Raw genomic sequence first — 576,716 nt, 5'->3', positions numbered from 1 at the left:
TCTCAGGATTCTGAAACTGGATCTTTGTCCTGGTGTGCCATCACACACCATTTGATGGCACTCACTCTGACAGTTCTATGCATACATCCATGTCCCCAAAACTACTCACTGCCTTGACGCCACAGCAATCACCAAAGACAACAAATACCCAAATACCAACAATTCAAGTGACATTTCCTTTAACTGTTTAAAGGAAACTACTGATGGTTTAGTTGTCTCCTTGGTACTCACAATCCAAGTCTTTCATGGCAATAATACATTGCATTCGAATACATAATTGCAATGCTGATACATGATTCTAAGACACAAAACTGAAATATATCCACCCTACTCTACTAATAATACAGGGTCAGGTTCTCCAAGGCTAACACATACATCACTTACCCATATCCTGTTTCATCCTTGCTCTTCACTTATCTTCTTCAAAGCAGTTAGAATGGCTCTGCAGTGTGTAGCACATTGTGAAAGCAATACACAACCTCTCCTGCCTACGGCCTTTACACACAAAGCCTAATATGAAATGCTATCATATGCCTACTCTTGTCAAATAGAAAGCTTTAGGTAAAGCTATTTTTTTCTCATTTGAGAGCCTCTCTTTCTCTTTCTTAATTTCTCCTTCCTGTCTTCTTCAACTCTGCGTTTCCTGTCTCTTAAAAGCAATTCTTTTCATCTGCAGTGGATAACTCTACTCACCACTCACACATACGCAGCACAGTCTGTGCGTGTTAAATATGCATTATCACAATATGACCTGTAGAGTATTACATATACAACTAATCTCTAAGTGGCTTCTTTTGTTTTCCACCCTATGCTAATATGCCTGATTTGGAGGATAGATTCCTCCACAGTAAATGATGTACCTAAACCCAGCGTAGTCCTCAGTGGTCTCAGTGGCAGCTTCCTTACACATACTCCCCCTCCACAGTTAGCTCTGCTCTTTCACTCTGACTTTCAGATGAACAGCCTCAATAACATGTTGTGCTTCACCAGGAGTACTGGGTCTATTTCACCACTCTATCTTCTTCTAAGTTACTACCATGCCATTCTATTGTCAGTGGTTTCATCATGACCCCAGACTATAGGGTTATACATCAGCCTCAGCAGGGCAGTCACGAAGGGTGGCATAGGCAAAGGATCAGTTTTATATCTGAAGAGGAAATACAGAAGTCCATGCATCTATGTGGGAGATTCAGTGAAGCTCCTGGCTCAAACCTGGCCTAATCCTGACCACTGAGCCACTGGAGGAGCAAAAAGAAAGGAACAACTCTCTTTCTCTCTCTCTCTCTCTCTTCCTCTCTTCCTTCTGCCCTTCCTCTTTGTCATTCTGCTTTTCAACTAAATAAATGAATCTTGCAAAGTCAAATTGGTGAAATCATTTTAGAAAAAATAGTAGGATGACAATTATATTCCTGGTAATGAATATGCCTGCATTTCATTCCATGCATACAGAATCAGAAAAACCAAGCTTTGAATAGCTGTATTAGGAACTGTTGTTTAGATGAAAGCTCTTGTGACAATAACAGAAAGAGCAGTTTCAGTCTTATGCACCAGTGTTATTTCTGCTATAATCCAGGAGCCTCAACCCACCAAAAAGTTAAACAGTTCAGGAGGAAAAATATGGAGGCATCCAAGGGGTTACTCTTGCATTCTTTATTTCATTTGCAGGGTGGCAGGGCACTAGTAAGATTTGGAGGACACAGTAAGTCACAGGTGAATTTGGGCTTTTACATTAACACAAAGACCTCAGGAGACAAATGACCCATCTGCAGTATGCTGTGTGAACACCCAGGTAACAATGGCATAGCATGCAAAGGAGACACAAGAAGAAATAATCCCCCGTCACCAGGCCCTTGGACTTCAGGAATGCTCTGACACGTGACACATACTTACTGCTGGTGTCTTACTGGGATTTGCAGGTGCATGGAAAGGGTCCCAGTAGGCACCTCAGCAGGTGGCCTATGAGACGGGGCATGGACATTCAGGAACCAAGAAGAAAGCAACCACTAAATCACAATCTCAGAACATATGATTAAGCAAAAACTCTGATTCTCAGATTTCAGGGTACACAGAGTTGTGGGGACTCTTGCTATAACACAGCAACTGATAGAGTGGGACCAGAGGGAGCCAACAGCATCTGACTTTGGATTTGCTATACTTCACCAGCTAACACAAATGATGCCAAGCCATGGAGCACAGTGTGAATGATGAGGCTGTGGAGGACTAGTGAGCTGTCCTAGAACTAAACTCACAGTGCTAAGCAGCTCCGAAGAGTGACTTTCTCTTTAAAAGAAAAGCCCAAAGACTGTTCAGTCAACCTAAGGTACAGTTATAAACAAAGAGGTCTCTTCCCAACTACTTTCTTAATCAGAATCTGATGGCAACATTCATGCACTTGTCTTATGCCCCTAAAACTGTGGATTTATCAGTAACACCACCACATCATTCTAGAAAGCAAGACACAGATATATAAGGCACTCCAGGATTATTATAAAGCCAAGTTTAGTTCAACTGAACAGTGAATGAGCAGCGGGTCATGAGAAAGCCATACATTCAGCAAAGAATTCTGATATAATCCTTTGGCTTTGAGGGAATATCCTATGTTGGCAAACTCATTACCCATTCAATGATTTACAAAACAGCCAACATTTTACCAATGCTGTTTTAAGACTAAGGAAGATATCACTCCAATCTGAAGCTTAGGTATGAAGGAAATGTGCATGTAACGAATGATGGTGGTGAAAGTCATCCATAAAAAGCATGGGAGCCAAGTTCTCTCTGTAATGGTGCTATGCTTGATTTTAAGTGAATTAAACCAACATGGCCCATGACCTTGAGAAGTTTATAATCTAAGATAAAAATGGCAGAATTTTTGCTATCCAAAGAAATAGAAAGGCTAAATTCTTCATCACAGAAAACATCTATGACACAGCTTAGGGGACTTTTTTAAAGAAAGTGCAGCATGATTGAATTGCTATATGAGATCAGTAAGTACAACTGCTATCCTCCTGCTCTTGAGCCATCCCCCTCTTTTATCTTCACTGCAAATCGTGACAAGCAAAATTGGAATGTCTTGAAGCAAATATTCTGTATCCATAAGAAGTAACATCTGTACTTTTGTAATCTTAGGTGGTTCTAAGAAACACTTCTGGATATCACCATATTGAAGAATAACTTGGGTAAAAGTATCAGAAACATGTATAACTAATGAACTATGCCTCTACTGAAAATAAACAAGCTGACAGTCTGTGCAGCAGCTGAGCCCTCACTAGACACCCATGGCACATTAGAGTACCAGTGCGAATTACAGAACTACAGCTTCTCTTCCTACTTACAGCCCTGAAAGTTGGTACCTGTCAGTTCCTGCCACATACATGGGAGGCCCAGATAGAGTTCTGGGCTCCTCACTAGCCTGTCTCAGATCCAGCTGTTCTAAGGATGGGTGGGGTGAGCCAGAAGTTAAAGATCTCAATCTGTCTGAGTTTCCCTCTCTGTCGTTGTCTTTCAAATTCATAAGGAAATCTTGTACAACATGATAATACATTTCCCAAATGGGCACCTACAACTTGACTCCAAACGACATGATTCCCATGTCTAACTCCAAACTCCAGCTTCCTCCTGAGCAGGTTGGGAGGAAGTGGTGATAGTATACATGGATGAGACTCTGAGTTAAATTTGTCAACTTTGGTCCCCGCTGGGAAACCATGGTGATTTTGGCAATTGGAAGGCCAAAGGAAGCATTCCTTTTCTATGTATGTGTCCTCTGCCTTTCAAATAAACAAATAAATATCTACTATTCTGACCCTATTATGAGGACAAAATTATTTTCAACCACTAGTGAACTTTTAAAATATCTAATATGAAGCAAACATAATACAAAATAAAAACATCTTATTTAGCTTACTATTAAATTTTGACTATGCGTGTGCATATAAATGTTTATACATGCATGTATAAATTCTTTAAAACAATTCTTACAGAGAGGAACATGTGATGGCTGCATTTCTTTATAAACTGATATTTGTACCTCTGAGAACAGACAATCACAACAAGAGAGAAATCATTCGTTAGAAACCGTTCAAAAGAAAATGTATAAGAAGAACAAACAATATATTACAAGTAGGCAAGGAGGCTTCTCTTATTGGTCATCTATCTATCTTATATCATAATATAATACAATATAATATGATATGATATATAATATAATAATGTAAGATATACAATAAGATATATAATATATGACATGTAATATATGATATATAATATAATAAGATATATAATAGCTCTATTTTAACTTTTGTGTCTTTTATTTATTTTTTTATTGCATTTCGTTTTATGACGTCGTTTCGTAGGCTCTGAGGTTCCCTCATCCCCTCCCCATGGTGGATTATTCCACCTTATTGCAACATTGCAGTTCAAATCCAGTCATGCTTCTTTCATTATAAGCATATACCATGCATAGAGTCCAGCATCTTATTGTCCAGATAAGTTCAACAGTTTATTGGGGAGACCATCTCTGGTCTAAAAGCAGAGCTGGCAGAATATCGTCCCGACCAATTAAAAGCTATAACATAGCATCAATAACAGTTTACAACACTATGGAGTTAATTGACATGGTATTGAGTGACTGATATGTTAGAAATGCAAGTTCCTAACCACATCCTGTGACTATTTCATTGACATTTCAATTTTAGTTTATACACAGAACCGGCTTCTATACACCTCAAAATGGCTATAGGATACTATTCAGTTGTCTCATGTTTATTTTCATTTTTGTATTTAGCAGTTTATTGTATTGAAGCATTTTTACTGTACTTGGCAGATTTTAGGACAGTCCAAACTGGCCTATAACTTTAAAAAGGCCTATGTCAACAACTGAGGCACAGAACAGTTTTAGGAGGGGTGTGCAGAGAAATCTTCAATTCTCCAGTGAAGAGTAACTTATTTTCGTGTCCTACCTAGTAAGGTATATGTGAGTCCAAGATGACTGTTTCTTGTCTAGTTCTAAGCTTTCTTTGTTGTTCTCTGTCTATTCTAATTTTTTTTATTTGCTTGTTTTGCTTTGTTTTATTTTGTTTTGGGGGGGCACTCCAGGGCAACCCTGATAGTCATTGCAGGAGAGGGTGGGGATCCAAAGTTGGAACTAAGTAAGGACCAGAGAAAGCGCCTCTCCCTAGTCCTGAAGGGAGTTTACTGTTCTTCTGTTTCTGCGGACCGCTCAGGACTCCTGGCTGTTGTTCCAATGACCTTGGATCCTGTGAGGAAAGATTTGGGCTTCTTCCATTCCATGTGGGAGATTCAAATGGGAGTGGATGACCTCAGAGTTCTTGGCCTCCGAAGGCACTCCAATTCCCCGTGGTCTCTTTGGCAATCGGGATGTAGTCCTTGGTGCCCGTACTGATAGTCCTTGGTGACAATCCGGGAGTCTCCAGGGTTGGGATACAAACCTCCTCCTGTCCTCCTGCTCCACTCTGGGGTCCCCCCTTGCTCTGCTCTGTGCATATGACCTCCTGTTAAGAGGTTGTCATGATTGTTCTTGATTCCCCCATATGTCTTTGCAGTTTTACTATTGTCTAAAGTTGTCTAATGATATATATATATAACATTAAAAATATAATATCTTAATGCTTGTATAATACCCTATGTCCAAGTGTCCAGTAACATATTTCATTTGTCAAAAAAAAAAAAAGACAGAAAATGCAATTTGTACGAAAAGGCGCCCCTCACTTCTCCAACTCATAGTAACCAACATAATCATTTTCACTGATCCTGCAAAGACATAACCCGACACTAGGTTCTTGGTGTTCCTTGACCCTTTTATTATCCCCGTCCCCCTGAAAAAAATGAAATGAGAGGACGATAAGGTAAGATTCAACAGAGACCATTGTTATTCACCCACAGGTGCTAGACTGCCTGCATGCCCTGCCTGAAGCTGCTGCAGGTGCCTTCAGATATTTCTAGCCATCACTGTCAATGAGTCATCTTTCATCTATCCTGATTCTCTTGTTTCTTCCGAGTTTCACCATTAATGTCTGAGGACTCTGCTTCTGAGCCTTGGCACACCTGCTGCTGCTACATTTAACCACCTCTCACTCTCCTGCTTTGCTTTTTGGTGCATTGTTTCTGTCAACTTTATCCCCCACCATCTCAGACATCTAATCCCAATAACACAGAGACTTCAGAAGTGATCTGATGCATCCTTTAACCTCCCTCACTTTTGTTCAGACTGTTTCCCGTATTTGTCTTATCCTCTATACCAAATGAATTTCATTGTAACTGAAACTCATCTATGGTACTGACAAATGGTGAACTATGTATTTCATTTATCAAATAACGTAGTACCAACTGCATTGGCGGCATAAAAATAAAAAACAAGAAGTCCACTCTACATTTAATTGTACTCAGAATGTACACTGCGAATGCTTGCCAGATCTCCAAACCACCTTCCTAACAAATCGGGCTAGCAAATATAGAATTTGTTTAATACCTGGAAGACTGTGGCAATACCAGAGAAATGTATCTCAAGGTAATTCAGTAACTATCAACATATAAAATCAACCAATGGAAGCTCTGAGTGTGAACTGGGCATGGGACATTTTTAATGCAGATTGCTGGACACGTTTGTACAAAGCCTGGGAGCGCTTTAGAATTGTCTGAAATGCGCAGAGGACAGCAGATAAAATTATTCCCTCCACAGAGAGGATAGGGTGCGGTCATGTCAATCACTCACTCTTTTGCAAGGCTTGAAAAGCATTTCTGCTTCCATGTGGAACGGAATTTTATCATAAAAAAAGATAAGGCAGATTTTTTTAATCTTCTTTCAGAAAAGTCTATTACAGTACTCACTGTATGATTAGAGAGATAGTGACTGAAATCGCTTAGATATCAAAAGAGAGAAAGACAGCATTTGACCATAATCACTGCTTAGCTACTTTGGTTGAACAGGAAATTCAGGATTCTTTGCATTTTTAGTTCTTGGGATAAGAAAGAGCATCTAATCGCATACACCTGCATCACAATACTTGGTTTATAGTGGTCATTTTCACCTTAGTGCATCAACTACAAGTTTTCAGAGAAGAAAGGCAGCATGAGATATTAGAACAACTTTATATTTTATGTCCATTAAGGAATTAAGCTACTAATTTAATCCATTTGCTCCTGCAAACACCTGTTCAGAATAAGATCCAGGAAATGTTTCTTGGTCCTCAGCTTCCGCTTCAAAACTTTGTGACCAGGTTAACTTAAAAAGCATCATTTCTACTGACGCCTTCAACATGATTTATTTCTGTTAGTTCTGTGATATGTAAAAATGCAGCATGGTTCTATCATTTATCAATAAACATAGACAACGTGGGGGTCATTTAAAGAAGTACACAAAAGTATAGGAAAAAATCCCTATACCTACAAAACAATTCCATAGAAAATAATAAGAAGAATAAGAATAAAATGAGCTAATGTAGCTTTCTTAAAGGCACAGAATTAAAGAGAATATGTGAATGTTCAATTGTACTTTCTCTTTATAAAGTGAGATCTTAAAACACAATTGCACATATCCTGTACATCCATTTATCGGATGCTTTAGAAGATCTGCCATGTGAAGGTATTAGTAAAAACAATACATTAGATGCAAAATGCAGCTAATTAGTACATACAACAATTTTGAAAGCAACTTCCTATCCAAATCCTACTTAAAAACTCAACTTTTGATGAGTAATTAGGAGTAAATGAGTATCTGAAAAGATGAATCCACAACACACAACTTGTTCCTACCAAGAAGTAGGAACTCCAGGAACACTAGTCAGATGCCCAGTGAAAGTTAGTTAGAAATTGCTTTAGATGTGATCAAGAATCGTGAACTGTATCCAGTCTGTAACTGAGGAGGAACTGTTTCTTACCCGACTCAGTCTGCCATATGCTATCCGACAGAAACCAAAGAGAGTGTGAAGTGCGCACATTCTAGAAGACACGGCAGATGGCCTTCTGTCCCTTCACTCTTAGCCCGCTCTCAAAGAAGACCATGCAGGCTCAGCCACTTGTTCCAATTTGAAATAAATCCATTTATATCATGTGTATATGTTTGTAGTAGAAAGTAAAAGGTTCAGTCACACACAGCAATGATTTCTCAGAAATTTATCATGTCAAGTGTTTTTTCTATATATCATTTCTCGTCCTCCTGAAAGACATCATACAGTAACCAGTGTTTTGCAATGTGTCTAGTACAGTAAGCATGCACACTGTAAAACATCACTATCACCATCATTTTAATTGGCTATGTAACATTCCTTGGGTAGCTATGTTATTTTTGTGTGGGTTTTTTTTTAATTTTCTTTTGGCAGGAACTGGCATTATCTCAATTGTCTTACATACTTCACAAAGCCAAGAATCTGAAAATATCTATGTTTATTTTGTCTGTCTTCATATGAATCATTCACTTGCTTTATCCTCACCTTGATTGGTCATTTGCACTGTACTGGCAACACTTGTCTTGTTATGGAGTTCAGCCAGTGATTGCTCCTTCACCTCTCCTTGTATGCTCCTCCGCCGACGTCCTAACTCCGCCGGGATGTTGGAACCAGATGAGTCTAATCAATCTTTTTAGCTACAAGCCCAGTTCCTGTTCCTGCCATCCCAATGAGCACTAATCAACTCCTTGACCCACAACACTTAGGTATTGGCTCCTGCCCACCTGTGACTCACCTATCAACTGAGAGGGGACGGTATTGCATAGTCGTGTAACCACTTCCCTCACAAGCCCCTTCAAAAGATCCATGAAGTAGGGGCTCACTCTCTTTCTGGTCAGGTGTTTCCGTTACTCTGGCACCTTGACTCGTGGCTGATCTGGGACAGATCCGGGCTGATCTTGGCCGATTCTAAAGCATGGTCCCTGTATACTGCTTTGATTGGACTTGTGATTATTTTAGTATGTTCTGTTATCACCAAGCTTGGTTGATAAAGACGCCTTAATAAAACCTTAGACATGTCTTGGGTGATCTTACTCGTACCCCATAACAGTATATGATCATTGGTCTTTATATTTCTTTCACAGAGAAATTATCACTTTAATCTTACACTGTTGTTTTTATTTCTATATATTTTTCTCATTCTCTTGTAAATGTGCATTAAATATTTAAATTCGATACATTTAACTAACAAAGATGCAAAAAAATTGTTCTACATTACAGATTTTTCATTCTGTATTAAGGATGTGCTCAAGAAACTTTAGAATATATTCCTAGCTGGAGAATATTATCAGCTTTACACCAACAACAGTCTTGCTAATTATAATGTTTGTAAAGGATTTGAGGTAATTAAACCCCATAACAGAATGCAAGGTAGCTTTCAGGGGCCATTCACAGATACTTTAGATGAAAGAATGACCCATAAGTTCATACACACACATTTGTTCAGTCTTTCTTCCAAAGGCAGCAAGCCACTGGTATTTGAGATACAACCTCTGTTCTTGGGGATTTAACAGTCTTCCAGAAAACTTTTTGCTCAGTATTTCTAAGTTGCATAGGTATCAGTGATCTGGGCTATCCTTAAGAGTGAAGTTAGGAAAGACATAATTCTATCAGTGTTTCACCATGGATGCTACTGGTGAGCCATGTAGAATATTAAATCCACAGTAAATGCATATTCCATTATGCTTCCGGACAGCTGTGCCATATGGTTTTCTTGTGTTTCTGCCACTTATGCATCAGGAACTGAAAAAGTTTTACAAAATCACAAGACGAGTACACCAAACCAAGTAGGAAAAGATGAATAGAAGAACATTCTCACAGTTGATAAAGAATATCTGAAGAAAAAAAACTCGGGAAAGCAACAATAGAAACAAAGAGAAATATTCATAAACCAGCATTTCATTCAGTAGGAAAGAAATACTCTTTTTTTCCCTCAAAGGTCAGAATTGAACAAAATATATTTCACTCCAAAATTTAGTTCAGCACACCGAGTCAGTGCAATCAGTCAAGAGATAAGGAATATCCACATTAACAAAAACAGGCTAATTTTAATTCACCGAACAAGGTCATTAACCTGAGAATCCTAATAGAATCTACAAAGAAAAGCCTAAATCCAATGGATGATTGACCAACTAGCAGTGTAGCAAATGAATATAAATGCTAGCTGCATTTCTGTATACCACCAACGAGCAGAAACATGCTGGAGTAAATAAACGTCACATGCAAATGGCACAAATACAGCATCATTAGCAATGCATTTTCACAACAGTATGAAAAGCCTAACCACTGAAAACTTTGAAAAACTGCTCATGGAAATTTAAGAAGACCAGAATAGAATTTTCCACCTCTGTATTCTGGAAGAGTCAAAATTATAACGATAGTAGTGGTTGCCCAAATCATCAAGAATATCAATGTAAAACTCAATGAAAATCATCTTGTCTTTTTGTACAACTGTCAAAATAAATATCAAACACAGGGGATATTTAGGCTCAAATGTGAGAATGGCTACCATTGTAAGAAATGGAGTATCTAGGGTTGCGTGTCATTTCCTTTATGAACTATAGTTGTAAACCAATGAGAATATACAGATCTTATTTACAAAAATAAATTAGCAGTATATAAATTTTAGTAATACATAAGCCAACACAGTGTACGAAAATAGCTTTCTAAACTAAAGCCAGGATTCTTAAGCAAGTAACAGAAAGAGAATCTAACAAGTATTTAAAAAGCCAGAAGGAAAAACCAATATCCACAGGAGGGAAGCAGGCAGGTGATCCAGAGCTCACGCTTAACTTCCAGGTTGATGCCAAGTCCTCTCTCCATTCTCCCTCTAAGCTTCCTAATAAGTTAGGTGAATTAAACATCGGCATTATGCAGACAGAAACTGGCATTAACTCAGATGGGTTCTCATAGCTATATCTAACTCGTAGCAGTGCCCACCATGCAGCACACAGGTTTTACATCAGGGCAGATGGAGGAGCTCCAAAGGATACAGAGCAGGTGAGACCTTCTCCAGGACAATAAACCACTGTTTCTGTGCTCTGGCCTCCCCAGCCTCCCCCAACACTTCTTTTCTTCCTTTCTCCTTCAGCAATGTGTAATTTATTTTGATGTTCAGTAGCTCAGGTAACACTCATATTCAGATATCTTCTACCATTTGATTGACTTCCCCAAATGAAGAAGATTGTCAAGTGACTGGAATGACTCCACAGAAATTCAAATGAGTAATTTGTAAAGGAGTTTATCAAAATTGCGATGGAATGATTCTCACTATTCTCAAAACGGTGATTGGGAAAGACAAACATGCAGTAAAGGATGGAGTCTCTGAAGTTAAAGTTAAGGATTAATGTGCCAAAAGTACCGAATGATCCACATTGTCCTGACATTGGTATTACAAGCTAAAATACAAAGACTAGAGATACAGGGACAAAGAATGAGAATAAGGAGAAAAAAGCACTCCGGGGTTGGTCCAGGTGTGTGCCCAGACCCATGCTGTTGTGTCTTGTTCCCATCATAAGTGTGTGCCAGGAGGCCTCTCCCAGCTGCTTGAGGTGTGAGTCTGGAAGGACTGGCTCAGTCCTCAGGTGCCCTGCAAGAGAACATGTCTGTCAGGGGAGAACTTCAGGACGGCTGAGGGAGGAAACAGCCAACTGAACATGGGGTGGACAGCTGGCTGTTTCCTGTCCCTCATTCTTTTCTTTTTTTTTTTTCAAAGATTTATTTTATTTTTATTGGAAAGGCAGATATACAGAGAGAAAGATCTTCCATCTGGTAGTTCACTCCCCAAGCGGCCGCAACAGCTGGAGCTGGGCCAGTCAGAAGCCAGGAGCCTCTTCTGGGTCTCCCACGCAGGTGAGGGGTCCCAAGGCTTTGGGCCGTCCTCGACGGCTTTCCCAGGCCACAAGCAGGGAGCTGGACAGGAAACAGGGCTGCTGGGATTAGAACCGGTTCCCATATGGGATCCGGGTGCCTTCAAGGTGAGGACTTTAACCGCTATACTATCACGCCAGGCCCTCTGTCCCTCATTCTTACACAAACTGCTTTTTTTCTTCTAATATTAATCATTAGTTAGTATCCTCTAAAATGAACATGTGCTCTATATGTCAAGTATAGATAAATTACCATTTTCATTGTTTGCAGCTAACGCTATGAATATCTGTAATTAGTATTGCTCTAAAGGTGTCTTTGTGCTAGAAACAGGCCAGGGTTTCCACATAAGGGTACAAAATATACTTTTAGAAAAAAAAAAGTTACAGCAGCTGCATGATCTGTTCCCCAAAAGCACAAGTGAATTGGAAAAAGACCCTCTGAATGTGAGCCCCTACCATCTATCTGGAATATCCCCCATGTTTATAGGTGCACCTTGTTGTACTGCGCTCACTCTAAGTCTTATGGTTGAATTGAGAGCCTGAACTCTACTCCAGTCAGATATACCTGATCAACCTGGTGACCTGCAACTGTGATGCCACCCAAAGTCACTTCTAGGGGAACCTGCACACCTGAGAACCCACACACCATAGCACTGCAGGAGACTTAAGCACGTGGGAACCTGCACACCTGAAAATAGCATTCTACTCCTGGGAATATGGACAACTTAGTCAACTGGTGACCTGCAGCCTAAGCCACACCTGAGGACCCACCCCCAATTTTTTAACCCAGGTTTCCTACATCTGCTACACTCTGTAAAATGATAAAACAGTAAGCATGGCTAACCATGATGAATCACAATACCAACTCCATTCACTGCATGATGGAAGGTCAAGTTTAGTTAACAATTGGACATTGACCACAAATTTGTTTTCATACATTTTCTACTCTGGAAGGCTTAGGTAAGAGAGGGGAGACTGTTTAATATTCTCTCTGTTCCCAAAGAGAGAAAAAGATCTGTTTTCCAGTGCAGATCACAGAGTCCAGGACCTCATTCCTTCCAAGGCCCCTGGCAGAACACAGCATAAACATTACACAAACACTCTGATTTCCAATGGTCCTCTGACTTCACCTGGCAGAACACAGCATGAACATTACACAAACACTCTGATTTCCAATGGTCCTCTGACTTCACCTGGCAGAACACAGCATGAACATTACACAAACACTCTGATTTCCAATGGTCCTCTGACTTCACCTGCTGCTTGACTCACGTTCATCATGTTTCTCTGTGGAGAGTGTCTCTTTGCCCCACTTTTCCTTGCCACTTCACGCAAATCTTGCTTATCTGAGAGCCCCCAGTAGCCTGCCTCTCACTGCCCCAGCAGACACAACATGCTAGAACAGCTGCCTTACCAAGGCACTTGGGCAATCGCATGGCCAAGCTTTTCTTTAAGGATGTGAACCTGGCACGTGGACTCCAGCAGCACACAGAACTGACAGTCAACACGGCTGAGGCAGCGTGCACTCATCAGGAAACAGCACTTGCCTTGAACCTTCCAACTCTCGGTCCACTGAAGTCCTCCAAAACCCCATGTCTCACAGTCCTCCAGGAGGAAGCGACACCCAAGTGTCACAGCCCACATCTGCCTGGCATGGCGTACCTCTGCCTTGATGGCTGATAGATGCTACCATGTCTTTTTCCTTTGCATCTCTATTCCTTGCAACCATCACTCCTGCATTCTCTCTGTCATAAGCGTGCGGATCCAACCTCCTCCAGGATCTATGAGGCCTGAATTCTTTCCCTGCCATCTCTGTCGACCCATTTGTCCCTGTCTTTCCTGTTGGGACTCTCCTTCTCCTGGCTCTGTGACATCCAGGTCTTCAAAACAGGGCACTTCTCCTTCCCGCAGCCCTCCTCATGCATTTTCTCCTTGTCCTGCCAATGTTTCCTTCTTCCATGACTTCCCCTCCACCAAAACTACCCAGACACATCCTTCTTTATCTCACCCCAAGGCTTTAGTCATAGATATTCTGGTAAGAATACTGATTTTAGGATTCTCCAGGACTCCAGAAATTACAAAAACAAACACCTGATTTTTGGTAGGCTTCTTACTCTTTCCCTCCCAGGTGTATGGCTGCTTAATTCAACAGGGTATCCTAACCAGGAGCCTAGTATCCCTCCTCACCCCTAACCTGTACTTTCTGCTGTAAATCCAACACCAACGGAAGCCTTATAATTCATTCTCTCTTCAACACTACTTCTGGGAGCACTCCCACTGCCTCTTCACCATGTATACATCATGTACTTTTCAGTGGCCACTTAAAAGAGAAATGAGTTATTTGTTTTCTAGATCATTTGGATTGAACTGATAGAAAGTTGCTGACCAGTGGCAAGGAAGGAAAGATAGTCAATGACCTAGTTTGTGTGATGAAACCACTAACCATAACAGGCACCCAAACTTCATGCCAGGTCAGCCAAAAGAGCCACTGCAGCCCGTTTAGGGGCTCTCCACAGCATGCCACATCACCTCCTCTTCTAGGGTTGGAGAACTCTTCCAGAATGTCTTATGATTGCTGTTCACACCTCAGCCCCTATGGACTCCCAATGCCTGCTCCCAGCCTCAGACACAGAAGCCAGTTCACAGAGTACTCACATGTGTCAACTGCGTGTCCAGTCCTTGTGTCTGTTTTCAGACTGCTGTACCTACGGTGGCAGAGGAGGATGGGGCTAGTTCAAGGGGCACCCTCCAGACAACACTGTTCCTCATCCTTTGCTGCACTTTTACCTCTAACAAGATGTGTTCGAAGCACATTGGTGCTTTCCTAGTTGAGTGCCTTTTCTCTTGCTGAACTGTAGTTTCTTCAAGGAAGGCCTGGAGTAACCTCCTGTCTATCTCAGGGCCCCCAAGTGTCTGTGTCACATCTGGATGTTGGGTCAAGTTTGTGGCCATGGGGGCATGTGAAGCTTAGCGTGGAAGAAAGCTATTTGGTTGTGTTTAATTGTAATGCTTCTAGTGAGGTCTGTGGCGTGCATGCATAGGTGTGCATTAAGGACAAGCACCAACCAAATATCTAGGCCAATTTACCATCATTCTGTTCATTTTATTTTGGCTTTCTGTCATTATCTGAATTGATACCATCCATCTGTTTTAAACCCTGTGTTGAGCCTTTCTGGCAGTTTTGGCACATTCCCTGAAGAAGCACCAGCTGTGCAGGTACCAGAACAGGGACTGCCACTTCCGTTCATGGAGAAATCAGCCAGCCTGTAAATCCGCACTTCACGAAACCCACAGGCATCATGTTGCTTAACACTGACTTTCAAGTCCATGTGTAGGTTGACAGAGAGGGACTAAAGAACTCCTTAAAAGCAGGAAAATTCACAACTACTTTGAACAGATGGAGATACAGTCTCTGTGACTTGGAGGTGAACCTGGCTGCAGAATGCATTTCTAACTCCATTGCTGTCATCTCTGCCACTTCTCCCACATCATGTGTATTGTTTGTGTCCCCTCCCTCTCTAAGAGAGGCTGCTGTCCATCAGAGAGTCAGCATAACGTTTCTATCAATGCCTTGTGACAATAAGCACAGAGTGCCTGTATCCCTGCGGAGGCCCCCTCCTCTCAACAGGCTCCCCACCAGTGCAGGGCCTCATTTCTCACTGGATGAATCTCCCATGAATTCTAATTATAGCAGAAGGGATAACATTCAGCAGGAAGGAGATGTTTTATTTTTATACCTGCTGCCAGTAGATTGCTACTCACATTTCTCTGGGAAAAAATGTGTTTACAAATGTATCATTATACAGCAAATCTTAAATTGCACACTATTAGCTGCTACTATTGACTATTGTGAGAGTAGAGCTGCTTCCTGGGAAAGGTCAGGTCTTTTCATTTGTGTTTTTTTTATGTGGTGAATAACAAATAATGAGCCACAGAATTTATTGGACTATTGAGAGCTGTTTCTCATCTCTGCAGACTAGTTCTTGGCTTTATACTTTCTTTGCTGCCATCAGGCAAATCAGATCATATTTATTTTATTTTTTAATCCCAGAAAGGAGATATGATTGGGGAAATTACTGCTCAAAAGAGCAACTGCCAGCAGAGTATATTGCTTGCACAAATGTTCAAAGGCAATTCCATGCCTTTAGTCAGAAAGCCAGGAGATGTATTGGCTCTGATAGCAGATGTGCAGGTGGTCAGTGGTCCTGGGGTCCCCCAGTGATAGCCTCATAGAGTTCTGCACACCCCCCAGTCTCTGGTGGGTCCAAAGTGGAAAACAGATGAGAAGTCCATCCTGTACTGAGTAGTCCACTACATAAAGAAAGGCGGTAACCACCAGCCGAGGGAAGAACAGCAACACAGATGACCAGCCACCTGCTTGTCAGCTCCCAGGGATGCCTTCTAGGGTCAAGACAGGTTCAAGTGCGAATGAGTCTGGCAGTGGATCACCTCTTCCCCAAGCAAGCAGCTGTGAACTCGCAGAGATGAACTGAGACACTGAACCCCTCTCACAGCTTGCCACCTGCCCGCAGTCTGAGATCTGAGTCATCAGGTCACAGAAAGGTGCTGCGTCATCAGGCCACAGGAAAGTGCTGAGTCATCGGGTGCAGGAAGCTGCTGAGTCATCAGGCACAGGAAGCTGCTGAGTCATTGTGAAGGCATGGCCTTCTAGACCAAAGGAAACATAGTCTTCAAGCTTCCAGCAAATCAAAGATTATTGGAAAGGTAGATCTCGGGGATCATGAAATCACTTTCCCAGTTATTGAAAGGTTATTTCATCAAGCGTTCATGTGATGATTTCTTTCTTCTTATTAATATTATTATTATTGTGCATGTATGACCTTTGAAGAATAGAACAGTAAATTGAGTCTCATCAAACATGACACATGCGTTTACTGTCCACGTGACATCCATGTTGCAGAGGATGTTAATCTATGGGAGACATTCCTTGGGCCCTTGGGATGATAGTGGCCAGTTTTCAGACACATTTCCTATAATAATTCTAGAACATAAGAAATCACATTCACATCCAGCAAAGAATGGAACGTAGCCACAGAGGAACCATACACATTGGAGGAAATCAAGGGGTCACCAAGGCAGTGCTCTGGAACACCACATTGTCATGGGCTTCCAGGTCCACACCTGGTCCCCTTCCGTGTACCTTGCACAACTCTGCCTGTAAGTAAAGGACTATAACTGCAGAGATTTAAAAGAGTATAAAACACAAACTGAAATAGGAGAGCAGCTTACAGCAAACAACTCATTGCAGCATAAAAGAAAATAAGTATTCCAGTTAACAGGCAGAGACTATGAGGTTGAAATTGACAATTCTAAGATCTTGTGCTATGTATAAAATATACATCTAAAACATGATGAAATAGGCAACACCAGATTAAAAGAATGAAACAGGATGTAACAGTGCTTTACAAAATCTCCACATAGACTCTAGGTGGTGGAATCAAACTCCACAGGGAAGAGCAGTGGCTGAAGCTAGTGACAGGAAAGCATAACTCCTCAGGGAAAGGACCTGGTTCAAAAAACAGATAGCCTCAAGAAAGCATCTCAGCACAGAACAAGACAAAACTGACCAGACACAAGGCGGGAAACAATTAATGTGCTCTTACATGAGAGAATTTAGAGTTTTCTCTGAAACTTATTGTCAATGTGAGAAAAAAAAAAAAAAACCACTGGACCAATGAACCAGCTTCAGCTAAGCACTTGTGTAGAATTTGAATCTTCAACCTTGGGAAAGATATTTTGTTTTTAAATTGATGACCATGAAGCATATATAATACCAGGTAAAATATGATGTTTTAAAGCATATTTGTAGATTGTAGAAGGGCTAAATAAGCTGATGTATATAAACGTCACAACAATGTATCATTGTTAACTGTGGTTATGGTACATAGCAAATCATCTAAGTATATTCTTTCCATCAACATGAAAATGTGTGCCTTTAAACAACATTTCCCGGCCGGTAAGCCACACTCCTGCTCCACTAACCATCACTTTACTTTTTATTTTGAAATATTTTGACTATTAATTTTTTAGAGATCCACTACAGCTATTTAAAAGGCAGAGTGAGACACAGAGAAGGGTGAGGAGGGACCGAAACACAGACCTCACATTACTTGGTGCATTCCCTAAATGTCTGCAATGACCAGGGCTGGACCAGGCTGAAGCTGTGACCCTAGAACTCTGGCTGGGACTCCTATGTGAGAGGCAGAAGCACCTGAAGAAAACTTCACCAAAATCAAGGCTGCTGTGATGAGCCCGGGGGCCACATTGTACCGTACAACCCATCTAAACTGTCTGCCTCAAGAAGCTGATCCCTGATGACTCCTAATTATTTCTTGCCCCATGTTAATTTCAGATTCAGGGTTAAGATAAAAGCCTTTTAGCTAAAATCTACAGATTGTGGTAAACTCTCAAGGTAGAAATGATAAAATACAGGGATAAAACAAACTTGATAAATATTGCTTCTTTCTCTTGCTTTTGTATTCTACATGACATATCACTACAGTGTTGAATAATGAGGATTAGCCTACAGCACTGCTGCTTCTGCGATCTAAAGGAATTGTGTTGGAGTTTTCACTATACATCTTCTCCACTGGCAGTAAGTGATGGGTTTTGCAAAATTAAGGGACATGTCCATATTTCCAATGTGCCAAGAGAAAGTTTTGAGTGAATGTTGAAATTTATGCAGTATTACTTATCAATTATCCCAAATGGATTTTCTAATATGAAATTTTGGAATTAACCTAATTTGAGCACATTATATTCATTTCATACTTAACTAGTTAGATATAAAATACTATGGATTTTACTATAAAATACTATGGATTTAATAGACTCATAATGAGTCTATTTGCTTTTCTCTGTTTTAATATCCATGGTAGATTTAATGCTGTGGTTTTTATATAATACAAACTGGAAAAAAGTTTATGATTTCTAGTTATTTGAAAGAATTTATTTGAAGACTATTTAGAATTTACCTTCTTGTTTCTTCATTGACCTGTTGGTTGTTCAAATGTGTTTTGATTTCTATCATGCCATAACTTTCTGAAACTACTTCCACTACGAATCTGTAGCTTTATATCGTTTTAGTCTAAAATAATTATTGATGTCAATTTCTGTCTGCTAAAATTAGATAAGACTTATTTTATGACACAAACTCTGATCAACCTGAGAAAGGATCTCTGTGAGCACAACAAATGCTACGTGCTAGATAAAAAGACAGGATAGCCATTACATAGCTTTGTGTAATGTGTAGATCAAGGCCAGCTTATACAGGGGTATCTGTATAAATGACATGTATATGTAAATCCTTATTCACTCAGGACCCCTGCTCTTAGTCTGTGACAATGGAACCCTGGTCTTAATTTGTGACAATGTGTCTCAAAGAATAGTTGCCAATTCAAAGTATATATTGAATAAATCAGACAATACCTTAGCAGAAAAAAAAAGTAAAGCCAGTCTCTTTTTCTTGTAACCTTTTTTAAATTTTGATTCAAATATGAGAATTTTACTTCAATTTTAAGGGAAAAGTGTTTGGAGGCCACTTTGCAGCCATGGCTTGTTTCATTTCAGCAGTGTTTTATTTCCTAAACTTAAAAAGTCGTTAATAGGAACCAAGTTTTAATCATCCAGTAATTTAAAACAGACTTTAAACCAGATTACATTGACATCATTAAGTTGCTATGACCCTCAGGAGTTTTTTTAGCAATAAAAATAGCTGACATTATTGCTTATAAAACTCTTTAAAATAACATCAGTTATGTTGAGAAATAAATAAGGTGGTTTTATTTCCATACTCTAATTCCATTTTTCCACATATGTTTTCCAGCCCCTTTCACAGTTCTAAGAAATCTAATGTCAAACACACAGATCCAACTGAGGAATCAATTCTAATGTGATGCTCTCTATTGCATTGTTCATTGCACTCATTGTACTTTTTAGCTCCAAACTTTTGCATTTATATTTTTATAATTTAAAGGTTCATTAAATTTTTCTTTGAGTCACTTGCTTTTCAGATTTATTCATCTGTCCCCAAACGTTTATTGGTGTTTTTCAAGCTTCCTTAAAATAACTAGGGTTTGATTCTTTAGCAGGTAGCTAGTATAGCTCTATAACTTCAGTCAGCTCTTTTGGATTTTCAAGGTTTTTGTTGCCTTACGTTAGTATTTGACGAGTTGAAGAACTAGAGATTTATTGGAGTATATGCATATTGCTTCTGTCTGGAAAATCCATCCACATACTCTAGTTGGAGGGACGACTTGTTCTCAGAGTCCTCTGACAAGCTGACCTGGAGCATGGTTTATTGATGGATAAGGCTCTGTTCAACTCCATCAGGTTGGTTTTTAAAGGGTGGCTCCATTGGAATGCACCTGTTACTCTGCCATGTGTGGATTGGACTAAAACCCATATCCACTGAGAACACCAACTGTTCTAAGTATAAACTATTTAATCCAGTATTGGGTTGGCCTTGGACCTCCATCAGCAACAGTCAGTCATGTTCTGGGATGCACAAAATCCCTGAGTCCACTGACTGGCCATCCACCTGAGTCTGTATCAATTACACAGGTATTAGGGTGGACTTGATGCTTGGGACCAATGAAACAAGTCTAAATCCTGAGACACTGAGGGTTGTTTTGTGTACTAGAAGCAAGACAGGCAATTTCAGAGTTTGTAGGAATGGTATTTTAATGTGGTTCCATAAGATCTGGGTTTAATTAAGGTGCATTGAGGTGCCATTGGACGCTGAGTGTGCTGGTGAGAAAGCCTGGGTCCTCTGGGGACTGAAGGCTGCTGAAGTCAGTCTGATGATCAGACTGGAGACTAGGCATGACACACAGACAGGAAGCATAACTTTTAAAAAACCAACCAAGTGGGCCAAGTGAAAACTGATTTGAAAAGTATGACTTTAAAAGTTAAGTCTAAATGGGTCTGGTACAATGGATCAGTGGCTAAATCTGTACCATGCGCATGCTGGAATCCCATATGGACACCGTTCTGGCTGCTTCATTTCCCATCTAGCTCCCTGTTTGTGGCCTGAGAATGCAGTAGAGGATGGCCCAAAGACTTAGGACCCTGCACCCATGTGGGAGACTGGGAAGAAGTTCCTGGCTGCTGGCTTCAGACCAGCCTAGCTCTGGTTGTTCTGACCATTTGGGGAGTAAACCAATAGGTGGAAGACCTTTCGCTCTATCTCTGCTTTTCTGTAAATTTGTCTTTCCAGTAAAATTAAATAAATCTTTAAAAAAATTTTAAGTCATTGGTATTATTATGATTAAATTGCATACAATCCTTTGAAATGTTGAGTAAAAAAAGAAAATAAATAACTAGCAAACAACAGGTATGTCTCTATCAAAAACATACCTTGGTCCAATGTAAATATATTCACATGTACAGATTGGCGACCACAGATTATCTCTAGTTACTATCTTACAGGTATCCAGGGCTGGAATCATCTCTAAAGAAGCTGAGACAGGAATTTATCAATAATTTGTAAATAAATTTTACTTACAAATCAATAATTTGCAAGTAAAATAATTAATTTTACTTTCCATAAATTTATCAATAACAATAATAAAATACAAATATAAAATAAGAGAAAAGTAAAGGTTAAGTAAACATTTACTTTATCCATTGTACTATGAAAAAATACTATTGTTTTAATAACTAATATATTAACTATATTGAGTCTATTAGAAACTACCACATAAAACTAAAAATTAGTTAATAGATAATAAATATATATGATTTTAATTCCTGAAAATTAATTAGAAAATTCAAAGTAGAGTATCAAAGATAAACAGAGATCAATACAATAGTTAATATGGATACTAAAATGGTGATGATACTACTAAAATTTTCACATTTTCTTTTTTAAAATGTATATGACATGAAAAATTATAAATGGTCTAGAACTTTCCAAAGTGATTCAAGAAGATAGTCCTAAATTCAAATGATGATTTCAGTTATCACAAAGGAAACACAAACCCAATCTGTTTAGGACTTAACTGAGCATTCTAACAAACCACCTGGAACACAAATTCTTCTCAAGAACTGTAAATGAAGAAGTACTATCTCATGTATGTCATACAAAAACTAAAATACTAAATCTACTATGGACATCAAAATAGGAAAAAAACTAAATAACATAGCTCATTATCATAAATAAAAATGCCCTAGCATTGTATACATCTGTTGGGTGTATCTGAAGTGAAAAACTTCAGTATTTATTTTCAGTTAGAATAGTCATTACTGTAATTGATACACAGCACTACACAAAACTCAACATTTATTTCAAATTTATCTCTCCTGACCTATTGGAAGTAAAGCCATCTCTCTTAATTATGCGAAGTACACCACAGTGAATTCCATTGGCAGCAGAGATGACACACAGTGAAAAGTATAGCACAACTTGTTTTAGATCAGAGACTGAATAATGCTGTATATCAACATCATGCTTATCCAGAATTAACTGATGTCTCTTTTAGCACATAGAAGCAAGAAAAAGAAACCACAGTTCTGAGGATTCGCTTAAGCTTTCACAACAACCTGTAGATTTGGCTAGCTATAGTTCATGTTAAGTTTGAATCTGAAATTTAACGTAACACAAGCACTCGGCAGGAGCCCACTGTTGTGGCGTGGCGTCCTCCAAGAGCACCTGTCTGTGGTTCTATTCTGATTCTCACTCAGCTCCTCTTAAATACCCCTAAGAAAGTGGTGCCCGATGCTCCCATTCACGAGTGCATGGTGCCCGCATGGGACTTCCAGGTGGACTTCCAGGGTTCTGCATGGGCCAGGTCCAGACACGGCCATGGTAGCATTTAGGGAGCAAATCGAAACACACGAAATTTCTGCTTCTTTGTCTCTCTCCCTCTCTCTCTTTTTCACTCTGCTCTTTGAATAAATACAGTAGATCTTTAAAAAGGAAGTGCTCAATATTCTGAAGAAGAAAAAAACAGAAAAAAATTTATCCTGTTACAGGACTAGATACTACAAAGTTAGATTGCAAACTATTGAAAGCCAGAGCAAACAGAAAAAAAAGTTAAACTTGCTGATGCTTTTCACATATGGAGCAAATGTGTGCATATAGAAATGGAATTTCAGGTTGGTGGGTTAATGACAAAACAATCAATAAGAAAATTATTTATATTGTAAAAGAAAGATTTGTACAGTACATTGTGCAAACTATTTTTTTAGACAAATCAAGTGAAGAAGGTTAAGTACTGAAATGATTATAGGAAAACATCTGTGACCTTGGAAATTCTGCTTTGAATGTTGCACAACAGAGGCTGATAAATTGTTTTATCAGTATCAAAATGTGATTTAAATATAAACATACCATAAGAAAATTAAAAGGATTACATTCAGTTTTGAAGAAAATATTTCTAACATGTATAACCTACAAGACAATCTAAAGACTAAATCATAACCAACGTGACAGAAAGTTAACAAGATAGCATAATAGACAATGGCTAATTCATTAGAATCCAATACAAATGCAAGATTAACACATTAAGAAAGGTATAGCTTGTGGGGTCAGCAAAGTGGCATAGCAGGCTATCTTAGTGGCGTACAAACATCTTGAACCACATAAACTTATTTTCAAATTTCACTCTCTGAGAATATTTGGAAGCATTGTTGTCGTCCGTGGCAATTTCACAAAATTCAACACTTTCCCATGGTAAAGATGTAAGGATTATCGCTATCTGTATCAACATGGATTAGTCACACAAACACTGAAACAAGCATATTCTAATCGCGAAATATTTTGCATTTACAACACTGTGTCATGCATGGTTTAGCGCTGCATGCTTTATTAAATAAAATTATAACATTAAAGTATAGGTATGATCAATATGAGACTCAGAAAGCTGCTTTCTTCTTTCACAAAATACAGTCAGGAAGACTCGTTCTGGATTGTAGAGGCCTGTGTGACTTCAGTGACATTTCCTGCATGTGAATTCTGAAGTTAGAAATGCTATTATTTTGTCAAATATTGTGTGTATGTGTGAAAGTGTATATATAAAATTTATTATGAAGTATGTATCATAATAAATAACAAAAGTAACAACAAACTTTTTTCCCTAGACAAAACAGATGTCTGGATATTTGGTGAAGCTGGCCAGTAAGATGGAATCTGTTAGAGCAAAAGGGTTGGGATAAGCACTGCTCCATGGGGGAAAAACCAGGTCTCCAGAAATAAAAAAAAAACAGGTGCCCCGGAGAAGGGGTCCAGTGGCGACCCCTGTCCATCAGCAGCAGCATCAGGAAAACTCCTTCTGTCTCACCCCAGAGTGCTCTGTTTTCATGGGACTTGAGTGGTGTGTGGTTGGGAGGACGCCATCGCAGCATGGCGGCTGCAGGGGCCAGCATCCCCTATGGGCAGCCAGCTGCTCCACTTCAATCCAGCTCCCTGCTAATGGCCTGGGAAAGCGCGAGAGGAAGGCCCAAGTGCTTAGGCCTCTGCAGTCACGTAGGAGCAAAGTCCACTAACAGGACACCTGCTTTGCGCACACGTCTGCACACTGCCTTTGTCCTCCCCACGCGTCGCGGTGCCCTGATTTCACGGAGCGCACTGCCTTTGCTGTCCCTGTGTGCTTTCTGATGCAGCTGCCCAGGCACCTGCCAGGAGTAAAGGCCGCGCGGAGCTACACGGTGGTTCTGTGGCGCCATCTGGAGCCTGGGACGCATGAACGGCTAATCTGTGAGAGTTCTTGCTCTTCAAAATACAGAGACCTGGGGGAAAGCGTGGTCTTCCCTACCTGCTGCCTCAACAGTGAACCCCTGCACTTGTTAATTCCGGGAGGTGTCTTCTCCCGACACCCCAAGAACCCCGGGGCTTCTCGGAGGAGTGTAACAGAAACGCAAGTGTCTGGCTCTATGAAAGTGTCCTTTGAGCCTGAACCCCCTGGGAGCCAGAGAGATGACTGCCCTCGGTACCCTGGATCCTTGACCCCTGATAAGCGGCAAGACGTCGGCCATATGCGGTCGTGGGTTAAAAGGCGCGGTTTCAGGGTCACGGCTGCAGAAAGCGTCCATCAAGACCCGGACAAGTAAGGATGGATGAGGAAAGGCGCGCGTGGACGCGGCCAGGGCCGGCACCAGGTCCACGCCGAAGCTCTGCTGCCATCTGCCGGCCGCCGCGGGAGCCGGCTGTGCGCTCTGTCCCTGCGCTCCAGCCTGGCGCACCGGCCAGGGTTAGGGACTGGGTGCCTGCGCTCCAGCCTGGCGCACCCGCCAAGGTTAGGGACTCCCTGCCTGCGCTCCATCCTGGCGCAGCGGTCAGGGCTGGAGACTCGGTCAGGGTTAGGGCGGCTAGCCTGGCGATCCCTCCCACCGACACTGAACACAGAAGGGACTTGTCCCACACCCGGGTGGCGCTGTGCAGGCACTTTGCGCCGTGCTTCATTTAAGCCATGTTTTGGGAAACCAGAGAATTCTCCGCCTGAGATCAGACCGCGCTAGGACAGCGAGCAAGGGTAACTCAAAGCTGCTACTTTTAGGATTTGTTTCTCCTGTTCTCTTGTTCAGCATTTTGAACCCAGCAAGAGGCTGTTCTGGGGACTAGAAACATGTCCTGTCCGCCTGTCCATAGCGCAATACTGGCCCCAACCTCCCTTGTTCTTCCCCTTCCCCGCCCCCCGCCCCGGGCCATTTCAAACATGGTGGAAGTAAATTTGATGCGTTATATTCCTATTTGTCTGAATCGACTCTGTATTTGATTTCTCCCCAGGACTAGCGGCTGCCTCTGGGTAGGGATTTGTGTAGTGCACTAAGCTAACCTGGAGTGTGAACAAGGGCACCATCCGGAGGGAGGATACTGAGGTCACTCATCTTGTGGGGGGGATGGAGATAAAGAAGGGAAGTTAAACCATCCCTTGAGCTATTTCTGGGTGCTGGGTGCTGAGCACCCCGGGCTGGAGGTGTTGCTGGATACTCTGGCCTGGGACGTGGACAGGATTTGCCTGTCAGGAGCAGCGAGGAGGCTCGAGGTGGCTTGGAGGCCAGTGCTTGTCACAATGCGAGAGCCGCTCTCACAGTGGAGTGAAGAGGGCAAGGAGTCGTCTCAAGGAATTTCCATGGAAGACACAGCTATTTTAGCGTCATGGTACCACATGGATAAGCTAAGAGCATGCCCTAGGCAGGGTTCCCAACTGCTGCACCCCCTTTCCAGTAGAAAGCAGAAGCCCACGCCTGGAACTCCCTAAGGCATATCCCACCATCCAATTTCTAGCTTTTCTCTGCATAAATCCCTCAATATGCCCAATGGGCTCACTACTCTATTTTGTGTTTTGATCCTGATTTGTCATTCCCTGAAGTGTTGGTCACTGGATCCAAGTAGAAGAGACTGCAGAAAATATACCCAGAACAGCATTGCAGATTGCCAAAATTAATGTCACAAAAACACATTGTGTTTGTGAAATGACCTAAACATGAGAAAAGGACAGTGCCTGGGGCTGAGCTCAGCAAAACTGACACTGCACCTGGCTCTCCCTGGCCAGCAGGTCAAGGATGGAAATAAAGGAACACAGAGGAGGCCTGGGTACAGCCAGCCACTCAACTAGGCAGTGCCATGCAAAAAGCATTGTGGGTCTAGTGCATGCATCAAGGTTTCTTTCCCAGCTGGAAAATTCAAAAGGAAAGGTCAGTAAGAGGGGTGCCTCAGTCACAAGACTATTCTCCTCTAAGGAAAAAATCAGACAACTAATATAACCCCCCAAGAATGGGATGATCACTGGGATACGGACAGTTGGTGTCCACATGCTTGCCAATAGACAGTGGTTCTGTTTGGCTCCCCTGGAATGCGGATGTCTTGGTGGTGAAAAACCCACGCTCCAGAAGGCAGCAGGTTCAGTGGTCCTTCTTTAGGCATTCAAAGTTGTTACCTTTTGCAGAAAATCCCACCCCAACACTCTCCCTTTCCTGGAGCCAGTTTGACTAAAGATGCTCTGAGCAAGCAGAGAAGCAAGAAAAGCTGCCTGTGGGAGGGTGGGACTCAACGTCCCCTGTGAGGCAGGGAGGGCTGCTCTGCGGCTCCCAGCGGTTGATCTCTGATGAGTCACTCTCGCTCTTCAGCTCGGTGGCTGAGTCAGAGGGTTCCTGGAACACAGAGAGTTCAGAAGGAAGGAAGGCAGCTGATATCCCAGCACTGCTTATTAGCCCCATGTTCTTGAGCCTCTGCCACATCCAGATACAAGACAAAAAATGCACCTAGGCTGCACAGCTCAGGACGATGCACACCACTGTCCGTATTGTGCGGACTGGGGGTTTGTGTCGGGGAGAAGTCTGGACAAGAGCCCCTGTGCACATGCAGCAGGTGCATTCAAATCCTCAAGAACCTTCTAGAATAGATGAGCAGTACCTATTCAGTGTGATATTTCAATGTCTATATACAGAATGCAGGTTAATCAACACTTGCATCACTTTATGATCAGAAGCTCATAGCTGGTATTTGTCCAAGCAAACGCGGAAAATTATTGTGAAGTATGCTCCTCCACTACGCTGAGTAATGCCAGGAACTCAGAACAGAATTCTGCTTCCTTGGTGCATAGACGATGTTTAACTGTGTATCACACCGCACTTCTGTGTTCATCTGTCTGATCATGGAGATAAGGGTGAATTCAGACTCTTGGCTGTAGCGAACGGAGTGGAGCAGGCATCTCTTGGAGACACTGCGACCATGCCCCTTGTATGTGAAGCCGGTACTGGAATTGCTGGATCATATGACAACTCCATTTCCAGTCTTGCTTGTTCATTTGTTCCTTTGTTTTGAAGTGATCTTCGTACTGTTTTCTGTGGTGGCTGTGCTAACTTACACTCCTACTCAACAACAGGTAGCTGCTTCTCTTCTTGCCATCCTCACCAGGACATGTTAATCTCTGTCATTTTAGTAACAGACAGGAGTGACGCAGTGTCTCACTGAGCCTTTGACTTGGCATTTCCAAGACAGAGGATTTGTTTTCCATATATTTGCCAATTATTTACATTTCTTTTTTACAGAAATATATGGTTCCTTTGCCCATTTCTTAATGGTTTTTGCTCTTGGATTTTTTTGACTTTCTGATTTATTCTGGATATTAACCCTTTTATGTATAAGTGCTTTGAAAATATTTTCTTCTGTTTTAATGGCTCTCTCTTTGCCCGGTTGATTGTTTCCTTTGTTGCACAAAGCTTCAAATTTGAAATAATTTCATTGGCTAGTTTTATTGCCTACCCTTTTGGGGCTAATTAGAAAACATCAGTGTTTACTCCAATGTCCTTAAATATTTCCCCTACATTTTCTTCTTAGCAATTTCATAGTTTCAGGTTAATAATTCTTATGTATAGATTCCTTTTGAAGACTGCATTGTTTTTCAAACTCAGGGCATCAGGTCAGGGAAGACATGAAGCGCATGGTATATTCTAGAGTCCATTCCGTGTGCTTAGGAGAAATATACATACATGCAAATAATGTCTGCAAACTACTGGGTAACATGTTCTTCAAGGTTTGTTTGGTCTATTGACTCAGCTCCATGGTCCAACCCCATTGTATCTTTGTTGATTTTCTCTCTGGATGATCTGTCTATTGATGATAACAGGATGTTGAAAGCCTCAGTTCTTGTTGAGTCTATCCGATTTACATCTAATAAAACTTGCTTTAAATATTTGTGTGGTGCTGCTTGGAGGAAATACATATTTATGGTAAATGTTTTCTGCTGCTCGGACCACCATTATTATTCTATTATGTCCTTCTTTGTCCCTGTTCACAGTTTTATTTGATGTTAACCCAGGCGTTTCAGCTCACTGTTGGTTTCTACTTGCATGATGTAAAGCGTTTAAAAACATCACATTGAGTCTGTATCTTTGCTTGAAATGTGAATGTCCTAATGGGGTCTTGTTTTTTAATCTGTTTGGCTGGTCTGCATCTTGTGTCTGGGGAGCTGAGTCTGCTGACATCAAGGGTTCATACTGAAATGAGAACTAATTCAACTAGCCTCCATCGTCTGCTTCTCGGTACGGATTGCGTCAGTCATTCTCTTTCTTTCTGCCTTTATTGTTGTTTATCTCTGTGTTTTGGTGTCTTCTGGTCAATGAAAGCTTGGATTTTATTCCTTTTCTCTTTTGGTGTATCTTCTCTGCTAGTGAGTTTTGTACTGTTCTGTGTTTTTGTGGTAGTTCTTGTAATAATTTTACCGCTAATGTAGAATTCCTTATGCAATTTCTTATAGGGTGAATGTTGTGGTAATTAATTCTCTCAGTCTGGCATTCTGGGAAACATATATATATATATATAATGTATCTTATAAATATATGCTACATAAAATACATAAAATGTAATATATATAAATATACAATATATACTGTATAGACATGTGCATTTACCTATGTATGAGTTATATACATATATATTTGCATATTTATATGTATTCTTCATAGGTACATTTCATTTTACTCCTATAAGGTGAAAAGTTTCATGTATTTCAAAATACAGATTTAGGGCCACAGTTCTAGTAGCCACACTACCCTGCCTACTACCCACACTCTCAGCTGTTGCCTCATTTTCTCCTACAATTTTTGATCATTTTACAATGATATGCCATCAGTTCACTTCACAATCACAGGCTTAACCTTCCCTCTGATAAAGAATTCAACGAACAGCAAGTAAAACCAAACAGAGGCTACAAGCAATTTACTCAAAATGTCATTTGATGTACATAGACTGCATTTTTGCACTCTGAAATGTCTTTTCTTTGGGGGAACGGCTTAGTTCCCTAAGCATACTGGTTTCCTGTTGCATCCATTTTTATTGCAAAAGACAGGGTTTCATTCTTTTTATGATGGAGTTTTATCCCAGAGTTTCTTCATTCAGTCTTCAGGTATGGAATTTTTGATTGTGAGATTTTTTTCTTTCAATATATTGAAAACATTACCCCATTCTCCTCTGGTTTATGGGATTTTTGCTAAGAAGCAACTGTTGGACTCATGGGTTATCTTTTTCTGTAGCTTAAATGACTTTAGCATTTTATTCTTTAACTTTTGACAGTCGTACTCCTTAAGCCTTGGAGAAGGTCCTTTAAGGGTTAATTCTGGTCTCATTTCTTCAGCTTCCTATATAAACAAGCATGTCCCTTCTGATAGAAACATTTTTACTATTGCTTTGTTATGTAAGTTCTTGATGCCTTGTTCCCTTATCCTTCAATTATCTTTTTGATGCAGACATATTGTCTGATATCCAATATGCGTTATAACTTTTATTGTTTACAAACATTTCCCTTTATATTTGCCTGCATGGATTATTTTAAAAATCTTGTCTTCAGAATCAAATTCTTTCTTACCAGTCTAATCGGTTCATCAAATACCCAGTTACATTCTTTGATTGGTTAAAGCCTTTAGTCCAGAGCTTCCCGTTAACTCATTTTGATTTTTAGGTCTCTCATTGAATTTCCCATTTGTCTCACGCACATTGTTTTCCTCTTTGAATTTGCTTTCCGACTTTGTTCTCATCTCATTTACTCTCCTAGTTTCCTTAGGATCAGTAGCTTGTATTTTTCAAGCATTTCATAGATTTCCTTCAAAGTTGCATGTACTGCTGAGGAACTTGTGGATTCTTTAGTTTGTGTCATACCTCTTTGGTCTTCACATGCTGGTTAACAACCCCTCTTCCTTCCTGGAGTAGCTTCCTTTGGCAAAGACCTCTTTGGAGTTGCAAAGTATGGTATCAGTGAGTAGTAATTTTCATTTGTTTGCAATGTCTTCTGGTGTCATAGTAGCATAGGATGTAGTCATTTGCAGAAGTATTAGTAGGCATTTGAAATGGGCATGAGCTTGAAAAGGTGTATGTTTTCGGGCTCCAGGGAGCTGAGTGTATGTGACGGAAACGCGTTTTCCCATACCGCTGTGGGACATCAAGGAGTCCGTTTCCTTGTTCCATAAGGCACGCCTAAGTGACACCGGAACTTGTACCAACAGCTATGCCATTGGAACCATATAACATGAAAAGCACCATCTCTGAGTCCTGCTAGCTGGAGGACAGCCGTTCTGGGCTTGTATTATCAGCAGGCCTCGGCCCAGCACATCAGAATGTGAAGGGGCACTTTGACTCAGTCCCGTAGGGTGATGCTGGGCTCTGCACTGGCAAGTGCAGACCTGGAGCAGGCAAATGTAAAAGTAGGGTCTCTGCTAGGTCCTGCAGGATGAGATCCTGTTACTTCGAGAGACTTAGTGCTGATAGTGACAGTCCTGAATCTGTAGGGCTTGAAATATACCTTGCCTAGGTCCTGTTGGTGACTGTGCACTGCATCCAAGGGTTTGCGTCAATAAATTCAGTATAGATCCTTCCCCATGCCCCACAAGACAAGCACAAGTAGTCCCAGAACTTAGACAGCCAGTTACCATCCCAGAATGACAAGGCACGAAGGAGACCTACCCAGAGTCACAATTCACATGCAGAAGCCATGGAGTCAGGACAGCAGGGTGCAGATCAGGTTATTTTCTGGTCTGTGGGGAAACTTTACATGAGCCTGCAACATAGCTTCAGTGAGTCCGGTCCCAAGGCCTGAGGACTCACAGGACACCTTGCACAGGTCCACATATTGGTTACTTGTTACAATGGCGACTTTCTCAAGTGGGAGCTGTAGCCCGTGTCATTCTTCCTGACATATGGGGGACACTACATTAGCATTAAAAACATAACCTTAAAAATAAACCACAAACAAATCACAGGGTGTTGACATTGAAAAAAATATTAAGAAAGCAGATGGTCTTCATAAAATACAATGTGTTTCCAAAATGGGAAGTTACACTAGTTTTTGTAATATTAGCTATTTGTGTTAGAATCATAACACGTGCAATTAGAGAATGCATAAAGAGGGAATGGTTGTTGATTGTGCCCTAATTTTCAGTCATAGCAGGACTAACACTGAACTCCTCAGTCTCTAACCTTTGCACATGACATACAGACCTACACACATGCTGATTTTAGGCTTCAATATACTTGGGTTGAGTTCAATTTTTCACCTTTAGCGTTACATAGATTTATTTTCCTTAATTACTAACACATTGACAAATGCTACCCAATTTTGATGCATGCAGCAGAAATACTTTCATGAAAGAATCTGAAACTTCACAAGAATGCATAAAACTAACAATTCAAGTTGGTACAGGACTTAAACAGTTAAGACGATGGCGTCCTGGGAAGGAGTGACCGAGTTCAGCTCTCAGCTCTGCCTCTTGACTTCAGCTTCTGCCCAAAGGATGGCAGAAGGAAGCAGTGGAGACTGTAGCCGGGTTCCTGCCACCAATACAGGAGGCCTGGACAGCTTTTCAGGCTGCCAGATTTGGCACAGCCCAAACTTCAGGGTGAATCAGTATACAGGGGCGCCTCTCTGCCCCTCTGTCATTTTTGCTCTCCTCATTGTCCTCTGCGTCTCCGTAAGGAAAGCGCTACCTCACTGTGTGTTGTTTACTAACTCTCGTTCCTTTTTTTAAAATTTTGCTAATTCTATTCATTAGAAAAGATTGGTGGGGAAAGATGACAAAAGCTTTTGAATTTGATTTCTCTGTTCTGTAGACAGAGCAGAACTACTAGAAGTTGAGACATCCTCTGCCAAGGTGAGAGGGGGTTCAGGGCTGCAGATGGTGCTGTAGAGTTATCCAGACACAGGGGAGCTTCAGGGCAGCACGCCCCCATTGCACACTCCTTGTAGAGTTATCCAGACACACAGCAGAGTTCCGATCCGAAGCTTCAGGGCAGCACGCCCCCATTGCACATTCAACTATGCTCTTTAATTCTTGAAAGTTGAACTAAAAGTGATATGTAAGAACAGCAAAATCAATAATTATCCACGACTAGCCTGTCACTGCGTTAGCAGCAATGTTAATAATGAGAAAGGTGCAGGCTATTACTCACTTGATAATACACCATATGTGTTAATTGCAGTGAATGTTGCTGTCAAATACACAGGACCTGAAGCCCGATCTGCAAGAGTTAGTTTCAACATTCTCCATGCTTTGCGTCATGTTTGTCAAGCTAGGCCACCTCTGTGAAGCTGACCAATGAAGTTGTTGAGTTGAAAAGGACCTGGCTTTGAGCTTTTGTTCAATCTTACATATAGATTTACTGTCACACAGCTCTTACAGCGGTTTTTCATTTCTAGGGGGATATAAATATTGGCCATAACATGTACACGTTGCATGTATATATTTTTCGTACTAATGATGTTATAAAGTATTGGCAATATATAATAATTTAAATGTTAACATATATTCAGTATGAATTTAATATTTACATCCATATGTGTATATATATAGATAGATGGACAATATTCATAATATTCTAAGAGAAAATTATGCAAGCCATGTATCAGTCCTTCTATATTTAAACTGATCCAAACAGGCCTGAAATCCAGTTCCCTTTAAGTTCAACATTCATTTTATATTATTTATAAGAAACAAACATATATAAATATAAATAATAAAAATAAATACAGAAATAAATACAAGAATACATACGAATAAAAATACATTCATCTTTTTACAACATGCAAGTGTGATTTAGTCTCATTTCATACATTTGTACATGGCCTTGAAAACTGCACAACCTGGTTTCCAGACTAACATTCCATGCGTTTCAACTCAGTCACGTGTGTCGAAGAAGAAATACGAGGCATGAATTCAGTCCCATATGTGGATAACAATTCCATCCTCACGTTGACTCCACTGTTATATCTGCACTAATGAGATTAAAAGAAAAAGTTTGCATAGTTAAGTAATTCTCATCAAAATCCATACACGGTGGTTTTTAGTCCAATACTTCACAGAGATTTCAAATCATTATTCCAAACCTCACAAACTTAAAAAAAAAATGAAGAAAAAACAGTTTGAGCAAAGCGAGTATGGACAACTGCTTTCAGATCTTGCAGAGAGTGGCTGGCGGTTGCAGGGCAGGCAAGGGCTGTGAAAATGGAGCGAGCAGACAGCAGGTGCACGTGACCACAGCTGCATCTCCCTCGGGTGTGATGCAGGAACACTTCACACTGTACTTACTGAACTCGTGGAGGTTTGGGTGAAGGATCCCAAATGCCCATCTTAAGGGGATCCCACAGTAGCCCAGGTTCTCCTTCCAGCAGTACCATAGTCTCCGAACCTGGAGGGGCAGAAGACAGGAATCTAAAGATGGTCCCAGCAGAGAACAAACAGCCTTGCTTTGCTGGAAGACCATGACTGTCAGATGAACCTGACAAGGTTTCTGCCAAACGAAGCCACAGCGGGAGCCTTGCTGACAGAGCCAGGAAAGGAGGGATTGGTGCTGGACTGGGGGCTGGTGCCGGACTGGGGGCTGGTGCCGGACTGGGGGATGGTGCCGGACTGGGGGATGGTGCTGGTCTGGGGGATGGTGCTGGACTGGGGGCTGGTGCTGGTCTGGGGGATGGTGCTGGTCTGGGGGATGGTGCTGGACTGGGGGCTGGTGCTGGTCTGGGGGATGGTGCTGGACTGGGGGCTGGTGCCGGACTGGGGGATGGTGCTGGACTAGGGGATGGTGCTGGTCTGGGGGATGGTGCTGGACTGGGGGCTGGTGCTGGTCTGGGGGCTGGTGCTGGTCTGGGGGATGGTGCTGGACTGGGGGCTGGTGCTGGACTGGGGGGATGGTGCTGGTCTGGGGGATGGTGCTGGTCTGGGGGCTGGTGCCGGACTGGGGGCTGGTGCTGGACTGGGGGCTGGTGCCGGACTGGGGGATGGTGCTGGACTAGGGGATGGTGCTGGTCTGGGGGATGGTGCTGGACTGGGGGCTGGTGCTGGTCTGGGGGATGGTGCTGGACTGGGGGCTGGTGCTGGACTGGGGGGATGGTGCTGGACTAGGGGATGGTGCTGGTCTGGGGGATGGTCATGCATGTGCCCTTTAGCTTGCCTGAGTTAAACACTTCCCTAAGATATGCACATGACAACATCATGTCTTTACTTTAAAATATGTATCATAAATACAGACACAGAGACTTAATCTCAGTATCTTCCCTCTCCCAGTTCTTGTAACTCAACATGAATAGCAGTATGGCGATTACAAGTTAAGATTCACAAGGCCCTGTTTTGAGAATTTCTAAAAGAACAGATAAGACAATGAACAGCACTGCAGAAGAGACTTTTAAAGATTTACTTATTTAAAGGCAGAGTGACAGAGAGAAGGAGTGAGTGAGTGCTCCCAACTGCTGGTTCATGCCACAAATGTTTACAACAGTTACAATTAGGCCAGAGAAAGGTCAGAAGTCCGGAGCTCCTCTGGGCCTCCCCTCTGACTGGCTGGACCAAAATCTGCTGTCTTTAAGGGGTGTTAGCAGGAGCTAGATCACAAGCAAGGAGTAGCTAAAACTCTAAGTAAACTGCTCTGGTTGGGGGTGTGGTCATCTTAAGGGGAGACAGTCCATTGTGCTGCAATTCTTTCTCTTAGAAAAATTTTGACATCTGACATAAGAGCTACACTAAGGAGAAGCCTCACTCATAGATAGATAGATAGATAGATAGATAGATAGATAGATAGATGATAGATAGATAGCAATTAAGGCTTCAGCTTTAACTAGTCTCCTTTAATTTCTATCACACAATGCATTACATTTGGCTAAAGACCAAAGAAACAGTCACAATGCCTGTCAAGCACAAGATGGGATGGGGGATCTCCAAAGAAAGAAACTGTTGTGTGAGTAACTGGGTTGGTGTTCCAAGAGCAGCATCAGGAGAAGTCAGGCTCCATGCCCGGGGCAGCATCTGAGCTCAGAAAGAAGTGGCAGATGGTGAATTTGGCCAGATGCTTCAGAATCAGCTCAGCGCTCGTGTTCTGGCTCTTCGTGTGACAGATCCAGCAGCGCAGTATTCTGTCTCCCAGCTCTGTCCTCTGCAGGGTCTCAGCTCCTCTGATCTGCCAAGTTCCTCCAGGGCTGCTGCCTCCTACACTGCAGGCCTTCTTCTCTGCTGGTGCGCTCGAGCAGTGCTGCTGCTGCTTGTGTTTTCCAGGTTGTTTGTCTCACCACCAAGGAAGGTGTGAGCAAGGCACTTGGGCTGCTGTGAGGGCCAGTCCTGAAGGGCTGCCTGCTAGGTGCAGTTTCTCAAGGCTGCCTGACTCAGACCTGTATGTATCTGGAACACAGGTAGTTCTCCCTGATTGGTTAATGTGTATGCTAATAAGAAATGTTATATGAACCAATCATGAACGGACATGGAGTGAGCAGGGAGCTTTATTAGTTTCTTTCAGCACAATCAATAGATTTCATTGTATATATTTTCCCAATCATTCCCTCTGACAGATCTCCTGAATAGTTATGTTGTGTGTGCTTTATTTCTTTCCTGTGTTTTTATCTTTTCTTTCCAGGAGATCCTGGCATTCATACTAAAACCAATGGACAGGACTAGGCTCATAAATGGCATAGATTTTGGACCTCACAGACCTAGAATTCAAAATAACTATCATCAGTGTCCTACAAATCTGATGAAAAGTTAGTAACGTGAAAGAAAATAGCAGTAGTATAAGCAAGAGAATAGAATTTTAAGAAAGAACCTAAGGAAATGCTAGAATAAAAGAAGTGGAGAATTTCCTTGATTCTCCCTTCTTTAGCTTGGAAATGACTAGAGAAAAGGTCAATGACCTTGAAGATAAGTCAAAAGAAATGTCTGATGCTGAAATGCCCAAAGTATAAAAGGCGCATAATATGGATAACAGACACAGAAGAAAGAAATTAAAGATAAATATGTGAAGTAATGGCAGAGCCCTTCTGGAAATACAGACACTATGCAATAGGTACAAGAAAGCTAACACATGGGTTTTAGGGATCACATTAAATTTCAATCCTTGGTCCAAGACTCACTCCCTGTTACATGCAGTATGGATGGATACATAGATGAGTAGACATTCATTTCATCCCAACAGACACAAAGCTTTTAACTCATCCGGCACAAATTTAAGATTATAAATCCCAGATCCTCATCTGGGTCAAGGAGAGGTGAAACAAACTGAATCAAACTGTCTTGTGAAATTCAATGTGTCATGAGGCTCCACAATGCGATGGTAGGACAGCGAGCAACATGCCACAAGAGAGAAATGCAACAGAAAACATGTACTAAGTAAGTCCAAAACCAAACAGCACAGACAACATAGAATCTGACAACTCCAAAGTAATCATCCCCTGCTCCATTCTTTCTCCCTAAGCATTTGCATTTATTCTTCACAGGGCCAGTGTGTGAGTTTTTACAAGCATTTTTGTTTTATTCCCATTTTAATGACTAACTCTGTCTTTTCATCATTTTTCTCCTTGGGTGGTTTACCCGGCACTGCACCCACGACACTTGGCTGCCTAGGTATTTCTTCAGTAGCTATCTACTTCAGTGCTCTTAAATCTAGCCTCCCAGAAAGGCCTAGGGAATGGACACAAGTCAGCCCAGTTGTTTTCATATTTGCAACAAGAATGAGACCACATCTGCATGGCCTTTGCCGTCCACACTCTAGCAATACTCATCTTAACTTCCAATGGGAACTCTGAGACATCACAGATACTCCCTGCAGATCTCGCCCTCTGAGCCTTGTCAGCATGACACTTTATCCTCTGCCTGTGGGAGCACAGGCTTTTCCCAGCATGAGCCGCTGTTTATGGGGTTTGGTCACTGTTCTCAGGCTTAGCCTGTTTTTGCTGCTCCTGCAGAGCATCAGAGACTGGGTGCTGTAGGAAGAACGGACATTTATTCCACACATCTCCGAAGGCTAGAATCTTGGTTCACACACGAGCATCTCTCAGGAGCGCCTCTGGTGCACTACACACAGCACAAGGCAAGCGGAAGAGACAATGAGAACAAGTTTTCAGTTTTCTCTGCTGTGTTCATTGCAGTTGTTTCTTCTCTAACTTTTATTTTTATGTCTCACTATGCTATGCACTTTTTTCTCTAATTTCCTTATGTGGAAGCTGCTGTGCTTTGACCATGAATCCTTAGAAAAGCATACATTGGAAATGGAATGTTCAAAGAAACAGCGTTGGGAGGTGGAGTCTAATGTGTGATATTTAGGCCAAGATGTCTCTGCATGCCTGAATGGATTAATGCCACTTTTAAGGAGCTGGAGGCTATGATTTCAGTGTCTTAAAATATTTCGTATTGATCACATGGCAAAGAAAACAGTTCTTTCTTTTCAAAGCCATCTTTGCAATCATGTGAGCATATCACCAAAGCTGTGACTTGCTGAGTGGGTAATGATAACTCAATGTCATTATTTAACTTTGATGTTACACTAAAAGCTAGAATAATTCAACCAAGATCCAAGCATATATGTTCTGATTATTTGAAGCTATTTGCAGTTATTCAATATATTATTTTGTCGAGCAAACAAATCTAGTATCTCATACATAGAAAAAATAGTTTTGTAGAAATGAAATCACTGTTGAGTATTTAAAAATACACATATCCATTTTGCTAACTGAAAATGTCTTAAACTCTCAGTTATATTATCTATAAGTGTCCATCAGAAATAGAGCCGTAGGAAAGATGGCACATGATCAAGTGCCCACAAGTCAACGAGGAGCAATGTGTGTGGTCCTGAAGTGAACACAAGGGGGACAGAGAATGGAAACTCCAATGCGGAACTGCAGAGTACTTGGAGGGTGTACTCTGTATAGACTGATGCCATGGTGGATCCATGTCACAGAAGTGCTTTTCAGGTAGATGACAAGCAAGCAGTCATTTGGCAGAGTATGTTCTTACCTGAGTCTCTTCCTCGAAATGCTTCAGGAAATCCCATCAGCAACCGCAGGCAAACATACATGAAAACTATCAATCATTACCCGCCACTCATATAACTCCAGTACTTACCTATTAATTTTCCCTGGGACACTTTTTGACAGTGAACATGGTACAGAACTCACATCCATTGCCTGCCTTTCAAGAAGGCCAAATGAAACTGTGGAAAAGACAGGTTTAAGAGATTGCAGACTTTTCATTCCAAAATTGTCCAAAGTCTACGTTTTCTACATGACTAAAGGAGTAATGAAGTTGTTAAGCTCTGGACCAGGCATAAAACGAGTAAAATTGTTACTGGTGCACTCTCTGTTAAGCCTATGTTAATCCAGTAGCAAATTGCCAGGATTAGCTGGGACTGTCTACCTCTTTGAACATCCTCTACCAGGATTCATGATGATGACAGGGATTATCTTAGAGAAAGGAACCAAGAACATTGCTCCATTATAAAGACAGCATTCCATCAGCTCCATACCCTTGGGGAGAGATTGATTCCCAGGCACTGAATTATAGCACAAGAGGAGGACTAAATGAGGAATTAGCTTCTGTCCCTGGGGCCTGAGAAATGAGACAGCAGCTGTTCTTTGCAGACTCTGGGCCCTTTGCCTGCACCGTGTTCAAGCTGGTGTGTATTCTGGGTAAGACTATTCTCAAACGTTAAAAATGATTTTCAAAAATTCCTGGTTCTATTGCTTCTCTGTTAGTTTTTGAGTAAATAAAAACCCATGAATCAGATGGATGGAGTAGAATATTCAGTTCAAAACTTCATTTCTGACACTCTCAACCTCAACTATTAAATATTATGCTTTGTTGATTAGCAATAAGAGTATCAATATATATGATAAAAATCTTTAACAAGTGGTATTGATTCAAACTATTAATACGAGCAACAAGGACTATATCCCAACTGCCAAGGAGGCCACAGGGAATTGGATGCCCTCGGAGGCCGAGTACTCTGAGGTCACCCACCCCCAACCGGAGCTTCCGCAGGGGATGGAAGAAGTCCAAACACTACCGCGCAGAAACCAACGTCATCGGAAAGACAACCAGAAGCCCTGAGCGGTCCGCAGAAACAGAAGAACAATAAATGTCCTTCGGGACCAGGGAGGAGAGCTTTCTCTGGTCTGAGCCTGGCTCCACCTCTGGACCTCCGCCCTCCCTCGCAATGACCATCGGGATCGCTCCGAAAACCCCTCACAGCAAACAATCATACAAACTAAAAAAAAACTAAAATAAATAGACAAACAACAGAAAGTAGAGCTTGAAATCTGACAGGAAAGAGCTGGCGTGGATTGGCTCATGCCTCGCTGGGTGGGACACAAAGATTAGTCACTCCTCACCATGGTGTTGAGGACTTTCCTGCACACCACCCCCCCCAAAAAAAATGTGTTCTGCACCTTAAATGTCGACAAATATCTTGTTAGAGTTACAAGCCAGTCTAGATTATCCTAAAATCTGCCAAGATCAGCAAAATTATACTTCAACACAACAAATGGCTAAATACTAAAATGAAATAGACACGAGACAGCTGAATGGTACCTTATAGCCATTTTAAGATATATAGCAGCCGGTCCTGAATATAAACTAAAATTGAAATGTCAATGAGCTAATCATAGGTTGTGGTTAGGACTTGCTTTTTTTTTTTTTAACATACTGGTTACTCAAAACCATGTCAATTCCATAATATTGCAAATTGCTGTTGATGTTATATTGGGACTCTTAATTGACTGGGATGATATTCTACCAGCTCTAACTTCGGACCAGAAATGGTCTCCCCAAGAAACTGTTCAACCCATCTGGACAATAAGTAGCTGGACTCTATGCTTGGTATATGTTTACAAGGAAAGAATCTTGGTTGAATTTGAACTGTAATACTGCATCAAGGTGGAGGAATCCACCAGGGGGGAGGGGATGCGAAAGGGTGGGGGAATTCCCAGAGCCTATGAAACTGTCACATAATGCAAAATAATTAATAAAAAAAAAACAAGTGGTGTTGATTGTGATGAACAGCATTATTGGCAAAATCCACCAGGGAAAACAAGTAATTGGCATGGATCAATGCTGCAAAACACATAGCGTCACCTTTGGCAAGCACACCAGATCTGCCTTCTTCCAAACAGCTATTTCAACTGCCAGTCATCCCTGTACACTACAAAGGCTAGAAGGGTGATGTGACTGCACAACAAAAATAAAGATGAACCTTGACTTACTTTTATGTGTAGCCTCAGTTACGTTCTAGGTGGTGGTGTAAAAATTCAAAGTCAGATCATCCAAGAAAAAATATATCTGATTGTTCTACTTTTTTTTGCCAAGTCACCATGAGTGATTCTTCTTTCCCATACCTTGATGTTCTATGCCACATGGAAGCATCTTCTTTCTGGATTATTCTTGAGATGGGCTCTGTGACCTCCATTATTAAGAATCCCCTTCAAGAATGCAGTAGCACAGCAGATGTTGACAGGCCTTGGTACAAAATAGCTCAGAGCCCTTGCCTGTCGCACATAAACAAGCAAGAATTATCACTTGAGGTAGTGCAAACACCACAAAGTAAATAGACTTGGCTACGTGGATCCACTCATTTTATCAATGTGATATTTCAGAACCTTTATTGGCAACTTTCCAGCCTATTTGAAGAGTCTCTTAGTACAATCCTTTCTTTTGCAGCCTGAGGGTAAAGGGGAGAAATGGTGTGTTATAGTAAATAATATTATTACTGTGGAAAGCACTTAGATTATAGGCTAGCACATTTGCCAGTTGCATGTACTTGAATTAATTCATTTTAAAGCCTTAGTTTTTCTACCTATAAAATAAGGAACATTGCTTGCCTGAGGATTCTTCTAAACTTCACTTTTGACATTGAAGGAAAGTACTTAAGGTCTAGTATGATACAGAATGGCATCCCTGGATATCAACTTCCCGTGTTATACCCCCAACTCATGTTTCTGTTTGCATATTCTTTTTGCAAATGAGCTAAATGTAGACTCAACCCATTCCCAGAAACACTTAAAACAGACAAGCAATTATCAGAGCTAACATAGAGAAGACATAATGAGAACAAATTATAGAAGCAGAGGTGCTTAATACAAAAATAATTTATGAAAGGAGAATTTCCCTTTAAGTGATTACTCATCAGCTGATTGGATCAAAAAAACCCAAAACACATCTATCTGTGGCCTACAGGAGAGACATCTCACCAACAAAGATAGGTGGAAACTGAAAGTAAAAATTACAAGAAGATATGCCAGGCTAGTGGAAATAAAAAACAAGCAGACATAGCCATTTTAAAATATATAATATAAACGTTGATGAGAAAAATGTTAAAGAGATGAATAACAATAATGATCAAAGGATCCATTCAGCAAGAAGAGGTCACCATAATAAATGTATATGCACCAAATGCTAGGGCACATAGCTCCACGAAATAAATATTAATGGATTTAAGTGGAAAAATAGACTCCAATACAATAATAGTGGGGGAACTTAATACCCCAGTAATATCAATTGACAAGGAAATAGAACTCATCTAGACACTAGAGCAAATAGATTCAATTGATACCTACAGAACCTTTCATTCTACAGACAGGGAATGTACGCTTTTTTCATCAGTACATGGAACTTTCCCCGGAAGTGACAATGATATAAGACACAAAACAAGCCTCAGTAAATTTTCAAATCTCAAAATTATACCATGCATCTTCTCAGACCATCATGGGGTGAAACTGGAGACCAAGAGTCAGAATATCCCAGAAGACATGCACATACCTAGAGACTGAATAATGTGCTACTAAGTAAACAATGGTTTATAGAGGAAACAAAAGGGGAAATTTTAAAATCATTTGAACCAAATGAAGACATTAACACAACATATCAAAACTTATGGCATATGATCAAGGCAGTGTTAAGAGGAAAAGTCATCTCACTCAGTGCTTAAGTGAAGAAACTAGAAAAGCACCAAATTAATGAGAGAGAATGGCCAAATATATCTTCAGGAATAAAAATATGTAGGAAATTATTTCTTAGAAGAGTCACCCAAAGCACAGGCAGTCAAAGCCAAAATAAACAAATTGGACTGCATGAACATGAGAAGTTTCTGTATGGCAAAGGAGATGATCAACCAAGTGAAGAAACAACAAGTGAAATGGCAGAAAGTCTTTTCACACGGCACAATCAATAGGGAATTAATATCCACGATTTATAGAGAGCTTCAGAAATGCAATAATGCAAACTTGTGAAGAAAGGACACAGGAATTGAACAGGCATTTTTCAAAAGAACAAATTCAAATCGTTAATGGACATATGAAAAATGCTTAGGCTCCCTAACTGACAGGGAAATATGGAAGAAAACCCCATTGAGGTTCCACCTGACTCCCATGAGATTGGCCTATAGACAGAGCTTTATAAACAACACCTGCTGCTGTGGATGTGAGAACAAAGGTACCTTCCTTCAGTGTTGCTGGAAGCGTACGTATCCAAAGGAATATCCTGCTCTTAGGAATATACCCAAAAGAAATGAAATTTGCATATGAGACAGGGATGTGTAGTACTATATTCACAGAAGCACAATCTATAATATCAAAGACACGCAAATAACCCAGAAGTCCATCAAAAGAATAAAGAAACCATGGTATATCTACTCAATGGGATACTACTCAGCTATTAAAACGAATGAAATTTTGTCATTTGCAACCAAGTAGGCCCAACTTGAGAGTATAATGCTCAGTGAAATTAGTCAATTTGAAAAGGACAGATAGTTTACATTCTATCTGATAGAAAACAATCTTCATGCAAAGTACAATATCAATATCTCTTTCAATACTATATTTGCTGCATTTCAGAGGTTTGATATATATTTTCTTGATTCCTTCAAAAAGGTTTTTGCTTCACTTATTAATTTCCTCACTGACTCATAGGTCACACAATAGCATCATTTGCTTCAAGAAGGCTTTTTATTTTATTTCTCATTTCTTCAATGACACATTATTTATCCAGTAGCAAGTTATTTAACTTCATGTTGTTATGAGTTTTCTATTTTTCTTCTTGTTGATTTTGTTTCATGACTTTTCATTTAATGGGATGTAAAGCAACTGTGTAATCGGGACTATCACATCCAGATGTGAAGCTATAACACAGTATACATCTCTACTTCCAAATCAAAGATGTACTCCCAATGAAACTGTTAACTATATATTTACTATAGAATGCTGGACTCTGTCATTGTCTTTACCTACAATGTCAGGGTACACTTAAATAGCAGAATGATGTATTTAGGATTCTTTGTGAAGAGCTATGTCATAATACTGAAAAAGGGGAAATCAGTTGGCCGAGTGGATATTGGGGGAGCAGGGATAGGAAATCCCAGAGCCTATGGAACTACATTGTAAAATAATAAAATAAACACATTTATTATAAAATAAAAAAATAAATACATGGTCAACCAAAAACTCATGGAATTCCTCTAGAAACATTCCAGCTCTTTCCCAGAAGAAATTGCTCTGATGGAAGAAAAATGCTGGACTCTCAAGTCTGTCAAGTGAAGACCACCCAAGTTGTGCCCAAGAGCTGTTTGGCAGCTCACAATGACAGGCATTGTCTGTCTGAATTTCATCTTCCATAAAAAGTGTTATTATAAAAGACCTATAATTGGAACTTGGACATCAGTAATTATCATAACCACAGAGAACTGAGCATTGAAAATTCATGCAAATCCTTCAGTTCTTAAGAATACTAAAATAATTTATTTGGGAAGTACAGATTCTTATATAGAGTAGAAAACAAATTGGAACTGTTTAGACGGAAGAAAAAAAATGGCAACTTTTCATTAGTTGAGTGGGATAATTTAAGTGTCACTATTATTAAGGTTTTAATTAACTTTATCAATGATTACATATTCATCTGATCACATTATAGTATTCCATTTAACTAAATTTATTAGTATTAATAGCAAATAAAAAGCGTAATAATTTTTTGAAAAGAACAAACAAAAGAATACTAAAATAAATATATAAATGATATTTAAATTGCTTTGTTAATTTATTTGAGAGCTAACTCAGTAGTTGGAAAACCATTTAAGAAAAGTTAAACGCAAGGAATTTCTTGTCTTTATTTTATGAACTGTATCACAACAAAAGAAAACATACTGATTGTTCTTGATACAAGTGCCAGATAACTTTAAAAAAATAGAAAGGAAAATATATAGTGATTCAACTTTCATCATTTTAGAAAAGCTAATGAAACTTGAGGCTAAGATTGCAAGAATCAGTAGTTGTTTTTATAAGAAAGATAAGACAACCAGGAATCCACACTGATGAAATCAGAGACAGAAACCCTCCCACCATGCTTGCCCAGATTAGATTTCAGGTTAAGCCTTCAGGACAGAAGCCCAAGAGACCATAATGTAGGATATTATGGGGACCAATTACAATTTCCCTACTAGCATCTGTAAGCAAAGGACACATATGTATCAGCAAGTAAAATTGCAAGGAGAAAAATGAGGGAGACGTTTATGTGGATTGAAAGGAACCTGAGTTACAACTAACAGCTGCATTGTCTGAGAATTGTAAAAATCGCATCATAAATTCATGTTTAAGTTTTAATAAAGCTGAGTACCTATCCAATGGTTGTCAATATAACAGTACCTTTCCATAACTTTAATAAGGCAATGGAATTTTTACATTTTCACAAGACCATCTTGTAAAGGTGTACACAGAAATAATCATGGATGAAATCAGTTAGTCTGGAAGTGTGTGCCTAGGTTCACGTGATTTGGCATGGAATGTGGCACATATACCCTTCTGTGTTGTGCTATGCACATAAAACAAGATTTCCAAAAGCTGATCATTTTTGAAGCTGTATGGAAACGATCAGTGTGCAGTAGCCTTTTTTCCTCTTTTTTTCTATAATCAGAAAAGACATATGAGTGTTAATTCCTTTCAAAACAGGATCAAAGAATCCCCAGCATACTCTCATGGTCTTTGCAACTCAGCTCCAAGTTGAAAAGTCTTCTCCAGGAGTCCTGTATGTTATCAGGTGTCTTCTGCTTCCGTGTTTGTCCTGGCCAATCCATACCGAGGACGTCTGTTCTGTCCCTGGCCATTTTTGAAGCTCGCAGCAGACAAAGCTTTTCCTTCCGGTATTTCTCTGTGGACCCAGCGAGTACTATGGATCTATGCCCTTTTTGGCAGGATTGTTTGGATTCTCTGGTTACAAGCTTTCCCCATACTGCGTCTGATGCCCTGCTTGACTCTGAACTCCTTGAGAGGATGCCCCAAATACCAAAGATTTTATTTTCCAAATTCCAAGAATACTAGGTAGCTCTTCAGTGAAAGTGTACAGAATTGCTTATCACCGTGCCCTCTCCGGAATCACCATTTCCCTGAACTCACAAGTGTGTGTGTGTATTCCTGCAGTTACACACCCCTGGGATATCCTGCCAAGCTCTTCAGGTTCTGAGAGGACATCTGGGTTTCCTTATTAAATAAATGACATTGTCCCTGTGTGACAGGCCACCTGCTTCTAAAAATAGTTGCTGAGCTGCATTCTCAGGGACTTTGAATTCTCAGAGCCGCCTTTCTTTGCCCTACCTCTTCTTATGCAGTCTTTATTCTGCCAGTAGCCAAGGTAAGCAGTGTGGGATGCAAGAAATTGAGCTCAAAATATTGTGAAATAAGATACTGAGTGCCGACATGATGAAGACAAGACCTCTCAGTTAGCGGGTCATGATCAAAGTCCATGCTAAGGGTCCTCCACTCCTTCCTGAGATGTGGAAGTGGACACTTTCTCCCAGAGGCTCTTTGTGGAGGTCAGCAGCACACACATGTATCCTGTCCTTCCCCTAGGCAGATGTACAGTAACCTCCCCAGCCTTTATCAACAGCCAACTGAGATCCACTGCGTAGTGGTGGCACAGGTGCAGCTCTCAGTGCTGACAATGAGTGTGCCTAGGTGTGATGCGCATTAGGATTTCCCCAGTATTACAAACCTGGTAAATTCTACCCTGAAAGAGGGTGAATTTTGTCATAAAGTTTCTCTACACTTACTCAAGTCATTACCTGTTTTTGCTTTCTATCTTATTTATATCATGCATTACATTGATTTATTTGTATATATTGAACTCATTTGACATTTCTGTGACTAGTGGTTCTGTTTGGTCCTGGTGCTTAACCTCCTGTATATGCTTTTAGGTTGGGCTGATCACGCTCATGTAATACTGACAAACTAGTTTTAATATTTAAAAGGAATATTTATCTGTAGTTCTGCTTCCTAGATGAAAGCTTTGTTTTAATATCAGAAAAATTCTTGCACAGTAAGCCTAATCAAGGTCTGGTCCTTTTTTTTTTTTTTAGAAGCTTTTTGTGAAGGATTTGTGTTAATTATTCCTTAGGCACTTTGAGAAAAATTTAAATCCACTTCACAGATGGCTGTTTGCTTTTGCGGTTACTAATTTGTTGCCTTTATTTGTTATGACAGTATTTTTCTTTTGGATTTCTTTTTTAAGGCAATTTTTGAAGTTTGAGGTTTTAAGGAATTTTCCATTTCAGCCAGTGAAGATAATTTGGTAGCCGACAGTTGTTCCTCTATGAGTTATTTTTGTTTTTCATTAGGTTAGTGGCAATGACCTCAATTGAGTTTCCGATTTTAGAAATATGAGTCATTTGATTTTTGTCGGTCTGTTGAAGTGTGTTATTAGTTTGTTCATATCTTCAAAGGAAAAAATCATTGATTCTTACAATTTTCTTTCTTTACACCTTATTTATTTCAGTTTTTCTCCCATGTAATCGAATTTTATTTATAATAATATCAATATGGAGGCTTCCTTCACGTGAATAATTGCTTCTGTCTTTGTGCTTTAATGGTGTGCCTTTTGTTGGCTTCTGACAGTGAGCTGTGTATCGGCTGTGGATCTGCTTTGCTCCTGGAGATGACTCTGGGCTGCATGAAGCTAGCTGGACATGTATTTTCTGATGGAATTAGGACGGCTTCGGCTGCTGCTTCTTCAACTACCCTTGCTGCATTTTCCTTTTTCTTTCTTTCTTTCTTTCTTTTCTTTTTTTTTTTTTTCTTTTTTAGGTTTTGGATAACTGTTAGGTGAATGCCTGCCTGCTAGACTGAATGGCAAATGTCTCCCAGGTTCTATTCATTTCTCCTTTTTTTCTGTTTTTAAAACTGCGTGTTTGAATTCACACATCTTCATATTTGACAATTATTTTGTGTGGGTGCTCACATCTACTGAGAGTAATGTCTAGGAGGCTTTTCATTTCACAGTTGTACTTTTCATCTCTAGACATTCCATGTTACTTTTTAAAAACAGAATGTAATAGTTACCAATATTCTATATGTGGAGATACATGTTCAATGCTTTCCCTTAGTTCTTCAGTCATGGTATGTTTTAATCATGGAATATATTCATAACAGATAATTTGAATTTCTTCCAGTAATTCCATCATGTGGTATTTCTCAGGCATGGTTCTATTCATACTTGTTTGTCCATTGTGCAGATAATGTGTTTTAGTTTCTTCATGCATATCATATTCTTTGTTAAAAATTGGGCATCTTAAGTAATAGTCCAACAATGAGAATGATATTCCTCATTAACTGGAGTTGGTTTTGGTTATTACTCTTTCTTTGTGTTATTGTTACCACTGATATTTACATTTTAGCAGTTTTATGTAATAATTATGTAAAGTCTATTTTTGTCCTATCATTGTGATTCCTGCTGGCTCAGCTTAGCACTAAATGAAACACTGGGCAGGAATTGCCTTAGATGCTTTAAACATGGTGTGGTTGTAGAACTAGATGTTTAAGATGTTGGGTAAGACACCTGCATCCTAAACTTGAATGCCAGCATTCTGCCACCAGTTCCAGCTTCTTCTTAATGTGGAGTGAGAGTCAAGTGATGAGTGGTGACGGCTCAAGAAAAGATCTCTGCCACCCACATGTGAGGCCCTGAAAGACTTCCAGCTTCCCAGATCGGGGCTTGTCCCAGACTCAGCACTGCAGCCACTTGGGGAATGAAGCAGCAGATGACAGGTGTCTGTCTTTCTGTCCCACAGCCTTCTAATCCTGTAGGTACTTGCATCATGAAGTTTCCAGCCTCACTAAAGAACTTTGTGTGTGTGTTGTATCCTCCATCCTCTGATGGTTTGCAACTCTACCTTAGCCTTTACTTCCTTTTTGTAGAAAACTTAACCATGAGTCAGAAATTAGATACTGAGGCCTTCTTGGATGTTTCCTGGGAATGTGAACCATCCAGGACTTGCAAGGAAGTGTCTAGGTTCTGGATATTAAAAACGCAAGTTAATATTCCTTTCCCCTACTCTAAGTGAGCTTCTTGATGGAGTCAGTTGTCATATCTGTCTCATACAGCTGTCATGCTCCTCCTACCACTGATAATTTTAGCACAAACCACCCATAAACTGTTCACATTAATCACCTTTGAGTCAGGTCAGGTAAAGATAAGATTTACCTGCAGGAATTTCCTGGGCTCTTCCAGATGACTCAAATATTAAAACATAGATTTGTATGGAGTTCCAGGCTACTGACTTTGGATTTGTCCAGCTGCCATCATTTTAGTAATTTTGAGGAGTGAATCAGTTGGTGGAATCTCTCTCTAAGCCTGCCTTTCAAATTAAATAAATAGATCTTTAAAGTAATACATGCAAGTATTACAGCAAATCAGCTTTTTCAAAACTATCAAAGTCAAACAGATATCCAACAAATCAAGGCTCATGTTATTCTAACCAAATCACTGAATTTTAATTAGAACAATGAAATTGTTCATATTTCACTTTAATCCAGCTCTCTCCTGATCACCTACACTCTCTAAAACCCATACCTGTTAGCTGTGAAAACAGCCGAGAAGGGGAAGCATGCTTCTGAGTCTCTTAAGCTCCATTCCCAGAGATTTTGGTAGTATTTGAAGTTCTGCAGTTCTGGAACACATAAAACACAACTCTAACTTAGCCTTTACATTCTTTTTGTATAAAACTTAACCGTGAGTCAGGGTATCTTCTTCCCCTAAAGCTTGCCAACATTTTTGTTCTTAACTTTGGGAGATATTAGGCATTCTAACTGGGATGAGGAGATGTCTCTCATCGTGGTTTTCATTTGCATTTCTTGGATGGCTTGTGATCCTATTTTTTTTTCATGTGTCTGTTGACCGTTTGTATTTCACCCTTTGAAAATGCCTGTTCATGTCCTTTGCTCATTTCATAACTGGATTGTTTTTATTGTTGTTGACTATGCATGGGAATGCAAATTTGAAAAACTTTGATAGAAAACTAGTGAAAATTCCTCAGAAAGATGAAAATAGATCTACTATATGGCCCAGCCATCTTACATGCAGGAATATATGCAAAGGAAATGAAATCAGCACTAAATGTTGATAACAGCTCAATTCACAATAGCAAAGATGTAAAATCAACTAAGATATTCATCAACTGGATCCTGATTTTTAAAAAATGGCAATATAGATTCAGGATGCAATACTACTCATCCATTAAAAAGAAGAATGAAATCCTGACATTCACCACAAAATTGATGAAACTAGAGATTATTACTCTAAAAATTATTACTCTAAGAAATCTCAGAAATATAGATTAAAATTTTAAAAGAATATATTCAGTTTAAAATACATATTTACTTGGTTTTAAAATGATAAAATTGTTAGTATTCAATTTAAATTAAATTAAACTAAACTGTATTTTTTAGCAAACTGAATCATCTGCACTACAACGCCAAAAGTCTGATATTTATGCAGTGAGGTGTTCATAAATATAAATTTTGAGTGTTACAAAAATAATTATTACTTTTTATATGAGGAAATGTGTCGATGTAAATATACAAGGATAAAGCAATACAAAAGCAGATTTTCTTTTTTTCTTCTTGTTTTAATGAATCATTTATGGGTATCATACAATGGCTTATCCTCTGCTTGTGGCTCTAGCATCCAGTGTGGGCAATGGCCCTAGTCCCACCTGTTGCATTTCCAATCCAGCTTTCTGCTATGGACTGGGGAACAGTGGCAGATGGCTTAAGAGCTTGGACACAAAGAAGCTCCTGGTTCCTGGTTCCTGGTTCCTGGTTCCTGGCTCCTGGCTCTTGGTTCCTGGCTCCTGGTTCCTGGTTCCTGGCTCCTGGTTCCTGGCTCCTGGCTCCTGGTTCCTGGCTCCTGGCTCTTGGTTCCTGGCTCCTGGCTCCTAGCTCTTGGCTTTGGAAAAGCTCAGTGTCAACCATTGAAGCCATTTGAAGAATGAACCAACAGAGAGAAGATAATCTCTCTCACTTGCTCTTCTCTACTTTTCTCTGTAAATATGACTTTCAAATAAAAATAAACGTATTGATTTATTTCTTTTTAATTATTTGTTTTATTTTTGATGTTGTCCACATAGCTTAGAAGGAAGCATGCCCATGTGGACCACCAACCAGGGTGGGGAGGGTTGAGGCATGGGGGAAAGTGGGTGAGATAAACGCCTCCAATTTTTCCCCTCTCCTGTGTCTGGGTGGACAGAGGAAGGGAACAGGAAGGAGCTGTTCCAAACAGTCCCATGATATCAGTGCCTGGGATAAATGATAGCCACTAAATGTGGCAAAAAAAAATGTTCCAAGGGTATTGTCTAAGTGGTTTCCATAGTTTTGGGACACCACAAGCCTCATTTCTCTAAGGTTAAGCAAATCCCTCTAAAGTCCTCTGTCAAAATTGTTCAACGTAGTTTATGTACTTACCCAGACACCTGCTGTCAAAATTGCCCAGGAGATTTGCCCAATTTGTTTGGCCCTTCATCCTCTGAAGAGGTGCTCAACATTCTATTCAAGACTCAGTGAGTTGGCTGTTATGTCTCCCCTGTGCATCTGGGTATGCTTTCCACTTCACAGGAACCAGCAACCAAAGAGACCCAGTTCTAAAATATGCACTCCAAGGTCAGATAAAAAAAATCCTACGATTTTCCCTGTGGTAGTAATTCTGAGTCCAGTGGTCCACTTGGGGGGGGGGGGGTGTTGCCCCAAGAACCTTCACCTGAAGTGACCCCAAATTTGACTTCTGAATGCATTAACCAGTGTGGGGTCTGGCTTAGTGCTTCACCTACATTAACCTTTAAACACACCATTGGTTGCACTCACCTGGTCAGTTTTGTCCCCAATTCCATCTCATACACAAATCGATCAATGGTGCAACTCAGCATAACCCTGCTCACCATACATTCAGCCCTCATGCACAAAAGTGGGAACTGCAGGCTAATCAGGGAGACCTTCAATAACCTCCATCAGTCCCACCCTTAGCCTGGTTCCTAAGCATGCCAGAATGTGTAGAAGTCTGGTCAGGTACAAGCTGTATCCCATCTGTATCTCACACATACCCGTGATAGAGTTCACAGACAAAAGGAGGGAGACAGAGAGACAGAGACTTACTACTTACTGATGTACTTCCCATTGTTCTAATGGCCAGGGCTGTGCTACTCCAAAACCAGGAGCTAGGTGATTCACCCAGATCTTCCACATGGTGGTTGGCAACCCAAGAACCTGGGTCACATCTGCTGGATCCTAAGTGAAACAATCAGACTTAAACTAACACCAATTTGGGATGCCAGCATCACAGGTGGCAGTTTAATGTGCCACATCACAATGTCAGCCCCAAAGGTAAATTTTCAAAATGGAAAGAAAAGTTACATACAAAGGATTGATGTATATTTTCTCAAATAGTTTAGTTACCTTAGAAACGAGCATTTTATATTATACACTTTACATTCAAATTGATAAGTGCTTATCAGCCTCCTACCTCTTGCTAGGAACTGTTTTAGGTGCTAATAAAAAAAAAACCTTTGAGTTAGAGAATAGAAAAGAGAATAGAAATTAAGCAAATAAACGTTATATATAAACACAAAGATACAATGAATTGTATGTTTGGCATGCTGTGTATTTTATGGAAGTAAAACATGTGGATGTTAAACATAATTCAAGGTCATGGTTACACCTAGAGAGGGGAATGCAACAGATGTGAAAAAGGGCTATAATTGTCAGACAGATTTTAAACAGTTCTTCACATGTATTATTTCTTAATCCTGGCCTTGTATTCATCCACATTTATTTTGCTTCTCTTCCAACAAGCTGCATATATGAAATGTCATGATCATAACTAAAACTTATTGTATGAATGTAAAATACCATGGCTGATGACAAAGACAAGCAAGGAAGAACTCAACCAATGTATACAACTCTGAATTTCTCTTACTTACAGACTGAAGTCAGCACCTGGATCCTACGAATCAATGCAAATGGAAGCAGGCCAGGTCACCTTTACACTCTGTAGCCGGGAATCTGCACATTAACAGAGTTCTGTGACTGCATAAGAAAATGTCTCACACGCAAGTTGTGGGATTCCACAGCACTAGAACAGGAAACTACAGGATGAGAACATCCTGCGGTTTTCAGGAATGAAGGAGTAGCAGCCTTTCCGATGACACACACGACTGAATTTTCACACATCTTCTTTTTCTAAGCATTATTTGATAGGATCACATGATGCTTACAAGGTCAGAAGTAAGACAAATACTTAAAGAAAAATACTGTAGATTCATAGGAGTCAATTTATCTTATTAGAAGCATATTTCTTAAGAAAACTGTGATTTAACAAGGTGGCATTGTATGTTTCCCCCAGGCACGGCCAGCTCAAGTGAGTCAGCTTTCTTTCATCTCAGTACCCTAGCACACCTGGCACTGCTAAAATCTTGGTGGTCTGGGGCTATTTGGAGTCCACTGGCTGGTGTAACTTGGGGACTCCACACATAATCTGGGAATGGTGGGGCACATAACAAGTGTGGGGTGAGCATCTACAGCTCCAGCTGGAGAAGGACTACTCGCAGTTGCGTAAGCAGGAATACAAGGACACAGTTGTGATCCACTATTGTATAAATATTTACACCTTCTTACGTGAGAGAAAAAAGAACTATTTTAATTGCACAAAAGAAAAAATTTCCCATTACATAATCATCAGTTAGCCAATGGATGTTTTTCAGATGTAATTTCTAAAGTAGTAAAAACAGATATAAGAGTAATAATATCCCTATCTCAACTTATATCCATCCTAAAAATACTTAGCATTATTTTAACAAACAGTATACAAATAATGTGAAAGACTAAATAATGCACTTACTGTCACAAAATTAAAAGCTTAATATTTTATACCAAGCAATCAATATTTGTCCAAGATACATTAGGGAAATCATGAAGCAATTTATTTTATGCTCAGAAGATGATGCCTTTTTAAACATTTTTATTGCAAATATGAAGAAAAATCATGTGTTTGGACACTTGATGTTACTCCACTCAGCCTCTTGGTTCACCAGGATGTAAAGCTGTGTTCCCTTCCCTTATGCCTAAGACACCCTGTTTTCTTTTCTCTGAAAACCTCCAGAGGATAACGGGTTGCATATTTCAGCCAAAGGGAAGTTACAAAACAAGTGGAACTGTGCTATTTTGCAATGGGAACAGACAAAAGGAAGTAGTTAGGGACTTCCCTGAGACAGAGGACGCTTTGGGAAATAATCTCAATACACATTATGAAAAGCAGAAACGGTTGCTCAATCAGCGTCACTATAGAGATCAATTCTCCATGTATTCACCTGTAACTTACAATCAAAAAGGCAAAACAAGTTGGTCGCAGGAGAAATTAAGACCCCACAGAGTGATGCTTTTAAGATAAATCTATGAACACAAATAGGATACGCTACATATTTTAAATGAATCGATCATGAAGGAAGCAACTCTGACTAGCTGATAAACCACACTGTGCAAATTGCTGACCGCTCAGCTGTGCCTAGGAAGGTCAGTTCAGTGTCCTCTCCAGTGTGACCCCAACAACAAGGGAGCCCAGCTCCATAAGATGTGGTGAATGCAGAGAAAGCATAATGCATTATGATTCCAGCCTACATTTCAAAATGCCTCTATTGCAGCTCATTTTTCAAAAGTACGATTGTCTTTGAAATTTTCATATCCTCATCCCCATTATGATTTCTCACTGTGCTATAACGGGAGCAAACTCCTTTAGCTTCAATCCAAAAATATAATTTAAAATTAATTAAGCCAAAATTGATTTAAAATTCATTCTCTTATTGCTTTATTTAATCATCATTGCCAGCCAGCTACCATTTTCCTTTAATTTTGAATTTTAAAAAAATGTTTATTTATTTTGAGAGACAGGGAGGAAGACAGAGGGGAAGAGAAAGAGACAGAAATTGAGATAGAATCAGGGAGACAGAGAGGAAAGAGATGGAGACAAAGAGCTGTTCATCAATGACTCACTCTGTCCATCTCCACAAAATCTAAGCTGAACTAGGGCAAGCCAGCATCTGAGGACTCATTCAAGGTCTTCAACATGGATGGCAAGAACCCAGGTGCTGGAGTTATTCCTGTTGTTGCTTAGAGTCTGTCCTGGCAGGACCTCCAGCACAGAGGCTGGTACTGAAAGCAAGCCCCAGCACCCTAGCACGCGACACAGGTGCCTTAACAACTGGACAGTATGTCTTTCCCTCATTGTCCACTCTCAGCTTGATACAGGTTGAACATCCCCACTTCAAAATCCCTAATACTCTAAAATCTGAAGCTTTGAACATGGATCTGCTATTGCAAATGGAAAATGACACATCTGACCTCATGTGATGTGCCACAGACAAAACAAAGAGACTAAAATCTCACATAAAAGTTACCTCAGGGCTACATGTAGATATTATGTCTACACCAGAACTAAATCCTGTGTTCAAACATCAAGAATCATCCAAGATTAGAGAATATGACAGATAACGTTCAAGAAAACAAACTGAGAGTATGCATGGCTCAGGGTTGGTCCAACACTGCAGTTCCAGCACATCAATCCAGCACAATCCACTAAGTGTCAGTCATGGACTCCTCCGAGCCAGAGTAGAGACAAATCCCTCTGAGCCACAATGGACCTCCTGTGCAGTGTTCAAATGGACTCAGAGGCCAAGGTCAATGAGGCTGAACAGAGGCAGGCAGAAACTACGGCATCTCTGGATCCCAGTTCTGGAGCCAACCTGGTAGGTCAACTATCCTAACAGGTACTGTGTTGACTTAGGCCAGTCCAAAGGAATGTTCTATCATTTACAATGCCATTCAAAATTCTCATTTTAGAAGGTGCAATGCTTGTTATTAGCAAGCTGCCATTTTAAAAAGTGATTGTATTATGTATCTGAGAAAATTGGCAGTAAGAATAGTTCATGGGCCTGACACAGTGGGTCAGTGGCTAAATCCTCACCTTGCACACGCCGGGGTGTGTCACATATGGGTGCTGGTTCATGTTCTGAATGCTCCACTTCCCATTAAGCTGTCTGCTTGTGGGCTGGGAAAGCAGCACAGGGTGAGCAGTGGAGGACGGCCTAAGGCTTGGACCCTGCGGCCACTTGGGAGACCCAAAGGAAACTCCTGCATGCCAGAGTGGACTTCAGCATTTTATAAGCCTGTTTTATTTTATAGTGTTGAACATCAAACGGTTTGGCTCCTGCTAACAGTAGGATGTACACACACACACACACACACACACACACTCTCACAGAGTTTTGCTGCGTTTGGCATCTTCAACACAATGTGTCCCAGCTTCCACAGGGCTCCGAAAAACAAGCACAAGTGCTGAAGCAGACAGCAGAATGGGAGTTTTGAATGGTACTGCAAAGTGACAGGACATTCCTTTGGATGGACCTAATTCAACACAGCACCTAGATAGCAATTTTATATGTAGAAGGCAGAAATTATTCTAATAGATCTTTTGTCACACTTTTATTTAACATATGTGGGCTTTTCCTAAGCTGAAATAATGGGTTATCAGTTTAGAGGATAATTCATTTGTTATTTTTGGCTGAGAAGATTTGGTCTTTTGAATGTTTTATGTCAAAGATCTATAGCATGCAAATTAAATCATTACATAATTATTTCATCAAACATTTGATATTGATCAAAATGAATTATTCATTGCCCAAATGTTTCAAACGTGTTGCTATACGTTGCTTCATGGACGTATTCTATTCTAAAAATTCAATAAAAATCACTCAAAAACCTTAACAAATGGATAATGAAATGGAAAAATTTATCCCATGAAAATATGTACAATCTCTCATATGTATGGGTTATCCAACAATTTTTAGAAAATTTTAATAAAATGTGACACTTTTTTCACTTTGAATATTCATATATTAATAAAAACCATAGTAGCTATATAAATAAATCAGCATCAGTATGTATGCTCAGCATGCAAATTTTAATTCATCATATTCTTTTTAAATTTGGTCAATCTTGGATTCTTGTTGCTTCAGGTGCCTCCTTTATTTGAAATTTGGAAGAAATGTTATGAAATATTTAATATCATTATGATGTGGACTATATACTAGCGCTTCAAAATTTAATATTTGTTAGATATCAAATGCAAAAAAAAATGGGATGGATCTCCTCTCATGAAAATCAAGGATACTGAGTGTGATTCTGGAAGCTATTAGGCACCTGCTGTTCATGTTAAAGGTGACAACACAGAGAGAAAGGAAGAAACCGGCAGATGTAACTCAGCTAAGCAAGAGCAGGGAAACCAGAATGACTGTCGCACCTGCCCGTGCTCCTCGCTGCAGGTGATGCATTGTCTGGGATGCACAATGTGTACGCGCCAACCGGGATGTCCAGTCCCATCACTGTCAGCAGATCTAGCTCAGAGCCCAAGTTCAGAACTGCAAGCGAACCCTAAAGCTGGCAGAACAAAAGTCAAAACTAGTACTGAACACTACAGTCAATTGCCTCATGTGCACATGCAGCTTTTGTAGGCATTACCATAACATTAGTTTAATAGTATCCATTCATCTATTATAAAAACACTGGCTTCCAACATCACGCACTGCATTTTCTGGTTTCTATCATTCTGGGCTACAGACTATGCTGCCTGTGCAACAGACTCCAGGATGCAAAGGCCCTATGTCCAACTTCTTTTTTTTTTTAATTAAATTTATTCATTAATTACATTGTGTTGTAATTACATAGAATCTGGGATTCTCCCCCTCACCCTCCCCCAATGGTGGGTTCCTCCACCCTGCTGCATAACCATAGTTCAAGTTTAGTTGAAATTCCCTCCCTGCAAGAATTTGCCAAGCATAGAGTCCAACATCCCATAGTCCAGACAAGTCCATCTACTTATTGGGAAGACCCTCTCTGGTCTGAGGGCAGAGTCAGCAGAGCATCTTCCCGGTCAAATAAAAGCACTAATATACCATCTGCAACAATTAACATCATTATGGATTGAATTGACATGATATTGTGCAGTCAACATGCTAAAAATAAATGCGATTTCTTAACCACTTTCTGTGACCCCCCATTCACAGTTCAATTTTAGTTTATATACTACAAATGACATAATATCTATAACATAACATGATATGCTTAACATCATATCATATTAAATTAAGGCAAACATGTGGTATCTAACCTTTTGGGATTGGCTCATTTCCCTTAGCATTATGGTTTCCAGTTGGGCCCATTTGGCCACAAAGAACTGCATATTGTTTTTTTTAATAGCTGAGTAGTATTCCATGGAGTAGATGAACCATAGCTTTCTTATCCAATCCTCTGCTGATGGGCATTTTGGCTGCTTCCATGTTTTTGCAATTACTGATTGTGCTGCTATGAACATAGGAGTGCATGTTGGTTTCTCATAAAACAAGTGTTCTGGATATATTCCTAGGAGTGCTATAGCTGGGTCATACGGTATGTCGAAGTTTGAGTTGTTTGAATATTCTCCATACTGATTTCCATAGAGGCTGTACCAATCTGCAGCCCCACCAGCAGTGGAGTAGGGTTCCTTTTTCCCCGCAACCTCGCCAGCAAGTGTTGTTGGTGCTTTTATTCATGTGGGCCACCCTTACTGGCGTTAGGTGGTATCTCATTGATGTTTTAATTTGAATTTCCCTTATTGCCAGGGAGCTTGAGCATTTTTTCATATGTTTATTTGCCATTTGGGATTGTTCCTTTGTGAAATGTCTGCCCATTTCCCGTGCCCATTTCTTGAGTGGCTTGTTTGTTTTGGTGTTTTGGCTGTTTTGTAATTCTTTGTATACTCTGGAGATTAGTCCTCTATCACCTATGTCGTGCGCGAAGATCTTCTCCCATTCTGTGGGTTGCTTTTTTACTTTATTGATTGTTTCCTTTGTTGTGCAGAAGCTTCTTAGTTTGATGAGGTCCCATTTGTTTATTTTGGTCTCAATTTCTACTGCTTTTGGAGTCATTTTTAGGAAGTGAGGGCCTACCCCTAAGTGATGCAGTGTGTTTCCAACATTTTCTTCCAAAAGTTTGAAGGTTTCTGGATGCAGGTTTAGATCTTTTATCCATTTAGATTTGATCTTAGTATATGGTGAGAGATGTGGGTCTATCTTTTTGTTTCTACAGGCTATCAACCAGTTGTCCCAACAGCATTTATTGAAAAGACCTTCCCATTTGCCTGGATTATCGTTTGTCCTTTTATCAAAGATTATTTGACTGTATCTGTGTGGGTTCCCGTCTGGTGTTTCTATTCTGCTCCATTGATCTTCCTCTCTATCTTTGTGCCAGTACCAGGCTGTTTTGATAACCACTGCCCTGTAGTATGTCCAGAGGTCCGGGGCTGTGATTCCCCCTGCTAACTTCCTGTTCTTCAGGATGGTTCTAGCTATTCGTGGTTTTTTGTGTTTCCAGATGAACCTTTGGATCATTGTTTCCAGTTCCATGAAGAATGTTTTTGGCAATTTGATTGGAATTGCATTGAATGTATATATTGCTTTTGGCAGTATAGACATTTTAATGATATTGATTTTACCTATCCAGGAGCATGGGATGTTACTCCATCTTTCTAGATCTTGTTCAATTTCTTTTTTCAGTAGTTTGTAGTTTTCCTCAAATAGGTCTCCTACATTTTTGGTTAGGTTTATTCCCAGATACATCATGCTTTTCCCTGTTATTTTGAATGGTATCTTGCTGGTTAGATCTTTTTCCAACTTGGGGCTATTAGCATACACTATGGCTGTTGATTTTTGTTCATTAATTTTGTACCCTGCCACTCTACCGAACTCTCGTATAAGTTCTAGTAGTCTCAGTGTTGAGCCTTTTGGCTCTTCCATATAAAGAATCATGTCATCTGCATATAGTGAGAACTTGACTTCTTCATTTCCCATTTGAATTTCTTTGATTTCTTTTTCTTGTCTTATGGCCTCAGCAAGTACCTCTAGGACTATGTTGAACAGCAGCGGAGAAAGTGGACATCCCTGTCTTGTTCCAGATCTCAGTGGGAAGGGTTCTAGTTTTTCTCCATTCAGTATGATGCTGGCGTTGGGTTTTTCATATATTGCTTTGATTATGTTGTGGATTTTTCCATCTATGCCTACCTTGGTTAGGGTCTTTAGCAGGAAGTTGTGTTGGATTTTGTCAAAAGCTTTTTCTGCGTCTATTGTTACTATCATGTGATTCTTGTTGTTCAGTTTTTGGATGTGGTGTATCACATTTATGGATTTCCTTATGTTGAACCACCCCTGCATTCCAGGGATGAATCCTACTTGATCCGGATGAATGATCTGTCGGATGATTTTTTGAATCCTATTGGCTAGGATTTTGTTGAGCATCTTAGCATCAATGTTCATCAGAGAGATAGGTCTGTAGTTTTCCTTCTCTGTAGGATCTCTGTCCGGTTTTGGGATTAAGGTAATGTTGGCTTCATAGAATGAGTTTGGAAGAGTTGCTTCCTTTTCTATTGTTTTGAAGAGTTTGTAGAGGATTGGGGTTAGTTCGGTTGGGAATGTTTTGTAGAATTCTGTAGTGAAGCCATCTGGGCTTGGGCTTTTCTTTGTTGGGAGGTCTTTAATCACTGATTCAATCTCTGCTTCAGTTATGGGTTTGTTCAGGTCGTTTGTTGCCTCTGGGCTAAGTTTTGGCAGGTTGTGTGAGTCTAAGAACTTTTCCATTTCTTGGTGGTCTTCTGATTTGTTGGAGTACAGTGCTTTGTAGTAATTTCTAATTATGTTCTTAATGGTTGTAATGTCTGTTGTTATGTTGCCTTTTTCATCTTTGATGCTGTTAATTCTTGCTTTCTCTTGTTTTTTCTTTGTCAGTCGGGCCAGCGGGGTGTCTATTTTGTTTATCTTTTCAAAAAACCAGCTTTTTGATTCATTGATTTTGTGTATGGTTTTTTTTATTTCTATCTGGTTGATTTCCTCCCTTGTTTTGATGATTTCTTGTTTCCTGTTGTGTGTGGGGCTCATCTGCTGCTGCTTTTCCAATTCCTGGAGGTGTGTGGTTAGTTCCTGTGTTTGATGCCTCTCTTGGGCCTTGACATGAGCTCCAATTGCGATGAATTTACCCCGTAGCACTGCTTTGGCAGTGTCCCACAAGTTTTGGAATGTTGTGTCAGAGTTTTCATTGGTTTCCATAAATTTTTTGATCTCATCTTTAATTTCTTCCCTGACCCATTGGTCATTCAATAGCATATTGTTCAACCTCCAAGAGTTTCTGTATTTCCTTGGGCTTTTTGAATTGCTGATTTCCAGTTTCATTCTGTGGTGGTCTGAGAGGGTACATGGTATGATCCCTATCTTTTTGAAGTTATTTAGATTTGCTTTGTGTCCTATCATGTGGTCGATCCTGGAGAAGGTGCCATGCACTGCTGAAAAAAATGTATAATCTGTGGTATTAGGATAAAAAGTTCTATAGATGTCTACTAAGTCCAATTGTTCTAATGTTTGTACGAGCTCTGTTGTTTCTTTGTTGAGTTTTTGTTTTGTTGATCTGTCTATAGTTGTTAGCGGAGTGTTAAGATTGCCCACTATTATTGTGTGTCTATCTATGTCTCCCCTTAAGTCTGGAAGTAATTGCTTCATGTAGCTAGGCGCATTGGAATTAGGTGCATATATGTTCACGATTGTAATTACTTCCTGATGGATCAGACCCTTCACCATTATATAATGTCCTTCTCTGTTCTTTTTGATGTCTGTCAGCTTGAAGTCCAGGTCATCTGAGATTAGAACAGCTACTCCAGCCTTCTTTTCTCGTCCATTGGCATGAAATGTCTTTTTCCATCCCTTCACTTTAAATTTCTTACAGGCTTTTCTGGTTAGATGTGTCTCTTGTAGGCAACATATAGTTGGGTGCTGTTTGATGATCCATTCCGTTAATCTATGCCTTTTGATTGGTGAGTTTAGGCCATTTGTGTTTAGAGATAATATTGAGAGAAATTGATTTTGGGCTGCCATGAGTGTGTGTAAGTGTGCAAGTGTCTATTTGCGACTATTAGAGTTTCTGACTGGTTGACTTTCCTTGTATGGGTTTCAGTGGGGAGGTCTTCCCATTTGCCATCTTTGATTTTGGTTTTCATTTTTTCTTTCCGGGTTTAGCTATGTCCAACTTCTTAAATACTCTCAGGGGCCTTTTCTATGGGATGCGGGCTACCCCAGGTTGCTTGTGGCTTTCCACAAAAAAAGACACCAGAACATTCAAATCAAAGCATTTTGTAAAGGACTTCAAACATTCTTCCAAGAAACAAAGCATTACACCAAAGATGCATTTACGAAATGAACTGTTTAGACACCCTTTCAACTTAGAATTTGGGTGCTTCTGCTGCAGTAGAGAAATCAACTGCAGTGCTTAAAGCTGATCTCACATGTAAAATACTTGGCCATAACGGGTTTGAGTTTGTATATATTTTAACTGAAATTTGGAGCTGTAAAGTATGCTGATACATTCATGGGGCCATTATAAGTGTTTTAAATCTCCAAAAAGAAAGGAAATACTGACATAATAGGTGAATGAGATGACAAATGGTATAAAACAGACATGTGAACAAAACCTCAGATGAGAGGAATGGGGCTTACTCTATAGTCAGATGGTGTGATGTGGGTTGTGAGGGGATGCAAGGGGTAAATAAATTTGCGGATTATGATACTTATTGACAGTTCACATGACTGACTAAATTCCTGTTGCAAACAAGACCATGTTTCCTTAAGAGAGAAATGACACTCTAAACACCAGCATCATAAGAGACGGTGCTTCCTGTGTGCTAGAGAGCGGGAGATGGAGACTGGAGGAGCGCAGCCATTGCAGCCCTCGTGGAATGACAAAGTCAGTGAGTGTCCAGAGGTGGAGTTGGAGCACCACACATTCCCGTGTCCCTTTTAGGTAATATCAGAAACATCATGGTGTCAGGTGCATGATAGGAGTGAGCCTGTCCCCATACTAATTGTATGATAATGACACTGTACTTACTAAAGGTCATAGGGAATACAACCCACAGCTGGGTTGTAAATTTCCAGCTGGCACTAGTTTCAAGTTTGTAACAGGGTAGAGCTTGCAGTTTCCTCTTTTCAGAAAGGGGTGAGCTGCTTATTCATGGGTGGTAAGCCATGGCACATAGAAGAACACTTCTCCTGAGTATAAGGAAGTCATATAGGTTGGCTGCAGCTGTCTCCTAGCTGTTGAATACAAAGCGTCTATAGATGCCTATCAAGTACTCCTTGGGTATCAGGATCTGTCAACAACAGGTTGGTTCTGGCTTGCACATCCAACCTCACCATCTCACAGCTGTCCAGCAGCAGCTCAGCTGAAATTGTTACAGCCAAGAATCATTGTCCCGCACTGTCACATGAGTCTCTGGGGATAGCTCAGACCTCAGCTTCCCCTCTATACCTTTCCAAAACAAAAGGCATTACATAGGTAGGAGAAGGTGGGGTCGTCTAACAAATCTGTCATGTCAAGTGGGGAGAAATGAAAACCTGATAAGGAATTCTCTCCATAATGGAAAACATGTATATATCAAAGTGCAATGACACAGTTAATTAATCTACACAGGAAGGCTCGTGGTCAAACACGGTGCAAATCAACGCAAACACGTTTTTCCAAAACCATTGATGTCACGTACCATTGAGTTTGTTGTTATGTTTTCATGGAGGAAAAATAGTAAATAAGAAAGGAGGGGAGTCACTCCAAACATCTACAAAAGAAGGAACACAAAATAAGCATCCCCAAATGCAAATCTATTTACCTGTACATTTAATATATTTATCTATGAATTTAATATAGTACGTATATATTATATAACCTATGTATTTGATATAGTACCTCTATATCCATATTATGCTTATATAGTGAGTTACCTACATACTTAATACATTACATACATATCATTGCAATATTAATTTATGGAAAATAATTTTTAGTTGGTAGGACTGTAAAGTGACTATATTGTGTGTATTTTATAGGAACAATTTTAAGATAATCATATTTCACTCTTCCCTCTACTTTGTATCTCATTGTTTTTATCCTTTCTTCAGTTTTTGAAAAAATATAATTTCCATGTTTTCTATATTCACAGGTTTTAATTCACCACTAACCATAGTATTCAAGAAGCAAAAAGTTGGGCCCAGCTCAGTAGCCTAGCAGCTAAAGTCCTCACCTTGAACGTGCCAGAATCCCATATGGGCACCGGTTCTAACCCTGCTGCTCAACTTCCCATCCAGCTTGTGGCCTGGGAAAGCAGTTGAGGACAGTCCAAAGCCTTTGGACCCTGCACCTGCGTGGGAGACCTGGAGGAGGTTCCTGGCTTCTGACTTAGGATTGGTGCAGCACCGGCCGTTGCACTCACTTGGGGAGTGAATCATTGAACGGAAGATCTTCCTCTCTGTCTTTCCTCCTATATGTGTATTTGACCTTGCAATAAAAAGAAATAAATCGTAAAAAAACAAAAAGTAGAAAAAACAGACTTGCATATAATTGTCGGTGTAGAATAGCAGAAGCACTTCCAAAGATGTTTGGCTCAATATAAGAATAAGCGTTATTACTACGTGTATTTAACTTACCTCTTATTACACTAACAATAAAGATAATAAGACATCTAAACAGAGATACATCGAATAGGTTGAATAAATTAAAATTTGCACTACTGCATTTTTATAAATCAATCTTTTATGCCCACTAACACACATCTGTTTTCTTAGAAACCCACATGAATAAACTTACAGCTTTTAGAAAAAATAAATTATGTTAAATTATAGTAAACTAATTATTTTTTAAATTTCCATAAATATCAAGTCAAATATTTGTTAATGCCCCCAAAAATGATGTTGAATTAAATTAGTAACCTTAAAGAAACCAACTTACATGGTAACAGTATTTACCTACCTGTACATGTGTGCAGTCAGTGGAATGCTAAGTCCTAATATTTTCTTTTTTAACTTGCCAAAAAATACATGACTCTTCGCATTTGCAAGGTGAGTACTTTAGAAACGTGTGTGTTTGGGGAGGAGATTCAATTAAGTCAAACTTAGCCCAGTTTGGCAATACCAAACCAAATACACTCTGTATGTATTCTTTGATTTAGAAATTCTTTTCAAAAAGTGTATACTCCGACAAGATCCCAAGTGCCAGCAGTTTGTTTTCTCACTGCAACAGCATGCCTGGGGCAAAGGAACTTCAGTAAGGAAAGAGGTGCCTTTAGCACATAGATTTGTGGTTCAACACCTGGTTCTAGTGTTGTCTGTCGGGTGTGCCCCATCACTGCGAATGGGAGTGGTGAAGGGCTGGCTGGGTGGGGCCAGCTCAGGCAATAGTTCTCGAAATAACAGGTTCCCATGAGAAATACCCTCAGCCTTCTGTAGGGCTCATCTCCAAATGCCCCAGTTCGCTTACAATGCAAGTAAGGGTCTAACTACATTTACTTCGTTGCTGTTTTTGTTGTTTTTGTGTATTTTGCCAAAGTCATTTGTTTGAAAGACTACCATTTTCTTACCCGTGTTTCTGGCATCTTGCTGAAGTAACAATGACCACCCATTTCATAAGCACGTTTTCTGTTGTTTAGCAAATTATCTGGAGGGGGCACCTCATAAACGAGCGGGGTTACCCAGCCACAGCTCCCGGCACCATGAGGACATGATGGTGGTGACACTAGTGGACGTAACACAGCACAGCCTTGTCACTTGGCGAGACAGGAAGTCAGAGAGTATGCATGGAAATTTGCTCTTGTTGCTTCATGGAAATGTTTTCTCAAGAATTATCTGAGCCCGTAAAAGTCACCTTCTCACTTCTGAGGGTGGTTCCGCCGTTAGAGCCCCAGGACTCCCCACCTCGTAAAGAATCCACCAGCTCCAACATCGCCACACTAGAAACCAAGATTCCGAAATATGAACCCCTGGGAGAAAACCGAAATGTATCTAAAACATATAAAGTTCTTAAACTTGAAAACGTTTATGGAAAATTCATTAAATGAAAAAATACCATGCATGAATTGCAAAAATGTGCAGTAAAATAAACTCGCTCTCTAACTTTCATGAGCTTTTCAAAGTCACCCTGTACAAATTGATGTGTATCTTGGCTCTCTGTTCCGGCTGTTCTGTCTCTGTGACTTCATTCCTGCACCCGACTATGATTTTTGTTTCTTTTTCAAGTAAGATTAATAACGATAATTTCTCCCTCCTTTCCACAATTCATCACTCCTCCTTCTTCTTTTACTATGTTTTTATAATTTTTATATTTTTATTTTTGTTATATTTTTTCTTTCCAGGTTTACAATGGTATACATGTAGTTTGTCAACCCACGGCCAAATAAAGAATTCAAAAAGTATTAGGCAGAAAGTTACTGTTCCTGAAAGGTATAGACAAGGCCTATGGGTAGTAAACAAATCAACATTTTATTTTTGCTCATACACATTATTTTGTGCTCTGTGTATTTATGACCAGGGAAAATGTATGATGTTTATCTTTTGGGGACTGGCATATTTCAAATAATATATCGTTTCACCTGGCATGCATTTGGTTTCAAAGACAGAATTTTATCCAAATGACAGATAATTGGCGTTTGAAAGTTACCTACACCATGTTTACTGCAGGTGGAGTCGCAATAACTAAGATATGAGATCAAACTACACGTCTATCAACTCATGACGGGTTCAAGAACATGTGGTCAGTACACAGTGGGTTGCTACTCAGACTTACTCTTTCGATCACGGTTATTTTGAAACTTGTATTGAAGTCTGAGACCCCCTAGCTTCACACTTGATTTTGGGTTTTTGGAGCTCTTTTTTGCCGGTTTGTGGTCTTTTGAGGGTCATATGAATTTTGCGATGGTCTTTTCTGAATGTCAATAACTGTCCTATTGAGATTTTGGTAAGAAGCTGAATCTACAGAACCCACTGGGGAGTAGCCGAGGGCACTGAAACTTGGTGTCAGGAACTCAGTCCAGGTCTTCCCACAAAGAGCAGCGGGCAGACAGCCCCGTCATCTGCCCATCATCGCTGCCTTCCTGGATCTGCAGTAGCAAAAACACTGAGTTAGGAGTCAACCAGGCACCTTAACCAATGGAATACCAACACCTAGGAGAGGGAGCTGAGTTAAGGGCCAAAGTGGAGATCATGAGTTATTTCAGAAATCCTGAGCTTGAAGAGGCAATGTGACATTTAAGCAAACACCTTACAGTAAACTAAAAGTGTAGGTTACAAGCTATATATTCAAATTGTTAGGTATGACTGTTTTTTTGAGATTATCAGTCACAAGTAATAAACGGCACATTTTTAAAAACTGTACATATTTCCTGAGAATGTACCTTAGACATCTATATGAGTACTACAGGAAATTAACCTAAATCCTTATGGCGTTTTTATATTGCAGATATGAAATCCAGCCCAAAGGCGAACAGAAGAAAAGCATAAGATAAACAATATTACACTAAACTTGAGAGACTTCTGAGACAGAGAAGTGTGAAGACTGAGTTCCGCAGGGCATGCTCCTCCCAGGAAGTGACAGGCTGTTCCCACTCCACCTTATCATTGGGCTCTTGCGAGGAACGGCCTTATCAGGTGGGGTCTGGGGCTTCTCCTCCAGGCCTTTCCGCCCTCTCCATGCCTGCAGTGTGGAAGCATGGCCCCTGTGCACAGCTCACACTTAGGAGCAGGAACTTCTCAGGCTCTTTAAGGACATGTTGCATATGTCAATATTTGCAATTCTTCCCTATTGGAGATTTGTCCACCATCCCACATCAAACATTCAGTCAACAATTTCAATAATTGAATCCATTAAATATTCAACTGTTCAAAAGTATTAATCATTAAACAATTATTAAATAATTTATGGCAGTATTATTTTACATTTGGACTACAATCCTATTCCACTTTTTTTTCTGGGCTCTATTTTCATTAACAATTTTCAGAAAGTGAAAGTAAAGTTCATCATTTCAAGATCGACTGATTATGGTCTCCTGATTAGGTTTCAGACAAATTCAAAAAATAGCATTATTAGAAAAATATTCAAAGAAAGATGAATTTGTACAGAATTTTTGTAATATGATTTCAAACTCTCCCTGAATAATGAAATTTCCAAGCTTACTAAAACGACCTATGAAACTTAAAATGACAGCTTAATTCAAGCCTAAGAGCAAAGGAATATTATAAAAAAATACTAAGCTGCTTTAACAACAGGTAACTAGTTTCAGGGTATATTAAATATATTTGAACTAAAAATTAAGTAAATTGATGAAAATGATAGCTTACAAGTACCTACAAATATTTAAAAGTTTTAACAAAAATCTAAAAAATATTCCATGCTAATATTAAACACTATTAATGTCTAAGAAGAATTATCGGGGCCGACATTTAGCCTCGTAGTGGAATCACTTATGCCTATGCCCGCCTCCATCGCAATCCTAGATTTGACTCCCAGCTGCATCCAATTGCCAGCTCTACCTTCCTGATATTTTTCTCTGGGAAGCAAGGATGAGGAAACCTATTGTTGGTTTCCTGCCCTTCCCATGGGAGACTTGGTTACCTTCTGAACTCTGCTTTCAGCCTGGAACAGTCCTGACCCTGCTCAGTCAAGACATTTGGGGCGTTGGGGGAGTGACCCAGCAGACGAGAGCTCCTGCTTTTTTCTGTCAGTCTCTCTGCCTCTCAAAATAAGAAGACAATTTAGTAAAAGACAAATGTTATTAAATTAGAAAGCAGTTCTGTTATGCTAATAAATTTCAACAACAGAATAAATTATGAGTTATTATATTATTAAAAAGTGGAATATCATTGCAGGACCTACGACAAACACAGGAAAGAACTGATGGGGACTTGTGACCAAGAGCAGACACAGCCGTTGGTCATGGTCTCACTGGGAGTAGCTTTGTCTCCTTTCTAAAGCCATGGTGTCAAGTAGCTTTGACGTGCTTGACTTTTGCCTTTTAATGTTTTATTAGGCTTCTTGAAAGGATAACGCTCTCCAGAGATGAATTTTGCTAGATAAAATCTATTGATCTAGGTTACATAAAACTGCAACAACACTGGCAAAAAAACAAACAAACAAAAAAAAAACGTCAGATTTTTGGGAACTCCAGTCCAAAGCAGAATTCAATAATAATGAAAAGTGGGTGCTACTCACAATGAACGATAGCTAATACTAAGACGTTTTATGAGAGGTCGGCAATATAGGACAATGGTTAAGTCACTGCTTGGGATGCCAAATCCCACAGTGCAGTTGCAGCTCAGGTTCAGCTACTCCACTTCTAACACAGCTTCCTGCTGAGGCACCTGACAGCAGACAGGGGTTCCAGAATTTGGACTTATTCTTCCCAGGGGGAAGTGTGAGAAGGAATTTGACATGGAATTGCTGTGTCCTGCTTTCATCTTTGGCCTGGTCTACCACTGGCTATTGTGGACAATTGTACAGTGAGCCAGGTCTCCCACTTTCTCTTGCTCACTCTCATACACACATACAAACATACTTTCTCATTCAAATCTTTGAATAAATAAATACATTCCAAAAACATTTGACATCTCATTTGAGATGCCACTTGAAATGTTCCACATTCTGTATCAGAATGTCTGAGTTGAGGTTCCAATTCTGCTTCTGAGTCAAGCCTGCTGAAGGCACAGCTGCCGCTCATGCATGTAAGTCCTTGCTTCTGTACAGGCAGCCTTGATGGAGCTCTAGGTTCCTGGGCAACCTCATCCAGCCCCGGGTTCATCCAGGTCCGGGTTCATCCAACCCCAGGTTCTGGGGGGTGAACTTGCAGGTAGAACATCTCTCTCTATCTCTCTCACTCTTTCTTCCTTTAAAATAATTAAAATAAGCAAACAAAATTCTTTTCAAAGTGCCACTGTATGCTGAAAACCGTCTTAGGTCAGAGCATCTAGATTAACATTTATAGTTTGGGGGGGGGGGTGGATAATGAAAAGTGTCCTGCGGCTTTTTTTTCTGCTAATATCTAGGTAAGATCTCGCACAGAATGAATCTAGCCAGTCATTAGGAAATGTTTGAGCTTTTCCAACTTGTAAGTAATTGACTGGAATCATAAAATTTTATTCTGATATTTATGGATGTTCTTCATTCTTGACCCTTAAAACTAGCCTCTTTATTCTTTTATTTTTCTTTTGATTATGTCAGTATTGCAAATAGCTGTCTTACGTATCTGTCTTATTAAGGATTGTTTTGGAAAGGGAAAGTATTACATAGAAAATCTAAATAACTATGGAGTGTGAACCTGCAACCCAGAGCGTGTTCTAATTTTCCCAGAGACAGAGAGATGTTTCCAATGGATGATTCCAGGTGACAACAGTGGCAGAAACCATGATGAATACAGTTCCTGCATGGCTAACACGGCTAATTTAATACCAGCATAAACCTGCAAAAAGTGAACACGAACAACAATGAAACGTAAACAAAAATCTGAAAGAAAAAAGGTTGCAGCTTAAATCACAAAAATAATTACAATCCTTACCAATTACAGAAGTTATTGTTAGTAGAAAATGGGTTGGATCAGGATGAACAGCCATTAGAAGGAAACAATACAGCTGCTGTATAAATATACGTGTGTCATCAATGTCCAATATTACCAGCAGCCAAAGAAGAGGAAATCTAAAATGAGATATTTTTACCAAAGCTATTTTCAGCTAAAGATCTGATATATTTGAGAATAAGTGGAAATTGGCACACAAATGGATTCTTTATGATGCAAGTCGGAACAGTCTTGCAGTGCGCATCAAATGGTTTTTAAAAGCGGCAATTCTACATTGGGGCATTTATCCCAAAGAAGACAGATCCATAATTACACATTGAATCACTACATAATGAATAACTATTTATAATGTATGGACCACATTCCAAGAATACGGTTAAATACTTCCCAAATGATATCCCAGCTCCTTCTCCCAAAGCATGTATGCACATGAAGGTGACCAGTAAGTTGGAAGTCTATACACTACAGCTTGCGCCACGAGTCCCAGCCAGCTCCCGGCCAGCTCCCGGCCTGTCTCCGTGTCGAGGGGAAGAGTCCATGGTGTAGCTGGCCTTCTCTGCTGCTCTCAGCACCTTCCTTGTCGTCACCGACATCCGATAACCACATCAACAACTGGCAGATCAGGTCCCCAATGCCCTTGTGTGTGTGTGTGTTTGTTCTTCAGGAAAAGATTCCAGAGTAGTGAAAGTGGCGATTTAGCATCCATTAAAAGGTGCTAATAAGCAGAAAGAAAAAAGTCCCTGCCCAGGTCTTCTCTTGGCCCTGGGTCTCTGCACTGTGTGGGTGCCCAGAGCTAATGAACCACTTTATACTGCTAGCTATATACAGGGCTGATGGCTCTCCATGCTGTAACGGACTCGCAGGTGAAACCTGCCTCACGGGCTTCATCAGGAATTAGGGGGAAAAAATCAATTGCTTCTTTGAGGTCAGTCTCACATAGCTTTGCAACAACACAGTCCAGCAGAGGTCAATCCACAGGCATTTCACAAAAATTAAAAGCTAGCTCTGGAAGTGCGTGTACTGCTCTATCTAAAAAAAGAAACCAAACTTTTCCCATTCATTCTACCACTGTCCTCCATGTCATAAGTCAGACAGCAAACGGGACAGAAGACATCAGAAATAAACAAAGATCTCAACGATTGTTTTTGCTTCCATAGTATACCAACAACCTGTCTTTCCCTGGTACTTCCAGGTTCACTGATCATCCATTTTTATAGGTTTCATTTTTATTTGGCAGCAGATTTACAAAGAGAGGGGGAGCAGAGAGAAATTTCTCCTGTCCCCTGGTTCACTCCCCAAGGCCTGCAGCTGAGCCAAGCTGAAGGCAGGAGTGGGAGGTTTCTCAGTCTCCCTTATGGACCCTGGAGCCCAAGGACCCGAGCCATGCTCCACTGCTTTCCCAGGCCATGAGGGGCAGCTGGATCAGAAGTGGAGCAGTGGGGATAGGAAACCCCGCTTTCTTAAGCTTGGAAAAACATAAAATGATAGAGAGAGAGAGAGCAAGCACACGCATGAATCTTTCATCAGCTAGTTCACTCTCGAAATGCCTGCATCAGCTGAGGCTAATCCAGGCTGAAGCCAGGAGCCAGAAACTTCATTTGGGTCTCCCAGGTAGGCAGCAGGAACAGTTATTTGCACTGGCTGCTGTGCCCCAGCTACAACAGTAGAAGACTGGATCAACATTGTGGAGTAGCTAGGACCTAAGCCAGGCAGTTTAGGAAATGCAGGCTCCTGGCGTGGCAGCTGAACGCCAGGGCACCATCACACCCACCCCTTTTGGTCACTGCTGGAGGCTTCCCAGGGGCCACCGACAGCATCACCCCCTTTTGTTCAGAAATCCCAACGCAGTCAGTCAGGGCAGAATCTAGATTAGACTGGTTTCCATGACTTCCACTTGACTCAGTCGTTTCCTCTTTTCTCAATTCCCCCTCCTTCTCATTTCAGACAGATGGCCAGACAATATGTTCCTCTGTCCCAGGGAATGTTTATAACAAGGATGAGACACGAAGCACTTGGCGTGGCAGGCTTTCGCTGCTTCCTGCCTTGTTTTCTTGCTGTCTTTCAGTCTCGCTGCTTTGTTTCTTGATTGCTTCCTTTGTTCTTTCTCTTTTTGTCTCAGTTTTCTTCAAACCCAGATTCCATCAGAGAATGATCATGTGGTCCATGGACAGCCAGAGAGCAGGAGTATCCTTGAAAGCAGGAAAAGGAGGAAGATTTTCCTGAACATGGGACTATGCATTGGCTAGTAGGATTGCACGCAGTCATGGAATAAAAACACTTCAGAGTTTAACAAGAAAAGGAAGTGCTGTGAAAAGCTGGCAGAGAGAAAAGGTGAGCAAAGAAAACAAAGGAGACAGGCCACTTCGGGAAGCAATGATGTGGCAAATGGAAACCCAGCCCCTAGAAGAGTCTAGTCCCATGAACATGATCCCATCATCATAAAGATTCCCAGGGTTGTCCTGGCTGGTCCCGGTGTACTCACACCTGCGGCAGAGATTTGGATGTGGAAAGGGAGAAGTGGGGTTGGAAAGGAGCGGATGGACCAGCCAGGTAATGCAGGCATTGTGCAGAAGTTGGGCAAGCTCAATCCCTCAGCACTGGGCCAGCATCTTAACTGTTGACTCTGGGCTGGAAAACCAACCAGGAAGAGCTTCACGGTGTTTCTAAGCCTGCAAGTGTGCGGTTGTTCATTACAGCAGTGACAGGCGATGAGAAAGTTTACTAAATCCCAGAGAAAGTCTACGATGTATTGGATGTTTCATATTCACCCTAAGATGAGGCTTAAGCCCAGCCCTGGCAGGAGATTTCAAAGTTTCCCATAGGAAGTGGATCACCTGAAAAGGAAGCTATTCAAGGCTTCCCAAGAAAAATAGTAGTTGAAGGAAGAGAATAGAGGATAGATAGAGAGAGATAGAGTAAATAAAATTTTCTATCTATCTAAACATCATTTACATGTGAGAATGAGATCAAAATGCCCTCTCCAGAAGCACTCAGGTAAGAAATACCCATGGGAGGAATGGAGGACTTTATGGAATATATGGAAATTATGCAAATATATATAGAAATAGCAACAAAGGATGGTGCAAGTTTTTAGGTTCCTGCCACCCACATGAATGACCAATATCAGGCTGCTGACTTCACTGTGGCCCAGGGCTGGGAGTTGCAGCCATCTGGTGAATGAATGAGCAGAAGATTCAGGAATCTCAATCTCTCTCTCTCTCTCTCTCTCTCTCTCTCTCTCTCTCTCTGTGTCTCTGCCAAGCTGACTTTCAAAATAAATAAATGTATAAAAGAACTGACATTGAATAAGTCAAGAATATGAATCTTCAATTTTTTTTTCTTGTTGAAGAAGAAGCAAGCTAATATGGTTAATTTCAACAGGGAAACCAACTGAAGTCATCTCAAGTAATTGAGCTAATTGTAAAGTCGATCCATCAACAACACTACTTTTTGAATTAGTTTACAATGAACATTTCAATGAGTTGAAATTTCAGCATTTAAATCTGCAATTGAATGTCGTGACCGGGGTGATGCTCAAACTTAAGACTCATTTCTACTGCAGGCAAGTTTCTAAAGGTAAACTTCATTAACAGAGATATGAAGGGCACACAGACCTCATGCAAAATGTCATCCTGGAAACATGGCAGTGGCGGGTGAGGACCACATAATTTGTGCCAATAATTGATGGGCATGGTGTCAGCAAGTGAACAAAAGGCAGGTGGAAGATACACAGTGTGCTTCAGTGTAACAGCAAAATGAATCCGGTCAAACAAGCAATGCCCTGGAATGCTCAACAAGGACACTGTTACACTGAAAAGGAAATGAAAGGTACAACTACTTCATGGTTGTACCTCTGACATGTTTTAGGTGTGGTTCTTCTTTTAGAATCATTTTATATTAGCAAAGAAAAACCCTATAAAAGCACATGAGTAATTTTCTGTGTAATACACATTAGATTCTTTCTCTCCACCCCACAAATTAACAACAACAAAACAAATAAATAAGCAAAATTGAAATCAATTTCTAGCTCTGAAGCTACTCTGTGTCCAGAGCGGTTTCAATGGGCACTCTGATGTTACAGAAAATCTGGTCTGAATCGAAAGAATTAGCTTGTTGCCAGGACAATTCAATATTAATCTAATCTGAGACTGATCATACCTCATCTAATGGCACTGGAAACCTGTATTCTTAGATTGTGGCTAAGGTGTTTAATAAAAGCTGAGGGAATTAAACCCAACTGAAAGGTGCTAGAGACCAGGAATACTGGAGAAGATAAAAGGAGTCTACATGAACCTTCTGAGACAAAGAAAGGACACATCCCACAGCAACCTGGTGGTGAGGGGACAAACCCTCATGCCCGCTGTGTTGCCTCTGAAAGTCGTTCTGTCATTCTGAGAGGGTCAATTAATTCCAAGTGCACGTAAAAGATCTAACACGCAGCATTTTATTCTTGAATTACCACTCAGTTTCTTCGGTCCTGAAGCACCATAAATAATAAAACACATTGATTTAATAAATGCTTTAGGAGGGAGCAGGGGATGATCACATTAAAATTACATGTCTAGATTTTATTCACTTTAAAGGAAAACTTGGTTATATGATTTGAGAAAACATAAAAGCTGAATTATGTCTGCATTACAATTTTGGTTTGTTTCTTAATATTTCCTGACTAATATTCATTTTTGATGGTGAATAAGTAATTTCTAAGGACCAGTTAATCTGTTTTTATTTTTTTAATTATAATTTACATTCCCTGATAAGTATAGACAAGTATAGACAAAATTGAATAGAAGAAAATCTAAATAAAATAAAATAATATTTTTACATTCTCAAGTACATTTTACTTACTTCCCAAAAGTGGCGTACCTCTAGGTCCACTAAACCATGGTTGTCCAAGTGTGACTCTCTCATTAATGAGCTGGGCTTGGCTCTCTTCACCTACAACGCACCACTGCCTTCTTGGGCAGTATTGCTAATTCTTGCTTCAGATGACAGAGTTTGTCCCAGTGTTTCTGTTCAAGAGGCCATTCTGCTCTGCTGTAACACTGGCCAAGTTCAAGGTTGTGCTCCTTGTCTTTGTTCCTGTAGCTATTCAACTGTGTCTTGTATTTGGAAGGTTGTTGAGCCGTGGAACATTCCCTCTTGTTACCCCAACCCTAACATGTGCCTTGCTCCTTCCTTCCTTCTCCCCTCCTTCAAGCTGTGAGCCTTTGACTGGGTTTTGGGAAACAAAGTTTGTATTTCCTTCTTGCAGCTGTAGGTAAAATACATCTAAAACCCTCTGTTGCAAACGAAGCATTTTTCATGGGCACTAGGGGTTGGAGTATTAACTAACTGCCCTCCACGTTGACTGCAAGACTTTGACTTCACAACAAAGCATGTCTGAGGAAGTGGAGGCCTCTCCTTGGCGTGTGCAAAAGCAAGGCCACCAGCAGGCCTGCCCCACCCAAGGAGGGCCACCTCAAAACGCCTGCCCTGTCCCATCTTTCCCATGATGACATGACAGAGATGAAAAGGGAATTAGGAGTGAGTGTGGTCTTATGCACGGCGTTCCTGGGTGGTCTAAAATTACCCAAAGGCATTTAAGTAGTTGAGGTTTAAGTTGCTTCCTTGTGATCCAGTCCTGCATGATGCCCACAACAGTCCCCACCCCCACCCTCCCCGCTCTTCTAAAGACAGAGTAGATCAAGTGCCATTTCCCACCTTGGAAGGACTTGCCAGACTTCATTACTAACAAGATGGACTAGTGTCTGGGCGACCAGGAAAAAAATAATAATTTCTGGGTTTTGTGGCATTTCCTCGATAGAAGGATGAGGGCAGTTTGTTCTTAAAGCTTTCGACCTGCTAAATAGGATCAACTTTCATCTGTTTTGTCCTGAGATTAAGTTTTGTCGTCAATGGGACACAAATACCTCAGTTCGCAGAATGATAGATTGGATTCAACTATTTTGGATTCATGAAACTCAAAGATTTAAACAAAAATGACTGTTTCAGGAAATAAAAAATAAACAGCTATCAGTAACATTTATTTCAGTTACTAAAGAGAACAGCAAATCAAAAGTAGTGTAGCTTTCCTGACTCCATGGTGATGAGAAAGTACCATCAGGTTACAAGCAGCTTAAGAAGTTGAATCTTACATGTAAAATTTACAAGTAAAGTTGGGCCCTGCACAATGGCTCAGTGGCTAAATCCTCACCGTGCAAGTGCCAGGATCCCTTACAGGTGACAGTTCATGTCCCGGCTGTTCCATTTCCTATCTGACTCCACGTCTGTGGCCTGAGAAAGCAGTGGAAGATGGCCCAAATCTGTGAAAATTTGCACCCACATGGAGACCTGCTCAGCTTTGTTCATTGCTCCATTTGGAGAGTAAACCAGCAGATGGAAGATTTCCATGCATCCCCATTCCATAAATATTATCTGCCTTTCCAATAAAAAATAAATGCATATTAATTCTTTGAAATAAAGTTACTTTTTGCCATTCATACTCACAATACACTCACTGTTTGTGGTTCCTGGTTTCTTCAGCCCTGAATGCAGCTCAGTCTGCGTTTCCAGAACTTTGGGACCCTCCTGGGTTTCATTATTCATCCCAGCCTAAAATCCAATCACGTTTCAGTTCTTTGCCTTCCTAAGCCTGGATCCGTGTTTGGCTTAGGGGCCTTCCCTGGAGCACCTCCTTTCCCTGTTCTGCCATCTGCTGTTTCTGACTCCACAGGGCGGAAGGGAGAAGCACAGAGGAGACAGGAATGATGAGACTGCGCTCGCCGACACAGAGAAGGCCCGTCCCAGTGCTGACTGTTTTCTGCGGGTAACAAGCTGCGTGTGTAACTGGCATGCTTCTAGAATTCATCTGGGTTACTTGCAGTCCTGTATTTTGGAAAATGTCTCTTTCCGCATAAGAATTCCTTCTTCCAACCTTTAGTTTTTCCATTCTTTTGCTCTTCCAGTTGATAAAGGTGACCAGTATTTAGCCATGAGACCACTAAAAGGGAACATGATACAATTTATGGTAAAATGAAATTAAAAAGAAGTTTATTGTTGAGGTTAAGCAGTATTCTAATCCATGTGTTTTCACTGATGTACAATTTCCAAGGGCTTTTTACATCTTTATTTACTTGTTTATTCACATGACAGGGAGCGAGAAAATGCTGTGCTACTCTGCTCACTTGCCTGATGTCCATACAGCATGGACCAAGAGCTCAATCCGGGTCTCTGAAACAGATGACCAAAACCCACATACTGGCTCCAGCACGGTTTCCTCCCAGAGTCCACCCCAACACTATCATCAGAAGACACAACTAAAAGCCAAGGGATTTTCACATAGGATGTGGGCCTCTCAACTGAACTTGTAAAGACCACTCACTGGCATGGATTTCCTATTTGTTTTTTCCCAAATTAAACTTGACTTGCAGTTCTTCTTCTGTGTACTGAGTGAAACACACTCACACAGAGTCTTGAAAATAGGCCTCTTTCCTGAATATGAGATTTGTTTGCAATGCCACCCTCGTCACCCAGCCATTCCCAACCACTGGCCAGACAAGGTTTCTCTGGCTATCCCCCTACCCCACCAAGGCATGAATCAAACAGACTTCAAAAAAAAATTAAATACAGATAAACACATCACCTTAGGAAAAGTGCTGAAACCAAGAATGCACTTAAAAGTCTTGCTAAGAAGTACTTGATGCCAGGGTCTAAGTGGGGACTTTCGTGCAGTTATTGACGGTTGTGGGATTGGAAAATGAACAATCCAAGCAGCATCCATTCACAGTCCTAACCCATCACTGGGCATTGGGGTCATTCATCACCTCTTATGTGTAGCTTTTTCCATTCGAGCACTTCACATAAATTAGGACAGAAAGAGTCTTTTTTTAGAGTGCATTCTAAAACATAGTGCAACTATGACACTCAGCTTAAATGCAGAGAGTGTAGCATTTCATTGAGATATTCACAAAGATGAAACTGTAAGCAGTTTTTGTAAAGCTATAATCCAGAAAATATTTTGAACGCATTAGCTTTGGAATGCAAAGCACATGAGTGCCATTCCCTGTGAGCCAAGTGTATTCCACAGGCGTAAAATGTGGATGCTCTGTGGAGAAGTGTTTTCTCTTCCTATCAGTGACAGAGCAGCACTGCATGAGGCTCAGCAGGTGGTCCAAGCAGCACCAAGGCTTGTGTGTGAGTAGAGTCCGCTATGTGCAGCTTGCAGGGAGGCCCTACCACGGCACAGTTCCTCATGGGCTCAGGTGCTCCTCAGAGGACATGCAAGAGGGGTGCTCCTCAGAGGACATGCAATCACCGAGTGGGACTGGATCACTTCCTGTTTCTTTTCTCAAGCCTTACTTGCACTAGTTTCTTCCTTTGCTGCCAAACTGGACCCCAATCAGATTCTGTTTTCCCATTTTAGGTTTCATTTATTTGTGAATCCACTACAGCCTGCCTTTCTTGCCACCTTCTGGAGGAGTCTTTATAGAACCACCAACGTCCCCTGCCACAATGAGATCCCTTCTGTCTGCTGACACTTTCCCCTTCCCTCCTGAAGGCCTACCTCTTTCCACCTCTCTCTCAGTAAAATTCAGCCTCCTTGTGTGTGTATTTCCATCACATTTTCCTCATCACCATTTTATTTTTATTGGAAAGGCAGATTGACAGAGAGATGAGTGACAGAAAGGGAAAAATTTTCCATCCTCTGGTTCACTTCTCAAATGGTCTCAACAGCTGGAGCTGAGCCGAACCCAGAATTACCGTTTCTTCCAGGTCTCCAATGTGGAGGTGGGGTCCCAAGGCTTTGGGTCATCCTCCTCTGCTCTCCCAGGCCACAGGCAGGGAGCTGGATCGAAAGTGGATCAACTGGGACATGAACTGGTGCCCATATGGGATACCAGCACTTGAGGGTGGAGGATTAGCTAGTCAAGCCATGACACCAGCTGAATGACAGTATCTTACACGGAGAATCTCCAAGAATTCAGTGGGTTTCTAAGTAAGAATACCTGAGTAGCATCTTTTTCTTAACAGAAAAAATAACTGTGTCGCTAACGTGTTTACCAAAGAAAGAGTAATAACTGCTCGCAATAACATATTTTATTGCATATTTAGTCTGTGATGGGCACTGTCAAAGCACTTCAAAGCTAATAACAATCAAATACAGGCTAGGTGTATTGCTTCTCACAATGGTTGTAGCATGGCTGCAGCACCTGATCAGTGTCACAGAGGCAAAGGGAGGAGCTTCCTTAACTGGCAGGACAGCATCCCTCACCTGCTTCTACCACTCTGTTTTTGTACTGCAGTGTCTGTAACTGTGACACTTCTCCCTCCAAACACCTCCCATTTCTTTCTGTGCTCCTGATTTGAGTGACTGACACTACACTCACAAGACTGCTGTGAGTAGAAGTGCCTGTGACCACTCTCTCTCCCACTACCTTTCACATTAGTCACTGACTCCTGTGTGCCTTGTCCGTGCAACGCCCTGGCCCTCCAGCCTGGCTCCCAGACCCCAGCCTTGTTACTCATCATCCCCTGCACTCCAGAGGAGCTTTGCTTTGCAGCCCCATCCTCTTAAGGCATCTTCTGAAACTCCTGAGTATCTTTTATACAACACAGATCTGACCATATCACCCCTTCTATTTCTCCAGGAAAATCTAGAATGTTTCTCTCCTTGTCTAGAAAATAAATTACACTTCTAAAACAAGAGCATAATCCTTCGTAAATAACCTAGGTATGCTCAGATAAACTGAGAGGTAATAGAGAATGGTTACATAGATTAATAGAGATAGATAGATGGATAGATAGATAGATAGATAGATAGATAGATAGATAGATAGATTCCTTGGTTGTCAGGAGCCGTGTACTATAGCCACACTGAAACCATTTTGAATATAGACCTATGGGCCAGTGGAAAACCCCCGGTTGGCTAGATGCTTGGGAAAGAGGTTGTGAAACTAATCACACGCTTAGTTTCAATTGTTTCTAGCAACTGTTTCAGAATGTGATTTATGCTGTACCTGCCGACATCTTGTTACTGATTACCTATGCTATTGTTGATATGTTGGTTACTATTGTTGATATGGTGGTTGCTCAAGAACAATCTGTCTTGAGACCATGGCCTGCGTCCCAGTTTCTCCTTCCCTCCCTGAGCCTTAGTTACTGAAGAATATAAAAACCCTCAGTTGAAATCAATAAACTGACAGCTTGATCAGACCTACTGTCTTGCTGTCCATTCTTTGTGTCTCTTGTCCAGTCATTCTCTCCTAGGCTGGTTGCAACCCCCTTGACTGTCCCGCTGGATGGGACACTTGGTGCTACCTGTACCAAAATAAGCAAATTCTTCCAAAATGAACAAATTATTTTCTTTCAAAAATAAATCACCTCAAAATCTTCCTTTCAACTGTCTCCATTTCTTTCCTTTTATCCCAGGAGAAAGTCCGATCATGTCTTGAGAAGTGACTATAAAGTAGGCTGCCTTAGTCATCTCCAGAGGACTGTATCCTTATCAGTAGCAGTAACCACCATATTGCATGTTTTAGCATGGCCCTGTCCTGAGGGGAATGCTTTTGCAGTTCTGGGTCTTGAGTTCTGAGCACATTGACTGACTGTGATCTGGGAGACAACACGGAGGTGAGGTGATTTCAGGTGTTCATCTTCCCAAGGTTTTTGTGGTGGGTACCAAGGGAGGAAGAGGGGATGAAAAGAAACTTGAAATGACAATCACTGGCTTTGCCATGACTTCCTGGGTAGCCAGAGCTCTGCTTTATCAACGAGTGCTGCTGAGGTGTGAGGCCATCTGCAAAGTGTCATGATGTGATGAAGAACAAGGATCTGAGATGCTGGATGGCCTCAGACCACCTGTAGCCTTCTTGGCAATGGCCTTTTGTTCCCTGTCCATTCCCAGGGATGATGAGGCAGCCATGTCAGGGAAGGAAGTGAGCTGTCATCTACAAGTGGCTCACAGGAAACTCAGTACTTAATTTTTTCCCACATGTACTTTCAGAAAGAATTGTTTGATTGCTTATTCCAGATAAGCTGTAGTGAGTGGGTAGGTGTGTACATCTCCCCGTGTGCTCACACGTGCTGTTCATGTGCCCACCCACACATTTTCACACCCACTTGTGTACATAAATGCAAATGCATACACAAACTCACAGGAAACACTCCCACTCAGGTGTACTTGCAACACTGTGACACACAAGCAGAGAGGAACACACCAGCAGGCTCCCAAGCACTCTCTTACACACATGCCTTGCTGCTGCTGCTGCTGCTGCTGTTTGTGGAAGTGAACTCCTGTCATTGGAACTGTGTGAACTGGACTGTCAAGGGCAAGCCTTGACCCACAGACATGGATGATGTGTGCGGCTCATCTTCCTGTTTGAAGATTGCCCTCTCTGAGAGGTGACACATTTCTGTTGTCACACAAGCTGTTGTTTTGGAAACATTTGTTTTCCCTCAGAGATGGAGATGCGTCTTCCCCTCGGGAGAGTCTAGCTTCAGTAAGACACTGCAAGCTGAAGAAGGGTGTCAAGGGCAAGGAAACACTACCACTCACCAGTGAAATGAGCTGCAAACAGATATGGGACAGTTAGAGCCACCCTGGTCAGTATTTCAAGGGTGTCTTAATGTTCACCACCCCTGGATGCATTCCCAGGTGTGTACCCAGGATATGCCATTCTTGATCCTGTGCAACTGGTAGGCATGTAAATATTCAACGATCCCTCGGGTGTGATTAGCTCCAGGCAGATCAGTACCAGAGAGTGTGAGCCAGGTGTCTTGCATTGCTGTTCGTGATGTAAGCATCAGCAGCCCCCAAGGACCTGTTGCTGGTCTCTGTGGAACGATACGCAGAATAGGAAAGTCCATCTCCCCTGGGGCAGCTTGCTTGTCCTCCAAGTGACTGACAAAGGCAGACAGCTCTACTCAGGGGACCAGGGTTGGAGGACTATGAAACATTAGCTGTGCCCTTTGTCTCTCCCCACCAAACATGAGTATCAATCCTGCCCAACGTGGAAACTAAAAATGCCCCCACTCATCTCCATGCATATATATGACTTCAAAGAGCACTGGAAAATGCACTTCACACACAATGTCACATGGCTTTCAAAGCATTTTTGACCAGATCAAATATTTAAATTCCAATGTCCACAAAACTTACAAGATCAATACATTTTTTTCTTTCATAAATACATAATCATAATACACAATCATAAATACACTTTGAGAGGTGATAAGAGTGATAAGCAAAGCAGGGAACTCTGGGAAGGATGCGAACAGCAGTAGTCCCCTTTGTTTCCATTTTTGGTTTCTTTCTCATGATGACTTCATGATTATTTTCTTACTGAATTTTACTACTATTTGGTAGACCTGATTCCATAGAGCAATGCCGAGTCTTCCACTGATGGTTGCTCCTTCCATAAGTTAGTTCTTCATCCATGGATTAGATCAACATTTATTGAACTTACCTAAAGAAATTGGACCCACACTGGTATGTACACACTTTTTTCTTCTTGTTATTATTTCCCCCAGTAAAATGTAACAATGGCTAACGTAGTTGACATCATTGTAAGAGGCCTGTGATACTCTAGAGATGACTAACAGTATATGGGAGGTTACCTGTAGCTTCTAGGTGAACTCTACCCATTTCATGGAGGGCACTTGGACGTCCAAGTATGCTGTTGTCTCTGGGCGTCCTATAACCGATCTTTTGCTGATTTTTATAAATGTTTTGATTCCACAGTCTTTTGTAATCCTAAAATTTTCATTAAAAATTGTGAAAGCAAAAAGTCTCAAAATACAGTCTTATCAACTCGATCCACTTTATTTTAATTTAATGCAACTTATGTTTCTATAACAAATTATCTTATACCTCTCAGAGTAAGAGGCGGTAAGTTACCACCTCACAGTGATTTGCTTTTGCTCACAGTTGACTGAGAGAGGGGTGTGTGTGTGTGTGTGTGTGTATGACTGAGTTATTCTTTCCCTGGCAGTCGGTGAATCCAAGAATAATTAGGAGTAACTTATCAAAATTTTGATACAACTTGCTGACCATCCCTCATCCAAAAATCTAAAATCATATATGCCCAAATATCTACAAGTTCCTGCACACGTACATGACAATACAAGTGCAAGATTCTGTGTCAGGAAGCTTTCTCTGTGTACAGAAGATTTAGAAGTGGGCCCAGATGTGGTTAGACTTGGGTCCTATTTCTAAGGTACCTCTCTGTGTATAAAAATATTCAACAATTTAAAAAAAAACTGGATTCTGAAAAGCATTCCAGATAAAGGATACTTAACCTGCATTGCGTAGCGTTGGGTTTGGAACCCTGAAAGCTGTGCACAAGGCACAGGGTGATTCCTTGTCAGGAACGTTTCTTAGGATTGTCTTCTCCTTGATCCCAAACCCTGTCACCAAATTCAATGTCTGACAAACCAAGCCACGTTTTAGATTATAGGTATTAAAATCTAAAAAAGGAATGTGTGAAGCAAAACACAAAAAATTCTTCTGATATTTGCAAGTCTACATGAGTTTGCAAATAACAGTACCTGTGCAACCAGACCACATAGTTCCTATGTGAACCAAATAATATCGGCACTAGGCACATGTTATTAAAGATGCCAATAAGGGCTGATACCACACAGACATACTGGGAGCAAGTCAATTTGAGCCTGTGAGAGATTCCTTTTTAATTAATTTTGATTAAGTATTCAGTGAAACTCATTTATATTTCCCAGTGTACAACTTTTAATGACTCTGCCTAACGCGCATATGGTTTCCTGTGTTAAATTGTTTCCCTGTAGCATTTTCTTTTCTCAGTATTTTAGAAAAAAAAAGTTACAGAGAAGAAGGGTTTATTATCTGAAATTACGTTCATTGCTAAATAGACACCCAAGGGAGATATGATAAATGCCTTTTCATAAATCAAAAAACAAATAGGTAGACAATGGTCTCCCAGCAGCCCCACAGACTAATGTGGCCCTCATTGTCCAATTCCTGCAGTCTGCCAGGCTCGTCTGCAAAGGACTTTTCCGACCTTCAAGGCAGGCTGCTCTGTTCCGTGCGTGCTTGCTAGGTATTACTTTTTCTGCTGCATTCCAGCCACGTCAGATGACTTTCCCCTGGCATGTTTAACGTTTTGGATCCTATTTACCTTCCTTCTAAACTGGGAGCAAAATGTGTGAGTCAACATTGGCAGACATCAGACCACAGTCAGCATAGCATGACCATTCCTCGAAGGAAGAAAGCAAACATGGTGATCCTTATGTTCACAGAACATCTGCAGCTGTAAGTCCAAGCCTGACCACAGCACAGGAAGGGACTCCCACAGAGTCCAGCGGTACCCTCTGGAAGAGGGGAGGAACTGCACCTCAAGATGCCTGTCTCAAAAAGTGCTCCAAATGGCATCAGAAAGATCCCTGAGCCAGCTGGCAATGTGGCATAACAGCTTAATCCTCTTCCTGGAACACCAACATCCCATAGGGACTCTGGTTCAAATCTCGGCTGCTCTACTTCCAATCCTGCTCCATGCTAGTGGCCAGGTAAAGCAGCACAAGATGGCCCAAGGACCAGTACCTGCGTGGGAGACCCAGAAGTTCCAGCTGTTATAACCATTTGAGGAGTGAACCAGAGAGCGGAAAAATCCCTCTGTCTTGGTCTATACTTCTCTCTATAATTCTGCTTTCCAAATAAAAATTAATTCAAATCTTAAAAAGAAAATAAATACCCTTGAGTCTCTGTCTATTCCTAGAAGGAACAATGTAGTGAACTCGTATAAGAATAGCCTGAAATTACGGGCCCGGCGGCGTGGCCTAGCAGCTAAGTCCTTGCCTTGAACACCCCGGGATCCCATATGGGTGCCCGTTCTAATCCCGGCAGCTCCACTTCCCATCCAGCTCCCTGCTTGTGGCCTGGGAAAGCAGCTGAGGACGGCCCAAAGCCTTGGGACCCTGCACCTGCGTGGGAGACCTGGAGGAGGTTCCTGGTTCCCAGCATCGGATCGGCGCGCACCTGCCCGTTGCGGCTCACTTGGGGAGTGAAACATCGGATGGAAGATCTTCCTCTCTGTCTCTCCTCCTCTCTGTATATCTGGCTTTCCAATAATAATAAATCTTTAAAAAATAAAAAAGAATAGCCTGAAATTCATGGCCACAAAGGTCACAGACCCCTTAGCGATGGAAGTTGCCCGTGTTCACACGTACCAGCGTTGAGAGGTATCGGTGAACGCCGATCCAGCACAGACCCCCGAAGAAGCATCCTTAGTGGAGTTCACACCCTTGTTGGGTGAGAGGCTTGGGTAGACGCCAGCAACAAAGACAGAAACACTCCACCAAGGACTCAAACGGAACACTCAGTGCATTCCCAGCCCACCAGAATCAAGTCCAGAAATTTTTGAAGCTGACAAAAATGCAGGCACTCAAAATAAATTCAAAATAAAAAACCCTGAAGTGACTGGACAAGAAGCAAAACTGTGAGTCATATCGAGAACAAATTACATTTTCTATTTATGTGCCTTTATAGATTAGAGAAATCTGAAATGCATTCTGTATACCTCATTGCTGTGATACCAGGACCCTTTTTTGTGTGCTAAATTCCAGTTCCATCTAAAGGATTCTAGGCAACATGCATTTAAGCAAACAGCATAACACACTACCATAGCATGTCTCTTGTTTCACAGATTTGATTTTTCTTAGGATTTCCATACTGAGCCATTTTCACTCAGATTTCTTTTTTGGAATTTTCATTAAGCACAATTTGCTACTAAGGTTTTACTACTGAGCTGTAGAGTGGGTTCAACCTTTGCAGACAAACCAAGGAGTACGCCAGGACAGTGCCTGCTAGCCACTGGCACCTGCAGATATGCTGCAGCTCAGCTTCACCAAAGAGCTTGCCAAGGTGTCTGTGGTACTCATGGCAAACACTGCATGTGAAGGTGCAGTGGGTCACCGCACGGTTTCTGGCTGTGAAGCGTTGTTGTTGACATCTGTCCACACAGTGATGGCCCCTGGATGTCAGACACTGACCTGCTCCTTCCCACCTGTTTATCCAGGAGCCCTCTGACATCAACGTGTACACATCAGTCCTTGGCGTTAGCCATACTACTACATGTAGACAAAATTTACATTTATGAAAAAGTCATTAGCTAACTGGATTGTGGGAAATTACTAATAACAGTAGCCTATCTGATTGTGTTAACCATCAGTTAGCATGAGTTTCAAGTCACAGAGAATATGGTAGCTCTGGAAAACTCAACCTGTCCTGCTCTCTGTTTATGGCTCTTCTGTATTCTCACCTGGAATGTTCTCTACAGTTCTAAGTGGAAATATTAATGAGAAATGCAAAGCAGAATGTGTTCAGATGAGGCTGAGAAAACCCCTGACCCCATATTGTGTCGGAAGAGCCTGGCTTGGGGTCAGCAGTGAAGCTGCAGCTCTTCGTGAGAACTGCCTGCCCGAAGGCAGAGAAGCATCACTACCGGGAGTGCGCTGGTCGCGGGATGAACTCGGGGTGTCTGGGTGCCAACTGAGGTGTCTCTCATGTTTCCTCACCCATAAATGCCATCTACCTTGTGCACCTAGCAGTTTTGTGTGAATCAAAAAATAAATGATAAATACTCTTGGAAAGCTAGGTTTCTATGATTAAATCTCACATGATTAATTTCCAAGTAGTTAAGAATCAGCTGGGGTAGCCCACATCGCCTGTTTCAGTGTGTGCTTGAGTTTTGTCGCAGTTCCAATCCAGCTTCCTACTGATACATAACCCTGATGGTAGTGGGTGACAGCTCCAGCAAATGGGTCCCTGTCACCCACCTGGGAGACCCAGAGGCAGTTCCTGGCTCTTGGCTTCAGCCCATTGACAGTCTTGGCTGCTATGAGGGCAGTGAACAGGCATGTGAAAAACCCCTCCCCTTGTATTTCTCTGTCACTCTGCCTGTCAAATATATAAAAATAAATTAATACAAAATTTGAAAGGCATAGGAAAATTAAAGGCATAACAAGTAATAAACAGTTAACATATATTGATAAGTGAAGTAAATTGGAAGCAAGATGCTGATGATGAAAGGTGATGGAGAATCTCCAAGCATAAGAAAATCCTGCTGAAAAGAAGCTTTCTGGAGGAGCCACATCACGCACTGCGACATCATCGCCACGGCAAAAAGAAAATTGTCAAAATTGTTTCCCAGCCGGATGTGGCAGACTCAGTGTTCTGAGTAACAATTTTCTGTGCAATTAACACAAGCCTTCCAGAGCCTCTGCTCTTTACAGCACAGTGGGCTATCCAGCCTCCCATCACCCTCCAACTTGGAGGGAAATGGATGTCAATTTATAGACCAAAAGAGAGACAGAGATCGATCTAAGAATAACAGTATTCTTGTGCAAAATTACATATGATGCTATTAGAATTGGTCCATTTTATGTTTAATTATACCTTTTATTGCCCTCCAAGGGAATTCAACTGATACCATGACTCAGCTGAGAAGAACTGCATCTCTGTAAAAACTTTTAACCAATGCAATGCAAGGAGGCAGGCGACCATTGGACTTTACACCGCATCGCTTGGTGACATGCTTACATTGTGGATAAACAGAACTCCTGGCAGGAGCGAACAGGAAGACAAGAGGACATCGGAAAGGATCTGTCATTCTCTGAGACTTCCATTCACAAACCTCAGGTTGTAAGTTCCTGCATGTGAAGAAGTCTTCTCTCTAACAGACCAATGTACAAGGAACCGAGAACATAGTTAAGCAACAATAAGAAAGATCACACGATAGTTACTCAAAACTGAAGAATGAGATTGTCAAATAAAACCTAACATAAGAAATCTGAGAAAGGAGATAACGTGAAAACAAAGGGAAACGTAAGGACGTAATATGTGTGCCTTGTATCCATCTGTTCAAAATGGTGAACAAAACTCACGGTAGTAAGTGACTCTTTCTTGGTTGTAGCTGCTTTTAGAATCGTAAAGACAAGGTCCTGGAGGAAAGAGATTGCAGAAATGTTTTCTCTGAAAGGGAACTGAAAGACAGTGCTGCTTCTGCTCTGAGGAAAGTGTCCACTGCCCATTCAAGACGAAACATGACATGTATTCAAGAAAAGCCTCCCATTCTTAGTACGCCTAAATTAGACGCAAACTTGATAAACTTCTGGTGGAGTCATATTCAGACACTCTGTGACAAGATTCTGCTTGCATGTGCATATACATGTATGTATATATGTATATATGTGTGTGTATTCTGACGTATAAGCACATACACTCACTCGCAGGTACCACAAAAAATATTAAAATATAAAGAAATTTCCTAATTCGATACTACTAATGAATTCCCTCAATAGGATAGCAACATGAATCCAGGTTGATCCCTCATAAAACATTGCTCATGTTCTTCTATGGTGAGAAGTGTCAGAACTCCCAAACAGGACCTCTGATCCTTCTAAGAGCACACTGATGCTGTGGGTAAGAAAGGGTATTGTCTCCACTGTGATACAAAGCGTGAGGTACACACACAAAGGGGCACTGATGGAAAGGAGACAAGGATGTGTATGAATACAGGCTCCCTCCCGTACGGATTACGGATCGGGCTTGGGCTGCATAGTTATTCGAAGGAGTCAGCGAAACTAAAAGTCTTTTCAGAAAGAGAATAGTAACTTAGCAGGAGGAAACGTCACTACCTAGTATATGATAAGAGGCAGGATACACTCACAGGGCTGATCTCTCCAAAACACAATTATCACAAAACAGATGTTAATCCAAACAGAATCGGAAGGCAGAGAGAAGGAAGCAGAGGTAGCAGAACTATGTCAGCACATTTTCAAAACATGGTGACAAGGGGACACTGCTTACCCCAAGTTGTGTTGCCTAAATCTTCCCCCAGGCTCTGCTGTGCAGTTACTTTCAAAATCTAATACAAACACAGAGCTCCACTAAGTCAGTTTAGCAAGAAACATTTCCCCTCAAATCTGGTCACCTCGACATTTGACCAGGTTCCTCCTTCTCCACGGGTGATTTCTGCTCATGGGGACTGTCTGCAGTGTGACCAGATTTCTGTATTGTAACAATGTTTGGGTTCAGGTCCGAAGACCATAAAGCTTGAAAAGCAAAGTTTTATTGAAGCGAAGGACAGCTCCTACAGTGGGAGATTCTCATGCATGAATATTGTTGAGGGCACACTGCCTACAGCAATTGTCCAGGCTCTTTGCATACATGTATGGAGCTGAATGGGGTCAGCTGTAACTGCAGCTTGCTTCTCTCCCGTTTTTGAGTAGTGGGGACATTTTGTTCCCACCGTGTCTTTCTATATCTCAGGCTGACATCTCCCTCTGTGTGTCAGGCTGGAGTCACTTGTGACTATTCTCCATGTCCGTCTACTTAGGATGACATTTCTCTTATCCCTGCCACTGATGTTCCCGCTTTGTGATTTTTCAACTCACAGACCTCTGCCCTGCTCATCACCTACACCTATACATCCTACCTGCCCATGCTGCTTCAGAGGTGAGTTCTGCCTCTCCCTTTGACTACAAGAACCTGTCGCAAAGGCCCTACCCCTGTCATGGAGGTCCTAACGTCTTCCTCCCATGCTTCAGTGACTTAATGGGGGAGGGATATTTTGCCTTTATCTTAGAGTCTGTAGCTCAAGTGGAGGAGAGCATGAGCAGTCAGTTCCACACCCAATACAAAGCACAAGACGGCCTTCGAGGCTTTTGTCGCTGGAGGTCAGATGAGGGTTCTAAGGTATAGGATGCGGTGTTTGCATGGGGAAGATGTAGATGACTTGGCAGAGGGTCCAGACGACTGGTGGCCACAAACAGAGACCACTCTGTCTCCATACTCTTCATCTTAAATTTTGCTGTTGTCCAGGATATTTTCCTTGGCCAAGAGAACACGGAACACTCTTGTGAGCAAGGGCTGGAGATGTGCCTTTGTCAGTTTCTGCCACGCCTCTTGCCCTTGGCTTTTGTCATGAGGACATTCACAGCACGTCTGCTGGAGGATGCCTCGAATGAGAAAGTCAAGCACAAGGTGAGCAAACCTTAGAATGAGCTGACTGCACAGCGTGGCCAGCCCTGCTGAGTTGAGCAGGGTTGGCAGTCTCTCTACCGAGCCTCTGATCAGAACCACCTGCTTCCTGCCCTGCTAGGAAGGTTCTGAGCTTGTGTGTGAGTGTCAGTGCTGGAGCACCCGCTCTGAGGGTGCAGTGGCTTGCTGGTCTCTAACAGTAAGTACCGCACAGCATTCCCACCACAGCAGATTCTCCCAGGATATCTCTGGCCACTGGGTGAGCACAGGCAGGTGTAGAAACCCTGTATTTAGGGAGGTGAGGGCATTGGCAATCAGCACATTCCCACCTGAGATGTGTTAGAACCAGACAGTTTGCACTCCATTTGGAGTGAAGACACTAGGATGAAAACACTGCTACCGAGTGTGGTTACAGGGTCTGGAACTGGAACATTCTCCCTCGTGTTAGTGTTTACTCCGGAATTCTCTGTTGAGAGGCTTCCTAGTTTCAAGTTGAAATCTCCCTTCCTGCATAGTGATCTGCAGCCTGCCCCACTTCTTCAGGCCCCAGCTCCTCTCAGGGAGCTTCTGAGTCACAGGCAACTACTGAGCCCTTTGCCAGGCAGCATCTTGGCGTCACTGAAGGACCCATGGGTGCATGCCAGGGTCTCCAGGGTGTGGAAGACTGTATCTTAACAGTGGTTGAAATTTCCACTTCTAATTTTGGCTTGTTTTGTTACTGAGATCTGTTTGCAGTTACAAGGTAATCCCTGGAAAGCCTGTTTAAAGTTCTACAAGCACACAGAGGCTCCGCCACAGAGCCATCTGGAGACCAAGCAGCCGTTTGCTTTGCTGCAATGGGCTGGGGTGGAGCAGAGAAGGGTGTGGCATTTCTCCAGGCAGAGATTCTAGTAGCCTGGATGGGTCATGTGCACTGGTGGCTGGAGAAGGCTTGGAAGCCTCTGTGGAGTCACTTCAATGACATCTCTGCTTTCCAGCTCCCATCCAGTCTCTATTCAGGTATCTGTTGTCCCTGCTTTCCCAAAACCTACCTCCCCACTCTCGCCAGATGAAATAACCTCCAGCCTCGAAGATTGGATGTTTGTGATGACATCGCAGAGGAGGCAGGGTGAAAGAACAAACCTCTGCTCTCCTCCGGGCTTCAACCCATAACCAGCTTTGCCTCCCTCAATGCCCAGCACTCTACTGAGAGACATTTGTAAAAGTCTAAGCAGCTCCCACCACCTCCCCTGCTGAAGTTCATAAAACAGCAATTCAATGTCAATGTATGAGAGCCTGGGGAGCAAGATGTTGTGATCACGATGGCAGGTATGAGCCCACTGCAACACGGACGTGTGGTCAAGGAGAGACTGAACTCAGGTCGGGCAGTTAAAAAAGAAGCTCAAAGGATCAACTGGAACAAACTGGTGGGACAAAACCGTGGACCATTTTTCTTTTGAAAACAGAAAAGCAAAGTGATATTGCACAGATTTTAAAATATTAATGTAACAGCAAAATACCAAAGATAAACTGGAAAATGCAGTTATATTCTTAGTGTTATACCTGTGGAATACATGAACTCCATTCTCTTTATATTAATAAAAGTTTAAAAAGCAAAGTGCAGAGTGTGAAACAAACATCAAGATGATAAAACTTTTAAGCAGGAAATGGTCTCATTGGTAAAAAATGAATCAGTCATTCTCACTAAGGGAAAGATGGGGAAATGTTGATAAATGGATACACGTTTACAGTTGACAGGAGCAAGAAATTCTGGAATTTGGTGACCAAGTAAGATGATCATACATATTAAAATGACATATTTTTACCTCTGGAAAAAACCCTAGAAGGTGGAATTACGATGTTTTCTCCATAATGAATGTTTGATGTTTGAGGTCCCTGCTTGATGACTGCCGGATATGTACATGCATTAAAATATCACAAGGTACTCCATGAACATATAGACAAGGTTTCTGTCTGCTTAAAAAGATTAAAAAGAAATTTTAAAAGCAAAACAATTTTTTATTTGAAAACATTACAGAGAAAGAGAGAGACTCATATAAAATCAGAGAGAGAGAGAGAGAATCTTCCAACATTTGGTTTACTCCCTAGGTGATTGCAAAGACCAGGGCTGAGCTGGGTCAATGCAGGCGTCGGGGGTTCATCTGGGTTTCTTGGCGGGACACAGGGACCTGATCTCTCGTACTACTTTTTCCCTGGCTCGTCAGGAGGGAGCTGGATCATTAGTGGAACGGTGGGGATGTGAACTGGTGCCCACATGGGATGACGGCACTGCAGTTGATAGTTTTGCCCGTTTTGTCATCATATCGCTGACATAAATATGATAACTCTAGTCATGTGAAAGTTACAGTAGTGTATGCATAAAGTCCAGAACTATAGCGATGATAGGGAGAACAAAGAATAAATACTGCACCAGCTTTTAGGGTGGCAATTCCAGTGAATCCTTGGAGTGAGTAGAGAGCCAAGATGGGATGTCTACACTGAGTTCACAGTCTGCCTCGGCTATGGTGCTATCTGCTCTGGACCATAGTCCTTCAGGAGTAGAAAAATTCTCCTATCATCACTCAGAGATTCAGTCTTCCAGACACAGGAAACCCAAATTCTTGTCAACTGCCTTGTTTCTATTCAGTAACAAGGAAAAGAGAAATCAGAAAAGTAGACAATTCTGGGTGGTCATCCATGGACCTGGGTTGTCCTGGTCTATACTGGAGGTCAAGAGAGTACAGCAAACTGCTCCCACCCTCTGACGGAAAGCAGCGGGGGGTTGGCAAACTGAGACCCCGCTTTGCCAGAGGTACATATCTTGTCTTCCTCTGCTTGGAAGGTCCCCACCTTACTGTGAGAAAATGAGGCCCCAGTTAGGGGCCGCTGCTGTCAGTCAGGCTTACATATTGATTTTGTCAGGAAGGATTCTATCTAAAATTGCCCTTTAAGTTGATTGGTGGCTTGTGGTGGGGAACCTACCAGGTTACTGTTACTGGTGCTACAGGCCCCCTGTTAATCATCCTCTCTATAAGCTTCACTGTCACTCACTGGACAGATCGGTTGGCTGACTCTTGCAGTCTTCTTTCTCTGGTGGTCTTCTGCTGCGCCTCTCACCTCACCTTGGGATCTTCCAGAAGAACTGTGGAAAACATCCTCAAACAATCCTAACTTTTTCATGAGAAAAAAAAGGAGAAATGTGTGAAAATCATTTTTTAGTAGGCAGGATATGGTTCATGCTCAGTTTTCTATTTAATTGGGGATCACAGTGGATGTTAGGGGCCATTTTGAATGAATAGCTTGATGGATACATGACTTCAGTGTTGCATAAAATGATGACATTACATTGTTCAAGAGTAGTTCTTTAAATGGAAGAAACACGGCATCTTGGCACGGTGTATTTGGCCACCACTTGCAACAGAACATCCTACACCAACATTCAATGGCAAAATAGGAGATGACAAAATCCTTAAAACCGTGAAAATCAACAGAGAAAGCAATGCGCAGTATTATAGATTCCATTCTGGTTAATTTTAGGCTGACACTACAATTAGACTGATGTTAGACAAATGGTAAAACTCACAGAAAAAACTGAGATGAAAATATGTATTTATATCTATATATATAGATATTACCTACATTTAAAAAATCAATCTTCACAAATTTAGAAGTTTTTTAGTTCAAGAATTGCTTTCTTAAAATTCATACGGAAATATCTCCTGGTTCCACTTCCAAGGTAAAATAGCAGGAAACAGTTTTATCTATCTACCGTGAGTACCTGAAATAAATGGAAGAATTGCAGAATTGGTGTGACATGCGATGAAGAAGGTGAACCCCTGGAAAGTTGGGGCACTTCCTGCCAGGAGGCGCCTGCCAACTACTGTGGAGTGTTGTTCTGCCAAGCAGACAATAGTGTGTTTGCTGAGACCAAGGGCCAAGTCCTGGGAGGCTGTGGTGTTTGGAAGGAGAATGCAGGGTTCTGGAGAGGAAAGAGCTGTCCCAAAAGCCAGGCCCAAACTGTGCAAAGGCATCTTTTTGCAGAGAAAGGATCCACCGCTCTGAGTCAGCAGAGGTGGGGCACCAGCAGCGTGAGCATTTGCAAAGCATGTTTCAATGGCTGTCTCTAAACTCTTAATGCAGCAAAAGTTACAATGATTTGCTTCCTTAGGAGGCAAGTGAGCTAAGAAAAGGAATCAAATAAAATTTCAAAGCGAGAAACATGAAACCCAAAATGAAAAGTTTTCTGTATATATACTTAGGAATAGACACCCAAAAAGATACTATGTATAGAGAACTATCCAATATTGAAAGAGGGAGAGAAAGCTCACAGGCTGAGTGATATTGGGACAATATGAAGTCAATAAGCCTGTGTGTAATTGCAGTGCCGCTAAAGCAAGGGGGAAGAAGCATGGTGCAGGATGAACATGCCACAGAGGTAGAGCCTCAAGTATGGCCTACTTCATAAAAATTATAAACTCACAAACCCAGAACACTGAGCAAAGACTTAAGCAAGCTAAACACAAACGGCAGGCACCCTGCAGAGAGGATGGAGCCTCAGTGACGGGGAGAAGGCTGGGACACCTGCAGGGAGGAGAACCCTTCACCAGGGAGGACTGAAGACGTAAGGACAGAATCCTTCACAGGCAGCAGAAGCAGAAACAATCACACAAAACCTCTGAAGAGGTGAATAAAAATAACTGTCAACGGGAGGAGATGTTCACACAGAGCTGGGAGAGCTTACTCTCTGCCCGTTGTCACCACATGTGATGGTGTCCAGGTTTTCCAGGCAAAGCACTACTACACTACATGAAATTAGGATGTATCTAAAGGAATGAAGTCAGCTGGATGATTGCAAACGTAACGTTCAGGGTTCAGCAGCTAATTTCTTTAGTTCTTTAAACATCATTATGAATGATAATAATTAGAGTCATAATAAGTAATGAGTTACAAATGGTAAGAAAGAAGTTTGATGATGAGTAATTTAACTTTTTGTACTACTTTCTGCTTGGTTAAAAGGATTTTGTTTCCTTTTTTTTAATTACACCAAAGTCGGGAAATCACACCCTCTGCTTTCTTTGCACTGCAGTAAGTTCAGCATTTGTTTGCAAGGCCCACTAAAGCGGATGCAGTGTGAGGAGGCAGCATTCCAGGTTCTCTGACATGGGTTTCCAGTTTTGCCTAGGCATCTCCACAGAAAATGTGTTGTGGCCACATCCTCCACTGAAATGCTCCACTAAGGCTATCCCCAGGCCAAGGCCAGAGGAAGAGAACAGAGGCAGCAGGTGTGCAGGAGCCTGGCAGGCAGCCACACCAAGGAGAAGGAGGAACCAGGCCGTGCCTGTGAGCAGGATGGAGGCCTGCCGAGGCCATAGGGCCATTCCCTGGGAGCAGAAGAGTGCACACAGAGCTTGGACCTCTCTCTGGGCATCCTCCTGGAGAGGAATCCTGTTACCACCAGCCAGCAGGCCGGAGAGGACAGTACCCTGGGAAGGTTTGGCAGGAGCCTACAGGTGCCTTGTCGCTGCTCCTCAGCACGTGGTTGAGACAGGCAGGCACCATCTTGAGAGAGCAGGTTGTCCTGCTCATTTCCAGAAGGTTTTTCTCCGAGCCCTTTCTCAGTCTGAGGATATTTCCATTCACTCTTAGTTTACCGGTAGTTATCTTGACTGACGATTGAATATTACCAGTTGTTGTCTTTTTATGCAGATAAAGAGTCAACTTCCTGTATTTCAGAAATCCAAATGTAGGAATACAGCGATATACCCTACCAACCCTCCACCTGCTCTATCACCCTCCCTCTTCCGGACTTCCATATTTTTTCTTCTGTTTTTACAATGGCATACTCCCAGTTGATTTTATAATTCACAGGCTTAATCATCCTCCAAATAAAGAACTTAAATAATGAATAGAATCATCTCTGCTGCTCAAGAATGTGGATAAGGCAGCTATGAATAATCAAATCTCAAAATCCAATTTCACTCAAATACAGTGCATTTCTTGTACTCTGTGTTCATTATCACAACCTTCTCCTTTTTTTAAAATTTATGTAATGAGCTTATATAAGCACACTGATCAACTTTTCATTAGTTTAAGTAAATAACTGGGAAGAGATATTGGAAGGAAGATGGTTTCTTTGAAGTCATGCCTGGGAAGTTTCCACGCCAGCATGAGGAGCTTCCTTCATGTAGTGTCACTGGGGTGTAAGGATGTCAGAAGACAGGCTGAGGAGGTTCACATGGGGTCCAGTAGCAGGGAGCGTGTAGCTGGGCCAGAGCTAGTTCACATCCCTGCCCCCATGATACAATGAATTCCACCGGACCCAGCTCCCACAAACTGTAATCAAATCGAGACTTTCCCTCAATCCCTTGAAGCTTGATACATTGTCAGTTAATATAACACTTGGGGGACCTGGCTCATAACACTTAGGCACTTAGGGAAAACCCGGATAAGGATCCAAACATGAAAGTAACCAATCTTGAAATGCTAGGATCATTTTAACATGTTCACCTTGTGCTATCATTTATACATTTTTATACTATTTGAAAATATTATTAAGAATTCTGGTGTTTATAAGCCTGTGTTCAGACAACATACAAATATTAGCCTGTGGCTTTCCTGTAAATTTGTGACTTTGTTTTTCTTAAGATTACAGTGATCTATAGAATAAGATCTCTGAGTATTGCCCCCTCTCTTGCTTTGAAGGAGTTTGTGGAGTAAAAAAAGGGCTCAGTATTTTTTAATGCCTGATTCAACTTTTAATTGATAATTTTCTCTATTATTTTGTGCTTTCTATTTCACTTTCTATTTTCATCCTTTCAGTAACGTTGGCTTTAAATAGCACACATTTTATTGAGTTTTTAAAGCAGCAGCTGAGATTGTTGCTTGGAGAACTCTGTTTACTAATATAATCCTTAAAGAAGTACTATTTCAGTTAAGGCCTTCATTATTTAAATCCCTCACATTTTAGTATTGCACTGAATAATACTACAGCCAGAGAGTATAGCTCTTTTATTTAAAATTGTGCAAATTCATAGACACATGCTTTTTATCTAGCATATGGTCTGTTAGTATTCTGTATGGTTTTATTCTCAAAAAATTATTTTATGGTTGTCAGTATAGTGTTTTGCAAATTTCGATTCGGTCACACTGCTTTATGGCACATCTGAACCTTCCATACCAATATTTTATGCATTGGTTCTATCATGGAAAATGGCTGCTCAATGTCCCAGCGACAATCATGCATTTTAATCAATGATGATCCTTCTGTATTTCCCCTCAGATACATAAATCTTTAGGTCTCGCATTGGAGGTACTTGCCTTACATTTAAATTTGATTAACTGACATTTTTATCACAATAAAATCCCTTTTATAACAACATCAGTGTTCTTCTTTTGAAAGTACGTTTTCTCTACATTTAGGGAGCTGAAGTGTCTAGTCTACATTCACCATTGCAGAGTGCCTTTTCCATAATTTAACTTTCAGCACTTGTGTTTTGGTATTTAAAGCACACTTCTTTTAAACAGCATGTAGTTGGATATCATCTTTTTATTCAGTACCTGAACCTATGCCAATTGATCATTTTTTTAAGTGTTTAAATTTTATAAAATTCACTGCATTTACATTGAAGTCTGTCCTGTTGGCCTGTGCTGCAGTCTTTACTGCACCTGGGAGGGTACTGAACCACTTCTTGTGTCCCAGTTACCCCCACCATTTACCTGTCCAGCGTGATGCTGTATTGTGTCTATGGGAGTGGCTCACAGTTCAGATCATGAACTAGTAACTAAAATATTCTCATACATCATAAGGAATTTCAAAACTTTGTATTTCCAATGACGTCTCACCATTTGTTGTTATCATTATGTTGCTGCTATTTGTGTCATGGATTTCAAACTCCTTGTAGTTTTTATTGAACAGAGAGTAGCTCTTAGACATTTAAAATAGAGATTACATTTTGATTTTAAAAGACTGTGAAGCTACATGCATTCATTAGAAACAAACTCTGTCGTGACTCTGAGCAGTAACAACGGCCACCTGATCGCAAGAACAGGCAGCTGGCATTCGGCAGTTCTGTGCTTCCAGAATACTTTGAACATCATATTTTTATCTTTACGTCCCATCATAGCCACAAAGTTCTCATCTGTGTTTCTATATGATACACTCAACACGCATTTGTAAATGGGCTTTGTGTGGGATGGTCTTGATCAACTTTGGGCTAATATGAATATTCACAGCACATGTAAAGCAGGCCAGCTTAAACAGTAACACCTGATAAGTAGTCTGTTACATGTGACTCTGACTCACTATTTATTTTTTGTTTGTTTGTTTGTTTTAATTTATTTATTATTTTTAATTCATTAATTACATTGTATTATGTGACACAGTTTCATAGGTACTGGGATTCTTCCCACCCCTCCCCAAACCCTCCCCCCATGGTGGATTCCTCCACCTTGTTGCATAACCACAGTTCAAGTTCAGTTGAGATTCCCCCATTGCAAGCATATACCAAACATAGAGTCCAGCATCTTATTGTCCAATCAAGTTCAACGGCTTCTTAGGTATACCCTATCTGGTCTGAAGACAGAGCCAGCAGAGTATCATCCCAATGAATTAAAAGCTCCAACATACCATCAGCAAAAATTTACATCATTATGGAATTAATTGACATAGTAATGAGTAACCATTATGTTAAAAGTAAATGCGAGTTCTTAACCACTTTCTGTGACCCCCCCATTCACAGTTCAATTTTAGTTTACACACAACATATAACATACATAACATAACATGTTATACATAACATCATATCATCTTAAATTAAGGCAAACATGTGGTATTAAACCTTTTGGAATTGGCTCATTTCCCTTAGCATTATGGTTTCCAGTTTGGCCCATTTGGCCACAAAGAACTGGATTTTGTTTTTTTTTTTTAATAGCTGAGTTGTATTCCATGGAGTAGATGAACCATAGCTTTCTTATCCAATCCTCTGCTGATGGGCATTTTGGCTGCTTCCATGTTTTTGCAATTACTGATTGTGCTGCTATGAACATAGGAGTGCATGTTGGTTTCTCATAAAACAAGTGTTCTGGATATATTCCTAGGAGTGCTATTGCCGGATCATACGGTATGTTGAATTTGAGTTGTTTGAATGTTCTCCATACTGATTTCCATAGAGGCTGTACCAGCCTGCAGCCCCACCAGCAGTGGAGTAGGGTTCCCTTTACCCCACAACCTCGCCAACAAGTGTTGTTGGTGCTTTTATTCATGTGGGCCACCCTTACTGGCGTTAGGTGGTACCTCATTGATGTTTTAATTTGGATTTCCCTTATTGCCAGGGAACTTGAGCATTTTTTCATATGTTTATTTGCCATTTGGGATTGTTCCTTTGTGAAGTGTCTGCCCATTTTCCATGCCCATTTCTTGAGTGGCTTGTTTGTTTTGGTGTTTTGGTGTTTTGGCTGTTTCGTAGTTCTTTGTATATTCTGGAGATTAGCCCTCTATCACCTACGTAGTGCGCGAAGATCTTCTCATATTCTGTGGGCTGCTTTTTTACTTTGTTGATTGTTTCTCTAGCTGTACAGAAGCTTCTTAGTTTGATGAGGTCCCATTTGTTTATTCTGGTCTTGATTTCTATTGTTTTTGGAGTCCTTTTTAGGAAGTAGGGACCTACCCCTAGATCTTGCAGAGTATTTCCAACATTTTCTTCCAAAAGTTTGAAGGTTTCTGGATGTAGGTTTAGATCTTTTATCCATTTAGATTTGATCTTGGTGTATGGTGAGAGATGTGGATCTATCTTTTTGTTTCTACAGGCTATCAACCAGTTGTCCCAACAGCATTTACTGAACAGACCTTCCCATTTGCCAAGATTATCGTTTGTCTTTTGTCAAAGATTATTTGGCTGTATCTGTGTGGGTTCCCGTCTGGTGTTTCTATTCTGCTCCATTGATCTTCTTCTCTATCTTTGTGCCAGTATCAGGCTGTTTTGATAACCACTGCCCTATACTATGTCCACAGGTCTGGAACTGTGATTCCCCCTGCTAACTTCCTGTTCTTGAGAATGGTTCTGGCTATTCATGGTTTTTTGTGTTTCCAGATGAACCTTTGGATCATTGTTTCCAGTTCCGTGAAGAATGTTTTTGGCAATTTGATTGGAATTGCATTGAATGTGTATATTGCCTTTGGCAATATAGCTATTTTTATGATATTGATTTTACCTATCCAGGAGCATGGGATGTTACTCTATCTTTCGAGGTCTTGTTCAATTTCTTTTTTAAGTGGTTTGTAGTTTTCCTCACATAGGTCTCCTACATTTTTGGTTAGGTTAATTCCCAGATACTTTATACTTTTCTCTGTTATTTTGAATGGTATTTTGCTGGTTAGATCTTTTTCGAACTTGGGGCTGTTTGCATTTACTATGGCTGTTGATTTTTGTTCATTAATTTTGTACCCTGCCACTCTACCAAACTCTCGTATAAGTTCTAGGAGTCTCTGTGTTGAGCCTCTTGGCTCTTCTATATAAAGAATCATGTCATCTGCGTATAGTGAGAACTTGACTTCTTCATTTCCCATTCAGATTCCTTTGATTTCTTTGATTTCTTTTTCTTGTCTTATGGCCTCAGCAAGTACCTCTAGGACTATGTTGAACAGCAGCGGAGAAAGTGGACATCCCTGTCTTGTTCCAGATCTCAGTGGGAAGGGTTCCAGGTTTTCTCCATTCAGTATGATGCTGGCGTTAGGTTTTTCATATATTGCTTTGATTATGTTGTGGATTTTTCCATCTATGCCTACCTTGGTTAGGGTTTTTAGCAGGAAGTGGTGTTGGATTTTGTTGAAAGCTTTTTCTGCGTCTATTGATACTATCATGTGATTCTTGTTGTTCAGTTTTTGGATGTGGTGTATCACATTTATGGATTTCCTTATGTTGAACCACCCCTGCATTCCAGGGATGAATCCTACTTGATCCGGATGAATGATCTGCCGGATGATCTTTTGAATTCTATTGGCTAGGATTTTGTTGAGAATCTTAGCACCAATGTTCATCAGAGAGATAGGTCTGTAGTTTTCTTCCTCTGTGGGATCTCTGTCGGGTTTGGGTATTAAGGTAATGTTGGCTTCATAGAATGAGTTTGGAAGAGTTGCTTCCTTTTCTATTGTTTTGAAGAGTTTGTAGAGGATTGGGGTTAGTTCTGTTCGGAATGTTTTGTAGAATTCTGTAGTGAAGCTGTCTGGGCCTGGGCTTTTCTTTGTTGGGAGGTCTTTAATCTGCTTCAGTTATGGGTTTGTTCAGGTCGTTTGTTGCCTCTGGGCTAAGTTTTGGCAGGTTGTGTGAGTCTAAGAACTTTTCCATTTCTTGGTGGTCTTCTGATTTGTTGGAGTACAGTGCTTTGTAGTAATTTCTAATTATGTTCTTAATGGTTGTAATGTCTGTTGCTATGTTGCCTTTTTCATCTTTGATGCTGTTAATTCTTGCTTTCTCTTGTTTTTTCTTTGTCAGTCGGGCCAGTGGGGTGTCTATTTTGTTTATCTTCTCAAAAAACCAGCTTTTTGATTCATTGATTTTGTGTATGGTTTTTTTAATTTCTGTCTGGTTGATTTCCTCCCTTGTTTTGATGATTTCTTGGTTCCTGTTGTGTGTGGGGCTCATCTGCTGCTGCTTTTCCAATTCCTGGAGGTGTGTGGTTAGTTCCTGTATTTGGCGCTTCTCTTGGGCCTTGACATGAGCTCCAATTGCGATGAATTTACCCCGTAGCACTGCTTTGGCAGTGTCCCACAAGTTTTGGAATGTTGTGTCAGAGTTTTTATTGGTTTCCATAAATTTTTTGATCTCATCTTTAATTTCTTCCCTGACCCATTGTTCGTTTAATAGCATATTGTTCAACCTCCAAGAGTTTCTGTATTTCCTTGGGCATTTTGAATTGCTGATTTCCAGTTTCATTCCGTGGTGGTCTGAGAGGGTACATGGTATGATTCCTGTCTTTTTGAAGTTATTTAGATTTGCTTTGTGTCCTATCATGTGGTCGATCCTGGAGAAGGTGCCATGCACTGCTGAAAAAAATGTATAATCTGCGGTCTTAGGATAAAAAGTTCTATAGATGTCTACCAAGTCTAGTTGTTCTAATGTTTGTATTAGCTCTGTTGTTTCTTTGTTGAGCTTTTGTTTTGTTGATCTGTCTATAGTTGTTAGCGGAGTGTTAAGGTCGCCCACTATTATTGTGAGCATATCTATGTCTCCCCTTAAGTCTGCAAGTAATTTTTGATGTAGCTAGGTGCATTGGAATTAGATGCATATATGTTCACGATTGTAATTACTTCCTGATGGATCAGTCCCTTCACCAATATATAATGTTCTTCTCTGTCCTTTTTGATGTCTGTCAGCTTGAAGTCTAGGTCATCTGAGATTAGAACAGCTACCCTAGCCTTTTTTTCTCATCCGTTGGCATGAAATGTCTTTTTCCATCCCTTCACTTTAAATTTCTTACAGGCTTTTCTGGTTAGCTGTGTCTCTTGTAGGCAACAGATAGTTGGGTGCTGTTTGATGATCCATTCCGTTAATCTATGCCTTTTGATTGGTGAGTTTAGGCCATTTGTGTTTACAGATAATATTGAGAGGGTGTGATTTTGGGCTTCCATGAGTGTGGGTAAGTGTGCAAGCGTGTATTTGCGACTATTAGAGTTTCTGATTGGTTGACTTTCCTTGTATGGATTTTAGTGGGGAGGTCTTCCCATTTGCCATCTTTGATTTTGGTTTGCATTTTTTTCTTTCTGGGTTTAGCACCTTCCTGAGGAGATTTTCCAGAGCTGGTTTCGTGTTGATGTATTCTTCGAGTTTCTCTTTACTGTTGAAGTATTTGATTTCATTCTCAAATACAAATGAGAGCTTTGCTGGGTACATTATTCTTGGTTGGCAGTTGTTTTGTTTCAGGATTTGATAGGTTTTACCCATTCTCTCCTTGCTTGGAGCGTTTCTTCTGATAGGTAGGCTGTGATTCTGATTTGCCTTCCTCTGAAAGTAATCTTATCCTTTTTCTTACTTGTCTTAGAATAGTTTCCTTGTATTCACTTGAAGGTAGCTTGAGGACCACATGTCTGGGTGACAATCTGTTTGGATCGAATCTACTGGGGGTTCTTTGTCCTTCCTGGATGTGTGCTGGATTTATATTTCCAGTGTTCTGGAAGTTCTCCTGTATTATCTCATTGAGCACCCATTGCAAGCCTGTCTCCTTTTCCACACCTTCGGGAAGGCCTATTATTCTAACGTTTGATTTTTTGAGGTTGTCTTTCGTTTCCTGTATGGACCTATTGGCTTTCTCTAGATTTGTCTCCAACTGTTTGATGAGCTGCTGCCATTCATTCTGATTGTCTTACAATTCTGATATTCTGTCCTCTGCTGTGTTCATTCTGTTGGTTAGGCTTTCAATTTTGTGTTCTATATCAAGGATTCCCTTTTTGACTTGATTTATTTCTGCAGTGACATGGTTTTCGAATACCTTGGACTCTTCCCAACGCTTCTCACTGTCTCTGATCAATTTCATCACTAGTTTTTTAAAGTCTTTATCTGGTATTTCCTCTATGTCTTCATCTTGCATCTCAGATATTGAGATTAGTTTTTGGTTGTATTGGGAGGGAGTGCTTGATCTTTCCTCTGGGTCATTGCTTTTTCTGATACTTCTCCTCATTGTGTTTTTGCTTCTTGTTGTTTCGGGATTTTAGCGTCTGACTTGTTTGTCCACAGCCATTGCCCTCAGTCCCCTGCGGCACCCTCTCAAAGGCATTGCCCCACGGAGGACTTCCGCCTCAGTGCTGAGCCGATACACTCCTTCAGATCTTGAGGTTAGCACCGCAAGGGCCTCTGTTGCTGGAAGCTTGAATTCCTGGAATTCCCACTCAGAAGTGCTGCTCCGCTGAGAGGTGCAACACTGCCTCCCGCCACCAGGCAGGCAGGCTTTTCTGAGTGGGCTCCTGCTGGGAGAACCTGTCTGGCCGATTCTGCTGAGCCTGCTCTGGTTTGGCCTCTCCCGCTGAGCCCAGCAGGGGATTCTGCCTGAGAGAAGCTACTTTCTCAGTTCCACTTTCTCAATGGTGGAAGCAGAGCCCTGAGAGGCACAGAGCTGTGATGGGCACTCAGCCGTGCCCCTACTAGTTTGCTCTTCTGCCCACGTCGTGAGGTTCTGCCGAGTGTTGCCCAGCCTCTGGAGCTCAGGCTGAGCCCAGCAATAGGATCCACTGGACTCTCCAGCAGCCAGTCCACTGTTCGGAGCTGATATGGGGATTTCTGAGCCCCCGTCCCACAGCACAGCTCTAGTTCCCTCTGCACTCTCTCAAAGCTGCTGAGCAGTTGGGAGTGAGGCTTCTGGGAAATCTCCCCTGCTTGTCCTCCACTTCTGCAGGGGATGATGCCCCCTATGATCAGTCCAGTAGCCTCCTCTCATGGCTCCTGCCCTCCAGAGGACTGGTGCCCCTGTCGGTGTGGGCGCCTATCCTTCCAACCGCCTCTGTTTTCCCTGGGACGGTTGAGACTCTGGCGCCTCCCCGCTGCCTGGGATCGTGACTCACCAAGTTTCTCGCAGCGTGCTGTATTTTCTTTCCCACTTTTTGCCGCTGTTCCTTCACGCTGCGTAGATCTTCTTGCTTTAGTGAACTCCAGTGACCTTCCCACTCTTCTCCCTACAATTTTGTGTTTCCTGGCCTGTTTCTCTGCTGGACCGGTTCCCCCTTCCCTACTCCACCCTACACCAGCTCTCTGCGGTCAGCCATCTTTTTCTCTGTCTCTCACTATTTAAAATTTATGACAGATCTGTAAGTTCTTAAGTCCAATGTAAGTCCGGGGACATCTATGTGTGAGAGAGCGAGAAGAGAGAGAGAGGTTGTGAATAGTATTTTTTATCCTGTTACATATTCTGATGTGATTCCTTCCTTTCTGATAACTAGGTTTCTGTCCAAGGTAACTTTTGTCTGCAAAACTCGCATTAATATTTCTTGGAAAATCAGCTTAAGGTTATTATTTATCATTTTTGTCATAAATCTATTTATTTTGAATTTTACAAAATATATTACTGCCTATGCTGACAATATTTTTTTTCAGTACATTGGAGATGTTTCATTATTTTCTGGATCCCATCATTTGTCGTAATTAGAAAGCAATCATTTTCATATTTTTCTTTGTGTATATAATTCTTCTCTGAAAACTTTCTCGATTTTCTCCTCTAATTTGATTTTCAGATTTTAATGATGGTATTTCCAGAAGTTTTATCGTCTTCTTCTTGCATTTTCCTGGCTTATAATTCCAGATATTTCCTCTACTGCGTCACAGTATTTCATCAGTTTGGAAAGTATTTGTATCGTCATACTTTATCTTTGTAGGTCTCCACTCCGTATTTATTAGACACTCAACATCGAAGTCCAGCTACTCCAATTTTCTTTTATCTTTTTCAGTTCCATTTGATCCTCCATTTGTCTAAGTTATGAACTGCTCTGTTAAATTTGGGCTGCAATAAAACCATAAATATTCCATTTTATGCACTTTTAGGTTTCCCGTTTTGCTTTTATTTGGGGGGGGGCGTCATATTTCCATCGAAATTCTCCAACTGTTACTCCTATTATTTACCTTATCTATGACATTCTTTAACAAATTACCCAAAGTTGTAGTAAATGACCTTTCTGAATATTCCAATATCCAGGCTATCAATGATCTGAGTTCACTGAGCAATTTATAGTTTGATGAAGCACATTGGTTTATTCTCAAGAATTCTTTACTTCTATGAATGCCAGATACAGATAGTTCGATGAATATCACCACACATGAGGAGTTTGAGGTTGGTCCAGTGACAAGCAGTAGTTTAGGCAGCTGTGGCTTAGAGTCCCTCTTTGTTTCTGCATCTTGAGGAGTTCTTGCTATCTAAGCCTGTTTCTGAGAGCAATACTGATTCTCCAGGTCCAGTCCCGGATGTGGCTGTGTGACTTGACACAGGAGGTGAGTGATGCCGCTGCCAGGATTGTGTTAAAATATACACAAGCACAACTGTCATTTAAACCACTACCCAAAGTCATCTGGAATGGAGCCCTACTAATACCCAGTGATGCAGAACCTTTAGTCGATTTGGATCACAGTAGGAAGAACAGGAACAAGGGGCTGGAGACAAAGCTTTTGTTTCTGACAATGCATGATATCAACAATGTGAGTGTTTTAACACTGTGGATGTATGCACTTAGAAATAGTTAATAAGTTTTGTGTTAAGCCTATTTTACCACACTTTTTTCTAAAGAGCTGTGAAACTTTCTGGTTGCTTCCAGCCACTCAAAAAGGGGTCTCTATTATGAAGTGAATGACACACACAGAAAGAGTGCAGACCAGTGCGTCACAGTTGGCAGAGCAAGACGGAGCATTTATCACAACAGGCATCAGGTAGGTATAACCATCCCACAGCATGAACACAGAGATTCTTGACAGTGAAAAATCACCGATAGCATACATAGTGAGGAAATATATGGTCACCTTACCAAAATGCCCCTTTGTCTAGCTGCTGAGACATACTCTAAGGCTTGGGTGGAGGGCACACAAACATGGCCACCCATAGTCATAACCTTTTGCGCATCTTACAGGCTCAACACACCTTACAGTCTCAGTCCCACCAAAACAAAATAAAACAAAACAAAAAGCCCTTTGGCTTCCCTCAGCAAGAGCCTTGCCATCTCACAGACTGTCACTTCCCTATGTGCCAAAGTAAAACCAGAAACCATCCTGAAAACAGAGAAAAGAGAATAAGCAGACGCTCTATGGCCTGCTAGACACAGGATGAAAGATGAATGTGGCAGTCCTTCCAAGCTCCTGGGAACCCAACATATCCTTCTTTTACTCATCAGAGTGAGACCTATGCAAGCCAGAAAAGAAATGCAGGTTTGGTCTAAGCTCATCTTACAGTGGTCTTGGTGAGCAAGTGGACCCAGTATAGTGACATAACCAGTTATGGAAACCATACTGAAATGAACATAACTGGCAGCTGGGAGAATTCTCATTCAACATCCTCGGTCGGCTTCATGAAGACTGTGGTGACAGAAAGGGTCCAGCAGATGCTCTTGGTGGTAATTTAGATAAGGGTCATAAAGCAAAAGCAATGCCTGTCGCTGAGGATTCTTAGAGATTGGTGTCACGATGACCTATTTAGAGGGTGCAGTAGAGTCATTAACCTGTTACATCTTCACATCTTTCAGAAAATTGTAGCATTTGGGAGAGCCATTGAGGAGTTTTGGAAACCAAATTGGTATTGAGTCTAGCTGTAGCTTTTCCAGAAATTACTTTTTCCTTGAGGAAGTCAAAACAATCCTGAGATTTGGGTGAACATTTGATCTGATGAGGTTTTTAATCATTAAGCAACACTTTTGCATGGAAATCGTGGCCATGTGCTTTTACGGTCATAACTCAGAAGTGTACTATCTCCTGTGTCATGTCATAATCTTGATATGTCACACAACGTCAGGGCAGCAACTGCATAAACCTCAGCATGAAAGTTAGTAGTCACAGTAGACTGGGTGTGCAAGAAAGACAAAGAGGGCTCCAACAGGTGGTCATGACGCTGAAGGTTCAAAGGACAGGAGCAGGCACCTCGTTATCTCTTCATACCTCCTCCTTCTCATTGGTACATTTTATCCCACACTTTCTCATGGGCCCATGGGAGCTCCTTATGCCAGTTTAGAAAGAAATGAAAACTTGAGCCTGAGTTACTAGTGATTCTTCATGACATGTTCTGCGGCTACTCTGACGACACTGAAAGTCGCTTGTTCCTGAAACGAAGTTCCTTAGGCAGACTTCCAATATTACACTGGATTGTCAGTGAGGTAGACTTCAAGTCAGACACCACTGTGACCTGTGTCAATGTATGATACTATAACAAAAATGTTGTGGACCAGGTGCCTTATCCGTGCCAAGGATGTATTTCTCATTTGTGAAGTTTGGGACGTTCAAAGTCAAGGTACTGAAGGCATTGCCAGCTCACAGAAGTCTTCTTATTGCTGCCCCATGTAGTGGAAAGAGGAATTCAAAGTTCTCTTCTATAAAGATCCATTCATAGTATCATTCTTTTTGTGTGTGTGCATTTATTTTGAAACTGTGGAATACAAGGAGGTAAGAGAAAGTTAATCTACTTGTTCACTGCTATTATTATTTTTATTATATTCTTTATTTTATGACACAGTTGAATAGACTTGGGGTTTCCCCACCCTCTCCCCACCCCCATTGTTCTCCCCTCCAGTCTTTCAAGTGGTGTCTTTCGTGTACCCTCAGAAGTCCATCACACTGCCATTGAGATGACTCCCACCAATGTAAGAGATTATCTGCCGTTTCGCTGAAGTCATCCTTGTTCTGCGTGCATTGGGACATACTTCTCTCTGTTTCTACATGTGACATATTTATTTCTACCATGCTTCCATTATACATCCCCTTAGGCACAGTAGACGACCACAATGTGCAGCACTGAGCCAGACCTAAGTCAGAAGCCAGGAGCTTCCTTCAAGTGACAGGCATTGAAACCTTTGGGTCATCTTCCACTGCTTTTCCCACGTCATTAGAATGGGGTTGGATGAGAAGTAGAGCAGACAGAATCAGCACCCTCTGGGATGCTAGTACAAGGAGGTAGTTCATACTGTGCCATAATGCCAGCCCCCAAATACCATTACTAAGGGCTCTAAATGTATTGCATGCTTCCTCCCCAAAGGTCTCACATCCTGATACCACCAATATGAAACTTTGAGTCTCAACATATGCTTTTGAAGACACACAAACATTTAGCTTTTAGCAGATCTACACTGATTCAGTAAATTTGTCACTTTGGCCAAATGAGAAACAATGGGAAAGAAAAAGACGGAAGGATTGGTGTCTAGAAATTCTAGGGAGAAGACCTAGAGATGCAACTGTTGGAATGAGTACAGTGGTAAAAACTTTGAGAAGTCAGGGGCACACAGTGATGATGTATAAGTGCCACTTATTTTCTCATCCAGCTTGGTTTCACTGAGGCTTGAGTGAAAGATGGCACTATTAGCAGGAAACGGAGCTACTTAGAATCCCATCCCCAGCATTGCACAATGCTCATCCCTTAGGGATACCACCTAGTGTCTGACCTCCCAGCAACCGAGGCCACCTGAGGCACCAGGGTTGCACTGCTCCACACCTGTGGGACAGAAATTGTGTGCAGACCCTTCCACTCCAGTGGCGCATCCTCACCAGAGAACACCTTTGCTTACCAAGGTTCTTGTGCCAGTACTACCATTCCTCACCAGAGAACACCTTTGCTTACCAAGGTTCTTGTGCCAGTACTACCATTCCAGCCTGCACGATGTCGCATCAAATGACAATGCGTTCCACAAGACTTTCAGCAAAGAACAGCTTTCATTTTCCCCACCAGAAGAAGAGCTGCAGTGGACCCACACACTCGGAGTTGATAGATGCCCCTGCATCCAGAGGCTGCTGCTTGCCTTATACAATTCAGCTCAAGTGACAGCTGGAGATAATACCAGGAAAGTCTAGGATGCTCTACTCAAAGACGTGATTCAATGCTTTAAACCAGAAACTAGTGACAGAAACTGTTCAAATTACTACCAACAGCACAGACCCAAGCAACACCATCTGTTATGTAGCCATCTCTGAGCCTTCTCTGTCAGGTCTCACAGGCTATAATCAAGGTGTGGGCTGAAGTTGAGGGTCCTCATCAGAGATATGATGTTTTCACTGACACTCACTCATTTGGTTTGTGTATTATATTCATTTCTTTACATTTGCTGATCTCATACTGCCTTGTATACTCAAAGCCAGCACAGGAGAGAGTAGTGCGTCATTCTAACCCTCACACAATGCTTCCCATAGAAGCCCAAACCCACATGTGCTTTTGGATTGATTCTGGAGCTTTCTGAAGGACCTTAGTCTCATAGGCAAAGTTCCTGTGCCATTGACAAGGAACAGAGCGAAAACCCAATGTGGCATTGGCCATAGTCAGACTCCACCCAGGCTCCAGAGTGAATGTGTATGGAATTCTAGGTGCCAGAGGTGCCAAAACCGTGTGAGTCAGAACACACGGGCCAGACTGCTCAGTCTGTCAGAGCCGTGAGCCGCACCTGTAAGCCATGCTCCTGCTCATACCTGTGAACCATTTCCTGGCCCCTACACCCTCGGACTTTCTACTTCTTCCATTGACCATTGCTTTTCTACATTGATACAGATAGTTTGGCTTCTGCTTTTCTGTTTTAATATTCATCAACAAAATCATGAGTTGTCCATCATAGAGTCTGAATCCATGCTACTCTTCCTGTTAAGAGATTGAGATGTTTTGCCTTTCTTTAGATGATACACATACAATCCCATGGGGATTTGTAAGAACTGTTATTGGAAATAATTAATGGATTCTAACAATGACCATAGATCTCTCAAGTTACTGTCATAATTGCAGCAAATGTATTCCAGCGTACATTTTTATTTTTGATTCAAATGTGTAAATTATTAGTGAACTAAGAAAGAATAAAAATTGGGCTCCAAGAGCAGAAGTTAGGATGTAACAAAAAGTTTTGAACACTTGAAAGCTGAATCATCAGACAAGTTTATTTTTCACATCAGAAGTTAGAATCAGGGCTAGATATGGATGCACGTGTGTCTGCATATGACATTCATGTATGAGCATTCTTGCCAAATAAACAGTTGTGTTTATACTTGCACAAATTAAACAAAAATAACTCTTTTTCAAATGTGGTGCAAAGTCCCAAATGTGTCATGTGGGACATAATGACTTCGGTAGAATCACTAAGCTAGAATCTCACAATATTAGCTACTATGAAGCTTTTACACTATATGTTAAAAAAATTGCTGAGGAAATAGAAACAATTTTTGGATACAAAATGTTTAGACATAAACTTATATTTGGGTCCCCAGAACATTTTAAAATCCATGTGTTTTTTCATAACATGTGTTTTCCCTGAGCTTTTTGAAGACTCCAAATAATCGTATATCACACATTCTGCAAAGAACCTTCATTTTATAGTGAAAAGATCTCAATGAGTAAATTCAGCAAATCCTGAAACCAATCAGTCAGAAATCCAATCTAGGACATTTGATACTGTTCTGTACATCATCATGAGTATATTGGAATTTTGTTTCTATTTTGCATGACTTAATTCTTTTGGGTCAATTTTAGATTCACAACAAAACTGAGCTATACCAAAAGCACAGAGCTCATGATGCTGCTGTCTCAATCCCCAAGCACAGCTGCACCTTTGGCAATTAATACAATTCCATGGGCACATTAACATTGTTGAGATATGTAATGATGACTCCTGGTGTTGTCTATTCTGTGGGTTTTGACAGGTGTATAATGACATGTATTTACCATTAAAGCATCACACAGAGCAAATTCCCTGCATTAAAATTCCCCTATGCTCTCCTGATAGCATATCGATTTCCATCTAAATGAAAGATGTTTTCCCTAAGTGGTTGGATATAGATATACTGTGTCACTCTGGGAATCCCCAGAGTAGAACTGATGCATGGTGGAAGTAATAAATTGATAGATTCCTCTTTCAATGACTTTATCTTGTGTTGTGGGTAGATCGTCCTCTCAGATTGAGGGTATACACATTTTATTCGGAAAATAAACAGCCACCCTCCTCTGAGATCTCACCATAAGAATCCCAAGTCCTTGTCAAGGTAAAAAAAAAAAAAAAAGGAAATAAGGAAGGAAATGTATGAGAAATGCAGGAGGGAGATGGGGGTGAGAAGTATTACTAAGACCTTAAGCCTGTATTATGATGCGTGTGAAACTGGTCTGCTTTATGTAAAACTAAAAAATAAAAAGGCATTTTCTCAGATGATCTTACAATAAGCTTGTAAGATCCTCCAACCACTAGTGAAAGAATAATTCAACCGAATGCAGAAAATATGAAAAGAATTTAGATGGCCTTTATTTCAGGGAACCAGTGTCATGGGCTTCCCTTCCCCATGCAGCAGAAAGACATGAAGCAGGGAGCTGCAGAGGAAGAAGAGTGTGTGAGAGACATGCAGGGTCCTTTTAAACTCCCCTTGACATGGAAGCCAAAATCAGGGTCTCCTCGATCCTTATATAGTGGGGGGATATGGATTTGTGCCCCCTCATTGGTGCAACGGTGGCTTCACAGTCTGAGGGGCATGCCAGAATTCCACTGTCCATTCTGGATTGGGTTGGAGGCAAACTCTGCCCTCCTCCAGTTACCGTGGTAACCACCAGAGCTCATGTATTGTAGGTCTAGGAAAATGAGTTCTAGAAAGAAGAAAACGCAAGGCTTCGATGTTATAAGCCTCCTTTTCATCCATGTCTTCTCCTAGCTTTCCTTATTCAAAATATCAAAGAAATATCATATTTCCCCTTACATATATGTTTTGTGTATGGCAAAGATCCAACAGATAATCAAGCATGTTCTACAATCAAGCAGAAATGAAGCCAGTACCACCACAAAATACAAGGATTGTTGTCACCTTGACAGGATCATGATTTTACTATATCAATTAAGTGTTACTGATGTAAATCCAGTTTTGCAAAATCTTCTCCAGGGACACTCATTTCAAATGGAAATAATAGTGCTTTCTAGGAAAAGCCCAAACATCCTCCCTGTACTTTAAGAAATTTTCAAGTTACTGAAAATGACCAACAGCAGCACAGAGCTCCCACTTAGCTTCCAAACTGATCAGGACACCTGGATTCCTGGACACACATGCACAGAAAAGAGAGAGAGAAAGAGAGAGAGAGAGTCTGTGCTGGTGCTCGTGTTTTTAACCAGCGCTTAGGATGGCTTCTGCAGTCTTTGTAGACCTATTGCCTTGTACACTGACCAGCCCAGTGCGTCAGTGTGCCAGCTGGAGCCCTGCAGCTTGCCGGCATATGGACAGTGTTAACATGGGCAAAGCTCTTCCAGAACCTAGAGGAATGCCGACCACCAGAACCCCATAAATTAAAGACAGATAACACTCATTCAGTTTGGGCTTACTCCAGCGCAGCATTCTGTTGTGCCCCATATCCAGTTGGTTTGACTTGGTACAGTTCCTAAAAATAAGGGCCAAATGTCCAGGACTGCCAAGCAGAATGCCATTTCCATTTTGGATGGAAATTAGCAATTCAAATTTAATTCTACTCTAAATCTTTCAGAATCATTTGTAAAGATAACCTGATTTTCGGTAAAGCTGGATGTAGTTCACTTCTTGTTGTAGACATTCAACAACTATTGATTCTTTTTAAAAAATCAATTTTGCCCTACTAGTGATGGTTGGGTGATCAATTTTTAAAAATATACCAAGATGATTTAAGTAAAAGAGTTGATTACCACAAGGTACATTTTCTAAAATCCCATAATTCATCAAGATGGAAATACTACTTCCACCAAACTGACCTCAATAAGCCTGTATGCGTGTGTTGTTAATGCAAGCACTGACTGATCTTTCTGCGTGGTCTTCTCAATTCCTGAAGGGAGGATTGCTGCTGTTGTGTTGTTAATTGCTTAGTTGTGTGGATCTCCATTTCACAGTAAGCTGCAGCCTCCACTACCTCCAAAAGTTGTAAATTGTAGAAGAACTGAAACATCAAACTATTGTGTTGGCCATTCTTATTCTAAGACATCAAGACATAGACTCAATAGCATCAGTAAATCTAATAATCTCAGCAATAAAACTATTTGATCATTCACTCATGTCAGCAGGGAACATGTAAATACAGTCTGGAGCCATTTAAAAGACAATGAAGTCCCACCGCTCCCCTTGGGCTTGAGCAGCAGAGGGGACTGGGGAGGGGCGTGACCTTGGGATTTAAATTTCCAGCAGCTGCCAGGCAGCTGGGGGGGGGGGGGGGCCTCAGGAAGGGGCGTCTTGCTCGGATCCTGGCTCCAGCCACCACGTACACATGGTGAGCTGTCCCCGGGCCTGCCAGTGCGCCATTTGGCACCAGGCTCCACCTGCTGGCCACCCGGCTGGGAAGCTCTGACATTTTGGTTCTTTGATTCACTGCTTAGGTATCTCCATGCTGAACCCACAGTGCTTTGGGGATGTGAATCAAACCCAAAGATTCCCAATGACAGTAACTCTTCCTCTGAAGAACTTGTAATTACTTAACAATGCTGAGCACCGAACACCAGTTCATGCAAAAGCTAAGTCTCTGGGCTTGTCCAGCAGGATGTCCCATTACATGATATGATGATGGACCAGCAGAGGGGTCACAGTAGACAGGACCATGACATTAAGTAGCATTTGAGAACCATATTCGGGGGTAGATTCTGTGGGGGATGTGTGGGCCACACCCTGTGGAAATTCTAGCCCCACTGGTAAGCTTAAGAATAGGGGTGGTGATGGACTAAGCTAGGTATGACCAAGGAACTTACCATCAATCACAGGTAAAGGAACCCTCAACAGTCTGGACAGGTCAAGGCAGCAGCACCCGAATGTTCATCCTGAATAGGGTGTGGGATGGGCCGGACTGCAACATTCACCAGCTCATGCAAGGCCAAAAGAAAGGCCAGTCTACGTCAGGCACTGGCCTAAAACCCAATGCTATGTAAGAGAACCAGGTCTAGGAGGGGTCAAGGGGAGAAACTTGGGAAACTCCTCTGGTGAGTCAAAGCTCCCACTGATGAACAGGTGGTTCAGACCTGGGAGTCGGACAAGCTGGGCAAAGTAGCTCCAAATGCTTGTCAGTGTATGAAAAGGTGATGGAACAGGCGCACCAAGCAGTACTGAGCAAACCTTAGTCCACAAGTTAAATTAGAAACCAGGATGGCACACAGACATGCCCAGCTAGGTTCTTGCACCAATTGGTCTGCCTGAGCCACAGACGCTAAGCCGCAGTGTCTAAGGCAGGGGTCACGACAGATGACGGGCTGAGCCAAGCTGAGTCAGAGCAACCACTGACATGCTGAACATTGGCAGGGAACAGGCCCGGTAGGGGACTAAGGGGAAACCCTAGCTGGGTTGAGATTCCCACTATGGGGCACACAAGCCAGAATGGGGCTGCGTTCTGATCAGGTTACAGTTGTAGTCTCCCTTGGCACAAGTGTGGACTGGGACTAGATGCACCAGACCAGGCTAGACCCCAACACCTTCTGGTGTTCTGGAGGACCAGGGTAGATGTGGGACGGACTAGGCTAGGCCTCAACCCCTACTGAGCCATGTGTGAGCCGTATGTAAGTATGGACAAGCCGTGGCTGGGCTGAAACATCCAACAGCAAGAACCAGAATGGGTTGAAGGCCAGTTAAGAAAAGCCACTATTCCTGCTAAGACAGGAGGTGAACTGAGTAGTGCTGGCTCATGGACCCCCTGGTATGCGCAAAACCTGGCACTAGGAAGGGTTCTGATGGAGGAGCCTGGGCAACCCCTCTGGCAGGACACAGACCCTACAAGTAAGCACAAGAAGCATGACAGGAAACAGCCCAGAAGAGGTCATGGAAAGTGTCCCACTGGCATACATTAGGCATGGGTTGAGGGAAGACCAAGCTGAATCAGTTCACGCCATCCACTGGCAAATCCGAGCGCTGGAGCAGAGTGTGGGTCAGGCCAGGATAGGTCGCAACAAAAACCAGTACACAACACAGAAAGCCAAGGTGAGGTTACCTGTGCCAGATGTGACCACAGCGCCCAGCATGCGTGAGAACCAGGAAGGGAGGAGGCAGAGCCGGCAGGGGAATAAGGGATGGTTCCCTTGCTGAACAGCTGCTCCCACTGGAGAGCATGAGCTGGGATGGAGACAGACTAGACTAGGAAGGGCTACAGCACCTGTATGCCTCATGTGGACAAAATCAGGGAAAAGCCAGGACGGGTGGATTATTTCTACCGGTGCAAACAAAATTGGAGCAGATGAGGATTATTTGGGCTTAGCCACAGCAGAAGCTGGCACTAGGGGATAATACTGTCAAGTCAAACCACAGAACCACCTGGAGAGTGCATCATCTGGGAGTGAGAGAGACCTGGGAGGGAAATAGTGGGTTCCCCCCTCTTGGATTACCACTCCCATGGGAGGGCACAAAAAACTAGGACAGGGGCTGGGGTGGCTAGACAGAGAGGCACTCAACAATATCTGTGAGGGCTGGATGGTTGAGCTGGTTAGATGGAACTAAGCTTCAATACCCATCGACATGTATGAGAGCCAAATGGGATGTGGGACAGACTGGACTAGTCTGCTACATACTAGGTGGGGGTTATTGTGGGTCACTCTGACTAGGCTTCAGCTCCCACTGGTTTATGCGAGGGCCGAGTATGTGCTGGGCAGAACCAGCCTGTACTGCAACACCCATTGGTTCTAGTGGAAGTTGGGGCTGAAACCAGAACCAACCCAGCAATTGCAACCACCAGTTGCTGGGGGCGATGCCTGTGCCGGGCCCTGTACTTGCTAGAACACACAAGAATCTGGTCTGGGAATACCTCAAAGATTCTTTTGGGGATCTCCCCAATCGAAATGGCGGACTCAGAACCCTAACCAAGAAAAGACAGAAGACAAAACAGGTCAATCCATCACCTCAGCTATGTGTTGGCAGTGAAATACTGGACAAATGGAGACCCTATGATGAACTATGTCAATCAGTGGATTCTTCAACAACCTCATCATGCCTGGAGTGTCGAAACTGGCAAGCGATTCATAACTGATGAACTATTAAAACTACTTGAGCAAGTATCTCAGAACATGTCCCACATCGGGGACATGGGATGGGTGGAAGATTGGGTGGGGCTTCTCCCTCAATATCCCCCTTTACCTCAAATATATGAAGGAAACAATAGGGAAATAACAGTCTTACCACTTCCCTATAGCCCTTGTACTTTTTTACCCTAATTAACTATGTAAAGATTGTCAAAAATATAATAAAAAGAAGACAATGAGGTCTACACCGCTCATCTTCCCGAGAGCAGGCTGGAAAATATGGGACACACAAACAAGATGAACGTCAAGCTCCTTTAGTGAGACAGTCTCTTGTTCTAAGATCCCAACACACGGAAACAGACACAAACCACACTGATTACCAAGCATTTCTCTACCTTTGTAACCTTGTTATGCTGCGAGTGACGAAAGGAGTAACTGAATAACCTTCTAACGTATGCACACATATTAGTTCTTGCACAAGATTGTGACACCACAGCAATGTAGTAGGTACCATCTGCCCAGGTCTCTCTGGGTGGCATCCCTTAGAGTTGCACAGCCCAAGGTACACTTAGCAAGTTTTCCAGGAAATTAAAATGAAGAAAAACCAAATTTATAGCAAATTTGATTCAATTTATAACATGTTAAGACTTTCTTGCATTTTTATTTTTCACAATGATGCACCTTGTGAATATACTACATAATCAGTAATGTTCATAGTAAAGCATCAAAGAACACTTGTTCACATCTATGAGTATGCATGGTTAAGAATATTTAACAATTTTAAACATTATTTTCATTCAGTAGTGAAGTAGCTGAGAGTGTCCCTGGACAAGAGAGTTGTCATGAACTGAGAACGCCTGGTGCAATGGTTTATCTTGGAGCAACCAAGTTCCAATGCTATCTCTCCTCACATCTCCCTCTGGCTGTAAATTATAGAATAAAGCCTCCTAATATACCATCAGCAAAAATTAGGAGGCTTTATATTGGAAGAGTCTCCCTAAGAAGCCGTTGAACTAGGCTGGACAGTAAGATGCCGGACTCTATGTTTGGTATGTGCTTGCAGTGAGGGAATCTCAACTGAACTTAAACTGTGGTTATGTAACAAAGCAGAGCAATCTACCATGGGGGGAGGGTGTGTGGAGGGGTGGGGGAAATCCCAGTACCTATGAAACTAATACAATGTAATTAATGAATAAATAAATAAAAAAAAGAATAAAGCCTCCTAACCCCAAGGCTGTCTCTTCCTCTCTCCCTTTGTTCAGGTTGGCTATGTTGCTCTTCTTTTTTGGCTTTCTTCCAGTTTAGTTAACATCGGAAAACCAACACTAGAGACTTTCAGGTCCACCCAAGATGGTGGGTAACAAAATCTTGCGTCTCCTGGCCTTTGTAACAAGAGCTTCAACACCCTGGATTTTGGGGATATAAAGTCTGTACATTGTTAGACAAGGTGCATCACCCTAAAAGCATGGATGATGATCACAGTGTAGTTTCATAAAATCATTTCTCCATTAAACATCTTCTTGTCTGCTCAATCAATCCTGGTACAGTAACTCAGCCTACAGAAAAAAAAAAATAAAAATGAGATTCACACTTTGGTTCATTCTAAAGGGAAGATTTATTTTAAGAAGCAAATAGACAGAGAGAGATATGTTCCATCTATTCGTTCACTCCCCTCATGGCCACAACAACCAGGACTAGGTCAGGATGGAGCCAGAAGCTGGGAACTCCAGCTAGGGTTGCAGTCCAAAGACACAGCTTCTCTGTGTTGTGTAGTAAATCAATATGACGCATGGCAGGAACCTCATTTCTTGTCTCACACAGAAGAATTTTCATGCGGACAAATTCTAGTTTGGAAAGCGATGTTTAGGGAGAAGAGGGAAAGTGGCTCCCGCCCCAGCTGCAAGAGGTGGTTCCCAGGGAGGAAAGAGCCCAGATCTCCTGCCATAGTGGCAGAAGGGGAATTCAAAGAAGGAAAGAAAAAAACTGAGGTAATAGTGGAAAATGGTGTCTTTTATGCCCCATCTCAGGGGATTTACATAAAGGACAAAATCTTTATTTCGTAATAGCACCTGGTCCAGAATGGAAGGAACCTCGGAGAGGTGAGAATGGCTAACTTCCTCCTCCCATTCTAACAATAAGCTGATCATTCAAGCACCATCTCTTTGACAGTGACCCAGAGATGAGATTAGGTGGGTCACTTATTGCTTTTGTTGCAACTCTGAGATACTGAATTGGTATGTTAATTTTACTTCTCTGTCTTCCTCAAGGGAAGAAGGCCCCCTTGAAAGAAAAGTGCTCTTGGAAAGTTAAAAAATGAGGAAGAATTATCATTTTATATTATTTAATAAGTAACTTCACCAAGGACCAGAAACTCTGTCTACTTTCCCAACTGACTCCTTACAACTGAAAGACAAAAACTCAGCCATAAGACATTAGGATTTTCTTGTTCCTTCCACGCTTTTACCACATCATTAAAGGCCTATTGATGGCAGTTCTGCTTACTGATTACACCATACATGACTATCACACAAAAATGGAAAGGCACACTAAAAGGAAACTTAAAAAAAAGCCTGAAGATATGTAGCAGGCATTTTGACCAGCTCAAACATCATCAGGATGTAGGAATTACTAAATTAGGAACTTAAAATAGCTACTAGGAATATGTCAAAGTTCCAAATAGAAAATGTAAGAAGAAACATGGAAATACTGATTCAAAAATAGATGCAGAAAGCCTTTGACAAGGCCGTTAGTAGACTGGACACATTTGAAGAAGAAATTTTGACTCTCAGCAAATGTGAATAGAAGCAGACAAACCTAACAAGTGGAACAAAAGGCTGAAAGAAACATCCAAGAACTATGGCACACTGACAGATGGTAAACCTGAGTGTAAAGCTAACAGCAGAAGGAGAGGAAGCCATAAAAGAAACAAAGGCAATACTTGAAGCATTAGTAACAGAGACTTTATGAAAGTAATACCAGATAACAAGACATGGATATGGGAAGCTCAGAGAACCCCAAACAAAATAGTTGTTAAAATATGATAAACTGCAGACAAATAAAGCTAAAAAAAATCTTTGCTTCAATATTTAAAATCAAGTATTTGAAACGTGGGCTTATAGAAAGAGAAAGTGAGAAACAAAGGGAGAGATTTCCACCCTTTGCTTCATTCTCAAAATATCCACCCTGAGAGACGCTGAGCCAGGCTTCTTTCAGGACCCCAAGCACTTGAGCCCTCCTCCACGGGTTCTCCGAGGCACGTCATCAGATGCAATCTGAAATGATGCCCGTATTGGATACCAGGATTGCAGGCGGTGGTCTAAGGTGCTTTACCACAGCCCCAGACCCAAAGAAAAAATTATCTTAAAAAAAAAAATAAATAAACAGGGAAGAAACAAGTTGCCTGCACAAGAAGCTGAGGTACAAATTGTGCCCGTAGGCTGGCACTGTGGTCTGGTTGGTTAAGCTACCATGTGTTGGGTTCCGTGCAGTGGATGTGGGGACAGGAAGGTGTGAAGAGTATTGTTCCATTGCAGGCAGGGCCACAAGGAACTTCCCGCTGTACGGCAGGGCCTGGCGGATGCCTCTACAACCACCTGAATGCAGCTCCACCTCCCTGTGCATGGACACCGGACCACCCTGCAGAAGAATTCTAATCCATCCAGGCATTGTCTGCTACTGTGAGGCTGGCCTTTTACTCAATGTGAGCTTGAAGGTTAATGTCAATAATAATAATGTCTTGCAAAAGGGCCTTCTATTGTCCGTACTGTCTTGGCTGTCCACATTGACTTTATGCTAATCAAGGGACCTATATTTATGGTTTCATTCCTTCCTTGATCTTTAGGTTCTCCTTTTCTTCGTGATACAAGATTAAGTTGTAGAATAAGAATTGTAGTAGGAACTTCTATTGTTTTTAGGTAAAACAAATGGCAGAATTATCCTTAGAAACACCCACTTGACCATGATGTAAAAAGTCTGAGCCAGAGTTGGACTGTTTCTGTATAAATAAAGCAGACAGCTTTCCCGCATTGTCCATTATGAACATGAAATTGTAGTGGTCCATTTCTTTCCTCTTTACACCTCATCCACTCACCCTTCTCGAGTTCCGAACTCAGCTGGAGCTGGACTCCGGCAACCATGGAACCTCAGCATCTCACATGGCTGCTTCTTTGCCCTCCTTGAGTTCCAATGGCTCCACTTCCTAGATAGTCCCCTACTAACAGCCTGGGAAAACAGCAAGAGGTGGCCCCAGTGCCTTGCTCTGCAGCCAGATCCTGATGAAGCTCCTGGCCCTGGCTCCAACCTTGCCTAATCCTGGCCGTTGGTGACTATTTGGGGGAATAAATCTGTGTATAGAACTTCTGTTTCTAGCTCTCCCTTTGACCCTGTGTAACTCTTCCCTCGCAAATAAATAAGTGAATGTTTTTTTTTAAAGAATAACACAATTGTTACACATAAAATCATACCAGTAAGAAGAGAATGAAGAAAAATATTTGAATTGTTTAGAGAAAATAAAGCAATAACTAAGAATTCTGTACCACAAAAATTATCCTGAAACACTGAGGTTGAAATAAAATTCTCTGAAACAAAAAAAAGAAAGAAAAACCAAAAAAAAAAAAAAAAAAAATCAAAGGCGTCTTTTCCAGTAGATAAGCCTCCATTAAAAAATGATATGAAGAGGACAAGACAGCTGAACATGGAAGCTGCAAGCAAAGGCTGGTGAGTTTTGAACAAGTACAAGGAGATTCCCAGCAGGAGCCTCCCCAGACAGACAGTGAGGCAAAAGGACAAACAGTGGAGATGGAAGGCAAACCTGAGGAGAAACCCACAGGCATCTGATCAAACGCCTGACCTCCCCCACCAGCCCAACCTCTGCCAACCTCGGATCAAGGAGGTACCAATGGGGAAAGAGCTACTGGGGAGGAAACATCTGGGGAGTGAACCATCTGAGAGAGACACACACAGACCAAAAACTGAATCCACCCACACCGGAAGGATCTGTCTCTTAATACCCCCAGAGAGACACCAGGATAACCAGAGAGGGAGACACAGGATCCCTGGGGCAAGAGTGGGGAGGGGAGGAGAATCTGGGCCCAGATGCCAAATAACATAAGACAGCACGGATCGCCAGCGGCACACAGCCACAGCTGTCAGTGCATGCCTGATCTGCCACTTGCCCTAATCAAAACAAGAAAAGAAATAAGCCAAATAGAGAGCAAAAGTACAATACACAAAATCAATGAACCAAAGAGTTGGTTCTCTGAGAAAATAAGCAGAATAGACACCCCACTTGCTCAACTGACAAAAGTGAGAGAAGACAAGAATTAACAGCATCAAACATGAAAAAGGGAACATCACAACTGATACCTCAGCCATACAGAGAATTATCAGAAATAACTACAAGCAATTATACACCAACAAACCAGAAGAGTCGTAAGTAAAGGTTAGATTCCTGGAGTAGTAATATCTATCAAAAGTAAGTCATGAGGCAACAGAAAATCTAAATAAACCTACAACCAACACAGAGATCAAATCAGTAATGAAAGCCCTCCCAACAAAGACCAGCCCAGGCCCAGGCAGTTTCACTGCAGAATTCTACAAAGCTGAAATGCTTGAAGTGTCAGTAGAACTGACCCCAATTCTTCATAAACTATTCAAGACAATAGAAGGGGAGGCAATTCTTCCAAATTCTTTCTGTGAGGCCAACAGCACCTTAATACCAAAAGAAGAGATACAACAGAGAAAAAAGCTACAGACCTTTTATGAATAGCAGTGCTAAAATCTTCAACCAGATACTAGCCAACATAATACAACAATACATCAGAAAAATCATCCAGCCTGACCAGGTTGGGTTTATCCCCAGCATGTGGAGATGGATTAGCATCTGCAAATCTATGAATGTGACATTCCACATCCAGAAACTGGAAAACAAAAAAATCATAAGATAGTCTCAATAGATGCAGAGAAAACATTTGATAAAATCCAATACTCCTACACGTTAAAAACTCTAACAAGATAGGCACAGAAGGAACATTCTACAAGGTGATTAAAGCAATTCATGAAAAACCTAATGCCAGCATCATTTTGAATGAGGAAAGATTGGAATCCTTTCCACTAAGATCTGGAACTAGACAAGCATGTCCAATATAGCCACCACTATTTAACATAATACTGGTAGTACTCACAAGAGCTATTAAGCAAGAAAAAAGAAGTTAAAGGAATTCAAATTGGAAAACATGAAGTCAAACTATTTCTCTTTGTAGACAACATGAGTCTACATACAGGAGAACCAAAAGGTTCCATAGACTGCCAGGATTTATATAAGACTTTGGTAAGGTGGCAGGGTACAAAATAAATTAACAGAAACCAATGGCCCTAGTGTATGTAAACAAGTCTAAGACTGAAATAGAACTAATCAGTATGGTACTTTTCAAATATCAATGATACAGAAATACCTTGGAATAAAGCTAACTAAAGAAATGGAAGTTCCTGTTATGAAAATTATAAAACATTGAAAAAAAAATAAATAGAAGACTAAAAAGTGGAGAAATGCATCATGCTCCTGGATGGACAGTCAATATCATCAAAATGTCCATATTACCAAATGCAATATGCAAATTCAATGTGATTCCAAATAAAATACCAACAATATTCTTCACAGAGCTAGAATAAATAATACAAAAGTTCATCTGGTAACACAGGAGACCATGAATAGCCAAAACTAACCTGAAGAACAGGAATTTAGCAGGAGGTGTCACAATCCCAGACCTTAGGATATATCATAGTGTACTAACAATCAAAACAGCCTGGTATTGGTACAGAAACAGAGAAGAAGATCAATGGAACAGAATAGAAACATCAAAAAAAAAAAAAGAGCCCAAATATGTACAGCCATTTAATCTTCAACAAGAGAACAGAAAAGAACCAAAGGACAAAAGAAGACTTCTTCAAGAACTGTTGTTAGGACAATTGGATAGCAGCCTGCAGAAGGAAGAAACATACACAAAGATCAAATCTAAATGGATAGAAGATCTAAATCTGTACCCAGAAACCATCAAATGTTTAGAATGAAATACAGAAAACACTTTACAAGATACAGACTTCCTAGAAAAATCAAAAACAGAGGCAATCAAGACCAAAATTAACGAACGGGACCACATCAAACTAAGAAGCTTCCGCACCACAAAGGAAACAATCCCCAAAATTAAAATCAACCAACACAGTTGGAGAGAATCTTTACAATGTAGGGGACAAGAGACGAACATCCACGATGCACAAAGAACTCCAGAAAAACCGTAACAACAAAGCAAATAAGCCAGTCAAAAATTGGGCAACAGAAATAGGCAGATACTTTTCAAAGGAGCAAATCCAAATGACTTACAGACATATGAAAAAATGCTCGAGCTCTCTAGCAATAAGGGAAATTCAAATAAAAGCAACACTGCGGTTCCACTTAACTCCAGTGAGAATGGCCCACATACACCTACTGGCAAGGATGTGGAGAAAAGGAACCCTACTCTGTTGCTAGTGGGATCGCAGGCTGGTGCAGCCATTGTGAAAGTCAGTCTGAAGAATACTCAGACAGCTGATAATTCACCTACATATGACCCAGCTTCTAGAAATATATTAAAAGGATCTGATACATGAGAAAGTAACATGCATCCCCATATTCCCTATATTCATTGCAGCACAATCAACAATTGCAAAACCTTGGAAACAACCTAGATGCCCATAGAAAGAGGAGTAGATAATGAAACTGTGGTACATCTACTCTATGGAATACTACTCAGCTATTAAAAAGAATGAAATTCTAACATTTGCATCCAAATGGGCCCAACTGGAGACCATTATGCTAAGTGAACTGAGCCAAAAGGATAGATATCGTATGTTCGTTATAACATGACAACTTCTATTGAAAAAAATAAATAAATAAATAAATAAATAAATAAATAAATAAATAAATAAATCAGTATAGACATGCATTTGCAACCTCACAAACAAAGGGTGTAATGGAGACCAAACTATTAGGAATCAAGGAAAATTAACAGAATTCATCTCTACCAAAGGATAAAGGTAGACTCCCAATGAAACTTCTAAGTATACCTAGACAACAAAAATTTACAATCCCTACTACTGCCTATGCCAACAGCGTCATGACCCATATAAAGAGCAAAAGTTGGAACCATTTCTCTTTCATCTCTAATCTTCAGTGGTTGTCCCCTGGTGATACTCAGTGCTAATCTGGCTGAGGTGCTGTTTTGCTCATCTTCTTAGCAAATGGCTCTTGGATGTTTCCATTTACAGTTTTTGGTGTCAAGTCCAATTATTTTTGCTGTGAATTTTACCCTTTCGCAGCCTAGATGGTACTTTCACCCCTTTGTGGCAGAGATGGTACTTTGAAGGGGCCATCAGTTGAAAGCAAATTCGGATTACTGATAAATGCAAACAAGAGTAAAGGCTACAAAACAAGCTGATAAAACTAAGGAAAAGTTATAATGTAAATGATGCAAAGGCTAAATAGAAAAAAAAATAGAAAACCTAAAGAGGTTGAAATATGTAACAAGTACAAATAACATCATCAACAAAAAGAAACAGTAACAAATGTCGGAGATACTAATGTAATTCTGCCAACCTGTGCAGACATAGCACTTTCAACACTTATTCACACACTAAGTCACTTTCAGAAGAATGAAGGACACAAGCTGAGAGACTGCAGTGGCTGGCATTAGTATCATCAAGATAGATGGGATACATGGGAGAAGGCAGGAGGGAAAACACACTGCCTTTGCACAGAAGATGGCAGACCTCAGGTTTAAAAAAGCCGTAGGATCAGAAAAATGGGACTATATAGGATGTTCAGAACAGCCACCACCAAATCATACCAGAGAAAATATCTTTTCAATGCAAAATCATGTATCAGTAGGAAGTAGCAAGTTACAGTAGAAAGCACCATGTGCCTATTAGAATGGGACTAACACCACCAAGTGCTGGAGAGGGTGTGCAGCCCCAGGAACTCTGCCCAGAGGTCTGGCCACTTCAGAAAACAGCTCTCTAACAACATACTGAAACACTCCCATCACACGAGTCAACATTCATACTCTTAAGGAGTTGAGAACACAAAAACCTTCACATACACACTTGTAGCAGCTTAATAAAGGATTCCTTACACTTAGAAGCACCCCATATGTCTTTTAGTTGGTGAATGATAAAACACATTCAGATAATGGAACATATTCGCTAGGAGCAAAGAATGTCTTATAACACTTTGGAAAAACAATGCAGACCTACTTTGACTTGTGCTCATTAAAAAATATCCAATCCAAAATCTATTTTGTGTTATTTCATTTAACTGTCACCCTGAAAAAAGAAGCATTTAGATGGAGAAAATGTATCGGTCATTTCCAGGTGAAGCACGTGGGAGGGATTCATTTAAAGATGCAGTTAATCTGTACGACTGTGTAATGGCAGACACACTGTCAAGACCCTTGGAATGTGCAACACTTTCAGTGAATCCCAAAGTCAGCTACGGGTTTTGGGAGGATAATGATGTGTCTGTGTAACTTTGTTAGTTGTAGCAGCAGCACCTTTTGGGGGATGGTGAAAATGTTGGTGGTTGCAAAGGCAGCCTTAATGTGAATATGGGGAGTATTTGGGAACTCTGAGATTTGTTGCAAATCTAAAACTCTTATGCAAATATACACACACATTTTTTTTTTAAATACTCACGTAACTATGTGAATCTTGCTAAGAGGCAGAGGGGCAGACATTGTAACATGATGTTAAGCTGCTCATGCTTGGGATATCCACACCCACCCTCAGAGTGCATGGGACCAAGCCCTAGCACCTCTGCGGTCTGATCCAGCTGCACCGGAGAAGCAGCAGGTGGTGGCTCATGCCCCTGAGAGGCAGCAGGTAGCAGGTGGTGGCTCAGGTTGCTGCCACCCAGATTGAGTTTCTGGCTCCTGCGTTCCGTCTGGTCAAGCCCTGTCTGTTGGAAATATTTGCATTTGGGAAGTGAACCAGTAGTAGAAGTGGTAGAAGACATTTTTCTCTCTCTCTCTGTCTCTCTCTGTCTCTAACTGTAGCTCTATCTCTATCTCTATCTCTGTAAAGTTCTGTGTCACTCTGCATACAAATAAATTTTTAAAAATATCATGGCAATGTATTTCGAAAGGTTTTGTTCAAACATTTTGGTGCTAGCGAACTTGAAGTCCATTTGCAGCCCCTTGAACTATGTATCCTGCTAGAATTTTTTAAGACTTCTCATGTCTTTGCATCTGAAGGATATATTTTAATAAAGACACACTATAATCTATTCACAGGGAGGACTGTGCTGACCACAGGGACTTTGGGGAAAATGTTGTAGGGAAAGGCAAACTCTTACATTGCTGGCAGATACATGCCTTTGTACATACATCAAAATCTGATGAACTTTGCCTCACAAGGGTGACATTTTTCCCTATGTAAACTGCACTTCACTTTTTTATGTCAGAGGGAAAAAAAAACATAAATATCAGCTGGAGTGTGGATTCACATATAAGTCTTCATGCTTCCAGCAAGCCAACTGTCTTTGTATTTTTCTACATGTGGTATTATAAAGACTGAGTTTATATTTTGAATTCTCATTCCTTAGCTATAGGATCGTGGCAAAGTCAAGACTGCTCTAGGGTTCAATTTCTCTTGTCGAAGAGGAAATGAGAACACTCAATAAACAAAGTGTAATATCTCAGATGTCTTTCATAACAAATACATTTCATTGATCTGGTACACATTTGTTTGAGTAATTCCTTTAATCTTTGCCACCCTAACCTTTCATAAATTAGCAGACGGATACAAAGTAGCATTACTAGATGCACACACTGTAGAGAGAGCGCAGCGGTTACTCGCTGAGAATGCTGCTTGTCTTCCAGTTGCCTGTACTTTATCTGGAGACCGTGTCGCAGTCCCCCCTCCTTGCTCATGCCAGTGCTGCTTCTGGGAGAATCACAACATTTGCCTGCTGGGTCATGGATTTCTGAAAATTGAGAAGGATCTGTTGGCCTTGGGCATAGCAATGACAGTGGAGGTCTCAGTGTTTGTATTACATGCTTAGGTTCTTTGGGGGCAAAGAGAGTATCCTTAGAAAGAGCGTAAAAAGGTATTTTAGGAGTCAAACATCAAAGCCCACATAACTGTTGCCGTAACATAAATCTGTCATGAAAAAGCACTGCTGGAAGCCAAGAATGAGTTTTCCCAGACCATTTCCTTAGCACCTGGGGAAACTATAGGCCTGAATCTAGAAAACAGTGTGTAACCAGAAGGGGCACTTCACTGACAAGTCAAGGCAGGGACTGCTCGGTTGTACATTCTTAACTATTTCCCTTTCAACTGGTGGTCAGAACTCAAGGGACAACAGAAGGAAGAGAATTGGATTATTTCAAGTTATAAATCATAGATCATGATTTCTGACAAGAAACATCACATGTAGATACGGTTTATTTATTGTAATTCTTATAGTCCTTTCAACACCTGCTCTGGGCTCGCTTCTATTTATAATCCCTGAGTTCTACTGAAAACTATTACCATCCCAATGAACACAAAGTAATAATAGATATTGCCAGCTCCCACATACCTCCCCAAAACATCATACATACTCATGAGTGGACACACATACAGGCACGCACATACACATATACACACAGACACACATAGGAATACACATACATACACAGACGCACACAGGCACTCACGTACACACAGACACACACACAGGCACGCAATACACACAGACACACAGACACACGCAGGCATACACATACATACACACAGAGACACACACAGACACACATAGAAATACACATACATACACACGCAGACACACATGCACACACATACATACACACACATACACACAGACACACATAGGAATACACATACATACACACACAGACACACACAGACACACACACATGCACACACATACACGCACATGCACATACACACAGGCACACACGGGCACGCACATACATACACACACAGACACACACATGCACATACATACACACACCGACACACAGACACATACATACACACACATACACACAGACACACACAGGCACATACATATACATACTTGCATTTTCCTGTAAAGTGATTAAAAAAGGGAAAAGAAGGATCTGTGTTAAGTTTTTTTAATATATTTTTAAACAGTACCTTTCATCCTACAGAGAACACAAATTATTAAATCAGTACGTGGAACTTTCCCCAGGAGTGACACACACAAGCTTCACAGAGCAAGCTTCAACAGTTTTTTAAAAACTGAAATTATACCATGCATCTTCTCATACCATGGAGTGAAACTAGAGAACAATCGTCAAACTACCCAGAAGACATTTCATGGAGACTGAATAACATGATATTACATGAACAGTAAGCTACATGGAAAACCAAAGGCAAAATTTAAAAATTGCTTGAAATAAGTTAAGACATCAGCACAACATATCAAAACTTATGAAACACGATTGGGGCAGTGTTAAGAAAAAAGGTCATCACGATCAATGCTTATGTTAAGAAATTAAAAGCACCAAGTAAGTGATCTAACCATACATTTGAAACAGCTAGAAAAACAGCAGCAAAATAATCCCAAGACTATCAGAAGAAAGGAAATAGACAAAATAAGAAGGAAATAAACCAGAGACAAAAAGAACAACATATGAGATCAATGAATCAAAGAGATACTTCTTTAGGAAAATCAACAAAATAGAGTCCCCACTTGCCAAACTAGTTTTAAAAAGGAGACAGAAGATACAAATCAATAGTATCAGAGACAGTAAAGGAAATATAACAACAAATAATTTAGACAGACATAGAATTATTACAAACAACTATATGCCTACATCTCAGAAGACCTCAAAGAAAGGATATATTTTTGGACATACACAATCTACCAAAATTGAAGCATGACACAATAATCTAAATAGAGCTATCACAAGGAGGAAGATTAAATCAGAAATGAAAATCCATCCCAACATGAAAATCCGTGGACCAGATAACTTTACCATAGAATTCTACCACATGTTTCAACAAGAACTTATGCCCATCCTCCAGAAGCTATTTCAAATGATAGAAAGGAAGATAATCCTTCAAAATTCTTTCTATGAAGCCAATACACCCTAAAACTAGAGCAAAATAGACATATAACAGAAAAAGAGAACTACAGATCAGAATTCCTGATGAACATAGACACAAAGATCATCAACAAAGTACTAGCCAACAGGACTCAACAGCGTATTAGCCATATCATTCACTCAGACCACATGGGCTTCATCCCTGGCATGCAGGGATGCTTTAAAATTCACAAACCAATGCATGTGAGTCACCACAGCAACAAACTGAAAAATGAAAAGCACATGATCATCTCTCAATAGATGCAGAGAAAGCATTTGATAAAAACCTTAGCAAAACATGTCTAGAAGGAACATTGTATAACACAATCAAAGCAATATTCAAAAAACCCAATGCCAGCATCATACTAAATGGGAAAAAGACTGAAGTTTTTCCACTAGGACCTGGAACTAGACAAGGCTGTACACTTTAACTGCTGCTACTCAATATAGTATTGCAAGTCCTTGCCAGAGCTATTAGGAAACAGAAATGAATTAAAGAGATTAAAATTGGAACTGAAGAATTATAATTATCCCTGTTTGCAGATGACATAATTCGCTAGTAGGAAAACCAACAGATTTAGTAAAGAGATTTTTAACTCATAAGTGAAATTCCAAGCGTAGCAAGATATGAAATTAATGAACATAAACCGATAACACTAATGCACACAAATAAATCCATATCTGATAAAGAAAGTGTAAGTACAGTCCCTTAAAATTGCAGAAAGGATCTCAAAGACCTTGGGATTTACTTGACCAAAGATGGGGAAGACCTATAGAATGAAAATTGCAACACATTAAGCAAAATAAAGACAACATTAAAATATGGAGAAACCTACCATGTTCCTGGATCAGCAGTATAAATATCATCAAAATGCCCATATTATCAAAAGCAACATACAGATTCAACACAATCCCAATCAAAATCCCAACAACATTCTTCTCAGAAATAGAAAAGATGATACAAAACTTCATCTGGAAACACAAAAGACCACAAGTAACCAAAACTATCCTGAATAGTAAAACTCAAGCCGGAGAAATCACAATTCCAGACCCTAAGATGTACTATAGTGGTCATCAGAACATTCTGGTACTGTTACAGAACACAGAAGAAGATCAACGGGACAGAATAGAAACCCTGGAAGGCAGCCCACACACGTATAGCCAACTGATCTTAGACAAGAAAACTGAAAACAATACAAGGGAAAGCCTCATCTCTTCAGCAAGTGCTGTTGAAACAATTCAATAGCATTCTGAAGAGGTAAGAAGCAAGACTCCCACCTGTCTCCTCACGTAAAAACCAGCTCTAAATGGATCAAGGGCCTAAAGCTGCACCCAGAAACCACCAAACTATTAGAGGAAAACATAGGAAGTTCTCTCTCCAAGATACAGGCACTGGGAAAGACTTCTTAGAAAAGTTACCAAAAGCACAGGCAGTCAAAGCCAAAATAAATGAGACTACATCAAGCTGAGAAGCTTCCGATAGCAAAGGAGATGGTCAGCAAAGTGAAGAAGCAACCAATGGAATGGGAGAAAATCCACACTACACAACTGACAGGGGACTAACGTCCAGGATTTAGAAACAGCTTCGGAAGCTCGGTGACAGCAAAACAACCTAATGAAGAAAAGGGCAAAGGAATGAAAAAAACTACTTTTCATAAGAGCAAATTCAAATGGCTAATAGACATGACAAGATGCTCCGCACCCTAGCTGCTTCGGAAGTACAAATGAAAACCACAGTGAGGTTCCACCTGACTCCAGTGAGATTGGCCTACATTCAGAACTCTGCTAACAACACCTGCTAACAGGGGAATGGAGGGGGACGGATGGCACTCTCCTTCACTGCTGGTGCTATTGTAGGCTACTTCGACCACTATGGAAGTCAGTATTGGAATGCGCTAAGGGAACTGAAAATTGATCTGCCATACGACACAGCTATCCCACTTCTGGGAATATATGCAAAGGAAATCTTTGCAGCCTGCATATGAGGAAGGGATGTGTAGTCCTCCATCCACAGCAGCACAACCTACAACAGCAAAGACATGGAGACAAATGAGATGTTCATCAAAGCGAAGTGGATATAGGAACCAAGCTACATATAATCCATGGAATACCCTTCAAATTTTAAAAGGAATAAAATTCTATCATTTTCAACTAAACAGTCCCAACCCAAGGCCATCACTGCTCCGTGAAATAAGTCACTCCCAAAAGGACAGATATCATGGTTTCTCTGATGTAAATCAACCTTCATGCAAAATACAAGATCAATAGCCCTTTCAATACTGGTTTTTCTACATCTCATGGGCTTTGATTATTTTTTTATTTTCATTCACTCAAAAAAGTTTTTGTTTTTTTATTAATTTCCTCACTGACTCATAGGCCATGCAGTAGCATTGTTTTTTTCAAGAATGTTTTTGATTGTATTTATCATTTCTTCATTGACACAATTGTTCATTCAGTAGCGTGATAGCTAATTGTATGTCGCTAAAATATTTTTTTTCCTGTTGTTGATTTTGTCTTAGGGCATTTCTTTTAAGGGAATGCATAGTAAGTGTGTAATAGAGACTCTCACATCCAGATGTGAAGATACAATTCAGTATGCACCTCTCCTTCCAAATCCAAGATTGATTCCCAGTGAAACTGTTGAATATATCTTGAGAATAGGATGCTGGACTCTTGGCAGTTGTCCACACCCGCAATGTCAAGATATAGAATGATGTATCTTGTTAGTTAGCAGAATGATGGACTTAGGACTTATTGTGAAGGACTCTACTATTATCATGGTTTAGGGGAAATCAGTGGGGAAGAGGAAGGTGTCTGGGGTGGAAGGAACGGAAATCTCAGAGTTTATGGAACTGTATCATAAAATAATAAAATAAATAAATTTTTAGAAAACTAAGAAAAAGGCACTATAAAATAATTGTCTGCATAGATATTTAATTCTATCTACATTATGAAATCCTCTTTGATTACTGGTGATGAATATGATGTGAGAATGAGCATTTTAAAACAAATAATGACTGGTATCTCATTAAATCATGTCTTAGCTTACCATGTTGTAACAAAGTACTGTTGACAGAGTGGCTTATAAACAACATACGTTTACTTCTCATTGTTCTGGTGGCTGGGATGCAAGATCCGAGTACCAGCAAGGCTGGGCTCTGGTAAGGATTCATCCAGACTATAGGTGTTGCCTTTTGCTGTATCCTCATACAGGGCAAGAGGAGAGGCAGCTCTCTGGAATTTTTTTTCTGTAAGACATTTATTCCACTATGACCCGATCACCTCTCTCAAAGCCAGCCCACTCTTGATACCATTCTCTTAATAATATAATTACTAAAATTAGATAAATATTCTGTGAAGAGGCAAAATGAATTCTGAGAAACAGGCAGTGATAGGCAGGACTGGAAGTGGAGCAGCAGTTAGCTAACAGAGCATCCATGTGGAAGGCTGGAAAGTCTGGGTCTGCTTTTAAGGTAGTGTGCACCTAAGTATCCAGGGACTTTCTACTTAAAAACCTTCATCTAAGCTAAGTCGTCCCTGAGCCCATATTGCTGAGAACCCTCTGAGCTTGCAAGCTGTTTGTTGGTCATGCTGTCACCATTTTGCTTTTCTGTCTTTTCTCATAGAATTCAAGCCTCCCAAGTGCAGGAATTTTTGTCTTTCTCATTTACCACTAAGATTCTTATGCCTAAGCTGTCACGCAGTGCACAGTAGACCTTTAGTTTGTAGTCATAATGTAAGCAAATACTGGAGTGCATGGTGGCAAGTCTGTGTCTTCCCAGACCCCAGGTCTCCAGGAGCAATATTCCCAACAAGGAAATAACTCCATCAACCTTAAAGCTAGAAAAGATTTATTCTTATGTAGGGTGGCCCTATAATTGTCATGTACTCCTTCAACTTCTGGTTGCCCATTTCTTCAACAGAAGCAGTGATGGAGAGTGGATACCACATCTGCTGCTGTACAAAGCAGACACCACCTTGCCTCCCCTCAGATCTGGGGTCTTGGGTAGATACCAGAGCATAAAGACACGGTGTCACAGCTTACAAGAGTCATGTATTCTCCATTATTGACCACATTAACTAATAAAATGTTTATTTTAGCTGTTGTTTGTTTTTTGTTTTTTGTTTGTTTGTTTCTTTGATGTTTTACCTTCTGCTTACACCCAAGGTTGTCTCGTCTCATCCTGCCAGCAATACCTGCACTCAACATCTCTATTTAGAAATGAGAAAAGTACTTTGGTTTCTGTAAAATCCTTGGACTAGACATGAACACACTAACCTAAAAAGTAGACGTCATTCCTGGTACTCTTTTCCTGAGCGTTCAGTAATTTGTGAATTGTTTATGGATTTCAAGGAAATTAGCTCCCAGACATTGGTGATGGAGATCTAGAAAAACATAATTGGCCTTTTTCTCAGAAGCATTTGAATGAGTGAGTTAAACTGGAATCTCAGGTAAAATGTATACAGTGATGTTCTTACCGATGAAATAAAGCAAGGGCTTCCAGGAACACCAGGAGTCCATCAGAAAGAAGTGTCTTCCACTGAAAGCAACATAATAAGGCCTCTGGTAACAAAATCTTGCAAGTCCTTGGAGAGCAGCTCTGCCAGGACCCTGCCGTAGCAAACCTATGGAAGGTTTAGTTGATTAGCAATTCAGCACAACTCTCACCTGCACATTTTTATAGAGCAGTCTACACGTTCACATCTTTTGATCTACCAATTCCAAAGTGATCATGTTTGAGCAAAATGATTTCTGATTACTGGCTTTCTGAGTTTGATGTCTAAACAAGCTGATCACGGGAGTGGTAGCTGCATGAAGAGTGCCTGCTGTGCAATCACTTGAACATTTCCCCGAAGTGAGGCCTTCTCAAATATTTATGTCTACAACTACAGTTTTTATCTCACCCTGTTCATAGATTTTAATATAACCTTAGGTAATTTACCTGAGAATTTGAGGCAGTGAGATTACCTGGTGTGTTTCTGAAGCATCAGGCTACGCTTAGCAAGGTCAAAGCCACAGTACAGCAGAGGGTTTGTTAATCCCCATCAAGTAACTAGATTGCTCCACGAAATTACATGCTGATACAGCCTTCAGAGTAAAAGCAAAAATCAACTTAGAGTTGGTACAAGCTTTAAAATGTTCTGGTTGATGTACGTACTTATTCTTATCCACAGAATATGTCCTCTTTTCTCATTTGTGAAAATATTTTATCATACTCTTATCTTTCTAAACTATGCACATGTAGATTATGTCTTTCAAGCCAAATGATTGAAATTATACTAGTCATGCCCCCTGTCACATGCCAAGAAATTGCTCATGAGTATGGTACAGTTCACTGAAGAAGTCATTAGTTTAAAATGCCTTTCTCAATTAAAGGTGCAATGCTGAAAAGCACTTATCTGATCTTAGCCCTGAAGTGAGCTCCTTGGTCATGAGACCTGGCTGTTCAAAACTCTATATATGTCAACACAGGAGGCTCCTCCCAAATTATAGATTCAGGTTTCAACACTTAACTAACTAAGTTGGAACCTCCAGGGTTTGTGGTATGTCCAAAATTACCAAAAGGCATTGTTTTTGTTATAAATAGGTTCTATTTTTAATTTTTTTAATTTCATTTCATTTCATGACACAGTTTCATAGGCTCTGGGATTTATCCCAACCCTTCCCCATTCCCTACCCACGTATTGGATTTCTCCACTTTGTTGCAGTATTACAGTTCAAATCCAGTCATGATTCCTTCATTGCATTTATGTACCATGCATACAGTCCAGCATCTTATTGTCCAGATAAATTCAGCAGTTTCTTGGGGAGACCATCTCTGGTCTGAAAGCAGAGATGGCAGAATATCACCCCGTCCAATGAAAAGCCACAACATAACATCGATAACAATTTACAACACTATGGAGTTACTTGACATGGTATTGAGTAACCAATATGTTAGAAAATGCAAGTTTTTAACCGCATCCTGTGACTACTTCATTGACATTTCAACTCTAGTTTGTATACAACCAGCTACTATACACCTTAAAATGCCTATAGGGAACTATTCAGCTGTCTTGTGTCTATTTTCAGTTTTGTATTTAGCAGTTTATAGTATTGAAGCATAATTTTTACTGAATTTGGTGAATTTTAGGATAGTTTAAACTGGCTTATAACTCTAACAAGGCATATGTCAACAGTTGAGGCACAGAACAGTTTTAGGAGCGGTGTGCAGAGAAATCTTCAATAACTTAGTGAAGAATAACTAATCTTTGTGTCCTACCTAGTACGGTATATGTGAGTCCAAGATGACTGTTTCCTGTCTCATTCTAAGCTTTCCTTGTATTTCTCTGTCTATCTAATTCTAATTTTTTTTTTTTTTTTTGGCAGAGGGAGGGTGGGTTCCAGAGCGACCCTGATGGTCATTGTAAGAGAGTATGGGGATCCAAAGTTGGAACTAAGTAAGGACCAGAGAAAGCTCCCCTCCCAAGTCCCGAAGGAAGTTTACTGTTCTTCTGTTTCTGCGGACCACTCAGGGCTCCTGGCTATTATTCCGGTGACATTAGATCCTGTGAGGAAGGATCTGGGCATCTTCCATCCCGTGTGGGAGATCCTAAAGGGAGTGGATGACCTCAGAGTTCTTGGCCTACAAGGGCAGTCCAATTCCCCGTGGTCTCCTTGGCAGTTGGGATATAGCCCTTGGTGCCGTACTGATAGTCCTTGATAAGGATCCAGGAGTCTACTTCACTCTTGTCCTCCTACTTCACTCTGGGGTCCCTCCAGCTCTGTGCATATGACCTCTTGTTAAGAGGTTGTCAGGATTGCTCTTGATTCCCCCGTATGTCTTTATAGTTTTGCTAATGTCTAAGGACCAAAAGGCATTTTTAAAAAGCATTTATCCTTCCATATGTCATAAAGATGACAGAACAAATGGGGTACTTAGAAAATTTTTCGAAAGACATGTTTGAGTCACATTAGGCCCTCGGAGGTCTTTCAACAGATGAAATTAGGTCACATAGATTATCCAGGATAACTTTTTTTTGGGTTTAAAATCACCTGATTAAAAATTTTAGCCACACACCCCAAAAGACCTTCAGCACCTGGATTAGTATTTAATTCAGTAGTTTAGGGCTATGATCTAGCCACATTGATCTATAAAACTGTCACTCCAACCATAATACTTCTAAATGCACAAAGTAAAACATGGTGGAGGTTGGAGAAGATACTGACAAACCTGCAATTATAGGCAGAGATTAGAATGTCTTACTCTCAGTAACAGAGGCAAGAACAAGACAAGGAAGCAGTAAGAAGAAGGAATATGTGAACAGAATCATGAATGATAGTAATTAAACTGCACCCAGTTACACCAATGCCTGCAACATTGGCATCCCATAGAGGTGTCGGTTTAAGCCCTAGTAGCTCCCCTCTGGACCAGCTCCTTGTTAATCCACTTGGGAAAGAGGTGGAAGATGGCTCATGAGCTTGGGTGCCTGGCGACCATGCCGGAGACCTGGTTGAGAGTTTTGGCTCCTGATTTCCATCTGTGAAATTAACTAAAGTGATATTACATTAAAAAATCATAGCTCTACATATTTATATTAGAAAACATAGTGTTGGGCCCAGCGCCACAGCCTATCGGCTAAAGTCCTTGCCTTGAACGTGCCAGGATCTCCTATGGGCACCGGTTCTAATCTTGGCAGCTCCACTTCCCATCCAGCTCCCTGCTTGTGGCCTGGGAAAGCAGTAGAGGACGGCCCTTGTGAAGACCCATTTATGATCTTATGATCTGCACTTTGCCCTTTGTGGACATTTACCCTAAACAATAACAAACAACTGAAGACAAAAACGAAGACCCAATTAGTGAACAGCATGGAAGGTGGGTATCAACCCTGTAACAATTTTTTTTAAAGCATGTAAAGTTTGAAAAAGGTGTAAGTCTACTGAGAATTAAAAGAACAATTGAAGAATCAAAATGATAGATCAAGTAGTGAAGGCAAACACTATTATCAGCTCACCTCATGACTTCATCACCTCCTACTTGCCATCATGAGCCCACTACTCCCAGCAGGAGTCAGAGATGGTTCTTCCCCTTCAGCCTGGGACCTCACTTGTGTCCCACCCAGTCACATGCACTGTCTGGGTCTCTGCTCTTGGGAATCTGTAGGCAGAACCTCCGTGGTACTACCCATCGTGGTCACTTTCTCTCTGGCAGACCACGATGGCTAGACAGCGCTGGGGAGGACTAAGAGATATTCTTGTAGCTGTGACTTGCAGTCAGAATGGTGTCTAAAACACACAGACTATTCCTAGAGCCACGCCAGTCTCTGCTACATTCTGCTGAGCAGTGTGTTGAGAAGAGAGGGGAAGAGAGCAGTGGAGGTTGTCACTAGACGGAAGGGAAGTACTGCCATGAGGAATCTGAAATGGCAGGAGTGTTGGAGAGCCAGTGGAAACAGGCTGATTGACAAGTGAAGGTTAAAACACATTGATTCATACTCATAAGATAGTAAAGCATTTGTGAGATTGTTTATTCCAGTGTACTGAGCACATTAGGGAAAAAGAAATGCACCATTTCAATGCACCTTGGATGTGAGAGAGACACAAACAGAGCAGAGGCTTCCTTCCACAAGAGACTGGGCACACTGGGACCTCAGATTTGGCTCTGGCTTCCTCCACGTTTCTTTACTTTCAACCACTTCATCTTTTTTCCTCTTTCACTTGCCAAGTTGCAAAATCAAATAATAAATACTCTTTTGACTTTTTCAATAACAGGCAAATCAGGGGGGAATAATTTTAGTCAATTAGATATTTGAGATTATCACTTCGTAAGAAAACTGCCAACTAATACACAAGTATGTATAACCTTAAATTTGCTTCTTTAATCACATGAGCAATGAAACAAAATCAAAGAAAGATTTATCATCAGGAAAAAATTCCAAGTGTTAGACAAAAACATTTTTACAATGTCTTCTTAAACTCTAAGAGAAAAAAGAAAATGCCATCCCATGTCAGATATTTGCCTGAAACCTTAATTCTTCACTAAAACATAAGCCCACGGAGGTTGACATCCACTGACATGTGTCTAGCAATTGCTCCAGTAGGATGCACTGATCTGTTCCTCCAAGAGGATCTGAATAGGCCAATGGCAACAGGAAGAAGTCCTCTCTCTGCTGTCTTGGTAGCCTGATTGTGTCACCAGTGGCTCTCAATTTTTTTCCTGCCTTCATAAACAAACACATAAGCCTGCTGGGTTGATTCTCAAGGAGGAACAGAAATCTGAGTGATCTACCAAAGTGGACGCACTGAGGTGCTGTGCCTTTATGGAATGCTGGCTTTTATAGTGTGAATATTCTGAGGATTCCTGGTGAAATAATGAATTCATTAAATACAGAGCAGTCATGGAAATAGCTGAGAATATTTTTAAATTATTTATTATCTCTATCTATCTATCTATCTATCTGTCTATCTGAAAGACAGAATTTCAAAGGAAGAGAAAAACAGTGAGATAGAAAGAGAAAGAGAATGTTTCATTCATTAGTTAACTCCACAGACGGCTCCAGCAGTTGAATGTGGCTTGGGCTAAAGACAGGAGCCTAGCCGGGACCTCCACCTAGACCTCCAACCTGGGTTTCAGGGCCCAAATATGTGAGCCGTCTTTTCAAGGCTTCCCAGGAGCATTCCATGGAGCTACATCAGTGGAATAACCGGGACTCAGGCTGGCACACATATGGGATGCTGCGCTAATCCATCGAACCACAACACTTTGGCCAAGGACATCACAAATGGCCTTTTATAAAATGATATAGATTATTCTATCGCAAGTTTTAACTTTCTAATTCACTGGCATACAATATTGATCAAGTTAGAAGTATCAATTACATGTATGAAAATACCTAACAGAATATCAGAATGGTATGAGAAATGGCATAACATCATAGCAAAATGAAAGAGGGGTATCTGGTTTTCCTAACACCTTCCCTAGGTCATCAGTAGCATTCTGCCCATACCTCATCACTTCTGTCCTGTGGTGCAGATAGCAACCATCCTGTAAGGACATGAATTCACTCACTGTTCCACAAAACGAGACAGTCACAGCCTCAGAGAGCGATGATTGCAGACTAAGTCTTAGAACCACTACTGTCTGGGAGCCACCAGGACTCAGATGGGATGTAATTAGAATCCTACAAAAATGAGGCCAGTCATTAAAGACAAATGAGAACCATGCTAACACATTAGGAATATCCTTGACACAAGAGAAGCAATGACTCAGTGGTAAAGAAAACAGTTTTTCGGGCCCGGGGAGCATGGCCTAGCGGCTAAAGTCCTCGCCCTGAACGCCCCGGGATCCCATATGGACGCTGGTTCTATCCCAGCAGCTCCACTTCCCATCCAGCTCCCTGCTTGTGGCCTGGGAAAGCAGTTGAGGATGGCCCAATGCATTGGGACCCTGCACCCGCATGGGAGACCAGGAAGAGGTTCCTGGTTCCCGGCACCGGATCGGTGCGCACCAGTCCATTGCGGCTCACTTGGGGAGTGAAACATCTGATGGAAGATCTTCCTCTCTGTCTCTCCTCCTCTCTGTATATCCGGCTTTCCAATAATAATAAATCTTTAAAAAAAAAAAAGAAAAGAAAACAGTTTTTCCCCAGCATAGAGACCACTCATTGTGCAGGTGAACAGCAGTACGGAGAGGATGGTTGCAGGCAAGAAAAAACAAGTGACTACCTTCTAGCCTTCCTAAGTCTCCCCAAGATTCCCTGCATCCATGTACTCTCTTCTGACGGGCCTGAGTCAGGAAACACTTCTGCAACTGCAGACATAAAGAATGGAGGATACGGGACAAGGTTCATCATTCCCACACCTGGGTGTCCTTTCTGCTCACCTCTAAGCTGGCTCAAGAGAATAGAATAAGAAAAACTGGCAGTAGTTCATTAAGACAACTGTGAATATCCACATGGCTATTGCGATGTCCTGTTGAGTCTCCATTGTTGATGACACCGGCACTCCAACATACTGTCACATATATCATTCTCATGTGGCAAAGTGCACTGAGCACATCGGGGCTAATGCTGGAAATTAAAATAACTGTTACCCATGACTCCTTCCTGCCCACATGATGTGATGGCAAGGAACATAGAGAAACCTTCAAGCCTCAGAATGGCCAACTCTGTAAGTTGGCAAATGCCTAGCTTGCAGAAAGGTGCTTTGCTAGCTAATGGCTGTATTTTGTAGGTATTACCCCTATGAAAATTCAAACACACAGCAGGGTTAAATCACTTGCAGTACTTGACACCCATATCAAAGTGCAGGCTCCAGTTTCAACCGCTTTGCTTCTATTTGTCCCCCTGAGAATGCACCTGGGAAAGCAGCGACGGAAGGTGACTCCAAGGCCTGGATACCTATCATCCACACAGGAGACCTGGACAAGTCCAGGCTCCAGACTTTGGCCTGGACTAGACCTGGTGGTTGTGGCCGTTTGGGAAGTGAGTGGCAGATGGAAATTGTTTCTCTTCTCTCTCTTTCCCTCTGTTTCTGTCATTCTGCCTTTCAAATAAATAAGTCAATGTCCTTAAAACAGTTTCAGATATTAGAGTGGAATACTGCTCATTAGCTATATGTGTTGAAATTCTGTGCTGTGTATTAATTCTCATCAAAAGACCTCTGTAGGAGTGGGGAAGTGGAAGTTGATGTTTTGAACATGCAAGATAAAAAGGGAAGTGTTTCCTGGTGGTGCTGTGGAGCTACAAGGTCTTGGTATGTGAGGAAGAATGGTTTTAAAATGTGCTGGTTTGGGGCATTCCTTTTTTCACTATTTGCAAATGAATAAAATTTATAATTAAAGCCCCTGGGAATGTAAGTACTAACATTGTTTCTGAAAATTGAAGTCAGGACCCATGGTGTGATGTAATTTGACAGTTGGACAGAGTATTCCATATTAAGATTCACAGATATGCGGCTGAGTGGATGGCACAGATAGAAACAGAGAGCTGGAAAGGGTTCCAGAGTGGGAGGAATTGGTCACCAGGGAGCTACACAGCAGAAAAGGAAGCAGAAAATGACAAAGCTGAAATCCCAAAGACAAAGGCAAGTTGTGCCTCCAGGGAAGTGCAAAATTGTACTTGGCTATCGCTGGTTTCCTGGTAGTGGATCACTTGTACCAATCACACACACACACACACACACACACACACACACACCGGATCGCTGGCTAAGGGGACAATTCTAAGTCTCCTTGCACAGCAACACTTACTGCTTTAAGCAAAAAAGATTACCTGTTCAGTGGAGACAAGCAAGACCACAGGAAATCCTGAGCCTACTAACCTGGACAGGAGTGGGTAAGGAACAGCAAAGACTCCACATGTAAATGTGAAACAGAGGACAGAAAGCACACACATGCCTGGTTACTCACACATACGCTGCCTGAGGTCAGGCTTGGAAACAACACACACCTAACATGCTGAGATGCATCTCGTTTGTCTGAGGTCTGACAACGTGTCAGCAAGGAGGCAACTGTCGTAAGGATGACTGATTCTCCACACATTTTTCTTCCCTGGGAATTTTCCACTGTCTATTTGAACAACTACTGGACTTAATTGTCAAACCTGACGTTCTGTAATTTAAATGCATGCTCTTGATAAGGCTTCATGATTCTCTCAAAGAAAATAAACACAAGCATATTTTCAGGATAAAAGAATTATCCAAATATTTCTGCAACCTTAATATAAAACGTGTAGATTTTACACAGTAGTGGCGTTACCCTGGGCTTTGGCAGTGATCAAATTCAACATTTTTAGTTACATGGTAACAAAAATGCATTATGGAGCAGTAAGATAGATGACACATGGTCACACCTGGTTAGCAGCAAAATTAGGACTTCAATCCAGGGCATAGGATTTTTGCAGAACCTACCTTTGCCTGCCCGGCATTGTGACTGGAATTATGCATAGTACAAATAAACTTGAAGCTTTGCAACCAAAGTGAGTCATTGCTACCGTAGGTCAGTCGGATAGCGCCGTGAGTCCATGGATTAACGGGCTACCGTTTAACACTCCTAGATATTTACACCACAGAGAGCTCGGACTCCCAAAAGCAGGAGAAAAGACTGCTGATTGCCACGATGATGAGATCAAAATTTTCTAAATATGAGAGTTCGAATTGCCTACCGAAGCCACTGACTCTCACGCTGGCTTGGTGAGTCTCTTCCTTCTCCACAATCTCGATTCTCTCAAAACATTGCGTCCTTTCCATTTGCTACAGTTTTTAGTCCATGATTTCGATTTAGCTTTTACAGGTTATTTAAGGTTCTTCGAGGATTCCCTCTTGTAATCTGATAAATCTGTCATCTTCTGAGTTTATTTTGAACACTCGTGTGCGTTGCTCACCAGATCACAAAGTTTCTATTGTCATACACCACAAAACTTATGATAAAAGACAATTTCAAGTGCTAAACTGTTTGTGGAACACACTGAAAACCAAGCAGTCACTAGTCACACAGCTACTTAGTGTAAATTAGGCAAACATTTCCACCACTACATTTATGTTTTAAATCTATGTAGGACTTTTTAAAATTTAAATTCATTTTACTTTCCAGATTTTTGAGACAACATGTTTTCAATTTACATTGTAGCCAAAGGCGGAATGTTCTAGTAAGTAGTTCAACAAATGAAAGTAAAGTTAGAACAACCAGAGGTCAGCAGGTAGAGTCCACAGCTACAAATAATCAAATGAAAAGGTGTCAATTTCTGTCGTGTGCAGTAAATACTAAAATAATCAGATCTCATAACCATCTGACAAATGTTGAAAACAAAATTTGACAAAACACTACATTGACAGCAAAACTGGCATGAATAGTCTTTTTTTTTTTCATTTTTTATTTAAAAAAGTTCCCTCACATGAGCTTATTTTATTCAGCATGGTAGTCTCCAGTAGTGGCCATTGGTCCTTCACGCTTTTGCATAGCTGGGTCGTGTCCCACGGTGCGCATGTTGGTACAGATGTCACATGTTCGGTATCGATTCTTAGGGTGAAAGGCACCTTAGTCCTGCTGGCCGCTGTATCCCGCATCACTCAGGGCACGTCCTGCTGGCCGCTGTATCCCGCATCACTCAGGGCACAGCCTGCTGGCTGCTGTATCCTTCATCACTCAGGGCACGTCCTCTGCAACACTGGCCTTCCGTGCTATCTGTGGGGTCAGAGAGTGAAAGAAGCAAGCCTAGGTTTCTCACGTCTTTGTGGGTACACATCTGTCCTCTGACATCCTCCCTCAAGCGCCAGTCATGCCCACTGCTGCCTCCTTGCAGTTTCACTTTCCTTCAGATTCCATCTAACGTGAGAGCTTCTCCAATCTGTTTTAAGAGTTGTCATTAAACCTTTGATGACTTCTCCCCTAACCCTCTCCCCATTCTCCAACACTACTTTTCAGAACTATTTTCCCGAATATTCCCACACTGAATTCTGGTCGTCTGAGCTCTGATCCTCTCTTAACAGACTGCAAGACCTCAGAGCTGAGAAGGCTGCCATCTGCTGTTGTAGCTCCATCTTTCAATGCCAAGATGCAGGTTTGCAAGAAAATGAGCTTCCAAATGAGGACATTTCTGCACTGTTTGAAGACCCTTACAGTAGCATTACTCTAAAGAAATATTTAATATTATAGTAATTGTGCCTTAAGCCTATTATCAGATGGTTCTTAACCTTATTATTCTTTTTTGTTTGGTTGTCCAAGTTGCACCCTTGGAGAGGAGAGAGGGAACCATGGCTACAAAATAGGCCATTTAGTCATAAAGTAGATGTGAGTTGTGTAACCATGAGTCAGTTCTAAGATGCTCACTGACTCACCATATGTCACTGTAGCTGACTGTTTACAAAGTGTCTGCCACAATTACCTTCCTCCAACCACGCACCTGCACCACCCCCTCCCACACAGTTTGAGCTTGCCCGCATTTGGATTAAACAACAGAAAAATACTAAATGCCTTGCAGGCAAAGGCTTCAAAGCGCTTGTTCATCAGGACCTGCCTTCTCGAGCTGATGGAATATTTCTGTCATCCTAAGAACACTGATCTAGCCTGAAAAAGGAGAAGGGACATGACGGAAGAGCAGCAATGAACCAACCAGGTAAGCATCACCCGCAACTCACTCCCAGACCTGTTTCTAGTGAGACCATCCCAAATCCTCAGTTGGCTGAACTGGTTACAGAGTAATCCCACAGAGTGTTCACAATCAGCGGCTTCTGTTGTAATCACTGTATATCAAAACTGTGGATTGCTTTCAAAAAGCTAACTGATCTAACCAGATATTTGAGTGACAGAAATATGTCCATAAAATATTAAGTTATGCCAGGACATTACTTGAACAAACCAAACAGATACTTTTGTTTATGACAGTCTTAGATTTCAAATCCATCCACACCCTTAAAACTCAGCTATTAGCAAGTATTCCTAAGAACTTAGTCCATGTGTCCAATGCACATTTGTATCTTTTATTTGTAGGAAAACATTTCAAATTAATCCAACAAGTAACTTGGGACTCAGTTTTCAATCGAAGCCTTATCTTTTGCTCAAAATACACATAGAAAATGGTAAGTGGTCTTGAAAAGGATGAGACGATGGCACATAAAACTTCTGGGCAAGCCAAGAAAGAAAAACAAGCAAAGAAATAAAGCATATTTTTCTTTTTCCTCAGAGTCAAGTGGATAATAAAAATGACTATTTGTTCTCACCTGGTAGCAACTTTAAATGAGTGGGTGGTGTAGTGGGAGGGAACAGGCAGAAATGATAGCTCTTTCCTGGCAACCAGCACAGTATTCACACTTGCGTGTGCTCTGATGGCGCCATCCCCAGCCCTTGCCATGTGTCTCCTGGATAAGGTAAACGCAGGGCACGCGTGTTGCAGTGTAATGTGGAAATGCATTCTCCATTAGCCCTTTACTCCCTAAGTCCACATGAAGGGAAAGCAGCCCCTCTTTCCTTTCAAGGGCACTGTGCTAGGATTGTGCTCAAATTCGCTATGAGTGAAGAATTCCTGCTCAAAACTCATAAAATGCACAAAACGATGTGCTTTATATAGGGAGAGACAGAGCCATAAAGGGGCAGGAAGGGGGACAGTTAAAAGTCATAAAAGGGCAGCAGCAAGGCCAGAGTGTGCAGTTGAACAGAATTTCTCCCAGGGGAGGCGTGTTCCCAGGGAAAGATGAGCTAGCGCCACACGATCTGGTAGTTGCAAATGAGAAGACTTACTGGACAGTCAAGCAAATCAGACAGCCTTGAAATGCAGCCAGGAGCTGGGGTCCAGAACCTTCTGCAAGCAGGAAGTTCACATTAACCCTGTAATCATTGAAGATTGACTTAAAGGGAGCCAAAAATAGGCTGGGATGAGTTAGAAAATTGTAAGGTGTTCTCTGTATCTCTCTTTTTCTCTTTCTCTCTCACTCTCATTCATCTTGGCAACCTACAAGTGTTCACAAAGGCAATTTTCAATAAGTCAATACTATATATAGAAACATATATATAATATTCAAATATGCAGTATAGATGAAGTAAAAGTTGACAGTTTTATAGTGTTTCACAACATGCTTATGCAATCAGAATACAATTCAAAATAGCCTTCCTCAAGAGTTTAAGGTGACTTAATCAATAGCAAAAAAGCAAGTAAACAACCAAAATTTAATAATCTAAGAAGTGTTAATTATTCCTACATTGCGTTCATTGTACTGGGCCAAAGCTTAAAGTGATGGACAAAACTGAAAATTTTTCTCATCATTAGATCCAATACCTTTATATTTTAGCAATTTAATTTTTTTTACATTTTACAAATTATACGGTTGAGTAATAATCTGATATTACAATAATTAATTTTAAACATCTACCACTGAAACATACATTAATTGCTTCTAAGTATTTTTTTAAATATTGAATTAATATGAAACACATGCATATTTTAATAGGTATTGTGTGGTATACAAGAGGCACCAATTCTGACGAAAGGAGATCGTCTAGTCTCTCTGTGGTGAACTGCAGTTCGTCCAGTCCTCTGGGGACCACTAGAACCTGCTACCTTTACAAGACTGTTCACTCTACTTCCCAGTTCTAGAAATCACTATTATTGATTCCTACTGAATATGTATTTGCCTATTGCACGGTTCATTATGTTATATTACATATAAGAATTATAAATTCATTACATGTCTTTAGTGTCAACATGTGACTGATACATATTTATATGTATAGCATTCATAAATGATTTATTATTTATACTTAAATTAAATTGACATTATGTTTATGAATGGTATATTATATATTTATAAAATATATTGAAATTTATATCGCTATGTCTGCCTGTTTCACATAATACAGTGATTTTTAGCAACGCTGATTTTATTGCAAACATCATGACTTCACTGCTATTAAAGCTGAGTAGTAGTCCAGTATATCATGTCTTATTTTTCCAGCCACTCATTGGAGGAAAGTTTTACTCAGTATCTTAGCTGTGTAGCCATAAAAAAAAAAAAAAAATGCAGGGGACCCGAGAATCAAGATGGCAGAATAGGGTAAGGACATGTTTAAATGGACGGAAAAACATTTAATCAGGATGAAGCAGAAAAGACACATTCCAGGAAACAGGAGAGAACAGAACAACAGCAGAGGGGTACCTGGAGACTGACAGACACAGGAAAGCAGCAGACACAATGGTGTGGTGTTGCAGTGACTGATACTCCAGCAGCATTCAGCTAACAGCGATCTGAACTCCAGCAGCAGTTGGAACTCCAGCAGCAATCACGTGGGAAGAGACTTTCACTGGGAGCTTGGGAGGTGAACCCAGACAAAGAACTGTCCGTCCTGCTGGTCTGTTTGATTTGACCAGGAGCAGAGACAGAGAAGCAGATCACAGGACAGTGAGAGAACAGGGTGGATTTCACAACCCAGTCAGCCCCCCAGAGCCAAATTGGGTGCCATTTTGCATTACGAGGCAAAGGCAAGGGAAAGGACTGAGCATACGCTGAGTTGGGAGTGAACTCACTTCTGACTCAGTGAACTGCAGCAACGTGGCATTCTACAGGTTCCACCAAAGACAGGTCTGGGTAGCCCTCAGACCTGTGGCCAGCAGATCAAGAATTCTAGTAGTGGTACATCAGGCGCCATTTTGCACACTGTGGCAGTAGCTTTAGGACTGCAGGGGACAACAGTGAACTCACTGAGTTCCGTGGATTGCACTGGTCCCACAGGGAAATAATACCAATTATGTCATCGTACAAGTCAAAATAGGTCCATGTGGCACTCAGACCCAGCATCCAACAGGTTCCAACAATATCAGTGCCACCAACAACCTAACTATATAGGACACCTGGTGTCTCTCTAATCCTGGGACCTGCTCCAACTGGAAGTGGGAGAAAGGTTGCACAGACAACAGTGCAGCCTCAGCACGTTATCACAGGAGGTGGAGAGTGGTGAGCCAAGAGCTGGGGCTATGGGGACCACGGTGGAAATCTAACATAAAAACCCAGACCTGGAACTCGCTGGAAGTTGTGGCACAATTGGCTGCAAGCAAAAAGGTGTGTACCAACCACAATAAGTAAAATCGCATTGTAGACCTGTGGGTGGCACAGCTTAGAAACCTGCCCCAAGGAGAAGACTCTGCTAACCAGAAACACAATGACCAAAAGCAAAAGAAGAGACAAAGGCACAATGAATATTACTGAATACTCCCCTGCTAAGGAGCAAAACCCTATGCCAACCTCAGAGTTAACTGAGGAAGACAATTGAGAAAATGGGGCATACAGAATTCAGAAAACTCATTTTAAAGATTCTGATAAAAAATGAGAAGCTCATGCAAGAGTTCAAAGAATTTAAGGAAGCAATAAAGCAAATCAAGGCTGATATATCAGAAATCAAGAACACAGTAGAGCAAATTAAAAGTACAATGGAGAGTCTGCAAAATAGAATGAAGCAAGCAGAAGAAAGAATCTCAGAATTGGAAAACATTTCCTGTCATCAGGGGGAAGCAAACAAAAAGCTGGAAGCAGAGTTGGATCAGGCCAAAAAAAGTATTCAAGAATTGAAAGACACTATTAAGAGGCCTAATACAAGAATCATGAGAGTCCCAGAAGGTGCAGAAAATGAAGCTGAATTTGCAAATGAATAATGAAATAATAAAGGAAAATTTCCCTAATCTAGACAAAGAATTGGGAAACAAGATCCAGGAGGGACACAGAACTCCCAACAGGCTTGATCAAAAGCGGTCTTCACCAAGACATATGATAATCAAGCTCTCTTCAATTGAACATAAGAGAAAGATCATCAAATGTGCACATGAAAAAAATCAATTGACATATAAAGGAATGCCAATTAAACTCACAGGAGGTCTCTCACAGGAAACTCTACAGGCAAGAAGAGAATGGAGGGACATATTCCAGATTCTAAAAGAAAAAAATTGTCGGCCCAGGATAACATATCCAGCAAAGCTTTCTTCTCTCTTTGAAAATGAAATAAAATTCTTCCACAGTAAAGAAAAGTTACAAGAATTTGCCTCTTCCAAACCTGCCCTACAAATGATACTTCAAGATGTTCTCTTGACAGAAAAGAGGAATAGTACCTACCAAAACCAAAGGCAAATGGGAAGAACATCAGCAAAGACAGCAAAGACTGAACCAATGAACAACCCATTCCTAAAATGACAGGACCAAAGTACCACCCATACATATTAAACTCTGAATATAAATGGCTTAAGCCCAATCAAATGTCATAGATTAGAAGACTGGATTAAAAAACAAAACCCAGGCCTGGTGGTATGGCCTAGCGGCTAAAGTCCTCGCCTTGAACACGCCAGGATCCCATATGGGCACTGGTTCTAATCCCGGCAGCTCCACTTCCCATCCAGCTCCCTGCTTGTGGCCTGGGAAAGCAGTCGAGGACGGCCCAAAGCTTTGGGACCCTGCACCCGTGTGGGAGACCCGGAAGAGGTTCCTGGTTCCCGGCTTCGAATCGGCGCAGCACCGGCCATTGCAGCTCACTTGGGGAGTGAATCGTCGGACAGAAAATCTTCCTCTCTGTCTCTCCTCCTCTCTGTATATCTGACTTTGTAATAAAAATAAAAATAAATCTTTTTTAAAAAAACCATCTATTTATTGTCTAGAAGAGAAACACTTCAGCAAAAATCAGTGGAAACTATATCGCATGGGTTTTGTTGTTTTCTGTTAGTTTCATCTCTTCAAAACAGTTTCTTCTGATTAAATCATTGAGTGACTCATAGATCACAGAGTAGCATCATTTTCTTCAAGAAGGTTCTTGATTTTCATTCCTTCAGCTACATATTAGTCGTTTAGTAGCATGTTGCTTGACTTCATGGTGGTGTTAATTTCTTTTTTCTCCCTAATGTTGATTTTGTTTTGTGGCTTTTCATTTAAGGGGATGTATAGTAGCTGTGTAATGGAGTCTGTCATATCTAGTAACATGTCATTTAACTTCATGGCAATGTAAATTTCTATTTTTCTTTCTATTTTTTTTATATTATGACTTTTCATTTAAGGGGATGTACAGTTGCTGTGACATGGAAACTAACATCCGGATGTGAGGATACAATGTAGTATGCATTTCTACTTCCAGACAAAGATGGACTTACAATGAACTGCTCACTATATCTTGACAATAGGATGCTGGACTCTCCACCATTGTCCATGCCCGCAATGATGGACATATGACTGTGTATGAAGAACTATATTTTAGTAATGATATAGAGGAACTAGGTGGGGAGGAGGGAATTGGGGAGGGGATAAGGGAAATGCCAGGAGCCTATGGAACTGTATCATAAAATGATAATAATAATAATAAAATGTAAATAAATAAATGCAGAAATTCAGGGATGTCTTTTATATATTGATTTCATCTATTTTGACTGTGTGCCAAGAAGTAGGATAGCTGGGTCATATGACAGGCCCACTTTCAGTTTTTTAGGCGATTTTTGCATTGCTTTTCATCATGGTTACAATAATTTGCATTTCTGCAGTATTATGTTAATTACCTTCTGTCTTCATCTTCAGCAGCATGTGCTACTTTTTGTATTTTTTCTAGTAGTCACCCTAACTAGCATGATTTCCACCTCACTGTGATTTTTACTGTCATTTCTCTGATGGCTAGGGATAGTGAACTCTTTTTTTTCATGTGTTCATTGGCAATTTTTATTTCTTCTTTAAAAAAATATCTATTTAGATTTTTTCTCTTAACTTCACGATATGGTTTCCATTGTTGCACTGTCTTGATTTTTTTTACATATTCTGGATATTATTAACACTTTATCAGATACATATATGGCAAATATTCTCTCGCCTCCTATGGTCAGTCTCTTGGTTCAGTTTCTGTGTCTTACCCAGTGTCCACCAGTGCCTTCTGCCATATTTCCTCCTAGTCACTCACAGTTCCACATCTCACATTCCGATTCTTCACCCATTTTGCATTTCTTTCTGTATTGGGTGAGAAGTAGGTGTCTTGTTTTAGACTGCCTACATGTATAAATACACTTTTCAAGAACCATTACTTGAAGAAATGTCCCTTTCTTTCAGGAATGTTTTTAGGATCTCTATCACAGTTAAGTTCATTTTAGATGTGTCAAATTATTTCTGCAGTTTCTTTGCTGTTCTATTGATCTGTGTGATGATTTTTGTGTTAGTAAAATATTGCTTGACTACAATAGCTCTATAATGTGTCTTGAGATCTTGTGCATAGAAGAAATTAGCTTTTAAAAGAGTATTTATTTATTTATTTAAAAAGTTACAGAGACAAAGGAGAACCAAGCAAGAGAAATTTTTGATCTGCTATTTCACTCCCCCAGTGGCCATAATGGTCGGGGCAGGGCATCAGTAAACTCCTCTGAGTCCCCTATGGGGGTGCAGGGGCCAAGAGTTGTGCTGGCCTAAAGCCAGATGTCAGTAAACTCCTCTGAGTCCTCTATTGGGGTGCAGGGGCCGAGCAATTGAGCCATCCTCTGGTGTTTTCCAGGGGCATCAGCAGGGAGAGTGGTTGGAAGTGGGTCAGCTGGGACTCGAACCAGCATCCCCACGGGGATGGGCGCAGCACTCAGTTTCCACAATGCCAGCCCCTCAGCTCTTTTCTGACTGTTATAGATTGCTCTGTCTTTTCAAGGCCATTTGTGTTTCCATATGAACTTTATAATTTTTTTTCCTAATTCTTTGAAGACTGTCACTGCTATTTTAATGGAGACTTCATTATTTCTCTGAATTAGTTTGTACAGTAAATGCAAACTTTTTTGCAGAAGCTTCACTTTCTGTGAATTCTGAAACAGTTACATTTATATTCATTATTCTAATCCATACACGTGGGAAGTCTTTCTATGTTTACGTATCTTCTTTGGTTTCACTCATTAGTGTTTTATAAATTTCATTGAAGAGCAGTTACTTTTGTAGCTGTGTTAACAGATTCCCAATCTAAGTTTTATCAATAAATTCTTGGTGTATAAAAATACCAATGATTTCTTTAGCATTGACTTGATATCCCACAACATTGCTGAATATGCTTGTCACTTCTACTAGTCTGTCAGTGGAGTCTTTTGGTCCCTTTCTATATAAAACCACACCATCTGCAAATAGAGCTGCTTTGCTTCCCCCTTTTCCCATACTTATGCCTTCTATTTCTGTTCCCTAAGGACTCTGGATATTTTGTTGGCCGAGAGTTGCAAGGGCAGACATCTTGCTGTGTTTCTGCATCTGAAAGCAATGCTTTCGCTTTTTCCCCCCGCTCACTAAGGTGCTGACTACGGTGTTACAGGAGATAGATGGATAGGTAGGTAGAGAGATTCCTGGCGTTTCATCATAGCCTACTTTGTGGAAGAAACAGATAATCATCTACTAATCACAAGATACATAATTATCAGAATTATAAGTGCTGAAACAAGAAAAAGTGTCATACACATAAATACAAAAACATCTAACCTAATCAGGAGTATCAATCAAGACCCCTGGCAGAAGTGACTTTCGACATACAAGTGCAATTGGAAAGGAGAGAAAGAGAAAAAAAAACATGTTGTGGAAGTGGGGAGCTCGGGAAGGAGCTGTGAGAGGGCCGCAAGATGGTCAAGGTGGCAAGGCACTGCTGCTGGGTGTTACGGAGTGCAGCCAGTGATGGGGGAAGTCTCTGCGAAGTCTCGCTTTATTGCCCCTTCATACCCTTGTATACTCTTTTTCCCACATCCGAATTTTGCCAGGATATTGGATACAGATGAGTCTAATTAGTCTAGGTGTTTTTAGCTACAAGCCCAGTTCCTGTTCCTGTCCATCCCAATGAGCACTAATCAACTCCTCAGCCCACAACACTTAGGTATTCGCTCCTGCCCACCTGTGACTCACTTATCAACTGAGAGGGGACGGGATTGCATTGTCATGTAACCACTCCCCTCACAAACCCCTTTAAAAGTGACTTTCATAGCATTGAACAGTAATCTGAACAGCTGAACAGCTGAACAGTAATCTATAGCTATTTTAAGATGTATAGAACCCATTGCATATAAACTAAAATTGAAATGTCAATGAAGTAGTCACAGGATGTGGTTAAGAACTTGCATTTATTTTTAACATATTAGTTACTTAATACTATGTCAATTAATTCCATAAGGTTACAAATTGTTGCTGATGGTATGTTGGAGCTTTTAATTCGTCGGGATGATACTCTGCTGGCTCTACCTTCAGACCAGAGAAGGTCTCCCTAAGAAGCCATTGAACTTGACTGGACAATAAGATGCTGGACTCTATGCTTGGTATATGCTTGCAATGAAGGAATCTCAACTGAACTTGAACTGTGGTTATGCAACAAAGTGGAGGAATCCACCATGGGGGGTGGGTTAGGGGAGGTGTGGGGGGAATCCCAGTACCTATAAAACTGTGTCACATAGTACAATGTAATTAATAAATAAATTTTTCTAAAAGCAATGTAAGATAATTGCTTCTTGACTTAGCTTAATAATGTCATTGAATTTATTATTCTTTGCTTCTGGACCAATACCAAGTTACTGATTCCTATAAATTAAGTCAGCTGCAACGACATCTTAGACACCTCAACATTTCCATTTTATTTAAAAAAAACTGAGTTATCAGAAAAGTGCACTACATGCCTTTAACATGAATAAAGAGTTGAAATCATGTTTGTCCAGATACATTGGTAGTGTGACTCCATTAAGAAAAAAAAAGTGACTTTCCATGGACAATTGTAGTGCCAACTTCACACCCTATCATTTTACATCTAGTTCTAAGGGATCGTGTTTTAAACCTTAATTAACATTCAATATTTCCTGGAACTTCTGAAATGACACAAAAAACTTCCAAAAGGCTTTCAAACATTGGAGAAATGGGGTAGATGCTTCCCATAGCAGTTTAGACTCCAATTAAGACCCCTGTATCCCACATCAAAATATCTGCATTTGAGTTCTGATTGTTCTCAAATACCAGTTTCCTGTTAAGGTATACCCTGGAAGGTACTAGATGATGGCTCCAATCTTTGGGTGCCTGACAGCCACAGGGGAGCCCTACACTGAGTTCCCAGCCACAAACTTTAATATGACCCAGCTCAATCCATTGCAGGAATTCAGGGGCACACGCAGTAAGAGATGTTTCTGTCTGACTCTTTGTCTTTCTGCCAAACGAAAACAAATTAGTATCAGAACATAGGATTCACAGCTTCCCATCAGAGTAAATTGATAAAACTTGGCTTTGCTTTTTCACATTCTTTCTTCAAATACAATAGAAAATTTCCTTTTTGTGAGCAAAATCTATACTTCTGAGTAACTAACTCTTTCCTCATGTTTTAGCCCTGCACCTGTTATACTAATAACTGCAACGCGTTCGGTTCACACTGAAAGTTCCACTAAGAATAGCACAAATAAACTGACTTGTTGAATTTCACCCTGACTGACACCTACTTCATATATAAAAAAAAAATTACTGAGAAGGAGCAAGATATTTTTGAGACAGGAAAAACCATAACATTTAAACATGTTTTAACACCTTAAAGGAAAACTACTTAAAATTTTTTGAACCAATTTTAAGCCATTTCTTCTAGTGTAAAGCGTTTCATAGACATCACTAAAATATAAAAGGGAAAAAGCATTTGTCCTCCCACTTGGGATATATAAGTATAAAGTTACTTTTTTTTGGATGCTGGACTCTTTGGTATATGCTTGCAATGAAAGAATCCTGACTGAATCTGAGCTGTAATACTGCAACAAGGCAGAGGAATCCACCATGGGGGGAGGGCACGGGGAAGGGTTGGGGGAATCCCAGAGCCTATGAAACTGTGCCACATAATGCAATGTCATTAATTTTAAAAAATGCAGTTTACAAAGATGTTGCCCAAGAATAACCATGGCTTTCTTCTAGCAGTACCATCTATTGACAGTTTACCCTGTGCAAACAGACTAGGCTTTTTATTTTTTCCTTGTTCCATTTCAGAAACAAACAAAACGAGCAAGAACCCACTTGCTACTCTCCTGTGACTTTAACTCCCTCACTTCCATTTATGAACAGTGAGCAGCAATTAAGAGACATTTAGCTGCAAAATAGTAACTGGGATGACAAAAGTCACTCCTGGCGAGTGAAGAGAAGGCCAGTGACCACACAAAGTCACCATCCAACTGTGAACATGCTCTGCAACTGGAAACAGGACTTCTCAGGAAACACTGACCATGGCCAAGGAAGTACCTACTGCACCTGAGGGGTGAGCTTGCACCCCCAGCCGTTTTGAAGACAGCTCAATGCCTCACTGCTGGTCTCCCCCTGCACGGAGGTCACACACCTTCCATGGAGCATTCCAGTGGACGCTGTCACTGACTTTACTTTCTTACATTTCTAAACTGTTCGATACTCAGCATCTCCCTTTATTTTCACTGCCAGTTTATGATTTCCATTTCACACATCTGGCAACTCAGACTAAGGAAAAATTTAGTTTCTTCTTTAAATCATATGACCAAGGTTCATACCCACGCTTCCCTTGTCCCACCCATCCTTGCAGAAATTGATGAAGTGCCCATGAACCACACTTAGAAGGCTATAAATATGTATCTTTACCTTTGTGTTTGTTTTATTTATGTTTTGTTTTTGATTGTTTAGTAATCTAGCAAAGGCATGATCAAACTTCTGAGAAAATAATCTTATGATCTTTTTAAAGACTTATTTATTTTTATTAGAAAGGCAGATTTAAAGACAAGAAGAGGAGAGAAACATCCTCCATCCGCTGGTTCACTCTGCAAGTGGCCACAATGGCTAAAGCTGAGCCAATCCGAAGCCAGAAGCCAAGAGCTTTTCCTGGGTCTCCCATGTGAGTGCAGGTTCCCAAGGCTTTGGGCTGTCCTTGATTGCTTTCCGGGGCCACATCAGGGAGCACTATTGCAAGTGGAGCAGCTGGGACATGAACCTGCAGCCATATGGGGTCCCAGTACGTGCAAGGCAAGACAAGGACTTTAGTCATTAGGCTATCACACTGGGCCCTATTCTATGATTCTTATCATGCTTAAATTATACATTGCATGCTCTAGATTTTGTTTTCTTCACTACTGTCACTCTTAACCACCACTCTTTTGTCATAAAATGTTTTCACACACGTCATCCATGTTATCCACTGTCAAGAGTCCTGTCGTTCTCTGGGAGAGATTTACTGAAACACTTAAAAGCAGTAAAACGCTTTGTAGAGAACCAAATAATCAATACAATATCTGAAAAGATATTATAATAGATATTTATTAAATGTCTAAATTTTAAAGATTCTTGATACTGTACATAAAATAATAACCCAAATCCACTTTTCTGCCATTGAAGAACTTGCAATTAAATAGGAAATACAGATAAAACTAAATATAAATAAGCCAGGACCTGGCGGCATGGCCTAGTGGCTAAAGTCCTTGCTTTGAACGCCCCGGGATCCCATATGGGTGCCGGTTCTAATCCCGGCAGCTCCACTTCCCATCCAGCTCCCTGCTTGTGGCCTGGGAAAGCAGTCGAGGATGGCCCAAAGCTTTGGGACCCTGCACCCACATGGGAGGCCCAGAAGAGGTTCCAGGTTCCTGGCTTCGGATCAGCGCAGCACCGGCCGTTGCGCTCACTTGGGGAGTGAATCATCAGACAGAGGATCTTCTTCTCTGTCTCTCCTCTCTGTATATCTGACTTTGTAATAAAAATAAAAATAAATCTTTAAAAAAAGTAAATATAAATAAATCAGAAGTTGATGTGTGTAGCCAAAGATGAGCAGGTGGCCTGGAAATAGGATATCAAAGAGTCTCTATTGGAATATTCAGAAAGAAGTTCTTAAGGGAAGGGATGTCTGATCTAAAAGAATAAATAAGAGTAAAGAACATTAACAGGCAAGGTGAGAATGTACAAATGAAAATAATTCCCTTAAAGGCTTATATGCAAAAGAGAGAGAAAGTAAGTAATAGACAGAGAGGAGAGAAAGTGGTGTGTGTGTGTGTGTGTGTGTGTGTGTGTAGTCCAGAACACACAGAGTAATGACGGATGTTCAATAGGTGATTATGAGAGTGAGTTTAAGTACTTCTTTATGGGAGGGGATTACCTTCTGAGAGAGTGAAGCAATAGTATTGATACAGAAAGATGACCCTACTTGTAAAGTGGAGCAAAAACAGGAGATAATGAAACCCGAGAATGGAATGTGAAACAGACAATTACTGCAAGAGTAGTGAAGAGCCCAATGCAGTGGGCTGCAAATTCAGTAAACCAAGGAGCCAGGAGGTCTAGGAAATCAGTCTGAACCAGAGAAGGACTTGTGAGACAAACCAGCCGAGGAAGAGTAATTTATGATATTGAAATTGCAGAAAACTGACAAGGCGCATGTAAGCAGTAGAAAGAATGAGACCCAAGAAGAAAATATATGGATTAAGAAAAGTGATTAAATTATTTGCAATAGTAGGCAAGACAAGCAAAGATGAAGAAAACAGTATCACAAAATCCAGTGTGGCAAGTCTGAGCACAAGAGCAGGTATCCTTATCAAACTCTGAAAAAGAAGATACAAATAAAATTCCTATTTGTATCAAATGATGAGTTTTAAGAGTTGGAATGCAGTATAGAAGCCAGAATTTGCTGGAAGCAGGAAAGAATAAGTCCTGTTGGAATGCATAGAACACACGTGGACAGAACTAAAGGACTCTAGAATTCTGTGAACTGGAGAAGCTAACGATGGGGTTCTAAGACAATAGAGGCATGTTACTGAATGTGGAGAATATGTTTATGTTGTTCTTTGATTCAGTCATTCAAAGGGTAGAGAGAAAGAGAATAAGAGAGCAAAGTGGTTGGAAATCAGGGCAGTGACAGTCCTGAGGGAGGATCCAAGATGAGTATTGGATCCAGAGATAACTAGTATTCTTGGCCAGAAAAATAGATACATCTTCTGTTGTAACATAAGGAAAAAGTAAGCCAGTAAAGATAGAGGCACACGTTTAAATGGAAGGATCTCTGTTAATGTTAGCCTGTAATTTCTTGAAGCAGTGTACGGCAACTGAAAGAAGTTCGAGGACATTGAGAAAATGTTCAAGTATGTTCTGTAGACAGCAGGAGTTAAGAGCCAGTTGTGACCAACCTCAAAAGGCCACTGGCCAATTTCCAGCTGCAAGTGGAAATCAAGTGATGAGAAGATCAGATTACATGACAACCACATGGAAAGTTAGCTAAGGGTCTTGTAATGGATTGGCCATAGCCCTGGGCTCAGATTCTACAAAGAGCTGAAAGGATTTAACATGCCTGAAAGACCAAGCAGAAAGTAGCGACTAGAGGCCTGGCAGTCCAAATGACCAGCTTCACGGAAGAAGGCTATTTGTGAGATCTGGAAACACAAGCAGAAATGGAAGAAAGAAACCTGTGTGTGGAACGTAGAATTGGACAGCATGACAGCTAACAGGCCTGTGGAGGTGTGTGGACCAGCAACTGTAAAGTTGCCTCTAAGATGTTCAGTGACTGATGGATTCGTGATCTGACACACAGGAGATCTGTCACCTGGAGAGTAGGAAGTATATGATGTGGCATGACTTTGGGGAAGCTGAAATTTTAACTCTAGTAGGTTGAGGTGAAGTTTCCTAGTTTGACTTTTGGAGTAGGTTCATGCTTTGTTTCATTTACTTTTTTAAGGGTTAATAGTCTGAAGGTAGAAAGAGATGTGAAGAAAAAACTAAACCTCTCCTCTTGAAGGTGACAGAGGTGAAGGTAGGCGAGCTCAGCTGCAGCATCTGTAGGAAAGTTCCAGGTGTGGTGGGACCAGCACACGTTACACATACTGCTCAACCAAGTCCCTGGAGGAAGCTTTCAGGGTGTATATCCAGCAAGACCCTAGAGTACCTTGGGCACAGGGGACACATCACGCAGGCAGCTGGGCAATAGAACACTGAAGCAAGAATAAGCAGGAGAACACAGCAAGAGAATGCTCGTGGGAGGCGGCAAGCAGCTGATGGGCAGCGTCTGTGGGTGCTGCTGCAGGAAGAAGGGAGCAGCAAAGAACAAGACTTTCAAAATTGTTCCAGTGGTTTCCAAGTCAGTCACGTGAGTCCAGCTGCTCAGTTCAAGTCGGCTAAAGGGAAGTTACAGTTTTGATTAATCGCCGTTCCCCAGTTACCCTGTTCCAGACAAACATGCATGAAATCTCCAGATTTATTCAGCAGACTCCAGTGGTCGTGACTTTCAAGAAAGAGCTGTCGCCGTTATTCATGGATCCTCAGAACACCATCCAATCTTCTGTCCTTTGAAGACAGGCTCTGATTAGCCACATCCATACTGATGTAGATTATACAAAAATCAGTGTAGGGCCTGGTGGCATGGCCTAGTGGCTAAAGTCCTTGCTTTGAACGCCCCGGGATCCCATATGGGCGCCGGTTCTAATCACGGCAGCTCCACTTCCCATCCAGCTCCCTGCTTGTGGCCTGGGAAAGCAGTCGAGGACGGCCCAAAGCTTTTGGGACCCACGTGGGAGACCCGGAGGAGGTTCCAGGTTCCCAGCTTTGGATCAGCGCAGCACTGACCGTTGCAGCTCACTTGGGGAGTGAATCATCGGACAGACAGAGGATCTTCCTCTCTGTCTCTCCTCCTCTCTGTATGTGTGACTTTGTAATAAAAATAAATCTCCAAAAAAAAATCACACACATGACTGCAAATTCACAGTGACAAAGTAAGAAATAATTCACTGGATGGTGTACTTGACTGTTACTTCAAAGGGACAGAGAAACAACACAGTGCTCCCCAAGAGAATTGTACAATGTCTGGGATTAATTGGCTGTCAGAAGCTGGGAAATAACAAGAATGGCAACAATGCATCCACAATTACTGAAAATGCAGTATACAGCGAGCTGAAGACTCCGTTCCCCTCCTGGAGTCCCTTTCCACCCCTCAGCCAAGTCAGCACTCAACTCTGCCTTCAACTTGCCTTCAACCTGTCCTCTGCCTCTTCCTTCTAAATAGAGGAAAAGAGCAGAAAGAAGCAGCACTGTGTTCCCGGAATTGTGTTCACAAATCACATTGAATCTGTTAAAAACTAATTAAAAACTAAAATAAAAAATTCAAAACACAACAGAAGAGAGTTATTACATATGCAAATGTCAGAACATCACACTGTGCACCACAAATACACATCATTTTATTGTCAATTATACTTCAATAAAGCTACAACATGTTTAATTAAAGGCAAGCCATTCTATTACAGACTATTAGAAGAGAAAATTTCAGATATTTTTCTAATGGATAATTACATTTTATAAATGAGAAAATTTACTTCACAGGAAATTAAATTGCCCAAGCCACACAATGAATGTGTGTCAAAATTAAAATGCATGTGTCCCAACTTCTGACATAGCATTCATGCCAAATGCAGTGCAAATACTCTACAATATTGTTAATGTTTTGCCCTTTATGTTTTTTTTAAGCTGTAGTATTTATTTGAAAGGCAGAGTGACTAAGGAAGAAAACCACAGAGAGGGGGAAGCATCTTCTCACATCCCAAGTGATTCCCCCCGCCAGGGCCGGGCCAGGCAAAGCAGGACTCAGGACCTCCATCTGGGTCTCCTACAAGTGATTAGAACATCATCCACTGCTTCTCCAGGCACATTAGCAGGGAGCTGGCTTGAAAGCAGGGCAGCCAGAATTCAAATCTATACCACAAGCTGACTCTTAACCCGCTGAACCATGGGATGCTGGATCCATTTTGTGCCTTTTCACTTTAGAAAATAACATTTACATTTTTAAAGCAAAATATTAATTCTATTTGACAGAAAGAGAAGCTGTCAAATTTCCAGCCTTTCATTAGTAACCCAGGCTTAACAATACACTAGATCGATTTCTAAACCTAAAGTATTTTGTGTGTACATATGCAAGTATGTACACATGTCTTGCAGAGAAGATGGGGAAGAAGAAATATGCCAAGTGATAAACATAGTTCATAAATGCAAATTACAAAGTCCGTAGTCCTGAAGAGGTTAAAATATTTTCAGGGTGAAGCCATGTGAAATAACTAGACAATCACAGAATAATTTATTAAATATTAAAAATATTGCATAGAGCATGCAGAACACAAAAGTTTAAAGATGGAGAGAAAAAGTACAAGTAGTGCCATCCCGAAGAGCAATACAAACACCACAACTGTGAAGCCAAGCATTCAGCGGATGGCAGCCGGTTGTAAATTAATCACAGAAAACCTTTCCTGGAGCTGATCCAGCCCAACACCTTCCGGCCTTAGGCATCCTTCTCAAAGAGCTGGAGTTTCATTTGCGCAAGGTAATTCTCTGGAGTCTTCAATGCTTTCACGGTCACTCAGTCTCTGTTCTTGGACTCCATGAGCTTCACATGAGCTCACCCCTGTGCCGTCAGTGAGCTGACGTCACCCCTGTGCTGTCAGTGAGCTGACGTCACTGCCGTCACCCCTGTACTGTCAGTGAGCTGGCGTCACCCCTGTGCTGTCAGTGAGCTGGCGTCACCCCTGTACTGTCAGTGAGCTGACGTCACTGCCGTCACCCCTGTGCTGTCAGTGAGCTGACGTCACTGCCGTCACCCCTGTGCTGTCAGTGAGCTGCCGTCACCCCTGTACTGTCAGTGAGCCGACATCACTGACGTCACCCCTGTGCTGTCAGTGAGCTGGCGTCACCCCTGTACTGTCAGTGAGCTGACGTCACTGCCGTCACCCCTGTACTGTCAGCTGAGCCTGACGTCACCCCTGTACTGTCAGTGAGCCGATGTCACTGCCGTCACCCCTGTACTGTCAGCTGAGCTGCCGTCACCCCTGTACTGTCAGTGAGCTGCTACAATTCTCCCCGGTAAAGAGGTGGCTTCTTGTGTTTCTCCCCCGCCAAGTGCTAATTTCCTATGTACATACGCCATTTCTCCTAGACTGTTGGAGAAGTTAACCAATCCTTTTCTTTATTTCATTTGACTTTGCACTGGCCTTGTGGGTTGCGGGATGCCATTTTACTTCTGCTTGAAACACTCCTGCATCTGCCCTCCACTCAACTGGCCACATCCAGGAATTTCCCACCTACCCCATACTTTCCTCGGCTGCTGCAAATTTACCTGTCCTATTCTTTTCTTTCTAACATACTTTGCCCTTTTACTTTCCCCGTTCCACAGTCAGACAGAACTCAATACTCCCAAGTTTTATTAAGCTATATTGGCATGTAGCAACTCTATATTTACTGGGAGCAACATGAAGTTTTGCTACATGTACACGTTATAAAATGTATACATCTGAAATTACGATGTCCATCACCTTCATAGTTACCGTTTTCCATAGGCGAAATCTCTCGGCAGTTTTCAAGTATGCAACACGTTAACTGTGGTCACCGTGTGAAGCCATAGATCTCCAGAATCTATCCCTCTTGTCTTTTCAGAACTCAGTACCTTTCAATAGCTCCCAATTCTTCTCCCATCCCCAGTCTCCAGTTGCTGTTAGCCAACATTTTAACCCCTGCTTCTTTGAATCAGACTGTTCAGGTTTCACTTGTAACCGGGATTTGTGAGGTATTTGTCTTTCTGCGCCTGACTTATTTAATTCAGCATAAGGGTCACCCAGCTGTTTCAAAAGACAAAATTCCTCCCTTGTCCAAGGAAAGTAGTACTGTACTGTGTACACACGTATTATCTGTATCCATCCATCTGCCATTGATCTTAGATTAATTCCCTATCTTGAATGTGGTGGATGGTGTGGAAACAGGCTTGGGGTACAGATATTACTTTGAGCTACTGATTGCCTTGCCTTTAGACGTTTAACCAGAAGTGGGATTGTGGGATCTGATAGCATTGATAATTTTTTAACCAATTCTAGGCTATAGTCCATGTCAGGGTTTTCTTGCCTGTGCACCCCCACCAGCACCTGTCGTTTCTTCTCTGTGATAGCAGCCATCCCAACAGGTATCAAGCGAAGTGATGACTTGCTGTAGATTCAGTTGCATATCCTTCTCAAACAGTGAGGTTGTAAACTTTCAAAACTCCAGGAATTAACTCTGCTTGTCTTCTTTGTTATAAAATTGGAAGGTCAACATTTCCTAAACAAGATGACAGAAACTAAATGACTGAACATCAGCATGCCTCCATTTTGGCAAGAAACTTGTCCATGCCTAATGTCTTTCAATTATTCCTGAAAATGTTTCTACACTGGAATGCTTCACAAGTCTTCAAAATTAAATCAGAATATAGACGTGGTTATAGGTGTACATTTGAAAAATCTAAGAGCTAAGTAAAATTCTTAACTCCCAGGCAGGTACTTAAAGACACAAGAATGAAGGCTCAGTCAGTGCACAGAGGCACCACATGCACCAGGGGTCTGCTTCTTACTGCTTGTAACTTTAGCTTGCTTCTTCTTAATCATTGGACATTAATGCATGAGAAATTTGAGAGGGTCTGACTGCTGGCTAGTTTCTGGGGGCTGTTCTCACGGTCACACTCGTCCACCTGCCCGAAGGTCATTGTTTTCACAGCACCGTTCCTGTTAGACCAGGAGGTGAAGTGTGAATGACACCACAGCTGGACGAGCTTTGACGCGAGCTGGAAGCTGCTGACTTCTAGCTCAGGAACTTATCCCAGAATTACACGGACTAGTGATTTATTACAGTAATGCATTAACACTGGTCTAATTTATTTTTGCACAAAAAGTATGCTATACGGTACGTAATAAATCACTACAGTGTCAACTTCAGCAGTTTGGAAGTCATATATCTAAAGTTCACTCCTTGTGCTAACTGTTATATATTTTTAAAGATCTAATTGCTCTGTTTAAATATTTATTTCTGGATATAACATCATAGAAGTCCATCATAAATTACTAGAAAAGGTATAAATTAAAAATGAAAGTAACTGCACCAGCCCCAGTGCCAGCTGCCCCACTAGTGGGTTCACACTATTGCCGCAGTGTCTGGAAATCGTTGCCAATGGTACAAGCAGCTCCAGCCCTCTTCTCCACTCTGTTCTAGGATGTACACGGCTCGTTTCCAAGTGATGCTAAACAAAATCGAGAATAAATATCCTTAGCCATGCATCTTTGCACACTCATATTCACCAAATGCCCAGTAGAAGAATGTGTGGGTTTTGTTATTTATTATTTACAGTGTTCAACATATTGTTTGGCTGTGTTAAGTGGTGACTATACTAACTGTGCATATGAAATTAAAAAGTATACAGTAAGTAGCTTTACATTGTGAGCCGCCTAAAACTATCAGTGATATATTCCACTGCATTATTCAGAAAACAAGTCATGGGGGCTGGTATTGTTGTATGGCACACTACGCCTCTGCTTACAGTACCAGCATCCCAAATGGAGATTGGTTCATATCCCAGATGCTCCACTGCCAATACAGCTCCCTGATCATGGCCTAGCAAAGTAGTAGAGAATGGTCCACAGGCTTGGAAACCTGAACCCTCACGGGAGACCCAGAAGAAACTCCTGGCTCCTGGCTTTAGATTGGTTCAACTCCAGCTATTGTGCCATTTGGAGAGTAAAGCAGTGGATGAAGTAACTTTCTCTTACTCTATGCTTCTCTCTGTAACTCCACTTCTCAAATAACTAATAAAATGAATCCCTCTTCAAAAAAATAAAAAATAAAGGAATTAATGGAATCTTTGATAAATGAGTGAAACATCAATATTACCTTACAGTTCAACTTTTTTCCTCTTAGTAAAATCATAAGTCACAATAGACATTTAAAGAGAAGATATGTGGGTTGCAAATAAACACATGAGCAATGCTAAGCAGAGTGTCAGCAGAGAACATGAGTTCAAACCACAAAAAGGTGTGGATACACACCTGTATGAATGCAAAATCAGTACACAATTCAGTGATGCAAATTTTAGGTGAAGTAGATATTCGACAACTTGGGAAAGTGAAGTTAGGCTCCCTCATCTGGAAGCTCATACATTTCTGCTTGGCAGCAAGTCCTAACACTTGAAGCATCCTTGAACACCGACTTTTTGGCTGCCTGTCACTCTTGCCTGCAAGCATAGGTAAGCATCTGGGGCTACACAGAGCCAGAACCTCCATGTGTGCCCACCCGTCACTGTGAGCAAAGGCAGGCATTCTTTGAGCTCCTTGCTGCCAGGAGCAGGAAGATGGAGCCCCTGCATGCACTTGCTCGCCTACACGACAAGAGTGAAACCCCATTCAGGTCCACAGTACCTCTTCCTCCTGCACAGATTTGAACTTGATCTCCGTGGAGCTGAGCTTCCGCCTTGCAAAGGCGTAGCGAGCAAAATCTGTCCCAGGCCCGGATGAAGTCTTCTAGCCCCACCAGAGGATGGCACCAAGGAGTAGCTGGTCACGAGGATGTGGTACCTGGCAGCTGGAGCTTTGGCCCAGGTGTGCCCTCAGGAGAGGACTGAAATGGACAGCTTGTCCACTGGTTCACAGCAGGAAGATGCCCAGACAGCTTCTTTCCGGGCTGCAGGTGAATCTTTCTAACTGCGTTTTGGGGCAGAAAACACTATTATTTTACAAGTGAAGACCAAGAACAGCAGAGTGAGGCTGAAAACATGTTGTAAGATACCATTCACGGACTCTGAGCTGCAGCTCACCCTGAAGACAGCCAGATGATCGCAGCGGTTAATGACAAGCCAATTCTAAGTCTCTGGTACCCTTCAGGGACCACCTTATAGCTGCCCAAAAGGCTGGGATTCAGCAAAGGAGAGGTGTCCAGGTGGCAGAGCAGCCAGGTTCTGGCATACATTCAGGCAGAGCTTGTAAAATCGCAGATCTGCACCTGCCGTTTCCACACCCACTGCTGCTGTGCCACCCCTGCTCTGGATCCTTCCCCCAGCACCCTCCCTCAATCCCATCCCTGAGAACTAGGGAACCACAACTCCATTTTTCATGCAGTTGCAACCAAGCTCCATGGAAGCTGCTTCTTTTAGTCCTTTTGTTCCACTCTACGGATGATGTGATGTTAGCCTGTGACTCTCTTGCAGATTTGAAAGTGGCTTTGCTCACTTTAGTAAGCCATCTAAACTTCTGCAGCTGGACACGCAAAGAGCCCAAAATTGAGGACCCAGTGCTTCCTGCCAATTTATGGGGAGTTCACCAGGCAAGACAGCTCATTCCTGAAACAGTTGCAGGCAAAATTCAGAGCACCCAACACTAAATACCATAAAGCAGTTGCAGGAGTTGGTAGAATGAATGGGACTTTTGAGAGTTTATTCTGCATCCAGTACAAACTCTGAGCCTTGTGTACCAGTTGGGAACAAAGGGCATCAGGTGAAGAAGGGATGAACAACAGCAAGTGACTTCCCCAGGAGCTAAGTGCAGTGTGCAAACTGCCCCGGGCCCTTCATGTGAGCATGTGAGCCCAACACTCAGCTTTGCACAGGGTTGGAGCCTTACCCATGCCTTTCCCAGTGGCATGGAAGGTTAAGATAGTCCATAAAGTTTCAGTCCAGTTGTGAAAGGAAGACAATCTTGAGGTTTTGGATGCCTTCAAAAGCTGAATCACTTCTTCCAAGGAGCGAATGAAGAGATGCCACTAGCTAGGTGATGCAGGGGTAAGTGCCCCTTGAAATGTGAAAACAGACTTTCTTGGACCTTCATCCCAAACCAAGGAGTACAAGTGCACTGCGACCTGTGTATTACTATGCGACTACTTCAGAGAGCTTGCTGGGTATCCTGGGAAAATGAAGATTAGGTACAACAGATGGTAGGCCATTAGAAGCCATTGTGGGACAAATACGCAGGCTCAGGAGAGAAAAACTGAGCTAAGCATCCCTCCATGCCATCTCCAGGAGCTGGAATGATTCATCAACATAACGGCTTATTGAAGCAAGGACTTAGAAAAGGGAGCTGGCTTAGGCTGCTTGGCAGGCTGGGCCGAGTGGCTGTTGACTGTGTCGTTACCATTAAATGAACTGTCCCAGGATCGAGCACCTGCCTCTTCTGGAAGAAAAATGCAGAGTGAGACTTTCTTCTCTTAAGCATTTCTGCCTGTGAGCTGAGTGCAGATCTTCGGAGGCCAGGGTTCCTCTGTGTGCTCACCCGCTGCCTCAGTAAAGAGGCCTGACTCTCAGCTCCACAGCTGTCCTTTCACCTCATGGGATCTGAACCTGATGCCACAGAATTGGAACCTGATTCCCCCAAAGCTGAACTCTGCCTTATAAAACTGCAACTGTTCTATCTTGCCATCAGAAACTGATGGTATAACTACAAGCAAACACAATGTAGCAATGTCCTGAAAAGTTAAACTCTTCAGTGAAGATAATGTACTTGCAGAGACAAGTCTGGAAATAGGAATGCATTCATAGCAATAAAAGCTTTATCTATGGAAACCGAATGCGTATATGACAATTAATTAAAAAATATTGTGGAGCCTTTGCTATCTAGAAAATGATTTGAATGAATATCCATACCCATTACAAGAGAAAAATCTCAAAACAATGATGTATATCAAATAAATCAAGTCAAAAGTTAAACTCTTCAATGCTGTGGAAATGGTTAGCGGGATCAGCGTGCTAATTTCATTGGCGTGCATAGGTCTCAGACTTTATAAAACAGTACGGATCAGATATGCAAATACTTGGCTTCGTGTCAGTTACGCTTCAAAGAAAGATTGAAGTGTTGCACATGAAAATCAAGAGCTTGGTAATTCCCGATCTGGAGTTTTTCCAAGGTGCTGCACTGTTTTCATCTCCTCCCTGTTTTACCATCTGAGATTTATTCAGCACAATTGTTTTTCTTTTCATTTCATAGGTATTTAGATAAGATAGAGACTAACTTCATATCATTTACAAAAGACGAATCAACAAATTGACTAAATTAGCATCTATTTCAATTTTAATAATAATTTTTAATTTTACTTTTCTATATAGGAGAATAAATTTCACAGATAAAATTGTATTTCATATATACAGTTTTTGTTAGACATATGTGTGCAGATGTATATATAAATGTATATCCTTTTTTATTTTTCATGATACAGTTGCATAGGCTCAGGAATTTCGCTCCCATGTCCTCACTGCCCTTCCCCGGCTCTGGTTTCCCCCATATTATGACAATAACATTGTCCTTCAACAACAAGTCCACCGTTCTGCTATTTACATGTATCCCAACATTGCAGGTATGGAGAGTGATAAGAGTCAATTATAAAAACATAAAAAGTCTTGTCCACTTGTCCTCCTTCATTCTTCCTTCCTTCCTTCATTCCCATTATCCCATATCCCATTGTTCTCCTCCTTCTTTTCTTCTAAGTTTTATTTTGATATATTTTCAATTTAATTTATAATCACAAACTTAGCCATTCACTAAATTTAAAAAATTTTAAAAATGGTAGGTAGAACAATTATTGTGTCTCAAGCAGACAGACAAATGCTACAGAGAATAATCACAATTGCAATCGCACCCAGATGCATGATCTTTTTGTACTCTTAGTTGTACCACAAATCAAAGAAAATAAGATACGTGCTCTTTGAGGACTGACTTGATTCATTTGGCATAATGGTCTCCAACTACATTTTGTTGGGAAAGATAGGATTTCATTGTTTTTATGTTCGAGTGGTATTCAATGAGATATGTTGTTTTATTCAGGGTGTCTGTGTCGGTAGCCTACACAGTTTGGCCTAGGTTTCCAACAGCAATTTGATGGTTTTAGGAGTTGGATTAAGATGCCCTGAATCATTCTGACCTGCATCTTGCATAGAATGTAAGGTACAGTACTCGCTTCTTACTTCTGCAGTTTCAGGATACAAAATTGACACAGAGGGCCCAGAGCAATGGCTCAGTTGGCTTTTCCTCCCCCTGCTGTGGCATCCTATGTGGTCACCAGTTCAGGTCCTAGGTGCCCAACTTTGATCTAGCTCCCTGCTTGTGGCCTGGGAAGGCAGTAAAGGATGGTCCAAAGCCTTGGGACCCTGCAACCACGTGGGAGACCTGCAAGATGCTCCTGGCTCCTGGCTTCAGATCAGCTCAGCTCTGGCTGTTGTGGCCATTTGGGGAGTGAACCAATACATGGAAGATCTTTCTCTATCTCTTCTTGTGCCTGTAAATCTTCCTTTCCTTTGTAAATAAATCATTTTTAATCGACATAGAAAAATCCAACATATTTGTATACATAAAGAATTTCATGACTGAGGGAAAAGTCAATTCTGTCTACAAAAGCTGCAACTGGGATAAATTTAACAAAGAAAGTGAAAGATCACAACAATGAAAATCACAACACATTAAGGAGAGAAACAGAAGATGGAAAATGGAAAAATCTTTCCTGTTCTTAGACATTCCTGCATTGTTTTGGCTGCACATGTTTCCCGTCCACGCTGTGAGCACCCCACTACAGAAAGGTTGAGTCCAGGTCATGAGAACCCTGAGTCCCAGCAACCTGAAAACTACTTGTACCATTTTCCATCACATTAACGAATTAATGAAACAAATGGTAAACCATTTATAATGTTGCTAATTGATTAATTAACAGCAACTCATTTCACAAGTGCCCTGATTTGGAAAACACATGTTTTTTTCTCACTTTATTCATGATCAAAAAGATTTCAGACTGGTTCTATACGGAATTCCCACCCTCTTTCTCATTAGATGCATGTCTCGAGTGGGGTGTCAATCCAGATTTATTTTTTTCTGACCTTGAAACAGGACAACAATAACTGCTTCATATGGTTCTTATGAGTCATAAATAAAACAACATGAAATACACACATTTGTCACTAATATTCACCCACCGATAAGTGATACTTGTCATGAAACCCTTTAAACATCTGCAGAAGGAACTTTAATATGCTGTGCTTTTTAATGAATTAATGAGAGTAGCAAAGATCTGTCCTTGTTTCATATTCTTCTTCTCAGCAGTAGCAGGTGGCCAACCGACCATAGGTTTTAAATATTGAGTGTGTGAACTCTTCACTGAATAACTGCACCTTCCAGGTACATTCTAACTCTTGGGACTCAAAAGAGCATGGACCGACAGTTATTCAAGTCACACGCACAAAGATCATCAGGTCTCAACAAAGCAAGAATCTCCCGGAGGCAAACCTAATGCGGAGAGCTGTTTGTTACCAGCCAGTTTCCTGGTAGTTATGCACTACACACTACTAGCCCTGAGGAGTTGACTCTCACATTAACTTTGAGGCCAACACGACTCTGCTGGGTTGGGAGCCTGAAAACAGCCTCTGGCATCAATACTTGAACACTAATTATCAGACCTTTACCAGACTAAATTCAGAATGAAGTGGCCAAGTCAAGCAACTACTTCAGCTTTAATAGAAGTTAAGTATTCATTGATCAAACTCATTTATATCTAATTAAAGTTTCCCTGCATTAGAAAATACACAGCAACATCGATGAGGCGCCTCTCCCTGAGGGTATATCTGATACAGAAACTAACCAGAAAATCGTGATGTGTGTGCACCACAAATACATGCTTGACAATGGAGGTGACAATTTAAGGTAGAGTTATTTAGGTAGTCTTGCTCTGTGAATCTGCTTTCCACAAAACTTAGACATTTTTGATAAATTTTCTATCCAAAAGAATAAAAAAAAGTTTGAATATAAATCAACATAGGGCTTTATGTAGGGTTCGGTGATATGGGTTGCATTTTATGTCCATAGCTATCGGAGTTTTATGAAACATAATCATTACGCTTCACCATAAATTTTACAACCAACAACTAAACACATGAGTCTTAGTATGGACGTCCATTCTGTGTTACATTTTTACACTCTCCTCTCTGAATAACCACACATGTAAGCATTGTCGATAGAATGATAAAGAGTGGATAAATGTCTACCCCAAAATTTCCCGATACCTTTTGCTTTCAGCAACTCTGGTCACCAATGCACTTGATAGGGTTTTGTTGTTGTTGTTGGTGTTGTTTTATTTTGGTTTTTTGTTTGTTTGTTTTTCAGGGACTGTTTTCCAATGTGGAAGATATTTTAAAGCTGTGGATTTTTGCTTTAAAGACACAGCTTCTTAGGGTGTATCTTCAAATCTTTTGTTCTTTTCTGATAGCAGAACTTACTGACCCATTTATCTTTAATGGAAATCACTGAAAGTGAAATAAGTTGTTATGCATAAAGACCAGTTACTTTTCCAAAGCTAATTTTTTTCAGTGTTTATTTGTTTGAAAGTCAGTGTTGCAAAGAGGATAAGGTAGGGAATGAAGAAAAAAAAGAATAATCATAACAACCACAAGGGCCAGATTTAGGCCAGGACAAAGCCACGAGCCCAGAGCTCCCTTTGGGCCCCAAGAAGGGTGCAGAGCCCACTCACTCGGTCTATGCTCTGCTGCCTTCCCAGACCATCAGCAGGGCCTTGGAGTGAAAGTTAAACCACTAGAACTCCTATCCATGTGGGACCTTGGTGTCACAAGTGGTGGCTTAATTTGTAGACCACACCACCAGTATCCTAAAAGTAAAATCTCCCTTGATTTTTTTTTAAAGATCTTATTTTTATTTGAAAGTCAGATATACAGAGAGGAGGAGAGACAGAAAGAAAGATCTTCTGTCTGTTGACTCACTGCCCAAGTGACCTCAATGCCTGGTGCTGAGCTGATCTGAAGCCAGGAGCCTGGAGACTCTTCTAGGTCCCAAGGCTTTGGGCCGTCCTCGACTGCTTTCCCAGGCCACAAGCAGGGAGCTGATTCGGTAGTGGTGCAGCCGCTGGGATTAGAACTGGTGCCCATATGGAATCCTGGTGTGTGCAAGGCGAGACTACCACACTGGGCATGCCCTTGAAATTCTTACATAGTTTCCATTCATAACAATAACTATTTATCTATTAATCTAACATTTGAGCAAAAATTCTCAAGTCTGAAACCATTATGTTTATTTACTGTACAGAAAGTGACCTACAGCTGAGACTTGAACATGTGAGGGTAGATGTGTCCCACGAATATTCCTACTTTTCACCGAGAGGAACTAAAGAATATTTCCTTAAGTCACTTTCTGAAAAGGACTATAGGCAAGCCAAGTCCTCATGCTGACAAACTTCAAGCTCTCCTGGGTTAAATTCATTAAAGTGCTCTAGTTGAATGAATGGGGGGAAACATCAAACCCTCTGACGCAACAAAAACAATATTGAAGTGACTGTTGGTCTTTTATTTTGCATAAAGGTTGCTTTATACTAGACAGAACATATTATATTTGTCTTTTGGGGATTGGCTTATTTCACTAATTAACTTATGGTCTCGAGACGGGACTGTTGGTTGCAAATTGTAGAATTTCATTCTTTTTAATGGCTGGGTAGAATTCCACGGAGTAGATGTACATTACCTACTCCGCTTTGGACAGACATCTGGGTATTTTCCACGTCTTTGTTATTGTAGATTGTGCTGCTGTGGATACAGGACTACGCATCCGTTTCTCATATGTGTGTTTCATTTCCTTTGCATAGATTCTCAGAAGTGGGATAGCCGGATCATATGGTAAATCAATGTTCAGTTCTCTTACCACTCTCCATACTGACTTCCATAGTGGTTATACTAGCCTACACTCCCCACAGCAGTGAAGGAGTTTACATTCTCCCCACCCCCCTGTCAGCAGGTGTTGTTAACAGAGTTCTGAATTAGGCCAGTCTCACTGGAGTTCGGTGGAACCTCAATGTGGTCTTCATTTGTATTTCTCTAACAGCTAGGGAGCCTGAGTACTTTTTCATATCTATTAGTCATTTAAATTTGTTCTTTAAAAGCGTCTGTTCATTTCCTTCACCCTTTTTTCATGGTTGTATGTTTTGCTGTCTTGAGTTTCTGAAGCTTTTTGTAAATCCTGGATATTAGTTCCTTATCTCATTCTGTTGGTTGCTTCTTCACGTCATTGATTCTCTCCTTTGTCATACAGAAGCTTTTCAGCTTGATGTTATCCCATTTGTTTATTTTGGCTTTGATTGCCTGTGCTTTAAGTAACTTTTCTACAAAGTCTTTTCCAATACCTATGTCTTAGAGAATGCTTCCTACGTAAAGGAAATCAATGGAGGGGTGGGGTTTTAGAAAGGAGGTAGGGGAAATCCCAGATACGAAACTGTATCATAAAATAATAAAATAAGCAAATTTAATATAAAAATGATACAGTTGCTTCTTTGAGTCTTCATGAAACATGAATAAACACATGTTTTATCATTTTCTCTGATCTGGAAACTAACAGAAAAGCCCTTCTGCACAGGACGCTTTTGATGTTTATTTGATGAGCGCATTAACTAACAAACGGATAGATGGAGGAACGGCTGGTCAGGTGAATGATGAGTAGCCTAGTTACAGCCTCTGCCCAGTGCAGTTGGAATGCTGATTGACAGAGACATGATTTCTACTTCCCTGTTTCCTTTTAGAGTACAATTAATCATCTAAAATATATTCAAAGAGTTGGCTGGATATGTTTCCAGTTTTAGGGGATATTATGAGGGCTCCTTGAGTCAGAGAAAAGTCCTTCATTGATGGAGACAAGTACCAGTTTTTGCTTCTCCTAATGAATCGTCATAGTCAAAATGATGACTGCATTTCCCATACATCAGCACAAATATCAACTCTAGAAATGCTGGAAGCTCACCAGCATAGTTTGATATTTGTATCTAAATGCTTATTTAACTGATTTTGTGAGATCATTACTTTAGGTTAACCAAATTCCCTGCTGGGGTCATCCAAACACTGTGCTTCACACAAGGGCTGGCATTAAGAAGCATACAAAGGAAATTGCAAATCAGATTAAACAGCATTCAGACAGCCAATCTGTAGCCTGAAATAACTTCTGCTTAGGAACGTGGACTGTACTAACTTAATGCCTTTTCCAAACAATTATTTTTCTCTGTTGGGATCCAGGTCTTTTAGCGTGGGAGGGAGAAGCTTTCATGATTGGTACCATTAAGTCATACCCTCGTTGTTTCATTATTAGCATATTTGAAAGTTCTTTTGCCTAAGAAACATGAAGAACAACACATCCTGAATGCACTCTAAGCTGCCTGCCTGGACATGTCAAGCAGCTTTCTTGTTTGAGAGATAATAAACCTTATTTTGGTAATTGTACCTTTCTGTGGGTGGCATTGTAGAAAATGCTATGTTTTCAGGCCCTTAAAAATAGAAACACTACTAATTCTTACATATTTGGAAAGCAAAAGAATAAGGATTTACTTTACTAGAAAAAAGATTAGACATTCAGGTTTAAGGAAAAACAAGTGGATAATGGCAGGAAATCACACTCACCTCAGAACTGGCGATCAGAACCTAATTTTGGGAGGCGTGAAGGCACAGTAATTGGCAGTGGGTGTAGATATTTTTCTGTCGGTTAAATTTCATTTATCTTTCTTTTGATGGTTAAAGCCCCTGCTGTATGTCCAAGAACAGAACTTTTTCACACAGGAAAACCAGACAGTAATGGTGTGTACACCACACTGGTGCTGAGCATCAACGTTTAGGAAATGAGAGGCTTTTGTTATTTAAATTAACCAACAGTTATCTTTCACAAGCCCACCCAAGTCCTAGCCCACCACAAAGGTGAAACAAAGTTGAGAACACACCGTTATATCTCCTGTTTTCAGGATGTTTTCTCACAGCGATGGATTCTGCATCCCAACGCCATGATAGAGATTCCGTTGTGACTCCAAACTAGATGGAATAGTACTTTTAACAAAACAAAAACGCTTTAGATTATTTTAAACAGCATTTGGGGTGAGTACATGAAGGTCATTAGCATAACATTTCTCTTCCAGCTGCTGCTTCAGCGTGACCCAATATATAAATATACGGACATAGATAGAAAAAGGCATAAATATAAATGCAGATTCAGATGGGTAAACCAGAGACGATGGAGGTAGATGCAGACATGGATGTGGATATAAATGATACACACGGCTTCAGCTCTTTTTCCCCCTCTTTTTAGCATTATCTCATTTCTATTAGTAATCATGTTCAGGCAGCCTTTCTGACCTGGTAACATTTAAAAATATCTTTCATAAACTTGGAACCCTCACTGCCACTCACTTATTTCACAGACACACACACAAAAACAAGTCTATTCAAGTCTTGGATGGGCTCAAAGTCAGCTAAGGGCCTCCCCTGACATGGGTGCTTGAGGTTGGGCAGAACGCCCACTCTTGGAGCAGAAACAGATGGGAGCCGTTGGAGAGTGTGCAGCCGAGGTTGCATCTCTAAAGGGAAAACACAAACCGAAACCAGAAAAGGGAAAAATGGAAAAACAGACCCCACGGCATATGCTCTAAGTCAGAATAGGCAAACATTTTTTGTAAGGCCCAGATCGTAAGTATTTTAGGCTCTGCGGCCATGTGGTCCCTGTCACCACGGTGCACAACTACAGACAACATGTAAGCAGTATCGCCTCTAGAGCTGTGACAAACGAATTCCTGCTGTTGAAGTGCCCAGCCGTGGTACGTGGGCTAAGCAGGACCCATGTCCAGGAACAAAGGGCATGGCTGTAACCACCACAGACAAAATGAGAACCCGATGGAGTCGCCCACAGCTTCTTGTGAAGGCCACATGCTCATCTGTCCAGTAAGCTCCTCAGCATTGTCGGGACTGCCCAGACAAGCCAAATGATTCCTGCATCGGGGGAATGAAGACTTTCAGAGAAACACAAGTTTATTCTTGCCATCTAAAAACTTAAACTCTGATTTTGCAATTGAAACTTTTAAAATCATTTTAACAAAATATTAAATAAGTATAATTAGCTTGCAAAACTCTATGGCCCAAAAGTTGTATTCTTACCATTAGCAAATAAGAAATCTTCATCATTTTTACAGCTTAACTCTGTGTGTAAACATGAATCCTTACTGAGATGATATATACTATTAGTATTTAACTATAGAGTCATTTATTCACATTTGTGTCTTCCTCTATATTCCCAATTTGAGTTTTTATCATAACCTAATCAACATTTACCAAAGATCCCTAGTACGAACCATTTCTACACCAAGTGCAAGTCATTATCTTATAGTCTTGTCATAATCCTGTCAGTACCTACAAAGTCTTTCTTGGGCAGAAAAAAATTTTTGATTCCTCCTCAAAGTTGAGGTATCCCCTATTCAGGTGTCTTTAAAATGTGGACACAGAGAGTGGTGTTTCTAGTCCAATGTGGCTGTGCTTTCATGGATATAGAAACAAAACCAACCTCTGCTTTGTATTTAAGCAGGGTTGTGAGTTCTACCTGGTGGGTGAGGGCCCAGTATGTTAGGAGAGCTGCCACAACCCGTGCAGCTTCAAGGTGGTGTTAGCCTGCTTGTATCTGAAACCTGGGCACTAGCTCTGATCAGCAGTGGTGTGGTCATCTGTGAGTCCACCAAAAGAGGAAGCCGTGTGAAGTCAGCTGTGTCTGTTCTTGGCAACACAGTGGTCCCGTAGCAGCCCTTCCTCGCAGTTATCTGTGCCATGGGACTGTGGCCGCTCCCTCTGCCTCTCCGCGTGAACTCTCCTGCAGTGTTTTAACAGAAGGCCTGGGCTGTAACCTGCAGTCTCTCCTCTGGATCTCACTAAGCCAACCATGGCTCCAGAGGGTTGGCGTCCCTAGAATTTGCCTTGTATTTTCCCTCTGCACCTGATGGCTGGAAGCTTCTGAAGAAAAAAGCCTTTGCTTCCACTAGAGGTTGTGGCTGCTGTGTAGCCATCCAAGCCCAGGGCAGAGCAGCCAGAAATACAGCCTTCAAGAGCAAGGTTCACTCCTAAAGGATCCAGACTCTGAACAGAACTTACACGATGTCCTAAAGCACAGTGTGCAGAGGACGCAGCATGTGCCAGGGGACAGGATGTGCCAAGGTGCATTCTGTGCAATGCAACTCTTAATGACAGATTAGAGACAGATCTACATTTGCACTGGGATGTAAGACTTGCTAGAGCAGCCCCCAAGAAGGATTCCAAATACAGATTACATTAGGACATTGGAAGCTCTGAAAATACCAGTGATAAAGAAATCTAATTAACTTCTTTGAAGTCAACCACCTCCGAATGTATTTGATCATTTAACTGCATTATAATGAAAAAAAGTATTCTCAAAATTACAAAGAAATGGTTCTGTTTCAGTCCTGTCTGGGGAATGCTAAGAGACAGAAGCCAGGGAAGAGAAACCATGGAGATATCAGGAAAGCAAACGCGGTGGGAGACATGAGAACCCAATGACAGAAAGGAACGGTGGGAGAGGATCCTGACCCCCCAAGTCTCCATCGTATTATCTGTTCCTTGCAGGAATCCAATGCGCATCCGATTAACTAACCTGTAGAAACAGGAGCCCGGGATCCATGTCTGGAGGACAGTGAGCAGGCCCAGCTGGGTACAGCAGAACACACTGATCCAGGAAGGGCAGCAGAGGGAGGGTCCGGGGAAGGAAGCAAAGCCTCATTGACCCCCAGCAATCCACCAGTTTGTGTGAAGTCCTACTGTGGGAACAAAACAAAGGTAAAAAGAAAGGAAAGGAATTGGAAGCGACAAAGGGTTCCAAGATGGGCTGGCATGGTGACACAAGTTAAGCCACCACCTTGGATGCCAGCAGCCCACACTGGAGTAGCTGTTCCACGTAGGATCCAGTTCCCTGCTGATGGCTCAGGGCATGGAAGTTCCCGTTCCTGCTGCTGGCTTTGGGCTGACTCCGCCCTGAGTATTGTAGGAATCCAGAACTGAAGCAGCTGCTGGGGGTCTCCTTATCTCTTCCCCTTCCCCATCTTTCTTCCTTTCAAAAAAATAAACTAAATCCTACAAAATGAAGAAATAAATAACAGACCCAAGGAACACAAAAAACAAAGTAGGAAGTGGGGAAAGGAAGTAAAATGTAGGCAGTAGCTCAGCTGAGAGGAAGGAGAGGCAGTCCCCTCCCTGGGAGAGTTCTCTCTTCAATAGAACAGTGGGTCTCGGATTCTGTCTTACTGTTTCCCATAAAATTAACTGGAATTACGCAGTTAAGATAATTGCCGTGCTTATTCTTTCTTTTTTAAAACAATGTTTCCTTTTTCCTATTTTTTGATCTGCTGATACCTTCCCAGGTCTCTATCTTTTTTCTCTAAAAATAATCTGAGGTAGTTGAATATGTTCTTTGGTTAATTCAGCAGCAGCGCCGTATTAAATGCCAGCTGGAACCACTAATTTTATTTTACTTGAATTATCCAAGCATGCTTTTACCTGAATTTCAATATCAGCTATTTTTATAAAGCCTTCGCTATTTTCTAATTTTCTAGAGCACATTTTTTCTTTTCCAATGCTTTAAAAGGAATGATTAAAGCTACAAGAAGAATTGAAGCTCCATGAAATGCGCTACTTTGAGACGTCTTGATTTTAGCAACAAATTCTTGTAAGATTTCGCTGAAACAATAGATTTGCGCTTGCTAAGTTTTTTCACACGCTCCAGTAAAAGGCCCTTCAAAGACTGCTTTAAAAACCTTCATTTTCAAATCAGCAAGATACAGATTTAATCTGCTTTAGAATATATTGAATAAAACACTATCATAAACAAGTGTTGCGTTCACTAAGGGCAAACTGCTGAGCTAGTGAGACAGGAAAAGCAATCAGTGGCTGCACAGAGAAAGGACAGCGCTTCTGGAATAGTCTAGAGGCTTTAAGGGTGGCCTCCTCCCCCTGCCTTTGGCTCCAGGCCCTGGTGATTCTAACCAGGTGTGCTGCTCTGAAGAGCAGAAGTCTGGGCTCCACCCACAGCTTCCCGTGGCTGCTGGGCCTCAGGACCAGGATGCTTGGCTTGGAGCATGTATTGTTCAGTTTTTCCTCTGTCTGCCTGGTCTCTGGCTATTGTGTGTGAGAGGACCCCAGTGATTACAAACAGAGGTCAGTCATAGCCCTACCTGCCACCTGGGCTTTGGCTCCCACCTGCAGCACCACCTGCAGAACTGGCTTTTATTGGCCCAGTTTTCCTCACATGCTCAGTTTCAAAGCAAACCACCCCAGCACGACACAGATCCAGTCTCGATCTCCTGCAGTGAAGTTTATGTCAACACCCAGACAAATTTGAGATCATTTATGTTCTAAAACATCTGTGACAATATGAGCAAAATCCACTGTGTGTGTGTGAGCACATGTGCGCACGTGTATGTGTGGAGAGAAAGAGAGTGAGTGAGAGTTCACAGACGAATTATCAGTTTGCTTACAGGGCTCACAAGACACAAAGTCAAATCTCATTTAAAAATTTTTACCTTATTTTATAGGCAGAGAGGGAGAACACAACGAATAGCAAGTTAAATAGACAGATAGAGCTTCCATTTGCTGATTCCCAAAATCCTTAGAAAACCCAGGGCTGGACAAGACCAGGAGCCCAGAACCACAGCCCAAGCCCGAGTGTGGGTGGCAGACACGCAGCGCCTGAGCCTTCGCCTGCCGCCTACTGGACTGTGCCTCAGCAGAGGCTGCAAGGCAAGCACAGGGAAGCCGCCAAGGCGGCTGCTCTGACACAGAATGCGACATGCTCACCCTGAGCGTTCAGCTCTGCTCCAGAAACATAAGGCCGAGGACTCACACAGCCGTATTTCTGAGCAATGGAGAGCATTCTGGTCAGGGTGTGTTGGAGACAAGAATGAAGCAAGAAGACCAGCAGGTAAGCCCTGACCTGCCGGCGGGATGGGAAATGACCAGAGGAGGGTGAGCTGGTGGTCTGGCGGAGACCACAGGATGGAAGGAAACTCCTTCAGGTAAATCATGGCGAGCAGAGAATGGATCTTGGAGGGAAGTAACGAGGCACACAATACTGCCTTCGGATGCTGTCCAGTGGTTCAGTAAGCATGGACAGATGAGGTGTGTCATTTAATTGATAAATTTGTAAAATCTGTGAATTGTATGTACACAGGACAGCAATGAGAGAGCAAACGAGGTAAAATGTAAACCATTGGTAAGTCTAAATGCAGAGTATACAGGTGTCTATGTTCCTTTCAACTTTGCTGTAGGCATAGACACATTTCAAACATGTCAATAAAAGACACATTTAGAAAATTTGAGAGCATGTGGTCATTGTTGGAAAAGCAAAAAGGAAAAGAGAATATCTTCTGTAGGAAAAATTCAATGATTCTCTAATTTAAGTAAAATAAAAAGCTGCACTCCTCAGTCCAAAAGCCAAACCAATTCAAACAAAGGGAGGAAGCTAGGGTATTAAAATTCTGGGAACACTCAGCAGGTGGGTCAGGCGGGCTGTGCACCAAGCATGTCTGGCAGCTACACATTAAAGGTATGTGGCAGCTGCCAGTTGGAGGTGGATGTGTCCACTGACAGCGCGTCTGAGACCCCTGCCTGGAAGCTGGCCTTGGGCTTCTGTGTCCTCTACAGAGCCCTCCCAGGTTTCACACTTCATGGAATGTTGTGAGATTTGGCCTGACTCACATCCATGTACTGGTGCATGGCTGTCTCTGCAGTAAGTCAAGCACAAGACAAAGTATCTTTCTACTTTGTCATTTCTCTTGGGCACAGTGAAAATGCATTGTCTTGGGGTTTATAACCATTAGCCCCACGTAAGGGAAACTCTGGTACTCACTGATGAAATGGAACTTATGATATGTAGATAGGATTGATGGGAAACCGGAGCCGTTACGGGAATGCTCTTCAGGGAGACTCTTGGTATACATGCAGCAGTACCGGGTACTCCTCTCACACTCTCTATTCGGGCTTTGATTTCAGTCTTCTCTCAATAGACTGGCTTTCCCCCTCATGATCCACAGGAAAGAAAATGTTGAGATCCTGCAAATTTAATGGAAAATATAAATAAAATGCATGAAGTTTAAAGTACAGTTTTGCTGTGTGGTAAATTTCATCCAAAGCACCAAGAATGTGCAGAAGCAAGATTTCCCCTAACAGAAGAATGAAGCTCAACTCCTACCTCTTAACTATTTGCATGACTAATCCCGCAGTAGATCCATGTACTAAATGCAGGAAATAAAACATAAAGCTCTTAGAGAAGACTCTCAGAAGAAATCATTATTTCTTATCATTCAACAATGGATTCCTTCTTAAGGGGTCAAAAGCACACGCAACAGAAAAAAGGGTAGGTAAGTTACACTTTTTAAAAATCAAAGACGTGTTTCAAAGGGCATTTTCAGAAAAATTAAACAATATCTGGAACAGAATAGTTTCAAATCTTTATTTGATCATAGTCTAGTATCTAGAATACATAAAGAATTCTAGCAAATAAAAAGAAACAAATTTTAGGACAGAGTACTTGAATAAACATTTCATCAAAAGAAAATATAAAAATAAAATTAGGTTCATAAACACATGCTCAGTATCATTACTAATCAGGAAAATGCAATTCAAAACCATAATGAGGTCCCACCTCACACCCACTAAGTGGCTATAATAAAATAATTACAACTCAAATTACAAAAGGAAATAATGAATGTTGATAGGGTGTGGAGAAAGTAAATTCCCTAGAAGTGCTGCTGCAAATGCAGGATGGTTGCACGTTGGGAAAACCACCCAGTGGGTCCTGAAAAATGTAAACACCAGGTACCCTGTGAGCCAGGCTTTCTACTGCTGGATAAGCACTCCCGGCCCCTACCCACACTGGCATTAGCTCCCTCAGGTCGACCTGGAACACGCCCTATGCCCCCTCAGGAGTACAGGTGAGGGTTTGGGGGCCACCGCTGTTGTGATTATTCAGATTTCTCCAGTGAGGACGGGAGGATGGACAAGGGCATGGACAGACACACAGGTGATAAATATTAGTAAGTTGACTCACCTGATCATTGCCAACAAGTTCAAAATCGATAGGGCATGAGAGCACACTAGTCATTCAGGAAAAAGCTAATGTTATACAGTCTGGAATCCAAGGCCTAGAAATTCAGGTTGATCATCTAGCTGTAGTTTGAAAGTGCAATCTATTTCTCTTCTTTAACTGAATAGACAAAACATGCATACATTATGAAGAATGACCCTATGTACTTAATTGAAGTAAAGTCATTGTAAATGTTAACCACACCTAAGTATAACCTCTTACAGTAAGGTTTTTCAACATTTGATCTGATAATTGCACACCATCATCCAGCCAAACTGACACACACAATGAGCAATCCCAGCTGCACAGAAGGGTGTGGGTCCTGATATGTGCACCTGCCAGCCAGCCTTGGCAGTTGGCCTCCAGTTGCTTTGAGGGGGGGAGAATAGAATTCTGCCTGATTGGAATCCGTTACATTGTTCTGTTGTTTTTCACCAAACAAAATCCAGCTAATATTCCTGCTCCCTCATTCTTCTTATATTCTTGGAATATACCATCCTGCTTCCCTTCTCCCAGGAAACCTCCAGGACCTGGGGAAGTGCAATGACTCCTAACTCACATTTCTTCCCCACACTCTGTCATCCGAAGTGCTTTTTCCCTTCCTGCAGCCTGGTGTTTATTAACACTTGGTGTGTGGTGGGAAGCGCTGCTGTCATGGCTTCCCACCCATCACGGACCTGAGCCGTTTTTGTCCCAGCATGCCCTGGTGGCCCATGTCAGGAAGAACAGCAGAGATGCGCTCCATGTCGGGACAATCAGGCTGCCATGACCCAGGGCTCCATGGGCTCCTTAGTCCCAGGCACCCTAATGCAGCAACCGCGTCTGAGTTGTAAGTCCAGAATCCCAGGGGAGCGGATTTACAGTCCCCAGGAAGTTCTCCTCTCCTCCTGATTCCTGTATTGGGGCTGCAGAGGAGGACCCCTCTCAAAGGGCAGAGACAATTCCAGATCCCTCAGGTGATATGCCCGTCTCCAATGGTGTGTAGGTGTGGATGTGAGGGCACATGTGTGAACTTGCAGGCAACAAGATCTGCACAAGTGCTTGACACTCTCAGAAGACAACAGTGTGACAGTGGGGACTCCTGACAACGGAAGCAAGCGCCCTGCGGCAAACACACTGCCTAAAGACTTGGGTCCTTGCAAGGATCTGCGCTAATCCATATCCAGCTATTTCAGCACAAAACAGAAGATTTCTTCTTTCTGTCCTTGGATTTCACTGTTTGCATCCTGACCCCACACCCTGGGTGGACTCCACAGTCCAGCACTCCGATCAGTTGCTGCTCTGTGTGGCTTGCCTCCCTCTGTCCACTTGACTGGAGTTGTCCTTAGAGATCATTTAATTTACATGCTCCCTATCTCCAAGCCCACCCCACCCCACCACTCCCCAAGTTCTAATTAGCAGAAATCATTGCTTGAGGCTGCGGCTCTTTGGCCCATCAGTATTTTCTGCCGAATCAGCAGCTTCTCTCCGTGAAAAGCAGCCTTCTCCACTTGAAAGCAGTGAGAGAAGCATTTTAAACTTTCTTGTGGAGACATTTATTTCCTATTGCAGTGGGAGTAGAAAAACTGTCCTGGGTGCCTCCATTTGATCTGTTACACATTCGTCATTTCAAATTGTGCATTGCACGGAGAGGAGCTTTGCGGCATCCCGACAGGCACAGCCAAGACAAGTAGCTCTTCGTAGATCACTGCATCTTGCACAGTCTTCAGCTGGCTCCACAGAGATCCAGAGTCAAGGGCTCAATGCATCACCAAGGACCTTCCTGACACCCTCCCCCTGTTCCTAACTTTAGTGGATTTTCAATTATGCATCAGCTTTCCCTGTTTAAAAAAAAGCAGCATCTAACCTCACTGACTCAAGATTACACAGAACCCTTCTCCACCTGTGCCACCTTGGGTCCTTCCATCTTATTTTGTGCTCATGGAGCTGTTGCATTCTTGACTCAAGTTAGCCACTCAACAAGATAACAAAGTGTTCAGTTAATGGGGTGATGCACCAAGGAGAGACAGCAAGGGTGGTGAGGTGCCCTGTGGCTGACAATCCTGCCAGCTTTTATCACACCAGACCTAAAACAAGCAACCGGTCATCAAAACCCAGCAAGGGTGCTGTGTCCCTAGGATACCCCTGCCCAAATCTTCAAGCCCCTGCCAGGAGGGAGCCAGGAAGTGAGCACCAGTACCTTCTCTCCTATCTCCTGCTGGGAGTCTCATCTGGCTTGGATGCCATGGAACCCACGGATGGAGGGCAATCTTGGCACAGATCAGACTGCATAGGCTGCAAACGCAGATAAGGAGCCCCAACTGCCCCAGGAGGCTCCCATAGAAACCACGCAGCACATTCTCATAAGCCAGAGCCTCCCTGCCATGTTTAGCCAACCAGAGAATTCACAGACTCATTTGCAACCTCTTCAGTTTCAACCTTCCCTTCATGGTCAAAGTGAATAGGATCTACTCATTCCCAAGACTTCCAGAGTCACCCTGAGCTCCTGGGAGCACAGCCCGGTGTTGTGAGTCCATCCCCCCATCCAGGGGGGTTGTTGTGGCAATCATCGCTCCTGGGAGCACAGCCCGGTGTTGTGAGTCCATCCCCCCATCCAGGGGGGTTGTTGTGGTAATCACCAAATGCCTCCTTGGGGGAAAAGTGAATGAATGAGTAAATACATGGTCTTTGCTCTACAAAAGAAGAAAAGTATCTTTGTGGCTACAAATATTCTCACGCAACATTCAAGTGCACTTACGTCTGGTGCACCAGCGCCTACATTGTCCTGCCAAGGCCTGGCGGCAGACGCAGAGTATAAACGCACAGGGTGGAGACGGCAGCTGGGAGCAGCCAGAGTTCATGTTTCACTGTTATCAATATCCTCGCTCGACAGTTCTTTGTAATGCACCTGCCCTGAAACCAATCTTGTGTGTTCAAATGAAACTACAAAAATCAATTACCAAAGAAGGATTATTTCTGTATGGCAATCTCTCGCCTTCCAGAGTAATCCAAAAATCATTATAGAGCGCCACACTCACTGCAACACACTTCTTCAACTCTCTCCTGATGGATATTTTTTTCCCACAGAAGGAAGACATGACAACTTGTTTATCGAGAGATAAGAAATGTCTTTGTTTTACTGTTAGTTCAGTTGGAGTCCAAAGTGATTCTCTCTTTCAATCTTTACAAATAAAGCTGTCAGATTTAGTCAGTTTAAAATACAAGTCAAGCAGACACTGGCATCCTCACGTGGCCTGTTACAAAACCATTTTCTGTTTTATTAGTCGCATTAGCATGCCATTGCCCTTTAAATATCACAAGTTCAAGAGCACAGCTGTATGTACCCTGGAAATTCATCTTCTCTTTGTAATAATGCAAGAGGCTACTTTCCTAGGATGTAGATAAGGTGTCAGAGAAACATCGAAATAAGAACAAAAGTAAGGTCAGTACCGTTGCTGATAACGTGGATTGTTTTTCAGTCAAAGCTTTGTATTTTGCAACAATTAATAAAGAAATAGTTCGTTTATTCGCAATGCTAATTTTTTTTCTTTTAGCATCTAAACCATGACTAGGAAAACAATATTTATTCACTCTGAGATATACAAAAATACAAAATATTCTGACTCTTACTAAAGGAAGAAAAATCTGGCCGTAACACATAGCTTTTATCTTGATATGATGGTAGTTACACTTAAGTGTACAGTTAACAATTCCAGGATGTCAAAATCTAGTGAGCTAGTGTAATCACCGTAGATTGATCAAATAGGAAAACAGCAAGCAATCAACAAATTGTGGGGTTTTTTTTTCATTTTTTATATCTATGAGTGAACCAGCATCAACAGAGCAAATGTAATTTTCGCCAACCTTCTCACTAACATTGAGAAAGCAGACGTAGAGGACTTATTTTACCCTCTCTGCATCACAATTCTTAGCATTTTCTGAAATTTTGAGTTGTTATTGCATCTTTTATTTTCATCTAAAACTCTCCTTTAAAACTATTTCTTTAAGGGAGATCACATTCAACACAGTATCTCACATGGTTCCAAGTTGAAGTCCCTGCTGCTCCACTTCTATTCCAGCTCCCTGATCATGCGCCTGGGAAAGCAGAGGAAAATGGTTCCAATGCTTGGAGCACTGAAGTCACGTGAAAGACCTGAATGAAGCTCTCGGCTGCCGCCTGCTGGCTTTGGCCTGGCCCAGCACTCAATCCATTGGTTTATGCAATCACTCACGGGCGTAAACCAATGGATAGACCATCTCTCCCTCTCTTTCTCTTTCAACTTTCAAATATTTAAAATAAATATCTTAAAAATGACTTCTCTAACCAGTTTTTCTTTATTTTTCACTACCCTTGAAACTGTCCAGTTAAGGCCATAAACTGCTTTGGCGTGTCAAGAATGGTGTGCTGGCTGCTGCCCTTCTGGCTCAGTTTCCGGCCAGTGGGCACCCTGGAAGGCAGTATTTTGGTCCCTGTTACCACAGTCATCCACATGGAAGAAACAACTGGAGTGCCAGGCCTTTGGCATCAGCCTGAGCCAGTCCTGGACGTTTCAGTCATTTCGGGAGTAACCGGAAGATACAGGATCTCCTTCTGTGTTTCTCCCTTTCAAGCAGATGACAATGAAAAGGTAAGCATTATAACAAACGCATCCTGACAGCTGGATTTCCTGTTCTCATCACAGAAGATCAGTTTGTTAATAACACTCCCGGGCGATGGGGAAGTAACAAGGAACTTATGGAAAAACACTGTCAAACTTCGAGCCACCAGTGGAGTCCACACTACGAGGCCTTGATCCAAACAGAAGGGATGAACTTGAAGACTCCACACCCACCCAGCCCTGTCACCAAAGAGGCTGAGCACTCCAACAGGAAGCGGGTTGCAGAGGCTGGAGCGAAGGTCAAGCCGTAGGCTATGACCAACACAACGACCGTAAAGGCTGAGAGACATGTCTACACAGCCAGTCAGAGCTTAAAGATTAACCACACTCATGTGCTTCCAAGAAGATATAAATGGGAAAATCACCCACAGGCTCTCACTGTTGTGTTTTAAAAATGAACAACTGACTGGGACATGTTGCCTATATCAGAAAGGACCTCATTTAAAACGCACAGGGAGGAGAGCAGTGGAGGTACCTGCCTCTCACATCCCAGTTTCAACTCCAGCTCCTAACCACAGCTTCCTGGTAATGCAGAATCCAGGAGACAGCAGGAATGGCTCAGGAAGACGGGTTCCTTCCAGCATGGACTGAGTGCCCAGCTCCCACCTGTGTCTGTGGCCCAGCCCCAGCCATTGCTGCCACTGGGAAATGAGCCAGCACAGGGGGGTTCATAGAGGAAAGTGCTCTTTCTCTTCCCCTCAAACAAGTAAGTACAGCTGTTAACGCAAATACAGCTCAGCGGTTTCTCAGTGTGTTAACAGAGCCACACAATTATCACTACAGCTTGATTTTAGAGTATTTTCATGATCCACTCCTCCTTGTTCTCCAAAACCTCTGTACTTACTAGAATCACTCATTAAACCCCTCACTCCCTCTCTCCATCTGCAATGTCTGGCAACTACTAGTTGGCTATCTCTATGTGTTTGATTTTTATGGACATTTCATATAAACCATTACAATAGATGTGGTGGACTGTGACTAGCCATGAGTTGAATTTCTATGGCATGCAATAATTCTTATACACTGCCAAAGGTCTCCCAAGGTGCTGCACCAACTTACTGTCCACAGCATTGGATGAGGTTTCAAGTTCGACCTATCCTAGACAACAGGTGTTGTTGTCTTGTCTTTTACACCTGACTTGAGTATTACAAATTTTATTTTATTTCTTAATTGGTTAAGCCAAAAGCTGTCACTCCTGCTGGAGAAAAATAGATTAAAATAATCTTTATACAATTTTTGTACATTTTGCGAAGTGTTTGCTTTTGCTAAACTGCTCACTGCACATGTGGATGCGGCTTCTTGTCCCGTAACTTTTAAGCTCAGTGTTTAAGATTCTGTTATGATTTCTTATTGATCAGCTTTAACAGTGATTTTTTTTTCAGTTTTTTTTTTCTGGGAGTAGCTTCATTTCTGCTTGCTTATTGAAGGATAGTTTTGCTAGATATAAAAATTTTAGCTATCTTTTTCTTTCAGCCATTCCCACTTTCCAAGGGGAAGTGAAAACTCTTCATTTCATCAAGGGCCCTGTGTCATTTTCTTTTTTTATGATTTATTTATTTAACTGAAACTCAGAGTAATAGAAAGAGAGCCTAAGAGGGGAATTTCCCATCTGCAGTTTCACCCCCCAAGTAGCTACATATATCAGAGTTTTGCCAGGCTGAATTCAAGAGTCAGGAGGCTCATCCAGGTCTCCTACCCGGGTGTGGGGGCTGAAATAGCTGGGCCGTCTTTCACTGCTTCTCCCAGGCCATAAGCAGGGAGCCAGGTCAGAAGCAGAGCGGTCAGTACATGAACTGACCCACATACAGGACACCAGACTGGCTTTGCTTACTATGCCACAATGATACCCTGTCAGTGTAACAGTGATGACCCTATGCAGAGACCCTTGTTACAATTAGCTCATTCTCTGTAGCTTTTGCACGTATAGATTAAATCTTTTATCAGATTTTGAGATGTCTGTGTACACTAGTTCTTCAACACTGTTTCCTCTCCTTTCCTACATCTGCAGTCCCCATTACCCATAGCTAGTGTGTTTAATGGTGTCCCACAGCTCTCTGTAACACCATTTATTTTGCCCTTAAAATTGGACTCTCTACTGAAGGAAGTTCAAACTCAATAGTTCTTTGGTCCTTTTTCTGCCAGCTCACAGCTGTTGTTCTACCCAGCTGGGGAAGTTTCTATGGCAGGTATTTACTCTAACTTATAAAATTTCTATTTGGTTCATACATAATCTCTTTATTGATGTTCTCTGTTTGATCCTGCTTTCCTTTAACTCATGAGACATTCTTCGTCTGCTAAACCTCTTCAAGGATTATAGTTTGTACCATTAACTGTTAACATAGCTTTCAGTAGGGATTCAAAAAGTTTGTAGAAAAGAAACAACTGAGAAATAAATGTACTTATGATTTTTTCTAATGAAAATATATCTATTTCACTCATTTACAATATATTTTAGTCACAAATTGTGAAGACTATAGTCTTATACCATTCTTTACAAGTTTTTGACAAGGATTTAAAACAAAATTTGACAAAACAGCAAATTTGCAGGAGGACCAATACAGAGGCATGTGTTTATTTACTTTTCTGTTTTTACATTTTTTGTGATTTGTTTTTCAATTTTAGCTCTCATATATAAAGGAGAACATGTGGTGTTTGTCTTTCTGTGTCCACTCAATGTGTTTCTTCTCAAGAAATATCACCTCACCCTTGTCACAACAGCTGTTATCCGAATGACAGAGAGGAATAAATGCTGACGGGGATGCAGGAAGAACGCAGATGAGTATAGCTATTGTGCAGTAAAAACATTTTCTTATAACCTAGAAACAGACTTGCCACAAGATCCAGCAATCCCACTACTGAGCATTTGCCCAAACACACGAGCACAGCTGTCGGAGATACCTGCTCCACTATGTTTACTGCTGTGTGTTCTCTAGAGCCAAAACAGGAAATCAGCTGTGAGGCCCACCATCAAATGAAGACACAGAGAAAATGTGGTGTATAAACATAACGGAATATTATGTCTGGTTTCTACCATCCTCATGGAAGGCTTGGAGTTACTAACCATTGGCGTTGGCCGGGTCCAGGCCATTGCAGGTATGTGGGAAGAGAGCTAACCAAACCAAGCTTTCTCTGCCTGTCAAATAAATAAAAATGTAAAAGAAGAAATGTTGCCATATTGATAACTCCAATCCCAGGGTTCCTCATTCGAATTGTGGGGAAGATATTGTGACAATCTTACACAAATTCTTCTAGAATTCCAATAGGAACCAGAATCTTGATAATCTTACAAGAAAGGAAGTTAAGGCAAGTTCCACTCCAGACCATGCGTAGAAATGAAATCCTAACGTATTAGCAAACTGAGTTGAGAACTGATAATAACAGTGACACATCAGGGTGGGCATTGGCACAGCAGTTAAGTCACCCACAGGGATTCTCACTTTCCATAATGGTGAATGTGATTGAAAGACCAGCCTCTTGTCATCCGGCTTCCCGACCATGTGCACCCCGGGAAGCAGCAGGTTGTGGTTCTATAACCAGAGCCCCTGCCGTTGGGCTAAGAGACTTCCAACACAGAGTTGGGCTGGGGCCTGCCCTGGATTTTGCACATTCAGGCTCTCACTTGGTTCCCTGCTAATGCTCTGAGAGAAGCACCAAAATATGGCCCAAGCGTTTGGAAACCTGCCACACATGTGGGAGACCTGTAAGAAGCTCCTGGATCCTTGCCTGGCCCAGGCCTGGCCATTGTCTCTTTTCATCTCTCTGAATTTGTGCCATACAAATAATAAAGCACCTCCCATAAGTCAATGGGCAATTTACAAGAAAGCAATGAAATCAGTGAGCTAGTGGTTAGAGCAAGCACTTCATAAAGAAGTAGTGTTTTTGTGTTTCACATTTCCTGAAAGAATGAGAGTCAGTGAAATGGCTTCTTCTTGCAAATGGTGACGGAGCAAATTCTAACCTTCCAGGGTGAAGTTTATAGTGGTAACAACTTTTGTGAATGATTTCTGAGCTAAAACACTGAATTAGTATTATTATCCTTCAGTGTGTCATTAAACATTTAATGAATGTTTTTTACACAGATAACAATGGTCACTGTTATCCTGGTAGACTTATAAAAGAAACCATTATCTCACCATGTTAATATCCGTCTTTGCTTTAGTTCTCCTAAAATCCTTCCAGAAGAAAAATGCGCATATCTCTTTTCACTGGTTATGTTTCCCTGGGGAATACATTACTTGCTAATTGCAGGATCCTGTTTTATCTACTTCGGTCCAGAGGGATCGAAGACCTTTCTGTGACTACTTCTACATAATACCATGCATAAATTGCTGTTTATTATCAACATATAGAGTGTGCCTTTATTGTCAAGGGGAAATTTCTCTTAGATGGGGACATTTGCATAAAAATAGATGTTTGCATTTTAATTTGAGTGGATATGGCCACTCTTGGTCTCCTCTGTGCCAGAGTTAAAACAAAAATAAAACGGCACAGTAAAAATGTAATGAAGGAAGTTCTAACCCAAAAGCTAACAGGAATCCCAACCTCATCTGAGCTGCATAAGTGACCACAACATCGGAGCTCAGTGTTGAGGCTGATCGAAGAAATAGCTTTCAGCAATTAATTAGTAGCATTAGCCTTCACACAGAATCCGAAGGGGTTTTATAACTGTGATTTTCTGTGGCATTTTGAGTATATCCCCAGTGAAACCTGGGCAGAATTCTGTCTCCCACAGGCACTCATTCCTACTCAGCCGTCCTCATTCCTCTCTCTACAATCGCCTCTCATTTGTAAAATGAAATAGTTCCTCATAAACTGGGATTTCACTGGTGAGCTACAGCAGCTGGCAGAAAACACATGAAAACGTATTTCCGCTGAACAGTACAGTCAGCCTCAGAGCTTCACCTTCCACATCTGCACATTCAACTCTAGCTGGAAAATATTTGAAAAACGCCAGAAGCTTCCAAACAGCATTCACACTGCCTCCCAGGGTCTGCATTAGCAGGAAGCAGACCTCAGAACCCAGAGCCAGAAATCAAAGCCAGGTTCTCTGATGTGAGACAACAACGTCCCAACTGCCAGGCAAATTGCCTGCCCCCTACTCAAAGGTAGCCAGAGATTTTGTTTCAGCTGGGCGCCCTGGATAGTCCAAAGTGCTGCTGAGAGGACGGCTGTACAGGCATGCTTCTCATATCCACAGACCTTGTTGCAAGGTGTGAGAGAGATCATGCCAGACAAGTCTAGGATGTGTGAAGGAGTCCTTATTAACCTTATTAACCAAGCTGGGCAAGGCAGTGCCCGCTAGAAAGCAGCAAATGAAAAGCTGCCAGTCTGAATTGAAACCCTGAGAGGAAGAAATGATCAATACAATGAAATCTATCCATTAAACTGAAGACCTATGTTCTAGCTTCCCCAACAATATAAAATATACTTAATATGCACAGGTAACTGCTTGGACACTCAGTGCCGCAAGCATTCATCTTTTCCTGGCTTCTCTGCCCACATTTCCTTACGGCTGGACTTCTCTCCTGGAATTCTTGAAAGTACACACATTAGAAATACAAAACATCGGGCCCGGAGGCGTGGCCTAGCAGCTAAAGTCCTCACCTTGAACGCCCCGGGATCCCATATGGGCGCCGGTTCTGATCCCGGCAGCTCCACTTCCCATCCAGCTCCCTGCTTGTGGCCTGGGAAAGCAGTTGAGGACGGCCCAGTGCATTGGGACCCTGCACCCGTGTGGGAGACCCGGAAGAGGTTCCTGGGTTCCAGCATCAGATCGGCGCGCACCGGCCGTTGCAGCTCACTTGGGGAGTGAATCATCGGATGGAAGATCTTCCTCTCTGTCTCTCCTCCTCTCTGTATATCTGACTTTGTAATAAAATAAATAAATCTTTATTAAAAAAAAAAAAAGAAACGCAAAGCATCTTAGCATTAACTTCTTCACTGACTCGCCCAAGCAGTGAACAGAGGATGAGGAATGTAGACATACGGGGTCATATTCAGAGGCTACCAGGCTGCCTGTACTTGGAGTCTGTCTACAGGAAGCCGGAGAGCAAGTGGGTACAGGCCCAGAGCTGCAGTGTAAGAGCGGTGGAAGCACAGGACCAAGAGATCAAGGCTCTCCCTAGCATGGGCCTTTATGGGCGTTTGAGAGGGGAATACTGCCCCCCTCAGGTGATGATAGGTGGGTGTCATTTGACTCACAGGTGGCCAGAAAGGATTAGGAAGGTGGGGGAGGCCAGGCTTCCAAGCTCATGACCTTTAACTAGCTACCTAAGACCATAACAACCTGATCTAAGAATTATTCATTTGTCTTACAGAAAACAATCGTATCCTCGTGAAATTTCTGTCTTCTGGAATGATGAGAACATCCACACATCAGTCCCTGTGAGAGTTCCAGAATGGTTCCTGTATCATAGCACGGGATGGAATCCATTTCTGGCACTGGACACGTCACAGGCAGCTGCCATGAGGACCAGTACACACACATGTGTCCACAGGAGAAAGCAAAGCAGGTAGCAGTGGCTGCGTGTGTTTCCCCATCAGCCCCTACAGCTCACCCTCGCCTTGGAGCCGTGCAGGAAGAATACTTCCCCAGATGCCCAAATCGTCCTGGTGGCTAGAGCCGCTCAGCCATGGCTGCCTGTCTGTTGCTCTGGGCTGAATCCTTTTTCCCCCAATGGATTTATCTTGGTGAATTTTCATACTTAGGAACAAGGAAGGGACAAGAAAAGAAAAAAAATGTTCCAGGGACTAGTTCACATTTGAATTACGTTAGCATTTTAATTGCGTGTGACTTGAAGGAGACGTTGTCCTCTGCATGAGAGGACTTGTCCATCCGGAGTGTCTCCCACAGGGAGAGAGTGGGTGTCCAGCCCAGGGTCCAGCTCAGAACTGTAGCACTGCCTGCACGTCTCGGGTCTACTCCACCTTGCTATTGCTGGTTTAGTGCCAGTGCATCCAGACAGCAGACAGGCCCAGCAGTGTAGGCAGGTCGAAGAAGCTGAGGGTTTGTGCCATGGGATGGCTCTTGTGAGTGCACTCTCTAAGCTGGGATTATTACTAAGCTTCTACCTATCTGTCTACAAAAATGACAGAAAATAGTAGAAACAAGGAGGTAGCTCAGATTGAAATGTCCAGCACCTCCAGCTGACACACCAGAAAGAACCCCGTGAGTCTTCGTTTACTAAGGACATACCTTTAAAATAAAAATAAATAAATCTTTAATAATACATAGAAGATATTTTAAACATTTCAATATCTTGCCTCTGAAAACAAGACATGTGGATTATACTGTTTGGAATATGGCCATTACCAGTCATGTTGGGCTTTCCAGGTGGTCGCAAAGTAAGTGTAACAAAAGGCAGAGCTCAGAATAAAGAACCTCCCAACTACAGAGTGTCTTGCTCTAAGCGGGGCATGGTTCTTTCTTCCACACTAGGTCCACAAACCCCACTGTCTCCAGGCTGCAGAAGGAGGAAGACTGACCGCAGAAGGACCAAACCCGAGTGAAACCTTAGGCTGTGCTCAGTTAGCCTCTGGCTCTGTTCTGTTTTGGGCCGTGGAGGAACATTCAACAGGGGGTTTTCCAGAGCTGGCTTCAGTGGGAACCAGATGACAACTGTCATTTGGTAAGTGGCTGAGAAGGTAAAAACGTTTCTGTTCCACAGCCAGGCCCACATGCCCATGCTGCAGCACTTGCCGCTCCATCTGCCTTTGTGCCTGGACCAGACTGCACTTTTTTAAAAGGCAGTGGGGGGAGGCGGTGGGAGGAGGACAGAGATGGGAATGAAAAAAAGAAAGGGTGACAGAGACAGACAGGCAGGGAGCGAGACGGACGCAGAGCACACCCACAGAGTCACACAGCAGAGGCGGAGCACCACAGAGACCAGAGCAGACGGAAACAGAGAATGAGAGACCGACTGGGGAAGACAAGGAGAGAAAACAACAGAAACACAGCAAAGACAGAGCAGAGAGCCAAAGAGAGACCCCTTCAGGGGTCAAGTGGACATTCTGGACCCAGGAAACTGGAAGCTTCGGAAGCAGCCTCCTGTGGAGTCCTTGGGGAACATGCCTCAAACAGCATGGCTCACCTACAGATGTCACTTCAATGCATACCTTTCACTGTTTCGAAGCACTTCAGCAGCCGACAGCATCAACTCTCTGTAACTTAGATCTAGTGAATATTCAGAGGGATTTGCAGGCCACTCACACCACTTCCTACACCACACCCATCGGTTTTGTTTGATCGCCATGATATAGACATTACCTTGACAAACATGACTCAAGAAATCTGAGCAATCAAAATTGTTCAGGAAAAGTTTCCTGGGGAAAATTGCACATTAAATGGAAAGAAGCTAACACCTGTAAAAATTTGCAAATGAGCAACACGTATCAGGAACTGAATATATACCCAGGGGGCCCATTTGTTCTAATTAATAGTGAAGTCATACACTGAGCGAGCACTTACTCTGAGAATCATAGCAGATATGATGAAGAAAATTAGAAGATGTGATCCTTGCCCTCAAAGAATCCAAATTTTCATCAGGAAAGTAAGGCAGCTGTGTCAGCAACCCCAGGGCATGGTGCATTACACGAAGATCAAGTGACAGGGTCACCACCTAGGAGCTACAAGTGGGAAACCACAATGGACGCAGCAGCTCTTGCTCTGGGATCTGCGGAGGGTGGTCAGGCCTAGTGCAGGATCCACAAAGACAAGAAGAAAGCAAAGCCAGGCTTGATCTCTGCTTCCCTGACTGTCCCGATGAGATAAGGGAGTGGAGCCGTGTTCAGATGAATAACAAAAACCCACCTGTGCAGAGGGAAGCTTGCGGGCAGCAGATCCTTGTAGGTAGGAATGCAATCTCTCATTTAGTTTTTGGTGTTACTTTTTAAATAAAATTTTAACGAAATGACACAAGTGATAAAATGAACCTGTTATCTAATTTCACAGATGTCTGTTTTTCTTCTCCATTCATCAGTGAACTGCCCGTGTTTGCTTTGAGAAGTGTAGCTGGGCTATTTCAGAGCAAATCCCGGACGTCATGTCTTTTACCAATTTGTAATGTATGAAGACTCTGGGGAAGGGTTCCTGTTGAAAGTCTCCCTGTTGTGTATGGAATTGTATCCCACCATCCCACCTCCAAATCCATGGTTTGTAGCCCCAATTCTCAGAGCCATAGGATGCAACTGTATTTGGACATGGAGCCTTAGAAGGGAATTCGGGCTCAGGGGATAACAATGGCAAGTTCCTCACCAAAAAGGCCTGGTGAATTTACAAGGAAAGGAAGCAGAGATAAAAGGCCGTCAAGGAAACAGAGAGAATGCATAAGAGAGATGATCTCAGGAGAAAATGTATCTACTGGGTCCCTGATTCATCCTCCAGAACTGTGGAAAAATAAGGTTCTGGTTTTCAATGCCCAACTCTGGGCTCCCAGTGACTACACAAAGAAATGAAGGACCAGCTTTTGCAGTTTCCCTGTTGGAGTGAAAATTGGAGGGGAGAAGAAGCGGCACCACATGCAGAGGCTAAGGGAACCGTGAGGACTGCGGCTCTGGTTCTGTGTCGCCATGTGCCGGGGATTCCTTGAACAAACTTCTGTGACTCCCAGCTGAGATGACACTGTGCGGATGAGGAACCATCCATGATGCCAGGTAGGTAGGTACACATGCCTGCAGCCCGAGGAGAACAGCACACAAAGCCATAAGGGGAGTTGTCAAGGAAGTCCCCACAGTCCCTGGAGGCAACCCTTCCCTCTTCTGGCACAGCAGTGTGCCCACAGTACCATCCTGAGGTGAGGCCCCCAACCAGCCTTATCTCTAGGGGAAAGCCCGTCTTCTCAGTGGGAAAAGGATCAAAGAGTGCTCTGAAGGTGAATGACAATGTCAGCTTCACTAAAGTCAAGCCAACTCTCATTACTTTTTAATTTGCATTCAAGTGGATGTAGAATTAGAGCTACAGATCAAGTTTGAGAATTTATAATTTCAGTAGTTCATTTTTTGACCAAAAGAGTTTTCAAAGTCAAGTACTTAAGCGTCCTATCAAATGACTACCAGCACCAAGGGAAATTAAAATGCATAATTAAATTGAAAAACCCAAGGAAATCTATCTCTTATCAATTTTTCATAAAATACTTAAAACTTCACAAAGCCAAGAAAAGTCAATTGTAAGAATTCAATCACAAAGTTTGCAATAGGTACAATGTTATAAATAAACAGGATTGCAAAGATAGGCAACTCTACTTACAATTAGCATGTGGCAGCTTTTAATATTTTCTTTGAAATACGTATAAAATAGCCCTATTGTTCAATACATTAGGAGGCAAAAATAGCCGATAGATGTCTCTGAAGAAGCAGTTATTGTTGCCTGTGCCTCTGACTTTCCCAGGGATTCCCAGAAGTTACAGGAGATATGCAGTGCTTTCCTTCACGACTCCCAGTGCACTAAAACAACTTACAAACCCAATGCTTAAGGAATACCTATGTGCACCTACTGAAAACATGGCAAAACATGCACTAGTACATGAAATCCGTTGTATCATTTGTAAAGTAAAAGTAATAGTGAGGGCCTGGTACAATGACTCAATGGCTAAATTTAAGGGTAACTAAAGGTAACTTTTATCCTATATAGGCCCCAGCTCATATCCCAGCTGCTCCACTTCCCATCCAGCTCTCTGCTTATGGCCTGGGGAAGCAGTTGAGGACGGCCCAAAGCCAAGGAACCCTGTACCCGCATGGGGGACCTAGAAGTTCCTGAATACTGGCTTCAGACCAGCTCAGTTCTCAGCACTGTAGCCATTTGGGGAATAACCAGTGGATGGGAGATCTTTCTGTCCATCTCTCCTTCTCTCTATAAATCTGATTTGCCTTTCTGAAAAAAATAAATCTTTTTTTAAAAAGAAAGTAAGTGACAGTGAGACTCAAAGACAGAGCTGTTAATGGGTGAACAGACTGTGTTGTGTGTGCTTGTATTGTAGAGCAAATACTCTACAATTACAGAAGTATTTATGAATTAATTTAATTTCTGTTACAGATAATGATTTCATGTTGGTATTGGAATGGACTACGAGGACACTTCATTTATATAATTAAGTTGCTGGTGGGTTTGTTTCAAGACAAATTTCTTTATGATTTCATTTTCTCATGAGACTCTTTTAGTGCATTCCAGTGGTGGCTGAGTTTCACACTTAATAAGAAGTGCAGTAGGGATAAAATCCAAGTTAAATATACATTCTTTCTTCTCATAGATGCTAATAAGAGGAATCAATATAGCAACTGTTGTCTACACAAACAGCTTATTTTAGAATAACGAGCCTCTAAGTCGTTACCTTGGGATGACGGTGGAGTACAGTAGGAGGAGAATATGCAATGAGTTTATTGCTCCTGCCTTCTGGTTTCATTTCTCAGCTCTGAGGGTGGGAAGCGTGTGCATACTCATCACATATTTGGCAACCACATGTAATACTCTTATCTGTGCTGTGTTCTTTGAGGGAAGTTCATATGAAAGTTAAGTCCCCACTTTAAGGGGAGTTTTTCAGCTTGCCTCCACACAAGGCAAAGGCATCCAGGATACTGAGTGTGTGGATGGACACCCTTGGATGACGGGAAATCTCATTCCTTCAGCAGACAGGATTGGAGAACGACAAAGCAAGCATGAGATCACAGGTCAGCCACCAGGAATGGAAATGCTCCCGTATGGCAGGTATGCTCCACGCTGAAGCTGCTCTCTGTACATTTTGCCATGCAGTATTCCACTTTGTGATGATGTTCAGATGTTGTTTTCTGTGAGTGCAACTCCACATAAGGAATAAGGCAACAGAGGCCAGATTGTGATTGACAGTTAGGAAACTGAGGTTAAAGAAACTTCTTTCATCATGTGATATGATCAGATCAAAGGTCTTGGAGCGGGAAGCGAATGCAGAGATGAGAATTGAGGATAGGCAGAGCAGTTGCTATCTTATTGCGATCTTATGCAGTGATTCTTACAGCAACACACAGAGCTCGCTGCTTCTTGGGGGTGTGAGAGACCCCAAGCAGCAGAGCTCTGTCCAGGTCTCACGACTGTTACCTTGGGCTTCTCTAACTTCCATTTCAATGTTGTCCAATTGGCAGATTCTCCACCCTCCCATTCTACCTAATCGCCACATTTCATGGAAGTCCCCAGTGAATGCCACAGGGAGGTGGCACTCAACACATAGTTGTCACTTGACATACAAGGGAACACTTCATCTCTTACTGGTTGAAGAACTGAGTAATATCTTACACAACTCTCAGTATAGGAGGGAGCCCCCTCACCAAGGACGAGTAGAACACTAGCCTGCTGATGAGTAGATAAGAATAAAAGCACATACTGTGGAAATACAACAAAATCCACCTCTTGAGGATGACTTAACTCTAAGCATCACTCTTATTTCTAGCGATCTGCTTTCACTCAGACTTTGTAAGACTTCATCGCTCAGAGCAAAGCTGAGATGAAAATACACAGATATTGCATACACCCAAGTATTGACCTCATTGAAGTCAGAACCACACCTCTTCAGAGGAGCAGGAACACAGAGGTTCCTGGAAGGTGTTGTTCTTAGTCACACAGAGCATAACCCACTGTAAGGGATTTTAGCAGAATTATTTAAAAGATGATGAGGTAGACATTTAGGATAAGAACACAGAATAGAGAAACCAGTAGGAGGAGGCCCATGCATAAATAATCACTACACGCTTGATAATATTGCCAAGGCAAACAACAAATTGAGGAAGACAAATCTTCAGCTAAAACTGCAAACAAAATTCAATCAAAATGCAACCAAATGCAAAACCATATCTCTAAAAGTTTGAGAAAATAAGTGTGTGAGAAACAGGACCTAAGAAGTAAAGCGCTAAAGTACAAGTGAAAGAGCCAAGATGACTGGATAGCAAGCAGATGTAGTGACCTCGGCTGGGAAGGAAGCAGGAAACACAAAGAAAGAAGACCCTGAGTTCTGGGGAACATTGATAGAAAACTTCAGCAGCGAAGTGCCAGCAAGGGCAGGCTGTAGGAAAGCAAGGGGAGGGAATGACCCAGCATCATGCCCGTCTGTGCGGCACCGACAGCTGCCGGCCAGGAATCGCCCCAATGACAGCTGCAGCTAAGGGAGAATCCCGCAGTCCCCAGACCCCCACTCCCTGTAACTGCAGCCTAGGAGCTTCCTGGGCTCCTAGAGATAGAACTGCAGTTCCCAATGATTTCTTTCATATAAATTTTACCACAAGTAAGAAGCAGAGTGCTCGGGTCCTATCACACAGCAGATCAGATTTTGGAGAGCAGAGACACAGAAAATTCTTCCATCTGCTGGTCACTCCCCAAATGGCTAGCGTGTCCAGAATCAAGTCAATCTAAAACCAGGAGCCAGGAGATTGTTCCAGGTCTCCCGTGCTGAGGCAGGATCCCAAGACTTTGGGCTATCCTCTACTGCTTTCCCAAGCCACAAGCATGGAGCTGGGTAGAAGTGGACAAGTTGGGAAAGTACAGTGCCCATGTGGGATCCCAGAGTGCGCAAACTGAGGATTCATCCACTGAACCATTGCACCAGACCCAATAAGTTATTCCAGAAAAACACTATTGAAAACAGTATTGAGAGTGCTGAGACAACTGAAAATTGATCTACTGTAACACAGCTATCTCACTTACAGGACTATGTCCAAAGGAAATGAAATCCTATGAGAAAGTGATCTACAATCCTATATTTACAGCTGCACAAGCTGCAATAGCGAAGACATGGAAGCAACGCTGAAAAGGAGAAATGGATAAAGAATCTCGTACATCTACTCTGTAGGGTACTACGAGATTCAATAATTTACAACAAAATGGGCCTAACTGGAGAATTTTATGCTCAGTGAAAGAAGCCTATCTCAAAAGGATTAATATCATATATTCTCCAATAGAAGTCTATATTCATGCAAAATGCAAAAAAGTAGATATATAGGTAAACATGTAAATACATGCGTTCTCACAGGTGGGCTGCATGATGGAGCAAACAGAGCAGGAAGTGAGGGTGCCCCGTGCATGTCTACTTGCAATACAAGGAGAATTCCCAGTGAAATTGTTCAGTATGCCTTGATGATAAGATACTAGATCTTTTATTATCGGATCTATTTCTACAATGCCATGATATTCCTAAATAGAGGGATGATGGGCTTGGTGGTTTTTGCTGAAGGACTCTGTTATTGTAATAATATGGGTGAAAGCAGTGAGTGCGGAAGAAAGGGAGAGGAGAATCCCTGTGCTGACAAAACTGTCCATGCAAAATTATAGTAACAAAAAATTCAAAACAGAAAACAAAGATATTCTATTCACAATAACACAAATTAAATCAAACATTTAATGACTTTAATCCAAAAGTGAAGGGTTATGATGTAGTGACTAAAACAATGATATGCTGCATTTCCATCAAAATAAGCACAACTTGAGGCCATCATGTGGAGCGAAGTTAGACAGACACAAGAAGAAAATCCCACATTTTCTTTCTCTCGGGCATGGGAGCCAAAACTAAAAAAAACAGAAGAAAGATGCAAAACAAAACAAAGAAGAAATTTGCCTGTGTGTATCATTATTGCTGCACACATAGTTTTAACACTGTTTTTAGCATTGCCAAAGCAGTAGTGAAGAATGTCAAAGTTCTACCACCTTAATGATCTGTGATTATTCTAAAATGTACTGTATGGGAGAAAATGAATGTCTTCGTTTTATTATTGTTTATGCCCTTGTTTATACTCCCAAGGAAGGGTTCTCTTATTTTGTGCATGTTAAATGCTTTCCTTAGTATAGCATTAAACCTTTGACTAATGTGAATATAAAATAAGAAAGAAGCAAGAAAGGGAAGAGACGCAAAGAGGAAGGGAAATACCATTGATTCTTGGACTTTTACTTAGAAATGACATGGGACCTAGTCTCTGTACTAATATCACAGTAACACAAAAATTGATGAGCGTTAGGTTGTAATATTTATCAAGCATTTGGTGTGAGCCTCAACAGCTGAGGTATTAATAAATTCCTTAAGTAAATAAAATAATAAAAAGTATAAACAGGGAAAAAAAGAGCTGCATATTGGATTTTTTCAAAATTAAAGATGCTTTTGTTTTTGGAAAATATGAAAAATTTACAGCACTGTAAATTTAGAGTATACATTATACAAAATCTTGTGCCTAAAATACGTAGAAAATGCTTAAAATTCACTGAAAAAAAATTACTGCAAAGAGGCAAACCATTAAAAACATTCTTCCAAAGCGAAACAAAGCAAAATACACCAATGTCTGAAGAAGCCCCAAATGAGTATTTATTAGGTAAATGAAAATTTAAAATGTAATGATACGGGCCCAGCAGCGTGGCCTAGTGGATAAAGTCCTCACCTTGAATGCCCAGGGATCCCATATGGGTGCCGGTTCTAACCCCGGCAGCTCCACTTCCCATCCAGCTCCCTGCTTGTGGCTGGGAAAGCAGTCGAGGACGGGCCAAAGCCTTGGGACCCTGCACCCGGGTGAGAGACCCAGAAGAGGTTCCTGGTTCCCGGCTTCGGATTGGCACAGCACCGGCCGTTGCGGCTCACTTGGGTAGTGAATCACCAGATGGAAGATCTTCCTCTCTGTCTCTCCTCCTGTCTGTATATCTGACTTTGTAATAAAATAGATAAATCTTAAAAAAAAAAATGTAATGATACACCATTGCATGTACCTTAGAATAACTAAAAATAAGAAAACTGGCTATAATAAGTGTCATCAAAGTTATAGAAAACTTGGGACTTCCTCACATCGCTACTGGAAATGCAAAATTGGTATAACTACTTTAGGGAAAAAATCAGAAATTTAATTTTCACATACAAGTATCACATAACTGAGAAATCCCTGATGATCTGCCAGGAATAAACTTATGAGTCATTTTCAGAAACAATTTTCAATTGCAGCAAAAATGCAAATACCCAAATGTCCACTGACAAGTGGAGAACTAAAGAGATGCTGCAATTTCATCCAACGAGAAGGTGCTTAAAATTTCACTTGCAGAAATATGAAACAAGCACAAATCCTGCTTCACACATATGCCTTGTACAATAATCCACTCCGTGTGAACCAAGGACTAGGATCTAAGACCCGAAATCTTCAAATCCTTAAGGAAAAACTCAGGGGATCACTTTAGATCTTGGCATGGGGAAGGACTCCTAAGTAAGAAGGTAGACACTGAAAATCAAAGTAGAAAAATGGAATTGTATCAAGCTAAGAAACTTCTATGCAGTAAAGAAAACATTCAGCAAAGTGAAGAAGCAGCTGACGAAAAGGAAGAACATATTTGAGAACTGTACATCTGATAAAGAATTAATATGCAGAATGTAATTGCAGTTCAAGAAACTCAACATCAATAAAACAAACAATTCAGCTAAGGACATGAACAGGCAAGTTTCACAGAAATACAAATGACAATGGACACATATACTTAGAAATGAAAAAGAAAGTCACAAACCATCTTCAAGAAAATGCTGCTACTGTATGACCTATGTGTAACTGAATAATAAGAAAAAAACTTTTTAAAAAATTAAAAATAAAAACAAAAATCCCATAATATGTAGAAAAAAATATTAAAAGGCACATTTATAACATCAACTGCTTATAAACCTCAAAATATCTCAAACAAATGATCTAATAATGCATATCAAGGACTTATTAAAAAATGAACAGAAAGCAAGAAATTATCAAAATCATAGCAAAAATAAATGGAATTGAAGCTAATAAAGTAAATACAGTAACAAGAGTCATTTTTAAAGAAAATGAACAAAATATATTTTTAGACAGACTAGCAAAGAAGAGAAAAGCCATGTACTATTAGAGATGAAAAAGCAAAAATCCAAAGCTAATAAGATAACCTCCTATTGCTGAATAGAACATTTGATCATTATGTGGTGTTCTTCTTTATCTCTCTTAATATTTTTCATGTCAAAGTCGATATTACCTGGTGTAAGAATGGCCACACCAGCTCATTTTTGACCTTCAGTATGTTTGCTGTTGAGCTGTGTCTCCTGTCGGCAATAGAGTTAGGTTTTGTTTTGTGATCCAGTCTACTAATCTATGACATCTGATTGATTAGTTTAAACCATTTACATTCAGGATTAATATTGATAGGAGGTAATTTGGTCTTGTCCCATTAGCAATGGGTTGGTCATTGATTGATTTCTCAAAGGTTGCCTTTGGTTTTGGTAAGTACCATTTCTTTTATCTGTCAATAGAACACCTTTAAGTATTATTTGTGGAAGAATTATATTTCATTTTCAAAGACAAAGGAAAGCTTTGCTGGGTACATTATTCTGGGCTGATAATTTTTCCCTTTTAAAATTGGATATGTCATTCCATTCTCTTCTGGCCTGTAGAGTTTCCTGTGAGAGGTCAGCTGTGAGTCTGATTACAGTTCCTCTATACCTTAATTGCTTTTTTCACGCACATTTAAGGATTCTTTCTCTGTGTTAAACTGAAAAGAGTTTGATTATTGGACCCAGGGCAATAGCCTAGCAGCTTAAGTCCTCATTTTGAACATGCCTGGATTCTACATGGGCACCAGTTCTAATTCTGGCATCCTACTTCCCATCTAGCTCCCTGCTAGTGGCCCAAAGCCTTGGGACCCTGCACCCATGTGTGAGACCTGGAAGAGGCTCCAGGTTCCTGGCTTCAGATCATCTCAGTTCCAGCTGTTGCGGCCACTTGAATCAATGGATGGAAGATATTCTTCTCTGTCTCTCCTCCTCTCTAAATCTGACTTTGCAATAAAAATAAATAAATCTTTTTAAAAAGAGCTTGATTATTATGTCTTGTAGCAATGACTGCTTTTGGTCAAATCTATTGGGAGTTCTGTGCTCCTCCTATATTTTGTTTCTTTCTCTACATTCTTTGTCTAAAGCAAAGTTTTCCTTTGTTATTTCATTGAAGCATTTCTAAACCCAGCTTCTCTTTCTGTGCGTTCTGGAACTCCCCTAACTCTTTATTATTATTATTATTAATTGCATTGCATTATGTGACACATTTTTATAGGCACTGGGATTCCCCCCACCCCTCCCTAAACCCAACCCCCAAGGTGGATTCCTCCACCTTGTTGCATTACCATAATTTAAATTCAGTTGAGATACTTTCATTGGAGGTATTTACCAAGCATGAAGTCCAGTATCTTATTGTCCTGGTAAGTTCAATGGTTTCTTGGTGAAACCATCTCTGGTCTGAAGGTAGAGCTGGCAGAGTATCATCCCAATCAATTAAAAGCCCCAGCATAATATTTACAACAATTTACAACATTATGGTATTAATTGACATGGTATTGATTAACCAATATGTTAATAGGAAAATGCAGGTTCTCAACCACATGCTGTGACTTCTTCATAGACATCTCAATTTTGGTTTATATTTAACCGGGTTCTATACACCTTTAAATGGCTATAGATTACTATTCAGCTGTCTCATGTCCATTTTCATTTTAGTATTTAGCTGTTTATAGTGTTGGAGCATGATTTTGCTGAACTTAGTTGTTTTTTGGGTGGTCTGAACTGGCTTATAGCTCTAACAAGACATGTGTCAACAGTTTAGGTGCAGAACATTTTTTAGGAGGGGTGTGCAGAGAAATCCTCAATACCCCAGTGAGGAGTAACTAATCTTTGTGTCCCACCTAGTGAGGTATGAGTAAATCCACGCTGGCCATTTCCTGTCTGATTCTAAGCTTTCCTTGTTGTTGTCTGTCTATCTATTCTAGGTTTTATTGCTTGTTTGCATGTTTGTTTGTTTTGAGGGGTTTCCAGAGCGATCCTGATGGTCATTGCAAGAGAGAGTGGGGATCCAGAGCCAGAACTAGGCAAGGACCAGAGAAAGCTCCCCTCCCTGGTCCCGAAGGAAATTTATTGTTCTTCTGTTTCTGCGGACCGCTCGGGGCTTCTGGTTGTCGTTCCAATGACGCTGGTTCCTGCACGGCAGAGTTTGGACTTCTTCCATCCCCTGTGGAAGCTCCAGATGGGGGTGGGTGACCTCAGAGTTCTCAGCCTCCGAAGACACTCCAATTCCCCGTGGTCTCCTTGGCAGTAGGGATGTAGTCATTGTTGCTCATATTGATAGTCCTTGGTGAGGATCTGGGTGTCTTCAGGGTTGGGATACGAGCCTCCTCCTGTCCATCTGCTCCACTCTGGAGTACCCCCCCTGCTCCGTGCACACAACCTCCTGTTAAGAGGCTGTCAGGATCACTCCTGATTCCCCTCTTATGCCTTTGTAACTTTACTATTGTCTAGTGCTGACTCGAGTCTGTTGTCTATGTGTTACCAGATTTGATCCTGATAGGATCACATCTTCCTCACACTTTTTAGGGAGATGGAAGACTTCTCTGCATTCCCTCCCCATTACGGAATAACATAGGGTATTAAGAGTGTTTTAGGTTTTACAGTTCTTTGATGTAGATCATAAGCAGTCTGACATTAATTGATGATTTATAGATTACATCGCATTATCTTATTGCATTGGACAGGCTGTTAGAGATTGCAATAATATTACAATATACAGGTACTATTTTCCAGATTGACATCTTTTCATCTCAAATTAAGGCAAACATGTGGTATTTAACCTCTTGGGATTGGTTCATTTCCCTTAGCATAATGGTTTCCAGTTGGGCCCATTTGGCCACAAAAAACTGCATTTCATTTTTTTTAATAGCTGAGTAGTATTCCATGGAGTAGATGAACCATGGCTTTCTTATCCAGTCTTCTGTTGATGGGCATTTCAGTTGCTTCTAAGTTTTTGCAATTATTGATTGTGCTGCTATAAACATAGGGGTGCATGTTGGTTTCTCCTGTAGCAGGTGTTTTGGATCTATTCCTACAAGTGCTATTGCTGGATCATATGGTATGCTGATTTTCAGTTGTTTGAGTATTCTCCACACTGATTTCCATAGAGGCTGTACAAGTTTGCAGTCCCACCAGCAGTGGAGTAGGGTTCCCTCTTCCTCACATCCTCGCCAGCAAGTGTTGGTGGTGGTTTTTTGTATGTGTGCCATCCTTGCTGACGTTTGGTGGTACCTCATTGTTGTCTTCATTTGGATTTCCTTTATTGCCAAGGAACTTGAGCATTTTTTCATATGCTTGTTTGTCATTTGGGTTTGTTCTTTTGTGAAACGTCTGCCCATTTCCTGTGCCCATTTCTTGAATAGTTTGTTTGTTTTAGTGTTTTGGTTGTTCTGGAAATCAGCCCCTTATCACCTATGCAGCTTGCAAAGATCTTCTCCCATTCTGTGGGTTGCTTTTTTACTTTGTTGATTGTTTCCCTTGCTGTACACAGCTTCTTAGTTTGATGAAGTCCCATTTGTTTATTTTTGTCTTGATTGCTAGTGTTTTTGGTGTCCTTTTTCCAACATTTTCTTCTAAAAGTTTAAAGGTTTCTGGGGTGTAGTTTTTGGATGTGGTGTATCACATTTACGGATTTCCGAATGTTGAACCATCCCTGCATTCCCTGGATGAATCTTACCTGGTCTGGATGAATGATCTGTCTGATGTGTTTTTGAATTCTGTTGGGTAGGATTTTATTGAGAATCTTAGCATCAGTGCTCATCAGGGAGATCGGTCTATAGTTTTCCTTCTCTATTAATTCTCTATCCGGTTTTGGGATTAAAGTGATATTGGCTTCAGAGAATGAGTATGGAAGGGTTGCTTCCTTTTCTATTGTTTTGAAGAGCTTGTAGAGGATTGGGGTTAGCTCTGGCTGGAATGTTTTGTAGAATTCTACAGTAAAGCCATCTGGGCCTGGGCTTTTCTTTGTTGGGAGATCTTTAATCACTGACTCTGTCTCTGATTCGGTTATGGGTTTATTCAGGTCTTCTGTTGCTTCTGAGGTGAGTTTTGGTAAGTGGTGGGGGTCTAGGAACCTTTCCATTTCCAAGTGGTTATCTGATTTGTTGGCGTACAGTTCTTTGTAATAGTTTCTAATTATGTTCTTAACGGTTGCGGTGTCTGTTGTTATGTTGCCTTTTTCATCTTTGATGCTGCTAATTCTCGCTTTCTCTTGCTTTTTCTTTGTTAATCGGGCCAGCGCGGTGTCTATTTTATTTATCTTCTCAAGGAACCAGCTTTTTGATTCATTGGTTTTGTGTATAGCGTTTATGATTTCTATTTGATTTAATTCCTCCCTTGTTTCGATAATTTCTTGTTTCCTATTGTGTGGGGGGTTCTTCTGTTGCTGTTTCTCCAATTCCTGGAGGTGTGTGCTTAATTCCTGTATTTGATACCTTTCTTGGGCCTTGACATGAGCAATAATCGCAATAAGCTTACCACGTAACACTGCTTTGGCTGTGTCCCACAAGTTTCGGACTATTGTATCTGAGTATTCATTGGTTTCCATAAATTTTTTGATCTCATCTTTAATTTCTTCTCTGACCCATTATTCGTTTAATAGCATATTGTTCAACCTCCAAGAGTTTCTGTATTTCCTGTGGCATTTTGAATTGCTGATTTCCAGTTTCATTCCGTGATGGTCTGAGAGGGTACATGGTATGATTCCTATCTTTTTGAAGATATTTAGATTTGCTTTGTGTCCTATCATGTGGTCAATCCTGGAGAAGGTGCCATGCACTGCTGAAAAAAATGTATAATCTGTGGCATTAGGATAAAAAATTCTATAAATGTCCACCAAGTCCAGTTGTTCTTTTGTTTGTATGAGCTCTGTTGTTTCTTTGTTGAGTTTTTGGTTTGTTGGTCTGTCTATTATTGTTAGCGGGGTCTTAAGATCACCCACAATTATTGTGTGTGTATCTATGTCTCCCCTTAAGTCTGGAAGTAATTGCTTCACGTAGCTAGGTGTATTGGAATTTGGTGCATATATGTTCATGATGGTAATTACTTCCTGATGGATCAATCCCTTCACCAATATATAATGTCCTTCCCTGTCCTTTTTGATGTGTGTCAGCTTGAAGTCTATATCATCTGAAATTAGGACAGCTACCCCAGCCTTTTTTTCTCGTCCATTGGCGTGAAATATCTTTTTCCATCCCTTCACTTTCAGTTTCCTAGCGTCTTTTCTGGTTACCTGTGTCTCTTGTAGGCAACATATAGTTGGGTGCTGTTTGATGATCCATTCCGTTAATCTATGTCTTTTGATTGGTGAGTTTAGGCCATTTGTGTTAAGAGTTAAAATTGAGAGGTTGCGATTTTGCCCTGCCATACGTATGTGTTTTTGTGGGTGTTGATATCTGTGTAATTGTCCCTCCTTGTGTGGACTTTAGTGGGGAGACCTTCCTGTTTGCCATCTTTGCTTATGATTCGCCTCCTTTTTGTCTGGATTTAGTGCAATTCTAAGGAGATTTTGTAGAGCTGGTTTTGTGCAGGCATATTCTTCTAATTCGTCTTTGCTATGGAAGTATCTGATTTCATTCTCAAATACAAATGAGATCTTTGCTGGGTACAATATTCTTGGTTGACAGTTCTGCTTCAGTATTTGAAAGATATTATTCCATTCCCTTCCTGCCTGGAGCGTCTGTTCTGAGAAGTCAGCGGTGATCCTGATGGACCCGCCTCTAAATGTAAGTTCGTCCTTGCTTCGTGCTAGCCTCAGGATTCTTTCTTTGTATTCATTGGAGGGGAGTTTGATTACCACATGTCTGGGGGAAGATGTTTTTGGGTCCAACCTGTGGGGCGTCCTTGGGCTTCCTGGATTTGGACTGGGCTCATGTTCCAAGCGTTTTGGAAGTTCTCCTGTATAATTTCATCAAGTACTGGTTGTATGCCTGTCTCTCTTTCCACTCCTTCTGGGAGCCCCATAATTCTGATATTTGACTTCTTGATGTTGTCGCTCATCTCCTGGATCGCCTTGGTCGCCTTGTGTAATTGTGTCTCTAGTTGGTTAGTAATCTGCCTGCTTTCATTCTGGGAATCTTCCAATTCGGATAGCCTGTCTTCTGCTGCAATAGTTCTGTTGACTAAGATCTCAACTTTGTGCTTCAGGTCGAGGATCTCGTTTTTGAGTAATGTTGTTTCTGTGATTATGTGGTTTTTTTAATTCCTTAAGTTCCTCCCATCATTTTTCATCGTCTCTGAAGAGTTTCATAATTATTTTTCTGAACTCCTTATCTGATATGTCTTCAACTTCTTCATCTGTAATCTCTGCGATTGACCAGGCCTTTTGGTGACTTTTTGGGGGTGGCACTGGCTCCTTCCTCTGACTCATTTATTCTTCTGTGACTTCACCCCATGTCTATGTGATATACGGTATTGCTGGCTTCACACCCTTGACCTCTGCTGCCACCTAGTGGGTAACCTGAGGTCTTGCTGACCTAGATTTTTTTTCTTTGTGCCCTCAGGCCAGTCTGCCCAGCTCTCAGCCAAAAGTTCAGGCACCTTTAATCTTTGTTGTTGTTGTTGTTGTTGTTGTTGTTGTTGTTGTTGTTTGGTCTCAAGCTGCTCCTGCTAAGGGCGGGCCCTTCCCAGTGCTAGCGACTCACCAAGGTTCCTTCCCGAGTTTCGTTAGCTGGATTTCACTAGCCCAATTTTGCCTCCTGCTAAGGGCGGGCTCTCCCCTGTGTTAGTGACTCACCGAAGTTCACTTCCCGAATTTCGAATTTCGCTCGAGTCTCTGCAGTCCAGGGCTCCCTCTTAGTCCTTTTCAGGTTGCTGATCCCAGTATTTCGCGATTGTTTTACTGCCCTGTGCTGTTTTTTCTCAGTCCTGGCAAGACTGGGGAATTTCCCACAGTGTTCCCCGCGGTTCTTTTCCTCTCAGGCTCACTTCAGACTGCTCCCGTCCCTAACTTTTAGGACCCTCGGTTGCATCCGTCTAACTCCATCGGCCATCTTGGCTCCCTCCTCTCCCCTAACTCTTTTATTTGTCATTGTAGTAGTATTCCTTAACTCTTGAATACTTTTTGTAATTTGACTCAGTTCCTCTTCAAGTTGTCCTTTCATTTTTTTTTTTTTTTAATTTGGCAAATCAGACATACAGAGAGGCGGAGAGACAGAAAGGAAGAGCTTCCATCCTTTGATTCAATCCCCAAGCAGTCACATTGGCCAGAGTTGCACCAATCCAAAGCCAGGAGCCAAATCCAAAGCCAGGAGTCTGGAGCCAGCCTCTTCAAGGTCTCCCATATGGGTGCAGGGTCCCAAGGCTTTAGGCCATCTTCAACTGCTTTCCTAAGCCACACACAGGGAGCCGGATGGGAAACAGTGTTGCCAGGATTAGAACTGGTGCCCATATGGGATCCCAGTGTGTGCAAGGCAAGGAGTTTAGCTGCTAGTCTGCCATGCTGGGCCCTGTATTTTTTCATTTCTTCAAGGACACATTGATCATTCAGTAATAATTAATTAACTCCATGTTGTTGTAAGTTTTCTATTTTTCTTCCTGTTGTTGATTTTGTTATGGCTTTTCCTTTAAGAGGGTGTAGAGTAACTGTATAATGGACATTATTGTAAAATTCAGTCACAAAATGGAGTCACTTTGGTTCAGGCTTGCATTGGTATGCTAACCTATTCTTTATGCTTCTGTACAAAATTTCCTGCCAGTTTCTTGCTTTTGGGGACAAATTTCAAGGAGTAACATGCCCTGCCAGCAACCCTCAGTTCCAGGAATCAATGTTGTATATTTATTCACTCATTGTTGTTAAGACTGCCTCCTGTGACTGCTCAAACCCACCCATTGTCCTCCTTGGCAGCCTCCTGTGGTTGCTATAGCCCTCCCATTGCCCACCTATTGTCTCCATGGCAGCTTCCTGTGGCTGCGCCACTCACCTGGTTCCCACAGATGTATAATTCACTCTATAAATCCCATCTAACCCTTACCTCATGGCCCCTCTATGAAGGAAAGGAGAGCTCACCCCAGCCAGTTGGTCTGTTTACCTGCCTCCTCAATAAACTTTGCTGCTTAGCAGAGTTGTCTGGGCTGCCCTTCTTGGGGAGAGGCTCCGGTTGGAAGCGACACTATCATATCCATATGTGAAGATGCAATGCAGTATGCATCTCTACTTCCAAATCAAAGATGGACTCCTAATGAAACTATTAAGTATATCTTGACAGTAGGATGCTGAATTCTCTGCCATTTTCCATACCTACAGTGTCAGGATACTTAAATAACATAATGGCGGAATTGTACTGCTTATGAAGGACTATACTGTTGTAATAATGTTAGGGAAATCAGAGGGAGATAGGGAACTTAAAGGGGAGAAATCCCAGAACCCATGGAACTGTATCGTAAAATACATAAACAATAAAAAATCTGAGATTACTAGCCATCAGAAGAATGCAAATAAAGCAATAGTAAAGTTTTACCTCAGCCCAGTTACTATGGCTATCATCCAACAACAAAGGCTCCTGAGGATATTGAGAAAAGCATATCCTTCTCCACTGTCAACACAACTAATACCTACCATATGATCCAGCCATTCCAATCCCGGGAATTCTCCCAAAGGAATGAAGTCAGCATAGAAAGCAGCTATATGTACCCCCATTTGCAGAAGCTCAATGCATAACACTAATGTATGGAAACACACCACAAGTCCATCAACTGTCAATCACTTAAAGAAATTGTGGTGTGTTTGCTTGGTGGAATACTACTCAGCCATTAAAAATGGTATCTAGCCTTTTTCACGAAAATATGTAACTGGAGATTATTATGTTTAGTGAAATAAGACAGTCTTCAAAAGATAAATATTATGTGCTTTCTGATTTGTAGTAACTAATAAAGTATAAAAAACCTAATGTATATGTGAAATTGACATTTTGAGAATTGGTTGCTATTCTTAGGCCAGGTACTCCTGAGGAAGTGGTTTATCTACTTGCTTTTTTTCTTTATTTAATGGAAGTTTAGGTTTGCACTGATAAAGTGAATTGAGTGTACATCATTATAAAAATTAAAAAAAAGATAAATCAGGAGGGAAGAAAGAGGGTGGCACTGAGGGGGGTTCAGTGAGAAATATCATTAAGTGCTTAAAACCGTATAATGAGACACACGAAATTTATTCTGTTTATATCAACTGATACATGAAATCGATGAGTAAATAAGAATTAACTTCAGAAATGGAGAACAATATGAATAATGATATACAGTTAGGAAAAAAAACTTCAAAGGACAGAAGAGATACCAATAGTGAAAGAGCGTGGACAATTGCCAGGGCACACACAGGCATTTCACACTGTTGGAAACGTTCTGTGTCGTGGCTAAGATGGCAATCATTAAACTCTAAATGCTGGTGAAACCCATTGAGTTATCTCAATGACTGCTTGTGTGCAAATCATGAATCATGAAGTTTACCTTTAAAAATGAACATGAGTAACATACGCACATACAGCCAAAAGTGTTCAACTGGTGATCAAAACCTTTCTACAGTGAAAGCCCAGGCCCACATGGCTAGACAGATAAGTTCCACTATATATTTGGATAGGAACTGACACTGTCAAGCAAAATAAATCTATAAAAATGAATTAGTTTTTCAAGAGAAAAGAATGAATTCTGGAGACATGATGCAATTTGATGAATCTACAAAGCATTGAAAGTCACAAGAGCCAAACACAAAAGGCCGCAATTTGTATGATTCTACTTAAAACAGTATCTCTCTCTCTCTCCCTCTCTCTCTCTCCCTCTCCCTCCATCTCTCTCTCTCTCTCTCTCTCTCCCTCTCTCTCTCTCTCTTTTTCTCTCTCTCTGCTCCACCTCAGTGGATATCTGAAAATATGAGTGACATGGTACAAATGCATACATATTGACATATTCTATGCATGCTAATGATACATTAGACAATAAGAAGTTGTTAGACAACCAGCGCAAGAGAGAATAATTATAATCATAGCAAAACTTGTGGAGGGCCATCTCTCTGCGCATGCATGTGCACACGTCAGAACATCTCATTACACTGTCCTCCTCCTTCTTGCGATAATGTAAGCACACTGGCTGTAGGACTGAACAAAGCAAAGTGAACCATCAAGCACTTGCCCACTAAGACTCTGTCACTTAGGGTGAACCAACAAAACTAGCATAATTTCTGTTTTCCTTTCCACCATATCATGAATAAAAGCTTAATTCTTACATAAATCTTGAGGACCTCAACACAGGATTGTATTTTCTTTTCCTACCAAGTCAAGTAATGCCAGCTTTTCCTCCTAGAAGGCAATGCACATCTTCTCTTCAATATCATCTCCAGCATCATGACTCTTGCACTGGGAGGTCAGTGTTTAAAAAACAGGGGTTTGCTGAACGCAAGCACTGCAAGACGCTACCAGTGAATAAGACAGTTGGCAACACTGGGTGACTTTCAAGTGAGTAGGTTGAAGAACGTGCTTACCTTGGTCAAAGTGAAGGCTCGTGTCTCAAACAGAACAGCATGACAGAGATTCTATCACAGGACAATGTGCAATTTAAGACCTATGTATTGTTCACTTCTGGAATTTTCCATTTAATATTTTCTCAGACCACGATTGATCATGGACCCGTCAACTGGAAAGGGGATCCCCAACGGAGAGGCCACTGCACTGTCAGTACCTGGCGTGGCCAGGTATGTTCTCTGCTCCACCATGAAAGGAGATTAGGACAGCAGGGCTGGGATATGTATCATGCGTTGGCCTGGGGCTGTCAGTCGTGCCTTATTCATTTTCCCAGAAAAACAAATTAACGTATTAACCAGACCCAGAACCATAGGACTAGACTTGGGTGATGGATTAAAAAGCACTGTATTTGTATGCCACAAAAAAAATACTTGCGATCTGAAATATGAGCCTAACACACACAAGCGGCACCCTCACTCTGAAGAACAAATGAGAAGAAAAATTCCATGCCCTGGGAAAAGTGCCACTCCAGAAAACAAGTGTTCTGGAAGACGAAGGAAGGTGGGTGGCAGAACCTCGGATGCCTCGTGCAGTCCGGGTCGTGACAGTCCTCGGTGTGGTATAACTGGTTCCAGTGCAACAAAGGCAGGGTATTGCTGGTGTTGTCCTTGCTGCCCACACTGGCTCCCAGCAGGGACGTCAGGATCCTCCTCTGTCTTCCCACCTGAACTTCTTTCTCTGCATTGGCATTTTGTAGTTCCCTTACAAAGGGCCTGAACCATAACAGCTGCATTAAAAATACTAGATCCAGGCGAGAGGAGTTTCCGCTGTGGCCTTGACCTGACCAGTAGCCCCTGTAGAAGGTGGAGGCAGTCCCAGGTGAGGATGAGCCCCGCCTGTACCATAGAGTGTTACCTGCACAACAGCAGCTTCAGCATTGCTTCCTGGCTTCTCGTGGTGGTTTCAAGGAAACTGCAAGTGAGTTTTAACTGTGATTTTTCTAAAATCCCAAGAATTAAACATGATTTCCCATGTGAAGGCAACATGCAAGTCAACAGAACTCAGCTAATTTTTGGCAATGAGTTCAAAAGATTCAGTGGATGAGAAGTTTCTGTAGCCTTGGCCATGGTGTAGCGTATTCTCCTGCTTATGTGGGCCACCACACAATCCAAGCAACTGTGCACTGCGCACGAGGTGACTCATCTAACTCAGAACATGACACACCACATTCTTCCCCCAGAATACATCAAGAGACCTTAGTGTGGGAAGCTTACTTTCGTCCTATTAGAAACAGTGGGAAATATTTTTCTTCTTTTTATCTTTTAATGGAGGGATGTAACTCATTTATATTGTTCAATTTATTCCTAAGGATGTTATCTTTTTTGTTACTCTTATAAATGGGGTTTTCTTTCCCTTTATATTCTGATTGATTATAGTTCTGCATACAAAGCCTATTGATTTCTGTGTCTCAAGTCTATATCCTTCTCGCGAATAGATTGTTTTATTGTTTGAATTAGCTTTATTGCTGTTTATGGCTTTCCAGATACCCCATCACATCAGCTATTAATCATTGTGTAAAACCACGATGCTAATGCCTAACAATTTGCATGTTAGCTCTTGCATAATTGCGCTAAGTTCCCATAACAGGCTGGTACTAAAGACAGCATTCTTGCCTTGCAACTGGGTGTGGAAAGAATGCCTCCAGCACCCCTTCTCCATACTAAAAGCCTGGCATTAAAACTGAAAAATTTGAGTGGCTAGTGCAGTAGCCTAATCCTCTACCTGCAGTACCAGCATCAAAGCATTCCAGTACTGGCTGCCCCACCTCCCATCTGGTTCTCTGCCTATGGCCTGGGAAAGCAACAAAGGGTGGCTGAATTCCTTAGACCCCTGTACCCACGTGGGAAACCCATAAGAAGCTGCTGGATTCAGATAAACTCAGCTCTTGCTGTTGCGACCTTTTGGGAAGTGAACCAGCAGGTGGAAGAAAGATCTCTCTCTCTCTCTCTCTCTCTCTCTCTCTCTCTCTCTCTCTCTTTCTCTCTCTCTCTCTCTCTCTCTTGCTCGCTCGCTCCGTAAAATCTGTGAAACAAAAAAAATCTTCAAAAATTGCAATATTTGTATGTTGAAATGTTAGGAAAGCATCCATCCTATTTTCTTGAAGGTTTTAATAGAATGGATGCTGAATTTTGCCAAAGCCATTAAAAATACATATGTAAATAATTTTGAGTTTTCTACTTACCCCTGTTAATACATGGGAATCATATAAATAGATTTCCTGACAATGAATGGGGTTTTCATTCATGGTATAAATTTCACTTGCTCATGGTACACCTAGTAAAGCTTATCAACTTTACTAGTATTATAATTAATGTTTTTGCATCAATATTCCCAATAAACATTTCCTTATTTTATTTTTCAGATTTGTTTACTTTAGGGTTATTGATAGAGGAGAGAGAGAGAGAGACAGTCAGAGAGAGCTAGAGAGGAGAGATGAACTTTATCTACTAGTCCATTTCCCAAGTGGCCACTATGGCCAGAGTTGGGCCAGGACAAATGCAGTAGCCTCATCCAGGTCTCCCACCTGGTATACCTGTTCATTTAATGATATGGTAGGATTTCCCTGGCACAGTCAATGGGCCTGGTATTGTTTTGTGAGATGATGTCTTGAAGATATTCCTTGTTGGTACTATAGGAGTTATAGTACATTTTTATTTTTGTTTTAATTAGAATCAACTTAGACAAATATTTTCCCAAGAAATGTGTTTGCATATAGGTATAAACAATTTTATATTGTTTCAAACCACAATTGTGTCAATTGGTGTTTTGTTTTTTATCCCATTTTTCTTCCTAAGACTGAATATCGGATTTTTTAGTATCTTCAAAGAACCATGATTCTGAATTTATCAGCTTGAGCCAATATTTTTCTCTTCTATACATCATCACATTTTCTTATATTTATTATTTTATTGTAACTTTTACTTTAGTTTTCTTACTGTTCTTACAGTAACTTGTTAAGCTACAACTTCATTTGTTCTCATTCTTGGCTTTACTTCTAACACATTAGGGATATGAATTTTTGTCTAGTCACTGCTTTAAATTCACTCCTTTGATTTAGATATTTAAGGTCTTGTTAACTTTCTGGAAGTTCTAAAATCCCATTTCATTTTTTTTCTTTCTCCTAAGAATTGCTTAATAAAAGCTTTTAAATTTCCATAGACAGGATTTGGGGTTTTTTTTCCAATAGATACTTTTTAATTTTTCAGCATTTTTCAGGTTTAAATCATTTGCTTATTTATTTGATAGGCACGGCAATCAAGAGACAGGAGCAAATCTTTCATCCACTAACTCGTTCCCCCAAACGCTCACAACAGCTGGGGCTGGGACAACCCAAAGCCGGATCCAGGAACTTGAGCTGGGTACCAGCAGCTCACAGGAACCCAAACACCTGGTCATCCTCTGCTGTCCCGCAGGTGTATCAGCAGGAAGCTGAGTTGGAAGGGGAACTGGAACCCAATCTTTAACACCAAAGTACGGGATGAAGGCGTGACAAGTAGGTTTTACCAGTCAACCACACTATTTGCTCCAAATTTCCAGGTTTTTAATGTTTTTACCAGAGAGATTTTTTTCCTGTATGAGTATCAGCATATTATCTTGGTGATACAATATATGTTCAACATCCAATGTTAGATATAGAGGTATAGGTATAGAGATAAATAAATATCGATATGTTTACGTATACATTTTGTATAAGATTTTCAAGTTCTTTTCATTCTTACATTGCTGTGTATCTTTTATGCTCGGTATATGTTTACATTTGTCATTACCATCAGTTTGCACTTCTTACTGCATCTCTGATAGTTTCTATGTGTCTAGGTAATACGCAGCGTTTCCCAGGTGTCACTGGGGCAGGCACAGAACACTGTCAGCGAATTTACGGCAAAGCTCGATTTAGATGCTGCCGAGTTCTGAAGTGTGGCACAGAATCGACAAGCTCAGGGAAAAATACTTAGAATTTCCAGAAGGACAGCCACAAATGAGGACAGTTATAAAACGTAGGAAAAAAATAACTGACCCTTCCACGCACAGAGGCGTCAGTGACAACAAGTGCCAGGGAGAGGTGATTTCTCCTGACCAATAAAAGCGGATGCCAAGATTCTCAAATAAAGAATGCTGTACGGAAACTGGATGATTTTAACAAAAATAGAGTAATAACTTAATACATAACAGGGATACTTGATAGGACAGCAATTGAAAACATTCAATTGGAAGGTAAAGAAGAAATGTAAAGTAAGGGAAATGAAGAAATCTTACAGGAACTATCTGAGTCCCTGGTATTTAATGGAAGCTTGAGAATGCCCAGGGAGTAGAACGTGTGTTAAAATGGATCACAGAAGAGTTCATAGCAAAGCTAGAGAAAGTTAGAATCCTGCGGGTACAGGAAGATTGGAAGTCACCGGATTCAATGCACCTGAGGCATGTTATAGCCAAGCTCTGCAAAGGTCGGCTCCAGAGCAGGCGTGTCAATGGGCATTCTAAAGGAGCAGTGTCAGTGTCCTGAAGCATTTATTCAGAGTGTTGGCAGAGGAGATGAGAAACGACACTGCACTCTGGCACTAAAGGTAAAGTGTGACAAAAATGGAAGCTACCACGAAACGAGGGTCCAGTTGACACAAAGCATTCATGACAAGGACAAAGGCTGTAGCAATGGAAGTTTTCTGAACGTCTGAGGCATTTTGCTTGGTGGGTGACTTTCTGGAAAGCCAAGAAATGTTTGTTTTTTTATAAGAATGCTTTAAGAAAGAAAGAAAGAAAAGCTTTTATGCAGAAATTCCCAAGAAGTCTTCACCAGAGATATGTCCTCTGCAACACTGCTCCAGCTCCTTCCTCGCACCAACAGAGGAAAACTGCGCAACAGGGGTTTCAAGGCAGATCTTACAGGGTAGGGAAATGGTGGGGAGACAGAGAGAAACTTCCACATGTTGATTCACAACCCCAAATGACCACAAAGGTCAGAAGGGAGCAAATGCAGACCCAGAGCTTCTTCCAGACCTTGCATTGGGTGCAGCAGCCCAGGGACGTGGACTGTCTTGCCGTTTCTCCAGGCACATCAACTGGAGATTAGACCAGAAATTGAGTAGCCGGGACGTGAGTCAGTGCCCCTATGGGATGTTGGTTTACAGCTGATAGCTTAACCCCATAAGATGCAATTTAGCCCTGTTTAAAATTTTTAAGATTTTTTCTTAATTTGAAAGGCAATTTACACCGGGATGGTAAGTGGGGGGAGAGGGAAAGAGGGAGAGAGAGAACAAACGGTTTCTGTGGAAAACCATCAGGTATCCACACTACAGTCCTGGTTGGCATCTTCTGTATTTTTTTCTGAATCTTGCAAACTATAAGGCATTCCTTTGGGGTCTGCATTTAATAGGGCAAAGTGGCAAAAAGACCACACTGGCATGGTTAAGTTCTCAGGACCCTTAGTTCTTTAGAGATAGAATAAAAGGCTAGTATCATTGCTGACAAAACTATCTTGAACTTGAATAAGCTTATATTGAGAAACAAAGTTTATACATGTATTAGTATCAGCTAACACCATTTTCTATGGGCTGTTGCAGCCCAGTGTCCCTGAGAGGCTACATGATCGAGCAAGCCTCACATCGTGACGACCTGCAGTGGCCAGTTGGAGTCCAGTGCTCAGCAGCGCTGGGCTTCCTCTGAGCCCACATGCACTGTCCTACTCACCTTGTCTCTTCCGCTGGGGATCTCCAATGCTGCTGTGCCCTGTTACCGTCTGGGGCAGGCCCTGGCAACAGACTGTCTGCTGTGCCCTGTTACCGTCTGGGGCAGGCCCTGGCAACAGACTGTCTGCTGTGCCCTGTTACCGTCTGGGGCAGGCCCTGGCAACAGACTGTCTGCTGGAATCCGGTGGCTACTTCTTTACTTTTGGTAAGTTGGAATAAATGCTTGGTCTTCTGCACCTGCTAAGAGTTAGGACAGAGGGTCCAACCTGTGGCCTGACTTGGGCTTTTCCACGAATGATTCCTGGTAACATAATTATCAAGAATTTTGTCTTTATTTATTATGATTGAAATTTAATGTAATTATGCTAAAGATTCATATTTTTTCTCGACTATCAAAATTTCTATTGCCTTCTAGATTATTATTTCTTCCCTGACACTTATTTCTTAACTCTTATTTGATACATTTGGCATCTCAGTTACTATGGCAAATATCCCTCTTCTGTTGCTATTAACAAAAATCTCAACTTTCATTTTTATATAACTGGGACCATGCCCACATCATTAAAGTGACAAAGAACCCAGAAACTTACTGCATTTCTATCATTAATTGCATGCATTTATGCTGCAAGATTAATAGTGCAGGCATATGGAACAATTACTCCCAAAATAATTACTTTCTATGAGTGAATTTCAATCGTTACCAACAGGGATACTCTCAGTATCTACATTTTACCTTCACAGCTTTTAGTAAAACACTGATTGAGATGACATTAATTAACACTGCTTAGACTATAGACAATGATATCATGAAAAGTCAGAGACTTAAGGCAAAAAACTATATCTGAAATTAGCATACTTAATATTGTATCCTAGCCCTGGCATTCTGCTTATATAACCCTCATAGACTCAATTAAGCTGTCTTTTTTAAGCTACTTATTGTTTAGAAATACAGGGTTATTATAGTGGAATTCAAAGAGTGCCCAAAACACTCACCTTAAGATCCTTGTGTGTTAAAATATGGCTTACATTTTTAATAATCAGAGTCAAAGTTTCAATGTTCTTGATTTGCTTTATGAAACTCATAAGAAGTACCCACACTGCTAGCTTGGTCCCCAAACAAATAATTGCAGAATTAAGGCATAGTCACCCATATTTACCCACCAACTAACTCCAAGGGAAAAAGAAAGCCAACACATCTCCAACACCATTTAAGACGGAATATCTGCACTTCGTGTTTTCTTCTCGGAGGCCCATGCTGGTGCACTCATTACCAGACTGAGGTAGACAAGCAGACCCAATTACGGGAGCTCTAGCCTTGTTTTCCAGCACATTTGAAGTTTTTGCTATTATTTCTCTTCTTATTTTAGCATGTCCCTTGTGCCACTCTCATTCCAAAACAGACACGTAACAAATGGAAAATCAGTGGGCAACGCATAAGGATTCTGTAATTATGTGGCTGCTAGGTGGGAAGATTAGGCGCCTATAATTTAAGCAATCACTGACTAAGCTCTCCAGTTCACGAAGGGGAGGAAAAGAAAGCGCATTTGTGCTGACAAAATTGTTTTCTTCAGTCCTTGCTTGCCGCTATCCGGAGCCGACAGTTGTTCTGCTGTAAATATGCCTTGCCTATTAAAATATGCAAGTGTGTCTGGCTAAGAATTAAGCAGGAGTATAAAACTAGAACATAGTTTAGGAGCAAAACACTTCAAGAAGATCACATAATTGTAGCATTATGCGCAAAGTCATGCAGAATCTTTGATTCGGGGGCGGGGCCAGGAAAAGTCCCACAAAGTTGATCTGTCCCTCTCCCACATGCCTACTATCTAATTCATGTGTAGCAGGATCTGTTCCTGATCTGTGGAAAGTTCTTTTCAATCACAGCTCTGGATTACAAAGAGCATTTAATAAAAGCTCTAGGGAACAGATTTAAACTCACACAGCCTTCCAGAGAGCAGGCAAGCAGAGTGAAACACAGGAGGCCAACAAGTTAGTTTATAATGAGAGAACAGATGATTTTCCAGTGACTAGCACACCTAGGTTCGTCTCCAAGAACACCCTGACTCAGATGTGGGCTTAGGAGACAACCACTGAAGTCACAGCTCAGTAAACACAGAATATAATTTAAAAATATCATGTTTCTGAAGACCATACATGAACTTAAACCTGTGTCTTTAAAGAGCATTATAAGTATACTGACACAAGCATTTCCCTATAAAAGAGAAACTCTTTAAGATCTATTTATTTTTATTGGAAAGGCAGATTTATGGAGAAGAGAGACAGAAAGATCTTCTGTCTGCTGATTCACTCCCCAAGTGGCCTCAATGGCCAGAGCTGAGCAGAACTAAAGCCAGGAACCAAGAGCCTCTTCCATGTCTTCCACACAGGTGCAGGTTCCCAAGGGTTTGAACCATCCTTTATTGTCCCAGGCCACAAGCAAGGACCTGGAAGGGGAGTACAGCATCCAGGAGATAAACCAGTGCCCATATGGGAGCCCAGTGCATGCAAGGAGTATACTTTAACCCCTAGGCTCCAATGCTGTGCCCAGAAAAGAAACTCTTAAGAACAGTGGTGTTAAAGTGTGTGACTAACCATGGCCTGCATTCATACAGCACACTCTCAGGAAAAAAATAACTTGCTTTAAAGGAAAAATAACAAAAAATGAGATAGAGAAAATCAAGAAAAAGAGATTTTGCATAGTCCCAGTAACAGTCAAACTGAAAGAGAAAATCCAGTGTTTTTTCTTTACTTTCCTGTTGCTTCACACATAGGATATGTGCTTTCAAGAACAGGCCAGAGAACTGCCATGTTGCTCCCCTTTGGACTTGGATATTCTCAGTTTATCACTGTAATATTATCTTTAGAAGCATCCACGTGATAGCCAAGTATAATCAACTGTCATTTATTTAATGAACAGAAATGGTTGTTTTGGAAAATCTGCAAACACCCAGAATGTCCTGAATAGATTGATGCCTTCCTCAAGCATTTGAAATGGGAATTTTACTACCCCTTTTATTCTCCATTCGGTCTATGACTTCATCCACATTTTTAATGGGAGTTTCCTAACGCACTTTTAGAACCGTGGAAGTACAGAGAGGCCTCCAGCTGGCCTGGGCTGGCTCTGTGCTGACCTCTGGGATGCCAAAGCACTTGCTCTTGGTCCTCCATTAAAACAGAGTTGAGATGGCATGACCACAGGGTCTCAATGTGCTTTGGAAAAGGTGACCTTTCCAAACATTTGATCTTAGGTTATTTATCTTTTTCAGGGATATACAAAGCCACTTCCAAGTGTGTGGGGAAATGGTATTAAAAGACGCATTAAAAAAAAAAAGATATTGAAATACACACACACACACAAGAGATCTATTACAAGATCATGAAAATATAGATTACAAAATGAATTATGCATAGAACTCAGAAAATAAATTTAACTTTAAATTCCATTTTCCACAAACTTTCTAAATTACCCTCACCAGATAAATGACCTGAATATGCTTTAGTTTTCTGCCTTTGCCGACAGGAGTAGCAGGATACAAACGAAATGCCTGCATAGTTTCACTTTTTTCCATGCACCAAATGGTGTGTATTAACTTCCATTTTTCAGTGGTTCGTAAAGCTCACTGGCAACGCTGAGATAGTGAGTGGCGGTGGCCATACCGGACTCTCTGATTCTGATTACAGACTCTGCTTGCTGCAACTTTCTCCTTGACCCTTCGGGGCCTCAGAAATTGTCTGCAAGCACCCACAGACTGACGGAGAAGAGATCAGAGTGTGTAGGAGTCATGGCTGTAGAGCATCCACCCAGGCAATGTGCTGCAGCAACGGCATTCTCAATAGATGGGTACCAGAGACAGTTATGGTAAACGCGTCTGTTCATTAGCAATCAAGCACAAGCTTATATAGGGCAGATCCAGGGAAACAAGCCTCAGATTATAACCATATTTCTGTTGGATGTAAGTATCTATTACACATTATAAGCCTAGCCAGTGGGTACAAGTGTCAGGTGTACTTTGCCAGGTGTCACTGGGTAGCCCACCACAACTTATGTAACCCACCTGCATCTTGGAGTTGTTTGTTACAAGACTATCACAAATTTACCACAAGATGGATGTGGACATGGGGAGGAGCTGACCAAGCTACTAGAAAGTACCCAAATGACCAGAAGAGATGCTATTGAAACAGGAAAAGGGTCTGAAGGCTTATGCCAAAACTGAGCGTAGGGGGGTCTCAAGTCTCTAGACACGCACCAAAGCCATGCTCCTGTGCCCCTCACACAGGCTAAGCCGAGACCCATCCTGGCACCCGTTCACCCACATCAGAGAATCTAAAACTGACAGAATGAACAAGAAAGGATGTTTTTTGTTTGTTTTTATTTTTGTTTGTTTGTTTTGCTGGTAGATCAGTAAATATTTCCCCAACATAAGGTGGAAACAGAAAACAAACAATAAAAATAAAATCAGAATTTTCTGGCATGACCAAGAGCAGTGGTACTCAAACATATGTGGCTTCTTAAAGGTAAACCTCTATTTCCAACCCAGGAACCAGGTTTAGCAAGCTGAAAAGATGCAGTTTTACTTTAAGCAGGTTTAACAAGTTAAAGAGATGCAGTTTTATTTTAAGTTTTCATTTGTTTACTGCAGAAAGGGAGTAGGAGATGGAGGAACAGAGAGAGAGAGAGTAAGGGAGAAAAGAGTTCCCAACCACTGGTTCACTGTGTGAACACCCGCAATACCAGGGTAGCAAAAGCCAGGCATGCGTCTACAGCCTGATATGCTTTCAGAGCTGGCTTCACCAGCTGGCTTCAGGAACTGCACCCGGGACTGGAACCCAAGTACTGCGAAGTGGAACGTGTCCATTCTAAGAGGCCCTTTCATCACCAGATGAGCATCATTCCTCAACAGACGCTTCCCTAAAACCATGTGAGCTTCCTTACACTTCTAAAGAATCTAGATCAAAGTGACCCCATCAGTACACTTACAACCAAATAAGCTAAATCCCTGTGTCTCCAACACACAAACCCTATTTTTCTAGTAGAGGGGTGATATATTATGGCTAGATCCAATATCCTCTGCTCACTTTTTAACAACTTAAAGAATTAAACAAGCATAAGCCATAGGCAACGGTAAGCTGCTTTATGATGCAGTGAATGGGTCCAAGTGTTCTCATCTCGGCTTTTGGAATCCAGATTTCTCTAGTTTAGAAGGATCCTAATTAGCTGAAGTTAATAACATTTACACAGATCTCCACTACTGCATAAGCCTCTTACAGCCCGAAGGATGGGCCGTAATCTTGCATAATCAGCAATCCTATCCTACAATGGGCCTCCATCTCATTAAATGCAATTGCCCTGTATTGGTGACTTGGCAGAAGGCAGAGTCGGCTCTGTGTGAGGATCTCAGCCAAGATCTGAATTATGGAAACTGGTGAAAAGAGGCTTTGAGAGCACCATACAGAACAACTCCCACACATCACAGGTTTATTGGCTATGAAGTGTTTTTTTTTTTTACTCCTATTCCCCTCAGCTTGTTTATTAATACATTGACTTCCCTACCCAGTTTTCTTTCTGTCTGCACCTGCTTGACCCTTCTCAGTGTGCCCCCCACCTCTGCCGTCCAGAGCCCAGTGACTGTAATGCCACACGATGAGCGCCAGTTTCATAACGGGCAGGGGTCTGATAGCTCCTGTTGAGTCAGCATTGGTGTTACGTTCTCCAGCTTACAGCAGTTCATCTGCAGTTCACTTCCTATTCCACAGGGCACTAGCTTTAGGACTGAGAGGTGACATTCGTGGAAGTGAGTATCTTAAGGTATTTCTGATATCTATCACTTGTCCCAAACGAAAAACGCAGTAGAATCTTTGTTTTATTTGAGTGGTTCTACAGAGGAATACAGTTTTGACACTTGCACTCTATGATCAGGCCAAGAAACCTGCATTTCTCTTCATGTTTGGGGTTCTGAGTCCAGCAGCTCAGCTGGGGAGGTCCCCAAACAAACTTCGCCTGAAGTGGTCCCAGACCTGATTCTTGTGTGTGCTTGCCTGTACAGGGTCTGGCACAGTCCATCGCCCCAATCAGCTGGTGGTTGCAATTGCTAGGTCAGTTCTGTTTCCTGCCCTGTCTTCCACATGAACCAATGGGTGTTGCAGTCTATTCTGCCCAGCACACACTCGGCTCTTACACAAACCAGTGGGAGCTTCAGCCTAGTTGGAGCAACCTGCAATAACCCCCGCCAGGCCGGCCCTCTGCCCCGGTTCCTGTGCTTGCCAGTATGTACAACAGACTGGTCCAGTCTGTCCAAAATTCCATTCAGGTCTCACGCATATCAATGGGCATTGAAGCCTAGTTCAGCCCAACCAGTGTTACTGTCCAGTCCACACCCATGCTGGCAGGTGCCATTCTGTCTAGCTACTCCTGGTATTTTTTTTTTCTTTTTTTTTAAGATTTATTTATTTTTATTGCAAAGTCAGATATACAGAGAGAAGGAGAAACAAAGAGAAAAATCTTCCGTCCAAAGATTCATTCCCGAAGTGAGCACAATGGCCAGTACTGTGCCAATCCGAAGCCAGGAGCTCTTCCGGGTCTCCCACACGGGTGCAGGGTCCCAAGGCTTTGGGCCGTCCTCGATGGCTTTCCCAGGCCACAAGCAGGGAGCTGGATGGGAAGTGGGGCCGCCGGGATTAGAACCAGCAACCATATGGGATCCCGGTGCATTCAAGGCAAGGACTTTAGCCGCTAGGCCAACGTGCCAGGTCCCCTGGTTTTCATGCTCTCCAATGGGAGTGATAACCCAAGAGGGATTTCCTTACTGGGCCACTCCCAGTCCCAGAACATGTCACTCTCCAGGCGGCTCTGTACTTCAAAAGAATTAGCCCCCAGTGCCAGAATCTGCCAGCTGATGCGGCAGCAAAACCCCACCAAACCTCACCCACTCTGATTTATGTTTGCAGCAGTAGGAACAGTCAGCCCAGCCTGGCTTTTCCCTGAACCCACAGGTATTGTAGCCCTGCCTGGTCTGGTCTGCCCACATCCCAACTCATGGTTTCTAGTGGGAGTGGCGGTTCAGCAGGAGAGCCCTCCACATTCCCCCTACTGAATTTGACCCCTTCCTCCCTGGTTTCCAGTGTGTGCTCCCTGGTTTTCCTGGTGTGCTGGTTAGGTGCTGTGGCCCAGTCTGGCATGGCCTGCCTCACCTCAGCTTTTGCCAGTGGGTGCTGCAGCCTGGCCCGGCCCGGCCCACTCCTAATTCCAGCCTATGTTGGTGGGGTTTACAGCCCAGCCCAGCCCAGCAGGCACCCAATCCCTGCCATAATGTGTAGTGGTATGTGTTGTAACATCTGTAGGCCTCCTCAGGGGCTCAGACAGAGCAGTGGACAGCATATCCAGGTGCACATGGAGGATACGGCAGTCCACGGAACCGGTAGAGGACACCTGGTACCACAACAGAGGACGGAGCACAGAACAAATCAACCAACTACCCAGCCATGTGTTGGCAGTGAAAATCTGGGCAAATGGAGACTCTAAGATGGACTATGTCAGTCAATGGATTCTGCTGCAATTTCATCATGCTTAGAATGGCGAGATTGGCAGCAATTCAGAACTGATGAATTATCAAAACCTCAGAGCATGTCTTACATCAGGGACCTGAGATGAGTAGGCAGATGGGGCTCCTCCCTTTATCTCCCCCTTTACCCCAGATACAGAAAATAATAATAATAATAATATGGAAATAATAGCCTTACCCACTTTCCTGTAGCCCTTGACCCTTTGCTTCCTAATCAACTATGTAAAAATTATCAAAATAAAATTACAAAAAAAATACAGTTTGCAATAATTTCATACAGTAGTCGGGGGAGTAGCTACAAGATAAATTTAGTGAGCCCCATCAGCTGCTTGTCCAAATGGCCAGTAGAATATGGCAGAAATAATGGTGGGTCTGTTTTGAAGCTAGATTCTCTCTCTCTCTCTCTCTCTCTCTCTCTCTCTCTCTCTCTCTCTCTCTCTCACACACACACACACACACACACACACACACACACACTTTTTCTCCTATCACATGCTCTAGAAGAAGAGTTGTCATGTCATGATAAGCTCGTGCACCAGCCCACGTGATGAGCATTGGAAGCCCTTCGAAGTGCCACAGAAAATGAGCTTCCAAGCAAAACTTTCAAGCCCACCAGCTCTTCAAACACTGGTGCCCTAGCCAGTGCCTTAAACTGATCCAGAAGCACTCAGGCACAGCATTGCCAACACACTGATGCTCAGATTGGGTGAGACAGCTAAGTCTTGCAATGAGTGTTTATGTTGCGACAGAGAGCTCAAACCCTAGGCAGCCAATATCTCAGTATAAGCCATGGCCTTGGCCCTAGCAAACCTCACCACCCGCACTCCCTTCACTTACCCTCACTTTGGTGGGAGTTGAGATGCTATATTCTTGAGGGACTTTGGTTTATGTGACAAAACACACTGAATTGTTATACTAAAATGTTCCTTATCATTTATAAACTCCTGTGAATAGAATACCATGCTTTCAAAGTACACTAGATTTGGAACAGATTTCCAAAATCAGTAGCAATGAAATAAAAATCTTGAATGTGCCATGATGTCGATTGGAGTTAAGACTTAGTGTTGACTGCAAAACTCTGTTCTGGCTGACTCTTCCTGAGTGGATAATGCAATCTGAAAGCATTTCGTGTGTCATCCAAGCTACCCTTCACCTCTGCCTTTGAAAAACTCCTCTAGGAACACTTGACAAACACTGGCAAACACAAATGAAGATTGGGAATTTCCAAAATAATAATTAAACATTCAATCAAAAAATAATTCTAGTCCCCCCCACCACCACACACACACTTAAATTTAAAACAAAATGCGGTGGAGCCAAAATGATTAGAATTCACCATGTAGCGTCAAACAGGGCAGCTGGCAGAGTGGTTAGAGTGCCCTGACGTGGCTGGTGCAGAATCTGCCACTTGGACTAGTCAGGATTGGTTCGTCTGCCATTCGTTCGTCATTGCTCCTGACTGTCACCTGAACATTCAAATACCCCTCTGGGTCAGTCTGCTCCAAATGTTGCCTTCCTGTTGAGCTTGAAATCTGTCACAGAAAAGAGATCAGATGAATTCGACAATTTTTATCATAAACTGTAGGAGTATTTGGAGCCTTATGAATACAATACTGGCAAGTATATACAGAATGCCATCATTTTTAACCGGTACAAAATACCGAACAAAAAATCAAAGTCAGTGCGCTCATGTCATTAATTTAGCTGATCATGAATATTTCTCAGTTTCTGTATGAAACTGTGGGTAGCAGATGGTGTGGAGAGAGAAAGGGAGAGAGAGAATGAGTGCAGTAGGGTAAGGATCTCATTTCAAAGAGAGGGGACTGCCTCAGAATAGAATCAAATTGCTGCTTCTGCTTCAGCACAGGAGAGGAGCTGTTTGTTTGGGAAACTATCGGGGTAGACGCCGTAGTAATTTTCTTCTAGGTTCTAGAGCTCTTCAGTTAAAAACTGTACTCTAAGTAGTGATCCCAGGTAAAGTGAAAGAAAATTTTCTGCCTGTCTAACATCGTCAGTTTAAATACATGGAGAAAGCAACAGATGGACTTCTACATTCTCGGAGCACCTTGAAGGAACTGGGATCTTACCCAGTCCTTGAGTGTGGGACTAATTCGGCTTCTGAGTCACACTCACTGGCACCCAGTACTGAACAGAGCTCTTTGTGGGTATCAGGTGCTACAAGCATGTGTGGCAAATGAGCTAGAGGGAGAGATGGAATGTTTCCATTGTCCAGTCTCAAAGCATGAATGATGCAAGCGCATCAAGGATGGGCTCGTGTTGTGACCAAACACAAACACATTTCTCTCCTGGAGTGTGACCAAAAGGGTGAACCTTCCCTCAGGGAGGAAAACTGCTCCATCCCAACTGTGCTTTCTGCACAGTGTTGGTCCTGCTCTGACGCTCTGCGGTAGAGACGCTGGGTCTACCTGCTTGCACTTGGACATTGACGTGGTGCTTGACAACCGCAAGCTTCACTCAGATATATCCCAAACTCAGAATTCTATTTCTTCCTCCACAAAGTGAATACATATAAAATGTGTCATGGGGGCCTGGTGCAGTGACTCAAATGTCTAATCCTCAATCTTCAAGTGCCAGGATCCCTTATGGAAGCCAGTTCACATCCTGGCTGCTCCATTTCCAAACCAACTCCCTGCTTGTGGTCTTTGAAAACAGTAGAGGATGGCCCAAAGCCTTGGGACACTTCACCTGCATGGGAGACCTAGAGGAAGCTTCTGGCTCCTGACTTCGAATTGGCTCAGATCCAGCCATTGCAGCCACTTAAAGAGTGAACCAGTACATGGAAGATCTTTCCCTCCGTCTCTCCTTTCTTCTGTATTTCTACTTTTCTAGCAAAAACAAATAAACCTTTTTTTTAAATGGCGAGGGAGACATGATCCATTAAATGTAAGCCAGTTTCAACACATTTCATACTGCCTTAAGAGGAAAAAAAAAAAACAGCAAAGGGATGCATTTCTGGACCTCTCTGTTTACAATGACTGCTAGTGTGGGCTCTGGGAACTTTGTCTTTACGCAGCAACCTTTAATTAGGACCTCAGTGCAGATAACTATTTTAAAACAGCTAAGCTAAGCTTACAGCATGCTGATCCCATGGCTATTCTGCTGCTACTGTGACCAAGAGTGTCCCAGATTCAATACCAGCCTATACTGCCCAGACTTTCATCCTAATACCCTCTATTTAATATTCAATCATCCTTGCAGAATCTTGAATCCTTGCAGAAATGCATATTTGAGTGAAAGATTGATGTTCCCTAATATTTTAGGACTTTCCATGTCTTCAAGTCCCCAGGGGTCCCATGTCAACCAAACTTTGCTAAGCTCATGTCATCAAGTTTTGGCTCCATCTCTGACACCCACCAAGTTTCTGACATGAGGCTCATACTTCATAAACCAGGAGGGAAATGATTTACACAAAGGTAATGAATTTAATGCATAAGTTATGAAACTATCAGATATTATACACTCGGGTTATGACAGGTAAGAAATGGAAAAATAATACAGATAGCTGAAAATTCCTCAGAAAGGCATTCCTACCCCTGTTCTCACACTGTGAGTAATTCTCTGCTCATGCTGTCACCAACTAACCATTCGTCTCAGAAAATCCACCGCAGAACATCTCTGAAAAGGTTCCTCGTCATGTCTGCAGCTCTGACTCCCGGAGCCTGTAGTACGCCTGTGGTTCCAACGGCCCTTGTGGACAGTCTAACACTGAACAACCAGTGCATTGAGAATCTGTCTTGTCATGTTACAGAGGAACACAGAGAAACCAAACCCCTTTCTTCCTGCTGTATAGTGTCCCCTATCCCTCACCATGCACTTTGCATGAAGTCTACGTTATTGGCTGGGAAATGGACTTGGCCCATGGTGACATCACTAATATCATATCATAGCACATTGACAAAGTATTTGTGGATCTGCCGCAATGCATCATATAAAATAATTCTACTTATGCAAGTTTTCAAACCGCAGATGGACAAGACTTTTTGTTTCAAAGATCCCTCATTAGTGTCAGAAGCAGCCTGCTAACAGGGCATGTTCTCAAAGTCCTACTGTGAGTCACAACTCTGCCAGGTAGGCACTCTAATTCCTTTATGAGTAATCAGTGATGCAAAGCGAGGCAAGTGGTGCCATGTTCTTGGCTACGCAAAACTGTCAACTAGCTGCCAAGTCAAGTGCCACATACCACACCTGGCACCAGCAGAAACACACAGGCTCATGACACTGCTTCATATGGAGTCTTCAATGTTGGGGCACTAAAGGACCACACTCTTCCTTATTCACACTTACATTGGTGCAGTGTCATCAAGCAGCTTAGAAGGATGTTTCCATTAAAACCTGCATGGAAAGACTGTGCTGGGAATAGTATGTTTGGTAACACGCAATGACAGAGACAGAAAATGCCAACCCTCAACCATTTGATGATTCAGTGAACCATGAATTCTTAGGTAGAAAAGGCCTAACTTTATAAATCTAGATACAGTGCCAATTTAACCGCTGCATACCAGACCTTATAGTTCAGTATCTTTAAGTACAACATGGGACAGGTCCTAGGGAAGATGTGATCCCCTGCGGTTTGGGAAGCACAGTCTTAGAGAGGTTTGAGCTTCCAAAGTGATACATGGCTTGAGCAAAATCAACGAGCAAGCAGTGCAGATGCAACAGCATTGAAGGCCTCCTGGTCACCAGATGACTGTTTCTCATTATTTTATACTGAAGAGAATGAACTCAAGAATGTGTTGATTAATCATTGATGTACTGTCACACATCTGAGGGTCCCTGCAAGCAGACATTTGTTCCCACTACAAAATCAAACATAAGTGAGAGATGAATAAACAAGCAAAAATGAAAACCCAGCACATTATCTTTTGACCTATAAGAGAATATTCAGACAATGCAATGCTTTATTAGAAATGCTTGTGACCAAAATGTTAGTATTTTCATATTTTGAAGTGTTTTTAAATGAAAATATTTCAAGTGAAGACCTAAACATTAAGTTCATTCCAATTTCCTGAAAAGAATTGCACGCAATGTTTTTAGTGTATCTGTGTTTCCACTGTACTGGCCCCATGGGATCAAGAGCAGAATTTTGACAGGCCTGGTGCAACAGCCAAGTGTCCTAATCCTCACCTTGCATCCACTGGGATCCCATATGTGTGTCGGTTTGTGTCCGAGCTGCTGCACTTCCCATGCAGCTCCCTGCTTGTGGCCTGGGAAAGCAGCAGAGGACAGCCCAAAGCCTTGGGACGCTGCACCTGTGTGGGAGACCTGGAAGAGGTCTTTGGCTCCTGGCTTTGATTGGCTCCACTTTGGCGATTGCAGTCACAGAAGACCTTTCTCTATGTATCTCCTTCTCTCTGTATATTTGCCTTTCCACAAAAAAAAAAAAAACTTGAATATCCCTTGTGATATTCAATTGACAAAATTTTTCAAATTTAGAGACATTTTGGATTTGAGTTTTTAGGATTGTGCAACTTGTAATAAGATTGATTCACAAAATCAGAAGATAAGGCAACTAGGCACCATCAGTCATAGATAGGCACCTGTCCCTTCAGTCTAGGCACCATCAGTCACAGATAGGCACCTGTCCCTTCAGTCTTGGTAGCACTGATGTCTCTCAGACAGTTCATCACTCGTGTAGCAAGTTTTACAATTCACAGCTCGCTTCCTAGAAGGAGTGGGAGGGCAGCACCTGTGCCATTACGGCAGCTTTTGTCTTCCACCAAGTCACAAAAGAAGTGAGAGACTGCAGAGACCGGGCACGTTTCCCTGAGTGTAGGACATTCTCCTCCACATGGGCAAGGTCTTCAGGTGTGGAGAGATGCTCTCTTGTTGCAGAACTCAGTTACTTCTAGGCAAGTACGCTCAAGGATTCTGCTGACTGCGTTACTTAGAAAATAAATTTTCAAGGGACTGTTTAGCATAAATTGTCATCTAATATTAGCTCCAAATTAGACTTAGCTATACATATTTGATCAATTTTATCTGATAATTAGAAGTAATGAATTCCAATTAGAATAAGTATTTTATATATACATATATGAACATGTGTGTTGGAATTTGCTGGAATTATTGAAATATTCATGTATATATATATGTGTGTGTGTACATAATTATCTCTCAGCAGCCCATACAGAATTGATTCAAACATCCCCTAGGAAACAAAATCCATACATGTTCAGGTCCTTTATATAAAGTGGTGCAGTATGATATAGATTCTTTTATCCATGAACAAGGAATACCTTTCTATTGTTGTGTATCCTTAGTGATTTCTTTCATCAACGTTTGATTTTTTTATATTAAGAATCTTTCACTTCTTTGCTTCAATGTATTCCTAAACATTTTTTTTGTATGCCACTTGTGAATGGAGTTTCTTTTTGGATTTCTTGTTGCACAAATTCATCATTAGCATACAAACAGCTACAGTTTTGTATGTTTATTTTGTAACCTACAAATTTACTGAATTGATTTACAATTTCCAAAAGCTTTTTGGTGCGGTGTTTAGGTTTTTCCACCATGAACAACATTATACCATCTGCAAACATGAATAATTTGAGTTCTTCTTTTCCAGTTTTGATGTCTTTTCTTACTTCCTTCTCCCCAACTGTTCTTACTAAAGCTCAGTACAATGTCGAATGAAAGTGGCAAAGAGGACACTGTTGTGTTGCTCTGGATCAAATGGGAAACACTCCCGGCTCTTCCCAATGCAGTGTGAGATTGGCTGTTGCCTCATGATATACAGCCTTCACAGTTTTTAGGAATGTGCCTTCTATACCTAGTTTATGGAAGAAATTTTTTATCATGAACAGGTGTTGAATCTTATCAAATGCATGAAATGAATCTATTGAGAGTACACCTTCTTTGTTCTTCACCTTATTGATGTAATTTATAATGGTTATTTATTACAGATGCTGAGCCACTGTTGTATTTCTGGGATAAATCCTTGTTGATCATGATGTATGATCTTTCTGATGTGGTTTGGGATTCCATTTACTTGTTTAGAATCTTTGCAACTATGCTCATTGGGGTTGTAGATCTGTAGTTTTCTTTTGGTTTCATGTCTTTGGGTTGGGTGTTAAGGTAAAATAGAACTCATAAAAGTGACTTTGGAAAAAGTCCATCCTGTTCAACATCTTGGAATATTGTGAAGAGCTTTGGAGTCACTTGCTTTTGGAATGCTTCATAAAATTCTGTTACAAAACCATCAGCTATGGACTTTCCATGATGAAAGACTTACAATTATTGCTTCAATCTCCTTAATTCCTGTGATCATGTTTAGGATATCTATACCTTCTTCATTTAATCTTGGTGGTAGTTTATATGAATTCAGGAGTTTGCCCCTTTCTGCAAGGTTTTCCAGTTTATCAGCATAATAATTCTTCAAGGTACTTTCTTATGTGATCTTTTATATTTCAGTGTTGTTGATTACAATGTTTTATTTTTAATCTCCAATTTTATTTATTTGACTTCCCCCCCCCCCTTTTTTTCTTTGCTAGCTTGACTACAGGCTTGCCTATTTGTCGATTTTGTTTTCTTCACCTTCTAGGTTGTTTTTAGCTTCATTTTTAAAATATCGGTACTGCGGAAAGCAATCTACTGATTCTCTGCAATCCGCAATGAAATACCAATACCACTGTTTACAGAATTAGATAAAGCAATGATAAAATTATTATGGGACAATAAAAGGACCAGAATACCAAAAGTGGTAATGAACAAGAAAAGTCAAGCTGAATGCATCACAATACCATACATCAAAGCATCTTACAAAGCTATAGTAAGGAAAACAGCTTGTTACTGGCATAAATACACCAACATATAGATCATTGGAGCATAACAGAGAGAACACAAATTAATTCACATACATATGGCCAACTAATTTTTGGACAAATAACTCAGATTACACAGTGCAATAAAAATAATTTCTTAAACAAGTGGTGCTAACAAAATTGGATGTGTATTATGTAAGAGAATGAAATTAGAACTATACCTCTCACCATAAACAAAAGTGAACTTGAGATAAATCAAAGGCCTAAATTTAAAACCAGAGACTATAATGCTTTGGAAGAAAACATTAGGGAAAAACTCAAAGGTATTAGGATATGGAATGGTTTCCTGGCTGAGACCCAAAAAGGACAGGCAACAGAACTAAGGAAATGGAGCTACATTGGAACTGAACAACATCCAGACACATCGGCACATCAAAGAAAATGATTAGTAAAATGAAAAGACATTCAATAGAATACGAAAAATATTTGCAAACCACCTATTCAACAAAGGATTAACATCCCAAATTTATCAGCAACCTAAACACTCTATAAAGAACAATGCAATTGAGAAACAGGCAAGGGGCATCAATAGAAATTTTTCAAAAGAAGGAATGCAAATGACCAACAAATTATGTGATAAAATGCTTAACATCACCAGAGATCAGGGAACCACAATGCAAAAACACAATGCAGTAGCACATCACCCCTGTCAGAATGGCTGAAAACATAGAGAATAACAAATGTTGGTGAGAACATGGGAATAGGAAACAATGATACACTTTGAAGGGAATGCAAATTAGTGACGCCATGTGGGAAGCAGAGAGGGCACATTCCAGGAAATAGGAGAGGACAGAACAAAAACAGAGGGATTCTTGGAGACTGACAGACACAGGAAAGAAGCAAACATAACGGTGTGGTGTTGCAGCAAACCATACCCCAGCAGCATTCAGTGAATGGTGATCTGAATTGCACCAACAGCCTGAACTACACTAGCAACCAAGTGGGAAGGGACAATACCAGGAGCTCAGGAGGTGAACCCAGACAAAAAAAATTGCCTGTTCTGCTGGTCTATTTGATTTGACCAGGAGCAGAGACAGAGCAGCAGATCCCAGATGCGCAGTATGGGAACAGGGTGGATTTCACAACTCAGTCTGGCTCCTAGAGCCGAATCAAGGTGCCATTTTGTTTAAGGAGGCAAGGGCTATAGACAGGACTGCACATGCACTGAGCTGGGAGTGAGCTCACTTTTGGCACAGCAAACTGCAACAACATGGCAACTCACAGGTTCCACCCAAGATAGGTCCAGGTATTCCCCAGACCTGATAGCCAGCAGATCAAAAACTCTAGTAGTGGCACATCAGGCACCATTTCGTACAGTGTGGCAAAGAATTTAAGACTCCAGGGACAACAGTGAGCTGTGCATGTGCTGAACTGGGTGAGAACTCACTGAACTCAGTGCATTCTACTGATCCCACAAGGAGATAATACCGACGTTAGCATCATACAGGTCAAAATAGGTCCATGTGGCACTCAGACCCAACGTCCAACAGATTCTGGCAAAATTGCCACCAACAACAAGCTAGCTATATAGGACACCTGGTGTCTCATTAATCCTGGGACCTGCTCCAACTGGAAGTGGGAGAAAGGCTTTACAGACAACAGTGCAGCCTCAACACGGTATCACAGGAGGTAGAGAGTGGTGAGCTGGGAGTGGGGCTATGGAGACCATGGTGGAAATCTAATATAACAACCCAGACCAGGAACTTGCTAGAGGGAGTGGCACAAGAGACTACAAAGAGCCATGTACCAACTGCAATAAATAAAATCAAACTGTAGATCTGTGGGTGTCACAGCTTAGAAAACTTCCCCAAGGAGAAGAATCTTTATCCAGAAGTACAGTGACCAAGAGCAAAAGAAGACACAAAGGCACAATGAATATTACTGAAGACTCCCCTGCAAAGGGAGCAAAACCCTTTGCCAACCTCAGAGTTAACTGAGGAAGAAATTGAGAAATGGAGGATACAGATTTCAAAACACTTAGTGTAAAACTTCTTATCAACAACTAGAAGCACGTAAAGCAGGTATTCAAGGAATTTAAGGAATACGTCACAATAGAAATGAATCAAATGAAAGCTGATATATAACAAATGAAGAATACAATGGAGCAAATTAAAGGTACAGTGGAGAGTCTCCAAATAGAATGAAGGAGGCAGAAGAAAGAACCTCAAAATTCCAAAAAGCTGGGAACAGAGCTGGATCAGGCTTAAGAAAAATATTCAAGAATTGAATGACACTGTTAAAAGGCCAAACATAAGAGTTATTGGAGTCTCAGAAGGTGCAGAAAGAGAAGCTGGGATTAGAAGTGTATGCAATGAAGCAATAAGGGAAAATTTATCTAATCTAGAGAAAAAATTAGGAAACAACATCTAGGAGGGGCACAGAACTCCCAACAGGCTTGACCAAAAGTGATCTTCACCACAACACATGATAATCAAGCTCTCTTCAACCAAACATAAGGAAAATATGCTCAAATGTGCATCTGAAAAAAAATCAACTGACATATAAAGAAATGCCAATTAAACTTACAGAAGAACTCTCACAGGAAACTCTATAGGCCAGAAGAGAATAGAGCAACATACTCCAGATTTTAAAAGCAAAAAATTGTTGGCCCAGGATAACATTACCCAGCAAAGCTTTTCTATGTCTTTGAAAATGACAAAAGTTAAAAGAATATGCCTCTTCCAAATCTGCCCTACAAATGTTACTTAAAGATGTTCTCTTGACAGAGAAAAGGAATAGTGCCCACCAAAACCAAAGCCAAATGCAAAGAACATTTCAGTAAAATAATAACAGATGACTAAATCAAACAATGGACAACCCATTGCTAAAATGACAGTACCAAATTACCACCCATTCATGTTATCCCTGAATGTAAATGGCTTAAACTCATCAATCAAACATCATAGAGTAGTGGACTGGGTCTAAGAACAAAACCCATTTATTTGTTGCCTACCAGAGACATATCTCATCAACAAGGAGCAGCAAAAACTGTATCTCATGGGTTTTGACTTTTTTTTGTTAGTTTCATCTCTTCAAAACACCTTCTCATTAAATACTTCAGTGACTCATACATCATACAGTAGTATCACTTTCATCAAGATGGTTCTTGATTTTCTTTTTCATTTCTTCTGCGACACATTAGTCATTGAGTACATTTAATTTAATAGTGTTGTTAATTTCTCTTTTTGTCCTGTTGTTGATTTTGTTTTGTGGGTTTTCATTTAAGGAGATGTATAGTAACGATGTAACGGAGACTGTCATATCCAGCAGTACGTTATTTAACTTCATGGCATTGCAAATTTCTATTTTTCTTCCTGTTGTTGATTTTGTTTTGTGGCTTTTTATTTAAATGGATGTATAGTAACTGTGTAATGGAGACTACCATATTCAGATGTGAGGATATAATGCAGTATACATTTCTACTTCCAGACTAAAGATGGACTCTCAGTGAAACTGTTTACTGTATCTTGACAATAGGATGCTGGACTCTCTGCCATTGTCCAAGCCTGCAATGATGGACATATAACTGTATATGAAGAACTATACTACAGTAATGATGCAGGGAAACTCAGTGAGGGGAGGGGGAACCGAGGAGAAATAAGGGAAATCCCAGGGCCTATGATACTGTATCATAAAATGATAATAATAATGAATAAGTAAAATTAATATATGGAAACAAATTTTCTATGTGATCTGGCAAGCCCTCTGCTGGTTATTTAATCAGAATTTGGACAAAGTGAGTCAAAGTGATATCTACATCACCATGTTTATAATAGGCAAAATCTGAAAGGATAAAGAAGAATGTGGTGTAAATACACAATGGAATTGCTCAGTATAAAAATAATGAAGTTCTGCAATTTGCAGCAATGTGAATTCAACTAGGGGACATCATGTTGAGTGAAATAAGCCAGACGAAGAAATAGAAAAATGACATGTTCTCCCTTAATTGTGGGAGATAGGAAAATGGAAAAAAAATATGTGTGTCAGTACTGCTCCAAGTATAGTTTTGTAAAATTTTATTTCATACCTTTGTCAAACCAATTGCTTAATATGTTGTACTATGATAGTTTTAATAATTTGTGATTACTGTAAAATTTACTGTATGTGGGTGAAACAGTCATTTTTCACCTCAATTACTGCTTATATTCCCACTAAACTGAGTTCTTTTGCTCTTTACTTTATTAACTTCTTATTCATTAGAATATTAAGCCTTTTTACTATAAACTAAATTTAAATGAGCATTTTAGCTGCTGCTTTAATGGCTCAACTGGCTAATTCTCTGCTGGCAAACACCGCTGCCCCATATGGGCAATGGTTCATGTTGGCTGGTCTTCATTTGATGCAGCTTCCTGCTTAGAGCCTGAGAAAGCAGCAGAGGATATGGCCCAAAGCCCTGAGATCCTGCATGCACATGAGAAACCTGGGAGAGGTTTGTGGTCCCAAGCTCCTGGCTTCAAATCGGTTCAGCTCCAGCAGTCATGACCATTTGGGGAGTACCCACAATTCCCCTGTCAGGCCTATTCCCAGCCCCAGATCTTGCACATGCTGGTAGGTATTTCAACAAAGCCTGGCATGGCTCACCCACAGTCTTAGCTCTTTCTGGAGCATCCCACACTCTGTTCTGGATCTTGTACATGCCAGCAGGTGCTCTGGCCAAGTCTAGCTTGACCTATCCTAAGACCTGGCTCACAAAAATGCTGACAAGTGCTGCTGCATTACGTGGCCTGGCCTGACCTGCCCCCAGTCTCAGCTCTCACACTACCCAATGGGAATTGCAGCCTAACAGGAGAGCTCCCCAAGCTCTCCTGTCAGACCTGCACCAAGCCCTGGATCCCACACATGCTAGCAAGTGCCACAGCCCTGTTTTGTAGGATCTGCCCTCAGTTCCAGCCCTTGCATATTCCAGCGGCTGTTGCAGCCTGGCCCCGCCCAACTTCCTCTTAACCCTCACTCTTATGAGTATCAGGTGAGTTCCTAGACATTGAGTTTCACAGTACAGCCTGGCTCAGCCCATCACCACCCTAAGCTCTTGGGCAAACTAGCAGGTGCTGCAATACCACAGAGACAAGTTCACAAGTGACTTACAGAATTTGGCCCCTGATCCAGCACTTCCATATTGTGGTAGGTGCTGTGCCTAGGCCTGATATGGCCCACCTCCTACACTTGTGGACAGTTAGTGTGGCCTAAATCAACCTAGCATGTTCCCCAGCCCTAGCTTTGGTAAATGCAAGCAGACAGTTGGCAATGTTATTTAGCCCAGCCCAGGTCTCCCACATGGGTAGGTGTCTTGTCCTGACTCAGACAGGCCCTCCAATCTCCTCCCTCTGAACCACTCTGTTTCAGGTCCATTGCCCACCTGCCAGTGCAGTGGCCAGGTCTGTGGAAGCCCCTAGAAGTCATCCCTCTCCTGACACATGCTCTCAGCCACTCCTGTTCTTACATGTCCCAGACACCCTTCTCCAAGCAATCTTCAGTCCCTTAGGCAGGCGGACATGCCAGGGTGGCATGTCCAGCCCAGCATTCCCTGCCTTCCCCACATATCTTAAAAAATAAAATTGAATAGGCAGCTACATTGGCAAATTGGTCAAGTTAACACAGCCGCAGAATGCCCATCAGCTACTGGCTACTTTTCTCCCATTAGTGTGACACTTGCCTAAGTACAAGGCAATCTAGATAGTTGCCCACAGCTTGAGAACTCTGCTCCATGCCCTATTCCTACTTACAATCTCAACACCCAAACGTGTTCATGGACCAGCAAGTATTACATGTTAATTGCATGAATGCGTGACTGGTTGAGTGGCTTGCCAAATGGATAGATGGATCGTCTAGTTTTGTTTTTATAAAAGACTCATTTGTTCTACTTGAAACTCAGAATTACAAAGAGAAAGACAGAGGGAGAGAGGTCTTCTGTTTGAGCTGGGCCAGTCCAAAGCCATGAGCCAGGAGCCTGGGACTTCTTGCAGAGAAAGGTGGGAATGCGTCATCCATTACTCCATAGCCTCAGTAGCTGGTCTGTGGGAGGTATCCACTCCCAGCTTTGATAGAAGAAGAGCTGTTTTACCCTGGCTTCGGTGAGCCATCCCACAAAACAGAAAGGACATAAAACTCCACGGGCTCGGGTCTCTCACACCTGTTGAGGAGGATCCAAGCACTCATAAGGAAATATCGTTTACTAAAGCTTGAATCTTAGAGAATTAAGTAGGTGATTTTGGATGAAAAAACGAAATAGATAGTTAGAGTTTATGGTCCTATAGCAAACAATTTAAAAAAGAGTATTTAAAAAACTATATTTTCAAGTGGTGAGAATGATCCAGAGAGAAATAAAAAGAACATTAAAATAATTGTGGTAAATGATAACACTTAAATACTTAACATCCTAATGTTTAAAAACTTAATACTTTCTTTTTAAAGATTTATGTATTTTTATTGGAAAGTCAGATATACAGAGAGAAGGAGAAGCAGAGAGGAGGATCTTCTGTCCATTGATTCACTCCCCAAGTGGCTGCAATGACCAAAGCTGCACCGATACAAAGCCAGGATTCAGGAACCTCCTCCAGGTCTCCTACACGGCTGCAGGGTCCCAAGGCTTTGGGCCGTCCTCAACTGATTTCCCAGGCCACAAGCAGGGAGCTGGATGGGAAACGGGGTGGCTGCGATTAGAACCGGAACCCATATGGGATCCCGGGAAGTGCAAGGCGAAGACTTTAGTCATTAGGACATCGTGCAGGACCAAAACATAGTATTTTTTATATAACAGTTTACAAAGTGCTGATATTGGTGTATCTAGACACTGGAAAACGTTAGCAGAAGAGGGACAAGCACTTCTGAGTTTAACTGAGTTTCCTCTTTTTTTTTTTTTTTAAAGATTTATTCATTTTATTACAGCCAGATATACACAGAGGAGGAGAGACAGAGAGGAAGATCTTCCATCCGATGTTTCACTCCCCAAGTGAGCTGCAACGGGCCGGTACGCGCCGAACCGATGCCGGGACCAGGAACCTCTTCCGGGTCTCCCACGCGGGTGCAGGGTCCCAATGCATTGGGCCGTCCTCGACTGCTTTCCCAGGCCACAAGCAGGGAGCTGGATGGGAAGTGGAGCTGCCGGGATTAGAACCGGCGCCCATATGGGATCCCGGGGCTTTCAAGGTAAGGACTTTAACCGCTAGGCCACGCCGCCGGGCCCAACTGAGTTTCCTCTTAAATGCATCCATTGAGGGGTGGGGAATTGGTGAATTTGACCCCTGCCCTGCCCGTGGTTCCAGCACCACTGCACCTGCATTCAGCCTGTGCCCTTCAACTCCGGCCTCCCCTCCTCATCACAGCACACACTCCACTGTACCCGCTGCATTTCCCAAAGCGATGACCTACTTCTGGCTTGGGCTTCAATGTCTTTGGGAACGATGGTCTGTGTGTTATAGCGGGTTTATTTATCATTATGTTAATATGTTAAGTAATGGACACACTTAGGGCCAAAGAAATGACTGGCAACAGCAGTCGGAAACTTGGTGCCATCTCCTGCGATCTTCAATCACATTCACTCTTCTTCCTTTGGAGCTCGGCCAGTGGCAGAGGGAAAACGGCTAGAGAGAGGAGTGTGTGGGGAAGCATCTGAAGAGGATTGTCAGCTCTCCTCTCTAAGCATCCCCAGGCCAACGCAGCACTTGAATTCCTTTTCGCATCCCATCCCTCTCCATGTTGGTAAGTGGCCATAGAAACTTTTTAACTGTGTGACTCGAATGGTAGATATAAAGAAATGGAGCCAGAATTATTGGCTGTAATAAAAACAGCTCGGGGTGAAAAGGGCGATGCAGTTGGCAACTGTGGCAGCCGCCTGAGTAAGCACATACCGCGGCCAGTTCCTTCAGAGACCTCCTAAAATGCGTCGCAAGACATGGCGCATTTGCTGCCATGACCAGGTCAGCTTTCAGTTCAAGAAATTCTATTCTGTGTTCCTAATAGCCTCAACAGTTCCGTTTCAGAAGTTGATCCCAGCACCTTCGCCTTGAGGAGACTTTTCCAGACAGTGGTCCCTGGTGCTGGTGCCACGCCCCACCCTCCCCCATCCCAAGCCCATCTTTCTGACTGCCACGCAGCAAGCAAGGAGCAGCTCACCAAGACACATGGGGCTGTTTTTGCTGCAAATCGTCCCTGGGAGAATATTGATAATTGCCCCTTGTATGTACGTCTTTTGGCTTTATTTCTAAAGCCAAGCATTTTCTGTGCCTTTCCTGTATGGGGGGGGGGTTCGATACTTACCATTATTAATTGATGCAGAGTTCAGTTTGGTTCTAGCCCTCCTACAATGTTAGCTCAGACACACATTTCATTTTCTCCAAACTGGACGTTCTGCTGAGATAAATGAAGACAGATGGCATCACCTCAAAGCTGGTTATCATGATGAAGCTTCCCGGGGTGCACAGCTGTGATCAATTGAGCCCCTTCGACATCCTGCTCTCAGACAGGTTTGGGGAGAGAGGCGAGACAGCATGCTAGCACAGCTGCTCCTCTGATAGGGACGCTGGCAGCCCGGCTGCGATTAGGTTTTATTTAAACTCTTCATCCCATTAGTTCTGATACGAAAAGCTAACCATGTGTCTCCAGTGTATTTCCGTTCTGACACCAGGAAAAGTGCCATCTGAGGAAGGAAGGTGGAGTCCAGGGCATTCTCTCCAAACTGTCTTCAACCTGAACCCTGCCTGTGTCATCTCATATATTTTAAGAACCCAGTCAAGTTCTTATGTCAAGTAACATCTCATCAACAGACAGTTTTAAATGATGACTATGGGGTTATCTCAGAAAATAAAAGCCACTCGGGCACTGGTGACAGTCACGCTATTTAAGTGGCCCGTGAGCGCTTGGGGCAGCTCTCCCAACACTGGATAAGTATCCCAGTGGGCAGTGATGAATGGGGGGTGAGTGGGAACTCTCTTATCTCTACATACACTAAAAGCAGTTGACAACTGTTCCTACATTCTCCGTGTGCATTCAGATAGCGCGTGCTTGATTCGTTTTCCCTGGAATCCGGGTCTGAGTGTTTTTGCCTCATTCTGAACGGTGACAGCACATAAGCATCATAGAAACAGACGCATGGCGGAGCTGATGTGGGGTGGGGATGGTCATTTTAAGGAAATTAGGGAAGGGGGAGGGGCGATCGGATCAGGTTTGACTGTTGCCACGAACCACGGTTCTTACTGCCTTGAACTAGTAAACCTTTTGAGTTCATCAGGATGGGAATTGAGTAGAGTGGTCGGTTCCCTTCAACAGCAGAAAAATTGATCCATCACCTGGTAAATGAGAACTCAGGACAACGTGAAACATGAACGTTAAAGGGAATTACGTATGAGATAATAATCAATGTACTCATTAGAGTGTCTATATTAAAGCAGTGTGATTCAAATGATTTGTCAAATTGAAGGTAGGTGGCAGTATTTTGGTTCATGATACTAAAGCATATGTCCTCTCGTTCATCCAGAAAGTGGTGAAATCGATATAACGCGTGTAGTCTGTGTTCCCTCGGCCATGAAGTAAGACCACTGCCACATCATCGCTCTAAAGGATACTCATCAGACTTGCTCTGCAGCCTGCTGAGTGCCCAGTGACACCAGCGGCAGACAGCATCCCCCTCGCCCAGTCACACATATTCCAAGACCCTTGTGGTACCTGGGTAGCCCCTCGCGAACCACGACACATTCAGGCCAGCCTACCCATCTGGCAGTGGTTTGTTCAGTCAGGGCTTGGGTCTAAGCCACCTCTACGGGACCTGTGGTGTCAGCACCACGAAGCTGGGCGGGAATCTCTGCTGAGAATGCAACAGCCCCAGTGCTCTGCCCAGGCTGTGCACAAGCAAGCTCATCAGCAGGGCGCCAGGGCTGAGGGCAAAAGATTTTATGCAGAGCATGTTCCGGAGCTCAAGTCGCTCCTCACTCAAGTCAAGGGGGCTGTTCCCCTATAACTCAGGCCTGGTAAAGGGTCCATGTTGTTCACATTACACGGCTTGGAAGGCACAGAGACCTGGTGACCATGTGCACGTAGAGAGCCAGTTCATGCTTTAGGGTCCCTTCCCATCAAAGGGGAGATCCCAATGGTGTTCTGGGCTCCTGGATTCTGCCAGAAACAGCCCTAGCTCTTGCTGGCATTTGGGGAGTAAACCAGAGTATATAAGAGCTCTCTTTGTTTTCATTTCTTTGTAGTCTCTGTCTTTTCCTTTCAAGGACAAGTGGGGGGAAAAGCTTATTGGGAAGTTTTATCCCCAGCACAGCATCCTGGAATATGCCTGCCACACTTGTGCGTCTGATGTGTGCTTGCTAGTTGCATGCTTTTACTCATTCTTTAATAAGCATGCATTGCCACCCCACCATGGCGAACTGCCTAATTGTGAGCAGCATGGGTTGAGATGTTCATCATTTTCCTGGTTTGAGTTCTGCCACCCCCACTTGCTGCTTTTGAATACTTGGCAGGATACTTAACCTTTCTGTCTCTTGATTTGCTTTCTGGTGAAGTGTAAATAACAACATTGTCACAATTTAACGAGACAGTGCATGTAAGTCTTTTTATTAGTCTCTCCCTGGTTGTGAACGCTCAGAAGCAGCTAAAACTACAGAACTAAGACAAGAGTATTCTAGGCAGAAGACAAATATGTAGTGGTGGGAAGTGGTTCAACCCTTCCCAGAACAGTAACAAGGCAAAAAGTGCTGAGCATCAAACATCTGCAAGTCTAATTACTCCGAAATAGTAACATTACTTCAACTCACTATTCTCTGACTCAGCAGTTTGGGCTGTGTATACAGGTGTCGGCCCGGTCCACTGCCAGGCCCTCGCTCCGTGGCTGTGTATACAGGTGTCGGCCCGGTCCACTGCCAGGCCTCACTGCCATCTGCTTCACACACAGGCAGTAGTCAGAGCCGATCCCAGAGTCATGGGCTGCATTCAGTCTGCACCTCTTGGGAGAGACACTTTCAAGTCCCACTGGTGAGTGATGAGCCCAGGGAGGAGAGGACAGAGTCAGGGTCCGGTCTCACCGTCTGTGCCCCAGCTGCTGATACATGACCGAAGCGATGAGCGAGAGAGGTGCAGACACACCTCTCAGGTCGCAGGGGCTTGATTAGAGATGGAAGGCATTTTCCTTCGTGGAGCACAGGTCCCTGCAAGTTCGGGCGATGGGCTTTTTGGATGTAGTCCTCAGGGTTGCCTTGCAGAAACAGGTTGCAAAGGAAGGGACAGATGCAGTGACCGCGCGAAGTCGTTGCGTCAACGCAGGGTGTTGGGTGGAGTATTGCAGGAGCAGTCATCGGGCTGGATAAATTCAGCTCAGCTAGGAAACATTCTGTTAATCAACCTTGTTGAAGATGAAGGACTCACTGCAGAGGCTGCAGATGGAGAGCCATCAAGCGCAGTACTCAGACCTTCATACACAGAGGCGTGACGCACTGACTAAGGAGAAGAAACTGTAAAAACAGCAAGTTTCGGGAGAGTTCAAATGCTCTCTGTCGTATAATCAGCAGGAGATGTCGATTATGCGTTCAGATGGTGTCGATTAGGTGGAAGTCTAGTGGCCACTGAGTCTTCACAGCTAGAACAGTCAATGTATTACTGATTTGTTAGAAGAAAACATATTTTATCACCCAGTAGAGAGTGGAGAGAATGGGTTTCAGGACCAAACCCTCTAAGAAATATCAGAAGGTTAGTTCAAGGCATTCTTTGTTGTGAGCGCACCCTGCTGCTTCACTCTAGGCGTCAGCAGTGCTGTCCCTCCCTGCTCCATCAACAAGACACAAGACTCGTGTCTAGACATTGCCAAAAACCCCGCTGTGAGAGCACCTCCCTCCAACAGAAGAGCAGTGGATGGTGGAGGCGCTGCCGAACACTCGATGCTCAGGGCAAGGAGAAGTGAACTCAGGTGAGCAGTGCCAAAGCCAGCAGAAGTCCTGTCCCCAAGCAGCACTGTTCCCATGCTGTCCCCAAGGAGCACTGTTCCCACGCTGTTCCCAAGGAGCACTGTTCCCACGCTGTTCCCAAGGAGCACTGTTCCCACGCTGCTCCCAAGGAGCACTGTTCCCACGCTGCTCCCAAGGAGCACTGTTCCCACGCTGTCCCCAAGGAGCACTGTTCCCACGCTGTCCCCAAGGAGCACTGTTCCCACGCTGTCCCCAAGGAGCACTGTTCCCACGCTGTCCCCAAGGAGCACTGTTCCCACGCTGCTCCCAAGGAGCACTGTTCCCACGCTGCTCCCAAGGAGCACTGTTCCCACGCTGTCCCCAAGGAGCACTGTTCCCACGCTGTCCCCAAGGAGCACTATTCCCACGCTGCTCCCAAGGAGCACTGTTCCCACGCTGTCCCCAAGGAGCACTGTTCCCACGCTGCTCCCAAGGAGCACTGTTCCCACGCTGTCCCCAAGGAGCACTGTTCCCGTGCTGTTCCCAAGGAGCACTGTTCCCATGCTGTTCCCAAGGAGCACTGTTCCCATGCTCCCAAGGAGCACTGAGACATGCCGCTGTGTCAGATGGGGCTTCAGTGTGAAGGACTGAGGAAGAACTGGGGACAGGAAACAACTGTCTTACTGTAACTGAAAATGGAGAATTAGAGCTTGAGCTCTTGGTACCTATAGGAAGGGGCTTTCCTTGAGATTGGTGGGGAGTAGGCAGACCCTGGCCCTTGGCTGGGTATGGGGCACCTAGGCCACAGAACAGGGGACAGAAAGAGGTGTGGGCGTGGCAGAGCTCTGCTGATGCAGATGGAGGAGTGTGGACATTCCACAGACCAGCTAAGGCTTTCCTTGTCAGGACTGTAGCAGGACCATGGGGCACTCTAAAAGTTGGAGAGAATGTATATTATTATAACCATGTCAGCCTCTTTGTCCACCTGTAACATTAGACTGTAACACTGAAAAAGGAAAAGATGGCCTGTATTAAAAATGAATGAGATCAGGAGTAGATAGAATTCGTAACAGAGGCCATCTATGCCTGCTCATCAAGCTGTTTCCCTCAGTAGCAGGAAGGACAGCAGACATTCAGAGATGGGGAGCAGAAGAAACAGTCCAGTGGACACCAGACACACAGACGCTGATGGTTGAGAACAAGGTTAATTAATTCATGCTTTCACTTACTAATTTCTTACACTCAAGATATGTTGACCAAATGCATCTACTAGAGGTCAAATAATCCTGTTCTCACAGAGCTTATATGTGCAGAGCGGAGCACATAGCCAGCCATGCTCATAAATGTAAATCCAGGGAAGCAAAGAAACAGGTTTTACAAGACGGAAGGCACCAGAGATGTCACAAGGTGAGCTGGGAGGAACTTCCTGGAGACGTGAGAGCAAATGCAGTTCTCGGGGAAGCAAGAAGCTCCATGGATCCTGATCTGCATCAGACAGGCCAGCCGGGAAGCATCACAGTTGGGGTGCAGCGCCCCACGCCTGCTTTCCAAAGGAATCAGACTTGTGCACCTAATAAGGAGCTTACTTTTTATTTTGAGAGTAGTTGGGAGAAATTCAAGCCAGAAAGTGACTAGTACATTTGTATTTATTCAATATCGTTCTCATTGATGTGGGGAAACACACATGGAAGTGAAGGAACCAGCTACATGACAACTGCCAACATCTGGAATGGAGACACAGGTCCTTCGCAATGTTTGCAGAGAAAAGGCTAGGACGCTGGGGTGTGGCGTGATGACATTTCAGGCCAGGACAGTTTTTTCACTCCTTTCCTTAAGTGAAATGTCTGACTCTATCCAGAGGGACAGAGAAGGAGCAAGAGGTGAGGCAGAATTTAAAGACAGAAGAGAGACAAAGGGAAGCGAACAGAAGATCTGGAAGCAGCAAGGCTGCGGGGAGCAGAAGGGAGAGTCTTTGAAATGAAACTTTTTTGGGCTTTGTGAGGGTTAGGCAGGCAGAGGGCAGGTCAGCTGAGAAGAAAAAGCCCGAGTTTGTGGGAGATTCAGGGGCACATTTTTAAGGTTTTTGTGCTCCAGTTGAGAGGCCCCACGTTCCTTCAGTGGAGGGCTGCCCAGGTCCCTGGAGGAGCCACTGGGAGAGGCGGGATGTGATTGTACAGCAAGGACTCACAGCAGGAAGCACACGTGCGGGAGGCGTGCGGGGAGAAGCTCAGCCCACTTCCCATGGCTTGTCAGGAAACTCGGATGGAGATGCTCCCTCGAGAGTCACCAGAGGGATGGGGTCAGCCTAGCCCGGCCGGTCAGCACCCAGGTCAGCACCCAGGTCAGAATCTCCAACCCATTCAGATTCTTGCCTTAGAAGAAACTAGAGGAGCTCATAGCTTGGTGCTGAGCCTGCTCCACGGGAGATGATGAAGCCAGGGCCGTGAGAGCGAAGTGTTGCTGCTGGCCTGGGGACTGGCCACCCCTGCCCCACCTCCCTTTCAAAAATTGCCATAATTGCCTCACTGCGACTCTGATTTGAGTAGTAAGTTGATCACTCTGGAAAGGAAAAAATAACGCAAACCAAAAAAGGCTCTGAAATTGTGCTGCCTTTTGCTGGGCTGTTCACCTTTCCAGCACTAACTCTCTCTCTCTCTCTCTCTCTCTCTCTCTCTCATCAAGCCCTATTTTATTTTACATCTCTGTGCCCAGCTTTACTGTTTCCTAATAAATTGAAACTAGCACACTTCACTAGAAAAAAAAAGGCCCCCACCAAACCCTGCTTGCTGGACACCACTATAGAAAAATGACACATTTGCAGCCCAATTATGTTTCATGGCCCTGAAACCCCAGTGATTTGGAGGGCAAGGGACTTAATTAAAGTCTTAGCTGATGATGACTCTCAGTAAGAGGGAAAGAAATTGGCTCCATAAAGACTTTTGAACAACAAAGCTTGCTGGAAGAGTGTGGGCTTGACTTTAAGGAAACAGCAGCTTATCCAGAGCACATTGGCGAGAACCAACCCCCTCGCCCTCCCAGTCAAGGGTTCCCGGGGCTGGAGACTGGTTCGTTCCTACCTCGTTCATACCTTCTCTGAGTCTCTTGCAGCTTCGTTCCTCTGAGGCTGCTATTCCAGCCTCATTCTACTAAAACTGTGGCGTCTCTGAAAATGTTACAAGATGGATACAAATCAGAATGCCACGCAGGCAGCGCGGTGGTTTGGCTCTATTAAGTGGACTCAATTTAGCACTGGCTAACGGAAAGGACTAAATTAGAATCCTGGCTGGCAGAAATAGCCTCCCATCTGGCAATGTAATTACCAACTACCTTGACCCAGTCAGTCCACACTGCTCCAAGCACCACGGCTCCTTTGCCGAGGAGGGGGTGGGGAGAACAAACAACACACACAACAACAAAAAAACAACACACAGAAGACCAGCCTTCAAAAACTGTATTTTGTAGAATCTCTCTCTATCCTTTTTATGGAATAAGCTGCATAAATTATTTTCCTCTGCACAGTTAAATGCAGCTTCCAGTGGCGCTGGGAGATGTGAGCCCGGCCTGGCTGGCACAGAGGGAGGAGAGGGGCTGGCGGATGCTCGCCTCTGGTCCCGCTGCTGGAACCCAGGACATGGCTGCAGTGTCCTCTAGGCACAGGGGAGCTTGCAAAGGGGTCTCTCGGTTGCTGATGGCAGGCGACCATTTCAAAGACTCCGTTGCAGTTTGTGTTACAACCCTTGACTTCCCCTTGGATGCCAACAGGAAATTTGACACCGGCCTAATCTGCCCGATTCCCGGGCTCCAGGGAACACACTCAGGCATGGTTGGATGGTGCCACCTACTGACCAGTTCTCCCGTTAGTTGATTTGGGTTTTCTTTCTCAAGCTAATGGTGTCCTCTTTGAAGAATGAGCTTTTTTGGTTCAAGGCGATGGCAAGCTGGAATTAGAACCACGGAAGCCATCTCCAGAACCGCTGGACATCCCTGTCATTTTACAGGACAAGGGGAGACGCGGTGCAAGCCCCCTTGTCACAGCGTCAAAGCCACCTCCTCCACAGTTCCCAAGGCCGTGCTGGTTCTGTCTCAGACGACCATAAGCACAGAGCAGGCTTCTCCCTCACATGTGAGCGTGCCTGCGTTCACACACAACGGTGAACGGATGGCTTCTCAACAGATGACACTGATTGTCACCAAATGTAACGAGCGCCTTGTGCACACTTCATTGGAACCACAAGCTCAAATTAGCCTGTCAGAATCTCAGTATTCCTGATGCCAGCGTGTCAAGTGACACAATTAGCTCAAGAGGATGAAGAAAAGACTTGTCAACGCGTGGCTTTCTGGGTTCCATCCATCGTGTAGTGCTTGATTTTATTCTGATTCTTTTCATGCTTGCAGGTGTGTGTAGGGGGGGAGTAGGGGAGGGGGAGCTTCCCTCAAACTTCAAAACCATCACACAGGGAAAAGTTAGCACAAAAATTGGCGCATTTTTAATAAGCTCCCCAAATGTTGCTTTATTTATTTCTTTTTTTTTAACCTTTTCTTCTACAAATGAGAATTTATCAAAGGCACAGAACTCTAGTCCTTTGTGAAAAAAACAAAGTATGCTGGGGGAAAAAGAGGATGTAAGATTCACATTACACCTGGCGAGATCAAAGCTGCAGGACTGTCTCAGCGGGACTGAACACCCAGGGCTGAGGCACCTGAAGAGCAGCAGCCGGCCCCTCTCAGGCAGCGAGGTAACAAAACGGCCTTGGCTTTAGGGCCAGAACTGAGCAACAGTCGTGCGACGCCACGTCCTGCCTTGGAGAGAATCTTCTGTGTTTGATGCTCCAAGAGACTGTCCAGAACAGAGGCGTAGACTGAGGGGGGGCTCCTGCGGAGAAAACGCACAATCCTGCCTGGCAGAGACAGGGATGGCTGCAGAGTCCACCTGTCAGCCGCCTGATACAAGCTCTTGGAATTCTAGGACTGGCACACACAAAGCCAAGGAAGCACAGGAAGGGAGACCTGCCCAACAGCCCTGGGCGGTGGCAGCAGGTGGAGCCACTGAGCTTCCGGGGCTCAGAGACCCAAGCCATTCGGCCTGGCTGCGATTCAGTCATCAGGATCTTCTGAGACCCACCCCAGCAGGTGCTCCCAGTGCTGATCAAGCATCCCAACAAGAAGTGCCCTGCACCAGTGTCTCTGGACTCCGGCTGAAGAGGGCGCATTTTGTGTGGCCAGCTTGGCTCCGATGCCTGGAGAACAGAAGCAAGTGTTGGAACAGGTTAGCTATAAAGAACAACACCTATGCACATTGCATTTTGAAAGCTAGAGCCATGAATCTTTCATACCAAGAGAAAGGAGCAGAGAACTGGGGATTGCTGACTTAGCACTAGGAAGGAAGGGGTGTGTGCAGCCACCCAGTACACGAGGGCCACTGGTCACCAGCTACGGCTGGTCAGGAGAACAACCCCGAACAATGCACAGTGGTCCAGCCACAGAGCAGGTGAACCCCAAGGCAGAACAGACACGGCCCACCTTCTAGAGGTCAAGGTAATCAAGAACAGGAAAATGGGGCATCGGGACCCACAAAAATGAAAACAGTCATCATCTTGTTGGGGAAGGGAGCTCAAATTCTGCAGCCTATATCTTTATTTTAAATGTATTCTCTGCACAGCTTTACAAAGTTATAAAACAAACAGCACACAGCATCTATTCTGTGATGATCTTCACTAGTTTTTGTTCGTTCTTTGGGGGTTTCTTCTTTTGTTTTCTTTTCTTTTGCTTTGCCAGCCGCAGACATCCACCCCTGCACCATGGGCAAAACTGCTTTCCACCTCCTTGAAATCCTTTCCTATCATCCTCCCTCAGCCCCAAGCAGAACACGACTGACTGTGCTTCGGGCCATTATAGATAGGTGAGCATTCCTTAGAATTTCGTATCAAGGGAGCCTCCCACTGTGGAGGCCTTTTCTTGACCTGATTCTCTCACTGTGGACAGTCATTGTGAGAGTAACTGCCTGGGTGCGGCTTCGGGCTTCATGTCCATCCCTGCGCAGTGCACATGGGTTCACTGCGTGGGTGCAGCACCGTGTGCTTGCAGTGTGGGATTTGTCTTCACCTCTGTTCATGAACACTTAGGTTTTTACAGAGTTCAGAAATAGTAAAAAAGGAGTTACTCTGAAAACCTTATCTTTGGGAAAGTCCACTTCAAAAAGAAACCGTGGGAAAAACACAATTGAAACGTGCGTTATTCCGGTGCAAAGTATTTGAAGGCCTCAGGGAAGGTGTGTGGCAAGGTGGTAAGGCGCAGTGTGGAAGCACGCATCTCAGGGCAGGATGCCCGGGTTGAACCCCAGGTCCTCCAGTTCTGGGCCAGCTTCCTGCTGGTGGACACACCAGGAGACAGAAGACGCTGATTAAATACGCAGGACGCTACCACTTGAACTGGAGAGAGGACCAGGTTAAGTTCTGGGTTCCTGGCCTCAACCTGACCCAGCCTCGGCTGTTCTGGCGTCTTGGGAGTGGACCAGCAAAGAGAACATTCTCTCTCTCTCTCTCTCTCTCTCTCTCTCTCATTCTCTCTCCTGATTCCTCTCTCTCACATTTTTCTAATTTTCAGATGAAATGAAAAAAGAAAAATAACTTTAAAAATGATCAAAATACATGTATTTTTCCCATTGTATGCATTGTTCTCAAACATTTTGAAGACCCCTAATGTACATGAATTTCCAAAACAATTGCTATAAGGCATCGTTTAATTTCATTTTCCATAATCTTGTTCAGCATCCTTGTATACCTGTGTGCTTTCATGTCTTTGGGGTCGATGTCTGTGGATAGGATGCCAGGGATTTTGTGGAAGCTGATGTCCACACTCCTGGAAGTTGCTGCTGGAGCTTTTGCCGCAGCAGTGGGACCACTGCCCAAGCCCAGTGGCAGAGAATGAAGGCGCCAGGCTCCCACACTCTGTAACTTGATGTGGCCACTATTTTCCATAGAAGATTTTTTGTATTTTTTTTAATGATTTATTTGTCTGTAAGCCAGAATCTGAGAGAGAGGGATAGGAAGCGAGGGAATCTTCCACCTGCTCACTGGCTCCTCAGATGGCTGCACCAGCCAGAGCTGATGCAGCCTTCATCCGGCTGTCCCATGTGTTTGGAAAACACTTGGCCTTATTCTCCCACTGAGCACTCTAACCCCGATTGTGGCTTTGTTGTGGTTTCAACTCTGCTTCCGCTCACACATGGCAGCATTGCACACCTTCTTCCTGCTTGCCTGCATGCATTCATTGATTTCTCCAGTTGATCCTCGCCATAATCTTCCATGAATAACATTTCTAGTTTTGCTAACACCATTTGTTACGTATTTTTCACTTATACCCAAGATGCAATTTTCTTGCAATCATAACTATTTACTTATGAAATACACAGGACGTTGTTAAGAGTAGCTTAATCACAATACAACTCTTCCAGGTAGAAATTAAGCCAGATACGTCTTTTAGAGTTTTATGGACTAATCTATTTGAAGGATAAAACTGTGCATATGCCATTTTGTTCATTATCCAGGAAAAAGATGTGTTTTCAGTGGAGAAATCTGTCTTGGCAGGAAAATCAACTTAATTTTAAAGACAGTCTTGTAAATCTTTTAGTAAAATAGTTGTGTGGCTCCTATATTGTACTTCTTTTAAACGTTTTCTTAAGCACAGTCACCAAAAAGTTCAAAGGCTTTCCATGCAGACTTAAAAATGTTTTCTGCCAGCATTTATGTGTTATCTGACCTAAAGTGCCATTTTCCTACTTAAGTGCTGCATTCTTCCTAGCAGTGAAGTACTAACTTCAGTTTACAAAGGTAATTTTTATCAGAACGTATAAAACACAATTAAGCAACGGCCGCACTGTCCGTTCCACATGGACACAGGTGCGGGCATAGGAGGGCGTCAGAGAACATGAGGCAGATTTTCTTCTTGAAAGTCACCACAGATGTATCAATCCAGTAAATGAGACATGACACCTCTGGAATTTCCTACCAGTGCACACATTCCCCGGGTATATGTGACATCAAACAGATACATCTGGTTGTAAGAAATTTATACCTGAAAGCTAACATAAAACAGCCGTTCCCACTCCTGCAGCTTGCTTCTCCAAGCACATAACCACTGGCGCTCCTCTCAACACACTGCATGAGCGGGAACCCTCTGAGAGCAGCACCTGCCTTACGGCTGAAAACTCTGCTCAATCCGGGCTTAGCTCTGGTCTCACAACGCAACTGCTGCTGCCATGGACCTTGGCAGGCAAGCCCGAGGGCTCCAGTCGTCAGTGTCCCGCCGCCCACTTCCTGGGCCCAGCTCGCCTTCCCAGCTCTGGCCTCAGCCTCAGCTCTATGGGCATTTGGGGCGTGATTCAGCAGATGGGGGTTAGGAGCAGTCTCTCTCTCCTTCTCTCACCCTTCCTCCATCCAAGTTTTTTTTTTAATATTCATTTTAAGAATTGCTTTGGATATTCCTTTACTACAACAAAATACTTTTGTTGCAATAATAAAAAAAGTTTTCTCCAAACCAGGCACAGGAATTTTTCACAAGATGGTATTAAAGTGAAGAACTCTGCAGAAAAGCTTTGAGGCAGTGAAAGAATAAGAGAAGGAGAAAGAGAAGAGGAAATAAGAAGTAGGGAACTGGGAACAGGCTAATTAGGTAGAAGGCGATGAGAAAAGCGTCCCTGCATGTTTGCCAGGTGGGTGTACCGAGCATCCGGGAGTAGTCCTGCAGCCGGAGAGGAACATGCTTACCCACAGCGTGAACACCATCATCTTCCATGCGGGTCCACGTGTCACCACGTCCCCACCTGTGGTTAGTTTTCACAGAGCCAAATCTTCTGGAGGCACACAATCATTTTTCCTCTAGAAATTACCAAAGGGATGTTATAGCAAAGTAGTTTCCCAAACAGAAGAAAAGAAGGTGCACATAGGGCCGGCACTGTGTCCTCCACCAGAGGCCCCTGCATCCCTTACGGGCACTGGTTTGAGTCCTGGTAGCTCCATTTCCATCCCAGTTTCCTGCTAATGGCCTGGAAAAGCAACAGAGGATGGCCCAACACCCTAGGCACCTGCATCTGCGTGGGGGCTCCTGAAGAAGCTCCTGGCTTCAGACAGGCTCAGCTGCAGTTGTTGTGGCCACATGGGGAATGAGCCAGTTCGTGGGAGACCTCTCTGTGTCTCTCCTCTCTGTAACTCCGAATTCAACTAAAAGAAATACAGAAAACTTAAGTCTTGATTTCTGGATTCTATAAATCCTAGATCAAATTGACAGCTCAGATTTTTATGAGTCCCTTTTTGAAATTGTAGAGAATTTGAAAAATACAAAAATAGAGGAAAAAAAACTCATCTGTACATCTCTTCTTAATAATTTTTACTTCTTACCCATAAATCCTACTAGTCACCACATTTATGAAACCAAAACCAGAATTTATTTAATATCTTTCTCTTGACATTTTTGATCCTTTAACATGCTTGCAATATGTACAGGCCCATCTCGGTTTCCATAGTAGAAATTCCTAGAACACACCATGCAGGCTCAAGGCTCGCACGTTTGCAAGCTCGCATGGCAACTTGCTCTCCGCATGCACACACTGACTAGGGTTGCCAGCAATGTTGGAGAATTGTCTTTCTGTTACGCCCACAGCTCTGCATGTCTAGGGATGTCCACCTGCAGTGACCACCGCCTGGCCTAGGAGTCACATACTCCCTCACCCCTGCGCCACAGGAGACGCTTTCATGCAAGTACAAACTACATTCTGCTCTTGACTTTGGACTCCTCCCCTTCAAAATTCCTCTCGCGATGGCTGTCCCCCAGCCGTGAGGATGACTCCTTCGTCGCCCCCCAGGGACATGGCTTTTCTTCAGTGTTTTCCTTACATGAGCTGACATTGAGCTGGGACATGTGCTCAGCATGATTTGGCAGCCATTCACACTGCTTCTGATCACCCTTGTCTCTGGACATGAAAAACAGTTATGAAAAAAAGTTGTGCATGGATTTCAAAAAGACATTTCTAGGAAAGGCTTACAGGCATAAAGCATGCCTGATGAACTTCACAGATATTTCAAAAGAATTTTGCATTTGTTTGAGCAAAATAAGTCTTTCTTTTAACCATGTAAACTGATGACACTAAAACGCATAAACTTCTGTTTTTATTCCATTTTCCTCTTGAAGCAGCTGTGCACCCAGAGGCTGCCATGGTCATGCCCTGCTGGCAGAGCCCTCTGACCTCAGCAGGCACACTCCTGTGCCAATAACACATCTCAGCTTCCTGACCACTTTGGTAGCACTGAACTCTGCCCCATTCACTCTCAGTTGTCCTGAGGGCTACGGGGCCCATCTACTTTTGTTGGAGTGGCAGACTGAATGAACTCCTACCCTGACAAACCACTACTTCTCTAACATTGAGTGCCTTCTTGTGTGGCAGCCACAGGAAATCAGAATGAGGGAGCCAAACTAAAGGCAGACTAAAGGACTGCTCCCTGCCTGCCCCCTGGCTACCACTTGTCTATCAATGGTAGGTGTGTCTTCCTGCTGGTTGAGATAGAAGACAAAAAGACCCATAAATATAAATAAACAGGGGCAAGCACTTACGACCCTGCGTGAGACACCTGCATCCCAAATAGAAAACCTTGATTCTGAGTCCCTGCTCTGCTCCCATTCTAGCCTTTTGCTGGTGTGTGTGTATCCTGAGAGGCAACAGTGATAGGTTGGCAAGCTGGGTCATGGTCATGAACGTGGAAGGCCTTGGTTGAATTCCCAGCTCCAGTTATGGTCATGGACATGGAAGGCCTTGGATGAATTCCCAGCTCTGGTCATGGCGATGCATGTGGAAGGCCTTAGTTGAATTCCCAGCTCCGTTCATGGCCATGCATGCATGCACGTGGAAGGCCTTGGTTGAATGCCCAGCTCTGGTCATGGTCATGAATGTGGAAGGCCTTGGTTGAATTCCCAGCTCCGGTTATGGTCATGGACATGGAAGGCCTTGGTTGAATTCCCAGCTCTGGTCATGGTCATGACCATGCATATGGAAGGCCTTGGTTGAATTCCCAGCTCCGTTCATGGCCATGCATGCATGCATGTAGAAGGCCTTGGTTGAATTCCCAGCTCTAGTCATGGTCATGAAGGTGGAAGACCTTGGTTGAGTTCCCAGCTCCGGGCTTCTACCCAGCCTAGCTAGGACCGCTGTAGGTATTTGGATAATGAAGCAGCAGCTGGGCAAGCTATGGCTCCATGTCTTTCAAGTAAATCAGCATGCATTCCCGTATCCCTGCACTAGGTGCACTGTGCTGGCAGCACTTAGTGCAGACTCTGGGTGCTTACACACATGTGGGCTTAATTACTCAACAGTGAAGCGTCGAAGGCTGAAGTTCCAAAGTGAACTGACTTTTTTCCTGGGATGAAAACGAAATCAAGGACTGATGTGTGGTTGCCCAGGCACTCTGCCACATTGGCACTTTGGACTCAGCGTCACTGTTTGTCTTCCCATTGTCTGGGAACACACTTGGGGTTCTCCTGGTGACACCCTCACTGTGCCACAGCAGGCACTCAGGTCACATGCCAACAAAACTGTACAAAGTATCTACTCTTTCGTCCATTGCATGAGCCACTGTGTATATGTGACCTGGAGCCTGTGAGAGGGTCCTCAATCACTTCACAGGAAAGACACTGGGACAAAGTTAGGCATAGATTTCAACACATTGGCACCAAAATAACCTTACTGGTTACTTACATTTTCCAAGAACTTTGCCCAATAAACAACTCTCTCAAACTTTCACGTACTTTGTCAAGGCTCTATCGTTCCTCCCTGCACAGGGACTGGAAACCTCACCTTGGACCTGGATTCAAGCACCAGGATCCCACTCCATCCAGAGAGAGGTCCAGTAGGGAGGCACAGGGGGACACAGACTCAGACACAGCAGGAGCAAAAGGACGGTCATCAGGGCCACCCTGATCCACAATGCAGTCAGCTACCATCCTCCAGGAGACAAAGCTCCCACCCTCTAGACTCTCTCTTCATCCGGCACAGCCCATCTCCCAGCCATGGCAGGACCTCCGGGTCCTGCATGGTTCTTGGGTCCAACCAGAGAGCAGGCATCAGAGCCAAGATGGGTACTTCTGCTTTCTGTAGGAGTCAAGCTCAAGGAAGAAACATTGACTCTTCTAGGCCTGAGAAGTCAACAGCATCGTCCTGCACACCTTTCCATACAGTGGAAACCACTGCCTTCTCCCACCTTACTATGACAACTCTGTCCCCCTCTTCCTGGGTGATTTTGGCCCCAGCTGTGCTTCGAGGATTCAGCATTCTTAACATGAACTTAACCTTTGTGAGGGGTCGCTGGGGTCAGGCTCCTTACCACAGCAACACTCAGAAAATGCAACCTTTCAAATACCAAGGTAATTATTTCTATTTTATTTTGTTTTAGACAAGTCACTTATTTTTTAAGATTTATTTATTTTTATTACAAAGTCAGATATACAGAGAGGAGGAGAGAAAGAGAGGAAGAGCTTCCGTCTGATGATTCACTCCCCAGGTGACCGCAACACCCGGTGCTGCTGGGAACCTCTTTCCAGGTCTCCCACGCGGGTGCAGGGTCCCAAAGCTTTGGGCCGTCCTCGACTGCTTTCCCAGGCCACAAGCAGGGAGCTGGATGGGAAGTGGAGCTGCCGGGATTAGAACCGGCGCCCATATGGGATCCCGGGGCTTTCAAGGCGACGACTTAGCCGCTAGGCCACGCCGCAGGGCACAAGCCACTTATTTTTGTGTTGCTTAAAAACTCACAGGAAGGTGAATAAAGATGACCAGGGAAAACATGCTTGGAGGAAATCCTTTACCAAGCACTCTTGGGATGCTTCTTTTTTAACCTCTTTGAATCACAGCAGTATAAGGAGCAACTTCTCAGTTGCTGCCGTTTTTTCACTGTTTCTAAACCCAAGCCTCACACTGTCTACCTCCCCACCCTCCGCCTACAGGAGCTGGGCTGAAGGCCTTGACTTTCGTCTGTTCTCCGTTGTGTGCAGTTTTCTCGATAGAGCTTCCTCTGTCTTCCACCCTGGCTGGAGATGAATAGCTGCCCACTGTGCAGAAATGGCTGATGACGGAACAACAGGGCTTGGCAGAAGAGAAGACGTTGGCAGAGGAGCTGGCCGGGCCTGGCTCCTCCTCCCCTACTCTCCTTCGAGCCAGCAGGAGGAATAAGGTCCCACTGTGTCCCACTCCCCAGCCCTTCCTTCCGCTGCCCTCCCCGCAGTGGCAGCCACAGCAGGTGTGAAGGAAGTGGTTCTGGAGGAGTGGCTCTGTGCTGGAAACAGTTCCAAGCCAGGGCTCTGCTCAGAAGGCAGCCCCTTGGCCAGCCGCTCAGACCCGGGGCTCCACTGTGTGCTGGATAAAACCATGGCTATGCATGCCTCAAAAGCTCTCTTTCCATAAACCTACAGGAGAGTCGGTGGAGGGTCACCCAGTGATGCCCATGGGGGCCTGCACGTGGATCAGTGCTTCCTGAGAGAGCTGTGTGATGCTGGAGGGGAATAAATACGCCAGGCCCACAGACGCGCTCTGTGCTTAGATCCGCAAGTGCACCAGGCCTGGCCAGGAGTCCCTGCTGTGGGCACTTAGCCACCTGGAGAAGTTCGCACCGAAAATGTCAAACAGGCAATCTTCCCCATGCATCTCGAAGTCTAAGCAGAATGTTATGCTTACATTTTGTCATATTTCGCTAGATTTTTGTGTGTGTGTGTTGCACACGCATAAAGATTATAGGTATTCGGGCCCTGCGGCGTGGCCTAGCGGCTCAAGTCCTCGAACGCCCCGGGATCCCATATGGGCGCCGGTTCTAATCCCGGCAGCTCCACTTCCCATCCAGCTCCCTGCTTGTGGCCTGGGAAAGCAGTCGAGGACGGCCCAATGCTTTGGGACCCTGCACCCGTGTGGGAGACACAGAAGAGGTTCCAGGTTCCCGGCTTCTGATCGGCGCGCGCCAGCCCGTTGCGGCTCACTTGGGGAGTGAATCATCGGACGCAAGATCTTCCTCTCTGTGTCTCCTCCTCTCTGTATATCTGACTTTGTAATTAAAATAAATAAATCTTAAAAAAAAAAAGATTATAGGTATTCGGAGCACGGTGTGGTTTGGACACACAGATGCTTCGGGCAATGGCCAATGTGATAAAGCAGCCTGCACTGCCACCTGGCGGCACATTCGGAGAAAACGTCTGTTCACAAAGCCGAGCTGCCCACTGTTTCAAACTGAAAGTTCCAAGGAACAGGTCCTTCAGCTTGGCCCAAGGTCAGCCATCCCGTGGTGCTCACTCAACACCAGTTTGTGAGACACGTTTTCGTCTATCAGATGTACTGATTCACGTATTTTGAACGCATGACTCCACAACCTTGGACAAATGCAAACAAAAGTGTTGTCGCCACAAATACAATTTCCCCACACCGCGAAACCTCCTACACGCCTTTTGCTGTGAAATCCTGCCTTCGCATACACACTAACACACCGACCCCTTTTACCGTGTGCACCTGCACTGCCAACACCCAGTGCTTCCTCGTTGGTGCACGAGTTGTTTTGCTCGCCGTGAGGATTTTGAGATTCATCCAGGCTTTGTGCGTCTGTGCCCAGCGGAATGTCACCAGGTATGCTGTTGACCTGAGGCCCAGGTGGACAGTTACAGTGAACCATGTTCACAGACCAGTGCCCTGAGCACAGGTGTGCAGCGCTAGGGAACACCCAGCTTCATAGACCGCAGGCATAGAAAATGCTACACGGAGCTGCCAGGCTTTTTTTTCTCCAAAGTAGCTGTTATGACTTTATACGCACATTTGCAAGGAGCGATAGTGGCCCTTGCCCCCTCTGCGTGGCAGCTCTGGGCACCCTGCGATGTTGGCATCTGTCATTTCAGCTGGTCCAGCAGAGAGCTCACAATGTCTCGGCATCACTTCCCGTGGATTTTCCTCCACATCGAGAGACATCTTCCAGTCTCTGCACGGACCATATGTCATATATTTACATTATATATATATGGCATATCAATAGACACTTCAAAAGTTTACAGAAGGTTGGAATTTTGGTGCAAAATGCTTTAGGAATATATGCATGACTTTATCATAATATGCACTTTTAAGAAAGATTTTGAACACCTCTCACATGTATGAATTTCAGCAAAAGTTTGCACCAAAGTAAACTTATTTTAACTCCATCTCCATGAAGCCTGATATTGCAGCACATCTCCTATGGGGGTGTGTTCATATGCTTTGTCTTGACTTGAGTAAATTCATCACCACCACCATCTTCGAGTTGCTAGAGCTCTCTGTGTATTCTAAATACCAGACTTTGTCACATACAGTTAGAGCTGCCGTGTCTCCCCACAGAAGTGACCCCTTCATTCCCCAGAAATGTTGACCATTTTGTCTGGTGACACTCCTCACTGGTGTCTAAACATCAGGATGTTTTCACAGAACTTGCGGGAGTGGCCTTTTTACAGCTCAGTACATTTATTTAAAATAAATATTAAGAGTCAAAATGTGTTCCCATCAGCTGCCTCCCCACCACCACCACCAAAAAAAGTCACAGACCCGAAACTGACAGGGACTCAGCCTGCTGAGCCGTCCCTTGCTGCCCCCTGGTGACCTGTTAGCTGGAAGCCAGAATCCAGCAAGGAGTTGATCCGTGCCAGGCGCTGGGGCGTGGCTACAGGGCAGCTTCACCCCCAGGCTAACTGCCCGCCTCCTCTGGGGGGCTGCCTGGGCCTGTTGTGTGCTATCCCTGTCCGGAATGCCGTTCACTCAGACGACTGGGACCATTCGTATTGCAGTAGCCAGGCTTATAGCTACATTCCAATTGTTTTGTATTTGACCCGCATGTTTATCGTCCATTGTGCTCTTTTTAATGAACATGTGGATTTACACATTTTTAAAGATAACTTATTTATGTTTATTTAAAAGCATGGTGATTGAAGAAGAAGAAGCAGCTCTTGTCTGCTGGTTCACTTCTCAAATGGGTGCAGTTGCCAGAGCTGGACCGTCCTAAGGTCAGCAGCCTGAAGTTCCATCCGGGTCTCTCAGGTTGGCAGTCTGGAACCAAGCGCTTGACCCTTCTTTTACAGATTTTTTTCAGAGTCATTAGCAAGAGGAGTAGCCAGGACTTGATCCAGCGCTGCAAAATGGATACCAGCATCTCAGAGAGTGCTGTAATCCACTACACCACAATTTCAGCCCCAATACACATATTGCTTTCCTTTGATGTTTTCTATTTCTGGTAATTGTTCTAGAGCTTATAATACGCACTTTCACATAATCACAGTAATGTGTTAAAGTAATACTACACTACTTTATATAGAAATATCTTAAAGCAATGTTCCTCCATTTCCCCTAATATTCTTTGTGCCTTTGTTCCTTTAAACCTCTGCATATATTATCAATTCCGCCACACGTTACTATTATTTCACTTTCAACAGAGAATTGCACTTAAAAAACAACAAAACAGGAAAAAGCTCAGATGTTTTGTAATTCATCCTCAGCTTTTGTTTTCCTGAAAAAGTTTCTGTGTGAAAATATTCTTTATGTAAGGTAGACTATGGACTGACAGGGACTTGATCGCTAGCACTGTCAGCACTTATAAAATGACCCACTCAGACCACTCTCTCTGGTTTGAGATTTTTCTGTTGAGCAATCTGTAGTAATTTTATTATTTAAAAGGCATTTATTTTTAGTTGAAAAGAAGAGCTGCAGCGGGAGGAGATACTGAGAGTTTCAGCTCCCACCCAGTGGTCCCCCTAAAATGGCTGCAACTCCCAGAGCCGACCAAAGCTGACCAGTCAGGAGCCAGGAGCTTCTACTGGGTCTCCCACCTCAGTGGGAGTGCAGGGCCGTCATCCAGTGATCTCCAGGCTCTGAACAGGGAGCTGGCTCAGAGGTGGGGCAGCCAAGACATAAACTGTCATGGAATGCTGGCCCTTTAGAGAGAATTAACCTGGAAATGCTACCATCAAAAACACAATTCTTACGTTTGGTTCCATCTTTCGTGAATCTCTTTTATTCCACTGCTTACAAAATATTCTCTGCATCACATTGAATATTTCAACTTCTCCCATTGTAAATTGATGCTTTTACCTAATACAAGTAATATTTTACCACTAGTTCAGCTAATCTGTTTTCTTCCCTCTGTTCTAGTCTCTGCACACACGCTGTCTCCTGTTCACACCATCCAGCGCTTGTATTTCTGACTCTGCTTTGTGTTGGTTGGTTTTCCTCTTCCACACAGCAATGTGCTATTTCTTTAAACCGTGGTAATTTTGACAAGGTGATGGACATGATGAATGTTACATTGACAGTTACTTGATTGTGTTTCCTCTATTTAAGAAATGATTTTGTGGGAAAGGCATTGTAGCACTATGTGTTAAGCCCTCTTCCCAAATGCAGTGCCTAGGATTGAGTCTCTCCTCCGCTTCCAACCCAGGTTCCTGCTAAGAGGCAACAGATGAGGGTCCAGTGTGTGGGTCCCCGCCTGCTAAGGGCCAGTGGGTGAGGGATCAGGTGTTTAGGTTCGCACCTGCCGTCTGAAAGACACAGATGGAGCTCCTGACTCCTAGTCCTGGCCTGGCCTGGCCCAGCCTGGTGGCTGCAGGCATCTGTGAAACGAACAGGAGATAGGCGAGTCTAGCTCGCTCTCTCTATAACTTCTGACCTTCAAATACTTTTCAAAAGAAGAAAAAAGATTCCTTTAACTATTTTTTCTTTCAATTCTGTTCTGTCTTGCTTGGGTTTTTGACAAGCGTTACAAATGTAATCGACCATTCTAAATCCATGCTTCATCACGGAAGGTTCTTGTGTGGCCTTCACTGTGGGGGTGTGAGCCTCCTACTCTGTGCACGGCCGCCATGTGAGCCTCCTACTCTGTGCACGGCTGCCATGCATCGGAGAGGTCCAGCAGAGAAATGCAAACACTTCACCACAGCTGTTTTTCTCCTGGTTTCATGGCGTGTATCCCAGCACAGCGCTGGTTTGCCGACTGATGCGTGGAGACGGACCAGCAGTAACAGTGACCAATGGCAGCCTGCTGCAGTGAGTTCTGTCGCATGCTCTGCCTGGCACGTTTCAGTAGCTTTGTCCCCACTGCTCAGTTTCCCTAAGTCTCACTTCTGTGACCACCCCAGCCTCGCAGGACGACCGTGGGTTCTCCTCAGAGAACACAGTGCCACATGCGCAGGTGTCTAATGTCTCAGTAGCTTTGTTTGATTCTTCTGTCCAGTGTTTGGAAAGTAGGAGGGAAGTCTAAAGGCGGGCAGTCCGTCAGCTTATGAGAGTATAAACTTCCCAGAAAGTTAGCTTTCAGCATTCAGCAAGAACCAGGCGTTGGCTCGCTACAGCTCGTGTGACAAGCGACCATCTTGATGGCATGAAACAACTGAGGTGTGTTCTCTGGAAGTTGTGGGAGCTGGCATCGAAGCATCAGCAAGGCCTTGGGAGACAACTGCTCCGCTCTTCCAGCTCCTGGCAGGAGCCAGCGTCCTTCAAGTCCTGAACACACGACATGGAGAAAGGCTCTGAAATCATTTGCAGTCTAAGAGCCAGATTTCAAAACGTGTAAGTGAAAGGCCACAGAAAAGGGCACAGCGCTCACTTTGAGAAGAGGAAAGGTAAAAGCCCTGGCTCTCACCGGCACGGACTCGGGGCTCTGCCATCACGGCAGAGAATCCACACGCTCCAAAACCCAAGAAAACCCTTGCTGAGCCAGCGGCAATGACCGAGAAACAGCCCTCCCTCGAAGAGCACTCTGCAGGTCAGCAAAGGAGGAAAGTACCGAACTCCACAGACATCAGGAACTTCAGATGCATCCCAGAGAACAGGGCACTGTCCTCTCCAGGATTTTCCAGGGTTTGCTGGTGCCCTTGGCTTCCAGGAGCTGAAGTGTGGATCCCTGGGGCAGCCTTGTCTGTATGTGCCCGGAGACAGGGCTGTCCATTGGGAGTGGGCAACCTCGGTCCCCATGCCCCGTAAGGCCCTCACAGTCATGCTGTCCACCGTCCAGTCATGCCAGGCAGCTGCCAGTGACACGGAAATCCAACAAATCTACAGCAGACTAATGCTCAAGTTGGTACCTTTGTGAGGCCTGTGAATGGAATGATGTTAAAAAACCCACACAGCCCTTGGCAGAAAAAGGTTCCCCATCCATGAATTAGTTGAATTTAAAGTCATACCAGTTAGTAGAAAAACCCTAGCGAGTGCTCACTTCTCCCTTTCAATGGCTGGATGGCATAACAACACAGGTTAGTAATGTGACACAGGCAAATCTGCCAGTCGGCACAAACAACACTCCCTTTACCCATTGAAAAGAAAGAAAACAACGTGGACAATTGGGTCTGGACTTGGTCATCTCCATGAGGATGGAGAAGCCGACGGTGTGGACTCAGCATTACTCTTCAGCACACGTGGTCCCTAGAGGGACCTGGGACTGACCAGGTCATGGGAATCCAAAGACCTGGAGGTTTTGATAAAGGCAGTGGTGTAGAGAACCCATGAACATTAAAAAGAGTTGCTGAGTGAAATCAGAATTTCTGTTGACTTTTCTGAACTTGAGATGCAACTCATGTGCATGTCTACGTACTGTATTTCACTGACACACAAGATTTAAGCAGATTTAAATAAAAGGGCAAACATGATGGAATAAGGTCAGTAATAAGCAAGAACTTCATGGAACATTTTATGCGCTAGTTTACAAGAATCTCAGTAAAATCACTAGACTTTTTCAAAACCCTCTAGTCCAACCATTCTATTTACATAGTCCAACCATTCTATTTACATAGTCCAGCCATTCTATTCACATAGTCCAATCATTCTATTTACATAGTCCAGCCATTCTATTTACATAGTCCAACCATTCTGTTTACATAGTCCAATCATTCTATTTACATAGTCCAGCCATTCTATTTACATAGTCCAACCATTCTGTTTACATAGTCCAACCATTCTATTTACATAGTCCAGCCATTCTGTTTACATAGTCCAGCCATTCTGTTTACATAGTCCAGCCATTCTGTTTACATAGTCCAGCCATTCTATTTACATTGCCCAGTCTTTCCATTCGTGTTACACTGTCGGCATTCACACAGACACACACACACACACACACACACACGTGTGCATGTAATCAGTCACAGATTGATAGCTTGACTCAGGAAAAGCAAGTCAGATGGTTCAGTATATTCCGTCCTACTGGGCTGTTTTGCATGGGTTGTAAACAGGTTATACCAGAGACAGAAGAAATGAGCTGTGTCATGAAATCTTATTTGAAGCTTCTGAATTCTGGCAGTCTTGAGTCTGGGAATTAGAGAACCGACTGTTGGCATGCTACAGAAAAATGTTCTGATTGGTTTGATTCAGATTAGGAAAGGGTTTTCTTTGGAATGAAAAAGGTCATCGCACAAGAACACGGAGCCCATCACGACATGCATTCGTCAAATGCATGTGAATCCTGCACACTGTCCCCCTGCAGGTGTTCCCCCAGATGTGAGGTACCTCGATGGATGAAACAAGAACACCCACGTCTCCAAGAAGCGGACACTGGGGACAGCAAGGCAGTAAGTGATGAGTAGAAATCAGCAGTTGAGAAAAACTTCACTGGCAGAACACAGAGCAGGAAACGGGAGTGCGAGGCTGGAGGTTCTAGGGGCAGTGCAAACGGGACAGAAGAGGCAGAAACCCAAGGGACACAGACTGGCAGTCAGCTGAGTCTCCACGCTCAGAAACAGCTCCAAAACCTTATGTCACTGGTGTTCCCAGTGGCTGTTACTCGCACTCAGAATCCATACTTGCTGTGTCAATATTTCAACCCAACCACACATTTGGACCCATACAAAATTCTAGCGTGTGTGGCTTCCCAGTACTGACAAGAGCTTCAACCCAAGCATGTAGACGTCCCCATGTTGCTCTAGGGACAATTAGGAGGCGGGAAACCAGGGGTCTGCTGCTATCCTTTGGCCTCACTGGAACTCAACCCCCTCATAAATAGCCCCCGTTTGTTCCCCTAATTCCTCACAATGACCCTGAATTGGCCAGATTCTACATATAAAGGAAATCATGTCTTTAGGTTCACCTATACGGCCTTAGGCACTGTTGCATTGCGCATAAAGTCTACATCCTCTTCATCCACTGATGGACACTGAGGTTAGTTCTATAGCTCGGTCACTGTGAGCCATGCTGCTAGAGGGGCATCAGGCTGGCGTGGCAGTCACTGTGAGCCATGCTGCTAGAGGGGCATCAGGCTGGTGTGGTGGTCACTGTGAGCCATGCTGCTAGAAGGGGCATCAGGCTGGCGTGGCGGTCACTGTGAGCCATACTGCTAGAGGGGGCATCAGGCTAGTGTGGCAGGCTGTGGAGCAGCATGTTAAGACACTGCCTGTGACACCAATGGGCCATGTCTGAATGTTGGTTGGAGTCCCAGATGCTCTGCTTATAATCCAGCTTTCTGCTAACATGCTTGGAAAACAGTAAATGACAGGTGAAGGTCTTAGACCTCTGTCACCTGTGGACAAGAGCGGCTGGAGTTCCTGGCTCCTGGCTTAGGGCTGGCCAGACCTTCAACGGAACAAGGAACCAGTGAATGGACCATTCTCGCTCTCAGAGAGATAAGTAGATTTTCCAAAGAGAGAGATGGATATATAGATAAATATATTTTCAAATAAATAAAAATGCCACAATAAACATGGGGATGCTTGAATATATAACCAGTGTTGGGTCTGCTGGACCCTCTGGGAGCCTTGTTTTAAACTGAGAGTCTTCCAAGCTGCTGTTCCATTAGAAAGGCTCTGGACTCAAGATTTGGGCCCGGGCAGGCAAGAGAAGAGCCTCCACGTGTTGGCTCAAACCCTTTTCTGTAAAACAAGTAACAAGTAGCAGTGGTCTCCACTGCATGAGGCAAGAACTGAGTGAATTGATACAATGCACACATGCTACTGCCAGCTTCAGCATCACTGCACCAGGCGCGAGCTCCTCACAGAAATCTGCACCTGAACCAAACAAATCCACACTTGAAGCTCTTGGAGTCGACATTTAGCCGAGGGGAGGCAGAGAACAAGTGAATTTTGCTAATTATATAAGATAGGACACAATAGCGACATTGGAGAGAGGAATTCAGTAGGTATGACATATAGGAGATGTGGGACTATGATTTTACTGTTTCTTAAATTATTTTTATCAATTTATTTGAAAGATAGACGAGTTCCCATTCACTGGTTCATTTCCCAAATATCTGTGACAGCTGGGGGACTTAGGTCAGAAGCCAGAAACTCGTGCCCCATTTCCTGGTGGCCAACAGCCACCCAGTCACCGGGGCCATCCCTGCAGGCCCTGAGAGCCCACATGAGCAAGAACGTGGAGTTAGGAGCTGGAGGAGGACTCAAACCCATGCACTCTGATGTCAGCTGGGAGCATCTTAGCCAGCAGCTTTTTTTTTTTATTTTCATAAATACACAATTTTATTTGCTATTTTCAGGGGAAACTTAGGCATTAAACGGTAAGCTGATTAAATATGGATACCTAAAAAAGTATAAAAGTATAAATATCCCCTTAGAATAAATTTTAGTGAATTAAGTCTTAATGTCTTTAAATTAAAACAAAAACAAAAACAAAACCCACAAGCCTACCTATTACATCAAGGTCACAAATCAAACAGTGCTAAGCAGCCAGCGTCCCCGGGCAGAATGCCCCCCAACACCAAGGCCAGCTCTCTCCTGGGCTCCATTGGGCGGGATGGGGTCAGCTGGGGCTTAGTCCACCCTCTACAAAGATTGTTATAAATGGTTCAAGCCAAACATTTAACAAAATACAAGAGACCTTAAAAAAAGAGGAGGTAAGTCCCAGACACCGGGGGACTCGGTAACCAGGTTATTGGCAAAGGAGTGGGGGACGAGGATCCGGGGCCAGAGCCTCCAGAAGCATCTGGAGCTGCACGGAGTCAGTGCTCGGATTCGCCGGGCAGCCCCAGGGTCAGGATGCACAGCCACCCTGCAAGCCACAGCTGGAGTAACAGGAGCTTGGTGGCGGGACAGGCCGTCTCCGAGGGGCCCCAGCAGCTGCAGCATCGGCCGTGTGGCGTCTCAGACATCCGCAAACATGGCAGAATGCATAGTTACACAAGAAACAGGCAGAGACTGTGGGGCAATGTCAACAGCCCGCGTCTTCAACGTGGCCCACAGTCCCAGTGGCCACTCCCGCTCTACCCAGGCAACAAAGGCACTGGTGGGTACCAGCTCTGCCGGGCTCCCGGGCAGGCCCTCCAGCTCCCACCCAGTGACCGGCACAGCCACCTCAGCACGGCCCACCCCGAGGCATCTCTGAGAACCGACACCAGGTGGCCTACCCACACCTGAAAAACGGGACAGACACGCACACATACACACCAGCTCAGCGGGAAACCACCAGCCTAGAAGCCTCAGCGCCCGGAAGTAGTGACGACACGGAGGCCATCTCGGTCAGACCCACTGCAGCGGATGGCGGCCGGAAGTGAGGCCAAGGCCCTGCCCGGAAGTGAGGCCTGGTGCGCCCACAGTGCCTGCCAGCCAGGGCTCAGCCGCTGCCCTCGGCCCAGGCTGTTCCCCCAACCAACAATGTGTGTAGCACCAAGAATGCCGGCCTCCAAATGGTCTGTGGGTCCCTACGCAGCGCAGCCGGCCACCGCGCCTCGTCTCTGCGGTGAGGCCTGGGCTCGCACAGATGGGCCGTCTCTCACCACCCACCTCAGAGGCAAAAAAGAGGATTCACACCCAGATCTCTAGAAAAATAATCAAAAGCAGATTTCTTCTCACGGCCAAGCTTCCTGGACATGGCGGCTCATTGCATCTTGGGAAAAAGTAAGCTGTCGGCACCGCCTCTCACATCCTTGAACCCCGTTCCTGCATAATCTTGGCCCTCTCACTGGGCTCGCTGCTCGCACCGTACGGAGTGTTGTGCAGCTCCTTGGAGACCACACAAAGGAATTCCGCCTGGTCTTCATTTCCATAATTGTAAGAGGAGCCGATGCTGCAGCTGCTCAAACTTCCAGCCGTCAGACGTGGTGGACACCATCTGCGTGAGCTCTTCCTCCTGACACTGCAGCACACGGCACCTGTGATGTTTTGCTGTCTCGTTCTCTAATTTTATCCTTTACAAGTTTCATTAGTGAGGTGATATTGTTAAATTCTGCTTCCCCCAATACTGCTTCCTCGGCGAGGTCTTTGGTGATGACTAGCTTCCCTTGCCTCAGCTAGTTCAGCACAGGCCCAAAGTAGGTGGGATCTCTGTCCATCAAGTAGGCACCTGTTTCATCCTTGTCCGAGTCCAGGTCCGGGTCGGCCTGGCACAGGCGGCACAGCGTCTGTCGAGTGGTGAGGAAATAGGTGCCGCCCACGTTGAGCCGGACCCACTTGATCACACAGCTGGGGCGCTGGGCCAGGGCGCCGAGCCCCGCCCCGAGGCTCCCGGGGCTGGCAGCAGCTCACTCTTGGCCAGCATCTTCACCACCAGGCAAGCACCTGCCCTGAGCAACTGGTTCTTGTGGGCTTTGAAAATGTGTGTGTGTGACAGAGAGAGAGAGAGAGAGGATGTTTTTAAATAATGCAGTAATGGTGGAAGCCACAGAAACAAGGTGCGGGGAATCTGCAGGTGCCATGGGGTTCTGAGGCACAATGTTGCCTGGACTTCTAGAAGGATGCCCCTCACTGTCAGACTAGGGAGCTCCCAGGGGAGCGGCAGGGGACAGGAGGAGACGACCACTACACCCCATGCTCAACCTCGATGGTGCTGTGGCGTTGTCCGATAAATGGAGACAGCAGGAAGGGCTGCTGGTAGCAGAGACACCTGCATTTCCTGTCATCTTCATCCTGATGAAGGCTCCACCCAGCCAAGCTGGTGGATTACAGAGAACCTGAAACCCACACACTGCAGTCATGTCTTTCCAAGCCGTCTTTGGAACCAACTGCCAACACCAGCTCATGCTCCAGTTCTGCAGAGGTAAATGGTGTGTGTGTGTGTGTGTGTGTGTGTGTGTGTTCTCCATGGACTTACCTACAAATAATTACATACAAGAACATATTTTAAACAAGAGCACATACATTACCACATTTTAAATAGGTAGGAAAGAATAAATATGGTGTTATGGTAGAGAAGCAGACGGCCATCCATGAATGAGAAGCATGGGTCCCCAAACCTTGCCAAGAAAGAAACCAACACAGCACAAGCGCCTCAGGTTTTTGCACACTATGTCATCTATCACACCCGGCCTGCGCTTCAGATTCTGGGCCTGTCATCTCCAGGGAGGGGCCACCAAGTTAGAAGCAGCTCATTACTGTCGATGCTGTGGGCAGCCAGAGATGTCACAGCACAAGGACATTGAACCTGCAGCTGGGGTGAGGTGTCTAACAGCAGGCGAGCCCAGCTCCAAAGGGAAAGTCTTGGTTTAGGGTAGAATTTCAGAATTTCTTTTTCTGTTTTTATTATTATTGTTGTTGTTATTTTATGATACAGTTCTATAGACACTGGGATTTCCCTTCTCTCCCTCCCCAAATTCCCCCCTACCACACACTGGTTCCCCCATATTATTACAATAGTATAGTTCTTCATAAACAGTTAAGTCCATCATTGTGGCCATGGATAATGACAGAGTCCAGCATCCTATTGTCAAGTTATATTTAACAGTTTCATTGGGAGTTCATCTTGGATCTGGAAGTAGAGATGTATACTGCATTGTGTCCTCATATCTGGATATGATAGTCTGCATTACACAGTTTCCTTAAATGAAAAGCCACAAAACAAAATCGACAGGAAGAAATATAGAAATTTACAATGCCTTGAGGCTAAATAACATGCTACTGAATCACTAATGTGTCACTGAAGAAATGAAAAAGACAATCAAGAAGCTTCTTGAAGAAAAGCTGCCACTGAAGAATTTCATATGAGACAAAAAAAGCTGCTTTGAAGAAATGCAGATAAAATCAAGAAACATCAAAATCCATGTAATATTGTTTCTGTTGATCTTTGCTAGTGAGATATGGCTCCTTTAGGCAACAAATAAATAGGTTTTGTTCTTTGACCCAGTCCACTAATCTATGACGTTTGATTGATGAGTTTAACCTTTATATTCAAGGTTAATATGAATGGTGGCAATTTGGTACTGTCATTTTAGCAATGGGTTGTTCATTGATTAGTCATCTGTTGTTATTTTGCTGGGATGTTCTTCACATTTGTCTTTGACTTTCATGGGTGCTATTCCTCTTCTCTGTCAAGAGAACATCTCTAAGCATCATTTGTAGGGCAGTTCTGGAAGAGATGTATTCTTTGAGCTTTGCTTTACTGTGGAAGAATTTTATTTCATTTGCAAAGACAAAGGAAAGCTTTGCTGGGTACATTATTCTGAGCAGACAATTTTTCTCCTTTAAAATCTGGAATATTTCACCCAATTCTTTTCTGGCCTGTAGAGTTTCCTGTGAGAGGTCAGCTGTGAGTCTGATTGTCATTCCTCTACAGGTCAACTGATTTGTGTGTCACGTGACGATCTAAGGATCTTTTCCTTATGTTCAACTGAAGAGAGCTTGATGATCATGTGTCGTGGTGAAGATCGCTTTTGGTCAACCCTGTTTGCAGTTCTGTGCCCCTCCTGTATTATGTTTCCCAATTATTTCTCCAGATTAGGGAAATTTTCCTTTGTTATTTCACTGAAAACATTTTTAAACCCAGCTTCTCCTTCTGTACCATCTGGGACTCCCCTAACTCTTTTTTTTCCCCATGTCATGTTTATTTGGGTTCATTTTTTTTTTTACAGAGGAGTAATTATCTTAATTTATTTCTGTTACATAGTAATTATTTCCCCCAAAATTAAAGGTGACAAAATAGTCACTGCTTAACTCCCCATTCCCCTGTAACAATCCCACCCCTGTTACAATACAGTTAAAATAGCAATATTACATTAAATGGAAATTTTCTAAAGGTTTTTTCTTTTAACTTAGCAGTTTGTAATAATGAAGCAAGATTTTACAGAATTTTGTGCATTCTAGGGCAATCAAAACAGTCTTGCAACTCTAACAAGTCATATATTAACAAGTGAAGAGTAGAACAGTCTTAAGGGGTGAGCAGAGAAATCCCCAGTAACTTAGCAAGTGAAGAAGAACTGAACTCTACATCCTACTTAGTGAGTTCTAGGAAAAGCCAAGTCGGAGCCTGACCAGTAAGGTACAGGCTGAGCAATTATGGACCAGCTGACTTTGTGTCTGTTCAAAACTTTCTGTATCAGTCTCTCTCTCTATCTGAGCTCATTTGGGGCTCCTGAGCAACCTTGAGATGGTCAGTGCAAGAGAGGGTGGGGAGCCAGAGCTGGAACTAAGTAAGGACCAGGGAAAGCTCCTCTCCTGAGTCCACCCAGGGCTCCTGGCCGTTGTTCTGATGTCACCAGATCCTATGTGGAGGATTCTGGGCTGCTTCAATCCCCTGTGGGAAATCCCATAGGTAATGACCGACCTGGGTTCTCAGCCTACAAGGGCACTCCAATTCCCTGTGGTCTCCTCGGCAGTTGGGATGTGGTCCTTGGAGCCCGTCCTGACAGTCCTTGATGAAGTATCCACTGCTTCTGTGGCGAGAGCACTTGGGTTATGTTCTTGACTCTAGGATTTCCTGATGGATCCTCTGAAAAACTGTGGGTTTCTCTAAGGCTCCTCTGACCTCAGAGGTGCAAAAACTCCTTCGAATACAACACTGCCCCTGGAGAAGATGGAATCTCCAGAGGAACTGCATCGAAGAACTGAAAAACCTGATATGCTTTTAATATTCTTTTTGTTCCACAACAGGTTGGGAGGATAGAGAAATCTTCCACCTTCTTAGAATGTGTGAGGAAGATTTTAAGTATAATCTATTAAGATTGTAATAGGTCACTTACAGAGAACAGATTCTTAGCTGCATTAGACATTGGCAAAAATTATACAGACTTGCAGTGGGATCCAAGAGCAACCCTGAAAGCCTCTTAACAGGAGGTCATATGCACAGAGCAGGAGGGGACCCCTGGACAAAGCAAGAGGATAAGAGGAGGTCTGTATCCTAGTCCTATAACTCTTATATTTGGCCTTTTGATAGTGTCCATTAATTCTTGAATAATTTTCTTAGTTTGACTCAGTTCTTCTTCCAGCTTTTTTATTGTTTCCCCATTATGACAAAAAGTATCTCCCCTTCGGGCCCGGCGGCGTGGCCTAGCGGCTAAAGTCCTCGCCTTGAAAGCCCCGGGATCCCATATGGGCGCCGGTTCTAATCCCGGTAGTTCCACTTCCCATCCAGCTCCCTGCTTGTGGCTGGGAAAGCAGTCGAGGACGGCCCAGTGCATTGGGACCCTGCACCCGCGTGGGAGACCTGGAAGAGGTTCCCGGTTCCCGGCTTCGGATCGGCACAGCACCAGCCTTTGCGCTCACTTGGGGAGTGAATCATCGGACGGAAGATCTTCCTCTCTGTCTCTCCTCTCTGTATATCTGACTTTGTAATAAAATAAATAAATCTTTAAAAGAAAAAAAAAGTATCTCCCAATTCTGAGATTCTTTCTCCTGCCTCTTTCATTCTATAATGGAGACTTTGCACTGAGTTTTTACTTGCTCCATTGTGTCCTTCATTTCCAATAATTCTGTTTGATTTTGTTTCCGTGTTGCTATTTCCTGTGTGACATAGTCATTAAATTCCTTGAATTCCTGTATGTACTTCTCATTGTTGATAAGGAGTTTTATAATCAACTTTTATTTTGAAAAAATGAAAATACTGCTACCATATCATTCAGCAATCACACTTCTTGGCTTTTCTTCAAAGTAGTGAAAAAAACAGGCTTACACAGAAATCTACACATGGGTGTTTAAAAGAGCTCTATTTATATTTGTTAAAATTTGGAAGCAGCCAAGATGTCCACAAACAGGTGAACAAACCAATGAACTGTGATACCTGTTGGCACTGAGAAAAAAAAAAAAGTGAGCTAATGGGCCATCGGAGGGAACTTTATTGTCCATGCCTGGGTGAAAAAAGTCACTCTGAAGAGCACTTCCAGCTACAGGACACACTGGAGGCTAAAGCTGCAGATACCGGAGCAATGCTGGCTGCTGCTGGAGCTCTGCATGAGCCAGGGAAGAGCCAGCAGGGCACAGAGGTGGTTAGGGCTGTGGCGTACTCTGGGGATTCTAAGGGATGCATGCATGGCCTTGTACCTGTGTCCAAATCCATGGGATGTACAAGCCCAAGCTGAACCCTGGTGCACCCAGGGACTTCAGGGGATGAGGGTCCATCTGTCCACTCACCCGTTGCAGTGGATGGGCTCTCGGGGCGAGCGCGGGATGCTGATGAGAAGGGAGACTGTGCTCCTATGAGAGTGGAGACCACATTTATTGTACTTCCCGCTCAATTTTTCTGTGAGCTCAGACCTACGCTCAAAAAGCAAGTCCATTTTTTAAATGTATAATTGCATTTGCAAGTATAGGTAAATCATCCCAGCCCTCGGTGCTCTCAATGCGTCAGTTCAATCGCTGGGAATGACACAAGAGACTGGGGCTGGAGAACGAACTGGAGACTTCAGGAAGAACATGCCTCAGGGGTGCTTTCTTCTCCCTGGGCACGTCTTGTCCCCGTCTCCCCTCCAGAGCTTCTCACCTTACTCAGCATACCTCTGCACTGTGGGAGCTCTTGTCCCTTTGTCCCGTGGCACAGAGCCACTTTCTTTCTTTTTTTTTTTTTAAGATTTATTTACTTTTTTATTGGAAAGTCAGATATACAGAGAGGAGGACAGAAAGAGAGGAAGATCTTCCATCCGATGGTTCACTCTCCAAGTGACTGCAACGGCTGGAGCTGAGCCAATCTGAAACCAGGAGCCAGGAGCTCTTCCAGGTCTCCTACCCAGGTGCAGGGTCCCAAGGGTTTGAGCCATCCTCAACTGCTGTCCCAGGCCACAAGCAGGGAGCTGGATGGGAAGCGGGGCCGCTGGGATTAGAACTGGCACCCATATGGGATCCCAGAGCGTGCAAAGCGAGGACTTTAACCACTACGCTATCACGCCGACCCCGAGCCACTTTCACCAGGGTCTTCTACACAGTGAGCTGCTGAAGGATGGGAGGGGCACATGGTCCTAGAATGCAGCCTCAAGGGTAAATGAATGAAAGGCTCATTCATTCTCTCTCTCCCTCTGTCTCCCCAGGAAAGGAGGAAACAAGCTGACACAAGCTGAGATTAAAACTGTAGCTCAAACAGGAAAGACAGCACAGAGAAAGGGACACAAGTGGGGTGGGGAGGGAAGACAGGGAGAGTGAGAGAGAGAGAAACAGAGGGAGGAGGAAGGATGCAGAGAGGAGGAGGTGAGAGCTGAGGTGTGGCAGGACTTCCCTCCGAAGTCCAGTATCTGTCTGAGCGTGCCCTGGCTTGAGATGCGTTCTCATTCATTTTCACGCAGCAGAGCTGGCAGCCAGGGCAAACAGTACCAATCCAGACAGGTGGTTCCCTTCTGGGCTGTGTCCGTGTTCCAAGCATCCTGCTTGTTCCTGGCTTCATTACTGGCATGAACACAGCAGGGGATCCAATGGCTTGCTGGAATCACATCTCGGCTCTTCCCACTTCTCTCCCAAGGAACCCTGGTACTTCCTGCCTCAATGTCCCCAGCACCCTTGGAGGTTCTTGGCTGTTTTCCTTCACCCCAGCACGGCCCTTAGTACATGCAGAAAGCATGCATGGAAGAGTTGATAACCAGCCAGTCAGATACCCAACCCCAACCCACAAACCCACTCTTCTGTGAGTGGGGTCCTGTCCAACACAGGATGCTCTACCCCACCCTGGGAGCACTCCCTCAGTCAGCCTGGGTAGGCCTGAAAACCCACACTTCTAGCAAGTTCCCAGGGATGCTGGGGCTGCCAGACCAAGGACCACACTTTGGGAATCAAAGCTGGAGTCCTCGTTGAACGTGTCGGGGAAGGGGCGCCAGCTTGGGAAGGAGACCTGGAGATGGCTGGCTTCCGCAGACACTTCCCGAACACCGGCCAGCAGGTGTGCTACGTGGGCCTGCACAGAGGGAGCCGATAGCTAAACCTTCCCTGGCTGCTCAGCACCTCCCACTGCGCTGGCTGGGAATGCCAGATCACCCCTGTGGACTCTCTCACAGCACCCAGCTCCCAAGTGCAAAGGCCCAGCTCTGCCCACATCCTTCCACCTGGAGCTTTCTCAGAACATGACGACCAAGGTCTCACCATGAATCCAGAGATCACACGCACCTTTACCCTGTGATATTCCATCTGGCCCGCACACTGGCTCCTCTGGAGCTGGTCCTTGTAGAGACAGGAGACAGTTAAGAGGTAACCCCAGGAGGGTGCTCAAGGCTGATGGGTACCTGAAACACCCCTAGCACGTCTCTGCCCAGGGCCACTCCCCCACCTGCGAGCATCCTCCTGCTGCCATGGGCATGACTTCTGGGCCCGGGCTTGCTCTTCCCTGTCCATTTCCCCATACATCTTGGTCACGGGGCAGAGCGGCTAAAACCACAGACCCCTCCCATGCCCCTACATGGCACTCACTCACAGGGCCCAGGAAGGACAAGGCGGTGTGGGGGATTCTGTGCTGCAGGCAAACACCCTGTCACTCAGTCACGGTGAGTCACCTTCCTGCCTGCTCTGTTGCTTCCCTGTTCCGAGCATGCCTTGACTGCTGGCACCTGCCGGCTGAACTAGGCTCCTGTCAGGGCACACAGTAGATTCTGACCTGCAAGCCCAACTGGAAATCTGCTGACAGCTGCTGCAAAGGCTTCTGAATAGGCAGCAGTTGTAGCACTATTCACTGGGGGTGATGCTGCTTCTGAATGCTCTGTCCGATTCCATGAATCAATTTCACCACCGCTCACTCTTCTGTTAACGTTGTTAAACGTTGAAGTCATACCACTGTGTCATTGATTCTCCAACCTTTCTCTTTCCCAATACCTTTAAAACAGGCCAAGGAGTTCTGAGCTTCTTTTTTATTTTCAGTAATAGAAGTTTAGTCATTTTCACCTGATGTAAAGCAGTCAAGCTTTTAACGCTGGCACCAGCACCAGCATCCTATATGGCAGCCAGTTCATGTCACAGCCGCTCCACTTCTGAGCCAGCTCCTAGTAACTCCCTGGGAAAGCAAAAGAGGATGGCCTGAATGTTTGGGCTTGGCAACCACATGGCAGAACCAGAAGAAGTTCCGAGCTCCTGGCTTCAGCCTGGCCCAGTCCTAGCCATGTGGCCTTTTGGGGAGTGAAACAATGGATAGAGGGTCTCTTTCTGTCTCTCTCTTTGTAACTCCCTTTCAGATAAATAAATGTTTTACATGAAAAAGAAACCAAGTCTTTAAAATGTGTGATCCAATGATGCTGGGAACCTGCTGAACTGAAGATTTGCAACACAGAGAACAGGATGGATGTTGTGGGAGAAGAGGTGTCCCTGTGACGTTAGTCACAATAACAAGGGCCTGGGGCTGGCATGTGGCATAACCAGCATCCACTGGCAGTGTTGGCATCCAAAAGTAGCACCAGTTGTAGTTCTGGCTGCTCAATTTGCGATCCGGCATCCTGCTAATGACCAGAGAAAGCAGCGGGACATGGCACGAGGCCTCAGGCCCCTTCGCCCACTTGGGAAACTCGGAAGAAACTCCTGATTTCAGACGGGCTAGCTCTAGGTGTTGCCCCTGCGGAGTGAATCATTGGATGGAACACCTCTCCTTGTACCTGCCTCTCCCTCTTCATAGTTCTTTCAACCAAAATACGTGCATCTTTAAAAAAAAAAAAAGGTCTTTTCCAGCTTACTCACCCTGCCTCAAATCCACTCAGACCTTAAAGCTTACAACTCTCGCCATGTGCAGTTTCTCAGGCTTTGCCTCTGTATCCAGGTCTTGCTTTCAAATGGGAGATTCCAAGGGGACCATGCTGTGGCATAAATCTCACCACTTAGGACACTGGCATCCCATATGAGTGCAGGGCGGAGACCCAGATGCCCCGCTCCCCATCCAGCTGCCTGCTGATGCACCTGGCACAGCATCGCAGGATGGCTCAAGCTTGGGAACCTGCACTCATTTGCATTTATTCTTGCATTTATTCAAGATTCTTGTTCATGCCAAGTAGGGACACAATAAGCGCAAGCGAAGGCAGACGGGGCAGGCGCTTGCATTGTGCCTTCACAATGGTGGAGCAGTTCTCATTTCACCAAGGGGATATTTAGTGCATCATTCCTAAACTGTGTTAAGAGTGTACATAAAATGTGCTGCCACACACACAAGTCTCATCAATCACAAACATTTTCTCCATTGGAAGGTTATTAATTCAAAGCAGAGAATATTCTTTTTAAAAATATTTATTTTTATTGGAAAGTCAGACACACAGAGAGCAGGAGAGAAAGAGAGGAAGATCTTCCATCTGCTGATTCACTCCCCAAGTAGCCGCAACAGCCAGAGCCGCGCTGATCTGGAGCCAGGATCCTGGAGCATCTTCTGGGTCTCCCACAAGGGTGCAGGGCCCCAAGGCTTTGGGCGGTCCTCTACTGTTTTCCCAGGCCACAAGCAGGGAGCTGGATGGGAAGCGGGGCCTCCAGGACACGAACTGGTGCCCATATGGGATCCCAGAGCATGCCAAGCAGGGACTTTATCCACTAGGCTACCGTGCCGGGCCCAAAAGCAGAGATAACTTGAAGAGCTGTGTTTTCAAGACCGTGTTTACAAACTAAGTGAACACATTTATTTTCATGTCTGCATAACATGACATTCATACCATGTTAATTTCATCGAGAGGCTGAGGCTGACCACGTAAAATGTGCCACACTTCAGTGGGCACCCACTAAGGTTGCGGCCAAGGTACATTTTCATCACTCGTATTTACGGTCACTTGAGAGATAATCTTCTTTTTCTTCTAATTTTGTAAATCCTCTAATAAATTCCCAGAGATTCCTTCAAATACATAACAAATAAGCAGAATAGATTGCAAAAATACACGAAGCAGAAATGCAGTAAGCAAATGCAACACAGATTCTCTTATACGTGCATGAGTTTCCCTGTGCCATTTCCCACGCCAATGACAAGTTAGCAACGTGGGCAGATTATGGAGATAATGATGTTCAAAGAGCAAATGATTCACTCTGTTCCACAGGGCTGGGAAAGAGGTCCCTACTTGGTATGTGTTAACTCTATTATTGTGATCATTGCTATTATCAGCTGCTATATAAAATACTTACACAGTAAGCCATGATCCACCTGCACAGCTCTCACAGCACTCCTGGCTGTCTCAAATACGTAAGTTAGAAAATGGAATGTTCTGTTTCCCAGCCTCCCTCATGGCTAAGGGTGGCACTGGGATACAGTGCTGGCTAATAAAGTGATGGATTCCACAGAAGGACTTCCCTTCCTAAATTAAACACAAGCAGCTCTCCGCCATCCTCTGCCCTTCTGCTTACCCGGTCTTCCTCCATGGCATGGTGGCAGGCATAGTGAACTCAACAGGTGCCAGCAAAGGAAAGCAAAAGAAGCTAGTTCCTGAATGAAACCACTGAACCCAAGTCATTCAGACCCATTCTCATCCTTGCTACACAGACCCCTTCACTATCTAAAACATCTTTGCTTTTGTGTTCCCCCCAATCATTTTAAATCCTGAGGTTTGAACTGCAATGACAACTTTAGAAAAATTATTTGTCCAAAGCAGAAAGCAATTGTTAACACAAGTCAACTGCTTGCTTTCTAAATGAAAACATTCATAATAACATACATGGCATTTCTGCAAAGGTTTATCATCATCAAAGTCATAGAACTGAAGCAGAGAAAGCTACCTACAGCCACATGATACCCCATTTCCTTGATTTCTGCCAAGAGAATTTGCTTTTTTCTAATAAATACCACTAACCGGCACTCAATGCTAAGTCTTGGGATGGACTTTCTTGAGCACAATAAAAGATTATAAGATGATATAGGCATTCTTGAGTGTGAACAACTCGAAGTTCATCTGGGCTACTTCTCTTCTGAAGTAGTGGGTTCCAAGAGAGCCTGGATTGCCCGAGGTCTTTGATCAGGACATTGATACTTACTGCTGATCCTCCTCACTGATCTTAAACCTTCTCATGTTATGCTTCAGATGGTTTTCAATAATCTACCAGGAATTAAAAGTCAGTCACTCAGGTATAATCCAATGCAGTACAGATCAGTAATATTGAACATGAAAGCAGTAACATTTCTAGCGTCAATTAGAACATATTAACTTTTACTGTTAGAGTGTGGGTAAAATGTTATTGTTGGGCAGTGTGAGATTCCTTTGTACTGAACAACTGCTACTTTGCTAGGTCAGGAGGTGCCTGGACTTTGGGAGGATTCCGCTTTAGCGATAAATCTGTTCTTTGCTGCCTTGCAACTTTGTGAAGGCAAGGGCGCAATTTTTCTCTGGTCCCAGGAACAGGAGGAAGATAAGGGTGTGAGAATAGGATGAGCCATACAGATAATGGGTGTGGGAACAGAAAGTGCTGCCTGTGCCTGAAGGCCATAAAAAAATTAACATGTCTAAGGTTGTTACTTTTCATGTATTTTCCAGCCCCAAAGGGCTTGTATAAGCTTCTGTCTTGGGCTCCTTCCGGGTCCGACCCCTCTGCTTGGCTGGCCTGCGTGCCCCAAGTGTGGTCTGACCTCAGCATGCTGGCACAATAAACTCTGTTTGCTGTTTGCATTACCAGTGAGACTCTTTGTCATTCTCTGGGGGTTGACTAGCTCGCACCCTGACGTCCAGGGGCTTTGGCCCGGACTCTAACAATACCCAGCATAGTAGAGAGGTTATTAGTAGCAGGAACTGATTCAACATGTAATAGACACAGAATCACAATGTATTAAGCTACAATTTTCTGACTCATAGTTTGGAAACTGCCAGAGAAATCTGCTCCTTAGATTCCTCGTCACCAAGTAAGCTCTTCGCTGAAGGCAACATGTGGAAGAGCTAGAGAAACGGCCAACAGTGGCGAACACACACCACAGTAAAAGCGGAGCACACAAGTTCACAAACACGTTCACCTTTTCCTCTCGAAAGCAATGTCTGCCGAGCCAGATATGCCTGACATTGAAGAAAAGCGTCATTTCAAAAAAGAACACCTATTTTTCTGTTTGGTTAATGATACAGGCAAGCAGATACCAGAGAGACATTCATAGTGATTAAACACTGATTCCACAAAAACACTTACTTTTATTTTCTTGTCTAAAATTTTATTTGATGTTTCTAATTTTAAAGCTTCATTCTAAAGGGAAAAAACAAGAGATTAGATTCAGAATATTTCCTAACCATGCATCTCTGTGGAGAAAAACAAAATACTACCTGAAAGCTACTATAATTTCAAGAACATTCCATTTAAGAGCATATCATCTTCTGCCACTCATATGGGAGGATCAGACAGACTTCTAGCCATCAGTCAACAAAAAGTCACCCTCCCTCTGTCTGCCCCCCTTTCTGGAATTGTGTCTTTCAAAGAAATAAGTAAATTTTGCACAATATATATTCATAATGGTGTCTATATAAATTCTTAATAGAATTTATTATGTTTTATTTTATGTTTCCTGGTGAGAAACAACCTATTTCAAATCCCAAACTAGAAAATGATTACATGGTAATATCACTTTTATTGCTCCATGTAGTATTTGAATTCAAGGGCCAAATATAACTGGTAGCCAAAGTGACAGACATTAGCAATGGAGAATCTTCTGTTTCCTAGACACAAACCGTCCAAACAGGTTTTGATTTTGAAGGAGAGTTCACACTATTTTAGCACTGCACCATGCCAACAACATAGGGAATTCTGAACTCATAATTACACTGCTTAAAAAAACAATTGTAGCATTTGTTTATATGTCAGCAGAAGGGAGGGAGGGAGGGAAGAAAGGGAGGAAGGAAGAGAAGAAGGAAGCGAGGGAGGAAATAGGGAAGGGAGGAGGGAAGAGCAGGAAGGAAGAAAACAAGGAAGGGAGGGAGGGAGGGAAGGGGAAGGGAGGGAGGGAAGGGGGAGGGAGGGAGGGAATGACGGAGGGAGGGAAGGGGGAGGGAGGGAGGGAATGAGGGAGGGAGAAAGGGAGGGAAGGGGGAGGGAGGGAGGGAAGGGGGAGGGAGAAAGGGAGGGAAGGGGGAGGGAGGGAGGGAAGGGGAGGGAGAAAGGGAGGGAAGGGGGAGGGAGGGAAGGGGGAGGGAGGAAGGGAGGGAAGGGGGAGGGAGGGAGGGAGTGAGGGGGGAGGGAGGGAGGGGGAGGGAGGGAAGAGGGAGGGAGGGAGGGGGAGGGAAGGGGAGGGAGGGAGGGGAAGGGAGGGGGAGGGAGGGAGGGGAAGGGAGGGGGAGGGAGGAGGGCAGTGCAGGGCATACCTCTATGCTCTTAATCCCGTTTTCAATGATATCTGAAATTCTAGTATGAACCAAAGTTGCTTTAATTTGTTTTTTAAGAGTTTGGATTTCATCCAACTTATTAAGAATTTCACATCGTTTCTTTTCAACCTTCTGAGTGAGGGTAAGGTTCTCTTCATCAATTATTTTTGCCTCAGATGCTCCTGGAAATGGTTTTAAAAGCAAAGTATTTCTGTGTTTAGTGTCTCAGCTTTTATTATTCATAGCATCACGCATCATTACCCATATTATATGTTATGAGTGTTAAAATACAATGTGAGTTGAACTGTGAGAATAAAAACAATCTGATATGAGATTGAGGATTTAATCTTTTCAGTCACTCAGAAATCAGTAGGCACTGGGCAAGGTGGAAGGTTTTAATGGTAAATTAGCACCCATGGCCTTTACCAGAATTTGCACTTGGGGAAGCAAAAAGTCCTGGCAGAGACGCTGCAAGGTAAGCAACCTTGAGGTTGCTGGTAGAAAGCAGAGAGCAGGTTCTCAAGTGTGTTGGAGGCCAAGTTCCATGGAGAACATAGAATAAGCCAGAGCTGGAACTGCACCTACAATCTCAGTGTTTGTTAGTGTTAGACAAAATTCCCGGGAAAGTGGGCATTTGATTGCGTAGTTAGCAGCCATCAGGAGTACAGGCTAAGATACAGTTCACTCTATTATAGACTGTTTACATTGAAACAATGCTACTTTCCATTTCATGCATAGATGCTGATAAGATGCAATCAATTTCCTTAGAAAGAGTGCTTCTGTCCTCACTGGTATGAAGAGGAAGAAGGACCAGGCAGTCTACCTGAGAAATGACCACGGTGTATTTTTCATAAAAGACTCAGCTTAACCTTAGTGCAGCCATGATACTAGGGCTCAGTAGCACAAAGAACACAATAGTCTCAAACTAGGCCAACTACCAGGCTTGCTTTGCCACTTGCAGACCTCTTGCTATCTTGTAACTTTTGTCAATTCTGTGATCTGTGTCCTAGACCTGCCCAGCAGCATCTGCTTCTGCCACCCCTCCATCACCCTGCTTTAGTGGCCCTGTTGTGTTTAGGATGTACCTCCCAAGTTTCTTAGCCAACAAGGAAGTGGCGGGGGCAGCTTCTGCATGGTAATGATCAAATCAACGCAGTGCCCCAGGGAGAAGCCAGCTTCCACCTGCTGGCCACAGCTCTGTAGACTGGGTTTCTGTTTCCTTCATGCCAGAGCCCATCCTTGGGTAGGTAGGTGGTCCCAGGCGGGTTTCTTTCCCATGGTCTGTTCTTTTTTATGCAAGAACCATGCACAACCCTTACCACACACTTCAAAGAAGAGCCACCCTCACCTGGTTAACAGCTGGATGGTGTGTCTGCAGCTGCTGATACAAGTAAGCTCAGAGTGCCCCGTGAGAGTTGGTCGTGAGTGTGACAGCCACTCCCACCCCCGACCCCAGCCCTGACAGCTCTGCCTGTTGCTTGCCATGGGAAGGGGAGTGCTGAGCAGGCAGAGGCGGGATATGGATGCCAAGGTAGATGGCATACAAGATGCAGCCGGCTCCCGACATGCACCTGCTTGCTCAAGCCAGCGATAGAAACACAAAGTTCTGAAGGCCAGAAGAGACTCTATAACCCCAAAAACTACAAGAGATTTCCCATCCCCAGTCCCGTGTGTGTGCCAGACCAGGACCCACCAGTGCCTCTGAAGTCTGTCACACCTGTTAGACACTTTGTTTAAGTTAAATAACTTCCTTGTGGGATCTAACTCATTCAGTTCTCTTGTTGATGTTATTTGTTCCATTTCTGCAGGCTCCACTCCACATGACAAGATCCTGAATTCACTGTCCTGCTGAAAAGCTTAAAGACCTTTGAAACAGCCAGGCAGAGCACATGGTGCATTTGGACACGAGGGCATTAAATACCCAGGTGTGCCCTGTGCAACATGCTCACAGCTTTGATCCCAACAGAACCTCTAAGGAAACTGATCCACCTCCTCTCTTTAAGCCCAGACTGAGGATCACGTGCCTGAAACATCTGGGGCCAGAATTGTTTTGGATGATTGATTGATTGATTGATTGATTTTAAGGACAGAAGAACAATTGAGAATATATGACAGGATACATGGGAGGCAGAACATAAATCTAGCTGTGAATTCACTTGTGCTGGAGGGCGCTTCACACAGCGTTTGAGGAGTTCCTCTGCTGTGACTACAGTTCCTCGCAGGAGGTCAGGTGCGCCATCTCCATCTTGTGGTGTTACAGTCAAGCAGAGAAGGTGTTGCCGTTGGAACCTTCCAAAGTGCTTGACTATGGTCAGTGGGGCGGGGGTGAATGAGCAAACTGGAATAGCCCCTCTGGGAAAGTGCCACAGGGAGGATGCTCAAGACCTCCCAAGCGCACAGCCTCCCACGCACGTGGCCTCCCACGTGCACACCCTCTGACTTGTACACCCTGCCACACGCACGACCTCCCAAGCACACAGCCTCCATCGTGCATGACTTCCCAATTGCACTTGCCTGATTCTTTCCTAGCCGACTCCAGCAGCTCCTGCTCTGTGGCTAGCTCTGCTCTGAGCCTAGAACCCAATGATAAAGCTGGTGAGATATCGCAGCCCCGTCTGTACCCTTTCATCTTTTATTTTAAACCCATTTTTCAGACAAAACTAATCTTCTTGTGTTCTAACAGCAACAACAACAACATAACCTTGAAAAAAAATTTTCTTTTAAAATGGGAGCTAGAGTCAGTCAGCTAAACCAGCAAGGTCTTCTCATTGGGACTAGAAAGCCCATTACCTAAAGAGGCAGCTCATCTAACATATATGATTTCCAATACATGCTTGTTGGGATTGCTTCATGTGACTTGAATTGCTGCGAGATTAAAAAAAAGCAAAGAAATGATCACTATAAACTGTGAAGGGAAAGACAGCTCGGGCAGCAGGTAGGGATCTTACTGGGCAGCAGGTAGACCTTACTGATGCTGGGATAAGCAGTGTTGTAATTCCTCCCCATCAGTAAAATTTACAATTACACAAAATCTGAACCCAAAAAAATCAAATACAAGAGATATTAAAAGGAATAGTGAGGAATAGTGAGGGGGAGGGGAACTTTCTTTGTATCCTCTTTTTCTTTCAAACCAAATGGAATCAACTACCTTGTGTCCAGCAGAATTAAAGAGGAAAAATATGTCTAGTAGCTTTTCAAAAGTCCATGGAAATGGAATCAGAAGACAACTACGTCTTGAGACACACATTTTTGAAATGCGTGCACAACACTCTCTTCATAACAGAAACTGCCTTGAACTTTCATATGCATGGGTTTCAGCAAGTTTGGCACCAAACATCTTGGAAGAATTCCATTTTCCACGAACATGTTGAAATAGTTTCCTATATGGAGGCAATTACGGCAAGTAGGTTAAATCTGCCAACCTGTCCTATAACTTCAAGCCGCATGTCTACAGAGGGCCTAAGAGTGGCTCATTTTCATGTCCGTTTATTCTATCACACACTGAATGAGCCATTTAGCAGGATCATGCTTTAAGGAACCGGGAGTTCCGGAGAAGCGTGCAGCCTAAGCAGCTCAGACTCATCCCACGTTGGAGTCCTGGGGTTCGAGTCCTGGCTCCGAGGCAGATTCCAGCTTTCTGCAGCCCGCAGGTGACAGCACAAACACTTGGGATCTGTCCATTTATGTGACAAACCTGACTTGAGCTCCTGGCTCCTGGCTCCGGCTCACAAGAGTAATTAATGCTCACATGTCCAGGTGAGGTGTAGGCATCTGGGGCAAAAATAGCAAATTGGAGCACTGCTGGTCTCGCTTCCCCTGACTCTCAAATATATATATACAGAAACAATTACAGTAAGTCATTAAGATATATCTGTTCAAAAATAAACCAAGAAATGAAAGCTCGGGAGCAGCCTCCTCAAGCTGTGACGTGGAGGTCGCCTCCAGAGGTGCTGCGTCTGTTTACGACATTACGGACTACGCACTCTATTGCCCAGCTTTTCTTTGCAGACTTTGACGACGTGAGAATTAGATCTTCTTTGCCTGCCGTCTGTTTAAAGCACCTGTTCGTGCTCTCCTGTTGCTTCATCTCATGGCCATTCTCTCAGCAATGTCCTCACCCCTTCCGTGTCCAGCTGCTCTTCCTGACCAATGGCACGACTTCAACACTTTCTGCCACTTCCTTCCTCGGTTGTCAAGTCTGGTTCCACTTCTGCCTTGGCTCCTGCTGCTCATCTCTGGGCTAAGCGTTTACACGGATGGCCCCAGGTTGCTCTCACATCCTGAGAGCCTCTAGTTCTGTCTGGAGCCCTGTGTTCTAGTTTCATTCCTCTCGAAATTCTATTACTGGTATCATTATTATGCAGATCAATATTGTTTAGATGGGGTAGCAGGAGTATTCTCCAGCCAAGTTGGCTGGACTCATCATAGCCGTCTACCCTGCTCAGACAAAGCCGGCGATCTGGAGTGGCAGTCGAGAATCTTGGTCCAAGTGCACAAGTTCCCAGCAGTGTAGCATGTAACGCTTTGTGTTGTTATTGTGAGTTCCTGGTGCTTTGGTTACTGCTAAGCTCATTTGTGTGGAGGGAAAAATGACAGAGTATGTGAATTTGCAGTACCTCCCTCAAAATTGTAAATGTCCCTTTCTTGCCTTGTTTTCCCTTCACTGAACAGTTCCAAAGATTCTGTGCTCCACTCTGAGCCCACTCTTCATCCGTCTCAACACCACTTCCTGTTGCTTCCATGCAGCCCCGTGGGGACACTCCATACACTCGGTGCTCAGACCTATCCATTGATCCGATGGAGTTGTCTTCCATAGGTGGCTTCCCTGCTCTCTGGCCATGGTTGCAGAACAACCTCATGAGATTTTGTGAGCTCCTTCCTCCTCTCCCACACATTTTTCCCAAATGTTCATGGAAAAATGATTGATTGACCTTGATGTCTGCTGTTTGTCTTTCTTTATTTTCTTTATTTTTTCCTTTAAAACAGTGGAGCTTATTGACTTATTTGAAAGGTCGAGTTGGAGAGAAAGGGAGAAGGAGAGAGAGAAATTGGTCTTCCATTGCTGCTCCCTGCACAAATGGCCTAAATAGCCAAGTGTAAGCCAAGGCAAAACCAGGCGCCTGCAACACCAGCTGGGTCGATCCCTGGCTCTCTTGCACTGCTTTACCAGGAGTGTGAGTAGAAAGCTGAACTGAAGTGGACCGACCAGGTCCTGAGACAGCACTCAAATGGGGTGCTGGCATCACTGGTTGTGATTTAACCCACTGTACCACACTGCTAGCCCTTCATTAAGGAAAGATTACAGAGAGATACTGAGAACTCCCAAATCTTCCATCTGCTCGTTTACTCTCCAAATGACCATAACAGCTAAGTCCAGGCTACGCCAAAATGAGGAACTAGAAACTCAATCTAGGCTTCCTGCGGGTAACAGAGATCCAAATTACCTGGATGCCCATTAACAGGCAGCTGGAATCAGACGTGGTGCCAGGACTGCAACCCAAACCCTCCCATGTAGGATGTGAGTTCCCCAGGCGGTGTTTTTGTCACCAGGCCAGCACTGGCCCCAGTCACAGCTTCAGCATCTTTCCCCAGCAAGAATAATACACACATGTCCAGGTGGGGTCGCCAGTACTCCTCACCTGTCATTCTGCTCCAGGGCTGCTCGGACGGCCTTCACTTGCAACCTCAGCTCCTCCCTGGCTCGGTCCACATCAGCTGTCTGCACACGACTCCTCTCCAGGCCTCTAATTTCAGCCAGGAAAGTCTGGGTGGGACCAGGCACACAACGAAGGCAGCCATCAGGAAGGTGTGAGAAATGCTCCTTTATGGTGACTTCTGTGTGTCCCGGTGCCCCAGGGTAAAAAGTTAAATTTGAGTTAATGTAGGTAAATCATAGGACTCAACAGAAGGAGAGACATTGGGAGGGGAGTGGCAACTCAAGTGACATTCTGGATAAAACATCTTTTTTCATATTTCGAGAAAGCATGTTTCTAAGAAGAGGGAGTTTCCTCACTGGCTTGTGTGACGAATAGGACTTGGAGGCTGTAGGGCTCAGGTGCACTCCAACTGTTTCCTTTAAGTGACTGAGAAAGGATCTTCATTGCCACATGACACAAGAATAGGAAGCAACGGTGTTTGTGCTTACTAGTGCGTGTAGGAGCCTGGACTGGGAACGCCGCAAAGGTGTCTGTGCTTACTAGCAGTGCGTGCAGGAGCCTGGACTGGGAACTCTCAACGGTGTCTGTGCTTACTAGCAGTGCGTGCAGGAGCCTGGACTGGGAACGTCTCAATGGTGTCTGTGCTTACTAGTACATGTAGGAGCCTGGACTGGGAACGCCTCAACGGTGTCTGTGCTTACTAGCAGTGCGTGCAGGAGCCTGGACTAGAAACGCCTCAACGGTGTCTGTGCTTACTAGCAGTGCGTGCAGGAGCCTGGACTAGAAACGCCTCAACGGTGTCTGTGCTTACTAGCAGTGCATGCAGGAGCCTGGACTAGAAACGCCTCAACGGTGTCTGTGCTTACTAGCAGTGCGTGCAGGAGCCTGGACTGGGAACGCCTCAACGGTGTCTGTGCTTACTAGTAGTGCGTGTAGGAGCCTGGACTGGGAACGCCTCAGAGTCTCTTTGGGGATCCCCTGAACAAAATGGAGGAATCAAAACATTAACCAAGAAAAGATGGAAGATGGAGTAGATCAATCAACCACCTCAGCTATATGCTTGCAGCGGAAAACTGGACTATGTCAATCAGCGGACTCTGCACCAGCCTCATCGTACCTGGACTGTTGCTGATGATATGTTGGAGCTTCTAATTGATCGAGGTGACGCTCTGCTGGCTCTGCCTTCAAACCTGAGAGGGCCTCCCTAAGAGGCCATTGAACTTGACTGGACAGTGGGATGCTGGACTCGGTATGGTGTGAGCTTGTAATTAGGGAATCCCAACGGAACCTGAGCTGTGGTTATGCATCATGGTGAAGGAATTCACCATGGGGGAAGGGTTTGGGGCGAAGGGGGGAGAATCCCAGTACCTATGAAATTGTGTCATGTAATACAATGTAATTAATGAATAAAAAAAAAAAGAAAGCAACAGTGTTCTCAGACACGGAGCACCAAAGACCCCTGCGTCCTTAGGTGTTTCATCGCCAGTTGTTCAGATTTAGACGGGTCCCTGGATGGGGGTCAGGAGGTTCAGTGCTGTGAGACGGAGCTGTGGCGCAGTCAGCCTTCCATCGCCCCAAGATCCATTGCTCAAGCAATTACAGCTCAAAAAAACAAAACCAGCTTGCTTCTACACTGAACATGTGCAGGCATGGTTTTTGTTATTAATCCCTACATAGTGAAATCCTACATTGAGTTATGCATCATATACACATGTCAGTATTGTAGGTAACTTGGGGAGGATCAGTGATGGTTTAAAATGTTGAAGAAGATGGATACAATAGGTTCTATGGAAACAGAACCAAAATCTACACTGGGGACGTTTTTGCAGATCTGGAGACCCATTGAGCCTCCCAGCATTGTCAAAGAAGTTCATGAAAACATGCATTTTGTAAAAAAAAAAAAAAGAAAGAAAAACTAGTTATGGATTTTAAATTGCTTTGCACAAAAAAATAACTCTCTTTAATTCCGGTTCTCCGCAAACTTGGGAAGAACCCACATATGGTCTTTTTCGTTCAACCTCAACATGAGTAACAGGGTAGAGCCCAACTTCAGCCTTTAGCTACGTCTGTAAAAACCAACACCAAAACACTTGCGCTGCCTAAGGCTCCGAGCCAAGGAAGCTGCCCACAGACAAAGCAGGAAGTGGAACAGTTAGCACCAGCCTCAGGGTAGTGCTGCTTTGCTGATTCTCAAAACTGAACTTTTTAACTTTACTGAATTCATCTTAGCAGCAGCGTAAAAGTGGGGGTGTCTGCAGAGACACGAATGGGACTTCCAGGTTGCACAATGTTGCCCATGGTTTATGGACTAGGACGCCAACTACCTAGTTGTTACCTTATGCTGTGATGTGGTCTGGGAGTCCAAAAGGATCGTCATGTACAGCTCATACTCCTCCTAGACACAGCAGAGTCTGTTGGAGTCATGTCAGGGGGGCTTAAGGACAGGAGACGAAGTGTCACTACGAGGAATCGAGTGTTCTATATGCTAGAATGCACAGAATCTCACTGCCGTGGGAGGACAGCAGGGAGGTGATGACTGCCTGTGTCAGCACAGGCAGCAGGTGCTTCCCGTCACAGTGTGGAGGGTGCCAATCAGGCGTCCCAGTGATGAGATCGTGTCCAGAGAACAGGCCACTCTGGGTCATCACGGCTGGTCGTTAGGGAAGCTAAGAGCCTCATCCGTAAGCAGCCCAACCCCAACTGGGATCCCCTCTTAAGGGCCCTTGCCATGTGATCAGAAACCCATCGAGAACGAGGTGGGTGCAATGATAAGAGTGGATATTTTCTGTATTTATAATATGGAAATGCCTATATAGACCCAGGAAGCTTCAGTGGAAAGCTGCAGGCTTCCGGAGGGAGCCAGCTGGCCCTGTGGTGACCGGGTGCGCTGTGGGCTGACTGGGAGGGAGCCTCTGTGATATCCTGACTGGCAGGCAGGCAGGCCAGCCCTGGCCGACGCCCCTGTTACCTTCACTTCCTTCAGGAGGCCACCAAAAATCAGAGAGCTGTTGCAGATGTCTTCAAAGATTTCCCCGAACACCTGCAGCCGGTTCAGCTGCAGAGGGTCACAGGTGCATATGTTCTGGAGCTCCTGGCGGCGGGGAACAGAAGCAGCCCGTTGCAGAGGTCTGGTCTGCACGGGGCAGGCAGCTGACCCCTGAGAGACTGACAGCCTTCCTCCACCGCCCAGGTTCCTCCATTGCCTGGTCACCTGAGTCAACTCTTCTATGCCAATTCCTTGTGTCTGCACCCAGGATGCCTTCACAGCCTCACAGGCCCCCTCCGCCACCCCCAGCACTCCCCACCCTTGGCCTTACACACACACTTTGACTTCTCCGTCAGTTTCCGTACACAAACGGGAAAGCCATGCGACGCGCATCCTGGGGCAGAGGCTGCTGTCTGCTCTTCTTTCTGACTGGCACTGCCCGCCCCTCTCCTCCAGGGAGGTGTGATCAGCACCCCCACGGGTGATGTACACGGGGAATACACACGGTGCTCAGGCAGACCCCACCAGACGCCCTCACTCTGCCCACTGCGCCGCAGGGACCCCTGACTTCTGCCCTCGCTCTGCCCCCTGAGCCGCAGGGACCCCTGACCTCTGCCCCCTGCGCCGCAGGGACCCCTGACCTCTGCCAGTTTCTTCTGGTGGCACAGGGCTGCCGCGCTGCTGCTGAAGTCCTTCTCCAGGAGATCGCGCGTCACCAGCACTTCTCTTTGGAAGCGCAGGAACTTCCTGTACTGCTCAGCTTTGGTGACGCCAGCCAGGTAGGAGCTGATGTACTGGTACTGGTCCTTGGCCGGAGGCCCCAGCGCGCACTCACGGCTGGACCAGGCTGCATGGTACCGCAGCACCTTCAGGTCAGGCAGCCGCAGCTCCTCTCGGAGGCGCTCTGCTGGGGTGCCCTGGGCCGAGGCACCCTGCGGTCCCCCTGGGGCCTTCTCCGTGAGAAGGCTTTCTTCTGAGGGGTAGAAAGCTTGTGGCTTAGGGTTTAGATACCTGAACAGCGACGAGTCCCTGGCATCATCCGGAAGTACAGCTGTGTTTACGGTGAAATAGGCCCAGGCGTCCTTCATCTCCTGGGTCTGCCCGGCCGGCAGCCCCCGCGTACTGGCCACCTTGTCCTCCCTGGGTCTGTTGGCATTGGCCCAGTGCTGCAGGATGGTCTCTGGAGGCCGGTAGAGCTTGTTGGGGTTCAGGTGGCCGGAGGTGTACCTGCAGATGTCCTCTTTGTGCGCCCTCTGGAGGCCATTCAGGAGCTTGGACAGGTTGCACAGGGTCTGAAGCCCTGGCGTTTCACAGTGCCTCCACTTGAGGTAAACTGTTCGGAGAAGAGGACAGGGCTGAGAAGTGACCTGGCTGGCTCTGTGTGCATCCACACAGAGGGCCTGAGCACCTGGGTCCTCACCTGGGAAGGACACCTGGACCAGTGTAGGGTGTGGCTAAACTTGGGAGGAAAGAGACGATACATGATGCGATGGAAGAGCCCGGCCAGAGAGCCAAGTTGCTCAAAATCCAGGTGGAAAGAAGTTTATTCTCTTTAACTGTTTCCAAGGGTTTGAGAAGAAAGGCCTAAAAATGCACTTATAATACCTTTCTAAAATAACGTTTATATATCTCTTATTCATGTGAAAGGTAGAGAGGCAGAAGAAAAGAGGGCACAGCAAAAGATGGAAATCTTGCATCCCCTCATTTGCTCCTCAAATGTTTGCAACAGCCAGAGCTGGGCCACAGCACAGCCAGGAGCCAGGACTGAGCCACAGCACAGCCAGGAGCCAGGACTGAGCCAGAGCACAGCCAGGAGCCAGGGCTGGGCCACAGCACAGCCAGGAGCCAGGACTGAGCCACAGCACAGCCAGGAGCCAGGACTGAGCCAGAGCACAGCCAGGAGCCAGGGCTGGGCCACAGCACAGCCAGGAGCCAGGACTGAGCCACAGCAGAGCCAGGAGCCAGGACTGAGCCACAGCACAGCCAGGAGCCAGGGCTGGGTCACAGCACAGCCAGGAGCCAGGACTGAGCCAGAGCACAGCCAGGAGCCAGGACTGAGCCAGAGCACAGCCAGGAGCCAGGGCTGGGCCACAGCACAGCCAGGAGCCAGGGCTGGGCCACAGCACAGCCAGGAGCCAGGACTGAGCCAGAGCACAGCCAGGAGCCAGGGCTGGGCCACAGCACAGCCAGGAGCCAGGACTGAGCCAGAGCACAGCCAGGAGCCAGGACTGAGCCAGAGCACAGCCAGGAGCCAGGACTGAGCCACAGCACAGCCAGGAGCCAGGGCTGGGCCACAGCACAGCCAGGAGCCAGGACTGAGCCAGAGCACAGCCAGGAGCCAGGACTGAGCCAGAGCACAGCCAGGAGCCAGGACTGAGCCAGAGCACAGCCAGGAGCCAGGAGCCAGGGCTGGGCCACAGCACAGCCAGGAGCCAGACTGAGCCAGAGCACAGCCAGGAACCCAGGACTCCATCTGGGTCTCCCGCCTGGGGGCCCAGGATGCCATGAACTAACTGTTGCCTCCCAGCATGTGCCTTAGCAGGAAAGGGGAACCAGCGGTAGAGGGGGCACCCAGGGAGCCCAGGCACTCCGATACAGGGTCCAGCACCCCACTGCACCCACCCGCAGCACTCCCTGGCCCAACCCACAGTTGTCATTCCTACCAGCGAGGTGTAGGGATGCATTCCTTCAGATCTGACCTATGGCCTGCTGAGGAGTCAGCCTTGGGCCTTTCTTCTTAATTCTGAACTGTCTCAGAAGTCCGTGGGCAGCCCCCTGGTGCAAATCCCCGTGGAGACTGACTCCCCCTGCCCCACTCAGCTGCCCTGGGAGAGGCCTAGGACATACACTGGGGGACCCTGGCCTTCTGCATACATCCCTTGCTGTGGGAGCCATGCACCACCTCTCTGATTCCATCCACCACAAAGGCAAGACAAACACCTCGCACAAAATGGTACGTAGACACCCAAAGCCACCACTGTTGGCAAAGCAGCCCATAGCACAGAGCAAGACTCTATCAACTGTGACTAGTCTGTTCCGGGGTCACCAGCCAAGCACTTTGGAGTAGCCTTGGCCGGTCAGGTCCCAGGGGTCACCAGCCAAGCACTCTGGAGTGGCCTTGGCCAGTTTGCATTGGCTGCTTTCGAATGTGTTGTTTCCAGGGCCCGGCACAGTAGCACAGTGGCTAAAGTCCTCACCTTGCACATGCTGGGATCCCACATGGGTACTGGTTCTAATCCCAGCTGTCCCGTTTCTCACCCAGCTCCCTACTTGTGGTCTAGGAAAGCAGTCAAGGACAGCCCAAAGTCTTGGGACCTTGCACTATGTGGGAGACCCGGAAGAGGCTCCAGGCTGCTGGCTTCAGATTGGCGCAGCTCTGGCTGGTGGGCCGCTTGGGGAGTAAATCAATGGATGGAAGATCTTCCTCTCTGTCTCCCCTCCTCTCTGTACATCTGCCTTTCCATTCAAGAGACCTTCTGTTGGGGACACCAGGTGTGTTATACTGTGGTGGCCTTCAAGCCGCTGGCCAACATGCTGGGCTGCCCGGAGGAGGAGGCAAGTAAGCAGACATCCACCTGCTTGGCAAAGGCTGAGGGCCGCCCCTTCCCCCCAGGTCAGCAGAGCCATGAGAAACCAGGGGCCCTCAGGGCCTCCAGGGGCTGGCTCAGCCTGCACGGTCCGGGCACACACCAGGTCCACAGCTGCCACGGATATGAGTCCCCATGGGGGCCCATGTGTTCCCCATCTCTCCCTGAGATCCGACAGGGCGACCTTCTGTGTGCCGGGCTCAGGGTCCCCCAGCGGCCAAGCACAGCAGCTTTGTCTGAATGTGGCCCATTCACCCTGACAGCTGTGTCTGCCCCAGACCTGCTGGGCCCCAGCCTCACCCACATTCATTGGCAACTGGGTTTGGTCTACACCAGCCACCACCAAGTCTATTCCCACCAGAAGAGGTCCCCAGAGAGTGAAGGTGTGTGATCGCTGCTGGTGTGGAACAAGCCATGTCCCTCCCAGCAGCTTCAGCCCTGCCTTGTACCAGCTGCCAACGGGCAGGTGGGAACAGCCCTGAGGGGGAGCTCTGCCCAGGGCTGGTGTCCCTGGGACTCTTGGGATGGTGAGGGGAGCCACTCCAGGCTGGTTCTGGAGGCCACACTGTAAGGAGTGACTCGAACATGGGCCCTGAAGGCTTCAGCCATTTTGACTCTGTACTGTAACTTTGGCGCTACTCTGGTTATCCACCAATGAGATGTAACTTCATGGCGTCTCATCTGACAGCCCCACATCCAATCTCTCGCAGCCCCTCCCCTTAATCTCCACCCACTTACCAATCACCTGTGACAAGCTCAGTCACCAATTCCTTGGGGCCTGCCCACAGCCCCTCCCAACCAATTCCCAACACTCCCCACACCTTCCAGGGTCACCTGGGTTGTACCAAATGAGCCTCAATGTGTACCTCGTCCCCCTTTGACCTGCTCTCCTCATCCCCCACCATGCCCCCTTCCCCTGCCCTGGCAGCCCCTCTGCTGCCAACATGGTAGAGGATGGTTTCCTTCCTGTTCCCTCCTGCCTCCACCCCGTTCCAGTTCCTACCCTGCTGGAATGAAGGAGCTTCTAAGCACTTCACTGCCTCTGAGATTTTGGCTTGCGGTAAACTTATCATGAAAAGAGGACTTGGCTGCGGGAATCAGCTGCGCGTAATAACTTAACTGCATCTAAACCCGTTTTGTTGTAGAGACTGCCTGCCTTCCTGGACACGTGGCCCACCCATATCTGAGCCCACAGTCTCGCCTCTTCCAGGGTACCTCCTGGCTTCCGTCTGGGCCGCCACACAGGGGTGTCCTCCCCACGATGAGGTGAGCTGTGTCCTGCACCCACTCTCCCACTTTGGCAGAAACAACACACACCTAGACTCTAGGATGAAGGAACTTGGGCCATCTCTGGATTCTCCCCCACACCCCCTACCCAGGGGGATGGGGACAAGAATGGGGTGGAAAGGGGCTGCCCGCCCGCCTGTGCCCACTGCTACAGCTGACACTTGTGCAAATCCCTCAGCAGGAGGACTCGTGAGCCCTCCCTGTGACTGAACCCAGTACTTCAGAGAAAGCCCTTGTGGGACAATCAAATGTTAGCAGAGCTGCCCCTGGAGACAAACAACCCTGTAATGCATTAGCAACACATCCAACACATAGGGGCATCCTGCACCCACTGTATGTGCGAATGAGCACTGAGGGAAGAGCAATGATTGCTGATTAAAATTAAAGGACTTGCAGCCAATATCAAATACAGCCATGCAATCATCTTTCTTTCTTTCTTTCTTTCTTTCTTCCTTCCTTCCTTCCTTCCTTCCTTCCTTCCTTCTTTCTTTCTTTCTTTTTCTTTCTTTTCTCTTTTTTCAATGCTGGGGTCGTAGACCCCCAGGACCTAGATTCCTTCTTGTCTGCCAGGTTCTTACCCTGTGAACTGCAGAACCCTTCAGAGAGCAAGCATGATCAACATTTTCCTAAGAGAAGACACTTGGCAGACCCTGCCACCTGTACCTGACAGGCACAATAGAAAAGTTTCAAACATTTGTTAGAAAGTGTGGGTCGTCTACAAATCATCTGAAAGGAAACTTGCTGAAACAAACAGCACATCTAATTTTCAGGGTGGCAGGAGTTTAACCTCAGGATTAAAATGCCACCTGAGATGCCACAAACCAAATATGGGTGCATGGAGTCCCTGTCTCACTCTTGCAGCCATGCTGAGGCACAGCCGGGAGGCAGCAGGTGGGGGCTCAGGTGGGGGCCCCTAGCAGTCCTGGGGGGCCCTGGCTGGAGCTCCCAGCTCCAGGCTTGCTCGGCTGTTGTGGACTAGGGGATGAAAGCCCTTGTGTTCACACACACACACACACACACACACACACACACACACACACACACACACGAGTACAGTGAACACTGTAAACACACACAGCATTACCTTACACATTCACATACATCACTTGTACATGCTGCACACTGCGCATGTACACACACGCACACTCACCGTACACGCTGAAAACACACACTCACACTCATGTTATCATACGGTCCCACATGTCCGCATGCTCACATTCACTTTCTCACGTACAAAGTCTCACACATGCGCATACATGCACTTTCTTACACACTGTTCACACACTTTCATTCTCACAGTCACACACACTCTGACACTCTCACATTCACACACCCATGTTTGTCACAGTCACACACACTCAGTTTCTCACACATGTACACTCCTCATTTGCCCTGCAGTCACTGGCTCCAGGCGGATCCCAGAGCCTAGGACTCGGGGAAGCTCCAGAAAGGGCTTCCCAGCTGCTGCCGCTGGGAAACTGGGCTGAGTCGCTCAGCGTGCACTTACAGTGAGGCTCCAAGTCCTCCGCCATGACCAACTACCTCCTGCGCGTTGTCGCGTTGCCGTGGAAACGTCAACAGCTCCGCACTGCCCACGCGCGCTGCTGCAGGGCGGCCACAGAGGTGACGGTGGCTCCTCCTCCTCTGGGTGTCTGAACGCTGGCTTTCCGTGGCAAAAAGAAACAGTCCGTGATTTGGTGGCATATCCTGGATGCTCCCTAATTCCTTCCCAAAGTCCAGAGGTTTTCTGCAGGCGTCTCTGTGACATGCGCGGATTGTGCACTTGCGACGCAACCGATTCGCCTGCAAGAGGCTGTGTAGCCTCTTTCAAGGTCCTTCCTCTGTATTTCCTAGTAGGGTGTTGAGCTCCTGACAGCTAAAAACTCCGGGCAAAGCCCAGTCAGCAGGGAGCTGAGCGTCCAATGCACACGCGTTGGAGTCTGCCAAGTTGCCCACTGTGTCCAGGAAGGGAAAAAGTTAACACCGCCAGCATCTTGGGAAAAGTGACATTGTGTTTAGCTATCTCTGTACCTAGAGGCTGAGAGCCCACCCTGCTTGCTGTCAGAAGCTCCATGGGCTCCAGCATGGAAAAGGCGGATATGCCAGGCCAGGTTGGGAGGGTGCCGGCGGCGGCGGGGAGCAGGGGTTGGCAGTGTCGGGGAGGAACAGGAGAGGCTGCCTTGCTGGCTGTATTTCCATCGATGCCCGTCAGATGCTTCAAAGGGGACCTCGTGGGAACCATGCAGGCAGGTGCACTGGAATGGGCCTATGAGAAAGCAACTGTTGCATTTCCTGACGCCGCTCGCTCAGAAGGACAACCACAGATGCAGGCACGCAGGCGCGGACCTGCCTAAGCTGCAGAGGGCTCTGTGCAAAGCAGAGGAGGGCCATGGCTGAGCTCATCTCACCCACCTTGGTCTGCTGGCCATGTGGCTCCGACAGCTGGAAAGGAGGAAGTGGGTCTGTGGGCCCAGAGTTGCCTCGTCATCTGGGGAGACAGCTGCCAAGTGGATCCTAACCCTTCCCCACTTTCTGTGTGGACGGGCAGCCAACATGCGCCTACTTTGTTTGCACATAGGCAGAGGGGCAGACAGGAAGCTGCCTGGCTTCAGCAGGGGCATGTATGAGGACTGCCGTCCCCTCGGCAGATCCAGGCCGCTGCCCACCATGAACTCTGGCAGATCAAACAGAAAGAACTGGTGTCCAGCACCTAAGTCTCAGACCCAGGCCGCTGGGATCGGTTAATCTGCATGCTGCCTACACAGTAATGCTCAAAGCCTTGACGGTCATGCTGTCCCAGGACTTGAAATCTACTGCGGTAGAGTTAGCTGCTGCACTCCCTGGGCCTTCCTTGAGGTCAGACTTCTGTGTAGCAATCAGAGCTGCTAGCCAGGCAGTGCTCCAGGGTGCCGCTGCCTTTCTGTGTGTGCCCCCAGAGGGCGCCCAGCCACACTGTGAAACACCTGTGGCCCCGCGCGAGGCTTGCTCAGGCCCACCAGGCCCTCCAGCCATGTCGTCCCACCTCTCTCATTGGTGGACAGAGGACAGAGGCTGCTCCCGTGGTCCACTGACATTGCAGAATCACGTCGGGTGTGACTCAAGCTGAAGATGCGTAGTGAGTGGGGCACACTGTAAGGGGTCAGAGGCAGCGCAAGGTGGGCAGAGAGAACCCAGGACCCCCTGGAGGTGCAGCCACTGGAGGGTGTCCCCATGCGTGTAACGGAGCAGCACTCCATTCCCGGACAGCGGAGTCTTGGTGCTGGTGAGGATGAGCAGGCGCAGGAATGGTGAGTGGAGTGGGTGTCCCTGTGAGAACGTGTGCTCACAGTTTTCTGTCTGCCTGTGCTGCCTGAGCCAAAGGGAGCCCAGGGCTGCATCTCCAGAATGCAAAGCAGCACCAACCTGGCAGGTGTAGAGAGGGTGAGGCCAGGAGTGGGGCAAGGACAGAAGGGTTGCCAGCCTGACCATGAGGACATCCAGGAGCCATGGCAGCTTGTCACGGTAGAGGGTGTCAGAAGGCACTTGTTCTGGGAGTGGCTCTGTTGCCATCTTACTCTATGTCTTCCAGTCCCACCCACTTTTCTGCAAGTGACAGGTTCTCACCTTCTGCTGGCTGTTCGGTAGTTCCTTGTGCGTAGACATCATGTTTTCTTTATTCATGCACCTGCCCATGCACACCACGGTGGGCACCACAGCCTGGCTGTAGTGCAGATCATGGCCATGGGTGTGCAGCTGCCGCTTGGGCACACCAGCACAGTAGCTGCTGCAGCTCATGGCAGCTCCACTGTGCTGTTCTTGGAGGCAGTCCCACCCTGGTGGCCATCATGGCTGTGCTAGCCTATGTTCTCACCTGCAGTGTGTGAATGAATCCTGCTCTTCTGTTGCCCTGCCTGCGCTCGCTGTGTCGCTCCTTTGGACAATAGCCACTTGAGGGTGGTGAGAAGGTGTCCCGGGAAGCTGACTTGATTGCAACAGAGTGGGACAGAACAGAGGTCACATCGGCTGGAAAGGGCAGGGAGGGGAGCATGGAGAGCAGGTGGTTAGCGGGCCACGAAGCCCAGCGAGAGGGAAGGACGGAGCTCCAGTGTTCTCTAGCACTCTCGAGTCGGGGCACTTCACTCTGCATTTCTAGACAGTTGCAAGAGAGGGCTGTGGGTGTTTCCATCACAAAGAAATGAGTATGTTAGCAATGTAACCCTGATTTGACAAATACAATACTGCTGTAGGAAGGACCTTCAGAAAGTTCATGGAAAATAGAGTTAAAAGGCATGTTGCTGTTTGTGCAAAAGTTTTAAAATCCACTTCTAGTTTTCTGGACTTTTTAAGAAGAAGAGTTACTATTTATTTGAAAGTCAGAGTCACAGAGAAGGAAGGAAAGAGGGAGAGGGAGGGAGGAAGAAAGAGAATCTTCGTCCATTGGCTCACTCCTCAGATGGCCTTACCTGTAACTGTGAGGAGTGACGCGGACATCAGCTCTAAAGACCCTGCCATTTTGGACTTGGCACTATTTTAACATCTGCTTCCCCTGGGTCAACTTCCTGAAAATCCACACACCTTTCAGGTTCAAATTTTGTTGTCTGCCAGTCCGCTATAACTTTGTACCTTTGTTCCGACCAATGTGCTGTAACCTCACTGAGCCTTACCTAGCAGCCCTCCCCACACCCCCTCATGGCCCTTCGCCCTAATCCCTGTCCACCCACCAACCCCCTGTGGCTCCAATAATCCACCAATTCATCACAGCGACATGATGCCAACCCCTGCCCATGAAAAAGACACTCCTGTGTGCTCGCCCCCTTCCCTTGACCCCCTTCAGGGGCTGCCCCTTCCCCTGCCTGGCACTTCCCCCTCCCCCTTCCTTTGCAGCCCCCTCCTGCCTCCATGAAGAGAGACTTACCGTCCCTCTCTCTCCCTCTGCCTTCATTCCCGTCCTTACCTTGCTGGAATGAAGGACTTCCTAGGTGCCTCACTGTGTCTGGTGTTTTGGCTTAATGCTGCAAACTTATCCCAAAGAGAGCTTAGCAACCCGAAAGCACTAACAGTAACTGTGGGCTAAACTGAAACCATTTTCCATGACCTTTTTGAATAGTCATGCACATGAATTGAAATGCTGTACTGTACCCACATGCAGTTGCATGTGAAATTTCAGAGATGTCTTGGATATCATTTGATGGCAGTATATAAAGAGGCCCTGACTTTGTGAAGGTACCAGTGTGGGACCACACTGGCTACACCGCGGTCTCTTCTATCTCAGGCCTCGGCAGACACTTAAACAGTGCTTCCTACCTTGGCTAGTAACCCCACAGATTGCAGTTGGCTTGGAGTCGGGTCAGCTCTCCTGTGAATGTGTAGGCACGCACAGAGGGAAGTCCCTGGACCAGAGTCCCTGAGTTCAGGGGTTGGTGCCGATGCTGCTAAACCCTACCCACTCCTCTCCCAAAGGGTCTTACCGCTTTCCACAAGTGAAGCCATGAGGAGCGTGTCTGGTTCCCCAGAACACCACCACCACCTAGAGCGGGGCACAGAACATCACAGTACTCTCTGGTCTCCGCCGGCCCCATGTGCACCGTGCTCTCTGGTCTCCGCCGGCCCCGTGTGCACCGAGAAGGGACTGAACACTTGCCCTGTGCAGACTTTCCCAACAGCTGTAGAGGCACATCAGTGTATCTTCTAATTTCAGGAAGGGAGCCTCTGCTATACATAACTGGGGTCAGTGGCTTGAAAGGACATGCATTTACTTTGTTAGGGTCTTGGTGGTCAGAAGCCTGGGGCAGGTCTCCTGGTGTGAGAGGGCCAACCCCTGGGGTGTGAGCAGGGCCGGCCCCTGCTGCAGGCTCTTGTGTAGCTCCAGGGACACCTGTGCACTGTTCAATGTCAGAGCCCTCCAGTCCTCATCCAGCATCGCAGACACTCCTTTGTCCTCTCCACTTTCCTCCATCAAGGCCCTTGTGGCAGCCCTGGGCCTGGGGCAGTGCGGGTTCAGCTCCTAGCCTGATGTGGGCTGATGAGCGACTTTCCCCCACCTGAGTTCTCACCTCCCCTGTGCCAGCTTACGGGTTAGGGTGTGGACCTCTTCTGCGGGCCCTGACTGACAACCACAACTCCCATGGCAGATGTCAGATACCTCAAAGAAGAGAATTCTTGGCCTGGAGAGTGATAGCTGGAAGTCATAGGGGCCAAACCAGAGGCTAAAGTTTATGGGCCTTGCCCAGACAAAACCTTGGAGGGACATGCAGGCAAACAGAAGGGGAAGTTGATCAGCAGCTTTTGCATTTGATCTGTTTGGTTTATGATTGTAAAGATTAGAGCATAATTAAAGAATGGAGCCCATGGCAGGAAATGCTGCCAGTCTGTGCGACAGGGTCATTAGACTCCAGGGCCTGATACACACCCAGCAGGGCTGGGGACTGTCTTCATGCTCTAGATGATGTTCCCGACGCACCGAGGAGTTTGTTTTTAGTACGCCCGAATCCTGTATCCTTTTCTCTTGCTGCGTGTGGACTTGGTCTCTTGTACAGAGCTTGTGGCCTCCCACAGGGTCCTGTTGACAGGTGTCTGTGGAGTAGCCATCCCAGCAGAAGTGCTGCTCCTGGCCGCCCCTATCTGCCCCTCACTCTGTTCCCTTTCTGCACTGCAGCTGCCACCAACTGACACCTTAGTGACCTTGTGTGGCCATGAGCCTGCTCCTCACACGGCTGTGAGCCCTCTTGAAAAGCAGGGCTCACTCATGGCTGCTTTTCATGGCCAGTTACTCACGTGTGGAGCAGAACCTGGCTCAGACTCAGAAAATCGGTGAGCCAAAAGGCAAGGCAACTGGCCAAGGGCACAGGTTTGGAACAATGCCTATTGGAACAAGGAGACGGGCAGCTGGCAGCCCATAGTGCACCCTGGGGGACTGCGGCAGAACCACAGATACAACAACAGATATAGGAATGCCACAGTCTTAGAGGTCAGAGTTCAGCATGCATCACACATGCCCCATCTCTGAATATAATCAGTAAGTCCATACTGGGCATCCCATTTCAGAAAATAAATGGGGGTGGGGTGGGGGCCACATACAGCCTGCAGCAGGTGGGAAGCAAATGGCCCACTGCTGTGTTGAAGGCCTGGGTAGAACAAGACACAGGCAGCCAGAGCTCAGGTAGGCTGAAACCAGGAGGCTGGAACTCCGAGCAGGTCTCCCACGTCAAGGGTCCAAGGACCTGGGTCAGCTTTTGCTGCTTGTCCAGGCACATTATCAGGGAGCTGGATTGGAAGCAGAGCAGCCAGGACTCTACCTGGTTCCTCGACACCAGGATGCCAGCATGTGACCTGCCTTGCTGGGCTCAGACCTCGTGTCTTGCTGCCCTCACATTGCGGCTGAGCCCAGTGGCACCGCTGGAGCTCAGGCACGTTCAGAGTGACATGGACACCATCAGCTCTGTAGTCCTCAGGACTCTGCCTGCAACTGCAACCAGAAAATCCAGCTTTGCAGGTGGAAGCCTCCAGACTGCATCAGCCAAACCCTTCTTACAACATCCCTCTCCCCCTCCCACCTCCACATTGTTCTTAGAAGTTAATGGAAATGGAGGTAGGGTTAACTGTTCTTGCAAAACAAGGATGATCTCACAGCGACATGACAGATAAGCCCCTGCATCGTTGGGAGACATCTCATGGCAGTGTGATGGACTTCTGAGTGTACTCAGAAGCCACCCAGTGAAAGACTGGGAGAATGAAGGGGGTGGGGAGGAGGGGAAGCCCCAATGCCTGTTAAACTGTGTCATAAAATAAAGAATTAAAAAATTTCCTTTTAGTGCTGCTTTTTTCATAGCCTTTATGTTATTGTGTTGTATTTCCATTTTAGTTTATTTAAAAAATGCTTGATTTTCTCTTTAATATCTTCCTTAATCCACTGACTGTTCAGGAATAATTTGTTTAATATCTAAGTGCTTTGTTTTCAAAGTTTTTTCTCACCGTTGATTTCTAGTTTTATTTCATTGTGGTCAGATCTGACATACGACATCTCAATTTTTAAGAACTTGTTGGGCCTTCTTATGAACTCTACCCCATGAACTACCTGGAGGGTGTGTTGTGTGCTTTGAGAAAGCTGTGTAGTCTGCCTTCTATCTGAAGGATCTGTTTATTTCTGATACCCAGTTGTTAAAGTCACCTGCTGTTGCTGTGTTGGAGTCTACCTGTGCATTAGCGCTGTTAGGATTGTTCTCTGTCTGTGGATGCTCCTACGTCGAGTGCATCTGCATGTACAGTATTTGTCATGATATTGTTACCTTTCTGTTCCTTTTACCGTAGGATGGGCCCTCCTCCTTTCTGTGGATTGCACTTGTCCTCGCTCTGTTATTCCATCCCTTTAAGCTCACGCGTCGTGTGCTTAGGAGTGAGCTGTATCAACGCAGAGTTGATTCAGTCACGCTGGTCTTGTAATTACACTACTTAATGCACCTTACATCGAAGGTTATTATTGATAAGGTCTGACTACTGCCATTTGGGTCATTGTTTTCTACTTTTGCCATATTCTCATTATTTGTTTTTTCTTGTTTTCAGAACTTCTTTTGTGATGAAGGTATTTCTCTAGTAGTTTATTTGGATCTCTTGGTGGTGATTTTTGGTAGATTTATTACAGACTTTGCGTTTTGCTTTATAGTTCCCATGAGGGAATAATTTTTTTTGTGAAAAACTATTTTTTTGTAAAATCTTTTACAAGATATCTTTTAGTTATAGCAAATTAAAGGGAAATGATAGCAACTTGACATTAATAATAAAATACAAAAAACAAATAAGAAATATTAATAAGGAATTCTAAACTTTCATGTCATTCCTCCACAAAGTTTGAATTTTTGACATTACAGAGACTTTACAACTTGCTGTGTTACCTGAGTCTTAATGTATTTAGCTATTTTGTTTGCAGTATTCATAACAAAGATACGTGCAGACACCATGTTTACCATATTAAGGCATCTATAACTTTTTTCCACAATCAATCTTACCCGTGAGTTTTCTTCTTATCTGCCAGCATTTCGGTCTCTCCGTTTGACCATTTCTGCTAATGCAGCCTGGGCATTATCAGCTCTCTCAGGTTTTTGTCTGGGAATGCCTTTTCCCTCCCAGCTGAAGGATAGCTGTGTTGGTGACATGTTTTGCCCGTCAGTTCTGTGAAAGCCTCATCCCGCTCTGTCGTCTGACCTGTCTGCTTCCTGCCGATAGCCGGCAGGCACACACAGCACGACACATCTAAGCCTGGTTTCTCTGCTCTTGCGCCTCTGAGACTCCTCTGTCTTGGTCACTCGAGGACGTGATGCTGTTGCGTCTTTTTCTCTATTTGGAGGAGCTTTCCTGCTACCACCTCTTTCAATGTGTTTACCACACCTCAAGTCCTTTGAACTTAACAACTCCGGTATTTGCACTTTCAATATGATCCCAAAGTTCTCATAAACTGCCTTCATTTTTACAATTTTTTTTCTACTAGATTGTGTATTTTCACATAACTCATCTTTCAAGTTTACTTTTTTCCTATTCGATCTATACTTTTATTGATGCCTCTCATTTAAAATTCTGCCTAGCATGCCTTTTATTTAAATTGATTTGTTTGATTTGTGTAACTTATTTCCACGTGTCGTCTGTCAGAGTGGTAAACAGTTTGAGTTTCTTTGAAATAGCTATGTTGAATTTTTCATTGGAGCAGTTGATAATATCAGACTCAAAAGGCTGGATTCTGGCACTTTGTTCTTGGGAGCAGTCACAGTTCCCTGAAGTTCCTTTCCTTTTTTTTTTTTTTTAAACAGAGATTTATTTAGTTGAAAAGCATATTTACAGTGGAGAGGGTTCAATTCCCAAAACGTTGCAGTAGCTAGGGCTGGGCTAGGCCAAAGCCAGGACCCAGTAGCTTCACCTGAGTTTTCCATATGAATGCAGGGACTCAAGCACTTGGGCCACCCTCCGCTGCTTTCCCAGACAAATTAGCAGAGAGCTGGATTGGAAGTGGAGCAACCAGGACTCAAACTGGTGCCCAAATGGGATGCCAGACTACAGGCAGCAACTTTACCTTCTAAACCACAGCACCATTTCCTCCTGGATCATTCTTTATTTGTATGATAGTGTGTGATGTCACTGTGTACTGTGGGGTTGATTGCTTCTTGAAGTAATCATGATAATCTGGCTTCACTTGTGGCTGCCCTCCCAGACACACTAAGCTGCTCCTTATTGTCTCCAAGCTTACAGACAGTGCTAGTTCAGCACCAGATCCTCCCCTAAGGCTTTGTACCATTCCACTCTTAGTATGCTGTTGCTGTTCCAGTACTAGTGGATGCCGTACGTCCAGACCTGTCCTGGTTCTGAAGCTGGGGTTTGCTAAGATAAACTGTGAAAGTCTATAAGACATAGTTGATCATTCATGAAAACCACCTTCTAGGGACAGGACAGTCCTAGACACCAAATTGTATGGGAGACAATGCCACAATGCTAGGTAATGCGCTGAGCCCACAGTCCACTGCCACCAGCACTGCCAGAGAGCAGGACTAAGCAGCACTGTAACCGTCTATAGGCTGCTGTAGTGACTTAACCAACCCTAGGCTGTACTAGGATTGTCAGTGTGGGCAACAGGACTTCACATCAATAGATTCAGTGGTCTGGGGGCAAGGCCCATGAGGGTCTGCCCAGTGTTGGGTCTTACCAGTCCAACCCTGCATCCCAAGCCACAGCCCTGTAGTTCCTTGCCATCTTCTTAGAGAAGGGGTAATGAGGTTTAAACCGACACACTTAGATCCCACCATTACCAAATCTTGTGCAATCTCATGGGTAAATGCCAGGGTACGCGGGCATGGTAGGGATATAGCCAAGGTGAGCCCATCTTACCGAGCTGCAGGTGACAAGGCTACAGGACACATGCGTGAGCATCAGCCTGGCAACAGATTCTTGTCTGGCTTCATCATACACCCAAAAGACTCAACCTGACTGAGCTCCTAGGCAAACCCCTAAGTTCCCTTCCCCATCCTACTCCGCAATGACTGAGTCTGGGGGCAGGAGGCATGAAGCCTGCACCAGGTCCAGGTTATGCTTCTATAATGGGAGGTCTAGTACTGAGCTTCAAGGCTGAGCTTGAAACCTAATCAGTTCTTCTTCCCCCAAGTGGGATGCATGATGTCCTTTTACATGCTGTGGCACCTGGAAACGAGGGGGGTGACATGGTAACTTCTTTTTTCCCGTTTGGTACCACTTATTACACTAAGCCAGGCACTGTGGCCTCTTTCCTGGTCTATAGCATTTGTGAAAGTGTTTGGGTAAATGAATAGCTGTTCAAACTGGAATCTATGCAGAAACAATCCTTGGAGCATCTCAACTCCACCTGTTCTCCACCCCAAGTGTGCTTTGTGCAAAAAAAAAAAAAATTCCTGGTTTAATACACTGTTAACCATGAATATCCACAAAAGCTAGTTTTCTCAAAATTTCATCTACTGTTAATTTCACAATCATATTTCCAGAGGAGAAAACATACTGCCTTTAGTTCTCATCCTCCCCAAAGCCAGGACTGTAAGCAAGGATCATCAGGAGGACATGGGAGGCTTGGGATCAGGCTTTGGACCAAGCCCTCTGAGTGTACATCAGTCCAAGTGCAACATTCACAAGCTGCGGGGAGGCAAGCGGCACTGCAAAGCAGCATTGCTGGAACAGCAGCCTGTGCACCGTGGCCTGGAGGCTTACCTCTGCCGACTCACCTACTGACTGCTCACCTGCCGAGTTTCACTGTCTTCATCTTTAAGAGGGAGATGATAGTTTGAACCTACAAATCATACTAAGACTTGATGCACAAGGTGGCATTGCTGTGAGATGTTGGGGCCTTTAAGAGGTGATGAGGCTATTTCAGGGACTAATGCTACTTTTTCCTGGGCGTTATCTCTTGCAATGACATTTACAATATACTTCTCCTACACACACATACACAGTGTCCTTAAACCTAAAGGTCTTTATCAGAAACCAAGCAGGTAGCAACCCCATGCCCTTGGATTTCAAGCACCATGATTCAAAATGTACCTCTACACTCCAATCAGCTAAGGCAAAGACACAGACTAAGACAGTGGGCAATGACATGGATCATTCTGAGACACAAGCAGGACTCAAAGTACCTGGACAGGGGCAGTGTCCAGCACTTGCTCACTTCTGCCATCCTGGATGCAGTGCACATTCCAGCCCTACTTCTGTTAGCACAGGGTGTAAGGACCCTGTCTGGGAGACAGCATATCATGGACTGGGAGAAATGGAGCGTCTCAAACACAACAGATAACATTTGAGTTCTTGAGTTGAGCAGACAGGAAATGGGGCAGGAGGTTATTCCAACAGAGAGATGCACAAAAAGATACGGACATCCAAGGAAGAGATGTGAGTCCCCCAAGCCTGGACCAAAGAAGACAGAAGCAGGAGGTGTTCCTTGCGGCCATTTGATGAGTGTTCAGAGTGATAAGGGTCCAGCAGTGAGGAAATGGTAACAGCATTACAGATTCCTCTGCCAGTTCAAATAGGAAACAAATGTAGCTAGAGTTCAGAGGATGTGGGTATGTGAACTAATGCAGCCTTCTACCAAAAAATTGGAATGCTGTGTGATGAAGAGGAAGCGGACGTCACCACGTAGGTGCAACAGGTATCAGGCCAACTCTGGACAGAACTCTCTGCAACTAGAACCATCATATAGTGGTCTGGCTTGCATCAGGATGCTGTGCTGGCCGTCGACCAGGAATGGCAAGGAAGGTGTGTGGCACTGGTGGGAGTTTGTACCAATGACCCCTCACAGTTGGGACTCATCATCAAAACCAGGTTACCCAGGACAGAGGTTACCCAGGACAGGTTTTCTGATTCACTGCTTTTTTCAATAATTGCAGGTTTAAGCAGGCAAGTTTCACTCTTTCCAAGTATATAAATATCTTCGTGTGATTTAGTCATTCTGCGTGTTACTATACCTGGATATTCTTTTTAGTGAGCATTCATCATGTTCTACTGATTAATGACACCAACAACACAAGGGTTAGATTTTATCCGAGTATGTTCAATCGCCTGTTGAAATTCTGTTTCCAGTTCTCTTCTGGTCACTTTCTCTGTGTGCCGCAACTAATCAAAGACAGTCTCAATCTGGTGCTGGCTGGGTCAAGCGTGTGGCAAAAAGAGGAAACTGTGGAAGACAATGCTTCTGTTTGCTTTCTGCTCTGGAAGCTTAGCTCTTTCTGATGAGACCAGTATCTACTGTGCATTATTTGAAAAAGAAATAAATAGTTGCTATAGCCCAGAGGCATGGTGAGCTGTGCTGAGTTGCTTCTGAGCACCACTTTCAGGTCAATAAGTACATCTGCCCTCAAAACTTCTAAGAAATAAGGAATCTAAATGTACACGTTAAGAGGATTTGAATTCAAGATCAGCATTACAGAGTGCCAGTCCACAAGTCTGATCACCAACGAATTTGACGGATAGGTTAGCTCATGAAGTTTTTAACACAGTAAGCATTTTACTCAATTCCAAAGGAAATTAATATGTAGCAAAAACCCTGTCTCCAAGAGGATCAGTGTTGGGCATCTGGAGACCACTGCTTCAGTGAGAATTGATGTTCTGGAAGAATTCCATTTGGAGGGCTCTCCATAAACCTCTAACGGTGAGGACAATTCATGGAATGGCATAATGGATATTAATTCCTGCAAACATTCGGGGTTCTAAAATGTGTAAGGAGGGAGCTGGAGATACAACCAAGTTGTCACTTCTTCATCTTAAATCTGTATCGCTTGCCTACTCTTGATGGCAGGCAGAGATAGTCAAAGTGAAAACTTTTTAAAAGATAAACCATGATCCCAGTTACCATGGTGTACAGGTGGTGTGGTCTAAAAAACTTGCTGAGCTACAGTACCAGTCTGACACGTACATCACACATGAACCAGTTTCTTGTCACATGCTTTTATCAGGAGGATGTGTCCGTGGTGACATGCGTTAGAGTGTAGCTGCAGTAGGCTGAGCAGCTATGAGGAAGAACCTGTGGTGAGAACTCAGTGCTACTGGCTCTCGCTTCTGAAACAATTACTCTAAACCTGATCGTTTCTCCAGGCAGTCTTTGAGCCTTGGCAACTTTGCAGTGAGGTCAGAACATCGTGCTGCAGAACCTAGTGCGCCACAAAGCCAGCGACTCAAGAGTTACCTTGGTGTCTTCTAGGCAAACAGGGCCAGGAGCTCATTTTCAAATGAACTTTTATAATGCCTCTATCTCTTGTACAAATGAGAGCAAATGATAAACGTGAAAGGTGATATTTTAAAAACTGTATTCAATTATTCACACCAAAGGATAGCCATTAAAATTATCAACATTTCTAAATATATTTCATGTATCGTACATATGTATACTTCCTATGTATAATTACATATCAACAAGGGACTTCTTGCTGCTCTAAGCATGTAGGTCAACACAGATTCTGCAATATAACACCCATATATGCATATATACTGGCTGTTTGAATTATGAATTTATTTACAACTTGCCTAGGTTATAATAAATGGTTACTGTTCTAATATACAAACATAACAGCAAAGGTTTCTTTTAAATACAAAGACTGCAAATGAATACATGAAAAAATTTCACACATGTACAATATTTATAATTTATAAATGCAAAGTTAAGACCTTTTTAAATTATTGCACTTGCGCATTTTACAAAGATTTGTATATGTCTATATAAAATCATTTATTTAAAATTCACTAACTCATCAACTATAATAAAGTTGGATATTGTGAACTTGAACTTCTTCGTCCTTCCCGTAGAGAGCCTGACAGAACTTTGGCTCAGGTGCGCTGGCTGCACAGCACTCTGCGGCACGGCTTCCTGGCGGCACACAGCCTGTGCTTCCCTGCACAGCCATCGTTCGGTGGCAACTCGGAGGCGCCTCGGCTTGTTGTGGGTAGAGGATCTCTCTTATTCATAGGTTCATGTAAAGAAAGTCACCTTGATTTCTCAGAAATAATCAAAATGCTGCGTTTGTACAAATTTTGGTAATGGTTTCACAGTGTTTTGGGCAAGCACATAATTTCAAATAGGTAGGGGCATTGTGCAGCAATGCCATCTATGAGTAATTCTATTGTACGTTTCAACTGCACACGAAATGAACACAGAGCATACACACCACACTACAGGTCATATGGGAAATAATATTTTCATATGTCCTTTATATAGGCTAGCTGAGACATGGAATAGGACCGGGTAGTCAACTGACCAAAAACAAAACAGGCTGCAGGGCCATGATACAATGATATTTACGGTGGGCTAGAGTATTAGATATTATACCTTGTAAGTTTCATCAGGAATGAAAGCTTTCCACTCCAGCTTCTGCAAACTTGCAGGACTTCAAGATCATCAGTAGATAATCTAAACACATGAAGTGATTTTCCTGCTTGACAAACTCTAGGCTCGGGCGCTCATTTCCAAGTGCTGTTGCTCCGTGTGTCCTCAGAACTGTGGCCGGGTCAGCCGCTCCTCAGTCACAGCCTTCTCACACATGGAGGTACCTGGGGGCAGCTTTGTACAACTTAGAAGGAACTGCATCCCATTGTTAGGAAGAGACCAGAAACATCAAATGAAGGTCACTTCCTTCTGTCTTCTTAACGGGACCAGAACACCACTGTTTCTGTTTTTCTTTTTTCTTTTTTTGCTACTGCTCTCATTGCATAAAATACATCAAATGCTTTAGGCAACCAAAATATCCAGTGTTAAAAAATAACAAAGAACAAAAAACTGTGCTTGGCTGGGAATCATCAGTTTTAGCTTAATCAGCATTTAAGGAGGCAGCAAAATCATCCGGATAAACACTTCAGTGCATGTACAAGTCGAACAAGCATGTGTTGACAACCATGGTGAAGCAGGAACTAAGAGAACACTGGGCTAATTTACATTATACAGTGATTTGAAAATCAGACCACAAACATGACTAATGGAAGAAGTCTCCAAACCCTAAATAAAGTATAGCAAGCCGACACATTAGAAACACATACAGCGGCAACTGATTCTCGGAGCCACAGCTCTATCCTAACCAGGGTCGCGTCACTTGGAAGCTTTTCAGAGAGAAAGGGGATCTTAACAGTCCCTTAGGGACAGACATCAAGCACATTAATGAAGGCAAATGCGGAAGCCTGACAGGGGAGCCTTATGCATTCAGCTTGATAAAACCGAGCACCAATGTGTCCGTTTCAATGTTTTCCATCATAGTTAAGGGAGAAAAGCAAAGATAATGAGTACGTGAACGCAGAAGCGAAACGTCAACATTGGAAATAAAGGCACAGATCAAGGCCTGGCGAATAATTTAGTCCTATTAAAGCTCAAACCTTACTTTGGAGTCAGAGGATCAGAAACACACTACTCACAGCTGAACCTATGAAGAGGGAGAAGAGAAAAAAGGCAGGTGTCCCTAGACACCAGGATGCCTGGGTAGCCTTACAAACACCTCTAGTACACACGAGCACATGAGGAGGCAAATACAGAGAGCCTGCACAGCAGCGGGCATCGAGAAAGCACCCCATGCTGAACCAAGCTAGCTCCGTCTCGGCTGCTGTGAGCCCGTGTCCCTGGGGGCACCGCTGTGCCCTTCCGGACGACCCTCTCCTACTCAAGGCCCAGCACGCCAGCTCCACTCCCCGTTAGCAGAGCTTCCTCGCGCAGGGCTCACAACCCCTGCTCTACGCAGAGGGATGCTGCTGTTACTTTTCACATCTGTCGCATTGCCTTCTAAGCTTTTACAGTTTGCCGTTGGCGTCGTCTCCGCACTGGCAACATGCTTCCGTTTCAAGGGTATGCTCTACTGCCTGAATTCCATGTTGCAAAAAACACATTTCTAGTTTTAAAATGGATTCACAAAATCGGAAAAGACAATGCAGTAATGATAAGTGACCATAAAACGTGCCTGTTATCAGTCCATATATACACATATAGGTATATGTTACTGCAAAGTGAACACTCCACATGCATTTACATCAGCTAACCAAATTCATATTGGGCAGAGAAGATGTGGCACAATGTGAAATGGATCACCCCCTCAAGAAGCTCCTCAAACCGTCTGTTACTGAAAATTCGTCTACCAGGCCTCTGGCGCCACACTGTCCTTCTAAGAAATGATCTGGGAAAAGATAAGACATAGCACCCCTAAGTGTGTATTCCAAGTGTATTTACCAAAATACTGCATTTTTTTCACAAAACAACTGTTCACTACAGACCACTATAACTTGAACCCTCTTAAGTAGACGCGTGTTTTCTAACTAAATATGACCCACCATGAAAGGAAGCGGACTAATTCTCACTAGAATGTTGTGCTTTCTTCAAGCTCCGTTCCTGTCATGACGTGGCTTCAAAAGAAAGAAATCAACTCCAGAAGCCAACACACTCCTCGGGAGACCGTGCGGAGCAGCAGTCACAGCCAATCAGATTAAAGCAATTTTTATAAGAATTTCATCAGAATAGCAGTCTTGAAAGGCCAAAATAATGATGAGATCTCCACTTCCATGAGTGTGTTCTACACAGCAAGGGGAATCCAAGCATTTCTTTAAAACACTTTTGATTCAAATATAGTATGAATGATAATTCCTTCTGAAATTCAGCCTCTAAGTTAACTCAGTTGATGGGATCAACTTCATTCACTGGGATCCAGTTTCACAAAGTTGTGTACAGAAAAAAAAAAGTGGCTGCACACATGAACTCCCACTTTATAACCACGGCCTCACCCGGGACTGATTCCCCGTGTGAAGAGGTGTGGAAGGACGTGGCTGATTCTTCTTCTCTCTGAGTTTGCTCCCTTCTGTCTGCAGGTCTCCACAGTTTCTCCACAAGCATGCATATGTCTACATACATACATGCAAATGCCTATCATCACAGATACATCTGCATTTGTTTCTGCAGATGTGTGTGTGTGTGTGTGTGTGTGTGTGTGTGTGTGTGTGTCCAGCAGCAGTGGGATTTCTCTCTTTTGTAGCCTGTAATTTCAATAGGAAATGGAGCTCCATGGAGAGAAATTGGTGATTTTAACAAGTTCATAATGAAATTAAGCATACAGTGTTCATCTTAAACTAAGAGCACAGCTTACGTGCAGCCAATCTGCCACAATGCACACTATGCTGCAGAGACATCTAATTTCGCAAAGCTTGCTGGGGTGACTAGCGCTGCCTACAGGACTGAATACGTAGAGGTCAATTGTGAAAATTAATTCTATCAGCTTTCACTCAGGTGAATTGTGAGAAGCTGCTTGGGACTCAGATTCCCTCAGGTACTACCACCTGCACTAGAAGCTCCGGAAGCACTGAGCCAAGCACCTCTAACAGCATGATATGCACCACAGTGGCATGTACTTTGCAGGAATGGGGCCAGAGTATCACTTCTCTGATTCTTCCAAACATTGCCAATGCACAGTCATCATATCCCTCCCTCCGCTTCCCCCACCCCACCATATACAGAAGCAACTACCCAAACCCCAGGGTTCTGTGTGGATATCGATGTGAGCGGGCAGAGACGGCGGAGCCACGGAATGGCACCACTGCCCCTGCCGCTTCGAGTGCCCGGGCAGCCATGGACACGGGCAGCGGCCCACAGACTCAGAACAGAGGGAAAGCACAGAGGTGAAGTTCTATGCTTTAACATTAGTTTATGAGACATGTGGCACTTCCATTAAACCACAACTATTTTAACCCACTGCTTTGCATGTGAGTCTCAATTTTTGCTATGACACAAGTAAAACATAAAGGAATCATCATTAAAAATTCACATTTCACATTCATAAGACTTTCAATGGTTAAAAAAAATTATATGCCTTGCTTTTATTTTGTTCTTTATGCAAAAGGTTAGTAAATTTTCCAAGACTACAAGGAAGAAAAACATTTTAAAAATAAAATTTCTTGGATAGTTTCCGAATTGCCACTTTGAGAAGCTGAGCTGGACCATGATGTACACCTGCTTCTCTCCTCATTGGGTGGAGTCTACTTCCTTCCCTGTGGGATGGATCTGTCTAAGCCCTTCCAGCACAAACTCTAAAAGAACTTCTGCCTGACTACGAAGCTCTCAAACAAGGCTTGTTTTTGTTTGTTTTCTTTTCCCCACCACTTCTTCCTCCACTGTCTCTGGGCTGTGGCCTCGAGGCCCCCACCGCTCACCCGGAGCGCAGGTGGCCACATCCGGCTATCCGCAGTGGCCTGCAGCCACTGCCACCGTGACGGTCACCATCATAGTACCCTGGTGAGCTCCGGGCGATAGGGGCCACCAGATTGCTTGTGTCCATGTCCTCGGAGGCCCAAAAGCCTGCAGACCAGCCAACCTTGGAGCCCTCACGCTGACCAGGTCCCTCAGTCCAGGACAGCACAGCAGTGGCTGGCTGTCCTCGATGCCCGTGACCATCAGCCAGAGGTGTGCACCCCTGTTCCCAGGTGTAGGTTTTCCCCCTCAACAAAAACAAAAGGAAAAATAAAATAAAATAAAACAAAATAAAAATTCAAAGAAGCAGATGAGGTTCGCAGCAGAGCAGGCCTGGCCCTGGTCAGTTGTCCGTTTTCCCAGGCGGCAGCTTCTCTCGGGCGTCAGGGGCTGCCGCTGGGGCCGAGATCCACAAGGCCGTCTCCTCCCCTCGGATCACCTTCTCCCACTGACTAAGGTTGTCCCTGTGGAAGCAGCGGAGACACAGGGAGAGGTGAGGCGGGCAGCAGGAGCCCCAGTGGATGGGCTGGTTTTCCTTCCTGACTGAAGGCCCAGAGTCAGTCCTGAGGCAGGGGATGTGAGCACAGAGACCCCAGTAATGACTTACAAGCCGTGCGCTGTGGTGGCTGAGGGCCTGGCCGCACCCCATGGGCACTTCCACAAGGAGGATGAAGATTCCCCCAGTAAAATCCCAACAGACCCTCCTTCCGCCTTCAGAAAAGGTGAGGCAAGGGCAGCGGGAACTTCACAGCCACAGCATGTATTAGGAGGGCTCAGTCTATTCTTGGAAGCAAGCAAGCAAAGAGTAAGGCCCAACCCCATTTCAACCACATACGTACTGTGCCTGAAGCCGAGATCTACTGCTAATTAGTACCCCAACACACCCATCTGCCCAGTGTTTCTAAACTCACTACTGGGTGGGGGCCTCTGCCTGACGAGAAAACAGACACAGAACACCACCAACTCCTCCCCATGGATGACAGCATGAAGAAATGCCGCTCTCCTGTGCTTGGGCAGTGACCAGTAAGGGACGGCCAAGGCTGTGTGATCCACAGAGGTCATGGTCATTTTGGGCCCCTGGTAGAGGGATGTTTCCTGGCCCAGGAGATTAGACCTCTTGGCACAAGCCTTAGACAAAACTTAAGCAGTCGAGAACTGCTTACTGAAAGAGGAGGCCGTCCGAAAGCAAGGACTCCCCAAACCCTGCTGGGGCCTGAACAGACACCCCCTGGCCAGTTGGTCGGCTGACCCCAGACACTGTCTGGCCACACTACCACCCACTTCTGCATGTTTTGATGAGTCTTGGCCACAACAAACAGAATTAGTGCCAAGTTGCAGACCAAGGAGAGAAGGAAGCCCCAACTAGAATCGCCTTAACCTTAGGGAACCCAGTTAACGAGGTCACCTACAACTCCTGAACCTAGCCTAACTCAGTCTTACTGCAAAGTACAGATAAGACACACATCCTTGACCAGAGTGGAAACTCCTGCAGTGTCTCAGTTGCTTGTTCATTTTTCTGAAACCAGGATAGCTTGAGGCCTGGTACGTACCTGCAGGCTTTGAGCAGAGGCTCGGTGGGAGGTAGGATCTGGGTGAGGGTGGTATAACAGGGAATGGCTACAGCGTTGTAGAATCCCAGCTGCCTCGGCACAAGAACGAGCAATGAGAAACAAAGCTGAGTCAGCCATTAGAGCGGGAGTTAGGTATCTTCAGTGAACTTTCTAGGTCTGTCTGAATTGTGTTTGGGATTAATGATTACTAAGTGGAATTCACTTTAAAATGCACTAAAGTTTACCCTAAAGATATAACACATACAAAGGAAAACACGATAAAAGTTAAACCCAAAGACCTTAGGTTGTTCAGAGAGTGGCCAAGTTGTAACTCCAGCCATGTTGTGGTTTTGCTCAAGTGCAGTGGACATTTTAAAACAAGACTTGCTATTCTTCTGCATATGTGACATGTAGGCCACTGTTAGTTTTGTCTCTTGCACAGCTTTTCTCATTGTGATACTGGCAGGTGTTATGGGGCAAAAGATGCCAAGAAAGAGACTAATTATTGTACAGTAGACATTTCGCTGTCAAGGTGAAGAATAATTTTGCCATAATCAACAACTTAAAAGTCATATGGCAGACAAAAAACTATTTGACATAGAAATATTTAACACTCTTACACTGTAAATGGACTTGGAATTTTGGCAATAAAACAAATTACTAGTTACATATGTATATAATTAATTTATATGCAATTTGATTAATTTATTTAGTAATATATATTACTTACATATTTAATTAAGAATATGCAATTCTAATCTGTAGAATAGAAACCACAGCCCAACAGCAACAAAGAGAAATTATCAGCCATCCTAAAAATTCTATTGGGTTGACTGCTTAAGTATTTGTAAAGAAAAAGAAAAACCTATCAGATCTCCATCATTAAACTATATGACGAAGACACATTCCAAACCAACTAACCAATGGAATGAAATCAAACATACAGCAGCTTCAGAAAACACAGGCACAGGTTCGTGTGCTATCAAGGTGAGGAAAAACTTTAAAATGTGGTGACAGATAGGAAAGACGGAAGATACCATACACGGTCACCCCACAGGTGAGGAGACTGCCAACGTGACCGAATGAAAGCCAGCAAACTGCGAAACAAACATTCAGTGTGCAAAGAAGCAACAATGAGCAACTGGCAGCACAGCAAGCTAGGATGAAGGTCTGTTCCTGAGAGACACACCCAGAGCACAGCAAGCTAGGATGAAGGTCTATTTCTGAGAGACACACCCAGAGCACAGCGAGCTAGGATGAAGGTCTATTCCTGAGAGACACACCCAGAGCACAGCAAGCTAGGATGAAGGTCTGTTCCTGAGACACACCCAGAGCACAGCGAGCTAGGATGAAGGTCTGTTCCTGAGACACACCCAGAGCACAGCGAGCTAGGATGAAGGTCTGTTCCTGAGAGACACCCAGAGCACAGCGAGCTAGGATGAAGGTCTGTTCCTGAGAGACACACCCAGAGCACAGCAAGCTAGGATGAAGGTCTGTTCCTGAGACACACCCAGAGCACAGCGAGCTAGGATGAAGGTCTGTTCCTGAGAGACACACCCAGAGCACAGCAAGCTAGGATGAAGGTCTGTTCCTGAGACACACCCAGAGCACAGCGAGCTAGGATGAAGGTCTGTTCCTGAGACACACCCAGAGCACAGCAAGCTAGGATGAAGGTCTGTTCCTGAGACACACCCAGAGCACAGCGAGCTAGGATGAAGGTCTGTTCCTGAGAGACACACCCAGAGCACAGCAAGCTAGGATGAAGGTCTGTTCCTGAGACACACCCAGAGCACAGCGAGCTAGGATGAAGGTCTGTTCCTGAGACACACCCAGAGCACAGCTTTCAACCTGGTCCTTCAGCTCGTGCTGCGCGTCCACCATGCACTCAGCCAGACTCAGCATAAACTGATTTTAAATACAGTAGAAAAACTTAAGAACTTATCCAATGTCTTTACCTTGTAAAATTTTAAAATAGTTTTTTAGATTAATTCTCTATCATAATTGTTCATCCATTATTAATTGTATTTTTATACCATTGGGAGATTAGGAGTTTAGACAGATCATATTTAAGAAAAAAAGATTCATTTTATTTATTTGAAAAGTAGAATTACAGAGAAAGGGAGAAAATGGAGAGAGAGAGAAAGAGAGAGAGGGGTCTTCCATCTGCTGGTTCACCCCTCAAATGGCCACAATGACCTTGGGCTGGGCCAGGTCAGGAGCCTCTTCTGGGGCTCCATGTGGGTGCAGGGCCCAAGCCCTTGGACCATCCTCCAAAGCTTTTCCAGGCATATCAGCAGAGAACTGGATCCGAAGAGAAGCAACCTGTAGTCGAACCAGTGTGGATACAGAATGCTGGCAGCAGATTAATCCACTAAAAAATGCTGGCCCCAGGAAGATCACAATTGCAAATGCCTATAAAATCATGCCCAAGGCACAAGAGCTGTCAGACCATGGAAAAATCATGTCGTAAATCCTGGGAAGGGACACACTCATGTCCATCTATGTTGGAACAGAACTCAACACTACACTGAAATACTGCACATTGTCTGTAAACAACAAAACTATAAAAAACAGTCAGAATCCGTGTTACTCTCCACAGATGACCACCGTACAGCTAATGACAAACTATTCACTGGCTACTAAACAGTAACAACTCAGGGTCGTCTATCCTATCCATTGCACGCCAGAAACTCAAGCCTGTTCACTGCAACTCACATCTCAATCCCCTCAGCCCTCCCTTGCCCCAAGACCACCTATATGTTAAGGGTTTGGATGGTTCCTGGTTCTGCACACTGAGTTCCTCCCCGGACTTCCTGCCTGGGCTGCAAGCCTGGGAACAGAACCAACCCCCTGCAGAGTCCACTCTGCACTAGTACGACTGAGGTACCAAGAGCGTACTTGCAGGGAAAGCTCTGTTTCCCACAGCACAGGGCTGTCCTTGCCCTAGCTCCCAGATGCCAAAAGACCAATCACTGGAATTTTTGCACGCGTCACCAGACCTGAAATGGCCTGCTGCTCACGCCCAAACACATGACAAGGCGATGCACGCTTCCTGTCCCTGCACGGACACCGACTTTACCCAGAATGGTCCAGCTGGAGTTCATACCTGGCCTTGCGGGACCTCATCCCACTTGTCTCTGTCCATCATGGGAATAGGCTGTAGGCCCAATTTCTTCATTTCATCACCCTGAGATAAACAAGAGGAGAGAGAAATCACAGTTCCTCAACATATAAATCATAAGGTTTTAGTGTTGATTTGTTCTATTTGTTCAGTCATTTGTTTCAAAATACCGCCGCTGGCTGTTGACTCATAGGACCTGGTGAAATGCTGAAGACCCGCGCATGGCCATTGGGGTGTGACCTTGACGTTCTCTGGTACCGAATCACCAGGCACCCAGATGTCATCTCTGCTGTCACCGTGCAGGTGACGCAGAAGAGACGCAGCCATGGGAGGAGAGACCCCCACCACACAGGGAGGAGCTGCAGCCTTTCCTGTGTGTCTGAGCAGGTCCTTCACTGGACAGCTCAAGTGAAGCTTGGGAGCGGAACACTGCTGGAGGAGGAAGCTGCACTGAGAGGCAGGTTTCCCATCATCTCATCTCTGGAGCCATCACAGCGCATCTCTGGAGGTCTACATGCTGCTGGCTCTGGGCTAAACAGTCACCAGGTAAAGTTCATTTAACACTCACAAAACCTAAGAGACACACACATCAGCCCCATCTTGTAGGCTTTGACAAATATCTTGCTTTATATTTATCTGTTGAAACTGTTAAAAGTCATCTTTCTTCAGTTTGTAATTTTCTTAACTCCCTGCTCTTCCTTCAATTTCCTTTATTATTTCAGCAATGTTTTGTACCCTCACTTTCAGAACACACAGGTGCAAGACTACAAGCTTCCTTGATGTGCTAAAACAGGGTCCAGAAACAGATAATTATGCCCACATTAAAACTTCTTACGTGCAGGAGTAACATACCTATCCTAACAAAGCAGCACTTGAGGTACAGCTTGTGGTTTAATCACTCTAAAGGTTGAAAGAAGTGATTCTCAAACCATTTTTCTGTTTTTATCCCAAGTGAGTAGAGCCTATAAAGTCCCTCAACTCCAAGAAAGCTTAAAGGTCCAAAAAGGAAACCAATGTTAAGTAAACAATGATTTGGATATGTACTTAAACACGAATAAATGTGAGGACGGAAAATACCCAGATCACGTGAGCACACACACCACGTGGGACCCAGAAAGGGGTGGGAGAGAGCTCCGGGAAGACTACAGGGAAACCAGCCTGAGTGACACCCAGAGAGAGGCTGCGGTCAAGACATGCGGCCAAGAGAGGCATGTGTCTGGACAGGCCGTGTGCAGCCTGGTGGTGGAGGGGCTGTGTGCACAGCGGCCTGGTGGTGCTGGTGGTGGAGGGGCTGTGTGCACAGGAGCCTGGTGGTGCTGGTGGTGGTGGTGGTGGTGGAGGGGCTGTGTGCACAGCGGCCTGGTGGTGGTGGTGGTGGTGGTGGTGGTGGAGGGGCTGTGTGCACAGCGGCCTGGTGGTGGTGGTGGTGGTGGTGGTGGTGGAGGGGCTGTGTGCACAGGAGCCTGGTGGTGGTGGTGCTGGTGGTGGAGGGGCTGTGTGCACAGGAGCCTGGTGGTGGTGGTGGTGGTGGTGGTGGTGGAGGGGCTGTGTGCACAGCGGCCTGGTGGTGGTGGTGGTGGAGGGGCTGTGTGCACAGCAGCCTGGTGGTGGTGGTGGTGGTGCTGGTGGTGGAGGGGCTGTGTGCACAGGAGCCTGGTGGTGGTGGTGGTGGTGGTGGTGGAGGGGCTGTGTGCACAGCGGCCTGGTGGTGCTGGTGGTGGAGGGGCTGTGTGCACAGCGGCCTGGTGGTGGTGGTGGTGGAGGGGCTGTGTGCACAGCGGCCTGGTGGTGCTGGTGGTGCTGGTGGTGGAGGGGCTGTGTGCACAGGAGCCTGGTGGTGGTGGTGGTGGTGGTGGTGGAGGGGCTGTGTGCACAGGAGCCTGGTGGTGGTGGTGGTGGTGGTGGAGGGGCTGTGTGCACAGGAGCCTGGTGGTGCTGGTGGTGGTGGTGGAGGGGCTGTGTGCACAGGAGCCTGGTGGTGGTGGTGGTGGAGGGGCTGTGTGCACAGGAGCCTGGTGGTGGTGGTGGTGGAGGGGCTGTGTGCACAGGAGCCTGGTGGTGGTGGTGGTGGTGGTGGAGGGGCTGTGTGCACAGGAGCCTGGTGGTGGTGGTGGTGGAGGGGCTGTGTGCACAGGAGCCTGGTGGTGGTGGTGGTGGTGGAGGGGCTGTGTGCACAGGAGCCTGGTGGTGGTGGTGGTGGTGGTGGAGGGGCTGTGTGCACAGGAGCCTGGTGGTGGCGGTGGTGGAGGGGCTGTGTGCACAGGAGCCTGGTGGTGGTGGTGGTGGTGGTGGAGGGGCTCTGTGCACAGTAGCTTGAAGGCCTGGTGAGGGAGGGGAAGTTTCTATGCACTAAGGCCATGTTCTTGGTCTTTACCACAGACTGACAGAGGTTTGGAAGCAGGTGCTGACGGAATCACAGTTACAGGAGGCTCGCACGAGTTAGGGAAAAACTGACTGTGGATTTCAAAATGCATTTCCCCGCACAAAACAATTTAAATTCCATTTCCCATGAAATTTTCAAAGTACCCTTGCATCAGCACCCCTGTTGTGCAAATGTGTTAGTGGTGGCTTAAGGATGAGTCGCGGAGTAAGTGCCAGAAAACTGTAACCTCAAGTAACGTGACACTCTTGACAACTGCCATACTGACTATGGAGGGGAAAGGCAGGCGCCCATTACAACACTGGAGGGTTCAAGGCAGACTCCGGCATGATGGGGCCGCTGGAAAGGCCACTGGGGGGGGGACATTTCGATCAACTAGCAGGTCCTGGTAACTCCGCTACTGCCCCGCATGGGCAGTGTGATCCGAGGCTGCTCTTGTGAGCATGCTGGGAGCCTCCTTACTATGCCTGGACTGGATAATCAGTGAGGAACAGAAGGTGGGATCTACATGGCTTTTATGTCTCCCCCCCCTTTTTTTCTTTTTATTCCTTTTTAAGGGAAGAGGAAGAGTGGGAGGGAAGGAGGGAGAAAGAGAGAGTTCTCATCTATGCTTTTCCCTGAATGGCTCAATGGCAGTGCTGGTCTAGGGCCTGGCTGGGGTAAAGCCGGCAGCCAGACATTCAGTTCAGGTCTCCCTTGGGGTGCCAGCCAACCTACCAGCTGCTACCTCTTGGGGGTCGGTATTAGCAGGGAAGCTGAACGTGGCAGCCAGAGTCAAACACAGGCATTTTGCTGTGTGATGTAGGCACCTTCCCTTGCGTCATAACCATTAGACTTGTCCCTCTGTCACAATCTGATTCGCATTCAGAATACAAATAAGGTTGTTAAAATCTAAAATATGCCATTGTTAGGCAAAACTACATATGAGGTAGTACCCAGCTTCAGGCCATTTTTCAGAATGTATTCTCGATTATAAGCATGCAAATTAAACGGTTTTCAACAATAAGATCAAATATTACTCTTCAGATATATACACCCAAAATGACTGCCCCAGTTGAGCCTGACTGTAGGCAGATCCGAATACACAGTAACAAAAAAACAAAGGCCTCTGTAATTGAACCAGTGTCCTCTGTTGTACGAGTGAAGTGGATGGCCAGATCACCAACCACAGAATTCTTCTGCCCTCAAGTTTATTTCTCTGAGTGGTACTCAGAAGATTTATAGTTGTTCCCCCCAAGAGTGGTACTTGAATGTGGAAGGTGCAGGGACCTAGGTGTGATCCCCTCCAAGAAGAATGATGTTTGTTTTTGTCAAACACAATTCAAAAAGCAAACTGTGGAGCTGAATGCTCGGTGCTGGTACTTTGCACTGTTTGATCACTCACACATCTGTGAGGAACACCACGCAGCAGCATCCCAGCCATCCTCCAAGCTGAGCCAGCCTGGGGCCATACCTACACATTCTCACCTCTCCTTGGCACAATGAGATGACTGCCCTGAGGTTCTACCTATAGAAACCATGGCATTCTGGGTTCTTCTAAGTGCCTAACTACTGGGGCGGTCCAGGAGTGAGCAGGGCTGACTGGACAGGAGATGAGCTGTTAGCCGGGGAACCCTGTTACTCTGCCGTTCAGGGAATGCAGCCCCAGGGCACTGCAGCCGAGGTCAGGAGACAGACACAGCCTCCAGGGAGGAGGCAGCGCTCCACTGTCCCCACGCTGCGGCTCAGGAACTGCCAAACCCTTTGCCCTTTCTGAAATGACATGTGAGTAGCTAAGATATTGTCAGTGAACAGCCTGTATGCTAAATTTCTCTTCACACACTTCCCTTTTCTCGATAGTAACTATGTTAGTGTAAGATTCAGACATACCTCGGCCCAGAACTCCGCATAAATGTCATTGGCTGTGAGTTTTGTAACCGGCCACAGTTTCGTCACGGAACAGAGGTCACAGGCTGTCATCATCAAACCGATCACCCGGTCTCTAGAAGACAGTGAGGCAAGCTGGTCAGCACAGCAGTCAGCGGCACGTCTGTGATGAGCAGTGAGGGGCAGGTGCGAGCGACTTCGTGAGAAGACACGGGCCGACAGAGGTGACAACAAGCCAGGCAGTGGCCTTCACCACGGAAGCATCGGTCATGCTTGCCAGTAGTGCCAGCAGTCACGACCTCCTGCTGCCTCTGCATCTTGGTGGGGTCCAGTTCAGTGTGGCCCTGGCACCGCTTCCGCCAGGATCCCTGGAAGGCCATGGCCCTCAGCCACATCTCCAGAGGACTGAAGAAATGTAACATGGGAAGCACCCTGAAGAAAAGTCTACCCCAGTTCTCTTGTTTGATGCCAGGGGAGCCTGAGGTGCCTAAACCGGCCTCCTCCAAGGAGGCGGAACTGGGGCAGAGTCTAGCAGCACATGCCACGACGCTGGCTCTTCCTATCACTTAAAACAGTTAGATAAAGCAATTCTTCAGAGGTTATTTTGCTGTTACTCACAAAACTCAACAGATTAGAAATATGGCATTCAATGCATCTAGTAAATATAGTTACGCCTTTTGAATCAATTACAAATCACATAGTCTTGGTTGTTACAAAATATTAACATGAACTGGAATTGTTTTTATTTCTGCCCCGAATGGATTGTACGCCTAACTGGCATAGATACTAAATGTTTGGTGTATTTTAATAACTAGTTGTGAGAGGGGCTGAATTTGTGTTGGACAAAGCTTTGTGAAGACCCTGGCCCAGGCTCTAAACACAACGCAGGGAGATTCCGACGGGCTGCCCGGCTCAGACTACTTTAGGGTAATTCTTTTGGAGGAATCTGACTTGGTGCGTTCCGAAGTCCTGCCTGCTGGCTCCTCTTCGATTTTCACACGGTTGGGATGAGGAGGGATGAGAACTGGTTGCTAGCGGGAGGACTGCCACAGGAGTTACAGCGCCAAGGCAGCATCTCACAGCCGTCCTTCCTCCCATTTCCCATCCTCCTGCAGAACTCTAAGTGGAACAGACGAGGAGTACAGGCCCTGCGGTAAGTGAGCAGTGGCTAAGCAGTGGCTCACACTATGTGCACGCAAGTCCCAAATTCTCCTTGCACATCACAGAACTTTGGAAAGGAAAGGCCAAAGGGGTCACCCAGCAGGTGGGACTTCAAATGCGTCACATGCAGCACCACAGTGGCTCCATGGCTGCTCTAGGAAGTAGGCTGGCTGCTGCCGAATAGAAGCACTGACGCCCAGCAGCAGCGCATGAAACACCTAAGTCACTTTGAAAAGGTTTCAGGAGCAGAGATAAATATAGATTATACTCTCAAATGACTGTCACAGAATTTCTTACTTGTGTGTCCAGAATTAGAAAAGATGAACTGGCTGGCCCCATTTCTGTAGGAATTGGAAATCTAGGATGTGGGTCCTTTAAATCCTTACTTTTGCTGTTCACTTGGCCCCGTGAACACTTCGCAGAGGTGTGTACCCACTGCCCAAGACTCTGCTAACATTCCACATGGGGAAACATTGACAAACACAGCCCAACTTTTAAAGCGCTGTAACTTTACCCTACCAACTGGAACTGTTCACAGTCATGGGTTAGGGTTCCGTAAAGGCAGGAAATGGCAAGACACAAAGCGCCAATTAAAGAGGGGAGGTCACCACTTTGGGTGGGGCAACGAGCGGGAGCTGCAAGGTGCAGCCAGGGCTGCACTGAAGGACAACCTCCTTCAAGCACTGCTAGACGGCGGGGCAGCAGGAGGAAGTCAAAGGAATACTAATGGCACATTTTCTCTCTCCCGCTGTCTCATCTGTTGCTCTCTCCAGCGGCTGAATCCAGCTGGGAGCCAGAGAACACAGAGAGCAATCCAGGCCTTAACACATTCACAAATGGGGCATCCCCTTTACCTCATTACTCCTTAGAAATCTCCTCTCTCAAGGCTGCTTTAATGGCAAAGGCATCTCAAAATGAATTTTGAAGGGGCATTCGAGGCTGAGCACCTGCTGTCTGGACAGTAGAGTTGTGGCCACAGCGTCAATACAAGCAAGTGACATCGCAAGTGCTGGGGGCAGGTGGCAAGTACATCTCGTAAGGAGAAAAGGCAGGGAGCAAGTCCCAGAAGCTGAAGATTTCTGACAGGGGTAAACCCACCACAAGGTGAGCTCAGCTCCAGAGGGAATGCAACAAACACTGTGAGGTCAGTGGAGGGAAGAATGACTTGGGAGTAAGAAACCAGCGGAGCACCAAGATGCCAAGGGTGAAAGAACAGAAAACCTGGTCTCCTTTAGCACCACAACAGTTACAGCCAAGCGAGGGAAGATCAGCGGACATTTTAGAGTGTGGTGAACACAAACAAGGCAACTCTGTATCATTTAGCCACTGCTCACTAGGGCTTATGCTCCTTAGAAAGAGTGCTTTCCAAATAGATAAACCAGCCACAATGTATGAGACCACCTGCCTCAACGGGGCATCTCTTATCCCTTTTTGTTTGCTACTGCATGGCAAAGCAAACTCATGATGCAAGAGCCAGTGGGCGAGAGAATCCCAAATGACCTGGAAAAGACAACAGGATCTTAAAGAGTAAAGCTGGGAGAATCACACTTTCCAGAATTAAAACAAACAAACAAAACAAACAATGATTACACTAGGAAGAATGTGACACATACATACAGCAGATTCTTGATCTCATGTTACAACATGGGTGGACCTGCAGAACACTGCACTGAGAGGCAAAGGCTGCGTGGTTCTACTTAAACAATCAGTGTCAAAATCATGGACAGAAGAAGCCACTGGGGGTGAGGGAATGAAGGGGTGGGGAGTGGGTGTCTAAAAGGCACAGGCCATGAGCTGGATGCCAGCGATGGCTGAGCAGCGCTTGGAAGGTATTTTAACATCAGTCGTGTATTCAACTTCTTACAGAAAAACAAAACATTAGCATTCAAGAATATGAGTGTCCAATCATATCATAAAGCCTATATTCTTCATTACATGCAAACTTTGGTTTTTTTTTTTTTGCACTTGATGAATACTTATCTGCTTCATGAAAATTATCACAAATATCCTTAACTCTGAATCCCACCACTGGATTAAAGTCTGCAATGCAATTCTTGCCATCATCTCTCCATCCCATCCTCTGATCACATGAAGGTTCTGGACCCCATAATTTCATGTCCAGGACAACACTGAGAACGAAAAGTGGCTATGAATTACATCAGAGCAGCAAGCGTGAGCAAACTGGAGGAGAGGTCACTCGAATACTAACACAAAAATACTAGTAGTCACATTTTCTTTTCTAAAATATACTAACCTTACACACTAAGCTTTCAAAAATTAAGTAACAAGAAGAAACATGCTTGTTTCATTATTTAAAAAGCTACGACAGTGAGAGAAAGGGTGGGAGGAGACAAAGAAAATGGGGTCTCTCAGTCAATGTTTCTCAAATCCCTGCAGACAGCCAGGGCTGGGTCAGGCTGGGAACTCCATCCTGGTCTCCCACATGATGAGAAGGGACCTAACTAACTACCTACTTCATCATTTGCTGCCTCCCAGAGTGCAGCGTGGAAGCAGCTGGAATCAGGACAGAGTTTAGACTTGAAACCAGGACATAGACATTGGATACAGGAGTCCCAGTGTGCAGCTGACAGTGTGCAGCTGAATGCCCACCTCGGTTAAAAATACACGTACACATGTGACCATAGTATTCTAAGTTTCATTGTATTAAAAAAAATAGAATGAGTCTCAACCTTTAAGAAAGGATGCACTGTTTCATTTAACTTAAACTCTTGGCCAAAATTTCTTCTCAAGTCTTTGAAGGTCGTTTGGATTAGATGAGGTCATGATGGGGTTCCAGGACGGCACCAATGACCTGATGAGAAAAGGACAGGCACCGTGGCTCGGTTGCACCATATGATTCTGTCTGCCATGGCGAGATCTAGCAGGAAGCAAGATTGATGCTGGTCCACGTTCTTTGACAGCGCAAGCTCCAGAACCCTGAGTGCAACAAACTTCTCTTTCTTAGGAATCCATCACCTGGTCTCAGACGTTGTAACAAGAGGAAATGGACTAAGACACAATTCCATTTTTTTTCTGTTTATCTCAGACTGCTCCAAAAATGCAAAGTTTATCAATTCAAAATTGTAATTTCACAGAAGTGGAGGGGACATGAGTAGGCTGCGGTCAATGTCCAGCCCGGTATGGCACTTGGAATTAAGTCCCAAAAGAAAACAAGAATTTGTAATCAAAGAATGATCACATGTGCATAAGCAGAGGTAGATAGATTTTTTTTTTGCAGAAACCAGAACAAAATTACATTTCTAGCAGGAAAGTCATACCTTTATGAGTAGAGAAACACAAAAACTTAGAGAGGTGAGCCTAGAATGTTCAGCTGACACAGCAGTTATCACAAGTAACGCACAACTAACACAAGCAGCTCCACGCCCTGGGCAGGAGCACTGGCCACCAGCTTGGTGACACACAGCACAGGAGTAACCCCACTTCTCCTAAACCCCACTCGGACAAGGGAGATAACGGGAGGACGTGAAAACGGATGTAAACTGAGACTGGGATCTGCTGCTTTCAGTGACCCGCGTGAGCTATTTCTACCACTGCTATGTGTAAAATACTTGTCTGCACGCTCCGCTGCTGCAGGAGAAATGACTGGACATGGCCGATGGCACTTGGACAATTCACAGCTAAACCACACCTTCTCAAAGGGCAGGAGGCAGAGCATCCATTCTTGTCATGAGGGAAATGGTTTCTCTGCTATCTTGAAGTTGCATAAAGATGATAGATTTGTGGTCTTCTGAATGATTTGGAAAAAAAATTTCATGTTTTTAGTATAGAGACTTGCATGTAGTTTGCTAATTTTATATTTTAATTGGTAGTTCTTTGTATATAAACAGAGCATTGCTTTTTAACAGCTGTTGATTAACTCCACTGAGTTGGCTAAATTCACTGATTAATTCTGGTACATAATTTGGATATTCCTTAGGATGTTTTCAAATACTAGCATGACATTTCCAAGCGAACACAGATTTGCTTGTTCCTGACAAATCCTTGCGTCCTCTGTTTCTTTCTCCTGCCATAATGCGCTGTCTATGAGTTACAGCTCAGGTTGCTCAAGAGGTCAGGCTGGGCATCACTGTGCTTTACTCTCAGCCTTGGAAGGTGACCACTGACCACTTCTCATGGTGGCCATGGTCCTTGCAAAGAAGCTTGTAATCAAATTAATGAAGTCCCCTAGTACTGCCAGTTTGCTGAGGTATTCACCCCATGGTAGGAGATAGAATTTATCCAATGCTTTCCCTGACCTATTCGCTCTTCCATTCCTGTAGTCAAGTTATTAACAATGTTAAGCCACCACTGTAATCTAGCAATAAGATGCATTTACTATGGTAAATTTTCCTTTTCACATGTTACTGAATTTGTCATCCTTTGTTATCCGTTTTGCAGTTATATTCACAAGGAACGCTAATTTTGGTTGATTTGGGCAATGTCTTTGTCGGGTTTGGTGGCAGTGACGGAAATGATTCCTGTTCCGATTATTGGAGAGAACATACTGGCAACAATAATTGATAATGATTGATAATTACTAATAAAATTCCCAAGAAAAGAATGAAGTCCAGTCCTGATGGCCTGCTTCAAGAAGAAATTTGCAAAAGGAAATATTCAAATTGGCTGCCTCCTTCTGGTACGAGGGCTTAAGCAGCATTTCCAAGTAAGTCACCCATTTCATCTTCGTTTCAAGTTTCTCTGAGCTGCACCATTTCTAGCGCTAGCCTTTGATCCCTTAGTGCCTATAATCTGTGCTGATTCTCCCTTGACACTGGTGATTCACTGAGTCTTGCTAAGAGGGTTAAGTTTTGGCAATTTAAACTTTATTGCTTTTTTTCTGTTTTACTCCTATGTTGATCAACTCCTTAAATTCCTGATTAAAGTAGGCATTTAAAGGTAAAAACTCCTTTGCCATTTTTTAGCCTAATCCTACACATTTTGGCATGGCTGTACCTTATTGCCATTCAGCTTGACATATTCTTCATTTTTCCTTATAATTTCCCCTTTGAGTCTTGGAAGATTTAGAAGTGTGCCGTTTAATATCGAAGCAGTTGGGGCTTTTTAAGACAGTTTATTTTACTTTTCATTTGACTCCACTGTATCTTCGACCCTTTCAGGTTTACTTCCCCCCTCAGCACTCAGTCTGTGTTAGACCAGCACGCAGCGCACAGCTGGACAGAACATATCCTCTGGATGTAAAGTTCCGTAAGTGCAAACCAGAATACTCGCCAGCTCTACGAAGTTGTACGGTTCCTTTGGAGGCACTGAAGGAGGGCTGTAAAGCCTCCCCACCTGTGGTTCCGGGTTTGGAGACCTTCCCGTGTCGTTCTGAGGGTGTGTCTCTGAAGTGTTGCTATCAGGACTGCTGTGTCTTCTCAGGCTAATCAGCTTGCATGGCACCGACGCCCAGCAGCACTCTGTCTTTCACACTATTCTGCGTGACTTTAACACAGCCCCAGCGGTCATCTGCAGACTGATAGTATGCTCTGTGTTTTCCCATCTTGTACTTTCAATTCACCTTCTTCCTTAGAGTGCACATCTCAGAGACAACATAGAATTAAGTCTTGCTCTCTTTCTTTTCTGGTTTATCACTAACTTAGGCATTCAGCCAATCTACATTTAATTGTATGTTATAATAGCTATCTTAAAGTCCTTTGCCTGCAGGTTCTAAAACAGCAGTTCTCGTGGGATCTGTTTCTATTAGCTGCTTATTTTTTTCTTGGTTATGAATCCAATTAGCTGCTTCTTTACAAATGGACAGAGTAAGTATGTTAAGACTTTTGGGGCAGCATGTAGTATCTGTTCCATGTTCCTCTTTGGTTTATGTCCTTTTATATTTTTAATGATCCTCAAAATCATTCCCATTTTTCTCACTTCACAGGCTAACCCCCTCGGATGTGGCCTGTGGGCCGGCCCTTGTTTGCTGGCCCCTGGTTCTGACGGTCCTTGCTGAGGAATCTGCAATATGTTTGTCTTCACTTTGAGGTTTTCTATGCCAGGAAATTACTGTCTTAGTAGCTCTCTTTGGAAGGTTCGGTTTGAGGACTGGATCAGGAGGCTCATGTGTGGTGTGGTCCACATGAATGGTGTGTGTGGTCTTGCTGCTACGGTGGGCTGAGGTACATAGCTGCATTCTAGGCTCTTATCATACAACGATAAGGACTTCGGGTGCTGATGTATACAAGGTAATTTTATGCATGAGGTGAGAAAATGCACACACACACACTCGTGGGCCCCACATGAAAGACACCCACGAGGAGAGGGTGGTGGACCCAAATGCCAAATGGAGATGGGGCGGGCGAGGAAGAAGCCTTTTCCAGCTGTGGGCTGAGGTGGAAGTGCAGCAGCAGCTCCCAGTACCTCCTTCTATGAGGAAGGGAGCAGGACGCCTCTATGGTCGTGAAGCCTCCCTGCGAGTTTTAGGACACTTCCATCAGATACCATGGCTTCATGCACACATTTACATGGCATCTGACCCCTGGTCCTGGATGAAGCACATGAATCCCAGGGAAGGGGGCTTTCTGACCGACAAGTAGGAAAGCAGAACCCATCATGGAATGGGTGGCTGTGCCTTGCAGATAGTCCCAGATTAGCAGATCCTACACTAGCCGCCTGCTCATTGCCTGTCACTGCCACTGCTCTGGAGTGTGGTGTTCCCATGGGTCCTTGGCTTCCAGAAGGATGGAAGTCTATACCCTTGGCAAGCCATCCTCACTGCCTCCGGGCCAGGGCACCCATGCCATGCTATCCTCACTGCCTCCGGGCCAGGACACCCATGCCATGCTATCCTCACTGCCTCCAGGCCAGGGCACCCATGCCATGCTATCCTCACTGTCTCTGTGCCAGGACACCCATGCCATGCCATCCTCACTACCTCTGGGCCAGGAATCACACAGTCTCAACCTGGGTATAACTTGTCTCCGGCAATGAGCCAGGAGGAGTTGTCCCAGATTTCTGGACCCCTAATATTTCAACATGAAATGACTGGGCACACTTTCCTCCACAATGACTTCAGACTTCCAGCCATCAGGACTGTGAAAGAGAACATTTCTGTTGATCTGTTGGTTTAAACTCCTCTCCACCATCCCCAGTTACTCAGACATGATAAACGGATCAATGAAAAATCAACGGGGAAATGTGTAAGACCTTAGAGACACATGAAATAAAAAATACAAAATTCCAAAGTCTATAGGATGCATATACACAGCATTAATGATGAAATTTATAGTTATAAATGCCCTACATTTTTGTAAAGAAAGAAGCAAATTCAATTTAACAACCTAATCTTCCATCCTAAGTGACTGGAAAAGAAGAGTAAAGGAAACCTTCATGACGCAAACAAGGATGTGAATAAAACAGAGAGGACACTGAAGAAACAGAGAAAAAAATCATGAAACCAAAAGCAAGTGCTCTGAAAATACATCAAAATTGACCTAGTTTCAAGCTATGCTCACCAAGAAAAAAATATTTAAAGGGAAGATTCAACTTTCATGAAGTAGAAGTGAAAAGAGGGGCATTACTATTGAAATCAATGAATAAATCATAAAAACACTATCAAGGATTGTGCGCCCAAAGAACAGACACTTTAGAGTGAAATGGGCAAATTCTTACAAGAACACAAGGAAAACTGACTCAGTTAAAAAAAAAAAAGACAAGATGAATAGAACCACAACAAGTAAAAAGACTGAATTAAAAATCAAAATAATGAAATAAAACCATAAAGAAGTACCCTACAAGAGATGACTTCATTGATGAATTTACAAGATATTCAAGATGAGTAAAGCCTTCCACTACCCATGCAAGACAGAACTTCTCCACCCCATCCCAGGAGGCCAGTGCTGCTCTCTTACTAACATCACACGGACATCCCAGGAAGGAAAACTAGAGACCAATAAACACTGATGCAGACACCAGCACTGCACAGCACGTGCAAGTTATCTGAAAGAGGATGACATGCCACTGTAAAGAGAAATCTAGCATGAGCACGCAAAGCCAGCTGCATAGCTGAAAAGCAATGAATGTTAATACACCATTTAATAGAACAAACAACAAGAACCACCTCATATTACACTAAAATAGTAAAAAGTATCAGATAAATCTATTAATGATGGAAAAAAACATGTACCATGATATACCAGAAGGAAACTTTCTCATCCTGCTAAAGTCAATTTACAAAAAAAAGTCCAGTTAAAACTGCATATAATGGTGAAAAATTCCATGGCTTCCCCGCCCCCTGCAAGACAGGAACAAGAAGAGACCAAGATCTGCTCCTGCTACTTGTACTGAGCACAATACACTAAAGTTTCCAGCTAGGTCAGTTAAGTAATATAAAAGAAAGGCAATCCAATTAGGAAAAACATCATAATAAACACTCTGTCTTCAAAGATGCCATGATCTTGCAAAGCTGAATGTATCAAAGAAATGTACTAGAAGCAATAAGTGAGTTCATTTTAAATTGCAGGCCCTAGAACTGTATTTAAAAATGAGTTCTGCTTGTATATATTTATAATGAATATGAAAATTAAATTTTAGAACATTCCATTTACAACAGGACCAAGCCAATAAAACATTTAGTGATAAACCTAACAAGAAAACATGGTTGAAAGACTCTAGGGACTTCTAAATACGAGGGAAACCATCCTATATTCATAGACTCACCTGCACATTCAGTGTATCCCTACCACAATCATGGCTGACTTTTCTGTAGAAGGAGAAGGCTGACTGGAAAACTTACGTGGAGTTTCCCAAGACCCAGAACAGCCAAGACTATCTTGGGAAGGAAGGAAGATCAGATACAAAGGTCAGATATTTAAAAAGTGCCTATGTTGATTCTCTATAATTCTATGAAATAAATACAAGTTGAAATAGGATGTTCGTGTGTCCTTCCCAACACTACCAATTCATGGCAAATCCTAGAGACATCTGAATATGGGTTGTTTCTAAGGTGACTGTGTAGTCCTACTAAGCGTGAGTTCCTGTACTTCCATCCAGGCTGTGAAAGTACAGCTGGAAGGTGCCTGTTTACAAACCAGGAAACAGCGCTCATCAGACATCCAACCTGCAGTGCCTGGATCTGTGTCCCCAGATGTCTGGTCATCTTCTAAATGCTCCTGAGCTCCAGCAGCCCAAAGGGAGGGAGCCGTAGTCCACTGCCTTGTGGACCTTGTGTGGTACTCTGGCTGGGAAAGGGTGCAACCATGCTGGAATTCCTTCAAATCTTGACTAGAAAAACAGAGTTCTGGGAACTCAGGGCTAGTGAAAAATGAAGCCATGTGAAAACAGGATAATAAATTCTGGCAGAATGTGAGGGCAAAGGTAATCTAATCCACTGCTGCCAACAATGTAAAATAGTACAACCACTACGGAAGACAGATCTACCACATGACCCAGTCATCCCACGCTTAGGAACTGATCCAAATGGAAGAGATCGGCTTATCAAAGAACCATTTGTGCCCCCATGTTTACTGAAACCCAACTCATAATAGTTGGGACATACGGAATCAACCCAGATATTCCTCAACTGATGACCACGTAAAGAAAATGTGGTATACATACACTATGGAATACTACTCTGCCTTAAAAATATGTAATAAGCTGGATGCAACTAGAAAGCTTTTGCTTAGACAAATAACTCAGTTTCACTTGATCTTAGCCAAAAGGCCGAGAAATCACAGAGAAATAACTCAATTTCAAAAATACAAATATCATAGATTTTCTCTGATAAGGTGGCAGTTAAGATAGAATATAAAAAATGTATAGGAATTAAATGATCACTTTGGGATATGAGTGTTGTGTTTAGCCCAAGTTTATACTCCTATCAAACTGCAATCCTAGCACTTTTGACGTGTTCAGAGCTGTGGTTCATGACAAATGAAGCCATTTCATAGAGAATATATTAAAATTATACCTAAGCAAAAATTGAGAGAGGAAGGGAGGGAGAGAAGAGGATGGGAAGAGGACAGGGAGGTGAGGGAAGTGAGGGAGGTGAGGGAAGTGAGACTATCTTCTTGGAACTGTACTGAGGAAGCGTAGTGTCTTCACATCAATATAAACATATAATAAAAAGAAAAATTCAAGAGACTAAAATATGTCTTTTCTATTAGTGAAGAGAATAAAATAGTTAAATACAAAATAGAGTTTTAGGCTTCAGTGATAAAATAAAAATGGTAAATTCTGGAGAGCTGAAATCGACTCCTGGAAGTCACCATCAAGCAGTTAAAAGCAGGTGTCACGTGTAGAAGGGTCAGCCTTACGTGAGCCTGCCTTCCGGCTTCTCTCCACAGAGGCTGAGGTTAGAGCACACAGGGGCTGATGAGGGAATTCCTACAGAGGAAACGCAGCATGTCCCAGAGCTGAATTCCTATTCTCAAGCCATTTTCAGAAAGGCCAAGGATACTCATGAAAAATTTAACCATTAGAGTGAATGTTAATGACCTCCTGAGACAGATAAGTCTGGAAAGACAACAGAGCATGTTACAAACAACACACCCTACCAATTAAAACCATAACTTGACAGATGAGGAAACAGGAAAAAAATACATTTACTCAATCTAGTGGAAAAAATCAATCAGGACAACAAACTCACAGAAGATCCAAATGGCCAAAGTGGAAGCTGGGGTTTCTAAGTAATTAATGCATACACTAGATAACCTTCAAAAATTATATTTGACTCCAAAAGAGGTGGGGAGTTTCAGGGGCACTAAAAAATGTAAGAACACACCCAAAGGAAGCTCCTACCGGGGAGACAGTGTCAGACTGCACAGACTTTCCTGAATAACCAGGGGAATTAGGTCACACAGTGAGACTCCAAACTGACACTCCAAAGAAATGACACGATCCATCATGAATTGTAATGTAGTATGGAGAGGTTGAACACATACTAGCTGCAATGGAGAAACAAAAGACACACAATTGAACAGAAAGCAATTTTTGAAAGAAAAAAAATGGTCAAAACATTCCTAAACTTCCCTGGAAGTGGCATCTCACAGATGTAGGAATCTCAGAGTCCACTCAGCAGATCAAGGCATAAAGCAGCCAGTCTAAACCAGCATAACACAGGAGAACACCGGTCAGGCAGGTCGCTGACTTCTTGTCAGGGAGAAAGGCGCTGGCCAGAGATAGTGGCACAGCACTCATGATATGCTGACAGAAAATCACAAACTCAGCAAAAATATCTTAATAAAATGAGACCAAAGTCAAAACATTTCCAGATTTAAAAAGGGCCTGACATGGTGATCTAGTGGTTAGATCGCCACCTTGCAACTGCTGAGCTTCCAGATAGGTACTGGTCCATGTCCCGGCTGTTCCATTTCCCATCCAGCTCCCTGTCTGTGACCTGGGAAAGCAGTCGAGGATGGCCCAAGTCTTGTAACCTTGCATCTATGTGGGAGATCGGAAGAAGCTCCAGGCTCCTGGTTTCAGAAATGGCTCAGCTCTGTCTGTTGTGGTCACTTGGGGAGTGAACCAGCAGACAGAAGATATTTCTCTCGGTCACTCCTTTTCTCTTGAAATCTCCCTTTCCAATAAAAAAATACATAAATCTTTTAAAAAAATCTGTTACCAACACTCTTTAAGCAATATTAGATGATGAAATTGTCTGGACTTCAGTGAAACCACACCACACGGAAATCTATTACCTGAATGATTGAAAAACATGGGAAATAATTTACCTGTAGAAAAACATAAACAGTTTCCTTGTATTCTCATCTGTCAGTTGACTATATAAAACCATTTACAATCATGTACTTAAGAAGTCCTCAAGATGTTGATAAAATAAAATGTGAATTAGGAAAAAACTTGGCATGGGTTCTAAAAATGCTTTGCACCAAAGTAACATACATTTTAGCTTCACCTACATTAACTTTTAAAAGCATTTTTGTATGTAGTAATTTAATGCATAATGGTAGATGAAAATATGGATGAAAAAGGAATTCTGATTTCTTTTTAAAAATGATTTTTACATGAAATAGGAATTGAATAATATTAGCTAAATGTGTGCAGGTAAAAATGTACATTCTAAACCCAACAGCAACCACGTAAAAATACAAAGAGAACCCAGCAATAAAAGACAGTACAGGACACAGAACACTAACAATGTACCTCTCATTAAAAGAAAAAAGGAATGGCCAAAGACAAAAAAAAAAAAAAAAAAAAAAAAAAAACCCAAAGAGAAAATCACACAAATGGGCAATAACAAATGTAATTTGTTTGAATGTAAATTGACTAAGACGTCCATTAAAAATCAGTACTGCCAACTTTCAACTACCACCATTTGCAACAAGTACCTTAAGCATAAGGACAACAAATTCTTAGAAGAGAATGTAGCAGGCTAATTTTCAGCATAGGAAAGTTGTGTAAGTATTTTAGACAAGGAAAACTTTCTGGAGAGAAACAGAAATATTTCAATTCACATTGATGAGAGAGTAAATCATAGAGAAGACATAATAGTTGTAAATATATGAGCACCAAATAACAAAGTTTCAAAAATATGCAAAACAAAACTGATGATACATAAAACCTTCAGCTTTGTCTTTACTAGAAACCAAATTTCAACTTAGAAATAGGAAAAATATATTTGTAAGTGATACCATCTGTGAAATAAACAGTGTGTCTTATGAAAAATGCTATTGGACAGATTTAAATAAACCATTTTTATTTTATTTTTGACTAAGGGTCATACTGCATTTCACAGAAGAAGATAATACACTTTCTTTCTTAAGTGAACACATAAAAATAATTAAAATGTCAATGTGGGGGTAGCCATTAGGCCTAGCAGTTAAGGCCCAAGGGTCCAAGAGGCACACACCCCTTGGGTGCAGCTTCCTGAAGATGGAGATACTGGGAAACAGCCGGTGATGGCTCTCGCACCAGGCTCCCTGCCACCCACAGGATAGGGCTTCTGGCTTCCACAGAGCCAGGAATTTGGAGATACTGTAGGAATTTGGAGACTGAATAGCAGATGGAAGGAATGTTAGAGTCAAAGTGGTTGTTGTTTCTGCTTGAAATAAAAAATACTGAAGTAGAATATTGTTTCTGTTTAAATATTCATGATGCAAGGGGTCAAGGTCATGACATGTATAACTGGCTTTGAAATGGTAATAGAATGGCTTTTGAATGGTAATAGAGAAAAAGAGACAGAAAATACCGCAACAGGTTAGCAATCCTTGAAACTAAGTGCTAGGTCTGAATGGACATTTGGTCAACTCTACTTTTCAGTAAGTTTGAAAACTGTGTCAAAAATAGTTTAAAATAGTTTAATAGTTCCACAAAAATTTTGTACAGTCAGTGAAAGGTAAATATTACATCACCAGGTATGCACGATAAATTTCAATACAGTTCAGTGATCAAAAAGTTATGAGTAAATGTGAGAATTCAGTAATTAGCAATAAATGGGTCAAGAGTTCCAAAGAATCAGGCAAGTTCGCAGCTGGAAACATGGCTCCCTAAAGAAAATGTTTATAATACACGATGTTAATATCCTTAACAAAAAATATAGGCTCAAACTGATTCTTAAAAAGTAATCAGGTCAAGACAAAATAAGCCAAGTTATTGGCAAGCAATTACACACAAGTGTGTACAAAAGCAAATAAACATGCAAAGATCTTCAACACAGCGAGCAGTTAGACGGCGCGTTCAATGAAAAATGACCTCTCATCTGACTCACAGTCTTTCCAGAAATTAAAAAAATGTGTATAAATTTACTGCAATCTACGCTATATATTTTTTAAAGGGTCAATAGGCAAAACTGTGATTCTAAAAGCAAGGGCTTATTGCAACATCATTTTTCATGTGAAATTCTGGAAACATGAGCCATAAATAAAGGAAAGGGTAACTAAGTAAACCTTTTTACATAGGTCTCCACTTAATATTATACCATGCAATTCCTAACACATTTGGGACAAACATACTCAGCTTCCAAAACAGAGAGGAAGAAAAGCGTATGTGTGTGTGTACACTGTGTATGCTGTGCACACACCCCTGTGGAAGAACACAGGCAAGAAAACAATGTGCGGAATATTTTACAAAATAAGTGTTAGGTGCAACCATGCAGAAGAGAACATTATTCACTTCTTGCATAATCCTCTGCACTCATTTAATTGTTAAAATGTCATCTTTAATCAGTGTCAAAAAATCGCATAATCATATAAACATACAGAATATATATATACGCATTAACCATCAACAATTATTTGTTAATAAAATATGAAATTATTTTGATACTATAGTTATGATGCTTAAAACGGTAAAGACAATTGGTGCCAGTTATGGACTTTTAGCTACCAGCTAAGTGGGCTCAGGAAGCCACAGGGACCTCATGGATCTTGTTATTGCTCCAGATGATGTGAGCTCCCACAGACCAGGTGACTGGGCAACAGCTGCACTGCACAGTGCCCTGCCCACGGGGACTGAGGGCTTCCTGGAACACCCCAGAGGACAGCCAGGCTTCCGTGAACTCTGAGCTGTGTGTTCATATGATCATATGTGGAAAATATGACACCTGTATACAACATTTTCTAGGATTCTAACCATTTTGTAAGGTTCATCCTCACAAAACTGATCAGCCTGTGTTGCAAATGACTGACACTTCACCAAAGGCACCAGCATCATCGTACAGGAAGACATTCACTCTCTTGAAAAAGGTTATCTGTATTCATGAGGCTTTTTTCCTTTTTAAATAATGTTTATATTTATCTATTTGAAAGGGAGAGAGAGAAAGATGGAGAATTACAAGACAGGAGACATGCTACTCACTGGTTCAACCCTCAAATGCACTGAAGCCTGCCCTGTGCCAGGCAAATTCCTGTTGACAGAAACTCCGTCCACACCTCCCAGGCAGGTGGCAGAAAGCCAACCCCTCGAGTCATTACCTACCATCTCCAAGTGCCTATCAGGAAGTCGGCATCTACGGCAGAGCCAGGGCTTGAACCCAGGCCTTTCTGGGTAGGAGAAGCAGGCGTTCCACACGTTAGCTTAATGGCTGTACCACATGTACACCCTGATGTTTATGTCTATATTCATTTGTAAAAATAATAGCTTGCTTGGGGTATCTATTAAGTTCTACTTGTCAGAACTAAACGGCAAGCACTGACCACAAATGCCAGTCCCCCATCCTTGTGACTGCAATTCCAATTTTACACATCAGCATTGAGTTGTGAGAAGTGGATCCACTCCCACTTGCTTCTGCACCAAGTGACCAAGCCCTGCCTCCTGAGGTCACCATTCTCCTGGCTTCCCTTTAACAGTGCCTACCCCCGTGTGACGAATTTATTCCCTCAAAACACTGTCATGAATTCTGCTAAAAATCAGATAAACAAAGACACGTAAAAACTCAGTCAACAATTACATAAAAATCACATTTCTTTTCCCAAACATAAATTTATGCCAAATATCAATTTAATGCAGACAGTTCCTGGGCTTGTAAACGTTAAAAGTGACCATTACCTATGAGACTGGTTGTTAAGGTTTAGTGATCCAGTCTGGCACATCTCTTCCAACTGCTTCCTGTTGCCGAAGTACAGGGCGAGGTCTGTGGCAATGATGGCTTTGCGGATTATCTCAAGCACCTGTTCGTACTCACTGGAGCTCAGGGTGGAGAAGATGTTGTGCCCCTCCAACTAGGGAAAAGCGAAAATAAAAACCACCAATAACGAGCACAAGCTGAGACAACACTGTCAGTCAATGCTACTGGACACTAATGACACGTCTTGGGTAATGAGCAGATAGGCTGGGATGACTGTGATGAAAACAGCCACTCCGGTTTCCCTTTAACAGCAAAACTACCCTTTGAATCAACCACATGACCTGAGTCACTACATGGGCTACCACACAATTTCAGTGACTTAAATATACCTAGTTTCTAGATATGTTTTGGTAGCTAAAGGACACGTCAAGATCTTTTCTTCTTCAGCTACACATTCAATAATGTTCATCTTTTATTGGAACACAGAGGCCTTAAAAAGCATTTTTGTCTACTCCAGTTTGTATCAGAAGAAAATATTTTCTGTGTCTTGGAAAAAAAGAATCCGTCACCTGTATAAGCCGCTTATTAAGACCCAGGGGAAACCCTTCTTCGAGGCAGGACCCCATTTACAGAAAACACAAATCAGTGAAGGTAGCCTGGCTTCTCCTGTCCCCGGAAGGAAGCTGGGAGTGCAGCTCATCACCCTGAACAAGAGCAAAGCCCTGGCCGCCTGCACTCTAATTTCTCAGAATTCTTCCTCTCCTACTGAATGTTCTACAAAGCCTTTACAGTAATCTCTCTCAGACAATTTTAAGGGGTTTTCCCCTAGTTGAGATTAAAAAAAAAAAAAAAAAACTTTATCCAAACATCAGGTTGAGATGATTAAGATAATTACTTTTCAGTAACTCCATTATCAGTAAATAGGCTCCTGCCTCAAATCGATTTTATTTTCCTCAGTCGACATGTGTCGATTGAGAAGGCACGAAGACTTCAAATTTCACTTACCAAAGTGGAACTTTTTCACAAAATCAGGTATCTCACTAAGACACTGCTTCACACTCTGAAATACAGTTGTACACGTACCACTGGCTTTCCTTTCTTTAAAAATAAATATTTGTTGGGCCCGGCGCAATAGTGTAATGGTTAAAGTCCTCACCTTGAATGCACCAGGATCCCGTATGGGCACCGGTTCTAATCCCGGCAGCTCCACTTCCCATCCAGCTCCCTGCTTGTGGCCTGGGAAAGCAGTCGAGGACGGCCCAAAGCCAGGGGACCCAGCACCCACGTGGGAGACCCAGAAGAGGCTCCTGGCTCCTGGCTTTGGATTGGCTCAATTCTGGTCATTGCAGTAAATTAGGGAGTGAACCAGTGGATGGTAGATCTTTCTGTCTCAGTCTCTGCTTTTAAGCTGCTCTTTGAATAACAGTTAATATTTATTTATTTATTTTTAAAGATTTATTTATTTTTTTTTTGGAAAGGCAGAGGTACAGAGAGGAGGAGAGACAGAGAGGAAGATCTTCTGTCCAATGATTCACACCGCAAGTGGCCACAATGGCCGGAGCTGCGCCAATACAAAGCCAGGAGCCAGGAATTTCTCTCCGGGTCTCCCACGTGGGTGCAGGGTCCCAAGGCTTTGGGCCATCCTCAACTGCTTTCCCAGGTCACAAGCAGGGAGCTTGATGGGAAATGATGCCGCCAAGACACAAATTGGTATGCGTACAGGATACTAGAGTTTGCTGGTGGAGGATCAGCCAATTGAGCCATCACATCAGCCCCACTACTGGCTTTTCAATCATCAGATTCTTTCTATATCATTTATTCTTAAGGTCTTAAAAATGCTTAAATTACTCAATGATAAACACAACATATGGACTCGGTTTGAGCTACTTGTTTTCCTGACATTACGGCTTTGCACTACAGCAATTTCAAACACATGATTTTACATTCAAATTGTAAAATTAGTAAGAACTTCTGGATCCATTCAAGATGGACATAAAAATCCATCCAAAATGAAGTATTTGCTGAAAAGCTAGCAAGGTTTTGATTCAAAAGAAACTCTATAGTTGCTATATACACTGGCTAATTTTGTTTCTAGACTTTTCATACTGTAATCTCATTTTAAGTCACAAATGAGGTCAAGGAGGAGGATGTGATCAGGACAAGTGAGAACCACTGACCCGGCTCTCGAGACACGCGTGAAACACGTGCGTTACAACAGAGCCTGGCTGGCCAACAACGGGTGGAGGCGAGGAAAGGTGGCTGAACTTGTCACTTTCCAAGTCTGTCCCGATGTCACTGCTCTTCAATTTGTTGAAGCTTGCTAGAAGAAAGCCCTTTCCGTGCCTTCGGCTATGAGCTCAGCTTGTCTTGGACACGCTCAGCAGTGAAGCGTGGCCGTTAGCCTCTGCCTGTTCAGAAACGAGCAGGTCTGCCGGGCGCTCGCGTCTGTGCGCACATCTGCCATCAGCAGGCCCTTGCAGGCAGTGAGGGCTGGGAGGCATAAGCAGCCTTTGGTAGCTGCAAGTTAGGTGGTGGGGGTACGATGAACCACCACTGTAACCACAGGAACTGGAGGCAAAGTCAGAACCAACACAGGAAGACAAACGACCCTTGTCTGGAAACGATTAAAAATACTAGTAAATCTAAGTCATTTCCCCTAAAGCCTTCCACCACTTAACTCCGTATAAGAGATTCTCACAGAAAGGCTTTGAAGCTCAGAGTTTCAAACCCATGTGCCTCCCAATGCTTTCCAACTAGATGACAAACCATCGTGCTAGGGAGCCACAGGTATGGTGTGGATAGTTCAGGAGCTTAGGGACGAAAAAAGTCACAATGCCTTTAAAAGACACATACTACTCAGCTTCACATTTAATTACCCAGTGCATTAAAACACATTCAAAGGAAACATTACAGAATTTTAACTAAGGTTTAGGGATCGGCCTTAATTTTGAATCTTGTTCTGCCACTTGCTATGCGAGGCAAGGACAAGTCACTCAGTGCTTGAGTTGCATGTCACCCTTGTTGTAGAAAGGGGATGAGCACAACAGCCTCATTAGGACACCACTGAGGATGAAGGCAGAAAACAGTGAGTACTAAACACCGCGTAAAATACACTGCTCACAACAAAATCTACTGGCATGACTTATTCAGACAGAATTATGGGAAAAGCACACAGGACAGCCAGACCAGTTAACCAACCAGGTATGCCCAAGAGACAGAATTATGGGAAAAGCATACAGGACAGCCAGACCAGTAAACCAACCAATTAACCAACCAATATGTCCAAGCCATGAACTTTCCTCTAGCCCTTGACCCTTCCCACCCTAATCAACTATGTAAAATCATCAACATAAAATGAAAAAGAAAAGATGGTGTTGGATACAAATGCACCTGCAAGACACACTTAAGATGAACTGGAAGAACTTACAAAAATAAAAAAAGTATAAAAAGTAATGAAAAAGACATGGGATGCCACAATATTTGATACCAAAATAAATTTCTGAAATCACTTGTTTTAAAAACAACCAGATAACTAGCTAAGAATGAGAAAAATCAGTCCCAATGAGTCCTTCATTGTGCAAGCATGGAGAGCATGTTAAGGCACACAGGTAGAGGTGAACCTGCAACACAAACACTGTGGGAGAAAGAGCAGACAAAACGTGATGCAGTGTGTTGTCAGGAGCCGTGCACTATAGCCACACTGAAGCCATTTTGAATATAGACCTATGGGACAGTGGAAACCCCCGGTTGGCTAGATGCTTGGGAAAGAAGTTATGAAACTAATCACACGCTTAGCTTCAATTGTTCCTAGCAACTGTTTCAGAATATGATTGATGCTGTACTTACCAACATCTTGTTACTGATTACCTACGCTATTGTCGATATGTGGGTTACTATTGTTGATATGGTGGCTGCTCAAGAACAATCGGTCTTGAGACCATGGCTTGCGTCCCAGCTTCTCTTTCCCTGAGCCTTAGTTACTGAAGAATATAAAAACCCTCAGTTGAAATCAATAAACTGACAGCTTGATCAGACCTACTGTCTTGCTGTCCATTCTTTGTGTCTCTTGTCCCTTCATTCTCTCCTAGGTGGCTGCAACCCCGTTGACTGTCCTGCTGGACAGGACAAATTGGCGCCCAACGTGGATGTGTGCAGACCACCGACAGAGAGAACGCCGTGCCATCATTCATGGAGAGGCCTCTCGTGGTGTCGAAAGGAACACCGGTTGAGCAGTTTCACGGTTGACCCGCCGGAAGTCGAGCTCGTGGGAAATATTCACGGCGCAAATCTTACGGAGCCAAGGTAAGATGGGACAAGCATTATCATAACATGACCTATTCTTGCAAGGTCTTATAGATTCATTCAAGACACGAGGAATTAGGGTGAAAAAGAAAGACCTCAAAACCTTTTTGGATTTTGTTGGTCTGATTTGTTCCTGGCATCCCCAGGGCGGTTCTATTGATGAGAAAACTTGGTGTAGAGTAGGTGATTGTTTTAAAGATTATTATGAAGTTTTTGGACCTGAGAAAATTCCTGTTACGGCTTTTAATTATTGGACTTTGATTTATGATATCCTAAAGATTGAGTCTCAGCATCCAGATTTACAGATTTTGGCTTCTGAGGGAGAATGATCTCTTAAAGAAAGTCACTCTCGACTGTCCACACCTATCCCCTCACCTTCCCCCGGTTCTCGACCATCTTCTGTCATTATAGATATTGAGGCAGAGTCCAGTGCCAAGCCCCTTGAGCAATCTGCCACAGAAACTATATGCTCTCAGATTAATAGTCATTCACAACGACTCTCACCCACCTCCACCTTATGCTTCAGAAGCAGCAGCTCCTTCAGCCCCTGCCTCATTACTAGAAGAGGAGCCTGTAATAGAACCCCATAAGAGTGAAGCTTCAGCTCTCCCCAAGAAGAGTGTAATATGCTGCCCTGTTATTCAGACCCCTGCACGAGGTGGTGGACACCACACCACGAACATCAACCACTGCAGTTCAAAGATCTAAAAAATATTAAGCAAGCAGTGAAAGATTATGGCACTCAGACACCTTTTACCTTTGCCCTTATTGAGTCCTTTTTAGGCATGCATCTCCCACTTCTTTACCCAACCCCTTAGCTGAGAGAGGCAGGGTAAGATAAGCCATTTAAGGTTTATTAAAAAAAAAAAAGAAAGAAAGAAAAAGAAAAGAAAAGAAAAAGAAAAAGAAAAAGAAAAGAAAAATATGTTCTGTAACTTGATGTAACAAAAGTAATCTGATAAAGAGTGATCCAAATCCACTGTTAAATTAACTTAAAGCATGAGCTGAACCTATGTGTGCTTGTTTTATAAAATATCTCCAGGTTAAAGTATTTTGAAGAAGAGTCTGGAAGTTGCAACAGGTTTGAGAGTTATATGTCTCTGTTTCGACATGTTTGGTGTTTGTGCTTATGTTTGTTTTGTCAATATTCTTGGTGTTCTATTATTTTTGTCCGGACAAAACTAAATTTTGTTTTAATATTCTTTCTCCAGTTGTGTCTTTGTCTTGAATTGTTAAGTTGTTGTTCTTGTTCTGAATTGGTGCGTGTGTGACTGACTGACAGACGAGATGGGACGGACCATGACTAACCCTTTTTCTCTCTCCTGGTAAATAATTTTAGAGAGGTCTAACAAATTTAACAGGACCTGGCCAGACCAGACTCCCCACCTCCACTGGGAAAAATTTGTGTGTCATTTTCTTGCTGTTTGGTCTTTAGCTTACAGTGCTGTCCTGGCATTGATTAGGTCTAACAGTATTCAACATGTTCAGTTAAATGCTAAAGGTACTTTTGTTTAACTCATTTAGACCTCTAAATTTTTCAGAGTTTTAAACCAAATCTCATGACTTTGGGGGTTCCAGTAGGATCCCTGGAACTCTCAAAGATTGAGACAAAATTTAAATAATGTACTTGTCATTTAAAATAATTTGGATTATAATCTCACAATATTACAAAATTGTGCTAAATTTATTGCATCATATATGCTATTAAAATAGAAGAGCATTTATGTTCATTGGTCAAAATGTTTCCTACTCATGAAATCGATCCAGATTGTAAATTACTTGTGTTCTTACTTACAAGGAAATATGTGAGATTTTGCCTTGCAGGAGAACAGCAAATTCTTTAAAGACGTATAGTAAAATTGGTCATAATGTGTATATTTTCTGAATGTTTGCCTTTAAAACAATGGAGTTGAAGTCTGATTCTTTGTGAAAAACAGTGTTTTAACATCTTCTTTTAAGTAATTTTCATTTTATTGATAACCAAACCTGTTAACTAACTTCAGTAAATTCCAAGGTAGTCTCTCAAGACAACAGCTAAATTGAAGTTTTTTCAGCTCTCTTGACTTTAATAAAACAGAAGCTGAGGGGAAGCTCCAGGCCGATCAGCCATAAAACAAGGGCATGCTTGGAGTCTGCCCTTTGAAGAATTTGGGACTTTGACTTTGTCCCTGTTGTGGTGATTCTTATCTGCCTTCATTTTAAAAGGGAAAAATTTCCAAATCAGCTAGAAGAAGACTGAAAAAACTTCTCTTTCCCGGTTTTGAGGAGGATTTGTGCTAAAATGTGTTTCCATGAATTAGGAGAAATGATTGAAAATTGCTTAAAGCCATTGTATTTAAAAGTTGGTATGCTTTTATTAAGAAAATGTTTTAAGAAAAGTTGAGGAATGAATCTTGTAAGCTTTGCGTATAATTGGCTATAATTTTAAAGATACTATTGCAACATTGTGTAAGTCTTTAACATTAATACCTAATACATGCTGATGTTAAAATTGATATCTGTGTTCAAAAAAAAAAGTTTTTGAAGTGTGCATACATAGCAATGCTAGTAAATACCTAAAAACAAAAATATCTTTAATTGTGAAAACTGTTAAAAAATGTAAGCATTGAAAAAAAAAAAAAAAAAGAAGAAGAAATTGAAGCATTGAACTTTAAATAGCCTCTGTTTAATGGGTAGCTTTGTCAATTGTCTATCCAGCTTCAGTAAGCTCTATTCTTGTTCCAACCTTTGAGTTTGTTACAGTTCTTAAACAGTTAAGAGATGATTTTATGCACTAATTCCCATGTTTAAGGTTATATTTCCCTTTTGGTGACTAAGGAAATATACATTTTGCCTTTCAGTTAGATAATCCCTTGTGTTCTGTATATTGTCTTTGTTAAATTCTCATGATTTAAAAGAACTGTGTTTAAGAGTATTTTTTGGTATGTATTTACTTTAAAATGTTTGGGTGATCATTTATAAGTGATAAAAAAATTTTTTTGATGTGTTGTTTGAATCAGTCTGACTAAATGAATGGATATTATAATGAGGAATCTTTGATCAGATACTTTAGGAACTCTTGGCATATTTAATAGGTTTAACTCTTCTGGTTCTGGAATTTCTAAATAGGCCCCTGACAGTCTCAAACTCAGAAGAATGTGTTTCAAAGGTTGTATCTTTCTGCTAATGAAGTTAATTGTGAGACAAATAATTAATTAAATCTAAAAAAAAAAATTAAATTGGGGGTGAGAGGGGATTGCAGAAAAGACATTGGGAAACCTTGCCAGTGGGAAGCCAGGATGGCTAAGTCTAAAAAGTACAAGAGTTTGTAAAATTCTACAGGTGGTATCACAATGCTAAACATAGATATTTTATTTTCTAGGATTCCAGCAAGCCTATTGTATTCATTAAAGCTAAAGTTTAATTGTAAACTATAGTTTTGGTTTATTCAGATTACTAAGAGCAAAATGTAATTCTAAATAATTGGTAACTTGAACATACTTAACAGAATTCTCAAGTAGCTGTTACAAAAGCTGTTTTGTTTTATGTGTGTTATCTGATATGCATGTACATGTTTATGAATGAAAATTGCCAAGCTAAATCCTTTTTAAAAATTATGTATAGATGCATAATTAGGCTCTTAGAGAGTCATGTCTGTTACTGTTTTCTTAGGACCTACAAGATCTGTTCAGCTCAATAGTTCTACACGATTTTAAATGGACTTACTGCTAGCGTACAGTTTCAAGATTGGCCATGGGAGCCCAAATCCTCATAAGCTAGATGGAAAATATATGGGTATATGTATGCAAGTGTTTAATGATAACTCAGATGTCAGAGAATGTTAAAATGCTCCAACATGGGAAACAGCTCTTACAGCAGACTCATAGACTGTCATTTTTAAGAAGCACTCAGTGGCCTCAGAATCAGCCCAAAAGGCATTCTGATCTGACAGGAGAGCCAGCAAGAGAGCAAGCATATCAGGTGTGGAAAGCCAGGACGCTGCTGCTAAGAGTGTCCCTCCGTGAAGGAACTCAGTGGTCCACGCCCCAGTGCAAAGAAGCAACCACCGAGGATGGTTGTGCTCTTCTCTCAATGGAGGAGAGAACTTCCACTTTGTGTGTTGCCAGGTCTGATGGGGTTGTTGTTGATTCAAGAGGCTTCCACAGCCTAAACATTGCGTGTCTGGAGCCTCAGGTGATAACTGACGTCACATATAAGAGTGCTAATTTGTTAAATCCACTAGAGTCACTGTGTACACTGGCTTCCCATGCAGGACTGTATATTCAGTCATAGTAAAATTAATAGTACACCTTGCTGTATTTTAGTATAAAGATTTATTATCTCAGTTTTTTATTATGTCTGAATATTTAACTCTTTTGCTCTAAGAAGTCAGCTTGCATTTACCTGTTCTGTGATGGTCTTATATCCTGATGCTGTATGCTAATCCTTGCATTGTTACTGTGCCTTCTGATTGATCTAGGTTAGCAATTTTATGCAGCTAAAAGAAGTTTCATGTATTCCATTGAGCTTATTGAATATGTTCCAAAATTTGAGACTTCAAGGAGTTAATTTAGACAGGTGTAAATCTAGTCCACAGTCTTAAATTAAAGTTTACTCTAACAAAGACTGAAACCTAATAATTCTTTTACATCTAAGTTCTGAAGCTCAAGTATTCAAACTGCTAACCGAACTCACAACCTGCTAGGCTGGGAAAGTTAACTATGTTATGTCTTGTTATTTAGACTTCAAGAAAGAGAAACCTTTCAAGTGCCAGAATGTACATCGAGCACCTAATGACTTCTGCCTTCTATCAGGAACCACTAGATGGATCCCCTACAGCTGCTGTTACCCAACGGCGCCCCCCCCTCAGCAGGAAGTAGTTAAGAACAGATGACGACGTCCCTTTTCCCTAAAAGCAGCTGGGGTCCATTTCTCTGTTTGGAAATGTAGGAGCTAGATGGGATAATGGGAAGTTAGGGTCTCCGGTTCCTGGTAAAACTGTCTTGTGTACATGTAACAATGTTAGTGCTATGAGATTCTTGAATGTTAGTATTTTCAACAATACTTGTACATTGTTAAGTATGTCTTTTTGAATTTCGCAAGTCAGCTACTCCCCAATATACCATCATATATGTGTCACTCCAGTAAAAGTCCACAATGTTTTGGCCAGAGTGATAAAAATCAATCAATACCTCCAGGGACAATGGTCTAGCGCCTTCCTAAATTTCACCAGTTAGCCACAAGTATAATTAAAGTAAATGAGACCCGAGTTCCACTCATGTCAGGAGAAGTTATTCTAAATGGCATTAAACTGGCAGCCTGCATGTTCAAGGAATGGAGCAGGATGATGGCCTTAGAAACCTCGATGGTTGCTGCACTAGTAGTTGCCATGCTCTTCCTGTACTGCATGCACAAACAGCAGGCCTGGGAGCAAGTTGTCATTGGACAAGCCATGATGGCACTGGTTGTGGAAAATCCTAGCACTCAAGTTTGGCTGAGCATGATGTGTTAATAGGTGATCAGAGCCAGATAAGATCTGACGAGACTCTCCAAGTGATAACCCCCCATATCATGAAATGCGGCTCCAGTCTTCAAAGAGGCTTGTCTAATATAATGGGGCACAGCCTTTGCCAGATAAGTGTTTAGCCAATGACGGGCACCTTTCTGATACCCCATCAACCTAAGACAGGGAGCCCTGGATGACTGGCAGGGCTGCCCAGAGACGGGTAAGAGCTGAGGGTCCCTCAGAATGAACCTAAGACAGGCAGCGCTTATCTTGCTTCACGAACTTTTCTCTTTTTGCCACTTTCATTGATATATAGAAAAAAGGGGGAGATGTCAGGAGCCGTGCACTATAGCCACACTGAAGCCATTTTGAATATAGACCTATGGGACAGTGGAAACCCCCGGTTGGCTAGATGCTTGGGAAAGAAGTTATGAAACTAATCACACGCTTAGCTTCAATTGTTCCTAGCAACTGTTTCAGAATATGATTGATGCTGTACTTACCAACATCTTGTTACTGATTACCTACGCTATTGTCGATATGTGGGTTACTATTGTTGATATGGTGGCTGCTCAAGAACAATCGGTCTTGAGACCATGGCTTGCGTCCCAGCTTCTCTTTCCCTGAGCCTTAGTTACTGAAGAATATAAAAACCCTCAGTTGAAATCAATAAACTGACAGCTTGATCAGACCTACTGTCTTGCTGTCCATTCTTTGTGTCTCTTGTCCCTTCATTCTCTCCTAGGTGGCTGCAACCCCGTTGACTGTCCTGCTGGACAGGACAGTGTGTCACGTGGGGAAGGTGCTGGACAGACTCTCAGCCAGCAGTAGTGGACAAAGGGGCCACTTTGGCACTTACTACAGCCTCCAGTGGGAGCTTCCTCAGTGCCCACCATGACCCACACACAGCACTGGGCCCCTACCGCTGGGGAAGTAGTCTCCTGTGTCCTAGCAGGAAAAGTTAACGGGAAATTCAGCCAAAGAAGACTGAAGATTCACTCTCTAGCTATTCTTAAACGTGTCCTTATTTCATTTGTGACTTAGCCTCCCACCACTCAGTAAGGCTTTCCCAGTTCTTCCATCTCATGATGACCCAAGTCAAGGCAAACTAGGATCTCATCCATATTTCCTGGGGCTGGTGTCACGGTGCAGTAAGCTAGGCTTCAGCCTGTGGTAACCATGTCCCACTGGCTTCTTCACTTCTGACCCAGCTCCCCACTTACGGCGTGAGAAAGCGATGGAAGATGGCCCCAGTTCTTGGGTCCCTATTCCCACACCCCCATCTGGGTGAAGATCCTGGCTCCCGGCTTTGAATCCATTCAATTCCCCGCCATTACAGCCATTTCAGGAGTGAACCAGTAGATGGAAGATCTCTCCTTCTCTGCTTTTTCACTGTGATTCTGCCTTTGGAATAAAACTAAATTTTTTTTAAAAAAAGCCAACACACTTTGTGAGTTGTTCCCTCTTGTGTGACTGTGTACTATGGTGGAAGTTAAATTCAGAAATATTTTTTATTAGGCACTGCTTTTTGCATTTGGCCCACTGCTGTCTCTGGTTGGTCAACAGCACTCTTCTGATCACCCACATCTCCCAGGAGTTATCAGCGGCAGCCACAGTGAAACTGGGTTCCCAGATCAGCAGAACACGCATGCACACTCCACACAGGGACTGCCTGGCACCGAAGTACTCCCAACCATTAACACAATGGATTGCTTATCTTACACATGGCTTTGTTGCTAATTAGTGGATGATTTCAAATCCACCCTCATCTATGAAACAATGCAGACAAAAGCGTGCCTGCAGAAGTGAGGACAGCGGAGGAATGGTGTTTTGTGCTTAAACAAGATTTCCCAGGTAGTTAAATTATATAACTTAGAGTGCTCCATCTTGCTTCAGAGACTGGAATTTGGAAGTTTCACTGCTACCTGATATCATATATATATATATATTTTACTACATATATTATAAATGTTTTGAACCTCATGTACATTCATCTGAATCTGTAGTAGCCTGCTGTTCCTGTAATACCGTCAGTAATTTATAGTCTCTCAACAAGAGAACAAAGCTGTCCCTATTATGCCTCCAACAGCTACAGGAATGCCATGTGTCCTATATGGATTCTGACCATCCTCTGAAAACAGCCAGCAATGTGCTTATCTGAACTTACTGCACCAGGTCCTGTGGCAATGGCCTCCGTGCATCAGCTGGAGCCCACAGCACTGCCTGCCTCTACGGATACAAAGCCCCCTGAACCTCCACTTTGGACAGCAGCCATGGGCGCTCCTCCTGGAGCTTAGGGGACACACACAGCTTCCCCTTCCCGCTGCGCTGCCATCACTGCTATGTCACACGGTTTATTTTTAAAATATTCATGGCTAACAGAGTTTTCAATTTCAAAACTTACTCTGTTATATCTTAAATAGGCTTTTATGAATGCTATTAAAATTAATTTGTAATTTAAATGGCCATAAAATTTCATTGTCAAATGCAGGAATTCAGCTCAGACATGGAATGCTAATTCACTGAGTCCAAATTCTCCCTAAATGAAGACATCCTGGTGTCCCTGCTGGCATTTCTCCTTCTGATATAAAGCAAATAATCTCAAATGATGAGTTCCAAGTAGATACAAACTGTCATAAGCTCCATAGTGTTCCTCTAGTTAAACAAATCACATTGTACAATGACATGTGTATCTTAATTTAATATGCATGTAGGCTTATATGTATCTACATATGTGTATTAATACCCACACCTATCTATCTGTCTAAGAATACATGACTTAGAAGAGAAAGGACTGGAGGTGAGTGGTCACCAGGAATGAGGTCACACACTGCTCTAAGACAGGACCTGCCACAAAGAAGGACAGCACGAGTGCCTTCCTGGACATGGCTTTCCAATGAGTAAAGCCGCTCCCAGTGGACAGCGCTCCTCCCTTTCACCCGAAGGTGCATTTGAGTAAGTTACTGTCTACGCTCTCAGGGCTGAGCGAATGTGGCCACTGAGCAGGCAGGACTGCCAACCGCCTGGGTGGGCAGGCACAAGTGGGAGGCACCAGGACAAGTCTGGAAAGCTGGGTGGAGGCCAGTAAAACATGTCCCAGGTGATGAGAGGGAGGCTTGGACTACCAGAGGCACAGTGGTTCTGCTGAGCAACCCTGGAAATTCGAGACCTTCCCCCGGGTATGTCCAGGGACCTCGTGAGGGTCTACTTAGAGGTGCTGACGCTGGGAGGAAGAGGTGGGTGCAATATCAAGGCCAACAGAGACTTTTTAAGATTGTGCATTTTAGGAATCCAATCATTAAAACTTAATAGCTGCTTTATCAGAGATAATTTGATGAGAAAAGTGAAGAAAACAGCAGTACATTTTTGCACTGAAATGAGACCTGCCACATCTAGGTCTATCATAAATGGGTATCCAAAACCAGCAAATGAAAAAAAAAAACACCAAGGAAAAATTTACCCGATCTTTCAGATTGACTGTTCCATATATGCTAGTGTACAAATACAGTACCCTATCTGCTTTTTATCAAACATTGATGTTATTATTCTTGATAATATCTCAGCTAGCTGATATAACACCTACAAGACAAACATGCATATTTGCATACTCAAAAATCTCTACAAAATCATGTTTAATACAATATTTTCTCTGAAACCCAGTTGTGACTCTGAATAGGAGGTTCTGGAATGCCCTCACAAACCAGCACCTTCTGGCAAGTTGCCTGGCTGGGCAGGGATTCAGGTGGATGGGAGAGGCGAGCGTCTCACCTGCAGGATGGACACCGTCTGTGAGAAGTGGTGCTGCTCCATGGTGGAGGTGGAGTAGAGGGCAGCCAGTGGGTGGTCGAACTTCTGCAGATAGCTGTTACTGAAGCCCCTGTGGTCCAGGTCGTGACACAGACACGCAATCAGCAGGCCTTTGCGCTTCAAGGAATCAGAGAACACGGAGATATTCAAAACACAGACACACAGCTCACAGTCAGCTCAGCATTTAGAAATCTGCCAACTTCCAGATAATGCATCTTCTTTTTAACCAGGCTCAGTTCTCATCCAAAGATCCATTCAAAGGAAATTCTGACAAGCAATTGCTATTACAAAGAAGGAACTTCATCTCGGAGGTAAGCAAAGATGGAAAAGGAAGGAGAGGAACCCCACCTCAGAGGTTAGCAGAGGTGGCAAAGGGAGGAAGAAGAGTGCGGCGGGCTCCAGGGAGAAGAGCACCAGTGCACGGAGCAACAGGCACTTCAGGGTGAGCTTGGCCTGGAAGCAGGGGCGCAGGGAGGCAACAGGCCAGGGAGGCCCAGGATCCATGGCCTTGGGTTCTGAGTGGTCAAGCGAACTCTATTTCTGCTGGAAAGGCAGATTTGTGAAGAGTGGGAGGGGAGAGAGAGCTTCCATCCACTGGTTCACTCCCCAATTTATTCAGTGGCCATAGCTGAGCCAATCTGAAGCCACGAACCAAGAGTTTCTTCCAAGTCTCCCATTTGGGCCATCCTCGACTGATTTTCCAGGCCACGGACAGGGAGCTGGATGGGAAGTGGAGCAGCCGGGATATGAACCAGCATCCATATAGGATCTTGGCACATGCAAGGCAAGGACTTTAGCCACTAGGCTATTGCTATGCTCTGGCACAAGAAAGCTACAGGTGGGGCAGGTTAGCAAAGAGTAGACAGGAAGGAGTTCATGGCTGAACTCCACAGACATGAAAGGGACATGGCTGATTCACAGCAAATGGAGATTTGCCAGCTTTTGAACTGTTAGTGTAACTGGCCTCAGCAAGATTGTAGTTGGAGGTCAACGAAGGGCAAGGTCTGGGCCTCAAGCACTGTAACTCCAAGAATCCTGAGTGAAGAAGGGAAATACCACAGTGGGACAGAATTTCCAGGGAGCGTGCTCAGTGCAATGGGAGGCAGACAGGAGCCTGCAGGTCTGCCCTGGAGAGCAGTCGGTGACCTCGCACTTGGGAGTGGGACCAGCACAGCAGCCAAGGGCACACACTGACAGGAGGGCATGCCGCTGTGGAGTAGGGGTGTGTGAGAGCAGGAGGGTTAGCGTCCAGAGAACTCCGCACTATTTTAAGAAACACAGACTGATTTTAAAAGGCACCATGATGGGGAGGTAGTGAGAGAGAGAGAGAGAGAGAGAGAGCGAGCGAGCGATTTTTCCACTCTGGTTCCCTTTCCAAATGTCCCCAGAGAGCCAAAGTGGGGAGACGGGGCCGGACCAAAGCCAGGCGTAGGAAATTCCATCTCAGTTTCCAATGTGGCGACAAGGACCCAAGTCCTCCAGGGACCATCACCTGCTGCTCTCCTCTGTGTAAATGGGAGTGATCCAAAGACGGAAGCTCTCTCTACATCACTCTGCCTTTCAAAAAATCAAAACTAAAACAGAAACACTGCTGTACAGTAGCTGAACAGTAATAGCTTCATCTTTCCCATTTAAGCTCAATTGTTACTGAAACTACTTTCAATGATTTTGATAAACTGTGTCAGATTTATGCATGTGTAAAGAATTTACAATCAAGTACTTTTGTTAAAATTTTCCTGAAATTTGAATGGCTCTATTAGAAACTAAGTAAACTCTTTAGAAACTGTATTTGAAAAATTTACATATGTTATTTTGTGATTGTTTTTATAGAAAAGAGTCTTGACCCTTTGGGACACGCAATGACATACTTCCCAAAGAGTTTTAGTCTACATTAACAAAATTTTGTTACATATTCTCAAAGTTTTCATTTCTAAAACATATATTTCAGTGCTATTTGAAAAGATAATTTCAATAGTTTTTTAATTCACAGGCTATTACTTGGCAAACAGAAAAGGATGAGATCACTTTCTCAATAGAGATGAACAGAGAAAATACTGAAACTGTCAAATATACAGGGGTCAGTGAGATAAAAAATGTTCTTTTAAGCAAAATTATTTGAAAAAAGAACAGATCTCGCTTGAATCCTTCTGGGGGCGGGTGTGGCAAATGGTAGATTACTTACTAGGTTAAATACTGCTTTAACTAAACATTATCCTTAGGAAACAAAAATACTGGCAGGAAAAACCGGCCAGTCTAGACTCGCTGGGGATTAAAGCGGCACCTTATGCTGTGGTTCTGAAACACTTGCGTAGTACGCGAGCTTAGTCCGGCAGATGGAGAACCATATGACAGACCTCAGGCACAGTGGGTTCCACGGGAATGTGACCTTGAGTCAGCCACAACAGACTCTTCCTGAGATAGCGAATTCAATCCGGGGGATGCGTGAGCTCTGGGGCGCCAGCGTGGACAGAGGGAGTCCTTCTAGGCCAGGAGATGCAGCAAGGAGCAAGCGGCACCCTGGCCAAGGTGCTCCCCACCACTCAGCACCTGGCTGGAGTTTGGCGTCAAGAATTTCAATTGTGGGAGGTGAATGGCCAAGCCAGTCCCCACATCTGCCAAGTCATGTTTCTTAGAACTTTGGTTATGTCACCAACTCTGGGTATGCAAAGTCAAGCAAGACAGTGAGACATCGCAGAGCCCTCCCGCTGTCTTCTGCAGGAGATGAGGGAGCGTTTGTGTCTGGGCTGTACTGAATGCTCTGGGCTCTCCAATCAGCAGCATGACCCATGGCTAAGGGGTGTGAAAATGCACTGTATTTACACCTCGGCAGGGTCCTTAAAAGCGAGTACTCTGGTGCAGTTCATGTTTCTTTACCTGCATTTCAAACACTAAAGAACATGCAAGCGCCGGGGTAGAGTAACGTAAACAGTATATTTCTATCAGTTTATGGACTGAATCCACCCTGAGCCGACAGCCCACAAACCTGTCACCAGGGTGCACACCCACCTCCAGGTCAGTGAAGAGCCCGTAACTGTTCTGCAGTATGGCATACATGCAGTGAGCCACCGTCACCGCATGCTTCCAGTTGTGGTAGGGAACCCGCCGGTAGTTCTTCTTCACAGACATGATGAAGCGGCACAACTTCTCGAGCTCAAAGCTGTGTGGAAAAGAATCCACCATGAATGAAGGCAGCAGAGAGCCACCTTGTCTCAGGACTGCCCTGCAGAGGCGCAAGCCTGCCTGTTGGAGACACCCCCACGGCCCCACCCCTGAGCGCGGGGTCTCACTCAGAGCTTCTTCCTGGGCCCTGCATGGAATCAGTTCTGCCATTGTCACTGCCGCACCAGGCAGGAAGCCTGAGACGCAGCATGCGGTGGCCCGGCACTAATCCTGGGGGTTAGGTGCGCGATTTCCCTCTAAGGGGAGTCCAAACGGAAAGTTTCAAATGCCTATCTAGTAACAACAGTGAGGAACCAATTGGTCAAATTCTCCATGGGTATTTAAGAAATAATGGAAGTTAGTTATCCACTGTGTGTCCACTTCTAAACTGTCAATGTCACCGCTCGAAAAAATCCACAGGATCCAAAAAAACCACAGAAAAACACAGAACCCAAGTGACAATGTATTCTTACAGAAACTACGAGCTCCTGAAAGGCACTTCATGCCTGAATGAGTAAACAGAGCTCAGAGAAGCCATTCCCTGAACTTCTAAGTTTGCACATTTAAGTAGGGAATCATGAAAGGCCGTGGAGGATCCACAGTAAGAGAAGGCAGGGCTTACTGAGGAAGCAAAGCACCTTGCACTGGGAGCCTGCCTCCTCCCACTCTAACAGGTGCTCACTAAGCTGCAACCTAACGCCCTGTTTACACACAGGGTTCTAGACACACCTTCTAAGCCAGGCACTTCTCTCTGGGAGCATCTCTGTCATTTTCAGTTTCAGAGCAGAAAGCAGTGGGAATACCTATTTTCACTATAGCCTCTTAGACATGTGGCTGTTAACTAGGCTACGAGCAAACCCTCAGGCAACAGAGGAGCTCCACAGGCACTCCGTACGGGCGGAAGCACAGTCCAGCCATTGCCAAGTGAAATCATGAGAAAAATCGAGACGCGTCCATATTTAAAGATAACGAGAAGCAGAGACATGGTGACGCAAGGTTGGAGAGGGGCAAGCTGTGCGGCTCAACAGGTGAGAACGAGCTCTGGTCATTCCTACCAGGAAGTCCCACAGGATCGATGGACCATGTAGACAAAAATCCCAGGCCACATGTTTTCAAAAGGACCGATGTCAAAGTGGAACCTGAAATCAAGAAAAGGCATGGCAGAGTTCAGACAAACACACAAAGACAGATCAGACCACTGTCTATCAAGAAGCTTCGAGACAGAGGGAGCTCAGCCATCCTTGGCCTGTCCTCTCGGTCTCATCTCTGGTACTCAGAGAATTCCAGCAGGAAATCCCATCTATTCCCTTCAACGCGTGGCCCACTAGTTAAGTCACTGACTAGTTTTCTGTTAAATAACATGTAAGGTTAGGATTTTGCATTAGAATGTACAAAAACATGACTATTACACATATACTGCACAATCCATTCATAAAGCAGAAAAGGCATCAGAAATATTAGCTCCCAGTGAAATTGTTCTGTCTCCTATCTTTAAGCCAAGATAAAAATTTCATAAGTGTCAACATCTAAAGTTATCATCTATTTTTCACACGTTAATTTAGTTACCAATATTCAACTATGAAAACCAGTGCAGTACATACGACAGTACTTCTATAAACTTGCTCAGAAAGGGAATAATGGCATGTCCACTTCACTAGAGTAAGACTGTAAAATCTATGCAGTCACCACAAACCCCGTTTTCCTACCAGACCCCGCATGCATTCATCCCTATCATTCTGAGCACAAATAAACTGTCCATTTCTACACATTTTGGAAGTACTCTCCTACTTTCTAGAATTGTGAGGCATATATCAATTCTGCATCACTCCTGACAACTCCCAATGTGGTTGAAAGTACTGGTTTGTGCTAAGAATGGACCCACACCGTATCTCAGGTCCAGACACCAGTGACTTAAAGACAACAGCACAAGGCTGGGAAACAAAGCATGAATGTCTAACTAATGTCTAAACTCTTCAGTTTAGCTGGAAAGTCTAAATTTCTACAGCAATGAGAATTTTATGACGTGTGGTTGTTAAAATATCCAATGCCATTACTTTGCAGCGTAGAGCACGCAGCAGGGTACCAATACATGCGTGCATTTAGGTCAACTCAATGCACCGTTGAGTGCACACTGCTCTTGCAGGTAACCATCGGAAGGCAACAGCAGCACAGGGAAGCCCACATAGCATACGGGCATGCTCCTTGTCCCCTCTAGCCTGCCTCACTGTAGGGTCCAGCAGCACAAACACCTGCTCCAAAGAGGCTGGGAAAGCATGACACCCACAGTTCAATCTCCTTGCAGAGGCGCGCGGGCAGGGTGAAACGCATGAGGCCTTGCCACTCCTCCGCCGTGCAGATGCTGTGGTAGGACAGCTTCTCCATGGTCACCCGGTAGATGCACTCCGAGTGACGGATCCTGTGGTACATCTGGGAAGCAGACAGGAAAATGAGAACAGGAAAGCTAGCAGAAGGAATGCTTGATGGGTGTCGTGTGGCTGTTATGGTTCAGAAGTGCTGCAGTGGAAACAAAGCTTTGTATCTACGAGTACATGGAGGACGCATATAATCTGAAGATATGAAATAGTTCCTTCAAGAATAATCCACCACTTCCTTTGCCATTACAGTTGAGTCTTGGTTTAATCGATTATTTTTTTTTCCTATTCTTTAAAGTAATAGCTTTGGGGTTTTGCTGATGCCACAGTAACATGCTCAGACTTATCACACAAATTTGCATATTTTAGTCATCAACCGTGGGCACAGAGTGGGACTGTTAATGGGTTGTTAATGGAAAATGGACAGGTTTTCTTTTTTTTTTTTTTTTAAAGATTTATTCATTTTATTACAGCCAGATATACACAGAGGAGAAACAGAGAGGAAGATCTTCCGTCCAATGATTCACTCCCCAAGTGAGCCGCAACGGGCCGATGCGCGCCGATCAGAAGCCGGGAACCTGGAACCTCTTCCAGGCCTCCCACGCGGGTGCAGTGTCCCAATGCATTGGGCCGTCCTCGACTGCCTTCCCAGGCCACAAGCAGGGAGCTGGATGGGAAGTGGAGCTGCCGGGATTAGAACCGGCGCCCATATGGGATCCCGGGGCTTTCAAGGCGAGGACTTTAGCCACTAGGCCACGCCGCCGGGCCCAACAGGTTTTCATTGGTCATTCATTTCAGCATCCTATTCAACTCAGATTCGTGTGCAACTGTGCTCCAGCCAGTAACTAAGTCAATACGACAGATAAAGAAGTACCGGGACTGGGGGAACTGACGCACGTGCGCACTTGTGAATTAGCAAACACAACACAATCAGATGGAAGGTTGTAACCTTCAGGGGAGCAGCAGGGTCCTCTAGAGAGAAATAAAGCTGAAAACACCTGTTGCAAGGCAGTGAGAAGCGGTCTTAACATTTGGCTTGTTTTTTTCAAGAGCTCTGGTAAGATCTCACTTTCTGTAGATCATACCATATTCATTTATTTTCATAACATCAACAGGACTAGATGTGCCAAAATTAAGACAGTAGATGGCAACTTTTACAAATATTAACCCTAATTCATTATGACCCTGAAGTCTTCTAACATGTGCATCCCTAAGATGTTAGACAGTGAAACTGTTCATCAGCACAGTGTTGGGAGACCCAATCACCACGAAGTCATAATCCCAAGACAGAAACTAAATACAAATGAAAATAATATATGTGTATATATATTTTTAAGTATTTTATTTATTGATAAGATTATCTTTCCCTTAATGAAAATGATATATTTTCAAATGAAAGCACCATAATTAAATATAAGATACCGATTGTCAAATTCCTACTTCCACAGTTTTCAAGATAGTGATTTGAGGTTTAGTTCAGTTTAGTTTACATTACACCCTAGATTTCCAATTAGAGATTTTCAATTGATTCAAAAAGGAATGCCCACAATTTTGAGATACAAATGGCTGTTATCAAACATGATGCTGATATTTGCGTTCCCCAACCAATAATTTTTCTGGCTGAAATTGAAATAAATGTTTATTTTGCTAGATATCAATCAGTGATCCACAAACTAATCAGTTATATTTTTATGTAGTATCAAGATGGGTCTAAAAGTCAGCAAAACTCAATGAAATCCTTCATGAGAAGATTTTTATTAGTTAAAAATAGTTTCATAAAACATGATGGATGATAAAGACATGCAGAGTTACAGGTAAAGAGAAAGCAACCAGGAATGAAGAATTAGCAGAGCTCATGGAGAACACAGAAACGCAATGGATATCCTCCTAAATCTGAGATGTGAATGATCTAAACTGCAAAATTTAAAGTAGATTACCAGGTTGAATTAAAAAGCACAACCTACGGCAGAAATGAGTATGCTCATAGGTGGAAACAGAGACATGTGTGTCTCCATGCATGTGGTACAGGGATGCACTCACTGCAAAATGGCTGATAATGTCCTGATGGTTGGATGTTGGACTCCCTAAAATGTCCATGCCTACATTGTTGGAAGACACCCCAGTGGCAGCATAATGGACTTACGAAAGTTCATGAACGATGCTGGGAGCCGTATAATACAGCCATACTGAAGCCATTTTTGAGTATAGATCTAGGTCAGTGGAAAGTACCAGCTAGCAAAGTGCAAGAGAAACCAAGTTTTAAGACACCCTGCGGTTTACAAGTCATCTAGCAAACCATCCTGCTCTGACCACCCTTGGTGCTCATGACAGGCGGTTGGCTCAGGCCTACCTGCCAGCATCCTCTTGTGAGCATAAGGGGGTTTAGGAAATAGCTACCCAGAAAGAGTTGTGAAACCATGTCCACTTCTTGCCAGCATAAGGAGCTTTTAGAGATAGCTATCCAGAAAGAGCTGGGAAACCATATCCCAGACCTTGCTTCCTCCTTCCCCTCACCCATAGATCCTGTTTTGCCGAGTATAAAGCTTGTGTGAAAAATAAAAATTTGGTCAGCGTGATCAGACAACCTGTTCGTTCTTTGTGTCTCTTGTCCCCTATTCTCTCCTAGGTTGGTTGTGACCCCCGTTGACTGTCCTGCTGGACGGGACTATTGGCACCCAACGTGGGGCCTGCAGACCACCGACAGAGAAAACGCAGCGCACCATTGCTGGAGAGACCTCTCGGAGGGTTGAACTGAACATTGGATGAGCAGTTTCATGGTCAGCCTGCTGGGAACTATTTGTGGCGCAAATCTTACGGAGTTAAGGTAAGATGGGACAAGCATTATCACAGCAAGAACTATTCTTGCAAGGTGTTAAGGCCTCACTCAAGACACGAAGAACTCGGGTAAAGAAAAAGGATTTAAAGAAGTTTTTAGATTTTGTTGGTAATGTCTGTCCATGGTATCCACAAGAAGGCTCTATTGATGAGAGAACCTGGCTAAAGTCAGTGATTGTTTTAAAGATTATGATGATGTTTTGGGGCCTGAGAAAATTCCTGTTACTGCCTTTAATTATTGGACTTTGATTTATGATATTTTGAAAGTTAAGTCTCAATGTCCAGATTCGCAGAATTCAGCATCCGAGGGAAAGCGATCTCTCAGAGAAAGCCGTTCTCGGTTGCCCACGCCCACCCCTCACCTGCTCCTGGATCTCCACCGTCTTCTGTCATTATAGACATTGAGGCAGAGTCACATACCAAGCTCCCCGATCGTCCACGACCCGCCCCGCAGCTGAGCGCTCCCAGAGAGACAGCCACAGTGCCTTTACCCGTCTGTCACCACTGTCCGCGGTCCTCCCCGTGACAGCCTCTCTCCTTCTGAGGAGGCTTCTCCAGAAGATGAGGCAGCCAGATATGAGTTTGATCAATATCATCACCCACCAACATTGATTAATGCCTCCCTGCCAAGTGCCCCAGAGGAGAGAGAGATGCCATCATGCTCTCCCCCACCGCCTTATAACCAGCCCCCAGGTGTTTTGGGGCTTCAAGAGGCCATGGATAAAGTCACTTCTCTGCGCCAGATAGTGGAGGCTAGAGAAGAGGAAGTGGAGCTCACAGAGAAGTTGCAAGTCTTAGAAAGTAGATTGGCGAATCTTAAATCTGAGCCAAAAGGCGCTTCTACTTCAAGAGTCTTGGCCTTTCCTTTGTCTCTCTGTAGTGGAGCTAGAATCCCTAGAGACCCTTCTACTCCGGTACATGAGCAGAGCCCACCTAGGAGCATAGAAGAAATAAGTGAGGGCAGCATAGAGGAAGAAGTCCAGTCAGAAAGCCATGAGCCAGACACCCAACAGGGCACCAGGGCAGGAGATCTGAGAGCCAGAATTCAGACACGAGAGCATTTACTCCGCTCACCCTATGTTTATCAACCCTTGGATGTAAAGATTTTGGATAGACTGGAAGCGGCAGTTACTACCTATGACCCAGCTGCCCCCTTTACCTTGGCACTATTGGAATCATATATTGACAGTTGGCTGACACCAAAGGAGTTTACGCAGCTAGCTAAAGCCTCTTTCTCTGGAGATTTTGTTTTGTGGAAGTTGGAGGCAGCTGGTGCAGCCCAGGAAATAGAGGCAAAAAATCGTCAGCGTCCTGCATCTGGGGACTGGACAGCTGGACGAAGCCTGGAAAAGAGCCCTTTAACACCTCAGAAGCACAAATGCAATATCCTACTGGTCTGCTTTCCCAAGTCCACCAGGTTTGTCTCACGGCTTGGAAAAGATTGCCTGATAAAATGGGTTCATCATCTAAACTTACTATAATCATACAGGATCCAGATGAGCCCTATAGCTCCTTCATAAACTGTTTAACCGAGGCAGCCGAACATCTATTTGGCACTCAGGAACTAGATGAGTTTCTCTTACACAGCTTGCATTTGAGAAGGCCAATGCCACTTGCCAGGATATTCTTAAGCACCATCGTAGCAAGACTTTGGCAGAGTATGTTCGCCTCTGTTCAGGACCTAATTGTAATCCCCTTGCCATAGGCGCAGCGCTGCAAAAAACAAGAGTTGCTAATACATCTAAGACTTGCTTTAATTGTAAGCAACCTGGTCATTTTCAGAGCGAATGCCCTCAAAAGAGAGGCCCTATTGGACCCCAATGGCCTCCTCAGACAGCCCCCAGAGGATTACCAGCAACGTTATGTCCTCGCTGCTGCAGGGGCCGCCATTGGGCTAGGGAATGCCGCTCTCGCACAGACCTTCAAGGTTGCCCTCTCATTTCCTGCTATTTGGGAAACTCCCAATGGGGGCAGCTCCCAGCCCCCTTGCCTCGGATGAACCCTGGGGGCGTGAGGTTCATTCCATCTCAAACCGCCTACCCACCACAGCCAGTAGCTCAGGCAGAAAATATGTTTCCCACTTATGGAGAGCCACAAAAGAAAGCCCAGGATTGAACCTCTGTTTCTCCTCCAGCACAATATTGAAACTGGAGGACGCCGTACAAGCTATACCCACAGGTGTTTTTGGCCCTCTTCCTCCCAATACATTTGGCTTAATAGTGGGATGATTTACATTGGCAAATAAGGGCCTTCATATAATTCCTACCTCAATTGAACCAACATTTACTGGAGAGTTAAAAGTTCTCGCCAGAACTTTTGAAGGAGCTTTAGTTATTGCCCTATGTTTTCCATTGGCACAGTTAATTCTTTTGTCATTTTCCCCGAAATTTTCCAATCCTCAATATCAAACCTCTCGAAAGAGTAATGAGACAGGCGTAGCCGAGATATTTTGGGCACATAAAATTTCTCCCCATACTCGGCCAACTCTGACCCTTAAGTTAAATGGCAAAGCCTTTACAGGCCTTCTGGATTCTGGCACTGATGCTACAGTCATTTCTTCAAAGTTTTGGCCAAAGGCCTGGCCTTTGACAAACTCAGTCACCTATCTTCAATGCATCGGACAGGATAATAGCCCCCTAGTAAGCTCCCAAGCCTTGACCTGGGCTGATCCAGAAGGGAATTCAGGTATTGTTACACCACATGTTGTTTCAGAATTGCCTGTTAATCTTTGGGGGAGAGATATTCTCTCTCAAATCAATGTTATCATGAGCAGCCCTAATGAAGTTATCACAAAACAGATGCTTGAACAAGGTTTTCTCCCTGGCCAGGGCCTAGGGAAACAGTCTCAAGGAATTAAACAGCCTATACAGGTTACACAGAAATCTGATAAGACAGGCTTAGGCTTTTCAACATCACTTGATGAAAGTATACAAAATTTTTCCTAGCAACCACTGTTCATCGTGCCCCATCCAGACATGCTGACAAGATCTCATGGAATACTAGTGTGCCTGTTTGGGTTGATCAGTGGCCGCTGAATCAAGAGAAACTTATTGCAGCCAGAGAGCTGATGCAGGAACAGCTCACAGCAGGACACATTGAGCCCTCCTCTTCCCTCTGGAATACTCCCATATTTGTTATCAAGAAAAAATTCAGGAAGTGGAGATTATTGCAAGATCTAAGAATGGTTAATAAAGCCATGGTGCCTATGGGAGCCCTACAACCTGGCCTTCTGGCCCCGATAGCAATACCCAGCAATGTATTTAAAATAATTATTGATCTTAAAGATTGTTTCTTTAGCATTCCCCTGCATCCAGATGATTGCCTACATTTTGCCTTTAGCCTCCTTCAGATAAATTTTCACGGACCCATGGACCGCTATCAGTGGCGAGTCCTTCCTCAAGGCATGGCAAACAGCCCTACCCTAGCCCAGAAACATGCTGCTCAAACCCTTAAACCGGTAAGGAATAAATGGCCTGAAATTTATATTCTGCATTCTATGGATGATATTTTGATTGCAACGCCCACTAAGGCATCCGCCTTTTCTTGTTTTGAACAAATGTTGCATGTTTTTCAAAACAATAGGTTATCAGTAGCCCCCCAAAAAGTTTAAGTTAAAGACCCTTACAATTTTTTAGGATATCAATTAAATCAGGGAACAATTTATACACCCAAAATTAGCCTTGATTTGTCTGCCCTGAAAACCCTCCATGATTTTCAATCCCTTTTAGGCAGTCTACAATTTTTAAGGCCATATTTGAAAATTGCGCCTGAGATTTTTTTTGGCCCTTCATGATTTGTTGATTGGAGACCCTCATACCTTTTCATCTTGCACCCTTACGCCAGCAGCAAGTGAGTCTATTAACACAGCAAGTGATGCCATTTCCTCCCAAATCATTTTTCTGTATGATCCCCATCTTCCCTTGAGTTTTATCATGTGTGCCATGGCGCAGGCCCCTCTAGGAGTTTTTTGGCAAAAGGGAATGAATGGATCCCCTCAGGACACCCCTAATGTGGGTGCCTCTACAATCTAAACCAGCCAAGGTTCTTGCCACCTATTATTCCCTTGTAGCTGCCTTAATTTTAAAGGCAAGAAAATTGGCCATACAATATTTTGGAAAATATCCAGATATTATAATTGTGCCTTACACCACGGAACAAGTAGATTGGTTACTCCAAGTAAACAATGATTGGGGTGTCAGCTGTGAGTCCTTTGCTGGCATAACAGGTAATCATTATCCTAATGATTCCTGATACATTTTGTGAGAAATCATTCCTTTGTTTTCCCCAAAGTTACTTGTCATAGCCCCTGAAAGAAGGAATTACAATTTTTACAGATGGCTCCTCAAGTGGAACAGCTGCTTACGTCGTTCAAGGCCAATCTTTCCCAATAAAATCCCCTTATGTATCTGCTCAATTAGATGAATTGTTTGCTGTGCTTCAGGTCTTTAAAAGCTTTCCAACAGCCACTTTTAATTTATATACACATAGTGCTTATACAGCCCGGTCCGTTCCTTTGTTAGAGACAGCTCCATATATTAAAACCACCTCTACAACTTTCCAGCTTTTTCTTCAGATACAATCCTTAATTAGAGAGAGGAGAGATCCCTTTTTTATGGGGTATTTGAGAGCCCATACAGGACTCAAAGGACCCTTAGCTGAAGGCAATGCCCAAGCCAAAGCTGCCACACGGCTAGTTTTCCTAACCCTAAATCCCTCTGTGTCCGAGGCTCACCGAGCGCATGCCTTACATCACTTGAATGCGCTCACACTTCGCCAGATGTTTAAGATTACGTTAACAGGCTACAGAAATTGTCAAAAATTGTAACTCCTGTGCCCAATTTTCTCCAGTACCTCATTTAGGAGTTAATCCCCGAGGTTTAATTCCAAATGATAGATGGCAGATAGATGTCACACATTTTCCATCCTTTGGCAGACTCAAACATGTCCATGTAACAGTGGACACCTAGAGTGAATTTATCCATGCAACAGCGCTAACTGGAGAAGCTTCCAAAGATGTTATTACCCACATGCTACAAAGTATGTCAATTATGGGCAAGCCTAACAGCATTGAAACTGATAATGGCCCAGGATATACAGGAGCTAAATTCCAACAATTCTGCTCTCAACTAGGAATTAAACATGTTACTGGCATTCCTTATAACCCACAAGGACAAGGAATTATTGAAAGGACACACCAAACCTTAAAAAACATGCTCAAGAAGTTAGAACTCTCCACAGATTTATCTGTGAAACCTACCCCCAGGAACAGATTGAATCATGCCCTTTTTATTATAAATTTTTTAACCCTAGATAACAATAATTGATCTGCTGCTGATCGACATTGGCATTCCACAACCCAGGATTCACATGCTTTAGCATGAGGAATTCACATGCTTTAGGAACATGCTCACAGGAGCATGGAAAGGACCAGACCCAGTGGTTATCTGGGGACGAGGCTCCGCCTGCGTGTAGGACAGAGAAAATGCAGAACCATGCTGGCTACCAGAGCGGCTTCTTAGAGCCGTTACCTCACCACCGTCCAGAGAGGAGCACTGCTCCCTCTCTGAGACACCTTCTTCTCCTTTCCCAGATGATGCTGCTCCTACGCCTGTGGAGCCTGTGGAGCCTGTGGAGTCCGATCCAATGATCACCAACAACTGCCATCAACCTCAGGCCCCAGCCACATAATCCTCATCAGCCATGGAACTATACTTGGGTCGTACTCTCCGAACGGCACAGCGTCATTTGGGCAACATCTCAGATCACTCCCCGCATGTGGTGGCCAGAAGTCTTCACCCTGGACTTGTGTAAGCCCGCCCTTGGAGCCAACAATCCATGGGGTCTTAAAACTCTCCTTGGACTTTCTGCGGTTCCAGAACTGCCTAACCAGCCACACACCCCAGGGTGCAGCAATTTCCAGTGGTGAAATCTTCTTCAAGACATTGACTTTCACGTGTGCCCAGGGAGTCTTCGCGGCCGCCGCCTACTCCACCAGTGTGGCGGTTCTGCTGACTACTTCTGTGCTGCTTGGGGATGTGAAAATACGGGTACTGCCTACTGGCTTCGCAACTGGCCCCCAGGAGAACGGGACTTAATAACTGTGAGAAAGAATTTTAGTCACCCCACTGTGGAAATCCCCTCCGTTCCCGTGCCCTATGGTGTTTCTGTGAATCCCATATACTCCACCCAAAGTTCTGCAATTTGTAAATCAAATAATCCTGTCACAAGAGGTTGGTGTCTCCCCCTAGAAATCCACCTCACTCCCAGAGCATACAGAGATAGAGAGGAGTTGTGGATGAGAGGCCGTGACTGGGGACTCAGGTTGTATCAATCAGGGACAGATACGGGTGTATTGTTTTCCATCAAATTATTGATAATTGAGTATAAACTAAAATTGAAATGTCAGTGAAGTAGTCACAGGATGTGGTTAAGAACTTGCATTTTTTAACATCTTGGTTACTCAATACCATGTCAGTTAATTCCATATTGTTGTAAATTGATGTTGATGTTATGCTGTGCTTTTAATCGATCGGGATGATATTCTGCCAGCTCTGCCTTCAGACCAGAGATGGTCTCCCCAAGAAACCGGTGAATTTATCTGCACAATAAGATGCTGGACTCTATGCTTGCAATGAAAGAATCTTGACTGAATTTGAGCTGTAATACTGCAACAAGGTGGAGGAATCCACCATGGGGGGAGGGTACGGGGAGGGGCTGGGGGAATCCCAGAGCCTATGAGACAGTGTCACATAATGCAATGTATCAATAAAACATAACAAAAAAATTGTTAAAAGAGTCTGTTAATGCCGAACATCCAGCCAATATTGGACCAAATAATGTGTTAGCATATAATCCCCCTGTACCCGACCTCCTATCCGACCTCCCATTCCTCCCTCAACCCCTCAACCTACCCCATCTTCCACTTCTCCCTCCCCGCTCCTTCCTTCGTTGCCTTCCCCACATCCTAATCCCTCTGCCCTTCTTCCTGAAAATCTCATTCTAACCTTGGTCAATCAAACTGCCTTGACGGTTCATGAATCCTCACCTGAGTTTATGAAAGACTGTTGGCTTTCTACAAATGCCCGTCCCCCATTTTATGAAGGTATTGCTTTGACTGTTTTTTTTTTATTATTCCAATTCCTCTTCCTCTTGTAGGTGGACCAGCGAAGATTGGTCCGGTACGTCTTTAACCCAGGTTGTTGGTTTAGGTCTTTGCTTGATTACCTCCCATAGTTACCCCCATTTAGATTCCTTTTCCTATTTGTGTAATACCACCTTTACCCCAGAAGCTCATTTCCAGTTTCTTCTTCCCCCTAGTGATGCTTGGTGGGTCTGCACCGATGGCCTCACCCCTGCCTTTTTTATCAGATTTTTTCATATTGTAAGGAGTTTAGTTTTTTAGTTCAGTTAGTTCCTCGCTTATCCTACTATGCCTCTGAAGAATTACTGCAGTTATGGGAATCCAATCCCGCTTCCCCCTCCCGCTCCAAGTGTGAGCCAATTACCGCCCTTACCATTTCTGCTCCTTTGGGGCTTGGCACCGCTGGCGCCAGCACTGGCATTTCCTCCCTCGTTCTTTCCCCAAATTGCTAGACTGAATTGCGTGTAACCGTTGATGAAGATGCACAGCGTTTACAACAGCGTATTGATGATTTAGCAGATTCTCTTTCCTCCCTAGCTGAAGTTGTGTTACAGAATCGCCGTGGTTTAGACTTACTTTTTCTCCAACAAGGAGGCCTTTGCGCCGCCCTTAAAGAGGAACGTTGTTTTTATGTGGATAAAACAGGCATAAAGAAAGCATGAAAAAAGTCCGCTAAGGTCTTGAAAAATGAAAGAAAGAGAGAGAAAGAGGAGAGTTGGTATAAAAATTGGTTTTCCTCCTCTCCCTGGCTAGCTACCTTGTTGCCTGCCATTTTAGGACCCCGGGTTGGATTATTGCTTTTAATTTCTTTTGGTCCTTGGGCATTTACAAAAATCACCAATTTGATAAAACAACAAGTTGATAATCTGGCTTCAAAACCAATTCAGGTGCATTCCCATCACCTAGCCTTAGAGGATAGATTGTGCATGGAGGATTTTGACTGCCTGAGTGATGATCCCCCACGTTGCAATGTGCGGCTCCAGTCTTCAAATCAGTTCATCTAATATGATGTGGCCCTTCACGGCTGGGACAAGTATTTCCAGGCAAGGCTGTCACTCATGGCAGCATTGCCAGGAGATATATACTCCAGCTATGAATTGTCATAAGGCCCTTTTCTGGTAAGTGTTTAGCCGATGACGGGGACCTTTCTGATACCCCGCCAACCTAAGACAGGGAGCTCTGGATGACTGGCAGGGCTACCCAGAGACGGGTAAGAGTTGAGGGTCCCTCAGAATGAACCTAAGACAGGCGATGCTTATCTTGCCTCGACGAACACTTTGCCTTTCGCCGCTTTTGCTATTATATTAGAGAAAAGGGGGAGATGTTGGGAGCCGTATAATATAGCCATACTGAAGCCATTTTTGAGTATAGATCTAGGTCAGTGGAAAGTACCAGCTAGCAAAGTGCAAGAGAAACCAAGTTTTAAGACACCCTGTGGTTTACAAGTCATCTAGCAACCCACCCTGCTCTGACCACCCTTGGTGCTCATGACAGGCGGTTGGCTCAGGCCTACCTGCCAGCATCCTCTTGTGAGCATAAGGGGGTTTGGGAAATAGCTACCCAGAAAGAGTTGTGAAACCATGTCCACTTCTTGCCAGCATAAGGAGCTTTTAGAGATAGCTATCCAGAAAGAGCTGGGAAACCACATCCCAGACCTTGCTTCTTCCTTCCCCTCACCCATAGATCCTGTTTTGCCGAGTATAAAGCTTGTGTGAAAAATAAAAATTTGGTCAGCTTGATCAGACAACCTGTCTTGCTGTTTGTTCTTTGTGTCTCTTGTCCCCCATTCTCTCCTAGGTTGGTTGTGACCCCTGTTGACTGTCCTGCTGGACAGGACAGAACGACACCCATTGCAAAACTGGAGGAGAGGGGAGGGGAGGGAACTTAGGGATGAGAAGGGGAGACCCCGGTACCTACTAAACTGTGTCATAAAAAAAATGTTAATAATAAAGCACAACCTGCTATATGATGCTTTCAATAATCCAAGTTAGGGATTGGCGTTGTGGCACAGCTGGATAAGCTACCATGTGTGATGCCCACATCCATAACAGTGTCAGTTCAAGTCCTGGCTGCTCTGCTCCTGAGTTATATTCAAGCTGGGGCATCTTGGGAGGCAGTAATTATGGGCTTGAGTGCTTAGGGCCCTGTTACCCAGAAGGGAGACTAAATAGAGGTATGGACTTGTGGCTTCAGCCTGGCGCAGCCCTGGTTTTCATAGATATCAAGAAATGAACCAGAGAGGGTGTAAGAGGTGGGTGATGCATCTCTCCCTCTGTCTCAACTGCATTATTTGAAAAGCAGAGTTACACAGAGAGAATGAGAGACACCCACCCACACCGAGGGAGGGAGGGAGGGAGGGAGGGAGGGAGGGAAGGAGAGAAGGAGAGAGGAAGAAGAGAGAGAGAGAGAGAGAATGAATCTTCTGTTGTTCACTCCTCACAGGGCCATGGCAGCTGGGACTGAAGTCCAGAACTCCCCACAGGGCTTCTACACAGAGGGCGGGGCCTAAGGACTGAGCCATCCTGCACTGCTTTTCCAGGTGCACCAGCAGAGAGCTGGATCACAAGTGGAGCAGTCGGGACTTGAGTCAGTGCTTACCAGGGCCCCTATAGGATGGCAGCATCTGAAGTTAACCTGCAGCACCACAATGTCAGCCCCACACACAAAGTGTTCTAAAATTGAAAGTAATCATATTTGAAACCTATGAAGACACAAACAGAATAAAACAACAGGAATTAAATGTGACTTAACACCAGTCAAGACAGAGTTAAAATCACTGTACGCCTTTCTGTACGAATTGACAAATGAATTCTAAAATTTACACAGAAATACAAAAGGCTTAGAATAGCTGAAAAAAAACTTTAAAAGTGAGGAATATAGAGGAATTATCCTGTCTAAATCTAACACTCATAGAGTAAAACGGCGTGATACTGCTATCAAGAGACAAAATGATCAATGCGACAGAACAGAGTATAAATAGACCTAACATACAAGGTTGGTTGATTTTTAACAAGGGTACATAGGCAAGAGCATGGAGAATGGATCATCTAATCAAAAATGGTGGCAGAATAATTAAATACCCATCGCTGCTCAGCCTTTTAGCTAACATTAAGTGTAGAATTAGACATCCAATGCAAAAGCATAAACCAACAAACATTGCTTCTTGCCTTGCACTTTATACTAATATTTACTCACTTGATATAGACCTTAACATAAAACTTAAACTGTAAGTTTTGGAGTAAAACAGGAGAAATACTGTGTGAACTTCAGCCAGGCAAATACTGACTCAATACAATACTTACAGCAAGATATTTTTTAAAAGGGAATACAAATATTTTTCCAGAATTACAAACTTGCATTCTTATAAATAATCTATTAAGATAATTAACAGACAAATCAAAGACTTGGAGCAAATATCTACAAATAAAATGTTTGATAAATGACTTATATCTAGAACATACATAAAAGTACCCAAATTAAATCAATACAATCGGCCAAAATAAAAGGCAAAAAACATGGCACTTCAACAAAGATGGTGCTGAGAGGATAAAGGTGGAGGAACCGGAACGCAGGTGACGATTTCAGGAGTGTGGAGGGTAAAGGACTCGGGAGAACAATTTGTCACCTTCTCCAACATGTGAGCACATGCCTACCTTCTGATCTACAAGGGTGCGCGCAGGTGTTCACCACAGGAAAACGACCGTCTGTGGCCACACAGACTTCTGCACCAGCTAGTTGTCCACTACAACTTGACTGCAGTCATCAAAACCGGAAGCCCCTCAAACGTCCACCACCAAGGGCCTACAGGATCTGTGACACATCCACACGGCTACGATGCTCAAAAAGAAAACAATGTACACACATATCGTTTCTGTACTTCTCCTTCAGCCACAGCAAGAGTTCTCCTGCTCCTCACTGCACTGCTCATCTTCTCCAAGAACTGCTGCTTCCGTTGAACTAGGCTGGACAGTAAGATGCTGGACTCTATGTTTGGTATGTGCTTGCAGTGAGGGAATCTCAACTGAGCTTAACCTGTGGTCATGTAACAGAGTGGAGCAATCCACCATGGGGGGAGGGTGTGGGGAGGCGTGGGGGAAATCCCAGTACCTATGAAACTAATACAATGTAATTAATGAATAATAATAATAATAATAAAAAGAACTGCTGCTTCTAGTACCTAGTCAGTCACTCTTTTTGCGACTTCTACAAACTCACTTTGATCTCTGTCCAAGGGACTGAATTTTTGCCAAAGGTTGCCAAGGATCACATCACCAAATCCAAATGCTCTGTCTTGTCCTGGATGGAAGTGGATGGGATGGACCAATCCAGATCAAGATCCCACTTCCTGGATGTCTGACAAACTGTTCTTGCCATCATCCTACGTTGATTCTTGCCCAGATGTTTATGCATTCATCCTCCTGCTGCCCAGCATGTTGGAAAGATGACTGATCTTACAAATATTCTTTCCAGAACACTTGCCCTGCTCTGAAGTGCCTGTACCTCTCATGGCTTACAGAATCCAGTGACAGACCCTCTGCTATCCATGATACTGTACATGACACCCTGCTCCATTTTCAGCCTCCCACCAGCCAAAGCCCTCTTGTCAGGCATCCATCTGTGCCACCCACCCCCTCCGCCGCCCTCTTCATTCTCGCTATAGCTGTTGTCTTTCTAGCTTTCCACAATTATTCCTTAGTTATTTCTTCCCCTCTCCTCGGCTTGGGTTACACCAGCACAGGCAAGAGAACTTTCCATATACCTTCTTAAGTACACCATCCCATAAAACTCTTTCCATTCTGTTCTTACAGGTCTAAATAATCCCAACTCACTGCTTTTGGAACTTCAGAAAAACACAGTAACAAGTATCTTGTGTTTCTCTGGTCCCCTCCCCACCCCCTCAAAAAAAAAAAAAAAACTGAAGTCCTTGGGGGACAGCCCTTGTACAGTCTGCCTAACTGCTTAACACAGAGACAATGCTTAAGGACTCAGAGTTCGCTTGTCTCTCACACAGCACTTGTTCTCTTCCTGTGAAATCTTTCCGTGAAATCTGGATGCAACTTAAATGAGCATTTACACTGCTCTTTCTGGCCACTGGCTGGTATGACCTTATAAGTGTTGGATTTTGTTATTAGGGGAACAGGAAGAAAGCTTGGTTTCAGGAATTAGGAAGGTTGGTGGCTGCCAGTGGACATGTAACTCTTGTCATTGAGCCCACACAGCTCAATTTTGTCAGCAATACCATTTCTTGGGCAGAAAGAGTAGCCTGGAATTTTAGGTTATCTTCAGAAATGGCACTGAAGGGAATACCTCACGATAAAGGAAAACATGTTTTTGGAATGATTATCTTTTTTTAGGATAGCAGTATTTGAAGCATGTTTTCCTAGAGATGGTGGGATAAGGACGAGCCAGCTGAGGCCTCTATCGAGATAGGGTTGGGGTTGGGGAGGTACGTTCAGGCAACTGTTTAAGGTGCACTTGGCTCACTGCTGTCACAGAAGTGGACTCTCCTCTCTGGACCACACAAGTCCAGCTGAAATTCCAAACCAGCTGTTAACAATTGGGAATGTGGAAGTAACGGCTTGATTTTCACTCTGATCATGATACATGATCCTGTAAATTCCTACAGGAAATGGAATGACCAAATGCAGCTTCCTTTCCATTCGCTGTAATCTGGTATGACTTGCAGTTCAGGGTAAGCCTAGAGCAAAGTTGCTGATATAAGTAACTTTGTTAGATTGTAAAGTAACATGCTTCTCCAACCATTAACACTATTCTGCACGATTATTTCACATAAATCTGACAAATATCCTATGAGGATTATTTGCCATTTTATAAGCTTACAGTCTGTGATTAGAATTAATCTATATTATTATTTTTATGTAGAAATTTATACACTGAATACAATTTTAAATTTACCATTTGCTTTTGTTAGTTCATTTAGTATTTAACACTAATCACAAAATAAAGTTAATTGCTTTACACTTACAGGGAAAATAGTTACTTTGGCAACTATTATGGATATTCATCTTCTATTTGCTTAAAGCATTTTTAGTATTAACAGTAGAATATATTCTAGGGCACTAGCAAGTAATTCACCTTATTCACTCCACTATAAATAACTAATGGAAATAGAAAGACGTTAGCTCTTTTTTCATTTTGCATACCTGTTTGATCTACAACAGTTGAGAAGTTAAGTTCCCTGCTCAACCAGAAGAGACACTCGTGTGTTTCTAAAACCGACTATTTGATGGGTTATCAGTCACAGGCACTGGGGTGTGGACAAGGCACGTGCTCTTGGGAGACAGGAACAACAGTGTAGCAAGCCCAGCTCTGCCAAGAGGGGAAAAGGCAGCTGGCATTTTATTAGGGCAGTTTATGCCCTATGAGAGCCCCACAGTCAGTACGCCGTGTTGGTTTGGAGCTGTCCATAGTGGAAAGATCCATACAACAGAACACAGAGTCTAAGAAGCGTTAGTCACAAACAAAGTAAAGATATTAAACAAGGAAAGTAATTTGATACTACTAATAAAGAGGTAGATGAATTCCAGGATGTTTCTTTGTCATTCAACTCATTAACAAAAATATATATCTTTTAGATGTTTCTAAGAAACACCCACCATCGTTTGGGACATACAATACATACATGTTCTACTCAACACTCAACTTGTTATCTCCACTGCAAATTTAATGCACACGATTCTTCCAAGTGCATCAATAGTGTTCAGATTTCTATCATTCTACTCTGAACAACTTTATCAATCCTACCTTCTACCATGTCTAGTACTTTGTTTATGACGATGTTGTCTAAACCTCTTCACTCACTTCTGGTAAAGTTAGACCCCCTACAATCATTCATTTTACGTGCAAACTTCCCTGAGTAGTGGACACACAGTTAGTTGATAAAGTGTCATTTCTGGGTCTGTCTGTGAAAGTGTTGCTGAGAGAAACTGGTACGTCCATCAGTGCACTGTCCTCCCCATGGTGGGTGGACATCACAGTAACTGCTGGGGGCCCAACAGGAAAACAAACACTTGGCAAAAACAAAAGCAAGTGTCCCTCTCCCTTGGTGATGAGAAGAATCTAGGACTTGCCCCAGCCTGCTTCCTGGTGTTCTCAGGCCTCCCACCTTGGGACTGGGAGAGCTACCTCATCAGCGCACCCAGTTCTGAGGCCTTTGGGCTTGGACTGAGCCTCACTACTTGGAATTTATACAGGTTCCCAGAACCCCTGAGTGTCCATGTCCACACGTGCCGTCCCCTAATAAAGGTATGCATATTTCTTTCCATACTTACTGATTCTGACTCTTTAGGATGCTGACACACCCTTCTTATGTATCATCTACTTCCTATTTGATATATAAAATGTAAAAGACTTAAAATTTAAAACCCAAGTTTCCTGTGAGCAAACTTAGGAAGGAATAGTGTCAATTTAGACGCAGTCCACTTAGGAAGCTCTGGGGTCTGTCTACATGTACTGAACTTTGGTTCTACCACATGCTTGCCATGAGGCCTTAGAGAAATCTTTTAAATTCCATGTATGTGTAAAGTGGTGATAACCTCACTCGTAGGATGGTAGTGAGACTAAACAAGTTCTTATTTTGAAAGTGTCCAGGCAACATCTGTGACTTAATAAGGTTTCGTGAAATAACAGCTGCTCATAACATAACCAACTTAATCCACCTACTGTTATCGAAAAGATACTCAACACTTGGTGCCCGGGTGGGGCACAGCCACCCGGGATGCCTGTCTCTCATAGTGGGAGGAATCCCTGGTTGCAGTCCTAGCTCTCAGGAGTCCCAGCTTGGCTCCCTGCTCATCTGCCTGGAAAGGTGGAGCACAATGACTCAAGTACTCGCTCCTGACAAGCACGTGAGAAACCGGGACTGAGTTCTAGCCTCCTGGGTTCAGCCTCACTCTTCCTCGGCCGTTGTGAGCACCAGAGGACTAAACCAGATGGTAAAGATTTGCTTTCTCTCTGCCTTTTGAATAAAAAATGAAAACAAATATTTTACTTTCAGCTACCTGCAGCTCAATAAAAGAGATGAGATGTGTTCCGGATGTAACACACACGACAGTGCACTGAAGGACAGCAAAAGGCACAGTGAGTGTTGATGTGACCATGTGCCACGCGTCTTGGATGGGCTCTTACAAGACCACGCAGCGTGCCAATAACACAGCACGCCATGATGTCATCACGTTCAGTATCAGAAGATGATCGTCACACTCCAACTAAGAACACAAGCGTTTAACATTGTCAATAGGTCGAATTTACCAGGATCAATCAACTTAATCTGACCAGAAGTCAACAATTAGAAGGTACTTCATATTACCCAAACTCTTCTTATATTTATGAATTTATGAATACTTCAGATATGTTCCCTAGAAATAGAACCTTAAGTGGAAGGTAGGGAACCTACTTATTTGATTGACTGCTTGGCACAGTGTAGGACACCAGGTGTCACTCCTAATCTTCATGCAATACTTGGAAATGAAGACTCAGCATAGCAAAGCCAACCACTCCAGAAAACATCGTGAGAACCACAGTGATGCCCAGGATTGCAGTCCCAGACCCTGACCTTCGTGGGTTATGACCACTACACAGCATTCATTTCCATAGTCTTAGCTTTCACATATATTCTTATCGAACAATGAGATTTTTTTCCCTTGATACATTTCAAAATTTTCCTATTAAACTGTTGTAATAACATAGGTATTAAAATATCTTTGTTAATGAAGTCTAATAATGTTTTCTAATATTTTCATAAAATTTAGAATATGGAAATCCACAAAAGCTGTAGAAACAATTTAAGTATCAGGGGATACATTTAACCAAAGTTGTAAAAAATATCTACAATGAAAGTTATGAAACATTAATGAAAAAAATAGAAGATTTAAATAACGGAACAATCTTCCAAGTTCATGGATTAGAAGAATTAACATTATCAAAATTTGCATGTTGCTCAAAGCAATTTATAGTTGAATATAATTTCAATCAAAATACCTAAGACATTCCTCACAGAACTCCTAAAGTTCATATGAAATGCAAAAGACCCTGACTAGTCAAAGCAATCTTAAACAATAAAAGCAAAGAGTGGGGTATCATAACAAGATTTCAAGAATTATTATAGGGCTGTTACAATCAAAATACGCTGGTACTCAGGCAGAAAAAAACATGGACACCAATGGAGCAGAACAAAAACCCAGATATTAATTTAACGAAGGGGTAGCTAACTGGATTTCTACATGCACAAGTCCGAAATAAGAGTTTCCAGTTTTAACCTGTACAAAAATCAACTCACAAGGGAACAAAAATATAATGGCACAATGGCTCAGTGGCTAAATCCTCGCCTTGCAGGTGCCAGGATCTTATATGGATGCTGGTTCATGTCCTGGCTTCCCCTCCAGCTCCCTACTGTGGCCTGGGAAAGCAGCTGAGGATGGGCTAAAGCCTTGGGATCCTGCACCCACATGGAGACTCGGAAGAAGCTCCGGGCCTCTGGTTTTGGACTGGCTCTGGCTCAAGGCATTGTGGCCATTTGGGGAGTAAAACATGAAAAAAAAAAAGCTCATAATCACAAGCCATCAAATATATGTAAATAAAAACCCAATGATTTCACCTCACTCCAGGGAGAATGGTTATTAATCAAAAATCAAAAATAACAAATGCCTATGAGGTTGTGGGAAAAAGGTATCCTAATACATTGTTGATAGGCATGCCAATGGGTATGACATTATGTCAAACAGCATGGGGATTCCTCAGAACATTAAGAACAGATGTGACACATGACCCAACTGCTATATCCCTGAGAATATATCCATAGGAAGTGAGGCCAGCATATGAAATAGACATCCCCACTCCATTCCCAAGTTCACAGATGCTCAATTCATAACAGCTAAGATACTGAAATCAACCTGGTTGTTCATCAGTTGATAAGTACATACTGTGGTATGTATGCATGGTGGAGTTATTTCTCATTTGTAAAAGACAATGAAATCGGGCCCGGCGGCGTGGCCTAGCGGCTAAAGTCCTCGCCTTGAACGCCCCGGGATCCCATATGGGCGCCAGTTCTAATCCCAGTAGCTCCACTTCCCATCCAGCTCCCTGCTTGTGGCCTGGGAAAGCAGCTGAGGACGGCCCAATGCATTGGGACACTGAACCCGCGTGGGAGACCTGGAAGAGGTTCCTGGTTCCCGGCATTGGATCGGCGCACATCGGCCCGTTGCGGCTCACTTGGGGAGTGAATCATCGGACGGAGGATCTTCCTCTCTGTCTCTCCTCCTCTCTGTATATCTGGCTGTAATAAAAAATAAAATCTTAAAAAAAAAAGACAATGAAATCCTAATATTTCCAATAAAAGGATAGGATTATAAGTTATGAACCTAAATAAAATAAGCCAGACCCAGAAGGAAAAATATCACTCACTCACTTGTGCAAATAAATGTACTGAGTGAGACTACACATTGTGAGAATGTGCTATCATTTGGTATTCACTTATAAACAACACTATTTCACTAAATCTTACTGCGTAAATAACAATACATTCTCTGTTCCCTGCACTAAAAATGGGTGGCGGCCAGGAGGAAGGTGAGCACCTGGACACCAGTAATGATGTCTTGTTGTTCTTTTTGTTGTTGCCGACATGCTGAGGGAACAAACCCCTCACTTGTCTTTACACTTACATACATTAGATTTTAGTAAAATGGTTAATTTTTTTTTAAATAAAGAAGTCCATGTGAGAGATATGTAGATCTTGCCAAAGCCTGAAGCACCTTTGGCAGTTGAGTTAGTTAATCTCTGATGAATTAAGTCTAAATAAATACTGCAGGAAGGAAAGATGGGCACTCCCACTAAACACAACTTCCGTAAATTATAAAATGGTTGTCTACAGTTAGCTAAAAAAAATGTTTTCAGACTTAAACAAAGAAAAAAAAACAGATTTATCTGCAAGACAGAGTGAGAAAGAGAGGCTGAGGAAAAGACAGGTGCTGAGGGGGAGAAATGGCTACAAAGGCCAACCCTGGGAATCTGGAATTCCGTCGTGGGGTCCCAGCACGTGCTGCCTTCCCAGGCACACTCACAGGGAACTGGTTTGGAACTGGAGTACCTAGGACTCAAGTTGATACTCGGGTGATACGCTAGCACTTCAGGCGGCAGCTTAACACGCTGGCCCATTTTGGGTAGCTTGTTTCCGTCAGCTACAGGTTGCTTCTGAGTATCTGAGCTCTATTCCCCAAGTAGAATTTTTTTCTAAATTATTGGGGTGGTTCTTCCATTTAAAAAAATGTCTACAGATGTATTTATTTGAAACCCAGAATTACAGAGAGGAGAGAGATGGAAAGAGAAAGATAGACACACAGGCATTAGGAGACAGAGAAGAAAGGCGTACTTTCCATCCACTGGTTCACTCCTCAGATGGCCACAACAACCAAGGCTTGGCCAGGCTCAAGCCAGGGACCAGGAGCCTCACTCAGGTCCACCCAGATGGGTGCAGGGGTCCAAACGGCCATCTTCTGCTGCTTTCCCAGACCCATGGGGAGCCTGGGCAGAAGCAGAGCAGTCAGGGCTCAGCCTAGCCTGCACATGGGATGCGGGCACTTCCGGCAGAGGTTTAACTTGTTATATACAACACTGGTCACAGCTGCACCCACTCATGTTGTGCTAGACTATTTCCCCTAACTGCAGAACTCTTCAGAGCTCGAAATATTAAATGTTTCATTCCTGCGTTTGCAGAGATGGTCGTGCCCTGGGTGATGGGCCCAGTGGGGATGAGCCGGGGCCTGCCTTCCTTCAACCCAGGGGGCGTGAACACACACAGGCTCTAGGAGGAAGAAAGGAGGAGTTGGCTGGATAGTCACACAGTATTCAAACGGCACGTGGGTATTGCCTCACCCCGTGATAAGTCTGTGAGCCAATCAAAAGAACACATGGACAACAGCAAGTGGTGTTTCCAAAAAAGCAGAGGGGGAACCCAGGGAAGAAGCGTCTCTCATATTTGCAACTTGTACAAAACAGGTTCAAAGCAGGTGTCTGAGAGAAGCATTCATACAGAGCTCACTGACATGGCTTCCTACTTGGACAAACAGCAAAATAAGGGAAAATGTGTCTGTGACGAAAAACAAACCCTCAAATCCAAGCTTCCTGTGTGTGTGTCAACAGGTGTACCTGAAGACATGATCAGTGGGTACAAGTCTCAGAGTCACACAGTGAGAGGAGAGGGAGTGGGGGGTTATTTTTCACCCACTGGTCACTGCAAGGGCTCTGTCTAGTCCACACAATCTCACCAAGACACAGCTTTCCGATGTTGCGGTAAAACACCAGCCAAACGTAACACACATGAGAAACCACTGAGTGTGAGCACCACTTGGCCTCTTCATCGCAGAGCAAACTGTGACATCCAAGCCTGATGCTTAAATGCCAGTATATTTTTTTAACACTTCACACCTTAACATAAATGTAAGATATTGGGATATTGTGACCTTTTGTGCCAGGGTGTGTCCTAAAAAATGTACAACCAGGAATCCTTATGCCTTTAAAGATTTTCCATATGTGCAAGGCTTTCCACGAACTTGCGCCACAGAGCAGGTGCGTAGGAGGGGCACTCACATTAGCACAGTGCAAGGCTAGAGCACAAAAGACAGCAAACATCTTGAAGTTGTTCTCGTCCGTCTTGGAGAAGGCAGTGCCACTGGTTTTGTTCAGCATCTGCACCACGCCGATCACGCTGCCTCGGCTCACGATGGGCATGCACAGGATGTTGCGTGTGGTGTAGCCCGTGTACAAGTCCACTTCTCTGTGGAGAAACCAAAGCGCCCAACAATAAACGATGGGCAACACAGACAGCGCGTCCAATCGCCAGTGTCAACTTGGGTCGGTAGTTTGCATGCTTCTATTAGGAATCTCTTTTTTTAAGACTTACTTATTTTCATTGGGAAGGCAGATTTATAGAGAGGAGGAGAAACTGAAAGATTTTCCATCTGCTGCTTCACTCCCCACGTGGCGGCAATGGCCGAGGCTCAGCTGATCCAAAGCCACGAGCCTCTTCCAGGTCTCCCATGTGGCCGTAGGGTCCCAAGGCTTTGGTCCTCCTCCACAAACCAGCCCCCATGAGATTCCAGTGCTTGAAGGGACAGGATTAGGCAACTGAGCCACTGTGCTTGGGCCTATTATAAATAATTTTAATGGAACTTTTACCTTTTAAATTTGGGGGGCAAGGTAGCACCCAGAAGTGTTTTGTTTTAACATTTCCATGATAAGAAATAGGAAGAATTTAAAGAAGTGAAATTACAAGTTAGCTTTTTCTGATATATTCATTCAATATATTCATACATGGTTTATTGCTAAAATGTTACTAGAATGTAGCTGTGTTTCCCTGAGTTGCATGTATTTCACATGAGTTAACAAAATACATAAAAATCTTCTTATTGTCTATGCTTCTTTTGGTTAAATAAACCAAATAGTTGAAGTAACTCACACTGCTGTCAAAATAGCGGAAATGCTGTAACCTAACAGCATCCGTCTTGAGGGTTTCCATTTCAGAAGATTTATTAAAACCAGATGATACGATCTGGCTTCCAGTTACTCAAAGAAGAGTCAAAATAAAACAAATCTTCCTAAGCCTTCCTGCTATACGGCTGTGATAACTGTCAGTGGCAGCTGTGATGCAGTGAATCCCTCCTGTGCGTGGACAATGTTTCCCAAAGCTTTCACAGAGATCATCTGCAATAGTGGAAAACTTACAAAAGTGACATGATCATACACATTTTCCAGATGGGAAAGCTGAGCCTCCGAAAAATCAAGTAACTTGTGCTAGCATACTTGACAGCTACAACCTGGGCAGACATGGCAGCTTCAGAATTATATAATTTTTTACTAAGTATAGCAGTCTTTCACCATGAACTGGAAAAAAAAATGAATTTATCAGGGTTGCCGTGATAGCTCAACAAGCTAACCCTCCTTACCATGGCACCAGCATCCCATATGGGTGCTGTTTTGAGTTCTGGCTGATCCACTTTCAATTCAGATCCCTTTTTATGGCCTGGAAAAGTAGCAGAGGGTAGTCCAAATCCTTGGGACCCAGCACCCACACAGGAGATCCGGAGGAAGCTCCTGACTCCTGGTTTCAGATTGGTTCAGTTCCAGCCATTGTGGCCATTTGGGGAGTGAACCAGTGCATGGAAGATCGTTCTCAGTCTCTCCTCCTATATACATAAATCTGCCTTTCCAATAAAAAATAAATAAATGTTTAAAATTATCAACTAAAAGAAACAATAGCTCGGGAAATCAAAACTTTTAAGCATGTCTTGCTGGGTGCGATCTTACGCTAATGGCTAAGAACTTCCTACACATCGGACTCCACTGACTGCTGATGACAGAATCATTTAAAGAAGAGAGAACACAGAAACGTGGGGCTCCCTGGAGAGGAGGTGGCCAAGCAGCACCCCGAGGGAGCCCCTTCCAGGGGACGGGCAGCGCTGCTCACCTGTTGAAGCGGGGGTCAGCGTAGGCATCTGGGATGTTCAGGACCTCTCCTGTTCTTGCTACCTGACCAGCAATGCCCTTCTCAATTGAAAATCTGCACATATGAAAGACAGGGGCAGGCCAGTTAAATACAGATGTTGCTAAGCCACTTGGAAACAATTCACTACTATCAAATAAAAACCACTGTTTCAAACACATTAGCATTACATTTACAGCTCCTAAATCATCTTCTCACAAAACGTAAAAATACAGCAGCAAGTCATTATATGCCAATCGCTTGAGAACCTTTTTCAAGATAGAACTAAAAATTATTGGAGTATAAATGGAAATTGAAAATCAGCCAGCGTGATCCTACACTGACCAGTAATAATCCCACCCATCTGCAATGCATCTCTTAATCTAGAAAATGCCACCAGCATAGATTTTAGAAGATTCTCAGTGAGGTGTGAACTGTTGTCTGCAGGTGCTCAAAACCCGTCAACAACCCTAACACATTAGCAGCTCAGTAAACTAGAAAGCGGGTCCGCACCTCTGTGCTCTTCACCTTATATAACCAAACTCACAGGTCCCATCTCCCCGAGAGCTTGAATTTTACTCCATTTGCAGTATGCTGCACAACTGCTAGGGTTTTGTCTTTTAATTTTTAAAACAATCAAAGTATTAGCATTATCTGATTATAGTTGTTTTATTACATGCTGTCAATATTTTTCTGTTGTAACCACATTCCCATATTGACAAATAATTTTCTTTATCATCACTATACATGCCCTTATTTCTATAATTTTATTAGCTACAACATCAATTTTTCAACATTTCAAAGTAATCAGCATATAAACTTTTAACTTGATACAAAATAACCCCTGTTGAAATAGAACATCACTCAACAGGTAAGCATGACAGCTCAAAAGAGAAATGACATAAGAGAATGAACTTTGACCATTAAAGAGCCAATCAGACACTGCACAGGACGTAAGCGGTCTGCTGTCTTGCTTTCCGGCTTTGAATACCAAGAGCACAGTGAGCCAGAGTGCCACAGGCACCTAGGCTATCACAATCTGTTTGAGGATTTATGCTTCTCTGTGTTGGCCTAGGGCAGTCAGAGCTGTAAACTGTATTCGGATTGTGTATTTTGCTGCTGGTCTCCTGAGAGGCCCATTACTAAGAGGGGTGATGCCCTTACATAATGCTGACCCCGTCCAGTCATCAGAGTAAGAGCAAGCCACATTTGCCTGTCTTCCTACACGCAGAAATACAAACAGATATACAACAGAAGTGCCAAGGAGCACGCAAACCTTCAGCAAAGAATGCCTTAAGTAAATGAACACACACAGCGGATACACTCAGAAACATTCATTTTGAAAAACTCTGAAACTTATAGTATCTTTATGGAATACAGGCTCTGCCAGTCAAGGAAAGAAAATTGGAATTGCCCCTGGTGAGACACACTTCTAAAGACACTAATTCCTTGTATGGCGAACTGCTCCAACAAACGACAATCTTAAATAAGGAACAATATGTTAGTTGCGTGTTGTAATGACCACAGAGCTTTATGGTATGCTATCAAACTGTAAATAAAATACAGAAAGCCAAAGGAATGCCAATGCTTCAGCATCTTTAACTTCTGAATGCTGAGCTTAATTCTTAAACGTTCCAGGACAGTGCTCCTTGTGTATATCCAGGCTGCGGTACAATTGAGCCACCATGCCCACCTCCACCAACAATATCATTTCTGCTCTGCTTTTCAAAGTGACAATAGATTCCATTTAAATAACAAAGGAGGTTTCGCGGCGCAGCCAGAACGTGCTGCAGATTAATCAACTGGTTCAGTTACAAGGCTACCAGATCAGTTTCCATCACCGTCTGGACCATGAGAGGCTGCACGGGCTGGGAAGGGATGGGGGCCAAATTGCTTGACTTCCCTGTTGCTCCAAATCATGAGAAAGCCTACAGACGCCAGGTGGAGCGTACCTTGACCTACCTGGGAGCACTAGTAAGATTTTCCAACAAGATTTCCAAAAGGACCGCCTCCGGAAGAGGGCATTTCCAGGACTGACGCTAAAGCTTCCAGGCGTGGTTTCGCTGGCACTGCAATGTCATTCCCAGAAGTACTACCTTCAGGAGGCGGGTCCTAGTGGGAATGATATCACAGTATGACAAGCATTGCCAGCACACCTGTGGATAGGTACAGAAAGGTGGATAGCAGAACACCTACACGTGTGGACTCAGCGCAGAGGACATGCTGTGTCAGTTATACCTTATCTCTTTGGTCTTCTTGAAAACAGGCTTGCCCTCCTTCTCCTCTCCGATATCAAAAAGATCTGAATATAACTCCTTGTTTTTGTGGTCCACCTGGAAAAGGGCACAGCGGTCGGCATTCACCAGGTTCTTTGCATATATCTAAAGGCAAATGACAAAGCAAAGTTAGCAAATGAGAACACACTGTGAAAGGAAACTTTACCATGAAAGGAACAGTAATGTCAGTTAGGCTGTACCCTGACCGCACGGGCAGACATAACAGTAAGCAAGGATGAAGCCACAGTTTCGAGTTAACGGCAGCAGATACGCTTCAGAACGAAGAGCTGACACCTGCATTGCTGGTCAGCCGCCACCGGCCTAACTTGCCAAGGGTCCTTCTCCAGCTGAGGCCCACCTCGTTAACCATTACATGTTCATCATGCATCGTACATTTACATACTTCAGGTACATTAATTTGTTTATTCCTCACCATACCAATGTTAAGTCATGGGGAAATGCTATCTATTTACATATTACGAAAATTGAGACACTGACAGAAATGTGACCTACTTTTACATGGCTAGCAAAGGATGGGTCCAGTATACATATCCCCAATGCTTCTATAACAAACATGCGTTTCTAAATTTCTAGATGAAAAACAGTATATTCATTTCCTCATTTGCTTATGTCCTTCAAAAATATTTCTCTAGTGCCTAACATCTCCCATCTTCCTTAGTGAGTTGGGCCTATAATTATGTCATGAATGCTATAACTGCCTATTTTGAGAATGTTGTCAATTTTTATTATATAGATCTGGCCATGAAATTATTCCTCAGAGATGAAGACTTCTCAAAGAGAAACACCTATTGTAAACAAAACAAAAAAATCATGCAAGATGATCAAGGGCCATCTGGTGGCCAGAGGAAAATAGAAAAACCCTCATGATTATCAAGGATAACGGGCCAAAGCTCTGTCTGTGTGAGTGAGTGTGTGTGTGTGTGTGTGTGTGTGTGTGTGTGATACCTTTGTAAAGTTTTGTAATTAAGGTAATGACGACCTGTTGGCATGAGTGTTGACGGGTGCCTTTTCTTCGATTATTTTGAGTCACTTCAGAAGGATGGCAATTTCTTAAAAGAGTGATGGTGTTCATCAGTGAAGCAATCCAGGTCTGAGTTGTTATTGTTTGGACTCTATTACCGATCCATGCTCACCCTTGGTTACTGATCTCTCCAGGTTCTCCAAGTCTTTATATCTCAATTTTGATAGATCATATGTGAAAATAAATCTATCCATTCTTTCTAAATGTTTAATTTTTTTGGCCTAGTTATTCATAATATTCACTAATGGTTCTTTCTATTTCTGTGGTATTAGTTATAACATCTCCTCTTTCATGTCTGATTTTATGGATTTAATTTTCTCTTTGTTGTTTTGGCCAATGATTTATAAATGAGGTGTTCATTTCACTAACTTTTGCATTTTTAATCTATATTTTGTTTAGTTCCTCTCTACTTGGTTATTTCTTTCATTCAACTAATTTGGATTTGATTTGCTTTTGTTTATATAGGTCTTTGAGATACTTTTTTAGATTATTTGATACTTTTGCATTTTGCTTTGTAGGCAATCACTGCTACAAGCTTTCCGCTTAACACTTCTTAACTTGGATCCCATATGTTTTGATAGGTTATATTTTGATTTTCATTTGTTTCAAGAAATGTTTTCTTTTTGATTTCTTCTACAGCCTAATGTTCATTCAAGAGCACACTGTCCAACCTCCATGCATGTGTATGTCTTTAGAGTTCTTCAGCTACGGACATGGGAATAATCAGTACTACACACCTTCTGGGAAATGGGGCAGAGTGCCATGAAGTATGAAAGACCCCCCGAGAGTAAGTATTTACAGAAGTAACAAGACGTATTCCTGAACATACAATCTGAGCCATCAGGCTCCGTATTCACAGAAACTTCATACAAGACAGAAATTCCCACTTTTGATTCTCCCAAGATAATTTAAGTATCTGATATTTTCAGATAAGGTAGGGAATATATAAACAACTGAAAACCAATTTTAAAATAATTTTAAACTCTAATTCATTAATTCACCACTAGGAGCTGACCCACCTGGCCAGGGAGCATCTGAAAACAGGCAGATACATCTCTACTTGTCCTAACAGTCCGGTACAGACCTATTGCACATATCTGTGATGGTCAGGGCATTCTGATGTAAAGATAAACATTCTCCATAATGACAGATTTACCTTACTGAAAAACACTGACGTAGACTAAATGATCACCTGGCAATCTGGAGACTTGCTTCCCTGACGATGAAAAATTCCCACCTAACCTCACTCCTCTCATCTCCTCTGATACAATGTTCTAGCACCGCCCAGATCATTACTGTAATTTTTACCTATATTGCCATTTGACTACGTTCGTTGCCCTTATTGGAATATTATGTCAATAAGGGCAGAGATCACAGATTTTAAAAATCTAAATGTAAAAACCACAATACTCTTAAGAGATACAGTCAGGTAAAATCTCAGGTTATCTGATTCAGCAATGGATTCTTCAGAACAACACCCAAAGCTAGACTTCTTTGTCACTATTGCTGCTTCAGAAAGCACTGGCAGGAAGCTGAAAAGACAATCCACTGGAATGGGCACAAGTCCTGGCAAATCGCTTGTGGAGCTACAGACAGACCAAAGTGGATTCCTAAGTACTGCTTTCTGCGATGTCTCATAAAGCGTGCACACCCAATACATTAGAATGCTATAGCATACTTTAGGACTCCCACAGCAAATAAAATAATTTCAAAACAGATGACAACATACCATTATGTGTTCAAGCAGAGAATCTATTGCGACTATATTATCAAAATATGTTCTGGAAAAATAAAAACGTAAGTCCTGTAAGTAATCAGATTTAGATAACAGTGCATTTTAAACTCGGAATACATTCCCTGATTTTGCCCATAATTAAATAAAAAGCATAAAGACATATGTTGTTACGTTTCACAACTTTCGAGGGAACAATCCATGATGTAGTCTTAAACAGATAAATGAAAGTTATCAGCCTTACTCTAAAAAGTCTATTCTCTGGGAATACATTTGTTAATTACTTCATTGGTATGTATCAATGCAAAGAGGAAGTTTCAAGCAATTCACAAAAATCACACATGAATATTTAATACTTACATTCACAACTTTCATCTGAAACTAATATTTAAGTTGGCTAAGCCTGATTAACAGGTTAAATGTAAATTATCACTGAAAGCTATACGATGTTAAAATAACAAACTGAATTGAGAGAGCAGTGCAATGAATTTGAGAAACATCAAAATATAAATAATAACAAAGATGACCAGACAAACAAAATGTATATTCATTATTTATGAATGTCCAGTCAGTGGGAGGCAGATAGCACACCCCTTGAAGTACACACTCAGTACAGACAACAGACACACGGGACACTGGAAGCATGAAGCACACAACATCCACGCTCCAGGCTCAGCTCATGCCTTCAGCTTAGATTTGGAGAACTGTAACAACATACTCAAGATTACAATAACTTACAGTAATGCAATTTTCCCTTAGTTAAAGGGAAAATTATTTAGCTTGAAGCCCCCCCGGAACTTAGAATGCACTTCATTACACTATATGCTGAGGAATGTGTAACAAAGACGCTGGTGCAGTGAATCAGTGTTACACTCAGGCAAATGGACTGAGAGTAGAAGATGAGGTATTCAGCTACTTTGAGGGAGCTGCAAAACCTTCCAGTGCCTTGGCCTGAAAAGGCTCACTGCTTTCCTCTCTACGCATTCTCAAGCCCTGCTACCATGTGTCCCAGAAGCATTCTATTTAACTCTGCCTGAAGGAAGGCTGGCTTCGGTAACCAGAGTCTCCACCTGTTCCCACTGTACATTATTTTTAAACAAATTCTGAGAGAGGCCAGGCTGATGCCAGGGGCCAGAAGTGTGTATGAAGCGCCCTGGCTGCTGGCAGGGGATCCAAGCACCTGAACCCCGCCACCTCCAAGAACTTGCTGCAACAGACAGTGGAGAGGGGACTGAACGTCAGCTGCTCTCCAGTGTGACGCGCATGTCCCCAACAGGCTCTGGACTGCTGCACCAGAAACTCTCCCCTACTGCTCTGGCTCAAAACTAAACACAACACTGATGCTGCCAGAGACCATGGGAGATCAAGCCTGTGAATTCTTGAATCAGTTGTCAGGAGGACAGGACCCTGAATCACCATATTCTGTAATTTTTACATTTCAGTAATTAATGATCTGAGTCAAATACATAGAACGTCTCCCCTATATAAAAAATCAAAAGCAGCACCAACTCAGAATTGAAGAATTATCTATAATAGCTTCCACTGCCAGCCCAATAATTCCTCCAGGTCAAACTTCAGAGAAGTAGAGTATTTTTCTCAAAAGTAATGCTGGAGGTAGTATAAATAAGAAGATTTAATAACACTATTTGTAATTTACTGACAGCATTACAAAAATAGAACTCTTCTACTATGCTCGGGGAAAAAATCAAGCTATTGCGTGTTTTTAATGTATTCTAAGTCAGCCCACTGAGAAAATACGGGTCACACTGAAAGGCAAGATCATTGCACGTACATGTCCATCTGTGAGCCCTGACTTGTGAGATGAACACGGTGAGAATACAACTGTGGGGTCCACAGCGTGATCTGCCCTTCCTCCCAAGCATCGTGCGGTGAAGCTGTGCCTGCAGGGACGGGCTGCACCAGCCAGCAGGCCATCCCTGCCAGAGCTTGCCCTCAGCTCCCACCGCCGATCAGTGAGAGCTACTATGCCAAGAAGGAGCACTTACTTTGACACGTCGAGAAGAAAGTCATTCAGTTCCGTCTGTTTGGCAAGACCCCGGCACACCTGCCATGGAAACCAGTGCCTATTAATTCTAAGAGAGCTCTGCTCCCTGAATAAGGAAATGACCAGGACATCCCTCACAGTAGTCGCTGAATAAAGGGACAGCACAATCACTTCACTCACCTGCTTTATAACAAGGAGACATACTAACGTTTCTGGGACACTTACAAGCTAAACACAGCAATAAGGCTCCCAAAGCCTTTGGCATCTCTCTTAATCACCGCAAAACCCTACAGGCTAGGGGTCTGACGTTTTATAATGGAGGCATAAAGAAACTGTGAATCTTAGATTCCAGGGTTAAGAAACAGTGGCACCACCTGCTCCTTAGATACCACTTAGCTGAGAGCAAAACTTTCTTAGGAAATATATCACAGGGACATGATATAGGAAACTGTCATTTTCTGTGAATACTTGTTCTCAATTAAAAGCAAACAATTTATCAAGACATCGATTTCAAAATTTCTCATTTATATATAAATGTGTGTAAACCATAATTATTCATAGTATATCCAAGGTTAGATAAAGAACACAATAGCATATAAAAAGTAAAAAATTAAATGTACTTAGAAATAGATTAAATAGGTGTACGTTGTACTCCGGTCCCCAATGCTCCACCCCTGGAAACCAAGCCAAAGACGCACCTGTACCTGATGGATTGCTACCGAGGCCCAGGCAAGATTTGCCGTCGCAACCTAAAAATAACATATTTATATAGAAGACAAGCTTTCATTAGCAGCATACACGCATCCTGACAAAAAACTAGCATCAATGGACATGAAGACTTTTCTAAGGTCACTGAACTTTGCTACGACAAACGCAGAAGGCCAAACATATACAAGCTTCTCTATTTCCTCTCCCACTTACTTAAGCTTAATACCTGCTCATTTGTCTTAAGATATACAGCAAGATAACCTTGTTTCCGAAAGCATGGAAATCATGAATGCATGATTTTAAAACAAAGTGATTGTTTCCATGGCACAAAGGTAATCTTGAACAAGGCTTTTAACGATATCCTGAAATCGATTAGGCATGTCTAAAAAGTAAAACTAGAGCGTAGATACCACTGGAGAGGTTCTAAACCTTCCCTGTTGATGCACATAACACATTTCAACTGAGTGTCCATCACGAAACAGGCCCCCAAGAGGCGCTGCAGGCACAAACAAGTCAGAGTCACCCTGTGGAAAATCCAGACAGCTGAGCCATGTGGTTCCTCCCACCTTCCATGGTAGCAGGGCTCCAAAGACAAAGAAGTGGGTTGGAGGCAGAGGAACTTACAGAAGGCCCCAGGAGAAAGTGACATGTGAGGAGATTCCTGCAGGAGGCGCTGTGAGGGGGTGCGGCTGGCCTCCCCATGGGGCCAAGGCCATGAGACCAGGTCATCCAGGCAAGTGGACAGGGCAGCTCACGTATGGTGGGGACTTGGTTCATACGGGCTGTGATAAACTTGGGTATAGTATTAGGAAGCCAGTCCAATCCAGTAACTAGTGAATGAAGCTCACTCTTGTCCAAACATGCTGGACACTGCACTGGACCTTCTAGTTTTAACAAGCTGTAGTGACAGCCAGGGCGTGAAAGCTCCGAGTGTGGCATATTTTTACTGTTACAAGTGCATTCTTAAAAGAAAGAAGAGTATTGCACTCCTAATCTCACCAGTTTCCTCTACAGACAAGGAAAACCAAACAGGAAAGGCAGGTTTTTAAAACCCGCAATAACTTAAGTGACACAGGCCCACTGTGACATTACATATGCATGCGCCCACTCAAGCACTGTATAAAGGCACCCTCTGTGGGGGAGGCACAGCTAACCCCTGAACAAACCAAGTGCAACACCTCACCTCCTGGTGACTCAGGCAAAAGGCTTCTTTGCCCCAGTGACGATACAGCTCGAGAATGCCAATCAAATCTCCAATGGCAGTGACAATGGGCAAGCAAAGAACAGACTGGATACGAGTCCCTGATTCCAGTCCCGTACCTCTCGGAAATCGTTCGTCCTGAGAGCAAGTGAGAGGGGAAAGGTCACATCGGTGAGAGAAACAGAAGCACGAAGTTACCATTCTTCTTTCTATGACAAACAGCCATGGCTTTGTCCTCAGAGACAGGCCCATCTTCTCCGAGGTCAGTTACATGACGATGGCTTCATACGCTTGGCTCCAGAAAAATGCTAATCGATAGTGACACGAACCTTTCGCCCCTTCAATGTCTGAATGTTTCTGGAAGTACTTAATACTTCATGCAATAAGCAAAGCAATCGTGTGAGGTGTTGTGTCTCATCTTCAGTGTGCAACATTTCACCTCAGGATTTCACAGGTAACTGTAGAGTAACATTATTCCCAACACACACCGGAGCACGTATAAACATCTTTGCCTGCTATTTTCAAGGTGAAAACAATACGAAATGCTAAGTAAATTACAGACATTATAATTGAATCTCAAAGCCCATATTAAGCATTCAAATCATCTAATGATTATAAATTATGTAGTATAAGAAAGGAAATTGCTCCTTCCACTTCATAAATTTCCTAGCTTGGACCAATCAGGCAAAAAAAAAAAAAAAAAACACAGGAAAACAATGAAATAACGTTACAAACACTCCTCCCTATTTCATTTCTGCCTGTGGAAACTATCAGGCATAAATTAGAATCTCTTCATGAATCAATGTTATATATCTATACTTTTAATGTAAAGATCACTTGAAGCTTGCATACACAACAGGTCATTTTCAAATAAGAATAAACACAGTAACTACTTTAAACTTTGCTTTCTTGCTTTCTCTTTATTCTTTTTCCATAATGGAACAAGTTAGCTGATTTGTTGAAATTCATACAGGTGCTCCGTGGCAAAATTAAATTAAAGCCTAAATTTCACGAGTTCAATTTAATGCTTTTGCAGACCCAGTTCCTTACATCAGAGTATGTGTTTGTAACTCATTTTTCAAGAATATTACATATGGTGATACTGTCTTAAAGTTTTCACTTTTAAAAAGGCCATGAAAACTAAATTGAAAGATGGAGGCTATTTTGGAGCAAAAAACTTAGAATCCATGCATAGCTTTTTGTTTTGTTTTGGTTTGGTTTTTCTTGTAACACATACTTTGCATGAATTTTTCTATGATCCTCACATGCACAGATTTCAATTTTCTTTCGGCACCCAAAACCCAATGCTTGAATGATATTCCCCTGAATGTGTTGAAGTGCCCTCTTGTGCACACTGGGGCTGCTCACAGCACCCCACTGCACCAAGTGTGTGTGTATCCAGGCCCGTTTTCAGTGATCCTCAAGATGGTGTCCTGTTGGGCTCAAAGCAAAGCACTAACTTTGAAGAAAAAGAGGCTGAAACACTTGATTCTCTTGAACTCCAGTCATACCTGCACGTGTACCTGCCAGACTGGAACTCCTGGAAATGTGAGAAAGACATGAAAAGATCTGGGACTCTCCAAGACCAACCAGCACCTTCCTGAGGCCAGCTGAGTCAGGGGCCAGCCCAGCAGCCTGCAGTGGCCCTGCCCAACACTCCAAAACATAGCAGAGGCACTCCATCGTAAGTTGGAGCCGTTTGCCAAATGGAGTAGCTAACTCATCTCTACTCTCATTCATCCTGGCAAGATGTGAGACACAAAATAGCAGTCATTTAGTTAACATGGCTAAAAATATTTCTGTGTTATTCATACTGCCATGTACTGAAATAAGAATTGTCCAAATGCAGCTCCTAGCGGTATTTAAAATATAATTTTTCTGAGCACAAAAATAGAGTTCACATATAAACTCATGCATACATATACGTGTGTGTGTGAACTGCTACATTGCTGTTTAAAAATGAGATGGCTTAAACTACAATATAAAATGATCCAGTGGGCTGGCATAGTGGCTCATGCAAGTCCTGTGCTTACAATGCTGGCATCCCATATGCGCAACAGTTTACCTCCCAGCTCTTCCACTTTTGATCAGCTTTCTGCGAATGGCATGGGAAAGCAGTGGGAGATGGACCAAAGCCTTGTGCCTCTGCACCCATGTGGGAGACCAGAAGGAAGCTCCTGGCTCCTGACTTTACATTAGCTCAGCTCCAGCCACTGTGGTCTTGAAGAGTGAACCAGCCGATAGAAGACCTCTCTGTCTCTCCTTCTCTCTCTGTAAAATCTGTCCTTCGAATGAAAAAGTCTTTTTACAAAACTCTCTATCCTGCTTTTCGGTTAAACAGCGCCCAGAGGTTACAAGTGTCATGAGGAGTCACAGTGTCAGTTACCCCCAGGATGTCTTCTACTAGCAGCGTTTTCCTCGACTTGGCCACGTACGCAGAGATGGTCGTGCCCTGGGTGATGGGCCCAGCGGGGATGAGCCGGGGCCTGCCTTCCTTCAACCCAGGGGGCGTGAACACACACAGGCTCTAGGAGGAAGAAAGGAGGAGTTGGCTGGACAGTCACACAGTATTCAAACGGCACGTGGGTATTGCCTCACCCCGTGGTAAGTCTGTGAGCCAATCAAAAGAACACATGGACAACAGCAAGTGGTGTTTCCAAAAAAGCAGAGGGGGAAACCCAGGGAAGAAGTGTCTCTCATATTTGCAACTTGTACAAAACAGGTTCAAAGCAGGTGTCTGAGAGAAGCATTCATACAGAGCCCACTGACATGGCTTCCTACTTGGACAAACAGCAAAATAAGGGAAAATGTGTCTGTGACGAAAAACAAACCCTCAAATCCAAGCTTCCTGTGTGTGTGTGTCAACAGGTGTACCTGAAGACATGATCAGTGGGTACAAGTCTCAGAGTCACACAGTGAGAGGAGAGGGAGTGGGGGGTTATTTTTCACCCACTGGTCACTGTAGCCTTCATGGCCCCGTCTCAGCCAAACCTATTTAGTGGCCAGAAATCCATCCTGGCTTCCAGTGTGGGTGGCAGGGTCCAGACTTGGGGTAGTGCCTCCTGCCTGCCAGGCACTCCAGGGGCTCACTGGATGGAGACAGTCACAGTTGGCACTTGAATGGCCATAAGACTTGGGATGCCTACATCACAACCAGTGCCTAGGCCCATCACGCCACAGCACTGCTTCTTCTCAAGGAAGAATCTGTTTCGATCTATGCAAAAATCTTGGCAGATCTGTGCTTTCTTTCAAATTTTTTTCAAACCTGCAGATTGGAGAAGCAAATTCTGAGTTACTAAATTAATTAATTTAAAAATAAGATGATTGTTTCAATGAAACTATTATTCCTAAATTTTCTGTTTAATAAAAAATGCCAGTCAAAACAAAACCACTCAGCTACACGTAGTTTCAGCTGGTGGGAGGGGGCACAGCCTAGCCTCCTGACCCAAGAGTTTCACCCCTCCAGTGGCTTAAATGCAGCTGGTACCAGCTTGGGTCAGGCAGCCAGGTGCCAGGCAAAGTCCTCTGGCTGCCCGGTGACATGCTCTGGGGACTTGGGGGTGTGGGCTTATAAAGGATCTTGTGCTTGGCACAGGTTGGGGCGTGTAGGAAACTGAGAGTTCATGTCCAAGAGACTTCCATGGACACTGCCACTGTTCTAGCAGGTAAGCAGGGGTGCTGAGACTGGGTTGTTTGGAGCGCAGAATGGGAGAACCTTTAAGGGTCAGACTGAAGTACCAGTTCATCGCCTAGGAGGCCTGAGTTGGAGCAGTTAGCATTGACCATCACAGGCACACACTGAGGCTGGGATGGGGGCATTCCTGGTAGGGTTGGATCAAAGTGCCCACCAGTGAGAGTTGGAACAGTACATGGGAAATGTGTGGCTGGGCCATACCACTAAGAAACATGTGAGTGGATCAGGACTGGAGGCAGAATCTGTTGGGGCATATGGGTCCTCATGCCTGTGGAACAACCACCACATTGGCACACATATGAGCTGTGGCTGAGAACAGGCCTGGTTGGAGTGCTAAGGGGAAGCCCTAGCTGGGCGGGAGTTCCCACTGGTGAGCACGAGAGCCAGAATGGGGGTGATGGTCTGGGCTGGACATGTCTGCAGTTTCCCTCAGCATGGGTGTGGACTGAGTCTGGGGAGTGCCAGACTGGGCTAGACTCCAGCACCCACTGGTACGCATGAGAACCAGCAAGGGTAGAGTACTGGCTGGCCTAGGTCTCGCCTTCCACTGCACCACGTGAGAGCTGTGTCTGAACCACGTGAGAGCTGTGTCTGGCTGTGGACCAGGTATTGCTGGGCTGTAGCACCCAACAGTGAAAACCGGAATGGTTTGAGCTGGTTGGGCAAGGCTACTGTTCCTGCCAGGACAAGAAGTAGACAAAGTCTGCTTGGGCCAAATACACACAGTGTGTGAAGCATCTGCCATTGGGAGGAGATCTGATAGAGGAGCTTGGGAAACTCCTTTGTCAGGATGCAGTCCTTACAGATTAACACAACAACCAAGGGAAGGAGCAGCTCAGACCAGCCAGGTTACAACACCCACTGGCATAGGTGTGGGTCAGGTCAGACAGCTGGCCAGGCGAGGCCAGTTCATCACATCCACTGGCAGATCTAATAAACAGGACAGGATGAAGGATGGGCCAGGTCGGGCTGCAACACTGGCCAGATCACATCAGGACCGGAACTGGGGGTTGGTGGGGCTGCAGAACTCACCCACATGAGCTGGAACTGGGGGCAGGCTGGTCTGACCCAGGCTGCAGCTCCCGCTGGTAGATGCCAAAGTGAGGTGAGCCAAGACAGTCAGGGGAAGGTGGGTGCTAGGACCATGAGCCACAGCAACAGGGAGTCAGGTGGGACCCAGGCCACCTGGCCTGGGTGCTGGGCCCACCTGCACAGCTAGGGCTAGGTCTAAGAGCCCTGGGTGCTAGGGGTCCAGCGGGGCACAGGTCACCTGGTCCAGAGCCTTGACCAGCCTGTGCAGTGAGTGCTGGGTCTGTGAGCCTCAAGGGGGGGCAGGTCCAGTTGGGCTTGTCCTACTGATTTGTTTGATTTGACCAAGACCAGAGACAGAGCAACAGGACCCAGACGTGTAGATTTCAAAGCCAAGTCTGCCCCCCTAGAGCTGAATCAGGTGCTATTTTATATAGGGAGGCAAAGGCTATGGACAGGACTGCACATGCACTGAGCTGGGAATGAGCTCAATTCTGGCTCAGTGAACTGCACCAACATAGCATCCTACAGGTTCCACCCAAGATAGGTCCAAATAGCCCTCAGACCTGACGGCCAGCACATCATGAACTCTAAGAGTGGCACATCAGACACAATTTGTACAGTGTGGAAAGACAAAGACTGCAGGGACAACAGTGAGCTGCACATGCACTGAGCTGGCAGCAACCTCACTCAGCTCAGTGAACTGCACTGATCCCACAGGAAAATAATATCAACTATGGCATCATACTGGTCAAAATAGGTCCATGTGGCCCTCAAATCTAAGGGCTAACAGGTTCCAGCAAGATCAGCACCACCAACAACCTAGCTATATAGGACACCTGGTGTCTCCCTAATCCTGGGACCTACTCCAACTGGAAGTGGGAAAATAGGTTGTAGAGACAACGGTAAAGCCTCAACATGGTATGACAAGAGGTGAAGAGCGGAGAGCCAACAGCTGGGACCACAGAGACCATGGTAGAAATCTAACATAAGAACCCAGACCTGGAACTTGCTAGAGGGAGTGGCACAAGTGACTGAAAACAAAGAACCATGTACCAACTGCAATAAGTTAAATCAAACCATAGAACTGTGGGTGACAGAGCTTAGAAACCTGCCCCAAGGAGAAGAATCTGCTAACCAGAAGTACAATCACCAGGAGCAAAAGAAGAGACAGAGGCACAATGAATATTACTAAAGACTTCCCTGCAAAGGAGCAAAAGCCTTTGTCAACCTCAAAGTTAAATGAGGAAGAAATCAAGAAAATGAGGGATACAGAATTCAAAAAAACTTGTTATAAAGCTTCCTACCAAAAACAAGAAGCATGTAAAGCAGGCATTCAAGGAATTTAAGAAACATGTTACACAGGAAATGACTCAAATGAAAGTTGATATGTCAGAAATTAAGAATACAATGGAGCAAACTAAAAAGCAGATAGTCTCAAAAATAGAATGAAGAAGGCAGAAGAAAGAATCTCAGAATTGGAAGATATTTCCTGTCGCCAGAAGGATCAAACAAAAAGTTGGAAGCAGACCTGGGTCAAGCTAAAAAAAGTATTAAAGAATTGAAAGACACTGTTAAAAGGTGAAATATAAGACTTATGGGAGTTGCAGAAGGTGCAGAAAGAGAAGCTGGGTTTAAAAAGGTATTAAATGAAATAATAAGGGAAAAGTTCCCAAATCTGGAGAAAGAATTGGGAAATAACCTCCAGGAGGGACACAGAACTCCCAACAGTCTTTTGGTTTTTTTTTTAAAGATTTATTTATTTTTATTACGAGATCAGATATACAGAGAGGAGGAGAGACAGAGAGGAAGATCTTCTGTCCAATGGTTCACTCCCCAAGTGGCCACAACAGCTGGAGCTGAGCCAATCCGAAGCCAGCAGCCAGGAGCTCTTCCAGGTCTCCCATGCGGTGCAGGATCCCAAAGCTTTGGGCCGTCCTCGACTGTTTTCCCGGGCCACAAGCAGGGAGCTGGATGGGAAGTGGGGCTGCCGGGATTAGAACCAGCGTCCATATGGGATCCTGGAGTGTGCAAGGCGAGGACTTCAACCACTATGCTATCTTGCCAGGCCCCTCCCAACAGTCTTGACCAAAAGAGATCTTCACCACGACACATGATAATCAAGCTATCTTCAATCAAACATAAGGAAATGATCAATAAATGTACACATGAAAAAAATCCATTGACATATAAAGGAATGCCAATTAAACTCACAGGAGACCTCTCACCGGAAACTACAGGCAAGAAGAGAATGGCGCAACATGTTCCAGATTCTAAAAGCAAAAAACTGTCAGCCCAAAATAACATACCCAGCAAAGCTTTGTCTTTGAAAATGAAATAAAATTCTTCCATAATAAAGAAAAGTTAAAAGAATATGCCTCTTCCAAACCTGCCCTACAAAGGATTCTCAAAGATGTTCTCTTAACAGAGAAAAGGAATAGCGCCCACCAAACCCAAAGGCAAATGCCAAGAACATCCAAGTGAAATAACAACAGAAGACTAAATCTATGAACAACCATTGCTAAAACACTCATTCGTTCATATTAACCCTGAACATAAATGGCTTAAACTCATCAATCAAATGTCAGATTAGCAGACTGGATTAAAAAGACAAAACCCCGCTATTTGTCGCCTACAGGAGATATCATTTCACCAACAAAGATCAGTGGAAACTATCTCATGGATTTTGATTTTTTGTGTGTGACTTTCATCTCTTCAAAACGCTTTCTTCTAATTAAATTCTTCACTGACTCATAGATCACAGAGTAGCATCATTTTCTTCAAGAAGGTTCTTGATTTCCTTTTTCTTCAGTGACACATTATTCCTTCAGTAGCATGTTATTTAACTTCATGTCGATTTTAATTTCTATTTTTCTTCCTATTGTTGGTTTTGCATTGTGGCTTTTCATTTAAGGGGATGTATAGTAGCTGTGTAATGGAGACTATCATATCCAGATGTGAGGATACAATGCAGTATGCATTTGTACTTCCAGACTAAAGATGGACTCCCAACGAAACTGTTTACTATATCTAGGCAAGAGGATGCTGGACTCTCTGCCGTTGTCCATGCCGACAGTGATGAACATATGACTGTGTATGAAGAACTATACTACAGTAATAATATAGAGGAACTCAGTGAGGGGAGAGGGAACTTGTGAGGGGGTAAGGAAAATTCCAGGGGCTATAAAAAAATCATAAAACGATTATAATTAAGAACTAAGGGTAGAATGCCTTATATTTTCTTATATTTTTACAGCCTCATTAATTTAATATAAAAACTGTAGGCTCTATCTAGCGTTTCCACGTGATGTGCAACAAACATGAGCAAATGCTCCATCAGCCTGGGGCAGGGCTCGGGAATGCACCTGTTCGAGCTGTCACTCAACCCACAGAAGAAAGACTGCCCCAAGGGTGGGAGATCCGGTCAGAGACCAGGAAGCATCAAGGGCGAAATAGGCTTTCTTTCTACATACTTGAGAAAGAGACAATGTTTTCATAACAGCAAAATAATGCATACTTCTAAAGGCAAGTGACATAAGCTAGTAGTCAACGGTTTGATACAGTGATACAATAAAAATTCATTCAAATGACGAAAAGTGAACTTGGAGAAGTCAACTGGTGCCAAATCAACAGAAACGATCATACTAATCAAGTTGATAAAACACCATTTCTCAGTGAAATGGGAACGTCTGGTTGACTGCCGTCTGCCCAAGGGATCCTCAGTGGTCAACACTTGGCTCTCATCCCCTCTCCACATGCAAAGCAAAGATCATCTCAGAAAACGTGATGACAATTGTGGCACTTCAATGAACAAGCAGTTAAATTTTAGAAATACTTTAACCAAAAAAAAAAAAAAAGGGCGCAAATCCATGTTTTAATCAGTTACTAAACATCCCCTTAAATGAAAAGCCATAAAACAAAATCAACAACAGGATGACAAATAGAAAATTAACAAGAGCATGAAGTTAAGTAACACGTTACTGAGTGACCAATGTATCACTGAAGAAATGAAAAAGAAAACCAAAAACCTTCTTGAAGCAAACAATGTTACTGTGTGACCTATGAGTCGAAGGCGGGGGACTAGTAAGAAAAAACCTTTTCAAATGAAAGAAAATAAAACCAAAATATCAAAACCTCTGAGAAGTAGCATAAACAGAAAGATGAATTTAAAGATGAAAAATATGTACACGCACTGTAATTTTCATCTCCAAACACTAGATGGCGCTAGATAGTAAACAAATTTAGACTCATGTGGACAGGCTTGGGCAATGAGGCCCCACATTCACCTGCATTGAAATCTAAATTACCAGCTTCCTTTGCATAATGCTTTCATTTTGTTAAGGACTTCATGGTTTAATCAAATGCATTAATGATTAATAAACTGAGCAGAGGTGGCCAACTGCAGGCTAGAGTACATGGCAACCACCCAGTCTTTCCGCCCAGCCCCACTTTCACAGATTAAGGACGCTAGGTGCGCTCAGGGGCTGGCAAAGTTTGGAGAGATGGGGGCGTGCCTGGAGCTGAGGCATTTCTCAGGGCGTTTCAAAACTCGGGCATTTCCTCTCTGGGGGCTTGGCAGGTGGAAAAGAACACGGGGAACAGGACGGTAGCAGGCACGGGTTAGCTTGACCCGCTGGAGAGCATCAGGCAAGTGAAAACACTCCTACAATTACCACGGGGGTGTACACACACAGAGTGTGGTCTTCCAGCCCCTCTTTCTACAGGGAACAGCTCCTGTGTATCTCGTGTATTTCAGGTATGACTCTATCGTGATGCTTCCCTCCACACCTTCTTCCGCCTTCTTTCCCGTACTTTTCCTTTTTGCTTTTGCAATAGCACACCTTCGATTCACTTCACAGACACCGGCTAATCTCGCACTACAGCAAGAATTCAACAAGCAGAAACAAGAGCACCGGACACAGCACTCTCCTCCATAAATTTCAACCCACCAACGTTGGCTATACCAACCTCACCGCAGCCCCACCTTCACTGTACTGTCTCAGACCAAGTGGCGTTTGCCAAGCTCCTTCCTTCACTCATTGCAGCAACCTTTGTGGTTAACCTATGGCACCTGCTTGCCTTTGCTCCTGGAATGAAAGCTAATTTGGATTTTCATACACCTGATTGCCCAGGAATTTTCTTTTAATAGCTGTGGCTATTACACTTTCAATTTTCTTGCAGTTAATTTCCACAGATCTATTGTATGCTTTGTTTGATGCGTTTAAATATTTAGTTTGCTCTCTGTTTTCTGCTTATCTTTCCATGCTTGCTTTTTTAATTCTTTTTTTTCCAGCAGACTATGGTATGTGAGTTCCATTAGCACGTTTAAATATTATTTACATTATAGTTCATACCTCAATTTCAACAATGACTGAATTTCACTTACAAGAAAAGTAAGTTATTACTTTTTAAGTAACTCCACGGTGGGTGTTTGATGTAGCGTTTAAGATATGCTCGGACTGCCCACGGCCTGTACCCTGTCTTCCCTGCCAGGAGTTTACATCCCAGCTCCATTTCCGACTCTGGCTTCCTGCTAACGTGTTCTGGGAAGCAGCGGATGATGCCCCGAGCACTTTCGTCCCTGTCACCCACCCCAAGGGACACTGGCACAGAGCTGCTGGCCGCTGGCGTTGCTTACCCAGCCGCAGCTCTCGCAGCCAGCAGATGGCTGCCTCTGCTTCCAGATACAGAAGAAAGAGATTGTAAATTCTAGAATGCTTCTCATCTTCATCTTTTTTTCTAAAAATAACATTTATCTGAAAAGCAGAGACAAAGAGACATGGAGTTCTCCTGCTAGTTCACTCTCTACCTACCTACAGCAACCCGAAGTGACTCTGGCTCAAGGCAGGAGCCGGGGACTCAGCCTGGGTCTCCCACATGAGTGCCAGGCACCTGCCCAGGACACACACGAACCGAAGCTGGCAGTGGACCCTCAACACAAACCTGGACACTCACAGAACAGATGTGGGCATCTCAGCATCTTAAATACTCGGCCAAGTTTGGTCCACCTTTTTCTTATTATTTGAATCAAGTTAATGTATGCAGACTAAAAATTTTATCTCAGCTTGTTTGAGCTGTGCTAATATATTTTTGTTCCTATTGTACACAATTTTTGTCTTGAAAATTGAGTTATTTAAGAAACACTTTCTGGCTATAATTAAAAAGAGGCCACTTTTTAAGAAAATTGGTAAGTAGATTGAATTTTTGAGCCTGGTGCGGTGGCCTAGTGGCTAAAGTCCTCAACTTGAATGTACCAGGATCCCATATGGGCACCAGTTCTAATCCTGGTGGTCTCACTTCCAATCCAGCTCCCTGCTTGTGGGTGAGAAAGCAGTCGAGGACGGCCCAAAGTCTTGGGACGCTGCACCCATATGGGAGACCTGGAAGAGGCTCCAGGCTCCTGGCTTCAGATCGGCTCAGCTCCAGCCATTGCAGCCACTTGGGGAGTGAATGAGCAGATGGCAGATCTTCCTCTCTCTCTGTCCTTCTCTCTGTATATCTGACTTTGCAATAAATATAAATCTTTTTTTTTTAAAAAAATGGAATTTTTAAAAGATTTATTTATTTGTAATGGAAAGTCAGATTTAGGAAAGAAGGAGTGAGATGTAGAAGATGGAGATACAGAAAGATCTTCACTGGTTCATCTCGCACGTGGCGCAATGGCTGGAGCTGAGCCGATCAGAAGCCAGGAGCCAGGAGCTTCTTCTGGGTCTCCCAAGGCTTTGGGCCATCCTTGGCTGCGTTCCCAGGCTACAGGCATAGAGCCAGATGGGAAGTGGAACAGCCGGGACACAAACCAGCACCCATATGGGATCCCAGCATGTGCAAGGTGAGGACTTCAGCCACCAGGCTACTGCACCGAGCCCAACACATTGTCTTTTAAAAGAAAGTAATTCATTTAAAAGAAATGGAAATGTGCGTGGCCAGGACAGCAGGCAGTTCCTAGGCTCCTACATCTGTACTGTGACAGGTGTGAGATTTTTTTACCTTATGCAAATAAAATTTAAAAATACAGCCTTTTATGTGTAAAGAAGGAATATGAGAAAAATGCGTGTACCAATGTCCAATTTATTTCACACAATTAGCATATATTTCAAAAGTGTGTGAGCTTCTTCTGCAAGCAGTGTGGAAGGTTAGCTAGCCTGTGCAATACTCCTGAAATAAACCCAAGCACTGTGGTACAGTGGGTGAAGCTAGGGCCTGCGACGCCGACACCCCACGTGACTGACACTTCCAGCTCCCTGCCAGGTGCCTGGGGAAGCAGCAGGGCCTGGCCCAAGTGCCTGGTTTTCCATCACCACGAGAGATGCAGTATCTGGCCCTTGCCTTCAGCCTGGCCCAGGCCTGGACATTGCAGCCTGGGGAGCGAACAGCGGATGCCTTTCACAAAAACCATCAAAACTAAAGCAGACATTACGAATATTTTTTCACACACCCTGAAGTGACAAGAATGGAAGCCATTCCCAGAGATCTAAAAGGAAATAAAAGTCACTAAATCCTACAGTTGGCTTGTTCCTGGGGCACCAACAACTTCCTAGCCATGCCTACCGCCCGGCAGCAACTCCCAGGTGAACATGTGACAGGAGACAGAGCTAGGACTTTTCTAGGTGAAAAGTGTCACCAGCGACTTTGCACAGTGCTGGGACAGAGAGCAGCTAGCAGCTCAGGCTGAAGGATGAAGCCACATACTCTTGCCAAAGTTGGTCAGAAAATCAAGTTATGCTGAAGTAAGCTCTGGGGTTTGAGGGCAGTAAAAATCTCATTCGAGAATGGATTTGACACTTGCACCTGCCAAAGGTACTTCCACGAAAATGGGCAAATGAGCCAATCTGTCACGTAGAAACAGGCAGCAGTGGCTGTCAGCAGATGTTCCCTAGCTAGGACACCACAGCTGTCAAAAGGACTGAAGAGGTTAAGACCTGCAAAGCTGCAAGAAGAAGGCAAAGAGGTGCTGATCACGTGGTGACATGCAAGCAACGCCTGACAACGATTCGTGGAAAACATGTGCTCTGTGACGGCCCAGCGCACAGTGCTGGAGCAGCTGTCACACACCGCCCTCGGCCACGAGACACCACTGGCAATGCAGCCCAGTGCAAACCAAAGCAAACAAACACGGCCGTTGCAAGAGCTTATACATAAATGTTGTCACATGGGTAAAAATCCCCGACTGGTAACGACCACAAATAGAAACAAAACACAAAATTTGTTTACAGTACCTATTCCTGGCATGGATATTAGTCAACTGTAATATAAGAGAATTTTTTTTTCAAGAGCTAATGTTGTCTTATCTAGAGCACCAAATTCTAAATTTAGATACTTACATTATTGCACTCTCCAAGGAAATACAGTGCAAATCCATCGGCTTTTGTAGCTGCCAAAGTAAAAACAGGGAAGTGACTGAGCAGGGAAGTGAGAGCAGGTACCGGGTGTGAATTCTCAACATTTGGGCTCACGCAGAAACCTCCAGAATGCATATGTTACCATAAGCAATGGGCACGCAGCAGGTCAACCTGTGGCTTCTTTTGCTAACACATACAATCAAGTTGTATATTTTTTCATTAATAGCTACAAATTTTAGGGGGATGTAGCATCCTCAAATACACGTAGTGCTCAATGTACTGCATAACAGTGTCTTTTTCAAACTGTAAATATCAAGGTTTGAGAATCAGTGAATGGCATTTAAATTTTGTTGAGATATCAGAAGCAATATTCAAAATGCTGAATGAGCCTCGACCGGAAAGCGTGATGCATTCACCGACTGGTCCCCGGAAGTGAGCCTGCTGTGTCTCACCTGAAATGCCGGGAGGATCGTCTGTGAACGACACCTGTGCAGGAGTTAACAGCATCACTCTCACAGGACCTGTCTGAATTTAAGCTCCTGTGTAACTCCTTTTCACCTGTGTGCTTTGGGGAAGACACCAAGCTGCTCTGTTTCATGGCCTTCTCATGAGCACAATGGTGCCAGTATTAGAAACCACTTCATGAGTTGGTAAAACAAATATGTCGATTTAATGCATATAATATTTAGCACATGGTTGAAAATATAATGGATCTTATCAGTATTATTGGGCCAAGAATATTTCTATTTTCAAGTAAGATTAGAAAGACACAATTTTCATAGTGGGTGTCACAAGAAAGCCATATATTGAGAAAAGTATATCTTCTGTAAAATTGCTTCTGATATAGCTTCTTTCATTCTATTCACTATACAAGCTATTCCACCAGAGTTACATGAGTTTTCTCAACGGCTGAGTCAATTTCAAAGCTCCGTTTCCTTTACATGTCAATGATTTTGCATAGAAACATGTGAATGCATTCAACAGAACAACACTTTCCAATCAAGACTAGGTGTTAGACGACACAATGGATTCCTTCATACGTCAGACACTTGTAGAAGCCTACATGATCCAGGAATGTTTAGGTTTGACTCAGTCTTGTAGTTTCATGATAAAACATGCTTACTTAACACGCAGTCCAATGACAGAAGTGAAGAAGCAAATTAGTGCGTTTCACACGCCTCTAGGTAAGTGAGCTGTTGTCACTGTGGCGCTGGGGGAAGGCATGTCCGGCCTGGGGTCTCCGGGAGGAACATGGACACGCCTTACCTATTTTGATGATGCTGCTGAGCTCGTAGAGAAGCAGTTGGTTGTCTCCCCCAGTGTCCAGCCGTTGTTCTATGTAGCTGTTTAGTTCATATACAACTCCTTGCATATTTGTGTCTTGGTACTTTGAATTAAAGGGAAAAAAAGGCAATGTTAAGTAATATCCAATAAAAAGTATCTACTTGGTAAAGCATATGACTAATGTGTATGGCTCCATGCACTGGCTGCCTTTAGATAGCCCATTTGATTGCATACAACAGATGGACACAACAGCTATCCTTTCTTACTTCGTAAGAAATACAGATAGAAATTACACTGATTATTTACAGTAATAAATGTTGGAAGTTACAACTTTGCTTCTTATATTTTAAATAACATATTGACAGTTGAATCAGTGAAAAGAACCCTGCATGTCTCCACGTGGAGAGGTGTGGCATGCTAGGATGTTGTCCCTGGGCACTGTGCTCACTGCTGCCCACTCGGTCTCTGTCCGATCTCAGTGCAACGCACAGCAGAAGGAGGCCTGTGTGGGCACCTGCACCCGCAGCATGCTGTCCCACATCAATGCCACAGGCTACCCTTGAACCTGGTGCCAGAGTGACAACAGCTCCTCGAGGAGCCAGCAGTCCCCAGCCCGCCCCACGACAAGCTGCACTGTCTCTTCTACTGAGTAGCAAAGAAGATGCTGCTGGCTAACTTCCATAAAGCTCCCCAACCCAAATGATCTCCCAAACCACAAACACTGTGAACTTGACAAACAAAATATCGGGCCATCATTCCCAGATTTAAATAAATGACCCTGGGGCTTTCCCTGCCGCCACTGGAACTGTACACAACTCCTGCCAGGGTGGCCTCCCACGCTCTGCAAGCTCTGGCCAACCTGAAAGCTTCATCTCAACCCTCTACCTCCCTGTCTCCACCACGGTCACCTTTCCCTGCCAAGGCCACTCAAGCATCTTTCTTTCTGGAAAGACCATCACCTGTTCTTACTCTGGAGCACAAACCCCACTAGATTTTTGTTGAATAAATTTAAGAAAAAAAAAGAACTAGTTGATCATTTCACAAAAATTCATCAAGAATCCTGACAGTGTACTCTAACAATCTTCTAAGTAGTACAGAGCTGCGAGAGAACAGAACAGAATCCCTGCCTGAAGAGCCTGACAATCTTCCTGGAAGACAGTCAGTCAACTTAGAAAACAGTGCCTAGGTGCTCATAGGCGCCATGATTTTGACTTCAGTGTGTTAGTGTGGGGCTGCTGAGACCCGTCACCCAAAGTGGCCAAAATCAAACCATTGTAAGCTCAGAACTTGCCCAGACCCATACTTGCATTCAGTGGTTTAACAAGACGGCATTGCTAGCATTCTGGGTGATCCGTTTACCCACCCCCTGGTTATGTCCATAAACACACACCACAGTCAAGAGCAGCAAGCACATTCGCATGAGGGGAGCCAGAGTATACCAAAAACCCTGAATTTTAGGAATGTATGTGGGAACTGTTGCCACTCAATGGGTTTTCCTGAATTCAGGAAGGTGGTCGTGGCCATGGCCCAATGGCGGTACTTCATACCCAGAAATCTGATCTGGCCAGATCTGGCCAGCAGAGACCTTCCCCACAGACCACCCTGGAACAATCAGCTTAGCGCACGATGGCTGTGTGTTGTGACAGTGTAAGAGGTAAAGCTCTGGCCTGAGAGAAGAAAAGGCAGGTCTGATGTTAACATTGAGTCATAAGACTTCAACAAGTTCCCAGATGCGAGCCAAGTGAATCAAGAAGCATCTTGACACACAGCCAAAGCTTCACTGCACATATCCCAGTCCCCATCTTCCCGCAGCCGCCTAGCCGGTAAGTGTATTTGAGGCAGGGGAAATGACCAGGTATGTGGCAAGGGGCTCCTAACTGACAGTAATTCTTAACAAGACCCAAGCACCACTGGGAGCTCTCAGACACAGAGCTTATGCCAACCAGGTGGTCAGCAGAGGTTTGGCTCTGGTCCACCTTCAAACTGAAACCAATGGTTCTTAAAGGCACCCTGTGGAGAACACAGCTTTAGAACATACATCCCAAACAGACATGCTCAGCCACAGGCAGAGTCCCTGTGATGACGGGTCCCTAAATAGGAACGTGGACTTGTAGAAAGACTATGGACAGAGAGCAGCAAACTAGAAATCGGCCAAGCACAGCTCATCCTTACCACTGCTGCTCCGGTCAGGCTGCCAGGTCCTCCTCTTGGCTGCCGCCCCTCACACCTCTTCTGACATCAGGTTCCCTCCGGAGTTCTCCGCCCTCACACCCACGCTCCCCTAGGCTGTGTCTTGCACAGCTGGGTTGGTTTCCCCCTGACCTAGGCTTGTGGAGCTTACCTACTTTGCTTTATGCCCGTGGAAAACTGGCCCCTCCTCACAACCATGGTCCACACTTGTGACTTCTCCTTGCTAACAGTCACAACATGAAAGCTTTCCAGCTCACACCCTTTCTAAGTTCAGTGCTTGGAGATGCTATGGTACAACTGTCAGAATGTGCACAGAAATGCTGAACAGCTGAGCCTCAGATGCCTCCAGGACACGACACAGTGCGTGGCAGCCCAGGTGTTCCCTTTATCATCGATGAGCAAGATCCTACTGAAGCAATTTCAAGTCCCCAGACGAAGCACTCTACTCCAAAATGATCCCTATCTGTTACCACGAATCAGAACCACTGGTGCTGTGTGCCTGCCCTCACAAACCTCGTCTGAGAAGGAAGCCAAGGCAAAGCAAGGTGGAATCAGAGGGTCGCAATGCCAGAGAACGAGCTTCTGAACGCAGGCATGCAAAAGCTTCCCTGCCTCAAGACCTACGCCAGGAAACGACTTCTACAGCACCAGCACCTTCTTTGGACGGCAGGGTAAGGGAGCTCTAGGCAGTTCTAGGATGGGGTCTTAGAACTTCTTTAACAGTGGGTCCTTACGCGCATGACATACAGACCTCTGACAATGCAGTGCTTCCCCAGTGCACTGTCGAGCCCCATCAGCAGCTGGAGTCTATCACCCCAGCGCAGGAAACAGGATGTCACAGTAAGGCAGACCCAGAATACATCACGGCGTAGGGACAGTTTATCAGAGATTTCACTTCATATCTCAGGGCTTCAGTTTTTATGTTTTCATTTGTTTAACATGAAGGATGGATTACACTATCTTTAAAATCATTTTCAAAACTAACTTTGTGTGATAACCTATGACCCAGATGTAAAATTATTTTCTTGTTTACATTGGATTTCCAATTCTAATCTTTAACCTAATAAAATATGTTAGCACATCCTGTTTCCTTTGGTTACTGATTACAATTGCATAAATATTAACACAGCACAATATTTTTACCATGATTATTACTCTATGTTTATAGAACATAGTCTCAAATCAAAAGCATATCTACATGCTTAGTGCATCACTCAAACCACAATACAACCTGTGACTTGAAATGACATGCAAATATGAAATAAGGGTCATAATTAGCATTTGGTTGTTAGCCTTAGGATCAGTTTGCTGTTCATAAACACTGATACGAAAGGATGGGCTCAACGAGCAAATGAAGACTCTGTCGAATGGCAAACTTCTGGGATGTGCTTCACAAAGACACATGGTAAAGAAAGCTTGCCGAAGATCCATTCATTTTGACCAAAAAGGCTTTCACTTTGATAGCTTGACTAAGAGAAAGAAATACAATTGTATTTTTAAAAGACCTTAGCACTTCCATTTGCATAGTGCTTTAAACTCCACACGGGATATTCCCTGACATTATTGCAAGAATTCACACAAAACTGAAGCTGGCTCCCACTGCGACATCCGTGACGCACACTGAATTAGGATGGAGTAGGCTTGGCCCTGCTCAAATCCCCAGACCTCGGCATCAATTTGGAAACCATTATTTTATCCTCATTTTCCGTCCCACACTGATTTCATAAAGTACTTGCTTTTTTTAAAATAAAAGTTTCCACTGGAAACACAACTTCACAAAAATAGAGCCTCAACTCCAGGACTGTAGACATCTCACGGTGAAACTTCGTCAAGCTAACCCGGAAACTCTAAACTGTGCCCAGTCTATCTGACAGGTGTCCTGTGTTTCCCAGGAAACATTCTTGTTGCCTGAACTGCCCCTTGGGGCTTTGAGGTGCAGTTTGAGAACCAGAGGAAAAGATACTCCGTTACTCAAGGGAAAATAGTACTTCCTCTGAGCATGACACTAACGAAGCTCCAGGATCAATGCTTGCTCCTCAAAGAAGGCAACGATGTTTCGGCTTGGAAAACAAAAGCTCCCAGATGTGTTAAAATGAACTAAATGTTTAAAGACAGACTGGAAAATCAGGAATCCAGGAGAGTTTGTGGGCTGGCAACCCAAGAATCAAATGGGAGGCTGTGATCCCCGTGAGCCCTGAGTCCTTGAGGCAATCACCAGCATTAACGCATTCCAGAGGCCAACAACACCAATGCCAAATGGGAAATTACTGTGCACCATAAAGAAATTCTCCATTTCCAGGATGCCACCTCACTATTTTATCAAATTAAAAAAAAATTATTGCAACAGAAATTCATTCTAATAGAAAACTGCAAAACCAGAGCAACAACGACTGAATGCTTACATCTTCTCCAGTTCCTGACATCTCACCCCTGATGTGATGGTTAGTACACGGGGTCCCAGAGGAACAGCACACTCATGAAGACAGGACATGTGAGGACAGACATGAGAACCCGCTGCACCTGTCCTCTCCCATCTGAGGTCAGGGCGACAGCATGGCTGCATACAAGCCAGGACACTGACTCCGCCGGCACCCTGCCCTTGGACCTGGATGCACGACAGGCTCCCCAGGGTGCAGTGTGTGTCATTCCACACCAGGGTTACAGATATTTTTATACAAACACACACATTTTATTTTCAATTTGGTTTACCATTCTCTCAGTGAATTCAAGCCATCTAACTTGCAATCTCTACACACACACACACACACACACACACACGATACAAACACAGGTATATCATCCCGTACTTACCTACCTACCCATAAATACACATATGAAAAGCAATTAGAACCTGCAGGTTTACTCTGCCACCTCCGGTTCCACTCAACAACCACGGTGTCTACACAGTAATCCCCATTTTCATCTTTGTAACTCCCTCAGCTAACAGTAGGAAATCTGGTTTTCATTCTTCAACAAATTAAAAACAATTTCTACCAGCCTGGAAGACACAGAGGTAGTTTCAGAACTTCAGAACTCAACCACGCAAAACAGGCCACCTAGACAATGCCATCTTGGGCAGTTTCTGTTTTGGAGGGTGAGGGGATAACATTCAGAGACCCTGAAATGTACAATTCATGATATTTTGACAAATGGGCAAATTCTTTACTTGGTTCTTCAAAATGACTAACCACAGACAAAACAATCGCATTAAAAACCAGGAAGCCCACCGAGCATCCCAGACATGGGAAACAGCTCGAGGCAGCGCAGAAGGAGCTGCCATCCCTTGATAAACGCCTGCGCTAAAACGTTTTAACTTTGGTGGAGTGGACAGGATGCTGCTCTGGATACCCGCAGCCAAGGCAGAGGTCCAGATTCAAGTCAAAAATGCACCTCTGATTCTAGTTTTCTATTCACACACCCTGAGAAGCACCACGTAGTAGTTCAAGTAACTGGGGGCTCTGTCTGCCCCTGTGGGTGCCCCGGCCTGAGCTCCCACCTACGGGCCTCAGCCTGACCCAGTGCAAGCTGACCTGGGTATACAGAGAGAGAATCAGTATCCAGAAAATCTCTGTCCATCTTAGTCTCTGTACTTTCCATCTCTCTGTCAAACAAATAAAAGTAACTTTTTAAAGCCTTTTTTTTAATTTTTAAAGAAATTTCTCTATTTGATTCTTGAAGTCACAGCAAACACATAATTAGTGCAACTCAATTCTCATGTCAATGTGATATTAATGCTAAGGGAACACATGCTAAGCAGACACACACTGAGATCGGTTGATTTACTCTGAGTTTATCCTGACTGGGGGAGGGGGAGGGAAACGCAGCAACCCTCACTAGTCTTGCAACAGAACTGAACACGAAGAAAATGCTACACAGAACTGCTTAAAAACATGTCGTATAAGGGAGTAAGAAGAATGGTTTATGAGCATCACAGTTTAGAAGTTTGGAGAAACTATCTTAAAGAATGCCGAGAGAGAGAGAGAACGCTTGTCTTGTGGTGCAGTATGCTAAGCTGTCACCTGCAATGCCGGCAGTGTATCAATTACTATGCTAAACATCAGACCACACTCCTACTCTCTTGCAGTTCAAATCCTAGTTGAGGGCAAGAAATAAGCCAGAAAATATCAAGGAGTAATACCTGTGACAAGAACAAACCATGTTTGGTGCAACCTCTAATTTAAAAGTACAAACTAGAAACACCTGCAGCTAGGACAGGCCAATATTGTTTCCTTGTCAGGCAATGAAGAAATGAGGCAAAAGCAGTCATTTCTGGGTAGCTCTCCATTCGGTGGACCGGAACAAGCTACTCACAGGGACCTAAAACAATTCCTCCTATTCAAGTTTCAGAATTTATAATCTGACACAGATGTCAGTCTGCCAGGATGATGTGACAAACACCTGTGACAGAGGAGTGTGCTTAGTTTTTATTTTAAACATATCATTCATCATCATTTGATACTGCTTTTTCATAAGAAAATGCGAAAAATGGTAGATACGTTTATTGTGATGAAAACATTTCTGAAATTCATGTATGTATGAGTCTTACAAATGTTCATGAAAACATATATTATGAAAAAAAATTACACATGGATTTCAAAATTTATTCTTGCCAAAATGAAAATCTTTGAATCCCATTTCTCCATACACTTCTTGAAATACCCTGGTACATACCATCAACACGACTTTATTATAAGAAATTAGGAGCATACCTTATGAGCTTTGTCCAGTAAACATACAAATCACTGTCTTAAATAACACTTTCCTGTACTTAGATCCTTAGGAAGACACATCACCATTTAGAGATACACAGGGAACTGCTTCGCAACTAATTTACCAAGGACTAGCACTGACAGCTCCACCCGGGTTTCTGAGGTGTCTCCACTGCAGCCGATGTCTCTCAACAAAACAGGAGTGGTGAAGGAGAGACGTGATTCCAGAGTGGACAGGGGCGGTGAGGGAGAGACGTGATTCCAGAGTGGACAGGGGCGGTGAGGGAGAGACGTGATTCCAGAGTGGACAGGGGCGGTGAGGGAGACGTGATTCCAGAGTGGATAGGGGCGGTGAGGGAGAGACGTGATTCCAGAGTGGACAGGGGCGGTGAGGGAGAGACGTGATTCCAGAGTGGACAGGAGTGATGAGGGTGAGACGTGATTCCAGAGTGGACAGGGGCGGTGAGGGAGAGACGTGATTCCAGAGTGGACAGGAGTGATGAGGGTGAGACGTGATTCCAGAGTGGACAGGGGCGGTGAGGGAGAGACGTGATTCCAGAGTGGACAGGAGTGGTGAGGGAGAGACGTGATTCCAGAGTGGACTGGAGTGGTGAGAATGAGACCTGATTCCAGAATACAGTGTAAGGTGCAAGATCTTTTTTTTTTTATTATTAATTATTTTGCATTATGTGACAGTTTCATAGGCTCTGGGAATCCCCTCACCCCTCCCCACGCCCCTCCCCCCTGGTGGATTCCTCCACCTTGGTGCAGTATTACAGTTCAAATTCAATCAAGATTCTTTCCTTGCAAACATATACCAAGCATAGAGTCCAGCTACTTATTGTCCAGATGGGTTGAACAGTTTCTTGGGGAGACCATTTCTGGTCCAAAGTTAGAGCTGGAAGAATATCATCCCAGTCAATTAAGAGTCCCAATATAACATTAACAGCAATTTGTAACATTATGGAATTGACATGGTTTTGAGTAACCAGTATGTTTAAAAAAAAAAAAAAAAACAAGTTCTTAACCACAACCTATGATTTGCTCATTGACATTTCAATTTTAGTTTGTATACAGGACCGGCTGCTATATACCTTAAAATGGCTAGAAGGTACCATTCAGCTGTCTCGTGTCTATTTCATTTTAGTATTTAGCCATTTGTTGTGTTGAAGTATAATTTTGCTGATCTTGGAAGATTTTAGGATAATCTAGACTGGCTTGTAACTCTAACAATACATTTGTCGACAATCAAGGTGCAGAACATTTTTTTGGGGGGGTTGTCTGCAGGAAAATCCTCAACACCATGGTGAGGAGTGACTAATCTTCGTGTCCCACCCAGCGAGGCATGAGCCAATCCATGCCAGCTCTTTCCTGTCAGATTGCAAGCTCTGCTTTCTGTTGTTTTTCTATTTATTTTAGGTTTTTTTAGTCTGTATGATTGTTTGTTTGCTGTGAGGGGTTTTCGAAGCGATCCCGATGGTCATTGCAAGGGAGGGTGGGGGTCCAGAGGTGGAGCCAGGCTCGGACCAGAGAAAGCTCTCCTCCCTTGTCCCGAAGGACATTTATTGTTCTTCTGTTTCTGCGGACCGCTCAGGGCTTCTGGTTGTCTTTTCCGATGACGTTGGTTTCTCTGCACGGTAGTGTTTGGACTTCTTCCATCCCCAGCGGAAGCTCCGGTTGGGGGTGGGTGACCTCAGAGTACTCGGCCTCCGAGGGCATCCAATTCCCTGTGGCCTCCTTGGCAGTTGGGATATAGTCCTTGTTGCTCGTATTAATAGTTTGTGGTGAAGGTCTGGGAGTCTTGATGTTGGGATCCAGGCTTTCTCCTTGCCACCTGCTCAAGGTGCGAGATCTTGTTTCAAATACTTGCACATGGAAATTCAATTTTCCCAAAGCAGCAGAGATTGCTCGCTCACTCTCGCTCTCTCAATCTCTCTTTCAAGGAATTTTAGCTCATTTGTCAAAGATTAGTTGGCTGTATTTATGTGTGTAGATTAATTTCTGTAATTTCTATTCTGCTCCATTGGTTTGCATATCATTTTCTATGCCAATAACAGGTCGCTTTGAGTGCCAGTGACCTGAGCTATGTCTTGCACTGTGTAACTGTGATGTCTATAGCATTGTTCATGTTGCTTGAATCTGCTTTGGTTGTTATGGGCCTTCTGTGTTTCCCTGTGAGTTTTTTTTTTAAAGATTTATTTTATTTTTATTACAAAGTCAGATATACTGAGAGGAGGAGAGATAGAGAGGAAGTGGAGCCACCAGGATTAGAACCAGCGGCCATATGGGATCAAGGCGAGGACCTTAGCCACTAGGCCACACTGCTGAGTCCTCCCTGTGAGTTTTAAGACTGCTTTTTCCAGTTCTGTAAAGGATGCCCTTGGAAATTCAACGGGGATCACGCTAACCCTGGAAACTGCTTTAGGTATATGGGCATATTGATGACATTAGTTCTTCCAATCCATGACAATGGACATTTTTCCAATTTTGAGGGGTCCTCTTCTGTTTGTTTCATTAATGTTTTGTTATGTTTATTATACATCTTTCACAACTAAATTTAGCCTAAAATATTTAATCTTCTGTAGCTGTTGTGGGAATGTGAATGGTCTCACATGTTCTTCCTTAGGAAGCCCGTGTTTGTAAGAATGCTACTGATTTGCTTGTATTGATTTTGTACCCTTCAACTCTGGGATCGGGTTGAACTGAACTTGAGATCCCAAACTGTCAAATTACTAGAGCATAGAAAAGGAAGAAACACTGCAAGATATCAGTCTAAGGAAAGAGTTCTTGGATAAGATCTCAGAAGCACAGACAGTAGAAGCAAGAACAGACACATGGAATTACCAAGCTGAGGAACCTCTGCACTGCAAAGGAGACAGGATGGGAGGAGATATTTTTCAGCTACATCCAATGGGATATTAATATCCAGAATATAAGGAGCTCAAGAAACCCAACAAACCACACAATCCACTTAAGAAACAGGCAAAGCAAGTGAACAGATAGATATCTTTCAAAGGATGAAACACAAATGGCCAACAGGCACATGACAAAAAAAATGCAAATGTAAACGATAATGAGGTGCCACCTCAGCCCAGCTGGGTGGCTGCCGATCAAAACTAAATCACAAATGCTAGAGAGAATGTAGCTGGTTACTCTTCAACATGGTGCGAATGAAAACTGCAGAACCGTTATGGAAGACAGCATGGAGAGTCCTCCGAAAATTAAAAAAAAAAAAAAGATATACCATATGACTCAGCTATGGACTCCTACAAATAAATCCAAAGGAAATGAAGTCAGCATAATAAAGGAGTTATTGTACTGCTATGTGTATAGCAGCTTAATTCACAACAGCTAAGATATTTAATCAATGTATATGTCCATCAACCGGTGATCGGAAAACAAAAGGGTATGTATGTGCAAATGGAACATTACATGGCCATAAAAAGAATGAAATCCTTCCACTATCAGAAAACTGAGTGCCACTGGAGATGATGCTTGTGAAGCAAAAAAGCCAGAGCCGAAAGATGAACAGCACATTTTCTCCTAGCTGAGGCAGTTAATGTGCAACCAGAATATAAAGATCGGGCATGTGCCCGGTCATTTGGAATCCAGTAATAAACGGGGCTCCTCTGAATCAGACCACATAAGTGAAAATATGCTTCTCTTTTCCACTTTCAATGAAATAAACAAATGGGGGGTGATGAAGACACTTGGGGTACGAGCCACTGACTTTCCTGTAATCCTCACCAGCACTGGCGTCTGGCTGTCCTTGTGGTAACAGCAGTCTTCAAGGGGGCAAGGAGAGTCCGCATGGCGGCTCTGGCTTAGCTTTCCCTCATGGCCAGTGCCCGACCTGGGAAGCATTTCCTCATGCACTCCCTGAGCATCTGTATTTCTCATGCCCAGAACCACCTCTTCAGTCTTCCCCCGTTTCTTCACCAGGTTGGTCGTGTTCTGTTTGTTTTTGTTGTTGTGAAGTTTGGGGGGGTTCCTGATGTATTCAAGATATTAGCTCTTTCTCAGTTAATTAGCTTGCAAATACTTTCTCCCATTTTCTCAGATGTCTTATTACACAAATGAGAAACATTCGCTATGCGGAAACTTCTAAATTTTGTAAAAATCCATTTATGCAGTTTTTCTTTTGCTAACCATGCTTCGGGGGTCTTAATAAAAAAATTCATTGTCTAAACATATGGCTTGAGGTGATTTCCTCCATTTTCTTACACAGTTTCATAGTTTCGGGTTCTAACGTGTGTCTACAATCCATCTTTTTTAAAAAAGAAGATTTATTTTATTTTTATTGGAAAGTCAGATATACAGAGAGGAGGAAATAGAGAGAGGAAGATCTTCCATCCACTGATTCACTCCCTAAGTGGCCACAAAGGCTGGAACTGAGCCAATCTGAAGCCAGGAGCTTCTTCCAGGTCTCCCACATGACTGCAGGGTCCCAAGTCTACTGCCTTCCCAAGCCACAAGCAGGGAGCAGGATGACAACTGGCCACCAGGATTAGAACCGGCACCCACATGGGATCCTGGTGCATTCAAGGCGAGGACTTTAGCTGCCTGGCTACCCTGCCTAGAACTTAACAATCCATCTTGAATTCATTTGTAAGATGTGAGATATGACTCCAATTTTTTCTACATATATATATGTCAACTTCTGTCATCACCAGTTATTAAAAATACTGTCTTTTCTCCAATGTGTATTTCTTGGTATCTTCTTTTAAAAAAATCAATTGTTGATGTGTGTATGTGTGCATTTATTTATGGGTTCTCCATTCGGTTATACAGATACATGTGTCGGTTTTTATGCCACTACCATGACACACATGCTAGCAAGTTGGAAACTTTCAAAGAAACGGGTAAATTCCTAGATACATGTAATCAAAAATATATCAAAAATCTCAACAGAATCCTAACAATCAGATTGAAGGAATAACTGAAAGTAATCCACCAAAGAAAATTTTAAGATCCAACGGCTTTACAAGTGAATTCTACAAAAGATTTAAAATGAAATTAATTTGAAATATGCTCATATTCTCCGAAAATAGTAAAAATAACAAAACTGCCAATCTCATTTTATGAGGCCAGTATTACTCTGATACAAAAATCACAAAAGACATGACACAGAAAGAAAACTATAGGCCAGAACCTTTGATGGACACTTAGGCAAACACTGTCAACAAAATATTAGCCAAATCCTACACTAGAACGAAAATATCACACATAACGAACGAAAAGAATACAATCATTTCGACAGATTCAGACAAAGCATTTGGTAAGATTCAACATCCCTTCACGATAAAAATGTTTTTGATTTCAAAATTCAAACCTCACAGTTTCACTGTGCCTACCTGGAACATTGCGTTCTATCAATCACTGGTTCTGAGGTTTTCTTAAAATAAAGAGGATAGGACACCTCCCTGGCCTCCAGGTCCCTCTTTGAAACGATTATCCTGAACTGCCCAATGTCTACCTTTCAGTTAGAGTCTGATTTTTAAAAATATGTACTCCGGGATATTTACAAAGATACCCTTCTTCTCCTGGTGTTCTCCTTGTTCCTTTGGGTTGTAGCACGTTAACAATGTAGTTGTGAGACGCTGGGAGACATTACTCCATACAACCCTAACACGGACCACCTGACCCGTATGGTCACTTTCTCTACTGAATACAGAACTACATTTTCATATTATGCCTTTCAAATTCAATCAGGATTGTCATAATCCTGGTACATTCACTTAAGCTTGTATGTTTACCAAATCAGATTGACCTGAAGAAGACTTGTTGATATCCTTCCCTTAGAGAATAACACAATCAACTCGTCTGGTTTATACTTCATCTGACTGGTAATTAAAACCCAGCATTTCGAGTCATACTCAGAAAGGTATTGATTATTACATCGTGTTCCTTGTTGTTAACTCCTCTGTTTTGTTCGGTGATCCTTGGTTTTCTGATAGCCAACTGGGAAGTCTCTTTGGAAGCAACAAAGGAGGGAAGGAAACGGAGGGTGTTGCATTCTGAAGGACAAGGCGGCCCTGGCAGGTGAGGCAGACGTGGCTCCTCCGGGCTCCGATGAAGGTGCTCCAGCCAGACGCCGCTCCAGCCCCTTCTCGTCACATCAGCCTCCCTACTGGTTCATTTCCATAAACATGCGAGCATGCTGTCATTTGTCCCATTTTTTAAAAACAGCAAGGTAACCTTCCTCCTCATTCCCTTCCTTCCTAGTTAGCACCCCAGTCTTTCCCCCCATTTTCCACAAAGCTGCAGGAAACATCTTTTCTGCATGTCGCTTCCCTCTGAAATGCGCCCTGATGGCCCCAGTGAAGCACCTCTTCCTGTGATCACTGACGGTCCGGGCATTGCTGGATTCAGAGGCCCACTCTGCCACTCCTTGAAACACCACAGTAGCTTGGCACAGTGGACTCCTCTCTTCCATCTGCAGCAGTCACGTCACACCTCCAGGACACAGTGTTTCTGCTGCTCCTGCCTGCTGCACAACTGCTTTGCTTCTTCCAGGGAAGTTCTCCCTCTTTCTCCAGTTCCTAATCGTCTCAGACCTGGCATCCACTCACTCCTCACCTGGTCTCACTCAGGCTTAGGAGTTCATTGATATATTAACAAAAATCCACCATGTCACAAAGAGTCTCAAATTTCTATCTCTAACCTAGACCATCCACCTAGTGTTGAGACTCCCATACCTCTATCTAATCTACAGCTTCAGTTTAGCATTTATGGGAATGACCAAGCACAGGCAAACACTGCACACAAATGGCAAAGGAAACTCATGTTTAATACGGAAAAATATAATGACATAAATTAGCACTAAATATGTGGTGTCACTCAGAACATTCTACTGGGAAAGTTGTAGGATCTCTACACTCTGCTTTGAGAAAATGTCATGAACACACAAACCACAGGCTTAAGGCATGATTCCTCTATGGTTGCATGACTCTGACAAAGCACACGGTTGTCTTAACCTCAACGTCCTTCGTTCATCTCCAATAATTTTTCTAAGAGATTCACCCCATCACTCTAAATTCTATATTCCAGGGCTGATTAGTCAGGGAACATCACTGTGACTGCGCTTCATGGGGTCACCGTGCATCCTTGCATCTCGGGAAATCTTACTCCTCCAAAGGACAACACATGGGCAAGAGCTGAAGACGCAACGCAGCGCCACTCCCTGCAGCTGGCAGCCACAAGACCCCAGCAGGTCCAGTGACCGAGGAAGCACCATCCAACCCACAGGGCTCAACATATTGCCTGCAGCAACAAACAAAAACAACTCAACTGCAAAGAAGAACATAGGTAATATAATAAAGATATGAGATTTGACGAGCAGAAATGTACTTCTGTGAAACTACATAAATATTACTCAAAAAAAAGTAAGGCTCAAATTCTTACACATTTTTTCCTTCTGTTTAAAATGGCACATAGCTCTCACAGCTTGAATTCCTAAAGGAATATTTTTAAGGAGAAAAGTCTATTTTACTCACATTCTTGCTAGATTATAAGGACTAATTCCACCAGCAGTGTAAATACGTGTTTACATGCACATCACTGATCTACACTCTGAGTAAAAGCTTTATAAAAGTGACGTGACATCAACAAAACAAAATGACTTTCCTATACAGAAGAATCTCACAATGTATTCCTGACACTGATATAGAGAAAGTAAAAGCAGGAAGGAAAAGGGAATAAAAGATGAGCAAATATCTAGATGTTTCTAGATAGTTGTCTGTTTAATTAATGATCCAGTGTTTGGCTTCTGGGCGAGGCTTCTCTGAAAGGCTGCTCCACCCCTCCCAGAATGGGCCAAATCACTCGGACTCTCAGTTTGTACTGTTCCACGTGTTGGTCAATGTGAATCACCCAGCCTCCTGCTCCCTTCCTGTCCATCAAATCCTGCACTTTTTCCTTAGAGCTATCAGCAGCAAACTCCATTGTCAAACTCCTCAGAAATCAACAATATTTACATTTTTTTGCCTGAATTCACTACCCTGCCTTCCTGATGTTAGCCACTGCCTCCTGAAATAGACGTGATTAACACATACTGCAAAACAAATTTGTAAAATGGATACTATGGGTATTAAGTAGATAACGTGACTTTTTTTTTTTGAAAATACACAACATTGAATAAACAATGACTAGACTAGAGCTACCTCAGGAGAAAGTGCTTTTCAAGTAGGCATCCTTTAATCCTCTCTACTCACTTTCCTACTTATCCAAGGAAAAGTCAGCCAGGAGAAGGATAAATCTTTGTCTCTGCCTGCATGCGTAAGTTTCAGGACAACGTTCTGGACATGACACCAAAGCCGCCCAAGCTATGTCTGCCAATCAGGCCCTTTATGCGGAAGCGCTCAATGGAAACCCACGGGAACGTCATTACACACAAACACGAGTGGCACACGAAAACACCAAGCAGAACAGACACAGTTAGACTATTCACTAGCAACAACAACAACTTCAAAAGAAAACAAGATAGTGAAATATTGACCCAGTAAGGCACTGTGATTCACCAAATCCAGAGGACAACCCCAAGCATCAACCCTCCCTAGGGGGACAGGCTCAAGCCTAGCTTCTTTGGGACTGCTCCCCCGTCACTGCAGACTTAACTGGTGTCACTAAACTTCCTCTATACGACTCTGCAACAAAACCATCAAATGGACGTGGAGGATATTTACACAAATAGTAGCCAGTGCTGAGTAAATCCCACCCAGGAAGGGGAGACGTAGCATCACTCAAGGATAAACACTCAAACATGAAATCAGCAACCAGTCCCCAGTGTGTACTCCGTCACAACACTTCTGCAAATGAAGAAGACCTACTGCAAGTACCCGTGGTGTCCACAGTACATGAGTTTCCAAAATAGGAGCCAACATTCAGTGCTGCAGGAGGGAGGAAGGGTTTCAGCAAAATGGATTGTAGGAAAGCACCTGTTTTACAGAAGGGGGGAGACTGGGATGAGAGGGGAAGGGAGATCTAATGCCAAGTGAGCACTAATGAGACTGAGACAGACTGCCACGGAAACACAGCTTCGGACACACAGAAGTCATTGTCAGTGAAAAGAGCATCATTATAAATTGAAGTAGAATCAGAAAAAAAAATAAAAAAGAATTATCTATCCTGCAGAGATCAAACTCCGTGACACCCAGAATCATCTTCATGATTCTAACATACGTAGACAAAGAACGGGAACATAAGAGAGACAGGGGTATTTGATGATCCTGAAGATAACACAAGTGCTCACTTGAGCAGCACATATAAGCTAAATAAAACAAGTAAGGAAGAAGAAATGCACCAAGAATGACAGGGAAGAAGATCCTAACTAAAGAAAGACCTTTTAAAAACTGAGCAGTCACACATGAGGCTAAAATAATAACATTTAACACATTTACACATCACCTAGTAAAAACAATGACAGACTATTTAAAATGGGAAAAACAAACAAAAAAATACATAAAAAAGTCAACGATCTCAGATTGATTCCTGCTGCATGACATGGAATACAAAAGGCAAGAGCATGCAGGAGAACGCCCAGGTCACTGTGAAAGGCAAAGACTTCCCCAGAATTCTGGACCTGGCTAAAATGTGGTATATAACGCTGGCAACACAGTATCCCAACACTCCTTCTTCGGAGCTAGCCATTCTCTCTGCCTGTTCTCATCAGAAACCCTCTGTTTACTACAGGCTGAAAAAACCCGAACAACAAAAAAGCAGCAATAAAAAAATTACTGCACCTTCCTTACATTAAAGCAAGTGACAGAAACATGAATGCAACTGCGTCCCTGCGTCACCCTTGCTGACCAGCTCCTGAACTCAGATCACGGCAGGGGGTCTCCTCCCACATCCCCTCTCCAGGCCTCCGCCTGGGTCCTTCCCAGCCCGGCTCCTTCCCATACCATCTTCTTGGAATGTCCTTTCCTTCATCTAGGCCTACTTCCCGCTTTCCCTTCCTTTAGTTCCTGCCCCAGCTGTGTCCCTGTTGAGTCTTCTGGGACCATAGAGTCACACAGAACCAGCCAAACAGCACCTGCCCCACTCTTGACTTCATCCCTCTGCAACATTCATCACACAGAACACAACTGTGTTCACTGATTATGTCCTCGCTCTATGAATACACCGGGAGAGCTGCGATTTCTGTCCAGTTCCCTATCTCAAGAGCCTACACAATTAGAGGCTCAGCTACACTGCTGGCTGATTAAAAATGTCTGATTACAAAAATAAGTCAGGATCAGTAAAAATACGACAATGACAATTTCAACAAAGCATTTGACACAATCCTTCATTATTCTCATTAGTGATATTTCTTAAAAACAAAGACAAAAACACTTATTTGGGCCCGGCATCATGGCTTAGCAGCTAAAGTCCTTGCCTTGAACGTGCTGGGATCCCATATGGGCGCCGCTTCTAATCCCAGCAGCCCTGCTTCCCACCCAGCTCCCTGCTTGTGGCCTGGGAAGGCAGCTGAGGACGGCCCAAAGCCTTGGGACGCTGCACCCATATGGGAGACCTGGAGGAGATTCCTGGCTCCTGGCTTCAGATCGGCTCAGCTCCAGCCATTGTGGCCGCTTGGGGAGTGAACTCTTCTGGGCTTCCACACAGATGCAGAGTCCCAAGGCTTTGGGCTATCCCTGGCTGCTTTCCCAGGCCACATGCAGGGAGGTGGATGGGAAGTGGGACTGCTGGGATTAGAAGCGGTGCCCATATGGGATCCTGGCATGTTGAAGGCGAGGACTTCAACCGCTACGTTATCACACTGGGCCCCTATTAGTGATATTTCCTAGCCCAAGTGTTATGATAGGTGATGAATTAATTTCATAGGGGTCATGGGAAACAGCTTGGAAGAAGTAGCCAAATTTAAGGTTTATGTATAAACATACTAGAAATAAGCCTGAGACTCATCTCAGTAAAATTTAGATAGATCAAAAACAAGATGAAATGAATGTAAAATGGTGTACAGTCTGACAGGTAAACATTCTAAAACCACATGGTTTCTTCTTCTAACTCCTCCCTCTCCGTCTCTTCTGCTGACTTCATGTCTTCCTCAGCGATCAGCCCTGGGTGTCCAGGCTCTGGAGCTCACGTCTGCATCATTCTCTGTGGACAACTTCCCAAGTACCATCCTTTAGTGCCATGGTTTTACCCAACGCCTGTATAGCGTGTAGGAGGACTCTCCTCTTGAATTGACCCGTGGAAGACACAGGACCAAGGAGGGCAAGCACCATTTCTGTGACCACAGCTTCCACACTCTGGCTGTTTCTCTTTAAACCATGTGTCTTTAGCACTGTCATCCAGTTGGTCTCTGCCGGGTGAAGGCAGCGCCATGGCATAGTAGGCCAAGCCTCCACCTGCTTTGCCAAGCATCCCTTTGGGTTGTCCTGTCTTCGCCACTTTCGATCCAGCTCCCTGCTTATGGCCATGGAAAGCAGATGAGAATGGCGCAAGGTGTTGGGAGACCCAGAAGAAGCACCTTGCTTCTAGCTTTGCACCGCCTTAGCTCCAGCTATTGCTGTCACTTGGAAAGTCAATTGCCAGATGAAAGACCCATCTCTCTCTAACTCTGCCTCTCTAATAAAAAAATCTTAATGAAAGAACTTCTGGAGAGATTCCATGCCCAATCACCTTCTCCATGTAGCAATTATTCCAGAAAAGGTGCAGGGGGGAGAAATAGCCCCCACCCCAACTCCAGTCAGAATGCAGACACAACTATTTCAGATATACTTTATTCATTAAACTTTGCTAGCATCCTTGCTACTTAAAAAATGCTTATATGTGCATGTGCCAATTGTGCTCAACTCTCCCCCAACACCCTGCATACCTACGAACCCAAATAGTGTTCATTTTGCTCACGACTGTGTCTCCAGACCTTCAGAACATTGCCATTTGTCAACCAGATGGCAGATAAGGAAGAAGACAGAGAGGGAAGGAGGAAGAGAATAAGGGAAAATACTACAGAGGAAGGGATAAAAATGTTAATAGATCTGACCTCATAAATACACACAATAGTCTGCTAAAGCTCCCTTAAGAACAAATTCTCCTTGAAAGATATAAAGATCTAGCTTCCAAACTAAGGTATCAGTTATCTTACCTGATCGCAACCTCCTGGAGTTGGAAAGCTTGCCTGAAGATGAGGATGTGCAACTTTTGCAGTCACTCATGCAAACGGACAGTGCTTAAAGGGAGCCTGCTTGGCTCAGGAAGTGCTTCCCACTAGTCAGAACAGCCTGCGTGCTCTGCAGCCCCCTCACTGCAGGGCCTGCTTGCTGACCAAACACAAGCCCTGACCCTTAGGCTCCCTTACTCAAACAGCTGCTGGAGAGATACCCAAGTCTTGCTCTTCATTTAAAATGGTGTTATGCCAGCTCCTTCTGAGAATTAGTCACGGCAGCAGAAAGCAGGACAAAGGGTGCACTCAAGAATGAACTTTTAAGCATCTGGCAATAAGGCCCTTCCAGATGTCAGCTCGTGTAGTTAGCATTGCTCAGAAAGGTACTTTCTCCAAATGTGACCTAAGAGAATTCCACAAAGGAACTACAATATATTCATACACTGCTATTTTTAACAGCCTTAAAAATAGTGTGTAGCATTATCAGCCACAATGGCCAGCAGGCCAGCTCTCCCCTCTTCAGCAGGAAGGAGGCAGCAGTGCCCGCACAGTGCAACTCTGAATCCAGCAGGCCCTGCGGCAATGCTTTGCAGAACTGAGAATATATCCATCCGTACTAAACAAAACGTTCACCCTCTGCCCATATATCTTCTCTCCAAACACAATATGATTTATGAGTGAAGAAACGGTAGGAAACTGCAGAATTTATGATGCTACCACACAACAGTACCAAATCTCCATAGCCCGGCGGAAGAGCTAACACAGTGTGTCCCACTCCGAGGCAAAATTCTCAGCCAAGTACGCATCAGAAGTTCAGCTCTATCTTTGCTGTCAACAAACGGGATCTGAGAAAATGCGAGGATGGACTAGAAACACCTATCTGGGGCCTTGCTTCTCCAGTCTCCCTCCAATGTAACACCCAAGCCAAAGCCCCCTGTAAGGTGGAAAAGGCTGAAGTGAGAACATGCATTTCTATGTATTACTCTTAGCCTGGGTTTACACGCACGCACACACACACACACACACACACACACGTTAAACAGCAGCTTCTTGATCTCTTACGAAATGCATGGCACTGATTCAGAGATTTGCACAAGCACCTTTGCCAACACCAATACCCTGTCGGCACTCACCTGTGAAAATCCCTTTTAATCTTCACACTTGACCATGTGCATCTTCTGTGCACCCAGCAGCTGCCACAATTCTAGGCTGACCAGTGCACCTGCTGACTTGTTCTAGAGCCCCCAGACTTGAGAATTAGCCTACAGCAAATTCTGTGATATGACAGTACTCCGAAGGAGCCCCGGGGAACCCTGAGGGGCAAGGAACCCTCACAGGTGAGTATGGCCGTCACCCGCAGAGGACGTCTTCCCTGCACTGGCCCTCATCTGTTTACATCCTTCTTTCTTTACATGATCCAAAATAAAAGATCCGTGTGCACGAGCTGCTATTCAGTTAACTCCCACCTTTCAATAAAGAGGGTTCCTTTACATCACTCTGTATGAGACACAATTCAGACTGATTGTTTTTATTAGATAATTCACATCTAGAATCTTTACATGGGTTTAGGAAGCAAGATACCTTTCCCATATGTAACTTTGCAGTCCAAAACACAGTTTGTCAAACACTTTCAACACTCGTGCCCCGTAAAATGTAAAGTTATTTAAGCCTCCTACTGTTAAAACTAGATAAGATATATTTCTAAAAGGGCCAAGCAATGCGGTGCCCTGGATACATGAGCTTTAATCTTCCGTACTCCCAAAAAAAGCAGGTACATGAACTGCCAGGCAGCGGCTGTGTAGCCACAGCTCAGCAGGGGCTGGGCAGACTGAAACACAGGGCCCTCTGCTCCTTGCCAGGGAGACAGCTGTCACGTGGGGTGCTGAGTCCAGGCTGCTTCACTGGCTAGCTCATCAAGAGGCACCAGAAATCCATTCTTTCCAGGAAGCCTCTCCATTTCTAAACATGGGCCACTGATTCCGACAGCCCCATGCACACGTGAACATCGGACACAATGCAGCTGGCAGCCAGGTTCCACCTCTACAAGTATCCCCTTGGCATCCTCTCCACTGATGGGATTCCTTCTCCACAATGCTTGGGAGAGGGGTCTCCAGTTCTGCTAGTGTTTTTCCAAATTTCAACACTCTGAGTACACTGCGGAAATACACAAAGCAGGTTGGCAATGCATCCGGTCTCACGGTATTACAGGTAGAAATGAAATTCACGGTACTTACCCTGCTGACTTCCTTATGAGTCGATTCATCTGTGGGGTCAAGAAGGGAGGGAAAAACACCATTAGGAACTCTGAGTAGCCACAGCAACAGAGCCTGTTATTTGCTCTCCACAAACTCAAAGGCTCCATTTCTTTTCGATGTAAAAGGTTAAGTATAACAAATCCAGAGTTAGAGTATACATGAACTTCAGGGAGGAAATTAAATACAATGGCTTTCTCCAGCTTATTTTTAAAAGAAGTTTCCAAAAGGAAAAGCCTGAATGTAGATAACGCTACCCAACCACACGTAAACCCTACCTGGGGTTTGTAACACCTCAAGATTTCCACGAGGGGCACCACACATGAACTTTCCAAGGAACCACGACACTCACGACCCCGGCTATTTCACTAAAATGACAAGTGTGCCTGCATGGCACTCTGGCTGGCCAAGTGATGCCTGTGGGACCCACCAACAGAATGCAATGAAGACTTCTTCCGGTTAGCAGATTCTGAGTGGCCCAGGCAGAGTGCCCTGACTCTGATCCACACGGCGTCGGTGTGCGGCTCTGACACGGAGGTCTGTCGGAGCTCAGCTCCAACTCTCCAGACCCGCTTCTGCAAGGGGCCCCTTCATCCTACGCTGCTGCCATACTGTACCTTTTTCCCTGCAATACATCATGGCTTTGCAAGGTGTGTTGTTTTGGGAAACCACCTGTTCAACATGCATGTCCCTCAATATGTCCAAAGTGAACTTACCTTGTGTCACGCCAAAGCACAGCCTAACTTATCCTGACACAGCCCAACATATCTCACACCGCTGTTCCAGAAATCCAGACAAGACTATCATTTCCCTTTTTTTCCTCTAAGCCCATATTTACTAAATCACAGAATCTCACAGTTCCCTCTCTGGGTTGCTCTTTACCCTCTATGTCGAGGGGTTTGGATTTGAATCACGCATTAGCAGGGAGCATCAAAGTTGACCCCCGCGTCCAGCAGCTTCACTGGAAATAATGCCCACAACAGGTGGCAAGCATGAAATGACTTTTCTCTCTTTCCACAGCCTCAACCCCCTAAACCGTCTCACTCAAAAATATTCTATCCAGTATACCCCTCAAATGCATCAGACCCTAAAATATACTAGGTTTCAGCACTGGATATACATTGACTTAAACTGCAAACTTATCAAAACTTAACAAGCTCAGTATTATCAGCTAATAGTAGGCACTCAATAAACAGTGTCCATCTAGTTTAATATTGCAGAATCAATATACATTAATTTATAGGTCTTATTATAATGGTCATATAAGGTTTCAAGTATTGCATCTGAGTTCCCTAAGGACGATAACAGTGTTACAGGAAAAGCTCTATTTTATCATCTCCATGGAATCACATTACAGAAGCACTGCACCTGCTGTTCAACTCTTAATGCTTTAGAAGCACCTAGATAGTTGTGAAGACAGGACTGTCTAACTAATGCATCGAATCTTATATATGCTAGAGCCATAGCAGTTAAACTGGTTTGGATTACTACAAATCGGAATGTCACCTTCCAGTTAAGTACAGCTACAAGGTCCAGCCACGTGTAAACCAAGGTTCCTTTGATGTCTTCAACTAGTTTTCTTCAGTTCAAATTCCTGAGAGTATGAAAAATACCCTACTTGTATATACTTACGCAACCGTTTTTTTAATGGTCTAAGTATTTTTTAAAAAAAAAAAAACTGAAGGAGAAATTTCGCCTATAGCTGATTTCTAGGATTTTTTTTAATCTTATTAGGTGATCTAGAAATCTGTTTTCTATCTCTTCATGCAAACTAGCAGTCAATGTTTATTCAATGAATCACAGTGTTACCTATTTAGCAATCCAGTAGCCTGGTTATGAGGAAATCAGTGAGCTCAGCACAATGTTCTAGAATAAGGGAACACTACAGCACACACCCTAGCCTTGCATTTACACATAGCTGCACTCTCTTGCTTGAGACAGAACCTTCAGCTCATCCTCCACAGTGAGCAGAACGCAGGAACCCGGAAGAGGAGCCATCAACGGTAGGCCCCAGAACCCAAACTGCAGAATGGAGCCCAGACCACAGCAGCTCACAACACTACCTTTAAAGGCATCCTGCTTCTTTAAACTCCTTACAGAACTGAAACAAAACATTTGCCTCTTTCCCTGCCACTCTGCCTTTTAAATAAATAAAACAAACCTTTAAAAATACACTCAAGTGCATTAAAAAAGGAAATGCCACCATATGTCACTAGTGTATTACTTTATGAGGTTAACTTAATGTACTGTTATTTAGAATAAAATATTCAGAAAATTGTCCTATTCCTACCAAATAAGAAACTCTGTCTTTTGCTTTGAATTCACACCTGCACAGTCTGGACCCGCTCTACTTAGCAAGCGAGAACGCGTCCTGCACACGACTCCTCTGCAACCAACATCACCAAGCCCAAGACGTCCCGGCTCAGGTTTAATTCAGTCTCTTCATTCCTTCCAGCCTGAGCATGGAGCCTGCCATCATACCCTTTGTTTACAGTACCTCAGAGAATAATAACGAGGCAGAACAAGCACCCTTGTCTTCACGTAGCTTCTACCTAAAAGGAGACCATGAGCAAACTTGGCACGTGGCACACTGGAAGCGCTAAGTGCTCTGGGACATGATAGTGAAGGTGAGCTAGTGTGGCAGGATCAGAGGCAACGAAGGTGGCAGGTGCAGGCACAGCTGCAGCATCACAAAAGGTGATGGCAGCAGGCCTCTCCCAGGCTGAAGGCAGGGGCTGCACAGAGGTGCCAACCCCAGCGGAGACCCCCCCATCGCCGTAGCCAGGTCACACTCCTGCCTTTCCTGCTGCTTTCCAATGGCCACGTCTTCCTCCGATCAGCTCACCTTCAGATTTCTCTCTCAGAATTGCCAGACTCATTGAGCCCTCTTGTTTCAGAATCTTTAGCAATCCACAGGAAATAAACTAAGCAGGTACTGCAGGCAACAAAGAGAGGCCTGAAGTCAGATGACACTTCATTTACCAAGACACTTAGGTTTCTGAACGTTGCTAATTTCGCCCACCCTATATTTATAAAATGATTTATTTAAGTGATGCTTGCACTCAATCATGGACATAAATTTTTTGTACAAATTTGGCACTCAGTGAGTTCTAGCCTTGTTCCTGTTCATTCAACCTGCTGGTAACTACATTTGGCCCTCCACTAGTAACTAGAAACTTGCTCAAGGAATATAATGTTCAAGAAGATCTGCATAAATTACTGACACAAAAACTTCATCTTTCTAAGTAATTTCCCTTGGGCTTGAGATTTTAACATTTTGTCATTTCTTATTACAATGTATGTAATAGAATATTCAGGATTTCTCATTACTTCGAAGTACCACCAACCTAAGCAATCCTACCTTAATTCAGTCAACAAACTTGGTTCCAAATCTATGAATCCTCCACAAACAAACAAAAAACCTACCACATCCTCTCCCCATCCTTCATGCTGTTCTTGGGGCCTGGCTTATCATCTCAAACATGACAGATAATATGTTAACTTGTCTTGGCGTCTCACTCCCCACTACCTACCCTACAACAAAACTCCAAGGAAGACAAAAAATGGTTCTCATTTGTAAATCTTTCTATCTGCAGTGCCTAAAACTGTAAAACACAAAACACACAACCCAGGAAATATCTGTTTCATAAATACTTCCACGCAAGACTACCTTACTGCAAGCTGTACTGAGTGCTTTATCTAGGATTAAAACAGGGTAAGTAAATTCACCATGATTAGCAATAATTACTCAAAGCCTAAGCTCTCATCCTCACAACAGTAAAAGATGTATCTTCCCTCAATAAAAATGTCCTTAATTCAAAAATATTTTATATACCCAGCACCAAATTACAAGCAAAACCAATCCGTATAATGTAAGTGAAGTCACCATCATACGGAACAGAAAATGCAGTGGCCTCCGGAGTGCACCAGGGAACGCATCCATAGCATGACACTGTGTACACCAGTTTATTAAAACTTTGTTCATGAAGTGCTGACAAAATAACAAACAATTAAAAATAAACTCTAATTAAAATGCCAAAATAAAGCCACACTGCAGCAAATTTGGGAATATTAAATGCTGCAGAAATGGAAACCAGTGTCCAAATGTAAAGAAAACCTGAAGTTTTGAAGCAAAAATTCCACTGATGACATGAAGGCAGCCGACTGCTCCGCAGTGCCGCCGAGGGAAGCAGAGCGCTCACTAGGAGAGAGAAGAGAAGCGGGGGACTCACAGTCGCGCAGACACTTAGAGGGAAGAAAGTGTTAACTGATGTGCAGGTATGACCAAATACAGAACAAAGCACCTCGCAGGGATTTAACAGGGACGTCAAGATTTCATTGCCTGTTACACTATTAATCTGTTACTCCACCAGTATTTGCCATGAGTGAATGAAAATGGGGAGAGACACCAATCATTTCTTTAAACATAGTCATTCTTGATCACTAAATCCTTAGAGAAAGGTTTACTAGGCACACGTATCATGTGTGGATTTATAAAGCTATGATGTGTACATCGCAAATATTTGAAGAAATCAAATATAATCTGGTACTTTCAAAAGGCACGGGCATAAAAGTACAATGTAAACTTGCACTGTTTTCCTTTAGTCTATGACTGACAAATGTACAAGGTAAAAAAAAACTGGGAAAAAAAACAAGTAAAAACAAAATTCAAGTCAATAATATGAAAACCAGATAAGTATTATTAAAAACTTTAAGTATCTCAGCCTAAGTCAATGATGGCACAACAAAATACGCTTCAGCTGTGAAAACCCACCACCCATCAGGGCGTGTTTAGCATCTGAACGTAAGGACGCAGGGCAGCCTGTCCTGAGGCTATACAGGCATGTCACAGCTGCTCTTCGGAGGGGATTCTCACACACCACAGGATGCTCAGCACCCTACACTCCTCCCAGCAACTTCCCACAGTGCCCATCACACCTCACAAGAACAACAAGAATGTCCCAAATGCCCCGGTGTGGTTCTTCCCATGTCAGAAACCACATCTTTGTAGTTAATGAAGCAACACCATTTCTCCGGTGTGCTCCACGGAGAGCTGCTGTCATCAGATTAAACTGTAACAGGATGTTACTCAGGTGTACTGCAACTTCCCACGGGATTTCCTACAAATGCAATGCTGAAGTTCCTACTTGTATCGTATAGGTGCTTTCTATCTCATTATTGGGGTACATTTACCTGAGAATACCAGGATACTACCACTTCTTCTGAGCCCTGCTCACTTTCAGTCATGTATCTAACCACGGTTCTTTGCACTGGATACATGAAAATTTAGTCGAATTTCTGACCTGTGTCCAGAAGCAGGAATAAACTATATACACTTGAAAAAAATTCCCAAAAGAACTTTAAATGTCTCCTACATTTTGTGCCTACATAAACATGTAAATATAGACTTCAGAAAATAGTCATTCTATAAATTGTTTAATTTTTAACTAAAATATAGTGTCAACAATTTTAATGAATGTAATTAGAGGTGCGACAGTGCACGTCCCCGTGTCACACTCACACTGTTAAAAGGCATTCCGTGTGCACACCTGTGTGGATGGATGCCCACCTGGCATGAACTAGCCTAACTCTTCAATATTGTCTCCACAGATAGCACCGTTTTTTAAATGTTTGTACAGCACAGCCTTTTCTCAGCAAGATGCTTGGTTTAAAGTAATAATATTTTACAAACTAGCCAGAAATTTTCCATTTAATAATTACAACACAAAAATAACACTTTTATTGGTAGAAGACCCAAGAGAACACGATATGCAGTCTTGTACCCCGGGAGCCACAGAGCCCATGGTGAGAGACCCAAGGAGGCCCTGATTCCAGGGTCCAACACACCCACCAGTCCCCCCATGCATCTTACTTCACTCTATCTGTTTTAATATGTTCCTTACTACAATAAAGTTAAGTTCGGAACACAAAAGTTGCATAGGTTTAGTTAAGTGCTGTAGGTTCTGGCTTGGGAGTCCAGTAATTATTCCCAATTCATTTGTTAACTTAGAACAATCAACATGGGGCCCAACACAACGACCCAGGGGCTAAATCCTCGCCTTGCCCACACCTGGATCACATATGGGCACTGGTTCATATCCTGGCTGCTCCACTTCCCTTCCAGCTCCCTGCTTGTAGCCTGGGAAAGCAGTTGAGGACGGCACAAAGCCTTGAAACCCTGCACCCATCAGGAAAACAGGAGGAGGCTCCTGGCTTCAGAACAGCTCAGCTTAATGGGATTTCTAGTGAGGGTGCAGCCACAAGCAGCAGAGCTGCAAGCTTCAGAATGAAGAAGTGAGGGCCGAGCATTATTCTCAAGACACTGCCATCCCAAGGTGCCTCACAAAGGATCAAAACATCTATTTTATGTACAAGTGTGTAATTCTACAGAGAATCTCTTCGTGTGGTCCAAAGATGGGACAGAGATGAATCAACAAAACTACTTCGGTAGTCTGGGAAGTTAACGTTGGTGCTCAGAAGGTGTGGGCCTGAAAACACCTGATTCATGTGCGCCGTGGCACAGTCAGGTCCACATCTTGGCAATCTAAATAATCAGATGCTAAACCCAAGTCTGAAAAACATAGTTCATAAAAGTCTCAGATCAAATTTTCTCCAAGAATTATTCTTAGCCAGATTGGCTCTAAGTTCCTTTCAGAAAAAGGATCTTTTCTCAGAAATACGCATATGCACTCGTGAATTTTATGTGTCATGTAATAGGGACCACATGATACAAATTTGAAATTTTGAAATAAATCTTCAAAAATACTTTCATATTTAGCAGTAACATTCATTCATGACACAGATATAATCAATAAGGCAATAACAAACATACTAAAAAAAAGATCATTTTTTTTCAGTAGTTCATCCACATTTCTAATCCCAACTGCCCTTTCAGTGGCTCTCCTCACCTCTCCTCACCTCTCCTCACCTCTCCTCACCTCTCCTCACCTCTCCTCACCTCTCCTCACCTCTCCTCACCTTTCCTCACCTCTGGGAGGCACCTTGGCTGGCCTCTTTCCTTCTTCACACAAACATAACCATGTCAGTACTCTGGTTGGTCCTCCCCACCCTGAAACCACTAAAATGGCATTGCACAATGAATGTCGCACTGTGGGCACAAACAATACAGCACCCTTTCCAAGGCACAGCACTCTGATGCACAGCTTTGAGGAGCTTCTGGTATCAGGAAACTTGGCAACGACCGGGTTTGCCTTCAGACTTGGTTTCAAGTATCCTAAGCCAAAGGAACGCACTTTCTCATTTAAAAGATAGTCAGAGTCTCTGCTTTTATGTATAGTCAGCTATAAATAATACATTGTTTCTCTTTTTTTTTCTTAGTACTATTGCAACACTGTCACAGTACCCCAACAATTCTGTCTCTCCACTGCAGCTATGAGCGTGGAAGTTCAGCCTCCTAGACTATCTTTCAACTACTTAATCCTTCTAATGGAGAGGAGTACCCAGTGCATAGATGCATCAGCTTGTCCAGGCCCCTCTGCTTGGATGTGAGATGCTTCCAGGTTAATTCCTGTACAAGCTTATGCATGGACTGCATTTTCAATGATTTGCCCCAAGGAAGAATGGCTGGGTCATATGGTAGGATCTGACTGCAGAAATCGCCAACTGTCCTCTGAAATGGTGGTAACAGTTCACACTTCCTCTAGGGACAATTGTGTAGTTGAGTGCATGCTAGGATTCAATCTCAGGATGCTGTATGTTGGCCACTGCTAAGAGGTATATAGTAACATCTCATTGTGACTGTTCATTAATAGTTTCACTGAGTTCTAATTTATGTGTCATGAATTCACCCATTGTAAATAAATAATTCTGTGTTGCAAGTGAGCAGAGTTGTAAGACTTGCAGAATAACCCAATCCTCATCACTTCCCTCCCTGCCAGAGAAGGCTCCTCTGCACGGAAGCCCCACTCCCTTCAACAACCGGTCACCAAGCATGTACTCTCCACCTCAACCGACGTGCAAGTCCCACGGAATCTAAGCCACTGTCTTGCTGAAAGCTGCCTTTCATACTGACGTGTCATCCAATTTGGAGAAGCAATGAATTGGACCCATGAAGATCTGTATTCAGGCCTTGAGGTGTACACATTTTCTTCTCTAAAACAAAATACCCTGAGTATAACTCTTTTAAAAACCTGATACTGATTTCTAAAGTACTTAAAACATTTTCATTTTCCCTAATTTTTGCAGAAGTATTTGTTGTTATCTGTTTTATGATACGTAGCAAATTCCCATAGCAAGTCACAATATTAAATATCTTGATTAGCCACACTTATATATCTTCTCTGAAATAATATATATTCAAATCTCCTATAATTTTCCTTTATATTGTTTCTCATTTAGTTGGAGACTTTATTTTATATAGTCCATGTACAAATACTTTGTGAGTTCAATTTATTAATTGAAACAGTTTGTGATGAATTGGTAGTGTTCCTTTTTAAAATATATGATAGAATTCACCAATACACTGAGATTCAACACCGACATAAGCAACTGCTGGAATGACTATCATCTTAACAATATTGAATCTTCCAGTTCATAATCATGAAATCTGTCTCCATTTAGCTAAGTTTTAATATGCAAATGTTGTATTTACTTTCCCAAGTTTTCTAAATTTACTTCTAACTATTTTGAAGAGGGTAGTCACCATTTGTTTCAGATGTCTACTCTTTGTACACAGAAATAAAACTACAACTGACTTCTGTATTAATGCCTCAGCAACACATCCATCAATATTAGTATTTTGTGGGATGTTTAGAACTTTAAGCATAAATGATCACATCTTCCCTTTCTCTCACATCTTTTCAAAAATTCTGAACAGATTTTGGATTTTATCAAGTGCTTTTTTTGTGTTCATTGAGATGACCTTTCTTTTATTAATGCAGGCTGACACACTTTATATATGTTATACCATATTTGCATTCTTGGGAGAAATGTTATTTGTTATAATCTTTTTCTGAGTTTGATTTTCCTACCTTTGTAAGGATTGTTGCATCCATATGTGTAAGGGACTCTTAGCCGAGGAATTCTTCTGATTTTTGGTTTCATTATCAGTGTAAATACAGAGGAAACACAGACTGAGTGTAAATACAGAGGACCCACAGTCTGGGTATAAATACAGAGGACCCACAGACTGAGTGTAAATACAGAGCACCCACAGCCTGGGTCTAACTACAGAGGACCTACAGACTGAGTGTAAATACAGAGGACCCACAGTCTGGGTGTAAATACAAAGGACCCACAGACTGAGTGTAAATACAGAGGACCCACAGACTGAGTGTAAATACAGAGCACCCACAGCCTGGGTGTAACTACAGAGGACCTACAGACTTAAATACAGAGGGATCCACAGACGGGGTGTGAATACAGAATACCCACAGACTGGGTGTAAATACAGAGGACCCACAGACTGAATAGGGAAGCTCCCCTGCTCTGTTTCTTGAGTCTGTGACACACTGGTATTACTCTTTCAAATATCTGACTGAGGTTTGACACCAAGTTCCTTGTTGTGGAAAGATGTTGAACAACTATAGGTGTTCTCAGGTCTTCTACTTGCTGAGTTTTGGTGCCTGACATCTTTCTAGGACCCTTTTACTTGAGTATGCTAACTGCTCACATAAAGTAGGTGATCCTCCATCCCCTACGTATCGGTACGTTCATCAGTACAGGAGCACAGGCAGAGTGCAGACCAGTCTCAAGTCTATTAGTTTTATGTTCCACTGGGCCCATTCCGAGGGTTGACTAGCGGGAGTCCTAATGAGATGGAGGGACTTCTCCCATCTCCACAGGCCAGCTCACCTTCTCCACCTGAGTGGGTCTCATCAGCTGAAGAAGAGAAACTGTCGGCATCTCTACGGCAATAAACTACAGGGACAGAAGAAATGGAAGTGAAAGCAGCTCTAAGCTGTTCATACCACAGTCGGTCAGTTAATACAGAAGGTCGGCAGTTGCTAAAGTGTATAAGGATTCTTCAAAAATCTTACAGGGAATGACCTCAGCTCAAGATGTTTTGAAATCCATGCACACAAAGTATACTCCAAAAGTTCATGGAAGAATATTATGGGAAAACTGTGTTTAGATTTTAACAATCTTGCTCCAAAATAACTTAAGTTTTCTTTTCCATGAACTCTCCATGGATACATTTTTTTCTTTTGGAGCATTGTGTCTCACTCAACAGAGCAGTAAAAAGTCCTTTCTCTTGGTGGGTGTCCCCTTTCCTCCTGTCTGGGCTGGAAACCCAGTCTGTCAAGGTCACTGTTTTCACAGTGTTGGCTTCCCCAATCTCAGCTTCTCGGACACCATGGCAGAGGACCCACTGATGGGAACCACACCCAGCACAGCACCGGGCTGTCAGTCACTCCTCCACAGCCTCTCCTGAGTGACACTACAGCTCTCCCAAGCCACACTGAGCTCTGACGGTTCGGGAATGCAACTTAGAGTTTATATTGTAAAGACTGCAAAAACACGCTTGTGGTCATGGATTAACACAAATACCTATGCCTTCAGAGGTCAGAAAACACATTCTCAATTTTCTATAGCACTCTTGCATGCTACCTTTGGCCACATCTACTATCAACATTGGAATTCTGCTAACTTCAAGTGAGTACTTATTGCAAATGCCCAAATTTTAGGTGCACCTGCAAAGAAACATAAAAATGTGCATCTTTTAATCAAAAGGCTAGTATTTACTTTATGATTTTATTTATTTTAATGTTTCAATTATTTTGAAATTGGATAAAATGTATTTACATTTTGTTATAAGAATGAATCATTGGTTTTAAACGAAGACAGTAATGAACTCATGTCGCAACGTATCACTACACTATTTATATTTAAGAGTATAAAAAGATATGAATATGACGTATCATTAGATTCTGATATTGAGAAAAATCTCTTCCAAAAATCTGACAAACTATGAATAAGAAGCAAATATCATTCCTTTGGCTTTTTGATCCTTTTTGTTCCTTAGTACAATACAAATTGGTACCAAACAGTATCATGTTACCAGTTAAGACACATGATATTCTGAGATCAATCTTTCATAGTTTAAGAAAAAAAATTAAATCTTTTCAATCTAAGTATGTACTCTTTAAAAGTCCAAAATTTTTTTTAGGTTTTTTGAACTATAAATGTCAAAATCCTGGCTTTAGGCTAAATTATTACTGTGATTATTATTTTTGACTAAAGGAGCAAGAAGGTAATGACGGCCTCTACAGTAGACGCTGCAAACACTGAGTGGCAATCAGCAAATCCAGACGCAGTTAGACTCTCGGGTTCTATTCCACTGGTCACACACCAGCACATCCTAACCATCCAACGCTTTTGTGGATACTGCGCAGCAAACTAAACGATGTGAAAAGTGTCAATTTCCTTGAGTATGTTTCAGATTATCCCGGAAAAATGATACTGATCTTTGTTCTGGTTAAAGTGCTATTATGCAGCCCAAATGAAGATAGTTATCCAAAGTATACTAGTTATCACTGCATTGTTCTGTGGCACACGCTCTGTATGACTTCCTTTATGTATCAACCAACAAATATACGAGGCACTGCCAAATGCTAACTAGCTTCTGGGAGTATCTCATGCCTTGTTGAGAAAGATAAAGGCTGTCCCACTGAGGCCTGTCCCAGCTGAAGAGGTTGGTGCTGCTGAACCCACCACTTACCATCCAGGTGGGGCAATGAAGAGTGACCCCGGAGGCAGCAGGTGGACTGCTATCCCAAACCACCTCTGTCATCTCAGTGACCCTTAGAGCACTGGTGCCTGGCCCTGCTTGACCTGAAATTTTGCCTAGTGCTGCCTACCCCTGGGCACCCATGCCCAGCGTGCATGTTCAAGTCGTAAGCCTCACGATGACTTCCTTTGACTCTCCCATCCTTCCAGACATGGTGACTGGGTTTTGAGGATGCTTCCCCGGTGGCACAGCTGGCCACCCAGGACTCAGGTCCTTGATCAGCTTCCTCTGCCAGCCTTGGCCAAACCTGTAGCTTCTACTTGCTTCGCATGGTACCATGGCCATGCCATGTCTCCCTCCCTAGACCCTGCAGATGTGAACAAGTCCTCTCCTATCATATACCATTCTCATGGTCAGTGTTGAGATGCTCCCTGAAGCCCCCGGGAGCTCACTCCCCCCCCCATTTATAACATGATCGCTTCAGTGCCAACAGCTTCCTCCTGCCCCTTTGGGAGGCACAGTGTCTTCTCAGGGGCCTAAGCCAAGGAGGGGAGAGCCTGGGTCAGCTGCATCCCAGCCTGCATCTGCAGCACAGGTCTTTCCTGCTCTGGTTGCCATCATAGGCCAGTCTGTCCTATCATCTTCAGCACAGGATCCAGGAAGGAACATGCCCACAAGGGTTGCAATATGCTCCTCCTCCCAGAACCAGAACCAATGGCCAAGGGGCGCTGTTGTCTTGGGAGCAGGGATTCTGAAGCTCTTTTGGAGGCAGCAGCTCAGATCACTGAGCGCCTGAATATGCTGCTGGCTTAGCTGATCCTCTGGATGTCCCAAAGTGGGCTGGTAAACATTTCCCCAGTGTTTCTGAGAGGAACAAAGACTCCTGAACACTCTGCGTTTGCCAGTGTCTATGACGTCAATACTTCCTGCTGTGGCTGCCTTCAAATCACCAACTTTGGCGTAAATTACTTCTTCAAATTCGCAGAAGTTTATCAGCTGGCTGAGCTAGTAATGTGAGTCTCTCCAACACACCAGTCATCCCTTCCATCTAAATCTGTCATAAAATTGGTCGCTCTGTAAATTCTGGTTCTGATGACATTACGGAGTTTCGTTAATTTCTGTTCTTTGTATGAATCCAAAGCTACATCTTTGAAACGTTTCAAAACTATCTTTTAAAGAGTAATTTATTTCACAGATTTCCTTTGAAACAGAAAGGGAAAAACAAAGTGTAATTCTGAAAGGCTCAAACATTGGTACTTTCACAGTGTGCAAGAGTCCACTTACTGGAAAAGTGAGCATTATGTCTATATTTTTAAATTAACTGGTACAGACAATAGTCTTTCAAAATGATGAAAATTATTAGTGTGGATACAACTCAAAATATGCAGCCAACATTGCTTCAATTTACCACGTCAAATGAATATCTGATGGATTACCGTTTTAAATACCTTACAGAGAAGACAGTTTCTGTAAATATAATCTAATGTGAGAAAAACACCTAAGATTCATACAGTACGCTATTTATATGAGCAGGACACTTAAGAAGGAAAATTAACTCTTATTCAGACTAGAAACGTTTTTTCTAAAGTGGCAATAAGTGAATAATGGGCACTCCTGGGGGCATGACTGGTATCCATGGCACAGTAACTGGAAAATCATGGGTCTTGATTTGCTTTATGGGGGGAAAAAGTGCACGCTTTCAGAATGAAAGTGCCCTTCCTAAACATCACTCCCACCTCTACCATTTCAAACAGTTCTTTAGATTTGCATTCCAAACTTACATTGCACATTAAGAAGTATCATTAAGCAATGTGAACAATCAAATGGCACTCATTTACCACACAGTCCTTCAGTTAGCAAGACAAACTAGCCTGAGTAAAATAAACCCACCACAGCATGTGTGCCTGGCAGTGTGGGACAATCATTAGAAGGTGGTACAGAATTGTAAAAAGCCAATGAGTACCTACAGCATGAGCAATGAAGTACTTCCATAGAGCACACAGAATTCTCTCTACACCTTCATTTTCTACACGACTGTCAGCTTCACTAAAAACCAGCTGTGGGAAATCTGGAAACTTCACAAACAGAAATGGTTCTCAAACTCTCTCACACTATTCTATTTCTCAAATTGTAGTCGTTTGCTTCTGTGGGAGGCAGAGTGTGATACCAACAGAGACAGACAACAAACGGACAGCAGCTGGGCCTCTCACTAAGTATCTGCAACAGCCAGGATTGGGCCGGTGCTGCAGCCCAGAGCCAGGAATGTGACATGGGTCTCCACATGGGTGGCAGTGCCCTGAGCCATCACCTCTGCCTCCCAGAATGCCTTGCCAGGAAGCAAACTCAGCATATATCCCTTGAAGCCTTAGAATCTGAGGATCCCAAAGAAACTTCTATATTTAGAAGTACTGCTATTTACTGATATAGAAGACAAAACTGGCCAAAAACAGTAAGCCCATCATATGTAATATACATGTACATTTTATGAGAAATTGCCATATTCCAAGAAAAAATACTGGCAAGCATGGAATTGCTTTATTTTAAAAAAAAAGTTTGGTTTAACTGAAAAAAGTTAGATTCTCTAATCCACTTCTGCCTTTAATCTTATCTGATTTGTCATTTTAGATGAAATAATGAAGTCCTTCAAAAAGCTTATGGAAAACCAATTAAAAGTTTAGAAGTGGGTGTGTAGACACTCTTGTTGCATATCCAGCTGTCTTGGTTGAATTTCTGTCCCCAGCTAGTGATTCTAACCTCCTGCTAATGCCAGCCCTAAGAGGCAGAGGTGACAGCTCATCTGACTGCATTCTTCAACCATTCTACAATACCTCTAACGCGCTACCAGATCCCAGCCTCAGGCCCACAGCTTCCGTGGATCTTTGTGAAGCTGTGGAAGTGTCTTCACCTGTCTCTTTCATGTGTGCATCTGTATTGTTGCATCTAAAAATGCAAATAAAGATTTTTTTTTAGGAGCCACAAACGTTTGAAATCCCCACCTATAGCATGAGGAAAGTGTGTCCTGATGGAGACAGAGTTGGAGAAGGTAGAGGCATCATGAGGCGTTCTGTTAACTGCACATCCTTTGCTTGGCTGTTACAACCAGCTTTGTCAGAGCCCGGCAGCAGTGTGGATGCTGAAGCCCCATGAGAGCCCTGTTGGCTTCTGCACCAGAAGCATTGAGGTTTCACTGGAATCCTTTTCAGTAATGAAGGACCTATTGGGAACACTGTAGCATAAACCCCACTCTCCAACCCACCACACTTCAGATTTCTTTCTTTCTCTTTCTCTTTCTCTCTTTCTCTCTTTCTCTTTCTTTCTTTCTCTCTCTCTCTCTCTCTCTCTCTCTCTCTCTCTCTCTCTCTCCCTCCCTCCCTCCCTCCCTCCCTCCTTCCCTCCATGCCAGGATTCAGCTATAATCAAAGTTCCAAATTCCTCAATCCATGTCTGGAATCTCACCTTCTGAATGCCATGTGGGACCAGGTAAGCTCTAACTTTTCATGAAACTGTATATCCTTCCCTCCTCTTTCACTTCATTCTCCTGGCTTCCATTGGTATAGATCCCTTAAATACTCCTGACAAACCTCTTTCACCCTAACCTCCATCTCTGAATGGCCTACCCAGGGTTTAACTTCCCTCAGATGGCTAGCCAGGCCATCCTGTAAGGTGGCAGAGGATGGGGTGCAGAGCTGGGAAGGGGCATTTGAGGCATGCAAGGAGGTCTTCTCTTTCCAAAGAGCAGCCAGTACTTTCCGACCGGCATGGGTACAAGTGTGTGGATCTGAGTGGCTGCTGGGCCTGCGCTCCACAGACTCACTCACCTTCTACCTATGCCCCCTTCCTTTCCAACAGTCTCGCCTCCTAAATGTGCAGCTTAGACTGCACACCAACAGATCCTTCCCTCACCCACACCCTCCATTGACGGCTCTCTGCTGCACCACATTCACTGGGCAACACCAGATACCTGCTCACATCCAGCTGTGTCTGCTTTGCAGTGGAACACAGGCAATGCAACCATGCTGGCAAACAGCACACACAACCTGCAGGAATGGTCTCAGTTCTCAATGAAGGCCATCCGGGCTGATGTCACGGTGAACATGAGACACACTGTGATCCCAGATGACCACTACCCCACCCCTGGGCTACCTGACAGAAACCCTACAGTCTGTGCAAATGGATCTCCATCCACTGAACGCACTGCTGTGATTGCTCCCAGCTAAGGCCAGCCACTGCACTTGGTGCTGAATTCAGTCCTCTCCTGTGACTCATGACCAGTTTTATCAACCTCCCTTCCTCACTCAGTGACCTCCCTCTCTACCAAAACCTTCTTTATCTCACGGGCATTCTTCCTGTTGGCAGGTCCCCAAAACAAGGGGGTAAATCAACAGTGTTCACTGGCCACAAAAACCACCAGGGACAGTCTGGTGGGGGCATGTCTGTTTATTGTGAAGCAAGTACAACTTATATAGACTAGGAAAGGGGACGGCAGAAAGGTGTTGCCCCACAGTCCTCTCACCCAACAATGACACTGTAACTGGCTAGAAGGTATATCTATCTCTCTGGACCCCTCTACCACCCACAGGTCATCTTCCGCATGCATGGCTAGAACCTGTGCCCTTGGTCTCATGCAGGTAGATTTGAGTCACATATAGCAAGCACATAAGCTTGAAGCTATGCCGTGGATCGTATTCACCATGTGTGGCTGGAAGATAGGCTGTGGGTTGTATCTGACTTCTTCAGAGTTCCTTATCAAGGAAGTTCCAGCAAAGTTCATACAAGGACAGAGAAGAGAGACTTGGGTGCAGCCCACCACGCTTTACTCCAAGCCCAGTGAACAGACCAGACTGAGATCTCAGTTAGCCAAGACCTCAAGGACACGGTCTGCGGTGTGCCTACAACCTCCATATAAGCTAAGCAGGGAGAGATCCAGGGGTGAGCTGCTATAGCTAACAGGATACAAATAGATTCCTACTCCCCCCATTAAAAATAAGGCAAAAACCCCACCTTCCAGACACTTCTCCCATTATCCTCTCCTTCAAATAAATCTTGTAAGACTTATGTAAGGGCAGATGCATGGGCTAGGAATCAACACACCATAGAATTACATGTTATGGAGAATCAAGATGGCGGAATAGGGTAAGGACACAATTAAACAGATGGAAAAACATTTAATCAGGATGAAGCAGAGAGGACATATTTCAGGAAATAGGAAAGGACAGAACAACAGCAGAGGGGTACCTGGAGACTGACAGACACAGAAAAGCAGCAGACACAATGGTGTGGTGTTGCAGTGACTGATACTCCAACGGCATTCAGCTAACAGCGATCTGAACTCCACCAGCAGTTGGAACTCCACCAGCAACCAGGTGGGAAGGGACTTTCACTGGGAGCTTGGGAGGTGAACCCAGACAAAGAATTGTCCGTCCTGCTGGTCCACTTGATTTGACCAGGAGCAGAGACAGAGCAGCACATCCCAGATTGGCAGTGAGAGAACAGGGTGGATTTTACAGCCCAGTCAGCCCCCTAGAGCCAAATTAGGCGCCATTTTGCGTAAGGAGGCAAAGGCAAGGGAAAGGACTGAGCATATGCTGAGCTGGGAGTGAACTCATCTGACTCAGTGAACTGCAACAACATGGCATTCTACAAGTTCCACCCAAGACAGGTCTGGGTAGCCCTAAGACCTGATGGCCAGCAGATCAAGAATTCTAGTAGTGGTACATCAGGTGCCATTTTGTACACTGTGCCAAACACTTTAGGACTGCAGGGGACAACAGTGAACTGCGCATGTGCTGAGCTCGTGAGAACTCACCGAGGTCTGTGGATTGCGCTGGTCCTGCAGGAAAATAATACCGACTGTGGCATCGTACGGGTCAAAATAGGTCTGTGTGGCCAACAGGTTCTGGCAAGATCAGTGCCACCAACAACCTAGCTATATAGGACACCTGGTGACTCCCTAATCCTGGCACCTGCTCCAACCGCAAGTAGAAGAAAGGTTGCAGAGACAACGGTGCAGCCTCAGCACGGTATCACAGCAGGTAGAGATTGGTGAGCCAGGAGTTGGGGCTACAGAGTTCTTGGTGGAAATCTAACATAAGAACCCAGAACTGGAACTCGCTGGAAGTTGTGGCACAATTGGCTGCAAGCAGAGTTGTGCACCAACTGCAATAAGTAAAATCAAACTGTAGACCTGTGAGTGACACAGCTTAGAAACGTGCCACAAGGAGAAGACTCTGCTAACTAGAAGTACAATGACCAAGAGTAAAAGAGACAAAGGCACAATGAATATTATTGAAAACTCCCCTGCAAAGGAGCAAAACCCTTTGCTAACCTCAGAGTTAACTGAGGAAGACATTGAGAGTATGGGACACACAGAATTCAGAAAACTCATTTTAAACTTTCTGATCAACAATGAGAAGCTCATGCAAGAGTTCAAAGAATTTAAGGAAGCAATAAAGCAAATCAAGATTTATATATTGAAATTAAGAACACAGTAGAGCAAATTAAAAGTGCAGTGGAGAGTCTCCAAAGTAGAATGAAGCAAGCACAACAAAGAATCTCAGAATTGGAAGATATTTCCTTTCATCAGGGAAAAGCAAACAAAAAGCTGGAAGCAGAGCTGGATCAGCCCAAAAAAAGTATTCAAGAATTGAAAGACACTATGAAGAGGCCAAATATAAGAGTTATGAGAGTCCCAGAAGGTACAGAAAGAGAAACTGGTTTTACAAACATATTTAATGAAAAAATAAAGGAAAATTTCCCTAATCTAGAGAAAGAACTGGGAAACAACATCCAGGAGGGGCACAGAACTCCCAACAGGCTTTACCAAAAGCGATCTTCACCAAGACACATGGTCATCAAGCTCTCTTCAATCGAACATAAGGGAAAGATCATTAAATGTGCACATGAAAAAAATCAATTGACATATAAAGGAATGCCAATTAAACTTACAGGAGACCTCTCACAGGAAACTCTACAGATCAGAAGAGAATGGAGTGACATATTTCAAATTCTAAAAGAAAAAACTGTCGGCCCAGGATAACATATCAAGCAAAGCTTTCTTTTGTCTTTGAAAATGAAATAAAATTCTTCCACAGTCAAGAAAAGTTACAAGAATTTGCCTCTTCCAAACCTGCCCTACAAATGATACTTCAAGATGCTTTCTTGACAGAGAAGAGGAATAGCACCTACCAAAACCAAAGGCAAACAGGAAGAACATCCCAGTAAAATGACAACAGAAGACTGAACCAATGAACAACCCATTCCCAAAATGACAAGACCAAAGTACCACCCATACACATTAACCCTGAATGTAAATGGCTTAAGCTCAATCAAACGTCATAGATTAGTAGACTGGATTAAAAAACAAAACTCATCTATTTGTTGTCCAGAAGAGATACATTTCATCAACAAAAATCAGTGGAAACTACATCGCATGGGATTTGATGTTTTCGGTTAGTTTCATTTCTTCAAAACACTTTCTTCTGATTAAATCATTCAGTGACTCGTAGATCATGCAGTAGCATCATTTTCTTTAAGAAGGTTCTTGATTTTCATTTCTTCAGCTACACGTTAGGCATTTAATAGCATGTTATTTAACTTCTTGGTGTTGTTAATTTCTTTCTTCTTCCTGATGTTGATTTTGTTTTGTGGCTTTTCATTTAAGGGGATGTATAGTAGCTGTGAAATGGAGACCGTTGTATCTAGTAACATGTTATTTAACTACACGCAATGTAAATTTCTATTTTTCTTTCTATTGTCGATTTTGTATTTTGACTTTTCGTTTGAGGGGATGTACAGTAGCTGTGAAATGGAGACTATCATATCCAGATATGAGAATACAATGCAGTATGCATTTCTACTTCCAGAAAAAGATGGACTTACAACGAAACTGCTTACTATATCTTGACAATAGGATTCTGGACTCTCTGCCATTGTCCATGCCCGCAATGATGGACATATGACTGTGTATGAAGAACTATACTTTAGTAATGATATAGAGGAACTAGGTGGGGTGGGGGAATTGGAGCTGGGATAAGGGAAATACCAGGAGCCTATGGAACTGTATCACAAAATGATAATAATAATAATAATAATAATAATAATAAAATGTTTTAAAAAACATAGTATTGGAGGTCTTACCAGAGCTATTAGGCAAGAAAAACAAATCAAGGAATTCAAATTGGTAACAAGGAATTAAAATCATCCCTGTTTACAGCGGACATGATATTACACATATATAGAACAACCAAATGTCAGTGAAGAGACTATTACAACTCATATGAGAGTTTGGCAGGGTAGCAGGATATGAAACTAATGAACATAAATAAATGACACTAGTATATAAAAATAACTCCACGGCTGAGAAAAAAAATTGTAAGTACAGTCGCCTTTAAAACAGTAGAGAGGAATCTTAACTTTGAAATACCTAACCAAAGAGGTGGAAGATCTCAATGATGAAAATTACAAAACACTGAGAAAAGAAACAGAAGAAGACATTAAAAAATGAAGGAATTTACCATGTTGGTGGAATGGCAGGATAGCATCATCAAAATGCCCATATTATCAAAGGAAATACACAGATTTAATATAATCCCCATAAAAATCCTGGAATTGAAAAGATGATACAAAAATTCACCCGGACCACACAAGAGACCACAAGTACTCAAAGCTATCCTGAAGAACAAGCGAGAGGAATCACAATTCCAGATCTCAGCATATATTTCAGGGAAGTAGTCATCTCAACAGTCTGGTACTGGTACAGAAACAGAGAAGTGCCAGGGCCCGTGTGATGGGTGTGGAAGACAGGAAGGTGTGAAGAGTATTGTTCCATTGCAGGCAGGGCCGCAAGGAACCTCCTGCTGTGCAGCTGGGCTCCGGTGGGAATATCTCTAGATCACCTGAATGCAGCTCCGCCTCCCTTTGCATGGACACCAGACTATCCCACTGAGATCTCTGTAATTTATTTAGGCACTGTCTGCCTCTGCGGAGTTAACAGTTAAGGTATAGTATCAATGCGAGCTTGAAAGCTAATGTTGCTGATATCGCTTTTACCCAAAATGTTTCTCACTATTGCTGCTACTGCTGCCCCCATTGACAATATGCTGATCAGGGGTGTTAACTCCCCCTTTGATCCTGTGCTAATCAAGGGTATAGCAGGAACCTATGCTTAGGATCTTCCTCCCCTATTGACCATATGCTAATCAAGGGTGTTCTGACCCCAATAGGTGGGAACCTATGTTTAGGGTTTTTCTCTCCCATTGATCCTATGCTAATCAAGGGTGCTAGTCTCCAGGTGTAGGGGAAACCCATTCTTTCCCTCTTTCTTTGATCTTTGGGTCCTGCCTCCTGTGTTACATTTCCTCCCTTAGCTGATTCAAGAGGAATGTGTTACTGATTTGATAGTCACTTGCCTTAGGTGAAACAAATGACAGAATTAGCCTTAGAAACACCCACTTGATCTTGACGTAAAAAGCCCGAGCCAGAGTTTGACTGGTTCTGTATAAATAAAGCGGACAGCTTTCTCGCATTGTCCACAATGATCATGGAATCCTAGTGGTCCGTCTCTTTCCTCTTTGCGACTCATCCACCCACCCTTCGCGAGTTCTGAACTCGGCTGGAGCTGGTCTCTGGCAGAGAAGATCAATGGAACAGAATAGAAACCCTAGAAATGAGCCCGCTCCTGTACAATTCAGCAAGAGAACTGAAAATAATCTAGGGAAAAAAAGCTTCATCTCTTCAACAAATGCTCTTGGGACAAATGGATAGCAGCCTGCAGAAGTAAAAAGCAAGACCCCCAAATTTCACCTTAGGCAGAAATCAACTCTAAATGGATCTAAGACCTTAATGTACAGACCATTAAATTGTTGAAGGAAAACATAGGAAGCACTCTGCAAGATACAGGCACTGGGAAAGACTTCTGAGAAAAGTCACCAAAAGCACAGGCAGTCAAAGCCAAAATACACAAATGGGACTACATCAAACTAAGAAGCTTTTGCACAGCAAAGGAAATTATCAACTAAGTGAAGAAGCAGCCAACAGAATGGCAGGAAATCTTTGCATGCTACGCAACAGATAGGGGACTAGTACCCAGGATTTACAAAGAGTTTAGGAATCTCAACAACAGCAACCAACCAACCATGTGAAAAAAAAAAAAAAGGTCAAAGGAAATGAACAGACTTGATTTTTTTTCAAAATGACAAATGTAAATGGCCAAGAGACACATGAAAAACTTTTCAGGCTCTCCTTCAAACAGAGAAACACAAAGGAAAACCATGCTGAAGTTCCACCTAACTTCAGTGAGAATGGCCTAAATTCAGAAAACTACCAACACCACATGCTGGCACCAGGAGGGGAGCAAGGTACCCTCCTTCACGGTGGGTGGCAGTGTAGGTTACTGCAGACGCTACGGAAGTCAACAAGGAGAGGGCTGAGATGACTGAATATGGATGTAGTGTTTGCAGTATGACCCAGCCATCCAGCTTCTGGATGAAATGTGCATGTAAGAAAGAGACTTGCAATCCCCTATTTACAGCAGCACAATCCACAAGGGCAAAGTGGAAATAACTCAGATGCCCATCAAAAGAGGAATGGATAAAGAAATTGTGGTATGTCTACTCCAGGGAATACTAATCATCTATTACAAGAATGATTTTCTACCATTTGCAACAAAATGGTCCCAATAAGATGAACTCAGTTAACTAAGCCAAAAGGGCAAATATCATGCTCTCTGATAGAAGACTACTTTCAAGCAAAATAAAAGATCAATAGATAAATTTATCTATGTATAGATATCTTCTCATAGATGAACTATAGAGTGGAGACCAGCATCCTAAAATGTGTAGATTGGAATATACATCTCTACTCTGCAACATGATCTACCAAACTTAAAGCATTAAAATATGCTGGAACCTGGGTAGCAAAATGGTGTAATCATTGATTCTTTAAGAAATGTTTAAGGACCATGCTTCAAATCAGTCAGCAGTCTGCACATTGATAGCTCACTTTAATAAAGGATGCGACAATTTTGAAAAGGCAGCCCCCTCCTCATCAATTTGTGAGATAGCAGCTGATCTTATCCATGCTCTGGTTGGAAAGAAGCAATGCTTAACTGCGGAAGCCAACAGCTCACACCACAGAAATTCCAACTTGATTCAGCTTTTGTAGTTCAGATTAAAACATTAAAGTACAGCAAACTTTCCACTCAGTGGGTAACAAATTATTGTGCTTCGACCAGATGCACACAAGCACACAGCATCTGATAGAAATATTCAAAAGGTAGGATCACAATTCTGAATCGTCTCTTTTGAGAAGAGGAGGTACACAGCCAGAGGTGCTTGTGTGGCCCACGGGTGCAGGGAGAGGGTGAGGACATCGCGACTGTTGCTCGGGACGCACTGGGCGCTTGCCTCTTAACCTTCTACTGCATCGATGCATGACAACACCAGCTCACTAGAACTGCATTTGAGAAACTTAGTGAAGCATTTAGCTTGAATAGTAATAATAATAAAAGCTTGGAAAAGCTTCCCTGGAGAACGCTCCACAACAACGTTGCTATTCATGACTATCTTCAGGGCAGGGTGATGTAGAAAGCTCTGCTGGGGAACCACTAGGCCGCCATTTTGCAGCACTGGTTGGCCTCCTACTGAATTTGTTTCTCTACCATTCTTTAAAACAAAATCTCAAAAACTAAACCTGTTTTTATTCAGTTACAAATGTTTAAAACAATTCGTTCAGATGGTTATATTCCCAGGCCACTCAATCTTCAGGAATGGACTAAATGGTTGGTGCTAGTAATTAGAGGAATACTTTGAATGTGATAGAATTTATGTTGAGAAACAAAATTCATATATTTTAATCTTTGAAATCCATTTACTGTAAGCTGCCAAGGGCTTCTTGAATCAAGAATTTCATAAGAATATGAAAAAGTCATTTAAAATTGTTTTAAATTTATTTATCATTATATTTTAGAATGATTACAAGGGTGATCAGGTGAAAAGGATCAAGGTTTAGGGAAAATTGGGTGAATTCATTGTTAAAAGTTAAATAAAATTCAATTATCAGTAAACTAAGATCCAAAAGAGGACCTGTTGAAAATTTATAACGCTATGCAAATAATAACTTGTAACAACAATGATATTATTCCATCCACACAGACAAACATCAGAATCTTTAGGTCTCATGGTATGGTAGCTGAGTTATCACACAGGAGTTCAGCAACAGAAGACAAACACCCAATGTCAGATGAAGAATGAGAAGGCACGAGGTTGGTTTGCTCCTGTCTGCCCTCAGCTCTCTCCACCTCTGGCTGCTCGGTAGCTATACCTCCCTACTCTTGAGAATTTTATTAGAACAAAGAGTCTCTGGAGAGTCTCTGAGTGTAACTTACATTAACCTCTTAGTTCTAATAAAATTCCTTTTGTTTCTAACAGGATGTGAAGAGTAGCTTAAAACATTCTGTCATAATGCCCTGGCACAGTGGCTCGATGGCTAAATCTTTGCCTGGCATATACCAGGATCCCATATGGGTGCCGGTCGCTGCCTTGGCTGCTCCACTTCCCATCCAACTCCGTGCCTATTTCTTAGGAAAGTAGTAGAGGATGGCTCAAAGCCTTGGGACCCTGCACATACATGGGAGACCTGGAAGAAACTCCTGGTTCCTGGCTTCAGATCAGCTCAGCTTCAGCCATTCTAGCCATTTGGGGAGTGAACCAGCAGATGGAAGATCTTTCTCTCTGTATCTCCTTCCCTCTTTAAAATCTGTCTTTCCAGTAAAAGTAAATAAATCTTAAAAAAAAATTTCTATCATAAAATTCTCAAGAGACTGCCCCATTGTCAATGTTACGTGAAATCTTCTGCACTTCCAATATGCATTTAACATAAACAACCTCATGTACATTCCTCTACTTGTAAAGATTCCCCAAGTCACATCAACTAAGTAACTTCATAAATCATAGACTGCTTCTGAAAACTCAACGATACATACACAAAACACCTGCCATGGAGACTTGGCACTGCTCCATGCCTGATGGATGGAGTAAGTTACAAAGGCACCACTGAAGCGCAAGGGGTGGGGATTGAGGACAGCTAAAGTCCGAAGGTATGACAGATCATCCAGCAGAGGTGGGACCATAGATAGTCTAGCTCAAGCAATACCAGCTTCCTATCCCCCAGCCCAGAGCTAGGTTTGGATCAAACAGTGGAGCCCTCACTGGCCCTTCAAGTTAGTCGGTCAGTCCATTGCTAGATTTATTCATTGAGCATACATGGAGCAAGTTGGCCAGGAATTCAGACAAAGAATTTCAATACACCACACCTCTTGTTTCCAGGGGCCTCCCACAAACTGGATAGAGTAGGAGTTACAACGCAGAGGTAGAGCACGATGAACTGGGAGGCAAAGAAAGTGGATTGCAAAGCTGCCTCCTGCAGATACGTCCTAGCTCCAGAAACAGCTCCAGGGATGTGTTTCCTGGACTTGCTGTTCATAAAATTTGCAAAAAGCATTTTCAGCCCCATCTGGTTAACACCACCGTCTTTTCATTTTGATCTCCCTGTCTGAAAATGCTGCGACAACTCATGTCAGCAGCGCGGAAGTGGCCCTCGCTTTTCAAGAAACCAGATATAGGCAAACCGGGTGCAAGACATACTTGCTTTGGATTTATCGGGATACATTTATGAATTCCCTAATCATTCCTATGCATTAAGAAATAATGCTTATCCCACAAGGAGTATCCTTAGTGCTCAAGACTGATACAGCCATCAGGGAACACAGGCAACAAGGCACACTGGAAGGGACTGCAAATCCAGACAGGAGAAGGCAGAGTACTCCCGTATTACAGCATTGTGTACATACACTATATGTAATAGCATAAGCCTGGTGTAGATTTTCCCAAATTAAAAAAAAAAGCAAAAAATATACAAGACATTAGAATTCAAGTGCCCATTAACAAAAATGCTTCAAATTAAGTGTTTCAGATGTAAGGAAATGTGAAAAACGGGATGCAGACATAAGCATGAAATCAATGTAATGCATAGCTTACAAACGGGGTCTGACTCTCCATATCGCATTTTTAGTGTGAGCCTACATTCTGACACATCACCTGGGGTCAGGTACGGAATTACCCATTTGGGGCAAGAGGTCCACGGTCAGAGTTCCAGATTCTGGTGGATTGCAGATTGTGGGCGTCACATGAGGGACTTTTTTTCTACCACAGGGCTAGAAGCATTAGGGAAATATTGTTCCTGTTGATGCAGAGGATGCCCAGTGCTGAGTATCATCCAGTCAGCCAGAAATCAAGGTGGGTTCCCAGACCTCAAGAAAACCTAACTCCATACTTATGTGTGGGGCTAGATTCTGGGCTACATTTTTTTCCAAGTGTCTGTGGTCAACAAATGCTTTTTTAAAATGATGATTTCTAAAAGTTTATGTGGGAGCAAATATTTTTGAAGTCTATTCAATGTTCTCTCATAATCTGCATGTCGTTAATGTTTTAAAGAACTTTCATACGCCTGAAAGCAAATTTCTACTTCCCATGAATTTCTGACACACCATGGTGCTACAAAAAACCTCATAATTAATAGTATTTTAAATAACTAGAAATTCCTGGTAAGCAGGAATTGTACTTAGGAAATGTTATGGTGACTCCAAATGAAGCAACCCCTAACAGCAACTATACAGTCACACAAAAACTGCTTCATCAATCGAGTCACGGCATACCTCTCACTTCCACTTGATTCGACTTAACCTTTAAAAATTATCAAAATCCTTACCAATTTGGCTATAGTGCTATGGAGCAACCTTAAGGCACAAGCCACTTCAGCTCTCTGGCCAAACATTCTCAGAGAGATAAAGATAACATCTTTACACTAATGTGAACAAATAACTTACAGAACTAAAGAACTATGCCAGACAACTCTTTGGAGATGGATTACTGAGTTCGTGTTCTCCTTCCCAGCTACCACGTGGTAGATGCACATCTATTGATAATTCAGATCAAAAGATTCAACACATGTTCTCATTTCCTAATCAATAAAAATAACACAAGATTTATGGGAGAATGTAGTTTCAGTATTTTCTACAATGTAACTGCAAGGAAAAGAGAAAAAGCAGATCCAAACGGAGCTCAGTATAACATTTCAAGCTGTGTGATTTTTTTCTATTCATGCTCTACACTACCAGTTAACACATCATTTATGAGTTCCCTACTTACTACAGCCTTCCAAAACTGCATGTTTTGGCAAAGCAATCCATGCATCATTAGGTTAATTTTCCATTCAAATTATACATACTTGCATATAAGCCATCTGTCAGAAATTAAACAGCATCAATCCTTTTAGACTATCAAATAGTAGCATAACTTAAATCCTTATTCCAAGTATGACATATCCAACAGTTTCATCTGAATGGATATTAAATCCCACTACTAGACTAACAGAAAGAGGAAATATGTAACAACTGTGTTTATTGTGTTACAAACTATTCATGTATCGTTGAAAAAACCTGACGTAGCTGACAGTGCCATGATCTGAACCTTTCAGATACACAACTGTGATGCCAACGACGGGCCACAAAAGAAAGCAGCCAGCCTCGTCATTTTAAAATGACAAATCCGCCCAGCTCTGGAGTACCAAGTGAGCTCCTCAATGGAATTATTATGGCAATTATATTTTGCAATTTCTTAAATAAACTTCTTGCTTTGGATATTTTACTAATATTAAGACATCGTCATGTTCATGTCCACTTCTTCAAGTGCCTTTTCTAGTGATGCTGATACTAACGGCTAAATATTTCTCCACATAACATTTCTAAATATTTCTCCACATTAGAAAGCAGAGGAGACATTTCTGATAGGAAGCACAACTCCTAATCCTTCCCACAGGCCATTCAAACATCTCAATGGCACCAGGGGTGAGAAAGCCAGTTCCGTTGGAACAGCTCTTAGGTAAAATGCAATAGACTGCATTTCTATAACATCCATTTACTTAATAATTTTATGTTTATAATCTATATCAACATAGCTGTGGGGATTATAAATTATTACTCTCCGATAGTTTCCATGGCTCACGGTTTCTGCTTGGATCACTTAGGGCAATGAAAACACACCCCTGAAAATCTCTCCACAAAAATTCTCCTCCTCAAAAAGTTTTCAACAGAGGGGCTAGCTGGGAAGAGGAGGAATGTTTAGGACACCAGGAAGAAAGGAAAGCAGAGACAGAGTGGGAAGAGGGGTGGTGGGAGAGCACACACTCAGAGCTGCTTCTCAGAGTCCAAAGGGCCACGCGGCCACATCCCGGAGAATGAGGTCTGCGCTGAGCTGAGATGCAGCCCACAGATGAGTGCACTCAGAGGAACCTCAAGCAGGCTCTTCCCAAACTGTGTGACTGAACTAAGGCTACAGCACCTCCTGTGGAGACTTGCGCTGCTCACCCGATGCAGTCCACTACGGTTCGCGCGTGGCCTGTCCAAGCCGCTGAGGACAAGCTGCAAGCTACAACATGCTCCACTACTCAGCTTCACACTCGGTCCATGTGATCTGCTGACCCTCGGCAGGGTGAGGTCAGTAACACCTCATCCTTGGGTTTAAGTCTCTAATAGGGACAAGTCAGCGCAGGGAAGGTGGGAAAGCTGATAACTACAAATGGTTGCACATTGCTACGCCTAATAATCATTTAAATCATCGACATATGCATTAACTCGCTTAAAGTAGAATTTGATAAGCGAACACGGAAAATAGGGGTGACATATTCAAATACTCATAAAATGTCAAGTTATCTTTCACAGTAAAGGTAAAACAGGAGTGAAGTGTTGCATTTTCTAAGCCTGCACTGGTTTTCATGTACCACAGAGGCATGTATTAGCCTTTGTTATACAGCAGGTTCAACGTGAGCCCTTTATTCACAATGGGTCCTAATCAAAGCTCAGCTATACTCTCCAAAGAGAGTTCAATCATCTCAAAACATTTTCACACATTAGAGGTTCAGAGTTGCTAACATGAACTGTACCAAGCTCTGCTCTTGGTATTAAATATTGTGATGTGAAGAAATGCTTATCATTCATTTATTTTTGTTTTTCCATGCCTCCTTTTTATAAATACTCTATAAATACTCTATAAATACTCTATAAATGATTTAATATTACAGTGTGAAAGCCAAGTTTTAAAAATTTACTTTTGGGGCCCAGCATGGCAGCCTAGTAGCTCCTCACTTTGCCAGAATCCCATATGGACACTAGTTTGTATCCCGGCAGCTCCAGTTCCCTTCCAGCTCCGTGCTTGTGGCCTGGGAAAGCAGTTGTGGACAGCCCAATGCCTTGGGACCCTGCACCCATGTGGGAGACCTGGAGGAGGCTCCTGGCTCCTGGCTGTGGATCACCCCCGCTCCAGCCATTGTGGCCACTTGGAGAGTGAACCAGCAGACAAAAGGTTTTTCTTTCTGTCTCTCCTTCTTTCTGTAAATCTGACTTTCCAATAAATATAAATAAATCTTTTTAAAAACTTACTTTTGTATTACAAAAATATATAGAATTAAAATTCTGAAACATTTACTTATGCTTCTAACATTCTAATAACAGCCACATTTGTGCTTTAGATAGTTGAAATATGCTCCCCAATGCCCAATTACAGGGGGTACTTACTTGACTTCACATTCACTCTGACCCCATCCTCCTTGCATGCATAAACAGAACCGCTTTCACAAAGCACCATGTGCTCACAACTCCAGAAACCCAAAACTCAAAGTGTGGCTCCCCCCAATTTTCTCCCTTCTCTAGAGTTCAGAGAGGAAGATCTCTGCATTCTGCAACTTACAAGTTTTAAGTGAATGAAAGTCAGATGGCAAGTCAGCACTTCTCTCTAGGTAAGCACATCAAAACTTTCTTAGGGCTTCTGTCTTTAACAGTGTAATAATATCTAAACAAACGATAGCTGCCAGTCATCGAAACTAATCACACCAATAACATCAAGTTCCAGATGGACACCCCTTGCCTAAAAGTCTCAACTCGCTGCTCTCTGAGCACAGAACTGATTCTGAGATGGGAGTCTCCGAGCATTTCCTAGAGATGAACAACCGCAAATCGATCCAAACACTCCATTGAAAACCCAGCTCCCCGGGACCAGGCTTCTCCAGTCAGGGACGCTCAAGCTGCACAATGCCAACTTCTGCATTCTCAGTGTGGTCTTAACTTCTTAGCTAAACCAACCGTCAAGAACAATCTCCCAATTTTTCAAGAATCCCACTTTTGTATTTATTTTCCTCCTTCTAACTTATACTTCCTCAACCAAGTAAAACTGTCTACTTTATATTTTTTGATTGAATAAATAATTCATTCTTTTATCATTATGAGCTAAAACAAAAACCTTGAAAATTATCCACGTTCCTTTGGGGGCAAATCTTACCTTCGGGTTTGTTGTTCTTTCTCTTCAGCCATTTTTCTACGGTCTCTGCACTAACGCTTTCAGATACAAATTCATCTAATACCTGGGGGTGAAGAGAAAGATAGGCCTTCACTTTTTCATCTGTCAAACCTGTAAAAGAATTGAAAAGAATAAAAGTCACCTATACAACATCTTCATGTTCAGGAAAGATACGGTACGATACATTGTGCTAAGACCCAATCACCTCGACTCTGTCCAAGAGGGCAGGAGCACAGTGAGTATGAGAAACTTACATTTTCTGTTTTTGGTGCAGATTAAGTTTTGTAAGTATCTGGGCGTATTTTGCATCAGGCATACAAAAATAATCAACACCACTGAACTGTAAACTCAAGTCAATTACAGCAGTGTTTCACATTATATGTATTTTGCCATAATATGATATATTTAGTAAACGCAAATTTAGAATTTTGGTGACATTAAACTATAGACACTTCCTCATGTCACAGAGCAGTATTCCAGCAGTAAACATGGGGACACATATGCACCAACACAGTGGCCAAGGCAGAGTGCACCAAGCTTACAAAGTACAAAATTAGTATTTTTTATAAACAGCTATTACGGTTGTTACATTCATAGCAATTAAAACTTGGGCAGTAATACAAGCTGACAGATCTAGCTGCACAGCACTACAGGAATGTGTAGTGATCAAATTACCATATTTCATTCCCTTCCGATGCAAATTCTCCCTTTTTGTCAGGGACAATAAATTTATCAGTAGAACTGATGTCCAGTTCAGAATAAACATGACATTTGATCATTAATATCCACTGAAGTGATAGTAGCAATAATACTCAAGTTTAATGGTAACCATCGATTATATACAGAACATTCAGATAAAGACTCATAATTGCTCTCACAAGGAACAGATATATTTACAAGTTTTCCAACAAGTGCTTCATGTTGGTATACCAATTCATTAAAGAACCCCAACTACCACAGGCTACAAGCCGCTCTTACTGAGGACTATCGTGTGGCTAGCGCATCCGCTCTGTGAACTACTCCAACAGATCATCCTATGAAGAGGAGGAGGAACGGCCCTAACACTCAGGACCGGCCTGTATGCTCCCCGGCATTCCCCTGTTGAGATTCTGTATCACAATACTGCAACACAGAAGGAAACTCGTCTCTTTCTACACAATCAGCACTCAACAACGTCAACAAATATAGATACACATTGATACATATATACACCACACACACACATGTATCTCATAAAATGAGAGTCCCACTGCCCATATCACCCTGCAAAACAACCCCATCAGCAGAAAATTCAGACTGGAGCTACTTTACAGGGGATATAAAAAGCAAGAGAACCTTTAAGGTGGAAGGATATGCTGCTAACAGAGCAAGCTCCAGGCCCCCATAACAGAACACACAGAAAGCTGAAGGAACCTGACAACCCCACCTTACACCTCCTGGGCCGTGTGCTCATGTGCTCCATGCTGGGGCCTCTTCAACCCCGGATTCCTTCTTCAAACTTCATCCTGTCACTTCCATGACACAATGCTACGCCGTCCCTACCTGAGCTTTCTGTCCTTTACTTCCGCTTGCTCGTCAACAATTCAGGATGAACACACCATAAGGCCGAAGCAGAAATCTTATTTTATTTTTATATCATACGTAATATCCAATTTCTGTATATTCAAGCTTCACCTTAAGTCGAAACTAAATGAGTCATCTCCTTTCCACTTCTTCACAAAGAGATTATCACTCTCAATTTTCTTCTTCCCAGAAACTCAGGCTGAAAATTTAAGGTCAAAATTGACTCACTCCTCTTTCTCATCTCATTGCATCTTAGTGGATTAGCATACATAACCTTCTTATCAAATTATGTATCAAATAAAAGACTTACACTCAAAACATTCTGTGAACTCTCATGATTCATCAAAAACAAACAATCCAGCTTAAAATGTGATGAATTTTTTTTTAAAGATTTTTTATTATTATTGGAAAGCGGATATACAGAGAGGAGGAGAGACAGAGAGGAAGCTCTTCCATCCGATGATTCACTCCCCAAGTGAGCCGCAACGGGCCGGTGCGCGCCGATCCGAAGCCGGGAACCAGGAACCTCCTCCGGGTCTCCCACGTGGGTGCAGAGTCCCAAAGCCTTGGGCCGTCCTCCACTGCTTTCCCAGGCCACAAGCAGGGAGCTGGATGGGAAGTGGAGCTGCCGGGATTAGAACCGGCGCCCATATGGGATCCCGGGGCGTTCAAGGCGAGGACTCTAGCCGCTAGGCCACGCTGCCGGGCCCGAATGTGATGAATTTTTGTGTATGTGCCTCACAAAAGTAATGAATACAGCAAATAAACCTCTACAAGACATCTTCAAAAAAATCCATGGAAAATTCATATTAAAAAAACTATCCATGGACTCAAAACATTTACCCAAAATAACTGTGTTTCAGTTATACTTTCATTTTTTCCTACAAACTTTCTAAAGTACCATTATCAAAACATACTCATTGGCCATTAGTGAATTGAAATTAAAACAAGAATGTATTACAGATCTAATAGAATAGCTAAAATAAAAAAACAAAAATTGGTGGCATGTATGTAGAACAACTATTCATTCACTTCTAGCAACAAAGTAAAACGGTAATTATTTTGGAAGATTGGCAGTTTCTGACAAACATAAAAACAGTCTTTCTGCATGACCCACATTTACATACTACCTACCAATACTAGCTATTTACCCAACTGATATGAAGACATCCCACTGAAAACCTGCATGTGAATATTTACAGCAGCTTTATTCATAATATCGTAAATGTATTTTAAAAAATAAGCTATCCTTCATTAAACAAAGACAAGTCATAGTACATCCACATGACTAAGCATTCCTGAGCTAACAAGGGGTCAAGACTGAGGTAAAAATTACAGCCTGAGAAGGTTATATATTACACAGTTCCAACTACTGAATGTCCTAGGAAACACAAAACTATACTGTTGGTATTTTGATTGGGATTGTGTGGAATCTGTATATTTCTTTTGGTAATATGGACACGTTGACGATGTTCCCAATCCAGGAACATGGTAAGCTTCTCAATCTTTCAATGTCTTCTTCTCTTTTTTTAATGTTCTGTAATTTTCATTATAGAAGTCTTCCACATCTTTAGCTAATTCCAAGGTATCTGAGATTCCTCTTCATTATGGGACTGTACTTACAATTTCTTTCTCAGTTGTGGAGTTATTTGTATGTTTATGTTCAGTAATTTTGCATCCTGATACTTAGCAAAACTCTGAGTTCCAATAGTCTCTTGATTGAATCTTCTGTAAAGAATCATGTCATCAGCAAACATGGATAATTTTAATTCCTCAATTCCAATTTCAATTTCTTTGTTTTTCTTGTCTAATAGCTCTGGCAAGAACTTTCAATACTACATTGAATATCAGTGGTGAAAATGGACATCTTTGTCTAGTTCCAGGTTTTCCCCACTTCCTACGATGCTGGCTTCGGGTTTTTTGAATACTGCCTTGATTGTGTTACAGAATGTTGCTTCGATGCCTATCTTACTTAAGCTCTTAGCATGAAGTGATGTTGGATTTTACAAAATGCCTTCTCTGCATCTATTGAGATATTGAGATAGGGTTTTTATTTTCCAATTTGTTGATGTGGTAAATCACATTTATTGATAATAATGAATTTTAAAACATCCCTGCATGCCAGGGATGAATCCCACCGGTCCAGGTGGATGATCTGGCTGATGCACTGTTGGGTCCTGTTGGCTAGTACGTGGACGGTCTTTGTGCCTTTGTTCATCAGGGATATTGGTCTGTAGTTCTATTTTCCTGTTATATTCTATCTGGCTTTGGCATTAAGGTGATCTTGGCTTCACAGGATGACTGGAAGGATTTTCAGTTTTAATTTTTGGAATAGCTTTTGGAGTATTGGGATAAGTTCTTCTTAAAACATTTGATAGAATTCTGCAGTGAAGCCATCTGGTCCATGGCTTTTCTTGGTTAGGAAAGATTTAATTACTGATCCAATCTCAGTCCTTGTTATGCATGTATTTATATTACAAATTGCCTCATGATTCCACTTTTGTAGATTTTATATGTCCAAAAATCATCTATTTCTTTTAGGTCTTCTGATATTTTGGCATAGAGTTGCCTGTAATAGTTCCTAATAATTCTATATCCGAGGTATCAATTGTTTATTTCCCTTTTCACCTCTGATATTGTTGATCCGTACCTTCTTCCTCCTTTTTTTTTTTTTTTGATTAGTTGGGCTATGGGGAATCTATTTTGTTGATTTTCTCAAAGGACCAGCTCTTTGATTCATTCATCGTTTGTACTGTTCTTTTGGTCTCTGGTTTATTTCCTCCTTTATCTTAATTATTTCTTTCTTCCTGTTAACTTTGGGATGACTTCACTTTTGTTTTTCCAGTTCCTTCAAATACATGGGTAGCTCATTTACTTGGTAACTTCTTAGCATAAGCATGATTGAGATGAACTTGCATCTTAACATTGCCTTGATCATGTCCTGTAAGTTTTGATATGTTGTGTTGATTCCCTCATTTATTTCAAGCAATTATTTCACCTTTGATCTGCTGTATAATCCATTGTTCATTCAGTAGCATATTATTCAGTCTTTAGGTATTAGCATTTCTTCTGGGGTATATTTTCTTTTTTTTTTTTAATTGCTGAGGCTTGTTTTGTGGCCTGTAACATGGTCAACCCTGCAGAACTTTCTGATGAAAAAGAGTGTATTCTCAGTCTGAAGAACGAAAGGTTCTGTAGATACCAATTAAGTCCATTTGTCTGGGTGAGCTCTGCTCTTTCCTTGCTGAGTTTCTGCCCCGTAGATGTGTCCTTTGATGTTAATGGGGGTATTAAGATCATCCACTATTATTGTAGTGGAGTCTATATCTCCGTTAAATCCATTAATATTTGTTTCACATAGCTAGGTGCCATGCGTTTGGTGCATATACATTCATTATGGTGATCTCTTTTTGATGAATGGACCCTTTGATAATTATGTAGCGTCTTTTTTCATATCTTTTAATGTTTTGCACATCTTTATTATCTAAGAATGGCTTCACCAGCTCATTTCTCCTTTCCCTCAGCCAGGAATATGTTTTTTCATCCTTTCATGTCCCACCTATCTTTGTTGGTGAGATGTGTCTCCTGTAGGCAACAGATAGATGGGCTTTATTTTTTAATCCAGTCTACTAATTTATGGCATTTGATTGATAAGTTTAATCCATTTACACTCAGGCTTGGATAGGTGGTAATTTGGTCCTGTCAGTTTAGCGATGAGCTGTTCATTGTCTGACTTAGTCCTCTGTTGTCATTTTACTGGACTGTTCTCTACATTTGCTTTGGTTTTGGTGGGTGTTATTGCTTTTCTCTGTCAAGAAAACATCTTTAAGTATCAATTTGTAGGACAGGTCTGGAAGTGGCATATTCTTTCAGTTTTTCCTTACTGTGGAAGAATTTTATTTCATTTACAAAGACAAAGGAAAGCTTTGCTGGGTAGGTTATTCTGAGCTGACAATGTTTTCCCATATAAAATCTGGAATATGTTGTCCATTCTTTTCTGGCCTGTAGAGTTTCCTCTGAGAGGTCAGCTGTGAGTCTGATTGTCATTCCTCTACAGGTCAACTGATTCTTTTTTCACGTGAACATTTAAGGATCTTTTCCTTATGTTTGACTGAAGAGAGCTTGATTATCAAGTGTCTTGGTGAAGATCGCTTTTGGTCAATCCTATTGGGAATCCTGTGCCCCTCTTGTATGTTGTCTCTGGATTCTTTCTTCATATTAGGAAGTCTTCCTTTATTATTTCTTTGAATACATTTTTAAACCAGCTTCTCTTTCTGCGCCTTCTGGAACTTCCATAACTCTTATATTAGGCCTTCTAATAGTGTTCCTTATTTCGTGAATACTTCTTTTTTAGCTTGACCCCGCTCTGCTTCCAGCTTTTTCATGGTTTTCCCATTGTGGCAACAAATATCTCCCAATTCTGAGATTCTTTCCTCTGCCTCACTCATTCTATTATTAAGGCTTTCCACTGTATTTTTAATTTGATCCACTGCATTCTTAATTTCTAAGATAACAACTTTCATTAGATTCATTGCTAATATTTCCTATGTGACATATTCCTTAAATTCCTTGAACCCTGTATGTACTTTTCATTGTTGATAAGAAGTTTCATAACAAGTTTTCTAAATTCTTTATCTCCCATGTGTTCAATGTATTCCACAGTTAACTCTAAGGTTGGCAAAGGCTTTTGCTCCTTTGCAGGTGAGACACCAGTGATATTCATTGTGTCTCTGTCTCCTCTTTAGTTGTTGGTGATTGCTATTCTGGTGTTGCCCACAGGTCTACAGGCCCATTTTACAGATTGCCTTTGGTACCCAGTTCTTAATTGGAGATCACCTGTGCCACTCCCTCCAGCAAGTTTCAATCCCAAGCTGTTGTGCTAGGCTTCTACCACAGTCCCTATAGCCCCAGCTCTTGGTTCACCACTCTTAAGCCTATGTGATTCCATGCTGCGGCCACACCCCTGTCTGCACAGTCTTTCTCCCACTCCCAGCTCGAGCAATGCCCAGGATTAGGGAGATGCCAGCTGTACTAAATCATGGATGCTGGTCCTGCCAGAACCTGCTGGCCATTAGGTGTGAAGGCCAATTGCACCTGTGTTGGAACCCACAGGATGCCAAGTTGGTACCATTTTCCATGCGGGACCAGTACAATGCACTGAGCTGAACTTGAGCTTGCTCCTGGCTTAGCACATGCGCAGCTCACTGTTGTCTCTCCAATTCCACAGCCTACTGTGGCACTGGTAGGGTCCTGGGTCTGCTGGCCTTTACGTCTAGGTGTCACCCAGATCTATTCAGAGTGGAATCCGTAGGACATTACGTGGTACTTCTTTCCTGTGAGACCAGAGCAATGTGCTCAGCTGGAAGTGAGATCACTCTGGCTTAGCACTTGCAAAGCTTGCTGTCATCCTCCAGTCCAACAGCCTTCGCCACAGTACCCAAAATGGCTCCCAGTGTGGCACTGGTGGTGCTTCATCTGGTTTCACCACCACCATTTAATGGAAAAGTTATCCTTTTCTCGATATCTGCTCTGAACACTTTTGTCAACTCTCAGTTGGCTGAACGTACGTGAGGCTGGGATCCCTAATGCATCCCTTTGACCTATGTGTCAGTTTTTATGTCAGACCCATGTTGTTTTCATTACCAGTGCTTTGTAGTACAATCTCAGGCTTGCTGTCCTCCACAGCACTGTTTAAAATTTCCTGAGCCTTTTGTGATTCCATATAAATTGCAGGGTTTTTATTTAAATAATTCCATACTTTAATGGGAACTGCACTAGCTCTATAAACTGCTTTAGGTACTATAGGTATTTTAATTACATTAAGTCCTCCAATCCATGAGCGAGGAATAGCTTCCAATTTCTTGTGTCCTTACAGACTTCATCCATAGACCATATATTTTCAATTCTCCAGAAATTTTATTGTCAGTGGCACTGGCTATTGTGATACCCAAGGCCAGTGCCCAACACCAAGAGACACCAAGGAGCTTATTTCCTTGTCCCACTGCCAAGCCGGAGGGATGTCCCCAGAGCTACGGCTCTAGCACTGTGGGATGTAGCTGGGATCTTCCCCAGGTACAGCTAGGACAGAAACTAGTACTGGGTTTTACAGCTAAGGATCTGGAGAGGTAGAACATCAGTGGCTGCTTCCCCAAGCCCCACAAGATAGGTTAGAGTGAGTTGGAGGAAACTAGCATCAAATGTTATACCCCTGGTGTTATGCTGGGATCCTGTCTGAACCACAGCAAGGCAGAGCACTCCAGAAAACAAGAGTTAGTCACTCCAAGGATAGCACACCTAGAACTATCCCAAGTTTGTAACATGGCAGGCCAGGTTGGTACTGTGGCTTTTGCTCAGGGTTCCCAGCACCTTCAAATAAAAGGCTCAGGGGGACTTCCTTATGTCAGATTCAATTGTGTATAGGCAATCACTGGTTCTATGCCTGTGAAAAACGCAGCCTGGGGATCAGGCAGTAGTTGAGTGTAGCTCCAGGCACGTGCCCAGACTCCCATAGGTTCAGGATCCATAGGATGTGCTCTCCACCTTCTCCATTGTCCTGACTCTGACTCCTGTTGCTTGTGGCAACAACGAGGACTGCCCACTGTCTACTGAATTGGAGCACATTCCACCCATGTCTCCATCACAGCCAACTGAGTCTGGTGCTTTTGGGGGTCGGGGGACAGAGAATCTGGCTTTCATTTTCTGAGCAGAGTGTGTGGTCAGTCCTCCAGTCACCTCCACTGACTTGACTTGAAGCCAGTGAGTAGCTGTGGAACTCTCCTTCAGGTAAGGCTCCAGGTGGCTAGAATTTCTACTTGTCTTAGATATTCCCCGGCTGAGATTCAGCTGTGTAGACACAAACTGTCTGACCTCTTTCCTCACTGTACTATGGACTCCCTGTCCTGCTCCTTCTCCATCAACAACTCCTCCAGTTCCCAGTCCTTCTCTGAGGTTCTAATATTGTTCTGTGGTTGGGGTCAATGTGGTTTCTCACTCCTCAGTCATCTTGAATTCCCCTTTTCTCAATATTTTTTACAGGTTGTTTCTCTGAATCAAGACCCAAGAAAGACCTACTTGTTTTACTAGTTGGGTTATTTTTTAAAGATGTGTTTATTATTTGAAAATCAGAGTTACAGAGAGAGGCAGAGAGGGAAGGTATATCGGTCGGAAGGTGGAAGGCACACCTTTCACTCAGAGCTCCACTCCCCAAATGGCCATGAAAGTTAAGTTTGGGCCAGATCAAAGCCAGGATCTTTCTTTCCGTTTATTTGGATCCCATGTGCGGGTGGAAGGGGCCCAAATATCCAGGCCATTTTCTGCTGCTCTTCCAGGTGCAATAGCAGGGAACTCAAGCCAGCACGCCTACAGGACGCCAGCATTCACTGTGCACAGTAGCTTATCATGTTGCACTACAGCCCTGGCCCCAGCTGAGTTATTTATTGTTCTAGATTGTTCTCCTGTTCATTTTGAGCCCCAGATCGGGATTTAGACATCTTTCTCGGGATCTGGGGTTCCTGGCAATGGCCAGTGGTGCTTCACATTTAGAAACTGAGGGAACCAGATTACAGAATTACACATTTGTCCCATCACACGATCAAAGTGTATGAGCTGTGCTTAGCCTTCAGAACATAATCCACCACACATGTGTGCATGGTTGCTAGTTCTCTGCAACTGCGTCACCAACTGGATCTACCTTTAATATCTTTCTCATTATTCTGAAAAACGGTAACCTACACGCTGAGACATTTATTATTTCTGAAGGCTTATTCTTACAAGTCCTAAACCTACCTTTAAATCATTCTCAAATATCAGGTTAAGCAACTATTTTCTCCCCCTGAGAACAATTTTGAATTACAAATCACAGGCACTTCAGGATCAACTGTTGAAGACAGGGGAGCAGCATTATTTTCCAAGTACTGACTACAGCACCGTAAACTGTGGGAGCAAAGCACAACTGCTGTCTATATTGCGTTAGGAAGAACCAGTTGAAAACATCTTCAAAGTTCAGCTCAGCCTTCTTTTCCTCTTATGGTCCCCAACCACCAAGAAGATGGAGTTCCGTTTCCTGAATTCTATTACAGTGCCTATACATCACCCTATTCTGGGTCTCCTGGACCTTAAGGAACACCTTCCTCCAAAATTAGATGTCTTATCAGGCCCTCTGTTCCTCCACTATCACAGCAAAGGGAAGGTGACTCCAATGCCCATCATCTCACTGTAGCTAATCTTGGTTATGTTGTAATTGTTACTTTTTAAAGTTTCAGGTATATATGACCAAAATTTTTTCTCTGATGTAGTAAAACAAATGTCTCAATTTTCCAATTTCCTCTGTTCCCATCCAGATATGACTCATGAGCAAAATCACGTCAAGCTTCATAAAGCCTCAGTCCAATATGAAGATGGGTTTGGGGGAGGTAACATGGCATTTCACATAAGTATTGCCCTATGCTTCTCAATGACCACACTGAAATACTGGGGAACCAAAGCGTGTCCTATGTGGAGCAGGTCAATCAGTGCAAACTTTTAGCTGAGCAACACATTATTCCTGGTGGACATCATCACTGCACAATCTGAATGCTAAGAAATGAAACAGTTCAGACGTGATTGATTGGATTGTGTTTTTCCCTGTATGGACCCAAACAACAATGAGTGATTTATGAAGCCAGATAATCTCTCAGTTTCAGGCAAAGTGTTACAGGAGCAAAGCAGCTGTAAGCGAATTGGCCACCTCAGCGGAGAGGGCAGAAGTTGAGCTAGAGAAAACCACATTTCAGGGGAGGGGCCTCCCAGGCTGAGATGCCCAACACCTGTCTTCCAAGTACCTGAGCCATAAGTGTACAGATTCACCTTGACCCTGGGATGGGTGGGAGGCTGGGTGGGGCTTCTCCCTTTATCTCTGCCCTTTCCCCAGATACAGAAAAAAGAGAGAGAGAGAGAGAGAGAGACAGAGAGAGAGAGAGAGAGAGAGGATGTGGAAACAATGGTCTTACATACTTTCCTGTAGGCCTTGACCCTTTGTGCCCTAAACAACTATGTAAAGATTATCAAAATAAAGTAATAATTTAAAAAAGAGAATCATGCTACTTTAAAAGGCAGTTCCAAACATATACAGAGGGATTTCCTTAATATATAGTTCAGTGTAAATGAGTCATTTTAACACACAATAAGAGGTTTCAAGCTAAAAGTACCTAGCATCATGTTAAGCAATGCTGAGTCATCACGTTGATTAAGGGCAATATTACTGCCATCTGGGGTGTGTGTGTATGTGTGGTGTAGCATCTATGTATTCCCCCAAATTACATAAAATTGCTCTTCTAGGTTACATGACTGGTGTCAGCCTTTTATTTGCCCAGAAGCAAATTAAAGATAGCAGAGGACTAAGTCTTAAAATTAATTATATCTTTTTGTAGAATTCCAAAAATTTAATTATACAAAACTTTTCCTTACTTTGTCTTTACCTCACTTTCAACTTAATCTCCTTCCTAACTAAAGGAAGTTTCCCCCAGGTGGCATCTGCGAATGACAGGAGGCCTACCTGGAGCACAGAAGGAAGACACCGTGCCATGTGCATTACACACGTTAGCGCAGGTAAGTCCCAAACACGATGTATTTAGCATGTGGTGTAATGAATCACAGAGAAGTTAAGTATTTGGAATTTCTCCCAGCCACATTAGTAATAATTAAGGTTGGAACAAAGATGCCCAAGAGCTTACCTCTTAAAAGCCAAAATGCCTCTGGTTTAAGTCATCAACACATCTCCTGTGTAAACTTACTACACTCTAATTGATTGTTATTGGTCAGTGTCATCTCCAAGCTGGAATGACATGTTACTTCAAACTATCAATTGAAAAGCCTGACTGCTTAACTTGGGCTTTGATAATCAGGAAGAATGGGATGTTTGCAGCAGAACCTCCTGGAGCTACACAGCTAGCTGTAAAATGTTCACTGAGATGGAAATGAAGCAGAAAAAGAAAAAAGACCCTACTTTTCGCCATGATTCCTTCACTTCTTCCCTGTAATGTGCCTCGCCCGTTCTCCGCGCATGGTCTTCTCGGCAGCTGCCCTGGCTGAGTGAGACACTGCGCCAGCATAAAGCATCTGCCTCTTCAGCCACACTACCATTTCCTCGAGGGAAACAAAAAGGCTGCCTCATTCTGTACACAAAGAGTTCACTTGACAGACCTGGGAGTGCTGTCCTTGGAAAGGTGGCCTGCAAGGTCAGCTCTGGCCTGGCATCTGGAATCTTGGCACTGCAAGTGTTCCCAGGCAACAGTTGGCAAAGGGCAGGCTACCACTGCACTGGGGGTTTTATGGAACACCTGCTCTTCTTTTTTCCAAATGCGCCAGGCAGAGGGTGGCTACATGATCAGTACCTTGTCTCCACCGTGTTTCCCTGGTACTGCACATGCGCCGTCACGAGTCACTGCAGCAAGAACTGAGCGTGTCTTGTGGCTGCAGTAAGAGGACGCTCGGAACTTCGCACAAGGTCTTTCCTGGACTTTGGCTTGTGGACCTTTTCCATTTGCTGACTGTGCTTTATATTCTAGTGCTGTAATAAATCCAAGAAATGTGTAGAAGTATAACCCAAACCCTGTGGCTCCCCCTAGTGAACCAGGAGTAACCTCAGGGACCATCACCAGTACATAACAGAGCAGGTGACTAACTCCTCACCGTACTGATTTCAGAATGGAGCAGCACCACATGCATGCTGGAAAGGGTGTCACTTCTTCAGAACCACAAATGTGCCCACCAGTAATCCCAAGCCCTCGAGCAAGTGCCCGAGCAAAGTCAGGCTTAGACTGCTGCCGAGACCTGAATTCTCTTCCTTCTTCAGTCTACTTGATGTCTCTTTCATTCTCTTACTCCCACCTTCCTTCCCGTTCTTGCCTCTAAAGAGTTTAAACAACACTAAGTTTTCTGGGGACACAGTATCTTTACATTATAAATATACTTTCCTAATTAGCATCCCTCAACTCACCAATGACACCAATCATTTATGTAGCTATACTATACACCTAGTATAACATCTTGTCCTTTATATGAACATTTTAAACACAAGGATTTAAGTGTCAGGCATGTGGGAGACCTGGATGGACTTTCAGGATCCTGGCTTCAGTCTGGCCTGGTCATCTGGGGAGTGAACCAGTAGACAGAAAATCTCTGGTACTGTCGGATTCCCCTGATCTCTCTCTGTGACTACGACTTCCAGACCAACACATTTCTTTAAAATGGATGCTAAAGTTTCACGGAATCAAAGAGATGAGATGCTTCAGATTTGTCTGAAATTCTAATTGACACTAACTGTTCACATCTAATTATTATCATGAAGGAAAAAAAAACCAAAGGATCAGGTGAAGATAAACTCTTTCCCATAATCCCCCTTGCCCTCGTCTGTCCCTGCCCCATCCTTCCTTCTACCCTGGTATATTCCACCAACAGCTGACCTGCCCGTGACCTAGAAGCCATCATTCAGTGAGCCTCAGTTTAACTGATCACCAATTCCAAGTGAATTAAGAGCTTGAGGGCCTTCAAAGAAGGTACTTTCCATTGTTTGACATGTGCACTGATGAGGAGATAAACCACACACTGCTATTGAAATTAATTGCATGTTTTCCCACTGCAGAGGAAAACAACAGTTTCAACAGAGAAAGCTAACTACACACTTGAGCTGTTCCAAGTGCAAAGCAGAAGATGGAAACAGCAATTTTTGAGTGCAACTATTAAGAAGAAGCCGAAATTCACCCAGTTCCTTTCTGTGACTCAGAGAGCCACATCTTCACAGTGAAATCTAAAAGGGAGACATTCTGGTACAGATTAAACCATGGAAAAGACTTAGGACTCCCAGCTCTAGCTTAATATCAACCCAAATCCACTGCGAGGCAGCTCAGCATCCTGAGAAATCAGAGAAAGCTTCGCCTACAGGCTTCCGTCCCCAAGAAAGTCAAACCCTCGCATGCAGACTATGGTTCTCAAGGAAGTCAACCCTTTAAGCTGTATTTCTCACAAACACAAGCTGGCCCAATAACACTAATGTATCAGCAGAGTTATAATACATACAGACGTCTGAGCACATCCAACTTCATACCCAGAAGTGATTTTATATGAAGTATAGGATTGATGACTGTGAAAGAAAGGGTTTTTTGCATAGAAAAGATTGTGCTATTAAGTGCAAAATGATTTTCAAAAGCTTCTACTAACCTATACTGAAGATTCCACGCAGCTTTGTTTCACAATCATGCTTAGAATCATCTATGATGGACATAGCAATTAGAAATCATCACATTAAGAACTGTCTATGCAATGAACACATTAGCAAAAAAGTGTAACTCGTTCAGTACTTCAGAGACCAAAGCAAGTCTGAGGGGAGATTCACTGCCCTGGGGGAGAGGTGCATTGAGGAGCCCCCGGGCTGGCACACAGCCGTGTGCACAGGTGGCTCCTGCCCAGGGGGAGAGGTGCACTGAGGAGCCCCCGGGCTGGCACACAGCCGTGTGCACAGGTGGCTCCTGCCCTGGGGGAGAGGTGCACTGAGGAGCCCCCGGGCTGGCACACAGCCGTGTGCACAGGGTGGCTCCATCTAGTCGTCACAGAGTACAGCCAGAGACAGAGCCAAAGGCCAGAAGAAAGTGAAGAACCAGAGTGTTGCAGAGAACCTACCGGCATATTCAAGACCCACGCTTGACCAAGAGGGATGACAGCTGGAAAGGAGGAAGCAGGGCTCGAGGCCGAAGGGATCCAGGAAAAGCCAGGGATTCCAATCTGAAGACAAACACATGTTTGAGTGAAGACTCCCTTTTTAGATGACTCAACAATGGTTCTGATCCTTAAGTTGAGATAGCTTCTTTTTCTTTTAGCTTTCAGATAACATAGTTCCAGGTTACATTATGGCTAAAGGTTTAATGTTCCACTAAATAAGGAGTTCAAAAAGTAGAAAGACCATAGTTCAGCAGGAAAACAGGATAGGGGAAAAAGCAATAATCAAATGGACAGATGTCAATGAACCATGCTCAGTATGACCGAGACACAACAGCCACATATGTCAATGAACCATGCTCAGTGTGACTGGGAGGCAACAGCCACAGATGTCAATGAACCATGCTCAGTGTGACCAAGAGACAACAGCCACAGATGTCAATGAACCATGCTCAGTGTGACTGAGAGACAATAGAAACAAAGAACCCCTGACCTTAAGGTCCTTTCATTCTCTTCACTGGCTAAGCCAGGCCTCGGGAACTGGTTACAGACTTCTATCAAGGGGGGATGCCAAGGACTGCACCTTGAGAGGTGAACCAGACAGTGATTCCAGAACAGCAGCAGTGATGGGTTTGTGGGAACGAATTGATGTATTCTGGTCAGCTGACATCTATATGGAGACTTAATAATATCTGGCAAGAAATATAAATCTGCAGCTAAAACAAACTAAGGGTTAGGAGAGATGCACTTGGAAGTTATCCACAGTGAAGACAGTTACAAGTGGATTCGATTTCTGAGAAACATCGCTGTGCCCTGTATGTGGCAGCGGAAATGTGTGTTCCACCTCTGTTTCAATTTCATTTTTTTAAAAATGAGAGGTTACGTATGTTAGGAAATTTCTCTGTCATTGTAAAAAAAATTTTCAAGCTGCTATGCTCTTTAATTGAACCTCTTTCTATAAAACACAGCTCAATATTATGCACGTAGTAATTTATAACACAGACTCTTGGGGGTGAGCAGAAGTTGAAGACATCCCCCACGACTGCTCCCTGGTGCTCATATGCAGCATAATCCATAGGACCTTAATGAGAATGGATTTCACTCTTAAAAAAAAAGAGAGAGAAAGAGATTTATTTAAAAAGCAGAGTAATGGAAAGCGGAGAGGGAGGGTTGCAGAAATAGTCATTCTATCCACTACTTCATTCCCCAAATGGTCACAACAGCCAGACCAAAGGCAGTAGTCTCCAATCTCATCTGATTCCCCATGGCTAAAGGGCTTGGGCCATCACACATGATGGCTTAACCTGCACCACAGCTCTGCTATGCTAGGACATGTTACCCTGCTGATTGGTCTTAAACCAGGGAAGTGATTCCGCTGAGCCCAAACTAGGTACACAGCAGCTTCCTCCTGCTTGGGACAGAAGCAGTCCAAGAGTCAAAGCACAGCAAGACGCAAAGAGCCATGGCTGAGACGGAGATGTAGAGTCGCATCCTGCAGAATGCAGCCAACCCCTGGGCATGGGAACGACGTCTCCTAACCTTGGGTCCTACAGCCACAAGTGACAGGTGCTTCCATCGACAACTACGGATTTGGAAAAAGGCCTTTCCCAGGGTCTCTAGGTCAGAATTAATATGGCCAACACTTTGAGCCTTGGGACAGGAAGAAAGCCACACAATGCCAGACTACTGGTGCCGAACAATGACCCCTAAGAAATGACAGTTTGAAGCCACAACATTTGCCATGTTTTGTTACGAGACAATTTAAAAACGTATCCTTGAAAATCAGAAATTAAAAAGGACATAATTTAGATCTCAAACTTTGCAACCTTCAACCAGTTTTGCAAAAAAAAAATGCAACTGCTAAGAGTTGCCACACACACACACACACACACACACAAGCACTTCTGCCTAATGGGAACACAAGTGCAGGGAAGCACATCTCCACTCCCCCAGCACACATCAGCACCAACGCACACACTGACACAGCAGCAGTGGCTGAAGGAGATGCAGAGGAGGCTACGTAACACACCACGAGGCAGAGGGACCCTCCTAAGAGGACGGTGAGCATCTGACCCTGGCCGCCTGAAGAGCAGGGCAGAGCAGCTGTCCAGCACTTAGCAGGTCACAGCACAATGAGGAAAAACCTTATGAAGGTGGGAGCCTGAATCGAAGCTTCTCCAGCCAGGCATCTCAAACTGCTCCAACTGATTTCACATTGTTCTTCAAAAGTATGTTGATTTTACTTACATTTAAAAATAAGATGCCATGCCAGGAAGTGTGCAAATCACATACATTTAAGCTTTGAAAAGATAAGATGCTGAAATACCCAGGTGAGTGGTGATGAGTGACTAAAAGATAGTGGTACCAGAAGCTGCATTCACAAAGCAGGAACACAGACATGAGCTCAGAAGAGGGCAACCATGAAATGCGAGGTACTGAGCACCACTGCTGAGAACCGGCACTGAGTCATAAAGCGTGCGGTCTCACCAGGGGATATCTGCATCCACTCAAGAACGAACTAGTGAGAACAATTTCAACTTATGACATGAAGCCGGTTTTATCCTGACACCAAAAATCAACATCTGTTAGGGGCACAGAGCGAAAATCCTTACAAAAATAAAATCACAAGTTGAACGCAGCAACACAGCAAAATGCGTATGCAACCGAAACACAAGCAAGACGGGCGTACCACAGGAAAGCTGGGCCCAATATTTGAAAACAAGTTATTGTGGTGCACCATATTAATGAAGGAAAGACACCAATGATCATCAAATATACACAGCAGAAGCTGGAAGACAAAATACAGCATGCCTATTGATGATCCAAATTCTGCCAATGAAAGGCGAATGGAAACGGACTTCTTCAACCAGGTTACAAGCATCCGAAACAGCACAGCAAACCTAAAGCCAACTGTTTTCCATCTGACAGGCAGAGAGACAGAAAGGCAGAGAGCCGCCACGTCCCGATTTGCTCCCCAAAGGCCAATGATCGTTGTGGGGACCCCATGACATCTGCTCCCTCCACAGGTGCACACCAACAGGAACTGGGAGCACAGCCCGGACTCCGACCCAAGCACCTTCACAAGACACGGGGGCTCCAAGCAGCATCCCACCAGCTGGAGAAGAGCCCATGCCATGTGAAAGCCTGAATGCTTTTCCTTCTAAGGTTAGGATAGAGGCAAAACTGTCTTCTCTCGCTACTGTTCCATATGGCACTGAAGGATTTTGCTGCTACGATAAAACAGGAAGTGAAGCAACAACGGTGAAATGACAGCTCTTAGGAAGAAATAAAAAGGTTCTCACACACACACACACACACACACACACACATCCTATGGCTATAAAATCTGCAGAAAAACATTACTAGTACAAACACCATATTCAGCTAGGTCACAGGATACAAATAAGCAAATTCAATAACATTTCCATACACAATATTTAGCAAAATATAAGTTATACAACAATAGCACAAAAATGAATGACATGTATAAATTCCTTTTACAAAATACAAAAAAAAAAAAATATGACCAAAAAAACACAACTTCCAATGCTCTAAGAATACATATTCTCTCCCAAACTTGTCTAAAAATTTAAGTAGTCCCTGATGGCTTGGCCATCATCTAACCCAAAAAGTTATCGGAATTCAAAAGAATAAAAATAGGCCAAACAATTCTGAAAAGTAACAGCCAGAGGCGGCAGAGACTTACACCGCTGTATGTAACTACCGTTATTATTCTATCACAAGCAAAGCAACTGATAACAGGTATATTCTTAGGATATGCCATTCCAGCTAGAATTGCTAAACTCACGCATCTTTTAATCCAACTATTTATTTATTAACTTAAAATTATTTTGAAGCTTGTGAAATACTCTAGATAATGAATTCAGTCCCTAGAGATGTACAGGAAAAGTAGCTGATCGCAGAGAACGTTATTGTTTGCAGTCTACATCTATCCAGTACATACATTCTGGCCAGCATAGCATTGCTGGTTATTCTTACTACATGGGCATTGTTCTGAGTAAAGCAGATGAATGCCGGTAGGGGCATGCTTTAACTCATTCATTTTTTTTTTATTAATTAGTTTGCATTATGTGACAGTTTCATAGGCTCTGGAATTCCCCCCCACTCCTCGCCATGCCCCACCCCCACGGTGGACCCCCACACCCCAGTCTCGCCACTCCCAGCTCGATGAGGTCATTGCAGAGTTCACTGGTTGACTTCATTTTTAAAGTAACGCGTCCCTAAGACTTTCTTACAGTCCTTAACTCTTGGTCCCTTTAGGCCTTTCCAGATTCTAGCCACATACGACTTGCCCTACTTGAGTAGTCTTCCAAACCACCAGGTTTAGCTCCCCCAGCCCAGTGATCATCCCTGCCTCCTCTTCACTCCCTACAGAGCTACCATACATCGACGCTGGGAAATGTCACCTTGTCACCCCTTTATCCCAGCCTCCCACACACATCCAAGTTAACAGCCAGACTCCCAAAAGGCCGCTAAGGCCGCTCTGCGACCTGCACCTCTCTCTCTCTGTCTGTAAAGGACATGTTCACTAACGTCCTGTGGATACTTGAAACCGCAGACAGTATCAAATCCTGCACGGAACATGCCTTGTTCTGTGATTAAACACTTACAATGCAGCTTAACTTACCTGTTAGGCACACTACAAGATGTGTAACAATAACTGATCAAAAAATAACAGTTTACAATAAAACTAAAATTTGAAAATTACTGATATCTAGACGTTTTCATTCAGGATTTTCTCATCATAGTTGAGCGCAGCTATCTGAGAACAGAAGGGAAGTGAAAGGCATGCAGAAACCCTAAGCGGGCATAACAAACACATCAGGTGTTGATACTGTTTCGTTTTTTCTTTCTTGCTGATGCATTCCTAGCCCACAAAAGTTTCTGAAACACTCCACAAACCTCTGCTGAATGAGTGTGTATGTATTCAATAACTCCTAATTAAAATGTCATTGAAGTAATTTCTACATAAATAAACCCAAGAGTCAAAGCAACACTTGATTAAAACCACATAAAGCCCCTGGCTTTCGGCCAAAAGAATCTGAAAGCAAAATCAGAAACACCAGCAAATTCCTAACACTCTCTGCTACGAAAAAGTTGCAATACTTTTTCCTACATAAAGAATATGTCTCAGGTGTTTAAGAAACATCTCTAAGAAGAATTCTGACATCTGTCTGTAATTATACATGGAAATAAAATTGTTTCAGATTTTCAAAATCCTTTACTTATTGTATTCACAAGAAAATGAAAACTGCATTTTTTTAACAAAATCTAAAGAAAAACTATGGAATTTTGGAATTACCAGTTTTTATAGTTCCTAATACTCTGACAAAGAGGTTAGGGAGTGATTCTCAAAAATCACTGAATTTTCACTTAAAAAATAAATCTGGCTTCCCAAGTAACTTTTATTTGGGGGGGGGGGAGGTAGGGGCAAGTTCTATTAAAAACTAGTCATTCACAAATAAATTGGAGAGTTCTGGGGGTGGGGGAAAAACGTGTTTTTATATCACTGTACAAACTGATCTTTCTCAAGTCTCTAAAATAGGGGAAAAGAGATAAAAGGATTCTAACACCAGTGGTGAGAAAAGTTATAGGCATTTTTTTCTGGAAGTTAAAATAACTCCACAAGAAATAAACATTCCTGGAGTTTTTTTTTTCCTTCTAGAAGATCATTTTTAATTTATGTGAGACACACCACCTATAAAAGATCATTCAAGGCTTGAAAAAAAAAATCGTCACAGTGTCTCCAGATCATGAAGTCCTCCGTTCATCACGTGCACACAGGGGACAGGCTGTCCCCGCTGTCGGGTGAACAGGCAGAACCTTCCTATGACCTCAGGACACCCGCAAACTAGGTAAAAGCCAAAACAAGACAAACGGACCTGTTCACTACGAGTACCATAAGGATGTCGGTGACTTAACAATGCTGAAATGGCTTTCAGTATTTAGGAGTGATAACATCGTAATTCTTCTAAAACTTCATGTTGACAACTGATAAGTGAAGCTACGCCAACAACCACCAAGACCTTCATGTGCAACCCTGATCATACTAACGCCAACTTCAGGTGTTTTTAACCCTGTAATATCTCTCGCCCAACACACCAAGTGAGGTCTTACAAATCCAATTTGTAATTGCGTTAACTAATCATCACCAACACTGCACTGATTCAATTCTAATGTGGGAAATTCAGCTGACTTAAAATGAAAATAAAACAATCATGTCATATTCACACGCTGTCAAAAAAGTATCTGTTACTGAATCTAATTTCATTAGTCAAGTAAAAAGTACTTACAAAACCCCTCTGTTTGGGGCGGACATTACGTCAACGTGGGCGAGGCTGCCACCTGGGAACCTGCCATTCCATGCCATTTGGATGCAGTTCTGTGTCTTGACTGTTCCGCTTCAGGTGCTGCCCTCTGTATTCCAGTCCTGGCCACCACGTGAAAGGTGCATGAAGCTCCTAACCCTGCCTTTGTCCTGGCCCGGCCTGGGCAACTAAGAGACTGGGGAGTAAACCACTGGATGGAAGATTCTCCTTCCTTTTCCTTCTCTCTTCCCTCCCTGTCTTTCCTCTTTCCCTTCTCATCTTTCCTCTCCCTCTCTTTTCTTTCTCCTCCTCATTCTTCCTATCTTTGTAACCCTCGAGTAAATAAATCCTTAAAAAAAAAATCCCTCTCTCTGAGGCTAACATCAGGAAATGATACCACCCCATCCCACAAGAACTAAAGGTTAGACCAGCATGGCCAAGCAGTACACTATAGATTTTCATTATTTCAATAATAACAACTGTTATAGTGTGTTGAAAAATTCACTTTCAGAACACAGTCATGAAGAAGCAAAAAGCAATGTTACTGAACTTGAAGAAAAGCACTACTCCAACCTGCTGAAATCAGCATTAAAGGTCTTAACTCCTCAGTCGACACCCGAACACAGCCATCTGTGTTAGTGTTGGTGGGAACATGCTTCTCTTCTACACGAAACCTGAAGTCCCCTTAGGGATAGGAAGACAGTCAGAGCCAAATCCTCGGACTCCCCAGTGCTGGTCTGGCACACAGGAAAAGCTCAGATCCATGGTTCTCTGTTGCCAGTGACTCTGGGCTCTGAAGATACTTGCGATGTCTGATGACATTTTGGCCTTGGACCATCACAAAGAGTTGGGGAGCACCACTTGCATCGAATGGGTAATAGCCAAGGGAGTTACCCAACGTGCTGTGCCACACACGAAGACCCCCAAGGCCAAACATTACTCACGAAGCATATCAAAGATAGAAGCTGAGAAATCTTTTGGATAACTGCTTTCGAAACTAAGTGAAATTATGCCTCTACATGTGGACACTCTGAAAGAGTTAAAATAGAGAAAACAGTACAGGGAGACAAATAACTAGAAGGAGGGAGAAAAACCTATACAAACTGAACGCACTTCGGTTTAAGAAGCTACGCTGGACACACTGAAGCAGATGTGCGACAAGGAAAGTAGGCGCGGAGCAGATACATTGATTTAAATGCCTTGTGTGTTAGAATCCATGATTAAAGACTTTCAGTAACCATGGAGAAAAAAGGCCTAGGAAACAGAACCAACCAAAAGCTGGACCTTGCACTTCTGACCTCCACAATCTTGAGACCATACATTTTTGTCATTTAAACAGCCCAATCTGTGGAATTTTGTGGCAGCAGCCCAAGTCAACCGGTACAAGGAATGCATCTAAAGAGAGACCTCAGGGACAGCATGGTGGCTCAGCACACTAATCCTCCTGTGGCTCTACCGTCCCATATGGTGCCAGTTCGTGTCCTGGCTGCTCACCTCTGATCAAGTGCCCTGCTTATGACCTGGGAGAGTTGTAGAGGGTAAGCCAAGTGCTTGGACCCCTGCACTCACAGGGGAGACGCAGAGGTAGCTCCTGGTTCATATCTTTGGATCAACTCAGCTTCAGCCACTGTGGTCCTATCGCTTCTCGGCCTTTTGGCTAAGATCAAGTGCAGCCACTGTGGTCCTTTGGGGAATGAACCAGTGATTCCAAGATCGCTCTTTCCATCTCTCCTTCTCTCTGTAACTTTGCCTTTCAAACAAAAATAAATTTGAAAGCCTTCAAAATCTGTGCAATTCTCATATACACTGATGATCCCAGAAGTTTCCTTAAACTGTCTTCTTGCAACAATCATTGCCTTAGCTGAATAAGTGTTTTTATTTTATTTTATTTTGTTTTTTTGTTTGTTTGTTTCTTTGTTTTTTGCTACAGTGGATTTCATGAATGGCAGGAGAAATCAAGTCTTCATTTGTAACTAAATTATTTAAATAATATGGTCAATATCAAAGACATGAAAAATAGTTAAAATTATAACTGTGAGTTTATTATGATTTCCTGAGACTATTTTCAACTTCAACTAGAAAAAAATCTTATTTACGATTTTGTAGCAAAAATAAATAACAGTGATTTAATCTAAATTGAAAAGTGTTCTCAATCCCTGGACTCTTTGAAACACCAAATATACGGCAGTAACTATCAGAATCAACTTCGTTCAACTATAAGAAACAGTCAAATGTTTACCACAACCAGGTAAATGCTAAATTAAGAGAAAGGCAACTTAAAAATATGAAAACAGGGCAGACATTCTGATCCAATCAAATAGCTTCAGGTTAAGACACCCGCAGCCTAAATCAAACTGCCTTGGATTGCATCTCCCACTGTATGTGCAATACAGCTTCCTGTCAATACGCACCCAGGGGAGCAGAAGGTGTTGGGGTTCCTGCTGCCTGTGTGGGACACCTGGACTGAATTCCAGCTCCTGGTTTGGCCAAACCCAGCCCGAGCTACCATGGCCATTTGGCGTGCTCTCTTACTCTTTTTCCACATTTCAGATTAATACAGGAAAAAAAACCTCACAAATATACAAAAACAAATTAAAAGGGCTCTGCTGAATTTTGATATCCCATTGTCCTGCACCAAAGCCCCAGCAAACTGTGATCTGAGATCCATCAGCAGCCAAGAGGGAAGGGCAGTTGACCAGGAGTTCATTAGGGGAAACCAGGCAAAGAACTGCCCAACTTGCTGATTTGTTTAATTTGACCAGGATCAGAGAGAACAGATCCCAAATGGGTGCTGTGGGAACAAGGTGAATTTCACAGCCCAGACCCCATCAGAGCTGCAGGGGGTGCCATTTTGTGTAGGGAGGCAAAGGCTATGGGACAGGACTGCACGTGCACTAAGCTAAGCGTGAACTCACTACCAGCTCAGTGAATTGCCTTGGTCCCACATGGAAAATAATATCAACTTTAGCATGCTATGAGTCAAAATATATCCAGGAGACCCTCAAACCTAACAGCCAGCAGGTTCCAACAAGATCAGCACAGCACCACCAGCAACCTAGTAATTTAGGACATCTGGTGTCTCCCTAATCCTGGGAACTGCTCAAACAGGAAGTGGAAGAAGAGTTGCACAGCCAGTGGTGCAGCCTCAGCAGGGGATCACAGGAGATGGGGAGTGGTGAGCCAGGAGCTGGAGCTATGGAGACCATGGTGGAAATTTAACATAAGAACCCAGACCTGGAACTTGCTGGAAGGAGTGGCACAACTGACTGCAAACAAATAACCAGGTATAAGCTGCAATAAGTAAAATCGAAGTGTAGACCTGTGGGTGACAGAGTTTAGAAACCTGCCCTAAGGAGAAGAATCTGCTCATCAGAAGTACAATGATCAAAAGCAAAAGAAGAGACAGAGGCACAATGAATATTACTGAAGACTCCCCTGCAAAGCAACAATCAGAGTTAACTAAGGAATGCACTGAGAAATGGGGGATAAAGAATTCAGCAAACTCATTCTAAAACTTCTTATCAATAAGGAACACATACAGGAGTTCAAGTAATTTAAGGAATATGTCACATTGAAAATAACAACACTGAAACAAAATCAAACAGAATTATTGGAAGAAGGATACAACAGAGCAAATTAAAAATTCATTGGAAAGTCTCAATAACAGAATGAATGGGGCATAAGAAAGAATCTCAGAACTGGAAGATATTTTTTGCCAAAATGGGGAAACAATCAAAAAGCTGGAAGAGAAACTGAGTCAAACTAGCAAAATTATTCAAGAATGAAGAGACACAATGAAAAGGCCAAATATAAGAGTTATGGGAGTTCCAGAAGGTGCAAAAACAGAAGCTGGGTTTAAAAATGTATTTAATGAAATAATAATGGATAACTTCCCTAATCTGGAGAAAGAATTAGGAAACAACATCCAGGAGGGGCACAGAACTCCCAACGGGGTTTACCAAAAGCGATCTTCACCAAGACACATGATCATCAAGCTCTCTTCAATTGAACATAAGGAAAAGATTCATAAATGTGCACGTGAAAAAAATCAACTACCATATATACAGGAATGGCAATCAGACTCACAGCTGACCTCTCAGAGGAAACTCTACAGGCCAGAAGAGAATGCAGCAACATATTTCACATCCTAAAAGCAAATTATTATTGGACCAGAATAACATACACAGCAAAGTTTTCCTTTGTCTTTGAAAATGAAATAAAATTCTTCCACAGTAAACAAAAGTTAAAAGAATATGCCTCTTCCAAACCTGCCCTACAAAGGATACTTAAAGATGTTCTCTTGACAGAGAAGAGGAATAGCACCCACCAAAACCGAAGGCAAATGTGAAGAACATCCCAGTTAAATAAGAACAGAAGACTAAATCAATGAACAACCCGTTGCTAAAATGACAGTACCAAATTACCACCTTTTCTGCCGCTCCTCACAGTGTGGCGGCTGTGGGGGGTGCCCCTGCCGGGTCGGACCCAATGCTGGGGGCTCACGCCAAAGACACTGCCGCAAGGCAGTGAACGAGTCCTTGGCCTCCCCCAGGGCGGCCAGTGCACCATGTGTTGCCAGGCTCTGCCTGCTGGCCACCTGGCCAGGGAGCTCTGTGGTAATGGTTGTCTGAATCGTTGCTTAGGTAGCTCCAGGTTGATCCCACTGTGCTTCTGGGATCTCCGTCAATCCTTAACATTCCCAATGGCGGTAACTCCTCCTTTGAAGAAACTGGTAACAGAACAGAATGTACTGGGCAGGACTGAGCAAACCTTAGCCTACAAGCAAAACTAGAAACCAGCATGGAGCACAGGTCATGCCGAGCCATGCTGTTGCACCTACTGGTCTACTTGAGTCAAGGACACTAAGTCACACTGTCTAAGGCAGAGGCCAGGACAAGTGAGGGACTGAGACAAGCTGAGTCAGAGCAACCACTGGCAGGCGCATGATCTATGGCTAGGAACAGACCCAGTTGGGGAGGTAAGGGGACACCTTAACTGGGTTGAGGTTCCCACCAAGGGGTGCGTATGCTGGAATGGGGTTGCGTTCTAACTAGGAAACAGTTGTAGTCTCCTGCGGCACTAGTGTGGACTGGGATTGGACGCACTAGGCCAGACCCCAACATCATCTGGTGTCCTGGAGAACCAGGGTGGATGTGGGACTGACTAGGCTGGGTCTCAACCCCATACTGAGCCATGTGTGAGCTGTATGTGGGTATGGACGAGCCATGGCTGGGCTGAAACATCCAACAACAAGAACCAGAATGGGGTGAAAGCCAACCAGGAAAAGCCACTGTTCCTGCTAGGACATGAGGTGAACTGAATAGGGCTGGCTCAAGGACCCCCTGGCATGCGCAAAATCTGGCATTGGGAGAGGTTCTGATGGAGGAGCCTGGGCAACTCCTCTGGCAGGACACAGTCCCTGCAGGTAAGTGCAAGAAGCATGATAGGAAACAGCCCAGAATAGGCCATGGAAAGTTTCCCACTGGCATACATCTGGCATAGGTCAGGGGCAGACCAGGCTGAATCAGTTCATGTCATACACTGGTAAATCCGAACACCAGAACAGAGTGTGGGTCAAGCCGGGACTGGTCGCAACAAAACCAGTGTACACTATGGAACGCTAGGGTGAGGTTGCCTGTACTGGATTTGACTGCAGCGCCCAACCAGCACACGCGAGATCCAGGAAGGGAGGGGCAGAGCTGGCGGGGGGGATTAAGGGGTTGGTCCCCTCACCAGACAGCTACTCCCACTGGAGAGCTTGAGCTGGGATGGGGACAGACCAGACTAAGCAAGGCTGCAACACCTGTGCGCTGCACGTGGACTAGATCAGGGAAAAGCCAGGCTAGGCGGATTATTCCTGCTGGTGCAAGCATAAATTAGAGTGGGTGAGGGATGCTTGGGCTTAGCCACAGCATCAACTGGCAGAAGCTGGCACTGGGGACTAATTCTGTCAAGTCAAATCACAGAACCACCCGAAGAGTGCATAAACCAGAACTGAGAGAGACGTGGGAGGGAAATAGTGGGTTCCCCCTTCCTGGGTCACTAGTCCCGTGGGAAGGCATGAAAACTAGGACGGGGGCTGGGGTGGCTAGACAGAGAGGCACTCAACAACATCCGTGAGGGCTGGATGGTTGAGCTGGTTAGATGGAACTAAGCTTTAATACCCACTGACAAGTACAAGAGCCAAATAGGATGTGGGACAGACTGGTCTACTGCTACACATACTGGCAAACCAGGGTAGGGGGCGGGCCTGGTGGGGGTTATTGTGGGTTGCTCCGACTAGGCTGCAGCTCTCACTGGTTGATGTAAGGGCCGAGTATGTGCTGGGCAGAGCCAGGCTGGACTGCAACACCCATTGGTTCCAGTGGAAATCAGGACTGAAAACAGAACCAACCCAGCAATTGAAACCACTAGCTGATCGTGGTGACGGACTGTGCCGGGCCCTGTGCTTGCTAGAGCATACAAGAATCTGGTCTGGGAATACCTCAAAGTTTCTTTGGAGATCTCCCCAATCGAACTGCTGGACTCAGAACCCTAGTCAAGAAAAGACGGAGGACAGAGCAAGTCAATCAACCACCTCAGCTATATGTTGGCAGCGAAATACTGGGCAAATGAAGACTCTATGATGGACTGTGTCAATCAGTGGATGACCTCATCGAGTGAAACTGGCAGCAATTCATAACTGGAGAACTATTAAAACCACTTGAGCAAGGATCTCAGAGCATGCCCCACATCCGGGACTTGGGGTGGGTGGGAAACTGGGTGGGGCTTCTCCGTCAATATCCCCCTTTACCTCAGATACATGATGGAAACAATATGGACGTAATAGTATTACCCACTTCCCTATCCCCCTGAACCTTTTTTTTTTTACTGTAATTAACTATGTAAAGATAGTCAACAAAAATACAATAAAAAATAAATTTTAAAAAAATCATGTCAAGAAAAATGCAAAAGTGACTTAAATTCATCAATGAAATGTCAAAAATTAGTGGACTGGATCACAAAACAAATGCATCTACCTGTTGTCTACAGAAGACACATCTCTCCAACAAAGATCAGCAGAAACTACGTCTTGTGGATTTTGAAGTTTTTGTTTTTAGCTTCATTTCTTCAAAAACACTTTTTTTTCCCCAAATTCTTCACTGACTCATAGATCATACAGTAGCATCATTTCCCTTAAGAAGGTTCTTGATTTTCATTTCCTCAACAAAACATAGTTATTCAGTAGAATGTTATTTAACTTCATGGCACTGTAAATTTCTAGTTTTCTTCCTGTTGTTGATTTTGTTTTGTGGCTTTTGATTTAAGGGGATGTATAGTGACTGTGTAATGGAGACTATCGTATCCAGATGTGAGGATACAATGCAGTATGCATTTCTACTTCCAGACTAAAGATGGACTCCCAACAAAACTGTTTACTATATCTTGACAATAGGATGCTGGACTCTCTGCCATTGTCCATGCCTGTCATGATCGACTTATGACTATTTGTGAGGAACTATACCATTGTGATAAGATGGGGGAAGTCAGTAGAAGGTGGAGCGGACTTGAGGAGGGAGTAAGGAAAACCCCGGAGTCTATGAAACTGTATCATAAAATAGTAATAATAATAAGAGGAAAATAATAGTAAAATACATGAAATTGAACCCTGTATTCACCTTGGGAACAGATATTCTATTCCCCAGATGAACTGAAATCCGATATTCAGATACCAAGGCACAAATCCCACAGCAGCACTACACTCACAACAGCCAAAAGACTGAAATGATTCAAATGCCCACCAGCCAAGTGGACGATCAAAAAGCTGTTGTGCATATGTGAGAGTTTGTATCCTCGTGTCACTCCGCCACAATGAGGGATGAAGGACTGGTACATAATACTGGAGAGATAAATCTTGAATACACTCTGCTACAGGGCCAGAAATCACTGTGGTGGCTTCCAGAAGACTAGAGGACAATGGAACTACAAGATGACTGCCTCTCCGGTACTGTTTGTTGAGCTCGTTGAAATGCTTTGGAACTCAGCAAAGGGAGCAGGGAGACAGCACTGTGAATAAACTAAATACCAATGGAAGAGGCACGTCATGACAGTTCACTGTGTATTACACGAATTTCAGTACAATTTGCAAAAAACAGTAGCAACAAAATTCACGATAAGAACAACAAAAAGCATCATCAACCCGTTGCATGCATGCTTGGAAATATGAGAAATTACAAAAAAGTCACCTCCCTGGACTTCACAACTTCAGTACAGGGAGGAAAGTTATCGTCATGCAACACCACAATCACACTTAGTAGCAGTTGCAAAAATAATCGCCCAAAAAAAACTCACTTTTTTGGTTTTGTTTTGTTTTGTTTTCAGTGAAACAAGTATAAGTCATCAAAATCGATGCTACTCTAACAGCAAAAGGAGAAGAGGATTTGCCCATGATGACACAGATGGAAAAGAACATCCAGATCAGTTTGCAGACACCCTGAAGACAATACACATCTCGCTGTTCGCAACAACCCCTGGAGAAAGCACTCTGTCTTAAAATTTTGAAACTAAAAGTGACAACATAACATGTTTAAAATGTATAACCAAGTGCAAGGGAATGCTGAAACTCAAAACCAATCTTCTGAAAAATCATTTTTTAAAGACTTATTTCTTTTAAAGATCTTAGTTGCAAAGACAGAGACAGAGAGATAACAGCAAGCTTGCATCCACTGATCTACTCCCGAGATGCTTGCAATGTCCAGCGCCAGGCAAGGCCAAACCCAGGAGCCAGGAGCTTCACACACGTCCCCCGTGAGGGTGGCCACAGCACTTGGGTCATCTTCTGCTACTTTGCCAGGCCAACAGTTAAGAGCTGTACCTGAGACTCAAACCAGCACCCAAAAGGGATGACTCTCACATCTGTACCTGCTGGGCCACAGCACCAGCTGATTATTTTACCGAATAGCGATGGTTAGAACTCTAAACACATGACTTATTTGCATTCTGTGTAAACTGCACATTTTCCTTAAATTCATAGGTATTTGTGATAATTTATCTTCCTACAACTTTAACTCAGATGTAATCTATGTGCAAGTTGACATGAGTCTACCCAAGCTGTGTTGTTACATGCGCTGTGAGGTAGGGCTTGGGAGAATCACCTGCACATACTTTGAATTGTGATTATGTCTGAAATGGGATTTGACGTCATTCCCATGCCATTGAAAACTCCCAAATAACAGCACTGTGACAAAACCATTCCCGTCTCTCTTAGATCACAGCACCCACACCCTCCAGGCACATGACCACTGCTGCACCGCAGGTCATTTTACCTGCCTGCAAGGAAACCGAAAAGACTGCTTTTGAAAGACATTATACAAGCAAAAATTACAAGGGAAGCTAGAATGGCATTGCCCCAAAATAAATGTGCATGTATGTATTTGAAGTGAATGAAACAAAAATATTTTTAAAAACCTCTAAATCTTTAAAACAAGCAAAGAAATAAATAAACTGGGAAAAAGTAGGGTAATGTCTAACGTCTTCTTCCCCTCTCCCTCCCTTTCTCCCTCTTAATCCCCCTCCCTCCCTTCCCTGTCCCATCCCCCATCATTTTCTCTCCCTTACTTCCTTTCCTTCCCTTCCCCTCCACGCTCTTTCTTCCCAGGGACAAGGGGAGACATATCATTAAGGTAGACATTTACTGATTGCTAAAAATAAAAATCAAAACACTGAAGCAATGTAATCTTCAGCATAACAGACCAAGACAATGCCTAGTAAATAAAGAAATAACTGGAAACTGGGCACACCTGATCATGTAAGAAATTCTTAAACATGGCATCAAATGTACAGCAGAAGAAAAGCAGACGCTAAGGAGGACATCATCAAAGTGAAAACCACTGTTGCAAACTGGCGAACAGGATGACAAGCTAGACTGGCTGAGTGTTTCTACAAACCACACTTAGAACCAAAGACCTATTTACAGAACATGTAAAGAACTTTGAAAAATCAATTAAAAAACGCAATTCAAAAATAAGCAAGATTTGGGAAGACATAACTACATTCTGTAGATGAAAAGACCACCAACATCATTAGCCAATGGGGAGGTGCAAATTGAAGCCACTGAGAGGTAGCACCACATACCTATTAAAATTGTGACAGGATGAGGAGCGGCCAGCACTGCCAGATCATCTTGCTAGAGGGAACGCAAAATGATACAGTCACTGTGAGAAACAACTGCTCATTTCTCACCATTTTAAGCAATGACTCATCCAAAACCTGGTACTGCTGAGAACTTACTCTAAAGAAATGAAAAAATGAGGTTTATTGTCTGCATTTCTCAAAGAACCTAAGACTTAGAAGTGAAATGATTTACAACTAAGTAAGTGCCAGAATCAGTGAGACCTATATTAGCCTCATTTTCACTACAGAGCGAGGACTGGTGTTGCAGCACAGCAGGTACAGCCACCACCTGTAATGCCAGCATCTCATACGGATGTCCTGGATGCTCTACTTCCAAACTCCTGCTTCTGGCCTGGGAAAAGCAGCAGCAGGTGGCTCAGTGTTTGTGCCCATGAAGCCCCCTGCTACTCTTGAAGCTCCTGGCTTTGGTCTGGCCCAGCACCAGCCACTGCAACCATCTGGGGGTCGGGGGAAGAACCAGAATGCCATTGGATTCGTAAAAGCAATATACATACCTATCAATGCAATATCGAAAGGGGGAGAAAAAGAGAGAGAAAGCGAGAGAGAGATCTTCAGTTTGCTGGCTTACCCCTCAAGTGTCCACAACAGTGAAGGCTGAGCCAGGCCAAAGCCAGGAGCCTGGAATTCAATCCAGATCTCCCACAGGGCAGCCAAGATCCAACTACTGAAGCACTGATTATCTCCCAGAGTGTGAATTCTTAGGAAGCTGGAATTGGGAGAGGAGCCAAGACCTGAATCCAGACTTTCTAATATAGGAAACAGACATCCAGGCATCATGTGTCCATTACTCTGTAGATGTGATGGGAACTTAATGATCATTGAAGATGACGACAAAAATATGTGTAATACCACCCTCCATCCTCACCTCTTCCTTCAGAGTTAGTTATTCAGTCAATTGACACCAGCAATTATCTTGTGAATGGAATGATCTTTAGAAAGCCTAGGCAGAGTCACCCTCTCTGTCAAAGCCTTGGCGCCTGCCACACCTGGTGGCAGGCACTAGAACACGTGACACCTGCCACACATTGTCACACACACACAACACAGGTGACTAGAGGAAGATGGGCCCGAAGAACAGCCCACACATGGGGCTGGTCCTTCCGTGTAATTCTAGTTTATCTCTGGAGGAAATGGTGGACTTGAGATATGTGCTTAGTCCACATTTTTCTGAGTATTAATGTCTCACATAAGCTAGAATGTCAACACAAGAACGGTGTGAGAGGCAGCTTGGCTCCAGAAACAAAACAGCTGATCACAAGGATGGCATTTTACACACTGCAAAACAGTGATTCCTTGCACATTGACTGAAGTTACTATCTCAGTCCAGTTTGTGGTGTTCTAACAGAATAGCAGACCACAGAATCTATAGTTAATAGAACGTACTGCCTTGTGTTTCGGGAGGTATGGAACCTCGCAATCCAGGGGCCAGCACTTGAAGAGCAACTTCCTGGGCATCATCCCTGGTGGAAGGGTCCAGGGAAGGACCTTGCTGACTCGATCACCGTGACCATCAATGTGGATCCCTGCATGAGGCAGTGTCTCTCAAACCAGAAATGCTTCCGGTTTTTATATACCAGCAACTACTGCTTAGGCTCCCAACACAGCATTCAGGAAGACATATTCCAACCAGAGAAGTGGTTTACCTCACACCCACGCTTTCTGTGCTGTCGTGGGACTATGAGGAAATTAGTCCTTCAACTGAACCATGTTTCCACACTTCCCTCTCTCACCCCTACAGTCTGGTGTTCTTTGCTCCCAGCTGGACATGCCCTTTGACCCTGTCAGGCTCAACACTTTGTGATAATCTTGTTGATCCGACGCTACATCCATTACTCAATTTCTTTTCTTAGCTAAGTTACCATATTCAATCAATATTTCCTTCATTCTATCGTGGAAATGTAACTATAAAATACATTCTATTACCTCTGACTTAATCCTTCCATTTATAGTATCTGAGCATTTTAAATCAACCTCTGGTTTTCAACTTGTCCCTTTTTTTCCTAGTTTCACCTTGCCTTTATTTTGCCCTAAGGTCCCTGCCTTCACAGCTGTGGAAAATTACTGGCTCCACTTACCTTTACCAGGTAAGACGCTTATCCTGTCTTGGTAAGACTCATCTCCTATTCAGTCTCATCCTCAACAAAGTTGTTGAGCCAAGGAAGAATGTTGAATAGGAAATGTTTCCACCATTAAGGGAACTTGACAGAAATTGTGTGTTGGGGGGAGGGGGGATGTGGAAACTACACACAGATTTCAATTTTTCCACCAAAATAATCCTTAGTCCTACTTTTCCACAGACTTTTTCAAGTATTCTCATCTTTTCATTGCATTTGGCCTCTCCTCACTGATACTCATTGTTTGAAGTATCAGCAATCAACAGTATAAAAGAAAGGAATTGCATAAGACTGTATCAATCTACATCTGATTGTTGCAGCTTGGGAAAAAGGAAGAAAAAATCAAGCGCCAAAAAGTTTCTGTTTTCTGAGTAGGGGAAAAATCAGGAGAGATTTTCCAACCCCTCTCTCCACCGTCTTCCTCATATTCTCCTTATACTGCCTTTAAAATAGTAAATAAATCTTTAAAAAAAAAAAGATATTTCCACAATCAAAACAATCTTCCAAAAACATTTAGTTTTTAAAGAGAAAATAACCAATTGCCTTTCACAAAGTTAAAAAAAAAACACCCACCCCAACACACAAGAGTAAGCAGAATTTGTGCAAAGATCTTTGGTGGGTGTATGCTGCAGCTGGTGAAGCTGCCACTCCAGCCCAGAGCATGCATGCAAGTCCCCGCAGGCAGCTTCCAGTCCCGCTTGCTGCTACTCCGCCTTCGACCCAGCAGGCAATGGCTGAAGCACGTGACTCCCTGCCACTTACGCAGGAGACACGGATGAAGTCCTGATTCCTGGCTTCAGCCTGGCCAATCTTGTTTCCACCATTTGGGGGGTGAAGCCACAGGCAGAAGACCTCTCTCTAGCCGTTTCCATCCTTCTGCCTTTCAAACAAGTGAATAAGCAACTTGTACGGAAACTAGTAAATTGAAAAAAAAAAAAAAAGCATGTTTATAGGACCTTTAGGGTAGCAATTCTATTAGATGCTTGCTGAAACTATCTTTTCACCCTTAGCAGGATCTTTGAATGTCATCTTTAAAACTAGAGCCTTGTAATTATGATAAATTACTGATAGAATCAGTTACAGTCTATATCCTGTACACCAAATCAGCAAATCCCAAAGAGCCAGTCCTAGCATACCTAGGCTCCTGTAAGCCTCTGGTGACAACATTTTTATCAACCAAAAAAATCCTTTCATGCATGTTCATGTCCCAAAATGACAGGAAAGCAGGATGAATATCAATTCCTGGATTATAAATAAATTTTAATGAGTTTGAAAATTTGCACAAAGAATGAGTATTGGAGATATCTTCAAACAGCAGTCACTCAGCAAATGTCTCACAGTGAGATGACTAAATGAATGGAGCCATAACACACCAAGGTGTTTTCACTACTTCTAACAGCTTTAGCGTTTTGATCCTAACACGCTCATATGAGGCCATCGGGCAGCAGCCCAAGGTTACAGGAGCGTCTCTGGCGTCTCGTCATCCACCTTACCAGACACTAAAGGAGATTCCTTTCTTTGCTTATGTTGCTGGTAATTAGCTAATAAATACACCAGTACTGGAAGAGCTCACACCACAAAGTTCCGTTGGGAGACCTAAGAACACAAGTCCCGGCAACAGACCAGAACAAGACGTTACATACCACGCAGGCACCGGCACTGAGACGTTAAAAACACTATGCCTAGCAGTCAATATCATGGCTACGGATAATGTTATCTGAGTCAGAGTGACGTCAGAGCGTGAGAACTGTCAAGCTCCCGTCGCGTGGTGATTCTGAAAAGACGCCTTTCTAATTCGTGACTTTTGTCATCTTAACACGTTGAGATAGGCTCTGAAAAGGCCACACTCCACCTGGGTGAACGGAGAAGAACTCCTGTTGGCAAGTGTTTGGCACTCGCTCATCTGCTGTGCTGACCACGCTCATTCCCTCCTGTGCACTTGAACTAGTGCTGGGAATCCCTTGCGGTCTCTGCCCACACGCCCCCACTGTAGCTGCTCAGGTTCATGTCAGCCTTTACCCGACCCTCACTCGCTGCCTCACACATTTCAGCCCACGCCTGCAACAGCTGCTGATTTCTTGGTTGACAGCGAGGAAGCCAAGTCCGCCCAGCGGTCAGCAAGGCTTGAGTGGGAGCAGACATGTAACACATTTGTCTGTTTCAGATGTGAGCCTGCTGCACAGAAGCAGCAAAGCCCAGACCTGCACTCATGTTTATGCATCAGAAAAAAGGACTCAAAACTAAACATAGCACTTCTACTTTCTAGAACACTTCATGTATGGTCTCCTGCAAGCTGGAAAACGCCAATCCCGTCTCAATACTAAACCAGTGGATGGCCGAAGAAAGGTGGCATTATTGTCCTGGCCATTACAGAATCGTTTAATTTACAACATAAAATTTAATTGCTCAGGACGGACTCAGGATGCTCGTAGGGGTATCACTTATGAAATTACTACAATACTTGAGATGTCTTTGCCTCAGTTTCCTCATCTGGAAAACAGATAAAAATATTTATACTTCATAGGATTGTTTTAAGGATTAAACAAGCATCATCGATGAAAATTTCCTAAAATAATGTCCAATACATACCAGCCATTACTATCACTACCAATATAAAAATTAGCTTACACTTAGCAAGGCCTAACTTGGTATGACATTGCTACCAAAGTGGCCTCAGAAATTAACTCAGAAGGGACGCTTCAATTCAACGGCAGTTCTAACTTTCCCAAGTACTTTTCTGCTCCCTCAGTGACAACAAATAGAGACACTAAACAGTCACTGTTTCCAGACTTCTCATTGTCGATATAAGCATTTAGCCATTCTTAATGGTTCTGCATGGTTGTGCGTACTTACTGTAATCCACAATGCTCACTGCTAACCGCAAGCATCTGGTGTGTACGCCGAGACGAAGCCCCTCCAGGCTGGGCTGATAGCACAGCCACTCCCTGGTATTTCTGGGCATCCTGAGGCCTTGTACTCTGATCAAGGCATGATGGGATCTACTTTCTGACAAGACAGTCAAAGTTACAGGCTTCCGGTTATCTTCCTTCCTTCGGATTTCACAAGCAGCCGTTCAATACTTCAGCAGGAGACGCTGGTCAAGCTTTCACTGGAACACAAGTCTGGCTGCAGAGCAAATGCTAATGTCCAGTTTTGTTTTTTTTAATCAGTGGGGAAAAAAACATTTTGCAATATTATATACTGGTAGATTACACTTAACAGTTCAATGTCACAAGTGTAATATTTCACCACAGTTCTGCTTAAGCGCTAGTATGTGTGTTGAGACCCCGATGTCCAGGGTTGCTAAAAAGACACTATTATTCCTCCTTCAGCTCTGCCGCCTGCTTGCAGACCTACGACAATGAATAACTGCACAGGTTGGTAACAGTACAACAGTTTCTTTATATATCAGCTTGTATAAATTTTTACATATATTTCCTCACTAAAAGAAATACTAAGTGTGAAGCCTTGTAAGTGGCAACAAACATATCATAGAATATCACATATAATGCATTACATATTTTTTTTGCTAAGAACATTACTTTTGCCAAACAATTTAGAAATAATACTGAACCATTTACACAGACGGCAATCTGGCCTTCCGTCAAGAAAAGCAATAATTCAGAAACAAAACAAACAAACAAAAAGCCTCACTCGAGCTGCTTTTCAGACAGTGCTTTCCCGCTCTGGCACAGGGCTTGGGAAGGCAGCCAAGGTGCTACTTATCAGCCCTGTGACATCAGGGGAGAACTGCGTGCGTCAGGAGCCCTGGCTCATGGCAATGGACCATGTGCTGCTTATCTTATCAGCTCGCAGTGTGTGGCACCTGAGCCATTAGTGTGTGAACAGCAGGAAGGAAGGTGTGTGTGTAACTGTGTGGAGACGGGTTACAGTTAGGAGCTGAGCAGGGTTTAGCAACTTATTAACAAAACAAACTGTCCGGCATCTTACACCAGCTAGAATGAATGGGCTTGACCCAAACCCAACCTTAAAAGAAAGTGAGGGTTGTTTTTTTTTTTTTTTTTGAGTGCTCTAGCTAGCTATACAGGACAACTTATTTTCCTGTTTATGCGAGTGAATGTCACAATTGTGATTTCAAAACAGTGATTCATCATATTTCATTAGAAAGGTTATAGAAAAAAGCAATTTGTTTTTTAAAAGAAAAAGGTCCTAATGATTCTACCATTAGCTTGGGGGAGGAAAAGGTCCTTGGGGGTTGGAAACAGCATTAAAACTGGCCAACGTCCACATCTCTAAACAGCAGGAAGTGGACAGACCACCCTCAGCAAGTGCAGTAAGTCACACCACACTAAGTGGGATTCCAAGAAAAAAAAAAAGATGCTGTCTGCTGAAAGCTACTTTATCCCAGCATAAATTATTTTAAAAACCTTGAGGTTAAAAATGATTTTAAAACAAATACACAAACAACATACTTGCTAAGTGAAAACTAATTTCATCAACAGTAAGCACAGATCTTGACTAATAAAAGACTTTGATTTATTAGTCTCCAGTCAAGCTGTACATTAAATAAGTTTCCACTAAAAATGAGTGTCTGTATACTATGATTTGCCACTATTCCAAGCTGTTACACTTCAAAAACTGGCATCCTTGACACAATCAATGAAACAATAATTTCGAATATTGCATTACACCTTCTATTAGTTGTACCTTCATATTAGCCTGTTAAATTAGTAGATCCAGTTAATTTGTACTCAGAATATCCTCCACATTAGTTGGAGACTCAAACAAACAGAAAAAAATTATCCTCTTCTTCCCGTGACAAAACTCCCTGGTATCTCCTTCCTTTCGTTCCCACTGAGCCTCACCTTGGCCGTCAGTCCTCTGGACCTCTGACCACCTTCCGTCCCTCTCAGCTCAGCTAGCTCCCTGCCCCGGCTCCTACCGCTTCTTGGCCTTGCTCATTCTGTGAGTTCCTTCCCTGCTGCCACGTCTGCAAAGCCTCCTAAAGTCTTGCTATTAGATTTCAAACATATTCACACTTCCCCCCAACTCCGAAACAGCATCAGCCACAACAATGCTTCTTGAATCTAGTAAATGGGTCACACTTCCACATTGTCTTCTTTGGCCATCAAAGTGAGCTTACTTTCACGCCCTTCATGCTGTACGGAAAACACTGAATTGTTAACATATAAACCAAACCAAAATGCCCAAATTTTTAAAGAGCTTTATGGGCTACCTCAATCTGCATCTTCCTTGGTCTCAGCAGTATTAGGTACTGTTAGCCAAGCCCTTATTTTCTTGGGGAAAAAGAAAACTCTCCCAAACAATACAGCAAAGATGCAGTTGCCTAAAGCAAATAATAAATAGGCCAATCACCTTATGAACTTTACAGAAATCTTCAAAAGCTACTACGAATAACCCATCTCATATAAAATGCTACAAACTTTAAACAGTGAAGCCTTTTCAGTGACACTGTGGAGCAGTTCACTATGGGGTTGAAATCCAAGGAAACATCAGTGAATGACTAGCTCGTTGATAATTTTAGTGATTTTGATCATTAAAACATACAGGTACCAAACACTGATTTGCTGCCCCTCTGTACTAAATGCATTTTGCTGACTTAGTTCCCTCTCTTCACCTGTGAGATACTGGGGTTTCTCTTTGCTATCCTAATACTACACTGTTTTCATTCAAAGTTTCCCTTATCCCCATCTCTCCAACTTTAACACCTCTGAGGGTGATTTCCAGAGCCATGGCATTGGCTTTCAAGCAAAACAAAATAGAGGGTCAAATAGCAACCAGAAAGCCCCCAGCATCACGATCCCGGAGCCCCCACGACTGTCCACATCTCGCTCTTCCATGCTTGTCTCTCAGAAATCCTCACCTCCTCATCACCCGGCCCGCTTCATTCACTCTATCCCCCAATCCCTAAATGCAAAGCAGCCAAGTTCCTCACCTATCCTCCCGCCCCTGATGTCCACACAGGTCAGTGTGTCCTCCATGGCCACTGCCGCTCTTCCACATAACCACCGTTTTCCTTCAGTAAAGATCACCACCTCTAGCTCAGAATGAATCCCCTTTAGCTAAACCAGTCATGGCTGCAATCCCTCTGTTGAGCTATCACGTACTTCTCTGCCAGGTGCATGGCCAGTCCGTCACTGAGGTCCCCACCTTGCCACCAGCACACTTTCAAGGAGTGTAAAGAGAAGGATAAAGTTGACTCCTTAGGGACGCTATTCAGTCCTACCTCAGGGTTTTTCCTCTTTGAAATGTCCTCATTGCTTGAACAAACTGAAGCTGTCTCTGTTAAACCCCAACACAAGCATCAACTGGGGCAGCCAGAGGAACCAGGTCCTGCCCTGCTCACAGTCTTTCCATTTGGCAGTCTCCTGATTCCCTCTTCACACCATGATCAAAGGGAAATTCCTGAAATCGGGGGTCAGAGAGGATCCCTGAGCTAAAGTATGTGACTTAAAGACTCTTGGTGGGAGTTGAGGATGGCAGGGAGGGACCCCGGGCCCCAGTCTACGCTCAAGCCCACGAGGCACATCCTGGTCAGCCTAGCACATCAGGAAGCCAGGATCACACCTTTGTCACCCTACTTTGAAGCCACTCCATGTGCTGGGCAGACTTCAGACTGGGGTTCAGGGACTACAGTGTCCAGCAGCAAACTCAGCATGCTGCCTGCAGGCTGCATGACCCAAGGCAGCCCACCTCTATCTTGGTGCCCACCCTCTCGGCACGCCTACCCCCAAGGATATGAGGGACGCCACAGCTGCAGCAGCACTATCCATCTCTAGGTCCAGCCAGGCCACATCCACAACTTGCCACCTGCTTCAGGACTCCAGGAAGAGGCACCCAGACCTACTAGGTATTAAGTCAATTCCTCATCTGAAGTATCGAAGCATCTCCAGGCCCTGGCCCCACACAACCTTCCCTTCCTGCTGTCCTCTGCCCTTTTCCTGTGGCTCACAATGTTACCATGGAAACTACATGTGGCCCTCAAGTCTTAACCACCAGATGCATTTGCCTTTTTCTAGAAGCACAAAGGATCAACCCTTTAGAAATTCAGAAACTACAGATGATGAAGAGAAGATAGACATGGGTAGAAGTAAGGCTCTCCAAGGAAGCGCATGGGCACATTCAGGCTACTGCATTTCAGTTACACTCCGTAGGCTTTCTATCTGCAGACAACTGAAAGTACACAGGATAGAACTTCAAAAAAAGATGTAGAAAGAGCTGCATTTCAAAACTCATGCTATTCCCATAGAACGAACTGACTGAAGTTGGTCTTGCTCATCAGTCCACTATCTGCAGCAATGCAAATAGAAAGGAAAGAAAAAAAAAGATCAGTTGGCTGGTAGGCAGCATGATATAAACAGTGAAGCCACTGCATGCATGCCTACAGGCACTGGTTCGAATCCTGGCTGCTCCATTTCCCATCCAGCTTCCTGCTAATGAGCCTGGGAAAACAGAGAAGGATGACCCAAATCTCTAGGCTCCTGCCATACATGTGGGAGACCCAGATGGAGCTCTCAGAACTGGAGTTAGCCTGGGCCAGCCCTGGCCCATTGCAACCACCTGAGGACTGAACTGGATGGAAGATGTCTGTGTCCCCCAACCCCCTCTCGCTGTAAATCTGCTCTTCAAATAAACACATTTTTAAAGAAAGAGAGAAAACACAACAGAGGAATAAAAGAATGATAATTAAGTGGTAGACTGACACAACTAAAGAGCGTTAGGAACAACAGTGAGAAGTTCCCCGCCTCACCATCTCTGCATCTCTGCTCTTTCTCTCATACTTCACATCTAGGCAGTCTTGCTATTTCAAACTACAAAAAAAAAAAAAAAAAAAAAAAACATCTACAATCTGACCATGTCTCACTTTCACAAGAGCCCAGACCTTCACTGAAGCCATCATTATACATCTGGATATTCCGACAGCCTAACTGGCTATCCTGCACTGACTTACCCACAGCCTTAAAAACCAAACCAACAAAAACAGATGTGTTCATTTGAAAACCAGAGCTACAGAGAAGGAGAAAAACAGAAAGATCTCCCATCCACGAGGTCACTCCCCGAACGGCCACAATGACCAGGGCTGGGCCAGACTAAAGCCAGGTGCACCTCCAGTTCTCCTACGTAGATGGCAGAGGCCTACGAACTCGGGTCATTCCCTGCCGTTTTCCCCTGGTATATCAGCAGTGAGCAGGATGGGGAAGTGGAAGTTAGGACATGAACCAGCACCTATCCAGCATGCTGATGCCTCGGGTGGTGGCCAAACTCACCAAGCCACAGCACTGGCCGTGTAGTCTTGCCTCAATGTAGCCACTATCACAACCTTAGATCACACAACGACATCCAAGTCCTTATAACAACTTACAAAGCGCTCTACGACTTGCCCCGCGACCTGTCCAACCTCCTGGCACACCTCAGGCATGCTATTCCCAGGCGCACAAAATGCCATCACCATGAGAGCTGGGCACAGCCAGCACTGCCATCTTCCAGCCCCCAGGGACCCAAGCCCTGAGCGTCCTCATTCCATTCCAGCTAAGCAGGCTTCTGCCATTCGAACGTTCCCGTAGCCTGTACAATGTACTCTTACCTTCCGTTAGCATGTGTGAACCACACAGCCTTTTGTCCACCTGTAAAATGTGTTTAGTGAACATTTAGATCAATGAATGTTTGAATAATCAAACCCAGTACTGGGGTCAGTAGGTAAATATGTGGAGGACCTCTGAAAATGCCAGAGCTGAGTCTAAAACATGAGAAATAAACAAGCGAGTTAGTGGTTTTGGAATTCCCAGACAGAGATCACAGCATGAGAAGACATGGGATAAAATGGGGCACAGGTGGAAATACAACAACTTTGATGTCACTGGGATTTAAATAAGAAGCAGAGAGGCAGGTAGCCAACGTGCCAGATTACAGAAAACCTTGTATTCTAGCTCAAATTGTGAGAATTTGAAAGCAAGCTAAGATTACAGGAAACAATTCTAGCAAAAAAAAAATAATAATAATGTCCGCTCATGACAGTGAGGCTTCATTTAAGAGACATAACCAGCAGGATTTACTGGTTAAATACTGTCGGGACAGTATGAATGATAATAGTGGTGAATGAGTGCCAGTTTTTATGCTTGGGTATGACCTAACTAGCTAGTAAGAAATAAGATGGAGAGTTCAATTTTGGATATGTTAAGTAAAATAAGTTTTAGCACATTAAGCTAAAAAAAATTTTCTTTTTAGATTCATGATGGTAACACAGAAGGAAATTTGAGGTAAGAACCCTGTTAACTGATGCAATTATATCCTGACACAATTTCCTACCAAAGAAAACAAATAAAAATACTATTGTCAATTTGAATCTTCCAAACTGAGAATAATCCGCAGCACACGATACCAACTGAAACATCGTTAGACTTCAATGAGACTAATGCTACGTGCTAAATGTTTATGTCCCTCCAGAACGCCTATGCGGAAGATCTGCTCTGTTGCAACGGAGCTGGGGTGTTTGGAGTCATGATCTCAGGAAGGGAACCTTCGTGCAAGGACAGGTGCATTGCTCATCCACACGCGCTCACAGTGAGAAGTCACCCATGTGCAGGGAAGCAGGAACCGCATCAACCTCCACCTTAATCCTGAACTTTGCAGCCTCCGAAACTGTGAGAAATAAGTGTTTGCAGTATAAGGCAACCACTCTGTGGCATTTTTCATAACTTCCCAGACTAAGACAGACAGGAACTCACATATTTCTTAAGATTAACACAAGAAAAGAGATCATTTCTCATTACATGTTGCAGAGACATCTAAAAGTTGATGAATTTTGCTTTGATTAGGCTCATGAACAAATCTGCTACATCCTACCTGGATTCAATTTGGCACAAAGGATTTGAAAAGCTTTCTACTTGTGTCTCTCCTTTCAGCCAACACTGACCTGAAGGACAGGGGTTCCAGTTCCAGCTATTCCACTTATCTGGTACATAAGTTTATATATAATATCATACTCAGCGACTGTCCTTCCCTCCCCCAAGCTACTACACACTCATTTATCTATCCAATTAGAACTTTTATTTGCATCCAGTAACATGCTGGTTACCAGAAATCAAAGAATGACAAAAATATACAATCTGACCTCAACTTTCACTGTAGAGAAGCAGTGGCGGGTCAAGATCAGTAACGCCAGCTCGGCCTGACCCACCTACTTCCCGGGGCCTCTGTGAAGCCTAAATATATAAACTGTGGACAGGCAACTGACACAGCAGTGATGACATCAGCTGGGAGGCTGCCATCCCTGTGCCAAGCTTTGAGCCCCAGTTACTCCCTCTTTAAATCCAGCTTCCTGGTGAGGCGCATGCAAGGAGGCAACAGATCGCAAAATACTGGGGTCCCTGCAAGCTGCATGGGGTCCCTGCAGTAAGTTCCTGATTCCTGGCTTCAGGCTGGCCCAGCGCACCCACTGCTCACGTGAGGAGTGACTGAGTAGGTGGTAGATGTCTGTCTTCTGTCTCTCTCTTCCTCTCAAACGAAATGAAAGAAAATTATTTGTAAAAAATGTTTAGAGAAGTATGACGCTCCAGCACAGAAGTACTAATGCATTATGCGCATGTTCACTACAACACCTCTCCATGCAGGCTGCCTGCTCATTCTGGTACTTCATAACGAACTCACTAAGGCCTCTAGAACTGCAGTGCCAAGCAATAGAATATCAGTGAGCGAGGGCCAGCACTGAGACATAGTGACTTAAGCCTCAGATGCTGGGCATGCCATTTGGGTACCAGTTCATGTCACGGCTGCTCTAGTTCCAGTCCAGCTCACAGCTAGTGTACCTGGGAATGCAGGAGAAAATGGCCTGAGCCTTTGGGCCCTTGCTACCTACACCAGTAACGTCCTAGATGGAGATCCAAGCTCCTGTTTTTGATCTGGCCCAGCCTGCCTTTAGCAGATGTCTGGCGAGGGAAGCAGCAGGTGGAAAATCTCTCAGCCTGTTTCCCCCTCTCCATCACTCAGCCTCTCAAATAATCAAAATGAATCTTATACTTAAAGAAAAGCAAGCAAGCAAACTTCAGGAAAAATGCTGACTTACAGTAAACATGAGGTTAAAAAATACCAGCAACGGAAAATAAAAATTATATGAGGCAAGCTTAACTATGCAGAAACATATGTTTTACATTTTAAACAAAATCTTATGTCAATAACAACTTAATTAAAGGACTGCATTTCAAAATAAGTATTTTTTCCTAAAAGGAAGCACAATCTTTTTAGAAAAAATGAAATTTAAATGGGAGACTGCTGAGAAAGAATAATGCATATAAATACTGAACTCAAAAGAACAAGGTCACGTCTGCCCAAAGAAGCACATGATGCCAAGAGTCCCTGGAACGCCCTCAAAGAAACAAAAACATACTATGTTACTCTGGGTCTTTTTGCTGCTTTTAATCTTAACACATACCAATTATTCTTTAAGATCTTTGATATTTTGTCCTTTCTCCAACATATTTTCCTTTTCAAATTTGTACATAATGAAAAATTAAAGACAACTTAAAAAATACAGAATGATTTCAACTTCAGTGCATTCTTCCCACCACAAACACACACAAACTGTATTTCCCTATGTGTTTTACGTGCACTGTATCATGTAACAATTAACTCAGTGCGCTTTCATAAATACAAACAGCACCGCAAGTGGATCAACCACCAAGGCCTCACCTCCACAACTGTGAGATTTGTGCAAAGCTTTTCTGAGCCAACTGCTTGTGTTACTGTGAGTAATATCTACTTCCCACGTGCCAAGTGCTACTGTAATCATCTTCCATGTATTAAATCACTTCATCTTGGAAACCATCCTATTGATAAGCTGTCAGTATTCACCTCAATTTACAGAATGGGAAAAGAAGATTAAGAGGCCACATAACGGACCACAGCTTACCAGCAAGGAAGCACCTGAACAGCCACATCGCCGTTCCTGTAGATAACCCATCTTCTATTTTGTCTCAACTCCGATTGCCTTTCACTTACAGATAAGAGTTAGATGTTGTATAAACCTTTAAAAAGTGACTTCCAAAAAGATATCCACATCAAGTTCACAGAGGAGTACACCTGACACTACATAAGTGGTCCCCGAGGGTAGGCACTGCCATGACATCTCACCCAGCGCTCCTGCTCAGGGAACTTTAGCACAAAGGAGCTGCGGCCAGGGACCCGTGATCATGGAACTGGTGAAACCTGAAGCGACAGGCTGATGGAGCAGAACAGCCTGTGCAGACCCGGTAAGGCGTCGGGCTGGGGAAGGCAGCTCTCACTTCTACCCCCAGTGTTCCCCTGCTACCATCTTCACCTCCAGTCCCCACAGCCAATCCCCTTCTGGTCCCAGCAAGAACTCTTCCTTTCAAAGGAGAAATGTTTCCAACAGACTGTGGTCAGCAAGACTCCCCAGTCTCTGGGTTCCTTGTGCCTCTGAACCAACAGGCAAAGAAGAAAGTTATTGCACTGGTTGTGGCGTTCAACACTGAGTGGCAAGAGGAACACTGAATTGCAACATTGAATTACTAGTCCTGCAGCTTCAGGCCCAAATCCACCAGGCAATATCTCAGCTCCAACCAAAGGCAGTCACAAAGCTCTGCCTGGCAGGCCTCCTGGACAAAACTCCCACCCCTACCCCAAGCCAGACTTGGTGTTCCACTATTTTCTGGAAGACATTTCAGTAAACGAGTCAAGCTCTTCCAACCGGGCCCTCCACCCTCTGACATACAGCTTCACTCTTGCACTAGGTGCCTCCTCTCAGCGGCCTGCATACTGGGCCTCAGGTGAGACAGCTTTCCCCACTTACACGCCAGTCTTTTTCCATTTAAAGCACTTACTACAGCTAATAAATCCATCAAGAGGTGGGAGTCTGTGGTCTGGGACTCCTTGCCAGTGAAATGATTCCCCCTCCAGGCTAATGTACCTCACTCTCCCCCACGCATGTTCTACCTGGGAAGACGACCTGCTAAGCAGCCAGCACCATTTGGTGTCTGTGGCTTGCGCTGCCCAGGAAGTGAACAAAGGCTTCATTCATACTCTTGGTCTGACCCATATGCTGTCCGACCACCTGTTCCTTTTGTGGCTTGTCCACTGCACAATGCAGGAAAGCAAGAGCACTTCAACTATGCCAACAATCCCTCAAGGCCTCTGAGCATTTCCATGCCATGTGACTCAAGTGAAAGAAAATAGCCCAAGGCTGGCAGGACTGGGAATGACCCGGCCCTTCAAGTGTTGGCTCCTGTACCGGCCAAGGACTGTGACCAGCTGAGGTGCTCCAGAACAAAAGGAGTAAGGATGGGCAGTAGAAGCAGGTGGTTACAAAGACCAGTTGTGCTCATGGAGTCAGCTGTGAGAATGGGGACTGTGTCTCTAACACCTATTTATTTTTTGATAAATATGGGTATGTGAAATTTTAAGCAAAAGCCTTTGTTTTCTTCCCCATCAGCCAACATGTAATGTATTAATGAAACTTTACTTAGCTAACTTAGCTTTTAAGTTACAGGATATCAATAACTTTTGCATCCATCCTCTTGTGGGGAAAGGCTTAGGACAGTTACATCCTTTTATATGAAATCTTTATTGCTTTCTTTATTATCTGGAGACTAAGTATAACTTAACAAGCAGTGTGTTAGTGCCAGACTGACAAGGTACAAACTCTGGTAGTTAGATTTATGTGTGAATTTCAGCAGTTAGTCAAACACTCATTAAAGAGTTGCTGTGGAAGCATTGTATAGATGTCGTTAGCACCTCCGGTCACTTGACTTGAAGTAAAATGGGTCCTGAAGCAGGACTGTGAACCTGGAAGCAGTGCTACAAGCTGAGGGAGGCCTAGAGCCACCAGGAGCTGCAAGAGGCAAGGAGGGATCCTACTCCGGAGCCCCTCCAGGTCCAGCCCGCCCCCCCAGAGCTCCAGAGGCAGGAGAGAACAGACAGAAGCCTGGAAAGTGTGTAAGAGCGGCCCTCGGAGATTCCCACAGGCTCTTAGTAGCAAAGCACAGACCAGGAGTTAGGCAAGGTGGAGAAGAAAGACGGAGACAGTCTATGCTTCCATTAAGCCACTGCGTACGTAACATGAGTCTCTAAAATCAAGTCCCTATTCACACACACAAAGACAAGCTGCCTTCCCTCCTCCACCTCCAAATGCACAGATTCCAGAACTTTCCAGGACTTCCCCTCCTGTGCCACCATTTCCTCCAGGCACTGACCTAGTTTGGCCAACAGCCACATCTCGGAAGCCAACTGATATTCTGAACAAAAAAGGCCTAAAAGAGGGAAATCTGACGACATCCAGAAGGGAAAATGACAATGCAGATGTCAGCTGCAGTCATAACATCCTGCAGCACACCACAGAGCTGTGGCTTGCTGGAGAAGTCGGGAAGCCAGCACAGCATGTGGCTCTCGATGCACTGAGTGACTTTTGACAAGAAGGTTGGCTGGTCAACAACAACTGAAATACCAATCCTGATTTGAAACCCCACCTAGAAAACCATCCCTACTGTCCACAGCACGTCTGCAGTGTCTACTCTGGACAAAACTGCCGAGCCAGTCAAGACAGACTCTTGGACCTGAGCGTGGAGCATCGCGGCCACGCGAGAGGCAGCAGCAGCACCTCTGCCCCTTGCACATGCCGCTTGCCTAGCCAGGGTCTGCAAGGTGGAAAGTCAGCACTGTAGTGAGGCCCATTCCACAGTGGGGGCAGGACCGAGAGCAGGGAACGTGAACTGAGGACAGGAGATGTTGTCCGTGGGTTCTCTGTGTTGCCCGAGCTGGAAACAAAATAGGCACTCGGCAAACATGAATCAGTAAGTCAGCACATGCAAAATAGGAGGAGGAAAGAAAAGTGGGACGAATGAGGGGAAGAACACAAACTTTTACAAACTGTATGTGGATAAAAGGGAATAAGATCAATGGCAGGAGAAAACTGCAAACCAAAACCCAGCTCTCACATTTACATTTAACAGTTGCATTTCCATCCTTAGGAGCAATTCAAGGAAAACAAAACGAATCAAGTATGCAGGCTCTCCAATATTAAATTCGGATAAATTATTAGGTTACAAAAGACTTACAGTATTTATTCCCTAAGAAGACAGAGGATTTTCCCTTTGTCTTGTAATTCACTGTTTCATTTTATTAGCACCAGAAGGACTTGGAGAACATGGAACCATTGTACAATGCCTCAACTAAGACTGCGAAGAAACCTGCCGCTCAGCAGCATTACAGAGCCGCCTGCAGTGACTCAGGGCCAGCCGTGAGGAAGACACCTCTTCACAAACTTTCAAGAGGACTACACCCAGAGCGAAGGCTGGAGAGAGGGTTTGTTTTTGCAAAGCACCTCACAGCATAGTTAGAAAAGATTCAGACGTCAAACCTCCTACTTTCCCGATGCCACAGAAAACATAAGGGATTGGGCCCTTCAGAAAGAACTGTTAGGAAAAAAAAATACAAGGTATAATTTCACATGTATTCCAGGAAAGAGGAACAATTATGTTTGGCCTTTTAAGCTCCCAGCTTGCAAACAACAGAGGTTGGACAGAGGTTCAACGAAGCTAAACGCCTCAGCAAGGTCTCTTCTGAGGACACTGCCGACAGTGGCCTTCAGGGTCAGGCAGCACTCAGAGACCCCGCGACCAGCCCAGATCCTTACGCATCTTTCTCTCTGCTTTGCTCTGTGTCATTCTTTTTAAAACTACCTGACTCGACTTTATTTTAACCATTATCAAATCATCTTCCAAAAAATAACATGATAAATCTTTTAAAAAGGAAAAAGAATATAAATATAAATGGAAAGTTGTAAATATGGTAATAATAATGATATTGAGAAGAGGAGTGTACAACCTGTAGAGATGAAATCCAAAGTCACACAGAAAGGCTCTAGAAGAAGCTAGCCCTTTCTTCCAGAATTCAAGCTCAACATGCCAATGGACTGGAAGTTCTCCCCAAATCCACCATCTTGTAAGGTCCAAAGTAATATCTAACTGGTTGAAGGTCATCAATGAATGCTAAAACCACTGAGAGGGTGCTGAGAAACACAGTTCTAGCCTCAAAGGATCATTCCACAAACTACTCCTCAAGAAGGTGCCTTGATCCACCTTACAGTGCAGACATCTTCTGAACCTAGAGAGCAAATAGAACGACATTCTGTAACGCAGTGGGCATCTGTGCCAAGTCCCAGGACCACACACTCCCCTGCCTCACTGGACAGAGAACTGTACTTGCAGGAATGCCAGATGTGCCGTGCAGGGCAAACAAGAGCTAGATCACAGGGTTCATACTAGCTGCCATCCACAGCTAAGAGACTGAAACACTGAGAAATCGGATGACTTCCTCAAAGGCAAGTGTCTAGACTGGCAACACTGGAGCCCCAGCCAAGTCCATCTGATTCTAAAACTCAGATTCTTTGGACCTCTAAAGCTGAGGTCCAGTCACATATAGACGGCTCCTTCAGGGGCCGACTCTGCAGCATCCCTGTCCTACAGGTGGCCTTGGCTAACTGCTTGACTCTACAGCAGTCTCTCACAAAATGCAAACTCAAGTACTTCTCCACTCAAGATGTGCAACAGCACTTAGAAAAATGGCTCCAAGTCCCTGGCTGCACGACAGACTCGAGAGACTCAGCTGCAGGAAAATTCCTGAACATGTCCAACTCACACATTGCCCTTGGTCTGTCTGGGACACCGTAACAACAGAAATACATCCTCCACAGTTCTGAGAAACCTGAGCTCTCAAACCAAGAGCACAGCGCAGACCAGCACACAGGCGGTGCCCTCTGCATGTCCTCACACAGCCAGGCAGCTGTGGCTCTTGTCTGGGGCCATGATCTCCCAACACCCCACATGCTAACTCAGAAATAATCTGTTTTGAGTTGATCAGTAAGCATTAAAATGGCTTCTGTAAAATACTAAAGATGATCAAGTAAGAAGAGGAAAAGCTCCTTCAAGGCCAAATAAAGCACTTGAGACCTACACACATCTTTCAAAATACAAGCAAATCCATTTTAGAAACAGAATGGCTACATTATGTGTTTCGTTAACACTTTTCCAGATAGCTCAAGAGCCGTGGACAAGATCTTAGCAATCTCAAGTTAAGGTAGATAAGAGAAAACTTCAATTGTACTGGGTTTACTTACAGTTCTGGCTGTGTCCTCTCTAGGCCCTCAAGTCCCATTTCAATGTAATGGAATGTAAACAGAAGCTAACAGAAAAAAAAAATAGCCAGTAAAGCCAGTGCTATGAAACACAAGAGGAAGTGACGGAGGCCCGCTCTGTGTCACCCACAGGTGAGAGTCAAGTACAAGAACTACACAGACAACAGGGACACTGCAATCCCCAGCCTTCTGCCACTCCACGTCATAGGCCAGGCCACCAAACCACCCTAACTTCAGATCTTTCCCCATTTCTATTTTTGTCTGCGAAAAGAAAAAAAAAACCTATGAGTTACCTTGTTATATCTTAAAATAACCTATACACCTTTTATCAATTACTTAATTGCATGTGACAATGATAGGATTTGTTGCTGCAATATTCGAAAGCAAACTTCACTGCTTATGTTCAATTGCCGTTCTCCTCATTTCCAAATCTTGGAGGAAGTGCCAAAGTACCATAAATATCAAAGAGATCTTCACGTGAGGCACTGGTAATTAAATGCCAAAATTTCTTTTCAAACAGGGACAACATTTTTAGCAAGACTAAGTTTCCAAACTAAGGCAATGGTACATGAAAAGTTAAAAGTGTGTGTCTGTGTGTGTATGTGTGTGTGTGTGTGTGTGTGTGTGTGTGCATGTGTGTGGTCTCTTTTATACTCAGGGGCCAAACATCGGTCCTATTGTGTGACTTTAGGCAACTAACCTCTCTTTCCTAGAGTTCACATCTATAAAATGACAAAGAATTGTACCAATCACAAATGGATTATCAGGAGGAACAACATAAAACATGTAGATTTGTTCACAAACTGACCGTGTGGCACATGACTGTTTAATCAATAATAGTTCCTCCTGTGGGAAGAGTCACAATCACTTTTCAAAGACAAAAGAATCTATCACTCTTATCAATTTTCAAATAAATCAGAAAAACTTGAAACAACCTACACGAGAATGGAGAGTAAGAAGCCTGCTTTTGCTGCCACTGGATGTGTGGGCGGGTGTGGATGCTGGCATACCCACAGCTCCCTTTGCGCCACTTCACCCTGGAAGCCACTCCCGTCCTCCCATCCTCTCCTGAACACTCCCCCTCGAGGGGTCCACTTTCCACAGAGGCCATTAAGCAGCCCTACCCTCAGACGTCCAGGCTAGCCTCTCACGTGCTCAGGCATCTCACACATGAAGAGCATGGATCTCAGAAACATTTAACACCAGAATAAATGCATTTTTTCATTCTATTTTTTTCCATGAACTTTCTGAAGCATCCTTATAATTCATTCTCAGTCTTGGAACTGGCACACCACTGGAGGACTATGGATGACTTTTCAAGGGAACAGTCAGAGTGAACTACATGCCAGCTCCTTCACTTCAGAGTGTCCACGCGTGCAGCAGTGCAGAAAACAAAAGCCTATGAAGAAACAGAAGCCACCTGTGAGAGTGAAAGCTTCCTTACAACAGCCAACAAGCCAGTCTCCACACACAGTCCTGGACAAGGTCAACTCACTCCCTCGCAGCAGGGACAACTCTTCCCCGCTCACAGATGCTTTTTTTTCTTCTCCAATTCTACATCTTTCTGATAATTCTCATTACACTTTGGGTTTTGATTTCCCCCATCAACCTCCATGTGAACCTCCCAGAGTAATGAAGTCACAGGAGCCCTTGAAGCTACTACTTCCATCACTTAACCCATTCATATTAATTATAATAGATGTGCCTCAGTTATATTCTGGTATCATTTTAAAAACAACAGCAAACCTCCTTCAAGAACCCCAGGGTTTTCACACAGGCTCAGCAGAATAGCCATTACACAGTAAGAGTTTAGCAAACATTTGCTACACCAATGCCCTCCTCACCATATAATCTGGCCATTCCACAGTTAACCGTTAACTGCCGGCTCACAGGCAGGGGTGGGGCATGCTTTCCTGGCCAACAGTACAGAACTCGTGAGCAAGCCTTGCTGGTCTCTCCAGCTGCCTGACTCCTGGGCCGGCACCAGCTGTACAGACTGGGTTTGCACCAATCCTTAGATTACTCTCAACTCAGAGAGCAAGGTGACACACTGCTGGAGTCTTCCACTGCCACCTCTCTCGGGCCAAGGATCCACAACTGAGCTCCAACAGACTCCAACCGCTGAAGGCCCAGTTCAAACCCATTCCCTTTAGCACTGCTGACAGCACAGTGCCACTCTTGAATCTTCACCTTGCCACCTGTCACGGTGGATTTCAACCCAAAGGCTTTGTCTGTCGGACCAACGCCTGCTCCCTGATGAGAAGCTGACTTCTTGCAATCGCTCACCTTCGCTTATCACAGTTCTGTGAGCCACAGATGCGCTGGATGTCCGTGCGGCAGGCTAGGGCACGTGGCCAAGACAGCCAAGAGCCTTTCCAAGGTACCACCTGCTGCGTGGAGATGGAGGATGGCAGGCAAGAGCAGGCTAAAGAGCTAATGTCAGCAAAGGAAGCAATGAATGAGTTCTCTGTGAAGTGAGGTTTAAGAATCAGGTGTTTAAAACTCGGTGTGATGAGAAAATGGGCTGCCTTTTGAGTCTTGTCTGTGTGTGTGCATGTGTGTGCATGCATGTGTTAGTATAGAGGAGACAGATGAAAAGATAACACAAGCTAACACACACGCACACACAGCACCTAGCCTCATGCGCTCTGCATCTGCAGGACTGCCCAGCAGTCACCATATCCCCTCACCCTCTCTGCGGTGTGTCCTGTCAGGACCTCCCGGCATCCCCTGCCTTGCTCCATCCCACCCATCTTTGCCCAGCCAACATATGGCATACAGCTCCTCACCAAACCTCCCCACTTTCTTGATGCAGCCTCTACATATGGTCTTAGACTAATCAAGTGAGTTCCTACCACACCATGTGCAGTGCCTCCAAGGCCCCAGAATATTCTAACATGACTGTAAAAACTACAACCAAAAATCAGTCAGATGTTACTCCCACTCTGTTCGCTATGCTCCAGCCTCACAATTAGAATTCACTGTCTAAACATACCTGATTCTGAAAGCACTACTGGCCAAACCTAGTGCACAAACGTTTGAGAGTGATTTTAGCATTGTCGCCCTTTAGTCAGGCAAACGTGGCAATGCTAAGATTCTGCTCTACAAAAAACCCTACGTTAGATATAATTGCTAACATTTATTAATTGTGTGTCATGGACTACACAGTAGCTTCCATGACATATAACCTTACACCAGCCCCATGAGGGAACAGGGGAAGAAGCTAACCCATACAAGAACCAATAGACTCCAGTCTCTCACTGCCCTGACCCTGCAATTCATTTGGCCAAGATCGTTATTTCAACGTTTCCTTGTGATGCTCCATCCTCTCCCACCAACATGTTTTTATTCAGAACTTGCCAACAGAGAATCTCCTAGTCCCTCTGAATGCGTGTGCATCTTACCCAGGCAGATAAACTCTCATGGTCTGAGGTGCACAGAATAACCAGTGGGGTCTCCCACGCCCTCCTCTTTGGCTCAGGATAACTAGTCATTATACTGCCTCTCCTCCAAGTCTCTAAATGAGAGCAGGCCCAGAGCCAAAGAGCCTTAGCCACACTGCAGCATCCAACCCAGCTCTATACTGGATGTATCATGATACCCATATGCTACGGGACAGGAAGCAAAAGGAACAGAAGCTCCCATTCATAATCAGCATTTTTAAAGACAGGAAGATCAAGATACAGCAGGCAGAAGCAGTTGACATCCCATCTCATCATCTGTGTGTTCATGTAGCCTTTTTATTCCTGGTCCATTCATCTTTCACCACTGCTGGCCTGCATTCTCCGCAGGCAATGATGGGGATGAGAGAGCCATGTCACACATCACCCAGTGGCTCGCGCTGGCTGGCAGGCAGGCTAGCCAACAGCAGAGAGTGAGACCATCTGCCTGCACCCAGCACCAGCTCCCTGTCTCCTCTCTTCCGGCTTCTCACCCCTCTCTGGCCCATCCCAGTCTCTGTCAATCTTTCTCTCACTCCTTTCTCGACAGCACACTCTGTGATGGAGCAATCAGCCCATGGGAGTCAGCCCAGCGAATAAACCTGTTTGCCTCTGCAGCCCAAGTGTTTCTGTCTCTCTCCAGGGGGATTTCAGTTTTAATGGAAGAGCTCCACAGACATAAACGCACCACTAGAGTGCCCTTCCAAACAGGCACTTTCAGTCTGTGTAGAAACCGAGCAGGAACAATACTTCAGTGAAGGCCATCAGACAGATGTCCCAACATGTGGATGGTAGAGGTCCAGCGCTCGGAACAGCCTGGGAATGATCCTGGTGATGATCACATGATCACGTTTGTGAACTTTACCCACGTGGGGTGCCTTTGATGCTCCTCCCATATGAAGTACAATCCAGACCTCACAAAAATCCAGTGTCCCTACAGCCTGTCCCGAGGCTGAGCATCTTCCTGACTCTAACCTAGCTCATGTTATGTTTTCCTTATGTTATTAAAACAACAGAATTTGTTTTCCTCCCAAAATGAATACAAAATTAGGTTAAATTTAAGAAAAAGAATACACAAAGGGGGAAAAAGCCTAATTCCAATTTTAAAAGAACAAAATAGTCACACAAAAATATACTATCTGCAGCATCTCTATGGTTGAACATCCAGGACACGCAGTATTAAGTCACGGCAGAGCCACGTCGAGGAAGCCAAGTAAAGACGGACAGGCGTATTAGAGCCCATACGACCCCCTAAGAACATGCCGCTGCTTACGGTAGTTTAGCAGTATGCTTCTGTGGCACAATGGTCGAGGCAGCAGTAACCCACAAGCCGGAAGTAGCTGAAACAGGAAGCCAGAGATGCCACAAGGACACTTCCAACACCCCACACTGTAGCTGAAATGCATTTGCAAGAAACAGAAAATCATCACAGAATCATCAGGAACCCAGGGAATCTTCCAGAGAACATTTGGTCTTTAAGGTTCCCAATGCGCCACCAATCCCTTCCAGGGCACTCAGCTGAAGGGCACTGGCAAAGGGGCGCCAGGCAGCACAGCACAGCACATCGTGGCTGCACTGCAGCTGCTGGCACACCCACACCTGGACACAGAAGCAAGGCTGGAAAGTTGAGAAACAAGGCCAATCCAAGGCTTGGTGTGCTCTCTGAAGAGGTTGGGTTTTGTTGTTTTGTTGTTTGTTTGTTTGTTTGTTTGTTTAAGAATTGCAAAGAATTGGCTACAACGTAAACATGTATGCACTAAGGAAAAGATTTTTTGTAAAAAAAGGTGTCTTGAGAAGATTATGGAACACTACCTCTCAATTGGCTGAAGCAGGTAGTGAAACCATGTGGCTGGCCATCGAACCATATCATCTTCCGGCAGCGATTCCACTTGTCCAAGTCCCTCTCATCGGGCGATGCCTTCCAGGAGCATGACAAAGGCAACACTCCTGACAGACACCTGCACCGAGTGTCGCTAGCAAACAAAAGAACTGGAGCCACTACATCGTCCTCCACCACCAAACAACAATCAGACTCCTGCCCGGCTCTTTCGGGCTGGTTGTCTTGTAACCTTCACAGTCATTTTAACAGTACAGTTACCAGTGATGTCCCCTAACTCTGCTCCCAGTTGTGCAGTAAAGCACTGAGAAACCGTTCTATCCCGATGACAGGACTGTATCTGGCAAGCTGCAGAGCTGCGGTGAACATGTCCTAAAGTGAACCGGTGCCTTTCGAGTCCCAGTCCTGCTTCAATCACACACCTTGCAAATCCTTCACTCCAGCTCAGATGCTTTTCCTGAATGCTCCAACCAACTAGCTGACAAGACCATGAACTACCTTAAAAAACGCATGCACAGGAGGGTTTCTTCCAACAGATATTTGTGCTGTCAAAGGTACACAGACAGATACGTAAGAATGTACTTGGCTATTAGAAGTTTAAAGAAATCATCTAAAACACTCTAAATGGAATGAGACACCCTTTTACACTAATGGGTGAAGCGGATCTGGTGCTAAACATTCAAGTGGAGAGAAGACTGCGCATGGATGAAATCAAGCTAGAAAACGGTACTTTTCAAGGAAACCATCACATGTATGTGATTTTAAATCATCTATACTTAGATAAATGACAAAAGCTAGAAGGTCACACATGGGCAGTAAAATGTTTCCTGCTGGAAATTGTTCTTATGATGAGACAGACATCTCCCACCTATTGGTTCACTTCCCAAATGCCCACACCAGCAGGGGTGGGGCCAGCCTGAAGCCAGGAGCCAGGATCTCACCGCGGAGCCCCAACATGTGTGACCAGAGTTATGGAGGCTGTCTCCCTGGTGGGCCTCAACAGAAATACAGAACTGGGAGCAGAGCCAGGCTGCAAATCCAGGCACTCTGCTAGGACACGGGAGCATCTTACCTGCCCCACCAAGTGCCCCACCCTATACTGAGCTTTCTAAGTAAATGATCAACACACAGAAACGTTCAGAGGGAAAAAACAAACACACAAAAAACCCTTTATTTGCACCTTCAGTCTTAACTGCAAACGTCTTCCCAGTCACTTGTGCGTTCTTCTGAGCCCTGCCCCGCTTTGCCCTCACTCCGGAAACTACACAGGACTACTCCGCCCACCAATCTTCACTCCTTACCCGCTGATTTCTGTCTCCTCCTTCCAGTCACTTCTCTCCCTCCCCAGGAACCTCACAGCTGCTTTCCTTCCTCTCCTCCAACCTCTGTCCTTGCTTCTGCGCATGGTCCTGTGTGGGTCAGCTGAGACAGCCCAGGGTGCCCAGCCAGGGCACCTCCCACTAGTGTAACTGCAGTACTGCACATTGTTCTGACAACAATCTTGTGCTAGTTTCTCAAATGTGTCACAATTCCATGCTATTTCCTTCATCCTGGTATGTACTTCCCTTTCCTAGACAGCATGTCAGGGTACTTCTGCGGAAGGATTCAAGGCAAACGCAGTCACCTCCTTAAAGCTTTCCTGTTCTCATACTCTTGGACCCTTCCTCCTTCCTCTGTGGTCTACTAAAACACAGCACTTACTGTATATTGCTGAGTGTCCACAGCTTCCCTGCTAATGGTATTTGAGGAAGGCATCTATGTATATCATATAACTCACAAAACCGAAGTTTTTCCCATTCTAAGATCAGAAAACAGAAGGAAGAAAGCATGCAAGCCAGGCAAGAGACCCTAAGACCATTCTCCAGGACCGACAAAAGGGGCAGATTTTTCCTATAAACCTTGGCTTGGGTCCACAATGCTGGCCTGATCTTCATCGACACATCACTGAACCTACTGTATTAAGCTTCCTTCTCCCTGGAAGAGGCTTATTTTACAGGGACTTTTTCTGACTCATCTGTTGCTCCTCAGTCCCAGCATAGAGCTAGGCAAGCAGCAGGTTCCCATGGATTTTCGTGGAGTGACACAGCCAAGCAAGTCATGGAAAGCATCCATCATTTGCGTCATGGGTCCCCAAGTCACACAACATGACTCAATAAATTATTTCCATTACCAGCAGAAGAGAGAACATAAATAAAGCACCTTGCACAAACCCTAGAACAAAGCACATCCTTTGTTATGTATAACATGTTATGTTATGTATGTTATATGTTGTGTATAAACTAAAATTGAAATGTCAGTGAGGTGGTCTCAGAAGGTGGTTAAGAAATCGCATTTACTTTTAACATATTGGTTACTCATTACTATGTCAATTAATTCCATAATGATGTAAATTTTTGCTGATGGTATGTTGGAGCTTTTAATTGATCGGGATGATACTCTGCTGGCTATGTCTTCAGACCAGAGAGGGTATACCTAAGAAGCCGTTGAACTTGACTGGACAATAAGATGCTGGACTGTATGTTTGGTATATGCTTGCAATGGGGGAATCTCAACTGAACTTGAACTGTGGTTATGCAACAAGGTGGAGGAATCCACCATGGTGGGAGGGTTTGAGAAGGGGTGGGGAGAATCCAAGTACCTATGAAACTGTGTCACATAATACAATGTAATTAATGAATTAAAAATATTAAATTAAAAAAAAAAAACTAATTTCGGGCCCGGCGCGATAGTGTAGTGGTTAAAGTCCTCACCTTGAATGTGCCGGGATCCCATTTGGGCGCCAGTTCTAATTCTCACAGCCCCACTTCCCATCCAGCTCCCTGCTTGTGGTCTGGGAAAGCAGTCGAGGACAGCCAAGGGTCTTGGGACCCTGCACCCACGTGGGAGACCTGGAAGAAGCTCCTGGCTCCTGGCTTCGGATTGGCTCAGGTCCAGCCATTGCAGCCACTTGGGGAGTGAACCATCAGATGGAAGATCTTCCTCTCTGTCTCTCCTCCTCTCTGTATAACTGCCTTCCAATAAAAATAAATAAGTCTTAAAAAAAATCACATCCTTAAAAAAAGCTACCCACAGTTACAAGAACAAAGACAGACTCATAAGCGGGTCAGTAAGGACTGAAGCTGTCAGGCTGTCCAAGAGGATCTCAGCACCAAAACACCACGGATTTATGATTTGCTCTCTATCTATGTCAGCAGAAATCCCATGGCTTCCTCTCTACGTCTTCTCACTCGTGAATCCCAGATGAAATACGGGGAATGGCCCCCAAGACCTTATCAGGGACAGGGCAGTGGAGAAAGGTTCCTGGTTGTAAAAGGCAGCCACTTTGAAATAACACACGCCATCTCTCGAGCATGGTCAGGCCCTTGAGAAGCATGGTACTCGGCAGAAACACAAACAAAAACCTGGCATCTCTGAAGACGTCTTAAAAGTAGGTTAATTGTCTACCAGGTGCTGCAAGGAGGAGAAAGGCTTAGGCAAAAATAAAACCGCACACAGATGTCCACAGGAGGCGGCTCAGGGCAGGTGTGGGGAAAGCATCTGAGGCCGGCTGGCTGCAGTGTGGCCGGTACCCAGGCTGCAGAGGGTCAAGGTGCGAGGGCCTTGATGTGAGCAGGAGGCAGCAAGGGAGAGCAACACATGAAACAAAACAGGGTCACTCCGCCATCAATCACCAGGAAGAAAGGAGACTTCCATCCTGATGTTACCTTGTCTAATGATGCTCCTGCTTTATCTGTCACCTCATTTTATAACTTGAAAATAACAAAACACATATTTTTTGATGTTTTGGCGGAGAAATACCACACTTTACTTTTTGAAAGCCACTGACTGCAGGACCTGAAGGAGCAGATGTACACACTCCAGGAAGAACAGGTGTGACCTCTGTGTAATAACCACCTCATGTCTGTCTTCAATTTAGACAGCAAAGACCTAAGTGTAGCTACTTAGATAGTTAATGGTTTCAAAGACTAAATCTGGGCAGATTGAGGGTGAAGAAGTTTATGTTTGTAAAAAAAAAAAAAATGTGTCTCCAATTGAGTTAGGTGACATTTTCTAACAAAATATTTTTCAGAATAGTCCATTTCCTGGGTATGAAAGCCAGCATACACTTATCTTTGTGAGGCGAACGCGATAACCACTACACTACAGAAACACAGCTCTACATTTATCTTTGTAGCATAAAACATAAGGGCCTGTATGATGACTCAATTGGCTAATCCTCAAACAGTGGGATCCCACATGGGCACCAGTTCACGTCCTGGCTGTTCCACTTCCCATCCAGATCCCTGCTTCTATCCCAGGAAAGCAGTAGAGGACGGCCTGGAAACCTGGGACCCTGCACTTTGTGGGAGACCCGGAAAAGGCTCCTGGTTCCTCTCTTTGCATCGGCTCAGTTTCAGCTGTTTACGCCATTTGGGGAGTGAACCAGGTGACGAAAGATCTTTCCTCTGTCTCTCCTCTCTGTCAACCTGCCTTTCCAATAAAAATGAATGAAACTTACAGAAAAAAAATGTAGACAGGCTTACACCATCTCAAATTCAGCTGCTAAAGTCCACGATCCGGGTCTGAAGTACATGGAATCCTAACTGCACCCCATCACTGTCCACATCACACAGTCCCAGTCAACTCCCTGGTCCTCAGCTGTCTTCACACAGCCCAGAGGGAAGCTCCTCATGGAAACGTGTGATGACACAATGCCCTCCTACCCAACACCTGCCCTACGCCACAAACCACTTCCAAATCCACATTGGTTTTTGCTGGCACAAAGAGAAACCTGCAGTATTTTTCTTTATAAGAAAATTCCAAGCTTGTAGGGAATGCCCCCTCTGCATCAGCCACTACAATACATTCCCTTTCTCTACACAAGGTCCTGAAAACTCCTGCACAGCAAGTTCCACCTCTATTTGCCACAGCATGGTCATGAATTCACAGCCAAGGTCATGGCAGAGGAGCGTGAAGACCTTAGCAGGAAAGCGTCCCTTTCCACAGCTTCCTACGTGATGTTTCAGCAAGTGGCCGAACGGCGTGCAAATCACCCCGCCTCAGCTTTCTCCTCTTACAGGTAAGAAACCCTGCCTCCAGTTTTGATTTTGACTTCATTTTGCTATGTTTATTTAACTTGATTCATTTGAGAAGCAAAGTGATTGGGGGCTGGGGAGGAGACAGAAGGAGCGAAAAGGAGAAAACAGCTGTCGGACTCGTCAGGTGTTCCCAACAGTTTGGTCCAATGTGGAGAACTCAAGCTGGGTGTCTCATGGGGGTGTCAGACCCAAAGACTTCGAGCTGGTTCCCAGAGAAGACAAAGCAGAAATGTGGATCAGAACCAGAGGCAGGACTTAAGCCCAGGTCCTCCAATATGGAATTATGGGGTGAGCCCCTGCCACCACCATGTCCACCCCATACTTTAACTTCCAATTTAAAAGTCTCCCAGCGGAAGCCACTGAGGGCCTGAATCAGCATCAGAGCCGACCCCAATGCTGTTCCCAACCCTTGGCTCACTCCTTAAACAGACTTTATTTCCACGGAATAAAAACTCCACGAGGTTTGTTCTCAAAGAACCCTTTCAAACTACAAGCGCCACAAGGCCAACTCATACTAACTTGAGCACAACCACACGAGAACAGCAGAAGTCATCTCTTGTCCATGAACCTGTCACTTGAACCTATACCAAATTGTCTGAAACATGAATTCACAAATGTCCCCATGTGGCACCTTCTCTCATTACAACTCAGACAAAGACACCTCTCAGTGACTGAAAACCCACCCAGCACTGCTTCATGGCCACAGGGAAGCTAGAGCCACTTCTCCCAGAGTCCCCCATGCTGCAAGCCTGCATGATGGGAGCGTGTGCGGGTGCCAGGCTGAGTCCCTGCCTGCTAACACAGTGGGGAGCCAGCCTGTCACCAGAAGGGCCTGAGAAAGTTGACTGCACAAAGAGCAAACACTAATGACCAGCAGCCACAGGATTCTCTTTCCCCAAACCAATGCCACACATCTGAGCTGGCTGAGTGTGGCCAAACCTGCCAGCATCACAAGGAACAGAGCGGACTGTTAACAAATATGAATACAAGGTTATTTAAGAAATTCTGCTTCATGTGCAGGAGAGTCTCACGCACCCTTAACTGTTAACAGAGACCTTGAACTGCATGGGTTATCAGAACTCATTCAAAACCAGCCCTTTCTCAGCCCATTACACAGCAAGCATAACAACTTCCATCTGAAAATTACCCCGCCACCAGGGATGATGGCAGACAAGTGCAGCTGGCTGCCTGTGCCACACACTAACTCTCCTGCTCCATTTACACAGCCCTTATGGGCATCCACCATCACCATGCAAGGCGCCATACGCTGACCAGCGGTCATGAGCAACACAGAAAGCCATACGTGCTGAACTACCCCTCTGAGAGGTCAAACACCAAACAAGACTCTGGTGGCCCAGAAGGTCTGCGAACCCAGGACTCCGGACTAGCTCTGTTCCTTCCCCACAACCTCCTACCCCACAACCCAACAAGGCTCCCCCAGAGACACACACACGTGTAAGACAAACATCTAGACACTATTTTCAGAATATTAAAATCTGACAAGGTCACTGATTAAATCCCAACAATTATGAGAAATCTATCATTTCAAATCTACTTTTCTTAAAACATGTTTTATTCGGATTGTCCCAACAAACTTCGTTAGGCATTTCTAATACCAAACTGGTGTCTAGGTTTCTTTGTGCACGTGTGAACAACAGAAGCAAGAAGCAAAGACTGTGCACATAGGATGAACACAATAGGGTGCCTGGTTTTTCTTTGTTCTAAAAGAAGAGTTTTTAGTGCTAAAGCATTACAATTGTGAATCTGAGTTCCTTTTGAAAATGAGAGATATCTCTTTTCAATAAATGCTGTTGGGACAATTGCATAGCAGCCTGCAGAACTAACAAGATCCCTACCTTTCACCACACACAAAGATCAATCTGAATGGATAAAGGACCTAAACCTACACCCAGAAACCATCAACCTCAGGAAATACTCCACAATATGTAGGTGCAGGCAAAAGACTTCCTAGAAAAATCATCCAAAGCAAAGGAAGTCTAGACCAAAGTGAACAAATGGGACTACACCAAACTAAGAAGCTTCTGCACAGCAAAGGGAACATCTACAAAGTAAAACAGCAACCAACAGAGTGGAAGAAACTCTGCACACTACACAGGAGACAAGGGGCTAATATCCAAAATATACAGAGAACTCCAGCATAACCATAACAACAAAAGAAACAAACCAGTTAAGAAATGGGCGATGAAAGCAGAACTTTCCAAAGGAACAAATCCAAATGGCTAACAGACATATGAAAAATTGCTCAAACTCCCTAGCAATAAGGGAAATTCAAATAAAACAACCCTGAAGCTCCGCTGAACTCCAGTGAGGATGGCCCACATGGAGAAAACTACCAACACCACCTGCTGGTGAGGATGCGGGGGAAAAGGAACCTCCTTCGCTGCCAGTGGGAATGCAGGCGGGTGCAGCCAATGTGGAAGTCAGTATGGAGCATACTCAGATAGCTGGTAACTCACCTACCAAGTGACCCAGCTTCTAGGGATCTATTCAAAGGATCTGACACATGAGAAAGCAACTTGCAGCCCTGTATTCACTGCGGCACAATCAACAATTAAAAAAGCTTGGAAACAACCTAGATGCCCATTGACAGAGGACTGGATAAAGAAACTGTGGTTCATCTAATCTATGGAGTACTACTCAGCCATTAAAAAGACTGCAATACAATCGTTTGCAGTCAGGTGGGCCGAATTGGAGACCATATGCTAAGCGAAATGAGCCAATCCCAAAAGGTCAGATACCACATGTTTGCTCTAATATAAGATAACTTCCATCAAAAATTTTGGTGCTACTATGGCTAGGGGTTGTTTTGCTCATCTTCCTTATGCACTGGATCTTTCTCGTTCCAACTTGTAGTTTTGTAGTGTCAGATGTAATTGTTTTTGTTGTAAATCTTTTTGCACTTCCTAGTTATTTACATCTCTCCAGTAAGTTCTTGTGATTCATTGATAATCCATAAAAGACGGACTGATTATAAACCCTGCGAGTGTGAATGTCCATTTAACACTGTTTTGCTGCATATCACGAGTAACGAAGGTCAAGTTATTAACTGTAATTCCTTCAGGCCACAAGGGTCCTGCACCGGCATCTATTCCTACAAGGTTTTCAATTCCCGTTTTCACCATCCTTGTGATGCATTTTTATATTGTAACATGTTTGTTAACTTCATATTGATGAAAATTTATTATTTTCACCCTGTTGTTGACTGTGCTCACTGGTTCTGTATTTTAGGGGATGTATAACAGAAGTGTAGTGGGGACAGATATGTTCAGATGTGAAGACAGAATGTAGGATGTCTCCATGCATACAGACCAGAGATGGACTCCCAGTAAAATAATCGAATTCATTCTGGCAGTAAGATGATGGGCTCCCTGACAGTGTCCATGCCTACATTGCTGGGAAGCACTTCAACAGCAACACAACGCACTTGTGACTGCTCATGAAGGACATCCGTTGTAAAACTAGACGGGAGATCAACGGTGGGGGGAAGGGACCTTGGGGAAGGGCACGGGGAACCCCAGAGCCTATGGAACCGTATCATAAAACATTTGTAAATGAGAGATCTCAAAATACTTGAGGAAAAGCTGGTCAGACTGAGTTACCACTCAGTTGATCTCACTAATCTCCCACATGTGTGCACTCAGCTGCTGTATTCTCTCAGAGCCTGGCAGGGTCTGCGCTGTGAGCTCACACCAGTTCCCCTGTTGGTGGCCACTTTGGCTTTCTGGCTCCTCCGATCTGACCTCATGTTCTGGTAGGGTTTGCAGCATTGCATGGGAATGCACGAATCCACACCCTGACACCAGAACGGAGGAGAGGAGAGCAAAATCCGCTCTCACGGATTCACATCTGATACTGGGCCATCAGAGTGCCCTCCACCAACTCCGACTAGCTTAAGTCAGCTTTACGCCCAACTGGTAGGTTGGAAATACTGACTTTCTAGTAAGGTGTCTCAACTCAATTTGTTCTTTTGTCATCCTTTCCTGCTGCACAAAGGTTTTTTCCAGGGGAAAATGTGCTTGAATTCCCTGTTTGTGTCTATCCATGTGACAACAGGATGTCTACATACCACCGTCAGAAAACAACTCATACAATCATTGTGGAGGTGAGTGCTCCAGTTACAGCAAGGCCTAGTTTGGAGAAGGGAAACAGTCTACTAGCCATGGCTAGCAAACAGACAGTGTCCAGTCCCTGGGGGCTACCTCTGGCAGACTTCACATGACTTCACGAAGTAGCTATGCCTTCTCAGGCAACAAACTATTTAGTAAACTCACTTTTGCAAACTTCTTTTTCTCCCTCAAGAGTTGTTGTTCCTTTAGGAAACCATTTACTTTAGGCAAACAGCTTGTAGGAGGAGTGATCTTTTGCGGGCTTTTCTCCAGTATCTTCGTACTCACTGGCAGGTTGTGTGCAGACGGCACATGCGCTTGGCTGGGTTGTCGAATTAACATTCTACTAGCAAATGATTACACAGCTCCGAATTTCAAAGCCTAGTTTCCTTCTGGCACAAATGGATAATTTTGTTAATAGACAACTTATTACAATCAGTTTGTGCTGAATCCAACAACGTGGGTAGAAAAATGCAATACAGCTTCTCACACAAATAAAAGGAAAGCAGAATTGCTTCCTAATCAACAGAGAAAGGCATGCAAAATACTGTAAAAAAATCAATTTCCATAAAAATTTTTTACACCAAAATTTTGGACCACAGAATTTTCAGTTGATCTTAGTAAAAAGATAACTTTTTTAACTGTATTGGCAGATTTCTCTTAACGTATGCAGAATGCATCAGTGCTATTTCTGTTTTATATGTGGAAGCTTACTGTTTGTATTTATGGCTGCCATCAAAACCATGAGAATAAACCCAGGAACATATATCTTAATATTAAAGATACTCACAGCAACCAAATGAAGATGTGGGTGTTCATAGCCATGAGTACCTTCCACCTCCCTGGCTCAGACAGCAACAAGTGCTCCGGCACACTGCAGCGGAACAAAGCCTACTGCTTCCTCCACTTCCTGTTGCCTGGCCCCGCTGGGCAGGGACCCTTCCCAAGGCCATATCAGCCAGGTCTTAACAGTCGACCTGGTGACATACAACAGGAAGGACAGATACAATGGTGAGCAATCGTCCCTGTCCACCCAGGACCATGGCCTCTCCCAGGACGCAGGCCTGAAGTCCCAGTGCCCAGCCTCCCTGAGCACCATGACAGAGCAGAGACAAGAGTCCCCCACCACAAAATCAGCCCCCAAGGGGCCAAGCCCCACTTGCCTCTGCCCTGAGGACTCCAGGACATTGAAATGACTCTCCCCAGTGCAGCAGCCACTACAGCTAGATAACCACTTGGAAACAAAGACGGTGGGTCTCTCTTTCTCTGTAAATCTGACTTTCAAATAAATAAAACAAATGTTTATTTTAAAGAAAGAAAGGCAGCCAGCGGAGTGCAAAGGGTATGTTTGCGGAAGGCTACCTGAGTCAGACTGAGAGCCACAGAGAGCCACAGAATCTGTGACAGCAGGCAAAGCCACCCAGGGCCTGAGCAACCTGCTGGAACTCTGCATTGGCTTGGGTGCCTGCATCACCAGGCCACAGGGCACGGACACATTCAGCACGCACCCAGTCTAACCTGGGCATGCCCACATCCAGCATGAGTGTTGGCATTGAGTGTCACCCCCCACTTCCAAGTCGGCTTTCTGCTGAAGCGTCCCTGGACGCAGCAGGTGATGGCTCAAGTCCTAGGGTCTGCGACACCCGCATGGCATGCCCAGGTGGGGGTCCCAGCAGGCGACTGTGACACCCATGTGACATACCATAATGGGGTTCCTGGCTCCTGACCTTGTCCTGATCTAGCCCCAGATGTTATGGGCATTTCGTGAGTGAACTAATGGATGAAAGATATCTATCACTCTTTCAGACAGACATTTAAAAACAAAACCAAACACCCAGTCTTCCATGACTTCGAACATCTGACTCTGAACTCTCAATGTCTCAGCCTACAGTCAGCTACACTTCTAACATGAAGAGTCTTTTAAAGGAGCTTCAAAGACATTTCCATCTGAGGGCTTTATTTCCCACCTATCCTTGCCATCTATGTAAGAAAAACAAGTGGTAGGCCATTCGGTATTCTGAACTACAGCACGTTGTACAGGCCTTGCACCAGTCTCCATGTTTACAGGAAAAGACCATCAAATACAACCAGTTTTGCTTGCTTCTGAGAGTCTTGCTCCACCTCGCACAAGACCCCAGGAGTGTCTGAAGAGGGGAAGTGGGGACGGTCACAGACACGGAAAAGGATCCACTTGCTACAAGCCCCTGAATGGTCTCTGGAGATGCATCCAAGGTGAGCAACTGGCTTCCCACCCCCAACACCACAGAGGACTGGCCGGCAACAGAGTACTGCACAGAGCCCTGGGGACACAGAGGCGCAGGAGGCTGGGCTGGGCGCTGAGAAGAGGCAGCCAGCCGAAGGCGGAGGGCAAGGAAGCTAGAACGTCACTTCCGGTGGGGCAAGAGTACAAGAATCCGCAAGCCGTCCAGCAGCAGATGTTCCCCTGGACATAAAGTCTGAAGAAAGTTCCAGCGGCTCATTCTTCAATTGTTTACCCCATCTTACTCTATCTCTCATCCTCATTATTTGAAACATTTTTAGAAGACTTTCATGAGATTTATCCAGTCAGTGTGAGAAGCTAAGCTGCTTTTTCAGTCCAGTGCGGGTAGGGGTGGGGGAACTACACCTTTAAAGACATATTCAAGCCATCCGGAGACCTCATTTGAAAAATGGAATTCAGATTCCAGCAAATCCTCACATTAAAAAAAAAAACTTAAGCTTAAAAAACCCTTAAGCTTCTTAAAGTATTTAAAGTATTGTTTATGATGTTTCTAATGCAAAATGTTGGGAAGTTAAAACTTGCTGGAATTGAACTAGCCTTTGTGCCTTCAAAGGAGGCCCCCGACAGGTTCCCTGAAGTCAGCACTGCCAGGGAAAGGGTACAGAGAAGACGCGCGGGACACACCCTCACACCAGCCCAGCATGGCTCCTTCCCACACGGCCACTGCTCCTCCTGGCAGCTTCCTAAGCCTTCTCCAATCCCACCAGGACGATGAACTTCATGTCACTCCGGCCATAAAACCCAGAGGCTCGCTTAAGCATCAGGGAGACACTGCTTGGGAGACCTTGTATAATGTGATCCACACGGAAGGCGGACAGCTCTGAGCAGGTGAGACGCAGCCCTCCCGAGATGTGAGGGACGTCAATCAGTGGAAGGCCTGGGGGGCAAGCTGGGAGGTCTTCCCAGGAAGCAGGAATCTTCCTCAAGGCCACAATCTGGAGGCTGTCCAGTCAAGCACAGGGTGGTCCAAACCAAACCATGCGGGACACCTCACACCCTCTCCTCTCTCTCTCTGTTTTTCAAGTAAGATTTTTTTTCAGAGTCATAAACTTTTAAATACAATCCAAAATTACATGTGATGCATGCTTGCTTAAGCAAAGGACCACATCTCAGAAGACCGGTGTCCTGCTTTGACGGTGGCCAGCAGCAGCCCACGGGAGCCTTTCCCCCTCCTCCCGTCTCCAAGTCTGGCCACGAGGCTTCTCGTGGAAGCCCTCTTTCTCCTTCCGCCACAACTGTTCCTCTCCATACTTCCTGCTGTGACACCTTGGAACTGTCTGTTCATCCAGGCACTCGGCCCTCTCTGGCTGCCTAAGCCAGTCACCAACTGCCCAGTCTCACTCCGATTACAGCCTGTGACACAGCTGAGTCTCCCCACCACCTTCAGTGTCGGTCACTCACTCAGCTGCTGGGTCAAAGCCTTGTGATCACCCTAACTTCCTCTTCTTCGCACGCTGCCATATCCCACCAGTCTCGCACCATTTCTCACAAGAGCTGTCCCTCCAGGGACCAGTCCTGTTCTCCCACAGCAGCACGGGCAGAAGCTCTCCCTCTGGACCCACCCTGTGGACACCAACCATCCTAAGACTTCCTGCTTCTGGTCACATCCTCATGCAGAACTCTGAGTAAGCCTTTTATTTTCTAATAAAAGGATGAATGCTTAACCCAAACATTCAATTATCAGGTAATACAAGCAAACACCAGAATTTAAATCTTCAATTTTAAAAGACAAAGTCCCTTTTCTCTTTTTTGTTTTCACTTTACTTTGATTTGAACATATATATCTTAAAATATGTTTCTCTTCTTCTCTCCCAAAACTTCAGATTCTCACAGGAATTAAATGCAATTCAAGTCTACTCCTTGGGGCCAAGGTTGTGGCATAGCACGTTAAGCATCCCATATAGGAGCACCAGATCCCATAATGCCCCAGGGCCCCAGCTACATTCAACTCCTTGCTAATGTGCCTGGGAAAACACAAAACCTGGAGAAGCACAGGAGCCCCTGCCACCTACGCTGGAGACCTGGTTGAAGCTTCCAGCTCCTGCCAACCCAGCCCTGGCTGCTCCAGCTCCATCTAAAGAAAACACACACAGCACTGATCTCACCCACAAAACACCTCACGGATGCAATCACCCAGGAGGACTCTGAGTAACTACAGAGTAGAAAATAGCCATTCAAATAACAGACTTTTCATGAAGGAACAGAGAGGAAATATTTAGAATGTACAAATTTTTGAAGGGGGATAATTATTTCTTCATGACAGCAATCACATCTCTAGTCTTTTACACTTCACCTAAAATCCTACAGTGGAAACTGCTAATTTGTTAGGGGAACAAGAAAAAGCATTTCCTACCATGAAGGGTTAAGCGAAACTAGAAGGCCCTGGTTCTGTCCTCTGCTATAACAACGTGGAGGAGGAGGGGAGTTCAGGGAGAAGGGACAGCCTGCAGCCAGGGGCTCCAGAGCCCAGTGTGGCACAAGTAGAACGTGCTCAGCCACCCTTCTGGGTCCTTCCAGGCCACACAGGCTTCGCTTAGCCCAGAGGTCCAGTGTTGCTCCGCTTAGCGCAGAAGCAACACTTCCAATGGCGACTCGAAGTTGCCCTGGCCAAGCCACAAATGGGAAACATCAAGAGACCCAAGCACCCACCCTCTCCTAAGTACCCAACCCAAAGTCCTCCCAGAGACTTCTCACAGCGTCAAAAGCCACACAGCTGCCTCAAAGGCACACGGAAGCCAGACCCAAGGCTTCACAGAAAACACAAGTTAGAAGTATGATGCACTGTGCTGCGTGCACTCTCCAACAACACTGGCGATCCTTCAGAAATCAACTCTGTCAAGCGGATGGTTCAACAATCACCATGTCAGCCTATCTATTCTCTTACAAGGCAAATGGGAACTCAGTAAAGATGGCACTCTCCGGACCTGTACACATCTCCGCCACCACCAAAGCAGGTGTAATTCAGCAGCAGACCAACACCTGGACAGAAACGCCACGTTTGCAGCTGCACTCAAGCCACTTACACAAAAGCACTGAGTTGCAGGGCTTCCGTCTGAGCTTCACAGCCCTAGACCAGCAGACGCTGTGAGATGGCAAATGGCCTGACACGAAATCGCTTCATTTTCGAGAACCTCACCCTAACAACAAATGGCTGTGGAATATAATGATTTTGAACCCAGAATTCAGGAAATGAGTACAGAGAAGGACCCTGCAATCAACATGTCTGGGTCTTGCAATTCCATGTACACTCACACACCAGCTGCTAGCACGCATCTTCCTTAAGTAATCAGTGGAAGCCAGAGTATTATTATCTAATAAGAATGTACTCAGCTGTAATAACATTACCCAGGTAGAAATGCCTGGTGCAGTGCTTAAAGAAAAGGATACACAGTACATGTCAGCTTTGATTTGGAACTCAGAGTAGCATATATAATCTGTCAACAAGATTTCAAGGTTTTGATCCAAAACGGTGTTATTTAAAACGTTTCAAGTATCTCAGGCAAACTTCATTGATTCAATGGGCTTATCCAGAACTACAGATAACTAAGGTTTTACACCGCATGTCTCATAGTTTAAAAGAGAGAAAACGCACAGTTCTCCAAAATTCACAGTGCCATATAATAAAGAAAACCCAGACACTGAGACAGCAACAGATCTATGTGCCTCAAAAGGCCTTCCGCACCGTTGTCAGACTCCCTAATATCATAGGGCTTTCTGGCATTCTTCAAATCTTTATACAGACAGAAATGACTTTATAGAGTTTCAGGTTCCTGATGTGCCAGTGGGCAGATGGCGTGGGAAGCTGTAATGACGCACAGCTGAACCAACCGGCGCAGAGCTGCTTGGAGTTGGAGGAGCCAGGCCCACCGCTAGGGCCACAGCCGCACGCAGGCACAGTGCCTAGGCAACTCCTGCGCACAGAGGCCTTCCCCAGCACAGCCCTTGTTCTGCTTAGACACCACGCGGAAAGGCAATGAGGAAAGGAGAATTCCCAAAGGGTGTGCCCAGCAACAATGAGGTCTACCAGCCCACAGGCGACAGGCCACAGAAGCACCACCCTGAATAGCCCACGAGCCTGGACAGCCAGAGACCACATCACTTGACTGGCATTTCCAAGTAAACACTTTGTCTTCTTACTTAGGCATACATCAGTCCATCAACTCTGCACGTGAAGCCTGAAGGAATTAAAAACTGCTTTGCAGTATCCTGGTTTCAGTTAGAACCTTTTACTTTTAATTAAAGCTGACTAGAAGAACAAGCAATCGCTTTCCATTAAAAACTAACACTTGTAAACTGGCATCCTACTGACTCATGCCTACTAACCGGAGCTGCTCCTTGGTTGCAACACAGCATCAGTATAAACAATTCACCCGACCTAGTCCTCATCTGAAACAGCATGCCTACTCCTCGGTGAGCTGCAGCTTTGGTGCAAAAGCTGAGAACCCAAGGACAGCTACTCCACGCTGACCTGAACGTACCCGAAAACCGCAACTCTGCAGAAAGGAGACCGTGGTAACTCCGTGCAGTTTACAGAAGAGGGACCCGAGGCAAGATTTCAGACTTGAGTGACGTGCAACAGCCCAGCTCCAACCACTGAGACCTGCCCTGGCAGGACAGAACACAGGGCTGCAAAAGGAAAAGATTTGTCCTTGGAATTCTCAGAGACACATGAGCTCAGCACGCTTGTTGTTCCAGTACTGATGTAGAAAGGGAAGTAGCCACACACACACCCAACACCTGACACTGGCAGCCGAGGGGGAGATTAAGGCAGGGGCCTCTCAACTCCCCAACACCCTTCCATGCAGTAAGGTGATGAGAAAAGGAAGCCTCGGAGAGGCCACACAGGATCCCCCAAACCAGCCGTGTGCTGTTCTCATCTACTCAAGCCCACAGCTCCGGCCGACTCTTCTGCTGGCATCCAGTGGAACAGATGTTCTTCTACCAATAAACTAAACACCCAAGGATCACAAATAGTGGAATCACCATCAACTTGCACACAGCCTGAGAAGTCCACTGACGGCTTCCTTTGAGACAACGTCAGCCCAACCACTGGCATTTCACGCTAATCTCTGTTACGTGACAGTTTGGAAGATGTGGACTACTTTATTGATTTATGACAACCACAAATGATGCATGAATTGCTCTGATGAGAACTGTTATGTGCGTAATTTGTAGGAGACAACTTTTTTCCTTTTAGAAAACTTGCTACAATCGCTAGGTCCAAACAAACTCACAGCACCATCCTTAATATCTACCCTAGGAGTAGAAGTGAGGGCATAAACAAGCAATTCCTTAGCATTTTTTAAGATTTATTTTGGTTTTATTTGAAAGGCAGTTACAGAGAGAGAGCCCCTTCATCTGCCGGTTCACTCCCCAAATGGCCACGACGGCCAAAGCTGAACCACCTGAAGCCAGGAGCCAAGAGCTTCTTCCAGATATCCCACATGGGTGCAGAGTCCCAAGGACTCGAGCTATCATGCACTGTTTCCCAGACCATAAGCAGGGAGGTGAATAGGAACTGGAGCATCCTGGACTCAGCTGGCACCCATATGGCACGCCAGCACCGCAGACAGAAACTACTCCACTACAGCGCTGGCCCCAAGCGTTTTGTAAATAGCACAATTTGGGTAAAAGTATGCTGTCATCAAAGGTTTCTTTCCAAAATGAAATGCTGCATTAACCTGCTCAACAGTAGACAGATTAACCACAATAATTATTTGCATGTCTCAATCCTGGCACTTCTACATTTTCATTACATAATTAAACTTCTTGTTACAGAACCATGAATAAACATTTTACAAATAAGTTAGAACTTCTAATATCTATCAAGAGTACAGAATATCAACCAAAGGTAGACATAAGCTCTGTAGTAGCTTACAAACATCTATCAGGTTTAACCAAAATGCCTTTACACAGGTAGAAAAGGCACGTAAATGGCATGTAAATGAACCATAAAAGTACCTAACCCAAGGCAATTGTGACTTAACACTTAAAAAAAAAAAGACACAAAGGGAGGTCTTTGTGGTGGCACTGTGGGTTACGCCACTCATACTGCATCTCAGAGTCCCAGTGACTTTCCTTCCGATCCAGCTCCCTGCTGCTGTGCCTGGGAAAGCAGCGGCAGAGAGCACATGTGATCGGGTCCTGGACCCATCCTGGGAGACCCAAAAGCAATTCTTCTTGGTTTCAGCATGGCCCAACACTGGCTGTTGTAGACACTGGAGGAGGAGTGAGCTAGCAGGTGGAAAACGTATTTGTCTCCTTGTCTTCTCTCACTCTGCAACTTTATCATTCAAATAAATAAATCTTAAAAAAACAAAAAAAGGAAAGAAAGCACTGGGATTACTGAAGACTCAGGGTATAGACCTCAAAAGCAAGAAGCCACACAAACTACGTTGGCCTTGAATCACCCTCAGTGTGTGTGTGAGGCTCCTGAGCAAGCTCAGCTACGGGGCCCATGTTCCCGAAGAACAGACGCTGTTCCTCAGGAAGAGAAGGACCTTGTCTCCAAGCAGAATGCTCTTTGCACAGTAACTTTCACCAATGCCGTACAACCCCAGGACACACCATGACACACACTGCTTTGAAACGGAGATTCCCAAAGAGGCCAGAACTATGTGCTGAGTCTTAGCGGCCAGGAAGAAGCTACGAGAAAAGGGCTCTTCACAATAGCCCTGTAACTGGCATGAAGAACTCAGGGGCCAGCACTCCAGGGCAGCAGCCACACTGTGGCTTGGGACACTTGTACCCCATATCATGGTGCCTACTGCAAGGCCCAGCTTCCTAACTTCCTGCTCAACCTCCTGCTCATGCACTTTGGAAAGAAGGCATAAGCTTAAGTACGTGGGTCACTGCCACCTGAGTGAAAAACCAAGTGCCTCGGTTCGGCCTGCCCCAGCCCTGGACACTGTGGACATCTGAGCAATGAGCCAGCCAACGACGGAGCTCTCACTCTCTGCCTTTAAGATGCAAATTGCCTCGTTTTGTTAAAATATTTAGAAAAGAACCAAAAGACATACATTTACTTTGTGACTATGACCTGCTTTTCTTGGTACGTTGGGCGAGGATTTCTGCCCAAATGATGCAACCCAGTGGGGATCGCAGTGCAAAGAAGGCCAATCTCAACAGACGGCCTGGATCACATGCCTCACATCAGCAATCAGTGGTTCCCTGGGCACAGAAACTCAAAACGTAAGGAATCCTGTGGGGCTTGTGGACATTCCTGAAAGACACAGCTGACCCTCTGGGGCCAGGCACCCACAAACTGCCACCTCAAGAGCACAGCTTTGGTCAACCATGCAAGACAGCCACACAAGAGCGGGCGATCCCAGCATCCCCACAGCCCGTGTGGGTTTCTCAGCCAATGGACCTGCCACCAGAGCTGACTACAGCCCCTGAGCGTCTCATCACAGCAGGACTCGAGCTCTGCAGGACCAAGACACCTTTGCAAGGGAAGCCCTGAGGCACAGATTCAAAGCCACTGCGGACCGTATGTTCCTTCGACTCCAGAGCATCCTAGGAAATTCAAGACCCCAGTTGGCAATGTGACTCAGCCCCCAGTCATGTCCCTGACATGTCACTCAGAACAGCCTCTTCAGGTTGAAGGTAACACGCACTAGCAGATGCGTATGCTCAGGTCACCAGTGAGGTGGACACACACACAGCAGGGGAGAGACATGGCAACAGTCGCTAAGCAGTCAATCAGTGCCAAAGGTCAAGTGCAAGGCTGGGACTCCCACACCTCTTAGAGTCCCTACAGGTTAGCTTTTGTTGTTAGCTGCAGGAAGAGCTGAAAAACTCCTCCTGGAAGAAAAGACTGCACATGGGATAATTACGGAAAGGAAGCAAACAAGTCAACCTTTAAAATCCCAGCATGCACAGCTCCAAAGGAAGCCACAAGGGCCATCTGGAAGAGTACAGAGGGCAAGGAAAGCTGGAAGCATGGTCACTGTTATAAACCCCTTTCCCCACCACAGATGCTGCTCTGAAACCACAGGCACAAACAGAGCCACCATAAGCAGAACTCAAACGGAAACAGGCGCCAACAATGCAATCGCTTGTCTCAAAGGAATTATCTCCTGAGTGGTCTCCAAAGCCAGGAACGCAACTGCGCACCCAGGACTACAGGCCACCCCCACCAGGAGCTTCTGATCCAGCAGGATGGGTGTGCGGGGCTGGGAGCAGGAATCGTTTCTTGGGAGCATTCCAGCAGCCACTTGGCTGCCTTACGTCACGCTGCTTGACATGCACTCGCTGGGTGTGTGCCGTGGTAGCCCTCACGCCAGCTCCTGATATGCAAGTGCTTGGTACAGTGCCACGGGTTGCCATGTCACGGACACTACGTTTCCTGAAGGAGAGTACCGCACAGCAAGCAGGGAGGACCAGAAGCCCAAGCTCATCCCCTGGGCTGTGTGACCACAGACCACTAGCCACCCTGATGTAACACACTCCACTACACCCCAAAGCTGTGACTAAGTGCAGACAGGAAGATGATCTACCCGGGTCCTGTCACAGCGACTATTCCAGAAAGCACACAAGCATACCTACAGAATGCTGTGACAAAAGCTGGCAAGCAAAGAAGCAGAAATGAAAGAGAAGAACTCCAACACAAGGACATAAACAGAAGAAGAAATGGGGCCCAGGGCAGATAAGCTACAAACTTTCAAGGTGAACAGGTAAGCAAGTCATTCACAAAACTCAGGAGTCCAGTATCCTTGCTGGTGTGTGAATGACAAGACCGCAGGCACAGGTCTTCCCTAAGTAACTTCCTGTAGATGCAATCTGATAGTGGCACCAGCCCCTAAAAAGACACATGCTTCCACAGACCAGCTCAGAGGCACAGTCACAACCACTAGGCAACCACTGCCCGATCTCTCTCTCTCACACACACACACACACACACACACCATACACACACACATGCACAAACACCACACACATATAGCAGACACATGCACACACCACACACACAAACACCACATACACATGGCAGACACACGCACACACATACAAATACCACATACACATAGCAGACACACGCACACACAAACACCACACACACATAGCAGACACATGCACACACATACATGCACGCACCACACACATAGCAGACACATGCACACATACATGCACACAAACACCACACACATGTGCACATACATGCACTCACACGGACAAGGGGATGTGTTAGGGCTGCTCCCCTGCCGTAGGTCAAATACAAACCTTGGCAAGAATGAACTGGATGGGCAATATTTCCTGGAGGCAACTTGGGGATGTCCAACCTGGATCAGGAGCAGACCTGGTGACCTTTTCTGCAAGAGTGTTTACACTCACTGTGACCCAAGACGTGCAGGTTGGGCCCTGAGAGTCAGTCAGACCAGGGTGTGCGCCGAGCACTGAGCCGGGATTTGTAAACGGCATCAGGAAAGATGAGCCTCCCCTGTGGGGATTACTTATTACTTCTTCCGGGGCAGCAGCCATTCGTGTTTATCATCTTGTAAGACTGAATGTCAGCATCCATTCAGTCTTGGCACAGGCAAATGGAGCACTGGAGACTGGATCTGTCCTGATGCCAAGTGGTGTGTGTGTGTGCATGTGTGTATGAGTACATGTGTGTACATGTGTGTGTACATGTATGTGTCCACTCTTGTTAGAATGAAGGAGACATTCCACCTCTCACTGAATGGACAGCTAAAATTAGTCTATTCATTCAGTGAGCAGGTAAGGAAACCAGAAAGAAAAAAAAAAGAATCTTGAGTTTCTGTTTGTCAGCAATTATTCTAGAAAACTTCTGCCCAAGCAAACATCACAGCAGTTTTAGAGTTAGGCTACACAACCCAAATGGGGAGACTCTCTGGAGTAAATGGCTGACTACTTTCAATTTACTCTCAAGCATAAATTAAGTATCTTCTCACTTGGGGAAATCTGTCACATTTCTTCTTAACATGGACAGCTGCATTTATGTCCAAACAGACTTATCAAGGTCACAACTCTTTTTTCTTTAAAGGTTTAGTTATTTTTATTGGGAAGCAGATATATATAGAGAAGGAGAGACAGAAAAATCTTCTGTCTGCTCTGCTTGTTCACTGCCCAAGTGGCCACAATAGTTGGAGCTGAACTAATCCAAAGCCAGGAGCCAGGAGCTTCTTCAAAGTCTCCATGTGGGTGCAGGGTCCCAAGACTTTGGACTACCCTCAACTGCTTTCCTAGGCCACAGGCATGGAACTGGAAGGGAACTGGAGCAGCCAGTACATGAACCACTGCCCATATTGGATCCCGGCACATACAACATGAGGACTTTAGCCACTAGGCTATTGTGCCTAGCCCAAGGTCACAACTCTTAAAGACCAGAGTGAATACAGCAAAATAAGCATTTTTAGCAAGATCTATGATTTGGGTCAGACAAGAAGAAAGGCATCTTTAATAACCACTCATGGAAGAAATAGAAGCAGAAGATAAACAGGTTGGAATAATTTCGTGTCTTACTAGACAAACATTACATACCAGACTACTGCCAATACCCTCCCGATACCTGAAAATATTACATACCAGGCTACTGCCAATACCCTCCCGATACCTGAAAATATTCATACCAGACTACTGCCAATACCCTCCCGATACCTGAAAATACCACCAGCTCAATGTGAGAGTCAGATCAGGACAGTGGCGTCATCAAGCCTTCTCCAGCAGCTCTCGCAAGCCCCTTAGCTCTTGCTCTGTCTTCCTCTGTGAATTCTGACATTCCTGCACTCAAGACAAATCCCTTGGTGACCAAGGCCTCTGATGTACTTCATCACAAGAGGCACCTGCTCCTGGTCCCCAAGGAGGAAAAATCCTAAGCAACAGACCTCGTGTGTTTGCCCCCTAGCAAGTGCACAAGCAAACCCAGTGGCACTTGCACGCATACACACACACATACATACAACCTCTAACTCAATTTATAAGAATTCTTCAGAGGGCCAGAGTTGTGGGTAAAAATAACAGCAATATAATTTGCCAAGTCTTGGAACCAATACCGAATTTGGAGGATTAAAGACCAGTTACAAGGAAGCTCTATAATCTGATTACAATTTGCAGCTTTCTTGGGGGAAAAGAAATGTCACAAGGAGGAATGCAGGCATGACCAGCCCTGACAGGAAACCTCACATTCCAGGCGTTTGTGGCTGAATCTCCAGGAACAGCAGCTGTCTGCTTCCCTCCAGCTCCCCAGGCCCTGCCAGCGCCACACTCGCGTGCTGCTCAGGGAAGGCCATCTGCCACACGGGCAGTCATTCGGCAAAAACTGCAGTTTGTGCAGCTGCATGGACACATCTGTGACAACTACTGGGAGGTGCAAAATGAACTTCCTATCATTCTCACACCCCAGTCCAGGCACCTCGACCTCCAAAGAAGAGGTCAGCAAACACTGGGCTTCCACTCGCGCACCTGCAGAGAAGGTCCAGCAGACCCCAATGGTGGTCACACCCAAGGATGAACGTGACCACACTGTATGTGATCCCATCACAACAGTGACACCAGTACTGTACTGTTGCTTCCACCCCACTTTACAGACGTGGCTAACTGAGGCCATGAGTAGCTCACAGACAGCAAGATGATGCCGGCAGAGAGGCCAGCCTGGATGACCTGGAAAACGGTGCACAGGGAGGAGGGCCATTAGCTGACATGGAGGCTGCCGCAGAGGACACCTCTCTGCCCGGCTCTCGGCCCCGCTCAGCCACCCCTGGATGTCCAGGGTCTGTGTTTAGAATCCAATTGCACAGCAGTGATATGCAAAGAAAGCATCTCTCAAAAACTGGCACAACCTGTTCGTTCCCCAGACCAAACTTCCTGGTGATGCTGGTGACACACACAAGGCTTTGAAAAATCACTCCCCGTAGGGTCTCAACACTTCAGCAGAAATCCATGCTGATTCTTCACAGACTTCCTGTGAGTCAGGTGGCTTCCCAAGGCCTCAAGACAAAGCGTCATCAGGCATCCTTTGCAACCACAGCCAAGCCCTAATTCTGCCCTATGCTAACCCTAGTCCTAACCCTGCCCTGACCCTAGCCTTAGGCCTAACAAAACCAAAGCCCTAACCCTCCTCTAACCCACACTCTCACCTTAACCCTAGCCTAACTCTCTAGCCCTAACCATAACCCTAACCATAGTCATCCTTACTGCCCTAACCCTAAACCCAACCCTGACCTGACCCTTCCCCGAGATCTAGCCTTAAGCCTACTGTACCTCCAACCCTTCTCTGATCAGAAGTCTCACTCTAACCTTAACCCTAGCTTAGCCCTGCCCTGACCCTAATCCTAACCCCAAAGCTAACTGTAGTCTTACCCCTATTCCCAACTACCTAGCCCTAACCCCAGCCCTGCCCTGACCCTACTCCCAGACCCTAGCCCTAACCCCACTGCCTAATACTGCTCTTACCCTACCGGTAATTCCAACCCAATCCTAGCCTCAGCCCTAGCTCTAACAGGACTCTGAGGGCCTCTGTGCAGGACCATGGACATCTCCTCCAAGGGTGGGTAAAAGGAATGGGAGGCAGGCACCAGCCTGACCCAGAGCTCAGCGCTTGGGCAGAGGAGGTGCCCTCACCACGTGCCACAGCCCACGAACAGACACCCACGACTCCCCTGCAGAAATCCATCAGGAGCAGGGTGCCGAGACAGACGGCAAAATCCGGCTGCCATTTCTCCACAGCCAGAAAATAATTTTGAATAATGTGCCCTGTCTACCTCTTGAAATAAAAGAACACTTTTTAGCAATTATTCTTTATAGTCTCATTTTCCCAGAGGTTTTCCTGCCATTGCCCGGTGCTTCTCCAGCTGCTAAGAAATACTGTAGCATCCCTTTTAAAGATGAGGCCAGAAGTTCTCCATGCTGGACCAAGGGGCCAGCTCCAAGTGCCATCTCATCAGACCCTGGGCCCAGCCTTTTGTGACAAACTCAAGGAATCGCTTCCCAGCCCTCCTCCTAACCTCCCTCCCCATCCCTGCCCAAGAAGTGGAGGGGGGTGCAATTTAACCCTATCTCTGTGGCAATGAGGCACACCTACCCTGCCAGAGATTTCCACTTAGAACTTGACTCACCTGGAGCACAGTAGGATTCCAAATTAAATGCAAATAAAGGTACATGCAAACAGGTTTCTAACCAAGAGAAGGGGAGAGAGGGTGGGAGGAACAAGCCAGTCATCTAACTGCCTTATGCCAACTCTGAAAGGAAGCAGGCTCTCTTGAGCCTGTGATCTGATAGTCTCCGGCTTCTAAAGGCACACCCCTGTACAGATGGCTGCAAGAGGCAAGACTCAGGCATGCACCCATACACCAGGAAATCTTAACACTCCAACACATCAAAACTGGTCCAAGTTCGTCATCCCAAGGTGAAGTCCCACACAACACCCACGCTGCATAATAAGGTACGTATTTAGTTGCCCACCTAGCAGCCTAAAATAGACTCTTCCAACAACAATAGCAAGGGAGCTACTACAGCAACAGAGAAACGGTCTCCAGGGACCCAGGAGGTGCAACGCCACTCCAACCTTATGTAACAGCAAGGATCCTTAACCCTACCAGCACATCCTGTTGTACCTCTTACAAAGCATTTTCACAATCATTCATCTTTATCATGACCAAACAGGAGAGGCAGGAGGGATTGAGCTGTACAACAGTCAGATTAATGTTATTTCACAGATTAAGGAAGATATGGGGAAGTTACAGAAAACGAGTCCTGAGGTACTCTGCAGGCACACTCCAGCCGCTCTGACGTCAGCTGTCATCTAGGTAACACTCCAACACCTGCACTGTACTGGCACGCTGCCAGCTGACTTCTCAGACAGCACCTGAACCTGTGCAATTAAAAACAAAGATACACCATGCCTTTGCTCCCTGGGACCGGCCCGTGAGCAGCCACACAGGGCCAGAGAAGATGGCCCAAGCACCTAGGTCCCTGCCACCCGTGTAGGAGACCCGGACCCCGCCCAGCTTCAGCCTGGCCCAACCATTGAATGGAAGAGATCTGTTTTTCTCTCTTCCCCCTACTCTTTTACTCTGTATGTGTCTGTGTGCTTCTTTCTCTCTCCATGTCTCTGGAATAATCTATTTTTAAAAATACCAAAAACAATGTTTAAAATAAAACAATAAAGCTCAAAAACAATTTTAATTTTACAAAAAGTCATATTATCATGATTCTCAGCTGCAACTGATCAATATTTAAAATATAGACATAAAGACAATCTATGTAACATCAAAGTTTTCCATATTGCTAACATTTGGTATAAATACAGATTTAATTAATGTAAATTTAGAGATGATGGAATAGGCTTTCAAATCATAAAGATTCTTCACAAAAAGATGTAGTTACTTGAAAAGTGGTTGTATTTATTTATTTGAAATGCAGAGCTGGGGGCTGGGGGGCTGTGGAAATGGGTTGATCTTCCGTGGCTGGTTCACTCCCCAGTGGCAGTAGTGGCAGGGCTGGGTCAGAGCAGAGCCAGGAGTTGAGGTTCTGCAGGTCTCCCACAAGGGCTACAGGAGCCCAAACACTTGAGTGTCTGCTGCTTTTCTCCGGTGACTAACAGGGAACTGGATTGGAAGTACATCAGCAGGGACTTGAACCAGAGCCTGTACGGAAGGCCAGCCTCTGAGTGGCTTAAACCACTGTGCCACAGTGCCAGCCTCTCAAATCACAAAGCTTCTAGTACCTTTTGTGTACTGATTCTTCACAAGTCCTTTAAAAGGTGTAAGCCATCCTGTTTCTGAAAGTTTACATTCGTAAGACTAAGGCCAACCACAATGAACGATTCAACAAACACACAGACTTGGAAGTCAGTGTCTCATGGTACTTTTTCAACAGGCAGCACCAAAAGTACACAGGCCTGCTAAGGTCTGGCCAACACGGAGACGGAAACAGCTCACGCTTGAAGTCCTGGAAGATACAACTCCACCACAGCCTCACCTGGAGAGTCGAGGAAACAAAGCCCTGATGAACCATTCAATGCCACCACCATACAGCACGGATGCGAATCAAACTCAGACGGCAGTGAGAGCAGTCTATAAATCTGAGTATAAAAATGACTTTGGGAAACATCAAATGCCATCAGCAGAGACAAAAGCACAATGACTTCACCCAAAGCAATGACTGTGTCTGCGTCTGCCCCCACCTCCCAGGAAACCCAGGAATATCCACACATGCCCAGGGCTGGCTGATAGCTTAGCCAGCAACAGCCTCCTGCCTCTTCTGACATGGTGGGGGGGGGCAGTGCCAGCCAACTCACTCACAGATGGAGGTCATGCCAGGCTCTCTAAGCAGGGGCAGGGGAGAGCAGAACAAGCGGTGACAGGTGCCACTGACCGACTTAAAAGTCAGAATAAAGGAAATGTAAATGTCTAATAGCCTGCGGTCATCCGTTGTATCAGTAAATACAACTACAGTAAAAAGCATTTCTATACCATAAGGGAACAGGAACTGATGCTCATACAGCAAAAAGGTAAAACACTGGATCCCCAGTCGATGTCTGAGCAGGTATGAAAGGCATTCTAGAAGCTGTACACATAGGGAACAGGTGCCAGTCCCCAGCAGGCCAGCTGCTCACAACACACACTGGACACTAGGTTTCCAAGCTCCTGGCTCTGGCTTCCTCTTGCACAGATCTTGGTGCAAATATGGAGCTCCTTGACCGCAGGAGAGACGCGGATTGCATTTCCACCTCCTGGCTTGGGGCCTGAGCTGGGCCAGGTCACCACGGTTTGAACCAGTGGATAGGAATGAGCTCTGTCTATGCCTCTTGGGTAAACAAACCAGTACACGTGAAGGATTTACATGTGCTCCGACTGAAATCACTCCAGTCAGTGCTTTGACAGCGCTGTCCAGTAATCCGGAAAATGCCTTCTTTTCCAGTTCGGCCGAGTACTAGACGCAAAGGTCACGCATGACCCTGCACCAGGCATGCCTACAAGGCATGGTCCCAGAGGGTGCCATGCTGAGCCCCTGAGGGCACTGGGGAGCCTCCTGGCTGCAGTTCCAGTGTTGTGTGAATGTAAACACTCTTTCAGGAAAGTTCTCCACAGCCAGATGGCCCTGCTCTGGGATCACTGGCTTGGGTTGCCGGGGGGTGGGGGGCTGCTGAGCCTCCGTCCTGCCTGAGCACAGCACAAAGCATTTGGCAAGAAAGATGCCCTTCCCACAGAAGTCAGACTGCAGTGGGCCGAGGCTCAGTTGTCAGGCAGTCAAATGCCCAGACAGTTCACTGACACCCAACATCCTAATTCACACTGTCTCTTTTGCAGCAAACTCCATCTCCACACAATACATATGCCAATCACACATCTGCACACCGACACGTAAAAACTTTTAGCACAAGTTTCAAGTGGCTGCTGATGATGCACATCCCCAACTCTTTTTGTATAAAGAATGCCTTATGGGTATTTTCATCACAATCTGGATGCTGAGCAACTGTTCATCCAGTTTACCACATCTGCCCACCATTCGAACCTCCCCCAGAAAAGACACTCTTTTCTCTCAATCAGGACACATCTGGAGAAAAAAAATGCTGTGAAACGGACATGCGTATCCCTACATGTGTCCCTGTTACAACTCACACTTCTGAACTGTAAGCCTGAGGTAGGTGGGTAAGTGGGTAGGTAAGCAGGAGTCAAGGAGCCTGGCCAGGCCAGAGCTGACTGCAGAAATAGGAAGACCTCTGAATTAAGGATGCTCCCTGGGGCTTCCCACGCATCTACCTGTACACCTTACACCTCTGCAGGAGACAGGAGTGCCCTGTATCCGCAGTTCACATCTGGGCAGGGCACTGGAGTATCTTCCATCCACAGCTCACACCTGTGAGGGGCACTGGACTGTCTCCCATCCACATATCACACATATGTAGGGCACTGGAGTGTCCTGCGTGCACTGCTCACACCTGTGCAGGATACTGCAGTGTTCTGCCTCCAGTACTCACACCTGTGCAGTGCACTGGCGTGTCCCTACTAACCTCCGTTCCCTGAGTGCACTCATCTGCGGCTCACTTCCCGCAACCTGGAACACAGGGAGGACACGTTCCTCCATATCACACTTGGGGTGTTTACACATTCTTTGCACAAGGCCCACCTCATAGTCCCCTCCATGTCTAAATCCTAAGGAATGTTGCATCCTTCCCACCTCCTCACTGGGACCAACAATCAGTGTTTCAAGAAAAACAAAACAGAACACCATGATGTCAGAACTCAACTGGGACAACAGACCTCATGAAGTTCAACACAAACACGTGCCCCTGCACAGGAACAGGCTGGGGAGGTTTGGGGCCCAAGAGAAAGACATGCCCGTCTAAGTTATCTCTGGCTTATCACTAGTTTTGTGCAGTTATCATTTTCTTAATTCAAGTCATATATTATATATTATATATTTAATACTATATATTTAGCATTATATATTATGTATTTAATATACAGTATATAGTACATATAACTTCCCAACCCAGAAAAATTCACTGACATAGGTTTTCTAACTAAACTGGATCCCGTCTGTGCCAAATGGATGAGCAAACCTGTGTCCCTTAGGTGGTTGTTCCTTGGCTGTTTTTAAAGATGCATTTGTGTATTTGAAAATCAGAGTTGCACAGACAGATATTATCCATTACTGATTCACTTTCTAATTGGTCACGACAAGCAAGCCTAAGCAAAGCCAAAGAGAGGAGTCAGGGGTCCCATCTGGTTGCTAGGAGCACTTGGGCCATCTTCTGATGCCTCCCCAGGTCCCCAGCAGGAAGCTGATTGGAAATGGAACAGCCAGGACAGGAATCAGCACCCTTATATGATACTAGCAACCTGGCAGTGGCCTCATGCACCGCATCACAGCATCACCATCTCCAGCCCCCATGTGGCATTGCCACTCCATCTAGAAGACCCATTTTAAACCGTATATGTTTGTTTGAAAAAGCAGTTACAGATAGAGAGACTTTCCATTGACTCATTCACCCTCGAGACAGCCACACCAGCCAAGGCAGAGCATGCCGAAGCCAGGAGCCACAAACTTCACCTGAGTTCCCCATGCAAGTGGCAGAGACGCAGGCAGCCAGGCCATCTCCTGCTGCTTTCCCAGGCCCTTAGCACGGAGCAGGACTGCAAGTAGAGCAACTGGATCACAAACGGGCATCCTTATGGCAGACCAGCGGTTACAGTCGACAGCCTTACTAGCCATGCCAAAAAAGTGCCTCTCCCCGCTGCCGTGTGGCTTCAACACATTCTGGAAGAATCACTGCTAAAATCCACAGACCTGAAGCACCAAAATGGCAGAAAATGGTGGACAAACCTGGTAAGGTCACACCTCTCTCATTAGAATTTCTCACATATCGAACATTCTCAGGAACTGGGAGGTAATCAGAAATTTTTTTTCTACTTTCAATCTATTTGGTGGGAGGCATTTGGGATCCCTTTGTCTATGTTCACATTCCTGCTTTCCCCAGTGGCATAAAGGAGTCACAACGCGGGGCCCAGCCTTCGCTGTGGGAGTCAGGATGCCACTGAGGACTCCTGCACCCCACAGTCGAGTGTGTGGGTTCACAGCTGACCGAGCATCCTGCTGATATGCATCTGGCAAGGTAGCAGGTGACAGCCCGGCACTTGGGACCCTGCCATCCCTGGGGGATACCCAGATGAAGTTCCTGGCTTCAGGATTTGAGGAGTGATCCAGCCAACAGGAGTCTGTCCCTTTCTCTGTCTCTCTCCCTCTCCCTCCCTCTATCTCCTTATATCTGCCTTTCATTGAAACACAAATAAGAATGCATATACATCATCTCAATACAAACCAGCCTGTCTGAAATGCCCTGCCCTGAACAGATGTAACTTAACCTGAAAACACTGAGTATGTATAGAAGGACCACTGCTCAGATATACACTGAGCCCAAGAAAAAATCGTGAGATTTATGAAAACAAGGAACAGTGCCACGCCTTCTAACCTAAGGTTCTATCTGTCCATTTGAGTAAATGTGCCCAGTGAGGCCAACCGTCAAAGCGGGCAGCGCCACACCTGGCCTCACTGCCCTCCACCCAGCGTCCAGGCCAAGAGTGCCCACTGGGTCCTGCAGCAGGAAACCTCTGTAAGAACTTGGGGTGCTGCCACTTCCTGTCTTTTCAGGGTCCCGGGGGCAGCAAGCCCCTCCACACCATGGGAGCAACTCTAACAGCCACTCTCCTGCCAGCTGCCCCCACACCCTGGCCCCAGGCTTCCTTGGTCCTTATCTCACCCCAAGCCCAGCCACCTGTCCTTGCCCCAGAATCCAACCTGAAGGAAACTCAACCTAGGAAACCTGAAGTAGAGAGCTCTGTCACCCAGTTTGGGCCTGAGGCTACATTCACAAGAGCACAGCTGTACTGGCCATCAGCCAAGGGCTCTGCAACTTCACATCCTTCGGCCAGTCCCTCACCTCCACCAAGAGTCCCAGAGGCACCCACAGGAGGACAACATCCTTATGTAAGGCAGGACACGGGCACGCAGGGAGGCACTTCCCAACACAGCCAGCAGCACGCAGGTCACATCCTAAAATAGGCTCGTGCTTGGAGTCCGCTCTGAAAAATGGGCCAAAGCAGCACCAGCTGGGGACGATGCACACAGCTTCAAAACAGCAGGGCAGAGGCCACTGCACAGCTCTGTCCCCCTGCCCGGGGCACAAGCGCATCCATTCACAGACGTGTGCAGCAAAAGACTCGGTGCCTCTGACACAGCAGCAGCAGCACTGCAAGGATTTCTGAAAGGTGCTGTTCAAGTTTTTCTTTGGATATAAAAAAAAAAATCACAAGCTGAACCTCTGCTGCTTATTACAAAATATATAAATGTAAAATGTTTACCACTCAAGAAAATTCCCAAGCACCTGCGTCTTAACAACATGTCTTGCGGGGAAGAAAAAAGTCAGCCAACCATCTGTGTTAGAGATAAGGAAATTGGAGTTCTGTGTAATTCTACAGAGCTGAGATCTGAGGCCAGATCGTATACAGTGTAGACTCCTCGCAACGGCTGGTTCCAGGGCATCCTCGGGACCACCGGGGCCTTCCCTATCAGTCCTCCCAGGCTGAGCTCAGCACCCAGGAAAGGCAGGCCCACGCTGTGCACCCTGCTCTCAGGACAGCCACCCCAGCGGGTGTTCCAGACAAAGGGCCCAGAAGCGGGAGCTGGTCTATGGCCAATGCCCGTTCCTGTATAAAACCCTGCTGGCTGCGGACCCACGCCAGTCAGTGATGTGCCGAGAAACAGCCTGGGTTGTTCTGTGGAAGAGAGGAATTCCACAGTCCCTGCAGAGATGGAAACTGCACGAACACGACTTGAGAGCTCAGCTTCAGTCAGTGCTGACAGGACAGACACCCAGCCTCAGAACGGACCTCAAAGGAGGCCTTCCCTACCCATACCTGATGGGCCGTGGGCTCGCTCTTCAGAAATAACAAACCCCAACACACACGTAGCTCTGTATCAGTTCAGGAAAGAGACAGAGCACCGGTCCATACAATCCTTAGAGGAACAAACACCAGTAACACAGGAAACAAAACACCACTGCTGCTAGGGAGCCTGTGCGGGGGGCGGGAGGCCAGGGGCAGGGCAGGACACCCACGCCCCGCGTGGGCCACTGGCTCTTGGCCATTTGGGCAGCGGGGCCCCGCAGGGCTGCTCCCACGAGTCAGAGCCACCCAAATAGGGCGGTAGGCAAGACCTTGGGAAGTGCAACAAGCCCCTTCAACGGGGAAATGACTTTCAGAAAGCAGCTCCCCTGAATAGAAGAATTCCAGGGACAACCACTTTTAAGTTCCTTCTTTTTCTAAAAATTTGTCCCTCTTCAACACATCGTCCTTTAATTTCTTGCCAACAGAATAACAACTGCTGGACAACAACTAGAGCCATTTCCTGATGTCACTATTTCCAGGGGCTGCACTTCCCATAATGACAAAGAAACACCTTTTCCAGCCAAAGGGTCATCGCCGGCAGCTCTGCCCGGGCTTCCTGGCCATGCCTCCTCCACCGGGCATCCTGGCATCGGAGGAGACCCAGGGACGCTTTGCTTTGGCTCATGTCTCTGAACATGCCAGCCTCTCCCACACTGGTCACTGAGCCCTGCCTGTCACATCCCCGCCATGTGTGCTGGACAAACACACACATTCATTTCTCAAAGCATCAGACTCCCAGCTGACATGCAGAAGTTGCCATTTACCAAGTGCAAGGTGAAGGACAAGGGCAAGCAGTGACCCCACAGAGAAACAAGGACCAGCACACTGCATCTCTGACTATGCACCCCGCTGCGCCCCTCGAAGCTGTCCTGAAGCTGACAACACCACCAACACAAAAGCAGAGGTCCTGGGGGCTGTGTTGTGGTGCAGCGGGAAAAGCTGCTGCCTGAAACACAGCCGTCCCACAAGCATGCTGAGCTGAGCGCTGGCTGCCCAGTTTCAGACCTGCCTCCTGTCGCTGCACCTGTGAAGGCAGCAGAGAACATTCTGAGAGCTTGAGCCCCCGGCCACCCACATGGGAGACCCTGCTGGAGTTATCTGGGCCCACACCGGCTATCTGAGAGCGAACCAGCACATGGAAGATCTCTCTTTCTCCCTCCCTCTCTGCCTGTTAAATAAACAAGTCAACCTTGAAAGAAAAGATCCGTGCCATGCTCCAAGTGGGTACTGCAGATCTCACTGTGCCAGTGAACTGTAACTTCCTCCCAGCCTAAGACCTCCACACAAGAAGCCAGCCACTTCTGCGTCTCAAAAATGTGGCCCGAGTATAGCTTAAAACATACCCACAGAAGCAGAGAGAAAACCAAGGCTCACGCAGAAACACAGACAGATGTCCCAAATGATAAGACGCACAACAGCCACGGAAACAGGTCTGGTGAGAAATGAAGTGGAATTAGGGACAAGTCCTGACTCCTAAGGTATGACCTGTGATGAAAAGACCCCTAGGTGGCTCCAGGCAGGACAGGGAGGGGAAAGAGACAAGCCTTCTCCCACCCCCATGACGAGAAAAAGGAGCAGTTAGAAGGAGTCCCCCACCCCAAACACAAGAAGACAATGTCTCGGGGCGGCGGGCAGGGGGAAGGGCATGAGGCATGGCTCTCCAAGAAAGGTGCTAGGGTGGCAGAAGGTTGCCACTCAAGGTTAGGAAAAGGTCTCCATAAAATCCAGTAACTAGGAAGGAAGTAACAGCTACAATAAAACCAACGGGTGGATTCAAAGGAAATAATATTAAGTGATAAGACAAAGAGTAATGCTCTCATTATAAGCAGAACGCAGGAGAAGAAGCAAGGCTGAGCTCCAAGGCAGAGGACAGAAGAAGTCCATGTGGGTCTGTGGGGGACAGCACTCCCTGTGAGCCTAAAACAAAGCAAGACAGTTGCACTGGGAAAGACCTGGGGAAGTCCAGCGCCCTCCAGGACAGGCGTGGTCCCACCTGATCTCAGAGCCATGGGACACAGGCAGCTGCCTCCCGCCCTCTGCTCTCGCCCAGTAATGCAGTCACTGTGGTCTCAGAGGCAGTGACCATGAACCCCAGGACCCTGATCATGGTGTCACTGGGTGGCAGATGCCACATGCGGCTCTGTCCCCGGGAGACAGGCCGGATGTGAGCACGCGTTCTCACAGCGCCAACAATCGGGATCTGCAGAGAAAGCTGCGGGCAGCCCTCCGACAGGGTGCACAGCAGTTCGCCTCGGGCACGCCAAGCTGCTGACGCTGTCAGAGGCGGAACGGACATCAACAGAAGCGTCTTTTTCCCCGTTTCAGATCAGTGCATGACGTAGAAAGGGGGTTGATAAGATCACCGAGAGAGGTTTTGATGCATGCAATCCTTCTTAATATTCATGGCTTGACATTTGCAGATCTTGTGTGGGAGAAGTCCGTGGGAGGCTGGAGGAAGACAGAAATCAATCGAACAAACTTCAGGGGCTGTAAAAGGAAACTCTGAGCTCAAAAAAAAAAAGACAATGACAGTTGCACTAGAAGCAGAGTAGGGCAACTCACCACGAGGTAATACTTCACCAAACTCTTACAGGTAATTTTCAAATAGGTAATGAGTTACATGATTTGCAAGGCACAAACTGTGGAACAGTATGCCTAAAAACTCTCCCATCTCCCCCAGGCGGTGTCACTCACTCATGGTTTCTCCCCCAAGTTTCCACATACAATTACGGGCATGCCCTTTTACTTCACGCAACAACGCATGCGCAGCTGAGTGCACACACATGCATGGGTTATATCTTGCTTCCTCCACCTAACAATGTACTGGGAAGATCTGGAGTGCATTCATTTTGCAAGCTGCAAACATTACTGAATGAAGCCCCGACTGACAGAAATTTGGGTTGATGTGCCATGATCTCTTTCAAACAACGTTGCATTAGCACCTCATGTTACTTTGCCCACAGGTGAGACTTCGGAATGAAACAGTCCCAGCAGAGAGTCCCTGGCTCAAGGGACACGCGCATGTTTGAAAGGCCTGCCCACCCCGCAGGAGCACACCAGCTTCTGCTCAGCCGCGTCTACAGTGTGTTACAGCATGGATGACTTCATGCACACTTGGCAAGTGGAAACGGCACCTTCGAGTTATTCTAAGTCACACTTAAGACAGAAGTTGAACATCTTTTTTTTAAGAGCCCTTTCCTATGGACTGCACGTTCACGGGCACTTCTTAGGGAGGGCTGCTGTTTCTCACGCATTTCTGCAAGTTCTCCACACACAGGAAGAAGGTCTGGGCCAGGCAGGCAAGAGAGCTTCAGGAAAGGCAGGGTGCCAGGGTTTCAGCTTCAGACCCTATAGGGAGTGTGTTTAGGGGGCTGCTGGGGGGCGAGCTCTGTAGGACATGGCCACCTGCACACGCCACGCAGGGTGCCCTAGCAGCATTGTGCTACTTAATGAAGCTGAGCTGCAGATTCGCTGGGATTGCTTGTGGACCTGAGTCACAGCTGGAGGTCCCCCAGCCCAAGGCTGGGAAGGAGTCTGGAGCCTCTTTCCCTTCATGGGTCTCCTCCTTTGCGTTGAAATCCAGGAAAGCCTCTGAAACCAGCTGTGGGAAACGGGATGAAAAGATAAGTTTATCTGCAGGCAAAAGATCTGGCTATGCATGAGTGTTTTTTTCTTTTTTTTTTTTTATATGCCATACGTTTTCCTTAAGCTCATACAAGACACTTTCTGCAAAACAAGCATCTCTCCGTTCTGTTTTTCCATGAGTGTTTTGATGTTCTGCATATGACTCCTTGTATAGTATCCTGGAGCTACAGTCCAAGGAATACAGGTTTTCCCACATGGCTGCCCAACTGCCTCCAAATTATTTATCCAGTAGTCTCCCCTTTCTCCAGCTTAGCAGACGATACGTCCACAGTGTGTTGCCTCCCTGTGTATGCCTGGGTCTGTTTAAGACTCTTCTGATGTGACCAGTGCCATGGTATGGCATGTGGAGCCACCACCTAGGACACCAGCATCCCACATGGGGGTCAGTTCAAGTTCCAGCCTAGGAAAAGCAGCCAAAGATGGCTGAGGTCCTGGGGGGCTCCTGTCCCTGTGGGAGACCCCGATGAAGCTTCTGACGCCTGACCTCAGCCTGGACCAACCCAGGACTGAGGCCATCTGTAGAGTGAACCAGCAGATGGAAATCAACGTCTCTCATTCTCTCTCAAATTCCATCTTTCAAACAATTAAACCAACCTGAGAGATAGAGCCAGAAAGAGAGAGGACCTTTCTGATCTGCTGCACAGAGGGTCTATCTTCCCACATACAAGCACCACAGAGGGTCTATCTTCCCACATACAAGCACCACAGAGGGTCTATCTTCCCACATACAAGCACCACAGAGGGTCTATCTTCCCACATACAAGCACCACGCTGCCTTCGATGCACAGGATTCGTAGCCAGGTCGCTGGTTGACCTCTGCAGAGCGGGGTTATGCATTTCCTCCAGAGGAAAGAGCGCAGTCCTCAAAGGACGTGGCGACCCATCCCACAAGAATGCTCTATCAGGACAGAGAAGACACACACATGTCCAGAAACCCTGAGACACACACAGCAGGAGGCAGCACAGCCCAGTCCGAGGAATACCATTCTGGATGTTTCTTTTTGAAGTCGCCAAACCCGTCGTCCAGAAACACCCAGAACGTCTTCAGATAGGAGTCAGTATGATTTGAAGGTCACATGAGCCCACTGCTCCCCTCCCCAACTCTTGAGCAATCGCCTCCTTCTCTTAGCCTCCAACTCCCAACTTGCTTTCCCTCTCCTCAAAGGGATCTGCTCCGCACTCAGAAGCATTCCTGGCCCAGCACTCCCAGCCCGGAATGCCCAAACACACCAGTGTCCTCATAGACAAGGCATCCTCTCCAACACTCAGCCCATCTCCAAAGTGCGCAACCAATGTTTTCTTGCTGCGATGTAGACAAATGTTTTGACCGAAACAAAGAGCTTTTCCTCACTGCCCTGGGGAAACAAAGCTAAGGCATCCCGATGGTCCATCTCCCTCAGCCCCATGCACTCCAAGTGCCCCCCGCGGACACACCTGCACAGACAGTCCATGTCCACAGGACCAGGCACCCTGGTCGCCGCTTCCAAAGAATGTGCTATGATTACATCAATCAATCAGCATCACCATCACGCATCGAATCTTGCCAGCGAATTTTTACAACCACTTCATTTCACCCTTTCTCTCCCGTCAGGAAGATTTCACACTGTTGAAGGGCCACTTCCAAAACACTCTCCCCCTTGCAACATCTGCCATTCCTGGGACTTCCTGTGTTTGGCATTAAGCTGGGATCTGAGGGTAACAAAAAGGACAGGATGCACCCCGACTCCAAGGGGTGCACAGATAGATGGGTGGCAAACACAAGGGGGCCAGGCCCTGGATGATTCCAGATGCCCCAGAGGGGAAGTCTGAGGAGGGCCTCCTGGCACCAGGAGGAAACATGCTGGCCCCCAGGGCAGAAGGCAGCCAACCTCAGAAGTCTGACACCACAAAGCCATCAGAGCTGAGGTTGATGAATGGACATGGACGGGCTGGGTCCCACCTAGGCACTCGGCAGCCACTCCTGCAGGCCATTCTCCTCACTTCTCATCCTCTCTGGATCTGGGACAACAAGGAGTACATCTGTGCTGACCCATCCATTGCCAGGATGAAGGCAGGCACTGGGGAAACCCTCCTGTGTTGCCCTCATCTCACACCCTCCACCCCTAAGCAAACAACCCTGGCCACAAGGAGGCAGGGCAGCCCCATCCACCTCATCTCCACTCTCTCTGAGTACACAGAGGCCTCCTAATGCTTCCTGCTGTGCAGAGGCTCCTGGCTCCCATCCAGCCCTGCTTGGCTCCCTCCTTCAGGGTCCTCCCAGAGCTTGGCTCCCACCCTGCTGGCTCTCGCCGAGGCAGGTGTACTCTCAGGCTCAGCCGCTTTCCAAAGCAGTGTGCACATCTACTCTGTTCCAGCTCCAAACCAGCACACGGCACACCGCTAGAATGTTTCTATGCTATGACTTTCAATAAGCAACTTTCTTAAGTTCCCAGCTTCAGCACTCCTGCCCTTCTCGCCACGGCCCTGGACAGGTCCTGTCCCGCTTTCCACAACCCCATTGCCAGCTGCCTTCTGCCAAGACCCTCTGCAGCGCATTCTCAGATGCCCTAACACAGCCTGATCAGGGGAGGTAACGGGGTGCACAGGGAACATAAGGATGCCTCCGCGCCCACACCCATCCTCCCTTCGTCCCAGGGAAAGTGGCTTTCTCCCAGCAGGCAGAACACGTCCCGGACACACAGCCCAGTCCTGCTGCCTTCTGAAAGCGCTGTTGGTCCGGGCTCTTTTTCCTAGTGGGCGCATGGGCCCTCTCAGTCAGCCCTTGGGGGGAAACAGCCAGCTCTGGAACCCAGTGCTGAGGACATGACTGCTGCAGACATGACCATACACCGACCCCAGGCTTCCCTCCGGGTGGCTCAGCACCTCTCCGCCCAGTCCTGCTGGTGGCCGGGACTTACTGCATCTCTGGGGCACTGAGCTTCTCCCACGACCCGTGGGGCTCCGCAGCGCCTCCTGCTCCATGGCTTCCGGCACTCAGTTCCCTCCTGCTCAGGGGCTCGCTCTGTGTGGTTTCTCTTCTGTCACTTGCGTCTCCTTCTTCTGCCCTCTTCTCACTCCCACTATTTGTCTCCAGTCTCCATTCACAACTCTGCTTCAGCTCGTCCCTTGCTGCTCCCACTCCGGGTCAGGCTGCGGAACGCCACAGGGTCATCCTCCATCCCCCATCCCCCGAGCCTTGGCTGAGCTCTCCCACTGGACCACAGACTGCTCACTGACCAGCTCTGTCTGCATTCCCTCCAGGTTCCTATGAAACAGGATGCCCCCAACTGCACAGCTCTGATCACTCCTCCACACCTGATCCGTCCCCAGACCCGGGCTTTGCTCATCCATCCGCCTTCCCAACCTCTGCACCAAGTTCCACTGTGGTCACTGCAGCCTTCACCTGGCCAGTCACACCCTCCGACTGCCCGTCTCCCCACCAAGTAGTGCCTTCCACATAGCAGTCACCCTGGCCACAGACCCAGGCTGGGATTCTCAATTCCTCCCCCACTCCACACACCCAACGCCTTCTGCCCTCAACTCCCACACCCCTGCACCTCCACTGCACAACACTTCCTCTCTGGACTTTGTCTGACACCTCCCCTGTTACGGAGGCCTCCACATACCCTGCAGGACCCACAGCCCTCGGATTCAGTCACCAAGCAGCCAGGATTAGCTTCCTAAATTATAAACCACACAGCCTGTGTCGGCTCCAAACTTACTGAACGCTTCTCCTGCTGTGTGGAGTAAGCACACAACACCCTCGTCTGCTGACTTCTAACTCATCTATCTGCTGGTCCTGCCTCGTGACACATCTCAGTTGGTCACTTCCTGGTACCAGCGATGTTCCAGCCCGCATCCTTCTCCCTGCCCAGGTATTCCTATCCTGATAGCTGCAGGCGTGCTGTGCTGGGTCAGGGTGACGTCAGCCCAGAGCCCCTGCCACTGGGTCAACATGCGGCGTTAACATGCAGCTTTTATTTTTAATGTTTAATTTTACTTGACTGGCAGAGAGACAGGTACAAAGGGATCATCCGCCTTTGCCATACTCCCCAAAAGCCTGCAATTGCCAGGCTCAAGCCAAGAGCCTAGAACATAGTCTGGTCCCCCTAGAGGGCAGCAGCTACCCAGGGGGCATGCCAGCAGGAATCCGGAGAAACAGAGGCCAAGGAGGACTGCAACCCAAACGGCCAGATATGAGTCAGGCATCCCCATTAAGGTCCACTGATGTGCCCAGTGCCCCACACAGCCCCTGAATAACAAATGGACTGGTGAGTTTCTGTGGGACCCGGTGAGTGCAGACCACACGTGGGCAAAGACTCCCACTGCCAAGAATACAGCTGTACACAGGGACAGCGAGCCACCGGGAGACATCCCGCTTCAGGCATCACTACACCCCAACCACACACATCCAGCGTCCAGCCAAGTTAATACGACCTGTCACCTGCCACTCACATCTCCCTGCTCACATCCATGCCCGGTGCAGAGTCCCTCCACTGCTCTGCCACAGCAACCAGGCCTCTGCCTCCACCACAGGGAAGCCCAGCTCCACTGATGTGGGCTTCTTGCTTCTGCCCACCCTGCCCTGTGTCCAGCCCTCAGGGGTCCTGCCACGCCTCCTTAGCCCAACACAAACACTATGTTCAGGAACTCGAGGCATGCTCCCTGGGAAAATCAAGTCTGTTCTGCCCAGCTCTGGCTCCAGATGCCCAGAAAATACTGACATAAAATAAGAGCTCAACAGTGCTCACCAATTTCTAGATTCCTTGAAGACAGCCACCAGCTTTTGTTTTGATTTTTGCATTTCCAATTCAAATATCCCAGAACCCAGGCTATGTGTGTCAGCCACCGTCAGTGTCAGGGCCGCCCTCACAGGCCACAAACCCTGCCCTCAGACTCGCTCTGGGCCCCACAAAGAGGCAAAGATCAGCAAAGAGCAGGCAAGCCAGTCAGTGGGCTCCATAACCCAGGCAGGTAGAAAGCGCCACAGGTGACCACCAGGGCCGGTCTGTCCTGAAATTTCCTTTGGAAAGCCTTAACAGATTTCCTTGTAGGAGCTTAAAATGTTGGGCATTACGGCTCAGAGGTTCCCATTTGGGAGAAAATATTACTTTTTCTTCCTCTGTTTTTCTTAGGCTGCATCAGCTGCTTTTAAGCCAACATCCACTGTGCAGTAACTGGTGAAAGGTTCCCCACCTGTGCCCACTGGGCCTTACAGTAATCTGGTTATCTAATGCACTATTTTTTTTTCCTAATGGGATAGAAAAAGGTTTTGTGCCAAAAAAAAAAAAAAAGCTGGGGATAGATTTGAGGGTATTCAAAGCTTCAGAACCTTAGGATGGATTCCACGCTCAATTACAGAACTCCTTTCCGGCAGGTGTGTGCCATCCAGCCCAGCACCTCCTCTCGACATGTCACAGGAAGCAAGTACACCACAGTTCATACAGGGCCTTGTCCCACCTGATCCCTCAGCTCTTCTCGGCAAACACACAGCACACTGCAAAAACATACTTCACTGTGGGACACTGTGGCTCTGCACCCACATGAATTGGTCCTGCTCTCATCAGCAAATCCCCCAGCAAGGAAGTGGGAAGGTGTGTGCCTGAGGAAGTGTCCAGGGGTCATGAAATGGGGTGATGTCAGGAAGGACACTAACTCAATAGCACAACAAGCCGGCAGGTGAGGCAGCCAGTGATGGTGTACTGCCCTGGGCCTGAATGCCCAGCCCACTCAGGAGGCTCTCTAAGTCCCACTAGCCAGAACTGGCAGGAACAAACACAAAGCCAACTGGAATGCTCTGTCTCTGACGCACGATCTGCTTTCTCATGGCAAACAGCAAGTGGACACAGCAGCTGCCACAAGGCAACTCGCTTGTCACACCAAGGGATAATCGGAAAGGAAGGCAAGGAGCACCGAATTCACAGGCAGGTGTGTTGGTGTGCATTTGCACACTGTCTTGATTCTCACAGAAGCTAGAATTCCTTTTTCAGGATGGCTCTTTTTTTTTTTTTTTTTTTTTTTGCCACGAAGGTCAAAGAGGTGTGCCAGTGAATATCCAGGCAAGAAGAGACTCTAAGGTGGACTGTGTCAGCCAGTGGATTCTGAAGAGAGTTCATCGCGCTTGGAATGGCGAGATTGGCATTAAGTCAGAACTACTGAACTATAGAAACCTCTTGAGCAGGACCCACATCGGGGACCCTGGGGTGGTGTCAGGTGCTTGACCTCCATCCCACGGTGCAGAGGTGCTTGGGAGGCTGGGTGTGATTTCTCTCCTTATCTGCCCTCTTACCCAGATACAGCAAGGAAAAAAGAGAATGTGGAAATGGCGACCTCGCCCACCTTCTTGTAGCCCTTGAGCCTTTCCACCCTAATCAACTATGTAAAAATCATCAAACAATAAAAATAATTAATGGAAGAAAAGAGAGAGAAAGTGTGTCAAGTACTCTGCTATTACAGACAACTGGAGCCTGTCCCGCAGACAGAAACAAGAGACCCAAGAGTGGGGACACTGGTCCCACGCCATGAGCCTGTTCTTGCTCCATCTTTCCCCCAGGTCAGGGGGCAATGGCACATTCTGCCTAAAGACTCCCAGGCCCAGTGACATCCCAGAGAGCTGTGCCCTTGGCTCTCACAGGGACTCCCAGCTGTCCCTTCTGACAGCGGTCCCAGGGCTCCTTCTGCACCTCAAGCAGCAAGTGCAGTGGGTGCCTCTAACAACCCACTTTTGCTGTGGGCACAGGAAGCCTCCCAGGCATCCCCTCCCTGCACAGCCCCACCACCCATCATGGAAACACTGCTCAGCTGGTCCACTCCGCTGCAAACAAAGGAGACACACACAGAAACCACCTCAGCACCCACAGGGTGCCCACCAATGGAATCCTTCCCAAAGCCTTCAGCACCACCAGCTCCCAAAGAGAGTTTGCTGCTGCAAGGGACAGCACCCATGCTGCCTCCCCGCCCCACCCACTCCCATTCCATTCCTTGCCAACTGAGAAAAGCAGAAGTTTATTTTTTAAAAAGAAGGAATTCACATGAGCACCAAGAGGACCTGCAACTCCAGTCCCAGACCAGGCATTAGGCTCACCCCCGACCCCACACCCAGGCACCACAAGCTGGGAACCACTTACAATCCATGGCCAATTCAGTCACTGCTGACCACATCTGAGGGCACCAGGCGTGGTCACAGCTCTATTCATTCATCCTCAGAGCCACAGGGCTTTACAATGGGTAGCATCCATTAATTCAGCCACCACCTGGGATGGGAGGAGGAGGGGCTAAGGAGGCACTGGGATCAATGCCCTGCTTGGGCACAGTACTCAAGCCCCAGGCACCAGGAGAGCTTCAGCTGGGGCACGTGCCCGCGTGTCCACCCAGATGCAAGGCCACCAGGCCACTGAGTCAAGAGACCACTGTGGCCCCGCCCGGATCAAGAAGCTGGCTGGCAGCGCAGAGGGCAGTGGCCCTTTTCTGCTCTGCACAGGCTCTCACACAGGAGCTGCATCCCAAAAAGGCTGGGTGTGCAGCCGCCGGACCAGCGGACCAGCGTGGGGCGCGACCAGTGGCTGGACCGCGGGTGTCCAGCAGCCAGCAGCCAGCTGCGACCAGAGTACAAGCACCTGGGAGCAGAAAGCCGAAACGGCCACCCTAGAAGAGAATCTGCCAGGAGAGAAGGCACCAGGGAAACGCTCTCCAAGCGCGGAGCAGACAAAGGCGCGGGTGCGCACGCGGTGGCCGGTGGCACTGGAGCCGCGCTCTGGGCCTTGGGAGCCGCACCCGGCCAGGGTGGCACCAAAGTCGCCCGCTGCCCCACGGGCGCTACCTCCGGGACCGCGAGGTGCTCCCACCAGGCCCCGCCCGAGTGTTCCATCCTCACCCCGCTCGCCCTCCCTCCATGGCCACGGCGACTCCCTCTGCCTGCCAGGCGCCTCTCTCCTTCAGCTTCCGCCTGCCTCTTCCCTAGAGCAGCCCTACCTTCACTTTTCTGCTGAATCTCGCCCCAGGCCCCGACCCCACGGCACCCTCAGACCTCCCCTCAGCTGTGGCTAGCAGCGCGGGTCCCGCCCCCGCCCCGCAGGCCGATCTGGAGCGCTTCTGGCTGGTGGGAACCGCCAGTGTCCACGCTAGCAGCCCATTGTGCTTCCCGCTTTAAGGAACCGCTACAGACCCCAGGCTCCATACCCAGTGGACTCTGGGTGGGTGCGATGGGAGGTGCACTCATCGCCACCGGGAAGAGTCCGAACCACGGTGGGCAGGGCCCCTGGGTGCCGGCACGGAACCCCAGGCCTGGAGAAAGTGGATGTCTTTACTCAGGGCGGGGGCGGGGGGGGATGGGGGGTAGCTGCGAGGCCCTGGCCTCAGGGACGCTTTGGGCTGGAGCTCCAGGTGCCAGGGGGAGCGCGTTCGCTCACGCATAAAGTTGAGAGGAAAAAGCCTTGCGGGCCAAGTGTGGCCACCAGCAGCAACCTGGGCCAGAGACCACCAGCATCTGCAACCTCACCTCCTGCTCAGCCTAAGAAGCCCCAGCGTCCCGGCGCTGAGGGCCACTCCCGCGCGCCACGGAGGTGCCACCAAGTCCCTGCCCCTCGGGAGAAGGCCGCCCCCTCGCACGGGCTCCCTTCCCGCCAGCCGTGAGCGCGAGGACGCGGAGCCAGGCCACTTACTGGGGCTCAGGAAACACTCGGTCAGCCTTCGGAAGCAGCTCGCGTTACTAGAAGGTCCATCTTCCATGTCGGAGCCGAGAAGAAGCGAGGCGAGCGCACAGCCGGCGCCTCCGGGCCGCTGTGGAGTTCGGTCCCGGTAGTGGCCGCCGCCTCCGCCGGCGGGGCCGGGGCCGGGGCCAGGGCCGGGGCAGCCCCCGCCGGCGCCCGGGAAGCCGAGGAAGCCCACGCGCCGGGCGGCCGCGCCGAAGGGCAGCCGGGGCGGCGGCGCTCGGGGCGCGGCGCGGGCTGGGAGCAGCAAGCCTTGGAGCGCGAGCGAGAGGAAGAGCCGCCGCCGCCGCCCGCCGCCGCCGCGGGGACTGCTGTTGGCGGGGACGCTCAGCGGAGCTGCCTCTTGTCCTCCGCCGCCAGCATCGCCGCCGCCTCCACCTCCTCCCGCCGCCGCCGCCGCCGCGCCCTCCCTTCCTGGGAGACGCACGGGGAGGTGAAAGGCAGCTGAGGAGGGGAGAAACGAGGGAGGGGGCAGGGGCGGCGGCGGCCAGAAGAAAAAGGAAGATGGGGAGGCCGAGGGGGCGGGGGAGGAGAGGGCGAGCGCGAAGGGGGCCCGGGCCGCGACCCAGCAGCCGCCGAGCGCGGAGAGCGCGCCGGGCCCCCCGGCGGAGCCCACGCGGCCTGCCGGGGAGGGGGGCGCGCGCGGGGGCGCGGCGCGCTCGACCCGGCCGCGGCCAGGCCGCTCCAGGGCCGGGCCCGCCACGCTCCCCCCGCCGGCCGCGCCGCGCCGGGGTTCCGGGCGGAGTTTGCCGGGGCCCGAGCCCGGCTCGCCCCCCGCCGCGGGCAGGGGAGCCTGGGGGCGGGGAGCGCGAGGCTCCAGCGGGCTGGCCATGGCCCGTCCTCCGCGGGCCGTGGCGGGGCGAGGCCGCGGGCGGGAGGGGCGCGCCGGGCTCCGCCCCCGCAGGACCTGCCCTCCCCGGGCGACCGCGACCCGAGCGTCCGGCCGCTCCTGCTCTGCCGTCTGATCTGCCCCTCCCGGCTCAGGCTTCCTCACATCGCGCTCCAAACCCGCGGCGAGTGCGGGAAGACCCGGGCTGGGGGCGAGTCCTCTGGCGGCTGCGCCGGGCTCCCGGCTGGCGCGCACAATCGGCGTCCTCGCTGGCGGGGCGAGGGGCTGCGGAGACGCTGCCTGCAGGCGTGGCGCGGTTTGTGTGCGCTCTGGCAGCTGAGCCTGGGCAAATGCTCGAAAGCGCGCAGGAAAGCACCGCAATGCCGCTGCCCGTGGAGGCGGCAGTGGCAGAAGACGCCCACTGGCGGAGCAGGCACACCCCACGCTGCTGCCGCTCGCGCCCACGTCGCGCGCCCTGCCAGGCCCCAGCGGCCCTCCGAGTGCCGCGCGCTCACTGGCCGACTGGTAGGCTGGGGACCCAAGAGGCTCTGCGGGGTGTCGCCTCAGCTGAGTCCTGAGACCTGGACTCTAAACCCGCAGCCTGCAGCTGCTACCATGAGTGAGCTGCCGGGCCAGCCGCGTTGGCCCATCAGTGGCCCCAACCAGGCAGTCCTCCCGGTGAGAGGCCAGCAACTATAAGAGAGCTGCACTCAGTCGCTGCTCCCAGGAGGACAGTTTCATCAACTCAGGGTGCTTCTGAGAAACCTAGGGTCTGGAGAAGGGTTCCTCCCTGGCGCTTCCTGCCCCATACACACTTTAAAGGGCGTTCGGAGTTGTGCCCTGCTGAGATTACAGAATGGGAAAACAGCAAGTGTGGCCCAAAGGTAACCGCAAGCCCAGTGTCCCCAATCCTGAAGCCACCTCTTCAGCTGTGGTTGTTTTGGGACCTCCTGGTGCCTTGCCGCTGCCAAGAACCCATACAGTTACTGTGGAAGAGGAAAATGCTACCCAATAAACACGCAGAACCAAAAGCCCATCAAGTTCGGTTAGTTGGAGCGCACTCTGCGCACAGACGTGCAGGTGTCGGTACCCAGTGTGTTCCCGCGGCTGGGCCACCCAGTCAACCAGGGTCTGAATGGGGACGGTGGCCGTGAGGTCCCACTGTGGGTCCTGCAGTCCAGACTCCCTGAGGTGTCGCACACAAGCCATCACCAGGGGCTAGACATCAGGGCTTTGAGGCTCCTCAAACACAAGGTCCCCGCCTCCCAGCGCCCCAGCCCTGGACCACTTCCTGCCCTCAGAATTTTTTTTTGTTGTCTGGATTCACTCTATTTGGAACCCCTCCTCAGAGGCGTCCTTAATCAAAGCTTCCCAAGCTTCCCGCAGCTCCGGTCCTAATTGCTTCAGTGGGAAAGGGCGGGCCGGTGCAAACGTTCAGGGAGTGGAGCAGCTGCAACTTCAGCATAGGAGGGGGTGGAGAGGAAGAGCTGCTCCCTCCCCGCCAGGAAAGCCCGAGGTGTCTGTGCAGCTCCTGGACTGACTCTGGGGGTGGGGTGTCCGCCTGCCATTTCTGACATAAACTGGGTCCAAAGTCCTAAACTGGGGGAACAAAAGAATGACTGTGGACTCTTAGCTCACCGGCTTAAGGGGGCGGGCTAGAGAGGGCAACGCCACCCTCTCTTTTTGCACTTTTTTTTTCTGAGGAAGGAAGCTGGAAAGGTGGATCAGCCTTGCAGGGTCTCAGGTTCTTCGTTGCAGGGTCTCCGGTTCTTCGGCAGCCCCTATCGCTGGTAACTGTGCTTCGGGCAGGCTGCACCGCGCAGGGACCAGCCACTGGGACCTGCGCATCTGTGGCAGAGTGGCTTCTCCGCGGTAATTTAGCGATCCTCCCGACAGAAGCAAAATGCTTCTCCTTGCCGTATACGTTTCTTTTGCTGTATTTTTGGATGAGTGAAGGCAATTTTCCAAGTCCCAGAAAATATCCGTTTTACTTAGGTTTCAGCCACGTGCCAAGGGTGCAGCGGCGCGGGTGAAGTCCTCGGTTTGCTCAGAGCGCCTGGGTTCTATCAAGGCACACACTGTAGGGTTCTGTAGGGAACTTTCTGCAGAGTTCACCTTCTTGCTCCCCTTCCATCCCCTAGCCTCCAGCGGTTTGCTGACAGAAGGACCCGCTCCCTTAAAAAAGGAGCCGGTGGAGGAGATGCTTTACTGGGTGACAACGGAATTCGAATCCGTGCCAACCCGACCCAAACCAGGTATTCATGTTCGTGAAGGGAAATCGAACCTGCATTCAATCACTATGCTTTTATTTCGGGGAAACTCTGCTTCAAGATTAAGAGCACACGCACAAGAACAACCCCTGCTAGGGTGTCCCACACCTGTGGAATGTCCTTCTAGCTCCTTTGCGCTTCAATCCGGGTTTCTCTGGCGCTTGTCCGAAAAGAGGGGAAGCTGTTCCCAGTTCCAAACCTGCTAAACTCAAGCCCGCGGGCCCAAAACTGGCATCCTTCGCACTGGCTGGTGGCACCCCTGAAGTTTGTGGGAGTGCTTCGGGTGGAGGTGAGCGGGACCACCATACCGGCCCAGGGCAACCCTAGCAACTAGGAGGAGAGAGGGCGGAAACTCCACTGGCAGCCAGTCCTCTGGGGGAGGGGGGGGGGGAAGGTTTTGCTCACTCGCACTCACGAGGTGGAAATGCCAGCCCAAGTCGCCAGGGCTGCAAACTGAAAGAATATGAAAAGGGCAATTGACCAGAGGAAGGTGCCAGAATGGAATGCACAGGACTGCGTTTTCAAAGAGTGAGAAACAATAGTATCCACCACCTGCCCAGGAAAATGAGCCAGGGAGTTTAGGGAGGATAGCGAAGCCCTGCCTTAGTGGACTTGTAACCCCAACGTTTACCTAAGTTATCCAAACCTTCTTGCACACATTACTACTTCTGTAAACCCGATATTGCCGTGGGCATTTCATGCCTAAAGATATTCTCATAAAGGGGATGATACCTGCCTGGTGATTAAGTAGTTTGGAAATTTGATCTTGAAAACAATTACAAACGTGGACAAAGGAGCAGCCAAGGGAATTTTTTAACGACTCCTTTTCTCGAAAAATTATCATCTTTCTTCATGATAATTTAACCACACGCCCCTTTTAATAGCCACCAAGTTCCCTTCATAACTAACACGGTGAATGTTTTGACAACTTTTGGGGGAAACAGTACTGTGTCCTAAGCGATGCTATTTTACCACAAAGGTCAGTAAAGCTCACAGCTGTCAATTTCACATCATTGATTCTAGAAAAATCTGGGTTCTCTTTTGCAATGCTAACAATCTTTCTATAAATATATGCAAACATAACAGCTAATTTAATACCCAACTCCTCATAGAAATTAAACCTATTTTAAATCTTTACATTGATTAAAATATTGTCGCTTATTTAAATCTGCAGCAAAATAATCCAGAAGCAAGTGGCTGATGTTCCTAAGCTCAGTGAGAATGCGTATTTCATGTGAGCCTTTTAACGTCCTAGCCAGGATGCTATCAACATGTATGTCATTCAGGTGGGGTACATCATAGCATGCAAGCTCTCTGCACACCAGTAAGATAATGTATTCACCATCTGCTGTGTTGCAAGCTCAGCTCAGCTCCAGGCACATGTTTAGCCACTCCCAAGCTCACCACCTCCCTCACTACTGGTTGTAAGCTTCTCTTTCCAGGAAGTCTTCAGTTCTACCCCCACCTCCAGTTGACTGCCCGCATTCCTAGAACATGAGTGTTTTATCTGCAAACGTTATCATGTTGCATTACATTTTTCAAGAAGAGAGCAAAGGCGCTTGTAATTTGCATTTAACCAGCTTGGCGTCAGGAATCCTGCCTCCTAGCCTTCATAAATTTAAATTTTTTAAAAAAAAGGCAGCATACATCAGGCACTCAATAATTGCTATCTTTTTTGTCACCTGCATGGCAGTGCCTTACAAATCTCAGTGACTGTTGATTGTAACACATCTTGACTGCAGGGTTACATTCTTATGGTATTATCACAGTCAAGCCTAGAAAATAAAAACAAACCAAGGTCATTATAATTCTAATAAGAAAAATATCATTAAAGTCAATACACTGAATGAGACAATCTTGAAAACAGACCAAACATTATTTTAAAAAAACCCTCCAATTACCACTACTACTCCTAGAATTTAAATCCAAATTAAGTTATTTTTATAAATTCAAACAAATTAACTCTAAGACAAATTCCTATTTCAATATCACTTGAATTTGCTAGAAAATAAGTAAAACCTGGCATAGGTTATGCAATTATTAATAAACAGTAAAATAGTATCTAATTTTGAGATATGAATATAATACACTAATATCAAGTATTAGTATATACTTAATAATAAGCAGTGGCTAACAATAACCATTGTGAATCATCTTCAGTAACTATAAGAAAGCTAGAGTTTACACTTTTTGACTAAAGTAGTATCTCAATAGGCATTTTCACAAATCAAAGCAGAAGGCTGAGGTGTGAGCACGACAGCTGTGTGTGTATGCAGCGTGGGGGGCGGTGTCCTAAAGCACTCCAGGGTTACAGAATTCGTTCTAGCTTGTTATGCTGACTGCCTGAGTATCAGCTCTCCCAAGTCACACTGCATTCTAGTGACATTGCAATTAGAACGTGAGACATGCCTGCAGAGAGGTGGAACTCCCAGTACCATCAGAAGACAACCATGAGTTTGGTTTCATTAATCTGTACTTTCAGCAAAGCTCACAAGTCAGATAAGTAATGTAAAGAATCAAATGAAGGGAGTATGAGAGCATTATAGTTCAAAAAGTAGTAATAGTGAGGTTGAAAGTGTATTCTTCTGGATGACTACTATGTAGCTAAAAAGATTGAAGTGAAAGTGAACTGGGAGGTTTGGACTTGAAGGGTTCCAATAGCTGAAGTCACTGCCAGCAACAGGTCCCATTCCCCACACGTGCCTTCCATGCTGAGGGACAGACAGCCAGGGCCAGGCAGGGATGCCACAATGGGCGGTGCCCTCTGACATTGGTGTGACGTTTGGGTTACATCTGGTCAGCAGGGTTTGGAACAAGCATGCAGGTCTTCCTCTATGGCTTGGGAGTCTCCACCTTGAAAACAGTGTTAATTTGAACAGCCACATGTTTACAAGGAGCCACAGCACACACATAAAGTGCCTGATGTAGTCATGCATAGAGTTTCGGCTCTTCCAGATCTGTCTCAACAATAAAGATCAATGTGGCTCACTTTATCCAGAAAACAGATTCCTTTCTGTTAATCTCAGAAGAAAAACAGAAAAGACATAGGTTAAAAAAAAAAGAGGAAAGGCACAGCCCAGGGACCAAGTGGGCACAGGGGATTGCTCCTGTCTGGACCAGAACCGAAGGGGCATCTGAGGACACCAGGCCGCGGCAGGGTTTGTTCCCAAGGGTGAATCGTTCTGACGTCAGGCCTTGATTTGTAAAGATGACAAATTTCAAAGAGGAGAAAGCAACTGTGTTCTGTCCCCAAGCTCTGTCTTATCCAAGCACCAGCAGGAAGGAGAGAAGAGAGAGCTTCCCACAGCCGACAGGCCCTCCTACCATGGATGTCCAATGGACACTGATAGATCCTTTGTCCAGGCCACGGTTTCAGGAGCTTGGATTTTCTGGTACAGAAGACCCTCTGAGGGACATAGTGAACCTTTACAAAAGGACCCTCACTGGGAAGATAGCCCTTAGGAGCCCAAAGAGAAATACTGTTGCTGCTTTAGCATTAGCTGTCTGCATGGCAGAAGAAGCTGAAACTGGGCAAAGGATCTTCTGGGGTCCACTGGCAAACTTCTTTGTCTTTGGTCCTGAAATTGGAGTTGAATGAAGCAATATCAGTAGTGAGGCATCCCTACCTCCACCCCACCCAACCATATGCACATAGGAGCTGCTGCACCCATGTTTTTGTACAACCATGCAGGATGCCTCTGAGCAGGAATCCAACACATGCTTCTGGGTGTGGGTGTGCAGCCACATGCCTGGCATGTCAGCCAAGCAATCATAAATCTGACGCAAGTGAGCTCCTGACTAAATGTCTCCAGTTCACCGACAGTGGCTCAGGCAGAATGCAAGTTCACCTTTCTCTCTTGGCCCGGCATGACCAGTTCTGGCAGAGAGGGTCGGAAGTTGCCATAACCCCCATCCAGGAGTCCTGTGTTCCTGCTACATGACACCTTCTCATTTTCAAAATAATTCCTCATAAATATTCTCCCTGACTTCAAATGACCTGCCATCTGCTATCAGTGACAAAAATCCATAACATAGTCCCTGGTTGAAAATATACACTAAAAGGTCAAATTATCCTCCTGATATTTGAACCCCATCAAGAGACCTTAGTTTTGCTTTCTACTTAGATGGAGACGTTTCTCTGTGGCATACCCGAGCAACCTTGGGATGAAGGACATGGTCACCAGAAGCAAGACGAACTCAAACCAGACAGAGAGTCACATGCAGGCTGAGCGCCATGAAACCACCTGCCAGCTTTGCTTTCCATGTCCTAATGGTTGTCTCTGAAAGGACCGTCTGGCCCGTGTCCAAGAATGTCCCCATGTCGTTGGTGTGGGCAGAAAGGGAGCCCCAGGCTGGGAGCCAGAAGAGATGATCTTGGTAAGCTTCGCCTGGAGAAGGAAAACATGCCTGCGGCAGGCACACAGTTCAGCTTCCCCTTCGCCATGGTCGGATGGGCACTGCTCTGGTCCTACAGGGAGCAGTCTATGCTAGGACATGTGTTTGATTGCCTAGAGCCTGAGTCACAAAGTGTTTTTGAATGAAACACAAGAAAACCAAGGATGGCCTTGAGGCTGTTGCATCAGTCACCATGCAGCAGCTGCTGCTGTTTTGTCCATGCACAGTGCGAAGCTCTTACCAACACTAACAACTACACTGGAACACCATTAACTTATATGCAACTCATTTGGTGATTTGATAACAAACTTAGGAAATGTTAATATGTGCATACCAAATGATTCTCTTACTTGATTTTTTTAAGTGGAACTGAATGATGAAAATCCAGCTAAAAATATCAATATGACTGTTATCTGATAATTTCATATAATTGCCAAATAAATCATGTCGTAACAAGCTTAATTGAGGAATTAGTATTTCCTAGGATTTTTTTTTTTTTTTACTAGTTTCCAGGGTTACCGGGAGTCCTGGCATTGTCAGGTTAGGCTGGTGGTGAGAGCTGAAGATCAGATTGAAGCCTTGGGCTACTCTCAGCTGTCCACTACACACATTTGGTGAAGGGTTAGAATACAGTACAGTGTACAAGGTCAGGTAGAGTGGGGTTCCTCCAAATGAGGTAGGGCACTCTCAGAGAGCGCAGGAGACATCCATCAAGTTATCTTACGGCAACAAGCTGTCTCTGTGGATCACACTTTACATACCTGTGGCCTGACTCACCAACTTCACCCTTCAGATAAGACCACATTGGTAAATGGACTAACTCCATCCATTCCCAACATCTCAATATTAAGTCATCTTTTCTGGAAAAAGCAGTTCAGGAGCAAATGATGTTTGCTGTGTATCCCCAAAGTCCACTCACTTTTCTAAGTAGCAGCCAGCAAATTCTTTTGTGTTTTTTTTTTTTTTTTGGTAGCTGTTTTCTAAGTATTAATTTTTCTAACCCTCCTCCTCGGAGACTGGTAGATGTGGTGGTTTTACTTTTAGATATGCAGTGAGCACTCTGTGAATCATCATGGAGTACTGGGACACTTTAAGAAGTTCATGGAAATGGATTTGAGACATACACTGATTTTGTTGCAAACACCTGTTGAAATCACTAGACATGAAGGTCCTTCAAAAGTTCATAAAATGTGTATTATGAAGACGCTATACAGAGATTTCAGGGTTTCTTTTGCACCCAACCAAACTGATCTTTCTTTGACAGTATTTTTTCACCAACTGTTTGATGTGCCCCCATCTAACCTCTGAACAGCCTGAATCCTACACAGGAATGAGTAAGCATGAGCACCACTTGGCACAGCCGCTTCTGAGCTGAGCCAGCCCAGCAGGAGGTAACCCCTTGCTCACCCTGCCACCTCCAGGCTGGCACTGTTCTACAACTCTCTGGGAAGTTTTCGTTGTGAATCTGCTCCAACACCATTAATTCACTCTCACTACACACTACAGTCTCAGAGGCGGCTTTTTGTTAGTTTTTCTTTTATTGATTTCCTTATTTTTATCATGTTTCAATGTTTAATTCATGACTAACAGATTCAGCATGGTTTGGAAATATGATCCTGAGAACAGAATGAGATTGCCTTTCTCCTTCGTTCCACGCCCTTTCCCCTTGCCACCCTCCTTTCTCCTCCCTTTCTTTCTATTAGTTTTTTTTTCTGATTTTTATTTTAACTTTTGAATTTTATGGTACAATTCTATAGAGTCTTCATAGGCAGAGGTACAGAAAGAGAAAGAGAGAGAGATTCCTTCAGTTGGTTCACTCCTTAAATTGCCAGTGTCACCCAAGCAGAATTGGACCAAAGCCAGGGGTCTGGTGCTCCATCCTGCTCTCCCATGTGGATAGCAGGGGTCCAAACACATTGGCCATCTTCCACTGCTTTCCAAGGTGTATTAGCAGGGAACTGGATCAGAAACAGAACATTCAGGACTTGAACCTATACTCATACAAGTGGTTGCTTAACCTACTGCAACACAGCAGTTCCATGGGCCCATTTTATAAATGTTGCACACAAGGATTATAAAATTGTTTTAGAAAAAGGCAGCTATAGCCACACCTGCTGGCACACCCAAGATCCAAAACAGGTGCAGGCTAGCCAAATTAAATCACAGCACCCACTGGCAAGTGCCAGGACTGGGTACAAGTCATGCCAGGCTGCAACATAGTGCTTCCTGACAGGCGCAAGATCCAGGGCTGAGAACAGGCCTGGTAGCGGGATCTGTGGGCATGCCCCTGCTGGGTTATAGCTCCTGCTGGTGGGCATGAGAGCTGAGGCTGGAGGTGTCCAGGCTGGTCAAGGCAGCAGCATCCATAGGTATATATGTGGGCCAGGTTTGGGAATGAATTGGGCTGAGCTAAGCTTCAGCACCCACAGGTATGCATGAGAGCCATATAAGTTGTGGGGTGGACCAGGCAGGGCCACTGCACTGGCACTCACAGAAACTGGAGCTCAGGTGGGCCTGGTGGGGATTACTTGGGGTTGCTTTGACTAGACTGTAGCTCCACTGGTGTACTTAAAGCCCAGGCCTTTGGCAGGTTTGCTAGGCTAGGCTGAGCTGCAGTACTCATCAGTTCACATGAGATGGGGCTGGGGACAGAACTGAGCAGGCAGCCCCATCTACCAGCATGTTCATTGGCAAGTGATGGACACAACCTGACCTTGCACTGGCTGGCACACACAAGAGTCAAGGCTGAGGTCACCCCAGGCAAGGTTTCTTGCAGGACTCTCCAACTAGAGGGCTGAACCCAAACCCCTGCCACAGGGAAATTCACAATATATATGGTCCAATCTTGGACTACATGTATCAGGACTCAGCCTCCTCAGCTGCTGATGCCTGTGCAGTGGACAGCATGAGCAGATGTACACAGTCACACGACAACCAGCTTATCTAGGGCAGCAGAGGACATTGAATGCCTTGTCAGAGGATGGACAGCAGAACAGATTGGATCACTCTTCAGGCGAACCCCTGCAACATGTTTCTGGGCCTGTGGATGCACTAAGGTGGACTTGGTCAGACAGCTTGGTCAGCCAACTTGGTCAGCCAATAGACCTTGGGAAGATTTTCTCACCTGCGGAGCAATGAAACCTAAGACATCTCAAAACTATCAAAACCATCCCAGTAACACCCTTGGGGCAGTGTTTCCCACATCTGGATCTCTAAGGCATCATCAAATAACTGTTTCCCATCTCCGGATGCGGATGTAGTTTGACAGCAAAGAACCCCACCCACCCCCACCGCTGCAGACACAGGAGAAAAAAATGAAAACATTTTTTCACCCACCCTCCTCCACACCTCAAGTCTCCCCACAATAGTCAGAGACCCACATGGGCAAACATCCCTCTCAACTATGCAAACAATATTACAAATAAAAATTTTAAAACTGTTTGAATTGCAAAAAAAAAAAAGAAAAAGAAAAAGAAAAAGAAAGAAAAGAGAAAAGGCAGCTAGAGGACAAATTAGGGCTTTGTCAGCATCTTTAGATACGTATGAGGTACTTTGTTCTCGAAGTCAGTAGTTCAAGGATTCTGTCTTCAATCAGGTGATGTATAAGAGTGTTAAAGTGTGGTTCCAGGCCGGCATCGCGGCCTAGTAGCTTAAGTCCTTGCCTTGAACGCTCCAGAATCCCATATGGGTGCCTGTTCTGGTCCTGGCTGCTCCACTTCCCATCCAGCTCCCTGCCTGTGGCCTGGGAAAGCAGTCGAGGATGGCCCAAAGCCTAGGGACCCTGCACCCGCATGGGAGACCCAGAGGAGCTCCTGGCTCCCGACTTCGGATTGGCGCAGCACTGGCCGTTGCGGTCACTTGGGGATTGAGTCATCAGACAGAGGGTCTTTCTCTCTGTCTCTCCTTTCTGTATGTCTGACTTCGCAATAAAAATAAATAAATCTTTTAAAAAACGTGCTTCCACAGCAAAGCATCACACATGGGACTGTCCCATTAAAAGCACAGGAACACATGCTGGGAAACCTACCCTGTCTCAGTCAAGCCTTATTTCTGAAGCAACTGTAACAGGTGAAATCTCCTATTTTTTTGAACCCAGTGTCAACAAGCCCAATCAAAAGAAGTTTCAGAAGAGAGATTAGGACAAGCCAGGACATCTGTGATTCATCTAATATTGCCATCTACACTGAAGTCCGAATTAGTTTGTTAGGGATGCATGGCTCATAAATATCTTACACTGGTCCACGGTGTGAAGCAAACCCTTTTTGCTTGACCAATGCCTTTAAAACAAACCTTAGCAACTCACTGTTGTTGACTATGGTGGTCAGTATGCACTAGGTGTGGAAGAGACTCCCTACTTGGGCATCTTACCCTTAGCCATTAGACCTAGAACTAACCACTTCAAAAGTCCTAGAGCTGTCACATGCAGGTGAAATGACTCAGAAAACTTCACTGGGCACAGTGTCACAGAAAAAACCTGGAAAATGCACCATTAGAAATCCACAGATTGTCTGAAGCACCCACACCCTCCTAGCATGTCTGTCCAGAACGCCATGCACAGAATCAGCCTCTGGGTGGTGTTGTAGTACGATGGATTAAGCTGTTGTCTGTGATACTGGCATCCCATATGGTTACCAGTTCAAATTTTGACGGCTCCACTTCCAATCCAGCTTCCTGCTAATGCACCTGGGAAAGCAGTGGCAGATTGCCCGGGCGCTTGGACTCCTGGCACCCATTGGGAGACACAGGTAGAGTCTTGGAATCATGCCTCCAGTTGGGATGAGCTCTGGTCTTAGGAATCTTTTGAGGAGTGGATCACCACATAAAAGACAGTCTCTCCCTCCCCTTATTCCCGAATCCGGCCTGTAACTTTAAATTACTAAAAATAATGTTTTTAAAAAAAGGCAAGCCTCGTACGCAGAAGCTCTTCGAGGAGTCTTTAGCCCCACCAGGATGCAAACTATGCCTGAGTAAGAGCAGCACAGCTGCTGACTAGATGCCATTTTGTACAGTGTGGCAAGGACTTGCAGACTATGGGAACAGCGGTAAGCTGAACATGCATTGAGCTAGGAGAGAACTCACTGGGCTCAGTGCATAATACCGACTATGGCATTGTCTGGTTCAAAATAGGTCCATGTGGGAAAAAGCTTGTGTAAGAGGTGGAGAGTGGTAAGCCGGGAGCTGGGGCTACAGAGACCATGCTGGAAATCTAACATAAGAACCCAGACCTGGAACTTACTGGAGGGAGTGGCACAAGTGACTGCAAACAAAGAGCCGTGTTCCAACTGCAATAAGTAAAATTGAACTGTAGACCTGTGAGTGACACAGCTTAGAAACCGGCCCCAAGGAGAAGATTCTGCGAACCAGAAGTACAATGACCAAAGCAAAAGAAGAGACAGAGGCACAATGAATATTACTGAAGAGCCCCCTGCAAAGGAGCAAAACTCTATGCCAACCTCAGAGTTAACTGAGGAAGATGTCGAGAAAATGGGGGATACAATTGTTATAAAACTTCTTATCAACAACGAGAAGCATGTAAAGCAGGCATTCAAGCAATTTAAGTGGCATGTTATACAGGAAATGAATCAAATGAAAGTTGATATATCGGAAATGAAGAATACAGTGGAGCAAACTAAAAGAAGAGTAGAGAGTCTCCAAAATAGAATGAATGAGGCAGAAGAAAGAATCTCAAAATTAGAAGATATTTCCTATGACCAGAGGGAAGCAAACAAAAAGCTGGAAGCAGAGCTGGATCAAGCTAAAAAAAAATCATTCAGGAATTGAAAGACACTGTTAACAGGCCAAGTATATGGGTAATGGGAGTAGCAGAAGGTGCAGAAAGAGAAGCTGGGTTTAAAAATGTATTCAATGAAATAATAAAGGAAATTTTCCCTAATCTGGAGAAAGAATTGGGAAACAAGATCCAGGAGGGGCACAGAACTCCCAACAGGCTTCATCAAAAGCGATCTTCACCAAGACACACATGATCATCAAGCTCTCTTCAATTGAACATAAGGAAAAGATCCTTAAATGTGCATGTGAAAAAAATCAACTGACTTAAAAGAATGTCAATTAAACTCACAGGAGACCTCTCACAGGAAACTCTATAGGCCAGAAGAGAATGGAGCAACATATTCCACATTCTAAAAGCAAAAAATTGTTGGCCCAGGATAACATACCCAGCAAAGCTTTGCTTTGTCTTTGAAAATGAAAGAAAATTCTTCCACAGAAAAAAAAAAAAGTTAAAAGAGTATGCCTTTTCCAAACCTGCCCTACAAATGATACTTAAAGATGTTCTCTTGACAGACAAAGGAATAATGCCCACCAAAACCAAAGGCAAATGTGAAGAACATCCCAGTAAAATAACAACAGAAGACTAAATCAATAAACAACCCATTGCTAAAAGGACAGGTCCAAATTACCACCCATTCATATTAATCCTGAATGCAAATGGCTTAAACTCATCAATCAAACATCTCAGGTTAGTAGACTGGATTAAAAACACAAAACCCATTTATTTGTTGTCTACAGGAGACACATTTCACCAAGAAAGATAAATGGAAACTATCTCATGGATTTTGATATTTTTTGATTAATTTCACCTCTTCAAAACACTTTCTTCTCATTAAATTCTTCAATGACTCATAGATCACACAGTAGCATCATTTTCTTCAAGAAGGTTCTTGATTTTCTTTTTCATTTCTTCAGAGTCACACTAGTCATTCAGTAGCATGTATTTAACTTCATGGCATTTTTAATTTCTATTTTTTCTTCCTGTTGTTGATTTTGCATTGAGGCTTTTGATTTAAGGGGATATATAGTAATTGTGTGATGGCGACTAACATATCCAGATGTGAGGATGCAATATTTGACGATAGTATGCTGGACTCTATGCCGTTGTCCATGCCCGCAATGATGGACATATGACTGTGTATGAAGAACTATACTATAGTAATAATATAGGGGAACTTGGTGAGTTGGGAGGGAATTGGGGAAGGGATAAGGGAAATGCCAGGGCCTATGGAACTGTATCATAAAACGATAATAATAAAAAGAAGTTTAAAAAATCAAGTTTCTAGGACAGGAGGATGGCATTCCTGACTAACCAAGCTTGGGACCAAGGAACCCAGGGCCTCAAGGACAGCTTTCTCCCAGCCTACAACTCAGCTATCTCCAGGCACTTTCAGGGTCGGAGAACCCACTTACTCTAATTGTTATCGGCTTCGGCCATTTGTTCTTGGCACACTCAGACTTCTATTGGCTTTGTGGTTGTGATGTGCACTCATCGCCTTTTAGTGTTTCTTCTTTAGTATCAACACAAGTCTAACCATACCCTTCCCTGAGATGAGCCTTGAAGAACTCCATAGGATTCAGGTTAAACTTTCCTGTTTCTGTTTCACTAGCCTCCAAATGGTTTTAAGTTTAGTTTATGACATTCTCTTTGATCCTTGGAATTGTATGGAAGTGTATGTGTTACTGTCTAAGTAGTTGGTATTTCTAGCTACATTATTATTGTTGGATTGTAACAAGAGTATGACCTGTAAAATCTCTATTCTTGGGCCTGATTCTATGGCTCAGTGGTGAAATACTTGCCTTACAAATGTCAGGATCACATAAGTGGGCCAGTTCGTGTCCTGGATGTTCCACTTCCCATCCAACTCCCTGCTTGAGGACTGGGAAAGCAGTGGAAGAAGGCTGAAAGCCTTGGGATCCTGCACACACATGGGAGACCTGGAAGAAGCTCCTGGCTCCTGGCTTTGGACAGCCCAGCTCCAGCCATTGCAGCTTCTTGGGGAGTGAATCAGCCAATCGAAGATCTTTCTCTCAGTCTCTACTCTCTGTAAATCTGCCTTTCCAATAAAAAACAAATTTTTTTTTAAATATTATAGTTTGTGAAAAAGTGTTCATGCTCACACACATGCTCAAATTTTATGAATATTACATGGTAGAATGAATCTGAGCTGGTTGAACTCACAGGGAAACAAAGACTTAAATTTGTGTTGTAGATAAGTTGTGCAGCTGCATATCCTGCTTTGACCACCTGGTCGTGTGCAAGAGTGGAGAAATGGAGATTTCTCCAAGCCTCATTTTTTATCTTTAAAATGAAAGCAGTAAATCCAGCTCCAAGTGTTGCTGTCTGTGGCAGTGATCTGAGACTGAAAAAAAATGCCAAGTATGGTCCCAGCAAGCACCCAATAGATAGTAATACTGGGTAACCATAATAATCGTAAATAGGCTTGGTCTCTGCCGTAAGGATGGGCCTGGGTCACCACACTGCCTGCTGGGTTTGCCCATTGGGTTTTCTGGCGATGGGCAATGGAACTGTAGGCAGGGCTACGGGGAGTCAGTGAGCATGTGGTAATGGCAGAGAGCTGGCACCCAGAAGGGATTAACTGTTAAACTGGGTTCTTGCAGCTGGACTCATTTTTCCTGAGGCCCAGTGGCACCAGACCAAAGTCCTTGGAGCCATTGTGATGGGGTGCAGCCATTGAGGGCTCATACCCACTTGTTGTTGGACAGTGGACAGGGCACAGAGGAGTTTCTGCACCCCACCTTTCCTACCTCCTCTGGTGCCATTCAAGCTAGTCGAAGGCATGAAAAGTGCACCCCGGCCTTCCTGCCTTCCGCTCCATTCAGAGTAACCAACAGTGTGGAAATGAATCCAGAGGCTCCATGCACTTGGCCCCTCCTGCCTCCTATTGTGGTAGGTTAGGTGAACTGCAGGAAAACTTTGGGCTCTGGTAACTCCCTTCCTACCTCCGGCACATAGAAACCTTGTACTGTGTGGCTCTCAATCTCATTGGAGGA

General features: G+C 44.0%; 2 protein-coding genes and 1 pseudogene across 4 annotated transcripts; all 3 read right to left on the bottom strand.

Annotated features, from left to right (window-relative positions):
* Positions 1 to 270,943: 270,943 nt before the first annotated feature.
* LOC101524992 (BTB/POZ domain-containing protein KCTD5-like) lies at positions 270,944 to 278,563 on the bottom strand (annotated as a pseudogene).
* Positions 278,564 to 280,909: 2,346 nt separating this feature from the next.
* C1H6orf118 (chromosome 1 C6orf118 homolog) lies at positions 280,910 to 299,513 on the bottom strand. Its single transcript, XM_058670704.1, has 10 exons — positions 299,455 to 299,513; positions 293,715 to 294,406; positions 293,056 to 293,178; positions 292,423 to 292,482; positions 290,070 to 290,194; positions 286,945 to 287,003; positions 284,431 to 284,612; positions 283,268 to 283,321; positions 282,134 to 282,195; positions 280,910 to 281,006 (listed from the first exon to the last, which is right to left on the bottom strand). Exons 1-10 carry the CDS (start codon positions 299,477 to 299,479, stop codon positions 280,925 to 280,927), a joined length of 1,464 nt encoding a protein of 487 aa, XP_058526687.1. The 5' UTR covers positions 299,480 to 299,513; the 3' UTR covers positions 280,910 to 280,924.
* A 17,672-nt stretch (positions 299,514 to 317,185) lies between these two features.
* PDE10A (phosphodiesterase 10A) lies at positions 317,186 to 561,249 on the bottom strand. 3 transcript variants are annotated; one of them, XM_058678443.1, is made up of 22 exons: positions 560,370 to 561,249; positions 460,900 to 461,028; positions 430,807 to 430,835; positions 409,547 to 409,667; positions 408,263 to 408,312; positions 397,605 to 397,745; positions 395,201 to 395,356; positions 394,008 to 394,058; positions 393,311 to 393,369; positions 391,302 to 391,353; positions 388,493 to 388,635; positions 386,240 to 386,332; positions 384,364 to 384,550; positions 361,697 to 361,839; positions 360,468 to 360,551; positions 359,260 to 359,410; positions 356,215 to 356,370; positions 342,641 to 342,813; positions 326,042 to 326,153; positions 321,778 to 321,858; positions 318,672 to 318,760; positions 317,186 to 317,585 (listed from the first exon to the last, which is right to left on the bottom strand). In XM_058678443.1, the coding sequence occupies exons 1-22, from the start codon at positions 561,247 to 561,249 to the stop codon at positions 317,465 to 317,467; spliced, it is 3,201 nt and encodes a 1,066-aa protein (XP_058534426.1). In that variant the 3' UTR covers positions 317,186 to 317,464. The 3 variants fall into 3 exon arrangements, with proteins under 3 accessions (XP_058534426.1, XP_058535530.1, XP_058534984.1); XM_058679547.1 differs by lacking the exon at positions 560,370 to 561,249 and adding an exon at positions 512,756 to 512,883; XM_058679001.1 differs by lacking the exon at positions 560,370 to 561,249 and adding an exon at positions 512,658 to 512,745.
* Positions 561,250 to 576,716: the final 15,467 nt, after the last annotated feature.

This window comes from Ochotona princeps, chromosome 1, assembly GCF_030435755.1.
Source record: "Ochotona princeps isolate mOchPri1 chromosome 1, mOchPri1.hap1, whole genome shotgun sequence".
In the NCBI taxonomy this organism is placed as follows: Eukaryota; Metazoa; Chordata; class Mammalia; order Lagomorpha; family Ochotonidae; genus Ochotona; species Ochotona princeps.
Note: the sequence above shows the minus strand (reverse complement) of the source record. Positions and strands in the feature narration are given on the sequence as shown.

Coding starts and splice junctions, on each gene's coding strand:
- C1H6orf118 (XM_058670704.1), bottom strand. CDS start 299,479: ATGGCGGAGGACTTGGAGCCTCACT. Junction 293,179..293,714: donor ACCAGAAGAAACTGGCAGAG/GTCAGGGGTCCC, acceptor CCCCGCCGCCAG/GAGCTCCAGAACATATGCAC. Junction 282,196..283,267: donor TTTTAGACAAGAAAATAAAA/GTAAGTGTTTTT, acceptor AATTCCTGGTAG/ATTATTGAAAACCATCTGAA.
- PDE10A (XM_058678443.1), bottom strand. CDS start 561,249: ATGGCCAGCCCGCTGGAGCCTCGCGCTCCCCGCCCCCAGGCTCCCCTG. Junction 393,370..394,007: donor TAGCAATCCATCAGGTACAG/GTGCGTCTTTGG, acceptor TTTCCATGGCAG/GTGTGCCGGGGTCTTGCCAA. Junction 391,354..393,310: donor TTTCTTCTCGACGTGTCAAA/GTAAGTGCTCCT, acceptor TTATTTTTCCAG/AACATATTTTGATAATATAG.